Source organism: Hemiscyllium ocellatum, chromosome 12, assembly GCF_020745735.1.
Source record: "Hemiscyllium ocellatum isolate sHemOce1 chromosome 12, sHemOce1.pat.X.cur, whole genome shotgun sequence".
NCBI classification, from domain to species: Eukaryota; Metazoa; Chordata; class Chondrichthyes; order Orectolobiformes; family Hemiscylliidae; genus Hemiscyllium; species Hemiscyllium ocellatum.
Genome location: NC_083412.1, coordinates 64,875,129 through 65,451,844, shown reverse-complemented (window position 1 = coordinate 65,451,844; position 576,716 = coordinate 64,875,129). Strand labels below are relative to the sequence as shown.

Genomic DNA, 576,716 nt, shown 5'->3' with positions numbered 1-576,716 from the left:
TTTTCCAACAACTTTTATTTTTTTGTTAATGAACATGCAAATAGGCCCCTTACCTCTCAACATCATGGACATTAGCTCACAATTCAACACTTGGTTGGAAAATGGGAACTCTTGCTCATGTCAATGAGAAGCTCCCTGATGGCCACTTCATGATGTTCCCAAATTTCTTGCCAATGCTTGCATACCTTGGGAGCTGGGAAGATTCCCATGCTTTGAGCCCCCTGTCACCTTCACATGTCTTTTGTTTGCACATTTAGCAGTGTTTGCAGGGGTGTGGTTTGTACTCCAGTAGTAGGAAATAGAATGCTAAGTGTGCACAAATACCTGCAAATGTTCCTCCATTCAAAATAATGAAATAAATTTGAAAGCAAATTGTTGTAATCAGTTGTAAATCTACAAATTCTGCATAGATGGTATCAGGATTACATAAACTCGTGGTTTAAGTGAGGTGAACAATAAGACAGCTCATACAAGGTTAGAAACCACATGTATATTTTGGTCTTGATTACACAAAGGGTGAGAAATGAGAAGAAAAAGCTCAATACTGAAGTTAATGCTTGTTATGAATTTATTTCAGGTGATTCACATTATTCAGGATAGATTGTATGTTTTCTAGCTGCTCAGCAAACAGAATGAGGGGGCAAGGGCAAGCCAATCAGAAATGAGATTTTGAGGAATTTCTTCATTCAGACAAAGATGAATCTTAAGAATTCTCTGCTGCAGATAGATCTGGAAGTGCAGTCGTTGAGTATATTCAAGACTGTTTCTGTTGCCAAAATCCCGGAAAAAGTGAATATTTTATAATAGTACAAATATATCTATTGTCCACAGATGAGAATGTTATGGTCCAACATTGCCACCAACTGGTAGGGCAGTTACAATGTATAAAATGAATGATATTATCAGAATTCATAAAGTCAGAGTGAGTCATCTGAAATTTTCCATCTATATATTATTATGGACTAGTTTATGTAGTTATTTGATATTCAGTGCTTAAGTACCCATTTTCACTAGAGCACTTACAAATAGAGATTTGTTTGATGGTTCAATGAATCAAGTGATGTGGACAGCAGATGCATAAGTGGACACTGAGAAACAGTGTCATTACATTAGACTCAAGGGGCCATACGGTCTGCTTCTGTTCTTATTTTTTGTATTCAATAAATCCAAGTTAATTTGACATCCAAACCTATCAAATTGGATGAAGCCACTTGATTATGCTAACAAATTGTACTCAAGAATTTTGTTTTGTGAAGTACTTGAATATTCCAGAGTCACACAGCAGCCTTCTGAAGTATGATTGACTACTGACTGACATCTGTGCATTACCTAGTTAAGTTATTTCAGAAGTGAAAATGAGTTGAAATATCTGACATCAAAATTGATCCATTTAAAAATATCGAAATCTGAGAACCATTTTATTTATTTGACTTTTCCCACAAGACTAGGGAAGGATAGGGAAAAGTCAGCATAGTGGGATTTTTTTTCTTTTGTTCCTGACACTCTTGTTTTTTTTCTTTTAGTGGGATTTTTTTTAACTGATTGTTGCTGGTGGAAATCTGAGTGTAGATAAAATAGTTTGAACGAGCTCCTTCTGAGAATCATAGAATTGATACAGTTAAGTATCAAAGATGTGTTAAATACATTTCCAAAAGAGTGTAATACCAATATCCATCAGGGCATAAAATCCACTAAGATCGGGTACTCAAATTGTTCCACTTAATTAACTGAAGATTGCAAACACAATGATTTATGTAGCACCATAATCAAATTGCTGATTAGATTGTAAAATGAGGCCTTGATGAGACAATGATTCCTAGTGCCTGGATCTTCAACTGACAATAGATTTTCTTTTCAAAAAGGTAGCTGCAGGATGCGAAATCCATTATCCAGTGATGAATGATGCAACTGCATCAATACACTTGTGTGCTGCCACTTGAGGATAAAGTTACACGGAGCTGGTCTCTGGTGGACTGGTGAAAGGGTAGGAACACAGCTGTTGGTGGTTGAGGGAAGCTAATGAATCATCAGAATCAGTGTTTCGGTTAACTGGCATCTGGCCTTCAATTAAAAGTCAGCTTTACGCAGTTGGTTCAGACCAAGACCTTAATTCAACTATTTCCTTTCGGCCATTTAATTTCCATCTTAACTGCCCACAATCAATGACAAAAGGATATTGAGGTAGTGTAAAGTACATTATTTCCGAGCAAATATCCCAACTTACAATTTAAAGCACTTTCATGCTGCTTAGTTTGGCTAAAACACATGCAGGCATTGATTGTACTGCACGTTATATTTTACAGCGTAGAATTCATTGTTCTATAAAAATGCATGCCCAGTTGAATATAGCAGAAGGATGAAATGTATATATTAAAAATCTTACTTGAATTCACTAGATTTTCCAATTATACATTCTGCAAACTACCGCATTGTAAACACATCGTGAACCAGTCACAGTCAACAGCATTTAGCATTTTGAAGCATTTTTCAAGATGGATATTAGGTACAGTAGAAACAGGAGGGAAGGTCACATTGTAGAAAAGAATTGCAAAGCCATAAAATGCATGAGAAAGCAGATCAGATGAAAAAGATTGACAATTTTCCAAATTTGATAGCTTAAAAAGTAAATTCAGTTTCAGTCATTTGAAGCATCCATTAAGAATGAATTTGAAAAAAAAACAAGTCAGTCAACAGTTCAAAACAATAAAAGTTTGTTGTGCAGAATGCCAGTAACAAGCAATGCATGTTTTAGACTAAGGGGAAATGTACAGGATAGCAAATGACAGAGCTAAAAATCAGTTAATTTGAACTATTGAATATATTGATTTGCAAGTTAAAAGTCTTCCTAAAACCTTCTGGAATTAAAAAAAATTAAATTCCTTTTCACATGCTGCCAAATGCTGAGCATTTCCAACATTTTTTAGTTTAATTCTATTAAATTTCTTCCTGCATTTTGGATCCTTTTGAAAATCAGTCCTTTAACAGATTAAAGGACCATCTGACACACTGGAAACAGAGTGTGATTCTACTGACAACATAATGGTTCTCTCCAGGAACAGATGCAGTTCACTATAGCAGTGACCAACCCCTTCTGATTATAGTATTTGCAAGTAGAGTTAGTATACGTCAATGCTCATCCATTCAGATTCAGTCATGTGTGGGAAATAGTGGGTGGGGGAGGGGGGAGGGGGAAGTAATCAATAATGCCCTCCAAAAGATAACTGCTTGTGCTGTATTTTATGCATTGTTAGCAAACCTAATTATAGAATCTCTGAAACATTGTTTATGAAAAGGAAAGCATTTGCTAAATTTTCTAAAACATTTAAACTTTATACTCATACATACAGGAAATTCTTCAATACATCAAGAAATTTCAAGATGCTGAGGATATTATGAACAGACGTGCGTGTATAGCAGAGAAAGAGGTTTTAGTTTGCAGTCCCAAAAAGTGTTTCATTCATGCATTGGATGTATGAATCACTGATTGAGCCATCAGTTGCTGTCCTTGTTCACTTAAAAAAGTGGTGATCTGCCTTCTTAAACTGCTGCAGTCTGTTGGTGTTGGTCTACCCATAATACTGTTAAGGAGACACTGAAGGAACAGTGATACATTTTAAGTCAAGATGGTGAATGGCTTGGAGGAGAACATATAAGTAATGGCGTTTCCATGTACCTGTTGAGGACAGGGGCTTGGAAGGTGGCCCCAAAAGAGTCTGGATGAATTTTTACTGTGTATCTTGTAGATGGCATGGACTGCTGCTACATTGTAGTGGTGCAGACATTGAATATGTCATCATGCAGGCCATGTTAGCCTGAACAGTGTCAAACTCCTTGAGTTGTTGGAGTTACACCCAGCCAGGCAAGTAGGGAGTATTCCATCACACTCCTGACTAGCCAAATGCTGGACATCTTTCACATTAGTGATACAGAGTTACTTGTTACAGTATTCCCACCCTCTGGCCTGTTCTTGCATTTAAACGGCTAGTTCATTTCAGCTCCTAGTCAATGGTAACACCCAGGATATTTATATTATGGAAGTCAGCACTAATAATGCCCCTGAATAGCAAGGTGGGGTGGTTTGGTCATCACTTGTGGTAGACAGTCCGCCCACCGCTTTAGTATTACATGAGCAGTACTAGCCACTTGTCCACATTTGGGCTGACATTTGGCTGAGTCTTGCTGCATTTGGATATTGACCGCAGTAAAAGAGAAGGCTAAGCAGTGCTAAGCACAGTGAACATCCCCATTTCTGACCTTACAATGGAGGAAGGTAATTGAAGCAGGGACTCTAGGAGGAAATCCAACTCTAGGAGGAAATCCCCCCAACTACCACGACCCTGGCTCTGTATTTGATATAGTGCCAAACAGCAGAGAGAGAGATCACTTTTTCTTTGTTAGGGCCTAGGTTGGTATTACATTTATTCAAATATGAGCTTGCTGTACAGGTAGTCACTCTCCCTTTCCTCCTGCCCATACAATAATTTTTTTGTTAAAAAAGTGCCTAAATTTAAGTAATACTGCATCCAAGTTAATGTTTCAATATTTTTCTTTGGTTAGTGTGACAGCATACTATTGAAAAAAACTTTCCATGTTTAGGGTGCTAGTGTTATTCATTTTAAACCTACATTGCTGGCTACCAACATGAAAAAAATATCAGACACGTAAATGTCACCAAAAATAAAACAACTGTACCACTGCTGCCCTAAGAGCACATCGACTGGAAATTTTGGAAGAGCTCAAGGCAGCAGGAGTAAAATCTGAATGTCTGGAATATTAAAGGCAATCATATCTAATTGTTATCATTGTGATAGATCCTGGAACCAAGCCTCTTATGGTAGTACCCATACATCTAGGCCAGGTGACTGATTCAAATGGCACCTAATCCAAAGGAGTGTCACAGTACATGAACAGCATCCATGGAGAGGGAGAAAGCCAACATTGTCTAAAGGACTCTTCATTATCATCACTTCAAGCACTGAAGAGTCATCTGGACCCAAAATGTTAGCTTGCTCTCTCAATAGATGCTGCCTGACTCACTGATCACAGCATTTTCAGCTTTCAATAATTTACTCCTTCATAGCACCGGTTGTTTAAAAATATGGCAAACACTCTGAAGTCCCAGAGACTCAAGTGGGGGGGGGGGGAAAAGTAGTGTCAAGGAGGTTGTCTCTATTGTTTTGGTAGCCTAGGCTTGTGCCCTCAAGAAAACCAGCTTAACTGCAGGGCATTAACTGGTGTCTCTCCTACCAAGTTACAACCGATAAGCCCAACTCTATTGGCGTAGAGAACAAGTAAAAATAGATAGACTGCAAGAATTGGAGGTACTTCATGACGAGGGAATTGTCCAGGATGCTGTGGCAAAAATTCCAAAGGATCCAACAAGCCAGAGATAAGATCGGGCCAAAGTCTCACTAAAGCAAGTGGTGGCTAGATTTGGAAAATACCGATTTCTCCCAATATTGCTTGCCCATTTTAGTTTTTTTTTGGTGGGGGGGGGGGGGGTACAATGGATGGTGGTAAGGACTGCAGATTAGCAAAAACTAGGAAGAAATAAAAGTAAATTGCTGGTGCTGTTGAATCTAGACAAATCGCTAGAGAAAAAAAAAGTCTAGTATTGGAGAAGGTTCATATAATAGCAATGAACAGAAACCAATCAACTTATTTGGACAACTAAAGATTCCTTAGATGATTTCCTGGACTTCAGAAAGCCGAACAAAATACAGACAAGCTAACTTTGGTCTGTAAACCTGGAATTGATGTGCACTAGTACCACCAAAACTGTAAAGCAACTTTTTGGAAAGAGCAAAAACAATTTCTTTCCCTCAAACTAATCCAAACCAGGTGCAACGTACACAAAAAACTAAAAACTCAGGTTGAGTACCCCATTAGCCTCCATCGTCCACTATGACTGGAAGTCATTGCGTCAATATATTCCATGTATCCCACAATTTCTGGAGATCAAAAAATCCAACCTTCAGCCCTAGATAAACTGAATAAGCATGCAGATTCCTCTGGGGTCAATGATTCTAGAGATTCTTAACTCAGGGTGAAGATATTCTTCCTTCTCTCCACATTCTAGATTCCCCAGCCAGTCAGGGTAACCTCAAATCAATTAAGTTTCAACCTGGTCAAGCTCTTTCAGAATCTGGAATGTTTCTATTAGATCATGTCTAATTCTTCTGAACCCCTGAGAATTAATCCCAAATTACTCCACTTGTCATGATAGCAAAATTGGTCCCTAGGACAATCTACTTGTCCTATTGAAACACTCCAAGGTAGACACTGGGAAATTGCGGAGTCAAAATTTAATAACCCAGAACTCTGGGTGTGAAGTTATCTGCCATTCCCAATGGGAAAAGAATAAAACAAAATAGAAGGATGCCTGTGAAAAGTCAAAGTTTGACTGCTCATTCCAAATCAGTCAAGCTGGTCATGAGACCAGAATGGAGTTGGGCCACATTACAGCAGGAAATCATGGCCAAGATATCAGATCTCAAAGCTCATTTTCACCTAAACTTGTGTGGAGTATGTTCAAAGAAATGATTTGGATGTATGTCACCCCAAAGCAAAAGATGGGGCAAACAAAACCTAGATCTCCCTGGATTTAAGATAAAAGTATAGAATTCAAAATATTTACTACAAAGGAATTTCTTCCAAAGGGTATCTCAGTTTTAAGTGAGATCCCAAAATTGAAGTCCTAAAGTCAACTATTGATTTACCAATAAAAAAGGGGGAAAAAAAAGCAATAAAAAAAGGTACCAAAAAGTAAATTTATAGATGGAAGCACAGAGCATGGCTGAGGGATTAAATGAATGTGTTGCACTAGTCTTTGAAGTAGGGTGACCTATATGATGGCAACAGAGAAGGAAATGGACTAGAAGGACTCCAAATTGGAGGCATCAGATAAGAGATGTTAGTGCTTACAGTTGACAAATATAATGCACCCAAGAATAAAAGGGCATGAGAATGGATATCAGAGGCACATTGGTCATAATCCATCTTCCCAGGAGTCAGGGGAGTACCAGAGGACTGGTGTTTTTTTGAAAGGTTCAAGAATCAGCCCAGCAGTATGGACCAGTTTAACTTGAAATAGTGGGATCTTATTTCAGAATGAATAACTACATGGACAATTGAGTTAATTAGGGATAACCAACATGAATTTAAAAGGAAAAAAAATTCTGTTCAACTGACTTGGAGATTGAAGAGTGAAAAGCAGGTTAATGCTGTTGTGCATCCTTATTCCAAAAGCTGTAATTTGGAAGTACAAGAGAGAAAAAAAAAAATACAAAATTGGCTGAGCCAAAAGAGTAATGGTCAACGGTCATTTCTCAGGCTGGAAGAAATTTGTAGGAGTCCAAGTAGTTGGACTTTTTTTTAATTACAAGTGGGATCAGGATCTTCAAATGCAGGAGGATGTTTTAAAAAAAAAGGTTTGTACACTGAAGATGACAGTATTAGAAATTCTGTTACTACGCTGACTCTGGGGGTGGCATGCAGGCTAGCACTGCTACCTCAGTGCCAGCAACGTAGGTTTGATTCCAGCCTCAGGCAACTGTGGAGTTTGTACATTTTCCCCCATGTCCATGTGGGTTTCCTCCAGGTGCTCCAGTTTCCTCTCACGATCCAAAGTGTGCAGGTCAGATTAATTGACTGTGCTAAATTAGCCATGTGTTAAGTTAGGGACATTAGTCAGAGGTAAGTGTAGAGTAAGAGGATAAGGGAACAGGTCTGGGTGGGTTATTCTTCAGAGGGTTGGTGTGGACTTGTTAGGTCAAAAGGGTCTGTTTCTCCATTGTAGGGATATGATTCTAGGATTAGGCAAGTTTGTGAAGTGGGATGACAAATGGCAAATGAAGTTCAATACAGAGACAAAAAAAAAAAATTGGTAGAAAGAATACAGGAGATAAAACTAAAAAAAAAGAACAGACCTGGATGTGAATGTGCACAAGCAGGTTAGATGGAGAGTTTAGATAATGAAGCATCCAGAACACAAGGCTTTATCAAATACAAGTAGGACAATTACACAGATTCAGTATGATACCAGTTAAATCTCACTGAGTAGAGAGTTTGTATCCTTCCTAAAATGTGGTACCCAAAAAAAAGGTCTAGAGTGTATGGAAAGGGTTCATAAGGAGGATTCCAGGATGAGAAACTTCAGTTTAAAGATAGCTCAAAATTCTCCATTGTTTTCCTTGGAGAGGGGAAATCAAGACTGTTTTTCAAAGTCCTGAAAGGACTTGACAACAGATAGGGAGGGAAAAGAAAAAAAGTAGTCCCACTCAAAGGATCAAGAATGAGACACTTCAATTACTTTCAAACTGAGTTAATAGATTTAAAAGTAGTAAACGCAAGGGGAAAAAAAAACTTCATCCCCACACAGCAAGTGGCTCAGGTCCAGAACAATGCCTAGAAATGTGGTAAAAGCACGATTCAAACAAGACATTAAACTCTTCTAGGTTATTGGGAAAGGGCAGGAAATGGCATATTAAATTTATAACTCAGTTGGTGACTTGTGCAGGTATAGGCCAAATTGCCTGCATCTGCATCATAATTGTTAAACTAACTTAAAGACATTTGTACAGAAAAATACCTAGATCAGAATTAAAACTCAACGCCAGGTTATAGTCCAACAGGTTTAAATTGGAAGCACACTAGCTTTCAGAGCGACGCTCCTTCATCAGGTGATAGTGGAGGGCTCAATTGTAACAGATTTTATAGCAAAAATTTAGTGTGATGTAACTGAAATTATATATTGAAAAATTGATTGTCTGTTAAGCCTTTCATCTGTTAGAATACAGTGATAGTTTCACTTTCATGTGTAAATCACAATTCTTTAAAAAAGTTGCATTCTCAGGTTAGCTGTTAACAATGGTGATAGCTAGACAATATGTTGAAGGCATTGGCCCCGTGTTCTGTCTATGCCATGATGTTTAGATTAGAATCACAGTTTTACATGAAACATGCAGTTTGAGTAAAGTACAGTGTAACCCTTCAAGTACAAATTCACCCCACAAAACATGTGCACGTGGGTCTTTGTCTGAGTGTGTCTGTCTGGGTTGGAGTTTGTGCATGTGCACACAGTGTCTTAAGTCTGTGAGGGGCTGTGCCCAGTGTCCCACAATGGTGGTCACATGTGGCATGAACCCAAGGTCCCAGGTGAAGCCCTCCCTATGGGTACAAAACTTGGCTAATCAGCCTCTGCTCAGCCACTTTTGGCTGCTGCCTGGCCTGAGGCCGAATGTCCTGGACCACAAAAACTAAGCCATGTTCTTTGTGACCTGCAACATATTATCAATGAGGATGAGCACCTCACCACACCCCAACTACTTGCCTTTAAACAACCGCCAAACCTCAAACAGATCATTGTTCGTAGCAAGCTGCCCAGCTCGCAGGACAACTCCATACAACCCTGTCACAGTAGGTGCTGCAAGACGTGTTAGAGAGTGGACATAGATACCACCATTACATGTGAGTACACCTCCCACCTTCTACATGGCAGGTAGACTGTTGGCTGAGTCACATGACTATCTTATACGTTGCAGGCAAGGATGCCTACAGGCATGGTACATTGGGGAAACCGAGCAAAAAGCTACGACAACAGATGAATGGGTACCGCACAAGCAGACAGGAGGGTTCCCTCCCAGTTGGGGAGCACTTCAGTGGTCCAGGACATTCAGCCTCAGACTTTCAGGTGACCATCTTCCAAGGCAGACTTCGGGACAGGCAACAGAGAAAAGTGGCCAAGCAGAGGTTAATAGCTAAGTTTGGTACCCACAAGGAGAGCCTCAACTGGGACCTTGGGTTCATGTGACATTTCCAGACAGACCCCCCTCCCCCCATTTTGGGTGGGGGATTTGTACTTGCAGGGTTACATTGTACTTTGCTCAAAAACTGTATGCATTCAGGTAAAACTCAGTTATCTCACTTTTTAAGATTAGAATCAATCTAAACATCATGGCAGACAGAACAGGGGGCCAACACCTTCAACATATTGTCTACTATCACCATTGTTAACAGCTAACCCAAGAATGCAACTTTTTAAAAAAGGTTTTGTGATTTACACATGAAAAATAGTGAAACTGTCATGGTATTTGAACACAGATGAAAGGCTTAACAGAATCAATTTTTCAATGTATAATTTAAGTTACATCACACTAAATTTTTGCTATAAATTCTGTGTTAGGATTGAGCCCTCCACCACCTGGTGAAGGAGCGTCGCTCCGAAAGCAAGTGTGCTTCCAATTAAACCTGTTGGACTATAACCTGGTGTTGTGAGATTTTTAAACTTTGTACGCCCCAGTCCAACACTGGCATCTCCAAATCATATCAGAATTGTTTAAGCAAAAGGGTCTTGGGTACTCAGACAGAAAATGTGACAGATGCATAGACATTAGCCACATGTGATATTATTCTACTTGTGCCAGTAATCTCATATCTTTTCTCCCCCAGAGGGGGAAGCATTATCACCTTTTCTTCCCTGGTTTTCACTTTAGCTGAACAAAGCTTAGAACAAAAAAAGGTGGCATCCTACAGCAAAGGGGTGACCTTTCAGCCCATTGAGTGTACACCAGCTCCCTATAGAGCAATCCAGTTAATTCTATTTGAATATCTAAAAACAAACATGACCTGCTCACTTCCAGAAAGTTATCAAACTGCAAGTTAGGCAAATAGAATTATCTGCTCAGAGTTCTGTTTTCTTCGATCTTCAGTGACCTCACATATCCATTTGTCCAAAAACATTTGTGCCCATTAGAAGCTGTTAGCGATTCAGAAATTTTTACTTCAATCTTTGCACTTGATCTTTGCCATTACATCACCATACTAATCCATCTTCAAAGCTCTAACACCACAGTTGTAACATAAAAATGGTTTTATTTCATTAACATTTCTGGCATCACATTTGCTAACAGACCTTTTCAGACATGGGAGACTTATTTTCTCAAAATTAGACGTTGAACACTTACTGAATCTCCTAGACAATGGATTGCACTTGTAAAGCAGGTTAGGGTTGAGTGCTTTGCAAGAAATACAAACAGCAGCTCTGTTTATAACATTAAACTTGAAAAATCTCCAGGCATGTCATGTCACACATACAACTTATTACACTGATTCATGTCTAAAAACTCCTGAAATTAAGCTTCTAGTGAAAATTCAAAGGAGGACCTACTTTAGACATGGTAACAACATTGGCAGTTCAGCAGGGGAATAAAATCTTAAATTGTTAAATATAAATATTCAACTCAAAATATTCACAGCCTACAATTAGCATAGTGAGTCAGCATTGCTAACACTGAATTTAACTGAAGCAATGAAATGTATTGGCTATCAAATTTAATAGTTCATGACAGTTTGCAATAAATACAAAGATCAATTTTATATTGACAAGTCCAAACAATTAATTTCCAACAATGTTTATTGGTTACATTCATGGATGTGCTGCCTCTTAACGTCAAAGCAGAAGTTCTAGGACAAGTTTTGTGAATTAGCTCAAGGGAATAAAAATGTTGGTGACTGATTTCTGCAAGAGCCAGGAATCTGAGTAGTAAAACCATGCTGTTTAACTCAGGTAGATGCCCATCTGAAATATTTAAAAATTCAATTTGTGGGAAAACATGATAGTGTACAATGCAAAGATAAAATGTAAACCCTACCAGTAAGTGCAGTTAAGTGTAAATAGGAGTTGGAAAAATTAGTTAGCACCCTTGTGTACAAGAGATAAAACTGAGTTAATACCAGAAGAATATTTATATAATTAGAGGGGTTAAATTACATGACCTTTAATATAATCAGTACTAGTCAGTGTAGGCTCAGTTACATTTCAGACACTTCTTCCAAATATGCCCATTCCCAGTCATCATTTACCTCGAAGCCAAAAAGCAGAACAGCTCCAGAAAAATACTATTCTTGCATTTAACTGCTCAGCCATTAAAAACTTGCCAGTCCTGTTATCCTGAATGAATCAGGAGGATTCAGACAACTTAGTCAATTGCTCAAGTCCCCACTGAAGACTAATTGAATATCCAGTTGATACTTAATATCCAGTAAAATTAGTGAACTGGATTTCATAGTAACATAACACTTGACCAAAGCGTAGCATGGTAAATTTCTGTAAACTACCAATTGCAGATCAAGAGAATGGTGAAGACCATACTGAACTTAAAATGCTCCCAAAAAAAAATATACATTTCCTCACCATGCTCCATCAGTAACAGGTAAATTTTAGAACAGGTCTTGGTCAGGTTAGATTAGATTGGTGAAAACAACTGATTAATACTGCAAATTTAAATGGTTTCTTTTAAACACAGCCAGAGTAATCCTTTAAAAAGAAAAACCCACAATTGAAGCAGAAGCATCTTGCTCGTGATGCTTCAGAAGGCGGCAGTTAAATTCTGCTAAAGGTTCAGTTTTAAGCATACTGTCCATTTGCTTTGATGCCTCCCAACACAGGATGGTGATTCACATGATCTGACGAGGCGTGCCATAACCAGTCATACCAGACTGTGAGGCTCCTTTGTTGCTTCCCATCTGCAAACCTATAACACTTTGCCCCTTTCGTAGCTGTTCATCAGAAAATGCTCGCTTGTTACCCTGAGCTTTCCTGTTAGAAAGGAGTAGTAATTACTATACGCCAGGCAAAGAATACAAGAAAAAAAAAAGCAACACCATTCATATTTGTGTTGAACTAGACATTTGTGTATTATGAATGAGCAAAGCATTTTCAATGTGGCAGGGGGTAGAGAGAAGTGACTGAGGGGAATTCAGGAGAAGTCAGCTCACTTACCATGACAGAAGATCATGCAAGAATCTTTAAAAGGAGCTGCAGGTGACATCATGAGTTCAAAAGTGACCTGCTGCATAGGAGGGCCCTGGATTGGTGAGTATTAGGTAATTTTTTCCCCTTTAAATTCTCAGTCTTACATTTTTAAGAGTGGTGGAAACTCGACTGCTGTGCACAGCCGAGTACTTGGACTGCTGTTTGGAGGACAATATATTTAGCAAGCCTCATTTGACCAGTAATAATGAGTTTTAGTCAAGAGTTGTTCAAGTTTTTTTTTAAATCCAGTATTCACGAAAGGGTTAGAGTAAGATGTACAGCAAGGAAATAGACCCTTTGGTCCAACCTGTCCATGCCGACCAGATATCCCAACCCAATCTAGTCCCACCTGCCAGCACTCAGCACATGTCCCTCCAAATCCTTCCTATTCATATACCCATCCAAATGCCTTTTCAATGTTGCAATTGTACCAGCCTCCACTATTTCCTCTGGCAGCTCATTCCATACATGTACCACCCTCTGCGTGAAAAAGTTGCCCCTTAGGTCTCATCTTTCCCCTCTCACCCTAAACCTATACCCTTTAATTCTGAACTCTTCCACCCCAGGGAAAAGACTGTCTATTTATCCTATCCATGCCCCTCAATTTTGTAAACCTCTACAAGGTCACCCCTCACCCTCTGACGCTCCAGGGAAAACAGCCCTAGCCTGTACAGCCTCTCCCTCAAATCCTCCAACCCTGGCAACAACCTTGTAAATCTTTTCTGAACCCTTTCAAGTTTCATAACATCTTTCCAATAGGAAGGAGACCAGAATTGCACACAATATTCCAACAGTGGCCTAACTAATGTCCTGTACAGCCGCAACATGACCTCCCAACTCCTGTACTCAATATCTGACCAATAAAGGAAAGTATACCAAATGCCTTCTTCACTATCCTATCTAACTGCGACTCCACTTTCAAGGAGCTATGAACCTGCACTCCAATGTCTTTGTTCAGTAACACTCTAGGACCTTACCATTAAAGTGTATAAGTCCTGCTAAGATTTGCTTTCCCAAATGCAGCACCTCACATTTATCTGAATTAAACTCCATCTGCCACTTCTCAGCCCATCTGATCAAGATCCTGTTGTAGTCAGAGGTAACCTTCTTTACTGTCCACTACACCTCCATTTTGGTGTCATCTGCAAACTTACTAAGTCTTATGCTCACATGCAAATCATTTATGCAAATGACAGAATTAGAAATGGCAATTCAGGGGTGGTAGGATTCTCCTGAGAGTTGCAGGAAATCAGATTGAACCTCACACCAAAAGGTTTGAAAAGATGAGTGACTGCCAGAGGTTCTTCCCCTCAAACCATTTTGGTTGCTGTTTCGTTAAATAAACTCAATGGGGATAGCAGCAGTCAGAACAGTGGCACCGCAGCTGGCCCTGCTATATAGAAAAGAGAGTTAAAGTACAGGTGAGCACTGAATCTGGGATTCTATATTCAGAGGCACAGATCAGCGTTTCTCTAGCTGCAAACAGGACTAGAGCATGGGCTTCCTCCTCGACAGCAGGGTCAAACAGGACCTCTAGAATTGTAATCTCAGGATTACTCCCCATGCCACATATCAGCGAGGCCAGAAAGAGGAACATAGTACAACTGGATAGGTGGCTGAGTAGTGTAGGATGGACGGTTTCAGATATCTGGAGCAAAGGGCAGGTGGGACTGTTTACTAAAAGGAAGGACCTTTAGTAAAAAAGGCACGATTAATGTGCAGAGATGTTTGGCATTGGTACTCAGGAAGGTTTAAACCCTGGCATAGATGCAGCTGGGAACCTGAGCAAGAGGTTAACATGTAAGAAGGTAGACATTAATAGGATGAGCAAGCAAGGCCAGTTTAATAAACAAAGCTGAACAATAAAAAGTAAAAGACAGGAGGGAGAAATAGCAAGATGCTGAAGGACAAGATAGAGAGTTTAGCCAAAATTAGAGTTCTTTATACAACAGAGTGCATGGGACAAGTTAAATTTGCTGCACAGATTGAAATTGGAAGCAGATATAGTAGCCATTACAGAGACATGGCTGCAGGATGGTCAGGACCGAGAACTAAACACCGTAAGTTAAGGTTACAGGAGAATAGTGAAGACAGTTGAGGGTGTGGATTAGCATTTTTGAATCAGAAACCGAATCACTGGTGGGGAGGGAGGATGTAAGGAAGGAACATTAGATCAATTGTATAACAGCCAGTGTACAAAATATTAAGCTCTGATTGCAAGCAAAAGAAAACAAATTAGATGTTAGCAAGTTAGTGAAAGTTAACTTAATGGCTTAGATTTAAATTTAGAATACTAAAATACTTACTTGTGGAACCAGTTAGGATCACCACGATAATATCCATCGTCTTTAGTAACTGCTACACTACCCAAAGCCATTAGAGTTCTTTGAACTGCAGCCAAATCCTTTCCTATGGAGAGAAAAAAGAAACCTCACCATTTTAGGCATTGAGCTTAACGGAATTGAAATTCCAAACAAGTGTTAAGGCATCAGGGTAGGTATTTTGGACTAAAACATTAGTCTTAAGTCAGAATGTGCATAAAACTGAAAGAAAAATTTATGTGAGCCCAGTTTAATTTTTTTTTAAAACTACACTTAGCATTCTTTCCATTTCAACTTTATGGCTTCCAAAATGTTTTCAAACAAGCAGTTTGTTCATCATCATGTTCAAATTACACCAAGGGAAATGTAATTAAGCATGCTGGGTCATCATTTTCAATTGTAAAATGATTGAAAAATCAAAAATTTACTACTTATAGGCACACAAATGTGGCACATAACTGATTGGGCCAAGTAATCAGGGAATTAGCAAAAGCCCACCCACAAGCTCAATAGCTGCAAGGAGAGAAGAAAGCAGCTTTTCACCTTAGTCAAAGGGTCAGTAATTTTTTTGGGGGGGTGCTAACTTTAAAAAAAAGGGTGAAAGGTAAGAGGATTAGAAGTGAAAACTTTTGTTTCCAGAGGATGATGGGAGTATGGAATGCATTGCCTGGGATAATAATTTGAGGCAGGAAACCATGGAACTTTGAAAAATGTATTTGAATGAACATCTGAAGTGTCTAACATTCTGGGCTATTGCAGGTTGTAGTACATTTGTTAGTACAGTTTTGATGAGCCAAAGAGCCTCTTCTGTACTGTATGATTGTGATTATGAAATGCTGGAGAAAAATTGGAACCATCAAGACATTCACCATTCCAATTGTCACCTTCAAAAAAGGTTTTAACTTCACATTTTTCTTCCTCTTTAGAATGCACAAGTACAGTGCTGGAATATTGGAAAAACTGGTACCAATGTCATTGTAGCCAACTGCAAGATGAAGTCTACTAAAGCATAATAGAACTTCCCACTGAAATTCACTAACAAAATGATTAGGTGCTGTTTGCAAGTCAAGTAAAAACTTAGACCCAAGTAATAGGAACATTGGATATTCTTGAACTTCCCTTCCTCTACCACATCCAATTAGCATAAAGGCAAGTGCCATTTTAGAATTAAGATACAAAATGTTAACTGTCACAATGAGCTTTCCATCCCATGAAAAAATAGAAAGCCACAAAACTGATTGAATAAAGTTAAAAATCTATATAAATGGCAGATTAAAACAAATGCAACTCCTTTGTACAGCATTGAAGTTTTGACAGTCATCCATTGGTTATTGATTAAAATGACCATTTTACTGAAGCAATTAGCAAAAAGAAACTAAAGACATAGCCACCATTCCACTTAATTAAAAATTTTCCCCTTAAAAAAAGAGAACATTCAAATCAACCTACCCAAGTCATTTCTAGTTTCCTCCCCAAAAGACAACAAATCCAGTTATTTTATAGAGTTAAACATTTGAAATTAATGAATTATTAATACTACCTTCCCACAAGTCTACAGTCTGGAAGATATCCATTGTTGCAACACCATAAGCTTCAGCAGCCTTCAGGAATTGAGAAATCTGTTCCATCTGTTTAAAGGCCATTTTGGATTCCTGAACTTTTTTAATTGGCTCTTCATCTTTTGGATAAAGGCTATTTATAACTTTACATAATAACTAAGAGAGAAAACAATATCAAGGTATGAACTGAATTTTCAGTGAACATTAAAGCATTTTATTTAGTTATTCATTAGCAATGGAAAGAACTATGTTCACATACTGAGAGCAAAGTTTAGATCCTTAATAAAATGGGAATTTAAGGCAAAGAAAATACAGCTGCATAGATGTGCTAAAATGACAAATGGCATTTTCAAATGTGAGCTTGCCCAAAAACTAGATAGGTATTAGTGGGTTCCATGCAAATCAGATGGTTTCCTTCAAATTCATAAGGCAATGATAGAAACATGGATCTCCTTACAGCAGGGACACCAACTTTAAAATCCAAGTACTGTACAAGACTTGGTGACACAGCTTCCAAATAAGTGTGTTGGGTACCCACATGGATCCTTAATGCTTGCCTTTTGAGATATTGTTTCAATTCTATTCAGGTCCCCATCCTTCACCTTTTTCAGTAGATTAACAAACAGTATCCATGCTATTTGCTGCATTTACCTATACTCTCTGCTTCCATTTGTCACCCTTCTCACTTTTCATGTTCCACTCAACTCTTCCCTCTGCAGACTAACTCCATTTCTGATGTTAACAAATATTCACAGCAAAGGTTGTTGATTCCTACAGTTACTGCTCCTCACACACCACATTGGCAGAAGGTAAAATCCTTGCACAGTTTCTGTTGCATGCATTCCCATGCTTTGTCTTCATGTCAATATGCTCTTTTACACCCCACAATGAAGATCACACCTTTGTCTTTCACTGTGGCTGATGACCCTTTAAAAACAGGCACATCTTTGTTCTTCCTTCTGCATAAACCTTAATCTCCCAGAACAAAAGGATTTCCCCAGTTCTAGCTACACTCCAATCTTAAAATTTAGCAGATTTACCACAATTTTTGCTAAGTATTTTCTTCTGCCCCCTCTTCCCACCCACCTCCCATTCAATAGGGACTGTTCCCTCTGACCTTATCTTGCTCCTCAGATTAGATTACCTAGAATGTGGAAACATGCCATTCAGCCTAACAAGTCCACACCGATGCTCTAATGAGTAACCCACCCAGACCCAATTCCTGTTGACAAACACACCTAACACCACGGGCAGTTTAGCACAGCCAATTCATCTAACCTGCACATCTTTGGACCATGAGGGGAAACTAGAGCACCCGGAGGAAACCCATAGACAAGGGAGAATGTGCAAACCACAGTCACCTGAGGTAGGATTCGAACCCAAATCCCTGGCACTGAGCCAGCTTATCACTGAGCCATTGCACTATGCTTCCAAGAAGATACACGTGTGCAATCAAATGCCTACTAGACTCCTGTGTTGTTAATGGAGATGTTTATATAGAATCCCTACAGTGTGGAAACAGGCCATTAGGCCAACACATTCACATTGACTCTCTGAAGAGAGACTCACCCAGACCCATTCCCCTACCCTATTACTTAACATTTATCCCTAAAAAAAATGCACCCAACCTACACACCCCTGAACACTAGGAGCAATCAGCCAATTCACCCAACTTGCACATCTGTGGATTGTGGGAGGAAACTGGGGTCCCTGCCAATGAAGCTGCAGTGCTAACCATAGTCACCATGCCACCTATTCAGCCAACACCATCTGCCTATATTTCACACATGCAGAACATTTACATCACTCGTTCTTTTCCTTCCTTGCTGCACTAGCCAAGACCACAAACACTTCCCATTATCAGAGAGGAACAGAGACCCAGATGTACAGCACACACACAAAAAGACCCTTTGGTCCAACTCCTTCATGCCAACCAGATATCCTAAATTAATCTAGCCCCATGGGCCAGCATTTGGCCCACAGCCCTCTAAACCCTTCTTATTCATATACCCATCCAAGTGCCTTTTAAAGTATTGTAATTGCACCAGCCTCCTCCACTGGCAGATCATTCCACACATACCACCCTCTGCATAAAAAAGTTGCCCTTTTAGTTCCCTCAGTACTCCTTTAAAATTGAGTAGACTTTATTGATTGCTCACAACAGCAACTTCAGCATTTTAAAAAAAGACAATGGGTGCACAGGAACATAATTAACTCCAAATTCTCCAAGCCGTGCATCATCTTGTCTTGCAACTATTATTTCAATGGTGATGGAAATTCCCTCACTAATCGCATTGCTGTTATAACTACACCAAATGGATGAATGGCTGAGAAGGCAGATCACCATCTGCTCAAAATCAATTAGGAATGGGCAACAAATGCTGACCCAGCCAGTGATGCTCATCTTGAGCAAGGAAAAGAACCAGCTCATGTTCTGAGGAAGGTTCACTGGACCCGAAACATTAAATGGATTTCTCTTCACAGATGCTGCCACACCTGATCATTTATAGCAATTTGTTTTTGTTTGTGAAAACCCCAACACAATTGTATTGAGTGCACCATATTGCTGAATTTGCTAGGTTTCGATTAAAAAAAGTTAAAGAGTTGGTTCTCGTCTGATTTCTCAGTGACTAAAAAAGAACCCTGGGCACTATTTTGATGAGCAGATCAGGTTTTCTTTGGTGCCTTGAGAATAGTTCTCTAGATCCAGGTTATCTGAGCATCACATTGCAATTTGTGGGATTTTGTTGTATGCCATTAGTGACCATTAAAACACTTCCAGGCATTCAAAACCTATGAAAATGGTATTTCAAAAATGCATGTTTTATTCTTTTAAACAATCATACCAATAAGTAAATATTGTACTTTTATACATCAACCAGAAAAGCCACCAAAACAAAGGACAACCCTTTAAACTGAATTTATAATTTCAAGTCAATTTAGATTAAAGAAAAAGAAAAATTCATCTTACCATTGCAACTGGTTTATAAACCCAAGAGTTCATGTTGGTCAGGAAATTTGAAGTGAATCAATCTTTTCAAAACATTCCTTCTGATTCTAGTTCTGATAAAGATCTATCCAATCTATTAGATGGGTACTAGTTGACCCCAGGAGTGTTTCAATACTTTTAGGCACTCTTATTGTACCAATAGGGAATTGCAATATTTAAACTACTCATGTGTGTCTTGACAACGACAAGGGCATTACACCTAAACCTAATATAGTCCTCAACTAGCATTCAGAGCAATGGAAACACTACTTTTCCTCCAACCTAAACCAGGAAGCTAAAAAGGACAAAATACATTTATCCCTTCCTGTCTTTCTAGTACAGAGCAGAGCAGAATTGGTGATTCCTGTTCAGTTTCAATCTACAAGTTTCAAATCAAGAATAACGTTTAGTGAATTACACTGACAATGAGTTAACCAATGAAATGTTATCACTGTGAATAATGTGGATTTGCCTTCAAAACTAAAAAAAACACCAACCTTGAAATGCCAGTCTAGACTATAACCTGCTACTCAGAATCAGCACTACAACTGACAAATCAAATTGCAACTAATTTTAAGTGTCATTTTTCCAGCATTTTCTTTGTATTTATCTACACAACCTCCAAACAGGTACTATAGAAGTCCTGGTTCTCCTCCACTGCCAAATGCTAGCCACCCCGATGCCTGGAGGAAGAACCACTCATCTTCACCTTGGGACCCTCCAACCACACGGATCAATGCCGATTTCACCAGTTTCCTCATTTCCCTTCCCCGCGCCTTATCCCAGATCTAACTTTTCATCTCAACACCGCCCTCCTGAACTGCCCATCTTCCTTCCCATCTGTGCCCCACAGGAACCAACTAAAGAGATTCATACAAATCTTCCAAGGTCACTTTACAATAGGTAAAGCACATCAGCATCAACATACTGCTCACTGATTTTTATAAAAACCTGTTACTGGCACTGGAGTCAAAGTGTGGCAAATACTATTCAGCCCTGATATCTATATAGTGACAATGGAGATACTCATTTTAACTAAAAAAAATCTTGAGTGTACTTATTCTTGACTAACTATATTCACTAAGAAAATCATCAAGAATGACGAGTTAAAATATACTTACAGCACCATTCATCAGCCACTTCTGAAAGTGCACTTTTCCAGCATCTGGACGATTCACATTCCCACCACATTGTGCAATGATCCAATCTACTAACCGTTCTTCTAATTCAGAATCATATTTCTGTTCAATCTTTTGCTCAACCTCTCTGCTCAGGCCATAGCTCGGTCCTCTATTGGCCATTTCTCAAGTCTAGAAATGCAAGCATTGAGTTAATATTTACAAGACCTCTGCACACGAATGTACATCAATACATTACATATTGAATGTATATGCAGGTGACACATGCATGCATGGCACAGCATCAAACCACAGGGCCACAGTATGATGAAAGTCTAAGCTTGCCCACATTGTTAGAGTCAGATCATTGTAAAATCAAGCTTCAGGATAAACAAGTAGCATTAACCCAAAACCAGTGTCCGATACAGATATTTTTGATGGTAGCATTAATGCAAAATTATATTTTGTAGTAATACTTTCAGCCCCAACAGCAATCAACTGAAGTTCTAGACAAAAGCTCGATTTTCCATAAGTTTCCTTTAAGGCCATCTGCAAAATTATGCAAATTTAATAATTCCATTTACAAATATTAACACAAGCATTGCAAATTTAAAATAGGTAACTTTCCATAAAAGAATTTAATCTATACAAAATGTTTTTGTCATAAAGAGGCCAGCAAATTTCAGGTTCTCATTTTGGAATTGAACAGTCAAAAGTGTTACATCAGTCCTCATTGATGCATTTAACCTGGAATTTGCAATTTAAAGAAAAGTAAATAGTTTATGGTGTGGCCTAGTTGAATAGCACAAATATGCATAGGTACAATGAAGGATATAAGTAAACCTTAATTTCCAGCAATTCACCAAAATCCATTTCAATAAGTTATGGATAATGAGATGGCACCAAAATTACCATAGAATGAGAAAACAGTCTGGGTATAAAGCTGAAAAAAAAGGGAAAGTTCACAGAATGGCTGTACTAAGGCAGGAAACAATAATCATTGGCAAAGAGTGGTGCTGGAAAAGCACAGTAGGTCAGGCAACATCCGAGGAGCAGGAGAGTCGATGTTTTGAAGGGCTTATGCTCAAAATGTCGACTCTCCTGCTCCTCAGATGCTGCCTGACCTGCGCTTTTCCAGCACCACCCTTTGACTCTGTTCTCCAGCGTCTGCAGTCCTCACTTTTTCCAGGAAGCATAATAGGACAAATCAGCAATAATAAAAAAGCAGGGTTTGATAAATATCAGCCTGAAACAAACTGTTCTCCCTCAAAAGCTGCCAGACTTGCTGGAATATTTCCAGCATTTTCTGCTTTTATTTTCAATACAAAAACATGGAGGTGCTGAACATGTGAAGAATGGACTAGGTATGAACACAGGAAAGTGAAGAGACAGCAAGGAGGCATGAGCTCAAAAAAAAACCCACTGGGGCAATGAAATAAACAGTTATAAAAGCAACATTAAGTGGAGAAATTTTAATCACAACACTACCTAAAGGCAAAAAGACCATGAATAAAGAGTGGCAGGTTACAGCAAACTTAATGACATCCCAACATCACAATCCCAAAATCATTTCTGTAAGTCAGTGGTACTAGACTAGTGTATTTTCTTCCTATTGCCCAATATGGAATGTTTAATATTAGAGCTCAATTATTTAGAGTCAAATCACTTACTTTCCAAAGTATATTGAAAATTTGGAACACTCCCCTTTTAAAAAAAAATGCTGGGTCAGTTGAAATTTCAGGTTGAGCTCACATTGATTTCTGTTTGACAAGGGTAACAAGGGATTTGGATCAAATGCCAAGTAAATGAAGCTGCAGGAGGGAGCAGCTGTGATTTAACAGTATAGTAGGAAAGGTTCAAAGTCTGAATAGGAACACTGACCTATTCCTGCTTTATATTTACAAAGTTATCACCTTTCTAAAAAGAAAAGCAAAAAATCAGCTTTTTAAACTGCCACCAAATGCAATTCCCAAAATGCAGTTGATTTAACTTAATGTAGTTGCATTGGAAAACTATTTACAAGAGAAAATTAGATTAGTGGCTATTTTGAGTCAAGATTAAAGTGGTGCTGGAAAAGCACAGGTCAGACAGCATCCAAGGAGCAAGAAAATCTACATTTTGGGTAGGAGTCTTCATCAGGAATGGTGAAGGGCTCCTGCCCAAAACGTCAGTTTTCCCATCCTCTGATGCTGCCTGACCGGCTCTGCTTTTCCAGCACCACTCTAATCTTCACCCCGATGTCCAGCATTTGCACTCCTCACTTTCACCTAGTGGCAATTGAGGCATTTAAATTTGTCCCCATGTGCTACTGGATTCTGAAGTGTCAGTGTCAACAAGGGCAGAACAATCAAAAATTACATAAAAGCCAAGAACCAAGTCAGTGATCCACCCAAGAAAATCATAATTAGCTCAGCCATGCTTTGTGAAGCAAGCATTGACTGGTTGGATCAATATTTGCTGGTAGAACTGAGCATTCAGAACAGACTGCTAAATATAACAGCACACATTTGTTCACTTCTGGATCAGCAAGCAATGAGATTCAATACTTGTAATACGATTTGGCTACTGCAAAACCTCCACTATGAACACTTACCCTAGCAACAAAACCATTAATCTTGAAATCAAATCTAAATTCAGTATAAAACCATAATTATTAGATCATAGCTTGTAGGAGAAATGGGCCATTCAGCCCAGCAAGTCTGCTCCACCATTCAATGAGATCATGGCCAATCTGATCCACAACTCCACTTTCCTATCCTTTCCCTATAGCATTTGATTCCTCTACTGATTACTCTCAAGCTTGCATATACATAGTGACCCAGTCTCTCAAAGAATTTCACAGATTCGTTATCCGCAAGAAATGCCTCATCTGTGTTTTAGATAGGGGACCCCTTATGCAAGATCATGCCCTCTTTTCCTAGACTATCTCAAGGGAAAACAACTTCTGTCATGTGTCCTAAGAAGCTTATGTTTCAATAAAGGTTGCTTCATTTTTCTAAACTTCAAAACCCAGGAATACCTCTTGAACCATTCTTTGGACTGACTCCAAAGCCAAATGTTTTTACCTCGAGAACCAAAACTATTCACAATATTCCAACTGTGTGCTGACCAGTGTCTTGTATAGTTTTAGCAAAGCTGTTACTTCTATACTCCATTCCCTTTGAATGAAAGGCAAATAAAATGTTGGCCTTTCTTATCAATTGAACTGGAATAGTGGCTTTTCATGTGATGTATGCACAAGGACTCAAATTGTTTTGCACTGTAGTTTTCTGCAGTCTGTATCTAAATGGACTTCAGTTCTTCTATTCTTCCTGCCAAAGTGCATAAATTTCATTTTCCCAGATTATATTCCATCTGCCAAGGTTTTGCTCACTTAACCAGTCATCCTCACCACTTATCTTCTCATCTATTCTTGAGTCAGCCACAAGCTTGGCTATAATGCTAACTTTCCACACCCAAGATCACTATGAACAATAATGGCAGAATCAATGACAGCACCAATCCCTTTAACTTCACTAGTTATAGGCTGCTATCCCAAAAAGATGCCTTTACCCTGACACTTGGTCAATCAGCTACGCGTGTCAATATGCTAGCATCCTTCACCTCCAAATATCATTGACTCAAATATGTGGTACTTAATCAAATGCCTCCTGGAAATCCAAATAAATGAGAAAGTGGTTTTAATACGTCTCCGACTCATTACCTCACAGAATTTTAATAAATTTGTCAGGCACAATTTCCTCTTCAAGCGGTCACAGAAATAAAAATTAGAGTCAAAGTGCTCGGCTGTTATTTCCTTTATAATAGACCAACATTTACCCAATAACAGATGTTAAGCTTGCTAGCCTATAGACTTTTTAAGCTCATCTCCTTCCTTTTTGAAGGAAGGCATACATTGGCAATTTTCTAGTCCACTAGTACTTTGCCACAATTGAAGGATTCTTGGAAGATTGTTAATGTATCCACTAGCTTGGTTGTTACTTTAAAAATATCCTTGAATGCACCTATCAGGCCCAGGGAACCGCAGTCTTCAGCTCCACTGGATTCCCTAGTATTCTCCCCCCGCCAGTGATAGCTATTGTATTTATTTGTCTGTTTTTCCCTCTTGAATTAGTATTTTTTAGAATGATATTAGCATGTTTTAACGTGAAGAATCAAGTTATTTATTCTGTTATTTCCTGGTTTCCCATTATTATTTCCACAGCTTCATTCTTGGAGGATACATTCACTTTGGTCTCTTTATTTAAAGAGGCTCTTGCTGTCTGCCTTTAAAGTTGCTATTTTTTTCTTCAGTTTAGGTTCTCACTTTTTCTCTTCCAATCCGCATTGATTTTTTTTTTTAAAAAGTTGCCCAATCCTTTGGGTTACCACCAGATTTTGCCATATTGTCAATTTTTTTTAAATTCTTGCAGTTTGATGCTATTCTTCCCTTTCCCAGTTAACCATGGAACACTTAACCTATTCCTGGAATCCTCCTTTCCTCACCTGAAAAATCTTCAATGTAAAGCATGAATTATTTCCTTAAACATTTTTCCTCAGCTGTTTTCACTACTAAACTCCTTTCTAATCTACTCCAAATAGCTGCTCTCATTTGTATTAGTGAGTTTAACAGTTGTTTCCCACTCATTATCCCCCTCCTCACTGAATACTAAATTCTGCCATGCTGTGATCATTTTTCCAGGGAATTTTTGCTCAAATCACTTGTTAAAATTTACTTCAATGCTCATCCCACATCCAAATTAGCCTGACTGCCATTTGGATCCACAAAATATTGTTTCAGGAAACTGTCAAGAGAATGAATTCTCCCTTATAGCTTTTACCAATTTGACTTTCTTAATATACATAAAAAGGTTACGTCACCCATGATTAACATACTGCCTACTTCACACATGCCCTCTATCTCCTGATTTCTTCTTTGTCCTACCATTTGGCTACTCTTAGGGAGCTTTATAGATTACTCCTATAGTGCTTTCTCCCACCCCCCTTATTTCTCACCTCTACCTATATAGATTTTAAATCTTTCAATCCTAGATCACCTCCTGCTATCCTACTCATTCCATCCCATAATAACAAAGCTGCTCCTCTACCATTTCCTCCCTATTTGTCCTTTACAAGAAAACATAGCCCTCATCTAATTCCCAGCTATGATCTCCTTTTAAAAGGTTACAAAATCACTGATTAGCCGTCACTCATTTTCTTCCAAATATTACATGGATTCAAGTAAATAACCATTATATTTTGCTTTTGCACATTTCCTCCTCCCTTCTTTACTGATGCTTTATGCTTGTACACAGTCCCACATTCAGTATCATTATGGTTGCCAAATCTTTTTGTGCTCTAAGTCTACATTCCTCCCCCAACCCCTACACACCCCAAAATCAGTTTACATTCTTAAAAGGTTCAGGACACTGGTCCTAGCACAGCTCAAATCCATGCACCACAACAGCTCCCTTCCCTTAGGAAGAAAAGTGGCAGTGCCCTAAAACAAAAGAACTTAAAGTGTTAATGCAAGATCTCATTTTTGGTTTATACAGGTTTAAGTCTTAATGAAAGAATCCAATGCTTAAAAAGATTCAAATGCTGTGCAATTTAACTCAAAGAAGCTAGGTGGCCATTCAAACTCAAGCATATTAATTGGAGGGTGACTTTTTCAGAAACTATTGATCCCAGTGAGATCCTAATTTACATGCACATACAGTCTTGAGAGAAAGCAAGCTCCAGATGTCCAATGATTCCCAATTAAATCATACAGCTTTGGTCCACACAGGCATCCTATAACAAATGTAAAAGGCCAAGAAGGCATTATCAAGAATATGCCAACACTGATGTTAGACAATATTAAGTGGCCTATCATGTTGTAGTAGATTAGTGAAAAAAAACTAAAATAATTAACTAGTAACAGGCCATTTTAGCTCTTACCCCTCATTTCAGGATCAAATGTCTCCACCCCCTTCCCCAAAGTCAGGTGTTACCATCTGTTCTCTGATCATTACTGAAATCTGCTTTCACGCATTAATCGAAACACCAACATTTGTGGGGGTAGCGGAGGGCAGATGTTTTGCATTATTATTTTCAGAATGCCACTAAGGGTTGTGTACATACAATATCAAAGTGACTATCATTACTAGCATCTACCACATTATTTCAATACTAAAAAAAGTGTTGTTATTTTACTGTTTCCATTTGAATTATATATAGTATACATGCTCGTGGAAGTTAATAGAATGAACGGCCAGCACCAACAAACTAGACAACCACCAGCGTGGCTTAATCCCAGACAGCAAACAAAAATATCTAATGGGCAAATGAAGCTACCTCCATACACTCCAACTTCCCCCTCCCCTCAAGAGTTTAAGTAATTACTTAAGCTGTGTTGAAACCAGTTAGGTGTAAACATCTGCAAGACACGTTTATGAATTAGTCCTCAATTACAGACTATGTCCCTATCTTCATAAAAACTTGCTTCTATCGCGCAACTGCATTTAAAAAAAATATTGCTCCCCATGTGACGTTCGCATTCCGCGGCATTTAATTGCCCGCCCTACATGGAGTTTGTATTTGTTACTAACCTGAAACAGAGATGAGAACAAGCAAATACGAAGAGCAGAGATAGATACAAAACCCACGAATCAGCTGAGAGTGAGAGAACCCAGGCCAGGAGATGTCAGAAAAAAAGCGGTTCTGGTCTACAATAGACACACCCAAAAGGCTCACTGATTGATGGGATCCACACTGTTCAATTGCGAGATGCAGCTGATTGTGATAATGAAGGTCCTTTTCCGGTCGCCTGTCCCACCCGCCCCGACTGGCTGGTGAGTGGACAGAATTAAAGCCGTGACCATCATCACAAGTCTGCACGTTGTCCAGTCACCAGCATAACAATCAGTCAAGGCATCCTGAATAAATCAATATTCCAGCAACGTGGAGCACTGTCCTTGGTGTTTAAGGTAGACATTTCATTCAAAACATCATGCTCTCAATGTCTTATTTTTAAAATATATTCGTGAACTTGATTAATAATTCAAATATTGCGCTTGAGATTATGAATTCTTTTCAATTAGACGTAAATGATAATAGACATCATAATCGATTGATTAAATTAGTCGTTTATTTAAAAAGGAGATCATTTCCATAAATAAAGTTGATTACAAAAGAGAAATAAAAAAGCTTTAGATTGATCTGATCCACTTCCCTGGTATCAAAAACATCTGAAGGCACTGAACAGGACAGAGGCTAGAGCTCTGCCAAAATTCTGACAGTTGTGCTGAAGACCTTGCTCCTGCAGTCTACTCTCAATCATCAGCAAAGTCATGCTATCTAATGGCACTGACTCAGCTATGGTTTGCTCACATTCTCCCTGTGTGTGTATATGTTTCCCCAGGGTGCTCCAGTTACCTCCCCACAGTCCAAAGATGTGCAGGTTAGGTGGATTACCCATGGGAAATGTTGGGTTATAGGGAAAGGGTAGGGATGTGGGACTGGGTGGGACACTCTTTGGAGAGGTGATTCAGACTCAATGGGTCAAATGGTATTCTTCCTTGCTGTAAGGATTTTATGATTCTACACAATGGTTAGCACTATTATGATTCCTCAGACCCTACAGCAGTCTGTGTCCCTATGTAACAACACCTTGCCAATGTTCAAGCTTGTATTGACAAGTGGTAATTGTGATGTAAACTGTTATGTATATGATATCATTTAGAAACATATGAATGGGAATAGGCCATTTAGCCCCTCATGTCTGTTCTGCTGTTCAATGACATCATGGCTGATCTATGGCCTAACTTCATATACCTACCTGTGGCCCGTATCCCTTAATACCTTTGCTTAACATAAATTTAACTATATCCTTGATTCCAAATTAACAACTGATCTAGCATCAACTGCTGAATGTGGGAAAGTCTCAGGTGATGCACTTTGGCAAGAAGAATAGAGACATAGACTGTTTTCTAAATGGGGAAAGGCTTTGGAGATTGAAACAAAAAAGGATGTGGGAGTCCTAGTTCAGGATTCTCTTCAGGTTAACGTGAAGGTTCAGTTGGCCATTAGGAAGACAAATGGATTGTTAACATTCATTTCAAGAGGACTGGAACACAAGAGCAGAGATGTACTGCTGAGACTCCATAAGGGTCAGGTCAGACCACATTTGGAATATTGTGAGAAATTTTGGACCCTGTATCTAAGGGAGAATTCACTGGCATTGGAGAGAGTCCAGAGGAGGTTTACAGGACTGATCTTGGGATGAAGGACTTGTCATATGAGGAGTGGTTGACAGCTGTGTTGGCTATATTTGATGGAGTTCAGAAGGATGGTGGGGATCTCATTGAAATGCACAGAATCCTATAAGGCCTGAAGATCTTTCCACTAGTAGGAGAGATTAGGACCTGAGAGCACAGCCTCAGAGTGAAGGGTCAACCCATTAGAACTGACATAAGGAGAAATTTCTTCAGCCAGAGGGTGATGAATCTGTGTAACTCATTGCTACAGAGGGCTGTGGGGGCCAAGTCATTGAGTGTATTTAAGACAAAAATATCTGGATTCTTGATTATTAGGGGGATCAAAGGTTATGGGAATAAGACAGGAGAATGGATTGCAAAACATATCAGCCAGACTCAATTGGTCAAATGGCCTAACTCTGCTATATATCATATGGTCCAAGCCAGATTTCAGACTGGAATCTTATTTGGCCAGTAAGAACATTATCTGGGATCAAAACACCATTCACCTCAAAAATACCAGGTAATGCCCATTTCCAATGAGAGAATCTCCCCTTGATGTTCAAAGGCATTCCAATCACTGAATACTGTATTAATAACATCTTCAGGTCATCACTAACCAGAAACTGAATTGCTATAAAAGTACTGTGGCTACAAAAGGAGGTTAGAGCATTGGAACAGGTAACTCAACTCCTGAATCAAAGCCTGTCTATTAACTATAACTGACACAAGACATAAATCAGGAGTGTGATCAAATACTTTCCATTTGCATGGATGAGTGCAGCTCCAACAACAATCAAAAAAACCAGGCACAACTGAGGTCCAAGCAACCTGCTTAATTGACATGCCATCCAGCACCTTTCAATATTTCCTCCTTCCACCACTGTCATGTCATGGCAACACTGTTTACTATCCACAAGATACACTGCAATGACTCACCAAGACTGCTTAGTTGGCATTGTCCAAACCCTCAATTTCCAGGACGAAAATAAGGACAGAGCAGCAACCACATGGGAACACCACCTACAAGTTACCTTCCAAGCCAAACACTGTCCTTACTTGGAATTATACTGCTGTTCCTTCACTGTAGTTGTGTCAAAATCCTGAACATCCCTTCCTAATGGTACTGTAGTGGTTCATAAAGATGGTGCACCACTACCTTCTCAAGGGCATTTTGGGATGGGCATAACATGGTGACCCAGCCATAGACAAACAAAAACAATAACCTTGATTACCTCCTGTGAGTACATGCATGTAACACTATACCCAACTCCACAGTTGCCCCTCAAGTTTCACATACCACTTCAGTGTCTGCTTGGCCACATTGGAAAAATAAAAGATATCACAAAATAGACTTTTCAAACCAAATTTTTTAAAAATTAACCGTTCTGTGCCTTCCTTTTTGTGCTTTTCTCTGTCCTCGTGCATCTAAACAGTGCTGCATCAATGGCTGCAGCATAGCGGGTGGAACGCTGCTGCTATATTTCAGAAGTAATTTTAGAGAATGACCTCAAACAGTTTTGGCACTAGAACACCTTTGTTTCAGACTGCATCACCTCCACATGGGCTGTGACAATGTGGTTTGGCTGGCCAATAGGCCCAGCAAGTATACTGGCAAGATGAACAGCGTTGAGAGGATGAAACCTGTCATCTTGTGGGAAGCCAATAAGTTTGTATTCTATGGAGCTAGTGCTATTTCTTCAGTATGGCCCCTCAATAATCCTAGTAACATATTTGGGGACAGATTGCTAGACTGCTGTGATGCCCTGCATGCCACTCTCGATGCTGCTATAGCAGCAATCTGAACTTGTTTAACTTCTGTATTGGTTTCCAATGAAATATATCGAGACTTCTAGCGAAAATTGCTTGTGCTGCATTGGCAGCTTTTCAGATGCAGCAAGAATTTTGTTATGACATAATCTTCAGCTGCCTTCTGACCAATAGCAGTTCTGTTTCTTCTATAGCAGAACCTTTGTGAGACCTCACCCTTTGGTGAACTAGCATTTTGCAATATACGTCTCTGCCCTTACTGCAGGACATGCCAGCACCTTATTCAATGCTTTAAGCAACAAACTGTTTCCATATCTTAGCTGATGAGTCCATTGGTGATTTGAGTGATTCTGTGTCTCTATCATTATTGTCTTCATGCCATCTGGGCAGGCTACACATCCTGTGCACCTATCAAGGTACAGAGATAAGGTTGTGATTCTAAGAGGATTTTGGGTAAGAGGTGCATGCTTATGTCAAGATACCACCATCTTTCCATTCAACCCCTCTATAGGCCTGAACCTCTGCAATGGCCAGTTATTATTTGGCAATACCATCTCCTCCATGGGTGTTAGAAGGTATAAGAAGGGCTGTTACCTTCTGCCTCCAGTTGTTTGACAACATGGCCAACCATGATTAGGCAACACTTGAGTATTGCATTCAATTCTGGTTGCCTCATTACAAGAAAGATATGGAGGTTGTGGAGAGGGTGTAGATGAGGTTTACCAGGGCGCGATCTGGAGTAGACAGTTTGAGGTATAAGGAGAGGCTAGAAAAACTCGGGTTGTTTCCTCTGGAGCAGCAGAGGCTGATGGGAGACTTGATAGAAGTCTATAAATTATGAGATACATAGATATTGTTGACAGAATATTTTTTTAACCAGAGTTGAAATGTCTAATACTAGGGGGCATGCATTTAAGGTAAGAGGGGGAAAGTTCAAAGGAGATGTGAGGGGCAAGTTGTTTTACACAGAGAGTGGTTGGAGTCTGGAACGCATTGGCAGGATTGGTGGTGGAGGCAGATATGAAAGGGGTGTTTAAGGGACTTTTAGTTAAGCACATGAATATGCAAGGAATGGAGGGATATGGACCAAAGGCAGGCAGAAGGGATTATTTTATTTTGGCATCATGTTCAGCACAACACCATGGGCTGAAGTGTCTGTTCCTCTGCTGTGATGTTCTAAGTTCTATGAGTGCAAGCAATACAGGGTTGTGTCCGAAGTGTCATGTCATCTGTGTGATATGGCTGTCATGGTTGACTAGTTGAATAGTTAACAGATGTTAACAGCTTACAGTAGTTCTGTGTTAGCATGATATCAAACTTACAAACATTATGTATCACATTTTTTTGATACAGACTATTGATAAGTGTTTGATGGTTAGTAAAATAAGCAGGACACTGACACAGTTGGTAGGATATTGCATTTAAAAATGCAGTCACTGTCCTGGATCATTGATGTTGTTGCAGCACTCAGATCCTCAGGGATTGGCCCCTCGTGTTGATCTTTGCAGCTATTTGTATGGAAAGTGATTCTAGGTTTCCTGCAAATGCAGGAAGATATTTTGAAATATTATCCTTTCCACTTCCTCTATCGAGACTCCTAATGCACCAAAAAAAAATTGGAAGTTATGGTCTTACACCACCTGCAATGATTTGTCAGCTCCTGTTCCAGCCAAAATTCACCTCCCCATTATGCAATGCAGACTGGTTTTAACTAATGCTAACTATTTACAATACTGACTTCCAGTGAAGACATCCAGCCAAATAATATTGCTGGCTGGACACTGAAATGATTTAAAAGAGCAAGCAGAATGAAGTTGGCATGCTGCCTGCATTGCAGTTAAAAGGCATGAATAAATCACTCATTGCAGTCCCTGTGCCTGTTTTCTTGGGCTGTTCAATTTAGTCCCCATATTACTTAAAATGTAATTAAAGATCTCTGTCTTTACTTCTTATGCTCAATAAAGGAAGGAATCACAGAAATATACCAACCCTCAATCCAAGTCTTCAAATTTTGTTGCATTAGAGGGTGACTTTGTAAGTAGTTGTTGGGGCCATCAATACAGTTTACTTCTGTATTACACCATCTTTTCAAGCGACAACAGTGCAGCAATGCAGAAAGGAAACAACATATTGTTTGCCATGAAAAAATCCTTTAATTATTGTTCAATTAATAAATAATTATTTATTTAATAATTCTACATCCTCATGGAAAGCTGGAAGCATCATTGATTAGACTGCACCTTTTTTCCATCTAAAGGGTTTTCTCAAAGCACAGAAGGTTATTATATCCTGATTCCACAGAATTAGTGGTCATTAATATGGAGCTGATACACAACCATGTATGCAAAAATACATAAATTACTTTTAATCTGGGAGTCATCACGACTTCCATGGAACCATCTTACTAAGAAATATTGAGCACCAATCGTGTTTTTGGCATTCACTACTTTAAATAAAGGGTCAGATGGTTAAACAGATGGGATAGGAGTGATGCCTCAAAAATTATTGCCATCTGACTATAGTGCAACATTATCATTCAAGGCAGATACTGAACCTATGCAAGGATATAACTCCTTAAAATTATGTAATGGTGCAGCTGAGAAAAAGATCATTCAGCCTAACTTTGGCTGTTTGAAAGATTAGTTTCAAATAGTTTCATTTCCTTATCCCTTTTTATGTAGCTCTGAAAAATGTTTTCATTCAAGAATTTGATCAGTTGGTTCCATTATCCTTCCAAGCAATGCATTCCAAATCATCAGTTAATCAGTGAATAGAAGATTCCCAATGTCATCTCTGGTTCTATTTCTGAGTACCTTTAATTTATCTTGTTTGATTACTCATTCTCCTGCCACCAGAAACGTTTTCTCTTTATTTACTCTAAACAAAAAAACTTTCATAATTTTCAGTATCTTTATTCAATTAGTGATGGCATATTCATTCTTGCCTTCGTCAATGTAAGCCCAGCAAACATCTCAAAGATATTTGAAAAAGAGGTAATTGTTTAAAAACTAAGAGGTTCACCCATTTAAAACAAAGACAAGGAGAAATCTCTTCTCAAAGATCATGAGTCTTCAAACATCCTCCACAAAAGGTAGTAGAAGCAGAGTCTTTGCTCATTTTTAAAGTAGAGATAGATTCTTGATAAGTGGTGAGGCAGGAAAGGTAACTGGAGATAATGTGGAGTAATCAGATTAGATCTAATTAATTGGCAGATCATACTTGAAGGGACAATTCTTAGTCCCATTTGACAAACTTGCAAGTTCATAACAATGATAAAATATCTTACAAATTGATTGGTGTCTGATCCACTGCCTTAAACATTCACTCCCTTCCCCACCAATTGCTGTAACAGTAGTGTGAATGGTCTAAAACCACAGTAACAACTTGTCAAGACTTTTTAGACTGCACTAATAAATTCAAATTCTACTATCTAGTAGAACAAGAGCAGGAGATGCATAGGAATACTAATACCTGCAAGTTTCTCTCCAAGCTGCACGCCATCTTGACTTAGAACCCATTCATGCTTTTATTCCACTTAACCACTAATTAATGCAATAGGCACTTTGTTTATATCAGTAAGACGTGAGGTCTGCAGATACTGGTGATCAGAGCTGAAAATCTATTGCTAGTTAAAGCGCAGCAGGTCAGGCAGCATCCAAGGAACAGGAAATTCGACGTTTTGGGCAAAAGCCCTTCATCAGGAATGAGGAGAGGGTGCCAGGCAGGTTAAGATAAAAGGTAGGGAGGAGGGACTTGGGGGAGGGGCAATGGAGATGTGATAGGTGGAAGGAGGTCAAGGTGAGGGTGATAGGCTGGAGTGGGGTGGGGGCGGAGAGGTCAGGAAGAGGATTGCAGGTTAGGAAGGCGGTGATGAGTTCGAGGGAATCAACTGAGACAAGATGGGGGGAGGGGAAATGAGGAAACTGGAGAAATCTGAGTTCATCCCTTGTGGTTGGAGGGTTCCCAGGCGGAAGATGAGGCGCTCTTCCTCCAACCGCCTACTTGCGGAACGCTTCAGGGAACACCTCTGGGACACCCGGCCCAACCAACCCAACCACCCCGTGGCTCAACACTTTAACTCTCCCTCCCACTCCACCAAGGACATGCAAGTCCTTGGACTCCTCCATCGCCAGAACATAATAACACAACGGCTTTTATCTTAGCCTGCTGGACACACTTTCCTCATTCCTGATGAAGGGCTTTTGCCCGAAACGTCAAATTTCCGAATGGGAGACAATGTTCCAACAGAATTCCACACCAGCCATTTATAATGTTCTAAAAATGCCATCACTTTTCTGCTCATTAATAAAGTCAAGGTTCCCTATAAGCTTCTCTAACAGCCTTCTCAACTTGTCCTGCAGATATACTCTCAGATCTCTCTGTTCTTGTGCCATCTTTACTTTGTTTATATATACTTTCCTCATTTTTCCCACTAAAATGGATGACTTCAAATTTCTCTGTTTAATAGCACCTGTCATATTTTGCCTATTTCACTAGCCTGCCTGTCCCCTTTGTCATCTGAAACTGTCCTCCTATTTTTACTCTATATTTCTCAGTTTTGTTACATTTACATTTTTAATATGATGCTAGTTATGCATCAAAAAATAACTGACATCACTAATGCTTTCATTATCTTTAAAAACATTTGTTCATTGTTACTTCCAGCTTTCTGTCCTTTTTTCAATACAATATCCATACGACCTCTTTAGTTCAATGAGCTTCATTTTTCAAATGCGTGTTGTGATATTTTATAAACTGCACAATATTCACCAACTCTCTCTTTTACTTAATTAAATCATTCAAACAAGTTGCAATGTAAAAATAAAAGCTCTGGGGTCTTGTGATACAATTGTAGTGTGCCTACCTTGAGACTAGCAATTTGATTTCAAGTTCCATCTCAGGATGTGATGACCATGGAGGTATTTTTTTTGTGCAAAAACAAAACTGCTTCACAGGAGGATTGCTAAGACTCTAACTGATGAGAATTTTCACTTAATCACCTGTTCCAAGTAAATTATATCTTGGCAATATGCTTCCTGTAACATGACCCATCTCTTCCATTTATCAACTATTATTGGTACCAACGTATTCTTTGCTGCAACTTAGTCAACCCCATTCCAAGAAAGCCCACAGCTACATTGTTGAAATAAAAAAAACCCCAACATCAAGGTATGTGTGTTTATTGTGCTTTATTTCAATTCACTATTGTGAAAATGTCATTCACTGTCTTGCTTTCTCAGTGATCTTCTCGTATATAGATACTATGATAGCTGGCTGTCAAAAGCCGGTGCATGCTTCACTAGATGTAGATTGTCAAATATCTTTGTAGAGCCCTGAACTGGCCCTGCTGTTAGTGGTGCTCCATTTTATGTTGCCTTACCTGCCAAGTACACTCCCATTTGAGTGGGTTCACCATGCATTTTCAGCATGTGATTCCATTTCAAATAAACAATCCCTCAGAAATGTGTGTGCAAACACGCTGTTGGGCAACACCAATGTCATATAGCCTCTAGTTTATTAGAAAACAGATGGATGGTAAATTGATTGCTGCTCCTATGACTTATGTTAAGGTTTAACTTGTGATGAAATGCTGAACTTGTGATTTATTTATCCTTCATTTGAAGACTGCAATCCTTTATTTCATGCCATAGGACATTGCCATTAAACCTCGAGTTCAAGTTGCTGCTTTTCTTGAGCAATGCAAGTTACATCTCTATGTTCTGCATTCTCCTCATTGTGCACACTATATTTATTACTCTTCTTTTCGGGTATTTATGTGATTTTCCTTTAAAAGATGTAATGTTCCTTGCACTATTGTTTTTGTAGCAAAGTATTACAACCCTGTGTCAAAACATTCTTGACTGTCTCCTCATTCTCAGTAACAATTTCAAATTAATGATTTCCCATCACTTAACTTTCCTGTCTCTTAGCCTTTTTCTGTTCATTATCAAAACTCTTCATTTAAAAAGAATGAATTAAATTCCCTGACATGGAAATAAAACCAATAATTACATTTTTTTCATAAATATGTTTTTGCAACCTGCCAACACAATGAATCAATATTGAACGTCCTCTACAGATTTCATATTTTTTCAGGAATAAAGTGGTCTGAACAAAATATTGCACAAAGTTCCACTTGTTCAAGCCATTTCACTTGCATATGTCTTGCTGACACCTTCTATCAAGTTCCTCACTGTCTGTCAAACTTTGTAATTTTGACACATGACAAAATCAAGTGTGTATTCCATAGCTGCAAGGATTCAAAATATTCAGAATGATGAATTCTTTTTGAGGTCTATATTTATCTTTTCATATCCCTTAACAAACGGTAGTGGATGCAGAATACTCAAACATTTTTAAGCTTAAAATCAGACTAGCCATGATTTTATTGAAGGGTGGAGCAGGCTCAAAGAGCTGAGTGGCTACTCTTTTTCCTTGATAAAACCAAGGACTGCAGATGCTGGAAACCAGATTCTACATTAGAGTGGTGCTGGAAAAGTTCAGGCAGCATCCGAGGAGCAGGAAAATCAACGTTTCGGGCAAAAGCCCTTCATCAGAAATACTCTTTTTCCTTCTCATATGTTCATACCACACTGTGTTTTTAACTCTCTACCTCAGCTCCCAATTTCCCTTTTTTCCTGAAATATTGTTATGAGGATCAGTGTCATGCTTTGTTTGATAACACCTCATGAAAACACCTGGGACAATTACCACATGATAGTCAAGGCACCATATTAAATATGTTGTCAATAATTTATTTCAGCTAAGTTTCAGCTTCTAGTAATTGCTCTGTAGTCTCACACACAGATTTTATGGAACCTCTGTTATAATTCAAATCCTCCACCAAAACATTATTTACCTTCAGGAGGACAGTTGTGATGACTCAGGCTAACACTTTAGTACAGCTTTTCCTTTTCTAGAATTCTTGATTCTAGAATGTGAATCCTTTCCCCTTATACCAACTCTACCATTACAGATTGATCAGTCTGAACACAATTTAAGTAACTAATCATGACAACCTTTTCGCAAAAGTGAAGAAGGCCAATATTGGGATTATAAGTAGTCTTAAATCACATTAAAGAATCAATATAGATTTCTTTACCCATACTTAATCTTTTATGAATCAGTTTAGCTCAGTTGGCTGGATTGTTGGTTTGTAGAGCAGTGTGATGTCAATAGCGTGCATTCAATTCCCATACCAGTTTGAGGTTACCATGAAGGACTTTCTTTCTCAACCTCTTCCCTCACCTGAGGTCTGGTGAGCCTCAGGTTATATCACCACCACTTGCTTCTCTCTAATGACAGAGCAGCCCCTATGGTCTGGTAAGACGATGGTGACACAACACCACGTAATCTTTTGACATGTTCAGTTACCATAATTTCCAGACATTGTTATCTCCAGTGTGAAGGGAACCAGTTATCAGCAAAGTCACCTTTCTTGGAGTAAAAAGCTGCCAGAATTTTCTGCATTCATCTGTCAATATTTGCTGTGTTCTGAGGGAAGAGGGATGAATTTTTTTGAGAAGCACCATTTTTGCCTCAAGTTACTTTATTTTGGGAACCTGACCCCCTTTACATTCTATTTTGTGATTAATTTGGATGAGTCATTGTTTTTACTTTTTTGTTTATTCATGGGAACACTGGTTAGTTAGCATTTACAGCTTATCCCTAATTGCTTTGAAGAAGATTGTCATGAGCTACCTACGGTAACTGCTGCAGTCATTTCTGGTTAGGCACACCAACAGTGATGTTAGCAAGGATGCTCTAGGATTTGTTCCAGTGACAGTAAAGAATGGTTATGTAGTTCCAAGTCAGGATGGTGTATGACATGAAGCAGAACTTGCATTGTGGTGTTCCAATACAACTGCTGCCCTTGTCTTTCTAGGTGGTAGAGTTTTTAGATTTGGAATGTAGCCTTTAAGGACTTCTGGTATATTACTGTAATGCATTTTATATATGGTTGTCTTTGCTGTCACTGTATGTTGGTGGTGAAGAGAAATGGCTATTGAAGACTTTAGATTAGGGCTACTCAAATGGTCTGCTTTGTCCTGTATTGTATCAAACCACTTCAGTATTGATCTGCACCCATCCAGGCAAGTGGGAGTATTTTGTCAGATTCCTGACTGGTGCCTCCGAGATAGTGGATAAGGAATGGGAGATAAGAGGTGAGTTATTTACTGCAAGAGTCTCACCCTCTGACCTGCCTTTTTAGTCATAGTATTTATGTGGTTCATTCAGTTCAAGTTCAAATTTTGTATTTGAGTAAACTTCAGCAAACCTTCTCCAAATGGGTTCCCAAAGTGCATACATAATTGAGTTCTATATTCAACTGTGCACTATTACCATATTCCTTGCTATATTCATGAGTGGACCATCAGTTTGTCATTCCTCAGCATTAACAGTACTATAAATCATTCTCCACACTTCCAAGCTCAATCTCTTGAATTCTTGATAGGCGTAAATAGATTTTGGGCAGTGATACATGCATCGCCTCCTATTCACCACCCCTTGTCTGCATTGTAGGATAATGGTTAAGAACAATTTTGCTGATGGATGCCATAAAGACAGAAGTCATAACAGGAACATGAACAGGTTAAGTGAGTGAGCAAAGATTTGGCAAATAAAGTAAAAGGTGTGAAAATGTGAAAATGCCCATTTGACTGGAACGATGAAGAACACTTTATCTAAATGATAAGACCCCTGAGATGCAGAGGGATCTGCGTATCAAGTCCGGCAATCACAAAAGGTTAGTATGGCAAGTAATGAGAAAAGATTCTAGAATGTTCTTCTTTATAAAATGGAAACAAATACAAAAATAGTGAATTCTAAAGAAATCATAATTCAAAGCATCAACGTCGGGTGGAATTTTTAATAGGGCCTTTAACTATTTGGGGTATCGTGAGAAATCTGAGAGAATAAGATGTGATGTCTGGGAAGGATCATCCGGAGTCAGGAGAAATAAGTTGCACTTTCTCACAGAGTACAAGGCTTCAAGGTGAGATTCTGGCTAGGCAGTGGTGCAATGCCTATTAAAAAGGATTATTGCTTGTATTGCCCTCATTAATACTGAATCACACTTCATTAGGTGTAGTAGCACAGGACAGACAGAAGCACGCTTCCAAGAATTCCTGAGGTGAAAGCTGAAGTGGATACCTGATAACTCCAGCGTGTCGCTTGCTAGTCCAGGGTCACACACAGGACACATGGCAACAACATCTCAGGACAGACACCAGGACTGCAGTTGCATGCATCCCATAACCACAAATCTTGGCAATGACAATGTCAGCCTCTCCCCACTCTATTGGCACATCTGCACCCACATACAGCACACTTGTGCTCTGTAATGTTGCAGTTTGGAGTGCATTGACACGTCTGATGGCAATGCTGCTGCAAGGACACTTTGCTCAGAAACAGGCACCCAGCTCACAGACTAGAAGAAGCTGTTCATTTATTCTCCTAGTGTGAAATTGAATGGCAGAGCTGTTAGTCTTGGCGCAAATGGGGAAGAAGGAATGAGGTCTCCTGAGGAAACGTGTGGGCAACAGGTCAGACAGCATCTGAGGACGAGAATCGACATTTTGGGCATAAGCCCTTCATCAGGCTTATGTCTGAAACATCAATTTTCTGCTCCTCAGATGCTGCCTGACTGGCTGTACTTTTTCAGCACCACACCCTCGACTCTGATCTCCAGCATCTGCAGTCCTCACTTTCTCCTAACACAGAGATTATGCAGAGTTAGTGATATGGGGAGCTGGAGCAGGTAGGAGTGAGTGAGAGAAGATGCAACGGAGTGTGGTAGAGTATTACCATTTTGGGGGCTGAGATCGCGGAGAGAAGATATGTATCCTTTTCTATCAGGGTGGGTAGACCTTCTTGTAGCATTGCTGGATATTGCTCTGGACAGTTAAGATCATACTAACCTGGGTAGCAACCTCTAGCCAGGCCAGCACAGTCTAGGGTCCTAACCTGCACTGCTGGTCCTGGGGGCTGTGAAATGTCACCCCGTCTGCTGTTCTTATCTGATCTGGCTTACATGTGACTCCAAGCCCAGAGCAGAGCAATGTGGTTGACTATTAACTGTCCTCCTTGGCAATTGAGGATGGACAGTAAATGCTGTCCCAAACAGTGATGTCCACATCCTGCGAGTGGATTTTTTTTAGAAGTTTGTACAAATTGGATAGGTTATCAATTATGAAGACCAAGTCTCTATATAACCTCAATCCAAACTCTCTCAGCACTAAGTTCTGCTCTGGCAAAGTTGTGATTCAGGCTGTATGACTGCACTATAATTCCTATTTGTATTAATAGGTACATGACTTCACTTACTGTGCAGCATTTGTTTTTTTTGTATGGAATTACATCATTATGCACATTTGTATGCAATTGATAAAGTACTCACAAGTACAAAGATCCATTGTCCTTCAGAATCTCTGCCAACCGTGTTACAAAAAAATCACTAAAAAGGAAGCAAGCATACATTTTTGGAAGGAAAAAACTTTACTGTAAAAATCGATTGTACCCCCTTTCGGTAATCATGAACAACTCTTTATAGACAAGCTTTATACAGTCTTAGCAGGCAATGTTGATGACAATTTTTCAGAGATGCATCAATCTAGCCAAACAGTTCCACCACGTCTTCATAATAAATCTACTTGTTTTAAACATCCAAAGGTAATCCAGAAAATCAATACAAACATTCTTAGTCATGAAGTCTATTATATTTTCACATGAAATTCCTAGGACAGTCCTTTACAGAAATAATTCACCCAGCAGTGGCAAACCTTATAACTTTTAGTGGTGGCAAATATAGCACCAGAGACAATCAATGGGTCCCTCCATTTAAAATAAAAGCATTTACATGATAATCCATGTAACAATTTGTGTTCTGAAGGGTCACTGAAGCCAAAATGTTAACTCTGCTTTCTCTCCCCAGAGGCTGCCAAACCTGCTGAGTTTTTCCAGTAATTTCTCTTTTTGTTTCTGATTTCCAGCATCTGCAATACTTTTAATTTTTTAATCATTTGTTTTGTTCAATTTTGTGAAATTCTGTCAAACAAACATTCATGAGCTTGGACTAAAACATTTCTTTATACATCTCAAGTTTCAAAAACCTTCATATGTAACAAAATAAATTCTTGAACAGTTAAGACAAGTAGAGAATAGTTTATAGGCAAAACAATTTAGCAAACAGACTGATTTTATGTACTTTAGCAATTCTAGGACATCAGAACAATATTTTGAACACAAGATTGATGGAATATAAATTTTAGACATTACGCAATTTTAGACATTACATAATTAAGAATTACAATTTAAGGTACATGCTGTTCATGAATTACATAGAAAGAAACCATCAGAGCTACTGCACCAGTGAATTGATCAATTCTCTGTAGAAACCAATTAGATTTTCCTCTTAGATAAGATTTCCAATGTGCAGTAATTTGCTGTTGTTAATCTGAAAAATGACCATTAACACCTTTCTCTTACTTATTTACTAAATACTGTTAATAGTTGTAAGGCATGTGCCTTGGGTGTAGTAATTTTGCTCAAATTCATTAATCTTATCATTAGGTTCCTAAGTGGCATGTTTGTCTTTAAAATTCAGATTACATCAAGTGAAATTAAATATTTAAATAAGATGTTTTTTTCTTAAGTTTACCAATATGCAATTACAATGCATTTTTCCTCATTTAAGGCAAATGACAGGCATTGCATATACTTGAGTTTACATATTTACATACACAGGTTATTACATAATTTTGACATTTTCAATGGTTGCATACAAAGCAAACTGAAGCTATAGTTTGATAATCTTGATCTAAATATAAAATGAGTGACAATAAAATAATTAGCAAAGCTGAAAACAGATTCCATTGGTCTATAACAAGTAAAAATATCATTCACAGAATTCTGATTTGGTAGCAAAACATCATTGTCAGAATAGTCAATGAAGCGCTGATTGTAGTACATTTCTATCAGCTCAACTTGGAATGCCATTTTGGGTGGGAATGTTGAATACAGTATAAAGAGCAAAACCTACACTGTAATTCTTTAAATGAAGAGTGTTAGACTGAAGTCAACATGACGCTGGTCTGAGAAGTCCTCTACCACTTGTGTTGCATGCAAATTGCACTTCAGGGGCAATAACCTGTAAAGTTGTTTTCTTTAATTAAAAATGCCCAATTATACATAGAGTTATTTAGTTCAGTTCACCACGGAGAGAAGTCCAGCCCTCAAGTTATCTTTCCACTATTCTGGGGTCCTTAGAACACTTTTGCGTAATTTTTGTCCATAGCCAATCACACCATCACAGCAAGTTGAGGACAATTCCTGTATCACATCCTCCAGTTCTGCATGAAGAATTACAACTCAGACATTTCAATTAGTCAGGAGCCTTATTGTCTGTCCAGTATCAGACATTCAGTCTTAAAGCTGAGATAAGGCCAGCTGATCAGACTAAATGTTTTAACTCATCAAACTATTGAACCAAAGAATGATTCACCATGTTCCTCCTATTAAATTCTCACACAAGTCAGTGTATTCTTCTCAGCAAGAAGTTTTGCTGAACACGCTTAAAATAGCTGTTTAAGCATCTGGTCAGCTACTGTCCTACCATTGCAGATATAATAAATGGTCAAATTCTCCTTTCCCTGCACACTAACCAAGACCTCTGAACTTGATGTGACTGTCATATCCAATAATACTTTTTTTAAGTTCATTCATGGGATGTGGGTGTCACTGGCTGAGACAGCAGTTATTGTCCAATCTTAGTTGCCCTGGAGAAGATGATTTGCCTTCATAGATTAGTCTGTGCACTGTAGCTAGACCCACAATGCTATTAGGGAGTTCCAGACCAGTTTCCAGAGAAATTTAATTTAAACAATTTGGGAAAAAGGTCATAGTGAATTAATCAGCTAGTACAGGCAATTAAAAATGAGGCACTAGAGCTGAACTTCAAATGAGACTGCAAATAGCAATACAATAGTTGGAGGTGATTGTCTTGTTAAAAAAATCTACAAGCAACATTCTATTAAGAGTTAGTAAGGGATACAATAGGAACTAACAAAAATCAGTTTAGCATATACCCGAAAAAAAAACACCCCAGTCACAGAACATTTCATTTTTGCACAGGCATTCACTGCAGGGGCCTTCATCCATGCAATAGTTAGTGGCTGTGGCCACAAAGTCTGTTTCTTCAATTATATTGGACAGTCAAATTTTCATTTATGTGCTACCAAGACATTAACCAGATGCTTTTATGATTGAATTCACATATACAACCATTAAAATATTTTTTATTGATATATAGGTATTACTGGTACAGCCATCCTGTGAAGTTCATCCCTGATCACATTTGAGAAGGTGATAGTGAGCCAGTTTTTCAAACTGCTAAAAGCTATTTGGTGCAGGTACACTCAGTGATGTTAAGAAGGGAGTTGCAGGACTTTAATCCAGCAAGTGAAGGAAAAGCAATATAATTCCAAATTGGACATTGTTTGGTTTGGAGAGAAATGTGAAATTATAGCACTCCCACATGTTTGCTGGACTTATCCATGCAACTGGTAGATTGGTATGGAATGAATTACTAAGAAGCATCAATGAGTTGCTGCACACATCTTGCACATGGTCCAGACTATTGACACGGTGTCATCAGTGAATGTTTAAACTGGCGGATGGGGGTGCCAATCAAGTGACTGGGCATGATCATGGACGTTGCTAGAGTTCCAGCCATTAGGTGAGTGAACATCATCCTTAAACTGTGTCTTATAACTGATGGTGAGGCTTTGAGTCGGTGCAGACTACTTGCCTGAGAATTTCCAGTTTCTGACCTGCTCTTATATCTACAATATTTATATTTAGGTGTAGATCAGTCTCTGGTCAATGGTAACCCCATTGTTGATGTTGACAGCAGAGAATGCAGTGATGGCAATTCCTGAAATAATTACACAGAGCCCAGAATCCTTTATTTACAAATGTAAAGTCCTTGAGTTGTGTACTGCCTCTTCAGAGTCAGCTATGAAGGTATCTCTGACATTTCCCTTTATATATGTCCCAGATTAACAGCCCCAACCAAGGATCTCATATTGCATACAGTCCAGCTGGCTGACCTCATTGCAATCGCTACAAGGTTCTTGAATATCAAGGGGAGATGGTTAGCTTTTCTTGTTGGAGATGGTCATTGCCTTTGTGTGAAGTCAAAGTTACTCCAACTTTTCAGCCCAAGCTTGAACATTGTTCATAACAGCATGAGTTGAACAAAGATAGTTTCAGTATCTGAAGAATTGCAAATGATAGTGCAATCAACAGCAAGCTCCTTTCCTTCTAATGGAAAGAAGGTGTCATTAATAAAGCAGCTGATGATCGTTGTGTTAAGGACACAACCCAATGATCTCCTGCAGGATATCATGGGGCTCAGATAACAACCACAACTATCTTCCTTTATACTTAATAGGACTCTAATCATTGAAGAGTTTCTCTACCCTTCCAGTTTCTAATGAACTAGATTTTACCAGGATTCCTTGAAATAATACTCAGTCAAATACCTTCTTCATAATTTGGGAAAATCAGTCAGATCCTCTCAGTTCAGCACTTTTGTCAATGTTTGGGCCTAGATTACAGTGAGGTCTTGAGCAAAGTGACCCAGCATAACTCAAGCTTGGCACTGTGAGAAGGCTAGGGTTGACTAAATACCACTTGATATCACTATCAATGCTAACTTCCATCACTTTGCCGATTATCAAGAGTAGACTTAGGGGGTGGTAATTAGCCAGACTGCATGTATATATTTTATGGAGAGGATATACCTGACAACTTTCCATGCTGGTATACAAGTGCCAGAGGTTTAACAGCTTGTGTAAGTACCCAATAATATTTGAGCATTAACCTTCAATACTATTGCTGAAATGTTGTCATTATAGACTCAGTTTTTGCAGCATCCAGTGCCTTCAACTGCTTCTTGATATCATGTAGAGTGAATCAAATTGACATCTGTGATGCTGATTGTGGGTCCTCTGGAGTGGCAGCAGTTTGAGGATTGACATTCCAGGCTAAAACTATTTGCTGTCATTACTGTTTCCCCTGCACACCAACATTACATCCCCAACTCCTCTATCTCTCTGCTGCCTTTCCCTCTACCCCTAAATACACAAGTGAGCCAAGAACTTTAAAATATTTTAAATTGTGTGTATATATAAAAACATAATGTATCTACTAAGGACAGTTAATACAAAATCTATATTAGAAAGTGAGGACTGCAAACGCTAGAGATCAGAGTCAAGTGTGTGGTGCTGGAAAAGCACAGCAGGTCAGGCAGCATCCAAGAAGCAGGAGAATCTATGTTTCTGGCATAAGCCCTTCATCAGGAGTGAGGATTGTGGGCCAGGAGGGTCTGAGAGATAAATGGGGGGGCGGCAGGAGGTAGCTGGGGATGTGATCGGTCAGAGGGGAGGGTGGAGTGAAAAGGTGGGAAGGAAGGAAGGAAGATGAACAGGTAGGACCGGTCAATGGAGCAGTGCCGAGTTGGAGGCCTGGGACTGGGATAAATGTGGAGGGAGGGGCAATGAGGAAACTGATGAAATCCACATTGATCCTGTGTGGTTACAGTGTCCCAAGGCAGAAGATTAGACGTTCTTTCTCCAGGTGTTAGGTGGTAAGAATGGAGGAGGCCCATGACCTGCATGTCCTTGGTAGAGTGGGAGAGGGAGTTAAAATGTTCAGCCATGGGGCTGTGGGGTTGGTTGGTGTGGTTGTCCCAGAGTTGCAAGAGGCAGCTGGTTCAAGTTGAAGCTAATTGATTTAGCATTTTCTTTCTGTCTTAACAGTTGGGATCTCTCTCCAGATTGGCCATTTTATCTTTTCTTAAACTCTTCAGTAAAGATTGAAATAAGGCATCTATTCAGCATCATCTCCTGTGATTTTATCTTGCTCATCCATTAAATGTCTAAAAGGTTTGCTCCTTGTTTTTATTAGAATGCTTTACTATTTTATCGATGAATCCTAAATTCTGTACAATAATGTCAATTTTAATTCCCCAAAATTTACAGAAATTAAAGCTATTGATGATCTAAACTATTCACCAGTAATGCAACAAGTAATCTGTAAATGTAGGATTGTTAAGTTTTTATAGAAGTGAAAAGTGATCCATCAATATGAAAAGTCTAAAAATCCAAAGCCCTCACTACATAAATTTCATTTCACTAAATGCATTTCAAAATGTTGAACAGTGAAGAATGTGCCACTGTGTTTTTGTTTTGCAAGTTAATAAGTGACAGCAAAAGTCAGTGAATTCCATTTATCAAATGGCATAGTTTTAAATTACAGCTTAGCCGCAATATAAGACCTTGCCAACATTGTCACCATGGAGCTCCAAAGCTTTCTGAAATATGTTTTATGCTGTTATAGAAAATGTCTCTCACTGTAGCATCATCTTTGGCTATTACAAACTCCACAATGATGACACCTATGTAAACAAAAATACTAATTTAACTAATCTCACAGTTGGCAATAGTTTTGCATGTCAGTGATAGGATATATTTTGAACTATAACTCAAATATGCAGATTACAATGTTATTCTCCACACTGTTCCAGTCTAGACAGTAGTCCAGATAATTGCACTAGTGATCAGGAGTGGAAGATACTGAAAATTTCTGGAGTAGGCATATTTTGTTCCTCAAAATACATATTGTATTTAGAACACCAAGACTGCATTACCAATTTGTTTTTGTTTTTCAAAGTGTAAACCGCTGAAATCTTTGCTGGAATAGAACGTTTTCACAGCCAGAAGTGACACAAGTAAAGTTGCAGTCACGAATTAAAAGGAAACACAGGTTTGCTGAAGCCCACATATTAGAAATATTTTACAACTGTTACAAAAGTAGTGAAAATAGGCTGCCAATATTCAACTTTCATCATTTGACATTAATTCAAGGACTAAAAGTATATTACTGACCTAAAATGACTGCTGTGACCATCATCCAAGCACAGGAATCCCACATAGAATATATAAACCAGCTACTTTGGATCACCATTTTAATCAAAAGACAGTGAAATTTAGTGAGGTGTGACGTAAATTTTCTCCCACTAAAAGTTGCTGATAACTAGCAAACTTAAAATGAAACAATTACACAGACACCAGAATAAGCAAAGGGACAATGTTAGAACAGTAAGCTTTTGAGCAAAAAGCCAACAAGAGAAAACAACATGGACGGAGGACAGCACAAATACTGGGAACTATTCCCACTGCCTGCCTCTCAATCTTCATCAAGCTGAGAAACTACCCGATTAAAAGCAACTTGGAATAACAATAATTTCCTGAGAACTCTAGGATATCTGAAGCTTCACCACTGCAAAGGAAACAAGACGGCGGCACGGTGGCACAGTGGTTAGCACTGCTGCCTCACAGCGCCTGTAGACCCGGGTTCAATTCCCGACTCAGGCGACTGACTGTGTTGGAGTTTGCACGTTCTCCCCGTGTCTGCGTGGGTTTCCTCCGGGTGCTCCGGTTTCCTCCCACAGTCACAAAGATGTGCGGGTGAGGTGAATTGGTCAAGCTAAATTGCCCGTAGTGTTAGGTAAGGGGTAAATGTAGGGGTATGGGTGGGTTGCGCTTCGGCTGGTCGGTGTGGACTTGTTGGGCCGAAGGGCCTGTTTCCACACTGTAAGTCTAATCTAATCTAATCTAAAAGACAAAAAGCAGCCAAATAGTTGAACTCAGGTCTTTTCATTTTTTTTCAACCCAAAAGGACTCTTAAGATCATGTCTTTCCTGTCTTTAGTACACACCCCACTTTGATGCTCAGCACTTGTATTTAATGTTTGTTGTTGAATTGTATTATTTCTTGTTTTAGGGAAATAGGCATTCATACTCCATCCTCTTTCACCTGAGAAAATTTTGGATTTTCCTTTCCTTCATTTTTTGAACTGGCTAATTAAATTTAAAGTGCAATAGCTATGTGACAAAGAATAATATTTTACTAAAAATGTTGGTTAAAAAGAGAAGAGTTGTGACCTTTCCTTAGCTGTTCATAACACAATGCATTAGTTATTAAAGCGCTTGGATGTGCAAATCCCCAGATTTAAAGCTATTAAGAGCAGATACATTCCCAATTCACTATAGCTTTCCAAATTAAGCCTGAAATATTTTCATAAATGGATGATTACCATCCTACCATGGTCCCTTATTATCACATTTTTAAAACTTAAAGTATTATTTTTACTATGTCCAGAAGATCAACTACTAGATGTTACAGAAAAAAAAACAAACAGTAGCTGGCACTTCAGCTACTCATACCTATTCCTCTGTTCAGGTTATTTAGTTAAATACATGTTGATCTATACAGTCACAATCTCTGGATATCAGAATAAACTACTGAATCAGATTTGTAGATCTTGTTGGAATGTCTTTGTCCAGAATGATCCAGTTGCGCATAAATTACAGGCCCCTATTGTGAAGTAAAAAAAATTATTCAGATTTTAATGTTGACATTTTAAAATTACAGATGCACAGTATTTAACATTTTCACATCTAAAAGATTATTTTAAAGAATAAGTCAAAACTTAAGTTGGAAGTTCAGAACGCTTCTGCAAAACCCTGCTGTGAGAAATGCTGTGCTGCAGATGTTGCTTTCTGATATGAAATATCTAAGACAATATCTGCCATAAGATAACATGAATCAAGGGGAAGCACATCAGAGTTAGGAGCAATATTACATATGTGCTGCTGTGTGATACCTGTCAGAAACACTACAAAATAAAAATCATATTCACTGATTTATTCTTTCTATTCAACTAGGTTTACCCCTGTAGCATAAGGAGACTTTAATGGTGCAATCAATCTGAGCCCTTACAATATGGGCACTAAACAATAAAGCATTTGTCTCTTTAGTTCTTCTGATATCCATATTGTGAAGATTTAAATAACAAAAATATGACATTGAATGCATCATTTCTCATACCGATGCTCACTCCCAATTTTGGATCATGACAGGTCTTCAAAATCATTCCTCCTAATGTGGTATCTCATGCACTTGTACTATAATAGTTTGAAAACAGCAGCTAAAATTTGCAACATTGTAAAGCATCAGTCTATTGAGAACTTAATGGAGGACAGGGAAGTCCTAGTTCTGAAACCAAAACCATTTTGACTGCTCTAACTATATTGGAGATTTTTATCAAAGAATGAAAATGTATGAATCTCTGTTGTTGGATTTTTGTTCACTATCACCTCACATGACTTCCTTTCTTCTGCAATTTGTAAAGTGAAGCTGGAAACAAAGATGATGGCAGTAGTAAATAGGAAAAAACTGCAGTTAACCAAAGGGTCAAACTTTAAGGTCAACGATATCTGTGCCACTTTAACCAAATTTTCCATAACTAAGCTTGACCAAAATTGATATGGCCGGATCAGTAAATAATAATTGAATCGCTTGCATCCATAATTGGCAAACAGCTCACATCCATTATATTAGATATCTTTTGACTTTCAAGGTTTGTGTAAAGAATTATAGCTCAGGTGCCAGTTGTCATGGTTGTGGGTATGTTCGCTGAGCTGGGAAGTTGATTTGCAGACTTTTCATCCCCTGTCTGGATGACACCCTCAGTGCTTTGGAGCCTCCTGTGAAGTGCTGCTGTACATCTGGAGTTTATTTGGTTCTGTTTCTGTTGCTTCAGTTGCTGGTTCCAGTTGTTTGTTGTAGTGGCCGGTATATTGGGTCCAGGTCTGTGTGCTTGTGGATGGAGTCCATGGCTGAGTGCCATGCGTCTAGAAATTCTCTGGCTGTCCTCTGTTGAGCTCATCCTATGATTGTTGTGTTGGCCCAGTCGAATTTGTGGTCCTTGTTATCTGTGTGTATGGCTACTAGGGATAGTTGGTCATGGTGTTTAATGGCTAGTTGGTATTCGTGGATGTGGATTGTTAGTTGACTGCCTGTTTGCCTTATACAGTGTTGCATACAGTCTTTGCATGGAATCCTGTAAATTACATTAGTCTTACATATGATAGGTATGGGGTCTTTTGTCCTGGTGAGTTGTGACCGTAACTGTCGGTCATGAATCCCTGTGGTCTGAGACATCTGGGCTGTTAGTTCCGAGATGTCTTTTATGTAAGGCAGCATGGCTAGTAAGTTAGGTCATGGCATGTCCTTGTTGCGTTGTTTGTCTGTTAAGCGTCTGCGAATGAAGTTGCGGAGATATGCGTTCTTGGTGAATAGTTTGTAGAGATGTTTTCTTCTTCCCTTCATAGGTTGAGAGTGTTGCATTGTAGCCCTTCTGAACAGGGTCTGAATGCAGTTTCTCTTGTGTGTTTGGGTGGTTGCTGTTGTAATTTAGGACCTGGCTGGGGTGTGTGACTTTCCTGTACACTTTTGTGGTGCATTCACAGTTCTGTGTGCTTTGTACCATCACATCCAGGAATCCAGGACCCAATATGCCGGCCACTACAATGAATAATTGGAACCGACAAATGGAAGCAGCAGAAATGGAACCAAATAAATTCCAGAAGACACAGTACAGCAGCACTTCCCAGGAGGCTCCAAAGTACCAAAAGTGTCAGCTAGACAAGAGATTAAACATCAACATTAAACATTAGTGGGCGGCATGGTGGCACAGTGGTTAGCACTGCTACCTCACAGCACCTGTAGACCCGGGTTCAATTCCCGACTCAGGTGACTGACTGTGTGGAGTTTGCACGTTCTCCCCGTGTCTGCGTGGGTTTCCTCCGGGTGCTCCGGTTTCCTCCCACAGTCACAAAGATGTGCGGGTTAGGTGAATTGGCCAAGCTAAATTGCCCGTAGTGTTGGGTAGGGGGTAAATGTAGGGGTATGGGTGGGTTGCGCTTCGGCGGGTCGGTGTGGACTTGTTGGGCCGAAGGGCCTGTTTCCACACTAAGTCTAATCTAATCAACAAACCAACTTCCCAGTTCAGCGAACATACCCACAATCATGATAATTTTTTGATTTGTTCGCCTGTAAATAGTCAGGAATAAAACAGTACCAGAAATCTAAAGCTTTTACAATAGAGGGGGCAGCTTAGGCCAATAGGCTTCTGAATAGGAAGGATGAAAAGTTAAGATGTGAAAAATTGAACAAATTGACCACAAAGATGACTTGCAAAAAAGGAGAAACTCAAGTGTCCACTACTTTTACGTTACAATAAGTTGTTTTGTTGGAAAGAAATAAGCCTCACCAAGGTGCTTATTCTACACTCAAATGTACAAATTGAGTCATGGAGATGTACAGCATGGAAACAGACCCTTCAGTCCAACTCGTCCATGCTGACCAGATATCCCAATCCAATCTAGTCCCACCTGCCAGCACCCTGCCCATATCCCTCTAAACCCTTCCTATTCATCTACCCATCCTGAATCCTTTTAAAATCTGCAATTGTACTAGTCTCCATCACTTCCTCTGGCAGCTCATTCCACAGACCTACCACCCTCTGCATGAAAAGGTTGCCCCTTAGGTCTCTTTTATACATTTCCCCTCTCACCCTAAACCTCTGCCCTCTAGTTCTGGACTCCCCCCACCCCAGGGAACAATTTTGTCTTTATCCTTTACATGCCCCTCATGATTTTATAAATCTCTATAACGTCACCCTCAGCCTCTGATGTTCCAGTGAAAACAGCCCTAGCTTATTCAACTTCTCCCTATAGCTCAAATCCTCCAACCCCTGTAAATTTTTTCTGAACACTTTCAAGTTTCACAACATCTTTCCAATAGGAAGGAGACCAGAATTACACACAATATTCCAACAGTGGCCTAATACTGGTTAAACCACTGAAATCAAGTCTACCTTCAATGAGCCTAAAGAAATGGGTGTACATACATGTTGATATTTGGTTCATGTTACAAGGAAGTATTAATGCAACACCCCTGGATTCTGCTAGGGCACAAATGATAAAAGGGAAGAATGAGAGTTGGGGCTTGTGTTTAAAAGTGGTAATCAAATTCACCCTGAAAAGAACACAAAAAATTAAATGATGTGTGAGAATGTGCTATAGCACAGAGACAGAACTGACAAGTGGCAGTACCCAAGTAAGCAGTTTGCTAGACTGTCTAACCTTTTGGTTGACCAATGAAGGAGAGGATGCAGTAATGCACAATTTGGCGGAAAAATCCTAGTTTCTTGACCCATTTATTTTATTGTGTAATTTATATCATAACATTTAAAAAAAATGACTCGGCCAGTATTTCCTAAAGCCAGTAAATGAAGATCAGACTTGCCCTTGCCTATTAAATTGCTATGAGCTTTTATACAAAGGTGCTGGAAATGGGAGTTAGAATCACTGTAGTGCCCTCTCCTGGGTATCTGAAAGCTGTACGAGCAGAGGAGCTTTTTGGCCTCAACTAACAATGAAGATAATAACATTCAACATTAGTTATATACAAATCAGACACCAGCCTCAAGCGAATGAAATAGTGTGTGCAAATATTTAAATCCAGGATCTGCTGGCCAAGATGTACTGCACTATCCTAGGTTGTGAGAAAGCTGCGTTTGCACTCTGGCTATCCCATTCAAATCCAGTATACTGAAACGCATAGTTCTTGTATCTAGACCAAATTTTCCACAAAAAGTTGGGGCTTGCCCATTTCAGTTCAAATATCTTTCCAATTTGGTAAAACTTAATTCTTATCGAACATCTTCTAGCACTGAAAATTGACCTTTACAATTTTGTGCAGTGACGTTCAGTTTTTCTTTGAAAAAATTATTAATCCTTCTTAATCCAAATCTATATTTCCCTCTTTTTCAGTTTGTTTTCTGTCTGGGGTTTTAGATTGACACTTTCCCAATAAGACTGTTTAACAACCTTTCACTCTGATTTTATGATGAAAATGCACACTTACAAAAAGCAAAAGCAAAATGTGACTGAAGAAACAAAATGCTGAAAGTACTCAGCTGATTAGGCAGTAGGGGAGGAAAAAGGTAGCATTAAAATTTCAGGTGAATGAACTTTCACCAGAACCATGGACCACATGGACAAAAATTACCAATCTGCATTATATCTTCCTCTCTCCACAGCCAATGCCCAATCGTCCGAGTGTTTACAGGACTTAAGCAAACTATCTCAGCAAAGGAAAACAAGTCTATCTCGTCTGGAAAAAAATAAAAATAAACAACAAAAATGAAGTCAGAAAACAAGTTAGTTTGCAGGTCAGATCACCTGCAATTTTAGTTTTAGATTTTAGTTTAATTTTTAGATTCTACGGAAGGTTTACACCTTTCAATACATCTTGTACAAAACATAAAGGACAATATGTCAATTGAAAACTTAAAGCTAAATAAACTATGTATTTGAGGTGCTTATTGAAAAAAAGTTTAATGAAGAGGCTCAAATGAAGGATTTGACAATAAACAAAACAATATATAAAATTTTACTTGATTGAGAAAGAAAACAAAAGAACAAATCATACCTGGAATGGGCCAACAGACCTATGATTCATTGAGTCCTTCACACCTGATACTGCTGAATTCCTCAGGGGTTGTTCAGTTGGGAAGACATTTTCTACAGAACTGCCATTTATTTCAATGCACATTGAAGCATAAAGGAAGCACCAACATGCATGTTTGGGACAGGGAGGAAGCAATTACAAATGCTAATAAGGTAAAAGCAAACTGGCACATACGTTGACACATGCACAAAATACAAAGCTTCAAATCAAGCATTGAGAACCCATTTCAGCCACTTAATGTAATGCAAAATTTTACTTTAAAAAAAAGTCAAATAACTGATTTTGTTTTTGTGCAGTGCATGCTGAGAATTGAAATAGTATATTGTCTAAATTCTTATTCAAAATGGGTTTCCAATACCTTGAGTACAAAACTTAAAAAACAAACATACATGCAACAGATTTATAAATACACATTAACAGAAGTGTGCATAAGGTTTGTTTCAATACAGTACCAATTTCTTGGCACAGACAACCACAAATAACACATTAAATCAAAGGTAACTAGAACTCCATACCAGACAACTTGGGAAATAAACCACACACATTTAAAAATAAGTCCTTTACACCTCAACGTCAGGCAAAAGTCTCACAGAAAGTTCTGTTTATGAATCAAGCCATCAAGGGAAAACATCAAGTAGATAAAAGGGAGAGCTCTAACAACTGCAGACATTATCCATGGTTTCCAACTTTCACAAATAAGGACAATGATCAGATAAAATTTCCAAAACACAGGCAAAAAAAACCCCCAAACATCAAATGACTTCAGTGTCAATAGCAAGTTTAAAAAAAACTGGCAGAGGTCTAAAATCACATTTTATAAATGGTCAGTGTCAAACTGTAATAGTTCTAGGAAAGAGCAGGACCAAATAGTGATAGAGGTAAAAGGTTAGTTGCATTATTTTTGGTTACAGACCAGATTGTTCAGAATCATTCCAGTATAATAAGACTGAGCCAATACAATAGCTTCTTTCTACTAAGCAACATCCAATGAATAAAGACGTTTATATTGAACTAACCTGAAGCTCTGAAGAAATAAATAATGAAAAGTACAGATTATTGTTTTGTGATGCATCTCTCAATTGGAAGTCAATTATTAACTTGAAATATGCAATTTCTGGCTTAGTTTGCAGGATTGGACTATTACAGTATGTACAGTTTTGGTTCATATGAAAGAAATACAGCATTGTTTTCAATTGCAATTCAGAGAAAATACACTTGACTCATTCTGGGATGAAAGGTTTAACTTATGAAGGAAGATTGAATAAGTCAGTCACTACTCAATAGCCTTTTGAAAAATAAGAGATGACCTTGTTAAAACATAAAAGATCCCAAGAAGACTTTACAGAGTCAAAGCATAATTGCCCTTGTGGAAGAGACAAGATGATAGGGGACACAATTTAAAAATAAGGGGAGGTGGGGGGGTGGGGGCAACTCATTTAACGGGATGAGAATTTTTTTTTCTGGGCAGGTCACTGGTCTGTGGAATTCTCTTCTGCAGACAGCAGTGGAGGTTGAGTAATTGAACGTATTTAAGGTAGAGATAAATAGATATTTGAGGAGGGGTAGGACCAGACAAGGAGCTGGAGTTGACATTGCAATCTTATTCAATGGCAAATCAGGCTCGAGGGGCTGAATGGCCTGTTCCTAATTTCTGTGTTCCGTTGCAGTCCTGTCATTGCTTCCCATGGAAACGTTATGATTGGAAGGCCGAGTGAAAAAAAACGCCTGAGCAAGTACCTCCAGAAGCCAGCAGATAACATCAATGAAACCATTTCAGTTGAAGATTGAGAATGCCTCAGGAAAGCAATAGAGGTAATTAGAAGAAGTATGTCCTGTGCGAATTGTTAAAAATACCCAGCATTTATTCATAATGGGACATATACTTCTAATGACAGAAGCTGGCAGTTAGATGTCGAGGATAGAAGATTGGTACTTGTCAACCTCTCAGTTTATGCTAGCCATTATTTTATCAAATTTATTCGAGGTTTTGGCATCTCTAACCAAGGCAAGCATTTATTGCCCATTTCCCCCAGTGCCTTCGTGAAGGAAGTGATGTTGCTTTCCCGAGTTATATGTTCACATTACACTGCTGTCAGAAAGAAATTCTAGGATTTTGACCTAGCACTGGTGAATAAGCAGCAAAATATTTCAAGGTAAGGACTTGTGCTTATAGGTGATATTCCCATGCACATGCTGCCCTTGTTCTTCTTGGTGTTAGAAGTTAAAGGTTGGAAGTGTCAGGGTGATGGCTTGAGTATTAGACACTATAATACTGGAAAAAGGAAAAATGTACACTGGGGACACAAAGTACATGTAAGAATAATAAGGAGTGATCTCCATTAAAGCTTTTAATAGATCTGTGACTTCAACTGAATCTTTCACCCAAGAAATGACAGGAAGTGGTCTTTAAAGTTGCTTTAGTATGTTGCTGCAATACATTTTATAGAAGTTACGCATTGTAGCCACAGAGGACCTATGCTGGAGGGAGTTAAAGGTGATGGAGCAGGTGTTGAGCTTCTTGAACATGGTTAGAGTGGAACTTCTTCCAGCAAGTTTGTAATATTCCACTGCAATCCTGACTTGTGCCTTCTCGATGGTGGGTGGGCTTTAAGTGTTGGGAGATGGATTACACAGAATTCCCAGCCTCTGACTTGCTTTTAAGGCACAGTACTTATATGGTCAGACTAGTTCAGTTTTTGATCAATTGCAACACCCACAATGTGCCACAAACAAACTTGTTAATGAAAATTTGCAGAAAAATGATTTGTGTAACATAATTTTTCTCTCCAACAGAGCAAAAACCAAAATCACCATTGCCTTCACATCTGACCACAAAATACCTTCTATTAATGGAGGGCATCAGATGCCTGACCATTATTCTTCATATTGAATAAAGGCCCTGAATCAGAAAGAGAGAGTAGTAGACTAAGGCACAGCTCAGCATACAAATGATAATGACTGAAAATTAACTTACATTTTGAAAAGCAAGTCCCAGACCATTTGAAAGTCAAATTTAAGCTGTACTTTAAGAGGCTTAAAATTCAATTCCAACCAATTTAACAACATTCTTGTAGGGATGTTACTGAACTAACAATCCAAGAAGCATGGATAATGCTCCACAGAAGAGTTCCATTCCCACCATAGCAGCTGGTGGAATTTAAATTCAATTGGTTAATACATCTGGAATAAAAGAAAGCTCATTTCATCAATGGGCATGAAACCATCAGATTGTTGTAAATATCTATCTGGTGCAACTAATGTCCTATAGCGAAGGAAATAAGCTGTGCTTATTTGGACTGACCTATATCCGACTCCAAGCCCATCGCAATATGATTGGCTTGTCACTGCTTCTTGAAATGAGCTAGCAAACCACGTAGTTCTATCAAACTATTACTGCAGGTGTACCTATACTGTTTAAGTTGCACTAGTTCATGAAAAAGTCTCACTGTCGCCACCTTCTGAAGATCAATTAAAGTTGGTCAACAAATGCTGACCTTCAGGACTGTAAAATAATTTGATATGTTAGCAGATGGTGAACACCATTCACATAATGCCACATCAGGAAAATAGATTTCTCCTTACATATTTCTTCTCAAGGAATATTTACACTTCAAAACAAGATGAAAGGAGTTCAAAACAAAAAAGTTTAAAAAGAATGTTTATAAAGTATTTCAACATCAAATGCAAAAGTATTTCCTCACTCTAGATTTTCTAATAATGTTTATCGTCATGTAAAGGTTTCTTTAGCTATATGTTAAATGAATTTGTAAATTTTATTTCGAACCAACTAACAAGAAAATAATGAATGCTTATTCCTAGAATGTTGAACATCAATTTTCTATTGTTCAACTTCATGACCTGATTGCAAAATTATTTTTTTCAATACAAAGCTGTTTCACCAAACTAAGTTGACATGAATCACAAATTTGAATTCCTGTTGAAATCCTGTTCTGTTCAACTTTACTTTGTTTTAGTAACATTAATGACTCAGGAGTGATGCCAGAGAATTGCAAACCCCCAGCCGTTGTTCAAAAGCACTTATAAAAATTGGCCCAGCAATTAAAGACCAGTCAGTTTGACTTTGTGGTGGGGAAACTCCTATAAACAATCAATCATTCAGAATAGAATTAACAGTTACTTAGAAAAATGGGGATTAATTCAGAAGAGTCCACATGGAATCTTTAAGGCAAACTTTTGACTAACTTGCTGGAGAATTTTGAAGAGGTAATAGAGAGGGTTGATAAGGGCAAGGCAATTGCGGTCGTGTACATGAACTTGCAAAGGTTAATTAATTCAAATCAATACACCAAACCTGTCAGGAAAGTGATAGGTCATGGAATACAATGAACAGAAACAACATGGATACAAAATTGTTCAAGTGATAGGAAACAAAGAGTAATGGTTAAAAAGCATTTTTCAGGATGAAAGGAGGCTTGTAGTGGAGATCTCCAGGGGTTGGTATTGGGACCCTTGCTTTTCTCCATTTATATGAAAGACTCAGATCTTGGAGTACAGGAGAAATTTGTGGACAATAAGAATTGAAGGTGTTTGCAAATAGGTGGCAATGAAACTCAATGCAGAAAGGTATGATTAATATGCTTCAGTACAAAAAGCAACCTAAAGACAGTATAAAACAAGGGTTACTACTCTAAAGGGACTGCAGAGGCAGAGTGATTTGGATGTATAGGTGTATAAGTTATTAAAGGTGGCAGATAGAGGAAATGTAACAAAACACACAGTAGTCTAAACTTCATTGATAGGGACATGGAATGCACAAGCAGAGAAAGTAAACTCAACCTATTTAAGCCAAGATTAGGCCTTAGCTGCAGTACTGAGTACACTTCTGGTCACAATTAATTAAGGTGGATGTGAATGCAATGGAGAAAGTGCATAAGAGTTTACAAGAATGGTTCCAAGGATTAGAAACCTCAGTTTATGAGGATAGATTGCAAAAATAGTAAGTGTTGTCGTGGGGTTCCATGGAGAGGCGAAAACTATGAGAAGACCTGATAAAAGTTTTCCAAATCATGAGGGATCTGGACAAAGTAGATAATAGAAACTGTTCCCACTCATAAAATGATTGAGAACCAGAGGGCATTGTTATAAAGTGTTTTACAAAAGAAGCAAATGTAAGGTGAGATAAAACTTTTTCATAAAGTGAATAGTCCACGTTTCGATGATTATGTATTTTAAAACAACATGCAGGGTTATGTGGGAAAGGCAGGATTTTGGCAACAGGTTAAAATGCTCAGGAGGGAGACTGTGCAGACACAGTGGGCTAAATGGTCTTCGGAATCAAAACTGTGATACCAATTCACCTTTGCAAATCAAGTTGCCAAGATAGAGGTGTTACTTCCACAGAAGCACTCAATGTTAACCAAGTTTTAGTCAAGCAGGACTCAGATCAGGCAACTTCTCTTCATTCAAATTTGTAATTTTTATTGGATGTCAGAGCAATTCACACAAAATGCAATCTAAACACAGGCCTCTAGTTTTAGTGTGAGTATCATATTTTCAACCACACATTTTTCACATGTAGAATCAGAGGAAATAAAGCAGGAGCAAGTCACTTAGCTTGAGTCTGCTCTTTCATTCATTAAGATTATTGAATCTTCTACCACTGTTCCTATAAAATTTGATATCTTAATATTTAGACATTTATAGATCTTTGGTTTCAGCCCCCACAGCTCCCTTGGGTAGAGTGTTCTGAAGATGAAACATCCAAATAAAGAAATTCTTTCTCGTTGCCAAATGGCCTATTTCTTGCAATGAGACTGTATCCTGATCTTAGATACCCCAGCCAGGGGGAACAACTTCCTACATTTATAATATCAAAGCCTGCAAGAATTATGCAGTGAATGAGATCCCCTTTCACATCTAAACTTGAGAGAATGTATATCAATCTCTTTAATCTCTAATTATAGTCAATCCTGCAATCCGAGGGATCAGTCTGGTAAACACTTAGAATCCCTACAGTGTGGAAACAGACCCTTTAAACCCTCCAAAGAGTAAACCAGCCAGACCCATTCCCCTACCCTACTAATGTACATTTTTACCCCTGACAAATGCACCAAACCTACACACCCCTGAACATTATGGGCAATTTAGCATGGCCAATTTACCTAACCTACACATCTTTGTGATTGTGGGAGGAAACCAGAGCACCCGGGGAGAATGGGCAAACTCCACACTGACAGTCACCAGAGGCTGGACTCAAACCCAGGTCCCTAGCGCTGTGAGGCAACAGTGCTAACCATTGAGTCACTGTGCTGCCCTGCCAGTTCCTGACACGGAACTAATTTTTTCCTACTTTGACTCTATTTTTTTCTCCTCTTATGCAGTCCTTTTCCACTTACATCCGTGATTCCTGCTTTACATCAGTTTTAACTTGTTGCACTCCTTCACTGGCAAGCAAAACTATAGACAATACTCCAGGTGTGATCTCACGAAGGCTCTATACAATTGCAGCAAGATTTCTTTACTCCTGTTCTCAAATCCTATTACAATAAAGGCAACATACTCTCTGCCTTTTTAATTGCCTGCTGCATGTGCACAGTAGCGTTCAGCAATATATAATCAAGGACACCTAGCTCCCTTTGCACATCAACATTTTCCAGTCTCTCACCATTTAAGCAAGAGTCCTTATTTGTATTTTTCTTACCAAAGTAGACAATTTCACATTTTTCCAAAACTATATTCCATCTACTGTGATATTGTCTACTTACTCACCTTATCCAAATGCCCTTGAAGCTTCTTTTCATCATCCTAATAATTTACACAGTCTTGTGTCATCAGTAATTCTGGAAATATTACAGTAGGTCCTCACATCCACTGATACAGATTACAACCAGCTGGGGGTGCAGGCACTGATCCTTGTAGTGGCCTCCTGGTTAACAGCCTGCTAACCTGACAATGACCTATTTATTCCAGCTGTCTTCTGTATATCAACCAATTTGCAATCTACGCCAATCTGCTACTCCCATGTGCTCCAATACTGCTATAGATTACTAAATAAATTACATTCCCTCATCTAATTTGCTAATCCTCAAAAAATCTTGAGTAGGTTTGTCAAACATTGTTTCCTTTCATAGATTCATGTTCTGTCCAATCTTACCACTAAGTGCCCAAGTAACACATCCTCTATAATCACTACTAACATTTTCCCAAATACTAATATCAAGTTAATGTGTCAATACATAGTTTCTAGATTTCTCTCTTCCTCCTTTCATAAAAGATGGGGTTACACTTGCGACCTTCCAATCTACAGCGGTTAATCGAGCCACGTGCCAATTGGCATAGGGATAAGAAAATTAGGGAAGTAAACACGTAGCTAAGGGATTGGTGTGGGAAAGAAGGATTCCACTTCATGGGGCGTTGGCATCAGTTTTGGAACCGGCGGGGGGGGGGTCTGTACCATTGGGACGGTCTCCACCTGAACCGATCAGGTACCAATGTTCTAGCGAAGAGGATAAATAGGGTGGTCAGTAGGACTATTTTAGTGAGTGGGGGTGGGGGTGGGGAGTGAAAGCGACAGTGAGTATGGAGTTAAATGGAAAGATAAGCAGCAGGATAGCATGTGTGCAGGCGGATTTAAACTTGAGGCAGACAGGGAATGCAGCAAAAAGGAAGGATAGCTTAGGACATCCTATGACTTCCAATATCTCTAAATGATAAAAAAAAATTAGCATTAAGGCACTCTACCTGAATGCTCGTAACATTCGTAACAAAGCAGATGAACTAATGTCACAAATCATCGTGAATGATTATGGTGTGGTAGGCATCACAGAGACGTGGTTGCAGGGGGGTCAGGACTGGCAGTTAAACATCCAAGGATTTTCAACTTATCGAAAAGACAGGGAGGGGGGCAGAGGGGCGGGGTTGCCTTGCTAGTTAAGAACAAAATTAAATCTATGGCACTGAATGACATAGCGTCGGGATGATGTGGAGTCTGTGTGGGTGGAATTGAGGAACCACAAAGGCAAAAAAACCATAATGGGAGTTATGTACAGACTCCTAACAGTGGTCAGGACCAGGGGCGCAACACGTACCGGGAAATAGAGAAGGCATGTCAGAAAAGCAAGGTCATGGTGATCATGGGAGACTTCAATATGCAGGTGGGTAAATAATGTTGCTAGTGGATCCAAAGAAAGGGAATTCATGGAATGCTTACAGTTGGCTTTTTGGAACAGCTTGTCATGGAGCCCACAAGGGAGCAGGCTATTCTGGACCTAGTGCTATGTAATGAACCAGACTTTATAAAAAAATCTTAAAGTAAGGGAACACTTAGGAAGCAGCGATCATAATATGGTGGGGTTCAGTCTGCAGTTTGAATGAAAGAAGGCAAAACCGGATGTAATGGTGTTACAGTTAAATAAAGGTAATTATAAGGGCATGGAGAGAGGAACTGACAAAAATAAACTGGAAGCAGAGCCTAGCGGGGAAGACAGTAGAACAAAAATGGAAGGAGTTTGTGGGTATAATTGAGGACACTGTACAGAGGTTCATCCCCAAGAAAAGAAAGATTATTCGGGGAGGGATTAGACAGCCATGGCTGACAAAGGAAGTCAGGAAATGTATTAAAGAAAAAGAGAAATCCTATAAAGTGGCCAAGATCACTGGGAAATCAGAAGACTGGGAAGGGTACAAAAACAAACAGGGGATAGCAAAGAGAGAAATAAGGAAGGAGAGGATCAAATATGAAGGTAGACTAGCCAGTAATATTAGAAATGATAGTAAATGTTTCTTTCAATATATAAGAAACAAACGACAGGCAAAAGTAGACATTGGGCCACTTCAAACTGATGCTGGAAGCTTAGTGATGGGAGATAAGGAAATAGCTGGAGAATTTACTAAGTACTTTGCGTCAGTCTTCACAGTGGAAGACATGAGTAATATCCCAACAATTAAAGGGAGTCAGGGGGCTGAGTTGAGTATGGTTGCCATTACAAAACAAAGTGCTAGAAAAGCTAAAATGTCTAACAATTGATAAATCTCCTGGCCCCGATGGGCTACATCCTAGAGTTCTGAGGGAGGTGGCTGAGGAAATAGCGGAGGCGTTGGTTGAGATCTTTCAAAAGTCACTGGAGTCAGGGAAAGTCCTGGATGATTGGAAGATTGCTGTTGTAACCCCCTTGTTCAAGAAAGGATCAGGACAAAAGATGGAAAATTATAGGCCAATTAGCCTAACCTCAGTTGTTGGTAAAATTCTAGAATCCATCATTAAAGATGAGGTTTCTAAATTCTTGGAAGAGCAGGGTCAAATTAGAACAAGTCAACATGGATTTAGTAAGGGGAGGTCATGCCTGACAAACCTGTTGGAATTCTTTGAATAGGTGACAAGTAGGTTAGACCAGGGAAACCCAGTGGATGTGGTCTATCTAGACTTCCAAAAGGCCTTTGATAAGGTGCTACATGGGAGGCTGCTGAGTAAGGTGAGGACCCATGGTGTTCGAGGTGAGCTACTGGTATGGATTGAGGATTGGCTGTCTGACAGAAGGCAGAGAGTTGGGATAAAAGATTCTTTTTCGGAATGGCAGCCGGTGACAAGCGGTGGCCCGCAGGGTTCAGTGTTGGGGCTGCAGCCTTTCACATTATATATTAATGATCTGGATGAAGGGATTGGGGCATTCTAGCGAAGTTTGCCGATGATACGAAGTTATGTGGACAGGCTAGTAGTGGGGAGGCTGCAAAAGGATCTAGACAGTTTGGGAGAGTGGTCCAGGAAATGGCTGATGGAATTCAATGTGAGCAAATGTGAGGTCTTGCACTTTGGAAAAAAGAATACAAGCATGGACTACTTTCTAAACGGTGAGATAATTCATAAAGCCAAAGTACAAGGGATCTGGGAGTGTTAGTCGAGGATTCTCTAAACGTAAACATGCAGGTTGAGTCCGTGATTAAGAAAGCGAATGCAATATTGTCATTTATCTCAAGAGGGTTGGAATATAAAAGCACCGTTGTGCTACTGAGACTTTTATAAAGCTCTGGTTAGGCCCCATTTGGAGTACTGTGTCCAGTTTTGGTCCCCACATCTCAGGAAGGACATACTGGCACTGGAGCGTGTCCGGCAGAGATTCACATGGATGATCCCTGGAATGGTTGGTCTAACATATAAGGAATGGCTGAAGATCCTGGGATTGTATTCACTGGAGTTTAGAAGATTAAGGGGAGATATAATAGAAACGTACAAGATAGTACATGGCTTGGAAAGGGTGGATGCTAGGAAATTGTTTCAGTTAGGCGAGGAGACTAGGACACATGGACACAGCCTTAGAATTAGAGGGGGTAAGTTCAGAACAGCAATGCGGAGACATTTCTTCAGCCAGAGAGTAGTGGGCCTGTGGAATTCATTGCCGCAGAGTGCAGTGGAGTCCGGGACGCTAAATGTCTTCAAGGCAGAGATTGATAAATTCTTGATGTCACAAGGAATTAAGGGCTACGGGGAAAATGCGGGTAAGTGGAGTTGAAATGCCCATCAGCCATGATTGAATGGCGGAGTGGACTCGATAGGCTGAATGGCCTTACTTCCACTCGTGTCTTATGGTCTTAAAACCTATGCATTTGGAAGATGAGCACTATTGCATTCCCTATCTCTAGAGTTACCACGCTCAACATTCTGGGGTATAGATCATGTTGATCATTGATTTATTTACCTTCAGTCCTGTTAATTTCTCCAATATTACTACTTTTCAAAATAATGCTAATTTCTTTTGCTTCTCATTCTCATAAGGTTCTTCGATTATCTATTATTCCCGGGAGGGTTTTTGTATGAACAATTTACATTGCATATTTCCTTATTCGCTGTTATAAATTTTTCTGTCTGCCTTTAATGTTCCCAATTTTTCTTTTCTAATCTTTTCCTTTTTATGAAACGTACCTATAGATGCTTTATAGTAAGTTTGTGTTTATGCTGGTTTACTTAAAATTTATTTTCTCTTCATCAGGGTCTTGGTCATCCTTTGCCAAATTATAAAATGCTCCCAATTTTCAAGGTTACTACTTTGACCAACCTTAGAAGTATTTTCCCTTGATTTAACACAATCTTGAATTTCTTTTGTTAGGCATGGTTCGCCGACCTTTCATGCGAGGTTTTTGTGCCTCAGAAAGAACGCAGATTTGTTATGGTTTAACTATTTAAATGGTATTATGCATTTTAATGTTAGTTCCAATGCAGAAAATCCAGTTAGAAAGCCTTCTTTCAGGGGCATTTTAGATCAAGATTATTAAGCTTTCTCATTGCACAATACTAACAGTCCATTCTATAGCTAGTTCCTCAACATAAGAAATAACTCAACCATGCACACAGTTTACATCTCTGCAGTATTAAATATTGATCTTTTAGATTTTGCTGAATTTTAGCCACCACTTACTGGTATCAGGATCAGTTCTTTCCGGTTCCACTGAATTGCATGGAGAACAAAAATAATTCATGGAAAAAAATCAAACATGACAACATTCTGAATTATGATACATTACATAACAATTAGTAGCATATTTCAAATTACACCCAAATCTCCTCAATGTTACCACAAAATTTAGAAGTTTGCATGCATCAATTTTTTTAGCCACAGATACACTAATTTTTCAGCATATTACATATAAAATATTTAACAGAGAGCAAAATTGCAAGCCACTAATTTGTCTTTTTACTAAATAGGATCTTTTCTCATCTAAGTACTTTGCTTTTCAAATTTTACTAATGCTGTACGTACATTTAATTGTAAGTTTCCCTTGGCTGTATGTTTCAGATCTATCACCCATGTAATCACTGACTGTAATGGTCTTTGTAATGGTCTCCTTGCTGGAGAGGTAGAACACCTCATATTGGCATGAAAAATAAATCATGACACAGAAAGCATGATTGTTGCGAACTGTATATTAAAATTAACACTTTTAATAATATATAGATGAATTTAAAGTTTATCTTTGTTGACTTAAGGAATAAAGCATATTCACATTACAATTGTGTTTGCATTTTAGATCCTATTATTTTACCAACTGAAGAGAGAGAGGTGTATGAAGATAGTAATGGGGAATATAAACTAAAAATAAGTTGGTGAATGTAGATGATTACAAATTTTCAATTTTAACAGAAAGTATTCAAAATTTCTTGAGTCAGTACATAAATAGCCTCAGCCAAAAAAAATGGTAAATAGTGAGATTGTCATGGTAAGGAAGGAACAAGATTGCTTTAGTACAATATCTTGCCTCAATCAACACAGGAAAACAAAATCAAAAGCCTGCAGACAAAAGGGTGAGAAGATTAATGCATCAACAGGAAACAGACTGTGTCAGACTTCAAGCTTGTAAGAATGTAGAAGTGATCAGACAATGATTTTTCAAACTTTAATAAAAGCTGCGGTAGTGCCACTGTATTGATGGGTATCACAATTACAGCTCTGCTTAAATAGTGGGAAAGGTCAAGCTAGACAACTATTGACTGGTTAGCTTTACATCAGTACTGGAAAAAGGACTACAGACAATAATACCAAATTAAACAAAAAATGTTGGAAGGCATGGACTGACTATGATAATCAAGATGGATTTGTAATGGGAGATCAGATTTGATTAACTCAATAGTATTGTTTGGAGGGAATAAGTATTGGGGGTCAGGAGGGAGCAAAGAAGTGGGGCTAGAAGTACAGAAACAGAAACTGCTAGAAAAACTCAGCAGATCTGGCAGCATCTGTAGAGAGAGAGGGAGAGAGAGTTGAAAAGTATGGTGCTGGAAAAGCACAACCTGTTAGGCATCATCCGAGGAGCAGGAGAGTCGACATTTTGGGCATAAGCCCATCATCAGGACGAGAGATAAATAGGAGGGTGGACTGAAAGGTGGGGAGTGGGGGGGGGGGGGTGGTGAAGAGAGGCTAGTAGCTGGGAAGGCTCTCAGCCCCACCCCCACCATCCTATTTATCTATCAGCTCCCTTTCTCTACCCCCCCCCCCAACATTTCTGATGAAGAGCTTATGCCCGAAATGTCGACTCTCCTCCTTGGATGCTGTCTGACTGACTTGCCGTGCTTTTCCAGTGCCACACTTTTCAACTCTGACTCTCCAGCATCTGCAGTCCTCTCTTTCCCCAAGTCTGTGTAAAGAGCAAGCAGAGTGAACGTTTTAAGTCTAGTGATCCTTCTTCAGAAGTTTTCTGAAGGATCACTAGACCTGAACATTAACTCTGCTTGCTCTCTACAGATGCTACCAGACCCACTGAGTTTTTCCAGCAATTTCTGTTTTTGTTTCTGATTATCAATTTTTGCAGTTTTATTTTGTTTAGGGGGTAGATTCACAACTGTTTCAATTTTTTACATGACATTGACACACATGGCAAAATTGAAGGGACCAACTATTTGCATGCTAACTTTTGGATTGCAGCATGTCCAGTCAGATACAAAAGGAACACTGCTTACCAACTCGAGTGGCATCTTTTTTACTACTCAGTACAGCTTTGGAATAAAATCTCTTTTGAAACATACACAGTATTACTCATGGTCCCATCAAACTGTGCACGTCATGGGTTCTTGGTCAGGAAATGAAAATCCATTTGCTAAAAATAATAGCTCAACAGACGAATTAAACTAGATTTTAGATCTCCAGCACAGCTAACCATAAATGACTATGCTGCTGAAATGTTCCCAAAATACTCAAGACCTAATAATCAAAATGTTGGGAGTTCTTCAGTTAAAACCACTTTTCCATCACTACTGCACTTTTCCAAGAGATAAAAGGCTTCACTTTTCTAATGCCATTTCATCTAATGGTCAGAATGACAGATAATTAGAATGGTTTAAAGTGAAAATGTGCAAGAGAAAAAGAGGAAGAGTGAGAGAAATCGGAGGAACAGCATGAGAAAAATAAAATGTTCAAAACTAGAAAATCATAACACGATCATCCCGTAGGGGCTAAGCATCTGTATTAATATATTAGTCAAATGATACCATTACCAGAGGAGACTGAGGAGGGACATGATTGAGATGTGTAAAATTATAGGGGTACAGACAGGAAGAGACTATTCTCCTTGGTGGAGGGGTCAATGACCAGGAGCCACAGACTTCAAAGGATTAGGGGGTTTAAAGGGGATGAGGAGGATGTTCACCCAGAGTATGGTGGGAATTTGGAACTCACTACCTGAAAGGATGGTAGAGGCAGAAACTCTAAGAACATTTAAGCAGCATCAAGATATATGCTTTGGTTTTACAAGTGTGTAAGACAATGGCCAAATGCTGGAAAATGGGATTAGAATAGTTAGGTTATAGTATTTGACCAGAATGGATGGGATGGGCCTTCTTCTGTGCTACAGACCACCATGACTCTATTGATGAGAATTACAAAACACATTTAGGATAATAGGGAAATGTGTCAAGATGTTTTTTGGAAGTATGGTAGTGCACAGCCCCTTTTTGTTTTAAACTGCTGTGTAGGTATGGTAGATAAAAAGGACTGTAGGGATATTCAGTTTGTTGTGCAATTGTATGGCTTACAGCACGATTATCTGAACATTTTCCCACTGCAACTCCATAGTGAGGTTTGAACATTGTCATGACCCTTCAGTGAGACCTGTGAAAGTGAGGTGTGTTCAGAAATACAAGAGAGGGGTGTTGGCCTTTTGAGGGCAGTGACAGTAGGGATATGGGTTCTATACTTTGGTCAGAGCTTCACTGTGGCCTCAGAGCTGGCAACTCCAAAAGTTCCATTTGGTAACTCAACTTGTGGTCCTGAACCCCAAATTAGGAAGTGCTGGCCTAGATGGAACACTTGAATGCAACAAAACAACATTTATTAAGTAATAGCTAAGGAATACCATAGTAATACCTCACCAAAAGTTTGCCATTTTTAAAAAATATTCTTTTGTTTATTTTCACTGCATTCAGCTACAACAGCAGTGTCCATTTTCTAAAATAAACCCTCACTGTTAAAAAGAAACCTAGTCATAAAAGCTAATCACAGCTGCAGTGAACAGCTGCAATGCAAAATTTTGAGATGATCTCATAGAAACATACTGGTACCATGCATTGTAAATTTAAATGCCATCCATGATTAAAAATGCACACTTCCTTCATTAGTAACATGCTTCAAATTGTGAAACAATTTCATGATGCTACAAGGATTTCTATACCTATACCTAATGTAGGTCCAGTTTTGCTGTGTGTTTGGCCAAACAGTAATAGTTTTAAATCAAACAGGTTAAATTCTGTCACAAATTCTTGGAATCAGTGGTGCCTTTCTTCTCTGAAGGTGATGTCCATGTACCTCAAGTGTAAATCGACTCTTGTCCAATACATCACACACTTGTATGAATGAAGACAACACATCCACTTTGACATATGAATTAGATGGTGTTAAGTTGAAATGCTTACCTGTACTTCAATAGCAAGAAGCCTGCAGTATAGCTGAAAATTGATTTTACTTAACTAAGCTGGTTTCCTGCTGATGTAAATGCAGTTTATTCCTCCTTTTGCATTGTGAATAGATGCTGCATAACTTAAAATTTATTGAGTTCAATAAACACTGTATTCACTTTACTGTGAATTTAAAACTGACTATATCAGGGCTTCTTGACAGGGCTTTTAAGAGATTGGAGGGAAACACATCAAAAAGGCCATGGTTCAGGCCACAAGAGGTGTAACACTGTCACAATCTTGGTTCACACTAATGCAGAGCACTTAAGAACAGCAAGAGTAAACAGGAATTAAGGAGGTAAATTGTGGGGCTGTCTGACAATTTAAATGACTATACTTTGACATTATATAGACTTTAAAATTTGTAATGCACATTATTCACTCTGATAGCAAGATGGGGAAGAAATGGGATACTACAATATCAGAAATTGTCCAGAATAGCAGGAAAGCGCGGTAGGAGAATTGGGTCTGCCATGGCTGCCAATTTACACATGGTAACTCGAGCTTTACACCAACACATGAAATTTGTATTCAACTTCTGAACATATGTCATCATTAGATCATTCCTTCTCAATGTGTAAAAGCTGGATTGTGAATGTGATTACCTGATGAAATGGTGAAGGTCAGGAAATGTTTGCACAGATAAAATTATAGGTGAAAAGCCATAAATCATCCAAGCGCAGGCACTGTTGCAATAGTATAAAAATTACATTGCTCATAATATTCAATTTTCTTTTACATTTGTACATTGTAGGTGGGTATTATTTTCCATCTTGCCACAAGACCTTAAAATTCCATATTGTTTAAATTATAAATAGGTTATTCTGTTCTAGATTTCATTTAGAATATAATTTACTGGACATACCCATATCTTGCCCTTTTTGGAAAAGACATTTTGCAATGTAAAGGGGCTGGCTACAGTAGGGAAAATGTTGCATTTACAATGAACACAAGCTGTTTGATTGGAGTCACTTGAGTCTACAATACTTTCAGAGAGGTCACATGACCCAGTTTGTGGGTGCGATGAAGCATCTGGATTTGAACAAAGTCAGAGATTAACTTGATGGAGCAACAACCTTTGCCCTCTTTTCTCCAAAACCCCTCTCAAAGTTTGACTTAAAAACCTACAGGAAGACCACGTCATCCCAAGTGGAGGCTACCTAGAAATTTTCATCGTCACAATCAAACATTCTTAAAGGAAAATCAGAAATCTACTATCTCCACATAAAAATAGGTCAGCTCTCTGTAACTGATTGAGGAAGATACATCGGTGTCAACACCTTGTATGAAAAGTGAGCTTGGCTACATATCAGCATTTGGGACAATCTGCAAATCATTTTTGTTTTAGAAACTTACCTATTACTTTGCCAAAGTACTTCTAAGATAACACTTCACAGAGTATATTGCTGTGTATTAGTTTTAAAGACTGGTAGCACTACATATAGTTACACAGTTTAAACTGCCAAGGAGTGGCACAAGAACAGATTTAGTTCACTCCTTTGGAATCAGTTGTAACAATCATTATCATCAATTGTGCTATTCTGTCCTATTCTTAGATTAGAACTTTCTCTTCATCATTATCTTCCAATTGTTCTCCTATTTTCAAATTATTTATTGTCTCACAATTAAGTCAAGTAATGTTGCCTTCCTTGCTGGAATTGAAATATACTGACCAGAGAGCAGTACATGATAACAGATGCATCCTATGTATTAAGGTAGTTTCTGTGAAATTAAACAAAAAAAAGTCCATGTGGTCACGTGAACTTTCAATGTGCTTAACAGATAATCCAACTAAAAGGAGCACAAATCCGGTCTTATTCTTTAGAGAATCATAAAGCCTTGACTTATGCAAGTTTTGAGACTAAGCAGGCAGTAAATGCACACCTACATTTCCAATGCAGGAACTCTGGCCATTCATCTACTACAAGCCCACCAATTCCCACAGCTACCTAGATGCCACCTCCTTTCACCCTACCTCCTGTAAAAACACCATCCCTTATTGCCAATTCCTCTGCCTCCGCCACATCTGTTCCCAAGACAACCAATTCCACCTTAGGAAATCCCAGATGGCCTCCTTCTTCCAAGATCACAATTTCCCTTCCCACGTAGTTGACGATGCCCTCCAGTGCATCCACCCCCCTTGAAACCCACCCCTCCCAATGCAACAAGGACAGCACCCCCCTCCGGTCCTCACCTTCCACCCCGACCAACCTCTGCATAAATTGCATCATCCTCCGCCACCTGCAAACAGACCCCACCACCTGAGAAATATTTCCTTCCCTACCCCTATCAGTGTTCCGGAGAGACCATTCCCTCCACAACTCCTTCGTCAGGTCAAGACCCCTGGCAGCACACACCCCACACCTTCCCCTGCCACCGCAGGAATTGCAAAACCTGTGCCCACACCACTCCCCTCACCTCTGTCCAAGGCCCCAAAGGAGCCTTCCACATGTGACAGAAATTTACCTGTACCTTTACAAATGTCACCTACTGAATCCGTTGCAGCTGATGTGTTCTCCTGTACATCTGAGAGATGGAACCCCTTCTTGCGTGTGAGATGTTTCCGCGAACATCTCTGGGATGCCCGCACCCACCAACCCCACTGCTCTGTAGCTGAACACTTTAACTCCCCCTCCCACCCTGCCAAGGACATGCAGGTCCAGGACTTCCTCCAGCGCCAAACCGTTACGACTCGATGCCAAGGGGAAGGACATTCATATTCTGCCTTGGGACTCTGCAGCCACATGGGATCAATGTGGATTTCATCAGTTTCCTAATTTCCCATCCCTCCACATTATCCCAGTCCCAAGCCTCCAACTCAGTACCGTCCTCCTGACCTGTCCAGCAGCTTCTCCATCACCTTCATCCACCTATCGCTTTCTTAGCTACCTTCTCCCCAGCTCCACACCCCCCTCCCATTTATCTCTCAGCTCCCTGGTCCACAAACCTCATTCCTGATGAAGAACTTATGCCTGAAACATTGATGCTCCTGCTCCTCAGATGCTGCCTGACCTGTTGTGCTTTTCCAGCACCACACTCTCGACTCTGATCTCCAGCATCTGCAGTAGTCACTTTCTCCACTCATCTACTCCACAACTCATCGAACCAACCTGTGGTGTCTTCTATCACAACCTGGATGAGGTCATTTAATCCAATTCCTGGGGGTTTCCACAGGCTATGACTCAGGTCCTGGCTGACTAAATTCCACAAGTAGTCAGGGACAGCGTTCCTGCCAACTTGTTAGAGGTCTGTGCATGGCAGCAACTTCCAGAACCAGAAGTCAATGGTGTGAACAGTGTTGATAGCCTGATTGCATGTGCACAGCTAAACAGCTTAGAGAGATAATGCACCTCAGGAGGATCTCTACAGGTACCTTGATTGATATTAACTGTGTGCATTTAAAAAAAGTAAAATAATCTTGACAGATTACAGCCAAAGTAAACTTAGAAGTTAAAACTTGTGCACAATACATGTTTATCATTCACTTAGAGTCATAGTCATTGAGATGTACAGCACAGCTACAGACCTTTTGGTCCAACTCATCCATGCTGACCAGATATCCTAAACTAATCTAGTCCCATTTGCCAACATGTGGCCCATATCTTACTAAACCGTTCTTATTAATGTGCCCATCGAGATGCCTTTGAAATGTTGTAATTGTACCAGTCTCCACCACCTCCTCTGGCAGCTCATTCTATACACGCACCACCCTCTGTGTGAAAGAGTTGCCCCTTAAGCCCCTTTTAAATCTTTCCCCACTCACCTCTAGATTAGGACTTCCCCTACTCTGGGGGGAAAAAAAAAGACCTTGGCTGTTCAACCTATCTATGCGCCTCAATAAATCTTTATAAGGTCATCCCTCAGCCCCCAACAGTCCAGGGAAAACAGCCCCAGCCGATTCAGCCTCTCCATACAGCTCAAAAACCCTCCAACCCTGGCAACATCCTTGTGAATCTTTTCTGAACCCTTTCAAATTTCACAACATCCTTCCTATAGCAGGGAGACCAGAAATGAACTCAGTATTCCACTCTTGAACGCTGTGGTCAATATTTTGGTTGCAATGATTGAAACTAATTAATAAGCATACATGAAGTGCTCCATTGAAATATGGTTTCTATGCAACCAGTAACTAACAGCTGGTAATATTTAAATTTACTTTGGTTTAAAAACAGAAGAAAAGGAGCTAACCATAAATTTAATAGAAATACGCGGTGATGCTTTTCCTAATTATGAAAAATGTATCTGCTGATCCAAACAGATAGGAAAGATTCTAGATTTAATTCTTCTTCTGTGCAGATTTCAGACAAGGGTGAGGATTGTTGGAATTGGTTTTAACATGCTTACCTATGAAAATGGGGAGAAACAACCATAGTTTGCTTTGATAATCATGATCCAAAGTTAACCACTGTAAAGTGCTATATGTACCTTCTTTATTAGCCTACTGATCAAAATGGAGTTAAAACAGAGCATATGTATACACTCCATGCCATAGATTCCAAATAAGTAAAGACGGCTTGCAAATTGAAAATGCAAATATAAAAGTTGATTAATTGTGAGAAATTGGATAAGTAAACATTGGCTACAAGTATTTTAAGTTTAAGAGAAAATAAATTTGGATATGCACACAATTTAATCGGAATCAGCCACAGTTTTAAACAGAAGCTCAATTGCTTATTTAAGGGGAACTGGTAGCATAGCAGGAAATGTTCCTGGACTAGTAATCCAGTAGCTCTGGTTCATAATCTGGTGCCACTGTTATCATATCCCATTGTTTCAGCTGGTAGAATTTAAATTCAATTAATAGAATTGAAAATTGAAGCTGATCTCAGTGATGGTGTCCAAGAAACTGTTTATTAATAAACCAGGTGGGTTTTTAATAATTTCTTCTAAGGAAGGAAAGTACTGTTTGCCTGGCCTGGCTGAGATGTGACTCCAGACCCACATCAATACAATTGACTCTTAATTACTTTCTGAAATGACTTAGCAAGCATCATCCATATTCCATAAAAGAAAAACAAATTACAATGCTGAACTCACATATTATCATTTGCTGTTATTTATGTTTAGTTTAGAAAGAGTTACCTATTATAAGCATTCCGTTGACTATCTTTCTTTCTCTTGATAAAGCACAAAATGCCAATAATTAGCAGTAATCCTACAACTGCTCCGATGACTGCACCTGCAATGATGGAATGTTCGGGTAAAGAACCTGGAAAAAAGAACAAAATTATATCTGAATGATTTTTAAAATATTTTTGGTGTTTCCCCCAAACACATTTCAAATAGAGTTACTGCTGAAGTGCACTCACAAGCAAATACAATTAGGAATTTTGGGTTATCTTAAACAGAATACCACAAATTCCACTAAGTACAGAACATGGCATTTGTTGAAATATTCCTGAACTCATTGGATTTTCGAATGATTCCAGTAGATTGGAAAATTGCTAATGCAACATCCCTGTTAAGAAGCCAGGTTGGCAGAAAACAATAAACTACAGGCCAGTCAGCTGAATGTCTGTTGCTGGGAAAATGCTAGGGTCCATTATTAAGGAAGACATATTCAGATATTTAGTAAAGCTTAATGCAATCAGATTCAGTAGAGTTTAATGAAAGGAAAATCACGTTCAAAAATCTGCTCAAGCTGTTTGAGGATGTAGCAAGCAGAATTGATAAAGGGGAACTGATGGATGCACTGTGTTTGGATTTCCATTTGGCATGTGATAAGGTGCTACGAGACAGGAGCTCATGGTATTGAGGGTAATGCATTAGCGTAGACTGAATTTTGATCCACACACAGAAGGCAGACACTCAGAATTAATGTATTTTAGGTTTTAAAAATAGGAGAATTTTGTTAGGACTGTACAGGGTTTTGGTGAGATTGCACCTGGAGTACTGTGTAGAGTATTTAGGAAAGGATTGGAGGCAGTTCAAAGAGATTCTCTAGTTTGGCTTCTGTGTTGAAGGGATTGAGTTATTGAGGACAGCTAAAAAGGTTGAGCCTTTAGAAAAGTTGAGTTCTGAGTTTAGAAAAATGAGGGTTGATCTTACTGAAACATAAAGATTCTGAGGGGCTTAACAGGCTAGATTTTGAGAAGATGTTTCCACTAGTGGAGAAATCTCAAATTAGGAGACATGGTTATAGAATAAGGAAACACTAATTTAATATTGAGATGCAAAACAATTTATTCTCCTGAAGGATAGTAAATATCTGCAATTCTCTACCCCAGATAGTTGTAGAAATTAAATCACGGAAAGCATTTAATGAGGAGGCATATAGATTTATGAAAAACAAAAATCAATTAGCTAAGGGGGCCCTCAAAACCACTCCTTTAACCGCAACAAGGATCAAATACCCTAGTTCTCATCTTCCACCCCACTAATCTCCGGATACAGCTCATTATCCTCAGTCAGGTCCCACCACCTATAGTCAGGTCCCACCACCAGAGATATATTTCCCTCCCCTCTATCCGTATTCCACAGAGACCATTCCCTTCCCAACTCCCTTGTTAGGTCCATGCCTCCCCACCAATACACCCTCCATACCAGGCACCTTCCCTTGCCACTGCATGAGGTGTAAAACCTGTACCCACGCCTCCTCCTCATCTCCATCCAAAGTCCCAAAGGATCTTTTCACATCCAGCAGAGATTTTCCAGTACCTACACCCACCTCACTTACTGTGTCCACTGCTCTTGATGTGGTCTCTTTTACATCAGGGAGCTAGAACGCCAACTCGGAACATTTCAATGAATATCCCTGGGACACACACATCAAATAACCCCACCGCCCTGTGGCTGACCACCTCAACTCACCCTCCCATTCCCTCAAGGATGTGCAAGTCTTGGCCCCCTCCACCACCAAATCAAAGCCACCCACCAACTGGTGGAAGAATGCCTCATCTTCTGCCAGGGGACCCTTCAACCACACGGCATTAACATTGACTTCACGAGTTCCCAAATTTCCACTCCCCTAACTTTATCCCAGGTCCAACTCGCCAACTCAGTGCCACCCTCTTGACCTGTCCATCTTCTTTCCACCTATGTTCTCCACCCTCCCCACCAACCTATTACAATAACCTCCCCACTTGTATCCACCTATTATCTTCCCAGCTACCTTACCGCACCCCCACATTTATTTCTCATCCTCCTCCCCCCCTCCCCCTCCCCCTCCACTTTCCTGATGAAGAATTTCTGCCCAAAACGTCAACTCTCCTGCTCCTCGGATGCTGCTTGACCAGCTGTGCTTTTCCAGCAACACATTTTTCTGACTCTCCAGCATCTGCAGTACTCACTTTCTCCTTCTAGGGTGGCAGGGCAGGTTTCAGGGCTTCATAAACTACTCTTCCTCCTCCTATTTCTTTTGTTCTTATGTGCAACAATTGTACAGCAAGCCAAAGCAGCATCAGCGAAGAGAATAGACAGCGCCATTTCAGATCCAGATCATACCCCAAACATCAACATTTTTGTTCTCTCAAATGATGACTGAGGTTACATTTTTAATTAATGTTTCCAACATCCGTAGTATCCTAGATGGAAGGATTTATAGCTCTTCCTCTAAAAGATAAATAAGATTTTCTTCAATATGTCCAGCTGAGCAGGCAGGATTATGGATTTAATAACTCAGCATCTCCAATATGCCACAATTTGTGATGAGTCCGCATAAACATTAACATTCAGGAAGAAAATATTAAAAATGGCTTGATATTTTTTGCTCACCTTGTTCAACAACACTCAAGAGAATTTCTGCAGCAGTCTTACTGTAGTCAAATGGATTAATCACTTGACAGGTATAAGTTCCATTATCTTTAAAATCAATATTCTTTATAATAATGGAAACATCGCTCTTGTTGATGTTACCGTCCCAAGCAATGCGGTCAGGAAATTGAGACTTGGATTGTCCTGCTAAATAATATAATATCTGTCCAAAAAGATAGAATGGATGAAGTCACATTTCAAAAATATTATTCATTAATCAATTATCTTATCAATAAATCTTCAATAAACAATTGTTGAGTTTTATATTCAATTTTCAATGGTTACAAAGTGAAGGTACTCAGATAGACCAAATGTATAATAAATGATATGGAATACCTAACTTTCCAAGGCTTACTTAACAAGCAGTTTATCATACTTCAAGAACAAGAGAAAATTAATTCTGGAGTAGTTATAAGGAGGTAGAAGTTCTCATTGTTTGCATGAACTTATGGAACTGCAGTTCTCTCCTTGTTTACAAATCTCAGAACAAGTACTGTTCCTCAGAATGCCAGTCACATGGATGCCAACAGGCACTTGTATAAGATCTGTGTGCTGTGTGGAATGGCCTCTGACCTTGGCTCAAGAACTCTCATCACATGATGAAAAATCAAATGACATTCAATCAGTAATTATGTAAGCAGCTGCATGTAAAAGCAGAAGCAAACTAACGTGACCCATAAAATGATCATTTATATTTTACAGTGCTTCTAATGTCATTAAAAACACAAAGCATTCTCACAGAAGCATTATAAAACAAATGACACAGAACCAGATAAGAAGATATTGGGTCAAATGATGAAATATTTAATTAGAAAAGATGCATGTTTAGGAGCATCTTAGGAAAGGTGTAAGGAGAGAATTCCTCAGTTCAAGGCTGAAGTGATTCAAGGCACTGCCACCAACAATGGAGTGATTCAAATCAAGAATCAATAAACTAGAATTAAAGGAGCGTAGATATTTTGGAGGGCTGGGGAGCTGGTGGAACTTAGAGGTAGACAGGGACAAAAGTTACAGTGAATGGAACATGCTAAGGTTATACTTGAACTGGAGGGGATATAGGGAAGCTTCATTAAATAGGTCCCTGGCGTAGGAAGGTTGTTCTCGACAGAGTAAATTGGTTCTACATTCTCTGCAGTTTAGAAGGATAAGAGATGATCTCATTCAAATGTACAAGACTCTGAATGGGCTGGAGAGATTGTTCCTACTGGTTACAAAAAATCAAAACTATGGGAGCATAATGGAGGGCAGCGTGTTCAAACATGTCAAAGGCAGTATATGTCATTTGTGAATTTGCTAAGGCCACTTCAGAAACCTAACTGAAAATGATTCAAACATGGAATTCTGAAAACAAATCACAGGTTTGGAAGTACTTTAGGGAGGTTAAAGTGGTTGGAAATGGGGCAGTAATTCATAAGGACTTTAAGGCAAGTGTTGGCTTTTCAGCGTGGCTAGGGCAGGGTGATAATTAGTTTAAGACAATCAGCTAATCTGCAGTCTAAGTGGTTATGTTGGGTGGCAGCAGTTTTATGGAAATATAGTCGAGACTGGATGAGGTGACTTTCATAGAAAAGATGAGTTTGGAGAGGGGCTGAGAGATGATGGGAGAAAAACAACACCTATATGACATTCAGGGTTAGGAAATCTGGGACCCAAGAGGAAATTTAGCCCAGTGGCAGTAATAATGATAGTAATAGCAGCTAGCAAACAAAAGGAGGATCAGATAGTGCTTTCTATGATCTAAGCACTTCTGGCGATACATGGCAAAACATTTGATGGACATATCCTTTCCTTTTAAGTCTCTGTCCCTTGCAATTAAAAGGGAGCAGAGAGGAGCGTGAAAGCAAATAATTATTTTACTTGGCACTGGAGCATCAAAAATGGAGACAAGTCAGGTTGAATAAATCGGTCATTCAGCCTCTTGGGTGTTCCATCTTTCAAGTAGCTTTCACTACATTTGACTTTGTCCTGAATACCACTGCCTCCCTTTTTGAATTGTCAGTGTTACAATGATGTGGAGGTGCCAGTTTGGACTGGACGACATAGTTAAAAATCACACAACGCCAGGCGATAGTCCAACAGATCTATTTGGAAGTACAAGCTTTCAGAGCACTGCTCCTTTGTCTAACCCCACTCCTTTAATGGATTGTCTGAGCTGAGATGTCATTTTTCTTTTAATAAAACCTTAAGTTATCTCAGAAATGTGACTTGGAAGATGTCTGGGATTTACATATTAATCAAACCTGCAACACATTCCAAGTGATTAAGACTTAACAGCAATTTAGGTTTGTTCAAAACATCACATCAGTTGTATAACACTTTGATCTTTTACTATAAATTCTGTGTCGTGTGATCCGGCACCCCCTAGCTACCTGATGAAGGAGCCGTGCTCCGAAAGCTAGTGCTTCCAATTAAACCTTTTGGACTATAACCTGGTATTGTGTGATTTTTAACTGTATTACAATGGCAGTTTTCTAGTCCTCTGGGTCCTTTCCAGAATCAAAGGAATGTTGGACGATTCCAAGTGCATCCACTATCTCTGTGGCTAATTCCTTCAAGATCCCAAGATGCAACCCATCAGGTGCAAGTAACCTACTGACATTTAGCCCTTTTCTCTAGTGATAGTCACTGCATTTATTTCCTTTCCCTGTTTTGCTTCTTGATTATTTAGTAGTTTTGGGTTGCAATTAATGTGCTGTACCATGAACAATGATGAAAAGTACTTATTCAAATCCTCTGCCATTTCTTGGTTTCCTGTTAATTCTCCAACCATGTTCACTTTGGCCACTCTCCCTTTAGTTTTATGTTTCAAAAATCTGACTGTCCATTTATATATTGCTTGCTAGTTTGCTATCAGTTTATTTTCTCCCTTTCGTGGGTCATTTTGTTGCCTTTTAGTTAACCATGGTCAGTTTATCCATTTGGATGTTAGCTCAGTTGGCTAGATGGTTAGTGTGTGATGCAGAGTGATGCTGACAATGTGGGTTCAATTCCTGTACTGTTGAGGTCACCATACATGTCCTGCCTTCTCAGCCTTGCTCCTTGCCTTAAGTGTGGTGACCCTCAGATTAGAGAGAGATGACTGGTAATGATTTTAATGTGAGAGCAATTCTGTGGTCCTCTGGGACGATGGCAATTTTATATCCCGTTTGAGTCCATCAGCCTTACGAGGATGTTTGTTTGCTGTGAGTCATGGACCATTTATATTTGTCATTGTTCCTCATCTGTCTTTTCTGATAAACTTCTTTCCCAGTCCACTCCAGCCAATGCTGCCCTCATCCCTATGCAATTGCCCTTATTTAGTTTAGCATACTTATTTCTGACCCAAGTTTTTTACTCTCACACAGAATGCTAAGTTCTATCTGGTTATGGTCACTGTTCCCTATAAGAGTGACTTTTACACTGAGGTCATTTATTAAAACTTCCTCATTACACATTACCAACTCCAAAACAAAACTGAACCTGGTTGGATCTACAACACACTGATACAGGAAGCAAAAACCGCTGGATATCACAACAGGTCTGGCAGCATCCATTGAAAGAAAGCAAGCGAATGTTTCGAGTCTAGATGACTCTTCAATACAAGAAATTGTCCTGAATACATATGATAAGCTCTTCCTTGTGCCTACCTTTGCCAATTTGACTTTAATTAAGGTTAAAGGGAGCCATGATTAATGTACTACACTAATACAACCTGGTCAACACAGATCTGACTACACTAATCCCATTTTCCCATTGCTGGCTATAGCTCTGTACCCTATGATAATACAACTGAATATCTAAATAACTCTTCAATATTACAAGAGTTCCTGGCTTTACTACCTTTTTAGGGAGGAAATTCCAGATTCACTGACCCCTCAGCCTTAGGTCTTAGCCTTCTACCTCTTACCCTAAATCTATGCAGCCAAGTTATTGACCCCTCTACTAATGAAAAAATGCCTTTCGATCCGTCACATATATACCCCTGTCAGATCCCATCTCAACTGTCACAGCTCTGAGGAAAACAATCCCAGCCTATAGGAAGAGTTTGGTGGGATATGGGTCAGGTGCTGGCAGGTGGGACTAAATTGGGTTGGGATATCTGGTCGGCATAGACGAATTGGACCAAATGTCTGTTTCCGTGCTGTACGTCTCTATGAGTCTATGATTTTAATCAATCTTTCCTCAAAGTGGAGATTCCCCAGCCCAGGCAGCACCCTAATAAATCTTCTCTGTACCCTCTCTAATAAAATGACATCCTTCCCATTAATATGACTGCCAGAACTGCATGCACTACCCTCGTTGTGGCCCAATCGGTGTTTTCTTTAGTTCCAATATAACTTGGGGTGGACCGAGAGCCAGAAGGTGGGTAGGGGCGGGCTGCCTTAGAGTGGTCGAAAGGTGGGAAGGGTGGGGGCTTGCTGGGTCTGTATTGTCTGCACTTCTGTATGTAACAGTATTGTTTAATGTACAAATGTCATTGTCACTGTCTTGTTAAATGTGGAACTGGGATTTGAGGGTTGTCCTCATCTCCCTGTAAAATGGTCAAACGGTAGGGTTTGGGGCCTAGCTGTGCTGCTCCTCTCCCTTGTAAAATTGCTGTCTCTTGTACAGCTGTAAATGTTTTCTTGTGAACTGAACTATTTTGTAATTTGTTTAATAAAATATTTATAACTTCCTTGCTTTTGTATTCTGTCACTTAGCTAATAAAGATCACTATCCTGACACCTTCTTAACCTGCTACCTTCAGGGAATTGTGGATACATACACCAAGATCCCTCTAATTGTCAGTACGTTCCAGGGTCTACCATTTGTCATGCAATGCCTTGCGTTGTTCACCTTTCTTAAGTGCATTACTTCACACTTCAACGGATTGAATTCCATTTACTACTACTCTTCCTAGTCAACCAATATCCTCCTGCAGTTTATGGTTATCCTCCTCACTATTTACCACTGTACCAAGTTTTGAATCATCCATTAACTTTGCCATCATACGCCCTATATTTAAATCATCGTCCTTAATGCCTACTACAAATACCAGGGAGCCCAAAACTGAGGCCTGCAGATTCCCATTGAAAACAGACTTCCAGTCACAAGAAACATTCCTCTGCCACCATCTTTTGCTTTCTGCTATTCAGCCAATTTTGGTTCCAATATGCCACCTTCTCTTGGATTCCATAGACTCTGACCAATCTGTCACAAGGGTTTTTAATGAAGGCCTTGCTGAAATCCATGTAAACCACATTGAATGCATTGCTCTCATCAACACTCCTGGTTATCTTCTGAAAACAACTGATCAAATTTGCTAATCATGACCATCCCTTAACAAATCCATGCTTACTTTCCCTGATTAATCCACATCTCTTCAAGCGCAGATATGCTCTGTACCTTAGAATTCTTTCTAACAGCTTCCCTACCACCAAGATTAGACTGACTGCTTGTAATTTCCTGGTCCATATCTTGTAGCCATTGCATTTAGATGGCTAGTTCAGTTCAGATTCTGCTGAATGGTAACCACCAGGATGTTGACAATGGAGACTTCAGTCTTGGTAATTCCATTGAACGTCAAGAGATGACGGTTAGACTCTTACTTACTTGAGGAGTTGCACTGTAGGCAGTTCAGAGGTGGTTCACTAGATGGATTTCTGAAAACAGGGGTTTGTCTTACAAAGAGATATTGAATAGTTTTAGCCTATGCTCTCTAGAGTTTAGAAGAATGAGAGACAATCTAATGGAGGTATACAAAATGCTAAATTGTGGATTAGTGGTGCTGGAAGAGTCAGAATCTGGTTTCCAGCATCTTCAGTCATTGTTTTTAACCTCCAAAATGCTAAATTGGACTGCCAAAGTGGGCGTAAAGAGGATGTTTCCTCTTGTGGAGCAATGTACAACAAAAGGTTGTATTTTAGCACAACGGGTAACAGATTAAAACAGATTAGAGAAATCACTTCTCTCAGAGGGTCATGAATCTGTGGAATTCACTATCCCAGAGTGTAGTGGATGCTAGAACATTGACTCAATTTGAGGAGACGGACAGATTTTAAATTAGCAAGAGGTTCAAAGGTTATGGAGAGCGGGCGGTAAAGTCAAGTTGAGGCTGAGGTGAGATCAGTCAAGACTGTATTGAATAGTGGAGTAGGCTCAAGGTGCTGAATTTTGTACTCCTCTCCTAATTTTTGTGTTCTTAAGTTCAGATGGGCATTGCTTGGCACTTGAGTGGCCTGAATGTCATTGCTCTTTGTCAGGCCAAGCCTGGACATTTAGATATGGACTGATTCAATATCTGACAAGTCACAAATGTTGTTGAATATTGTGTAATCATCAACAAGTTTCCTCACTTTTCACTTTATGATAGAGGGAACTTTTGAAAAGCTCTCTTCAAAATGTTAGCACTGAAATTTATTTTCAAAACTCTCTCAGCTTGGGGACACACAAACTTATATCTTTCTACAGGGATGACTGTTCTCTCAAACTGAAAACTTTAATCTTCTGAACTGAAGTCAAACTAAATCAAACCAAGTATGGTATTCAGGAAAGCTCTGGCATAAAGGCATGGACTCCTTTTGAAATGGGGAGAAAATTCAGAAGACTGAAGTGCAAAGAGACTTGGGATTTCTAGTCCAGGATTCTCTCAAGGTAAACTTGCAGGTTGAGTCAGTAGTTACAAAGGCAATTGCAATGATGGCATTTAATTTCAGAGGACTTAAATAGAAAAGCAGGAATGTATCTACTTCTGAGGCTCTATAAGGCTCTGGTCAGACCACATTTAGAGATTGAGTGCAGTTTCGGGCCCTATATTTCAGGAAGAATGGACTAGCTCTGCAGCATGTTCAGAGGAGGTTCACAAGAATGGTCCCAAGAATGAAAAGCTTAACATATGGAGAACAATTAAGGATTCTATGTTTATACTCGATGAAGGATAAAGGGGAGTGCGGGGAATCTAATTGAAACTTACAAAATAGTGAATTGCCTGGACAGAGTGGATGTTGGGAAGATGTTTCCATTGGTCAGACAGACTAGGACCTGAGCGCACAGCCTACCTTTTAGAACAGAGATAAGGAGAAACTTCTTCAACCAGAGCGTGGTGAATCTATAGAATTCATTGCCACAGAAGGCTGTGGAGGCCAGGTCATTGAGTGTATTTAAAACTGAGATAGATATGGCCTTGATACTCAAGAACCTCAAAGGTTACAGAGAGAAAGCTGGAGAATGGGGCTGAGAAACTTATCAGCCATGATTGAATGGCAGAGCAGGCCCAGTGGGCTGAATGGCCTAATTTCTGCTTCGACGTCTTATGGTGTACTTAATATTTGGACACAAAATTAGGACACAGGTACAGCAAGCATATAGGAAGTCCTGCTATAATCATGCAGGGTTTTGTTGGGACTAGAATCTCTACAGTATGAAAAACAGGCCCTTCAGCCCAACAAGTCCACACTGACTCTCCAAACAGTAACCCACCCAGACCCACTCCCCTACCCAATTTTTACCCCAGGCCAATGCACTCAACCCTATGGGCAATTTAGCATGGCCAATTCACTTGACATGCACATCTTTGGATTGTGGAAGGAAACCAGAGCACCCGGAGGAAACCCATGCAGACACAGGGACAACGTGCAAACTTCATACAGACAGTTCCCCCCGAGGTTGGAATCAAATCCGGATCCCTGATGCTGTGAGGCAGCAGTGCTAACCACTGAGCCACTACACCTAAAATATTGAGTACCTTTGGTCTATTTAATGCAGAGTGTAGTTTAAATGGAGATTGTACAGTAAAGGCTCACTTGATTGCTATCTGGGATGAAAGCGATGTTTTCGGCTGAGGAAATTGGAGCTATATTCCCTGGAGTTTAGCAGAACTGGTGTTCTTATCGAAACACACAAAACACAAAGGGGCTTCAGAGTGTAGAAACAAATTGTTTCCCCTTGCTACGAAATCTAGAACACAGCAGCACCATCTCTGGATAAAGGATTAATCATTTAGGACTGAGCTGAGAAACTTGTTCATCCAAAAGAATGTCAACCTTTGGATTTCTCTGCTCTAGAGATATATGGCTGCACCATCAGTGAAAACAATTAAGGCTGTGATAGACAAATGTTTGATCCTTCAGGAAATGAGAACGTGAAGAAAAGTGAAGATCAGCCATGGTTGTATGAAATGGAAGATCAGGCTTAATGGGCTACACGGTCCATTCCTGCTCCAAGTTACTTATATTCTTAAGAAGATATCTCTTCAACTCCTACATGCTCCTTTGAACCATCTCAGAACTGATAATTCCATGGTGATTTAAAAGAAAACACAAATTAAAGAATTTGATAAGTTAAAAGAGGATGTTGACATTACAATACTCATTGAAATACCAGCTCTATTACTCACAAGCTGATCTTTCCCACCAGTTCCTGGTTTGAAACTCCAATAAACCGACAAAGTCCTTTGGTCAACCTTGTTTGATTTAAATGTACATGACAATCTGACATCTGTCCCATTTTCCACGATCATTTCTGATTTTGCATAAATTTCAAAGCCAGACATAGGGTGGATTACTGAAAGAAAAATAGACAATTGCTCATTCAAGGGTAAATGTATCTGAATTTCTTGTTATATAATCCTATTCAGATATTTTGAATCTAATTATAATCAATCATTATAACTTTTGTATGTTTTCTCCAGTTCTCTTAAACTGAAAGCATTGGCATTGTTCAATGCATATAAATACCCGATTGCTTCTTTTCTGAGGCTTAAAATAAAACACAAACTGAAAACGGTAATGACAGGAATTTACACACAACAGTCCAAATGGTGTGGTAATACTGAAACTTACAACAACTAAATACTTAGGCAGGTACAATGTAATTGAAAAATCCAATACAATCTGTGAGTCTGCTCTCCTCAAGAATGTTGTCGAGCTTCCTGCAAACTGCTAACATTCTTGCAACCATGATTTGGTGGGAGCTTCCACTCATACCTTGTTCATCTTTGAGTATAAGTTACTGTTGAATGAAGACTAGCTAGATTTTTTTCCCAAAATAGTGCACTAACTTCATAGTCACCATTGAATGTAAAATCTTATTTGATCAATCTCACTGGTTTTTTTTTAAAGCAACAGAGCAGACAATGGCATTATAGTAGATTTAATGTATCTGGTGTTTAATAAGAACTTGGATAAAGGTGCCGTTATAGACTAATAGGTTACAAAATAGGGAGTTGGTGACAAATGGCAGAAAGAATTGCTAACTGACTTCAAGAAAGCACAGAGTTGTAGTAAAGGGCACTTATTCAGAGTGGCAGATGCAAGTGGTACTCCACAAGGGTCAGTGCTGGTGCCACTGCTTTCTACAAATCGAGACTAATGGCATGGACACTGTAATAAAAGATACTTTCTAAATTTGTAAACGACAACTAGGCTGGTAGGCAAGGGTTAGTTGATGATCAATGTTGAGGAGAAATGCAACAAGAACATCTCAGTAAACTCGTTGAATGAGCAAATGAAATTCAACAGAAAAATATGAGACAGGATATTTTCATTGGAAGAATGGGCAGGGCACTTGTAACTTAGAAGGTTAGAGTGTTTGTTAGGTAGAGAAACAAAGGGATCTCTGAGTAGAAATAGAACAATCACTAAAAAAAATTACAGTAAAAACAAAACACCTTGGATATATTCAACAGACAGGTAGCACCGGTCAAAATAAGCAGAATTAACATTTCAGGGTCAAGATGATCTTTCATCAGAAAGATGAGAAATCAGAATTCTGATTATGAGACTGTTTGGTGAAGCTTTCTACGAGGCCAGGAGCAAGGGATGTTGCCTTGCTGTTGACAGCAAAATCCAGGCCAGCAAACCTGTGATCGCATTTGAGAAGCAATCTGTGTTACCCAATTATTCAGGGGGCAGACATCCTTCCTTTTGGCAGTGGAACAACAGTAGCCCTGCTCCAAGGAAAGAGTATCTCCCTCGACACTAGATTTTACTCAGATCTTCTGCATAGTTTTTTGCCAAGATATCCTGGAACTCCTTGGTCAGCTAGTTCAACCCAGCAGTTTTATTAAGTTTTGCAGATAAACTTTGAGAAGGCTTTAATAAATTAACTTTAATGTAATTAACTATAATTAATTACATAGGACAGGAAAGATACTAGGTACTCTTATGTGAGCACACTGAGGATTCAGTGGACTTAGCCCAGACAATGGTGATCGAAATGCTCACCCATGCATAGGGTCCGAATATCCAGAAAAACTGACTGGATATACAGTCATAGAGATGTACAGCACGGAAACAGACCCTTCGATCCAACTCATCCATGCCGACCAGATATCCCAACTCAATCTAGTCCCACCTGCCAGCACCTGGCCCATATCCCCCTCCAAAACCTTCTTAATCATATACCCATCCTGAATCCTTTTAAATTGTACCAGCCTCCACCACTTCCTCTGGCAGCTCATTCCAAACACATGCCACCCTCAGCATGAAAAGGTTGCCCTTAGGTCTCTGTTATATTTTTCCCCTCTCATCCTAAACCTATGCCCTCTAGTTCTAGACTCCCCCACTCCAATGAAAAAGCTTTGTCTAATTACCCTGTCCATGCCCCTGATGATTTTATAAACTTCTATAATGTCACCCCTCAGCCTCCAACGCTCCAGGGAAAATAGCCCTAGTGTATTCAACCTCTCCCTATAGCCCGAATCCTCCAATCCTGGCAACATCCTTGTAAATCTTTTCTGAACCCTTTCAAGTCTCATAGGAAGGAGACCAGAACTGCAAGCAACATTCCAACCAATATTCTGTACAGTCGCAACATGACCTCCCAACTCCTGTACTCAAAACTCTGATCAATAAAGGAAAGCATACTAAACGCCTTCTTTACTAGCTTATCTACCTGCGACTCCACTTTCAAGGATCTATGAACCTGCACTCCAAGATGTCTTTGTTCAGCAACACTCCCAAGGACATTACAATTAAGAGTATACGTCCTGCTAAGATTTGCTTTCCCAAAATGCAACACCTCGCATTTATCTGAATTAAACTCCATCTGCCACTCCTCAGCCCATTGACCCATCTGATCAAGATCCCCCCCTTGTAACCTTAGATAACTTTCTTCGCTGTCCGCTACATCTCCAATTTTGGCGTCATCAGCAAACGTACTAACTATACCTCTTATGCTCACATCCAAATCATTTATATAAATGGTGAAAAGTAGTGGACCCAGCACTGATCCTTGTAGCACTCCACTGGTCTTCAGTCTGAAAAACAACCCTCCACCACCAGCCTCTGTCTTCTACCTTTGAGCCAGACCTTAGTGCAACAATACAAATATCCTACAACCAACACCTAGAGCTCCATTATTTGGAGATGAGTGATCATTTGGAGGGGCTCGAGGGAATCCACTGACTCATTGTTGAGTAACTCCATATTAGCTCCAGTGCCAGTCAAGCAAATAAAGTGTAGGAGTAGAATTAGGCTATTCAGCCCATTGACTCTGCTCTGTCATTCAATCATTGCTGATATGATCCTCACCCCAATTTTCCTACCTTCTCTCCGCAGCCCTTCAACCCATTACCAATAGATTGCAGCAAGTGAATCAGCCAGTGAGTAGACAAGATCTCCACCTGGAAGGCCATTTCCAGCGATGGTGTGCAGGTCTCAATACACAGTCACTTTCTTTTTCTGATAAATATCTAGACTTTGAACATGTTTGAAAAGTTTGCATTTTACATGAAAATTAGCTTTGTGGTTGATAATGCAACTGAAAGCTGTGGACCACAGGAAGATATGAATGAACTGGTTATGTTTACAGAACAATGGATTTATATCTTGAGAACTGTGAGGCAATGCATTTGGGATGGCAAACATAGCAGGGAAATAGCAGGATTCTGGAGAAGTCCAGAAGAACAGCAGGACCTAGGAATGCATATCCACATATCCTTGAAAACAGCAGGACACATAGATAAAACGATTAAAGCGTATACAACATTCTATTGTTATCTGAGGGGTTAAAGTACAAGCAGAGATGTAATTCGAGAACTGAACTCTGGCTATGGTCTAATTAATGCTTTACAATATGTGCACTTTTGGTTACCAAATTCCAAGGAGGATATATTCACACTAGCTAGGTTACAGAGGAGATTTACAAAGATGTTGTTAAGAATTGGACATTTTATCTAAGAAGGAAGGTTTAGATGGGGGATTTGTTTTGGATAAGAGAAAAGAGAAGATTTAATAATGTTTATAAAATTTGAAAGGACTAATTTTCCTCAGTAGAGAAGAACACAGACCTAGAGTAATTGGTAAAAGTAATTAATCATAATAAAGAAATAGGAGTAGGAATTCCTGTACTGCCATTTAATGAGAGTGATCTTCTACTTCAACAGTTTCCTGCACAAGTCCTTGTACACCTTGATGTTTTTAGTGCGTCACACCATAGGTGAATATTGTGAACAGTTTGCCCTTGATCTAAAGGAAAATATACTGGCATTGCAGATAGAACGTAAAATGTTCACTACATGGATATCAGATATGGTGGGACTGTCTTATGAGGAACAAAGAATAGGTTGGGCCTGTACTCATTAGAAATTAGAAGAATGATAGAAAACCTAGTTGAAACATACAAGATTCTTAGGGGACTTACAGGGTAGATGTGGAAAGGTTGTTTCTACATCTGGAAGAGACTATTACCAGTGGGTATAATCACAGAATATAGATTGCACATTTATGACAGTGATGAGGAGGAATTTCTTCTGAGGGTAATGAATCTGTGGAATACTGCACAGGCCTGTCGAGGTTAAGACACAGATTTTTAATCAAGGTTAAGATTAATTCAATGTAAGGGAATCAAAGGTTATAGGGAAAAGGCAAGAAAGTGGAGTTGAAGATTAAAAGATCAGCCATAATCTCATTGAATGATGGAGCAGACTCAATGGGCTGAATGGCCTACTTCTATTCTTACATCTTATTGTCTTAAAGTACAAGCAAAACGAAGAGTTGGAATGTGGCATATGGATGGCTCTTTCTTGCCAGCATAAACACAATAAGTCAAATAGCTTAATGTTGCACCATCCTTGTACAACAATTACATACAGCTTTAAAGAAACCTACGTTTAAGATGGTATAGGCATTGAGGTGCTGCTGCACCACTATAGCTAATTGGTCAGCTTGAGAATTTCATCACATTCTAAAGTGTACTCTGAATTATTGTAAGTGCAAACTGTAAAATACAAAGTCAACATGTAAACCTATGTGGTTGTCAATGTGTTGTTTCTAGCATTCTATGCAGGGCACAGTTATACGAAAAAAAACTTCTAATTAGCTTTAATTATGCCACTTAGAACGATTGCAGCATTGGGTGTGGTATCAAAACAATTATTGGGTCGAGATGGTCTTTGTAATCGCCAGCGCAGACTGGCAGCTGCAGCCAAACAATGCAAGAATCTATGGAGAAAAACCTGACCCAAAACGAAAAAGTGATCTTTCAGACTTCACGGTAAATAACCAGCAGACACTTAGAGGGTAAAACCGTGCTCAACTGATTTTCAATCTCACTACACGACATACAATAGCTCACAGCAAAGGCAGTAACTAACAGGGGGAAAAAGGTCAAATTACCGCAATCGAATATAAGAACAAGAACTTTACCATTCATCAAACACGATCTCTTACCAAATGCCAGCAAGAAGATTCTATCCCAGTAGCCCGCCATGCATATTTTAAACGATTCCACACTCTCATTCTCCTGTGAGTAAAACGATTGCAGAAAGAAGCCACAGAAAACTAGGCTTCTGTTACTCACAGCTCCTGATTCTCTACACCCCTCCCCCTCACTCACACACACACACACACACACTTCCTCCTCCTCCTCCTCTTCCCCCTACACAATCCCCCCCCCCCCTTACACACACTCATTCTTAACACATTCCCCTTCCGCAACACACACTTCCTCCCACTACACACAGCCCTTCTCCCATAAACTCTGCCACCCCCCAAACACTCGTTCTTAATACACTCTCCCACCCCAACTCATTCCTAATACACATCCCTATCCCACCCCGTTCATTCCTAATACACTCCCCCACCACCACCCCCACACATTCCTAATATACCCCCCCACCCCAACTCATTCCTAATACACATCCCTATCCCACCCCGTTCATTCCTAATACACTCCCCCACCACCACCCCCACACATTCCTAATATACCCCCCACCCCCAACTCATTCCTAATACACATCTTCAGCCCCTATCCCCCATTTGAAACACACCCCCACCCATCCACCCAACTCATTCCTAATACACTCCCCCAACCCCCACTCATTCCTAATACACACCATCTTTGCCCCCACTCATTCCTAATACATAGCCTCTTCCCCCACTCATTCCTAATACACCCCCACCCCCCAAACTCACATTCCTGATACACATCTGCAGCCCCCACACACTCCCCCACTCATTCCTAACGCACACTGCTCCCCACTTCCCACTCCCTACTCATTCCTAATACATATCCCCACTCCTCACACCCACCCTCTTCCCCCACTCATTCCTAATACACGCCCCCAACCCCATAACACTTATTTCTAATACAATCCCTGCACCTAAACACACCTCCCCAATACACTCCCCTACCCCACATCTCCCTTCTACATTCCCCCATAAACTGCCCCTCACACCCCCCCACACATATACCTCCACTATACAATCTTCACACAAGCCCCCCAAAACACTTTCCCTCACACACCCCACCTCGCACGTACACACACCTCTCCCCACTTTAGCACTCTCCCCAATGCACTCCCCTTTCCCCACACGACAACTCCTCACTCCCGTAAACTCTCATACACTCTCACTCTACCCACGCACTCCCCACACACGCAACACCCCTCTGCCCCTTGTGCAAACTCATTTGCCTGCCGTGCACACTTACTCTCCCTCCACTCCCCCACTGTGCACACCTCCCTCATTCTCCCTCTCTACTCCCATGCACAGCCCCCTCTCACTCTCCCACACACACTACCCCCTCATACACACCCTTCATTCTCCCCATTCTCCCCCATACACACACCCTCTTGCCATGCACACCCTTTCTCCCCCATGCACACCTCCCTCATCCCCCCCACACATACACACACACCTATTGCACCCCCCACACATATCCCTCACTCTTCTCCACTCACCCCAATGCATATTCCAACTATCCCCATGTATATACCCTCGCCCCACCATGCAAACCCCTCCACTCCTCCGCAAGCAATCCCCACATCCAGCCTGTCTTCCCCAACATGCACACCCTGACACACTCCCTCTCCCTCCCGCTAACCCGCACACCACTCTCTACCCACGTGCACCCCTCTTCCCCCCCATACACGCCCTCTCTCCAACCTCCATTTGGTCCTACATCTCTCACCTCACCTCCCTTGCGCCACCTCCCCTCCACACCTCTAAGGCCCCATTGCCTGACTGCCCCCTCCATAGCTCTCCCCCTCTCTGCCCCTTCTCCATCTATGCCTCTACCAACACTCTGCCCCTTCCCCATCTTTGCTCCTCCCCCCTCTCTGCCATTCCCCTGTCTGAGCCCCTTCCCCCTCTGTTGCTAACCCTCTACCCCTCCCTCTCAACATACTCTCAACACAACCTTTGCAACCAACCCTCAGTAGCAGCACTGTCTGCCATCTACAAGACGTAGAGCAGAAATTCACCAATACTCCTTTGATAGCATCTTCAAAACCCAAGACCACTATCGTCCAGAAGGACAAAGGCAACAGATATATGAGAGCACCACAATCTGCAAGTTTCCCTCCCAGCCAATCACCATCCTAATTTGGGAACATATTATGGAAAAGGAACATCCTTCTGTGTCACTGGGTCAAAATCCTGGAACACCAACCTTAATCTCATTTAGGGTGTACCTTTACCAATGGACTGTCGCTATTTAAGAAAGCTACTCACCACCTCCTTCTCAAAGGCAACCAGGAATGGACAATAAATAGTAGTCTAGTCAGTGTCACCCACATCCCATGAATGAATACGAAACAAAAAGTAGGCATGGCTTATTGTTTTTTTTATTTATACATTTTGTGGGATGTGGGCATGGCTGGCTGGCCAATGTTTATCGCCCATCTTTAGTTGCCCTTGAGAAGGTGGTGGTGAGCTGCCTTCTTGAACTGCTGCAGTTCATGTGCTGTAGGTGATACTTCAGGATTTACACCCAGCCACAGTGAAGGAACGGTGATATATTTCCAAGTCCGGATAGTGAGTGGCTTGGAGGGGAACTTGAAGGTGGTGGTATTCCCATATATCTACTACCCTTGTTCTTCTAGATGGAAGTAGTCATGGGTTTAGAAGGTACTGTTTGAAGATCTTTGGTGAATTCCTGCAGTGCATCTTATGGACAGTACACACTCCTGCTCCAGAGTGGTGGTGGTGGAGCGAGTGGATGCTTATAGATGCAGCATCAATGAAGCGGGCCGCTTTGTTCTGGATGGCATCAAGCTTCTCGAGTGTTGTTTGGGCTGCACTCATCCAGGTAACTGGGGACTATCCATTCAGCCTTTTCCATGATTGAGTATAGTCAATTATGTAGAGGGCACAAATCTAAGGCACAGAATTTATAGCAAACGTTTACAGTGTGCTGTATCTGAAAAACATTGAAAACTATCTTGATCGTCTGTTGAGTCTTTCATCTGTTCAAATACCATGATGGTTTCACTTCTTTCATGTGTAAATCACAAAACTTTTTTAAAAAGAGAAAAAGTTGCATTCTCAGGTTAACTGTAACAATTGGTGTTAGCGAGACAATATGTTGAAGGTGTTAGCTCCCTGTGTTCTCTGTCTGTGCCATGATGTTTAGATTGATTCTAATCTAAAAAGTGAGATAACAGAGGTTTACATGAATTCATGTACTATTCCACAACCACCCGATGAAGGAGCGTCGCTCCGAAAGCTAGTGTGCCTCCAATTAAACCTGTTGGACTATAACCTGCTGTTGTGTGATTTTTAACTTTGTTTTGGCAGAGTACCGAAGAGCCAGTTAGTGCTTTCATGTGATCCAGCCAGACTTCATAAATAGCTAATCAGTTATGTGCTATAATCATTGAGTCTGTGCCCTTTGGACTCCATAGTGTAGAATACAAACAAGATGATGAATTTTAGGTAGATTTTCATTCTAGCCTTTAAAGTAAAAACTGATCCATCTGATCTTGCTCCTATCCCTCTTGCCTGGATACCTGTTAAGAGGAGCATTTCTCAAGTTTGAGGTAACTCAGAATTCACTAGTGTTTCCACTTTCAAATACATTATATAACATGGGTGCTAATTCCCTAACAAAGATACCCCATCCCCACCACTGCCTGGAGGTGGGTAAGAAATTCAGTCATAAGTGTGTTAAAGACAACTGGCTGCTAAGCTTGTTGGCTACTCTCCAAAAATAGCAGCCAGTAGATCCAAAATCACTGAGCCGTTTCCGCCTGTAGAAAATAGTGCATCTAACTTCTGCATTGCTTCTCAGAAAAGGCACTTACCCTCCTCTCAGGTTGTTGCTTTTTAGTGTAAAATCTTGAAAGTTATGTGAGACCTTTTTTTAAATACATTAACCAGCCAGTGAATATGTAAACCATCACATTTTTATTTAAAAAGAATACTTAGAACTAGGGTTGCCTATTCTGATGGGAATTAGTCTTGAAAGTTCAAAAATGAGGCACTTGCCTGCAGTTTGCAAATTTTACTCTATTTACTTGGGTATCTTGGTGTTGAGCATCTTTACACTGCATTAACCATTAAAAATAGGTTTATTCTCAAACAATAGTAGAGTATTTATTGAAAGTAGGAAAATATAACATGATCCTACCATTCCTCTATTGTGCTTTCTCTAAGCCTTTACCATCTAGAAGAATTGTGCTCATATATTCACTTGTTACGGCCCCATCTGTTACCTCTTGAAATCTCCTATAACCCTGACAGATGTTCTCTCCAATCAAGTACACTGAGAAAACAGGCACTTTGGCAACATGCAGCAAATACTGTAGTATCCATAACGTGGGAAGTTTGGATAAAAGTAACCAGCAGAGACACAGAAACCTAGGACAACAGCAAATAGCAGCTTCAAGGAGATAGTGAGGACTGTAGATGCTGGAGAGGCAGAGTGTGGCACTGGAAAAAGTTCAGCAGGTCAAGCAGCATCCAAGGAGCAGGAGCGTCGATGCTTTGGGCAGGACCCTTCAATACTCTCCTGCTGCTCGAACGCTGCTTGACCTGCTGTGCTTGTTCCAGTGCCAGGCTATTCAACCCTTCAAGTCTGCTCTGCCATTAAATATGATCATGGCTCATCATCCAGTTCTGTACCCTGTTCTGGATTTCTGCCCACACCCTTTGATCACTTTAGATCTAATAAGTATATCTAATTCCTTCTGGAAATAATTTGATGTCTTGCCCTCAACCACTTTCTGTGGCATCAATTTAACAAGTTCACTACTCTCTGGCTGATGAATTTCACCTCATCACAGTTCTAAATAGCCTACTCCATATAGTTAGACTGCAGCCCCCCGATTCTGGCCTCCCCAATCATCAAGAACATCCTTTCTGCACTTGTCTTGTCCTGCAACAGTTTTACAGGTTCCCATGAGATCCACCCTAATTCTTCCAAACTCCAGTGAATATAGTCCTAACCGATCCAGTCTCACTTCATAGGTCAGTCCTGCCATCCCAGAAATCAGTCTGGTAAACTTGTATTGCACTCCTTTCATAGCCAGAACATCCATCCTCAGATAAGGAGACCAAAACTGCACACAATATCCCAGGTGTAGTCTCACCAAGGCCCTGTACAATTGTAGCATTACATCCCCGTTCCTGTACTTGAATCGTTTCACTGTGAAGGCCAACTTACCAGACTTCAACACAACCTAATTAAATGAATCCTGTGCTATGAACCCCATGCCTCCTGGACTCATCGTCCATTCCTGGAAAGAAAGAGACCTGTTAATGTTTAATTAATGGACCCTGGAGGACGAGACCTGACACTAAGAAGCAGATTCTTCAATGAGTAGACCAATCCCTAATGAACAGAGATAAGCTCATAGCAACTTACTCTGTTGTAAATATCATAGTTTAGTCAGTAAAATTCTAGTAATACACTTATTTGGGGCTAAGTATAATTTTGTTCTGCCAACTTGCAGCTAAACCCTGAAGTAGGTGCATGGGGTGAGTATGGGAGCAGATGAGTGCACACCCTAATAAATAAACAAAAACTGCGCCAGATTGGAGATACCTCAGTGGCATGGAGACCTTTAAAACCTAGAGATGGGTTTCCACACTTTTCAGATAAGCAGCCAGCTGGCCAACAAGAAAATATTTCTTGTATATTGCCTGAATGCAGAATGTGAAAGTTATTATTTGCCACAACAGAGTGAAGTAATCTGCCAACGAATGGATTAATAAAAATGATTGCGTGTTGAGACTGGAAATAAGACTGAACAGTGCAATGATAATTTAAACAAAAAGACATGAAGAAGTACATTGTTGCAGTGAGTTTGCTGCAGACAGGTTAGCCTGGAGTTGTTCTCTATGTCTGGCTCGTTGGTCTAGGGGTATGATTCTCGCTTAGGGTGCGAGAGGTCCCGGGTTCAAATCCCGGACGAGCCCTAGTTTTTTAAATTCAGGCCCCGGCCACTTTTTTTCTCTCCCTGGCGGTTTTCTGACGAATGTTTGAAAAGAATATCCGAGGTGAGCACGTCATGAATTGAAATAAATAATTTTGGGGTAAAAAAAACAACGTTTAAATAAAAGCAGGGCTCGTCCGGGATTTGAACCCGGGACCTCTCGCACCCGAAGCGAGAATCATACCCCTAGACCAACGAGCCAGCTGCCATCTTACTCCCTGGCAGCCGCTTTCTCCATCTCCGCCGCTCCGACTTCACCTTCGCATTCTCCTCCAGCTCCTGCACCGGCTCCGAATGAGAATAATCGACTTCTCCGCCCAACCCGAACCCGGAACCCCTCACCCCGGAGCCGGGAGCCGCTGACAGGAGACCCCCGCCGCCCCCATCTCCCCCCCCCGGCGCCAGGGGCTCAGCACGACCCGCAGGAGAAAGCGGGGCCGTTCCGCCGCAGCGCCATCCAGTGGTCCTACAAGGCGGTGCCTCCATGTGACTATACCGCCACCAAGTGGCGGCGCGGGGAACTACCTCCCTCTCGCACTCTAGCCCCACCCTGTGGCAATGCCAAGTATTGAACCTCCGACCATCTTTTGTAGATTGTGGGCAATGTCATTTCAGTGCTACAGCCGTAATTCCTGTATTTGCCACGATGTAGCAATGTGGTATTATATATGAATTCTGCAGAGGGTAAGTGGCTAAAGTCTTAGTTATTTGACGGCACTGAACTCCATTTAAATTGCAAATAACAGCAGAGATTGGCAATAAAGCGTGACATTCTGAAATATGAAATATCCAATACATTTGAAATGGAAAAATAACAAGGGACACTAATAGGTTGCAGAAATAACTTACAGCTCTTTGAATTCAATGAAACATCCAAAGGCAGGTCACAAGAGTATTATGAAATTAAATATGACATTGAGCCACAAGAGGAGATTTTGGTCAGATCACCAAAAGTTTGGTCAAAGGCACTGATTTTAAAGAGAATCTTAAAGAGGAAAGTGAAATTTGAGAAGCAGAGAGGTGTAGGGAGGGTTTTCCAGAGCTTAAGGCCTAAGTAACTGAAGGCATGGCATCCCATTGTGCAGCAATTAAAATTAGGGGCGTTCAAGAGGTCAGAGTTACAGGAGTGCAGATACCTTCAGGCTGGAGGAGATTACAGAGATAGGGTGGGATGAGGCATGGAGGGAATTGAAAACAAGGATGAGATGGATTGAAGATGGTGGGGTAAGAATGGAACTTGGAGCTGTGACCAGAAAGAAAGTCTTCAGTCCTTCCCATATTTAACTGAAGGGAATTCCTACTTACCTAGTATTGGATGTTGGATAAGTCTGATAATTTAACAAGAGTGGGGGCATTGAAGTAGATAGTTGTGAGGTAGAGCTGCGTATTGTCAGTACACACGTGACACCCTCTGCTGTGATTATGGATATCAAGAAGCAGATTGAAAATATTAAAGAGGAGGGAGCTAAGGATAGATCCTTGCTGACACCAGAGGTAACAAAACAGAAGCAGGAACAAATAGTTCTCTAAGTTCTGGATGTAGGTTTGCTCACTGAGCTGCAAGGTTTGTTTTCAGAGGTTTCAGCACCATAGTAGATAACATCATCAGTGAGCCTCCAGTGAAGCACTGGTGTTACAGACCCACTTTCTATTTCTATTCACATAAATAGAAAGCAGATCACTAACACCAGTGCTTCACTGGAGGCTTAATAATGATGAAACGTCTGAAAACGAACCTTCCAGCTCAGTGAGCAAACTTACATCTCTGCCGCCTCTGTTCTGATGATGTCCACCAGTCACAACATGACTCCTCGAGTGGGGTTTGTTGGTTTGGTACATGACTTTATCAATGAGGAGAAAGTGAGGACTGCAGATGCTGGATTGATCAGAGTTGAGAGTGGGGTGCCTGAAAAGTACAACAGGTCAGGGAGCATCCGAGGGGTTGGAGAATCAATGTTTTGGGCAAGGGCCCTTCCTCAGGAATAAGGCTTGTAACCCGAGGGGATGGAGAGATAAATGGGAGAGGGGTGGGGCTGTGGGGAAAGTGGCTGAGAGTGTGATAGGTAGACAGAAGTGGGGGTAATGGTGATAGGTTGGAGAGGAGGTTGGAGCAGATAGGATGGAAAGAAGATGGACAGGTAGGACAGGTTATGAAGGCGGTGCCAAGTTGGAAGGGATATGGTGGGGGGAGGGGAAATGAGGAAATTGGTGAAATCCACATTGATGTCGTGTGGTTGGAGGGTCCTGGAAGATGAGGCATTCTTTCTCAAGGTTTCGGGTGGTAAGGGTGTGGCGATGAAGGAGGCGCAGATCCTTGACAGAGTGGGAGGGGGAGTTGAAGTGTTCGGCCACAGGGTGGTGGGGGTAATTGGTGCACGTATCATGGAGGTGTTCTCTGAAATGATCTGCAAGTAGATGTCTTGCCTCCCCAATGTAGAGGAGATCACATTGGGAGCAACGCATACAGTAAATGATATGTGTGGAAGGGCAGGTAAATCTCTGATGGATGTGGCAGGCTCCTTTGGGGTCTTGGACGGAGGTGAGGGGGAGATGTGAGTGCAAGTTTTGCATTTTCTGTGGTGGCTGGGGAAGGTGTTGGGAGGGGAGAGTGGGTTGGTGGGGGTTGTGGACCTGACAAGGGAGTCGCGGAGGGAATGGTCTTTACGGAAAGCGGATAGGGGAGGGGAGGGAAATTTCTTCCAGCCTATTTGCTCCACCCTCCTCTCCGACCTTTCACCATCAGCCCACACTTCCATCTACCTATCAGATTCTCAGCTATCTTCCCCCCAGCACCCCCCCAACCCCCTCCCTCCCCTCATTTATCTCTCTACTCCCTCAGCTCACAAGCCTCATTCCTGATGAAGGGCATTTGCCCAAAACGTCCATTCTCCTGCTCCTCGGATGCTGCCTGACTTGCTGTGGTTTTCCAGCACCACACTCTCGACATACGACTGTGTATGGCTGATCTAGTTCAGTGCCTCTACTGCTGGCACTTTCTGCCAGAATGATTTCTAAACTGTGCATTTCCTTGATGACTGCAGAAGCCACACCTTCCCCATCTCTTGCTATATGTTTGGGTGCTCCAGTGATTACATATGTTTATACTTAGACCTTTAAACACTGTCAGCCTGTGCAGAGCACTTTATACTTACCTCCTTCCTTCATTAGCTCTTTGATACTATAGTCCCTGGTTTATCTCATGAATCTTTCTGGTAAGGTTCCATGGGAGCAGAGTAAAAAATGAGGTCTGCAGATGCTGGAGATCACAGCTGCAAATGTGTTGCTGGTCAAAGCACAGCAGGTTAGGCAGCATCTCAGGAATAGAGAATTCGACGTTTCGAGCATAAGCCCTTCATCAGGAATGCATTTTTAAAAATCACATCTTTACCATTTGCCCTACATATGAAATGGTCAATGGGTTGTGTAGGATTCTGTCTAAATTGCATGAATTCCAGTCAATGAATGCACAAGTTTCATCTGACTTAGTCATCAAAATGGGGCACATATCTTTTGAGGATCTTTTAGCTCTTTGGCTGTTAACCTCAATATGTTAAAGTTAAAAATCACATAACACCAGGTAATGGTCCAACCGGTTTATTTGGAAGCACTAGCTTTCAGAGCACTGCTGCTTCATCATCAACCATCTGATGAAGGAGCGTCGCTCCGAAAGCTAATCTGCTTCCAAATAAACCTGTTGGACTATAACCTGGTGTTGTGTGATTTTTAACTTTGTCCACCCCAGTCCAACACTGGCTCCTCCAAATTGATGTGTTAAGTCTATGTAGACTTTCAATACTCAACTGATAAGCAGCTTTTAAAGGCTTGCTTTCCTGCATAAGACACACTCCAGTCTCGAAACTATTTCAGCATTTAGAATTTTATTAGGAGATCTGTGTCCTACTTTAAGGTAGAGAACATTAGGGACATTGTGACAACATGCGTGTCACCTCCTCTTGCTTGTGATCAATTCACACACCCTGATCACTTACCTTTCTCAAATGAGTAAAACTGGTCTCTCAATATAGCAAGCAACATTACTGGATTATCAGCAGTCGCCAAGAGTGTGTGTTATCTCATGCACATTGTCTCATGCACTGACTGTCAACCGTGAATTTCACATGGAGAGTAAGTTGCTTGCTGATTACTCAAACATGATAAACCACATCAACGCAGTGCTTTCCGCTGCTGTTCACCATGTCATGTTAATGATAATGCGCCAATGATCGATTGCTAGTCAGAGGTTAATGAACTCCATGGGTTTTAACCATTGTAAAATGGTATGAAGCAGACAAGTTATGAAGCGGACAGGACAGCAACAAACTGTTTCCTGTGAGTGCAATCAACTTGCAGAGAGAGCTGCAATGTCACTATATGTTACTATACTGACACTATGTGGAGTCCTTCAAGGTGGAATCCCTTAAAGGCAAGATTCACACAGTGGAATGCAGCAGAGGGAACTGATTGGATTGTCGCAGTCCTAGTGAGAATACGTCCTGCAGCTCCCCATGGTGTTGTTGGAAGTGAGAATGAAGAGACAGGAGAGTGGGACTAAAGGTGACCATTTTGCACTAAAGAAGGTATGGGCTTTCCTTGCAATCCAGGATGATCTTCAAACAGTTTAAGCAGCCAGGCACAGGAGCAGGTAGTGCTTTCTGTGGGCCAGATTAATGTGGTGGTGAATGGTTGTCACATCACCGACCAGATGGGGCTAAGTTCATGTCTGGTGTAATTGTAAGACTCGAGATGAGAACCTGAGCAGGAAGAATGATCAAAGAGAGAGAGAGAGAAAGAGAGCGAGAGAAATGGTGGGGGTGGTGGTTGTGGGGTGGGGGTGGGGGTGGGGGGGGTCGGCCGGGGGTAGGGGGGGGAGGGGTGGAGAGAGAGAGTGAGAGACATAAATGAGAAGTTACAATTTTAAGACTGGAGTTGTAAGTGAATGGGTGAAAGATACAAAAGCATGTAGTGTGGGTGGTGAGAGATACCAGGAAGTGATTACAAATGGCCTTATCTGTAACTGATACACTCGACCATGTGCGATGACAAGGTGTCGGAGAAAATGGTGAATTTGGTTGGAATATTGCAGGCAGAGTTTTAGGGAGAGTAAGACAGCTGGGAACCCAAAAGAGAGAATATGACGAGTTGAGATGAAAGTTAAAATCATAGAAGATGAGAAGTTGGTGCCAAAGCAAAGGGAGGAAAGCTGTGAAGACAACTTGGTGAGAACATTTTTATGATAGTTGGAATGGCAGAGCAGAACAATGATCTTTAAGGAGAGGTGAGAGGGCGAGAAAAAGGGGAAATGCTCAAAAGATGTGAAATTGCAAAAGCTGTTGGGGACAGATCTTAAGATTTGGTGATAAACTTCACTGCCACAGCCATGATCTTAATGGGATAAGTGGTGAAAGGTGAAACTGGGCATGGAAGGAAATTTCACAAAGGGAAGAGATATCATTGACCCTCAGCCAGACTTCCAATAATGCCATGCAATTGAGGCAATTTTCTGGAATGAGCATATGGAAGGCCAAAGCCTTATTCACCAGTGAAAAGACATTCTGGATGGACCTGCATAGAGAGGTAGTGAAAGCTGACACAGTCTGCAGGGTCAACAGTGGGAGGGGTGACTTGGACCTGAAGGGGATTAGCTCCAAACTAGCTGCATCAGATGTGAATGCTGATGAGATAGTGGGGTAGGAGAGTTGGGAGTTGCAGGTCATCATGCACCTGCCCTTCATGCTTCATTGATCCCTTCAGAGAATGTCAAGAGAAGCAAAGGGGAAGCTGCAGCCATTCCAAAAAGGGAGTCAAGCCTGGATTGGTGGTAAGAGAGTAGGAAGGTCATGGAGCAGTGGAGAGTTAGGATAGTAAAGGGGGAGAGTTGAGCACCTGAGAGTGAAGTAAAATGAGGCATGACAGCATGAGGCAGAGAGAACTAATAGAGAAGTTAAAATGAACTAAAATGGAAACAAATCCAGGCACCTGGATCTGTCATGGCAGACAAAATGCGTAAAGCTCAAGTTATGTATAGATGTTTACATAAAAATTAAAGGAATAAAAATGAACTATGAGGAGTGTATCAGAATGATAACAAGTTGAGGAAATTCAGGCACTTGGAGAAATAATCAAGAACTTCAAGTTCTCAGGAATAAATATCACCAACAAATTTCACAGAATGTAAACATCACGGGCAAGAACAGCAGCTATTGCCCTTCCCCTTGGATTAGGTGGCTCAGTGGTTAGCACTGCTGCCTCACAGCACCAGGAACGCAGGTTCAATTCTAGCCTTGGGTGACAGTGTGGCATTTACACAATCTCCTCTGGGTGCTCTGGTTTCCACCCACAGTCCAAAGACGTGCAAGTTAGGTGTAATAGCCATGGTTATAAAGGAGGGGAGTGAGTTTGGTTGGTATGCTCTTCAGAAGGTCAGTGTGAACTCGATGGGTTGAATGGCTTGCTTCCACACTGTAGGATTCTATGATTCTGACCTGTCCTGGTCCATCCACATTGCCGCTATGGAGAAGGTGAGGACAGCAGATGGTGAAGATCAGAGTCAAGAGTGTGGTGCTGGAAAAGCACAGGAGGTTAGGTAGCATCCAAGGAGCAGAAGAATCGACTAAGCCCTTCCTGTCTATTCTCCTGCTCCTCAGATGCTGCCTGACCTGTTGTGCTTTTCCAGCACCACTCTCTCCATGTTGACATATGGTCAAGAAAGCACATCATTGCCTCTACGTCCTCAGAAGGCATGTCCACAATGACTTTTATCATGTTTTATAGATGCACCATAGAAAGCATTCCATCTGGATGCATCACAGCTTGGCGTGGCAACTGCTGTGCCCAAAACTGCAAGAAATTACAGAGAGTTGTGAACACAGCCCAGTCCACCATGTAATCCAGCCTCCCATCCATTGACTCCAGCTACACTTGCTGCTGCCTCAGAAAAGCAGCTAACATAATCAAAAAACCCCTCTCACCCTGGTTATACTCTCTTCTGTCGGGCAGAGGATATGAAAGTTTGCAACCATCTACCAACAGATTCAAGAGCAGCTTCTTCCCTGCTGTTATCAGACTTTGAGTGGGCCTCATATTAGAGTTTCTCTTTCTCTGTAGCTGTAACACTATATTCTTCCTACTGCCTCTTCCTACTGTCCCCTCGACCATGACCCCACCCCCCATCACCAAACCATCATCTCCCAGACCATACAGAACCTCATCACCTCAGGAGATCTCCCACCCACAGCTTCCAACCTCATAGTCCGCGAACCTCGCATTGCCCAATTCTACCTCCTTCCCAAGATCCACAAGCCTGACCACCCTGGCCGACCCATTGTCTCAGCATGCTCCTGCCCCAATGAACTCATCTCTACCTACCTCGACACTGTCCTATCCCCCCAGTCCAGGAACTCCCCACATACGTGCGAGACACCACCCACGCCCTCCACCTCCTCCAAGACTTCCGTTTCCCCAGCCCCCAATGCCTCATCTTCACCATGGATATCCAATCCCTCTACACCTCCATCCGCCATGACCAGGGCCTCCAAGCCCTCCATTTTTTCCTCTCCAGACGTCCCCAACAGTACCCTTCCACCGACACTCTCATTCGTTTGGCCGAACTGGTCCTCACCCTTAACAATTTCTCCTTTGAATCCTCCCACTTCCTCCAGACCAAAGGGGTAGCCATGGGCACATGTATGGGCCCCATCTATGCCTGTCTCTTTGTTGGCTACGTGGAACAGTCGATCTTCCGTAATTACACCGGCACCATTCCCCTCCTCTTCCTCTGCTACATTGATGACTGCATTGGCGCCACCTCGTGCTCCCGCGAGGAGGTTGAGCAATTCATCAACTTCACCAACACATTCCACCCTGACCTTAAATTTACCTGGACCATCTCTGACACCTCCCTCCCCTTCCTGGACCTCTCCATCTCCATTAATGACGACCAACTTGACACTGACATTTTTTACAAACCCACCGACTCCCACAGCTACCTGGATTACACCTCTTCCCACCCTACCTCCTGCAAAAATGCCATCCCGTATTCCCAATTCCTCCGCCTCCGCCTCCGCCGTATCTTCTCCCAGGAGGACCAGTTCCACCATAGAACACACCAGATGGCCTCCTTCTTTAGAGACCGCAATTTCCCTTCCCACGTGGTTAAAGATGCCCTCCAACGCATCTCGTACACATCCCGCACCTCCGGCCTCAGACACCACCCTTCCAACCGTAACAAGGACAGAACGCCCCTGGTGCTCACCTTCCACCTTCGCATAAACCAAATCATCTGCCGACATTTCCGCCACCACCAAAAAGACCCCACCACCAGGGATATATTTCCCTCCCCACCCCTTTCCGCCTTCCGCAAAGACCGTTCTCTCCATGACTACCTGGTCAGGTCCATGCCCCCCCCTACTACCCACCCTCTCATCCTGGCACTTTCCCCTGCCACCGCAGGAACCGTAAAACCTGTGCCCACACTCCTCCCTCACCTCTATCCAAGGCCCTAATGGAGCCTTCCACATCCATCAAGGTTTTACCTGCACATCCATTAATATCATTTGTTGTATCCGTTGCTCCTGATGCAGTCTCCTCTACATTGGGGAGACTGGATGCCTCCTAGCAGACCGCTTTAGGGAACATCTCCGGGACACCCGCACCAATCAACCACACCACCCCGTGGCCCAACATTTCAACTCCCCCTCCCACTCTGCCGAGGACATGGAGATCCTGGGCCTCCTTCACCGCCGCTCCCTCACCACCAGACGCCTGGAGGAAGAACGCCTCAAGTTCCACCTCGGAACACTTCAACCCCAGGGCATCAATGTGGACTTCAACAGTTTCCTCATTTCCCCTTTCTCCACCTCACCCTAGTTCCAAACTTCCAGCTCAGCACTGTCCCCATGACTTGTCCAGACTTGTCCTACCTGCCTATCTCCTTTTCCACCTATCCACTCCACCCTCTCCTCCCTGACCTATCACCCCCAGTCCCTCCCCCACTAACCCATTGTACTCTATGTTACTTTCTCCCCACCCCCACCCTCCTCTAGCTTATCTCTCCACGCTTCAGGCTCACTGCCTTTATTCCTGATGAAGGGCTTTTGCCTGAAACGTCGATTTCGCTGCACTTTGGATGCTGCCTGAACTGCTGTGCTCTTCCAGCACCACTAATCCATATTCTGCATTCTGTTCGATTATCCTGATGTACCTGTGTAAGGGATGGTTTACTTGGTGAGCACGTAACACAATACGTTCCATTGTTATCTCCGTACATGTGACAATAATAAATGAAATCAGATCGGAGTGCTGGCTTGGACACAATGGGCCAAATGGCCTCATTCGGTGCTGCAATCATTTGGTTTTGAATAACTGGGCAGAACATGAGCAGAATTCTCTTCTCACAAAGAATTATGATTTGGAGCACTTTCTGAAAAGATTGATGTCATCTGATTTCATAAGGACTTTCAAAGGCAATTGGCCATGTCTTGAAGAGAACTCATTTTCAGAGCTCTGGGGAAAAGGATGTAATATGAGATTAGATTGGAAAGCTCTTTCAAAGAAATCTCTCTGTTCTTGTAATTCCATGACAACAGGACCATTTAAAATTTAATGTTTATCCATGTTGTACCTGAAAATGTGTTGCTGGAAAAGCGCAGCAGGTCAGGCAGCATCCAAGGAGCAGGAGAATCGATGTTTCGGGCATGAGCCCTTCTTCAGGAATGAGGAGAGTGTGCCAAGCAGGCTGAGATAAAAGGTAGAGAGGAGGGACTTGGGGGAGGGGCGTTGGAAATGTGATAGGGGGAAGGAGGTTAAGGTGAGAGTGATAGGCCGGAGTGGGGTGGGGACGGAGAGGTCAGGAAGAAGTTTGCAGGTTAGGAAGGTGGTGCTGAGTTCAAGGGTTGGGACTGAGACAAGGTGGGGGGAGGGGAAATGAGATTTCTCCTACAAGGGATGAACTCAGATTTCTCCAGTTTCCTCATTTCCCCTCCCCCCCCACCTTGTCTCAGTCCCAACCCTCGAACTCAGCACCGCCCTCCTAACCTGCAATCTTCTTCCTGACCTCTCCGCCCCCACCCTACTCCAGCCTATCACCCTCACCTTAACCTCCTTCCACCTATCACATCTCCAATGCCCCTCCCCCAAATCCCTCCTCCCTACCTTTTATCTTAGACTGCTGGACACACTTTCCTCATTCCTGAAGAAGGACTCATGCCCAACATGCCCAAAACGTTGATTCACCTGCTCCTTGGATGCTGCCTGACCTGCTGCACTTTTCCAGCAACATATTTTCAGCTCTGATCCTCATCTGCAGTCCTCACTTTCTCCATGTTGTACCTCCCAAATATGAGGGGCTTATGCCCGAAACATTGATTCTCCTGCTTCTTGGATGCTGCCTGACCTGCTGTGCTTTTCCAGCACCACATTCTCGACTTTGATCTCCAGCATCTGCAGTCCTCACTTTCTCCCAGTTGATTTTAACCCGACTGCAAAGCCTCTTCCAAGGATGTCTACCTTGGAGAAGTTCTCCTCCTCTCTCGACAAAGAGTGAGTCCCTCTCGCACTGCATCCCCCAGATCATCAACTCCTGATAAGGAACATCGATTCTCCTGTTCCTCAGATGTTGCCTGACCACCCGTACCTCCAGAAATGCCTCATTTCTTTTCACACTTATTCAGATTAAATTTCATTTGCCTATTTCACAATTTCCTGCTTGAATGCCTCGGTTTTTTATTTAAAATGCAAATATTTCTAGGATGTTGTCATCACTGGCTGGGCCAGCTTTTATTGCCAATTCCCAATGATAGTGGGCTGTCTTCTTGAACGGCTGCAGCCCAACTGGTCTAGGTGGACTCACGGTGCCTGTTAAAGGAGGGAGTGCCAAGATTGTAACTAAGTGACAATCAAATTATCAACACAATAGCAGAAATCTATTCTATAGAAATAAAGTGAAATTTTAATCAGTCTTAAGACTGATCTTTTGTTGCCCAAGTGGCAGTTTAAATTTACCAGATAACATCAGCACCAGAACCTGGCCTAATTTAACCAATAACTCTGTGGGCCCAAAATGGCTGCTGTCGAAATCAAACCAAATATCCTCAGTCATTGTAGTTTCCCATATCACAGTGACACTGTGCTGTTAAACCTCAAGAGCTGCTTATGATTGAAAAATCAGGATCGAAGCCAAAGCCTATAAAGAAATTAAGAACAGAAGAAGGTTAAAATGTGTTGATATAGCAAATCAGGTTGTAACCTTTTTTGAATTCACACGTAGGGGGTGTTGCTGACTGGACCAACTTTATTGTCCACACCTTTCTTGCCCTTGAGCAGGCGAGGGTAAGCCACCTTCTCAAATCACTGCAGCCCGGTTGGAGGGGGAGAAGTACATCCCCAGTGCTGTGAGGAAGGAAGTTCCAGGATTTTGACCCAGTGACAGGAGGAGAACAGCGATGCAGCTCCAAGTCAGGGTGGTGTATGGCTTGGAGGGGAATTGTGAGTACTGTATTTGCAAGCACCTACTGCTCTTGACCTTTACAGTAGTAGAGATTGAGAGCGTGGAAACTGCTCTTGAAGGAGAGAGTTGCTGCAGTGCATCTTGTACATGGTACAGACTGCTGCAGTTTGCATCAGCAGTAGAGGAAGTGCACGATGATGGTGATGGATTGGGTCCACAGCAAGCGGGCTGCTTTATGCTGGCTAGTGTACAAGTGTTGTAGAGGCTGCAGTGATCCAGGAAGATGACAGTATTCCATCACAATCCTGACTTGTGTCGTAGCTAGGCCATGGATTTCAGAGTTGAGTTACTTGCCACAGAACTCCTCGCCTCTGGGCTGCTCTTGTAGCCAAAGCATTTATATAACTGGTTCAGTTTCTAGTCAATGATAATCCCTAGCAAGTTAATAGTGGGTGATTCAGCAATGGTGATGCAACTGGATAGATTACAGCAGCTCAAAAGCCTGAAAATAGCAGAAAGGAACAGAGAAGCAAGAGATCAGGAGTTCAAAAATGTGTAAAATGTCAACTAATTTGAATACATTTCACACACTAACTCACTCATCTGCAAACTCTTACAGGTTGATTTTTTGTTCTGAAAAACTTGCCCTCCACAAAGGCATAATCTCAAATTGATGCACAGCTAGCAAATCTCAGCAACTATACTCAGATGTTTGCACAGCTGATGGCCAGTGGGTCAATCCTGTTGATGCTATCTGTATGGAAGAGTAATCCTACTACCCTACCTCCACCACCCCTACCCCCAGCCCACACCAAGCATCCTGTATCTTCCTCCTTCAAATATCTATCCATTCGTCCCTCGAGTGGTCTCTGCCTCAATTACTTGTGACAACCCCCCCCTCCATTTCAGTCACTCTGAATAAATAAATGCCTCCAGCTTTCTTCACATCTGTCAATTTCAATTTTTGCCTTTTCTAAAGTTGCCTCAACCAGAAAAAAAATCACTGAATTAACAGCAGGGTTACAGAAAATCTCAACACTGTTAGCCTAACGTTAGAGAAATGAAAGTGTGTCTAACAAAGTGAAATCACATTGATAGGGGAGTTATTGTCATTACTGAGTAGGTTCAGAGTTTTTGGTAGTTTGTTCACTTCCTGTTAGTCCCCCCCCTTCATCATTGACTTGAAACAAAAAATTCATCATTGTGTGGTGATATTTTCATGTTTTTGGTAAATGGTTTCCTCTCCTGGTCAAGGTTGTTTTCACATGTCTTGATACTTATTCAAAAAGGTGGTAAGTTCGACTGAATATAAGTATTCTTCCTGCTGCAGCAGTTTACCAATTTGGTGGGTGAAAGCAAAATTTAAAACATGGCAAATCTACGCTGGAGAACCCTGAATACAGATGACCATGAAGCAAGCAGCAAACTACTTACAATGCACAAACCAGGTGCACCTCAAGTGCTTAATATATTTGCTCATTTTGCAACATAGCTCATTCTGCACACCTTGCTGGGGCCTTGTCATCTAAACACACCTTTTGCAAGGTGTATACTAAGGAAAATACTAAGATTTATATGACTAAAACTTCATAGAAACTGCAAAACTGGTTGGAACTTGGTCTACAGCTAACAAGTAGACATAGCCATTGCAAAGTCTGATTCTACAATGGATCCAATTTCTTTAAGAAACGGTTAAGAAATACCACTGCTAAAATGGTTGAAATAATTTCCAAATACCTGTATCTATTACCAATGCGTTTTGTCACTGTGCAAACATGCATATGCTTTAATTCTCTCTCAGATTGTAAGTCCAGTGTCAGGCTGCCCACAACTTGGGACTGGAAGACTAGGGATTACGAAGCCCTGATAAAGGGCTTATGCCTGAAACGTCGATTCGCCTGCTCCTCCAATGCTGCCTGACCTGCTGTGATTTTCCAGTACCACACTCTCGACTCTAATCTCCAGCATCTGCAGTCCTCATTTTCTCCTGGAAGTGAAGGGTGACATTCCAAATGGTATTCACACCTTTTCCCACTCTATAGATTTCAATGAATATTTTCCACGAATGTACAGAGATTCCAGAAGACAAGGATGTTGCCAGGGTTGGTGGATTTGAGCTATAGGAAGAGGCTGAACAGGCTGAGGCTGTTTTCCCTGGAGTGTTAGAGGCTAAGGGATGACTTTATAGAGGTTTACAAAATTATGAGGGGCATGGATATGGTAAATAGGCAAAGTATTTTCCCTGGGGTCAGCAAGTCCATAATTAGAGGGCATAGATTTAGGGTGAGAAGGGAAAGATATAAGAGAGACCTAAGGGGCAACTTTTTCACACAGAGGGTGGTATGGGTATGGAATGAGCTGCCAGAGGAAGTGGTGGAGGCTGGTACAATTGCAGCATTTAAAAGGCATTTGGATGGGTATATGAATAGGAAGGGTTTGGAGGGATATGGGCCAGGTGCTGGTAGGTGAGACTACATGGGGTTGGGATATCTGGTCGGCATGGATGGATTGGACCAAAGGGTCTGTTTCCGTGTTGTATGTCTCTATGACTAATACTTTGATTGATAAAATAAGGCTGAAAACAGAAGTTTTACTTTCATAGTACATTTTTATTTTCACTTAAAAGCTTACAAAAGCAGCATTTTTGGCACCATATATTTACCAAGAATACAAAGCAAAACACTTCCAGCATACACCTCACTCCATTGAGAATTTTACATTCACAGTCATTCAGAAGTGTTACATATCTATATTCTAAATCCATGACTTGAAACTGCGCTATACATTAGGATACTAATTGCAAGGTAATGCAATAATTCGTGCAGTAGCAAAATTAAATGCTCCTGCTCAGAGACACCATCCCACTTAAAACATTTTCACTTCAATACAACTACTTTTTTTGGTGTGATCAAAGGATTTATCTTGAGGTCCCTAGTAGAAATTACATGCAAAACCTTTTAATTAGGAAATGTTGGTGGAGATAGCATTGTCCCATTGTTCAGATCATCTCCAATAATTGGACCAACTCATATGAGTTGCACTAATATTGTAATAGTAGTGAAGGAAGTGTCCTTTGCCAAGTCATGCCTGATTAACAACTTTACAGTTAAGTGGCATAAAATCAACAAGCCTGCTTTATTTGGTGATTGTAAATAAAAAATTGTGCACAGTTTCTTTACTTTCTCTACGTCGCAATATTCAGCTTTGAAAATATGCAGGAAATCACGAAGAAATATATGGACAGATTGTGAACATTGTAAAAGGGCATACAATTTAGGTCACTCAGGCAAAAATTAGGGTCATCAATTCCAGTTGTTTTCTTGCCAAATACACAATATTGATTTCATTAGAATCAATGCAAATACTGACCCATGGCTAATCATTCTGTAACTTACTGATTTAATCACACTTCTATTATCAATGCCTCCAAAGTCTCAAAGCTCTTGGGGCTACTCTGATCAAGCTTTCCTTTATGGTTGATTTCTTAATATACACTTCTCATTAACTTAGTATTTTGCATCTGAAGGTAGTTGATCTGGAGTTGTACCTACGTGAGAAATTTTGACTAACACAATTTGATCGAATAATTTAAAACCAGCATTTTGAAATCTGTTGAGAGAGAAGGTTATTCAATGACAAGTAAAATTGTATCGTTAGTTGAAGCAAGCAAGTGTGGCAGTATAGCTTGACAGGAGGGTTATTTACAGCAAGACCGTGCTCCTATTATACATATTTCTATGGCTGCATGAAACAAGAGGTCATTGTAGGTATCAAATGGGATTAATGTCTTCCTGCTACTGAACCAATTTGGTCTCATGTTTCATGTGTACGTTTTGATGAGGCAATATGTTGATAAATATATTTCCACCTGGAAGTTTTAGTCAATACTCTTAAATTCAATTTTTTTTTCAATGAAACCACATTTTAAATCTTTCTATTTTAAATCTTTCATATATTAAGCCAGAAAATATCAATTTACATTATTCAAATCAAATATTTTCTCAGCTCAGATTTATTGGAACAAGAATTCCATGTTCCTATTCTCTTAAACCATAATAAAGTCACAAATAACTCTTGCACAATTGTCCAGAGACCAATAATTTCAGTTTGGATTCTCTGGTTCATATAATCTTGTTGAACAACAGTTTCCTCATCTTATTTGCCAAATTTTAAAAAAATTCAGTAAGATGGGACTGCATTGACTGGTGTTTCCTGACAAGTCGAGGGGAAAATTGGAAATGAATAATTTCACAGTGACTGAATTCAATGAAAGCTGCCAATGCGATGCACAGGTTAATTTGAAATTTTACCAAGTTTATTACATGTAGATATTGCCTTTAATGAAGTTTCTTTTAATTAATAGAATAATCCTGATCATTGTTCATCCAAGTCAGTCATGGAACATTGAGATATTCATAAAAAAAAACAGAAACAAGCAACCATGTGTGAAGTGCATAGTGACTCTGCATCAGCACAGTGTGGTGAGATTATAAAGTACTTATGTGGAACTACAGAATTTGTCAGCTGCTGCCAGAGTTCATTTTAACTGCTATGGAAAAAGGCAAGCAGAGGGCAACGCTGCACTATAAAAGAATCCCACTGTAGTTTTCACATTTTAACTTTGTAAATACCATGAAAATGAACATATATAAAAAGGTTTGTGAGAAACACTTACTGATGTAAATCATTTTATTCATCGCAGTGTTTTCACATATTTGTTTTGTAAAATACTTAACCAGGACATTTGAAAAAAGCACTTTCCCATTTCTGAGCTTGACTTGTAATTTGGTATGTAATTTGAATGTTTAATGTGCATGAGCAATGGAACTGAATGAAGTGTTAGAGTAAGATCACATCATCATTTCAGTCATGTGCAGATGTGTTGCCATTAGTGGATATGAAAGTGTTGAAAGCCTCTGCTCATTGCGAGGGCTCAAAATTCAACATTCCATTGCCAGAGACACTAAAATATTTCCCAGTATTAATAACAAGCAAAGAACTAAATCTTCCATCAGGACATTTTATCACAAGCACAAGTGGATTTCCTACTCCAAAAGGTTTCCGTGTAATTGCAGCAACTTATTGTGCTGTCCTGGTTAAGGATGCACAAATAAAACAATTCTCTATTTGTAGATAGCGTGAACTGTCGCTGGAAGGGGAGAGGTTGAATTTTTACTCAATGACTAACATCACCCAGAATTCGTGCACCTCACCATACCTTTCTCAAGATGGGAAACAAAATCCCTGATGTGGAGGAAAATGAATTCAGAGGAAACTATTCAAACAGGAGTTCAGAGCAATTTTGTCTTAAACAGTTTTGAATCAAAGGCTAGGCAGATTGTTGATATACAAGAACTTTGTTTTCAATCTTTAAGGCAAACAACCGAACAGGCATTCACCTGAGACAAGTAATACATAAATTTAAGTCAATCATCTCCTTGATTTTAGATCCTATGTTTGGTTGAAATCAGGCTTAAGAGTTATGGGGTGTAGCTAGAGTGTGTTAAAATGAAGCAGGGAATTATCTATTCCTTCCCTGGCCTGATTTGACAGATTGCAATGGACGTTTTCCAGTCCTGATCTGCCATTTTAAGCTATAGCTTCAGAAGAGGATTAGCAAGTTTCTTCACTCCATCAAACTGCTGGGATTTAAGTTGGAGACCCCATAAACTAACTACTGAGCTCTACTTCAATCCTGCTCTGTCTGTCCCACCAACCAACTGATCAGCAATTGTGTTGCTATGTTTGGTCAATCTCCAAAATAGAAGTGTTAACAGACAGGACGACAAAATATAGACAAATCTGTAACTTTCCTTCCATTTTTTTAAAATTAGAGATACCTTATTCTGAAATAAAGCTGGAAGACAGCAGCATGGAGGACCTGACTAATTGGGGCATTTTTACATTTAAATAAATCATTGGCATTAATTACTGTCTATTTGGAATCTTTTCATTTGATTCCCCAGATTCTAAGATTGCCATTTTTGGTTTTAGGGAATTATTCGTTCTGTTTTTGAATTATGCAGTTGCGTGCAAATTTCACATCCACTATTCCACACAGTCATATCTAAGTGTAAAGGTCCAGCGCACAATTCTTTTTTGGCATTTCTGTGCTATTTTATTTATTGACATTCATTGCAGTCACTCCTTGTAATGTGCAACTAGAATTAAGTATTTATCCAAAAGATAAATTTTCAAAATCATGATGCACAAAGGAGATACCTGAGTAAATTGGGATAGATCTGTGAATGAGTCCAGCCCTTAAGGAGCAGAAGCAAACAATGTGCAGGGGAACTATTACAGAAACATGCACACACCCTAGCAAACAAAAGAGCTAAAAGTTGCGCAGAAAGAACAGTTTTCTTTCACCTTTAGGCACAAAATAAACAGATTTACATTGAAAACTTGTCAGCCTCCAATGAATATCAACTGGACCGAGTTTGATATAGTCAGGTACATCTTTCGTCTTCAGTGCCCTCAGGAGACATTTCCTAGAAAATAAAGATGCAGATTGAATTAATGCACTCAGTGCATTGCGTTTCGCTAATTGCTACATTTTCATCCATACATTATGCACAGTTAACAAAAAAAAAATTGCTGAACAAACTTAGCACGTTTGGCAGCATCTTTGGAGAGAAAGCAGAGTTAACATTTTGAAGTCAGTGGTTCTTATTGAAATCATACACATGGACCTGGTTGAGCTCTCATGTTGAACATGATGCAAATCACTTTTTTATAATCAAATGTCATACAAGTATGAACTTTTTCAATGCAAGTACTAAAACAATGAAACTGTTGTGAAGTAACTTTATTTCACTCCATTATGTGTCAATCATCAAGTATTCAAAGCTGAATTTTAATGTTCAGTGTAAGCTAGCTGTGTTTTTTTTATATAAAAACAGGATAAGAGTCAGGATGAACGTACAAACATACTAATTGGATGTAGACTATTCAGCCCACGAGCCCTCCGTGGTATTTGATAAGAATATATTGGATCGGTTTGTCACCGTAACTTTTCTGCAGCTCCTAAAATTCATAGTTGCTGGTTAAAGGGACTGCTCAGTTGTTGTGCAATTACATTGAGAAAAGTCAGGGCTGAGCAAGAGCAAAGCACTTTCACTTTCAGATAGAACCTCAAAAAAAATGCAGGTACAAAACATGGAGTGTTCATTCACCTTCCTCTTAAGAAATATGGCCAGGTTGATTGGACATTGCTTCTGGTACTCACATCTTGAGACAAGGAAAATATCCACCAGCAGGACCAGTCACTATCACACAAGATTCAGCAGGTAAACCAAGTAGGACAAAATCAGCACTTTTGTCACCCATTTAGAGCCTGACTGAGGACATTCAAGTTAATTATAACAAGCATACCCCACCCTGTACTGAAGCAGTTTATTGTTCACACTTTCAATTGTAATTGCTGTTCCATGACTGGAAACTGACACCCACCCACTAAGCTTACTAGAGACAGCTAACCACTCAGAAATATTGGTAAACAAGAGGAACACATGACTATGTCATCTTCTGTATATTTTTTAAATCTTCCGTAGTTTGATGCTTTTTCTCTACTAGCAGACAATGAACGGTGAAAACTGATGTCCTGGTCAATGTAATTAGACTCTCCCAGACATGATTTGGAGGTACCGGTATTGTACTGGGGCGTACAAAGTTAAAAATCACACCAGGTTATAGTCCAACGTGCGCGTACACGTATACACACACACACACACACACACACACACACACACACACACACACACACACACACACACACAAGATTGTGGGGTGAATTTGTACTTGCAGAATTACATTTTATTTTGCTCAGAAACTGCATGAATCCATACAAGATTCTGTAAATCCCTTTTTTAGATTAGAACCAGTTGAACATTAGGGCTCAGACAGCCTCACACGGGGCACCTCACGCCTTCAATGCATTATCTGGGCCAACATGGCACCTATTATTAAAGTTCACTTGAGAATGTAACTTTCTTAAAGTTCATATGTAAATCCCAGAAAGAACTGAAACCAACATGGTCATTCTAAAAGGTGAGAGACTTAGATTAGATTAGATTAGACTTAGTGTGGAAACAAGCCCTTCGGCCCAACAAGTCCACACCGACCCGCCGAAGCAAAACCCACCAATACCCCTACATTTACCCCTTACCTAACACTACGGGCAATTTAGCATGGCCAATTCACCTGACCCGCACATCTTTGGACTGTGGGAGGAAACCGGAGCACCCGGAGGAAACCCACGCTGACACGGGGAGAACGTGCAAACTCCGCACAGTCAGTCGCCTGAGTCGGGAATAGAACCCGGGTCTCAGGCGCTGTACAAACAATCAAGGTCTTTTTCAATACATAATTTCAGTTACATCACACTGTAAACTTTTGTTATACATTCTGTGTCTTATGATCTTATACTCCACATCATCTGATGAAGGAGCAGCACTTCGAAGGCGAGTGCTTCCAAATAAACCTGTCGGACTGGAACCTGGTGTTGTGTGATTTTTGACTTTGTACACCCCAGTCCGACACTGGCATCTCTAAATCACAGAGAAGGATGTTATGTTCAAACATGTTAAAGGCTGCAGACAGGTCAAAAACAAAGAAATTGGAGCAGGGTTAGACCATTTGGACCCTCTATTCAATAGGATCATGGCTAATCTCAGTATCTTTCTCCCCATTTCCTTTGATCCTTTCAGACCCAAGGACTTTTGATAACCTCTTGAAAACATTCAATGTTTTCACCTCAACCACTTTCTGTGGCAGAAGAAATTTCCCTTCATCTCAGTCCTAAATGCCCTACATAGTATCCTGCCTAATCCTGTTAGAATTTAAAAATCCCCCTAGTTTTTCTAAACTCCAGGGAAAACAGCCCTGATCAATCCAGTCCCTCTTCATATGTCAGTCCTGCCATCCCAGGATCAGTCTGGTAAACTTTCACTGCACTCCCTCCATAGACAGAACATCCTTCCCCAATAAGACAACCAAAACTGAACACAATATTCTTGGCGTGGATTCACCTAGGCTCCATACAATTACAACATAGAATAGTACAGTATAGGAACAGGCCCTTTGGCCTATTATGTCTGTGCCAACCACGATGCCTTTCTAAATTAAATCAGATCTGCCTGACAGGGAGTACAAGGATACAGACCATCTGTTCATGTGTCTGTCTAAATACTTCTTAAAATGTTAAGAATGTATCTGCATCTACCCTGGCAGCACATTCCAGGCATCTACCACCCTCTGTATAAAAAACCTTCCTCATGCACCTCAAACGTTTCTCTCTCTCTCTCACACCTTAAACCTATACCCCCTAGTGTTTACATTTGCACCCCAGGAAAAAAACTCCAGCTGTTCAACTTATTCATACCTTTTAATTTCATATATTTCTATCAGGTCACCTCTCAGCCTCTGACCTCTAGGAAAAACAATCCAAGATTGTCCAACCTCTCCTTATAAATAATATACTGCAATCCAGGCAACATCCTGGTAAACCTCTTATACACCCTTTCCAAAATCTCCACATCCTTAAATTGTAGCAAGACTTCCTGCATCCTCCGAATCTTCTTGCTATGAAGGTCAATATACAATTAATCTTCTTCACCATCTGATGCACCTGAGTGCTTACCCTCAGTGACTTGTTGGATAAAGACACCCAGGTAAAAACAAGGACTGCAGTTGCTGGAAACCAGATTCTAGATTAGCGTGGTGCTGGAAAAGCACAGCAGTTCAGGCAGCATCAGAGGAGCAGGAAAATCGACGTTTCGGACAAAAGCCCTTCATCAGGAATAAAGGGTGTCTGCAGGGTGAAGAGATAAACAAGAGGAGGATGGGGGTAGGGAGAAGGTAGTATAGAGTACAACAGGTGAATGGGGGTGGGGATGGAGGTGATAGGTCAGAAAGGAGGGTGAGGGAAGGTAGCAAAGAGTACAATGGGTGAATGGGGGTGGGGATGAAGTTGAAAGGTCAGAGAGGAGGATGGAGTGGATAGGTGGAAAAGGAAGACAGGCAGGTAGGACAAGTCATGGGGACAGTGCTGAGCTGCAAGTTTGGAGCTGGGGTGAGGTGGGGGGAGAAGGGGAAATGAGGAAACTGGTGAAGTCCAATTGATGTCCTGGGGTTGAAGATCAGGAGGAGCTTATGCTCGAAACATCACTTCTTCTGCTCCTCAGATGCTGCCTGATTGGCTACGTTTTTCCAGTACCACACTTTTTGACGCTAAATTTAATCTAGCCCACATAACTATTTAATGAAAATCAGGGAATTCTCCTTATAATCCAACCAGTAGATTACCTACAATAGATGTTTGTTCCATTCCCTGTTTATTTCCTACACAACTGCAGTCCAAAGTAACACATTGTTTTAAAAGACTGAGATATCCTAAGGAAATTATTAAGTATGATTCAAATGCAAGTCCTTTCTTATTTTGGGCAATTCTGAACACAGGTTTCCATGGTGACAATAAGTCCCGAATCTCAAAAGTATCCAGCATCACTTGCGCAGCTAGTAACAGAAACTAGCACAGAGGAATTTAAATCATTAGTTTGAGGCTGTGTCACAAGGCATTATGAACTAGTCATCTTTTGATTCATTAATAGGAAGCATCACACAACACATCCTAAAAGCACATTTTAATTACCTGATACAACTCTGCTCCCCCACTCAATGTGTATCACTGCAATGCCAATGTGACGCAAAATGAAATGGCCCAAGTGCATAAAAATTAGAAATTGTCTTAAAAATTGAATACACAGCAGCAGGACATATGGTCAAACTAGTACTGAAGACCTGAGCTTGGTACATCATTTCAGTATCTTTCAGGAGAATGGCCTCAAGATTGTAAAGAAATTGATTGTTGTTACTGCTAGAATCCATACAGGTGTATTTGCTGTAATAAAACCTCTTTCACCTACCTCTGCTTTGGAATTCTGCTGCTGAATATCAATTGCATTCACTTCTTCAATTTTGGGTTCTTCTTTAGAGCTCTCAGAATCTGCAGTCTCACTTCCTGCTATGTTGTGATCACTGCTGGCAGAAGCCTCATTGTCTTTGTTTGAAGACTCCTCAGTTTCTTTTGTAGTGCTAGCATTGTCTTCCACGTGTTCGCATTGGCTTAGATCAGAAGACAATTCAGATTCTTGGCTTTGAGGAGAGGAGAGGTGATCGAGCTCTTTCTCGGATGTTTGTTCAGGAGAAGATTCTTTTGGGGAGGGCAGAGAGTCTTCTTCAGGCGAAGGGGAATTCTTAGAGGTTGCATCATCGGTTTGAACTCCATCATCAGTAAAAACATCATTGCTTTCCTCATCTGGTGTTCCATTCTGTACTGGTTCTGCATTCTTAGGAGACGTGTCTGTTTCTGCAGAGTCAGAGTTAGCTGCATCTTCAGCAACTGATCGTCGAAATCTCCTGCTGGGTGGCCGTCGTTTCAATGACACACGTACCCGGTTCTAACAGGTCAAACCAAACAAAACACAAATTTGGGATCAAGAAATCAATCATCATTCACAAACAGGTAGCAAAGAGTACAATGTGAAAGGGAGCGATTGCCTGTCCATATCTATTATTTTGCAAAAATAATGATATCATCGGACTGGGAGAGAATACATTAACCTCAATTCTGAAGATGTGAATTGACCCAGCACCCAGGCTCATTTCAGGGAGTGTGACACAGATTATCTTTAAATTAGAAAGTCTTCCTAATTTGAGTCCAAAATAAGCAGCTTCTAATCTTAAAATTGTACCCCTTTGTTCAGAAATAAAACAACAAATTGATGGAGAACCTCAGCAGGTTTGGTAGCGTCATGTGGAGAGAAACAGAGTTAATGTTAAATCCAATATGACTCCTCCTCAGAACTGAAGAGTACTAGAAAATTAGTTTTTTTTGTGTTGACTAAGGAGGAGGAGGAGTAATTCGAACAGATCGTGAAGGTGCTGAGAAAAAAAGACAGAACGCAGATGTTAGTTGAGGTGAGATACAGAAATGAATTAGATAGTAATGGAAAGTGGGAATAGTAGAGAATAGATTGGCTTTGCTAAGAGCGAAGCCATGCAAACAAGACATGGGAAGGGGCTCAGAATGGTGAGGGAACAGAGTGTATCTAAACTGGAGGATAGTGTTCACACTCTGAAGTTGCTGAACTCCATATGCACTCCTGAAAGCTGGAATGGGCCCAAGCAGAATACAAAATGTTGTTTGCCTTTAAGTTTGTGTTGAGATTTGTTGGAAGACTACAGCAGGCCTTGGACATAAATGTGAGCATGAGGTAAAGATAGTCTATTGAAATGGCAAGCAAGTGAAAGGCTGGGGTCATGTTTATAAGACCGAGCAGAGGTTTTCTGAAAGAGAGTCACCCAATCTGCATTTGGTCTTGTCAACACAGAGGAAGTGGCATTGCAAGCAGTCAATGCTGCAGACTGTAGGCAGTCCCCGGGTTGCAAATGGGTTCCCATTCTGGAGTTTGCTTGCAAGATGGAACTCAGTGCAGGACAATGGTATGCAGCCATTTGCAAGTATTTGAAACCAGGTTAAAACAGATTGAGACCTGAAATATTTATACTTTGGGTCTTTGGATTTTAAGACCAATGCAGGAGATCGTGTTTTAAGTATGAACGTTTGTAAGGTGGACTTTCGTAAATCATGGGTACATGCAGAGATCCATTGGCTCACTTCTTACTTGGAGAATGAGTTCAGCCAGATGGAGGGTGGTGGATGGTTACAGTTCAGACCTCCCTTCAAGGAAGGAGCAGAAAGCCTTCAGGACGCTGGATGTGGAGAGGAACTTTACATCCATGATGAAGGTGGAGGAGGCAGCTGGGGCCAGGAACTGGAAATTATGGGACTGACAAAATATCAGAAGAATCAAGAATGTTAGTGGGAAGAAATTGAATGAGGAGAGGAAAACAAGTGCCAAAGATAGGAGATCAATGGGGCTGAAATCAGCTGAAACAGATGGGTCTTCCAGAATGGTCCGGTTTTGTAGATGTTGGGAAAGAAAGAGAAGTTGGCTGTGTAGGATTGGGGAACATGAGGTGGGGAAACTAGGTCAGAGACTATTCCCTTACTTCAGATTTGTCCATCAAAAGAAATTGTTTCTTGATGTCTACCATATTCAATTCTGTTATTTTTCCAATCTAATCAAATTGTTCAAAATGAAGTGTCACTTTGTTACTCCAAAGAACAATATACATCAGGAACAGGCCCTTTAGCACTCCAAGCTTGTATTGACACACTTTGCCGTTCTATATTAAAACTACTTTCACTGACAGGATCCGTATCCCTCTATTCCTTTCCTATTCACGTATTTGTCTGGGTGCTTCTTGAATGCTGCTATTGTGTCGGCTTCCATTACCTCCTCTGGCAGCACCTTCAAGGCACTCAGAGTCAGATGTACAGCCTGGAAACAGATCCTTTGATCCAACCTGTCCATGCTGACCAGATATCCCAACCCAATCTAGTCCCACCGGCCAGCACTCGGCCCATATCCCTCCAAACCCTTCCTATTCATATACCCATCCAAATGCCTTTTAAATGTTGCAATTGTACCAGCCTCCACTACGTCTTCTGGCAGTACATTCCATACATGTACCGCCCTCTGCGTGAAAAAAAAATTCCCCTCATGTCATTTTATATCTTTTCTCTCTCACCCTAAACCTATGCCCTCCAGTTCTGGATTTCCCCACCCCAAAGAAAAGACATTGACTATTTATCCTATCGATGCCCCTCATGATTTTGTAAAGCCCTGCAAGGTCACCCCTCAGCCTCCGATGCTCCAGGGAAAACAGCCCCAGCCTGTTCAGCCTCTCCTTAGAGCTCAAATCCTTCAACCCTGACAACATCCTTATAAATCTTTTCTGAACCCTTTCAAGTTTCACAACATCTTTCTGATAGGAAGACGACCAGAACTGTACACTATATTCCAACAGTGACCTAATCAATGTCCTGTACAGCCACAACATGACCTCTCAACTCCTGTACTTCATACTCTGACCAATAAAGGAAAATCATACCAAACACCACCTTCACTATCTTATCTTTCAAGGAGCTATGAAGCTACACTCCAAGGTCTCTTTGTTCAGCAACACTCCCTAGGACCTTACCATAAAGTACATGAGTCCTGCTAAGATTTACTTTCCCAAAATGCAGCACCTCGCATTTATCTGAATTAAACTCCATCTGCCACTTCTCAGCCCATTGGGCCACCTGATCAACATCTCGTTGTAATCTGAGGTAACCCTCTTCGCTGTCGACTGCACCTCCACCTTTGATGTCATCTGCAAGCTTACTAACTATACCTCTTATGCTCACATCCAAATCATTTACATAAATGAAGAAAAGTAGTGGACCCAGCGCCAATCCTTGTGGCACTCCACTGGTCACAGGCCTCCAGTCTGAAAAACAACCCTCCACCACCACCTCTGTCTTCTGACTTTGAGCCAGTTCTGTATTCAAATGGTTAGTTCGCCCTGTATTCCATGAGATCTAACCTTGCTAACCAGTCTCCCATGGGGAACCTTGTCGCACGCCCAACTGAAATCCATATTTGTCACATCGACTGCTCTGCCCTCATGAATCCTCTTTGTTACTTCTTCAAAAAACTCAATCAAGTTTCACCACTGTTTGTGTGGAAAAACGTACCTTGCACATCTCTTTTAAATTTTCTCCCCCCCCACACCTTGAACCTGTGTCTCCTAGTAATTGAGCTCTACACCCTTGGAAAAAGCCTCATACTTTCCACTCTATCCATGCCATTCACAATCTTATAAACTTTTATTAGGTCACCTCTCAACCTCCTGTGTTCCACTGAAACCAAACCCAGTCTATCCAATCTTTCTTCAAAGTCAAGATCCCCCATACCTAGAACATCCTGGTCAAATTTTTCTGTACCCTCTCCAAAGCATCAACATCTTTCTGATTGTGTGGTGACCAGAACTGTATGCAATATTCCAAGTGTGTCCTAACTAAAGGACTATAAAGCTGCAGCACAACCTGTCTATCCTTATACTCAATGTCCCTTTCTATGAAGGCAAGCATGCCATAAGCCATTTTTATTACCTTATCAATCTGCACTGCCACTTCCAGTGATTTGTGGACCTGCACACCCAGACCCCCTGCAAGTCAATACAAAAATAGTTCTGCCATTCACTATATAACGTCCATCTATACTTGACCCTCCAGAATGCATCACCTCACATTTGGCTGGATTAAACTGTATATGCCATTTTTCTGCCCAGGCTTCCAACTGATCTATTTCCTGCTGTATCCTATGACAATCTCCTCACCATCCACAATCTTTGTGTTTTCTGCAAACTTACTAATTAGACCAGCTACATTTTCTTCCAAATCATTTATGTAGACTGCATTTCCATCTGGTGGAGACTAACATCCCCAGTTGAATTTTATTTTGCACTTGTGCATGGCTCAGTAAAAGCCAATGTACATGTACCTCCAGATCCTAACTCCCACCATGTTAGAGTTCAAGTCAGAGCCATCAAGAAGCCCCAGGCATTCCAAAATTATCACAGTAAATAACAATTTTTTGTCTCAGTCCTTTGCTTCCTCTTCACTGTGCTCTGCTAAGTTTGCAAATGCAATCGTATGGAAAATCTACCCTATAGTTCCAATTATAACCAAAATCTCTTTTTTGGGGTACTGATAATCTTGCCCTGTATTTCTGGCATTACCTATTTTTATTTCACATTCTTGTGTGTTTGTAGCTCTGCTTCAAATTCTTGAAATCAGCAGCTTGTACCAGGCCATGTAATTTGGGTTATAATATTCCAGCCAACACAGAACAGTTTTTTATTGTAAGCTCCTATTTATAGCTTTTTTTATTCCACATTCACCAATTTTAAATTTTATTAAAACCACTCAAAACTGTTACTGCATTTTTACCTTGTGCAGACTGTGCAAAGGTTCCCTTTCTGCAGGTTGGTCAAATGAAACTGGCCCTCCATCAGATTCACTAGATTGGGAGCGTGTTCCAGGACTATCAGGTGTGGAAGCAGGACTAGTAAAAGGTGAGAAGGAAGATTTTAATGGACTCTTTGGACCAGCCCCAGGCAAGAGAGCAATCGGGGAGAGACACAAGTTGGCCTATATGAGAAACAGAAGACATAAAAAGGTTATATTCTATTGGCCTTAGTTAGATTTTGTATCTGTCTAATAGCTTTTAGAATTTCAGTTCATGAACCCAAAACACACTGTACCTCCACCGTCTCTAGTTTCTGATCTTAAGAGAATAATAAAGACCTAGTTCAAAACTCAGTGTTATGATCAGAAGTTGAGTAGAGTTTCCTACTGGAAAATGTCATGCTGCAGTCAGATTGCTCCAAAAACTAGGTGTGCAGCTTTCAGTCTGAGATGTAGAGTTTATATAAAAAAAAACGTGCTCTTAGGCAGTTCTGAATATTTGTAAAATTCAAGCTTTATCAAATTAAATATTACTTTGTAAAACATAACCAAAGGCTGAGATAAAGAACAAAAAATAGTTAACAATTATGGTGTTTTTTTGAAAAATTATAAACTATAAATTATAAATTAGGCTGTGGAAAATCTATGTAAACTTCACAAGTTCAACATTGCGACTCTTAAATGTTATTTAAACTGCTTTATCCTCTTCAGGAGAAGACAATTTTCTGTAAGTCTTCTCCGTGAAAATGTTCAGTCATCTTCCAAAATCCTTTTCCATCAACAGGGTGTATTACGTGAAATGATAGCCCACCTTTTTACTTCGGACACTGTTGGTCCTTTGTTACCTGCATTTTGTGTTGTTCTACTGCTTTACTGTCTGTTCCCCACACCCATTACTCTGCACATAATAAGCCACAGTTACAGGAAGTGGCAAATATTCTCAGAAACACACCTGGAGTTTTTCAATGAGCGGGGACGAAGTCTTCAATTTCAACTTTGGTGGACGGTTGGAGTCATTAACTGATGACTTCTGAAAGAAGTAGCATGTTGAGAAGCATGTAATATGAAAAATGAAATGAGACTCAAAATTACAACATTAATTTTAAATATGCATTAAGTGACCACAGGTCATTAGAATTTTAGCTTTCATTCAGGAGGTTTGAGGTTTCATATTACCTACAGGATTGGCACTATAGGATTATTTTAAAAGGTACGTAGATGCTTTCAAATGATCATTTTACCTCATCTGCATTACGGTCTGTTTCAATGTCATTCTTCATCCCACACAAAGGCAGTGAGCTAGGAGGCTTTTTCCGAACTGGTCTCTTGAGCGGTTTCTAAAGGGAAAAAGGAACACAGCTGCATTGAAATAAGTTTCAGAATATCCTAAAGTGCATCACTGTCAATAACTCTAGAAAGTTTAATCATGGCAATCATGATGCACAACCACAAACGCAGGCCAAACGTTCCCATTGGAAGTCATAAATGGATCAGGGTTGTTTGGTAATTTGAGCTGTACACCCAGGAAATTACTAAAACTCAGCCAGATTTTTTGGAAAAGCCCAGCTGGTTCACGAATATAAAGAATCCAGTCTACACTACCTGATGCGAAAAAATTATTCAGGATGGATAACACATACTGTATAGCATTGCCAGTGGTATCAAAATCTTAAAAAAACAGTTCTAATAAAGATAAAGGTAGATTAAACATGGTATGAACAAATAGAATAGCCATTTTCTTCACAACAAGTTCTCAAAAGAACAAGGAGATAAGTTGTTCACTTATTTTTAGTGGTGTTGGTTTAAAAGGGGTTGTTAATTGAGACAACACAGGGAACTTCCTGCACTTGTCAGATAGTGCCATGGAATATTTACCGTTCACCCAGACAAGCCTCAGTTTAACAATCATCTAAAGAATGGTACTTCTTCAGCACTTCCTCAGCATTGCATTCAAACACTTACCTAGAATGACACACTTGAGTCCTTAAGTAGGACTTGAACCCACAACCCGCTGAGTCAACAGAGAATGCCATAATCGAGTGACACTAATGAGAGAGACGCAGAACTTTGAACATTTAGAAACAGGAAATTAACTGAACTTGCCTTTCTTGCAATGCTTCTGGCAGCATTGGCTTGCCTTTAGGGGAAAAAGAAGCATCCTTTAGACACAACCTCACATGTAGTAAGTGATGCTATGTGCTATATATTGAGTTTAAACTCCTTTCAGTTCTTCCAAAATACAGCAAATACAGCAAAGTGCTGGAGAAGCTCAGCAGGTCTGGCAGCATTTGTGGAGCAAGATACAGTTAAAGTTTGAGTCTGGTAACACTGTTCTTCAGTATAGCTTCTTCATCATTTACAAACATAATCAATAACACATCACTTTAGAATTGGTGGCACTACCCCATGTCTATTTTCCAGCAGGGAACTGACTCTCTCCAGTGACTTGACGCCTCTGCTAACAATTCAATTCCAAGATACTTGATTCCTACTTTCATAATAAACACTTCCACACCTCTGAATACTCTTTAAATGTGAAGCCAATGCAAGATTTGCATACTGCTCTCACTTCTCCGGATGCTTCTCCAGCACAACTCAGGTCCTCTTTAAATATTACTGCCTTGTTGTTACAATCCATACCATCAAAACAAAGCAGTCACCCTGTTCACTTCCCTCAACCTTCCTTCTTCACATAATCTCCAGGATTTTAACATCCAAGCTTACCTCCACCTTACAATTGTGTTCTAATTTATCTCAACCTCATTTTCACTCTGATTAACTTCAGAGTATACAGTCAAATAGCACAGAAACAAATACTTTGGTCCAACTCATCCATGCCAACCAGGCCTTCCAATCTGACCTAGTCGCATTTTGTTAGCATTTGACCCATATCACTATAAACTCTTCCTTTTCACATACAATTAAAAGACATCTAGATGGGTAATTGTACCCATCTTCACCACTTCCTCTGGAAGCTCTTTCTAGACACACATCACGTCTGAATGAAACAGTTATCCTTCAGGTCCTTTTTAAATTTTTCACCTCTTACCTTAAACCTATGCTCTCTTGAATAGGACCTCCACACCCTGGAAAAAAAAATCTGTTCACGCACCTTATGATTTTATAAAACTTCTAAAAAGGTTCATCCCTGTGTCTCCTATGCTCCAAAGAGAAAAAAAAATGTCCCAGCTTATTGCAACCAAATCACTTATTTATGCAACGAAATGCAGGGGACCCAGGACTGATCCTTGTGGCACACCATTGGTCACAGGCCTCAAGTCCGAAAAACACCACTCCACCACAACCTTAGGTGGTCTCCTATCTTCAAGCCAGTTCTGAACATGTGACTGCAGACCCACATGACCCTTAACGCCCCACTGAGCAATGAAAGATGGGCCATAAAGAATTAAAAGAAAATTCCAGACAAACTTACAGCACAGACAGAGGCCACTCAGTCCATCATCTCTGCACCAGCTGATAAAATGACCATTCAGCCTATTCCCATCTTCCAGTTGTTGGTTTGTAGCATTAAAGATTACAGCAGTATACATGCTTATCCAAGTACTTTTTGAATGTTGTGAATTTTTGCCTAACTAGCGTTTTATACAGTTCTAGCATAACTCTCAGCTCTTATACACAATGTCTCATTTAATCAAAGGCAAGTATCCAAACTTTTTTTTTAAAAAAGTGCATCATAGCTACCTGTTCAGTCACATTCAGAGGTCTGTGCAGATGCACTGTTCCTCTGCTTCTCAGTATCCTACCATTTATTGCATATTCTCTTGCTCTGTTGACCTTCTTCAAATAATAAACCAAATTAGAAGAAAGGTAACAAAGATCGATTGACACAAATAAGAGAAATCAGAGAGGCCGATGCAACAACAGGTAATGGGGAACAAAAAAATAGAATATTGCCATACATGGTGAATCTAGTATTGCAAAGGATGAAAGGGAAGTGCAATAAGGGAAAATCCAAAAGAGAGAGAATATTGTAAAAGGAGAGAGAAATCACAAAAGTTCTCAGCTGCTAAAATACCAAGTGTTAAAAACCACTTGAACTGCAATGGAATTATAAATGACCTGTACGGATGTGTGATTTAGAACTGACTAATTATTTAAATTATTTTTAAAAGATATACATTTCCTAAGAAGAGGAGTGAAATGTCATGTACTACTATATATTAATAAGGTCAAAAGAAGTATGTGTGTAAAATATGAACTTGTTAATCCATTTGTGAAAATAGAATAAGGAATTTCAAATGTTTTTTGCTATAATTTTGTTATTAATGATGGAACCATTATTATTATTGCCTAATGTTCAATATACTTGCAATAAAGTAACTTGCAGCAAACATTAATTTCATAAAATAATCTAAATGCTTACCTCATTCTTTTCTAAGGTATTGTTCGTTCCTTGTTTAAATTTTGATGCTAATGCAGCCACTGACATAGGCTTTTCTTCCATGGTTGGCACTGCATCTCCCGAACTCTCCTAAAATGAAAGACAGACAGAACTAAAATTGAGTGACCTCACTTACTGATGACAACTTCTGGTCAAATTAGAAGGCAGTATATAATCACATTCAGTTAAAAGCATACAGCACCTCGGTTATTGTGTTCTTTACATAAAGTCAAATAAGTGCGATACATCGCGCCCAATAATGTTCCTTAACAGCAGTTTCTCTACATCATTCCAATCCATTCCATTCTTTAGCTTTAGTCTGTCAAATATACATCACTTAAGGTCCCTTACATTGAGAAGTATAAAGCATTCATTCAATTACCTGATTCAGACCTAAATTTGGGTTTATGATAATCAAATCCAATAGCCTAAGATTTTAAAATAAAAGATATAGGTGCTACCAGCATCAGTGACATTCATTGTGCCCCTCTGGTCATGCACATTTGGTTGTTGTGGGCCTCTCTCTTAGACCACTACAATCCAAGTGATTTGAAAAAATCTGAGGAAGCATTAACCATATTATAAAAGCAAAGTACTACATGTGCTGGAGATCTGAATTAAGAATGAAGTGCTAGAGATATCTGGGCATCTCTCTCTGGAGAGAGAAACAGAGTTAAATGTTTCTAATCCAATATGACTCTTCTTTGGAACTGAAGGATATTTCTTACGGTGTCAACTAAAACTATTCATAAACAGGAAATAATTACTCCGATTAATCACTCAATGCTAAAATGGCTGATAACATGGCTGCCAGAACTTGCAATCACAGGACCAGTGATGTCATTTGGTCACAACAGCTTTCACTGCTGATGTCGCCATGTTCCAAGCACAGTGATGTCAGCACCAATGAATACACAGACTACCCCACCTTTCAGAGTTTAAAAAAGTGACTTCTCTTGCACTCTCCTGAACCTCCTGTAACTTCAGTCCAGGCAGGGGGAGGAAGGAGAAAGTAGCTTCAGAAAGAAGCCTCAATTAGCCAAAATTACTGTATAGACTCACACAAAGCAGGTTGTTTTATACTGTTACAACGCATTAGCAATGAGAGTTGTACTTTCTACTGACAGACTGCCATCAGTACAGAAAGATGGTCTGCCTGCCACACAATTGAGCAACATGTCTGACTTTCAGTGACAGTGTAATAGCAGGAATATGGGCTGACTGTCCCAACTGATCTTCAGCATCTGCAGTCCTCACTTTCTCCTGACTGTTCATATCTCCCAAATGTGCATTACTCAAATCTAACAGCAGTTTCTTTAGTTGTCCATGATACATAGACTAAAAAACAAACAAACCATGGCTGTTAAACCCAAAACAAAATGTTATTCTGTGATTGGTTAGCACTTGTTGAATAATACCGAGTGTACTATTGCTACACTAGGGACTAATTGAAGATGAAGAGTGAAATTTATTACTTTGGTTTTATTTTTACACTGTATAGAAGTGAAATACTTTTCAACAAAAGAACCTTCCTTATTTAAAAATCAACAAATAGAATATGCTTAAGCCATACACACATTTTGAAATACCGTAGAACTTGGGAAAGATATTGTTCTCTTTCATTTTCTCCATGGCAATGTCTTGTCCAGCATTACCTTGCCAACTAATCAGCAGGCATTTCTCCTATCGTATAAATGCTGTGATCATGGGCCATTTGGCATTCTTGCATTTGTCCTGATGCAAGTTGTAATGTTTCAGCATGGTCTTCCTTTTTGATAATATTGCTAGCTATGTTCCATCGCTTGCTTATTGCTCATTAATCACTGCAATCCTCCAGTTGATATGCTCCCATGGTAAGATTTGTATCCATGATTTTGGCTCTCATTACTAGTGACCTCCATATGCATCCCACCCTCCCCCCAGATGTTGATGGCCAAGAATTTGGGTTAATAGTAGTACTTTAAAAACCAGAGGAAGGTGTGATTTTTCTTGATAGAGACAGCCATTATTTGACAATAGATAGTGTGAATCAGTCAATCTAAGCCTGATTATTATCCATATTCTGCTATACACTCTCACAACCTTTTCTGCATTAGAAGAATCGTGCATGGAACTGAACAATATAGATCATCAGTAACCTGCCCTTCTCTATCATGACGAAACAGCGAAAAAAAAATGAGTGAGGCCAAGCACACCTCCCTAAGGAATTTCTGCAGTAATATCCAGCAACTTTAATCACTATACTTCGCCAATCATAACCTTCTTTGTGACTGCTCGGGAAAACCTTTGAGCCACTGTTTAGTAATCCCTAGTGCCCTATTCAGTTGACACTAGCCTGATACAAAAACAATTATCCTTACCCGTTCATGTAGCACTTTCTCTTAATGTCAAGGCTGAATTAAGGTGATAACAAAGACTGCAGCCGAGGGATTTTCTCTGAACCCATGCTGTAGTATGCCAATCCGAGAGTAAATTATGGACAAATGTTTGCTGATGGTATAACTACCTACGGCTCTTCACACACGTGTAGCACAGTGGTAACACCCTTGCCTTTGTAGCAGGAGGCCCAGATCAAGTCCCACCTACCGCAGGAAGTAATAACATCCCTGAACAGGATTATTGGAAAAATTATGATGGCTTTTTTTCTAATGACCATAGAGGGAGACAAATTAGCCAGGTTAAATTTGCTCATTAGATTAGCAATTTTTATCTCAACATATGAATTAGGAGCAGGAGGCCATTCAGCCTGCTGAAGCCTGTTCATATGGTCATGGCAGATCATCTTGCATTTTTAATTCTATATTTGCATCCACCTCCTAATAACCATTGATTCTCTTGCCCAACAAGAATCTCTCTCTACCATACAAAGCATTAATGATCTCACCTTTGCTGCCTTGAGGGAAAGTGTTCCAAAATTTAAGCCTTATACAAAAACATTACATAAAGAGATAGCATGTAGGGGTTACAGAAACAGTAATTGTTGATTTCATGCAGTTTGCTTACAATTTATTTTCTTTGACAGCCAACATGTAACTCTAGTTACACCCTCACCTGATGCATCCTGTTCACACCCCTATCTAGCTAATTTGCAAAAAAGTGGGAAAACGTGCACGTACAGATTTATACCAGAAGCATGTTGGTGGGCATCAGATAAGAAGTGCTGCTCCACCTGCACACAAGGGAAAAGTACACTAATTCCCAGTGACAGTCTTCACCTTTGCTATCACAACATATGGAAGAAAATGTCTGAAAAACTTCAGTGCAACTATGGTCATCATTGCCCAGAATTTTCACTTGACATCTTGATAACACAAGGGATATCTTAATCTGTAAGTGGACAAGACGACGAAACAGTAGCTGTTAATTTCACGCAGTTTGCTTACAATTTATTTTCTTTGACAGCCAACATGTAACTCTAGTTACACCCTCACCTGATGCATCCTGTTCACACCCCTATCTAAATCCATTTCTGTCTTCATGTGTTGGGTATATATAAACTGATTCTGTTTTAAATATATATCCAGCTGTCATATACTGCTGGGAGTTTTAGGTTCACACAACTTGCTGATAAGATGCTCAGCCAGTAAAGGCAGTCTGCTCGCATGGCTGGATTATCTTTTCAATTCATGGGCAGTAGCTATTTTTAAATGACCCCTATTAAACTGACTTTTAAACATAGCCATCTGTATTGCTTCTCACAATAATCTTTGAAGTTCAAACGGAAAACAATGACAGGAAGCCCAACCTTTATGATGAGAAATTGTCAAAAATGCCATCAGCAGCATTAAGGCAAGAGCACTTAACTGCTTCACATCTTATAGTCAGACTGCTATGCTTTTTGTACATGTGTAAATACAAAAGTGCACATTTCAGAATACAAAACAATGCCATTTTAGGAAGATTTAACAGTAAAACATGATATAATTGTACCATTTCTTCGATCCTCTAAGCCTTTAACATTACAAGCAGTCTTCAACCAACAGACAAACTAAGTAAAGTAAGTTAAAATGCAGGAGTTATTTTGAATATTGACAATGTATAAGTCATGGTATGTCACCAAACATTCAGTTCCGTTGAATTCAAAAGCGTGAATACTGCACGTTATGTACATAGAGTTAGATATGGGCTAGGTCTTAAAACATAGCCTCGTGGAGTTGTCAGACAACCAATGCCACTGCTCTCCTGGCTTCAACCAATTAGCAGAAGATGGAATACTGCTTGTTTAAAAAAAAGAGCATTTATGTTACAAGGGTTGGTGAGACTTACCGACCACTATAACAAAAAGTGCAATGTGAACGAACAATTTTTTTTTTCCGTTCAACAGGTAATAGCCACATAAAACAATAGGTGTTCATAGTACAGGAGGAATAGAAAGACATCAACCAATTTATTAGTTTGCCTGCCTTTAACATGTCGTTGATCTGCAGTCCAATGATTAGTTCCAGATGTGAGATTCAAGTCCCTGAAGAATTGTGCATGTTTCAATTAGATCACCTCTCCATTTTCTAAACTGCAATGAGTACAAGCATAACCTACTGATTAAAAAAAACGCCTGTATTCCCAGGACAAACCGAGAAACTTCTCCAGATATCCTCCAATGCCAGTATATCTTACCTTAGGAGACCAAAACTATTCACTGTATTCTAAGTGTGGACTACACTCCCCCCTCAATCTTTTGTTTTTAAAAAGACTGCGTGAACTTCAGGGTTCCGAGTGCACTGATCAGTCGGACATGCAAGGGGCTGCATAGGTCAAAGGAAATGTTGGGTATGGCCTAACTCGCACTTTATATAGTTTAACAAAACCTCCCTATTTTAATTCTCCAATCCCTTTGAAACAAGAGCCAACAATTCCATTTGTCTTCCTGGTACCTGCTGAACTTGATTTATGATTGCTGCAGATGGACCTTCCCCCTCCACCCTCCCCCGCCCCCGCCCCCCCCAATGCCAACATGCTGCAGCTTACTGCAGTCTTTCTCCATTTGAGTAACAGTAGGCTCTTCTGTTTTTCCTGAAGTGCATAACCTCACATTTTCTCGCATTGTGCTCTATGTGGCAAGTTTTTGCTCACTCACTGTCACTGTCTATATCTGTCTGTAGACTCCACGTCATTCTCACAATTTGTCTTCCCACCTCTTTTTGTAGTTAGGATATTCACTTCCCTCATCCAAGGCATTAATATATATATTGTAAATAATTGTGGACCCAGAACAGATTCCTGTGGTACTCCATTAGTCACGGGATACCACCCTGAAAATGCTCACCTTATCCCATCTGTATCTTCTAGGAGTTGGCTAATCCTCTATCCATGCTAATATACCATTCCCCAACACAATGAACTCTTATGTTAAGTAGCCATACATAGTACCTTATTAAATGCCATTTGGAAATCGAAATATATTGCATCTATTGATTCTTCTTTATCCTCCTTCAAGAACTGTAAATGTGCCAGGCATGATTTCCCTTATTAAAGCCACTTTGGCTATGTTTGAATTTATTATGCATTTTCAGTGCTCTGCTAAGGGGTTGATTCCACTTTGCCCTCTATCTTTTCATAGATAGAATGAATTTTGCTACCCTGTTTGATAATATATGTTATTGAATTGAATTGAATTTATTTTCACGTGTACCAAAGCACAGTGAAAAGCTTGGTCTTGTAAGCAATGCAGGAAGATCACAGAGTTGAGTAGCATAGGTAAGTAAATAATAGGTAAACAGCAGCAAAAACAAAAACACAGGTACAGGCGAATGTTAAGAGTTTGTGAGTCCATTCAGTATTCTGACAACAGTAGATAGATACTGTTTCAAAACCAAAAGGTGTTCAGGCTTCTGTACATTCTCCCCGATGGTAGAGGTTGTAGAAAAAACATTTCCAGGGTGGGATGGATCTTTGAGAATGCTGGAGGCCTTTACTTAACAGCTGGCCTGGTAGATGGATTCTATAAATGAAAGGTTAGCCTTTTTGTCTGGGCTGAGTTCACCACTCTCTGTAACCATGTCCGATCTTGAATGGGACAGTTCCCATACCAGGTAGTGATACAACCAAACAGAATGTTAGTTTACCTTCAAAGTGGTTTTCAAATCTAGTTATTAAATTTTGGTCAAATTTTGTTGGTTTCTAACATTTTCCAATTCTCTTGCTATCTAATCTTTTTCTCATAAGTTTTTTTTCTTTCAATTTGATGTTATCCTTAACTTCCTTGATTAACCATGTTTGGTTTAATCCCCTATCCTTTGGATATATGGTTGTGAATCGTAAGTCATTTTCTTAAACATCTGCTACTTTTTCCTTAACTGTCTTTTCTGCTAAATTTATTACATAGTCCACTCCAGCTAACTCTGCCCTCATGCTTTGTAAATTTCTCTTAATTGTTTAGTTCAGTTGCTTCTTACCCAGGTTTCTCACTCAAACTGAATGCTGAGTTCTAGACGTTATACTCACTGTTTTCCAGCAAATCTTTAACTCTCAGATCATGTATTAAACCTGCCTCATTGCACATTATCAGATCCAAAAAAAAGCCTGATTCCTACTTAAGGAATCGTAAGGGATTCAATGGGTCTAAATCTCAGTAGGTTTCCTGAAGCCTCCTGTGTCTTCCATAATGAGGAAAAGCCACATGCTTCAATCTTTGGAGTTTTGTTTACCCCTTTGAATTTCATCTACTATGTGATTCTTGCTTTTTAACCATTCTACGATTTTCTTAAAATCTCTTATTAGCCTCACTGTTGTAAAGTCGTTTTTTTTTTGGACCATACTGAAAAAAAAGGCATAAAATGTTGATTTAAACCAAAGAATTTGAGGAGGAGATATTACATTTTTAAATACAACTTACTGCAACACATTTGATTTGCATGTACAATGTTGCCTTATTCAAGCAGTGGGGGAGGATGTTACAAACCTCAGATGATGTGCACGCTTCAGGGCAGTTTTACCCAGAGACAGCCCTTTGATTGGTTTTTCAATTGACCAGCCGTTGAAGATTCAAGAGAGCTCAGCGTTGTAACAGCCACATGATTGGCTTCTAGACAATTGCTATACATTGGTAGGTGGACAGGAGAGCAGAAACATCAAACTTCCAAATAGAAAGCAACTCAGTCTCTTTCTGCCTTCCTCCTGTGAGGAGAAATAACAGAAAATCTGATAGCCTTTCTCTCTCTCTCTCTACTTTGATCTAAATTGCTCTCTCTGTAAATTTCTTTATTGAAAAGGAAAAGAGCTACCTTTGCAGCCATTGAAAAAAGGTGAATCCTCCAACAAGTGAGCACAAGACTGAGAATCAGTGTATCCACAACCTCACATCAACAGGAAAAATTCAGTAGAAAGGAATTCAGTAGAAGTCTGTGATCCAAATGGAGGTCAAAATTGTGCTTCTTTGACTTTTCTTCCCCACATCCATAGAAAACCATTGTCTTATCTCGGTGTGTCTGTTTGTATGTGTAGGAGAGTTTTTTTAAAATGTTTTAGTTATGCAGTTGTAAGTTAGCAATTTATAGTCCTTTCTTGCAGTTCATTAAAAACAATTTGATTACAACAAATGGTGTTTCCTGGTTTAATAAAAACTTCATGACCTGAATTAGACAATTAGGCAAAACTGGGCAACTCAATGGTTTAACCAAATTTTCACATTCCTGACAATTATAGAAATAACGAGGTGTGATTTTCAGCATGCTACCCCAACGAGTCATGATATTGTCTACTACAATGAAGGAAAAGTGAGTGAAATAATGCGTCACATCTAATGCAAACGTATAACCAGAATGTATTTCCAACGCAAATATTTTATGAAAAGTAAAATAAATTCAGAAGAGGCAGCAGAGAAAGTTAATTTGAAAATCTATCATTTTTTTAATGCCCTGTCATATCACACTGACAGAATCAATAGTGTTTTCTTCAAAAAAAAGGGAAGTCATTTGTTTCCATAACAATCTCATGCACAATAACGTTTTTTACATTTCTGCGTTTGCATTAAGAGTCCTCAGGAGACTGCAAGTGATTAATTATTTACTGTGACAACGTAATTCTAAAATGTATAAAACCTGGCCAAAAATACAGCATTGATAAAAAGTTTTTAAAAACAAATGCTGGTCTAAGAATTGAGTCCATTAAAAGTCACAACAATCAGACCCATAACATGAAAATACAAAAAACATCCAGGAGAAAATTCTGATGTCAGTTTCCTGTCTTGTAGGACTTTGAACAGAATGATTCAGTTTCTATTTCTGGTTTAGTACTTTAAGTTTTAGTGAGAAATTTTTTTTAAAATGTAAAATGAATATGAGGTAAATGAAATTTATTTCCCACATGTGGGAATGTCTACTATATAAAAGAGAAGCTCAAGTATAGATTTAAAAAAGGGAGGTTTTAGGTAGATAAAAGGAAATGTTTTAGTTTGGAAATCATAGATATTATAAAAGAAATGATAAAGTATAAGCATATCTGATATTGTTTAGACTTTATAATTTTTCCAAATCATCCTTGTTTTTCTAAACAAAAAGAACCATATCTCGATTTCCCAACCTTTGACCTATGTAGGCTTAGATGTACAGCACAGAAACAGACCCTTTGGGCCAACTTGTCCATGCCGACCAAATATCCTAACCTAATCTAGTCCCATATCCCTCTAAACCCTTCCTATTCATATACCCATCCAGATGCCTTTTAAAATGTTGTAAATTGTAACAACCATCACCACTTTCTCTGGCAGCTCATTTCATACATGCACCACCCTCTGCATGAAAAAGTTGCCCCTTAGGTATCTCAAATTTTTCCCCTCACCCTAAATCTATGCCTCCTATGCCTCCCCACCCCAGCGAAACCTATTTATGCCCATCCTGATTTTGTAAATCTCTATAAGGTTACCCCTCAGCCTCCAACACTCCAGCGAAAACACCCAAGCTTATTCAGCCTCTCCCTGTAGCTCAAATCATCCAAATTGGTAACATCCTTGAAAGGGTTCAGAAAAGATTTACAAGTTTCACAACATCCTTCCAATAGGAGGGAGACCAAAATTGCATGCAATATTCCAAAAGTGGCTTAAACCAATGTCCTGTAGAGCTGCAACATGACCTCCCACTCCTATACTCAATGCTCTGACCAATAAAAGAAAGCATACCAAATGCCTTCTTCACTACCTTATCTACCCAAGACTCCACTTTCAAAGAACAATGAACCTACACTCCAAGGTCTCTGCTCAGCCACACTCCCCAGGACTTTACCATTAAGTGTACAAGGCCTGCCCTGATTTGCCCTCTCCAAAATGCAGCACCTCACATTTATCTAAAGTAAATTCCATTTGCCAATCATTGGTCATTTGGCCCATCTGATCAAGATCCCATTGTAACCTGGAGGTTTCCTTCTTAGCTATCCACTGCACCTCCAATTTTGGTGTCATCTGCAAACTTACTAACTGTACCTCCTATGTTCACATCAAAGTCATTTATGTAAATGATGACAAGCCGTGGACACAGCATAGATTCTTGTGGCACACCACTGGTCACAGGCCTCCAGTCTGAAAAGCAACCATCTACCACCCTCGGTCTTCGACATTTGAGTCAGTTGTATATTCATTTAGCTAGTTCTCCCTATATTCCATGTGATCTTACCTTGATAACCAGTCTATTAAACCACACATATACCATGCTTTCTGCTTTCTCCAATAAAAAACAAAAGGTAGAAATGTTGGTCCACGTACTTTTAAACATTCTGAAGTTATTAATAGACAAGTATCAGGAGGCTGGTTGATGCAACCTCAAGTAGACCAAATGTTTGCAAAAATCAGTCTCTCAATAAATGCAATTTCTTCCAATAACCAAGTACAGTGAATAATTATTTAAAAAAGCATTACTAAACTACTTCTCAGGGATCATTGCTCCGTATAGTGTTAAGACCATACTTTATTTTCCATATCGGAATGCTGACTTAAACAAAAAGAGGACAGTTTTAAAACCAAGCACTGTGCAAAGAATTGCTGCACTTCTAAAACCTATTTACTGAAACTCATTGCCACATACAATGACATTGCTGCTTTGTTCTAGGAGTAGGTGGAAGTTGTTCTTTGACATCACAGCACAACAGTGTATGTGCACAGTGAGAAATGGCTGGCAACAAGTAGCTGATTGACAACTGCTTATCATAGCACAAACTAAATATGACAATACTGATTAGTTCCTGAGCAGCTGAACAGCTGGAGTGTGGACTTCTGAAGGCACAAGTTTGTGTCTCTCCTTGTTCAGTAAGACTACCTGAAGAAAGCAAATTACTTTTTTCCACCAGTTGCTGGAAGCAAGTAAAAGACTTTTTTAAGTTAGTGTGCCAAACAACCTGTGCCTCCTGTGAAAGAACCTGGAGACAGGAGATAGAAGAACTCCAAGTTATGGCAAGCAAGAGGAACTTCTCAATGAACCTATGGACTGATGGATTGCACAGTGCTGTCCCAAGATTTTCCCTCCACTTTTAAAACCAAGGTTTTTTTTTGTTTGTTTGGATGTTTGAAGGGGTTATAAAATGAATTAGAGTTTTAACTAGTACAATCATATGCTGAGTGTTCATACCTATTTACTTGTGCTTAGGAAACACTCGAGAAGCTTGATATCATCCACAACAAAGCAGCCCATTTGATTGTGGATATAGTGCTATTCAGTCACTCCACTGCTAATGCTCAGCAGCAGCAACGTATACCATCTACAAGATATGCAGCAGAAATTCACTCCTAGATCCTTACCCAACATCTTCCAAACCCAAGATCACCATCATCTAGAAGGACAACAGATGTATGGAAAAAAAATACTACCTGCAAATTATCCTCCAACCCATATACCATCCTGACTTGGATAATCATTCTTTCAGTATTGCTGGATTAAAATCCTGGAATTACTCTCCTAACAGCATTTTGCGTCTACCTAGAGCACATGGACTGCAGCATTTCTAAGAGGTATCTCTGAACCACTTTTTTTCAGGACAATTAGAGAGATGGGAATAAATGCTGGCCCAGCCACTAATGCTCACATTCAATTACTGAATTAAAAAGTAAATTAACAAATCATAGTTCTTATTATTACGTACAGGAAGCTGATCAGTATTTCTGTTAACTTGATTCCAACAGACAGGAAAAATTGGGGACAGTGCTTTGACCAAATCATTAACTTTCACAGTGACCCTGGGAATGATGGGCATGAGAATCAGTGCATTTTCCCAAGTAAGTCACAGCAATATTGGTACCCATAATGCACCTCAAGGCCCATTCTACTTTCATCAACAGCCTCCATTAAAGACAACACTCCATGTGCAGCTAAGTCTTCATTTACAATCTCTCAGCTCTGGGCTACTACTAAGACTTAGATGCAAGTATTTTATTTCCCACCAAAAAGTTGATAAATACATCGTTGCTCCGCTACCAGAAAGATGTGGAGGCTTAATACACGGTACAGAAAAAGGTTTACCGGGATGTTGCCTAGTTTAGAGTGTATTAGCTCTGAGGAAGATTGGCCAAGCTTGGTTCATTTTCACTTGAAAGTCAGAGGCTGAGGGGTGATCTGATATAAGTTTACAAAATTGAGAGGCATAGATAGAATGAATAATCCCAGTCTTTTCCCAAATTAGAAATCTCAATTACTGGGGGACATAAATTTTATCCCTTTTACCTTAAACCTAAAAGGAAAAATGAGAGCACAAGATTGTGTTTTAAACAAAGGCTGGTAAGTGTCTGGAATGTACAGCCAAAGGAGGTGATAAAGCAGATATGATCACAACGTTTAAAAGGCTTGGAACATTACAGTGCAGTACAAGCCCTTTGGCCCTCAATGTTGCACTGACCTGTGGAACCAGTGTGAAGTCCATCTAGCCTACACTATTCCATTTTTATCCAAATGTTTATCCAATGACCATTTAACTGCCCTTAAAGTTGGGGAGTCTACTACTGTTGCAGGCAGGGCACTTCAGGCTTCTACTACTCTGAGTAAAGAAACTACCTCTGACAACTATCCTATATCTAATCACCCATCAGTTTAAAGCTATGCCCCCTCATGCTAGCCATCACCATCAAGGAAAAAGGCTCGCACTTTCCACTCTATGTAACCCTCTGATTATCTTATTTGCTTTGATTAAGTCACCTCTTAATCATCTTCTCTCTAATGAAAACAGCTTCAAGTCCCTCAGCCTTTCCTCATAAGAGCTTCCCTCCAGACCAGGCAACATCCTAATACATCCCCTCTGAACCCTTTCCAAAGCTTCCATATCCTTCCCATAATGCGGCAATCAGAACTGTACGCTATACTCCAAGCATGGCCACACCAGAATTTTGTACAGCTGCAACACGACAGAAACATGAAAAGGCAGGAAATAGAGGGATACAGACAATATAGAGGCAAACTTTTTTTTGTTTAGAAAGATGTCATGTGTCAGTGTAAGCTTAGTGAGCTAAAAGGGCCTGTGCCTTACTCATCGTTGTTCTTTAGAAGGTATACCATAGCTATTTCTTAAAACAGTAACTTAGATTCAGAAAAGAGAGAGTCAGAAGATTAAGGGGTGATAGTCTAGCTGCTAATCTAATGTTCAGACTTCACAGGGTTTTAAAACCATCCAGTTCAATTTAAGCATGTGCTACAAACACAGTAAAACCTGGCTTCAAAATACTTGAGTTGAGAGTATTGTGCTGGAAAAGTACAGCAGGTCAGGCAGCATTCCTGATGAAGGGCTTTTGCCCGAAACATCCACTCTCCTGCTCCTCGAATGCTGCCTGATCTGCTGTGCTTTTCTAGCACCACACTCTCGACTCTAATCTCCAGTATCTGCAGTCCTCACTTTGGCCTAGCTGATTTCAAAATACTTTACCTCACCCTCAACAGTCTACCTGCTGCAGGTGTATCTGTTTATGACATATTGGTAAGAGTGACCACTGCACAATCCTTGCGGAGATAAAGTCCTGCCTTCACTTTGAGAATAATCATCATGTTGTGTGGTGCTGTATCAGTGCTAAATGGGACAGATTTTGAACAGATCTAGCAACCCAACAATGGCCATTTACAAGGCACCGTGGGATATTAACAGTAGAATTATACTCTGGCATAATCTGCAACCTCATGGCCTGGTATTTCCCCTGCTCAGCCATTGCCATAATGCCAGGTTAACCCTGGTTCAAATGGGGAGTGCAAGAGGGCATGCCAGGAGCAGCACCAGGCATACCTAAAGGTGAGATAGGTAAAAACCTCCTCAAGCTTATCTCTCCATGCTTCAGTCTCTCTGCCTTTATTCCTGATGAAGGGCTTTTGCCTGAAACGTCGATTTCGCTGCTCGTTGGATGCTGCCTGGACTGCTGTGCTCTTCCAGCACCACTGATCCAGAATCTGGTTTCCAACATCTGCAGTCATTGTTTTTACCTTGTTGATTTTAACCCTACTACAAATCCTCTTGCAAGGATGCCTGCCTTGAAGTTTTCCTCCTCTCTCTACAAGAATCTTGGAGTCCCTCTCCCACTGCAACTCCCAGATCATTTCCTCTGCCCTGAAGCTCTTTCCTCATTTCCCCTTCCCCCACCTCATCCTAGTTTCAATCTTCCAGTTCAGCACTGTCACCATGACTTGTCCGACCTGCCTAGCTCCTTTTCCACCTATCCACTCCACCCTTTCCTCCCTGACCCATCACCTTCATCTCCTCCCCCACTCACCCATTGTACTCTATGCTACTCTCTCCCCACCCTCAACCTCCCCTAGCTTATCTCTCCACGCTTCAGTCTCTCTACCTTTATTCCTGATGAAGGGCTTTTGCCCGAAACGTCGATTTCGCTGCTCATTGGATGCTGTCTGAACTGCTGTGCTCTTCCAGCACCACTGATCCAGAACCTAAAAATGAGATGTTCACCAGTTGAAGCTATCAAACAAGATTACTTGCATGCCAAACAGCATAAGCAGCAAATGATACAGCTAAGTGATCCCACAAACAATGAATCAGATCTAAGCTCTGCAGATCCACCACAATTAGAAATGCATAGTAGTGAACAATTAAACAACTCACTTTGGGACGATGCACCACAAATATCCTCATTCTCAATGATCAAGGAGCCCAGCATATCAGTATCAAGGCTGAAGTATTTACAACAATCTTCAGCCAGAAGTGCACCTCGGCCTCCTCTAGTGGTCACCGCATAACAGATGCCAGTCCTCAGACAATTCAATTCACCCCACATGATCTCAAGAAATGGTTGGTGACACTGGATACTGCAAAGGTCCATGGACTCTGACAATAGTACTGAAGATTTGTGCTCCAGAACTTGCCACTCCCCTAGACAAGCTGATCTGCTGTACTTTTCCAGTGCCATACTTTTCAGTTCTGATCTCCAGCACTTGCAGTCCTCACTTTTTCCACAACACTGCATCTACTTGACAATGTGGAAAGTTCCCCATGTTCTGTATAAAAAAAGCAGGATAAATCTAATATAGCCATTTATCGCCCCATCAGTCTATTCTTGATCATCAGTAAAGTGATGGAAGGTGTCATCAACAATGCTATACAGCAGCACCTACTCAGCAATAAGCTGCTGTTTGGATTCTGCTAGGGCTACTCAGCTCCTGACTTCATCACAGTCTTGGTTCAAACATGGACAAAAGAGCTGAATTCCAGGGGTGAGGGGAGGGTGACTGTCCTTTACATCAAGGCTGCATTTGACCAACTGCAGCAAAAAACTAGCAAAACTGAAATCAGTGGAAATCGGGGACACACTCTCCACTGATTTGACTCATACTTTGCACATAGGAAGATGGTGATGATTGTTGGAGCATAGTCATTTCAGCTCCAGAACATCTCAGCAGGAGTTCCTCAGGCTAGTGTCCTAGGCCTTACCATCTTCAGCTGCTTCAAGAACTTTCCCTCCATCATAAGATTAGAAGTGAGAATGTTCATTGATGATTACACAATGTTCAGCATCATTTACTATTCCTCAGATACGGAATCAGTTCATGTTCAAATGCAATGAGATTTGACAATATCCAGGATTGGGCTGACAAGTGGCCAGTAAAATTTGTGCCACACAAATGTCAATGACCATCTCCAATATCTAATCATGAGACCTTGATATTCAATGAATCACCTACTATCAACATCCTGGGGATTTTTGAGGCACACAGTCAGAAATGTGATGGAATACTTCCCGCTTGCCTGGATGGGTGCAGCTCCAACAACACAAGAAGCTTGACATCTTCCAGGATAAAGCAGCCCATTTGATTGGCACCACATCCATAAGTATTCAATCCCTCCAGCCGTGATGCTCAATAGCTACAATGTATATCATCTACAAAATGCACTACAGAAATTCACCACAGCTTCTCAGACAGCACCTTCCAAACCCACAACCATTCCCATCTGCAAGGAGAAGGGCAGCAGATATATGGAAACACCACCACTGTCAAGTTCCCTCCAAGCCTCTCACCATCCTGATTTGGAAATATATTGCTAATCCTTCAGGTTCTTCGAATCAAAATCCTGGAATTTCCTCTCTAAGAAAGTTGTGGTCTACCTATCAGACACGGACTGTGGTGGTCCCAGGCGGCAGCTCACGACCACCTTCAAAAGGGAGAACTAGGGCTGAGCAATAAATGCCGGCCAACCAGCGACACCCATGTCCACTAGAAAGTAAAGAACTGAAGTCTTCAATTTTTTTATTGTAGAGTGCTGTTCACTGATACAAGTTAATACATATGTATAATGAACAGTGAGACTCAAATATGATTAAATGAAAGTGCCAGCTGTTCCATTCCCTATCGAAAGCCTATACTTAGAAAGCTGATCCCATAAAGTTGACTTCCTTCTCTCGAGGCTATTCATTACTGTTGCGTGCTGCTGCAATCCATATTCAGGTAAGTAGGAAATTAAAGGCCAATAAGCTTTTTTCCATAACCACCGATACAATTGTCAGAAGGCTGGGGTTTGATTCTAGCAGTAATGCTGTCGGTTTCATGGACTGACCCGACGATAGAGCAACATTAGTTGAATGTTTCACTTCTATTGGCACAGCTGAAAAACTCATTTAAAAGTATACCAATTACAGCGGATAAAACTCAAAATAAAACATAGATTCAGACTTTTAAAGTTCATTACTGGACTCGGTGAGACCTGCAACTACATGGCAATTTCGAAGATACTGAAGACGTGCTGAAGACCCATGATAATAGAACAAAATGCAGATTTTTTTTGCACAAATACTTGGTAGTCAAAATATTATTAAGGCTTCTCGCTAACAAAGACCATATTTTAGAGAAGAAAGTTAATTTATATTTTTTCCTAAAAGTCAGATGTTCAAAACATAATTGGATAAAACAGATTTTGATAATAGCTTTGCAATGTACAGGAGTCCCCGGGTTACAAATGGATTTTGTTCTGGAGTCCATTTCTAAGTCGATTTATACGTAAGTTGGAACACAATGCAGGATAATATAGTCTATTGTAAATACGAGGAAATATCATTCTAAAGTTAATATTAATACACCTGTGTGGGATTGTGTTTTTAAGTACAAGCATTCATAAGTCAGGGACCTCTAACAGTTTTAATTGCATTTCTCATCATGTGTCAAACATGGCTCTTGCTTTTGAAGGTGTGGTTTCAAGTCTGATTCCAGAGCTTCAGACTAGGTATCAAGGCTGAGATTCCAATTCAGTATTGGGCTTTGGAGTTACACAGGTAAATTTAAACTGCACTACTTTCGAACATGGAATCAACCAACCAAAAGCATGATGATATTTTCAGTATGCACATATATTGTCCAACATTCAAAATGCAGAAGGACCCAAACCAAGAGCCAAATTAAGCTAAATATATGTACGAAATAAAGATAAAATCGCCATAGTGCCAGAGGACACTTGGAGAGAGAGAGCGAGAGAGACACATCTGGTAGTGGTGGTTTAATCCAAAAGGTTACCACACCTCGGACGAGAGGAGAGGATGAGAAAAAAAAACCGTTCTGGTAAACTCAGCCAGTGTAGAAATTAAAGCCGCACTATTGGCATCACTAATCAGCTATCCAGCAAACTGAGCTAACCAACAACCTTTGTGTGAAAATGTGCCATTTAAATATTATATATAATTATATATAAAAAACACCAAACAATAATATTTCATTTTTATTTTATGAATTAAAATTAAAGCCAAAGTGGAAGAAAGAGCAATTTTTCACCTGAATTGTGTGTAATTTGAAACTTCTAATAAGTGAATGTGCAAGTAGGGAAACTGTCACAGTATTCTAACAGATGAAAGGCTTAACAAATAATTAAATTTTTCAATGTATAATTTCATTACATCACACTGTAAATTTTTGCTATAAATTCTGTGTGTTAGGATTGAATCCTCCACTACCACCTGATGAAGGAGCGTCGCTCCGAAAGCTTGTGCTTCCAATTAAACCTGTTGGACTATAACCTGGTGTTGTGTGATTTTTAACTTTGTACACCCCAGTCCAACACTGGCATCTCCAAATCATCACTTTCCTGTGAGCCTGCTATTTTGCACTGAGTCATAGAGATGTACACTATAGAAACAGGCCCTTTGGTCCAACTCTCCATGCCAACCAGATATCCTAAGTTAATCCAGTCCCATTTGTTACCATTTGGCCTATATTCTTCTAAATCCTTCCTATTTATATACCCATCCAGATGTCTTTTAAAATGTTGTAATTGCCACTTCCTCTGGTAGCTCTTTTCACATACGCACCACCCACTGCGTGAAAAAGTTGCCCCTTAGGTCCCTTTTAAATCTTTCCTCTCTCACCATAAACCTAAATCCTCAAGCTTTGGACTCCCCACCCTCCACTCCAAACTCCAGGTAAAAGACCTTGGCTAGCCATGCCTCTCGTGATTTTATAAACATATAACGGGCCACCCCTCAGCTCCTGACACTCCAGGGAAAATAACCCCAGCCTAGTCAGTCTCTCCCTATACCTCAAACCCTCCAAACCTGGCAACATCCTTCTTTAAGCATCTAAATAGACATATCACTAGGACAATTATTTAAACAGGTCTGTGATGCTATTGTAGAGGACACAACATTTAGTCAAAAGAACCCAACAAAAGCCTTGTGAATTCTTTTTAAGTGGTCATCATGATCAGACTGCAAGCACTAGTCTAATCTGTCACAGCTCCCACATCCCAACCTCTCCCTTCAGCATTTCGTCCACTCAAATAATCACAGGTAGCAAAGAGATCTTTTATTATGGACAGAATAGACAGACTGATATCAAACAAAATCAGAAATTGCTGAAAAAAATCCAGCAGGTCTGGCACATCTGTGGAGAGAAAGCAGAAGTTAACATTTTGGTCCAGTGACCCTTCTTGAGAACCGATCTCATAAATGTCTATTTATAAGACCTGAATGAAGTTCATGAAATGATCACATGGACACAAAGAATGTGTAACTTTCATATAACAGTCTAGTTAGCTCGTGTGTACAAGCTGCTACTGGATATTAAGGTGGACTGCAACTGCCAACTTTGTTTGCTCGAACGAACCAGCCACAACCTCATATTTCCCCAGAATCTCTGCTGCTTCTGTCAGTATTGTTAAAATTCTGACATTTTACCCTTCCTAGGCAAATCTACTGCAGCAGGTACAAGTTCAACTAATAAACATAATCTGTCTGACCATCTTTCTTATCATTAAAGTTTGAACTTTGATGAACTAACTTTAAAAACATCATAACTTTTAAGTAAATAAACATGTAAGCAAACCTTTCCATTGTTAGCTGAGCTGCTTCAAGTTCTATTTGTTTACAGCTAATTATGAGGATTAGTCTTAGTGTTTGTGTAGGAGGTACTAGCAACCACAGACTCAGAAAAAGTCCAATACAAATTTTTTAACTTACTGCTTGAGAAAAATAGTGCAGTCACAATAAGACAAACTACAAAACTCTCAAACCTCACCACACACTCTGACAGTACGTTCCAGATCAGTCAAGATCTGATAAAGCTGCCAGATAAGTGAGCAAATGGAGGGAAAGGTTTATTCTGTAGGCATAAGAGGAGAAGCAAAAATTGTTGACTTTCTATTTTCTGCAGATTTCTATTTTCAAATTTACTCCCAGTGGAACATCCTAGGCTGGAGTTAAATTTCATAGCATAAATAAACTTGCATCATATGATGCTTTTATACCTCTTACAATGGTATGTTAGTGAAAAATAGCCAAGTCAGTTCTTGAAACCAGACTTCCGTTTGATGTTGCAAGAACACTGAAGTGTGTAGAAAGGGCTGATGGCTCTGCCATTGTTCCACACAAACAGCTGTGTCCATCCTGCTAAGCAGCTGCATCCAAAAGCAGTCTCTTACTTAAATTAGTGGAAATGAGGCAAGAGGCTAGAAACAGAATATAGTTTCACAACACCCTGTTTCTTGTGTTTGAGGTCATTGTAAGCCACTATGCTCAGTGAGATAGTAGTCCACTATCTCAGGAAAGATCAGCACACACACAAGAATCGAAGGTTCTGTGCTTAACAATGTGGTGCTCTCTACTGAAATATGCAAACTAAATTTCATCAGAATGCTTAGAGTCAGATCGTTTAATAACTAAGAAAATTTGCCCACATGTTCCAGAGGTGTGTCATAACATCTCTGAACAGATTGGTTACAAAATATCTACAATTCAGATAAATTCATAAATATCCTAGGTATTGTTAATAAAAGCTGAAAATGTGTTGCTGGTTAAAGCACAACAGGTTAGGCAGCATCCAAGGAACAGGAAATTCGACGTTTCGGGCCAGAGCCCTTCATCAGGAATGAGGAGAGTGTGCCAGGCAGGCTAAGATAAAAGGTAGGGAGGAGGGACTTGGGGCAGGGGCGATGGAGATGTGATAGGTGGAAGGAGGTCAAGGTGAGGGTGATAAGCCGGAGTGGGATGGGGGCGGAGAGGTCAGGAAGAAGATTGCAGGTTAGGAGGGCGGTGCTGAGTTCGAGGGAATCGACTGAGACAAGGTGGCATCATCGATCACATCTGGGGGGAATCTGCGGTCCTTGAAGAAGGAGGCCATCTGGGCTGTACGGTATTGGAACTGGTCCTCCTGGGAGCAGATGCGGCGGAGACGAAGGATTGGGATTTATGGGATGGCATCTCCTCTGCACAGGTGAGTCCCTCTCTCACTGCACCCCCCAGGTCATCTCCTCTGCACAGCCAGACGTGATCGACGATGCCCTCCACCGCATCTCCTCCACTTCCCGCTCCTCCGCCCTTGAGCCCCGCCCCTCCAACCGCCACCAAGACAGAACCCCACTGGTTCTCACCTACCACCCTACCAACCTCCATATACAGCATATCATCCGCCGTCATTTCCGCCACCTCCAAACGGACCTCCAAAGGGATATATTTCCCTCCCCTCCCCTATCAGCGTTCCGCAAAGACCACTCCCTTCGTGACTCCCTCGTCAGGTCCACACCCCACACCAACCCAACCTCCACTCCCGGCACCTTCCCCTGCAACCGCAGGAAATGCAAAACTTGCGGCCACACCTCCTCCCTTACTTCTCTCCAAGGTCCCAAGGGGTCCTTCCATATCCGCCACAAATTCACCTGCACCTCCACACACATCATCTATTGCATCCGCTGCACCCGATGTGGCCTCCTCTATATTGGGGAGACAGGCCGCCTACTTGCAGAACGCTTCAGGGAACACCTCCGGGACGCCCAGATCAACCAACCCAACCACCCCGTGGCTGAACACTTTAACTCTCCCTCCCACTCCACCGAGGACATGCAGGTCCTTGGACTCCTCCAGCACCAGAACGCAACAACACGACGGTTGGAGGAAGAGCGTCTCATCTTCCGCCTGGGAACCCTCCAACCACAAGGGATGAACTCAGATTTCTCCAGCTTCCTCATTTCCCCTCCCCCCACCTGTCTCAGTCGATTCCCTCGAACTCAGCACCGCCCTCCTAACCTGCAATCTTCTTCCTGACCTCTCCGCCCCCACCCCACTCCGGCTTATTACCCTCACCTTGACCTCCTTCCACCTATCACATCTCCATCGCCCCTCCCCCAAGTCCCTCCTCCCTAACTTTTATCTTAGCCTGCCTGGCACACTCTCCTCATTCCTGATGAAGGGCTCTGGCCCGAAACGTCGAATTTCCTGTTCCTTGGATGCTGCCTAACCTGTTGTGCTTTAACCAGCAACACATTTTCAGCTCTGATCTCCAGCATCTGCAGACCTCACTTTTTACTCGAAGTTTGTTAATAAAAGGCAAACTTCAAGTTATTCAGAGTCCTGCTCTGTTGCTGGATTAAATTTAGCCTGAGTTGCAATAATTTATTCTCATTTCTGATAATTCAAACCACTTAACTAATTCTGAATTTCAAAACTGACATGTTTGAGGAAGAATGACAAATGGAGCTGACACAAACAGAACACAAAACTGTTCGAGGACCACTTTCGCTTGCTCAGGATTTGGAATATTTCTGAGCACAAGGGATACTGTTATGATTTTGAAGCATCAAAGAAAGTCTTGCCCTAAATTGAAACAGATCATGTCAGAGATTTACTTCATAAAGTCTTTTCAACATAGTTGCTAGTGGTAAACACATACAATATTATTACAACACACTATTTCATCTAACAGCAGGCAAGAACATGAGAAATAGGAGGAGTATGCTCAAGCAGGAAACAGCCAATCTGAAGTTGGCCTCAACACCACTTTTCTGCCTTTCCCCCACTCTCCCTGATTCCCAAAGAGGGCATTCATGCTTTAAAATGATTCTCACTGCATGAAATTGAGTTTAAGATTATAAATGTCTAGTGGTTCATTTGCACTGTTAGCACTTTGCATTCCCATAATGCGGTGGAACAATATCTGGACCGATGGAGTATTGCTTTTTTGGAATTACAATGTTGGAGTTCAAATAAAAATAAAACTAGTCATTTCAACACATACTTGTTTCTAGTACACCAAGGGTCTCGTAATGGTACCATGATAACAGACAACTTATTCTAGGTTGGTCCCAAATAAGGCTATCAAAAGAGATTTTAAAACAGACATCAACAGATCGGTTAATGACACTAGATTTAGATTCCCTAGTGTGGAAACAGGCCCTTCGACCCAACCAGTCCACACCAACCCTCCAAAGAGCAACCCACCCAGACCCATTTCCCCATGACTACGCACCTAACACTATGGGCAATTTAGCATGGCCAATTCACCTAACCTGCACATTTTTTGGATTGTGGGAGGAAACTCACAAACCCATGGGGAGAATGTGCAAACTCCACACAGACAGTCACCCGAGGCTGGAATTGAACCTGGGACCCTGGTGCTGTGAGGCAACAGTGCTAACCACTGAGCCACAGTGCCACCCCAGAATGACTGGATCGCTGGCAGCAGTGGGATTCAAACCCACGCCTCAACTGAGACTAGAACTTGAGTCCAGCGCCTTAGACCACTTGGTCCAGCTTTTTCTCAGAGGCACTACATAAAAAGCGAAAAAAAATGACTTGATTAGCTAAATGTTTTCTTTAATATCTTAGTAATGGTCCATTATAGCTATCCTGTGATTATGCAGATAAAAGGCAGGGGAATTCCAGAGACCAATTATTTATTTCCTATTTAGCAGTATAATCTTTTCAGGAGAAATCTGAGAGTGGTGAATCTATGGAATTCATTGCGACAGAAGGCTGTGGAGCCAGGTCATTGAGTATATTCAAGACAGAAATAGGTAAGTTCTTGATTGCCAAGAGGATTAAGGGTTACAGGGACAAAGCAGAATAATGGGGTTAAGAAACTTATCAGCCACGATTGAAAGGCAGAGCAGAACTGATGGGCTGAATGGCCTAATTTCAGCTTGTACGTCTTATGGTCTAACATTCCAAATTCACAAACAAAGAACATAAAAACTAGGAGCAGGTCAAGGCAATGCAGTCAGTCAAGCCTGTTCTGCCATTTTATATGATTATAGCTGATTTCACCTCAGCTTAAACTCTATTTCCTGCCTATTCTCCATAACTCTTCAACCCATTACTAATTAAAAATCTGTCTGTCCATCTCCCCAAAGTTACTCAATGTTTCAGCATCTACCATTCACAAAACATTCACAAAGACCAGATCCCTCTTGCATAAAAACGCTCTGAACTTTCTCTCCATTTAGATAGGAAGTTGCCTTTCAATCATGCGACCAACATGGATAATTCATAATTATCCATGGTAAACTCCATTGGCCAAATTTTGGCCGGTCACCGAACCTATCCACAATTTGTAAACTTTTATTTCTTTTTTACAAAATTACTTGCCCACCTATTTTAGGTATCATCTGCAAATTTGGCCATTGTATTTTCTATCCCCACATTGAAGTCATTAATATAGATTGTTATTACTTGGGCTCCCAAGGACCAAACCCTGTGACAACAATTAGCCATTGTGCCAACCAGAGAAAGATCCAGTTATCCCGACTGGGTTTCCTGTTGGTTAGCCAATCCTCTATTCATGTGACCTTGATGAAAACCACATCAATAGCATTGCCAACTTGTTCAGAAATATCGACTGGACTATTATAAAGCATTTCCTTTCCTCCATCGGAAAAGTGCAACATTCCAGGCCTCTTCCATAGCAGCCTCAAGATGTTCATTACATTGTACATGGGGACGATAACCATGCAGAGACAGGAACAAATTCACTTACATCACATGGAATTTGCATGGAAATATCACTTAACACATGACCAAAAATCTCTCGTCAACTCGCTGAGACACTCTCTCAATTTATTGAGTGGTTTAGCTGCACAATAGCCTTGATCCATAGAGTTACAGTTAGTGGCTTGAGTAGAATAATGTTATAATTGTTAGCAGTAGAATGATTTACATCAGGAAAATTTAAAATGTGGATGTAGTCTTATGTACAGAGTTAATTCACCTATGGTTAGTGTGTAGGTTTCCAAATTATATTGTACAGATGTAGCAGGAAGACTGAATTTTTGAAAAACTCTATTAATTGAAATTTGATATCACACTTGAAGCTACATGAATTTTTAGTCTTAACCAGAGGTCTTTGTCATCTTGGTAAAAAAAACAATCTACATTCAGCTTAATATGTGGAGCATTCATATTTTCAACGAAATACAATCCTGATTAAACCTCACACACACAATGTGGTCACTTAAATGACTGCAGCAGATGATCTCAGAAGTCTATAGCATTGTATTTGATATAGGAATATGTGCAAATCCTAGAATGTTTTGTTGACATTAGTAGCTGTGAATTTGTAGTGTGACATGAACTAAGTTTGAATCAACTGAGTAAAATGCAGATATCATTGTTGTGCCATTACAATCTGCATTTGATACCTACCATTGATTTCAACATTTTAGCTTATAAAAATAAAATGTTTAACACAAGCTCACTTATCCAGAATAAGAACATTTAAAGCACAAAAGAACACAAGAAACTGGATCTGGAGTAACCGTTTTTCCTCAGGTAAGAACAGCAAGCCTTAGACTGTACTCCTGGTGTGCCCTCATCAATGCTCTGTCCAATTGCAGTACGATAGCTTTATTCTTGTAGTCCAATCTCTGACAATTTTGATTGTTATACTTGTTATTGAGCATTAACCTTTTGATGATGACTAATTACTTAAACAACTACAACCACATTAAGAAAAAGTATTAACAAGACCGAAGTAACTTACCTTCATCTAGGAGGTGGTGTTTCTAAGGTGAAGAATAAAATCTCTATTTTTAGTAACACAGGAATTGGCAAATTGTTACAGGGAGATCGGATGTACAGTAGAGAAGTGCTGAAGCTGACAACTGCATATTTTGCAGAAAGATCTCCCATGCTCCAAGCTGAATGACACTGCATGGAGGTGAAAGAGTTGGAGAGACAAAATGGAAAAACCAAGTCCTGGAATAGATTATGAACAGTCAAAGATAGATCACCAAACTGCCTTTTAACTCCAGTGAATTGTTCCTTATTGATTAAGATACCAATAGACCACACCAATCAATAGACTAGTGTTTAATATTCATGTGATTGGGATGTGACACTTCAACACTTTATTACAGTAATATCAATTTCTGATTTTACAGTAATTGAAAAAGACACAATCAAGCCAGTGATTGCCAATGCTTAAGATTACTATTGTGATAACAACTTTTGAAAAAAAAGAAAGTAACTTCAAACATGCGCATGATAGAAAAGCTTTGAAAGGTTGTTTGGTATCGTGAGAAGCCAATAGTTTAAATCACCATTGTATTCATGGGGCAAGTTCCTACTTCGGGTGTAATTGCTAATCTTGGTGCAAATTGCATGAATTTTCAGAAGCTTTTTTTATTTATGTTTCTGAAACTCATTTGTATACTGCTGGCCAAAAATGTTATGAAGCTGAAAGCCATCAATAACTGAAAACTGCTTTTAAAAATATACAGAATGATGTCACATTGGTGTTAGCTGCCAATCTCTGCCGTACATTTGACAGAACATGGAAATTGGAATTTTGATAGTATTAGCTAAAAGTAGGGAAGTTTTATACTTTCACATAGAAACATCACCGCTAGGAAGAAATAATGTAGTGTTGGTAATATCCCTTTTTTTCCTTGATGTGGTTCCAGTCCCTGTAAATGATACTCAACATCAAACTAAAAAACAATTTAACAGTGTTTAAAAACACCCCAATTAGTACAGTTAAACCTCAAAAACTCAGCATAATTTTAACATCCTTTTCCAAGGCCCACAAATAGATATAATTAGTGGAAATTTGCTAGGCTAACTCATTTGATTTGCAGCGTGGACAGTTTTGTGAGAAAGGCCAGCTTTCACATCACTTCCTTTTAACAACTAATACAAAATGATTACAAAAACTTGTGTTACGCAGATGTGACTGGTGAAAATATTTTCTTGACTTTTAAGCTTGCTGGGTTTAAAGGCAATGGCAAAGTGGTATTATAGCTATAGACTATTAGAGTCATAGAGATTTACAGCATGAAAACAAACCCTTCAGTCCAATTTGCCTATGCCAACCAGGTATCCTAAATTAATCTAATCCCATTTGCCAGCACTTAACCCATACCCCTCTAAATCCTTCCCATTCATGTACCCAACCAAAGCTTTTAAATGTTGTATTTGTACCAGCTTTCACCACTCACTCTGGCAATTCATTCCATACACGCAACACATTTGGCATGAAAAAGTTGCCCCTGAGTTCCCTTTTAAAATCTTTTCTGTCTCGTACCTTAAATCTATGCCCTCTAGTTTTGGACTCCCTGACTCTGGGGAAAAAGACCTTGACTAACTTAGTTATTGGTTTTGGGATCCAGGTTTAAACCCCATCATGGAAGATTTGAATTGAATTGAATAGAATAAAGAATTTGAATTGAATAAAGAGTCGAATAAGGACCATGAAATTGTTGTCAAGCGTTAGAAAAAAACAATTTGGTTCATTAATGCCCTTTAGGGAAGGAAATCAGCCATCCTCATCTGGTCTGGCCTACATGTGACTCCAGATCCACAACAGTGTGGTTGACTCTTACTTGCCCTCTAGGCAATTAGGATGGGCAACAAATGCTGACCCAGCCAGAGACACCCACATGCTGGGGTGAATAAAGATAAAGGTGAACTGTACTGAAACAAAATTAAAGTGGAAGCTCTCACTTACTTATATTTTGTTTTAAACAGTCAAAGAATTATATTTTTCATATTATTTGTTCATGGATTGGCATTGTTGGCTCAGTCAGCATTTATCCCCCATCCCTAACTGCCCTGGAGGATGTGATGGTTTCTCGAACCATTGCCGTCTTTAGAGTTTAGTGACAGTCATCATGCTATTAGGATGGCAATGCTAGGATTTTTACTTGGCGACAGCAGTACAACTATTGTAGTAATGCACTGAAAATTGTACTGCTGTCGCCAAGTAAAAATCCTAGAATTGCCATCCTAATAGCATGATGACTGTCACTAAACTTTAAAGACGGCAATGGTTTGAGAAACTATTGTAGTAATGCACTGAAAATCAATATCTACCATTCCCACATACTTGTGTTATCACAAAGATTAGAAGTTTTTTAAAAAATGCAACATTCCCCTAATTTGTAGACCCAAGTTGATAGAAAACTTATGAGGAGATTTCTATACTGTAAATGAATCGATATTGATTGTAAATAACTAGACTCAAGCTACAAGTAAACAATCATAAACATTTGGCTTATAATGCTACTAAATAAAATTCTAGTACCCTCAAACACCCCCTTACACAGGCAATAACTTATGGAAAAAGCTGGAAAGAGAGTTCAGTAGTCTTTGCTCCATGGTTCTGTTTTTGAAATAATCTTTATGAATCAACTGCTGGACAGTACTTTGTTTGAATCATCTTTCTCCAGTTTCTTCCATTGGTTGAAAAGAGACATAAGGTGGTCAGTTCATTTATCAAGTCTTATGACTTATCAGTTAAAAAGTCATAGCTTGCAGTCACTGTTGAAGAAACTGGTTTTCTGCAGGTATACAATGAATTTACAACACCTGAGGTGAAGAATCAAATACGTCTTGCTCTATAACTTGTTCCTAGCTCTAAGCTGTTCAGTTACATAAGAATCAATCTCAGTGATTGGCAGGCAAAAAAGATCGGCGATTGGTCCATGGACTAGTGACCAATTATCAATCAACTTCTTTTGACAAGCAATAGTTGCATCAGGGCAACCTCTTGGCTCCAAATCATTTGCAATTCTATAGTCACTGCTTGTACAAATAATTGTTTATATGATGTCTAGCATGGGTTTCAGGTTACTTGCTTTTCAAAGCTGCAGCCACTCATGCAAACACTGTTTTATTAAACAACTCTCTCATTTCAGCCCCTAACTTTTAAAAAAATAGAAAATAAAAAGATACAGTTCTTCCAGTCAAGGAATGGTAATATAGTTCCAAATCAGGATGATGGGAAACATGAATCTGCTGTCCTTATCCTTCAAGGTGGTAGAAGTTACAGGTTTGAAACATGCTGTTGCAGAAGTCTTGGCGAGTTACTGTACTGCATTTTATAGATGATACACACTACTGCCAATGTGCATTGGTGATGAAGGGGATGACTGTTGAAAATGGTTAATGGGATGCTAAACAAGTAGGTTGCATTGTCCTAGATATGATCAAACTTGATGAGGGTCATTTGGGAGCTGTATTCATCAAGTGAATAGGATTCCATGACATTCCTGATTTGTGCTTTGTAGGTGGTGCAAAGGCTTTCAGGAGTTGGGAGCAGAGTTACTCTCCACAGATTTCCTAATCTCTAATGTAATTTTCTGGCCCTAGTATTTAACTGGTCCAGATCAGTTTCTGGTTAATGATAAACTCCAGGATGTTGATAGCACGTGATTCAGTGATGGCAACATCATTTAACATTAAGGAGCAAACGTTTCGATTCTCTCTTGGAGATGGTCATGGTCTGAAGCTTAAATTGCAAGTAACATTTGCATCAAAGAAAGACCTGGACTTGTCCAGGTCTTGTGGGCCCTGTCCATGTGCAACTTTAGTATTGGAAGTAGTGCTAAGCATTGTGTAATCATCAGCAAACATCCCCACTTCTGACATTATGATGGGGGTGTGGTGGAAGATTATTGATAAAGCAGTTGAATATGGTTGGACTGAGGACACTCCTAGTGATGTTTTGCGGCTGATGTGATTAACCATCAACAACACCACATCATCGTACTTTGTGCAAAGTATGAGTCCAACCAGTGAAATGTTTGTCTTGGATTCCCATTGACACCAGTTATGCTCGTGCTGTTGAATGCCACACTCCATCCAATGCAACTTTATCTCAAAAGCAATCACTCTCACCTCAGTTCTGGAGTTCAGGTCTTTTGTCCAAGTGTGGACCCAGGCTATAATGAAGCCAAAGGACTAATTGGCCTGGAAGCATACAAACTGAGCAGTCAGGTTATACCACTGTCAGCACCACCTGATAATACTGTCAATGACCCCTTCCATTGTATTACTGATGATCAAGAGTAGACCAATAGGGTGGTCATTAATGAGTTGGATTTATGCTCCTTTTTGTGATTTGGGCATAAAAATCCTTAATCCTATGTGCATGCTATATTTTATAATTACATGTGTAAATTTGGTTGGAAGGCTCGTGTTTATTTTTGCTTTTGGCTAGGATGACAATGCAATGGTCAGTGAAAGAAGGAAAGTAAAGCCACGTGGGAATTCGTATCCAATTGATGTAGCTCCTCACACTCACTTCACACAAAAAAAAGGGCCCTGTAGGTTGGCACTTTTATCCCCTTCTACTTCTTGTTTGTTCTACACAGTGTGGCTTCTGATTATCCTCCAAATCATGCTCTATTCCTAAAAGTAAGACCCAGTGCCCACCACGTCTGGCTGCATCTGCTTGTACAGAAATCTTAAAAATGACAATCACAAGCAGAAAGAGTCAGGAGAAATTAACAAGCAATTAAGCTGTAAAGAGATGATGATCCCTTTAAACTGCACTGGTGAGGGTGTATTCTGCGAGCTGCCAAGCGTGTATTCAGCCAAGAGAGTCTGGAATGTTGAGCTGCCAATTGTCAGCTGTAGCCTCAAATTAGTACACACCCATCAACTCAGCCACTGTGCAACATCCAACACAACTCAGAAGCACCTAAAACATTTAGGTGGCACAGTGATTAGCACTACTACCTCACAGTGCCAGACAACTGCCTCAGGCTGTGTGAAGTTTGCACATTCTCCCCATGTCTGCGTGGGTTTCCTCCAGGTGCTCTGGTTTCCACCCACAGTCCAGAAGAATGTGCAGGTTAGGTGAATTGGCCATGCTAAATTGGCTGTAGTCTTAGGTGAAGAGATAAACGTAGGGGAATGGATCTGGGTGGGTTGCTCTTCGGAAGGTCAGTATGGACTTGCTGGGCCGAAGGGCCTGTTTCCACACTGTAATTAATCTAATCTAATCTAATCTAAAAAGTGACACTAAAGAACCCAATTTCGTGCACTACGTACTAAACCTTCAGTGAAAAAAATATGTAGCATTGGTCACCAGCCGAGCACTCCACTTCTGAGCATGGAAAAATGCAATTAGAATTAGGTCCGCCCTGCAAGAATACCCCCAAGCCACAGTACATGGAATGGTGGAATCCTACCATCTTCATTCTTCCTTTAGCTGAAAGCATAAGGCCAACACTGCTTAGCCTAAATGGGAAACCTTATAAACAAGCAGTACAACTGGTTTCAACTTCCCTTTTTAAATTGTTTTTAATGTAACACAGAAATTAACTTAAAGAAATTAGTGACACCTCAGCATTTCAGATTTACAAAATATAGGGAGGTGCTATTTGTGTGAAGTGGCAGAAATCATCCAGTACTGATTAGAACTATTCCACAATAGCTCACTATCTCAATACTTAACATAAATAAGACATCGAAAGCTAAAGGGGATAAAATAAGCTAGTGTGGGAATTGCTTTATAGTTTTGTTTTAAAGCAATACATGATACCATTTCCTTTCAAAATGAAGAAGATTAGTTGACACAATATTCAGAGGTGGTATGCTTGAAAAAGGCTGACTTGAACGAAATTGAGAATGCTTGTTATCTTCAGTTTCACCCCTTTTTTTTGGAGATTTCATTGTTTTGTACTTGTTACTCAGGAGTAACAAGCCTCAATTGGTCTTTGTTCAGCTCCAGCTAACAACACATTTATAGAAATGCCTCATTTCATGATAGGTGGTTTGCATAGCCCCTTCACTCTTCCCTGAAATTTCCTTTATCAAGTAATAAATCCACTGAACGTGAAGGCCAAATCCTTAGCTTGATCTAATAATTGTGCTTTCATACAAACTTATTAGGACTGAACAAAGGGAGAAAAGTAAGAATCAAGATAGGAAAAATCATGCGGACTGAAACAATGTGTCTACCAATGGAGTCCTGTACATGGATTCTGGGAAGATGATAGAAACAGGTTGTTCTGGTTTGGGAGAACTGAGGTGAGAAACTGTGGAGGGAAGATTTCCAGAGATCTGTGACAAACTGGAAGCAATGGCTTGATGTTTAACAGTGGGGTTATCGCGTCCAGGAGAGATCGGGTCTGAGCGTTGGTGTTAGCCTTACCAAGGAAGAGATTGGTACACAGACACCAAAGCACCACCCATGTCAGTGGGTGTGATTACAATGTCAGGATTAGATCTGAGATTGCTGCAAATTCTGAGGGAGCCAGGTTAGAGTGGGGGATGAGAGCAGAGAAATTAAGATGGCTGTTACATCAACAGTTCTCATTGAATAGATCAAGAGCAGGTAAAAGGCCAGAGGGAGCAGTCTGGATGGAGGGACAACACTGGAGATAGGCAAATTGTTCTGTTGGTTGGCAAAAGCACTCTTATCCAAAGAAGCAAGCATGGAGGGGAAGGTGACAGGAGAAAAGCTGAATGATGTACTCAGCTCAAAGTTCTTTGAGACAGAAATGTAAGACGATAAAGTGGAGTCCTTTGCTATGCACGGATTGTTCAGATAGCTGAGGAGGTCAGAAAATGTAATGAGTACACAGTTAGCAAGCAGTGAGATCAGAAGAATGGATGGGGTCAGAGAAGAGGAGGAAGGATCCAAAGCGGATTCATGCACACAAGGAGATCTTCTTTTTCTTGCAGGTGAACACATGCATTGGCGAAGGGTCAGATGGCAAAGTATGAAGTGAAACTAGCCCAGAATAGATGCTGCAATAGGGTGAGTCAGTTGCAGAGAGGTTCTGTATGTACATGCAGTAGAAAGAGGTCTGATAAATATTATATGTCTCAGTGAATCTCAAACTGTTCAGTTTAATAGAGATTTTGATATATTTATATAAAGGATCACAAAAAGCTAGCATGCAGACATATAAAGTATTTGGGAAACCAAATGACTCATTGATCTTTGTTACAAGAGAATTAGAGTATGAGAACAAAGAGGTCTAACTACAAATGCTTAGTGCTCTGGTGAGACCATATTTGGAATCCTATGTGCTGTTTGGTCTTAAATATTTAAATAATGATATATTTGCTTTGGAGCTAATACAAGAAAGGTTCACAAGATTGATCCCTAGGATCAAAGGGTTGTCCTATTTATTTTGTTGCCACTTGTAAACAAATGGTCTGTGGCATCCCCTGTTTCCTAAACATGACTATGGACATTTCGTAAAATCAACCTGTTCAGCAATGCTATTAACTACCTCTGTAGCAGGTGGAACTTGAATTTTGGTCTCCTGACTTAAAGGTAGGGACACTACACTGCCACAACAGCTGCCCAGAGGGCTATCCTGCAATAGGAAGCTGAGTGAATTGCACCTACATTCTCTAACATTTAGAAGAATGACAGGAAACATTCAATATTGTGAAGGGCTTAAAAAGGTTAACATTGAGATATTGCTTGAAAACAAACATTCATCTCAAAGCATCTTTGAATGAGATTCATAATGCTCTGCTCAGTGGAGCTCATGATGATTTTTCTCAAATAATCTTTCTCCCTTCATCTTATTAATTATGCAACTGACCACTATGCACCAGTTGTGAAATCACACAGCAGGAGAGAGGAAACTGCCAGGACTTTGCAACATTCACTCTGCTTGTACCACACTTAATCCCCAGAGCAATTCAGATGCTGAAAACCAGGACCTTCCTTTCTCACTGGGGCAATAATCCATGGTTCCCAAGGAAGTAGTCAAAAAAAGGCAAGTTAGCTTATCTATTCACTGACAGACCTGGAGGTTATAGTAGATGGGGAGGCGGAGGGAAGTGCAGTGATGTATCCTGCTCACTGGCAAAGGAGGCCACATTGCCAAACCCAACCAGTCTGACTGGAGCTAGCAGTCCAGGTCAGTGCAGTGTTCTGTGTGAAATGCAATACGTAGCAGTACAGGAAGAGGTTAATGACCTTCAATACTACACAAGAGTAAAGGTTATTATCTTCTCTATGCTACGTCACTATCACAAGTCCACCATATTCTAACTCTGCCACTGCATAAGCCTCTCACCAAGGCTCATGGACTACAATGCTCACTATTGAACACATCATGTCTACTGAACAGCTCTCACCTATCTCATCCTCTCATACAACTAAACCTTCCTGCTCACTCACTGGGATAGTTTACCACATCTCCAATTCCTCCTTCACCACTAACTGCTCTTCCATCCACTGTCATCATACTCAGTCCCTTTCGTAGTCTCATTAGAGGAAATACTGGCCCACATCCTGGACTATGGTACCCCAGCTTATGTATCCGGTTACACTTGGCCTGCTGGAATGACTGTTGTCCACTCCCAGGATTCTGGCAGGACCAAGCGTATGTCTGACTCTGGCCAACCCCCTAGGCTGGAATCAGACAGGTCCTTGATTGTCTGTGGCACTACCCTGCCATAGTACAATGCTGCTCAGAAACATATCCATCCCCTTGACCTTTCAGTGCTTTGATCGGTGACAAGCTGCCTGTATCACCATATGTACTAGAAAGCAATGCAAGAATCTTCGGAGAAAACTCAAAGTTATTTTCATAGCATTAATATTCTGTTTTATTTTCACATTTTCTATGTTTCCCTCCTTTTCACAAAATTATTACAGGCAAAATTGAAGCCATTCAGCCCATTGTACCTGTTCCAGCTTGATCACCTAGCACAAAACACCTGCCTATTCCCTATATCCCTGCACATTACTATCCAAATAACCATCCAATGCCCTCTTGAATGTCTCAATTAAACAACACTTTCCCAACAGTGCATTCCATACCCTAACAACACTGTGTGCAAATCGTTTTTTTTTCCAGATCACCCTTCCTTCCTTTTAAAATCATTTTTATTGTCAACGCCTATGCCACTCAGTGAAGTGGAAGATTCTGCTCATATATTCTTCTGGCTGGGAAATCTAGAACAAGGTTGGGTAGTTTCATGATCAAAAGACTGTTCATTTAAGTTTAGGATGAAGGGAAAATTTCTTCATTCAAAAGGGTTGAGAGAATCTTCATTTAAAAGGGTTCTAGCCTACAGGGTCATGGATACACCATTGTTGAACATACTTAAGGCAAAGGTAGGCAGATCTTTGGTGTCACAGACAATCAAGGGATATGGAGAGCAAGCTGGAAACCAACACTGAAGCACAAGTCAGCCTTGAACACAGCAAATCCTGCAGCAGACTCATATGGTTGTCTCCTGCTCCTACTTCTTATGCAAACAGGAAGGCAAAACAATTGGGAGGGAGATGGAAATGATTAGGAGACAACAAATGACTTCAGTTTTCAGATAAACCTCTTTCTCAACTGTAAACTTGGAACGATGGTCTCGATGGTTCCTTTAACGCCCACTGGTTACAACACAGAGACCACATTTTCCATTCAAGAGGTAGAAAAATTATTAGAACACATAACATTCATAAGCAACACAATTGGCTTAAAAGAAGTTTCGCTTTCAAAAAAAGGCTATTTCCAGAGGAGGACTGTGTCTATTTAAAACGTAAAGTGTTCCATTAATTTCTTAATTAGTTTAACTGTACAGAAAAATTGCAATAGACATAATGACTGCAGCAAAACAAAACTATACAACAGCATCTTGAATTGATTCAAAAAAAGTGTAATATACAATTAGGGCAACAGTAAGAAATCAATTACCAATTTAACAGAAAGCTAACATTTCATGGTATTAACATTGCAAACTACAATAGCTTCCTTACTTACTATATCTAAAATAGTATAAGTTAATGTTTACCTATCTGAAACTTACATACATTAACACTTGTTTCCCCATACAGGCTTATGATTGAAAGGCAGGATATTTCAGTTGAGGACTAACCACTGAATACCATCAGTCACTGTTTGATCAGCTGACAGGAAGCACACTTCACAACATGTTGGCTCAAGTCTAAAACATCTTTTACTGTTTTTTTAGAAATACCTTGATTGTAAGTTTTAATGTCAATCAGCCAAAATACCAATTAAAGTCTTTTTTTCAGGTAGTTTGTTTCCTTTTGTAGAATGATAGGAAACCAGCCAATCATGAAGCAGTTTCACACTTCTCACTAATCAACAGAGTTCCTATCCTGCACAAATAGTGAAAACTTAATTCATTCAACTGTAGAGTGCACAAAACCAGCAGCAAATCCAACAAATCCATTTCACAACTGAAGCAGAAGTATTCTAATAAATATCTTTCTGGCGAGATAGCCTAATATGTGAGAACAGTAGGATAGCTTAGAAATGTTCTATATAGAATAAAATCATGCCAAAATGACAAAAAGTTTTGGTTTGAATGATATACAGAGCTGGAAAATTTCAGGTTAAAATCAGGATCATATTGTAAATTACAACAAAGCATGGATACAGAGCTGAAGTTGAACAGTATTAATTATAAATCAATGCAAGAAACTTTAACTCACTGTGTGTCAAATAGCTCTCACATTCCTTTAACTGTTATGTTTAAAGACTTTTGGTCAATAACCAAGCAACACAAATGTAAGAACTTTGGTAAAAGAATCAGTGGGAGGTGAAACAAAGGTAATATTATTTATGTTGTGTGTCATTGTGATCAAGGATGCAAAGGCCAAGAGGTGTAGAATTAGGTTCAACAGGGAATTGGATATTCTTTAGAAACACAGAATTGATACAGCACAGAAAGAGGGCATGTAGCCTTTTACAAATATATACCCATCCTCCGCTCCCAGCACCTTCCCCTGCCACCGTAAGAGGTGTAAGACCTGCACCCAAATCTCCACCCTCACCTCCATCCAAGGCTCCAAAGGATCCTTCCACATTCAGCAGAGGTTTTCCTGCGCGTGCAAATACCTCATCTATTGTGTCCGTTACTCTCAACGTGATCTCCTCTACATTGGGGATACAGGATGCCAACTCATGGAACATTTCAGAGAACATCCCTGGGACACACGCACCAAACAACCCCACTGCCCTGCAGCTGACCACTTCAACTTTCCCTCCCACTCCACCAAGGACATGCAAATCCTGGGCCTTCTCCACTGCCAAATCCTAGCCAACCGATGCTTGAAGGAAGAAGACATCATTTTTCACTTTGAGACTCTTCAACCACACGGTATCAACATCGATTTCACTGGTTTCCTCAACTCCATTCCCCCCACCTCATCCAGATCCAACCCTCCAACTCGGTACCATCCTCTTGAACTGTCTCACCTGTCCTTCTTCCTTCCCACCTATCCACTCCACCCTTTTCTCTGACCTATCACCATCACCCCTCACCTGCATCCACCTACCACCTTCCCAGTTACCTAACCCCCAGCCCCACTCCTCCATTTATCTCTCAGCTCTTCCCCTTCCACAAACACCTCTGATGAAGGGGTTACGCCCAAAATGTCAATCCTCCTGTTCCTTGGATACTGCCTGACCTGCTGTGCTTTTCCAGCATCACCCTTTTCAATTCTGATCTCCAGCATCTACAGTCCTCACTTTCTCATAATTAAGTTCACTCTACCATTCAATAAAATTGGTGGCACATCAGTTTTTGTTCTGAAATTGACATTCTCATCCATCCTTGATAACCTCTGATTCTTTCATCTAACAAGAATCTATCTAAATTTGCCTTAAAAGTATTCAGTGACGCTGCTTCTACCATTTTCTAAGGATCAGAATTCCAAAATCGCACAACACTTCAGAGAAAAGAAAATTCTTCTCAACTTTAAACTGAAAGGGTGATTCTTAATTTTAAAACCGTAATCTCTAGTTCTGGACTGATCCCAGAGAAAACATTCTTTTCACGTCAACTTTGTCATGACCATTAAGGTTCATTAAATGTAAATCAATCATCCCTTGCTCTTCTCAACTTTCGTGAAAACAAGCCAGCCTGTCCAATTTCTCCTCACAAGACAATTCATTCAAGCTATAAATCTAGTAAACTTCTTCTGATCTGCCTTCAAAGATTAAATTTATAACAACTTGCTGTTCTTGCATACTAACCTTTTGTGACTCATGCACTGGAATGCCTAGTTCTCTCTGCTCTTCAGAATTCTATAGTTATTGATCACTTAACTAATACTTCAAAAGTAAAAATGGTATCATGGGGTAACATCAAGGTCACAGAATTAAATGGTTAGCTCTTACAAAGAGCTATCACATGATGGTCCAAATGGCATGTAAAATGATTAGTGTGTGGATACTGGAATGGGTACTCAGGACACCCAAAAGAAATCAATAATATCCTGGGGAACAGATTTATGTTGATGATATCACAAATTAACAAGATAAACCATGCATGGGTGCACAGTGGTTCAGTGGTTAGCACTGCTGCCTTACAGTGTCAGGCACCTGAATTCAATTCCATCCTAGGGTGACTGTCTATGTGGAGTTGGTACATCACCTGCATGGGTTTCCTCCAGGTGCTCCGGTTTCCTCCCACATTCCAAAGATGTGCAGGTTAGGTGTATATGCTATGGTAAATTGTCCACTGTGTCTAGGGATGTGCAGTCATGGGGAATGCAGACTTACAGGGACAGGGTAGGGACAGGTATGGGTTAGGTACTCTTCGGAAAGTCATTGTGCACTTGATGGATTGAATGGCCTGTTTCCACACCATAGGGGTTCTGTGAAAATTTTGAAATAAATAAGAATGAAAGGAAACCTTATTGAAATATACAAGATTTTTAGAGGTCTTGAGAGGATAGATGTGGAAAGGTAGTGAAGAACAGGGAAGAAAGTAGACCTCAGGATTATCACATTAACCACAATTTCTCTGAATGGCCTACTTCTGTTCCTCCCTCTAATGGTCATATGGTCTTAAGATAAAAGTAGTTTGGTCTATTTCAATTTCACTCATGCACTTACAAATTAACCATCCAATCCCAAAACAATTACAGTCCATGAACAGTGAAATATGACTTCATATCCTCGGTGCCTTTAGGCTCAAACAAAGAATTTAGAAAGAGATAGACAGGAACATTACTGGAATAAAATAAATGAAGAACAATATTTTCAGGTACAGGATAGTAAGGTACAAGAGGTTCAGAGTTGCCATGGTCAATTCTAGACAGCTATCACAATGCAATGAATTTCAAGGAACAGTGGTTAAAACTTGGACATCGGACTGACTTAAAGGACAGCTTGATCATGTAATGAGGACACTTTAAGAGATTATTTATCTGAAGATATTCAGCAAAATTGCAGTTATATTATAAACCTTTCAAATGTGTGGGATAGACAATAGACAATAGGTGCAGGGGTAGACCATTCTGCCCTTCGAGCCTGCACCATCATTCAATACGATCATGGCTGATCATCCTTAATCAGTATCCTGTTCCTGCTTATCTCCATAACCCTTGATTCCACAATCCTTGAAAGCTCTATCCAACTCTTTCTTAACTGAATCCAGAGACTGGGCCTCCACTGCCCTCTGGGGCAGAGCATTCCACACAGCCACCACTCTCTGGGTGAAGAAGTTTCTCCTCATCTCTGTCCTAAATGGTCTACCCCATATTTTTAAGCTGTGTCCTCTGGTTCGGCACTCACCCATCAGCAGAAACATGTTTGCTGCCTCCAGAATGTCCAATCCTTTAATAATCTTATATGTCTCAATCAGATCCCCTCTCAGTCTTCTAAACTCAAGGGTATACAAGCCCAGTCACTCCAGTCTTTCAGTGTAAGGTAATCCTGCCATTCCAGGAATTGACCTCGTGAACCTTCGCTGCACTCCCTCAATAGCCAGAATGTCTTTCCTCAAATTTGGAGACCAGAACTGCACACAGTACTCCAGTTTTGGTCTCACCAGGGCCCTGTACAACTGCAGAAGAACCTCTTTGCTTCTATACTCAATCCCTCTTGTTATGAAGGCCAGCATGCTATTAGCCTTCTTCACTACCTGCTGTACCTGCATGCTTACATTCATTGACCGGTGTACAAGAACACCCAGATCCCTCTGTACTGACCCTTTACCTAAATTGATTCCATTTAGGTAGTAATCTGCCTTCCTGTTCTTGCCACCAAAGTGGATAACCATACATTTATCCACATTAAACTGCATCTGCCATGCATCTGACCACTCACCTAACCTGTCCAGGTCACCCTGTAATCTCCTAACATCCTCATCACATTTCACCCTGTCACCCAGCTTAGTATCATCAGCAAATTTGCTAATGTTATTGCTAATACCATCTTCTATATCATTAACATATATTGTAAAAAGCTGCGGTCCCAGCACTGATCCCTGCGGTACGCCACTGGTCACTGCCTGCCATTCCGAAATTGTTTATCCAGAGTCGTTTATCACTACTCTGTGTTTCCTATCAGCCAACCAACTTTCAATCCAAGGAAGTACTTTGCCCCCAATACCAGGCACCCTAATTTTGCTCACGAACCTCCTATGTGGGACTTTATCAAAAGCTTTCTGAAAGTCCAGGTACACTACATCTACTGGATCTCAATCGTCCATCTTCAGAGTTACATCCTCAAAAAATTCCAGAAGATTAGTCAAGCATAATTTCCCCTTCATAAATCCATGCTGCCTCTGACCGATCCTGTTACTACTATCCAGATGTGTCGTAATTTTATCCTTTATAATAGACTCCAGGATCTTTCCCACCACTGAGGTTAGACTAACTGGTCTATAATTTCCTGCTTTTTCTCTCCCACCTTTCTTAAAAAGTGGTACAACATTAGCCACCCTCCAATCCGCAGGAATTGATCCCGAATCTATTGAACTCTGGAAAATAATCACCAATGCATCCATGATTTCTCGAGCCACCTCCTTCAGTACCCTGGGATGTTGACATCAGGCCCTGGGGACTTATCAACCTTCTGACCAACACCAATTCCTGGCAAATATAAATTCCCTTAAATTCAGATCCTTCAGCCACTGTTACCTCAGGGAGATTGCTTGTGTCTTCCCCAGTGAACACAGATCTGAAGTACCAATTCAATTCTTCTGCCACTTCTTTGTTCCTCGTAATATTAGATTAGACTTACAGTGTGGAAACAGGCCCTTCGGCCCAACAAGTCCACACCGACCCACCGAAGCGCAACCCACCCATACCCCTACATTTACCCCTTACCTAACACTACGGGCAATTTAGCTTGGCCGATTCACCTGACCCGCACATCTTTGTGACTGTGGGAGGAAACCGGAGCACCCGGAGGAAACCCACGCAGACACGGGGAGAACGTGCAAACTCCACACAGTCAGTCGCCTGAATCGGGAATTGAACCCGGGTCTACAGGCGCTGTGAGGCAGCAGTGCTAACCACTGTGCCACCGTGCCGCCCTAAATTCCCCTGTTTCTGTCTTCAAGGGCCCAATTTTAGTCTTAACCATTTTTTTTGCCTTTCACATACCTAAAAAAACTTTTACTATCCTCCTTTATATTATTGGCCAGTTTATCTTCATACCTCATTTTTTCTCTGCTTATTTCCTTCTTAGTAATCCTTTGTTGTTCTTTAAAAGCTTCCCAGTCCTCCGTTTTCCCACTTATCTTTGCTATGTTATACTTTTTCTCTTTTAACTTTATATGTTTCTTAACTTCCCTCGTCAGCCACGGCCACCCATGCCTCCTCCTAGGATCTTTCTTCCTTTTTGGAATGAACTGATCCTGCAACTTCTGCATTATACACAGAAATATCCGCCATTGTTCCTCCACTGTCATCCCTGCTAAGGTATTGCACCATTGAACTTTGGCCAGCTCCTCCCTCATAGCTCCATAGTTCCCTTTATTCAACAGAAGTATTGTCACTTCCGATTGTACCCTCTCCCTCTCAAATTGCAGATTGAAGCTTATTGTATTATGGTCACTACTTCCCAATGGCTCCTTCACTTCGAGGTCCCTGATCAAATTCGGTTCGTTGCACAACACCAGATCCAGAATTGCCTTCTCCCTGGTCGGCTCCAGCACCAACTGTTCTAAGAATCCATCTCTGAGGCACTCCACAAAGTCTCTTTCTTGATACCATCCTGATTCTCCCAGTCTACCTGCATGTTGAAATCCCCCATAACAACAGTAGTAACATCTTTGCGACAGGCCAATTTCAGCTCCTGATTCAACTTACATCCGACATCCAGACTACTGTTTGGGGGCCTGTAGATAACTCCCAAGAGGGTTTTTTTACCCTTAGCATTTCTGAGCTCTATCCACACTGACTCTACATCCCCTGATTCTAGGTCCCACCGCGCAAGGGACTGAATATCATCCCTCATCAATATGGCCACCCCACCCCCTCTGCCCATCAGTCTGTCCTTACGATAGCACATGTAGCCTTGAATATTCATTTCCCAGGCCCTGTCCACTTGAAGCCACATCTCAGTTATCCCAACAATATCATATCTGCCAATTTCCAAAAGAGCCTCAAGCTCATCCATCTTAATTCTAATGCTTCGTGCATTCATGTATCGTATTTTTAATTTATTACTGCCCTCACCCTTCCCATCAACTCCTATTTCACTCAACCTTACAGCATGATATCTTTCTGAGTGTTCTGCCTCATTGATATAGTTGTCTTTCTTGACTTCCCTTGTTCTAACTTTCCCTTCAATTTCCTTCTTAAACATCCAGTTTGTCCCCTCCCCCCCATGATTGATCTAAAGAAATGGTACAGATCAATCTGTATGTTCAAAATTACACACTTAAGTCTATCACTCACGCCAAACTTTACAGTAACTAAATGAATGTGTCCTTAGACATTCAGAATATGTCATCTGTTCTATTCACAAAGCAACAGCAATCAAGTGAGCTGCATTCCCAAGAGAGTAATAATTAGCCTAAACTATCACCATATGTAAGAACATAAGATGTACAGCAGGAATACAGCATGTGACATCTTGAGTCTGGTCCACCATTTAATATGATCAGCTTCAATTTCACTTACTTGCCTGCTCCATACATGCCTAATTTCCTAAGAGACCAAATATTGTTCTCAGCCTTAGTCTAATTTCAGTCCTTCAAGCTTCATCTTCAATACTTTTGCTCTGAAGATACTAATTGTTTACATTCCTCATTCATATTAGGCCCTGAATTGCCTTCTATTTCTGATGTGTAACTTAGGTCTTCTATTGTGAAGCTAGACACAAGATATTTGTTCAATATCTATGCCAGTTCTGCATTCCTTACAATAATTTATCTATGTCTGCATCTAGAGTCAACATTTACTTGAGCAACTCTCTTCCTTTTTAAATGCTTGTAAATTTTGTTCTGATATTCCTGGTTAGTTTACTGTCGTTCTATTTTTTCCATTTCATCTACTTATTGTTGAACCTCGTAAGTTTCTAAAACACTCCTAATCATTAGATTTAAATTATTATTTGCAATGTAACAAGCCTATAATTTTAATCCAAAATTTCCTTAATAAAGCATCAATTGATCTTTCGTGTGCATATTTTTGTTGAACTTGCATTTGAAGTAAACAAGTGTGGTGAAGTGCAAACTATGGTGAAGGTTGATGATGACGATCAATATATTCTCTGTTCCTACTGATTCAGCTGGAGATTTCAATCAGAGTAAGCCTATTTTCCAATGAAGAATATGAAAGTACATGGCTTACATAATATACCATTGAAACTCAGTGGAAAGAGTAAGGTGATATTTGAATAGGAAGCTTTAGCTGGTTCCAGCCGGTTTATAGAATGTTTTCTCTTCATCTTCTTTGTTTCTGTCTTCCTGGTTACAGTGGCTAGTTTGCTTTTGGACATAACCTTTTTCTTGGTCTTTCATGGTTTGCAGGAGCTCCCTTTAAATGCCAATGCTCGATATCAAATATCTTAAAGTATCTGCAGTTTTTATTTTTCTGAGGTTCACTGAGAGATATTGTAAAGCTCTCCCCCTGGATACTCAGAACATTAGAAGATTTTCTGGAGTCCCCCAGTGCCTTCTGAGTGGGACTGTATTTACCTAAGTCTTATGTGTCTTGTTGTATTTGTTCTTTCCTGCATATCAAACTGTTCGTGGTTATGGTTTTCTGCATATCTCAGTGTGGAAACAGGCCCTTCAGCCGAACAAGTCCACACCGAGACCCATTCCCCTACATTTACCCTGACTAATGAACATTATGGGCAATTTAGCACGGCCAATTCACCTAATCTGCACATGTTTGTGACAGTGGGATGAAACTGGAACACCCGGTGGAAACCCATGCAGACACAGGGAGAATGTGCAAACTCCACACAGTCGCCTGAGGCTGGAATCGAACCTGGGTCCCTGCCACCGTGAGGCAGCAGTGCTAACCACTGAGTCATCATGCCGTCCATGTCGAGGAGTCAGCAATCGACTCTTCCTTCTTCTTTCGAAAGATGACTGATGTTACACTCACTTAGAATGAGAATGTATCTTATATTTTCCTTAAAGCTTGCATTCATATGCATTTTTTTCTATTGGAGTTACACTGTATACATAAAAGGATGAAATAAAAGCACTGCCATGCTATGTATTGTTGATATTGTTAATGATGTTGTTAGTTGAATGAATACTTCATGCATACAATCAGTGTAGCCCTTCACCTTATGAAAGTCATCAATGTGGCAAAATCACAGTTGATGCTGTTGTTGAATCAACATTCTTGAATATTGCAGGAAGGCTTCATTTACCTCCCTAACAGAAAACTGGACAGATAATCAATGAGTGAATCCAATTAGGTCTCCTAAATTGAGGGAAAATGTGAACTGCACTGTCACCAATTGTGAATATTGGTGTTTGACTGTCCATGAAAACTTTGGTGTATTGTGAAACTGTTCACTTGAGTCTGAGCTTTATTCCTCTGTTAGTCATTAACATAAATTAAACTGCATTTATTTCAATGCAAGGGGCCTAACAGGGAAGGCAGATGAACTCAGGGCATGGTTACGAACATGGGACTGGGATATCATAGCAATTACGGAAACATGGCTCAGGGATGGGCAGGACTGGCAGCTTAATGTTCCAGGATACAAATGCTACAGGAAGAATAGAAAGGGAGGCAAGAGAGGATGGGGAGTGGCATTTTTGATAAGGATAGCATTACAGCTGTGCTGAGGGTGGATATTCCTGGAAATACATCCAGGGAAGTTATTTAGGTGGAACTGAGAAATAAGAAAGGGATGATCACCTTATTGGGATTGTATTATAGACCTCCATGGGGGAGGGTTGTTTTTCAAACTGGAGGCCTGTGACCAGTGGAGTGCCACAAGGATCGGTGCTGGGCCTTCTACATTTTGTCATTTACATAAATGATTTGGATGTGAGCATAAGAGGTACAGTTGGTAAGTTTGCAGATGACACCAAAATTGGAGGTGTAGTGGACCTCAGATTACAACAAGATTTGGACCAGATGGGCCAATAGGCTGAGAAGTGGCAGATGGAGTTTAATTCAGATAAATGCGAGGTGCTGCATTTTGGGAAAGCAAATCTTAGGACTTAGACACTTAATGGTATGCTCCTAGGGAGTGTTGCTGAACAAAGAGACCTTGGAGTGCAGATTCATAGCTCCTTGAAAGTGGAGTCGCAGGTAGATAGGATAGTGAAGAAGGCATTTGGTATGCTTTCCTTTATTGGTCAGAGTATTGAGTACAGGAGTTGGGAGGTCATGTTGCAGCTGTACAGGACATTGGTTAGGCCACTGTTGGAATATTGCATGCAATTCTGGTCTCCTTCCTATCGGAAAGATGTTATGAAACTTGAAAGGGTTCAGAAAAGATTTAGAAGGATGTTGCCAGGGTTGGAGGATCTGAGCTACAGGGAGAGGCTGAACAGGCTGGGGCTGTATTCCCTGAAGCGTCGGAGGCTGAGGGGTGGCTTTATAGAGGTTTACAAAATTATGAGGGGCATGGATAGGATAAATAGACAAAGTCTTTTCCCTGGGGTCGGGGAGTCCAGAACTGGAGGGCATAGGTTTAGAGTGAGAGGGGAAAGATATTACTTCCGAATTTGTGTTCAAGGCTCACTTTTAATTTTAACGTTTGCATACACACCCTATATAATTTTGCAACAACTACAGTTCACAAACAGAAGATAAAAAATACATCACAACTTTCTGTTTTCTTAGCACACTATAAAATACATTGATTCCCAATGTATGATTGTGCTTTTTGATGACATTTTCTGGCTTTCAGCTTAATTTGGTAAAGCCAAGTGGTACACAAGGAACAAATGACTGAAGTGAACATTATTACAATTATAAATTTAATATCAGAGGAACTTCCTCTTTATGCATTGAAGCATGAAGCATCACATGATCTTTTATGGTTTGTTTGCAAATGAGGTTGAAAATTGATATTTATGGCACTCATTTTTCAGTTATCAAATGGCAACATTGACATTTTAGCAATAAGATAGTCTGTGCTAATCTGTCCTTCTGCTAAACTTATGAAGCCCCTTTCTTTTCAGGTGCCTCATGGCAATTCCCTGAAACAGGTGTTAGGTCTCTGAAATATGAGGTCCCTGAAAGCAGAAGGGAGAGAGAAAATTGACAGCTGAACACCTGATGGCTTGATGTCAATCATTGGGAAATTACTAGAACCTATTATAAATGATGTGTTAACAAGACAGTTATAAAAAAATTTGATGTACATATGAAGGGGAAATCATGTTTGACAAACCTGTTGGAGTTTTTTGAGGATTTTACCAGCAGAGTAGATAAGGGGGACCAGTGGATATGGTGCATTTGCATTTTCAGGGGACTTTTGAAAAGGTCCCATACAGAAGGTTCATAAACAAAATTTGAGCCCATCAGATAGGGGATTATGAAGGCATTGATTAATGAATAGATGACAGAAATGAAACAGGAGGAACAAATGAGTCATTCTCAGTTTGACAGGCTGTGACTAATGGGGACAGCAAAGATCAATGCATGTTTACAATCTATATTATCAATAATGTGGATGTAGAGACCAAAAATAATATTTCTAAGTTTGTGGATGACACAAAACCAAGTGGAAATATGTGTTATCTACTATGTTAAGAGGAAGAGAGTTTCAGAATACTTTTAAAACAGTGAGAGGTTGGTGTTGAGGTCCAAAGGAATCTTTGTCTTTTTGTTCACAAATCACTGAAAACTAATGTGCAGATGCAACGAACAATTAGGAAGGTAAATGGTGTGTTCGCCTTTATCACAAGAGAATGTGATGATCAATGATTTCCTGCTTCGATTGTACTTTGGAAAGAGCACACCCTGAGTGATGCAGGCAGTCTGGTCACTGAAGAATCAGAAGGATTTCGTTCCACAGGCCAAGTAAAGTGTATGTTTGCCAGACGTATTGATGGGATGGTGGGACTGGGGCAGGGATGAAAATTATAGACCCCCGTGACGCTCCTGTCTAGGGCACCTGTCCCTATCCCCAAACACAGCGGACTCTTCAGAGCTCTGGGTCACAATTATGCTCCAAATCCTGGGCAGGGCTGTCGTATGAAAAGAGTTTAAGGAGCTTAGGTCTACACTTGTTCGAGTTTAAAAGAATGAGAGATGATTTCATCAAAATTCTTAGAGGACTAGGCAGAGTAGATGGCGTGAAGATATTTTCCTTGGCTGCTGGGACAAGACCAATGGAAAGATCCTCAGAACAAACGGCGGGCCATTTATGACTGAGATAAGAAGTTTCTTCAGTCAGTGGATAGTGAATTTTTGGAATTCTCTACCCCCCTAGAGTTATGTTCAAGGTGCAAACTGCTAACAACATAGATAGAAATGATATCAAGGGATTAATGTATATAGAAATGACACTGAGGTAGAAGATCAGCCCATGAACTTGAATGGTGAAGTAGGATCAAGAGTCTGATGGCCTACTCGTATGACCAACATTCCCTCTAATCGCACAGCCACTCTAAGGTTCAGTACATTTAAAAATAGAAACATAGAAGATAGGAGCAGGAGCAGGATGTTCAACCCCACGAACCTACTCTGCAATTCAATATGATCATGACTGATCATCAAGCTCAATACCCTAATCCCATCTTTCCTCATGTCCCTTGATCCCTTTACCCACAAGAGCAATTCACCTTTCTTCTAAAAATTTTCATCTCAACCATTTTCTATGGTAGCGAATTCCATAGCTCACCATTCCCTGGGTGAAGAAATTTCTCCCCGTCTCACTCCTAAACATTTAGCCCTTATCCTGAAACTATGACCACTGGTTCTGGACTCCCCCATCATCTGGAATATCGTCCTGCATCTAATCTATCCAATCATGTAAGAATTTTATCGGTTTCTATGAGACTCCCAAATCCAGCTCTTCTAAAGTCCAGTGAATCCTAACCGACTCAATCTCTCTTCATACACCAGTCCTGTAATTCCAGGAATCCATTTGGTTAACCTTTGCTCCACTCCCTACACAGCAAAAACATCTTTCCTCAGATGAGGAGACTAAAACTTCATACGACATTCTAGGTGTGGCCTCACCAACACCCTGTAAAACTGTAGTAAGACATTCTTGTTCCTGTACTCAAATCCTCTTTCTTTGAAGGCCAACATACAGTTTACCTCTTTACTGCCTGTTGCACCTACTTGCAGCAACTGGTGCATGAGGACACCCTTGGCTCATTGCACATCCCCCCCTCCAAATTTACAGCCAGTCAAATAATCTCCTTTCCTACTTTTGCTACCAAAGTGGATAACTTCACATATATCTGCATTATACAGCGTCTGCCACATATTTACCCACTCATTCAACCTTTTCAAATCACACTGCAACATTTCTGTATCTGCCTCACAGCTCACCCTTCCACAAGCTTTGTGCCATCTGCAAATTTGGAGATATTACATTTAGTTCCCTCACCTAAATCATTAACATATATTGTGAATAGCTGGGGTCCAATCCCTGCATTACCACACTAGTCATTCAGAAAAAAAATCCATTTATTCCTACTCTTTGGTTTCTGTTTCTGACCAATTTTCTCTCCATCTCAATACACTGCCCTCAGTCTTAGCAGAATCAGACACAGTCAGTGCATTTCCGGTTCTGGAGGTCGCTGCCACTCATGGACTTTACAGGCCCATTCAGCCAGAAGAAAGGCTAGGGGGAATGTTGTCTACAATCCAATTGGCCAGATAGCCATTGAGAATTCCTAATGAGAAACTTGTAGGGTCATAGAGTCACACAGTCCTAATCACAGATACAGGCCCTTCGGCCCAAATTGGTCCATATTAATCAAAATGTCCATCCATGTTAACCCCATTTCCCTGCACTTGGCTCATATACTTCTAAGGAAAGGCTTTCCTGATGGAGGGCCTTTGCCCAAAACATCAATTTTCCTGTTCCTTGGATGCTGCCTGACCTGCTGTGCTTTTCCAGAACCACACTCTCAACTCTAATCTCCAGCATCTGCAGTCCTCACTTTCGCCATATATACTTCTAAACATTTCCTACCCATGTATTTGTCCAAATGCCTTTTAAAAGTTGTTAAAGTAACTGCCTCAATCACTTCTGCTGGCAGCTCATTCCATATGCATACCACCCTCTGTGTAAAAAAGTTGCCCTTCAGGTTCACATTTATTCTTTTGCCTCTTATCATAAATTGATGCCCTCTAGTCCTTGATTCCCCAACTCCAGGAAAAAGACTGAGTGCATTCACCCTATCCATGCCCCTCATGATCTTATACACCTCTATAAGAACCCCCCTCAGCCTCCTACACTCTAAAGAAAACTGTCCTAGCCTGACCAACCTCTGTATATAACTCGGTCTCTTCAGTCCTAGCAATAGCCTTGTAAATTTCTTCTGCATGCTTTCTAGTTTAAAAACATCCTTCCTATAACAAGGTGACCAAAACTCCAAGTGTATTAGTGATGAGTAAGATCGGCTCAGGTTCAGACCAAAATCAACTCCTTGATTTCCACAGTACTTCAATGTCATGTTTCACAGTAACTATAAGACATAATGATAAAGTTACCATTGAGAGCCTAATTTCAAGAGAATAATTGGCTCATCATAAGTTCTTTGTTGTCCCTAAAGTTGATTTCAAAATGGCCCTGCAAAATGCCTAATATTATGCATGAGATAATTCATTTTTCCTAAATGTGCAGTATCTTTAATTATGTTAGAAGGTACTGACAAATCTGTTTTCTGTGAATAAAATAATAAGTCACTGAAACAACACAGGCAATGTTGACAATGGAAGTCAGAAAATCATTTCTGTGTCATATATAGAAGACAAATGTAGCTCTGTCAAATACAAGTTCAATATCATTCATTGATAAGGCTGTCTGTATGGAGTTTTCATATGCTCCCTGTGTCTATGTGGATATCCTCCCACAGTCCAGAGATGTGCAGGTCAGGTGGTTTGACCATGGGAAATGCAAGGTTACAGAGCTAGGAGAGGGGACAGGCTGCTCTTCGGAGGGTTGGTGTGGACCCGATGGGCAAAATGGCCTGCTCCACACTGTAGGGATTCCATGATTTTATGATAATATGATTTTTTAAAAAACTAATTATCAAGAAAGGTACTGGTCTTCATAGTTTAAATCTCTCTCATTTATCTTATTAAAAGCAGCTACCTCACTCTAAGAATTCATTAAAAAATTGACCTTTTCTACCATTTACCATCCTTATCTTCTTTTGTGGCTGTAGTATATATTAGTTTTAGCTACATTTATAGATTCACTTTTATCAATTATATAATGAATAATACTGAAGCTGAAAAAATAATCCAAAACATTATTACTGAGATTGCTGCACCAACTCAGTGTTAAATTCCCAGTGGATTCTGTGTGTAATTTCAAATTTGCTACAGTTTAAGGCTCATAGAATAAAATGTATTAATCCTTATACAAATCTCCAGGACGGCTAGCATGGGCTTGATGGGGTGAATGGCTTTTTGCTACACTGTTATGATTTGATGAATCATAGCACACATAACACCTCCTGATTTTTCTGACAAGTATTTTTTTAATGTTTTGATAATGAATGAACTATGTGTGCATTTATATATAAAGGCTTCCTTCATTCCAGCTGAAATGTTTGGTACTCCACCCCAGTAAATTTTAAAGAACTAACATTTTCCTGAAATGTTATGCATCCTAATGAGGCTATTTACACTGCTACAAAAGTCAGAAAACTATAAATGGTTTAGAGAAGAAAGAAAAAAATCTTTATTAGAACAGTAATATTTGTCTTTTATTTTCTGAGGACAGCAACAAACTGCAAATCAGTTCCATAGGCACCAGAAGCCTCTTCCAAGTGGTTATTAGCTTGTATATCTAGCCAATAAGCTATTCATCAAGGAGAAGCTTTTTACACAGTATCCACATTTGCTAGAGAGGAGTCAATCTCTAAAAATCAGAAAAGGGAACCCTAGTTGATACTAGTCTCCCTCTGCTGACCCTGAAATAAGCAAGCTCAGCACAGATCAAAGAATGAATCTCACACTGTTTTAATTTGTTAGCCGTAGGAACTCACTAACAATACTATGGGTGTTCCTGCACCACTTTGAGAAAGCAGTCCCTCGCCACCTTCTCAAGGGCAATTAAGGATGGGCACCTCGCCTCACCAGTGATGCCCACATCCTGTGAACAAACAAATAACAAGTACCAGCCCATCTGTTGTTTTTTTGAGCTAATAAAACTCATGAAAATAGCAGAATTTACAATAAAAGTGAATCCACATTTGCTGTAGTTTTGTACAGTATTCTACAGCAGCAAAGTACAGGATTCTTTAACCCTTCCCCAGCATCAGACTAATGTTATCATTGTCTGAATTATGTAACGAAAGGCCTCATTACTAAGCATTTCACTGGACACTTTAGCTATACAGAAATTTATAACTTTTCACACCCTTAGTGCCAAAAAGGAAAGTATACCTCGGGATATCCCACTTTAAAGACAGGTGCAGAAATAGAGCTCATTTAAAGCGTATGGATCACACGTACTGCTAAGACACTCAATGCTGATGGGTTGTTGCAATATTGTGATAAATAAGGATACTGTACATTGTACATTGGATGTCAATTTTCGCAGCAAAACATTATCATTTTCATTTCTGTAAACGAAAACAAACTATTCCTTCATTTACCTTTACGTGAATTTATTTTCCAATTACTGCTCAATATTAATGAGTTTCTATTTCAAGCTATTTCAACGTATTTTTGGATAAAGTGGCAGGTCATAGGCACCATTTAATACCTGGATACACTGACTAATCTCCATGGCTCGGATCTGTAGTTCATACATTTAATTATTTATTTTAATTGGGGGGTTCAATTCAAAATGCGACAAAGAAAATTGCAAAACTTCCCGCTGAAGACAGAGGATTTATGATTCTTAACTTCTCGCTCGATCTTAACTTCGGTATGTTGAGAAAAGATTCACCGAAGTTGCACTCGATATTTACATTTATCGATGTCAATTAGCTGCTTCTCCCTATTAAAACTTTATTGTAAACCACAGTCTAATCTGTAACTTCCACACACAGCAGTTTCAAGCTAAAACAACGGTTTGCAGTGTGAATACAGTTGCCACAAACTCTATGCTCTTTTAACACGAGTACATATGTTGACATGAACAAGTCAAGTGGGGTGGACAGGAGATTGAAGAAGCATGAAGAGAGAGTTCCCGAGCATTGGAAAGTGACACATCTCGATAAAGGCGATCTGTAATGTAGCTGCCAAGTTCACCTTACCTCCATTTTCTCCAGGAGTCCTGGCCAGCAAGTTATTTGTGTGTAACTGATCCGAGAGAGATAGCCGTTGTGTTCTCTGTTCTCAGATCACAAAGTCATGCACTGGAATAACACACATGCTACCCAGTCTCTCAGCTTCACACATCCCGATGACACAACTCTGTGGTCAGAGGCTGATCAGGACCCAGCAAAGTCTACCATTAGAAACGGAGGGGTGGAGGGTGGTTAAACGTCTAAAAGCGGAGCAAACTACAAATGGATTGGTTCTGTTTAGATTCCCCGAATGGTCAAAGTTTATATGGTCTTTGTAATAATATGACCCAAAGCTTTAATCTCAATCGGTCGACCGCACAGTGATTTAACCAGTTAGTTCCCTTCCTGGAGTAGATAGAGAGCTGTTGTTCTCCCACAAACAGCGTGTACATGTCAGATTCTTTCCGAGGCGTTCCTCATCGCTGCAGACTGAAAACACTGGCCCCGATTTAAGCTTTTGGGTCAAAAAAGTTTCTCCCAACAGTTGCAATCCACGCGGTGGTAATGAACATTTCAAGTAAATACAATCAAAAGTTTGTGTAGTTTTTTTGACATTTCGAGAAAACGTGCTAAAATGTTTTCAACTTTCCCTGAAAATATTAACTGCATGCACAAACCACTGGATCAACGATAAATAACCTTTTAATGTTATTATTTATATTTGTTTGAAATATTTTATTCGTATTTTAAAGTCAATTTGATGTGTGTGTTTTTGCATTTGTTGTTTATATTTTAAAAATTTAAACATATTAAACATTATAATATTTGGTGTCAGAACTTTTTCTTAAAGTTTAATTCCTATAAATGGTATTTCTGAGCACTTCCTCTTTTTCATTTTGACATGAGAAGGTCGGTTGTGTTTTTTTCTGTTGGCAGGAAGCCATTGAACGGAAACCAGCCAGCTTTCAGGCAAGTGAAGGAAATGCGCTGTAATGAAGATAACAATCAGCAAATTGAAATGACCCATACGCAGGGCTGTCAGACTACAGCCACTACTAAAAGGGTACAGCCTACCACAGGATATCACGGACAGGATTATAGAGATTCATAAGAAAAGGTCGTTGGAAAATGAGGCGGGAAGATATTAATGCAAACTCAGGAACGTGGGGCCAATCCGACGAAAACATAAATCTTGAGTCCGTAGACTTTTTGCCCAGTGTTGCTATGGGTGGATTTTGAGCTGAATCTTGGTTCTTGTCAGATTGCGTTGATGCGGTGCTAAAGGAAGGTATCCCCACTTAGTGACAGGTTAGGTTTTTTCCCACAATTATATTGGCCTCAGCTCATTGCATACTCAGTGCAGGTGAAATGCCAAGTGTTATGACCGCCAAGTTTAGTTCCTCCTCCAAGGACCTTCTGGGTACCAACAACTGGGTTTAAAAGGCTCTCGAACAGCACCTCACTGCCTATAACTCAGGAGCATCACTCAATCTCCAGACATCATTCCCAGCTGGATATGTCTGAGGCCCAGCAAAAAGTTTCACCATGTTTTAGCTACATGCCTAAAGGTTCTCCTGTAGGCTATCCAGGAGAAAAGGGCAGCACGGTGGCTCAGTGGTTAGCACTGCTGCCTCACAACGCCAGGGCCCCAGGTTCGATTCCAGCCTTAGTTGACTGTTTGTGTGGAGATTGCACATTCTCCCTTTGTCTGTGTGGGTTTCTTCCGGGTGCTCCGGTTTCCTCCCACAGTCACAAAGATGTGCAGATTAGGTGAATTGGTCATGCTAAATTGCCCATAGTGTTAGGTGCATTAATCAGAGGGAAATGGGTCTGGGCGGGTTACTCTTCGGAGGGTCGGTGTGGACTGGTTGGAATCTGTAGGAAATCTAATCTAATCTAATCTAAGCAGGCCATTCCAACTGATGATGACAGCCTGGACAGAGGTGGCTGTGGAATTCTGTGCCCATGTGTGGCTCCAGACAAACATCATTCCAGTGACACAAGATGATGAATGATATGCTGCACTAGCAGGTATCCCACCACTGTCTGCTCAATGCGTCATGCTCCTGTGGGTGTGATAAGCATTGTGAGCTTCCTACTACAGGGGTACTGTCTTTTGTAAGATTGAGCACTGGGCATCTTCATCAAGTGCACCATGTACAATCACTGTCTATCACTTAATTACAGTCACCAGTATAGCAATATTGTACCACACTAGTGCTGTCTCTTGCATATCTACATGGACGCAAATTTATAACATAAAAGGAACTACTATGTTTAGCAACTCACACACTACTAGCTCATTGGCCTTTCATCACAAGTAGGAGAATAGATACATCTGATCATTTTTCATGGGAGAAAAATACTCCCAAAAGGCATGGCTTCAGGATACACATCCCACAGATATCTCAGGCACATATATCTGATAATATTTTATTGATTTGCATCAAGTCTAGTTGTTTGACAACATCAAATAACCTTTCAATCAGAACACCTTAGCTCCATACAACATTCTTCTTACTAGTAACACATGTACAATCACAGCTCTGGGCATATCTGTCTATATCAATACAGGCAGAATTCTCATGTACCACTGCAATTGTTGCTTATTGGTTCTTTTTTCTGTGAGGAATATGAATTAATGTGACGGTGCACAGACAGGGCGAGGGTGGCTGACAATAACACACCAAGCTGACAGGAGAGCCTGGAGAACATGCCTTTGCTGAAGGGGAAATGGAATATCTATTGCCATCTAGTGAAAGATAATACATTATCATAATACTTGTTCCCACATACTACCAACATAGAAACATTCACCTTGGTGGGTAATCAATCTCGGGTAGGCTTGTGAACACAACATTGACACAGACCTGCAGCTAGAGAAGAAAGAAACGGCTGATGTCTCTCACACTCAGGGGTCTGCTAGAGAACTGGCTGCTGCTGAGTCTAGTACAGATGTTGAACTGATGGACTCATCCATGCATGAGATGATGAAGAAACAAAGACGAGCAGAGGAATGTCTGGCAGAGGTGCTAGAGATCATGCTCAAATTGGAGTGAAGGGCAGAGGAGTCTGCTCCCGTTCTCTGATGTTGTGGCTGTGACATATGAGCACTTCTTTGTTATTCACAGGATGAGGGAATCTCTGGCTAGGCTAGCATTTGTCGCCTATCCATAATTGCCCACAGACCAGGTAAGAGTCAACCACATTGCTATGGGTCTGGAGTCAAATGTCGACCAGACCAGGTAAGGATGGTGGTTTCTTTCCCTAAAGAACATTAGTGAACCAGATGTGTTTTTTCCTGACAATCAGCAATAGTTTCATGGTCATCATCAAACTCTGAATTATTGAAATGAAAATGAAAATTGCAGGAAAAGCTCAGCAAGTCTGCAGCATCTGTGGACAGAAATCAGAGTTAATGTTTCGTGTCTGGTGACCCTTGCTCAGAATTCAAATTCCACCATCTACCATGGTGGGATTCAAACCTGGGTCCCCATTATCTGGGTCTATGGCCAGCAATAATACCACTAGGCCATCACCTCCCCATTGCATCAATGTTCTTGATGCAGGCAGCCATGCAGAACCAGGTTCAGTAGAACAAGCAGTATCAACCAAACATGCATGGGCATCTTCAGTCTATCACTTCAACCATGGATACATTCATTCACTGGCAAGACAAAAGAGGGCTGAAAGGCATGGCCCATCCCCTCAAGGGGTGATTTAGGAGCTATTGCGCATCAACTGGGGGAATGAGCAATAGCCAAGCACGCTAGAGATTCCCTGCTGCACCACTACCTCTCTGCTAGGAACTCAAACATTTCTATTACGTCAGGCCAAGGCGGTTTCATCTGCCCAGCCCCCAGCAAACCAGAGCCCTTTAGACCCCTTACAATCAGAGGATACCCAGTAAAGTCACTAAAGTGGTAATTTAACAAGGCAGTCAGCAAGTTTGTTCACATTTAGCTGCACTGGTGTGAAGACTCAAGTGTAAGAAAAGAAAGAATAAACAAATTAAAGTATTTTCTGTGCCTGAGTGTCAACTTTCTGTTCCACTATTACACTTGATACAAATAAGGCACTTTGTACAACAGTGCTATCATCTTTCTCAATCAAGCTTTTGATTATTTATTCTTTGCTTGTGGATGAGTTTGAGAAGTGATGGTCTCTATCGATCTTCTCATGCTGATGAGGTGCAATAGTACAAGGAGTGCTAAGGCTCTTATTCAATGGTCTCCTCTTGGAGGAACCTAATCTCTAGAAAGCAGGAACTGAAGATACATGGTTGGGTTTAGGGAGTCAGTTAATATAGTTGACCCTGTCTACATCTAAGTGATAGATGAATGCTCTTTGTAAACAAATGTTTGACTCAACTGATGCTCTAGCCAGAAAACAGAGGTTATTAATGAAATGAAACAAATAACAATTTGTGACAAACAAACTAGCTTAAAGTAGGCATTCCATGGAGTGCAAGAAACCTCTGCCATAACTGGCTAATAGTTTTGAGTGTCCACATATGTTAATATAAGTAATCTTCCCTCAAAGCCTGCTGTTAACAGGTTCTCCAGGCCAGTCTTCACTTCACTACTTCCCTGGTGTCCTCAGTCCTCACCATCAGTGTTGGCTTCTTCAGCATCTCCATCATGCTCTCCTTCTTCCTTGCCTGCATGGACAAATGGGTGGTCCATCTCCCCTCTTTTAAGTTCTCTGTGTAAGGTTGTGCAGAGTGCAGCAAAAAAATCATTACTGTGGAGACTGTGCCTTAAGTGTACTGGAGTAGTCCTCCGAGTGGTTCAGGCAATGTAAGCACATCTTCACGAGTCCAACTGTCTGCTCAATGATGTATGCAAGGGCAGCATTGTGTCTCTGTTCCACATCAGTTTAAAGGTTTCACTCTTGAGTCATTAACTAAGGGATGATGGGGTGGGTATCGGTGGGCTGTTCTTTGGAGGGTTGGTAAGGACTGAATGGCCCGCTTTTACACTGTAGGGATTCTATGAAATGTGAAATGCCAGGATCTCTTTTTCCAGTCTTCTGGGCGTACCCTTTGTCACTCATGAGCTGACTTTGAAGATAGGGGGTGATGGGGAGCAACCATTTGAGGAACCTGGGAGTTGTGTAGAATGAAAGCACTGTGACAACTCCATGGATAGCAAGCACACATCTCCAAAATATCTGCCTGTGGACACAAACAAACTGGACATTGAGAGAGTGATTTTCCTTCTTGTTAAGGAAAATGGTTGGATATTGCCATGGAGCTCTGAGGGCAACACGTTCAGTCAATGGTCCATTATACTTCAGGGAGCTCAGTGATGTTACAAAACTGTCAGGCACCTTGGCTGTCTGGGTCATTGTTTTCCTGTTAAAACCATCTCACAGGTACACTTGGAAGATGTCACATATGTTGAAGTTTGAAAGGAGCTGGTGGTGAGGAATTTCAATATAGCTGTGAACTTCGGTTCCACAGGCATCGTGTTTCCTTCCAAGCCAACCAGCTGCAGACCTGACTGTAGGAGGTCACAGATGTAGATGAAATCTCCCGAGCCATTCACTGATATTTCTGGTACTGCCTTTCATTCATCTGCAGGTAACTGTAATACCTTGACTAAAGCCTCTCTCGGGACACTGCACGACAGCAGTGAAAGCCCAGTTCCCCTTTTCAGGCTCTGCTTGTTCACTGCAGCCCCAGCTCTCTGAGCCTTGTGTCTCTGGTTCTGGTGGGACCAGCATTCTTTCTTCTCCATCTTCTTCTAAACCTCAGTAAAATTAATACAGCTGCTGCTCAGTTCAGTTAGTCAAACATCTGGAACGGAAGTGCTGATTTATGAAGAAATATCAGAAATGAGATATATGTTTTCCATTTAAAACATTGACATGATCATATTTACCCAATGCACTCATAACAGGCTGCTCATGTCTTGGTGAAAGCCTGTCCTCCAGCCACCTCTACATGGTGACATTTATCCTCCTTGACCAATGACTGATATCTCCCTTCCTGAAACTTTTGCAAAATATTTTTAGCCTTGTTCTTTACTGCAGAGGGATATAGACAGCTTATGCAAGTGGCAAAAACATTTGCAGATGGGGAAATGTGGGGAAATGTGACATTGTGCAGTTTGGCAGGAAGAATAGAGGAACCAAATATTAGTTGAATGGAGAAACACTGCAGAAAGCCACAAAATATAGAGATTTGGTAGTCCTTGTCCATGACTGACAAAAAAAAACCTATGGCTAATAGGGAAGGAAAATGGTTTGTTGGCCTTTATTTGAAAGAAAATGGAGTGTAAAAGTAGGGAGGTTTTGCTAAAACGATACCGGATGTGGAGGGATTGTCTAATGAAGAGAGATTGGCTACATTGAACCTGTATTCATTGGAGTATAGAAAAATGAGAGGCAACCTTATTGAAACATTCAAGATTCTTAGAGGACTTTACAGAATATATGTGGAAAGGTGTTTTGTCTTAAGGACAGTGACCATAATCTGAGAATACAGGGTTGCACAGTTGAGACTAAGATGAGGAAGAATTTCTTCTCACAAAGGATTGTGAATCTGTAGAATTCCCCTAACAAAGAAACTTAACCAATATATCCCTGAGCACTGCAGACAATTTAGCATGGCCAATTCACCTAGCTTGCATATTTTTTCGACCATGGGAGGAAACCCATGTAGACACAGGGAGAGTGTGTAAACTCCATACAGACAGTCACCTGAGACTGGAATCGAACCCAGGCTATAAGGCAGCAGTGCTAACCACTGAGCCACCATGCTATCCCTAGGTACATTATGGTAAAGGTAAAGGTAAAAGGTAAGGGAAGCAAGGCCAAGTAGCTTTGGATGGTGTAGGTGTTAGGGAATATGATGAAGCAGAAAAAATGCATGATGCGTGTCAAGTGAATATTTAAAGTTAGAAACAGCACAAACATGATAAGTTGAGAGGGGAAAGGAGAGAAAAATAAAACTAGCAAAGAGAGAACAGAATTTCAGTTAACAGCAAAGGGAATTGAAAAATCATGGCATATAAATAGTCAGCATCTAGAAAGAGGTGATTTAGCTCCTATTAAGGACAAAGAGGGTAATATATGCTCAGAGATGCAGCCAAGGCTGGAATGCCGAATGAGTCTTTTATTTGTATTTTCTAAGGAAGAGGATGTTGATAAAATATAAGTGGAAGTAGAGACAGAAGACGTAATGGATGAGGTGAAAATTGATGGGCAGGGTATATTGGAAAGGTTGGCTATATTTAGAGATTGCTTACCTGGTATAGATGTCTTGCATAACAGACTTCCAGAGGAAGTGGGGATGGGTACAGCAGAAGAGCTTGCCTTAGACTTCCATAGATGTGGGGGAGTTGCCAGAGGTTTGGAGAATGGTAAATGTGACACCCCTATTCAAGAAAGAATGTAGAGATGTAGGAACTACGGACTGCTCAGTTTAACATTAACAGTGGGCAAGAATTTCAAAAGAATAATTAAGAAAAAAGAATCAACAGGTGCTTGTATCATGACCACAAATCGTAACCTTGGATAAACTACAGACGTGCAGAACTTTTAATTCCAACATGTGTTTTTCAAAAGAGAACTAATATAGTCAAATATATTGTGGATATAAATTCAATGACTGGAGAAAGAGATCCTGGCATTTCACATTTCATAGAATCCCTACAGTGTAAAAGCAGGCCATTCAGTCCTTACCAACCCTCCAAAGAACAGCCCACCCATACGCACTCCATCCCTGAAACCCTACATTGCTTCTGGCTAATCCACTTAACCTGCACATCTTCGGACCATGGTCAGAAGTTCAAACACCTGGAGGAAGCCCTCACAGACACAGAGAAAACGTGCAAACTCTACTCAGACCGTCACCTGAGGGTGGAATTGAACCCCTGTCCCTGGTGCTGTGAGGCAGCAGTGCTAATCACTTAGCCCATGATGATTTGACAGGAATTAAGGAACTTGCAAAGGGATGAACTTAAAAGTGGAGAAATGCATTACAGACTGAACTGTAAAGAGCAAGGGATTTTCTCAGTTTGTGAACAAGTACGCAGAAGAGACACCAGACTGGGTGAGATAATGTTTTATATCTTCCTCTTTCAAAAATACATAAGAACAGGAATAAAAAGCCAGTTCAACATGTTTGTGTTTGCTAGTGGAAGAAGATGTGCTACTGAGCTAAGGTGCATATCTGTACTAAATAAAATAAAATAACACATATGTTTCAGGAAGGGTCACCAGACTTGAAACATTAACTCTGATTTCTCTACACAGATGCCGCCAGACCTGCTGAGCTTTATCTGCAATTTATGTTTTTAGTACATATCTGTACTAGCCTGGGTTTAGGTCCTGTCAAAGTCATTGTCAAGGAACCATCTACTAATCACCCATGCCTTGCAAGTAAAGTTCTCTCTTGCTCTAAGTGCTAGAAGCCAGAAGGACCATCGAAAAGGACAAAATAATTTTAGTTAACCTGCAAAACCAAGAATCTCAAAATCAACTAACCATGTTCCGGTATCTGCTCTTCACAAACAACCCAGAAAAGCAACCAAACATCTTTTAACTTTTATCTTTTTTTGGACTTACTTCTCATTTTCAATCTGATCATATATGTTGCGTTATTACTTCTTCTTACATTTAGTCACTAAAGGTGGAATCTTATAGGGTCTGAGGGACATGGGCTGTGGTGGGATTTGTGGCAGAATTGGACAGGAAATCTGGTGAGGTCCAGCTCAACATGAGATGCATCTCACTCCAGCTTTTCTGCTTTACACAAGCAGCATGGTGAGTTTCTCACAAAATACCACAAATTGCCAATTAAGGGCAGTTATCTCTTGTTAAATATCTCATTGATGGTCCTAATTGCTACATTAATATTCAGCTTTCTGACTTACCAAATTCACCAAATAAGCTGAGAAAACTCAACTTGGAAGGTGGAACTGGTAACTGGTGCATTCAGCTCACCACTTGCTCCAAATAAATTCGACATTGCGTTCAATCAAACTGCAGCCCATACACGATAAATAGGCACCAGCAACACACACCTCTCATCTGCGCACATTGGCATCCAGCATGTGCAACATTCACAACCAACATCAGACTTCTCCAATAACCTGGAACAGTGCTCTGGAAGGACAGATTTGACTAGCAGGGCTCACTGGCACGTACCCATCCATCCCAATGCCTTGCATCCCTTGGTGGGTTGCAACTCTCTGCCACAGACATCGATGAACAATTACTTGACAGATAGCCCTTTGGACATAGAGACCACAAATGAGTGCTGATGTTGTATGAGGAGGGTCAAAAGTGTTATCATGGCCCAATGCTATGTATATGCATTGTTCCTTTCCTTCCAGATGGTGCAGCAAAGTCTTAGTACAGACATCTATCCATGGAACTTTGACTGTGACCATGAAGCAATGCCAGTTTCTGACACTAAGTATTTCAAACCAATACTAGGTGTAAGGTTAAAGCACTGAAATTTATATAAATGCACAAGTTAATTTTCAAGTCACTGTCACCTCTACCACCCAAAGTACCTTCAGTGGGTCTTCTTCCTCCTCTCCCTCCCACAACACTTTAGTCCAATGTTCCACCTGCCCCACCCATTGCCTAGCCATTGCAGCTGAGGATCAATGACTAGGGCAAGGGATTGCAGGTCTGTGCACCTATCTAGCAGACTTTGAGTGGGCTGGATATGGCTGTCCTTTGCAGTGTCCAACCTGTCCATGGAGGCAGTGAGACAGTTGTATGCTTGCAGCAACTAGGTCCCCAATGAGTAGCTGCATTCCTGAAATCTCTGGGTTATGACAGCCACTGCCTCCCACATACCTGCCTGCTGCTTCTAGCTCCTTGCGCATGTGGGTAAAATCTCTGACTGTTGACACCACTGGGTCCTCACTTGCTGGGGCAGAGCATGAGCCTGGTCTCCGGGAGTCGTCTGAGTGCTTCTTCCTGGCCAGCTGTGGAGCCACGACAGTGATGCGTTCACCACTGCATGCTCCCAACTAGTTACAGTTCTCCCCAAGGTGTCAGTATCTGAGTCCATGCGGGGTGCAAGAGGCAGCATTGTCATCGCTTCCTCTGGGGTCTCTGACTTCTCCTGAGAGTGACTGGAGGACTTTTCCTGTAGTTGGCTCGCTTGGCCTCCGTGATGGTGGACGTTCCACTCATACCTGCAACACGCATATTGTGGTCATGGGTGATAAGTTGTGTACAATGGATGACACTGACTACTACTGGTAGAGCTGCTCTGGAATGAGGAATCATGTGTACTTGGTGGGACATGGATGAATGGAACAAGCATGAAGCAAGTCAGCATCACTGCAAAGCAGACCAAAAGGCAATGACAGCAGAAGATAAAAACCAGCAGCAAAGAAACCTTCCACCTGGTTCTATAATGTCAGAGCCAAAGTGTGACACCACAGGAGAACAGGTAGGTGCTGGCGGGTATCTCTTCAGTGTCTCTTTGATGCCAGATATTATTAGAGTGAAAGAGTACATTTATGAAATTCAATTCTAAAATATTTAGCATCTAAATTAGTTAATTATTAGAATAAGGATGGCTGGGAAGGTGCTGTGGTGTGACTGTAGTATGGTGGACATTAGTGCAATCCACTGTGACCACATCTACAGTAAGTGTTAGCTGCTTGAGGAACTTAGCCCAGTGTTGATGAACTGGAATCCAAGCTGTGGACACTGCGATATATCAATGAGAGGGAGAGGTATGTGGACACTGTGACAGGAGACAGTCACATCCTTGACATTAATTACATCAAATTTCATCCATGGTCAGGAACAGGAGGATGTGATTGCCAGTGAGGCAAGTATTGAGATCCAGAATTTAGATTTGGAGGAACCTCAGACAATGTCCTTGTCAAATAGTCAGAAGTTAGATGACACCAGGTTACAGTCCAATAGGTTTATTTGAAATCACAAGTTTTCTGAGTGCCGATCCTTCATTGGGTGAAAGAGCCGTATGGAAGAGCTGTGCTCTGAAAGTTTGTGATTTCAAATAAACCTGTTGGACTATAACCCAGCATCATGTGACTTCTGACTTTGTCCATCCCAGTCCAACACCGGCACCTGCACATTGTGGCTTATCCAATAGGATGGGGTGCTCCTAGCATGGAGAAAGTGAGGACTGCAGATGCTAGAGACCAGAGTTGAAAAGTGTGGTGCTGGAAAAACACAGCAGGCCAGGCAGCATCTGAGGAGCAGGAGAATCGACGTTTTGGGCATAAGCCCTTCTCCTAGTATGGTCAAGTGCACAAATTGCAGGGTGCATGAGAGAGCTGATTATAACAGTCAGCTTGCCAGCTCCCCTTGTAAGCCATGGTTGCCTTAGTACGTTTCTTCTTCCTTGAGATGAATTTCTGTCTTGCTTCCCAAATTACCCTCAGAAATCTCTGCAAAAGCGGCTCCAATGTCTTCCCAGGTAGGCCCCCCTTCCAATTAACTCTGGTTAGCTCCTCCCTCATGTCTCTGCTGTTACCTTAACTTAATTGTAATACCATTACAGCAGATTCCGTTTTCTTTCTCTCAAACTGCAGGATGAATTCTACCATATTATTGTCACTGGTCCCTGGGAGTTCTTTCACCTTCAGCTCCCTACTCAACTCTGCCCCATTTCACATCACTAAATTCAGAATTGCCTGTTCTCTTGAGGGCTCTACCGTAACCTGCTCCCCAAAACCATTTTGTAGAGATTCCACAAAATTTTTTTCTTGAAATTCCACTACCAACCTGCACTATAGTGTTATGGTCAATTTGCTCATCCTCCCTACACACACACACACACACACACACACACACCCCTTCCCACCCCCCCAACCTTTCAACCACACAGACAGCATGAATCTTAAACCTACTAGACACTACCTCCTGGATCCCTTTACTTGCCTTGTTGGCAATACTCCACCCTGTTAAATTTGAAGTAGGTAATCTAAGGGGTGTGACTGCCTCCTGTAACACAGTGTCCAGATAACTCTCCCCTTCTCTGGTGTGGTGCAGTGTTCAAAGCTCAGACTCCAGCTCATCAACTCTGAGCCAGAATTCCTCAATCAAACAACACTTGCTACACCATGAACCACAATAGAGTCCATCAGCTCCCACATCATGCAGCCACAACACATTTCTTGGCCTGACAGCTCTATTTTACTTACTTAGTTGTTAATTCAACTTTTTAAATATAAAACCATACTGGTCCCTGAATATTTCCTCTATTTACCTTTAATCTTAAAGTACTCTAAATCAAATTTGTAACTATCACCAATTAATGAACGTATGATTTATTTGTGATGCCACTCTTTTGGTCCCTAACCCTGATTAAAAAGATCAAATCTTTACCGTCTTTATCTCTATGCATGCAGTATTTGTAACAAGATTGATGAGTAGCACAAATATAAATGTATTTTACTTGACACCTATTACAGAGGTGGTGTCACAGGGTGACCAGAACTGGGAACTAAATATTCAAGTTTATTCGAATTTCCAGAAAAATAAACAGAGTGAAAGAGGTGGTCCATAACATTGTTCATGAATGAAGGCTTCAGTGCAGTGGTGAGGAGTTACATAGGTGCATTAGATCATGAAGTAGAATCAGTTTGGTTGGAAATAAGGAACAAGGGAAAAATGTCAGGAGTGGGAGCCATCTATAAGCCTCTGAAGAATTGTCTCACTGTAGGGCAAAGTATAAATTGAGAAATAATGGAATTTTTTTTTTTTTGCAAATCATTATCTTTAACAATGCTGAAATGCTGAAGCTTTTATTTTCAATGGTAGTATAATAGTGTTTAGCTAAGAAAGGCCAGCTTCCATTAGGCTTAAAACAAATTTAACATACACGGTTTGAATTCCAATTGCAAAGTCAAATTAAATCAATAATTCTTGAATATGTGGTCTCCTATTTCCCTCTTAATCTTTATATATTGTGATAGTAAAACTTAAACATGCCTACATCAATGAAAGTATTGTTTTCAGGAATATTAACAGTTCATATTAATTGCCATTATTTTCTTTGGAATGTTCAACCTAACATTTCCTGTAAAATTTATTGGTGATAGTTCTTTCCTTTTATAAATATCTTGTACTCATTTTTGTTTCACAGGACCAAATTTAATAGCTATACTAGTGCTATTTTGATTTTAACCTCTAGCCACTTGGATCTCTGAGTATCCTGTTGAAATCAATAGGGAACAGGCCATTGTAAGTTGTAATTAATTAATAAGATGGTGAAATCACCATGTAAGCTGATATTTGAGCAGCAAAAATATGACTCCAAATATTGCTGGATGTTGTGCCATTTTTTTACACATGCCCAATGCATACATAGATGGCAGTAAACCAGACCCCGAGAGCTGAATTTTACATTTCTTTGGCTTGGAGTGAGTATTTGTGTTGAGTTTGTTTTGGAAGGATTCTTGTCATAACTTACCAAACGTGCCTTATTAGCTACTTACCCTACCTCTATAGTATTCCTCACATCTGGTTTTAGTCCCACCTACCATTTGCCATTCTAGGAACAGCTCATCGCCCACTGAGTATCCTCTGATAAACTGACACCCTCATGCTTGCCCCATCTTAAAAAGGCTGCTCTGTACCTAGACAAGCACTGTCACTGGAATTAAGCTGCACGGTTCATGAAATTTGCCCCAGACACAGCAGAAAGGGGGAAATTGGCACCCTGCTTTGCAGGCAGGGACCCAGAAGTCCTGATGGACAGGTTAGTGCAGATGCAATACACCATTGTCCCCCAGGACTGGCAGTAGAAGCCACAACACAAACCTGGTCTGAGGTTGCCACCCGAGTTAAAGCTGTCTCGACCATCTGGAGGAATGCTCAGCACTCTAGGAAGAAAGCCATTGATTAGATTAGATTAGACTTACAGTGTGGAAACAGGCCCTTCGGCCCAACAAGTCCACACCGACCCGCCGAAGCGAAACCCACCCAGACCCCTACATTACCCCTTACCTAACACTACGGGCAATTTTAGCATGGCCAATTCACCTGACCCGCACATCTTTGGACTGTGGGAGGAAACCGGAGCACCCGGAGGAAACCCACGCAGACACGGGGAGAACGTGCAAACTCCACACAGTCAGTCGCCTGAGTCGGGAATTGAACCCGGGTCTTCAGGCGCTGTGAGGCAGCAGTGCTAACCACTGTGCCACCGTGCCGCCCACTTATCTCCTCCACTCTGCCAGAGTTAGTGCCAGCATCTTCTCTCTGATTCTTATCACTTGTTTTATATCTGTTATTGCACCCACCTTCCACAAAGGTTCATCCCTCACTTGCTGTGACCCACCCAACTCCGAGAACCACTAACCCTACAGGGCCCCTGTGCTTTCTATTCAGGACATCTCCCCACCTACACCAAACATAACAACTGTGCCACACAATTTCATCTCCACTGCTACCTGCCTCTCTCTCCTTCTGGTAGAAAAACAGCTTTGAGTTGGGCAGAAAGTCTCAAAACAGGTGATGAATTGCCTGATATTTGGCTCTCTACCCCTTATGAGGAGAAGACCCCGATTCTGACTGCCTTGGTGGCTGACTGACTGTACCCAAGCCCTGGGCGGGTATTTACTGAATCAGAACCCCCTGAGCATATGCTAACTTGACTGAGGACTGCTGACAAACATGATAAGTTTCCTGGTTTGGTGTTTGTGGTAAGCGGTAAGGCAGTGCAATCTTTTCTGTGAGCAATCAGATAGGCTCAGAGCAGCATGACAGCAAAGAGGCTGTATATGCATCCTGGTCCACTCCATGAGTTGAGTGCACATCCCTGAGTGTACAATGTCCTTGAAGCAGTAATATAATGATAGAAGCCAATATAGTGTAAGTTACAGTATTTAAGTACTGAAGCTGACTGAAACTGGATTGGAGACAGGGTCACACAACATAGAAACAGGCCCTTCAGCATGCCATGTCTATGCTGACCAACAAAGACCAAACTACACTAATCCCATTTTCCTGTACTTGTCCATAGCCTACTATGCCATGGTGTTTTAAGTGCTCATCCAGATATTTCTTAAATGTTGCAAAACTACCTGCCTCCACAAGCCCAGTCTATCCAATCTCTCCTCATAACAGAGACTTTCCATCCCAGTCAACATCCTGGTGAATCTCTTCTGCACCCCCTCCAGTGCAATCAAATCCTTCCCATAGTGTGTGCACACAGTATTCCAGCTGTGGCTTGACCAATGCTCAATGAAGTTGCAACAAGATTTCCTTGCTCCTATATAATACACCCTGTCTAATGAAGACAAGCATCCTGTATACCTTCTTCACCTACCTTTGCTGATACCTTCAGGGATCTATGGACTTGAACACAGAGGACCCTTTGTTCCCCAGTAATCCTTTAGGACCTATCAATTATTGTGTAAATCCTTCCATTATTAGACCTCCCAAAATCCAGTACCTCACACTTAGCACATTAATCACAATTTATCAGTCGATCAATACCAGGCTGCAACCTGACACCATCAATTTTCATGTCATCTGCAAACTTACCTTATACTATCATATTTAAGTCAATAATGTACAAAACAAGTAGCAAGGGCTCCAGCACGATTCTCCCTGTGGTACACTGCTGGTCACAGGTTTCCAGTTACAAAAACAACTGTCCACCATCACCTTTTGTCTCCTGGTTGTAAGCCAATTTTGGATCCAACCTGTCCACTTGCCTTGGATCCCATGGCTCTCACATTTTGGCCAAACCTTCTATCTGGGACCTTGTCAAAGGCCTTACTGAAGTCGTGGGTTAGAGTGGTGCTGGAAAAGCATAGCAGGTCAGGCAGCATCCGAGAAGCAGGAAAATCGACTTTTCGGGCAAAAGCCCTTCATCAGAATTTCCAGCATCTACAGTCCTCACTTTTGCAGTGTTAATGAGGTGTTTAACAAGATAAAATTCCCTTAATTCACTACTGCTACTGAGAAACTTACCATTCCACTCAGAAAAAGCACAAAAGATGCAGTGAGATGTAGTGTGTCAAGAGGCCTCAACAACTTCTCATCTGATTCTGCCTCATTCTTCACTCATTTTAGATTTTCTACTATTACTCAAAGCATTGGATACAGGAGTTGGGACATCATGTTACAGCTGTACAAGATATTGGTAAGGCCACATTTGGAATACTGTGCACAATTCTGGCCTGCTATAGGAAGGATGTTATTAAACTAGAAAGGGTGCAAAAATGATTTACAAGGATGTTACTGAAACTGAAAGGTTTGAGTTATAACGAGAGGCTGGATAGGCTGGGACTTTTTTCACAGGAGCATAGGAAGCTGAGGGGTTACCTTATAGAGGTTTATAAAATCACAAGGAGCCAAGTAAATAGCCAAGATCTTTTCCCCAGAGTAGGGGAGTCCAAAACTAGAGAGCATCGGTTTAAACTGAAAGGGGAAAGATTTAAAAGAGACCTGGGGGGGGCAAATTTTCACACAGAAAGTGGTGCATATATGGAACGACTTGCCAGAGGAAATGGTGGAGGTAGGTATAATTACAGCATTTAAAAGAGATTTGGACAGGTACATGGATAGGAAAGGTTTGGAGAATATGGGCCAAAAACAGGCAAATGAGACTAGTTCAGTTCAACAAAGCTAGTTGGCATGGACAAGTTGGGTCAAAGAACCTGTTTCCATGCTGTATACGTCTATGGCTCTGACATCTTTGTTCACTAATATCCCATGCATTCTAACCTTTCCCTGATCTTATCTTTTGTTCCACTTGCCACTCTTTATTTTTCCACACCTTGGTACTCTGTTCTCACTGAGAATCCTGGGATTGCTCTGATTCCGACCCATGTGAGTGGCATTCAAACCATGAACAAGGCAAATGCTACTCTCACTCAAGGTGACAACACATCATTCGCTATAACACTCTCAATCTTTGAATTTGTCAACCTTTGACTTGGCCTCCACAGCCTTCTGGGGCAGAGTATTCCATACATCCACCACTCTCTGGGTGAAGAAATTTCTCCTCAACTCTGTTCTAAGTGGCCTATCTCTTATTTTTAAACTGTGTCCTCTGGTTCGGGACTCGCCTATTAGTGGAAACATGCTTCCTGCCTCCAGAGTGTCCAATCCTTTAATAATCTTATACGCCTCAATCAGATCCCCTCTCAGCCTTCTAAACTCAAGCATATACATTCCTGAAGAAGGGTTTATGCCCAAAACGTAGGATTCTCCTGCTCCTCAGATGCTGCCTGGCCTGCTGTGTTTTTCCAGCACCACATTTTTCAACTCTGGTACTCCAGCATCTGCAGTCCTCACTTTCTTCAAGCATATACAAGCCCAGTTGCTCCAATCTTTCAGCGTACGATAGTCCCGCCATTCCGGGAATTGACCTTGTGAACTTACGCTGCACTCCCTCAATAGCCAGATTGTCTTTCCTCAAATTTGGACACCAAAGCTGCACACAACATTCCAGGTGCGGTCTCACCAGGCCCTATACAGCTGCAGAAAGACGTCTTTGCTTCTATACTCAATTCCTCTCGTTATGAAGGCCGCATGCTATTAGCTTTCTTCACTGCCTGCTGTATTTGTTTGTCTTGAATTGCTGTTGATCTAATATTCTTAGTTACAGAAAAGCAATAACCATGGAGTTAAGACATTTTTGAGTGCATTCAGGTTCTGATTATGATGACTGGATTAGGCAAATGTTGGGGCATTGGGGAGGAAAGGAAAATGTCATGAGAAGACTTCATCAGTGAGTTGCTGCCTGGAAGTTGGTGTAGGACACAATGACAAATTTTGATGCTTGCTATATTCATGCTTCAAAATATGCTGAGTCTTTGAAATTTTGACCTGAGAAGCCCGATCGCCAACTCCATGAGAGTTCTCCTGACTGTTCTCAATGTTTGCTTGACCCGATGCTTCGGGAATAGTCCTTATCCCAAGCTGCTATGCACTAATCCAGTGGTCTTACTGCAAAATGTCCTCTGAAATACAGGCCATCACCACCAATAACTATCAAGTTGAAACAGAACCTCACCTTAATGGGGGTAAGTATCCTTTTAAAGTACCACTTCTGGAGAATGCTTTCCAAGGCAATGTTAAGACAATGACTTCCTGCTTCAACAAATAAATTTAGGCAGTGGGCCTTAGCTCAGGCATATGGCACTCATTAAAACAAATGCTGTGCTTCTTAGTGGTTGCCGGGAGGTCTGCATACCAAACTATCTCAGGAAGAATTTCACTGTGGCAAAATGGGACATGTGCCAGTGCACTGATAAATTCGACAATGTTGTGCCAGATCCACATCAGTAAAACAAGTGCAATGATGGTTGGCTTTCAGCCTAACTGTTATATTAGATATACATAAGTGCTGATTACTTGACAGAAGGAAATGATGGATGCACACTGATCCAATTCATATCCCTCAAAATGGAGCTCCTGTACAATAGGTACATTTATTTCCAAGTTTTACTAGTTTTTCCGGGGTTGGTGCAAAAGATATAGTGAAGGTATAATTTCCAAATAGTTAAGTTCTTTAGAGTGCCAGAAATTTAAATTATTAAATAAAATAAAATTAATCCTGCCAAACTGTTCACTGAGACAATGGGTTTGAATACCAAAATACAAATTTGTTGGAGTAAAGTTTGATATAACCCTTTTACACAGAATGTCACAGACTTGGAGAATGGGAAAACCAAATGAAACTGGTTTAATGCTGACAAAGCAAAGCAGTGAGAATAACTTGCTGAAAAGTAATGGGCTGGCCTTTCCCTGTCCTAAATAATTCCTCTGCTCATGCTGATTTATTTTAAAGACAATTTCTCTGTGAAATGACATTTTTGTGAAATAAATAAAGCCATTTCAACCACTGCATGTTTTCTTGAAAGTACAACAAAATAAATTTTGTTTTTCTATTGTACTAATCTTAATATTTTATCAAACATTGTACAAAGTAAAAGCTTGTCCGTAGATAAAGTCACTGGCTTAATTTGTATAATTTTCTTCCTTATTATTTTCAAGGAGAGAAATTAGAAGTCACATGCAATTCAATTATTGTGAAAGACAAGCTAACTGTAAAATGCTGTAAGTGCACACATCCTGTTGGTTTGGGAGGGTGGTACTATCAGAAGGTTATATCAAAACAGGATATAAATTAGGAACAGAGATGTCATCTTAGGCAAATTTACAAAAAAATGAAGAACTTACAGGAAGTTACTACTCTACATATATACATGTCATAACGCTCCAGAAATAAAGCCAATTATCCAACCAGCCCTTGCATCATGGTTTATGGTTTATGGCTTGATTTAGGCCTTCTCCAATCTTTCCTCACCTAAAAGTACCATTTCAACCATTTATTTGCTTCTCTCCATATGCTTTTTTAGGTCCCCATTGAATGGTTCTTTCATATGCACTTCAACCACTCCCTGTGATGACAAGTTCCTCATATAAGCTCTTTGAGTAAAGATTTTCTTAAAAGTTCCCATTAGGTATCTTAGTGATCATCTTAAATTGATGGCCTCTGATATTTCTCTTCCCCATATGAGGGTACACTCTGGCCTAGATTTTTACTGTCATGGAGAATATCTTTACTGTGGTGAGAAAGCCTGAATTCTGAGTATTGCCCTCAAACCCAATATTTCTCATTTTCATAGGAGCGGGATTGATGTTTGTATACAACAGTTTCTGGAAGCAGCTGGCCATTTAAATGACCAAGAACCTCTACTGCCATCAGATTTTGGAGTCTTTGATGTCTGAAACCTGGAGTCTGGAGATTAGATCAAGTAAAAGCAAGTCCACTCTCAGTCCATTCCTTTAGGAGAGCCAGGGCATGCCTATTTGGAGAATTGAGGTGTCCCGTTGCAGGTACGGTCCCAGGATATCTTGGCATGGGATGGAGGTCAGGGATCGTTTTGAGAAGGGAAACCTCATGTATTGTTTGGGACTGGGTCAGCAATCCTTTGGAGAGAGGGTCAGGTATCTTTTGGAACTGTTAACAGTAGAGAAGATTGCACGTAAAATGGGCATAAACACTTGGAACTGTTCAACATGTCAAGACCTCTCAACAAGTGTCACCCTGTCAAGAAGTATGCCAAAATATGTTTATATGCATGAACGAGCTTGTCTTGGTAGTGTACCAAAAACATAGACTTTAAATAATAAAAATATACTCTCTTGTGTGCATTGGCAACTTGTGGATAATCAATAAGTTGGCTTGGTCTTTGAATAGCAAAAGAGTGATGGGTAGGAGTTGCCACTAAGTTGGCATAAGAGTATGTGGGGCCATGAGGATGGGTAAAGGAGCATTGGGTAGCACAGGGGACATGGGGATGAGTTAAGTACGTGAGAGTTATACAAGTCGCTTGAGGAAAGTGAGCATGAGGGTTAAGTGTGTGGGCTGGAAGAGTGTTTTATGTTCCTTTACTTTGGATCTGGTCCCAGGCCTCCTTTGGTGGAGGTAAGGCACCCTTTGGGAGAGTAAAGCTTCCTTTAGGATTGTGAAAAGGCAAGCTTGGGTATACAAATACACAACATCATTGTGACTGTGCATATGTCAACAAATTGTATAAAAGAAGTGTAGAATTAAATAAAAACAGTACTAAGTATTCCTGACAGCCTGTTCACAACTGATTTCCCAAACTATCATTTTCACAACAGAGTTCCTACCAATTGAGTATTTTGATGGAGAACTCCGACTGCTTATTGAGTTTATTTATATAAGGGATTAAACATTCAAGGATTAAACACTGAATTGGTAGCCAATCTATGAACAGACTATTGCATATTCTGAGATTCAAATATATGACATAAAGATTTTCTTGACAGTGAAATGTAAACTTCATTCTCCCATACTTTGTAAGCAACACGGTTGTGTTATTTCTTAAATAAAACTCACCAATGCAGTTTTTTAAAGAACTTGCTATATTATTCACCAATAGTATCTTGACATATTGTGATTATTGTAAACACTATTCCTTTTATTGCATTCTCCACATCAAATTAATCTCTTGCAGTGGTTTCCTATCTTAATTTATATTATCATTGGGCTACCTCTTTAGCATCTATTCTATCACCATGAATTTAGAAAAACGTCCTGAACTGAGGGTGTATCCAATAATATGTTACTCTGGAACTGAAATGGGGAACATGGGAATAATAATCATAGATTACTTTATAAGACAATATTTTAAGTTATTTCCTCTCTAAATCTTAAGTCAAATTCTTTAAGTATTCTAGTACACAGAGAAATTTCTACCACCTCTTGGTAGGGTACTCCTCTAATAGAATCATAGAGACCTACAGCACAAAGACAGGCCTTTCGACCCAAACTGGTCCACGCCGAACAAAATGTCCATCCATGCTAACCTCATTTCCTGGCACTTGGCCCATATACTTTTAAACCTTATTATCCATGTAATTGTTCAATGACTTTTAAATGTTATTGATGTACCCTTCTCAACCACTTCCACCGGTAGCTCATTACAAATTCATACCATCCTCTGTGCAAAACTGTTGCCCCTCAGGTTCCCTTTTATTCTTTCCACTCTAACCTTAAACTGATGCCTTCTAGTCCTCGATTCCCTAACTATGGGAAAAAGACTGAGTCCATTTACCCTATCCATGCTTCTCATGATCATATACACTTCTATAAGGTTCCCCCTCAGTCTCCTGCACTCTAATTAAAAGAGTCGTAACTTATCCAACCTTTCCCTATAACTCAGACTCTTGAGTCCTGGCAAGATCATTGTAAATTTCTTCTGCACTCTTTTCAATTTAATAACATGCTTCCTATAGCAGTGTGTCCAAAATACATAATACTCCAAGTGCAGCCTTACTGAGATCCTGTGCAATTGCAACATAACTTCCCAACATCTATACTCAATGTCTTGAATGATGAAGGCCAGTGTGTCTTCACTACCTGTGACTCCACTTTCAAAGAACTGTGCACCTGGATTCCAAGGTCCCTCTGTTCCACTGCACTCATTAAGGCCCTATCATTACCATGAAACTCCTTCCTTGATTTGACTTTCCAAAATGCATCACCTCACACTTGTCTATATTACACTCCATTTGCCATTTCCCAGCTAATCAAGGTTCTGCTGCAATTTCCTCACTGTCCACAAGACCGCCTATTTTAGTGTCATCTGGAAACTTACTAATCATGCCTCGTACATTCTCATCAAAATCATTGATACAGATAATAAACAGCAATGGGCATAGCACCAACCCCTGAGGCACACCACTAGTCACAGGCCTCCAGCATCCTTCCACTATTACCCTCTGCTTCCTACCATCAAGCCAATTGTGTATGTAATTTGCCAATTTCCCCTGGATTCCTTGGAATCTTACCTTCCAAAGCAACCATACCATGTGAAACCTTATCAAAAAACATTCTGAAAATCATATATACTACATCTTATGCCCTGCTCTCATCAACCTTCCTGGTCCCTTCATCAAAGAACTCTAACACATTTATGAGCTTAAAAATCACACAACACCAGGTTATAGTCCAATAGGTTTAATTGGAAGCACACTAGCTTTCGGAGCAATGGTCCTTCATCAGGTGATTGTCAATCTCCTGATGAAGGAATGTCGCTCTGAAAGCTAGTGTGCTTCCAATTAAACCTGTTGGACTATAACCTGGTGTTGTGTGATTTTTAACTTTGTACACCCCAGTCCAACACCGGCATCTCCAAATCACATTTATGAGCCATCATCTCCCATGTACAAAGTAAATAATCATTCTTGTTCCTTGTAAATTGATCACTTGCCAGTTGTTTGACAGAGGTCAGCATGTAAGTTAGCGAAATAAAATCTTTCTATATTCCTATGGAGGTGGGGGTGAATTTCAGGATGATAAGTTGCCTTCCAAAGATGCTATAGAACAGCCGAAAATGTGTTGCTAGAAAAGTGCAGCAGGTCAGGCAGCATCCAAGGAGCAGGAGAATCGACATTTCGGGCATGAGCCCTTCTTCAGGAATGAGAACAGTGTGCCAAGCAGGCTGATATAAAAGGTAGGGAGGAGGATTTTGGGGGGGGGGGGGTGGTGTTGGAAATGCGATAGGTGGAAGGAGGTCAAGGTGAGGGTGATAGGCCGGAGCGAGGGTGGGGGCGGAGAGGTCAGGGAGAAGATTGCAGGTTAGGAAGGTGGTGCTGAGTCCGAGGGATTTGACTGAGACAAAGTGGGGGCAAGGGAAATGAGGTGGCCTGTCTCCCCCATGTTGGGGAGACAGGCTGCCTACTTGCGGAACATTTCAGAGAACACCTCTGGGACACCCGGACCAACCAACCCAACCACCCCGTGGCTCAACACTTCAACTCTCCCTCCCACTCCACCAAGGACATGCAGGTCCTTGGACTCCTCCATTGCCAGACCACAGCAATATGATGGCTGGAGGAAGAGTGCCTCATCTTCTGCCTAGGAACCCTCCAACCACAAGGGATGAACTCAGATTTCTCCAGTTTCCTCATTTCCCCTCCCCCCACCTTGTCTCAGTCAAATCCCTCGAACTCAGCACCACCTTCCTAACCTGCAATCTTCTTCCTGACCTCTCCGCGCCCACCCCCGTTCCGGCCTATCACCCTCACCTTGACCTCCTTCCACCTATTGCATTTCCAACGCCCCTCCTCCAAGACCCTCCTCCCTATCTCTTATCTTAGCCTGCTGGACACACTTTCCTCATTCCTGAAGAAGGGCTTATGCCCAAAACATTGATTCTCCTGCTCCTTGGATGCTGCCTGACCTGCTGCGCTTTTCCAGCAACACATTTTCAGCTCTGATCTCCAGCATCTGCAGTCCTCACTTTCTCCATAGAACAGCTGAAGGTCATTTTTCTGGGGAATGGTGAACAGCCAGAAGTCATGGACCACATTGGTACCATTGGCTTTTTGTAGAAAGGGAAGTGTGGTCCTACTGTCAAAATTTAAGAAGCTAGCTAGAAAGTTAGCAAGCAGGAGCTCAAATGTATTCATCCCTGGTTTACCTCCAATGCCATGTGCAATTGTATAGAATAGAAAGATAATGCAGATGATTGTGTAGCTTGAAAGATGGTCCAGGAGGGAGGACTTTAGGTGTCTCAGACTCTGTGACTGGCTCTGGGGAAGATGGCACCTGTTCAAATTGGACACATAGGACCTGAGCAGAGCAAGAGTGAATGGGATGTTTTAATAGTGCTATTGTGAGGGCTTTAAACTAACACATGAGGACTATGAGAACAAAGAAAGAATATTAAAGAGGATTACTGAGATGCACAAAATACTTGGAGAAATGGATAGCACTTGCAGAGACAATAAAGTCATTGAGTCATAGAGTCAGAGATGTGCAGCACAGAAATAGGCCCTTCTGTCCAACTCGTCCATGCCGATCAGATATCCCAATCTAATCTAGTCCCACTTGCCAGCACCTGACCATATCCCTCCAAACCCTTCCAATTCATATACCTATCCAGATGCCTTTTAAATGTTGCAATTATATCAGCCTCCACCATTTGCCCTGGCAGCTCATTCCACACACGCACCACCCTCTGCATGAAAAGGTTGCCCCTTAGGTCTCTTTTATATTTTTCCCCCTCACCCTAAACCTACGCCCTCTAGTTCTAGTGAAGTTAGGGTATCATTGCTCTCGAGTCATAGAGTCATAGAGCTGTACAACACAGAAACAGATCCTTTGGTACAACCCGCCCATGCCAACCAGATATCCTAAATTAATCTAGTCCCATTTGCCAGCATTTGGTCCATATCCCTCCACACCCTTCCTATTCATATACCCATCCAGATGACGTTTAAATGTTATATTTGTACCAGTCTCCACCACTTCTTCTGGCAGTTCATTCCATACACTCACCACCCTCCACATGAAAAACTTGCTCCTTAGGTCCCTTTTAAATCTTTCCCCTCTCACATTAAACCTTTGCCCTCTAGTTTTGAACTCCCCTATCCTGGGAAAAAAGACCTTACTATTCACTCTATCCATGCCCCTCATGACTTTATAAACCTCCGTAAGGTCACCCCTCAGCCTCTGATGCTCCAGAGGAAATACCCCCAGCCTATTCAACCTCTCTCTATAGCTCAAATCTTCAACCCTGGCAACATCCTTGTAAACCATTTCTGAACCTTTCAAACTTCACGACATCCATCTAAAAGCAAGGAGATCAGAATTGAACTTCGTATTCAAAGGTGGTCTGACCAATGTCCTGTATAGCTCCAACAAGACATCCCAACTCCTATGCTCAATGCACTGATTAATAAAGACAAGTGTACCAAATGCCTTTTACATTACCCTGTCTACCTGCAGTTCCACTTTCAAGGAACTGTGAACCTGCACTGCAAGGTCCCTTTGTTGGGCAACACTCCCCAGAACTTTACCATTAAGTGTATAAGTTCTACTGATTTGCCTTTCCAAAATGTAGCACCTCACATTTACCTAGATTAAAGTCCATCTGCCACTCCTCAGACCATCAGCCCATTTGATCAAGGTCCCGTTGTACTCTGATGTAACCTTCTTCGCTGTCCACTACACCACCAATTTTGGTGTTATCTGCAAATTTACTAACATACCTCCTATATTCACATCCAAACTATTTAGATGACAAAAAACAGTGGACCAGCACCGATCCCTGTGGCACACTGCAAGTCATAGGCGTCCAGTCTGAAAAGCAGCCCTCCTCTATCACTCTCTGTCTCTTACTTCTAGCCAATTTTGTATCCAAATAGCTAGTTATCCCTGTATTCCTTGGGATTCCATCCGTGCTAATCAGTCTGCGGTGTGTGGAATGTTGTTAATGCCTTACTGAAGTTCATGTAGACAATGACCACTGTTCTGCCCTCATCAATCTTCTTCATTATTTCTTCAAAGAACTCAATCAAGTTAGCGAGACACAATTTCCGACACACAAAGCCATAACATTAACACTAATCAAAAACATCACTCCCACACCTCCCTTGCCCCCTTTTCTATCCTTCCTATTGCATCTATACCCTGGAACAGGTCTTATCCATCCCTGAGTCTGTAACAGCTATGATATCCCACTCCCCTTTTCCCAAATATGCCCTGAGTTCATCTACCTTGCTTGTCAGCCTTTTTGCATTGAAATAACTGCAGTTTAATTTATCAGTCCTACCTCGTTCTCTGCTTTGCTCCTGCCTGTTTTCCCAACATCACCAGCATCAGACTGATCCCTTTTCTCACGATCTCTCTGTACTCCCCCCCGCCCCCAAACCCAGACAAAGACAAAAACTATGTGCTGTATTTTTTGAGCAAATAAAACATCTACATCCTTTGTTGGATTTTACTTATTTTTATTTTAAACTCTTTAAAATCAGCATTTTCAGATTTCGGGTAGCTTTTGTTCAAAGAAAATCACTCTTCCAATACTTTAAAATTCCAATGTTTTCTTATTTCTTCTAAAATACTAATTCATGCAAATAAATATTTAACATGAGCAAATCTTATTATCTGGAATTAAAGATGCACTGGAAAAGCTCAAATAGCATCAGGAAAACTTGGGACACATGCATATGTAGTGTGTTTAAATTCAGGGATTAGTTTTAAATAAGCACTAGAGCAAAGATATTCTTAGTTTCAATGTGGTGCAGAACAAGTAAATGCAGGTTTTAAAAATAAAAGTGATATTACAAATAAAAATACTACTTGGCAATTATTAATCTGGAGACCAGGACCCAGGCTCAAACCCTGCCATGACAGACGGTCGAATTTGAATTCAGTAAAAATTTGCAGTTAACAATCTATGATGACCATGAAATGATTGTTCACTAATATCCTTTAGGGAAGGAAACTGCCATCCTCGCCTTGTCTGCCAACTTATGATTCCAGAACCACAGCAATGCGGTTGACTCTCAACTGCCCACTTGGTAAATAGGGATGGGCAATGTGTGCAGTACTAGCCAGTGACCCTTAGATATGTACAATTACTCATTCAGTCAGGGTTGCCTCCCATCTTCTTTGAGAGAAGCAAATATTTCTCTTATCCTTAAGAAAGGAAAAGCCCCAGAAGATTGCACTTCGTACAGGCCCATATCGTTACTGAACGTGGATTTTAAAACCCTGTCGAAAATGCTAGCGTTAAGGCTGGAGAGGGCCTGTTTGTAAAGGAGAACCAGACAGGTTTGATTAAGGGTCATATGCCTATCAATAACATTAGAAGAGTACTAAATATGGTCCAAATTTGCCAGCAAAGAGCAATCCCAGATTTGGTAATCTCCCTGGATGCAGAGAATGCATTTGATCAGGAGGAGTGGCCTTTTATGTCATGGAATGGTTTGGTTTTGGAGGGGATTTAGCCAAATGGGTAGCAGTGTGGCATAGTGATCCAACAGAAACGGTTCTTACTAATGGTATGAAGTCAGATAGTTTTAGTGTTGGCAGAGGCTGCTGACAAGGGCGCCCTCTCTTGCTACTATTATTTACATTGGTGATCGAGCCGCTGGTGGAGGCCATCCAGATGGATCCCAATATAACAGTCCCAGAGGTAGAGTCAGGCAGGTATAAAATCATCCCCTATTCGGATGACGTCCTTCTCTTTTTAACTGATCCAATGACATCTGTGCCCCGCTTAATACAAGTGATTAATCTATTTGGTTTGTTTTCAGGGTATAAAATGAATTTCATGAAATCAGAGGCCAGGCCTGTAGGGGGTGTGTCTTAGTAGTATATCCAACTTTGGGGATGGAACTCGTTTCCCTTTGCGGTGGTCACAGGGAGGTTTTCTGTATTTAGGTTTTTTTTATCACCCCTGTTTTTGATCAACTATATAAAGCCAACTATGTGCAGTTGTTAGAGAAGATAAGGCAGGACCTTCGGCACTGGGAAGATCTTCCAATATCTTGGTTGGGTAGAATAGCTCTGGTTAAAATGAATGTTCTTCCTTGCTTATTATATTCCATGCAAATGCTCCTTTTGATGCTGCCAAGGCAAACACTGTGCAGGCTTTACAGCTGGCTTGGATCTTTTATTTGGCATCATAGGCGGCCTCTTATTAAGCTGGATAAATTGCAGCTTCTGCAAGGGAGGGGGGTCAAGATTTTCCAGACTTTAGGAAGTACCAATTGAGTTCCTTGTTATTCTATGTGGTTGAATGACCTGTCAGGACCCATGATCAATTTGACCAGATATTGAGGCCTCCCAGACAAAATGCCCCATCATTAATTTGTTGCTTACGGACAAGATGAGAACTGTTATGGATCATTGTAAAAACCTGATTGTCCTAAACAGAGTTAAAGCATGGAGAATGATGCGTCAGGGCGAGGGAAATTTACAAAAAACTTCCCCTTTCACTCCCATAGTGGGAATGTTGGGATTCCAGTTGGGGTCAATGGACTCTGGCTTTAAGCTCGGGGAGTCCAGAGGAATCTCCTGTTTGGGAGATCTATTTGACCAGGAGGTCATGAAGTCCTTCAAACAACTGAGTCAGAAGTTCGAGTTACCTAAGAAGGATCTCTTTCATTACTTCCAGGTTAGAGACTGAGGACAAAAAAAGACTACATTGATGGTTAATCCCTACAACTCGGACATGGAGAGGAGAGTGCTCTGGTTTATGGCTGCCCTCTCGGTTAGCACTCTCTATCACTTGTTAAGTAGTAATGTTTCGAAGGACATTGAACGGCTATAAAAACCCTGGACTCAAGAATTAGGAGTGGAAATCTCCTCAGAGATGTGGGAGGATATCTGGGAAAATGTTAAGAAGATCTTGATTTGTAATAAGACCCAAGCCATTCAACTGAAGGTACCCCATAGGGCTCATTTGATGCCAGAACGACTTGCAAAATTCAAGACAGGAATGTCCCCAGTGTGCCCCAAGTGCAAAATGGAGATTGGGACTCTTACTCACTGCTTGTGGACTTGCCACAAATCCGCAGGTATTGGGTTGACATAGCGACTGCTTTGGTAAAGGTCTTGGGAACTGAAATTAGGTTGGATCTGGTGTCCCTCCTATTGGGTCTCCCGAATCTTCCCTGCCTGGATGCGTCTGGGAAGAAATTGTTTAATATTCTTTCTTTTTGCGCAAGGAAGAATATCCTGATGAGCTGGATGTCGGAGAGTCCCCCAGGACTATCGAGTTGACGTAGGATAGTTATGAAACACCTTCCCCTGCACTTCTTTACGAATATGGTGCACCAGAAAACGAAATTGTTTTACAGAACATGGCGGCCTTTTTGAATTATATTGATGTAGGTATATTGGCCAGTTTATTCAGATCCTTTGTTTAGCTGTGAGGACTGTGTTTGTCAGTTTGGAGGCCCCTGGGAGGAAGGATCCTGAACAAATACGAGTCTACTTACCATTGCTCCCAGTGGTTGGGAGCTGTGAAGAGATTGTGCTGAGTGTAGTAATTTAATTGAATATCATTTAAGTTACCTTGTTACAACTTGGTTTAATTTTATTTTGTCTGTTTATTTATTTTTCTTCTTTCTCCTTGATTATTTATTGAAGTGTAGATTTTATAGGGTTTTTTTGTTTTTTTGTGTTTCTGCCGTCTGTGGAATAGATTAGTAGGTTGTTTGTGAAACTTGAAAGAGTTCAGAAAAGATTTAGAAGGATGTTGCCAGGGTTGGAGGATCTGAACTACAGGGAGAGGCTGAACAGGCTGGGGCTGTTTTCCCTGGAGCGTCGGAGACTGAGGGGTAACCTTATAGAGGTTTACAAAATTATGAGGGGCATGGATAGGATAAATAGACAAAGTCTTTTCCCTGGGGTCAGGGGGTCCAGAACTAGAGGGCATAGGTTTAGGGTGAGAGGGGAAAGATAGAAAAGAGACCTAAGGGGCAACGTTTTCACGCAGAGTGTGGTACGTGTATGGAATTAGCTGCCAGAGGATGTGGTGGAGGCTGGTACAATTGCAACATTTAAGAGGCATTTGGATGGGTATATGAATAGGAAGGGTTTAGAGGGATATGGGCTGGGTCCTGGCAGGTGGGACTAGATTGGGTTGGGATATCTGGTCGGCATGGACGGGTTAGACCGAAGGGTCTGTTTCCATGCTGTACATCTCTGACTCTATGACTATGACTTACTATTGTAAGTTGTCATACTATTTTGTACTGGCTTTGTAATTTTGTAAAAAACCTAAAATCTTTTCAACAAGAATATGTATTAAAAAAAAGAGTTGTAAGAAGCAAACATTCCTAGACTGTGTTCAGCAAAATTTCCTGCAGACTACGTCTGGTCAAAATCGAAGGGATCCACTTTTAGACCTGGTTCTTGTAAATGAGATGGGCCAAGTACATCTAGAGTCAGTGGGGGACCATTGAGGAGTCAGTGACCATTGTAACATAAAGAATGATGATAGAAAAAGACAATGAGCAATCTAGAGTAAAAATGATTAAATGGGGGAGAACCTACTTCAAGGAGGAAAGAACAGAGCTCAGCCTGACAGAACAGAACAAAAAGTTGATTTGGAAATCTGTAACTGAACAATGCGCTACTTTGAAAGAGGAAGTAGTTCAGGCACAGTCAAGGTATATCCCCTCAAAATGAAAAGGGAGGATAAACAAATCCAGAAGTCCCCAGATGAAAAAGGATATAGAAATTAAAATGAAGAAGTAGAAGTGTGCTAATGACAGGTGTCAGTTAGAAAATACAATTGAGAAACCAGAGGATTACAGAAGTTTAGAAAGGAGGTAAAAAGGCAAAATTGGGAAGTAAAGAGGGATTATGAGAAGAGACCGGTGACCAACATAAAGGGGAATCCCAACACATTCTATAGATACATCAAAAAGGTGGTAAGGGGAGAAGTAAAGCTGGTTATGGATCACACGGAAGAAAGAGCTATAGCTGTGGAGTTAAATTTGCATCAGTCTTTACCAAAGTGGTAGATACTACCATGACTACGGTGACAAAGAAGAAAGTACTTTCACTGAATTGACAAATTGACAGGGAAGATGCTTGTGTAAGTTATCAATACTTGAAGTTGATAAGGAACTGAGACCAAATGCGATACATCCAAGCATGTGAAAGGAAACAAGAGAGGCAATGTCCAGAGTCATCAAGGCTTTCCTAGACTCAGGAGAGATTCCAGAAAATTGGAGAATTGCAGACATTATTCCCTTGTTCAAAAAATGCTAGAAGGCCAGACCCAACAACTACAGAGAAGTCATTTTGACTTCAGTGATGGGGAAACTTCTACAAACTATTATTTGGAATACCCATCAGTAGTCACATGGAAAAGATGGATTGTTTTGGAAGCCCAGCATGGATTTCTAATGTTTAACTAATTTGCTGGATTTTTTAAAGAGGTAACAGAAAGGGTAGATGAGGGTAATACTGTAGATATGGTTCACACAGATTGGCAAAAGACATTCAATATAATGCTACATAATACTAAACGCAAAGTTAAGGCAATAGGTGAAAAGGCTTCCTTACACAATTTAACATTAAAATATCACGTTGGGAGCACAGTGTGTATTAATAGTTGCTATGTTTGATCCTGCTTATTAACAAGGGTAGGACTCTGGACAGGGCACTCAGATCAGTTCATGGGTCATTGACTAATAGTGGTCTCTTGCTGAAAAAGCAGAAAGGAGGCAGAAGTGAGAATGTTAAAGGTTGTACCAACAATATATGATTTAAAATTCATTCATGGGACAATGGCATTACTATTAGGAAGGGAGTTCCAAGATTGTGACCCAGTGACACGGAAGGCATGGTGAATGGACTGATGGAAGGGGAAATTCACCATGGACAGTAGAGAGGGAAGGTTGTTGGCAAAAACTGAGAGGCACAGATGAAGAAAGTTGCACAGACAGAATAGATAGTGGTTGGAGCTCAGCAGGAAATCAAGGTTACACACTGGTATGTAGGTAAACAGCTTGGAAAGGAGATGGAATTGAGGCTGAATTGGAAAAGCTTGAGTTCAGTAGAATGACCTTATACACAGAAATTATATCAGAGAAACATGCCATTCAACGCAAGAGGATTATGTCAGTATTTAATCTTCCAGATGATCATGGGCTAGTAACATTTGCCTACAAGGATGAGGAAACTGTAAAAATAGGTTTAAGTAAAACCTATCAAAAGCAGGATAAGAAATTGAAATTTCCAGTGAAATTGAACGTTCTGGGAAAGAAGCAAAATTACAGTTCAGCAAGTGACTTCAAAGTTTGCGCAAGTATTTATATGCCATAAATATTTTTATTTAAATTAAAGAAAAGTATGGTGTAACCTCAACTTCTATTTTGTAACCTCAACTTCCAGCCCAACAGCTGGAACACAGAACAAATTGTTTTCCTATAGTGACATCTTGTGGCTGGTACATGATCTTCTTCGAACTTTATATGAACAGGAGATACAGATTTCAGTAGAAAAGAATAAAAGTAATTTATTACATTACAAAAGTTTGTTTCCCTTTGAGTTCTAGTTTGGATTTAGAATGTTTAAATGGTTTATTTTAAAAGAAAACTCAGAAAGAAGGAAGAAAGATTTTAATTTCTATAGCACTTTTCAAAACCGATAGAATGTCTCAAATGCTTTACAGGCAATTAAGTACTTTTGTGAAGTGTGATCACTGTTTCAATTTTGTGACAAGCAACTTGTCTACAGCAAGCTTCCCACAATTAGGAATGTGTTAATCACTAGAAAATCTAAAATAACTTTTGTGATGTTGACCTAGGGATATACTTCCAGGAGACCAAGAATAAATACCTTTTGTGTCTTTGTAGGACCTTTCACATCCACCTTAGAGGGCTGATAGTACCTTCTGTTTAAAGAATAATTGAACAAACTAAGGGGACCTGCATGATAAAAAAATCAAATTAAAATCAGTTCATGTTTCCTCATACCTTTGCAACTTTGAGTTAATAAACCATCACAACGAAAACTGTGGGTTCTTTTGCCCCAAAAATCTGACATTTAATATCGTGGAATTTTGTCATGAGTTTCTGCCAAATGAAAAGTTATGTGCTTCTATTGTCACTTTGTAAGACTCTTCGGGCTGAATTTTACCAGAAATTGGGTAAGTGTCAATTTCTGGGAGTTTCACGAAAGGTCTCTTTCCGTAAGTACTAGGAAGTTTTTGCATCTGCAGCTGGACCCATTAGCTATGCACCACAACCCTGTGGAGCCCCTCTCACACTATTGTGTGCTCAACAGTACTCATTACCACTGGTACTTCCCAGGATTCCCAGTGCTGGTGCCATTTTTAGGCCAAGTTACTCCGCAGGCCACACACTAGCAGCCAGAAGCTACTTTATTGTGCATTTAGTGAGAGCAAAACCAAACTGAAAGAATTCTGAGTATATTTAGGTTGCACAGCTAACACCTCATTGCAAACTCAAGCTCACATTTGTACAATCTTTCTATCATCACCTGTATGATTGAGAGTAATTGTAACTGAAGTTATAAGAACCAAGCAAACAGGTTACCAATCCTTAATATCATCCCATCTTAGAAACCTATTTAAGGGAGTTACTCTTCCTCTGATGTCCAACATAGTATAACATGTTTTCATTGTTCAATGTAGGGGTATCTCATACAGGAAAGCTTTCAAATGTTTAAAAATATTCATGTTTATTCAGTAAAAGCAAAGCAAAGTAAAAACCAAGAAATACTGTACTCGCTTCTGGGAATCACAGTGTTTCTTGCCACATAATAAACAACAAATTTACAATCGATGAATGATCACTGCATCTAGATCATATCAAATGGAACTGGGTATTAATTAAATCCTGTGTGACTTGTTGCACCTGATGCTGCACTGCTGCATCATACAAAAAGTAATGTTCCTGTCCCTCAGTATATTCCTCAGGAGACTGGTACCTCCCACCTCAGCATGCATCCCATCTTATCTTTGCTTGCTCCAATATGATTATGCTAGGATTATGCAGCACACTCTGCCTGGAACAATCCCCAGACTGAACCAAACATCAGAATGTTAATTTCTGCAGGCCTTGTATCTGGTCAGTGATCAACCTAGTTGAAAAATAATCTATATTGTATTTACTTTTGCCCTCACTTAGGCAATACCTAAATTGAGCCATTGGCCATGATCAGATAACTGCTGCTGCACGTTGCAAATGGAATTAGCCAGCTTCTGGGAACACCTACTGCCTAAGCTGTGGCACTAACCTTATAACAAGAAAATGAGATCGAGTATGTAATCCGGCACAAATTGCATCAGATACAGCCTTGATACATTTATGGGTTGAGGATTGTGAGATCCTACCCAGATCTCCAGTGGATCCTTGGAATCAGACAGTTGCATTAAAGTTTAGTGCACCAGCACCTTGATGGCAACTTGAATAGGATTGCCACACACCTGTTTAGGGTGCAGATCCTGCTCCAGAAGATCTGTGATGGTGCTTCAGGACATCCTCAGTCTATGGTGGCATTGTACCTCACTCATCTGGAGGAAATCGAGGATGATATATCCTGTACATCCAGCAGGATGTTCCTCAGAGTAATGTCAACTGTGACTTCTGCATGGTGAAGCAGTATGGTGGCTGCTGGAGATTAGTTCTGGGCTGGCTGGCGAATCTGTTCCCCCTCAATTCCTCAGCACCAGAGCCACCGTGACAATGACCCCTCCTGTGGCTGGATCCATTGGTCACAGTTCCAAAGTGCTCAATATCAGGAACAAAATAGGTCCTTAGTAAAGTGAGCAGTCAGCATTAGTGAGCACTAGTTGCCTGACGAAGGGGCAGCGCTCCGAAAGCTTCAACTTCCAAATAAATCTGTTGGAGTATATCCTAGTGTTGTATGATTTCTGACTTTGTCCGCCCCAGTCCAACACTGGCACCTCCACATCACCACATCATACACAAAGGACAGGATACTATAAGACTTCCAAACATTGTGACGGGTGGGTCATGGAATGAACCTAAATGAGCCTTTTACATAGAGAGCATTATTCTAGGTAAGGCCGCATAAGTCACTTTGTGGAAGATCGTAATTATTGAAAACACCTTTCTTCAGCCAGGGGCGGGGCTGTCAGTCGATGGATGGGGTTTTCAATCGATGGGCGGGGTTTTCAGTCGATGGGCGGGGTTTTCAGTCTAGGGGGCTGTCAGTTGATGAGCAGGACTGTCAGTCTGTGGGCGGGGCTGTCAGTTGATGAGCAGGACTGTCAGTCTGTGGGCGGGGCTGTCAGTCGATGGGCGGTGCTGTCAGTCTGTGGGCGGGGCTATCGGTCGGTGGGCGGTGCTGTCAGTCTGTGGGCGGGGCTGTCAGTCTGTGAGCGGTGCTGTCAGTCGATGGGCGGTGCTGTCAGTCTGTGGGCGGGGCTGTCAGTCGGTGGGCGGGGCTGTCAGTCTGTGAGCGGTGCTGTCAGTCGGTGGGCGGTGCTGTCAGTCTGTGGGAGGTGCTGTCAGTCGATGGGCCGTACCGTCAGTCGATGGGCGGGGCTGTCAGTCTGTGGGCGGGGCTGTCAGTCTGTGGGCGGGGCTGTCAGGCTGTGGGCGGGGCTGTCAGTCTGTGGGCGGTGCTGTCAGTCGGTGGGCGGTGCTATCGGTCGGTGGGCGGTGCTGTCAGTCTGTGGGCGGGGCTGCCAGTCTATGGGCGGGGCTGTCAGTCGGTGGGCGGTGCTGTCAGTCGGTGGGCGGTGCTGTCAGTCGGTGGGCGGTGCTGTCAGTCGGTGGGCGGGGCTGTCAGTCTGTGGGCGGTGCTGTCAGTCGGTGGGCGGTGCTGTCAGTCGGTGGGCGGGGCTGTCAGTTGATCAGCCAGTTTATGGGCAGGGTTAATAAATTAATCGGTCAGATTCGGGTGTTGTCTGATAGATAATGGCGGTGGGAATGATTGTTTTGCTGTTGTTTGTGTTGACGTCCTTTCGGGGCTCAATCTCGATTCCCCCTCACGATGAGGCGGCCCAGATGGCCCGGTATATCGTCCATGCATCTGACTGGTGCTCGATGGCCACCATCTCCACCCAGGCCGCGGTCCGGGGGCTGCCTTTCTCCAATGTTTTCTCGGTGAGCGATGGGCCCTTGGGGAAGGGCACAGGGGAACCTTACCTGTACCTGACCCCATTGGAAATCTCGGTGCACGACATCCAGGTGAGAGGCTGCTGTAGCATAGTTTGATGAAACCAACATGTCTCAATGCACCTCTTTAAATGTGATACTAGTCCTGCTGTCGTGGAACGTTTTTATACATGTTTTCTGTTTACCATACAACGTTTGGAACAAAATATTGAAAATGCCACAGTGGCGAGGAAATAACTCTATTTGGTCACACAGTCAATGCAAAATAAAATTTGCATTTATATTATGCTTTATTCACCAATACCAGATATCTCAAAATACTTTATAGTCAATGAATTTACTAAAGTTTTTTTTGAAGTAACAAAGAGGATTGATGAGGGCAGAGCAGTAGATATAATGATTTTGGATTCCAGGAAGGTATTCCACAATATTTCCCATGGCAGACTGGTTAGCAAGGTTAGATCACATTGAATACAGGGAGAGCTAGCCAATTGGACACAGAATTGGCTGAAGGTAAAAGACAGAGGGTGGTGGTGGAGGGTTGTTTTTCAGACTGGAGGCCTGTGACCAGTTGGGTGCTACAAGGACTGGTGCTGGGTCCTCTACTTTTTATCATTTGCATAAATTATTTGGATGTGAGCATAAGAGGTACAGTTAGTAAGTTTGCAAATGACACCAAAATTGGAGGTGAAGAGGGTTACCTCAGATTACAACAGGATCTTGACCAGATGGGCCAATGGGCTGAGAAGTGGCAATTATGTAAATTACTTGGATGTGAACATAGGAGGTACAGTTAGTAAAATCCACCAAAATTGGAGGTGCATTGGACAGCAGAGAAGGTTACCTTGGATTACAATGGGATCTTGATCACATGAGCCAATGAACTGAGGAGTAGCAAGTGGAGTTTAATTTAGATAAATGTAAGATGTCAACTTTTGCAATGTCAAATCAGGGCAGGACTTAACGGTAAGGTCCTGGGCAGTGGTGTTGAACAAACAGACCTTGGAATGCAAGTTCACAGTTCTTTGAAAGTGGGGTCACTGGTAAATAGGATAGTGAAGAAGGTATTAAGTATGCTTGCCTTCATTGGCCATTGCATTGAGTATAGGAGTTGGGAGGTCATGTTGCAGCTGTACAGGACATTGGTTAAGTCATGTTTGGAAACTGGGTTCAATTCTGGTCTCCTTGCTATAGGAAAAATGTTGTTCAACTTGAAAGGGTGTAGAATAGATTTAAAGGATATTGGCGGGTATGAGCTATAGGGAAAAGCTGAATCGGCTTGGGCTATTCTCCCTGGAGCATTGGATGTTGAATGGTGACCTTATAGAGGTCTATAAAATCGTGAGGGGCATGAATAGGATGAATTGCCAAAGTCTTCTCTCTAACAAAAACAGCCTCCAGTCTCTCAGCCTTCCTTCATAAGACCTTCCCACCATACCAGGCAACATCCTAGTAAATCTCCTCTGAACCCTTTCCAAAGCTTCCACAACCTTCCTTTTAATGAGGTGACTGGAAGTGTATGGAATACTCCAAGGGTGACCACACCAGAATTTTGTACAGCTGCAACATGACCTCATGGCTCCAAAACACAATCACTACCAATAAAAGCTAACACGCTGCATGCCTTCTGAACAACCCTAGGTGGCAACTTACAAGGATCTGGTCTCGGTACATGGACACCAAGATCTCTACTCATTTACACTACCGAGAATCTTACCATTCTGTATTCCTGTCGCTCCTTCCAAAGTGAATCACTTCACACGTTTCTGCAATAAGCTCCATTTGCCACCTTTCAGCCCAGCTCTGCAGCCGTGTCCCTCTGTAACCTGCAACATCCTTCAACACTATCCACAACTCCACTAACCTTAGTGTCATCTGCAAATTTACTAACCCATCCTTCTATGCCCTTATCCAGTCATTCATAAAAATGACAAACAGCAGTGGCCCCAACTTGTGAACTTGACCCCAACAAGACCTACTTGTGAACCTCAATCCAGTCCAGTCTAGTAGCCTGTATCTCAGTATTCTTCTCAACAACATTTTCCTGTGTGAACGCTGATGGAAAATACTCATTTAGCGCTTCTATCTACTCAGACTCCACACACAACTTCCCACTACTGTCCTTGATTGGCCCTAATCTTACTCTAGACATGCTTTTATTCCTGATAGCCTTAGGGTTTTCCTTAATCCTACCTGCCAACAATGTCTCGTGTCCCCTCCTGGCTCTTCTTAGTCATTCCTGACTAACTTGTAACTCTCAAGCGCCCTAACTGAGCCTTCACGTCTCATCCTTACATAAGCCTTCTTCTTCTCCTTGACAAGAGATTCAACTTCTTTAGTATACCATGGCTCCCTCACTCTACCACTTCCTCCCTGCCTGACAGATACATACTTACCAAGGATACACGGTAGCTGTTCATTGAATAAGCTCCACATTTCAATTGTGCCCATCGCCTGCAGTTTCCTTCCCCATCTTATGCATCCTAACTCTTGCCTAATTGCATCATAATTGCCTTTCCGCCAGCTATAACTCTTGCCCTGCAGTATGTACCTATCCTTTTCCATCACTAAAGTGAACATAACCAAATTGTGGTCACTATCACCAAAGTGCTCACCTACCTCCAAATCTAACACCCGGCCTAGTTCATTACCCAGTACCAAATCCAGTATGGCCCCGCCCTTGTTGGCCTGTCTTCATACTGTGATGGGAAACCCTCCTCCACACACTGGACAAAAACTGACTCATCCAAAGTACTCAAACTATAGTATTGCTAGTCAATATTTGGAAAGTTAAAGATCCCATAACAACTACCCAGTTACCCTCACTCCTATCTAGAATCCTCTTTGCTATCATTTCCTCTACATCTCTGGATCTGTTTGGAGGCCTATAGAAAACTCCCAACAGGGTGACCTCCTGTTTCTAACCTCAGCCCATATTATCTCACTAGATGAGTCCTCAAACGTCCTTTCTGCCACCATAATACTGTCCTTGACTAACAATGCCACACACCTCTCCCCACCACCATCCCTGTTCTTACTGAAACATCTGAACCCCGGAACCTGCAACAATCATTCCTGTCCCCGCCCTAGCCATATCTCTGAAATGGCCACAACATTGAAGTCCCAGTTACCAATCCATGCTGCAAGTTCATCCATCTTATTCCATGAACAGTAAGGGTTTAGACGAATATGGCCAAATGCTGGCAAATGGGACTAGATTATCTGGTCGGCCTCAATGAGTTGGACGAAAGGGTCTGTTTCCATGCTATACGGCTCTGACTCTATAAAAGTGAGTAGAAAACTAAAATGTGAGAAATAAGCTGGAGACTCAATGTTGGAAAAAAGCTAAAAAAATTTAGAGTGGATGATTTTCAAAAACATAGCTCATATTATCATTACTTTAAAACATTGCACCATCTTGATAAAAGCATTGATGCAAGTTTAAAGATTAACAGAAATTCTGTAAGTTTGCTGAGTCAGTGTGAGTCATCTTCTAACTGTAGCTTCCTTCTGGTAACTGACCAGTCTTAAATAACCAAAATATTAGTAATTCATTAGTACACAATTTGTAAATATACACTTTTATATGTTTTAATTTGTTTGTTTGTTTGTTTGATATTATCTTAAACCTTGTTTTAAGGTGATTAATATTTACTATTCCTTCAAGAACATTTCTGGAAATGTGGCAAAGTAAAATTGATTGCTATTTGTGAACTGTTACTAACTTTTTCAGTACCACTTCAAATACCCCTCTAATAAAGCTTGATATTGCTTTAGGTTACATGTGATGGTCTGATATGTAACCCTGAACAAGTTTGGCCTTTTCCATAACTTGACAAATGTTCCCCATTCTGCATTAGTCTCATTAAAAAAAAGTACAATTAGTTAATTACACAGTACGTTCAATAACTTTCATGCCATCTAACTTGGTGTCTTGCTCGATCTAGTATGAGGGATGGAAGTGAAGGATAGCTTTGATATATTGCTCAAAGTGGAAGACAAGAAGCAACAGCACAGGTGCAAGGCAACTTTCCACCAACTAAGGAAGGGCCTGAAAGGATTGATTGTGAGATTAACATCAAGGCTGCAGCCAAATGAGTATGGCACCAAGGAGCCCAAACAAAACAAGTATCCAATGAACTAAAGGGGAGTAGAGTAAAGGGAACATCTCTTAGAACAGAGATAAAGAGAAACTTCTTCAGCCAGAGTGGTGAATCTGTGGAATTCATTGCCATAGAAGGCTCTGCAGGCCAGGTCACTGAGTATATTTATGACTGAGATAGATAGGTTCTTGATTGTCAAGGGGATCGAAGGTTATGGGGAGAAAACGGGAGAATGGGATTGAGAACTTATCAGCCATGATTGAATGGCGGAGCAAACTCAATGGGCTGAATGGCCTAATTTCTGCTCCTATGTCTTATGGTTTTATGGTCACAATGGGAATCATTGGGAAACTCTCTGCTGTTTGGAGTATTATCTAACACAAAGCGAGATGGTTCTGTTCATTGGAGGTCAATTATGACATCACTACAGTAGTTTCTTGGTGTAGTGTCCTAGGCCCAACCATTTTTAGCTACTTAGTCAATAACTTTCCTTTCTTTGGGAGGTCAGAAGTGGGGATGTTTGCTATTGGTTTTTTTTTAATATTCATTCACTGGATGAGGGTGTTACTGTCTGAGTCAGCATTTATTGCCCATCTCTAATTGCCTAGAGGGCAGTTAAGAGTCAATCACATTGTTGTGGGTCTGGAGTCACATGTAGGCCAGACATGGCCTTCCCTAAAAAATGATTTGGAGATGCTGGTGTTGGACTGGGGTGTACAAAGTTTAAAAGTCACAACACCAGGTTATAGTCCAACAGGTTTAATTGGAAGTACACTAGCTTTCGGGGCCCTCCGAAAGCTATGTGCTTCCAATTAAACCTGTTGGACTATAATCTGGTGTTGTGATTTTTAACTTTGAACTCCCTAAAGGATGTTAGTGAACCAAGTAGGTTTTTCCAACAATCAACAATGGATTCATGGTCATCCAGTTATTAATTCCAGATTTTTTTTATTGAATTCAAATTCCACAATCTGCTATGGCGGGATTTGAATCCGGGTCCCGGAACATTACCTGGGTCACTGGTTTAACAGTACAGTGCTAATACCACAAGGCCATTGCCTCCCCCTATATACTTTTTTATAAAAGTACTGATTGCACAATTCATGATTGCTCAGATACTGAAGCAGTTGACTTGGATAGTATCCAGGCTTGAGCTGACAAGTGGTAAGTTAGAGTGGCATCACAAAAGTGCCAAGTAATGATTGTCTCCACCAAGAGAAAATCTAACCACTGTCACTTGACATTCAATGGCGTTGCTGTCATTATTAATAGCTGAAAATGTGTTGCTGGTTAAAGCACAGCAGGTTAGGCAGCATCCAAGGAACAGGAAATTCGACGTTTCGGGCCAGAGCCCTTCATCATTCCTGATGAAGGGCTCTGGCCTGAAACGTCGAATTTCCTGTTCCTTGGATGCTGCCTAACCTGTTGTGCTTTAACCAGCAACACATTTTCAGCTCTGATCTCCAGCATCTGCAGACCTCACTTTTTACTGTCATTATTAATAGCCTGGGCGTTACCACTAAACAGATTCTGAACTGGGACTAGCCATATAAATCCTGTGGCTAGAAGAGCAGTTCAGAGGCTAGGAATCCTACAGTGTATAAGTCACCTCCTGGCTCTCTAAAGCCTGTCCACCCTCTACAAGGCATTAATCAGGAACTTGATAGCATAGTCCTTACTTGCCTGCAGCCCCAACAATGGTCAAGAAATTTGACACTATCCAAGACAAGCAGCCCACTTGATTGACATCACATCCACCTTCACCTCCCAATGCACAGTAGTGACAGTTTGCACCACCTATAGAAGTACTGCAGAAATTCATCAAGGTTCCTTAGACCCTCCAGAAAGCAGAATTGCAGCAGATACATGGGAACACCACCTGCAAGCTTCTCTCCAAGCCACTGTTCCCTCTAAGCTGCATGTGTACAGTCAGTCCAAGGGCCCAAACACGCCGATCAACGTGCCTATGCTGTTTCTAGCATTGACGTCTAGTTCTGGAAGCTTTTGCTGAGCACAGGTCTTACAGGTCCATGCAGAAGATGCAAAAATTAGCAGGAATGTTAATCCTTACTGGGAAATGTTTCACTGTTCTTTAATGTTGCTGGGTCAAAGTCCTGGAGCAATCTCCCAACAGCATTGTAGTGGTTCTACAGCAGTGCAAGAAGACAGCTCACCACCATCTCCTGCAGGGCAACGAGGGACAGACAATAAATAATGGCTCAGCCAGTGGCACCCACGTTCCCTGAATGAATTCAAAATAGTGATTGTGAAAAAGAGGGATCAGAGAATCCAAAAAAAAAGGAAAGTATTTAATTTTAACTAACTTGGAAGGAGTAATATGACATTTCAAAATGTTTACATTTGGTGCATCGATGAATGTGAAAGCCACGTCATATTTTGACTGATTCTAAATGACAGGTTCCAATCTACATAAATGAAAATAACAGACAGATGAATCTGCCATTAATATCTAAGACTTAATAAGCACTTATAGTGATTTTGAATTGGTTCTGAAAACAAGTTCCTGAACTAAGCCTATCAGTCTAAACCAGTCATAGTAGGAATGCAGTAAAACACAATTTATTATAGCTTATCTCTCTCTTGCTAAAGGTAACAAAATAAGAGTCTGAGGTACATTATGTAGCATCTAATTTAGTACTACCATAATTGGTAAGTGCTACCATAACTGTTGTATATTTCTTCAATTTTCTGTCTTTGTTATACCTTATTTAATTACATCACTTTTTGAAATTGTCATGTGATTATGTATTGAAGATTCCAGTTAAGGAATTGGATGCTTTATTATTCATAACAACAGAATGTGAATCCTCAGAGGCACAATACTGCAAAATCTTCAATGCTGAAATCCATTAGTAAACTCAGTTGTCAGCAAATTGATCAATGGACTAAATTATGATTTATATTAGCAGGAGGAAAACGTTTAGATTCACATTTTTTTGGAAAGTGTATTGAAATTATAATCCAAATACTTAAGTAGCATTTTCGTCAAAATCCAGAGCGATGTTTTTAACTAGGGGAAAAACATGGGTGAATAAGCGATAGGCAAATACGTCTAACAAATCTGATAAAATTCATTGATTGTAAAGTGGGATGCTTGCTGAAATTAGTGCAATTAATATAGTGTAAGTGGGTTTTCAAAAACCTTTGGATTAAAAGGACGCATAATAGACATCTTAACAAATTAAAAGCCAATTGGACTGAAGGGACAATGGCAGCAAGCATCCAAATTTATCTGAAGAGACAGAAAGCAAAGATTAGTGGTGAACAGTTGTGTTCCAATCATGAGGGAAATAATTAATGATCTCCTGGAGGAGTTGTGAATTAAGACTTTATCATTGTATTATTGATTTGGACATTGGTTAGTCAGCTTATTTTCAAACTTTGCAGAAGACCCAACTTGGGAAACAGTGAAGGTGCTATTAGAATAATATGGACAGGCACTTGACAGATGAAATTTGAGAACTGAAGAGATGCATTTTTGGAGCAAGAATGAGGTGGGCCAATATATGCTAATTGCCATGATGCCCAACGGCATAGAAACCACAAGAGTTCCCAGAATTATACCAATGGTGATTTTAGTTATGTGAACTCATAGTAATGTTGAGATTATTTGCCTAGAGCAGAGAAAGTTAATTGGAGAGTTTTAAAAAATCGAGTGAATTGTGACAGTGAAAAAGAAAATATTTCTACTGACAGGATTGTTAGTAACTAGAGGATATAGATTTGTCATAAGGTTAGAGGATAGATGTGAGGAATGTTTTTGGCAAAGAGTTATGATTTGGAATGCACTGCCCAATATGGTTAGATTAGATTACTTAGTGTGGAAACCAGCCCTTCGGCCCTACAAGTCCACACCGACCCACCGAAGCACAACCCAGCCAGACCCATTCCCCTACATTTACCCCTTCACCTAACACTACACACAATTTTAGCATGGCCAATTCACCTAACCTGCACATTTTGGACTGTGGGAGGAAACCTGAGCACCCAGAGGAAACCCATGCAGACTCTGGGAGAATGTGCGAATTCCACACAGTCAGTCACCTGAGGTGGGAATTGAACCCAGGTCTGTGGTGCTGTGAGGCAGCAGTGCTAACCACTGTGCCACCATGCCACCTGTGTTTTTGGAACAGATTTAGTAGTTATTTTCAAAAGGGAACATGAAATCTACCTGAAAAGTAAAATTTTGCAAGAATATGGAGCAGAAGACTAGAACTAATTATTAACTCTTCCAAAGATTCAGACCAGATGGGCTGTAAGATTCTATGATCCTATAATTCTATATTACTGTAAATAATTTGACATTTATTTTCTTGAATATCACTGCCTCACCTTTTTAATTTCATTGTAGGCTAATCCAGACGTATCCCTGGCTATGTCATTGGCAGCAACGGACTACTGTAGGAAACAAAAGTTTGATCCCCAAAGCCCACTTTGTTGTCGTGTGATCCTCTCTGGAAGAATTTTGGAGGTATGCTGTAATTTACCGCAAGAAGTTCTGTTCCTTCTCCTTTCTCCCATTGTTTAGAAAAATCTCTTCTGTTGGCGGAACATTTTCTGCTCTAAGTTCTCTGTATTCTAATTGAATATTTGGAGGCATGCAACATTTTGGGTGGCACGGTGGTAGTGGTTAGCACTGCTGCCTCATAGTGCCAGAGACCCGGGTTCAATTCCTGCTTCAGGGCAACTGACTGACTGTGTGGAGTTTGCACATTCTCCCTGTGTCTGCGTGGGTTTCCTCCGGGTGCTCCGGTTTCCTCCCACAATCCAAAAATGTGCAGGTTAGTTGAATTGGCCATGCTAAATTGTCCATAGTGTTAGGTGCAGGTGTAAATGTAGAGGAATGGGTCTGAGTGGGTGCAGTTCGGCAGGTCAGTGTGGACTTGTTGGTCCGAAGTGCCTGTTTCCACACTGTAAGTAATCTGGTCTATTGACTCCAGCAACAATGGTTTGGAATATTCAATGGCCAGATAGTTTTTGGACCAGCACAGACTGGAATTGCACAAAAGCACCATGAAGAATCCCTGACCCAGCAGACCCCGTGCGAATTGCCTAAGTAATTGAAGATTCCAATGGACAGTCTTTGCCTGAAATCCTTCAAAAAAATCTCCATTAAAGGCAGAGAATTCAGAGTGTTCCTCTTTAGTGTTAAATTACCAAGAAAAAGTTAGATGAAAGAAAAACCTGGGATAAGTATTAAGCTGAACCACTAATTCACCAAGTCACCCCCAAACTATGCCTCCCCAATCCTTTACATTCCCTGGATTCTGTCAACCAGCTAAACCTGATATCAAGCTCAGCTTGAACCCACCCCCGCTAGATGTGACCTTCTATCAACCCCTTGAAGATGATGATTCCTGCAGAACGTAACACACCCCAACTGCCTTGGAGCTTTACCTACCCTAAATACTCTATCACTTACATATAAGTGCTATCACCCCTTTTCCAACTGACACCCTTAACCCCACACTGATCTTTTCACAGTAGCTGCCAAAGCGGCTGACTGTGCCATTAGATATTATTTCTTAGAACATGGCACATTGACTGCTGCAAGTGGGGCCATGGTTTGACTTCTCCATTTATCTTGCACTATGAAGAAATTGTTTTCAAGTGCTTTCTTCATTTCTGAAGAAGTTGAGATTGGAATTCCCAGTTAGAAATGAAGAGCTCATTGCTCATAGAAGTAAAATAGGAGTACATGGCAATCTGACAGATTTCCACTCCTTGGAATATCCAGGTAATTATTTTCTTTCTCAGTAGTGTATTTGAGAGGGAATTCAATGAATTGCCAGTAAATTACACTGAATTGCACAAAGGTGCAAATGTTTGGTGCATTGTTCATTTTTTTAATTACAGATTTTAATCAGCATGATGAATGGAAAATTCTTCTATGAAAAACTATTTCCAGTTTCCTTCAGATTGTGGAGAGAATGAATTTTCTATACATTAATCTCTTAGGTGAACAGCACGGAGATTGATTTTGCAAAGAAAGCTCTCTTCAGCCGTCATCCGGCAATGCCTGACTGGCCACATGATCATGGATGGTACTTTGCCAAGCTCAACATTACCAACATTTGGGTCCTGGATTACTTTGGTGGAATTAAAACAGTAACACCAGAGGAGTACTACAGAGTTAAAGCCTGAATGTGAAAGAATTTGACTGGTAAAAGCTTCCTATCTTCTAACAGTTTGTAGTGATAAGTTAGATCCTGCTTTAGAGCATATTCCTTGTCCTTCTGCAGAAATACCCAAACAGAGAAGCAACGCCAGTAGTTAGTTACTTTGCACATAAGAAATCAGCTCTGCTCAGGGCAGCAGTTATATGCAAATGTCAGCACCTGTAAGTTCCCCTGAAAGCCACTCACCATCCTGACTCTGAAGTATTGTCACTGTTCCTTCAGTGTCATTGGGTCAAAATCCTTTAATTCCCTTCCCAGTGGCATTGTTGGTCTACCTGTAGCACACAGACTGCACCAGTTCAAGAAAGTAGCTCACCACCACCTTGTCAAGGGCAATCAGGGTTGGGCACTGTGTGCTGGCCAGCCAGTGACACCCCCATCCCATGAGTGGAAAACAAATCTGTTTCATTACCCTCACCAACCCTCTTGCTTCATCAATGATCTCCAAGTTAGCTGACAGCCATATTATGCACTGTAAGGGTGTGTATTTAGACTGGCAGACTTAGCATTATAATCTCAGACAACACTGCTGCAATTTATAAGCTTTAAGGTTTGTGAATCACAGTTTTTGCAAAATAGGCAGTTGAGAACAATGCCTTTTGGTAATTTTTTAAGAAATGATTATTTTTATCACACATAGGCTAAGTAGATAGGAAAAGCATATGATCTGTGAAAATGGAGAGCGGATTACTTATCTCATGGGAGTGTGAACAGATGGTCTCTGTAGCTTGTGCCAGCAGTATTTTGATTTGTAGCAAAAGTATTAACAAAACCTTTCTCCAGTCTTCCTTCACACTCCCTAATCCATTTTCTGAGTAAAGAGAACTATCCCTGTTTATTAGAATCCCTTAATATTCCTAGGGGCTAGTTGTTTATCCTACGTGAATCAGTTGCACAAATTCTTCTAACAATAAATACAGGATAGGTACACAAGCTGTTAAGAATGGGTCACCTCCACCTTGTTCATTAATTTAGCTCTAGGTCCCATTTTAGATTACCATATCATGTGGCCATTTGTTTTCCCTTATTGAACACTTGTAAAAATAAGACCGTACACAACGGACCAATATTTGGAGAGTAGTAGCTTCTACACAGCTCTTCATGAAGTAGTGTTTGCAATCTTTGTTTTGCATTGGTTCCTGACTACTTGGAAGTTTGTTTTAACAGCAGAAAATTCTGTTTTAACAACAAATTAGCCAGTATAAATGTAACGAATTGTATAAGAATTCTACATGATTCAGACAAGCACAACTTCTACAAGTCCTTGTTTCTTACAGATGCAAACAGTGCTTGAGGATCAGTGTTTGAACCGATTCAAAATTAGAATTTCAGTGGTGTTAATATATTTTGATTGCCCACATATCATCCACTTTGCATATTTCTTTTATTATTTATCCTAATAGATGAGATGAATTGTCATACTAAATTGCCCGTAGTGTTCAGGGATGTGTATGTTAGGTGCATTTGTCAGAGGTAAATGTAGATAATAGGGTAGAGGAGTGGTCTGGGTGGGGTGCTCTTCAGAGTGTCAGTGTGGACCTGTTGGGCCAAATGGCCTGTTTTCGCGCTGCAGGGGTTCTATAAAAAGTCAATAATAGCTTGACTAAGTAGAAGTTCCTTATGATGGAAATATTAAAATGTCCAGTAATTGGCATTAGTTCTGGCAAATCTAAGGCATCCAAACACAGCACAAAATACTTTTGATTCAATTTACATATGTTCAGCATTCATTGAAGCTGGAGTTCAAAATTATTATGAAAGGCTAATAAGAATTATACCTAATTTGTATTCTCCTTCATCTCATTAATATGTTTCTCCCATTTGTGTGAAGGCAATGTAAATGTATTAATCCTTTAAACATCACTGTAACATCTGGTTGTTTATTCTAGGTGAACAAAGGCCATGAACGTTGATGATCAGAATATTGAATTTTTCAAGATTTCCCTCAACTGAAAACTGCTGCATGAGAAAGGGAGCTTCTCTGAGCTAACTAATGAAATAGAATTATAGAGTTGAATGATTATATTTTCTAGAAAGCACTGTTTTCACTTATCTTGCAGTTTTGAGGACATGATACTTTTGCAGTATATTCTGTAGTTCTTCTAAACTGGGAACTGAAGTAAGGAATGTTCAGATTGTCATAATTAACTAAATACTTTTTATATGTCATAGAACTGTATTAAGATTCTATAATATGTAATGGGCTGAAACAATATTACTAACAATTTGCTGTTTATAGAAAAATCTATGTATAAAGTTGAGAACAAATTACAATTTACAATGTTTTAATTTAAGTATATTTTTTCAAAGGATTAATCTTTAATCAAAAAAAATTCTTAACACAAATCAGGGAGAAGTATATTGATTCAAAAATATTGAATACATTTTCATGGTATTGCTTGTGTTCATTTTAATATTGCATGAAACAGTTCCTGAAAATGATTATTTTTGATTAAAAATTTAAATCTACAGAAAAATATTTTTATTATATCCTTTTTTAAGTATCAAAGAGAATTGAGGGCAGAGCAGTGGATCTTTATGGACTTCAGGAAGGTGTTCAAAAAGGTTCCTCATGGGAGGCTAGTTAGCATGGTTAGATCACATTGAATATAGGGAGAGCTAGCCACTTGGATACAGAACTGGCTCAAAGATAGAAAACAGAGGGTGGTGGTAGAGGGTTGCTTTTCAGACTGGAGGTTTGTGACCACAAGGACTGGTGTTGGGACCATTTGCTTTTCGTCATTTATATAAATAATTTGCATGTAAATGTAGGAGGTATGGTTAGTAGGTTTGTAGATGACTCCAAAATTGGAGAGGTAGTGGACAGCAAAGAAGGTTACCTCCGAGTACAATGGGACCTTGATCAGATGGGCTGAGGAATGGCAGATGGATTTGAATTTAGATAAATGAGGTGCAGTATTTTGGGAAAGTAAATCATGATAGGACTTTTCCCAAGGTAGCACAGTCAAAAACTAGAGGGCCTAGGTTTAAGATGAGAGAGGAAAGATCTAAAAGGGACCTGAGGGATAATTTTTTCACCCAGAGGGTGGTGCGTATATGGAATGAGCTGCTGGAGGAAGTCATTGAGGCTGATACAACTGCAACGTTTAAAAGGCATCTGGATGGACATATGAATAGGAAGATTTAGAGGGTTATGGGCCAAATGCTGTCAAATGGGACTACATTTATCTTGTATAAACGTTTGGCATAGATGAGTTTCTGTGCTTTGTCTCTGACTTTTAAATATTAAGCATGTAATTTGGGTTCCCATTTCATATTTGGGTCTTTCTCTGGCAGTATGTTTTAATAATATGGATAATGAAGTTTTCTTCTAATATGGTAAAATCATATTAGCCCGTCAAGATTGCACATGAAACTGCATTAGGTCATGGTTGATCTAATTATGGTCATCACTTCACTTTTTACTCCTCCCAAAATAGCAAGCGTTTTCCTTCATAGAAAAAAGTGTTTTCATGAAGCATGTGACTGATTAATGCAATCTGGAAGACTTGTAGCACTAGGAACAGATTTTTTACATTTTATGCCATTTTGTCATGTAACAATTCTTCACATGACACACCAAGGATTTGAACATATAGACTGCTCCTTTTTACAAAAAAATTCTTAAAAATTTTATTTTGTTTGGTTGTGACTCATGTCGTAAAAGAAATATCACCCAGTTATAATTGAAATTGTTGAAACAAGTGTTCTGTATTACATTGCAACGCTTCTGTAATAGCTTGTGGCTAGATACAGTTAAACAGAAATTCCCTTCTTGTCTGAAGAGTTTAGAATTTGGGGACATGGTCTCAGAATAATGGCTTGACTTTTATATTAAGATGAAAAATCTTTCCATTGAGCAGATTGTGGTTCTATGTTATTGAGTATTATTTGAAAGCGATCAGTTGATGTCTTGACACAGAATTATTAGGTTGGGCAATAAGGTGAATTGACATTATGATCAATCCTGAGAGTGTGGTGCTGGAAAAGCACAGCAGGTCAGACAGCAGCTGAAGAGCAGGAGAGTCAACATTTCTGGCATAAGCCCTTAATGATTCCCAATGAAGGGTTTATGCCCAAAACATCGATTCTCCTGCTCCTCTGTTGCCTGACCTGTTGTGCTTTTCCAGCACCACACTCTCAACTCTGATCTCCAACATCTGCAGTCCTCACTTTTACTCTGTGATCAACTCCAACTCCATTGTGAAATGACTGACAGGCTTGAGGGGTCATATGATTCACCACCCCTACTATACTTTTTACGTAACCAGCTAGAGAGATCATGATCCTTGCATTACATCTAACAACAAATGGTTAATTTTCCAAAGGGAGGATGGAGGGGTGTGGAGTAATCCTTGTGCTTCATCACAGAATTCTATGCCTCTATTTAGCTCTAAGTTTGCTCTTCTTGAATGGCATTCATAAAGGATTCTGTTTCCTATTGCCTGCATTTGGAACAGATATATTTGGGGATACTGGTAACTTGTATAACTTTGATTAGGAATGATGATTTTTATGACTACAAGACCGACCTTTGCATCACCATTCTATTCCTTTGTTTTTGTGATGTTAATGGGGACTGATCTGTGGTTGTATGCATGAACCCATTGTTGAATTTTGTTTTATTATAATTAATATTGAGTCAGATATTCAATGCAAACAGGTTAATTTTAAAAGGGGGTAAAGTTGAAATTTGAGGTAGTAGCCAGACACAACATACGTACGATGTATAAATAAATATGGGAGCAGGTATAAGCCATTCAGCCCATCAGGTTGCTCTGTCATTCATGGCTGATCATCCAACTCACTGGCTTGATCCTGCTTTTTCCCCCATAACCTTTGATATCTTTAGCCCCAAGAGCTATATCTAACTCCTTGAAATCATGCAATCCTTTGACCTCAATAACTTTCTGTAACTTAACAAGTACTTTGCGTCAGTTTTTACAGAGGAAGACATGAGTAATATCCCAAAAATTAAAGGGAGTCACGGGGCTGAGTTGAGTATGGTTGCCATCATGAAAGAGATAGTGCTAGAAAAGTTAAAAAGTCTTAAAATTGATAAATCTCCTGGCCCTGATGGGATACACCCTAGAGTTCTGAGAGAGGTGGCTGAGGAAATAGCAGAGGCATTGGTTGAGATCTTTCAAGAGTCACTGGAGTCAGGAAAGGTCCCGGATGATTGGAAGATGGCTGTTGTAACCCCCTTGTTCAAGAAAGGATCAAGGCAAAAGATGGAAAATTATAGGCCAATTAGCCTAACCTCGGTTGTTGGTAAAATTCTAGAATCCATCATTAAGGATGAGGTTTCTAAATTCTTGGAAGAGCAGAATCTGATTAGAACAAGTCAACATGGATTTAGTAAGGGGAGGTCATGCCTGACAAACCTGTTGGAATTTTTTGAAGAGGTAACAAGTAGATTAGACCAGGGAAACCCAGTGGATGTGGTCTATCTAGACTTTCAAAGGGCCTTTGATAAGGTGCCACACGGGAGGCTGCTGAGCAAGGTGAGGGCCCATGGTGTTCGAGGTGAGCTGCTGGGATGGATTGAGGATTGGCTGTCTAACAGAAGGCAGAGAGTTGGAATAAAAGGTTCTTTTTCAGAATGGCAGCCGGTGACGAGCGGTGTCCCACAGGGTTCGGTGTTAGGGCCACAGCTATTCGCATTATATATTAATGATTTGGATGAGGGGACTGGGGGCATTCTAGCGAAGTTTGCCGATGATACGAAGTTAGGTGGACAGGCAGGTAGTACTGAGGAAGTGGGGAGGCTACAGAAGGATCTAGACAGGTTGGGAGAGTGGTCCAGGAAATGGCTGATGGAATTTAACGTGAGCAAGTACGAGGTCTTGCACTTTGGAAAAAAGAATAAAAGCATAGACTAAAGGGTGAGAAAATTAGTAAAGCCAAAGCACAAAGGGATCTGGGAGTGCTAGTCGAGGATTCTCTAAAGGTAAACATGCAGGTTGAGTCCATGATTAAGAAAGCGAATGCAATGTTGTCTCTTATCTCAAGAGGGTTGGAATATAAAAGCAGAGATGTGCTACTGAGACTCTATAAAGCTCTGGTTAGGCCCCATTTGGAGTACTGTGTCCAGTTTTGGTCCCCACACCTCAGGAAGGACATACTGGCACTGGAACGTGTCCAGCGGAGATTCACGCGGATGATCCCTGGAATGGCAGGTCTAACATATGAGGAACGGCTGAGGATACTGGAATTGTATTCGTTGGAGTTTAGAAGATTGAGGGGAGACTTAATAGAGACGTACAAGCTAATACATGGCTTGGAAAAGGTGCACGCTAGGAAATTGTTTCCGTTAGGTGAGGAGACTAGGACCCGTGGACACAGCCTTAGAATTAGAGGGGGTCAATTCAGAACAGAAATGCGGAGACATTTCTTCAGCCAGAGGGTGGTGGGCCTGTGGAATTCATTGCCACGGAGTGCAGTGGAGGCCGGGATGCTAAATGTCTTCAAGGCCGAAATTGATAGATTCTTGTTGTCTCGAGGAATTAAGGGCTACGGGGAGAACGCTGGTAAGTGGAGTTGAAATGCCAATCAGCCATGATTGAATGGCGGAGTGGACTCGATGGGCCAAATGGCCTTACTTCCACTCCTATGTCTTATGGTCTTATGGTAACAAATTCCACAGACTCCCCCCCCCCCCCCCCCCCCCCCCTCTCTGGTGAAGACATTTCTCCTCACCTCAGTCCTAAAAAAATAGTTTGTTCCATCAACTTTGACTGTAACCCCTGATTCTGGGCTCCTCTGTCATCTGGAACATCCTTCCCTCCCCTGCCCTGCCAATTCCTGTTTGACTTTTACAGGTTTCTAGGAGATCCCTCTTTCATTTTCCAGTGAACAGATCCTAACCGGTTCAATGGTTAGTCCCTGCCATCTCAGGAATGAATCTGGTAAACCATCACTGCACTCCCTGCATAGAAGAAATATCCTTTCTCAGATAAAACTGCACACAATATTACAGGTGTGATCTCACCAAAGCCCCATATGATTGCAGAAATACTGCTCTGTTCCTGTACTCCAATTCCCTTGCTATAAGGCCAATATATCACTTGCCTCTCATACTGCCTGCTGCACTTGCAGGCTTAACTTCAGTAACTGGTTGATATTGATATCCGGGTCTTGTTGCAAATTGGCAACACAGGAACAGGAGCAGCTTATTCAGCCTCTTGAACCTGTTCAAACATTCAATCAGATTGTGGCTGCTCTGTGGTCCAACTCCAAATGCCTGCCTTTGGCCTACATCTCATAATATTTTATGCTTAACAACGATTTATCAATCTCAGATTTAAAATTAACAACTGATCCAGTATGTACTATTGTTTGTTTGTGGAGGAGGGTTCTAAACATCTACCACTCTTGGTGTACAGATATGCTTCTCTTCATCTCTCCTGAAATATTATTCATCCTTTTTGCTTCCTGTCTACTGACCATTTTTCTATCCACATCAATGCACTACTCCTAAGCCCATGCACTTTAATTTTACACACCAATCTTTTATGTGGGACTTTATCAAAACCCTTCTGAAGTTGCAAGTAGATCATATCCACTGGCTCTCCTTCATTAACTCCACTTGTTACATCCTTGAAGACTTTCAGCAGATTTGTCAACTGTCAATTTCCCTTTCGTTAATCTATGCTGACTGTCCGATGCTGTCACTGTTTTCCAAATGCTCAGCTAGCACTCTCTAGCATTTTCCCCATTACCACTGTCAGGCTGACTGGACTACAATGCCCAATTTTATCTCTATCTCCTTTTTAAATAGAGTGGTTACATTATCTACCCTCCAATTTGTAGGAACTTTCCCAGAGTCTACAGAATCTTGGAAGCTGACCACCAATCCATTCACTATTCCTAGGGCCACTTCCTTAAGTACTGTGGCATATAGATTATCAGGGGCTGGGAGTTCACTGCCGGTGTCACCGAGCTCTTTTGCAAGAGGCAACACAATAAAGAAACAAAACAAAAAGACAAGTGGATGAAGTGGACAAGCCCCGGGTTCAGATGTCCTAATCCACTCCCATCGTACTGGAAGTGATCTTGTCTTATCAGATCTTCCAAGCTGCCACATCCCTCCGTACTGGATTCCAAAAGATCAGGTGCGGTGGGCTGAAGTGCAACCAACCACAACAAAAGATTTTCCAAATAACTGAAAAGGAGTGCCATTGGCCCTAACCAATATATACATGAGCCATGTACTCCACAGTGTCGCAAAATAAACTGGCGTCTGTAGTTGATGGGACTTTTTTTTTGTTTCTTCTACCCAGAAGTGTTATTACGCACAACTGAGTTTTTTTTTAAATTAACCTATTTTTCCAAATCACCTGTTCAGAGATGTTATTACACACCTCTAGAGCAGATGGAACGACAAGACACAGCTGGTCCCCTATGTACTGGGGAGAGAGGGATGTGACCACCTCTACAAATTCTTACAGGGAGTCACTAATTTATCTGCCCATTGAAATGGTTGAGAACGAGTTTCCTTGGTAACAGGAAATGGCCTGCCCAGTTGCAACTTATCATCTGAGCTTGATGTGTGGGGCCACGGTACTGTCCCTGCTTCAGCACGATGGTGCCTGGGTTCAATTTTTACTTGCTCCAGAGTTATATAGTAAAATCTCTGAGCGAGCTAACTAGAGAGTATCTCAATCTTCTTATGGTGCAGTGGTAGTATCCCTAACCTGGACCAGGAGTCATGGGTTCAAGTCACCTGCTGTAGAGGGATGTAATAACATCTGGGTTTACAGAGATCTTGGCCATGGTGTCTTTTATCTCCCTAAGGCACTCTGGGAGCCAAAGGTTTTCTCAATGACCTCATATAGAGTGCCAGTACCCATACTAAAGATCTGCCAATCCAGGCAGAATTTCTGTAACTAGTCCCTTCCCAACAATATTGGGACTTAGCTCTTGCATTATCTGTAAGGAGAGACAAAAAAAAACTGTAGATGCTGGAACCTAAGGTAGACAAGCAGGAGGCTGGAAGAACACAGCAAGCCAGGCAGCATCAGAAGTTGAAGAAGTCACCATTTCAGGTATACCCTTCTTCAGGACTAGATGTGGGAATGAGGGGAGCTGTAGATAAGGGTGGGGGAGTAATTTTGGGTGGTGAGAGGGGTGAAGTGGTGAGGTAGTGATAGGTGAACACAAGTAGAGGGTAAGGCCTGGTTGGTCAATAGGAGAAATGAATCCGGTTGGTGGTTGGAAGGGTCGATAAGTGGAATGGAAAGATGGGGAAGGGGCTGGAAAGGGAGTCAGGGGGTTGCAAGGGAGGTTATTGAAATTGAAAAATTCAATGTTAAGTCCTCCAGGCTGTCAGCTGCCTGAGGTGTTCCTCCACTGTGTGATCTGATTCACTGCGGCAAAGGAGGAGGCTGAGGATGGTCATGTCAGAGAGGGAATGGGAAGGAGAATTGAAATGGGCAGTTACTGGGAGGTCAGGCTGGTCCGTGCAGGCCTGGTTGAGATGCTCGACAAAACATGTCCTTTGTTCTTTGTTCAAATGTAAACTAAGAAAATTTACAGCCCAGGAACAGGCCCTTTGGCACACCAAGCCTGAGCTGATCCAAATGTACTGTCTAAACCTGTTGGTCAATTCCAAAGCATCTGTATCCCTCTACTCCCCACCCACTCATGCATTTATCCAGACGCATCTTAAATGAATCTACCATGCCTACCTCAACCACCTCTGCTGGCAACGCATTTCAAATGCCCACCACCCACTGTCTGAAGTACTTGCTGTGTGTATCCCCCTTAAACTTTCCACCTCTCATCTTGAAAGCGTAACCTCTCGTTATTGAATCCTTCACCCTGGGAAAAAGCTTGTCTCTATTACTCTGTCTATACCCTTCATGATTTTATAAACCTCAATTAGGTCCCCCCTCAATCTCCTTTTTTCTAATGAAAATAAACCTAACCTACTCAACCTTTCTTCATAGCCAGCACCTTCCATATCAGGCAACATCCTTGTAAACTTTCTCTGCACCTCTCCAAAGCGTCCACATCCTTTTGGTAATGTGGCGACCAGAATTGTACACAGTATTCTAAATGCGGCCGAACTGATGTCTTGTACAATGTTAACATGACTTGCCATCTCTTATACCCAATACCCTGTCCAATGAAGACAAGCATACCATATGCCTTCTTGACCACTCTATCCACCTGTGCAGCAACCTTCAGGGTACAATGGACCTGCACTCCCAGATCTCTCTGCCCATCAACTTTTCCCAACGCTCTTCCGTTCATTGTATAATCCACTCTAGAATTAGTCTTGCCTAAATGTATCACCTCACATTTGTCTGGATTGAAATCCATCAGCCACTTTTCCGCCCAACTCTCCAGTCTATTTGTATTCTCCTGTATTCTCTGACAGACCCTTACGCTTTCTGCTACTCCACCAATCTTCATGTCATCTGCAAACTTGCTGATCATACCAACAGTGGCCCTAACACTGACCCCTGTGGAACACCATTGGTCACCTTTCCCCATTTCGAGAAACTCCCTTCAACTACTACTCTCTGTCTCCTGTTGCTCAACCAGTTTTTTATCCACCTGCACACCATATGACTTCACTTTCTCCATTCGTCTACCATAGGGAACTTTATCAAATACCTTAGTAACATCCATTTGGTCTCATCGATGTAGAGAAGACCATATCGAAAGCACCAGATCTAGTAATCTAGGTTGAAAGAGAGGGAGGTGAACCTTGGTCTCACCTGGAAGAACTGTTGGAGTTGGCAGAAATGTTTAAGGATGATACATTGGATATGGAGACTGGTGGGGTGGAAAGTGAAGACAAGGGGGAGCCCTGTCTTTATAACATTTTGGGAGAGGGATTTTGGAGCAGGGAATGGAGGAGGTGCATTAGAGGGCTGTCTGGATGAAAGAGGGGAAAGCACGTTGTTCAAAATAGATGGACATCTGGGATGCTTGTGAGTCACATATCTCCTCATTCAAGCAGATGCGACAGAGATGGAGGAATTAGCAAAACGGGAGGGAGTTCTTAGGATAGTGGGTGAGAGCAGGTATAGTCCAAGTAGTTGTGGGAGTCTGTAGGTTTGTAGAGTCAGACTATGTTGCCATGGTGTCTTGCAAACTTAAAGGCTGTTAAGTGATAGTCAGGTTCCCCCATTAACACAAATTTTGGAATGTTTCATTCACTTTACTATACCTTAACTACAACCAACTGTTTTTTAGCATGTAAAAAGATTGCAACATTTATTTATTCCAATATATATAATTCAATTATATTAAAATAAAACAAAATAATATACAGAAGGTGAGACTATTAAAAAACTCTTCCATATATACTCAAAATTAGGAAACAATTCATCAAGATACAGTGATACTCTGTCTATTCCAAGTCTAGGTCATCCAGCTAGACTTCTATGTAAACTGGGGCCAATTTAAGGCCAGTGATGCAAATTTGCAGTATCAATTTCTCATCCTCAGACTGATTTATTTGCAAAGATCTGTCTTTGGCTTTGCTTTCTTTTTGACCTGGGTGGTATATTTAACTATTTCAGTAGCCGTGTCTAGGGTGAACTCTGTGACCACAAAGTGCAGTATAGACGCTCTTGCTCCTCAGTGTATTGTGGAGAAACTTGCCATTCAGTTACAGAGCCCCTCAGCCTTCGATAGTACATGCTGCCACTATTGAGCGTTGATGGTAGAGGTAGTAGATGCTTCTGAGTACAATGCCTGTGTAGTGTTTCCCTGCATGCTGTCTGTGCTGCATACTCGCCTCCCCTACAGCACCAAACTCTGTGTAATATCTGTGCCACTCATGTAATACCTGCCTCTTCCATTCCAAGAAGAAAACAGCCCATAGTAGGGCAGAAGGACTTCAGCTGGCATTCAGCTCCTCACCTCTATATGTAGAGGTTTTACTAGTATAGTTATGTAGCAGCAGTTCATCATTACTTATGTAGCTAGAATCTATTTATTTGTAATAAATAACAAATTTTGTTAAGTACAGAAACCATGATCTATTAACCGGGGTCATAAGAGACAGCTAAATTGGGGATTCTGCATGCTTGGATAACAGTAACTTTTGTGAGGACTTGAGAAATAATTTGATTTCCAGCACATAATTCCAGTGAGGTGGGACACATTTTTCTATGTTAAGTCAATGTACATAGAATTCAGAGGTTTTCCTTGGCATATCTTCCAGGATTCACCCAATCTCTGACGATGCAAAGCCCAGAATATCTGGGCTGTTAAGTGATAGTCAGGTCCCCCATTAACACAAATTTTGGAATTTTTCATTCACTTTACTATACCTTGTTTACAACCAACTTTTTTTTAGCATGTAAAAAGATTGCAACAAAAAGAAGTGTTTATTTCAATATACAATTCAATTGTATTAAAATAAAACAAAATAATATACAGAAGGTGAGACTTTTAAAAAACTCTTCCATATATACTCAAAATTAGGAAACAATTCCAACTTATTAGCTCTCCAAATCTCAAACTTCAAAATTTTCTAGGAGCAAAAACACTTGTAATTCTTTTGACAAGTTTTCTTTTTGCTGCTTTCTAAAATAACACATCTTTGTAAAATAGACAAGTTTTTTTTTGTTAGATTTACATTCTAAAATACAGGGTTACTGAAATGTCCACAGATAGCCTCAGTTAGTATAATACACTGGGGGTCTTTTACAACAGTCTGTTTTAGGCAGAATATTATTACAGTGGCTTCTTGTATCCCAAAGTTTTCATGTAAATTTATCTCTACCAACAAGCAATTGAATAGAATAAAACGGTGCCAAACTTTTTCATTTCCAGTCACATTGAGAATCAACCAGTACAATGACAGCCCAGTGACAAATTTAATAGTTCAGCCAGGGAAGTGTTACCATTGTAATTGAACTCAGGTTTTCCTCTATATGAATAAGTATTAGTCATATTTAGGATACAGCCATGTGTACTTGTACTGTCACTCAGACGATTGGCCAGTATAACAGATCCAAATGTTCAAGACATTGAGTAAGCTGAAGCTGATTGTGATGATACCAAGACCAAACCTCTGGCCCCATCACATACAGAAATCCATGACATTGAGGAATCACAGAGCTGGTTGGAAACAAACCAGAAATCAATTGCTGCAACTTCAAAATATCCTACATCAGCAAAGGAAGAGGCAAGGAGTAAATGTACACAGTTGAAATGATGGATCTTTTCAATAAATGGCCATATAGTGTAAAAATGTATTGATTTTGTTGACTGTACACTCTAAACAATTTTGTGTTAGCTGTAAAAGTTAGAACTCACCATCTGTGAATTTGAATTGCCTGATCATACATGTATATTCACATTTTGACACCAGAGAAAATATTGGTAATTGAATAGGATTTCATTGACAATCAGATCCAATTGGTTTAAGGAGCTATTTTGTTCAACTTATCTGCAAATCTTCATAATTCTTTCTACCACTTTTGTGCTTTTAATGGCATTACCTGGTCTCATGATAGGTGTCCATGGATCACAACGTAGTGGTGTGCCAGTATATTTCCTCAAAAATAGAGAACATTTATTCTTCACGTTTACAAACATCTAAAGATATAGTTGGAGGTAAGCAGGAATTTCACATGAAGTGCTTTGTTTTTAAAAACATTGAGACAATTTTAAACTAGCACTTGACCATGAAATTTTATCACCATAATTTGCCCATTCTAAAAATCAGCACAGATGACAAGTTTTGTTCGTCCCATGTAATTAGCTTCTGTTGCAAAATCACACAAACATGTCTTAAAACCATATATAAATTGGCCTTCGGTTCCATCCTCAAATGTACATGATGAAAAGTTCTGCTTAAAAAAGAATGTCGCCATCTATGTTACAACCCACCCTGCAGATATGGAATACAATGACTGGAGATTTCTTCAGATCACTACACTTCTGCCGCTACGAGAACTGCCCCGATCCTGTCAATAAAAGAACATTAGACTTCAATTTCATCTTTTTTGTGAGCAATACTAATGCTTATAGCTACCATTACATGCAGCCTCATTCTCACAAAATTAATAGTCATAGTGTAGAACAGAACTTCAAATTGCAATACTGACAATAAAGAAATCTTCTTACATCTCCAAACAATAATATAACAACTCTCAGGTGTATATTTGTTATTGTTTTGTGTAGCAAGATTTCTACTACTGCCTGGCTGGAATTTGATGTTGCTGATATTTTTGTTTAACTGATTTCATTAATTAAATGACATATTAAAAAGAACCTCAACACAAGTGCAAAATAATTTTACTGTAGGGGGTGATTCTATACATAGCCCAGTCAAGATCAAGAACATTTTAGGTAAGATTCAGAAGTGTTAACTTCTGTTCTCCAGACTGTACCCAAGAAACATAATATCACTTTCAAAATGTACAATACACTAGAACATGAATCTGGTTTTCATTTTAAGAAAAAGCAACGAAATAGAAATTACAATATTGCAAACAAATATATTATAACAATAAAAAAAACTTACCGATTGTCGTCCATGATTGGATCTTCTTGCACTGCTTTCCTCTGAACCACCATCTACAGAATGGTAGCTTGGGGGCTTCTCATGATACTTAAATGGCTTCTTCAAGGTATCCAACCAGTCTGCCATTCGATCATCCGATCGCACCCTGTTATATCGAGAGCGATTATCATAATCATCCAGGGAACTCCATGATCCTTGTCGTCTTCCACGAGATGGAGGAGAATAGCTTCGGTCTCTGCGCCTATTTCTTCTTTCAGGTGAATAATCTTGATTGCTTCGGTGATGTGGTCGTCTGTTCTCCTCGTAACCTCTTCTGCCATGCCTCTGGTTTGAGCTGCTGTGTCTTGACCTGTCCTCATAATCAGAATTATCATTATAATCTTCAAAATTCTGTCTTCTTGGGAGCAACTGACCTCTCTGCCAGCCATCTTCAAAGTCATCTCTGCCATTCCCTCGAGATCGATTAGTTCTTCGGTCTTGAGAGCTCCTACTGGACCTCGATCCTTCCTGAGACCTTTGACTTCTGGGAAGCCCCATATCCAAAATATCCTCATGACTTCTAGCCCTTCGTTGATTATTCCTCTGCGATGAGTTGCTAGTTCGTTGTGATGATGGAAAACTCGAGTCATGGATTGCCTCCATTATTGGAGGTAGGTGGATGACACGACGATCTATTTCTCGAACTCCAATTTCATTTAGTGATGAAAGCACACTGGGAGGTGCACTACCACTTGTACGGATTCCATTTTGGAGAGGCTGGACAGTGTTCAAGTTTTTCACCTCATTCTCTATATAGTCCAGCATCTTAACAGAAGAATTTGGGTGACCACTGTAAGGGACCACAGACAATGGTATACTGTTCTTCGTGGAAAAATCTACAAAAGAGAAAGATTAAACTTCATATACAAGTTTCTGAACTACCTTCAATGTGTGAGAATAAAGTAAAGGAAGATATTGACAGAAGTGTACTTAGTAGAATTACAAAATGAATGTAAATCTAAAAAGGTGGCTGAACATAATGTGAGAAAAAAACCCATTAAAAATAACAAAATGCAGTGTAGCAACATACAAAGAATCCAGGGGAGCTAGGGGCTAGTCATGCTTTTAGAGTATTGAGATATGATACCAAGAAAACTGGAAATTAAACACTGTAGAATGCAACATGTTTAGCAAACAGAGGAAGAGAAGAAAGGGTGGTGGAGAAACCTTCACTGTAACAGAATTGTTGTAGATAAAGGGTTACAGTTATCAATGTGAAAACTAGAATCATGTGTAAATAGAGATCATTTTTTAAGAAAGTACTTAGTATACTAAGTGACCATGTAATAGTTGAAAAGAGGTGGGGTAAGAAATATGCAAATAAATTTGGGAATTGAGAAAATTAAAATAATATTATGAAGATTTTGACAACCCTGAAATTATTTGGATTGAAGAGCTAGGTGCAGGGGATAAGGAAACAGAGTTCCTACAATCTACACAGATTCCTTTCTAATCCAATATGTAAAAAGCCCAAGAAGGATATTTTACTGTTGGATCTAGAATTGGAACTCCCACTGTCAATGTCCAGCAAGTTACCATTGATCAGAAACTGAACTGGACCAGCCAAATAAATACGGTGGCTATAGGAACAGATCGGGGGTTTGGATTTTTTTTTAAAGTTCATTTACTGGAAGACAGCATCACTGGCTGGGCCAGCATTTATTGCCCATCCCTAACTGCGCAGAGGACAAGTAAGAGTCAACCACATTGCAGTGGTCTGGAGTCACATGTATGTCAGACCAGGCAAAAATGCTAGTTTCCTTCCTTAAAGGGCATTACTGAACCAGATGGGTTTTTCTGACAATGGATTCACGGTCACCATTAGACTCTTGATTCCACATAAATTGATTCCTCTCAAGTCCCCAGAATATTACCTGGATCTCTGGATTAACAGTCTAGCAGCAATACCACAAGGCCATTGCCCCCCTTTGTCAACTATAACTCACCTTCTGACATTCCAAAGCCTTTCCACTATCTACAATACATAGTCAGTGGTGTGAAAGAATACACTTCACTTTCTTGAATGAGCAGAGCTGCAACAATATTCAAGAAGCTTGACTCCATCCCGAACAAAATAGTCTCCTTGTTTGGCACCTCATCCACAAAAATTCTTTCTTTCTACCACAGGTGCACAGTTGGAACAGTATGGACCATCCACAAGATGCATTTTAACAATGCACCAAGATTCCTTCAATAGCATCTTCCAAACTGGTGATAGCATAAGGAATGGGAAGGGCAGTAGACCTATAGCGAGCTCAATGAGAACAGCAACTAAACCTCAATTGGAACCCTGTTGGAATTCGAAAAGGCTGGCAAAAGTGACATCAGTTCAAAGCATTGAGCTGCTTAATAAGTAATGGTTAAGTTGTATGTGTTTACTTTAAAGTTACATGAGGAAAGGCAAGAATTCTCATTTCTTTTAAGAAACTTAATACATTTTCTACTTGGCTCAAATGTCTTTTTTTTAAAACTTGCCCTAAAGGATACAGCAGCAAAGCTCAGACCCACGTGATGCACAGCCTGGAGTACATGAGAAATACGAGAGGCTCCAGTAGCCTGGACCAATTCTACAGGAAGTGCAGCCTGTTTGATCAGCCTGACTGTCCGGCTTTGGAGATGAGCATCAGATGGAGGCACTGCAATGAATTCATTAGGCTGAAAATTATAAGGATAGGATGTTTTTCAGATGTCATCCTGCTGCAGCTGAAAGCAAAAGGGATCAGGGAAGGAATGGATGACCATCTGTAAGGAAGGAAGCAGGCAGGCCCCAGAGTGTATGTCACTCGGGAGAAGTTTATATTATGGATGGATTTAACATCCTCTCTGCATCTACCCTGTTAACAGAGTACTCAGGACTATATTAAGACAAGAGATTTCCCACTTAAGGTGATGAGGAATTTCTTCTCTAGATGGTTTACTGGCCTTTGAAATTCTTTTCCACAGATAACAATGGATGCTGGATACTGAATATATTTGAGGCAGAGTTAGAACAAAATTTTGATTGACAGAGGGGTCAAGGATTCAGGGTGGTGGAGGCAGTAAAGTGAAGTTATTCCACAATCAGGTCAGTCATGATTGTATTGAATGGAAGATCAGACCTGATGGACCAAGTGGCCTAGTCCTGCTCCTACTTCTATGATCTGAATTGAGTAGTTTATATGCACTTAAAGGGAAACCAGGCAAAAATATGGTGAAGGGAATAGGTAATTCCAATGACATATTTAAATGAGAAAAAAAAATGGGAAGAGGTTCAAGTGGAGCATAAATACAGGTTTGGTCTGATTGGACTAAATAGCCTGTTTCTGTGCTATATAGTCCTATGTACATCTGTTAAATAGACCTCTAATTGTCCCAGTTAGAGAGAGTTTGAATTTGTTCAGAGACGTTGAATTTTTGGATGAAGTTTTACAATGGGATGGTTAACAATGTTCAATTATCCAGTTGGCTGCATGAACAGGCAAGTCTTAGAAATAGCAATTATGTTTTATTGTAAAAACCGATGGTTAGAAGTAGAAATGGAGCCCATATGTGAGTAAGTAAACATGAATACAGCTTTGTTTTTCTTTAAGTACAGCTTTTCCATAAAGCTGCGTCTAGTTCTTGTAAAATTGAAATGAACTTGAAGATTCTACATGATTAGTACTTGGTGTAGGACAACAAAACACAATCAAAAAGTAATATCATCATAAAGTTTTCTTCTGTGCTTTATCAGCTTGAGATTACTGATGCATAGTGGTGAAAAGAAAATACTAGCATAGAATCCCAACTCATTTTTGTTGCCTTCTCAGTTATCGTGGATTTTCAGTTCAAGTATACATGAGCACATGAATACTAGAGACTACATACCTCTTTGTGTCAGTCCATTCATGTAGATTGAGTTTAGCTGAGAATTCCTTCCATCCTCTCCATACATGGGCCTGTTAAACATCCATGGTAACATACCCTGCTTTGCCTGTTTAACAAATTCATGTCTTAGAAGAGCTAAATTTGAAATAAAAATGTGTCCTGGTAAGTATTTTATGCAAAAACATTCATTGCCGAAAATTTCGGAAATATAAACCCACTAACAAGTATATTAATATTAAACAGTTGCTAGTATTTTATTTAGAAGCGAAAGATTATGTTAAACTGTCAAAGCAAAGCATGAAGATGCTGGATATTTGGAAAACAGAAAACGCTGCAGCATTCAGCAAATCAGGTAGCATCTGTGTGGGGAGAAGCTGAGTTAATCAGCTGAGACTTTCAAGGAGTAGCTATCATAGTCAATTGCAAGCCACAGAGTTGTGTAAAAGCATGGAGAAATGGGAAATAACTACCAGCCATCTCAATGATGACAATGATGATGTCTAATGGACAAAGAAACTCAACTCGAACTCTCCATTTTTAGAAATGTACCACTACTGGCTATTGCATGACATGAGCCAATTATTTATTGGATTGATCACAGCTTTGTTGGGTAAAAAGAAGCACCTTGGCAAAGCTTTCCATCTTATATTCAGCAGTAAAATTCACAAGGAAACCAATTCAAGATGAACACCAGCTCAAGGGCAAAACCAACAGTTATACAGAGAGAGGAGAATCCTTATTGGGTAGCAAGTCACTCTGATTGGCAAAGGTGTTGCCATGGAAAATGCTTAAGTTAATGATAATTGACAGTGAACTGTCTGGCCTTGTAAGCAGGTTGACTGACTGAACCAGTGAATGGCATTCATGTGTTTGGCTGAGTTAAAACAGGTGCAGTGCATGTGCATGTTCTTTTTACCTGCAAAGAACAGTGCCCTGTGTATTTTCTTCAGCAATACTTGAGTTTGGTACTAGCATTGTTTCTATGGATTGATGTTGCAAATTCTCCGACATAGTTAGCTACTTATTTAGGGAAGGCCTGGAAAGAGAGGTAATTAAATTTTTTAAAAAAGGCTTTACCTTCCTCTGGGCAACAACAACGTTTTGGGCAGCAGACACATCGGAGATAACAGCAGCACCTTTGTGGGCAACACTGGCACCAACAGATACTAATCAGTATGAACAACAGCAAAATGCCCATGATAATCAATATCACTGTGAGCCAATCTGCAACAAAAAGGAAAAACAGGAATTAATAGAGCTGTCAGAGAATCTGTTGAAAAGGAGATTCTCAGTGTTAGGCTTAATGCATTAACAAGTGCTCATGTTACGTTAAGTGAGGGGTTGTATTTTCAACACACAGCTATCCCTTCATTTTATACATGCACTTTATCAAAACATTCTTATTGAGTTTGTATGCAGTGCATGTACATTCACAAGCACATGTTTGGAAGATTCTCAACTTAGGCACCCACTCCATCACCTTCATTTCTACATATTGATATACAGTCAGTATGATCAATATCCTCTGCACTGCTGCATTGTGTTAAAGAGAAATTCAGAATATTATAAATAAAATGTGTCACTGTGCCTGAATACTTCACTGACATTTTCACAAATTACAGCATTTCAAACATATGCATGTTTCGGAGGCTAACAGATGGTTATAAGAATGCTCCAAAGACTGAAGATGTTCTCATTACAGAAACAGAAAAATTCCTCTCAGATCTGCTGACAGCTGCAAGGTAGGCAGAAGAGAAGGGAAGTGAAACTCAAGGGAATTAAGGAGTGTGGTGTGGGGATCCTGATGGAGACTCAGGGTGTGGGAGAGTGTGTTCATGGGAGACAGACCTTGGGGTAAGTTAGGGTTACCCAGTTAGGAAGAGATTCTTGAAGGAAGCGTATGTTGTATTTACCTTTGAGGGGAGAGTAGGGTGCCCTGCTGGACTTCTCCTCCACCCTAAACTTGTTCTGCAAGCCTCAAAAATTGAAGTCAAGTAGGAAAGAGCCCTTGAAGGTCAGACCAGCTGTCTGTAAACTGACCAGCAGTGCACATAAAACCCTGCGCAAAGTAATGTTTCTCAGAATTGTGATATTCATCTGTATTAATATTATTTAAAATGTTGCCCTAGATTTTTCTATTGCATGGAATTGAAGGATGGTTGTTATTTCAAGTTGCCCATCATCTTTCAACTCTAATTAATTCCTCCCACCAAGTTGCAAACAGTTGACAAAGTAGGCAGAGAAACACATCATCTCCTGAACCAAGAAGATTTAAGAATTAAAAAAAACAGCATAAGGAGATGGAAGGAGTGTGAGTTGAGAGAGATAAATTTGATGTCAAATCAGCTGCAGATAACTATATAAACATCAGAAAGACTGGCTAGAGAGAAATAAAAAAGAGGAAAAGCAAAATTCTTTAAAGTTGACATTTTAAAAATCTCCTACATCAATTCACAATACAAAAAGATTTCAATTTCCATGCCATAGTTTTTGACTGGCAGTTGTGAACAGCTATTATATCGTCTTAAAAGGGGACTCACACTTGTTAGTTCTAAATATTTCCTGCAGTTTTAGTTCATTTCTACCATAGAAATGCAGTAACAGTAACTTCAAGATGAGGCAAATAAAGTTATGAAAATCACTTTTAATTAACTATTTGGATATTCACATTTCTTCACTGGCCTCTTATTGAGGTTACTATACCATTTACACCAATAAAAAGGCAATACCATTATTCTTACAGAAAAGTAAACCAGGGTCCATTGTTTTATCAGCTGACGAGTTAGTTTTGAAAGGAAGGCAGATAGTTGTAGTTTGAGAGAAATATTAGAAATTTGACTGCCTGCATTGATGTAAGTTACTGATTATAGATTAATAATGGGGTCATTTCATACCCATAATTGCAACTATCAAGAAAAGATGAGCAAATCAGTGATTATAAATGACTAAGTCATTATGTAACAGATATACTTCAGTGAAATGATTTAGTTCTAGAAAAGGGTAATTTAGAAAGAGCTTAACATGCAAACAAGTTTTCAAAAAAAACTTACGTAAAACAATAAGGCGAACTTCTTTGTCTGAATCTCCTGTTGTATCTCCTGGTGCCTCAACTGTACAGAAGTAAACACCATGGTCCCACCACATCACTTCACTAATCCACAGGTCAGCCCCTACAAAATAAATACACGTCGGGTGCATTACACAAAATTGATCTAGATTTTCAAATCAGTATTAACTAATGGCTGATTCAAAACAATTTTCAGGAAATGAAATGATGCAAAAAAAAAGCGCTTAATTTCATTCTGGACCTGTAATGATGCTGCAGTAATTTGGCATTGCTGCCAATGTAGTGCTTGAACTTGGTTTGTCCACAAAGTTCCACTCAGCATCTTAAAGCAGATGGATATTGATGTCTCATCCACATTTGAGTAAAATGGACAATGGTTATCACTTTTCTCCAGATCACAGACCAGCAAATCTGCTAAGTTTGTTATGAAACTCTCAATGGCAACACAGGAGGTTAAAAAAAAATCCAGAGCTCAACCTTTTCTGGTGCAGCCTATTATGATCATCACATCAGAATGGCATCAAACATTGATGGGAATACCAAGGGGTGGATGACATGGAAGCAGTCCATGTAAAATGAAGCAAGACCTGGACAACGTCTAGGCTTGGGCTGACAATAACATTCATGCTACAAGTGTCAGGCAATGACTATCTTCAACAAAAGAAAATCTCACCATAATTCCATGATATTTAGTAGCATTACGATTACTGAATCCCCATTAACATCATCCTGGGGTTAATACTGACCAGCAACTGACCTGGGCTGGCCATACAAATACAATGGTTACAAGAGCAAGTCAAAGGCTAGGAGTGTTGCAGGGAGTAACTCACCTCCTGACTTTCCAAAGCCTGTCCATCATCCACAAGGCACAAATCAAGAGTGTGATGGAATATTCCCCACTTGTCTAGACGGGTGCAGTTGCTGCAACAACTATCAAGAAGCTTGATACCATCCAGGACAAAGCAGCCCACTTAATTAGTGCCACATTCACGAATAAACATTCACTCTGTCTCTAATGTACAGTAGCAGCAGTGTTTGCCATCTATAAGACACACTGCAGAAATTCACCGAAGATCTTTAATCAGCACCTTCGAAACCCATCACCAATTCTATAATCAAAGGCCAAGGGTAACATATACATGGAAACACCACTTCCCAAAATTTCCCTCCAAGCTACTTACCATCCTGACTTGAATGTATATCACCACTGCCTCACTTTTGCAGGATCAACTTCCAGAACTATCTTCCTAACAACATTAATTGTACCTATACCCTAGGACTGCAGCATTTCAAGGTGGCAGGTCACCGTCACTTTGTCAAGGGAAATTAGGGATGGGCAACCATGCTGATCCAGACAGCAAAGCCCACCTTCTATGAATGAATAACAGCAAAATGACAACAAAATAAAGTTCAGCAAAGAATAGAATAGGAGGGACAAAACATGAAAGGTATATCAGGCATGTTGAGATCAGATTATATTTAAGTTTCTTTCCATGGGTATTTTTTAATAAAGGTTGAGTCCTTCACAGCCCGACTCGGACAGTCAGGATTTAAAATTCTTGAACCCCTTTCCCAAACCTCTGCTGACTTTCCAAAACAAATTCCGAAAGTATTGTCATGTAAATATTTTCCATACTTTTCATTTATTAGTTTGTATTAAAACAACTGGTGGGCTTCCATTAGTATTGCTCACAGTCTTGTGCCTACAATGTATTTTTAACACTTAGATAGTGCTTTTATCAATAAAATTTAAAGGAATTATAGTTGATTGTTCGCGACTGAGATTTAAGACTTCAGGCAATGACAGATTTTCTTTTTAAAAAGAATTATAGGTTCCTGCAACAGTGCGAGGTTTTGAATTACAGTAGATCCAAGATTTAAATCTAGTACAGGTTATTCTGCTATAACGTGCGTTTCATTAATGTAAATTCGCTACAACACAATTGACAAATTGGGGACACTGTTTCTACTGTGTGAATTTTTAAAGTGTGTATTGGTTATAATGTGATTTGGCCCCATTAGTTTAAATGGTGCTGCTATTACACGATTTTCTTATAACACGGGGTTGCACGAGAACACAACTACCGCGTTAATGCAGAATCAACTGTCTCGCCTTATGGCATCAATTAGGCAGTAATTTTCAGTAAAGTGGGACTACATTGAATATCTGTCTCTTATTAATTGATGACACACTTCCACATACCAAGGAACTTTTTCTTTAATAAGGACTCCCTGTTTGCTATGAATATAAATATGCATCAAAATATCTCAAAGAGGCCAAGAATTTAACAATTGTTCAGACTGGCAAGGTATTAGCTATGCTCAGTAAATCAGTCTCTCGTGAGAGTACAACATAGGTGAAACTTTAGCCAGTTAAGAAAGTCATGAAAATGTTACATGAAAATGTAAACAAATACATTACAATGATTGGTATAGCTTGCCCTCCCTCCCACTGCTTGAAGTACAGTTATTCTCAATGTGTGGCTTACTGTTCTGAATAGTAATCTTCCGTTGTCTATATTCATGCCCCAGAATTGGCTCATTCTGTCCCCGTTTCTGAATAACGATTCGCACAGTGCGTTGGTCGTCATGGCAATCATTGGTAGGATCTTGGCCCATACTCAACATAGCAATGTATGCTGGAAGAGAAAAATAACATTTATAAAGATAATCACCTATTTCTTTTTTTCACCTCACCTAAAGTTAATGGTTAAATGGTTGCACAAGCCTCAGCAAACACTGAACTAAGTAAATTCATTTAAGGCATATTTCCACTGTTTTTCAGGCCACAAAACTACAGCAATTACAGGAGCAGCCATTTAGTGTATCACATGTCTGTGCCAACTTGCTTGACATCGAAAACGAAATCAAAATATACTCCATGCTCCCCACCACTTTCAAATAATTTTCTAATTCCTCTCAAATTATTCACTGATCACTGTCCCAGCCCCTTATATCTTTAAATTTCTTCATAGGTTTTGCTTCATTGACTTTGTATACATAAACAGATTTCTAAACTAGCTTGACAAATTCTGTAACTTACCTAGTAAATGTAATTAAAATACAATTACAATTTCTTTTTTACATCTGCTAATTTTTAATCTCTGAAGTATTTCTAACATCCTATTAAAAAGAATCAATTAACCTTATTCCTTAGATAGTTCGCACCAATTTCATGCACAACTAAATATTGCTTTGATCTCATCAACAACCTGCCTTTTAATTTCTAACTTTATTACTCTCAAGGCAGACTCTTTTATGACTTGCAGTCTGCACAAATTAAATCATTTAGAGTTCTTCTCATCACGTGGATAATTTCTGGTTTCTTTGTATGGTGAGTATTATCTAAACAGTGGTAAGATTGAGAAATGTTGATGTACAATGGGACCTGGGTGCTATACACTAGGTTACAGATAGCAAGCATGAAGGTGCAGCAAGTACTGAGGAAGGAAAATGATATATTGGCCTTCATAACAAGAGGCTTTGAGTACAGGAGCAAGAAATTCCTACTGCAGCTGTGCCACGCCCTGATGAGACCACATCTGAAATAGTGCGTTTAGTTTTGAGCCCTTTACCCAATAAAGGATATAATTGCAATTAAAAAAAAAGAGTGCAAGGGAAGGTTTTCTAAATGGACACCTGGATGGCAGGTTAGACTTACAGGAGAGGGAAGATATGGAGTAGATTGGGCCTAAATTGCTGATGTTTAGAATCAGAGTCATTGAAAACAATTAGAATCATTGAAACATCTAAAATACTAACAGGGCTGAACACACTGAATGCAGGGATGATATTTTCCCTGGCTGGGAGGCCAGAGCAAAGGGTCACAGTCTCAGGATATACAGTAGACCATTTTAGACTGAGACGAGGAGAAATATCTTAACTCAGAACTTGTGGAATTAAATGACCACATGAGTCTGTGGATGTCAAGTTACTAAATACATTCAAGAAAAGAACAGATTTCTAGAGACAAATATGTCATGGAGTACGGGAGAGTTAGGAATATTGCATAGAGACAAGGGGATCACAAGGGTAAAGCAATGAACAAACAAGCGAGAACTGAAAGTGCAAGGCTTTACCTTACGGTGCTGTTTTACTATGTGAATCAATGTGTTAAGCAAGCATATTCAGCAGATCCTCAAACGTGACCAAAAACCAGTTCTGGTAATTATACTGGTGACCCTTATACTCTATGTGCACATGAGCAATACACATGATCATGCTGAATGGCCTTATTCCTGCTCCTATTTTCTACGTTTCAATGTTTTCAAATATAGTTTAATTTTGCTATTCCTCAGGATCCAATTATCCACAGTATATTTTTAAGCACCATTAAAATTTTGTTTTTATAATTCACCCTTTTGGTCCACTTAAATCTTCCTGCCTCACTGGAAAATCTCTTGTTGCATATTGCACATTGAAAATACTGCTGACCTTTGTACAGATAGAGCAAAGGTCACCAATATAATTACTAGGTCTAGTTTTTTGACCACGTTTGAGGAGCTGCTCAATATACTTACTTAACACACTGATTCACATGTTAAGATAGCACTTCAGGAAAAGGCTTGCACTTTCAGTTCTTTACACTCTCCTTGCGATTTCATGTGACTATCACGTTTACTTCAGCTTTGAATGCATGCCCAACCAACAACTAGTTCGTTACCCATTTGTCTTGAACTGACTGAAATAAGCAATATCTCAAATACAGTTGTTAAAAACAAGTTTATCAAGCTGCAGTTTCTTTAGGTTCCTGTTTTTTTTAGAAAAAGCTGTTGTAAAATCATTGCATATCATAAATCCCCTTCGCAAGCCTTTCACATTTATCTTACTCCACTTGGTGTTTATATTTTACATCAGCAAATGTCTGTGCCTCAAATGACAGTGAGCTATAATGGAAGACAGGTTTGCCAACTCTCATCCTAAAGTTTCCAGGAATTAAAGACCTATTTTCAGTGCATGGCTGAGAACAACCCGTGAGAGAAAATAACAAGAACAATAACTAATTGTCCTTAGAAACAAAAAGCTGTTGAACAGTTTTGTTCACTGGTTACAAAAACAAGTCATTTAAATCATGTAGTGACATCAAAGTCACTTCCTAATTTTCACAGAAAGTTATTGCACCATGGGGTTAGGCATGGGCCAAGAGTAGAGATGAGATTGTTGGCAGTGGGAAATTGCGTGACAAAATCTGTGGGAATATGCCCATCAGGAATTGGAAACCTTGAATCATGAATCATCAAGGCACTCAGACATATTTCTACTTTGAGAGCAGATAACTAATAAAAAAAAAGGCCCGCTTGACATTTATTTTAAAATCTAGTCCAAGGTTGCTGAGCAGTGCTTTTACGAATATCAGAAATCTCCTGTTCCTGTATTTTCCTATGATTGTGCTAAGAATTAATATGGGCACGGATTAGATCAGTGCACCCACATCCAGTTATCCCCCAGCCCTCTAATCCCAAATTGTATCAAGTGCAACAACTTGAATTGATATAGTGCCTTTATTGAATGAAATATCCCGAGGTGCCTTTCCCCTGAAGACTACACTTAGTCTACACTCTCTCTTTGCATTGGAAATGGTTCTGTGTTTTTATTTTGTCCACGTATCTGACGTCACAAAAGTTCACACACTGTTCTTTCTCCTGTTTGAGTTATGTAAACTTTTGAGATTCAGGGTCTACCAGCTCACGTAATTTTTTTTAGATTAGCTTACTTACAGTGTGGAAACAACAAGTCCACACCGACCCGCCGAAGCGCAACCCACCCATACCCCTACATTTACCCCTTACCGAACACTACGGGCAATTTAGTATGGCCAATTCACCTGACCGGAGGAAACCGGAGCACCCGGAGGAAACCCACGCAGACATAGGGAGAACGTGCGAACTCCACACAGTCAGTCGCCTGAGGCGGGAATTGAACCCGGGTCTCTGACGCTGTGAGGCAGCAGTGCTAACCACTGTGCCACCATGCCGCCCATTTTGCTCCAGTGAATTTAAAATATAAAATTTCCAAAAATCTATTTCATTGCAATGTACATGTTCATGACTCTTTTCAGTTTAATTATATTTCTATATATCTCTCCAACCCTGATTTTGCAACATAACCATCCCACCTGACCATCCTTTTAAAGTAAATATGATTTACAAAATGAAAAAGTGGAAAAGGAAAATATATTGCCAAAATATATTACTTTAAAAATTTTGAACTGACAACAGACTGTAGGTCATATCAGGAACCTGCAGTGGAGCTCTTAAAACTCTCAAGTGAGCACAAGACTTCACTAATTTATTCTTTTTTGATAAAAATGGACAAACAGAACAGCTTGCATTTATATAGCATCCCGTTAATATACAAAAATGTCCCTAAATGTATTCGTTATATAGTCTCCCATAGCAATTGTTTTACACAAACCAAATTATAAGATTAGTAACACCACAAAATAGCATTTGTTATGTTTAATGAGAAATGTTGATGAGAATCCTTGGAGAATTCTCCACCTATCCTCAGATAATATCACCCAACTTTTTATATCGATCTAAATGACTGGAACAAGCTGCGTTTCATTGAGGTATGGCATCTCAACAATGAAGAATTCCTTCAATTATATTAACTGAATGGGAGCCTGAACCACATGTCAAAATCCCAGAGTGAAATCTGAACTTTCTGATTCAGCTAGGAATGTTGTCAATTATGTCAAATTGTTAATAGAGTCTGTTAAGTTTTAGAATTATTGTAGATCAGAGATATGTAGGATCATGTTCAAAGTTACTGAGAGCACTGAGTGGTGAAAGTATCCTCTTTATTTGGTATCTGCAGTGGTGCATTTCAAGACAGCGATGGAATCCAAAGTACAGTTTTACAGTAGCCTCTTTTATCCAGTTTTTACATACGTTAAAATTTTAGCACTATGTTGTTACATAGTTGTATCTATTGTACACAACTTTATGTGACATCTGTCCTGGGGAAGCAGAAGGTAGGTTAAGTACTTGCTAAATGTTGGCTGTTACTCCTGATGGGATTAGAATGTCTGTCCAGTCTAACTTGCATAATTAAGAGGTATTAGCCCCTTTGTCTTTAAAGTTAGCAATGATAGTAAAACATATTAGACCTATATGATCTAAATAAGTGAGAAATTGTACGTGTACTTAATTAAAGTACAGAAGGTATTAAACTGATCTCTTGCAAGTGGGTCATAAGATTTCACTTCCTATTGCCAATTCCTACATGTTCATTCATGCTGTTTTGATAGCAAGTTTTTTAAAGGGGGTAGCGCACCTATCTAATATGTATTTAAAATGTATAAATCCATACGTTAATACAAGATGGTAATCCTCAGTAAAAGTTAGAAATTGGTACTATGGTGTTATAGAAATAGGCAGCATATAAGGAAATGTCAAAGTGATAAAAAGCAGCAGACTGTAGGGACTTGCTGGTGGAGGAAACTGTTTGATTTCCTGAAGCCTATTCAGATCCTGGGAGATGGTTACCGAGGGCTAATTAGTTTATAATCTTTCCATAATTTCGAGTGAGTTATGGAGCCAAGGTGGCATTATTTGAAGTAGGTTACAATATTAACACATATTTGGGGTAGCCTTTTATACAGAAACACATCTAAACACTGCTTGCAGCATGGAGCAGATAAGAATTGAAAGATATAAAGAAACAATAATGGGGTGGCAGCATAGGAAGGGATGTTTAATTTAGTTTAACTTATAAAAAGTAAAACGTACAACATAAATACGGTTTTATGAATGAATGGAAATGTGGTGGAGTAAACAGAGCACCTGCAAGTGAGTTAGTAAAGAGAATCCTAATCCAATGTCTCTCAGATAATTACTTATCATTCAATGTTCAGAGCAAAATATTACATCTCCATTTTCAATATCTCCTTTTGTTAAAACACAACATTTATGAAATAATACCTGCAACTTAAATGTCTTATGTGTAAACACATAGAAAAGCAAGCTGCAGGACAAACTGAATTGCTGTATATTCAATCTTATTCTTATTACTAACCAGTGAAATTTAAAAATTTCAAAACTTTGCATCTTTCTTGAAATTATGTCTACTTGCAGTGATAAGTAGAAGCACTATTTCAGCATGAAGTACTGAAATAATGGAAGACAGGGCATGCTTCTAATTAAGGAGTACTGTTTGTACATCTTTGTGGTGTAATTCCACTTTCTCACATTAGATGGTACTGTTGGACAGTTGACCATATATTGCAGCTTTTATTGTTACCAAGTGACCCACTTGTTCAAGCAGGAGCAGGTTTCTTCAATTGTCATTTTGCAAGAATACAAAAAAACAAATGGTACTTGACCTGAATAAAATAGATTGTAAACACAAACTATATAATAATGAGGATGATAATACTCTCATATCACAAGACCATCAATAGGCCATTTATGTTTTAGAGCTTGTGCCACCTCTTCTCGCTCTTAAACTGGACAGTTACAATATCTTAGAATTCAACAATGAGTGTTCTGATGGAAAGCATCAACTTGTTAAATGACAGTCTTGTTTTTAGTTCACAGATACAGCATGACCTGCAGCATTTCCAATTTTTATTTCTGATTTCCAATATCCACAGTGCTTTGTATTCATTAATGAAATTTACTGCCTGGGCTCAAAAAGAATTGTCACTTAAAAGATATCTGAGGTCACTGGTACCATGCAAAGCAAACAGTGCCAACATGGGAGAGGGGGAATAAGGTCTTAAATCTATTTTCCTGATGTGGGGTCTTTAGTATTCTTTATTAGTTAGTATATGATACAGCAATAGGACTTTGTTTCAATACCTGTCATAAAATGTGATATACCTTGTTTTGACAACTTATTCAATGCTTTAAAAAAATCACTACAGAATTATATTAAATTGACAAAATAAAGTATTACATATAAGGGTCACTGAACAATTCTTTCACAAAGTCCAGAGACAGTAGAAATGCCAAAAGAACAATTGGGAAATGTTGAATATTTACACTTACATGACGAATAGTACTCCATTATGGGGTCTTTGCAAAATGACTTGAAACGCCAGGTGACAACGACATCCTGAGACTGAGAGGACGTTGAATAATCACACCTTAGAGCAATGGATGAGAAAAGCATTGTGACACGTTGGGTTTCCTGCACCGTCACCAACAATGCAAGGCATGCTGAAAGAAAAGGTTACAGATAGTCAACAGAATAGCTCCATGAAGACTAAAACATTAAATTGGTAGCTACTTTTGGTTGGAAGGGAAGTACATTAAAATCATGCAAATGGTACAGAAATAGGATATTAACAATACACCCACTGGTTAATAACTCCCTAAGTGATGCACCCATTAGTGTGCCTCAAAAACAACACCATCTTATAACTAGGTAATGGAGTTTTGCTCCCTGACTGGATACAGTCTGCCAAGTCTTCAATCAATCACTAGCAGCAGATCAGAGATGCTGTAGAGAGTGGATGCACAGGAACCCAGGCAGATGTAAGAGGTCAGAACTGTTTCATTAAGTGACTGGGCAGATATTTCAGAAATACCTATTACAGGGATAATCCAGGGAATATTGTGTCATTGATTTTCAAACTGTATGGATTCCACTTTGAAAGAATAACTGTTGGATGATCTCAGAAGCAGAGTGTTTGCAACCTCTACAGAGGCAAAACATAATTAATATTTTTAAAACATATTTTGAGTGGTTACTTTTGAATTGTGCAAGGAAGGCTGACTTTCTAGAAATGTTACAATGCTGGATTGAAAACTAGAGACTGCTATATCACAAAGAAATTGGTAAGGGAGTAAATATGCCCAGTCCAACCTTGTGGTCATATTTAATAATCACTTTTGGTAAAAGTTTGTGAGAAGATTTGTAGCTCGGGTGCTCGTTGTTGTGGTTCTGTTCGCCGAGCTGGGAGTTTTTGTTGCAAACGTTTCGTCCCCTTTTTAGGTGACATCTTCAGTGCTTGGGAGCCTCCTGTGAAGCGCTTCTGTGCTGATTCCTCCGGCATTTATACTGGTTTGAATCTGCTGCTTCCGGTTGTCAGTTACTGTCCGCTGCAGTGGCCGGTATATAGGGTCTAGGTCGCTGTGTCTATTGATAGAATTTGTGGATGAGTGCCATGCCTCTAGGAATTCCCTGACTGTTCTCTGTTTGGCCTGCCCTATAGTAGTGGTGTTGTCCCAATCGAATTCGTGTTGTTTGTCATCTGAGTGCATGGCTACTAGGGATAGCTGGTCGCGTCGTTTCGTGGCTAGTTGGTGTTCATGGTTTTGCTCATGCTGGGTATCGGGTCCTTTGTCCTGGTGAGTTGTTGTCTGAGGGTGGCTGTTGGTTTGTGTGCTGTTGGGAGTCCTAGTGGTCGCAGCAGTCTGGCTGTCAGTTCAGAAATGCTCCTGATGTATGGGAGTGTGGCCAGTCCTTTGGGTTGTGGCATGTCCTCATTTCGTTGTCTTTCTTTAAGGCATCTGTTGAATTCCTAGAGGCATGGCACTCATCCACAAATTCTATCAACAGACACATCGACCTAGACCCTATATACCAGCCACTGCAGCGGACAGCAACTGACAACCGGAAGCGGCAGATTCAAACCAGTATAAATGCTGGAGGAATCAGCACAGAAGCGCTTCACAGGAGGCTCCCAAGCACTGAGGATGTCACCTAGAAAGGGGACGAAACGTTTGCAACAAAAACTCCCAGCCCGGCGAACAGAACCACAACAACTTTTGGTAAAAGAATAGTAATGTTAAAATTCAATTAAATGGAGATAATAGTATATAGATACATCTCTAATCCATCCTAGTTTAAGGGCACCCTTTATTGGTAAAATATTTGGGTAGGAGTGTAATTGTAAACAGCTTTTTGGTTAGAAAACTCATATATAAAAATGTTCAAATCCATTCATTTGCTTACATATGAAAAGAAACATTAGGCAGGTCAGCCTTTGCTGTCCAGTTTTGAATTGTCAGGATTACTTGATAACCATTCACAAGCTAGATGTGCTTTTACTACGGTATAGAGAAGATATGGTCCTCCTTTAGAAACCCAACAGACCAGAGATAAGAAGGTAACTACATGCAGTGTATTGCAGCAGATGCTACATAGTCAGGATGATGTAAAACATGTACTATTGGTTTTCAAATTACATCATCTACTTTAATATCTAAAATATGGACTTGAAATTGTTTAATCAAAAACTAAAAACACTGACTTAAAACAGCCAGAGCATCATCTGCTGTTTTTTTTTCAACTTATACTGAGAATGTTTGATTGTTGACAAAACTGCAATAACTAAACTTGGGCTTATGCTCAAAACGTCGATTCTCCTGTCCCTCGGATGCTGCCTGACAGGCTGTGCTTTTCCAGACTCTGATTTCCAGCATCTGCAGTGCTCACCTTCTCCTTGGAGACAATTAACTCAGGAATGGAAATTCAGCTGCATGTGGCAGAAGAGAGAAAGTAGAGCTTTGATTGCAGAACTGAAACTAGCTGAGAAAAAAAAACACTCTCTCAAGAAAACATGTTCGGCAACAATATGGATTTTTAAAACTCTGTGCTTCAGCTCAGGTGCATACGCAAAAGCAGTAACATTTCTGAAATAAATTGATTAAAAAAAAACTTAAAATGTGAGTATATACCTGGAGAAAAATGACTTCAAAAATACTTTTTAAATTTTAAAGATCTTTAAGCAATGCATGCATCCATGCATTACCAAACTTAGAGGTCAGCATTAGAGTTGGATTTTAAAAGATATTTGAGTGCATGGGGAGTGTACAAGTTGGGAATGTGTCTGCAAGTGTTCACGTGTGCATCTGTGTATGTGGACATACGGGATGTATTGTGGGTGTTTGACATTACATCCTTATTACTTTCATCAGGGTTAGGTTAGAACATTGCTCTCTGTCCCAAGAAAATCTTGAGTGGCTCCTTACTGCGGTAGAAATTAGATACAGCAGGTCTTCAATTAAAGTTGTAGTTGCATTCCTAAAAAGCATGATTAAATAAAATGACTTGTGTGAACGATGGCTTCCCACAGAAATCAAATGTTAAAGGCAGAGTGAAGTTCGCTTGGACATTGCTCACCGAAACAAAAATTCCATCTAATAGTTGAAATATATGTGCAATATTGCATTCCTTGCTGAAATAATTGATGCATCACTAAATACAGAAAAACATATTATAATGTTTAAAACTGCATACAAATTTAAATTTACCAGGTCCCATCCCAGAAACTGTTTGTATGACTGACACCTGCTACTAGATGAATGCCAGGGAATCAATGTAAATTCTGGATTGAATTGGAGAACAGAGGTGTGCCTTTTAACCAGCCGTGTGCCACGACATACTCAACTAAAGTCTCAAAATACATTGTGAACCTGACCTCTACATAAAAAGGACAGTAGTAGTCCTTGGCAATGATACACTTGGGTCAGGTGTACATTTTGAAAGACAAAAATGGGTGACGGTTGGGTTTTACAAGGTCTGCATGAAAATCCAGGTTATGCACCTACAAGGCAGTTTAATTAATCACTTATAAATTGCCCTTTGACTTCCATTCCAGATGCTACACTTGCAACACACTATAATCACTCAATGAACAGTCAACTAGAGTCAGACCCAGAGTCAAGGGTTGAATTTTACAAAAGAAATATGCCTGATTTTGCTGCAGAATGCATTCTATGTGGAAGTTGTTTTCACTTTAAAGCTTAACTTATTGAATGCAAAATTGCAAGCTTTGAAACAAAGGACAAATTCACGGATGCATACAAAACCAAATTGAACCTTGTGTTTTTAAAAAAGTATTATCAAAGTAGCTGGTGAAAGGTACTTCAAGTTCCACTTCGGCACGAACAGAAATTTCAGCACAAATACAGTTCTTGGTCAGGTGATATTTGCCCCAGATTTCATCAGGGTTCTACCAACATAAAACATATAAATAAAGGACAAAAGTAGAAAATCAACTACTGTCTACTCCTGGATATTTGCTGAGCATCTTTCCTCCAAAGAAAAATGCTACTTGGTAAAGGTAAAAATAAAGTCCTTTACCGAAGGAGACTGCCATCCTTACCAGTTCTGGCCGACATGGGACTCCAGGCCCATGGCAATGGGATTGACTCTTAACTGCCCTCTGGGCAATTAGAAATGGGCAATAAATACTGGCCAGGCCAGTGACGTCTTCATCCCATGAATGTTTTTTTTAAATTAAGAAGACATTCAATTAAAGAGGAACAAAACTTCACTACTAGAACAGTCAAGTTTTAACTGTTGAAGCCTGTTTACCTGGTCTGGTCTACATGACTTCAGACCCACAGTAACAGGTTAGATACTTAAATGCTCTCTGAAATGGCCTAGCAAGCCAGTCAATTGTAACAAACCACTCAATATGGACCTAGGCACTGGGAAATGGCAATGGCTATGCCAACCCTGCAAAGTATTTCTTACTACCATCTTGAGACTTTTACCAAAACAGAGAACTGCAGCATAGACTCGTAAAGCAACAACCCAACAGCTACACTCACAAAGTCATACCTGACAGATAAATATCCCAGACACCATCATCATTGTTTCTAGGTGCAACCTGTTCTATCAACAAAACTAATCAACCAGGACTGGCAGCATGGTAGAATACAGTCAGGAGGAAGTTGCCTTAGGAGTCCAAAACATTGACTCTGGACCCCATGAAGTCTCATGGCTTCAGGAGAAGAATGGACAAGGAAGCTTGCTGCTGACTATCACCTCCATTCAACCTACACTTGCCTCTTCCACCTCAGCTGGCAAATCAGTACACCTTCATATGTAACTCCAATTGGAAGCTGCACAGAGGATGAAAAGGGCCCATAATGTATTCTGGATGGTCACGTTCACCACCAAGTGTTGCTCGCTAGCATCAATACTAATGGAGTCCAACTGCTTGACTGGCTCTGCAGGAAAGTGGGAAATGGTGTGAATCAAAAAGAGAAAAACCTATTTCACCTTATCCTCACTAAACTACTCGTTGCAAATGTACACACAGTCTTTGTAAAAATCAAGTTCAAGCCTTGTCTTCACACTGAGGATGCCTACCATCCTGTTGTGTGACACAATCCTGCTAAGTGGGATATACTTTGAACAGATCTAGTAGACCAAAACCAGGCATCCACAAAGGCATTGCAACAGACTTGTAGTCAAGCACAATCTGAATCCTCATGGCATGGCACTTACCCTACTCTACCATTACCACCAAGCTGGAAAATTAACCCTGATGCAATGAGAAGTGCAGAATGCTTGTTGGAGGTTCACAAAGCATACCTAAAAAAGGTGAGGGGTCAACCTGGTGAAGCTGCCACACAGACCATTCACATGTTTACATTGGACGTATCACACAACAGGTGGGGCAAAGTGATTCCACAATCAACTGATCATTTCAAAGCTCTGTAGGCCTGCTACCTTCAGCCTTAAATGATGGTGGATAAATTACAAGAGAAGACAGTTCCATAAATATCTCCAAACTCAACAATAGGAGTGACAAGCATATCGGTGCAACAAGACAAGGTGAAGTATTTACATCCATCTTCAGCCAGAAGTGCTAAGTGGGTGCTTCATTTCAGTCTCTCAGATCCACAGCGACAGACATCACTGTCCAGCCAATTTTTTTTCACTCCACATAATATCATGAAATGGCTAAAGACACTGAATACTGCAAAGGCCACAGGCCCTGACAACATCCCAACAGTAGTAAAGAAAACTTGTACTCTTTTCAAAGATAGTGCATATCCACAAAACATAAGTCAGAATGTGAAGAAGAGTACAACACCAATAACCCCTGAGCAGAATGACATCATCCATTTGATTGCCATTCTATCCATTATCTTCAACATTTACTCTGTGCACCATAATGCATGATAACAGCAGTAGTGTATTATTTACAATCACTATGGCAAATCACCTAGGCTCCTTCAACAACACTTTACAAACCCATGAGCTTTATCACCTAGAGCAACATGGGCATAGAAATACTCCTGTATTCCAGATACCATTGCTGTAATTTGGTCAAAATCCTGGAACTTTTTTTCCTAATAGCATTGTGGGTTTTAGCTACAGTACAGATAGCCCTGCTGGCTCACAGCACCAGGAATCTGGGTTTGATTTCAGCCTTGGGTGACTGTGTGGTGTTCTATCCCGGTCTATGTGGGTTTCCACCTGGTGCACTGGTTTCCTCCCACAGTTCAAAGATATGCAGAATAGGTGGATTGGCCATGGTAAACACCAGGTTATGGGGGTACGGTGGGATGCTCGGCAGAGGGTCGGTGCAGACTTGATGGGCTAAATGGCCTCTATCTGCACTGTAGGATTCTATGATTCTCTAACGCCCGAAACTTCAGCACTTCAAGGAAGCAATTCATCACCATCTACATAAGGGCAATTAGTGATGCGCAAAAAATGCTGGCCCAGCATGGGATGTTCACATTCCATAAATAAATAAAAAGCAACCCAGTGAGGCAAAATATTTCAGTAAAGACCCAAGAATAAGGGCAAGCTTCAGGAAAGCACAGATTTTGAGGGCAAGGAACATCAATTCAGAACTAGATTCAGCACTGAATCAGTATGTCCTGAAGAAGGGTCACTGGACCCGAAAGATAACTCTATTTTCTCTCAACAGATGCTGCTAGACCTGCCGAGATTTTCCTGCAATTTTTGTTTTTGTTTTATTACTGAAGTCAAAGTTCCATTGATTTCAAGAGTAAGGATTGCCATGGGCGATCATTCACCTTGCGTTTAAATAATAGAGGCTGCATGCTATCTACTCACTTCCATGATTATGATATTCAGCCTAATGTTGAATATGCTGCTGAGTGACTGTATAGCTGCTTAAGGTCCTAAGTTTCCACAAGGCTACTATCAGTCAAAGCTAAATGCACTTTTTACTGTCAGACTGTACCACTTATGCAAAGCTGTGCTTTGGAAAGATCATGGAATGAAATTGTTTGAGCAACTTTGGAAGAGTACCTTAAAGGAACTAAAATGACACAATAGATCAAAGAAGAATAAGACTCCAGGTTGTTGGTTGACACGTTGAAGTCTCAGGGCAAGGAGGTGGACAAAAGGAGAGAGGGTTCTCTTCCCTCAGGGAGCCAGGAGACCCTCTGCAATTGTAAGCAAAAATGGAGTGGGAGTAGGTGGCCATGGAGATCCTCTGGGATAAACACCTAGTGTTGAAAGAGTTAAGGTCAGTTTCCTGAGATGCCAAATCCTATTGACTGCACCACCAGCATATTTTTGGCTACAAGAACACCTTCATTTGCCTACTATCAACCATGACATCAATTTCACATTCAAATGCATTACCTCATTTTCATACATTTTATATAACCTGCATACCCTCATCTCTGTGTACACATTGCAATTCAATTGTGGCATGCATGCCCATCACTCAAACACATCGTGCCATACTTACTCACAAACATCTTTCTCATTTGCTGTTCAAAGTGGCAGCTAATAGATATTCCCAGCAGCAGTCAGTCAATGGGATAGTGGTGGTGGTAGAGACCACATTGGAAGAGTGGATTGTGTCATGAATTTCAAAACAAAAGAGAGGCCATCAGTTATGCCTTCTATGGCTCGCAGTATCACTGAAGCCATTCAGGATGAGGACATTTTAACTCCTGCATCTTATCAAATCTCATTTCATTCTTAGTTTTGCTTTACAAAAGCAATAAATTGTGGGTTATTAATAGCCCACAAAAAAGATGATGCAATCAAAATTTGCAAAATACAATATGCAGTTGAATTCTGAATTTTCATATTTCAAATTAATAAAATATGGTGCAGAAGTAGTAAATGGTGTATAGTATTACAAGACAAACAAATTTCAAAGCTCAGAAAACATTTGATCAATGCTAACGCTTTGACTTCTTGTGGTGACAGTGTTATCTGAACCTTGATTTATTTGTAGCCTTAAATCAGGCACTCCTAGACACCAGCTCTTCTAGATTATTTATTCTGTTTCAGTAGTATCAAGTGTAAACAAATAAACCTTCCATTCATTGCTGGGAAATCAGCATATAAATGTATGAAAGAAAGCCAAGGACCTTCTGTGTACCAATGAGTATGGAGGTTAATCACAACACCACTGCTTAGTTACTACTGTTCTTTCATCAGTGAGCTAAATAAAATATTACAGTTCAAGAGCTTTAGTACAAATTAGCATATTCAATGTGCTAAGCGCATTCAAATTAGATTTTTCAAAATATTCAAAACTGAACTTGTAACGATTGAGCTTTAACAAAACATTTCAGGACTATTCCTGTGTCAGTCAGTAATTACACAAGCATGGCAAAGATTATATGTTGCAATAATGAGAAAAATGACTGTATTAAAAAAAGGTCATTGGTGAGGAAGAAAACCTTTTTAAATTGGAGGTAGTGATTTTTAGAAAAAAAAGAGTTAGGAATATCCGAAACAAACCATCGTTGAAACTGAGTCCATGATTGTTTTTCCTCTTTATAAGAAATTAAGTTTGTTTTTCAAATTGCATAGGAACCAATCCAAACAGGCAGTCTACCCTTAAGAAGTTTAACATCTGACATTCTGGTGTAAACTGCTCAGTACAATGGAGTCAGCATTGTTTTCAGTAATATTAGTAAGCACAAGATCCAACAGTGAGCAGGTCTATGATATCACAGCAACATAAATTACTGATATTATTATCAAACTTCAACATCTCCAGAGGTGGTGCGAGTGAGTGCCTTTGACAGCAGTGTGTATAGCATCAAGAAACTCTAACAAAACTGGAATGGAACTGGTGGGGTTGCAGGGATGAGGAGAGACTTTCTACTAGATGGAGTTAGTATGAAGAAAGATGATTTGTGGTTGCTGAAGGACAATGATCTCAGCTTCAGAATATCTCTGTAGGAGTTCCTCAGAATGGTGTTTTAGACCCCAACCATCTTCAGCTTCTTCATCAGTAACCTCCCCTCCATCATAAGGTCAGTGGTGGGGATGATTGCACAATGTTCAGCACCATGCCCATCTACATCAAGCACTATAAGGCATCCTGGTTTGTGGCGACTAAGGTTTGTGTCATACAAATCTAAAGGTGTGCAGAGCAGGTGAATTGGCCTTGCTAAATTGCCCAGTGTGTTAGGTGCATTAGTCAGAGGGAAATGGGTCTGGGTGGGTTACTCTTTGGAGGGTCAGTGTGGACTTGTTGAGCCGAAGGGCCTGTTTTCACACTGTAGGGAATCTAATCTAATCTATCTCATCAGCATAGTCTTTGTTATATATGACACAAGTTAACATATAAAGTAGCACTCATAGTACAATGGCTGTGGTGTATGACCCAAGAAGTCATACCACAAGATAACACATGTGTTAGAAACTAATATTAAAAGCCAAAACAGGAATGGTGAAGCAGAATGGAGCAATTAATTTAGAACCCCAATATTAATTCAAGGTACACATTCAGTACCGGAGCAGTGATGTAGTGTGCTCTTGATCATTTTAATCCCTTGACCTCACTTGCAGTTGCAAGGATAATCCCCTGTTTAAACAACCCAGAAAGAAGAATCCTGAATCCTGGGTTATGAAGAAGGCCAGTGGACTTGAATTGTTAACTCTGTCCCACAGATAGTGCCAGACCTGCTGATTTTGTGTGTATTGAGACTCCTACCACTATTTTGAATACTCAATACCCAACTCTAGTTGGACAGGGTTGGTGGGGGCAAGTAAGAATCAAAGTAATAAAACCTGAATTGATGAGTCTGGTTGCATCATTCCTTGAATTGGTGTAAGGTTTTTAAATGCAACATGCACCATGTCTTAAGTCACTGCTGTCGAGATTAGGGAACAGCAAAAAGTTTGTAAGATAATTATGGTGCATTGGGTAAACAGTATAGATGGGTTTTAAAAAAAGAGAACACAACAATTTCATGAAACCAAGAAGTATTATTAGTTCATTGCCCTTAAAGGGTTAACAAAAACTATTGAGTTTCACATGAAACTCAAGTGTGATCGGAATGCAACAATTTGTTTTTGCACAACCAACATAGTTTGGCTTCGGGCCACCCTTGCTGTAATACAGTTTTACTCCATCTCGAGCTAGTTAACAATTATCCACAATAAATGCTTGGTGCAGTTTTATATTTCAGGATTGCTGCTAAGAGACAGCACACAGTGTGACAACCTTTGACAGTTTCAAACGACTTTACAGACCAATAAATTGCTCACAAACTTACCATCAATTGATATGCTGACTGTAATGTAACCAGTGGATTAATTAGAAAACCATAGAAATACTCTGATCTATATTTAAAAATCTGCAGAGTTAAGAGCTATATAAAGGACAAAATGCAAATTGAGTACAGATCATGGAGGTCATGACAGACTTTGTTCTAGAGGTCCTACTAAATCAAGTTTTAGCTCATTGATTCCAATAGGATTAGACCAGAAGACCCCAAGATAAGACCAGAATTAGGTCATTTGGTCCATCAAGTCTGCTCAACCATTTAATCATGTTGACATGTTTCTTAACTGCTTTCACCCCATAATCCTAGATCTCCTCCCTAATGAAGAACCTTTAATTTAAACACACTCAATGACTTTAAAACTTAGTTTTAAAGAGTCACCCCTTCAGTCTGAAGATGCGCCCTCAAATCAAAGTCCCTGCTACAAGGGGAAACATCTTCACCATGTCCAATCGACACAGGCCTCTCAGTATTCTAAGTTTCAATGAAGTTCCCCTTCCATCCATCTAAACTCCACTGAATACAAACCCAGAATCCTCAACTGCTCCTTGTACTACAAACTCTTCATCCTGGGACCATTCTTGTAAACCTCTTTTGGACATCCTCCGATGCCAACGCATCCTTCTTTGGATACAGGATACAAAACTGCTCACAATATTCCAAATGTAATCTGATCAGAGCCTTATACAGCCTTGGCAGTACATTTCTGCTCTTGTATTCTAGCCCTCTTGAAATGAATGCTAACATTGCACTTACCTTCCTAACTGCTAAATGAATTTGCATGTTAACTTTAAGAGAATCCTGAAATGGAACTCCTAAGTCCCTCTGTGCTTCAGATTTCATAAACCTTTCCCAGTTTAGAAAGTAATCCATGCCTCTATTCTTCCCACCAGAAGGTGCATCACTTCTTGCTTAACCACATACTGCATTCCATCTGCCACTTCTTTGCCCACTCTCCTAGCCAGTCCAAGTCTCTATGCAACCTCCACGCTTCTTCAACACTAGCTGCCCCTCCACCTAGTTGGTAGGCTCACACACCCAGGTCTCAGAATCAAATCTGGGTGACAGTAGGGCCTTTACAATTTGTTACAACACCCTGAAATGGGAAGACAGGGCAAAACTGAAGGCACTTCAATACTTGCAGTTCTAGGTTTTATTAACCACATCAAAAAGTATTTGTGGACGGACTGAGGATGAGCAGAATCAGACTAACAATTATTTTGTTACTTACTAGTAGGCATCTGAAAACAGGAACCACACTCAAGTGTTAAATAAAGAGAATGCCATAAAAATGGAAACAACTTTGGAGCAGAATGATTTGTTACAGCAAGGCCAGAAGAGAACAGAATTTTGATTTGGAGACAGGTACCACACCTTTAATATTGCAACATCGTGGATTCATGTAGCTGCAACTTCGCTCTCCCTAGATAACCTCATGTGCAAATGTCAGCTCTAAATTTACACTGTAAGCTTAATTTTCTGGAGTTTTTTTTAGAAAGGCAGCAAAATGTTTCATTTTTATACTTTTTTAGATTACTTACAGTATGGAAACAGGCCCTTCGGCCCAACAAGTCCACACCGACCCGCCAAAGCGCAACCCACCCATACCCCTACATTTATCCCTTACCTAACACTACGGGCAATTTTAGCATGGCCAATTCACCTGACCCGCACATCTTTGGATTGTGGGAGGAAACCGGAGCATCCGGAGGAAACCCACGCAGAGAACATGCAAACTCCACACAGTCAGTCACCTGAGGTGGGAATTGAACCAGGGTCTCTGGCGCTGTGAGACAGCAGTGCTAACCACTGTGCCACCGTGTCGCTAACTGAGTAGCTTGATAAACTTCAAAATGCATGACTCCTTCATACATCAGGAAGCTCAGAATATTTCTATCCATCACAAACACAAAAGAAATTTTGAGAGAGGGGTTAAGGAAATTAAAGTCCATGAAGAGAACATGAATTTGTGTGGTTGTCATGTACATTCTGCATTAAAATGGCAGGTTGGAGGGTGGACTTTACATAAAAATATTGTCCATTATGTAAAATGCCTGGAGAACATTTTAATTAATCTACTAACGATACCCTCAGCCAGGCATTCACTACCTCCACATAACTATTCAAATAATTTTCTGGCTGGCTTCCTGTTCTCCATTTTATGTAAACATGTACATTGAAACTCTGCTGGCCTAACCCACTCCTCCCATTCATCTTACACCATTGTGTTCAACTCAGAATGATAGAATCTCTACAGTGTGGAAGCAGGCCACTCAGACTATCAATTTTACATGGACCCTCCGATAAGCATCCCACCCAGACCTACCCCTAAGTCCTATCTGTGTAACCTATATGTCCAGTGGCCAAGCCACCTAACCTACACATCTTTGGACTGTGGGAGCATCCAGAGGAAACCCACACAGACACAGGGAGAATGTGCAAATCCACACGCAGTCACCTGAGGGTAGAATTGAACACGGATCCCTGGCACTGTGAGATAGCCATGCTAACTACTGAACCACTGTGCCGCCAATTTGGATTGCCTCCTGGTCCACCTTCCTTCTTTTTTAAGAACTTCTCAGCCTCATGGTTAAATTCCTTCAGGGGCAACCTCTAGAACCCACTCTAGCCACACAACTATCCAGTAATTCTTCAACTCTCCAAATCTAGATTCATATCACCCCACTCCCATTCTTCTGCATCAATGGCCATGCCATCAGCTAAAGTCTTGTGGTATGAAAATCACCCCAAGAAGTCTCTTATTCACTCTCTTTCTTTACTGAAATCTCTACCCATTTAAAACATCTCACTTTGAGCAAACCTTTAGTTATCAGCAATATTATTTTGTTTTTCTTATAGTCAATGCTTGCTGGGACATTTTGGGGCTGTTCTCCTGTATTTAAAAAAAGTGCTTCATATACACCAGATAAAAATAACAATTGAATAGTACAATTCCTTTAGCACCATCTAAAACTTGAAATGTTTTCAGATAGATTTTTTTTAATTTAACCAATTGTTCTAATCAACTTGTTCAGAGATGTTGTTACACACATCTGGAGCAGGTGGGACTTTAACCTGGGCATCCTAGTCCCAGGAAATGGGACACTACCTCTGTGCCACACAACGGGCCCTAAATATTAGGCTGATCATTTACTAGAGCCATAGGCACGATTGGGATTTGGACCCAGGAACAACATGTTTACAAGGCAAGTACTTAAACTAAGCCACTGCACCACTTTCAAATAATTATAAATAAATATTTAACTCAAGTTTGTTTCAACAATTTGTACACAACAGGAAATACATTTAAAAAGTGTTCTTAGGGTATGGGTTATGCTGCTAAATCTGCAATTTTATTTCCCATCTCTAGATGCCTTGCAGGCATTACCAGTGGGTAGAACTGCTGTGGTCCTTGTACTGATGTTCTCCATGATGCTGAAGTGCGAAGAATTCCAGGACTTTGACCGATGAATAGTAAGGTTACAGTAATGTGTGTCAAATCCAAGATGGTGTGATTGGAATTGACAGTGTCCACATGAAGTCCCTACTTTTATATTTGTTCTGCAAGTTTGGTGAGTGAGTTACTGCAGTACATCTAGTAGATTGGACATATTGCAGCCATGGCGATAGATTGGGTAAATGTGGATCATCTTGCCTGCAAAATTCAGGATTAAATGACAGCTTTTCAACTGAAGTCTAATCCAGAATTATAAAGCTTTTTGTAGCCTGCATCCCCAACTCTCATTTGTGGGTTGACAGAGAAGAAAAACAGCTTGGAAATCCAGGCTTCCTTCCAAAAGAATCAACTTATCAGAATTCTGGCCACCATATTAAAAAGAAATTTATTTTAAAATCCAGAATCAGAAAGTAAAATGATTTTTGATAAAAATAATTACCTATGCGACAATCACTGCAATTTGTAGCAATCCATCTGTTTGAGGAACTTTTTGGGATATGATGGATATACAATAACAATGCAGCTTGGCTCAACAACTAGCAATTTTACATCTGGAGTCAAAGTTGTACATTCAATAACCCAACCTAACATGTAAACCATTGCAATAGAGAAACAACAGTTTAATGCAAAAGTCCCTTATTGTTCAGATGGGCATAAAATATCCAATTAAAATTCAATTTGATTAAACAATCGTAATTTATTCCATTGCATGTTATTGTTTTCTTCTGACAACACTATCTGACATATTTTACTAGATAAAAACAAAATTAACTTTGAAGTGATTGGAAAGTTAGTTATGGTGGCTCAGTGGTTAGCAGTGCTGCATCACAGCACCAGGGTCCCCAGTTCAATCCCAGCTTCAGGCGACAGTCTGTGTGGAGTTTGCATGTTCTTCCTGTGTCTGTGTGGGTTTCCTCCCGCAGGCCAGGTGAATTGGCCATGCTAAATTGCCCATATTGTTAGGTACATTAGTAGGAGGGTTACCCTTCGGAGGGTTGGTGTGGACTTATTGGGCTGAAGAGCCTGTTTCCACACTGCAGGGAATCTAATCTGATCAATATGTAAACCAAAATGAGAAAATATACTGGAATTGCCCTTCTCTGCAAATCCTTCTCTTTTCTAAAAAAGTGATCGATTATTTTGGGCTCTTGGTCTAAAGGCACAATCAGTATTCTAACAGTGTCCCTTGACTATTCATTTTACTGGAGCCTAGACACTGAATTTTAATTATGCAATTTAATTATGAAAGATGGAAATCATAGACTAGACAAAAAACATGCACAAATTCATTTTCAAATGTGTGTAACCAAATAGGCATCAAAATTAGCCTTACAGATAACATTTTCACCCAGCCAATCTCAATGGTTCTTGTATTTAATACTTAAAGTCAGATACCACAACATCCTTAAAACGTTTCCTGGGAGTTTCATGGTTTCTGTGGCACAAAGCATAACACAATACCTCTCAAAGACATCAACTGTCTTGCTAGACCTGAAGGCTGCTGTAACAGATTGTGTGATTTTAGTTTATTTCCTTTCCCTCAAGATGGTTTTGAATACCTCCAATGCATATTAAATATGCAACTTGCGTCCGATCACAGAACCTCCACAGTGTGGAAGCAGGCCGATGAAGCCTACACCAATCCTCTGAAGAGCATCCCACCCACACCCAGCCCCAAACCTATCCCTGTAATCCTGCATTTTCCCGTGGCTAATCCACCTGACCTACAATATGGGCAATTTAGCATGGCTAATCTACATAATGTATAAATCTTTGGAATTTTCCTTAAAGTGAAACCAATCATATTAATGATAAATTCAAGTTGAATTATATTGAAAATTGAAAATTTATGAAATAAAAAGGGAAAGCAATAACATTGATATGAAATTGGGTGACAGGAAACCAAAAGCACTGGAAATATTGGATGTTTCTGGATTTAAGATTTGTAGCAGTTCCTCAGGGGTCAGTATTGTAATCATTGCTCTTCCTGATACATATTGATGATATAGATGGATCTGTCTCAATGACTCTGACTCTAACGAATCCATGCCAACCATGTTCCTAACTTAAACTAGTCCCACTTGCCTGTGTTTGACCTATATCCTTCAAATGTTTCCTATCTATGAACATATTGAAATATCTTTTAAACATTGTAACTGTACTTGCATCCACCACTTCCTCTGGCAGCTCATTCCACACATGAATCAGAGAGAGGGTAAGTTGCCTCTCTGGTCCCTTTTAAATCTTTCACCCCTCAGTTTAAAAATATGCTCCCTCATTTTGACCACCTGAACCTAAGGAAAAGACCCTTGCTATTCATCTTCTTTTTGCCCCTCATGATTGTACAAACCTCTAGAGATAGGCGACCCCTCAACCTCCTATGCTCAATTAAAACAATTAACCCAATTATCTGATTAACTAATTGCTACATTAATACCCTCTCTTCAGTAAACTTTAATTAAAGATACACAAACAATCCTTCAACATTCTACATCTCATTTTATAATACACCAATAACACTTACTTTCATATTACATCTGAATAAGGGTGGCATTTCCAATTCTTTCAAGATTCCCAGCTCTTTCTGAACGGTATCCTCAATCAACTTGCCTTCTAGTTTGTTTACACCACTGCAACTTCTCAATCACAACACTGTTTCTAGTGTATTTTCAGCCTGTTCTGAAGTCCATATTATCATCAAACCATGATTTATACTCACCCTCCCATCCTAGCCCATTCTGGATGGCTGCAACATACCCCACTTCTGTGATCAGAATTCCTTTTACAAATTTGTGATCTTTTCCTTGGGCCACATTCACTTTCGGATTCATTTTTAGAATTTCAATGGCATTTTCTGAGCTTCCACATCTTCACTTCAGTTTACGAACCCATGGAATTTACCTTCTGTCCCTTTCCTTTCATATTTAGCCAATGTTTGTATTTGGTATTCGTTTTCTCTGCTCTCTCTATATTAGTGGAAGTCCTCCATTCACTGGCATGTATGTTACTTTGGTGCCTACTTTCAGTTTTTGTCCTCAGTAACAATTGTCCATGTTCAGTCAGCCCTCTATCTTCCATATTCTGATCCCCAAAGTGTCCAACATGAACATGTGAAGATTATGGTGCCTCATCACTTTCTATGGCTTGTTCATATTCTGCAAGTGTGTAATTAATGTCAATTAACCTAGAGGAATACAGTTTGGTTGCCATGCTGTAAAATTGTTTTTCACCACTATCATACCTAGACATTCTGCACTACTCTTTTGAAATACACCATGTCTCACAGATTGAAATTTATTTCTGTTAACCTTGCACATTTTCTAAACCTTGATCTCAGTGGTGGCCTTTTATCCATACATAGGTGATTGAAGTGCTCAGTAAAAAAGTGGAGCTAAATTGTGGTCACTTTCCAGGCCAGGGGATGATCACTCATTACCAAAGGAAGTTTTGGATTTCTCCCAAAAACCAATTGATATGGACTGCAGCCTACAACAATTTGCACAGAGCTCTTCACATTGCCAGTGCCAAAGCAGATGTCAATTTACATCGTGATCATTGTTTATCAGCATTTTAGGAAACATCGCATCTGTTTTCATGGTTCTTTCATTTGCTTTATAACGAAAGCTTTTCGACTGTTTTTTGCATTACCACAATGTTCATATTTTCACACATCTTCCTAAGTTCATGAGTAGTAAATCTTCTTCCATAGCCAGTTACGGATTTAGCTGGTGTTCACTGTCCAGTTCGTAACCATTCCTCCATTAACCTGTTTGCTATATTCTCTGTACTATACATTGTTGCTGACAAGCTAAATCTAGTTGTTGTGTCTAAGTGCAAGATGGGTTTCTTTCTCCACTTATGCAATAAAAACCATTGCTACGATGTAAAGACTCTTGTCAATGGGCTGTTGTCTTTTTTATGTAGCATATGTTATTTTATTGTTGATTTGTTCTGTAAAGTATCATGTACTCATCACCTCTTATTCCTGCATCCTAAGATTTTTATCCTAGGAGAAAAGGAATGGGTAAACTCTTTTTCCCTCAAAATTTCTTTCCCCATACCAACAATACCTGCTCCACCACAAGAAATCATGTCTTTTCTTTTCTGAAGTTATTTCAGTATGTCATCCTGAAACAGTAGAACTCTAAAATTCAATAGCCTTACTTTACTCATTATTTAAAGAATACAGGTAACATTTTAACCTTTCCACTCCACACACTTTGATGTGCATCCACTATCCAATGACACAATTGCATGAATTGGTAACCAAAGCATTCATTACTGGGCTTCTTGTAATTCCTACTATTTCTGCTGCCTAACCAGTACCACCAGTTTCTCCATCTGTGTCACATATAACTTTGAAAACCCGACTGTGAATTGGTTTAAGTTGAACATGTTATTGAGTCAAATCTAAAACAGCTGTTGTCTATAGCCTAACCTTTGGGGCAGCACGGTGGCTCAGTGGTTAGCACTACTGCGTCAGGGTCCCAGGTTTGATTCTCCCAGTGTCTGCGTGGGTTTCCTCTGGGTGCTCTGGTTTCCTTCCACCATCCAAAGATGTGCAGGCCAGGTGAATTGGCCATGCTAAATTGCCCCGTAGTATTAGGTGCATTAGAGGGAAATGGGTCTGGGAGGGTTGGTGTGGACTTGTTGAGCCGAAGAGGCTGTTTCCACACTGTAAGGAATCTAATCTAATCCTTGTCTGTTACAACTGCCAGAAGTATCTCCCTCCTCGTTGCTTCAACAAGTTTTATTTTCCTTTCATATTGAGGTTTTTGGCCTGTACCTCAGTGGTACTGCATTGCCATTACCACTGAATCTTCCAGTGCATTACTGCTAAGTGTCCATTTGAGCCATTGAGTCTGCAGAGGTTTAATGCTTTCCTGAACACAACAGATAAGAAAAAATAAATTCCCATTGTTGCAAGGATTGAGAACATGGGACACAGATTTAAGCTAATTGCCAGAAATATCCAACCAGATACTAGGAGAAATATTTTCATGCAATTGGTGGTTAGAATGTAGAAAGCACTACATGAAAACAAGTGCAGGCAAATTTGACTAAGGCATTTGGAAAAGGAATTGGGCAAGGCCCTCTTATGACAGTAATAGTGTCCCTACTCCTTCATCAAGAGGGCTGAGTTCAAGTTCCACCTGCTCCGGAGGTGTGTAGTAGCATCCCTGAACAGGCTGATTAGAAAAATAGGTTAAACAAAAAAAAATCAAATTTCAAAAGAGAATTGGCTTATTATCGGAAGAACAAACAAACATGCAGGTTTATGGGGAGAAGGCAGAGGAGTAGTAGTCAGTATCCATTCAGAAAACCATGCAGAGAAAATGAGTCAAATGACCTCCTTCTGTGTGCAATAACTCTATGATACCGTGAAGTAAATGTAAAATAATTAGTTTGAATTTACTATTATTAATCCTTGTTATATGGGAACTAGTACATTTTATTTGCTGAATATAGAAGACAGCTTAGACCCCCTACTTTCCCCCCGAAATAGGAAAGAAATTGCTTTCCAGCTTTTTAAACAGAATGCGTGCTACACGAAGGGTAACATCCACTGCAATACATTAGGCTTTCATTCTAAAACTCTCTGTCCTCTTAAAAAAAAACTTGCAGCCTTTTTCAAAAAGTCTGTTGCCACAGCTGTCAGTCTATTGCTTGTAACACTGCCATTTATTTCCTCTCGAGGGTTTCAAAGTTCATATTCCAGAAATTCTCAATTCCTCAAAATGAGAGTTCTTCTATTGTTATCACAGGAAAACCTGCTACTGAAAGATTTGGCTTGTAACATCTTAGAAAAACACCACCGAGCAAGAAAGTGTCAAAAAAATTGATACAATATTGAAGCCATAATTGAATCTGTTTCATACTTAATGGCAATTTCTAAAGCATAAAAGGAAATCATAATCTAATGAAAAGCATCTGCAAAACTAAATACAAAATACTAACTCCAACAACTCTGCCATTTAAAAATAAAGATGTAATGGAAGGTGTGTTTTTTTTAAATTCTAATGAGGTGTTAATTAAGTCCCAACCCAGACTATCTAAAATTGCATATATCATGGTTTCATCCATAGAGTATGTGTAATTTCACGTTGTTTAATTTCTAGTAGAATGACACAAAACAACACAATGTGAACGGAAGATTACAATTAATGTTTCCCCAAAAAAAGGATGTTAAAAATGCCTTCAAACCAAAATCAGTTCTTGACTTCTATTGCCAAGATTTTAAAAGGTATATTTTATGATACTCCAAATCAGGAAGCAGCCTGAATTGTTTAGTTGATTAAACAAAAGCAGCAGTGTGTGAGAGGGCATTGCAATAGTTTATCCCACAGTATGGTGAAACAACAGAAATGAGGTCAGACACAAATCTAACTCCAAACGTTTCTCTCTTTGTTTGTTCGCTCAACTCATCTTTTCATCTACAGAACAGACAACTTGCAGAGATTTAGCCTCCTTAACATTGTAAAACTTCAAGGTACTTCTCAGAAGTATCGAGCAAACAAAATATGACACCAAGCCATGCACTTTGGGGAATGATCAGAAGCTTGACAAAGAGATAGGTTTTAAGGAATATCTTTTATTATATTTCCACTATATAAGAATGTGAGAAAGACAGGGCAGGCCAAAGGTGATGTAAATAAAAATTGTGAGACACAGAGGTCTTGGCAAACCTGGAGGGGGCTGAAGCCACAAAGGGGTTCAAAAATCAAGGGTGACTGTTTCAAAACTTAGCTGTTGCTTTAAATTAAAAAGGAAAGGAGGAATAAATAATTTATTTGACAAAGTAATCTGAAATTTTGATAAGAGTTTGGAGAATTATCAGTGTCTTAAACTGATATTTAGGATTTGCGACTTTGGAGAAGGTTTGTATCACAAGTACAAGGTTTGTTCTGGATGTAAGCTTGCTCGCTGATGCTTGGTGTGCATATATTTTAAAACAGCAGAGATCTTATCATCTGCAGCAAGCCCCATGTTGACTTTAGAATAAACAATAGCATTCTACCAGCCTGATACACCACAATTTTATAAGTGGGCCTCATCACACAACAAATGAACATGATGGTACATTGTCCAAATCACGAATTGTTTAAGATAGGAAGATAAGAATATTAATATGATAGGGAAAAAATAAACTAGTCCACTAAGATAACCCATACTATCACGTGTCAATTGTACTATAATCCAAAATCTCCCATTCACCACAGCCAAGTACAATATTTAGATATGATATCAAAGTAAAACTGTGTGACACTTGCACAGAAATGTGTAATGTTACTGTGAAAGAATAATGTTCAAATGGAACACAAAGTAAGGACTAACTCCACACTCACTTGCCAAATCACTGAAATGATCAAATATGCAAAAATAAGAGAATTATAGACACCATACTTGAATAGGTCTCATGAAAGAATGTTATATTTTGCTGATTTTTGTAAATTTCAGCACTTCATTGTCCTTTTATGCTGCCAGTTTTAATATTTTGAATGGTGGAGAATGGCAATAGTATGCTATCCAACAGTATGTTAACACTTGATATTTCCTAGGATACATAATGTAGCAATTGCTTGCAATGCTGTCATGCCATATGTACATTCCACAGTTTTTTTAATCAGGATCAGAGACAGAAGAAAGAGGAATCCATCTGACATCACAACATCTTAAATATAGTACATTGAACAAAATATTTTTTGGAAGTGTAGTCACTGTTGGAATGCAAGTAATGTCAAGAGCCAATTGATGCATAGCTAGATTGCACAATGAATCAGTAATAAGCTAATTACCAGATAGTTAGTTGGCATCAGTTGTGGGATAAATATTAGCTAGAACACCCAAGGAACTCCTCAGCACTGCTTTAAATAGCATGTCACTCAGTCAAGTTAATTCAAGACGTGGGTTTGTAAGGCAGCTGTTAAAAAGGAAGAGATGGATGCATAATAGTTTTGAGAGCAAAACACTATGGTTAGGTCCTGGGCTCTTGTGACAGGGATGGGGGAAGCTCACCACCTCTGGATAAAGAAATATCACATTTCAGTGCTAAATGATCTATCCTGTATTCTTAAACCGAGAGTTGAAAAATGTGGTGCTAGAAAAATACAGCAGGCTAAGATAATGACCTGGAGGGTGCAGTGAAAGAGGGGCTCACTGAGATCCTTGTGGAGGGAGGAGGAACACAGTTGGATATATGAATCACAGTTTTTTGTTAAACTGTGATCCATAGTCAGTGCAACATTATTCCTAAGTTTACCCTGTTAGTCCTATTAGAATGCCATACATTTCTATGCTGTCCCCGCCTGCTCTTCTAAACTTCAGTGAATATAGCCTTAATTGATTTAGTCTCTTTATATGTCAGTCCTGCCCTTCATCTGGTAAATCGTTATTGTATTTCCTCCATAATCAGAACATCCCTCCTCAGATAAATGGGACTAAAACTACACATGATACTGCAGGTGTGGTCTCATCAAGGTCATTGCGACAAGATATTCCTGCTCCTTTGCTCAAACATCATTTCATTGATTGTAAAGGGAAGAGTCTAGATTAGAGTGGTGCTGGAAAAGCACAGCAGTTCAGGTAGCATCCGAGGAGCAGGAAAATCAGGAAAATGTAAAAGGGAAGAGGGAATGGCAAATGCACTTGAGTGGATGGTGACAAATCAAAGTTATAGAAAATCCTTGAGTAATGTGCACTACACATATTCAAAGCCAAAAGACCAAGCACTGTGGCTCAATGGTTAGCACTACTGCCTCATAGCACCAAGGTCCCAGGTTCGATTCCAGCCTCAGGTCACTGTCTGCATGGAGTTTGCACATTCTGCCCGTGTCTGCACAGGTTTCCTCTGAGTGCTCCGGTTTCCTCCCGCAGGCCAGGTGAATTGGCCATAGTAAATTGCCCATAGTGTTAGGTGCATTAGTCAGAGAGAAACGGGTCTGGGTGGGTTACTCTTTGGTGGACTGGTTGGGCCGAAGGGCCTGTTTCCACACTGTAGAGAATCTAATCTGCACTTATTGGAGGAAATGCTGACTGGTTTATGGCTACTAAAAGGTGGGATTATTTTTATTCTTCAGCATGATCCTAATAGTAACTAGTTTTGCTGGAGGAAATAATGCCTTATAGTCTTATTATTCAGGTCTGGCGAGAGCGTATTCATCTGGTAAACCATTATTGTACATTCACATACCTTCAGTTTACACTGTTTAGACACGAGCAGAGTGCAAATGGAAGAACCATCAGAATGGAACAAGCAAGGATTATAATCTCAGACAATATCAGATGAGCAGGTGAGAGATTATTTGCACAGTTTAGTAAAAACAATAATATCATGATTAAACTAGGAACAAAGACTAGACATCTGGGAGTTGAAAAAGTCATTGTCAGTGCCTCAAAAGAGCAGTTTGTCCTCAGAGTGGACAAAAAAGAAAGCAGAATTAGAAAGTGGTCAGGCAATGAAGAAACACAGGAATAATTAGTGGTTGTTAATATCCAGGATTTCAAGTGAAAAACAATCAATCAATCAATCAATCATGTGAAAGGCAAAGTCAAAGGATCATCTATAAATTTGGGTAGAACTGTTTACATGGACAGAGAAGATCAGGGTGGATTGGAAGGCATGAAATTAAGGCAAAATGAGTTCATCAAAAAAGTTGCCCAGTTTAGTGGTTGAGGAAGAAAGTGGGGAGAAATATGAAGTGGAACTTGAAAGGTAGGGGAGAAAAGTGATTAAAGATGAAGTATAAAGGATTAGGGGAAAAAAAAAGGTGAGGTGCCTGAAGGAAAAGATGCCAGAAAAGGAAGGGGTTTGGCACAGTGGTTAGCACTGCTGCCTCACAGCACCAGGGTCCCAGTGTCGATTCCAGCCTCGGGCGACTGTCTGTGCAGAGTTTGTACATTCTCCCCGTGTCTGCGTGGGTTTCCTCCAGGTGCTCTGGTTTCCTCCCATAGTCCAAAGATGTGCCAGTTAGGTGAATTGGCCATGCTAAATTGCCCATCGTGTTAAGTGCATTAGTCAGGGGTAAATGTAGGGGAATGGTCTGGGTGGGTTGCTCTTTGGAGGGTCAGTGTGGACTTGTTGGGCCGAAGGGCCTGTTTCCATTCCATAGGGAATCTAATCTAAAAAAAGACTAAGTGATTTGGTCATTTTGCGACTATGGTAGTTTGGGTGGAGCAGATAGAATCAGGAAGGAACAGGAAGGGGAAAAAAAAATGCATTCGTGAGCCAGGTTTCACTTAGAACCATGACATCAATAACTGAAACTCTTAATATGGCCCTTTACTGCTAAAGCACAATGTATACCAACAGGTAAAATAATTTAAATTCATCATTTCCATCGATGCTGCCTTAACCACTTCCAATATTATTTGAAGCAGAAGTGCATATATACTTTTACTTAAATAGGTTATCAACACTTACACTACAATGCTGGAGCACTGTAATACAATTGTACAGGTAGGAAGATACAAAAGCACCAAATTCAAAATGAACTGCCAGCCTTGCATTGCAGGCACAATGCAAAGCAAGGAACTGCTGCGGATATCAGACAATGCTTGTTGTTTCCAGGACTATTCTGAGATGTAATTGCAATGTGTTGTCGATTGCTTTTCATTACAATCATGATCATGAGAGATGCGCCCTTTTGAAACCAGGCAATGATAGGTTACAGACCCAATAGAAAATTTAGGGGAATATCATCATTGCTATTTATTCAGGGGGAGATTAATAAAATGGCAAATGAGAGAGAGAGAGAGGAAAGTCAATTTACTCTGTAAAAGCATTTCATTTGGGAATGGTTTGTCCACTAAATAATTTGTTCACTTGTAGATCAACATGCAACAAATAATATTTGACAAGAAAAGGTAAAAGGCCAAATCCAATAAGTCACATTGGAGAAAATCCCTTCAGAAGGCAGCAATACTAAACAAGAACACTGCACCTACCCAAAAAGCAGGGGAAAATCTGATCCTAGTTTTACTAAACTTACATTTACTTATCAAAGCAGGTAACAAAATCCAGAAAAACTTCTCAAACTAGTTTTATGGTCTTCACTAAAAGATTTTTTTTAAATTAGAGAGCTTGCAGTTAATAGATGGAAAGGATGATGAGATTTCAATTTTACTGTATAGTGACTGAACTCTATTAGCTAAACACTTTTTGCAGGCAACTTAGATTTTAAATTACACAAAAGTAGAGTTTGATATTAACCAATGGTACCTCTTGTTGCAACCAATCCTGGCTCCCAATGAGTTTGCAATACATTGGACTGACTAGTAAATTTGAAGGACCAGGTGCTTGGATTTGTTTCTGGTGTTTGCTATCCAACACAAACCATACAATCCATCCCACAAGGCTGAATCTCTTATAATCCATAAATCAGAATGCATCTCTTCCACTAGCCTGTGTCCCTCTGACATCACCTGTGTTAGACTGTGAAGCCTAGTGGTCTGTAGTTCTGCTGGCTATGTAAAGCTGCTGTCTGTTATGCAGTGATATTTCCGAAAAGCCTGTGACCTGATCTTCAGAGTGGCTGCAGAGTCATAGAGATGTACAGCACAGAAACAGACCTTTCAGTCCAACTTGTTCAGATAGCCTAAATTAATCTAGTCCCATTTGCCATCACTTGGCCCACATCCCTCTAAATCGTTCTTATTCAGGTACCCATCCAGATGCCTTTGAAATGCTGTAAATGTACCAAGCTCTACCACTTCCTCTGGCAGCTCATTCCATACACGCACCACCTCCTGCATAAAAAAGTTGCCCCTTTAGGTCCCTTTTATATCTTTCCCCTCTCACCCTAAACCTATACCCTTTAGTTTTGAGCTCCCCACCCCAGGGAAAAGACCCTGTCTATTTATCCTATCCATGCCCCTCATGATTTTATAAACCTCTACAAGATCATCCTTCAGTCTCTGATGCTCCAGGGAAAACAGCACCATTCTATTCAGCCTCTCCCTATAGCTCAAACCCTCCAACCCTGGCAATATCCTTGTAAATCTTTTCTGAACCCTTTCAAGTTTCACAAACACCCTTCCAAAGCAGGGAGACCAAAACTGGCTGAACCAACATCTTGTACAGCCACAACATGACTTCCCAACTCCTATATTCAATATTCTGACCAATGAAGGAAAGCATACCAAACACCTTCTCCACGATCTTGTCTACTTGAGACTTCACTTTCAAAGAACTATGAACCTGCACTCCAACATCTCTTTGTTCAGCAACTATCCCCAGGACCTTACTATTAAGTGTACAAGTCCTACCTGGATTTGCCCTTCCAAATGCAGCACCTCATGTTTATCTAAATTAAACTCCATCAGCCACTCCTAAGCTTACCTGATCAAATCCTACTGTACGCTGAGGTAACCTTCTTTGCTGTCCACTATACCTTCAATTTTGGTGTCCAATTTTAGGAAGCTAGGGAATTGGTTGCTGGGCCCCTTGCTGATATGTTTGGATCAACACAAGTCACAGGTGATGTACCAGGAGGTTGACTAAAGTGGTGCCACTGTTTAAGAAAGGTAGTAAGGAAAAGCCAGAGAACTATTGACTGGTGACCTGACATCGATGGTGTTCAAGTTGATGGAGGGAATCCTGAGGGACAGGATTTACATTTTTTTGGAAAGGCAAGAACTGATTAGGGATAGTCAACACAGCTTTGCATGTGGGAAATCACATCTCACTAACTTGACTGAGGTTTTTTGAAGAAGTAACAAACAGGATTGATCATGGTAGAGCAGTGGCCTACATGGACTTCAGTTAGGCGTTCGACAAGGTTTCTCATGGTAGACTGGTTAGCTCACGTGCAATACAGGGACCGCTAGCCATTTGGATACAGAACTGGCTCAAAAGGTAGAAGGTGGTGGTGGTAGAGGGTTACTTTTCACACTGGAGGCCTGTGGCCAGCAGTGTGCCACAAGGATCGGTGTTGGGTCCACTACTTTCTGTCATTTATATAAATGATTTGGATGTGAGCATTGAAGGTATTGTTGCTAGGGAACAATTGTAAATCACACTGGCTTTGTATTGAGGTAGAAATGCTGAATTAGCTATCTTTTACAGGCCAGCTATTTCATCTTGGAACTGAATGGATAGTGAAGCTATAACGTTTTACAACCCAACATCCTCAACACTTTCCTAGGCCTTGGGATTTTCAAGTTCCACTGCCAACACACAAGCACAAATAACTTGTTCTTTCTTTCCAACAAACAATCAAGCCTATTATCCTCAGGCAGACTTCAGAATAGGCACACAATTGTCTTCAGTTTTAGCCTAAATGTGAAAATGCAGTCCCAAAACATTGAACCTCATAATTGTAAGTGCTCAGTGTTAAACAGTGGGGCAGGGAGGGAAAGAAGACACGGGAGCCTATAATTAAAAGTGGCCACTTTTACCTGCCTGTACTTTAGCAAAAAGTGCATGAAATGAATGCTTTGGGGAATGCGATTACGTATTGGAAACTGTTTTAGGAGGAATTACATTCGAACTTTTCCTGCATAAGGCATTGCTTAAATGGATAAACAAGCCAACACGACAGTGCACCTAGGGTGGTAACCGTCTCTGTAATACGTACTAAAGTATAGGAGGAGCAATGAAGAAGGCCAGTCCACTCTGCTCCAACACCTGCCATATTGGACCAGTTCAAGAGACTCCCCGAACCAACAAAAGGAAATAATTTTGTGAAACTATACTCGCATTTATTTTTTTTAAAAGGCAAGAAATTCATTAAGTACTCTTCCAACAGAGAGTGTTTGAGATTTATAACGTCCTTTAGTTTTTGGCTCCAGATTGTAGCATGTCCAGTAAACGCCACACAAACAAATAAATTCTCGAAAGACATCTAGTGAATACAATCAGGGTCAACTTTATCCTCCACTCACACGATGTTAGAATCCTCCTGGGTGCATTTAAAACTGGGACAGTCTCGCTCACTGAGGGCCGATGGTAACCTTTGAATAGTCTCGACATTTAACATTGGATCAATCCCCACTCACCTGTTGTCCGTCCCCAGCAGGCAAACATTATTTCTGAGCTTTGAAACACTGAAGTTACGAGGTTTGCACAACATATTCGTTGGCAGAGAGAACACAATCATACAACATATTTATAGACAAAGGATGTGAATCTTTTCCACACCATCATTCCCAGATAGCCTCCCCATCGCTGTTCCTACCTGTTTGAGTGAGGGAGAAAACAACATAGGCGCCGAGTTTCTTCATTGTTGTTTTCAGTCCCTTCTTTAATTCGTTACCGATTGCTTCACTTTTCCAAAGTCATCACAGGTACAAGGCCTGGCGATTTTAGGGCAGAGTTCCGGTAATAAATGTGGCTGGCAGTTTCTCTGCCCTCCTATTGTGTTTCCCTCATCCCGGTGGAACCGGTTCGTTGTGTTCCGGGACAAGGCTGACTGCTTGCTTGTTTTCACAATAAAAGTCCTTACCCTCCCCACTCGCCAAACAGGTAAGGCACATGACCTCACGGGCAATCCACTTCAAAAAATGTGGCCAAACCAGATATCTTAATAAAAATACACCCGTTGTAACGTGGTTGTTATATAAAACTTATTGGAGGTGAATGTTGCTGGTTAAAAAGTGAGGACAGCAGACTCTGAAGATCAGAATCAAAAAGTGTGGTGCTGGAAAAGCACAGCATCCTGACAAAGGGCTTATGCTCCAAGTGTCGACTCTCCTGCTCCTCGGATGCTGCCTGACCCGCTGTGCTTTTCCAGCACCACACTTTTTGACAACGTTGCTGGTAAGATAAGCATGTATTACACATGCTAAATGGTCAGAGGATGACGTTTGTTTTCTCAATTGACTCTACTGGTTTTGATCTAAGTAAACTGCCCTAGGGTATTTCAGAGGCAGTTGTGTTAAGCCACATGTACATGCCTTTTCATGGGGCTGGAGTTACATATAAACCCAAATGGGCAAGGACAATAGGTTTCCTTCCCTAAAAGGCATGAGTGAACTATAATTAGTTTGAAAAACACAAGTCAAACTTAGAAATGATGGTTTTGGTCCAAACTGGAATTTCACTTTCAGGTGTGCAAGATTCATTCAGTCTGGTCTCAGCAGCTATGTTGGATTTTGTACTAGTCCAGAAATGTTATGGTTACTGTTACAACTTGTATCACATCTTTTAAACATAATGAAATATCTCAATGTGCTTTGTATAACAAAGTGCAACACCAGGCCACATAAGGAGATACAATGTAGTAGGACAAATGATCAAAAGGTTAACCTTTAAGAGATGTTTTAAAGGAGGAAAGTGAGGTAGGGATTCAGAGAGGTGTTAGGGAAATTATTCTAGAGTTTAGAGCCTATGGCCATCAAAGGTGGAGCAATTAAACCGAGGATACACTAGAGATCGGAATGCAAATATAGGTAACTTGAAGGATAGTAGAGGTGGAAAATGGGTGGTGCTATGAATGGATTTGAAAACAAAGATGAGAATTTTAAAATTCGAATTTGCTTGATTGGGAACAAATGCAGATCAAAGAGCACAGGAAAGATTGGGGAATGTACTTGTTGCAAGCTTATGCACAAGTATCAGAATTTTGGGTGTTATCCAAGACCAATCAGGAGTGCATTGGAATGGTTGAATTTTAAAGGTATGAATCAGAGTTTCTGCAGTAGATGAAGTAACACAGGTGGAGTTTAGCAATGTGATGCAGGTGGAAATAGACAATTGAAGTACTTCCCCCAAGCTCCACACCCCCCACCTCCAATTATCTCTCAACCCGTTGGCCCACAAACCTCATTCCTGATGACGGGCTTATGTTTGATACATAGATTTTCCTGCTGCTCAGATGCTACCTGACCAGCTATGCTTTTCCAACCACTCTCAATAGTTGAAGTTAAAGCCCATTTCAGGATCATGTATGTGACCAAGGTTGCAAAGAGATAAATGTAATCGCAGACTATTACCAAGAACACAAAATTGGTATATATTGGAGTTTAGAGCAGGCATGAATATGTTCAGTCTTGCAAATATTAGAGAAAATGTTTGATCATCTACTGGATGTTGGATAATCAGTCTGATAATTTAGAAGAAGAGTTGAGAATGGGAGGTAGAGTCGGGTGGTCAAGGTGCACAGACGCACCAATGCCATGTTTGGATGATGCTGGCTGGGGGCATAATGTATGTGAGAAGCAGAAAGCAACCATAGATAGATCCTTGGAAGAGGAGGGTGAGGTTAATCTTGTTAAAGGTTGAGAAGGAAAAGTTTATCTTCATCTCCATCACATAGGATTAAATTTGTGATTTTTCATGATCTGTTTTGGAACAGTGGTAGGGGTTGAAACCTGACTGGGACAGATATAATCATGGAATTTAGAACATATTACATAGAACAGTATAGCTCAGAACAGGCCTTTCCGCCCTTGAGGTTGCATCGACCTGTGAACTGTGACCTGTGAACCTGTATGCTCATCACCCTACACTATCCCATCATCCATGTACTTGTCCAAGGATTGTTTAAATCTCCCTAATGTGGCTGAGTTAACTACATTCCATGCCCTTACCACTCTCTGAGTAAAGAACCTGCCTCTGACATCTGCCTTAAATCTATCACCCCTCAATTTGTAGTTATGCCCCCTCATTTAAGTTGACGTCATCATCCTAGGAAAAAGACTTCCACTTTCTACCCTATCTATTCCTCTGATCATCTTGTATTTCTCTATCAAATGCCCTCTTAGCCATCTTCTTTCCAATGAGAACAGACCCAAGTCTCTCAGCCTTTCCTCATAAGACCTTCCTTCCAGACCAGGCAACATCCTGGTAAATCTCCTCTGCACCTTTTCCAATGCTTCCACATCCTTCCTGTAATGTGGCAACCAGAACTACAAGTGCGGCCGCACAAGCATTTTGTATAGTTGTAGCATCACATTGCGGCTCCGGAACTCAATCCCTCTACCAATGAACCCTAACACGCTGTATGCCTTCTTAACAGCACTATCAACCTGGCAGGCAACTTTCAGGGATCTATGTACGTGGACTCCAAGATCCTTCTGCACATCCACACTACCAAGAATCTTTCCATTGTCCCAGTACTCTGCCTTCCTACTATTCGTCCCAAAGTGAATCACCTCACATTTAGCAGCATTGAACTCATTTGCCACCTCTCAGCCCAATCCTGCAGTTTATCCAAGTCCCCCTGCAACCTGCAACATTGTTCCGCACTGTCCACCATTCTACCAACTTTAGTGTCACCGGCAAACTTACGAACCCATCCACCTGGGCGGCACGGTGGCACAGTGGTTAGCACTGCTGCCTCACAGCACCTGAGACCTGGGTTCAATTCCTGACTCAGGCGACAGACTGTGTGGAGTTTGCACGTTCTCCCCGTGTCTGCGTGGGTTTCCTCCGGGTGCTCCGGTTTCCTCCCACAGTCCAAAGATGTGCGGGTCAGGTGAATTGGCCATGCTAAATTGCCCGTAGTGTTAGGTAAGGGGTAAATGTAGGGGTATGGGTGGGTTGCGCTTCGGCGGGTCGGTGTGGACTTGTTGGGCCGAAGGGCCTGTTTCCACACTGTAAGTCTAATCTAAGTCTAATCTAATCACCTATGCCTGAGTCTATGTCATTTGTAAAAATGACAAACAGCAGTGGTCCCAAAACAGATCCTTGTGGCACACCACTAGTAACCAGTCTCCAGGCTGAACATTTTCCATCAATCACCACTCGCTGCCTTCTTTCGGAAAGCCAATTTCTAATCCAAAATGCTAAATCACCCTCAATCCCATGCCTCTGCATTTTCTCCAATAGCCTACCATGTGGAACCTTATCAAAGGCTTTACTGAAGTCCATGTACATGTCAACTGCTCTACCCTCATCAACGTGCTTGGTCACCTTCTCAAAAAAACTCAGAGGTTTGTGATGCATGACCTGTCCTTGATGAAACCATGTTGATTATCTGAAATCAAATTGTTGCTTGCTAGATGATTATAATCCTATCTCTTATAAGCTTTTCCAAAACCTTTCCTACAACAGAAATAAGGCTCACTGGTCTATAATCACATGGTCATCTCTACACCCTTCTTGAACAAGGGCACAACATTTGCAATCCTCCAGTCCTCTGGTGCTAAACCTGTAGACAATGACGACTCAAACATCAAAGCCAAAGGCTCTGCTATTTCCTCCACAGCTTCCTAGAAAATCTTCAGATAAATCCCATCTGGCCCAGGGGACTTGTCTATTTTCACTCCTTCTAGAATTGATAACACCTCTTCGGAACTAACCTCGATCCTTTCTAGTCTGATATCTCATATCTCATTCTTCTCCTCTACAATATTCTCCTTTTGCTGAGTGAAAACCGATGAGAAGTGTTTGTTTAGCACCTCTCTGATCTCCACAGGGTCCACACTCAACTTTCCACTTCTGTCTTTGACTGGCCCTATTCATACCCTAGTCATCCTTTTATTTTCACATACCTATAGAAGGCATTAGGGTTCTCCTTTATTCTACCTGCTAAAAAGCTGCTCATGTCCTCTCTTTGCTCTTCTTAACTCTTTTTAAATCCTTCCTAGCTAATCTGTATCTCTCTATTGCCTCATCTGAACCATCTTGTCTCATCAACACATAAGCCTCCTTCTTCCGCTTAACAAGCGATGCAATTTTTGTAGTAAACCACAGTTCCCTTACCTTATCACTTCCTCCCTGCCTGACAGGGACATACCTATCAAGGACGTGCAATATCTGTTCCTTAAACTAGCTCCACATTTCCATTGTCCCCATCCCCTGCATTTTGCTACCCCATTCTATGCATCCTAAGTCTACAAGGGTGGCATGGTGGCACGATGGTTAGCACTGCTGTCTCACAGCGCCTGAGACCCGCGTTCAATTCCCGACTCAGGCGACTGACTGTGTGGAGTTTGCACATTCTCCCCGTGTCTGCGTGGGTTTCCTCTGGGTGCTCCGGTTTCCTCCCACAATCCAAAGATGTGCGGGTCAGGTGAATTGGCCATGCTAAATTGCCCGTAGTGTTAGGTTAGGGGTATGGGTGGGTTGCGCTTCGGCGGGTCGGTGTGGACTTGTTGGGCCGAAGGGCCTGTTTCCACACTGTAAGTCTAATCTAAAATCTAATCTAATCTTGCTAATCGTATTATAATTGCTCTTACCCCATTGATAACTCTTGACCTGTGGCATGTACCTATCCTTTTCCATTGCTAAACTAAACATAATTATGGTCACTTTCTCCAAAGTGCTCACCTACAGCTAAATCAAACTCCTGGCCTGCTTCATTACCAAACACTAGATCTAGTGTGGCCTCCCCTCTTGTCGGCCCCTCGACATACTGTGTCAGGAAACCCTCCTGTACACATTGGATAAAAATTGATCCATCCAATGTACTAGAGTTATAGCATTTCCAGTCAATGTTGGGAAAGTTAAAGTCCATAATGACCACCCTGTTCCTTTCACTCCTACCCAAAATCATTTTGCCAATCCTCTCCTCCACCTCCCTGGAGGCCTATAAAAAACTCCAAGCAGTGTGACCTCTACTGTCCTGTTTTTAACCTCAGTAGACGCGCCCTCGTCAAAAGATTTTTAAGCCACCATTATACTATCCTTGACTAACAAGGCCACACGTCCCCCTCTTTTACCACCTTGCCTGTTCTTAACGAAAGATCTGAACCATGGAGAAAATGGGCAGAATTTGGTGAAGATGGGCTGAATTTAGGAGGAAATAACATATTTGTGGAAACATAGAAAATAACAGCATGAGGAGCCATTTGGCCTTTCAAGCCTGCTCCACCATACATTATGATCATGACTGATCATCCAACTCAACAACCTGTTCCTGCTTTTCCCCCAGCAAGGACTTCTTAATGAAATGAGTGGGGTCTGGTAGTAGTGTTGGAGCTGGAAATGTAGTTTGCATAAGTGCAGGGGTCAAAAGTTGATTTGTTTTGAGGAGACAGGTGAAGATAGCAGATTTAAAAGGGGGACAGGAACAACAGCCAAAGAGAGAACCACTAATACTGACTAATGTGTGGGCCAGTATGGCCAACTGGCTGGTCAGCAGCTTAGTGCAAATAACAAAAGGATCTCATGGACATGAGAGGGAATGAGTGAAATAGGAAAGAAACCAGAGCAATTTGAGAATTCAGGGTTAGGGCAGGGGGAGCATGAAAGGATGTTTGCTCGAGTGGGGTAGAGAAAAGGGAAGGACAGCAGAGGCAATTAATTAAATTCTCTTGATCTTAGTAACAAAGAAGTCTAAATTCCTTGTATTATTTTGGGAGGTAGGGTGGAGGGAACAGATGAAGAACGCTATCGTAAAGATATGAAGCCTAAAGTTATCTTTGAATTTAAGGATGATCCTAGTGTAGTGAGTAGATTTGGCATATAAAAGCAATATCCAACTAATGCTTTGAACAGTCTGGACAGATGTGATGCTGCATGGCTAAACCAATTTTCTATCATATCCTTTTTAAGCTTTCGTCCCTTGGATTTAAGAGAGTGAAGCTAAGTACAGTGCAAAGGGGAACAACCAGAGTAAGAGTCATGGTTTTACTGAGGTCAACGAGATCAAGGTTCATTGGGCAGTAAACTTCCTACAAGCATTCATTTTTTTTTCTTCTTTACATTCCCTGTCAACCCCATCAGATTTGGGTTCTGCCATATTTCCAGCTAACTCTATTTAATTCTTCATCTCCACACTTTACCATCTGAACCCCAAGCATACAGCTTAGCTCTGACAAATGTTATTCACTGTCACCCCATTGAAGCCGGCATGGTGGTCACCATCTATAATACATACACTACCATGTATCTTCCAATGCTCTACATCTTGAATTGTCCCTTCACAAATTATTGTCCACTTAGCAAACCAGCATGCTCTTTCCAATCACCACAATTCATTTTCCAAACAGGCCCACCACATTAGCAGTCTTTGATAACTCACTTTGACGTTCTGTAAACCCCACCCCCCCCCCCCCCCCCCCCCCCCGGACCAACCATGGCCCAACTCCTGACTAATTTGACACGACAAGCCCAGCTGATTTCTGTGCAGCTCCCTAACTATCCCTTGAATTTGCATTGGACATAAGGACTAGACTCTATGACTGTAATGATATGGACCCCTAATCCTGACTGCTCCAAGTGGCTAACTAACCCTGAACTGAGATTGGATACTGCCCTTGACTGACTGTGGCAGAACCCCCAAGTGACAATAGCCCCCCTTTAGTTGATAGAGGATTGCTCCCCTTAGCTTTTGAGATACGGTCATTTGGTTGTCGGTGTGGCAATGATGTTCTTCAGTTGCTGCTAATCACAACAAGCTTCGTTTGCACACTAAAAGGCATGACAGAATCACCTTAAGTCTTCAAGTTCTGAATGATATGTAAAAAGGCAAGGCAAAGAAGCATCCAAGTAGATGCAAAGAGAGTGAACCTTCAGAAAGCAAGCTAAAAGCAGGAAAATGCACTGGAAAATTGAGTGTATGAGAAGTTGCTGCCCCTGTGCTCAAAATGACCTGGCAGCAACATTGCAATGAAAGGTTTTGGTGTGCGGCAAAGTGCAACATTGAAATGGTGAACTGTATTCTAAGTGCGTTGAAGATGTTCTGTGATGATTTAGTGAAGCTGGTGCTTGTGCGATGCCAGCCTCCATGGACTGAGGGTGCAGGTGGTCACTGCCCATGGAGTATGCCTTGAGGTGTTGGGGAACGCTGACCAATGTGGATGCCAAGAGAAGATGCAGATGACCTATATCCACAAGTACCCATTCAGAATTTCATTTTGGGAATTGTTGTCGAGTCTCTCTCCACTGCCCAAGAAAATAGAACTGGCATATAAAATGTTGGCTCGTTGATCCAGGGGTATGACTCTCGCTTTGGGGGCGAGAGGTCCCAGGTTCAAATCCCGAATGAGCCCTGCTTTGGGTGGCACGATAGCTCAGTGGTTAGCACTGTTGTCTCACAGCACCAGGATCCCAGGTTTGATTCCTACCTCAGGCATCTGTCTGTGCGAAATTTGCACATTCTTCCCTTGTTTGCGTGGGTATCCTCCCACATTCCAAAATATGTGAAGATTAGGTGGATTGGCCATGCTAAATTGCCCATAGTGTTAGGTGCATTAGTCAGGGGTAAATCTAGGGAAAATTAGACTGAGTGGGTTACTCTTGGGTCGGTGTGGACTTGTTGTGCTGAAGGACCGGTTTCCACACTGTAGGGAATCTAAAATATGTGAAATTAGGAGTTCCTGAAACTAGACCCCTTGCCACTAACAAGCACTCATCTTGCCATCTAATCCTATACATAATTTTTCTTTCCTCATGTCAAGAATTTAATTTTTTTTTACTCTTGCCATACTTTCCCAACTGACTCACTATTTCCCAGGTTCAGCTCCAGGTTTCAACTTCTTATTCTGATAGTTGATTGAAAAGAAAATCAAGATTGTATTTAGATTTTCATATTGGTTTGCACACAAAAAGAGATGTAATTGATATAAAGATTTAACAGAGGTTACTTATGCCAGATTTCTGCCCATTTCTTGCCCTATTCAATTTACAAGTTAGGTCCAGACTTGTGTCAAAAATACTTGCTCGTTTCTAGTTAATTAAATCACGGTGTCTTCCATGTGATGATGTAGTGAAGCTGGTCTCCATGGAGGCGAGTGGTAGAGTGAAGTGTACAGAGGATTATGAAACTTTGCAAAGGAACATAGTTAGTTTAAAGGTCTGGCAGATGGAGTGCAATGTTAATAATATGAAGTCATCTATTTTGGTAGGAATAACAGTAAAAAGTATAATTATTTGAATGGTAAAAATTGCAGCATGCAGAGGGACCTCAGTGTCCTTGTACATGAATCACAGAAGGTTGGTCTGCAGGTGCAACAGGTAATTAAGAAAGCAAATGAATTTTGTCCTTCATTACTAAAGAGATTGAGTTTAAAAGCAGTGAGGTTATGTTGCAGTTGTACAGGGTGCTGGTGGGGCCACACCTGGAGTACTGTGTGCAGTTCCAGTCCCCTTGAGAAAGGATGTACTGGCACTGAAGGGGGTACAGAAGAAGTTCACTAGGTTGATTCTGGAGTTGAGGAGGTTGGTTTACGAGGAGATACTGAGTAGACTGGGATTATATTCATTGGAATTTTGAAGAATGAGGTGGGATCTTATAGAAACATATAAAACTATGAAGGGAAGAGATAGGACAGAAGTAGAGAGGATGTTTTCACTGGTGGGTGAAACTAGGACAAGAGGGCATAGCCTCAAAATTATGGGGAGCAGATTTAGGACTGAATTGAGAAGGAAGGTCTTCACCCAGAGGGTTGTGAATTTATGGAATTCCCTGCCCAGTGAAATAATTGAGATTCCTCAGTAAATGTTTTTAAAGCTGAGATTTTTTGAAGGAATTAAGGGCTATGGTGACAGGGCAGGTACTGGAGCTGAGGCCACAAAAAGATCAGCCATGATCTTATTGAATGGCGGAGCAGGCTCAATGGGCCAGATGGCCTACTCCCGCTCCCAGTTCTTATGTTCTTAAGCAGCATGGTCCACCTGTACAAATTATGCCCAATACTGTTTATGGAATTTTAAAATTCATATGGTGAAGCATTTGTAATCATTCCTATTTCCACTTTATTAGTGGAATTAGAATGGATTTTGTCAACAGCTCTGCCATTTTAATGCACATGCACAATATTGTGATCATGGGTTTTCCTGAGGAATTTTTGTTCTGCAAATAAAATTTTTGAAAGCCTGAAACATACATGAAAATAAAGGCTGCAAAATGTGCCCACATAAAAGACCACATCCTTTTAAAGACGTGTTTGCAATAATGATGAGCTAAAGTCATCATGCAATTCAAATGCAATTTTAAGTTTCCTTTCCTTGCTTTCTGGCAGATTCATAGTATCAATCCAACATAGACAGGAAGAAAGAACATTTGATGTTAAATCAGTAGTGATCAACACATTAAGATTGACCAGGTACTAATATATTGATGAATTTCTATTGTCCAATATAAAGCTTAATTAGAAAATCAAACTAATCTCATCTTGCTAAACAGTGGTACACACTTGAGATGTTGTCTAAATTATAACCTTTTTTTAAAAACAAATGTCCTGCTATAAATAGGTTGCGCAGTTTGACTGGGTATCAAATTAACATTTTCTAATGGTGATATTTTAATGGTTTCTGAATACAGTGTTGCAGCTTTATGTCCGTGAAATATCATGATTTTTAAAAAATGATCAAACACATTGCATTTCAGGCATAGTTTTATGACAGCCAGATTTTCTGTGAAATTAGCAGTAATTTTATCAACACAGTTTAATAAATCCCCTGTTTATACTATAGCAGCAGGCTACTTACTGTCTTCAGGAACAGATTATGATAGAATTAAACTCTTAGTTCTGGAAAGAAAAGTAACAGTTTAATTTTAAAACCAAAGGTATAAGAACGACAATAATCTGAAATGTGACAGGTGTAATTTTTACCCATTCCTTAAAACTGTAAGATTTTAAAGAAATTTAATAATAAAATTCATTTAAAACCATTCAAAATACAATTATTACACAAATCTGAAATAACTTGTCGACTATAGATGCTCTTAAAATTGTTTCCTCTGTTTAGAAGTCTTAATTACAGGTAAGAAGTACACAACTAATACTGTACTCAGACTTTCATTTTCAAATTCTGAGAGATAATCACTTGCCAATCTTTGACAATGTTAAGATAATTTACAGAGGAACCTTGATTATCCGGCAAAATCGCAAGGTCCCAATGCTTGGCTGAACTATGTTATCCAACATTTGGTTATCTGGAATTCAATGAACCAAACAAAATACTCCCTGCCCGTGTCCTTTGGATAATTGAGGTTCCTCTGTACTATGTTCTGCCTCAGTGAAGATCACTTTCCTTTTTAAAAGTTAATAATTAGAGACAGACTCCAGCAGCAGTGTCCAAAATAACCATCTTTAACTTTGAACAAGATTAATTATATACATTTTTTATGTTGCTTGAATCAATAAACAAATGACACTATTTCTTATGGCATGTTCTTCTACAGTACATCCAACCTGCTACACATTACGTGAATTAATACTGAACGCAAGTACAATATGCACCATAATAAGAATTCCTGCTTTGAGATAAGTCAGTGATAGGTTCAGCTTTTAAAAGGCACCACAACAACTTTGCAGAGGAATTAATCAATCCCCGTTGGAAGGTTTTTATTGGGTTTAATGTAATATTTTCTTACACCAGCATAAACTTGTTTTTGCTTATCACAATTGTGATAGTTCTGTGTTAGTTAGTATATCATCTTAATCTAAGACTGTGCCAATGCTTATAGATTGAATTGTGATACGTTTTTGGGAGCATGTCTAAAATTAAGAACAGTTCTCCAAGATGGTATATGGGTTAGTTTGGTGATATGGGGGAAGCTGAGAAAATAAATGATCCTTTTAAAGTAATACAATGTTCTGACTCACTCCCTTTGAATTAGCCCTGAAAATGTCAACTTTGGTCACTATTATTGTCAATTATAGATTTTCTTTCAATTTCCTCCACCATTTTCTTCTTTTATCACATGTACTAGCTGTTTTCTCATCGACCTTAATATTGTCATATTCACATATAAGCTTTGGCAATGTCAGACGTTGTTTAGTCACATGGAGAATCACAACTGAGGTCAGTTGGATATTTGTGCTTCAGCAGAAGGTCATTGAGTAGCAATTTGTGAACAGGAAACCTTGGCCAATTTATTCCTTTCCCCTGACTGCTGAGGATACTTGTAGTATCATTGCCCTCAACACAACTAAGAAGGCTTGGCTCAAGAATGAATCTGAGGCTTTCTCACTGTATAGTTTACTACTCAATGGAAAGACTCAGTGAAGCATTGGGAAAGGTAGCTCCAGAATAATGCTGCGAACATCTAGCCCATTATTCATAGTCATAGATTCATACAACAGAGAACCAGACCCTTCAATCCAACTCGTTCGTGCTGACCAGAAATCACAATCTGACAATCCTGTTTGCTAGTATTTGGCCCATATCCCTCTAAAACCTTCCTGTTCATATACCTATCCAGATGTTTATTAAACGTTGTAATTGTACTCACCTTCAACACTTCCTCCGGCAGCTCCTTCCATACGTGCACCACCCTCAACAAGGAAATGTTATCCCTCAGTAGGTCTTAAATATAGTTTTTCATTTAAAGAATTAAAATTTTAACTATAGAAAATGGGGTACCTGGTTTTGAGCAACTAGTTAAAGCAACTGAAGTAATGGAATTCAAAGAAGCTTGGAGTTTATAACATTTAAAATGTTAGGGACATGTTGACTTGGGAAATATGAAATCACAATCAGAAGGTGTACCTACTTAGTTAGATTGCTGTGAGAGCCAACATGAATTTGATGGGCAAATAGCCTCTCTCTGTGTTGGAGTGATTGCCGATTTTTTACTTTCATTATATAGATAAATAATAAACAATCCTGAATTGGTTTTGTTTGTTCTAACACTGGAACCATGTAGGTGGCTGAAATCATTTGACAATACTTAGTTATATGTTCCAGATGCAAAATAGCTAAAGACTCATCAGCCTACCATGACATTGTACATGTGAAGTACAAAAACAGGTACAGTATTTAGGTTAAAGAATATCAAAGGTTGGGGGTAACTCTGCTCAGATATAAAGAATGAGGTTGCAAGAATGGTGAGGGGAAGAGGGAAACTAACCGAGATATTGTTCAGTGGATCAGGTTAGCGTGCAATGCAGTAAGAGATAATGGGAAGAATAAGCCTTGCTGAATTGAAATGCTATTGGCGGAGGCTAAAATAAAGTATTCTTAAAATTAAAAAGATCTTAAAAGATGCATTAAAGGACATTCAAGGATTCTTGATGGAGAGTGAAAGTAGATATTATAAATAAAGGATTGGGCCTGATACTGTCATTCTCCCACAGCCTCTAATTGAGTATTAGAGAGTGATGTATGGGACATAAAGTGCTCTACCCAGTGGGTGGGAGAATTATAATAATGCTGCTCAGTAATTGGGGAATTGGAGAAGGGATGCAAATACTAGTGAAGTAAAAGGCCACAGAGAGTTGACTTATTCCGCCCTCGCTGGCAGGGTTGATGTCTGCAGGGGCACTTAAAATCCAGCAGTTGCTCTTCCTGTTGTCTATACAATCTATGACTCTATGCACTTGTTTAAAATTTACAGGAGGTGGGGGTAGGCATTGGACAGTACACCGCTCTGGGTTTACTGAATTCTTTAAATTGCTAAGTCTTGGCTCATTTCACCTCTACAGTATATTAACCATGGCGAGGTGAGGTCCAAATCATGTTAGAAGCCTGGTGTCAGGAAAGATATTTGGGAGATGGGGTGGTGAAGATAGTTTGTTTTTGAAGGTCACTCAGATGCACTTTCTTAGAAGCAACTCTGTGACCATCCCCAACCTCCAATCCCACCATTGGTCTTCTGCCTATTTAACCCCTCCTTTTGTTGTCTTGTATTGGGGTCCCCCAACATTCACATTCAGCCGCTCATCCTGACTCATCCCTCACTATCACCCCTACACTTGGACTTAGCGTCAGTTCTGGCTCTTCCACATTGGTTATTGTCTGCTGGGACTACATGACTGCCACCCAATTGGACTGGAGGCTCTCTTATGTAGGATTTCCTCATAAAGGGTGAAAAGCTTGCTTTGAAGTCATGTGATTGCTGTGTGTCAACTGTCAGGATCATGAGTGGGTTTCCCACTGTCCTTTCAGACAGGGTCAGATGGTAAGGTAACACAGCAACCATGGCACCCTGTAAAATTGTGCCCAAAGTGTGGGTAGGTCCTTCAAAAATGCTGGGCAGTAGCTGTCTGCTTGGACAGGTGTTCATGGAAGGCAAGTGACAATGGGCAAGTAATGCTGTTTCACTTAGTGTGGAAAGAGATGGCTGGAAGGGCAATTTTCAAGCAGACCACAGAATCTACCAGCATATGGAGACAATTTTTTGTTGTTGTCTGGACCTAATGGAATGACAGCTACAAATGTGTTGCTGGTCAAAGCACAGCAGGTTAGGCAGCATCTCAGGAATAGAGAATTCGACGTTTCGAGCAAGGGCTTATGCTCGAAACGTCGAATTCTCTATTCCTGAGATGCTGCCTAACCTGCTGTGCTTTGACCAGCAACACATTTGCAGCTGTGATCTCCAGCATCTGCAGACCTCATTTTTTACTAATGGAATGACAGTAAGGTCATGTGAATAGTAGATAGACTGGCAGTTTTATATGTGAGGGCCTTAAAGGCAATCACTGTTTGGTTCTTGATTAATGAGAAAGGCGTTTTAGTCAGTGACCATTTCAGAGACCAGATGTGGCACACTTCTGAAAAGGTGCTCAGAACAGGCAAAGTGGGCAAAATTCAGGAGAACTGCAAGATGCCATGGAAAACCTTTTTTTAATGAATTAATTTAATGTCTTAATGTTCAAAATGTACCTTTTCTCACTCCTACCAATACGACTGAGTTTGGAAAAACAGTGGCTTTAAGAAAAAAAAGACTGTTTTGTAGTGCAACTCCATGATCAGACCAGACCAGAAATTACACCGAAACTGAACCAGGTTGTTTGGTATTAACTTCCAATATGCAGCACAGGAGCAATCCCTTTATCCACAAACATTCATTGAGGAATGCTTTCACAGTATCAAATATGTTCATAATAGGTGTATATAAATGTTGACACTTTTATGATGGGTTTTCTTAAAGAAATAGTATAACATGTGTCTTTAATACATTTTAAAGGAGAACGTTATACCCATTCAGAATCTTCAATTCTGTTTCATGCAGTTTTTAAATTATTTTGGAGATCATGCTGGCAGCAAGCAAAATATTAAATAAGGCCCATTGTGTTGCGTTTGACCAACTAGTAGGTTATTCCATACAGACCACATAGGCAGAAATAGTTTCCTTCCAATGCAGTACTGAGATACAGGCAGCCCTCTATTTTCCTAGTTACCGGGTCAACCAAATCAATCAAAATACTACTATTTTGCTTTTCTACCACCTATTTTTTTCTTCCCAAACAACAATAATAAAATCAACATTGTAAAACTTTGGCTGCCAGTATCATACAGTAGGTACAATCATAAGAGGTATTCAGAGAGAAATACATAAAATGTTGCTAATGCAAATAATCTTATTTTCTTATCAGTGTACGTCATCAAAGAGGAAATCTGGAAGAGGTTTGATAGGACAGTCAGCCAACCCCTCCTAAAGCAATAATGATATTCTCTTACTAGCATTCAGAAAGTAATGAAAATTAGATACAATAGTTAGTAAAATATTAAATACCTGACTAAATAGCAAGTACCTGACAGTGCTTTAAATCTACTACAACTGTCAGATGGATAAAGTGAGTCACCAGACATAACAACACTATTCTCAGATAATAACCACAGGAAATTACAGCCATTTTTTTACATCACCAATGACAGAAGGTGGAATTAATACTAGACAGGCACTCTAATAGACCCATCCTTCAATGTGTTAATTTTATATATATATATATGGCCTCACCCAAGAAGTTACATGGTTCTTGGGTGGGGTGGGAGTCTTTATATTGTAATGCACAAGGCATTGCAGTTGTGTGGGACAAACTGGGCAGACCAGTGGGTCTTCTCCTGTCCATTGATTGCAAATGTTCTATTCTTGTTGTGAGAAAGATTGGCGTATATGAACATGTAAGAGATAGATGTGATAGTTCGTATTGCTGATTTGTTTTTTTTTGCTTCTCTAAGATTGTCATTGGAATTAGCCCCGTTTTGTAGTGGAGTGTGATTATCCTACCTCCAACTGTTCCATTTTAATCAAGCTATCCAACACTAATCACTAGAAAGAGAATACTAGACTCCAAATAAATACCATAGCTAATTTATTCATTTTATAAAGCACTAGTCCACCTTCTACTCCTAAAATTCAACCCAGGTTACTTTTATATCAAATTACCAACCAGATTTTAGGTAGAAACTTTATTGACATATGGTAAATTGGGCATTTTAGATTTTATAAATCGGAGATTGCAAAAAATTAATGTAATCAGCTATTAAATATGATTGATTGAAAACGTTGTTAAGATGTAAACGTTCTTGCACATAGCTTAGAACAATAGGTTACTTCTGTTGGTGTCATATTCAGATTAAAACAAAAAAATCCTTTGTGGCTTTGGGTGCATTGTGTCTGAATGGCTTGAAACATTTTACTCTACTTCACTGTGTTCTGAATCTCACCTAAGTGAAGGGATGTAAATTTTACATGGGAATCTGATTGGCTATGCAGCAAATACGTTACGAAATCTGCCAGTTTACTGCAAAACAAGGCAGGCCCTGGAGGGACATGTATGGGAGTGTGAGTGATGAGGAACACTGGGAAAACAATTAGCATACAAATGACGAATCCAAATCAAATGAGGATCTACTATTTAGAGAAAATATCTGATATCACATTTGTCCTGTGTGAAACGAGGAATCAGATTTGATTAAATGTAATATGTGCATTAAATAAAATTTGGTTTAACAAAGATTTTATCAGGCAGCTTCAAGTAATATGCCTTAGACATTCATCCTCACCACCAGACTGCTCCTTTACTGTTTCTCTTGAACAGATCTAAGGCAAGAGATGTGTGGAGAATAAGTTAATGGGGCATTTTAATTATTCACAAAATACACAAATTATAAATGAATCGTTTGTGATGTTGGATTACCACATATAGTGGGACTAATTAGGAACATCTGTAGTTTTAATAAGCCTAACCTTAAGCCAATCGAATTAGGAAAGATTCACAATATTTTGAGATAGACAGCAGACAAATTCATTAAAATCCAAAGAAACTTAATACCTTGTAATCATTTATGGTAATGAATACTATCTTAAAATCAATTATTATAATGATTTTATACTTTAATGAAAGTGATTGAAAGATTTATGATCATCTGTGATAAAAGAAAAGCTGTGAGGTTAGAAGAAACAGTTTGAAGTTGCTGTAGAGAGGGAGGGGGAAGTGAAATCTTATCAAACAAGCATCAAATTCACTGAGCTTAAAGTCATGACCAAAGACACTGATGGAATCCAAGCCAGAAACATAGAGGTAGTTATGGGTCAGTGGAAGGGAACTGGGTGGTCACATTGTCAGCATACAAGAGGAAATAAGTCCATTTGCCTGGATAATGTCACCCAAGGCAAAGGATAAATGGTGAAGATGGGGAAATGGTGAAAAGAGGGGAGCCCAAGGATTGTATATGCCAGGGATGATGATGGAGGAGAGTCGGAGCGGTTGCTGCCATAAATATATTATCTTAAATACATCAAAAGTTACATCACTTCATCTGACGAAGGAGCAATGCTCTGAAAGCTTGTGATTTCAAATAAACCTGTTTGACCATAAACGTGTGTGACTTTTTTTATTTATTCATTCATGGGATGATTGTGTTGCTGACTAGGCCAGCACTTATTGCCCAGAGGGCAACTATATTACTGTGGGTCTGGAGTTGCATCTAGGCCAGACCAGGTAAAGATGTCAGTTTTCTTTCCTAAAGAACATTAGTGAACCAGATGGGTTTTTCTGACAATCAAAGGTTTCATGGTCATCAGTGGAATTCAAACTCCATCATCTGCTGTAGCGGGATTCAGACCTGGTTTCCTAGAACATTACCTGGGTCTCTGGGTGAACAATCCAGCAAAATTACCACCAGGTAATTGCCTGCCCATATAGACTTCTGACTACATCAAAAGAAACCAGAGTGCAGTAACCTGTAGGAGGACTTCAGAGGAGAAAAACTGGGATCAGATGAAGCACAGATAAGAAGGATCAAGAAATTTGATGAATAACACAGTTATGCCATAAATGTGTTTTTTGAGGTTTTGATGAATAAGATCTTTGCACATTGATCAGACAGTAGTGTATGTTAAGGAACTGAGAGAAGGTATCCACAGTTTTATGGGGATGGCAAGGTTTTGGGGGAGTATGGAGAGAAAGTGAAAAGTTAGATAAGGTAATAATGGATAACAGAATTGAAAACTGGAAGTTTGGAATGTGCGATTGAGGATCAGTGGCTGCTAAACGAACACCCTCAATTTTGGATGCAACCAAGGAGATATTGTGAGATTAAGGGATATTAACGTTCACAGATGAAGTTGTGGTTGAGAAGTTGTTTTTGTTCACCGAGGAAGTTTTGGGAAGAACATAACAATAATGTAACTGGAGGTGGTCCAGACATGGGTCGTGTTGGATAAAGAGGCTAATGGTTTTTAGTCTCTTGGAGGCAGCAGAGAGATATTTATATTGGGTAATTGTGGGCATGTGAGGTTGTATGTGCAGTTTAGCATTTGGAACATCAAAGCAAGAAAGATGAGAAAGCCACTGAGAAGGTGAATTGTGATATTAATAATATTGCAAGTGGCAACAGAATTGGAGAATTGTAGTGTCCAGGATTGTAAAATTGCACTTGAACGATGTTGAAAATTTTTAGGCATTGATTCATAGAATTCAATAGATGAAAATTTATTATCAGTGGTTAATTCTCAGGATAAATTAAGAAACTGGGGCTCTTTTCATTAGAAGAAAGAAAATTAAGGTGATGTCAGATTAGATTCCCTACAGTGTAGAAACAGGCACTTCAGCTCAACTAGTCCACAATGACCCACCAAAGAATAACCCGCCAAGACCCTTTTCCCTCTGACTAATGCACCTCACACAATGGGCAATTTAGCATGGCCAATTCACCTGGCCTGCACATCTTTGGACTGTGGAAGGAAACCAGAGCACCCAGAGGAAACCCATGCAGACACTGGGAGAATGTGCAAACTCTACACAGACAGTCGCCCAAGAGTGAAATCAAATCTGGGACCCTGATGCAACAGTGCTAACGACTGACCCACCATGCCACCCTCAAAGAGTGGAAGGAAGGATTGTAATGGAGAAGGAATTTAACAGAAATGTTCAAGTTGAGGGGAGTTAATAAAGTAAACAGAACATACTGTTCAGTAAATTAGCAGGTCATAAATTTAATTTTATCACCAATAAAACTAGGAGTTAAGGGAATTATTTGTGTGGGGTGATTAAGATGTGGGATTCTATAGCAGATATTTTTGCAAAACTGGCTCCATTGTGGTGTTTAAAGGAATGATGCATAAATATTTGAAACAAGAAAATAGTTCAAAGAACTTGGGAAGATGACTATGTAAATAGTTCCTTCAGAGGGAAAGCATGGGTAATGATTACCTGCATGACTTTTTTTTTCTGTACTACAAAACTCCGTGATTCTATGGTTTATTTGAGATTTTATAATGACAGCTAGTGTCTGGACCAAATGGGTAAGGTAATGTTCACACTCCGCTGTATTGAATTGGTAAACCAACACAAAAAGATTGTTCCTAAGTTCTAGAATGTCATCAACCATCACATAAATTATGGCAGGTACTAAAGCCACCATATTAATACTGTACATGTAAACCAATCTGACAAATCTCCCAGAGACTCATAATACTTCAAAATATGGAACTGTTGTAATCAGTTCCGAGTGTTTTGCAATCCATTTTATCAAGTGTCGTAGAGTTCCCATGTAGAACAGATGTTGTCCCCAACATTCTGAAATCCTTGGCATTTCTCATTTGTCAAGCAGTACCATCTTGGAAACAGAATCTTCCCTTAATTCTTTTTTAGTTTCACACCACAAGAGCATCTCTGGCTGGGAAATGATTCTGGGGAAAGATGTTCAAAGATATATGTGATGGGGCAAATTAGATGCTGAATATTTTAAATATCATTGATTTAATATTTCTTATTCAAAATGAGTAAATCTTTCAATCGACATATTACATAATCATCAGTCAAATTCATAGAAACAGTTTTTTATTGTAGAATCAAATGTGATTGCATGCCAAATATGTTTGAATGTAACTTGCTTAGTAGAGAAACTACTTTATTTAGACTATGGAACAAACAGTATGTCTGAAGCTAAAGGAAAGAAGAAGCTTGAGTAACCAGTACTTGTCATCAACTTTTTGCTGCAACCAGCATTATTGACTCCAGAGGAGTCCTTTGAATACCACTTATGATGGTGGTTCTCTGCCTCTGTGGTGGCAGCTGCGCTATTTCCTTTCTATGATAGCACTCCTGCAGCTCTTGTCACACACAGACCAAAATGTACAAAGAGCTTACTTTTCAGCCTCCAATATATTCTTTTTGTTTTCAATGAATCAGAATTCATATCAGCTTTTATAAATTGACTATATTGAGAAAGATGATTTTCCTCTTTTGTAGATATTTTAAGTATGCCTGATGTTTCATTTAAAAAATGTCATTACTACTGAGCTAATTTGTTTAAAACATTATTACAACACACTTACAATGTAATTTTTTTTTAATTAAGAAAAGTACTGCTGAATTCTCAGCATTATTAAAATCAATGGGCCAGTTTTTATTGACGGTGATGGTGGAAAATGGTGACTGTGAATTGTGTGCTAGTTACAGATACTTTATGTTCTTCCTTCCCATTGTTTTAATATTCAAACCACCATGGAAGGTTTCCCTGGTTCTAATGCAATTTTCCTTTTAGCGTAGAAATAACAGAAAAAAGTAGAAGAAATATTTCTGCCAAGAATATGCCCCTTTATATTAGAAAGTTATATTCTTGTTATTTTTTTCTGCATTTTCCCATGAAAATGTAAATGTTCCTTCTCTGGGAATGTCTGTCATGAGAAGTTTCTCTCTGCATTCTGGAATGGTTTAGTTGTAGACAAAATTTCAATTCAGCTCGTGAGTTTAAGCCATTCAATTCTAGAATCCACCAATCCCAGGAACTCAAGAAGCATTGTACCTTTATCCAATGATATGCTTTAGCTTCTGTGAGATACTAAAGCCTTTAGGTTGCTTTGATTGGATGCCAGAAGTGAGAAAATGCTCTGTTTGCTAGAGCTGACAAGCTGCTCCTTGGCAAATTATAGAATTCATTAGCACAAAGCACTCTACGAGAGTAGTTAAGTTTAAATCCAGCTAACACAGTTCTTTTCAAATAAAGTAAAAATACAACAATTCTTTATTAAAAATACAATTGAACTTACAGCTTTCTTCTGCCTTGGTTGTTCTTTCCTCTCATGAGTGCATTCCATTTTCTGGTAGTAAGCCCTTCCTGCCAGTTCTTCTGGCCTAAGCCTCTGCAAGTGCATTTCAGTATATGGAGGCAGTGTCTCTTCCTCTTCTGCCCTGTAGCTTGGAGGTTTCCCATAGTAATGGTCATTCCCTCGCTTGATGCTGGTTTTGGAAGGGGTTTCACTGCCATAGCTCTCGTTGTAAGGTTTGCATTTGGCTTTTCTCTCCAAAACATTGCTCATAAAAGCATCATCATAAGCTCTGACGCCCTCATTTGTGCACCTTAGTGGATATTCTTCCTGCCTGTCTCTCTTCCTTTGACTATTATAAATATGTGCCTGATCAGTATCATAAAGCTCATTCCTGCTTCGACTCCTTTTGTTATAGTAATCATCCAAAGAGCTATCTTGATAGTGGTACCGGTCTCTGAGTGCTCTATAATACTCCCCTCTGTCTGTACTTTTTCTCTCCCACCGTTCAGGCTCTAGGGAATTACCCCTCCTCCCCTTGTAATGGTATGATTCCGCAAATTGTTCTAGTTCATCCAGTGACCTTGTTTGGTCTTTGTCATGGAATTCAATTCTTTGTCTTTCACAAGATCGAGATCGAGACCGTGACCTAGTGAACAATAGAAGTGAAATTATCTTAGTGGTTTTCTACTGCAATTCAAACCAAATTAAATCCGGTTTGACGATGTTCCTACTTCAACTAAAGTTCATTCACTTCTGTGCACTTTGTACATAGAAAAGACATTTTCCAAGTAAAGCTTTGCTAAACAATATTCATATCAGTACATTTCAGTTCCATCTTTATTTTGGAATGTTGGAAAATGGAGTATATATAAGTCACAAACACAAATTAAGTGCTTGTAGTCCTTGGAACTGAAACCATTAAACTAATAGCATGGAAAATGAATAGTAAGTTTGAGATTTGAATGGATTGTTAAAATTTAGTAAATTGTGATCAAGAATTTGAAATGTAGGATGTGAGTAGATATTAGCTGTAGAATAAAAACAAACTGCAAAACAGAAGAGATTAGAGAACATAATTGTGGATCCCTCACAGGCAATGAAAGATGAAACTGTAATGGAGTATAAAGAAATCACAAACATTAAACAATTATTTTATGTCTTTGTTCATGTAGAAGCCACAATGTATGTAGGATACTGGGAAACCAAAAGAATTACTACTTGCTAATACTAATTATTAAAGAATTAGAACTGATGAAATTAATGGAACAAAATGCTGACAAAATCCCTCGGATCCAATGTGGCAAGAAAAGTAATGGTTTCATTGGTTTTGAACATACAGAATTCCCTGGGTTTTAGACTTGTCCCCATAGATTCAAAGGTAGTAAACATGATCTCATTGTTCAGTAAAGCAGTGAAAGTAAAAACAAGAAACTATAGGCCAGTTAGCTAAATCTCAGTGTTGGAGAATTACTCGATTGCATGATTTCAGATGTAAGAAAAAAATTTGTTTTGATAAATGTGCAATAATGAAGTAAGTCAGCATGGATTTATTAATGGCAAATTGTGTTTAACTTGGTTTAATGAGGTAACATTGGGGATTGATGACAGTAATATAATTGATGCGATGAACATGAAATTGAAAAGAATAGTTATGTTGAAATGCCACATTACAGGCTTGACAACAAGCTTGAAGCTCAAAAAATAAAACTTGTCAGCCTGAATAATAAATTGATTGAGTAACAAGATTAGAAATGAACAAACTAGTAGAAGATATATTTGATATAATAAGATGATGACCCCTTTTCTTGATCTGTATTCACAGACTTTGGTGTGTAAGGCACAATTACAATGTATATCAATGGGTATTATGAACTATGTAGAAAATAGTAATACAGTTCAAGACAATGTACGCTGGTAGATCAACTGGATATGTAGCAGATTACGTTTAATACGGAAAAATGTGAACCAAAACATTTTAGATGGAAGAATGAGGACTAGATGAAATTAAAAGATACCATTCTAAAAAAAATGGTGCAGGTGCAGAGGGACTTGCACAAAACATTGAAGGTAACAGAGCAGATTGAAAAAGCATAAGGTAAAAGGGTTAGTGGGTTTTATAAATCAAGGAATTGAGTACAAAGGCAAGGATGTTACGGTAAAGCACTAGCTTAAACTCAATTAGAGTATTGTGCCCATTTCTTGGCCGCACATAATTTTAATGATGTGAGGCCATGAGAGAGAGGCTGAAAAAAAAGATTTACGAGAATGATTCCAAAGATGAAGGAGTTTGGTTACACAGATTGGAGTAGCTTGGGCTTCTCCTTGGAGAAGAGAAGGTTGAGAGAAGATCTGACTGAGATGTTCAAAATCATGAGAGATTTCCACCAGGTTTCTATCCACATTCCAAAGATGTGCAGGTTATGATCATCTGGAAAGGAACTATTTGATTAGGGAAAGTCAAAATGGTTTTGTGAGGGGATAGGTCGTGCCTCACTAACCTTATTGAGTTCTTTGAGAAGATAACCAAACAGGTGGATGAAGGCAAAGCAGTTGATGTGTTGTATATGGACTTCAGTAAGGCATCTGATAAGGTACCACACGATAGGCTATTGCATTATTTACAGAGTTTCAGGATTGAAAGTGATTTAGCGGTTTGGATCAGAAATTGGCTAGCAGAAAGAAGACAGAGGGTGGTGGTTAATGGGAAATGTTCATGCTGGATCACAGATAGCACTGGTGTGCCACAAGGATCTGTTTTGGGGTCATTGCTGTTTGTCATTTTTATAAATGATCTGGATGCAGGTGTAGAAGGATGGGTTAGTAAATTTGCGGATGACACGAAGGTTGGCAGAGTTGTGGATAGTGCCGAAGGATGTTGTGGATTACAGAGGGTCATAGAGCTGGGCTGAGAAGTGGCAAATAGAGTTTAATGGGGAAAAGTGTGAGGTCATTCACTTTGGAAGAAATACCAGGAATACTGGGCTAATGGTAAAATCTTGACAGTGTAGATGAACAGAGAGATTTTGGTGTCCTGGTGCATAAATCCCTGAAAGTTGCCACCCAGGTTGATAGAGTTGTTAAGAAGGCATATGGTGTGTTGGCATTTATTGGTAGGTGGATTGAGTTTTGGAACCACAAGGTCATGCTTCAGCTGTACAAGACACTGGTAAGGCCGCACCAGCAGTATTGTGTGCAGTTCTGGTCACTGCATTAAAGGAAGGATGTGGAAGTTTTGGAAAGGGTTCAGAGGAGATTTACTAAGATGTTGCCTGGTATGGAAGGAAGGTCTTAAGTGAGAAGACTGAAGGAACTGAGGCTGTTTTCATTGGCGAGAAGGCGGCTAAGAGGTGACTAAAATCAAGACATATAAGATAACCAAAGGGTTAAATAGGGTGGACTGCGAGAGCCATTTTCCTAAGATGGGGAAGGCTAACATGAGGGGACATAGCTTTAAATTGATGGATGAATGATTTAGAACAGATATTAGGGGTAGTTTCTTCACTCAGGGAATAGTAGGGGTGTGGAACGGCCCACCTGCAACAGTAGTAGACTGGCCAACATTAAGGACATTTAAATGGGCATTGGAAATAGATATGGATAATAATGGAACGGTGTAGGTTAGATGGGCATCAGATTAATTTCACAGATCGGCACAACATTAAGGGCTGAAGGGCCTGTATTACGCTGGAACTTTCTAAATTCTATGCCTTATGTTAGGTGAATAGGCCTTAGTAAATTGCCCATAATATTCAGGGATGGAACAGATAAAATGTAGAGTAGTAGGATAGGGGAATAAGTCTGGGAGGGTTACTCTTCAGAGTGTTGGTGTGAATTTGTTGAGCCGAAGGGGCCTGTTTCCTCATCAGAGATTTTAAAAAATTTTAGAATAGAAAGTGAATAACTGTTCCCATTGGTGGAACATTTGAAAGCCAGAGAACTTTGGCTTGAGATGAATATGAAAAGAATAAAAAGGGGCATGAGAGTTTTTTAATAAATAGAGCAAGTGGTTAGCTATGGAATGTATTGCCTAAAAAATGGTGGAGGCCGTTTCAATGATAGCCTTCAGCAGGGAATTGGGTAATCACCTGAAGAGATACAAGAAATACAGGGCTACAAGAAAATACAGGCTGTATGACCAGATGACTAGCTGTTGCAGACAGCTGACACAAACACAAAGGTCTGAACAGCTTCTTTCTGTAATCAGTCTGGTTTCCTGAGGTTTGTTGAGCTCTTCTACCAAAATAAAGTGAATGAGCAAGCAATTCCTGAACGCTTCATGCAATTCCTAATGGTAACTTGCATCTCCTTTTTAAACAAACTAGTCAGCTACAATTCTGATGTAAATGTTGGAATTTCCGTCACATAGTTTTGTTCCTCATTACCCTGCTATTTACAAATATGGACCACTTTGGAGCTGATGGCTACTTCTACTGGAATTTATTGTGCATTTTATAATCTGCAAAAGTTTAAGCGCATAGGAATATCATCACCACCAAGTCACATGCCATTCTTATTCCAAACTAAAGCAACATTCCTTCCATCTGGGCCATTATTGGGTGAAAATCTGGGAACTCCCTAGTTAGCTGTGTGGTCTCAGCCTTTAAGATCTGATAAAAGGGTTTGATTTTCCTGCTCCTCCAATGCTGCCTGACCTGCTCTGCCTTTCCAGCTCCACATTTTATCGAACTTTGACTTCCAGTATCTGTAATCTTTACTAATCTCCAGCCTTTGGGATTTGAAGTTTTAACCATGTCAACCCTTTCTGTCTACTGGGATCCCTGTCCTAGGAGCTCACCATGGGTGAAAACATGTTTGGAAACTAAATATTAGGAGAAAATGTGAAGCTTCACACACAGGAGACCATCTAATAAACATTTTATGTATTATTTATGCAATAGAAAATTTAAATCTGCAAACTAATGATGGTTATATTTAGGCCATTCTGTGCTGTTTATTCTTTGCCCTGCTTTACTAAACTATGTACATTTAATCAAACACGAAAAGATAGCATTTATTATTATCCTTCAACTGCATAATTATTCAAATGAACTTTTTATAGAAAGCATTAATCATAAACAACAGTTTAAATCTATACTTCGATTTTTTGACTGCCTGATTTGCTAATACAAACGCAATATTTCTTTACCATCCTAAAAAGCAATGCCATATTTAATAAAACGGTCATGACTTTATGATCGGTGAGAATATGATTGGCCAACAGTCTTCATGTGAAATAGTACAGGTTCTTGTGAAGAAACGTGTAAATGCTTTCATGATTTATTTCAAACTGAGTAATTCATTACTCCACCTGCTACTGCAACGCTCGTTGTCTCTTCTTTCTCTGTTCTTGAAATGTCCCGACCCTCTTGTCAGCTGACCCCTGAATGCTGAGTCATCGTCCTGGGCAGTAATTGCTGGGAGCACTTGTTTTCGACCCTGAGGAAAGGTCTGGCGGAAGTCAGTGTCCTGATCGTGAAGTGAACTGAGCTCCGACATGTTACTGGCTGTTTAAGAGAAAAACGTTTAAAATATTTACTCGTATTCTTTGTCTTAACGTTTTCTTGATAGTTTCAATTACAAACTGGCAGCAACCCAGGTTTTTTTTCAAAGCTATAATGCAAATCACAGCTGCTAATTTGCATTTGAAGGGGGAAAGAAAGTCAGAACAGAAAGTCGCAGAAAACTTGCTTCCTCTCCCACAGAGATGGTCTCTGACTGAACCCTGCAATGGCATCAGCTGACCATCTGTTATTGTGCAATGTCAGTCTGCTTGTGAAGCAGCGATATAGTATTAGATTGAAACAAATCCCGTGAAGGCGGGGTAAGTTAATAATTGAAATCAGATATTTCAGATGTACATTTGCACCTTGACATCCAAAAACCAAACACAAGCCATAATACAAATGATAGCACAATTTTGAGCTGTAGAAGACGTTCACGTTTGCCAAATAAAAACACAGGTCAGTCTTTTTGGAACAAACTATATATTTTCCAGGAGGTGGTAGGAACCAGTTTAATTTTGAAGACTACAATTGAATTTGTTTCCACCACAAATCTTAATGATTTGTTGAATTTATCTTTGTGTTACATCCAGTTCTTTTGCAAATCACCTGAACTGTGTGCCCTCTGGTTAGCATTTGGATGTATTGTAGTGCTCCTGGTGCTGGGCCTGTAGGCCATGTCCCATCTCAGGATGTAATGGCTACTGAGGTCTACCATAACATGCTCAAACAGTTAAAAAAAAAATGCATTTTCAATCTATCCACGTAAAAGTAATTCCTCTTGCCTGAGGAATTCTCATTAACTTTGTTTTGTACTCTCTCCAAAGAATTCACATCCTTCCTAGTGTCCTGTCCACAATTAGGTGTAAAGCCGAAGATGGGGTAGAAATATTGTAAACAAATGGTCAGCATTACCTCATCACCTTTGGAGTCTAAAGTGCATTCTCATGTTTCTGACCAAGGGCAGAATAGTGACAGGCAGGCAGGTGCATTTTACAAATAGTATACAGGGCCCAGTTCGAGAAGTTATGCTCCCATTTCTGACATGTTAATTCTGGTAGCATAGGATAAGGGTGCAGTTTTTCAAGCCTATAAATACCATTCCCTACCTTGCTGGCTCCACTGTGCGGTTGGCATTTTAAAAACCCCCATTATATTCCTGGAGTTGGGTCCATTTTGCTAAAAAACATGAGTTATGGCCTCCAAGATGGGCTACTGATCACCATGGAATCACAAACTTTTGTTGTAAGTTCAAAACCTTCACATGCCGTCATTCATTCAATCAGGTATGACAAGTCATAGTTACAGAGTAGACAACATGGAAACAGGCCCTTCGGTCCAACTAGTCTACGTTGACCATGTTCCCAAACTAAACTAGAACCACTTACCTGCGTTTGACCTCAAAATCTTTCCAATTTGTGAACTTATTCAAATGCTTTTAAATGTTGCAACTGCACCTGCATCCACTGCTTTCTCTGGCAGTTCATTCCAAACATGGATCACTCTCTGCACAAAAAAAGTTGCTCCACATATCCTTTTTAAAACTTTCTCCTTTCTCACCTTAAAAATATGCCCCCTAGTTTTGAATTAGTTTTACTATAGAAGGAAGGTCATTGGAGGTTAGGCAAAGGACATGACCATGTAGAAACCCTGGAGTGAGATGTCCTGCTACTAAGATGATTGACCTCCAACAATCTTCCTTTTTTGCTAGCTATAATTCCAACATATTAGCTTTATTAATTGCATCATTAATCTATCTTGACACTTCAAACATGTTTCATTATATACCTCAGAGCTCTCTTTATTACACCATTTAGCCTGGATTGTCTGTCCTCATTCTTATCAAAATGCAACAACGTGCAGCTTTCAGTATTGAATGTAATTTGCCACATTCACTCATTCTATCATTTTGTCATGTCCTCTTAAAAGTTATTCCTATCTTCTTCACTGCTTCACTAAAGTTTCATATCATTTGCAAATTTTGAAATTCTGATCAAAACTTGTCATCTGATCATTGTGATATTTAGTTTATCTTCTGTGTTTTGGAATGATAGATGAAATTAAGTGTTTTTGCCTAGTAGATAACAAGCAGTTACTGGATTACTATGATCAAATAAATCAAATAATTATTTGTACAGTATATTTTGAAAATTGCATTACATAACTTCCTGCATTTTGCCACAGAACTTGCACTACCATTATACCAATAATTAGTGAGTTTGGTCCTTCGGAGCAGGCAAAGTGGGGACCACGAGACAGGAAGTCAAGATCAATGTCATCCTAGAGAGGGAGATGGTCTGACAGCTTGAAAACAGAATGAGAGGTGAGCAATCCAAGATACTGAAAAGGTGAATGTGGAGTCTTGCATAAAGCATATTGGCGTAAAAGCGAAGAAATTGCTAACCACCAGCCAGTCTAAGAGATCCATGCTGACTGTGCAGCAGTCCTGAGTCTATTGTGCTTCTTCATTGGTATTCCATTTCAGTTACTCAAGTTGGTGACACCAAGTATGACTCAGCCATTCAGGAGGTGAAGGAAGAAAAAGAGAGGAGCAATAGCAATAGAGGATACCATAGCTACAGCATCAGGTCGGTGTTTCTGTGGCTATCAGTCTGACTCCAGGGTCAGATTTATTACTGAGCAGCTGCAAGACCTTGTTCTGGGAGAGGTGATCAATCAGAATTCATAGTCCACATTAATACCAGTGACTTGGATAGCAATGGGAATGAGATCCTGAAAGCAGATTTCAGGGTGCTTGGAAGAAAGGCAGGATTTCTAAAGCAGTAATCTCAAGATTACTCCCAGTCCCAGTGCTAGTGGAGATAGAAATAGGAGAACCAAGCAATTGAACACATGGCTGAAAAATTGGTGTACAAGGGTGAACATCAGATTTTGAGCATTAGGACTGATTTTGGGGAAGATGTGACCCATACAAAATGGATGGTCCCTAAACAGGACCATGATACATATCTTGCAGGGAAGTTAGTGCCACTAGCAAACTATCAAGATTGTCAGGGGTTTCAAAAACTGAGTTTAAATTCAGCAGGAATGGGAGGAAGAAGCTTCACAAGTGACTCTGAAAGACAGAGGAAGTAGAGGTTAAAAGAAGTGCAGCAAAGGAAATTGGCAGTCTTAAAAGGTAGATATGCAAGTGCGAAGAGTATAGTAATTAAAGGTTGATGAGGGCACAGAGACACAAGACAGCATGAGATCACAGCCAAAATTGAACATTGGCTTAAAGATGGCCAAGGATGATTGCTCAACATGCCTGAATATTTTCAAGCAGGATAGAGAAGGGGATAAAAAAGGTGGAGGTGCAGTATTATTGATTAAAGAATCAATCACAATTGTGAGAAGGGATGATGTACCAAACAAAGCATCAAATCAGATCATATGGGTTGAACTGAAACAAAAAAAGGGGGCAGATACACTGCTAGATGTGTACTATAGACTGCCAAATAGTGAGAAAGAGAGTTAGAAGAGTAAATTGGTAGGCAAATGTCTGACTGTAAAAACAACAGGACAATAATAGTTGGGGACTTCAACTACTCAAATACCCTGGGATTCAAATATTGTGAAGTACACAGAGGACACAACATTCTTGAACTTTATTCAAGAGACCATTTTTAGCTATCACATCAGAAGCCCAATGGGAGAGGTTGCAATTTTAAGCTTAGTCTTAAGAAATGAAGCTGGGCATACAGAAGAAGTAGCAGTGGTTGACCACCTAGAAGACATTCATCATAATATAGTTACTTTTAGCATCATTATGGAAAGGGACAAAAATAAAACAGGAGTAAATTTCCTACATTGGGGGAAAGAAGTCTTTACAAAGCTAAGAGTTAATCTATCAAAACTGGACTGGTTGCAGCTACTTGAGGGAAAATCAGTGCCAAATCATTGGGAGGCATTTAGAAATGAGATTCTGAAGCCACACTACGGATATGTCCCCACAAAGAAAAAGAGTAGAACTACCAAATCTAGAGCATCCATCTTTTCGGTTATGGAGAAGCATGCAAGGTAAAGGAGAAAAAAAGAGAATTTAAGATAATTTAAAATGTAATACACCAGGAAGCTGAGAGGAATATGGAAAGTACAAGGATGAAATGAAAATGTAAATTAGGAAAGCAAAGGAAAAATCTAAAAATGTTTTCTCAGTACATTAAGAGCAAAAGGATGACTAAGGAACAGATTGGATCCATTTGATGTGCACAAGGTAACTTGTGTGTGTACATAGATGATGTAGGTAGGATTCTAATTGAATATTTTGTCTTTGCCTTCAGAGAGAGAGATGAGACAGACATTCTAGTTGAAGATCCAGATAGACATTAGACAAAATATAATGAAAAGGGAAGTATTGGAGGAACTGACCTTGAAGAGGGATAACCAGATTAATTGTATCCTAGGATGTTAAAGGAAAAAAGGGAGGAAATAGTGATTGCTCCGAGGATCATTTTCCAGTCCTCACTAGATTTTGAAATTCTGATCAAAACTTGTTACCTGATCATTGTGATATTTAGTTTATCTTCTGTGTTTTGGAATGATAGATGAAATTAAGTGTTTTTGCCTTGTAGATAACAAGCAGTTCCTGGATTACTATGATCAAATAAATCAAATAATTATTTGTATAGAATATTTTGAAAATTGCATTACATAACTTTTGCCACAGACCATTGCACTACCATTATACCAGTAATTAGTGAGTTTGGTCCTTCGGAGCAGGCAAAGTGGGGACCACGAGACAGGAAGTCAAGGTCAATGTCATCCTAGAGAGGGAAGTGATCTGACAGCTTGAAAACAGAATGAGAGGTGAGCAATCCGAGATACTGAAAAGGTGAATGTGGAGTCTTGCATAAAGCATATTGGCATAAAAGCGAAGAAGTTGCTAACCACCAGCCAGTCTAAGAGATCCATGCTGACTGTGCAGCAGTCCTCTGAATCTACTGTGCTTCTTCATTGGTATTCCATTTCAGTTACTCAAGTTGGTGACACCAAGTATGACTCAGCCATTCAGGAGGTGAAGGAAGAAAAATAGAGGCGCAATAGCAATAGAGGATACCATAGCTACAGCATCAGGTTGGTGTTTCTGTGGCTGTCAGTCTGACTCCAGGGCAGTGCCAGGGTCAGATTTATTACTGAGCAGCTGCAAGACCTTGTTCTGGGAGAGGTGATCAATCAGAATTCATAGTCCACATTAGTGCCAGTGACTTGGGTAGGAATGGGAATGAGATCCTGAAAGCAGATTTCAGGGTGCTTGGAAGAATACCAACTACAGATTCTTGAACTACAGATTCCTGAAGAAGGGCTCATGCTCGAAACGTCGATTCTCCTGCTCCTTGGATGCTGCCTGACCTGCTGTGCTTTTCCAGCAACACATTTTCAGCTCTGATCTCCAGCATCTGCAGTCCTCACTTTCTCCTCACTAGATACAAGCAACGTACCAGAAATGTTGTGCCAGTATTATAAAACAGTACGAGGAATAGATCAAATACTAATAGGCCAGTCAGTCTGACCTCTGTGATGGGCAAATTACTGGAATCTACATTGAGAGACAGGGTTAATTGATTTGTGTAGAAGTTTCGATTAATTGAAGAAGTCAGAATGATTTGTGAAGGGAAGGTCACGTTTTGCCAACTTAATTGAGGAAGTAACAAGTATTCATGAGGATAGTGCAGTAAATATTGTCTACATGGATCTTAGTAAGAGATTTGACAAAGTTTCATACTTCAGATGATGAATATAAATTAAAACTCATGAGATACACAGAGGAATGTGATGAGTTGGATCCAAAGTTGGCTCAGTGACAGGAAGCAAACAGTAATAGTCGACAGACGTTTTTATAAATGGAAAGCTGTTTCCAGTGGTGTTCTACAGCTAGCAATTATGGGTCTCTTGTTTTTGGTAGGTAATGAATGGTTTTGACTTAAATGTACGAGACTTGCTTGGGAAATTTGCAGACAAAAATGGGTTGAGTATTTGATAGTAAAGAGGATGGCCTCTCTCTGTGCTGTGACTTCTCTATGATTCTGTGATACAAGGGTTGGGGGAATGGATTCCAACTCTAGATTCTTCAGGAGACCAGGAAAACTCTCACAGAATTTCAGTATACTACAGGGTGTTCTACCATAATGTATGTTTCATTAACACAAATTCGCTATAACACGATTGATGAATTGGGGACACTGTTTCTACTGTGCAAAGTCTTAAAGTATGTATTGGTTATAACGTGATTCCAGCCCAGTAGTTTAAATGGTGCTGCTATTACACTATTTATTCATAACATAGATTGCATGAGAACAGAACTACCGCATTATAGCAGTATGAAAATGCTAACCATAATGGGGGTGGCACAATGGCTCAGTGGTTAGCACTGCTGCCTCACAGCACCAGGGACCCCGGTTTGATTCCTGACTCAGGCGACTGTCTGTGTGTAGTCTGCACATTCTCCCTGTGTCTGCATGGGTTCCCTCTGGGTGCTCTGGTTTCCTCCCACAATCCAAAGATATGCAGGTCAGGTGAATTGGCCATGCTAAATTGCCCATAGTGTTCAGGGATCTGTAGATTAGGTACATTAGTCAGGGATAAACACAACATAATAGGGTAGGGGAATGTGTCTGGGTGGGTTACTCTTCAGAAGATCAGTGTGGACTTGCTGGGCCGAAGGGCCTGTTTCCACATTGTAAGGATTCTATGAATAGAGTTGGGGATTCTATGAATGAATACAATAGAATATTCCAGATTAAAATTGGTAGGTGGGTCACTGCATTCTTTTTCAAAATGTGTATTTAAAAATCATGCACATTTATGAAATGCTTTTAATAGCGTTTTTACAGCTATGAATTTAAATAGCTACACTGCTAAAGCTGAATTGATCATGGCAGTGCAAACTTAAATGAAACACTGGAGGCTGAAAGTCTCTAATGAAGTTAATGCTTTTGCTGAGCTAGTATGTTATTAGAAAATAGCCATAGTAAACATGCCTCAAATCTATCTTATTACAAATCACCCATACATTGTTCATATTTTCTCCGAGAGGGGTCAAATTGTGCCAATTCCTTTTCCACATAATAAAGGACCTTCATGGAGTCTTGCTCTTTGTTGGCTTGAATCCTGTAGCCACTTCGTACTAGAGAAGAATGAGAAAAGAATAGCTGTGTTAAATCAATCTATTGTTAGTAGATTACTATATAATATGGAGCTGCAAGGACCAGGAATAATCCACTCAATTCCAGGATACTGCTTGCTTCTATTCGTGTTTTCCCTCAACTTTACCTCGTCCCCATTTTCTGGTCACTACCACATTGACAGCTGATTTAATGTTAAAGAAGTCCAAACTGCCAACAGCTGGTGGTTTTGCCTCAACAGACAAGGCATCATGTTTATCAATCCATATCTTATATATAGGAGACACTTTTAGTCAAATGCAGCCTTACTTACAATCTCCCAAGAAGGTTCAGAGTATTTTAAATTGACCTTCTGCGTATAGTCATCCATTTTAGAACTGCATGCACACTTGAAAAACTCTAGTCTTTCTTTCAAATATAATCTTCCCATTTCTCATAGTTTAGGTGCATGTGGGGATGTGACTGATTAACTGCTCAACCACAGAACTCATGTGCCTTAATTTCAAGTTATCTGCCCAGTGGCTCTAACCTTTATAATTCTGAAAGTGCTTCGAGAGGTTAGTCATGGCTCACATCAACTCCAGCCTAACAAACTGCCTTGACCCTTTACAATTCACCTACTGGCACAACAGGTCCACAGCAGATGCCATCTCCCTTGCCCTGTACTCATCCCTGGAACATCTGGATAACGAGGATACCTATGTCTGGCTTCTGCTTATTAACTACAGTTCTGTCTTCAACACTATAATTCCAAACAAACGCATCACGGAACTCTGAGACCTAGGTCATAGCTCTCCTCTCTGTAACTGGATCCTCAACTTTCTGACCCATAGACTGCAATCAGTAAGAATAGATGACAGCATATGGAATAGAGGGAGAATTAGCCATTTGGATACAGAATTGGCTCAAAGGTAGGAGACAAAAGGGTGGTGGTGAAGGGTTGCTTTTCAGACTGGAGGTCTGTGACCAGCTTTATGCCACAAGGATTGGTGCTGGGTCAACTGCTTTTGTTATTTATATAAATGATTTAGATGTGAACATAGAAGGTATGGTTAGTAAGTTTGCAGATGACAGCAAAATTGGGGGTGTAGTGACAGCAAAGAAGGTTACCTCAGTATAACAGAACCTTGATCAGATGGGCTGATGGGTGGAGGAGGCATCTCATTGCAGCTTTGATTAAACAGAAGTTGTCATTTAAAGATAAAGAGAATGTAATCACTTTCCTAATCATTTACAACTCATGTGTCACAGTCTAATCCTGAAGGAATGGAGAATTGTGCTGATGCACTGTCAGTTAGCTCTGATATAGAATGAAAGTAGTAGTATTTACATTTTCCTGTGAAAACACAATTAGTGCTGGCACTTTGTTTTCTCATGACATATAAAACAATCAGATATTGATTGATAACAGTCAGAATCTCACCGCAGCATTTAATAATTCCTCATAAGAAGTTCCCTGGAAAGGCAGATATATGTATATCAGGGCTCAGATATACTAGCAGAGAAAACTCTGGCTTAATTTGTGTTCCAAAGGGAGTCCTGAGGATAACTGTATCATTCCTATAGCAATGCGTTGAGATCAGCTGATTTAACATAAGCCTTGACTCATTTCCAGGTGTATTATTGATTACATTTATGAACCAAAGGCCTCGCGAGGTTATACAGGGGACTGGTGAGACTAAGAATGTATCTGGAGTATTCTTGGATTATTCTGTACTGTTTAGGTCTCCTTATCTGAGAAAGGATGTTCTAGCTATGGAGGGAATATAACAAACCCGACTGATTTCTGGGATGGCAGGACTGAATATGGAGAGGTGATGGATAAATTAGGTCTATATAGGCAAAAGTGAGGACGGTAGATGCTGGAGATTGAGTCAAGATTAAAGTGGTGCTGGAAAAGCACAGCAGGTCAGGCAGCATCCGAGGAGTGGGAAAATTGACGTTTTGGGCAGGAGCCCTTTCTCAGGGATCTATATATACTAGCGTTTGGAAGAATGAGAGAAGAACCTCTGAGAAACCTATAAAGTTTGAACAAGGTTGGACAGGCTAAACATAGGAAGGATATTCCTGATGATTGTGTTGTCCACAACCAGGGTCTACAGTCTAAAGATATGGGGTAGGAGTAAGCTGATGATAAATTTATTCATCCCGATGGAATTTTCTGCCATAAAAAGTACTTGAAGCCAAAATATTGAGGCATTGAAATTCCTTCTTGAAAGGAATTGTGGGTGTACCTACAGCATGTGGACTGCAGCAATTCAAGATGGAAGCTCACCACCACCTTCTTAAAGGCAACTAGGGTTTGGGCAATAAATGCTAGCCAGCCAGGAACACACATGTCCCATGAGTGAATAAAAAAATTTTCAAGAAGGAGCCATATGTGGTTTGTGGGACTAAAGGGATAAAAAGGTACCAGAAAAAGCAGAAATGGGATACTGAGTTGGACAATTGGCCATGATCATGTTGAATAGCAGAACAGGCTCAAAGGACCAAATGGTCTACTTCTGCTCCTATTTTCTATGTTTCGAAGAGTCCTTAGAACTCTCTTCCTCATAAGGAAGTAGAAACAGAGTGTTTAAATATTTTTAAGGCAGGGATAAATAAGTTCTTGATAAGTAAAAGGATGAGAGGTTACCTGGGATATGAAGTTAAAGGTTACAATCAGATGCACCATGATTTTAGTAAACAGCAAAGCAGGTTCAAGGGGTCAAATTATACACCTGTGCTCCTACCCTGTACATTCATATGTTTGTGTACAATCCTCACTGAGTTTGTTCTCTGGAATCAGCCTTAAAACAACCTTATTGTGGCCATGCCTACTGTGCTCTAGGAGAGTAAAAAGAGGAAAAATGTCCAGTTTTCAGACAATTCCAATTTTCAGAGTGCCAGATTTTAGATGTAGTACTTGTAGTTTAACTCTGAAAACAAACAGCAACACCGAGTACAGTTTTCCTGTGGCCTCCTAAATCCCAGTGTCAGATTGAAAGTGCATCACCTTATGGGAAACAATCACTCAGCTGTGAGTTTTCCTGAATTGGCCAGTTGTAACGCAGGTTAAGGAGAGGCATTTCAGCTTGGAAGCAGCAATATCCCATGGCTGGCAACTGAACGAGAACTTGCTTCAAAATTGAGGTGCTGTCTTCAGAAGATTTTCAAATTTAAACTAGAAAAAGCGGCCTTAGCTGCCATGCCAGCATTGTGGATGTGGAGAAGTCATCAAACGGTGATCTGTGACTGCTGCTGAACTTAAACAGGCAAGGAAGAGGACTTATATAATGGAGCTGCAGACCTGCCTCACCCATCCCGAGGAATTAGGCTATGGGAAAGGGGAGTTATGATTGAGTAAAATCCAGGATAATGAAGGAAGTGTGGTTAATGAATGAAAAAAGGCAAATTAATTAATGCTAGTTACCAATTTGTATCGTTTCCACTAGCTGTTATTATGTAGTTATGTTTGGAGCTTTGTCTAGAATAAGCTTCTTTCTATACACGATTTGATATTGTTGATATTGGACGTGGTAACCGAGCTCCTAAAAATGATTTTTGTTTTGAGTAAAAGTTTTCTTACCAGATCCTCCCATATCATTGTCCACATGTGCAGTTGAAGACAGAGGCTTTGAATCAATTACACTTGGTGATATGGGTACCCTGGGGATGTAATACGGTGGATAGGCTGCAACATTAGGAAGATGTCCAGCTTTTACTGCTTTCCCAGCTGCGTACACTGGTTAAGAGAGAAGAATAATATTGAACATTTCTCTTTAATGAGAAAGGCCTTGTTCCATACAGGAACATTGATTTTCTTTTCTTGTTTAATAAAAGATTGCATGCCCTTGACTGATTATTTGTGTGAAATTAACCCTCTTGTTGTTACTCATAGCTGCACTATCATGATGTCCTAAATAGCTCCCACAGTTTCAATTTATCATTTCTTTAGTCACTTTAATATTTAATTGCCATTGTAGAGTTTTGTACAAGTGATGGGGCATTTTGTATCTTTTGAAATTATCAGCTGGTGTCTACTGAGTCCCTGGCTTGATTTCTTTGTGCCAACATGATATTACACTCCAAAATGCTTTGTGTTTAGTCTGTAACATATTAGAATGAAAGTATTGGAAGGTAACTTTTTTACTGTGTTTTATCTGTTATGTAGCTTTATTCAATGAACACTATTTCTTTTCAGATCAGTGCATATTTTTTGTTTGTATCACATAAAATCATTTTCTAAGGCCAGACACGTATATAGTGCACTGAAGAAGAAACAATCTTGTTGATTGTAATTCCTGAAATTTATGAGCAATCCTATTAATCTTGTGTCTTTAACGAAATGAACTTCCCAGAATTAGCCTAAAAGGTAATGAAAGGAAGAAGTCAAGAGACAGAAAATAATCCCTTTCCTAACTGAACTGTAGAAAAGTGTACTTACAGGCTCGTGGGCAACAGCAAGACTCTGGACAACATGGGCAGCGGACGTAACAACAGCATGTGTGAGGACAGCACTGGCACCAGCATACACCAAGTAAGATGAGGAATATTAGAGATCCTGAGAGCACTAAAGCAACAAATGCCCATTCTGTAATACAAAAAAAATTGTGAAAATTATGTAAAGAATTATATTGCCTTGCTGATCACAATAACTGACATAATTTGTGTTTTTATCTCTTATTACACAACACAGCATGCTAGATTATTCATAACTGCTTTCAATTATTGTATTTCTTGGTAAATATAATGGTTTGGTTTCATTAATTCATTCTCCTTAAAAGTGTTTGGAAAATTATCTAAATAAAGAAGTAGCATTCCTATAAAGTTTAAAAAATTTGCAAGGGATGGCACGTTTACATTAAATGTTGATGTGGTATTAGAAAATGATCTACCATTGTACTTTGATAAATCTCATGATGAATTGGGCTTTAAAAAAAAAAGTCCAGAATGTTAACACAATGATTATCCCATCTCATTCTTCTGAAGTCAGTCACTCATGCTAGGATATGGTTCCACAGGGAGCATTCCAGAGCCACTTATTAATTGATGCAATTTTAGTTGGAAGAATGACTTCACTGTAAATATCTGTCTACTCTGCAGAATCTGGTAACCTTAGTTTGACATCAACCTTGTTGGACCCCCACAAAGTACTGTTGAAGTACTTTGTTCCTGTGGAACTGCACACTGAATCAGCAGGGAGGGAATCAGAAGGACTTTACCTTCACCCAACATCCGCATATACTCACTGAACAAAAAGAACACTAGAGTGTGGTCTAGAGTGTTTTCTCCACAGGAGCCTGTGATGGCAATTATATGGCTGAGCTCAGCTATCTCAGCTCACACCTGGGAAGTAACATGGAACAAATAGTCTGATTCTGTATGTCTCAGCATTCCATGCTAACAGCTGTTTACCAACAAAGCCCAGTAATTATTGTGGCTTTACTAAAACATATTTTTATAATGAAATTTATTAAAATCAGAGTAAAGCATTAAAATGTGCTCAAATGTAGATGCTATATTGTGCGCATAATATGGTCAGTGATGTTTAGCCAATAAAATTAATGTCCTTAAAAATTGTTTTTCAGTCGTCCAGTTCTCTGTAGCAGGAAGCAGCTATAATGAAGTCCCCATGGGAAAATTTGAGAGAACAAATGGCAATAAAAATAACAGAAATTTAAAATTGTGTTTTGTTTCCAATTTACACTGAAGATGAGATGATGAGAATCTATGAACACCACCACCCACGTAAAACTCGGAGGATTAATCAGAATTTTGTATGGTTATATATTTCTTTCATCACTATTTTTGTTGAGGTAGAACTTTTCCAGCTCATCTATTCCCATAGATGCTTTCTCAATAGAAAATACATAATAGGATTTGGTATTAAGATTCTATTCACTGCCTTAAACTTAACTGTTCCAAAAATTTATTTTGAACTTACTGTCCTTTCTACTCATAGAATCCCTCTTTCAATCTCCTGCTGCTCTTGCTTGCTGCTTCCTTGTCTATACTCCCTCAGGCTTGCTGTTTCCCTCTCCTGGCTACCTTTTACTGCCTTGCTCCTTTCCTGTTCTCCCTTGCGTTCCCTCAGCTGAGTGATTGCTCAGTTTGAGGGCATGAGAGAGGTACAACAGCTGGGAAATAACAAGGAGGTTGGAAGAGGGAAGTCGTGAAAGGGGTGACAAGTGAAAGGGAGTGAGGGAGGGAGTTGGGAGACAAGTGGTGTATGTGAAAAAAGTCGAAAGAGCAAAATCAGTTATAACATGGGTGGGGAACCTGCAGCCTTAAGGCCGCATGTGGCCTTTTGAATGAATCCAAATTTTGCGGAACAAATCTTTTATATTTTCTTCATCCAAAACCTCATCACCTCAGGGGATCTCCCATCCACCGCCTCTAACCTCATAATCCCACAACCCCGCACCGCCCGTTTCTACCTCCTACAAAATCTACAAACCTGACTGCCCCGGCCGACCCATTGTCTCAGCCTGTTCCTGCCCCACCGAACTCATCTGCTCATACCTCGACATGGTCCTGTCCCCTTAGTCCAAGAACTCCTCACCTGCGTTCGGGACACCACCCACGCCCTCCACCTCCTCCATGATTTTCGCTTCCCCGGTCCCCAACGCCTTATCTTCACAATGGACATCCAGTCCCTGTATACCTCCATCCCCCATCACGAAGGACTCAAAGCCCTCCGCTTCTTCCTTTCCCGCCATACCAACCAGTACCCTTCCACTGACTGAACTGGTCCTCACTCTGAACAATTTCTCTTTCCAATCCTCCTACTTCCTCCAAACCAAAGGAGTTGCCATGGGCACCCGCATGGGCCCCAGCTATGCCTGCCTCTTCGTAGGATATGTGGAATAGTCCATCTTCCGCAACTACACTGGCACCACCCCCACCTTTTCCTCCGCTACATCGATGACTGTATCGGCGCTGCCTCATGCTCCCACGAGGAGGTTGAACAGTTCATCCACTTTACCAACACCTCAACCCCGACCTCAAATTCACCTGGACCATCTCAGACTCCTCCCTCCCCTTTCTAGACCTTTCCATTTCTATCTCGGGCGACCGAATCAACACAGACATCTACTATAAACCGAATGACTCCCATAGCTACCTAGACTACACCTCCTCCCATCCTGCCCCCTGTAAAAATGCCATCCCATATTCCCAATTCCTTAGTCTCCGCAGCATCTGCTCCCAGGAGGACCAGTTCCAATACCGTACAGCCCAGATGGCCTCCTTCTTTAAGGACCACAGATTCCCCCCAGACGTGATCGTCGATGCCCTCCACCGCATCTCCTCCACTTCCCGCTCCTCTGCCCTTGAACCCCGCCCCTCCAACCGCCACCAGGACAGAACCCCACTGGTTCTCACCTACCATCCCACCAACCTCCATATACAGCATATCATCCGCCATCATTTCCGCCACCTCCAAACGGACCCCACCACCAGGGATATATTTCCCTCCCCTCTCCTATCAGCGTTCCGAAAAGACCACTCCCTCCGTGACTCCCTCGTCAGGTCACACCCCCCACCAACCCAATCTCCACTTCTGGTACCTTCCCCTGCAACCGCAGGAAATGTAAAACTTGCGCCCACACCTCCTCCCTTACTTCTCTCCAAGGCTCCAAGAGATCCTTCCATATCCACCACAGATTCACCTGCACCTTCACGCACATCATCTATTGCATCCGCAGCACCCAATGTGGCCTCCTCTATATTGGTGAGACAGGCCGCCTACTTGCGGAACGTTTCAGAGAACACCTCTGGGACGCCCAGACCAACCAACCCAACCACCCCGTGGCTCAATACTTCAATTCCCCTTCCCACTGCACCAAGGACATGCAGGTCCTTGGACTCCTCCATCTCCAGAGCATATCAACACGACGGTTGGAGGAGCAGCGCCTCATCTTCCGCCTGGGAACCCTCCAACCACAAAGGATGAACTCCGATTTCTCCAGTTTCCTCATTTCCCCTCCCCCCACCTTGTCTCAGTCAAATCCCTCAAACTCAGCACCGCCTTCCTAACCTGCAATCTTCTTCCTGACCTCTCCACCCCCACCCTACTCCGGCCTATCACCCTCACCTTGACCTCCTTCCACCTATCACATCTCCATCGCTCCTCCCCCAAGTCCCTCCTCCCTACCTTTTATTTTAGCCTGCTGGACACACTTTCCTCATTCCTGATGAAGGGCTTATGCCCGAAACGTCGAATTTCCTGCTCCTTGGATGCTGCCTGACCTGCTGTGCTTTTCCAGCAACATATTTTCAGCTCTGATCTCCAGCATCTGCAGACCTCACTTTCTCCCCTTATTAGATTACAACTAACATAATGCGGCCTTCCAACATGAACAGGTTCCCCACCTCTGAGTTAGTGTTTTTTTGGTGCACAGTGACTGGACTAAAACAAAAATGAAGGAAGTGCTCTTCAGGTAGGTTTCATTATTTACAAATTGCCTTAAATATGATATTTGAGTTATTTTAAATTGGGAATACCTGTAAACTAAGAGGCTTCCTTTTGGCCACTGATCCGCATAGACAGTATTCCCTGCCTTGATTTGAATACAAAGAACTGAGCTTTCACTGCACTCTAGGTTACAGCACTTCAGAGATTCACAAACATTTTAGTGAAGAATATTTTCATGTCATTCCTAAATGCCTGACCCATTATTCTTAAACTGCACCCCCCTCCTTCATGTAAACTCCCAATCAGGGTAAGCATTTTCCCAATAGTTATCTTGTTAAGCACCTTAGAAGTTTTTTGTTCCAATTAGATCACCTGTCATTCTTGTAAATTCAGGGAATGTACCATTCATCAACTGAATATCTCCTCAAGGACAATCCTGTTATGCTAAGAATCAGTCTGGAGAACGTTGCTTGCATTGCCTCTGACACAAAGATATCTAAGAACGAAACTGTTCAGTTTTCACCAACATTCATATCCACACTCTTTGAGACAAACATCATAACATGCCAAAAAGCTTTTGACAGAAATGGTGGGGTCTATGCAAGGGCACTGGAGACAATTGAGAGACATCCAGGAAAGAAATAATGATGCAATTAAATATTTGTGCTTATGCTTTCTGCACTGATTTCTAAGAGGGTGGATTTGGGGTGCACATGAAAGTTTCTGATTCGAGAGATTTTTTAATTTTCAGTATTCAGACATTGTAATAATACTATGCTACCCCGGTTTGACCTGAAATTTAATATTTTATCCATAGTACCAGCCTTCCAACTGAAATTACTAGCTTTTCAAAGCAAGAAGGTTCCCACTGGTAAATACTGACACTTGTATCATTTATTTTTAAAACATAAGCTACTGGTTACCTAAAACCAGATCAAATGTTGACATACTCATGAATTTTACTCTAATTGTTTTCAAAGAAATTGATGCTTATCCAGTGTAGAGAGCCCGGTTATCAGCATCTACATTCATAGCTGAAGTACAGTACAAGTTAGTCATGTAAATGGTCCGATATATTTTTGGTGACTTAATCTAAATCAGAATAGGAACTTTTTATTAATTAATTCATCACTTCCATTTCCCATACTAAATAATCTTACAATTCCATGAGTGAAATGGTTTATTATTCAATATTAATTCATTCTAAGCACATGGATGATGGCTTAGATTAGTTCAAAGTTGGTGCAACATCGATGGCTGAAGGGCCTATTCTGCGCTGTATTGTTCTATGTTCTATATTAAATAATTCAAATCACACTGCAAATTTATTTCAAACACAGGGGCAAAAGAGTCAAGTCTCAGCTTCAGAATTGAGATATTTCATGGGATGGTGATGGTGGGTTGATTGAAATGTGATTTCCTCCCCAGTGTGATGTTAATAAAATATAGCTTTCATTCATTGTTTGCAATCTTAGTGGACATATATCAGATTGATAGTGGCAATGCCCTGGTCACAATTTTTAATTTTGCCAACAACGATGTTCCAGCAATAATAGGCTGAATATTCATCCTGGAGACAATAATGGGAATTGTGAAAATTGCAGTTTTCACACGCTCACCAATGCTGGAAAATCTGGGATTAGAGATGGGACCTTCAATGCCAGCAATTGGTGCTGACTGACATTAGGGCAGCTGACTCTGGGAAAAACCACTGGGATTGCCAGCTGTGAAGGTGAGCGGTTGGAAAAGGTCCACCTCAATGCCATAGGACTATCCAGCTTTAATAAAAGAAAACACAGGTTTTTAAAGCCTTCAACCCTCACACCCATAACCCCCTTCCTCACCTACACACACACACACCCATGTCCAATACAACCATACATAAACAGGTGAATAGTTAAGATATTTAGGATATTCAAACTAAGATTCAATCACAAATACTGCCAGCCTGTAATGTTGGTCAAAATTTAGAAGTCAGAGTTAAACAACATGACCATTTCTATCTCAAAGGATAATAAAGCTGATACATGGGAACACCACTACCTTCAAGTTCCCCTTCAAGTCACTCACCATCCTGACTTGGAAGTATATTACTGTTCCTTCACTGTCACTGGGTCAAAATTCTGAAATTCCCTCCCTGAGGACATTGTGAGACAACTTTGGACTGTAGCAGTTTAAGAACACCAGTCCCATAAGTGAATTAAAATAAACACAAGGAAGTGATTCACCCCGTCACATCTGTGTTGGCTCTCTTAAAGAGCTAATCACCTAGCTCAAAATTAAAAAAAACTGGAGAAACTCAGCAGGTCTGGCTCTTCTTCAAAACTGAAACAGGTTGTGTTTTTTTTAATGCTGAAGATAAAGGGTAAAGGAGGAACAAATGGAACAGATTGTAAAGGTGCGAAGAGCCAAAGGGTAACTAAAGGTGGTGAAGGAAAGATAGAGATGTAAACATGTGTAAATTAAGGTGTGAAGAGGAAAATAGTCAACAAAATAAGGCTGTGTGTAGGGTGGGGTGGTTGGAATTTGGAGGATGCAAGAAAAATCAAAGATACAAAAGTTTTCACTGCAAACCCACATACTCTGATAGTTACCACAAGTATACCACTTCAAACCCTGCCTCTTGCAAGGATTTCATTCCATTCTCCCACTTTCTCTGTTTTTCTCTGTTTAAACGATGCTACCTTCCACTGGAGTGCCTCTGACACCTTTTTCCACAACCAAGGATTTGCCCCTTCCCCCTCCCCGGTTGACAGGATCCCAAACTCTTCATCCCTTAACTCTTTCCCTTCATCTCTGAACCAATAAAAAGATAACTTTGTTCTCACTTGCCACCCCACTAGACTCTGTATTCAAAAGGTAATTTTCTGCCAACATCAAACACATATTCCCTTCTCCTTCACTGTCACTGTTTCCTCCGCAACACTCTAGCTGATTCCTTCGAACACTTCCTCTCGTCCCAATTTCACCCTCCCCTGCAATTGTAGGTGATATACCACTTTCCCATTCATTTCCTCCCTCCTCACTGTCCAAGGCCCCTAACATACCTCCCAGGTCATAGAATCATTGACTCAGATGTACGGCATGGAAACAGACCCTTTGGTCCAACCCGTCCACGCCGACCAGACGTCCCAACCCAATCTAGTACCATCTGCCAGCACCCTGCCCATATCCCTCTAAACTCTTCCTATTCATATACCTATCCAAATGCCTCTTGAATGTTGCAGTTGTACCAGCCTCCACCACTTCCTCTTGCAGCTCATTCCATACACGTACTGCCATCTGTGTGAAAATGTTGCCCTGTAGATCTCTTTTATATCTTTCCCCTCTCACTCTAAACCTATGCCCTCTAGTTCTGGACACCCCGACCCCAGGGAAAAGATTTTGCCTAATTACCCTATCCAGGCCCCTCATAATTTTGTAAACCTCTATAAGATCATCCCTCAGGCCTCCAGCGCTCCAGGGAAAACAGCCGCAGCCTGTTCAGCCTCTCCCTACAGCTCAAATCCTCCAACCCTGGCAACACCCTTGTAAATCTTTTCTGAACCCTTTCAAGTTTCACAACATCTTTTTGAAAGGAAGGAGACCAGAATTGCAAGCAATATTCCAATAGGGGCCTAACCAATGTCCTGTACAGCCGCAACACAACCTCCCAATTCCTGTACTCAATGCTCTGACCAATAAAGGAAAGCATATCAAACACTTTCTTCACTATCTTATCTACTTGTGACTCCACTTTCAAGAAGCGATGAACCTGCACTCAAAGGTCTCTTTGTTCAGCAACACTCTCTAGGACCTTACCATTAAGTGTATAAGAACTGCTGAGATTTGCTTTCCCAAAATGCAGCACCTCGCATTTATCTAAATTAAACTCCATTTGTCACTTTTCAGCCCATTGGCCCATCTGGTCAAGATCTGTTGTAATCTGAGGTAACCCTCTTCGCTGTCCACTACACCTCCAATTTTGGTGTCATTTGCAAACTTACTAACTATACCTCTTATGCTCGCATCCAAATCATTTATGTAAATGACAAAAAGTAGAGGACCAGTAGCAATCCTTGTGGCACTCCACTGGTTACAGGCCTCCAGTCTGAAAAACAATCCTCAACTACCACCCTCTGACGACTACCTTTGAGCCAGTCCTGTATCCGAATGGCTAGTTCTCCCTGTATTCCATGAGATCTAACTTTGCTAATCAGTCTCCCATGGGGAACCTTGTCGAATGCCTTACTGAAGTCCATTTAGATCACATCTACTGCTCTGCCTTCATCAATCCTCTTTGTTACTTCTTCAAAAAACTCAATCAAGTTTCAGAGACATGATTTCCCATGCACAAAGCCACGTTGACTATCCCTAATCAGTCCTTGCCTTTCCAAATACAAGTACATCCTGTCCCTCAGGATTCCCTCCAACAACTTGCCCACCACTGATGTCAGGCTCACAGGTCTATAGTTCCCTTCTTAAACAGTGGCACCATGTTAGCCAACCTCCAGTCTTCCGCCACCTCACCTGTGACTATCGATGATACAAATATCTCAGCAAGAGGCCCAGCAATCACTTCTCTAGCTTCCCACAGAGTTCTAGGGTACACCTGATCAGGTCCTGGGGATTTAACCACCTTTTTGCGTTTCGAGACATCCAGCACTTCCTCCTCTAATCTGGATATTTTGCAAAGTGTCACCATCTATTTCCCTACAGTCTATATCTTCCATATCCCTTTCCACAGCAAATACAAATGCAAAATACTCATTTAGTATCTCCCCCATTTTCTGCGGCTCCAGACAAAGGGCCCTATTTTCTCCCTAGTTACCCTTATGCCTTTAATGTATTTGTAAAAACTCTTTGGATTGTCCTTAATTCTATTTGCCAAAGCTATCTCATGTCTCCTTTTTGCCCTCCTGATTTCCCTCTTAAGTATACTCCCAGAGGGCAGTGGAGGCCCAGTCTCTGGATTCATTTAAGAAAGAGTTGGGTAGAGCTCTCAAAGATAGTGGAACCAAGGGTTATGGAGATAAGGCAGGAAGCGGATACTGATTAGGAATGATCAGCCATGATCATATTGAATGGCGGTGCAGGCTCGAAGGGCTGAATGGCCTTCTCCTGCACCTATTGTCTATTGTCTACTTCCTTTATACTTTTCTAAGGATTCACTTGATCTATCCTGTCTTATACCTTACATATGCTTCCTTCTTTTTCTTAACCAAACCTTCAATTTCTTTAGTCATCCAGCATTCCCTATACCCACCAGCCTTTCCTTTCACCCTGACAGGAATATACTTTCTCTGGATTCTTGTTATATCATTTCTGAAGGCTTCCCATTTTCCAGCCGTCCCTTTACCTGTGAACATCTGCCCCCAATCAGCTTTCGAAAGTTCTTGCCTAATCCCATCAAAATTGGCCTTTCTCCAATTTAGAACTTCAACTTTTAGATATGGTCTATCCTTTTCCATCATTATTTTAAATCCAATAGAATTATGGTTGCTGGCCCCAAAGTGCTCCCCCACTGACACCTCAGTCACCTGCCCTGCCTTATTTCCCAAGAGTAGGTCAAGTTTTGCACCTTCTCTAGTAGATACATCTACATACTGAATCCGAAAATTGTCTTGGACAGACTTAAATTCCTCCCCATCTAAACCCTTAACACTATGGCAGTCCCAGTCTATGTTTGAAAAGTTAAAATCTCCCACCATAACCATTCTATTATTCATACAGATAGCTGAGATCTCCTTACAAGTTTGTTTCTCCATTTCCTTTTGACTATTAGAGGGTCTATAATACAATCCCAATAAAGTTATCATCCCTTTCTTATTTCTCAGTTCCACCCAAATAACTTCCCTGGATGTAATTCCGGGAATATCCCCCCTCAGCACAGCTGTAATGCTATCCCTGATCAAAAACACCACTCCCCCTCTTCTCTTGCCTCCCTTTCTATCCTTCCTGTAGCATTTGTACCCTGGAACATTAAGCTGCTAGTCCTGCCCATCCCTGAGCCATGTTTCTGTAATTGCTATGGTATCCCAGTCCCATGTTCCTAACCATGCCCAGAGTTAGTCTGCCTTCCCTGTTAGGCCCCTTGCATTGAAATAAATGCAGTTTAATTGATTAGTCCTACCTTGTCCCTGCTTGTCCTGTCTGTTTGACTCACTTCTGTTCTCAACTGTACCAGTCTCAGACTGACCTCTTTCCTCACTATCTCCCTGGATCCCTCCCCGCCCACCTTACTAGTTTAAATCCTCCCAAGCAGTTCTAGCAAATTTCCCTGCCAGTATATTAGTCCCCTTCCAATTTAGGTGCAATCCGTCATTCTTGTACAGGTCACTTCTACCCCAAAAGAGATTCCAATGATTCAAAAATGTGAATCCTTCTCCCATACACCAGCTCCTCAGCCATGCATTCATCTGCTCTATCCTCCTATTTCTGCTCTCACTAGCTCATAGCACTGGGAGTAATCCAGATGTTACTACCTTTGAGGACCTCCTTTTTTAAATTTCTGGCTAATTCTCTGTAAACTCCCTTCAGAATCTCAACCTATACCCTTCCTATGTTGTTGGTTCCAATGTGGACAATGACCTCTTCCTGGCCCCTCTCCCCCATGAGAACATTCTGCACCCTCTCTGAGACATCCTTGATCCTGGCACCAGGAAAGCAACACACCATTCTGCTTTTTCGCTGCTGGCCACAGAAACGTATGTCTGTACCTCAGACTAAAGAATCTCCGAAGACAATTGATCTCTTGGAACCCAACATACCCCTCGTTGCATTAGAGCCAGTCTCCATACCAGAAACTTGGCTGTTTGTGCTTTGTTCCCCTGAGAATCCATCACCCACTACATTTTCCAAAACAGCATACCTGTTTGAAATGGATCTATCCACAAAAGACTCCTGCACTAGCTGCCTACCTCTCTTGCCTTTCCTGGAGTTAACCCATCTTTGTGACTGAATCTGAGACTTTCCCCCCTTCCTATAACTGCCATCCATCACATACTGTTGCTGTTGCAAATTCCTCATTGCTTCTAACGGTCTCTCCAACCGATCCATTTGATCTGATAAAATTTGCAGCCAACAGCATTTATGGCAGATATAATCTGCAGTAACCCTTAAACTCTCTTTAAACTCCCACATCTGATAAGAAGTACATATCACTCTATTAAAGGCCATTTTTGCTGCTTCACAATCTACAGACCCAGAAAATAACACCGTCTTATTCTTCTACAAACACTGCCCCAGGTTAAATTAATAGTTATGGCTTATATTTTAAGTTTAATCAAGAGACATATCTCCCCATAACAAATAAATCAAGAAAGAACCCACTCTACTCACTACTGAAGATTCTCTATAGGCCACACTTAAAAACAACAATTAACTTATCTGATTCTGTGCTGTGAACTTCGCCCAATAGTTCCTCCAAGATCAGTTGTGAATTTCACCGTTTGTTAATTTTCCAAGATGCACTTTGCATTCATATATCACTAGACATCGAAGTGCATCTGAGAAAATTAACAGCAAAGGCAGTAACTGTGCAGGTTTTCTCTCTCTCTCTCTCTCCTGCAATGACCTCACCATGTACTTCCTTTGTCTGTTCTTCTCCCTTTTAAAACTGCTCTTGTTTTGACTTTTTTTTCTAAAGTTCCAAAACAATGGAACAGCATATAAAACAGTAATTGCTGCTCCTGGAATTCAAGGAAATCACCTCCAGCACCTAAAATACCTCAAAAAAGGAGCAGCTGTTACAGCCAGAAATTCTTCCCATCCTGCATCTTGGATTACCCAGAACCCTTGGTGAAGCAGCATTTTATTGTACTTCTCTCAATGTAGTCTATTGTATTCACTCTCCACAATGTGGTGTCCTTTACCAAACACAGACTTGGTCCCCACATTGAAGAACATCGATATTCCCTCCATAGGAATGACCCAGATCTTCCAGTCACTTGACATTTTAATAAACCACTGTGCTCCCATTCAAACATTTCCATCTCTGGCAGACTACAGTATTCCAACAGAACTTAACAGAAGCTGGAGGAATACCACCCGATTCTTGATCCCCAACACAAGGCAGACATCTTACCTGCATCTACCCTATCTATCTTTTTAGGTATTTTGAAAGTTTCAAGTAGATCACCTCTGTTTTCTTCAAAACTCTAGAGATTATAGGCCCAATTTATCCAATCTGTCTTCACGGAACAGTCCTACCAGGCTAGGAACAAGTTTAGTTAACCTATGTTGCATCTCTCTCTGGCAACAATATTTTTGAGATGAAACCAAAACTGCACACAGTATACCAGGTATGGTCGAACCAACGTTTATTACAATTGAAGCAAGACTTCATTAATTGTGTACTCAAATCCTTTTGCAATAAGGGCTAAAATTCCATTAGGCTACCTAATATTAGCTTGCTGCATCTGCAGGTTAGCTTTCGGTGACTTTATTGACAAGAATACCTAGTTCCTTTCCTAAATCCACAATCTCCACCCTCTTTTCGTTTAAGAAATAATCTGCACACCTATTTCTCCTGCCAAAGTTGTTATCTTCACATTTTCATATTTTATTCCATCTGCCGTGTATTTGCTCAATCATCAAGCCTATCCGGATCCTTTTGAAATCATTTTACATTTTCTGTTCAACACACATACATTAACTTTGTATCATACATCTCCCTCTTAATTGAGATATGAAATGATACCCTGTTTCTCACATGCAGAAGGCAGAATCTACTCACAGTCCATCAGTGAAAATTGCCCCTTGTAGAGGGAATAAATTGGAAATTCAAATCAATACATGAGACTTTGACATTCTCATCTCATTCCATCCACATTCCCCAAACCAATAAAAAGGTTTTCATCGGTTTGGATAAGCTACCACCATAGTCTGTTGCTGCCCCTGCCTACACTAAATTGATGCTGAGACACTCATTCATGCCTTTAATTTAGGCCTTTTTATGTTCCAGCTGGCATCTAATCCTTGCACCTTTCATAAATATAAGCTCATTCAAAGCTTTGATGTCTATATTCTAACCAACAGCTTGTGTTTGCTGAACAGTGTTGTTATTTCCCATTCCCAATACCTCAAGTTTAAAATTCTCATTCGTGTTCTCAACTGGATGTAGAGAGGAGAGCAGAGACGTTTTGTCTCATATGGCCAATCCTTTAGGTAAGACAAAATACCTGGTCACTATCACAATTTTGTTCACGGGGTCTAGCTGACAGCACATTGTTCACCATTCTTCCTACATTACAGCTGTGACTATGCTTCAAAAGTACTTTGTTGCCTGGAAAACTCTTTGGAGCATCCTGATGTTGTGAAAATCATGATATAAATGTCAGTTTCTCTTTCTTTGAAACAATAAACTATCCATTTGTCTGATTTTGACCTTTTCTGTATCCCTCCTTTCTCCTGCCTGCTGTTGACAGCATTCTAAGCTGTGTGCAACATGGCTGTGGGTTCAGGTCCCATCTCAGAAAATTGAGTGCAATATCAAGTTTAACATTTTAAGCACTGTATTGTCAGGAGTGCTTTGTGGTTGGTGGTGCTGATTTTCAGGTGGGACATCAAGCCAGGACGTCGTTTGCACTATCAGTTTGTCAAACATCTTTGGGTGCTATTTTGAAGTTATGGAATTCTGTCTCTTAACCTTATTGGTATTTATCCCTAAATCAGTATTACTAGGAATGGATTACTCTCTTATTCGTTTTTGTGGGACCTTGCTGTATGAAAATTGGTTGCCACATCACGAACATTATAACAATGACTCCAAGTTGAACATACACAATTAGCAGTGAAATGTTTTGAGACATCTGAAGTTACAACAAGAATGTTCTTGCTTTCTTTCAAATGTATTTGTAAAAATGGTTTGAGAGTTTCTGTGAGATTTTAGAGGTCATGTCTAAAATGTCAATTCAAGATCCTATCAAAATATTCAAAGTAATTAAAAAGTTTCCATCCATGTTTTTCACCTCACCTTTCAATTAGCCTTTGGCTGATTTTAGATCAAATTTGGCTCCCTTCAACAGGAACAAACCAACCAAATCCAACAGTTGACAATTTAAGAAAACCTCCAGATACTTCCAGGGCCAATCCATAAAATGTCCTGAGGGGGGTGTACCTGAGCAAAGGATTTAAAGGGACAGTCAGGCTGATGGTTACCCACCATAGCTGTGCACCAGACCCCAGGTAGCACTTGAATAACATCAGAGGTCAGCTTGGTGATCCAAATAAATGCATTGTTCAGTATAAATAGAATCATGTCAAGGTTCAGTGGATTATAGCAAAACAAATTCATGACGCATTCAATATAATTATCTCATCATTACATCACTCGAGAATTGCAACCTGCTACATCATTCAGAGGTTGATTTTCCATTATTTATGGCATTCTATCTATTTATTGACATATAAGTCTAGAAGATACAGTGAAAAGTGTTTTGTTGCCACAATGCATAATGAATTATAAAAATAAAAATAAATTACATAAAGAGAGTTCATCTTCTGTACAAGGGGTCTTCAAACACAACTCCAAGGCTTCTGCAAGATCACTAATAAGTACCAGGCCTCAAGGCATCGCTGTGCTTCAGGCCTACCGCAGCCACTCTGGCCATTACAGCTCTGGGCCTCCTGTGGCCAGCAGTCCTCACTCTGGACACCGCTGCAGCTGATGACCCACTGAGCATTGCTTTAGCTTCCCCACAAAGTTGGAAGGTGATGGAAAGAAAAAGATGTGAAAGGAGAGAAAGAGGATGCAGCCAGCCTGGAGCAAACAGGCTCAGGAGCTCCATGTGTGTCTTTTATGAAACCCACTCAAAAGTTGTTTTTTTCAAACATAAAGTAGAATACTTCAGGCAGTAAGTCTCCCCTGGGTAAATGCATATCTGTGATTTGCGACTCTCTTGTTCCAATCAGATCATTCAGGCATGAAACAACATCATTCAAGATCAGCAGCAAACAGAAAAGCAGCTACCTGGAAAAATAAACTCATTTGCAAGCTATATCCCAAACTCGGGCCATTTCCCTTTGATCATAAAGTCCTTTGAGAGGTAAGTTAAAATCCACACTATTTCTTCTTTACTCGTATAAACTGCCATATGAATAAATGAAATATTCGGACTTATCAGATCGCAGGAAGTAATACAAAATAATATTTCATTAGTCATGTTCAGAATTTCAGTACAATTCTTGTCTGGTTGATAGCATTGTTGTTTCTGGATTCAATGCTACTTGAGCTTTAAGTGCATAATCTGAGACTGCAGCAAAGGAGTGTTGCCTTATTCAAACTGTCATCTTTGGTTAAGATGTTAAAATGTAGCGCTATTAGTCTAATTCCAGTGGATGCTAAGATTGCAATATAGTGTTTAGTCAACATTCCTCGCTCAGCCCATGCCAAAATGACCACATTAAGCTATTAATTATCTCATTGCCATTTGAGATCTTGTGCACAAATTAACTCATTTAATTATCTAACAATAATTGTATTGCTAAGCAGGTCATTGTACAAGAGGAGTTTTGGGGCTGTTTACAAAAAACGTGGTAAGATGTTACATAATTGTACATTTGATTTTGTGCTGAACTTATGACATATGAAAGCAGTTACTTCTGGTGAACAATTCTTCTAAATATGATACTATTGCTTTGGCATGTGTAATCGCACAAAACAATTTGAACTTTCCTTTAGAGCTTGAAAAATTCTTAACTTATTTTTGTTACACTATTTTGCTCTGAACTTTCAGCAAGATACTCTCACATGGACAATCCAATGATGGATAATTCCTTTCTTTCTTTTGATAAATTGTCAATTTGATGTGACCACAATGTCCTCTGTGCCATTTAAACAAAATTAATGATACCTTTGCATCAGACACCATGTATAATTTGGCTATAGAAACATACAGGAAATCTTGTCCCTCTGACTTCATCAGCCACATGCTCTGGTTTCTCTCACAGTTCAAAGATGTGCAGGTTAACTGGATTGGCCATGGGAAATTGACTCAGTGTCACAAAGATGAGGAGGCTCATTTGATTAGCCATAGTAAATGCAAGGCTGTGGGAATAGGATGGGCGGATGCTGACTGGAACTGGGTGGAATGCTGTTTGGAGGATCATTACATCTTGACAGGCCAAATGACCTCTGTTTGCACTGTCGGGATTCGATGCAGTTAATAGTCCATTAGTAGCTTGGTGTTGAGACCACTAAAGGAATTCTATCAGCAAGGCCTCTGCTGCATTCTTTAGCTTCAATAGCAGGAGCAACACACAAATGCTCGTATCCTCCTTGAAACCAGCTTCACAAGCTTTCAATCAAAACTTCTACAAAACCAACTACGGTGACTGGACATTGTCCAGATGGTTAAATAGCATCTAGGAGAAAGTGAGGACTGCAGATGCTGGAGATCAGAGTCAAAGAATGTGGTGCTGGAAAAGCACAACCAGTCAGGCAGCATCTTAGGATCAGGACAGTCAATGTTTCAGGCATAAGCCCTTCATCAGGAAGGGCTGCATCTCCCTGACAGATCCTGTTTTCTCAAACTCTCAAATGGCCAATGTTCCAGAAGAGGACAAGGAAAATACTACAATAGTACAATGACGCTTTCCGATAAACAAGCAGGTTTGACATTAATGAATGCAAAGAACTTGCTATTAATTGTTCAAAATGGGCCATTTTAAGCTACATCATGCTTTCACTTCATGATGAGGCAGAGAGACAGCAAAGAAGGAAAGAAAAATATTATGAAATCCAGATCCTGCCCCTAGCACCCTGAGAATTGAGTATCAGGATTCAGATTGTTCAGTCACATGAAGATCCCGGAGTAGACTTCACACACAAATTGAGGGACAGCCGATGATTTATTTGGACTGGCACATTTTTTCATGAAAAAGAATCAATTAAATGGGGACAGTTTTGACAATGGATCAATGGTTCTCCAGGGATTCCAGTGTATCCAAGGTCACCTATTGTTCAAAGTATTTCCCTTAAATAGCTAGCCAGTACAAAAGAAATAAACAGGTAATAAATGCTGACCTGCTGGTGATGCCCATGTCCCACAAGTGAATTTTAAAAAAATCTAATTTATGCAAGAAGATTCAATGAAGATCAATGTAAAGTTTATGCTTTGGCTCGGTGTTCACATAGGAGGACACAAATAAGATATCAAAAATGTTGGGGAACACAAAGTTTAATGATAGGAAGGAACTGAAGGAAATCAGTATTAGTAGAGAAAATGTACTGGGGAAATTGATGGGATTGAAGGCAGGTAAGTCCACAGGGCCTCATAATCTACATCCCACAGTACTTAGGGAAATGGTTCTAAACATAGTCGATGCTTTGATGGTCATCTTAGATTCTGGAGCAGTTCCTATAGATTGGAAAGTGGCCAATGCAACCCCACAATATTCAAAGAAAGGTAGAAGAAAACTGGGAATTATAGACCAGTCAGCCTGATGTCAGTAGTGGGGAACATGCTAGAGTCATTATGAAAGATTTAATAGTGGAGCATTTGGAAAACAGTGGTAAAATCAAGCATTCCTGAAAAGGGCTTATGCCTGAAATATTGATTCTCCTGCATCTCGGATGCTGCCTGGCCTGCTGTGTTTTTCCAGCACCACATTTTTCAACTCTGGTACTCCAGCATCTGCAGTCCTCACTTTCTCCTAGTAAAATCAGGCATAGTCAACATAGATGTACGCAAGGAAAATTATGCTTAACAAATCCACTGAAATTCTTTGAGGATGTGATTCATAAAATTGATGAGGGGAAACCAATGGATGTAGTTTATCCGGACTTTCAAAAGGCTTTTGACAAAGCCCCTCATAAGTTAACAGGATTGAGGTAGTGTATTGACATGGACAGGTCTGATTCCAGACAGGAAAAAAAGAAAATGACTAGATGGGTGTTTCTCTGAACGGCAGGTAGTGGCCAATAGGGAACCAAAGGGATCAGTTTGGACCCAAGTTTCTACAATATGTAACTAAATGTAATGTCTCCAAATTTGCAGATATCACAAAATTAGGTGGGACGGTGAGCTGTGAGGAGGATGCAGAGGTGCTTCAGTGTGATTTCTACATGCTGAGTGAGGGGGGCAAATGTATGGCAAATGAAGTATAACATTGAGAAATGTGAGGTTATCCATCTTGCTAGCAAAATCAGGAAGGTGGATTATTATCCGAATGGCTATAAGTTGAATGAGAGGAATATACAACGAAATCTGGGTATCCTCTTACACTAGTTGCTGAAGGTAAGTGTGTAGGCACAGCAGGTGGTAATGAAGGCAAACGGTATGTAGGCTTTCATAGTGAGAGGTTTTGAGTACAGATGCAGGGATGTCTGGCTGCAATATTGTACTCTGAGTTCTCTGCCGATTTACTTAAGTCAAAATATGACTTCCCAAGTGACAGCCTTGGTGAAACCACATGGAATACTGTGTGGTTTTGATCTCCTTATCTAAGGAAGGATGTTCTCACATTAGAGGGAGTGCAGCGAATCCAGACGGATTCCTGGATGACAGGACTGACATGTGAGGAGAGATTCAGTTAGGATTGTATTCACTGGAGTTTAGAATAATGAAGGGGAGGAATCTTGTAGAAACCTTTAAAAGGTCTAACGGGACTAGACAGGGTAGATGCAGGAACAATGTTCCTGATGATGGGGGAGTCCAGTACAGTCTAAGGATATGGGATAGATCATTTAAGACTGAGATGAGAAAGTTCTTTACCCAGAGAGTGATGATCCTGTGGAATTGAGGCCAAAACATTATATAAGTTCAAGGAGGAGTTGGATATAGTCCTTGGGGATAAAGGGATCAAAGGATGTGGATGAAAGGCAGGAACTGTCTACTGAGTTAGCTGATCAACCATGATGGTGGAGCAGCTTCAAAGGGCCAAATGGCCTAGTCTTGTTCCTATTTTTGATTTCTCCATATAAAAAAAATGTATATTATGACAGGAAGTATGAAATGTGTACAATGAGCTTTTTCACAAATGAGCTAGTAGAATGTGCTACTAGTAGTAGTGCTAGAATGTGCTAGTAGTAGCAATAGTAGTAGTAGTAGTAGCAGCAGCTAGGTGAAAGTTCTACTTATTGGATGTCAAAAATTCCTTTTTAGGAAAAGTCAGTAACTCAATGAGGTGAAAAATAGAAAGCTGATCAGAACTAACTTTAATCGTTTGGGAATTCTGACTAAGACAACACTACAACAACCAACAATCAATTTGGGAAGCTCAGATGGAAAAATAATAAGAATTTGTTGTGATAATTAATCATGCATTTAAATATTTTGTTTACATGCTATCAATAAGAGAGTTAGTTCGAAAACAAAGGTATTTCAGAGGTCAGTTCAAACTAATCTCTTAATGCTCAGGTTAAATTAAAACAGTAATTCCATTGATTTTTGGACCAAATTTAGCTACAACAATGGGGTAAACAAGACAACATTGTTTGAGGCGCCAATACTGAACTACGAGGCAGCTTTGTCAGTGTCCTATAATTTCCCAAGTGACAGCTTTTAAAATTTTCTCCTATTGATGGAGATGATTCGGTGACCAAACATTAATTGTAATCAATCACGCGTGATTTTAAAAAAATATACATGAGGAATTAACACTTACCCATTCAATTTCCTGCATTATTAAGCAAATCCTTGTGAAAGCTAAAGTGGTTTTGACTCATTTGTGAGAATGTGATGTTATTTGTCTGAGAAAATGGGGACTTATGGTTGGGTAGTTACATTTTCTAATGGCAAGTAAATCAGTTTGACTGGTCCAGAATAAGCCAAGACATAGTTTTGCAAAATAACTAATTATGTAATATTTGTTGATTCAAAATAGTAATAATTTCAGTTCAAGCAAAACTCTTCAATCCATCCAGTCCACTGATCCACAGCATTTATTCATTTTTCTGTTAAATATGAAAGATTGTCTTCAAATATTGACAATAAGTTGTCCAATTCCTACTGGAAACTCATTAACTTTCTTGTTCTATCACTCATACTGGCAATCTGTTTCAAACATTTAATATCCTTTAAGTAAATAGAAATCCTTATGCATTTCCCAATTTTCTTTATTATCCTTAATTTGTAAATAGGACTTCTTGGGCTTTTATTTGATACATAAAAGAAAAATGTACTTAGATGCCAGTTTTGGCAGAGACTCTGGCATGGACATCAGCACATGTGCAGAATGGTAGAAAATCAGCACATGTGCGGAACGGCACAAAGACTTCAGCGTAGACATTGCCGCATGTGCAGAACAGCACAAAGAGTGGCACTGGCATCGCACAAGCGTGGAATGGTACAGACACTGGTGCATATGCAGAATGAAGCACGCGGATCAATCTGCCCTGGAATTGTGCTATTGTGAATGAAGGTAAGCGTTCTCAAAAATGCCATTCCCTAATTCTTCAGTGACATTATAGCCCAATAGTACTACCGAAATGCATGTTATCCTACAACCACCTGTATTTAATTTTAGACTTTATCAGATACCCCAGTTCACTATTTCTTTTGGTCAATTGGGGTGCATAGAACCTCTAAGCATAACTAAAAGGGAGTGTGGTCATTCAGTTCATCAAACTTGCTCTGCTATTCAGTAGGATCATGACTGATCAGCTGTGGACTCAACTCCATTTTCCTGCCCCAGTCTTTCCTGTCAATCTAAAAACATATCTAACCTGGCCTTGTTCATTAACCTTAACCCCAATTCAAAGAACCAGCTTCTACTGTCTTTGGGAAGAATATTCCAAAGACAATGGATCTCTGAGAGAAGAAATTCCTACTCATCTAGCGTGGCATGGTGGCTCAGTAGTTAGACTGCTGCCTCACAGCACCAAGGATATGGGTTCGATTGCTACCTCGGGCGACTGGCTGTGTGGAGTTTGCACATTCTTCCTGTGTCTATGTGGGTTTCCTCTGAGTGCTCCGGTTTCCTCCCACAATCCAAAGATATGTACATCAAGTGAATTGGCCATGCTAAATTGCCCATAGTGTTAGGTACATTAGTCAGGGGTAAATATAGCGTAGGTGAATGGGTCTGGGTGGGTTACTCTTCGGAGGGTCGGTATGGACTTGTTGGGCCGAAGAACCAGTTTCCATACTGTAGGGAGTCTAATCTAATCATCTCAGGTTTAGGTGTGAGACCCTTATTTTTAAACTGTAGCCCCCCGTGATTCTAGATTCCCCCATGGGAGACAAGAACTTCTGTCAAGCCCCCTCAGGATTTTTGATGTTTCAATATGATCGCTGCATTCTTCTAAACTCCGATGGATACAAGCCTGACCTGCTCACACTTTCCACATAAGACAATCGCTTCATCCCATGAATTTGTCTAATGAATCTTTTATGAATGATTTTCAATGTAACTACATTATTCTTTAAGTTAGGAGATCAAAGCTATCTATAATACTCCAGTTGCAGCAATACTATCCAACTTTTATATTCCATCCCACTTCCAATGAAGGTCAACATTCTGCACTCTCTCTCAATTTAAGTAATAATCTGTTTTATAATGCATCCTGCCAGAGTGGACATCCTCACATTTTCTACATTATACTTCACCTATGAAGTTTTTTGTTTTGCAATTGTTTGCAATTTACATAAATGGTTTGAATTTGGGGACCAACCGTACTCTGTCAAAGTTCCCATGACAAGGTGGTGAGTGGTCGAGCAAGGTGTGCAGATGCTGCTGCAAGTGTGTAGAGGACATAGATAGGTTAAGTGAGTTGTAAATGTCTGGCAGATAGAGTACATGTTGGTAAATGTGAGGTCACCGTTTTGGTAGGAATAACAGAAAAATTATTTAAATGGTGAAAATTTGCAGCATGCTGCTGTATAGAGGCACCTGAGTATCCTTGTGCATGAATCACAAAACGTTGGTTTGCAGCTGCATTTGGTAATTAAGATGACAAATGGAATATTGTCCTTCATTGCTGGAAGGATGAAGTTTAAAATCAGAGAGGTTATACTGCAGTTGTACAGGGTGCTGGTGAAGCCACACATTGGAGTACTGTGTACAATTTTGGTCTCTTTACTTGAGAAAGGATGTACTGGCACTGGAGGGGATGCAGAGGCAGTTCACCAGGTTGATTCTGGAGTTGACTTATGAAGCAAGATTGAATAAACTGGAACTACACCATTGGAAGTTAAAAGCATGAGGGGCAATCTTATAGAAACATATAACTATTATGAAGGAAAAAAATAAAGTAGAAGCAGGGAGGTTGTTTCCATTGGTGCATATCATCAAAATAAGGGGGAGCAGACTTAGAACTGAGTTGAGGAGGAACTTCTTCACCCAAAGGGTTGTGAGTCTGTGGAATTCCCTGCTCAGAGAAGCAGTTGAGGCTACCTCGTTGAAGGTTTCTAAGACAAAGATAGATTTTTGAACAGTAAAGGTATTAATGGTGAGTGGGTGGGTAAGTGAAACCAAGTCCACAAAAAACAATCAGCCATGAACTTATTGAATGGTAGAGCAGATTCCCTACTCCTGCCCGTTTCCGATTGTTCTTAATTGCAGGCTCAAGGAATCCTAATAAGTGTCTCAAACAGACTTTTCTTTTCACAAAGTCATGTTGACTATCTGGGAATATAATTTTTCCAAATGACTTTCTACTATCTCCTTAATAATTGATTTCCAACATTTTCCCAATGATAGATGTTAGATTAAATGGCCTGTAGATTACTGTATTCCATTCACCTTTTTTTTCTTGATCAATGGTATTACATATGAGGCTTTCAATCCATTGGGATCTTTTCAGAATCTAGGGAAATGTTCAAGGGTAGTGAATCCTAGCTGTTACATCAATCCCCTCAGTTCAAGGATTTACAATATAGCTCTTCTCCCTACCCCACTTCAACAACTGAATATCTTTCTAGAATAGGGTGGGTAAAAATGCTGTCAGTTTTTATGTGGTTTCATCAGAGCAGAAACAGTTCTTAAAATTACCTCTTTGAATTTTACACCTTATTCTGTATCCCAATACCCCGTTCACTTTAAATCTAAAAGGCTTGAGAACATCATGCTGATGATTTTAGAGTGGCTTTAAAGTTGAAAATACCAATATCTCCCTTTTGCTCCAATACATGAAGTTACATTAATACATTACATTCAATACGTCAGCAGATGACAGGAAAGGCAAATGGAATGTTAGTCTTCATTTCGAAGGGAATGGAGTAAAAAAAAGGCTCAGCTGGCTAAAATGGATAAGGCAGCAGTCAGACCACACCAAGAATACTGTGAACAGTTTTGGTCCCCTTGTCTAAGTAGGGACATGATGTGGTGTTGGACTGGGGTGGACAAACTTAAAAATCGCACAACACAGGTTTATTTGGAAGGACAAGCTTTTGGAGTGCTGCTCCCTCGTCAGGTAGCTAGTGAGGCAGGATAATAGGACACAGAATTTATAGCAAAAAGATCATTGTGTCATTCAACTGATTTGATAAATTGAACAAACCTAGATTGCTGTTAAGTCTAGGTTTATTCAATATATCACATCTGTTGTATGACACTATGATCTTTTTGCTATAAATTCTGTGTCCTATTATCCTGCCTCACTAGCTACCTGACGAGGGAGCAGCACTCCAAAAGCTTGTCCTTCCAAATAAACCTGTTGGACTATAACCTAGCATTGTGTGAGTTTTAACTAACTAAGGACACACTGTCAATTGAAATAGTCCAGAGAAGATTCACTAGTTTCATTCTGGGTATGTTGGGATTTTTTTTATGACGTGAGGTTAAGGTGGGTTGGGCTTGTACTCACTGGAGTTTAGAAGGATGAGAGGAAATCTTATTGAAACACAAGATTCTTGGGGGGTGAGAGCTTGACAAGTTTTTTCACCATGTGGAAGATTCTAGGACTGCCTGCTGTTCAAGGTAAATGAACCTGTGGAATTCCTTCTCACAGAAGCTGCAATAGTTGGGCATTAAGAATATTTAAAGCTGACATAGATTCTCAATCAATAAGGGGATAAAAGGTTCAAAAAAAGGCCAAAAAAAAGGAATCGATCAGATCAACAATGATCTTACTCAATGGCAGATAAGACTCAATGAACCAAATGGGAAAAAGTGAGAACTGCAGATGCTGGAGATCAGAGTCGAGAGTGTGGTGCTGGTAAAGCACAACAGATCAGGCAGCATCCAAGGGGCTGGAGAATCGATGATTCAGGCATAACCCCTTTATCCTGATGAAATATCAATTCTCCTGTTCCTCGGACGCTGCCTGATCTGCTGTGCTCATTGGGCCAAATGGCCTACTTCTGTTCCTCTGTCTGGTGGTATCACTAAGTGTATTCTAATTTACCACATAACCCACATCAACATTTTCTTTGCCAAACCTCACATTCTTGTGTCAAATTGTAGCTGCTATTTCTCTGCTGACTTATTACCAACATCCATTTAATACATAACTCTTGGTGCAGTCATAAAAAACATAACGATAGCAATTTGCGTAAAATGTCAGGCCGTGATGACAAATAGAAGCATCATGGTGAATATAAATTATGGGAGTAGGTAAGAGACAAATGGACTTCAGAAGAATACCAGTACCTGGCATAATCTCTACATCAAAACTGGGCAAGAGATCTGCAACCACTTCACTCCTACCTAGGAAATCAGAAAGAGAGAGAAAGAGAGAGAGAGAGAGAGAGAGAAAAAGAGAAAGAAATATTACTAAGCATGAATAGAGTACAGTTCAATCTGTACTTGTGACCGAAACATGCTCAGTCCTTGAACCTACTGATGTCAGCAGTTAAAGCTACATTCTGCAAAAACAGTTCTGCTGCTCTAGATTCTGCAGTTTAGAAAAATAACTATGCACATAGATTTGATTGAACACATTATATTGAAAGAACAGAAGACAATAAATTATCCAAAAGAGATTTGTAAAAGATCTGGATAACTGGAATTTAATATAAACAACATGACCTCCCCATTTGCTGTGATGTGCAAGAGACCAATATGCATTCCAATATAAACAGGCGTTTCACTATAGTGAAACTTCTAAAGTTACCACTTTATGGGTACACATAATTTATTTTTGCTTATCAAGATGAAGAATGACTGTACAAGCAGTATTACATATTTTAAAATATTTACTCCCTTTTTTAATATAAAGGTCAGAATCATGAATTTATATATCCATCTTTGAATGGCTCGGGTTAAGTAGAGTGTAAACTTTACACTTTCAATGTCTTCCAGCATTAGCTTAGAATTCATACAATGTCATCAATTTGAGGGAGATTATCTGTTAATTTTTATGATCATTATTCAGTAGTAGTCATTTTACAAATGTCGTTTTAGTTCCCCTTCCCACTCACTTTCTGACATGACTATCCTTGACCTCCTCCCTTGCCACAATGAACCAAACCACAAATTGGGGGAACAACGCTTCACCTTCTGCCTGGGCAGCCTACAGTCTTGAGGACTCAACATTGAGTTCTCCAATTTCTAAAAACCTCTCTTCCCTTTCCCCGACCCACTTCCCCTCCCTTCATTCCTCCCAGCGACTAACGTAACCTCTACCTGTCTTCACCTATCCCTACTTCACTACCCTGCCCACCAACCCCTTTATCAGCAGCTCCCCTTACACCCACCCCCATTCCTGAAGAAGGGTTACACCCAAAATGTCAACTTCTCCACTTTCTGATGCTACCTGGCGCACTGCGTTCTTCCAGCTTCCTCCTTGTCTAACTAGACAATAAGGCTAAGTTGGTAGAATTGATGAATCATTATCTAATTTTGCATTCTTCTCATTATGACTGATGCAAGTCCAGCTAATTATGAGTCTTATTTCTGCAACACCAGTTACATTTTTTTAAAAGGTCTCCTCTCTGTTACAAGACAGACAAAATAAGTAGTACTCTAGTACTGTTAAAGTTGAAGTAATTTTGAATTCCTCATTTCAAGACTGTTTGTTCTCATGTTCTAAAATTTATTGCTGTTGCTAATATCTGATATTTTAAGTTGGTGCAAACTCGAAGACATTTTCAAAATGGAGATTAGACTCCTATTTCTTCAAAATTTCAAGTGTTAGAGTGATGGCTTATTTCAAATGACAACTTGATTTTGAACTGAGCATTGTTTAAAAATCTAAATTGTAAAGTCCTAAGCACATATTTGGTTAATGGCAGTTTTAAGATTAATATACTGTAATTAATTGGTAGGAGGATAGGGGTGCATTAGAAAAGCGTTTATGGTAAAGGTAAAACTACATGGAACCAAAACTGGATCAGATTGTTGTGAATTACATATTTAGTTCAAAATGTACTGTCACTTATTGCCACAAACAGCACTAGATGGCACTGTTATAAAAAATTCAGTTAACATCAGAGCTTGTATTTAGGTCAGAATTAAGGGTTAATCAACAGTTGAGGTTTTGTTTGGAAGTGCATTGATACATTTTTGTGTTTTCTTCAAGAATGCGTCATCTTTGCTAATGTCATGCATTTTGCCACTTTCTTAATATTTCCTTAAAATAGTAGATTCATTTCACTAGTTCAATTTTACAATTCCCTTCAGTCTAAACCAGAGCTATGTGAAGATGCAAATTAAAATGAATAGATCACTAATAGTTGAAAGAGAATGGTAGTTTCAACAGGTGGCTTACCTTCCATTTTGTACATACACACTATCCAAAATAGCCAATAAAAAGGCCAGAAAGAGATATTAAATGCAAAACAAATCAAAATTGGAGACCAAAACTAAATGAAATACTGTAGCATTTTGTGACTAAATTCACAGATATCGTAAATAATTCAGAACCTATAGCAGCAAAACCTCAATTAATTTGCAGATTGAGCCACAAACATTCCAGTAGCATAATATTTAAAGCATACGTGAAATTTGCAGCATAGAAACAGATGGTTGGCCCTTATTTAAAGAAGTTTATACTTTGCATGAGCTTCCTCCCAATCTACTTTAAATTAAGTAGTAAGACACACAAGGAAACTTCTGACTGATTATCGAGAGAGGTCTTGAAATAGGTTATGAGCTTGGGTAGTATAGTAGTCTATCACCATATGCAATTGATGACTATCACAAGAAAGTCTGGCATTGTACAAAACTGCTCATTTAAATATAACTGTCTACAGATGATCAAAGAGTGATTGAGATTAACTGGATTAAGGTTAATGATTAGTTCTCACTCGTTTTCTGTTATTTTATTACATATTATTTTAAAATTTAAAAAGGAATTTTATTTTGTTTTCAACAGTATATTAAAATGTCTATATATATAATAGATAAATAAGTGTGAGTGTTTTCTAGGCTTTTTATAGAAAATCCTCATCATTAATTCTTTATTTTCTATTGGCTTAGCTGATTCTATAGCTATTTTGCCCTAAGTCAGATGGTTTTTGGTTCAAACTTCACTCCAGGATTCGAGAAAGTAAACTGGCCTGATGCATGTTTGCTGTCTCAGTGATTAGGTACTGCTTTTTGGATGAGATATTAAACAGCTCTGCTGTATCAAGATGTTAGGTATCATACGACATTATTTGATGAGGTGTGGGAGGGGACTGCAATATCTGCAGCATCAACCACTGATGACATTGATAGATTGACGAGCCATTAATTCCATTGCTGCTTGAGTGCTCAATGTGCTGGCCAGACTTGCCTGTGTAACAACAACTGTCACACTTCAATGTAATTTATTGTAAGTGAAATGTTTTGAGTTATTTTAGAGAGAAAATTTCCAGAAGCATTTCTGAAGTAGCAAAATATGAATGTCTGCAATTCACTAATAAAAGCTAATACAGGTTTGATAGAATTACAACAGATCCAATCTTCACCAAAAATTGTTCGTCTTATTTTGTAGGACTAAAAATTGAAGAAATGGAACTTAAGGCTTTGCTTTTCTGAAGAAAGGTTAATGTCTTGTTAATAATTGTACTTTAATTAAATGGCAGAGAGCTCTATGGTGTGCACCTAAGTGAACCACAGATATAAGAAGCTTCGGAATTAAGACCATAAGACGATGAAAAACATGAATAGGAATAGGTCATTCAGCTCCTTGAGCATGTTCCACCATTCAGTAGGATCATAGCTGATCCAACATTCCTTATATCCACTTTCCTACTTTTTCCCCATAATCCTTCCTTTCTGCTATTGATAAAAATCTATTTACCTCAGTCTTAAATATACACAAGGGCTCTTTGCCACAGAGAGCTGTGGGGCAGAATTTGAAAGACTCATAAATCTTTGAGAGAAGAAATTCCTCCTCATCTCAGTCTTAAATTGGCACCCCTTTATTCTGAGACTATGCCCTCTGGCCCTAGACTCTCCCAGGAGGGAAGATATACAGGATTCACCCCCATCAAGCTGCTTAAGAATGATAAATGAAACCACCTCTCTTTCTTCTCAACACCAATAGTAGAGCCTGTTTAACCTTTGCTCATATAGAGTCATAGAGATATACAGCATGGAACAGACCCTTCAGTCCAACTCGTCCATGCTGACCAGACATCCCAATCCAATCTAGTCCCACCTGCCAGCATCCAGCCCTTATCCTTCCACATCCTTCCTATTCATATACCTATCCAAATGCCTCAAATGTTGCAATTGTACCAGCCTCCACCACATCCCCTGGCAGCTCATTCCATACATGTACCACCTTCTGTGTGAAACAGTTGCCCCTTAGATCTCTAACATCTTTCCCCTCTCACCCTAAACCTATGCCCTCTAGTTCTGGACTCTCTGACCCCAGGGAAAAGACTTTGTCTATTTATCCTATCCATGCTCCTCATAATTTTGTAAACCTCTATAAAGGTCACTCCTCAGCCTCCGAAGCTCCAAGGAAAACAGCCCCAAGCTGTTCAACCTCTCCCTGTAGCTCAGATCCTTCAACCCTGGCAATATCCTTGTAAATCTTTTCTGAATCCTTTCAAGTTTCACAATATCTTTCCAATAGGAAGGAGACCAGAATTGCACGCAATATTCCAACAGTGGCCTAACCAATGTCCTGTACAGCCGCAACATGACCTCCCAACTTCTGTACTTAATACTCTGACCAATAAAGGAAAGCATACCAAACGCCTTCTTCACTATCCTACCTACCTGCGATTCCACTTTCAAGGAGCAATGAACCTGCACTCCAAGGTTTCTTTGTTCAGCAACACTCCCTAGGACCTTACCATTAAGTGTATAAGTCCTGCTACGATTTGCTTTCCCAAAATGCAGCACCTCGCATTTATCTGAATTAAACTCCATCTGCCACTTTGCAGCCCATTGACCCTGTTGAGGTAACCCTCTTCGCTGTCCACAACACCTCCAATTTTGGTGTCATCTGCAAACCTACTAACTGTACCTCTTATGCTCGCATCCAAATCATTTATGTAAATGACAAAAAGTACAGGGCCCAGCACCGATCCTTGTGGCACTCCACTGGTCACAGCCCTCCAGTCTGAAAAACAACCCTCCACCACCACCCTCTTCTACCTTTGAGCCAGTTCTGTATCCAAATGGCTAGTTCTCCCTGTATTCCATGAGATCTAACCTTGCTAATCAATCTCCCATGGGGAACCTTGTCGAACTGAAGTCCATATAGATGACATCTACTGCTCTGCCCTCATCAATCTTCTTTGTTACTTCTTCAAAAAGCTCAATCAAGTTTGTAAGACATGATTTCCCATACACAAAGCCATGTTAACTATCCCTAATCAGTCCTTGCCTTTCCAAATACATGTACATCCTGTTCCTCAGGATTCCCTCCAACAACTTGCCCATCTCCGAGGTCAGGTTCACCGGTCTATAGTTCCCTGGCTTGTCTTTACTGCCCTTCTTAAACAGTGGCACCACGTTTGTCAATCTCCAGTCTTCCGGCACCTCACCTGTGACTATCAATGATACAGATATCTCAGCAAGAGACCCAGCTTCTCTAGCTTCCCACAGACCTCGCGGGTACATCTGATCAGGTCCTGGGGATTTATCTACTTTTAACCCTTTATACTGGGATCATTCTAGTGAACCTTCTCCAAACTGTCTCCAATTAAATAATATTGTTCCTTAAATAAGAGGACCAAAACTGCTCATAGTACTCCAGACATGGCCTCACCAGCATCTTACACAGTTTCCTGTAAGATTTCCCTGCTGTTACATACCAACCTCTTTGAAATAAGAGCCAACATTCCATAAGCCTTCCTGATTACCTGCTGTCCCTGTGTCCTAACTTTTTGTGTTTAGTGCAACTACCACCAAGACCTCTGTGGTGCAGTTTTCCTCCATTTATTCTTGTACCAATTCAGGGTGCAATGAAAATACCAATGCAATCTGTGTATCAGAAGAGCTGGACTCTTCTCAGTCCAGAAAATAAACAGTGTCTCAAGGATGCCTTGGACTATGTAAATAACATGAATGAATTAGTAGGTAGCATAATTAAAATACACATAGGAAATATGTGAAAATGAAGTCTAAAGCTAAAGGTAAACCACCGTAAGAAAAATAAATTTGTTGTTGATGCTGATTTATCTTTTAGGAGAATAGCTAATGTGCACATACACTGACATATTGGTCTTTCAGCTTGGAGACATAAGGTCATTTTCCAAGTCCTCATATCTGCAAGCCAAAAGTTAAAATCTTATTTGATAGTTTTTGCAAAGCACATTAAGGGTTGGCAGGGAGAGGAGCTTACTTTGACTTTGAGCATTAGTGTAAATAGGTGATGTCAATTCATCTTTCCGGAGTTTGAATTCTGTTGTGGAAATGTGTAAGGGCAGAGAATCAATATTGTCTGTTTAACAGCATCATCAAAAGTTAAAATTATTCTACCATCCGTGGCAAATGATTTAAAAAACATTTTTGCTAACAACCTCAGGGTGTATGTTCATCAATCCACACATCCTAAGAGCCAGTGAACTGCAATGAAAAGTTAAATGATAGTCAGATAGGTAGGACAAAACGTTGTCAAGAGGAGGTTAAGAAAGAGATCAAGATAGATTAAGTGAGTGGACAAAAGTTGACTGGTGGAATATAATGTAGAAAAAATGTGAACAGTGTTTATTTAATAGTTTGCTTTAATTTTTTGTATAGTGAAGTTAATTTGTTATAAACCTTGAGTGTCTGTATTCCTCTTTACATATTAATGGTTTCCTTGGGGATCATAACACTAGCCATAAAATTAAGCTGGACTTTTGTCATTAATCATAACTTAAATCAGTGACAGACAAGAAAAAGCATCACCTTGCTGGGACATGGGAGTTGGCAAAGGTACTGTCCTTTTTAAGGAAATAGACACCTTCCAAAAAATGAGAAATGATGAATATTGAGAAAAGCTGTCAAATTTACACTTGATATGTTTTCCCATATTATTTATATTCCTTTCTTTAGTTGTGTATGACAGTCAGAAATTAAAACCAATACCTTTGTATATCTGTTTAATTTTAAAAGCCAATGCATATCTTGGATATAAAGTCTTTGAACTTTCCTTAGTATACAGGTAGAATTAGTAGTTTGCTCTTAGAATGATTAAGAACCACATTACATACAAACATTCTTTGGCAGTTTAATTTTGCACATTACTATAAAACAGATTCTTGACATAATCACTTTTCTTCCTTCACTGCATCTGACTGAATAGAGGAATCTAATTCATATTTGACCTTTGACTCTACCCTCTACTTAACCCAACAGTTGTCATACCAACAGCCGATGAAGTTGAGAAACCCAAAGAAACAACATTCTCCAATTGGAAACTGATTTTCCATTAAACTTTTGCAGACAGAATATCATTGCAGATTTTCATCACAAATTTGTTTGTTTATTAAGGAAAAAGATAACCACCATAGTGAAAGATTACTATAGATTTATTGCTTGGAGATGTGAGTTCAACTAATTTGTTTATTTCTATTTTCCTGATTCTATTCTCTAAAAGCTTTAGAAACCTTCAAGAAAGCAGCAGAGGGAGGCAAGTACACAAAAGAAGTACTTTTGAAAAGATCAAAGGCCTAACAGGCGACAAGAGGCTTGCAAATGCAGTTGCTATAGAAACTCTGGTAGCAGAGGCCTTAATCCTCAAAACCTATACTGCTTGCAGCTTATTATTTTTATCCTTACTGAGAATAAATCTGCAGTTGCTGTACCTCGAAATCAAAAGATGCCTTGCCATTTTATATAGAAAATTGTTGAGGGTGGCTGATGTAAGGACATGTTTGGATTGCAAATTTAGGAAAAAAATACAATTACACCATGTATAAAAGAAAGGTCAGTTTAAAAGAATTCCATGTATTAAAGCTGTTCCTTGATTATTCGTGCAGCTGAATGGACACCTGCCTTGTTTCTTACAGAGTTGAAGTAATTCTAAATCTTATCTTTTAAATATAAATGAAACATTACATAGAGTTGAGGTTTTCAATTTTCGGCATGAGTTGGGGGAGGGGATGGAGGTGGGAAGAGAGGGGATTAGGGAGTCTGGCTCTCCTCAGCCCAATAACATTGTCTGACAGCCAATCACTCAGCAGTTTCGATAGAACCAGCACAACACACTGCATCACGTATCATTCCATCCTCAGCTGGAGGAGAATGAGAGCTTGTGAACAGTCAGCAGGGAGAGGCAAATGAGAGAAAATGGTGATGACCAATAAACGGATAAGCTTAGCAACATAATGAGAAGGGTACTGACCGGTAAAATTAGATCACCAAGTTTGAATTTGGTGGACAAATGCTGCATTTGAATTCCGGTAACTCTCCCTACAGCCAATTGTTATTCACTTTCCATTTATTATGAAACTACATTTCTTTATCAATTATACATAGAAGTTATAACCCTCTCAATAACATAACTACATAGATTTAATTCACACTCAACTAGGTATTGGGAAGTAGGTACAATACTAAAAATTTCATGAGACCCTCTGATCTATAATAATGTCATAAAGACATGTTACATGATCACTAAAGTTCTCAGTGGAGATAAGAAACTGTAGAGTTAATAGAAGGCTGCTTGATCCATCAGAGCTCACCTAAATGTGTCTTTCTCACCATAATATCTGGAAAATAATAAAAGCTGACAGCATAGAAGGCATGCTGCTAAATACATCAAATTATTTTGAATGGTGGTTGTCCTTTTTCCCCATTCTTACCTGAGTCAGAGACTTGTGGTTCAGTTCCCATTTTGAAAAGTTGAGCACATAACCTAGGATAGTATTGACGGGATGCTGCGCTATTACAAATACTCCCTTTACAATGTGATAAGTCCCCATCTGCCCTAAGATGGTTGTAAAATATCCCCAAAGCAACAATTGAGATCTCCTTGATATCCTGGCTGTTCTTAATCCATCAGTCAAACTAATTAAAACATTTATTTGGTTATTATTCCTTTACTATCACACTGTGTTCACCTTTAAGTCCATAAGTTGGCCACGTTTCTTTTAAAAAGTACTTCATTAATAAAGTGCTGTTGCACATCTTGAGGTCATGAAAGGTGTCACATAAATGCAAGTTCATGTTTTCTTATACTTCTGTATTTGTTCAAATTTGGTTTTGAGATACGTCACTCAGTAATTGTATTGGCTTTTTTTGATCACTGTATTCAAAAACAAACATACCGCAGACGAATGTGCTCACTATTTAAATTTGCACTGGAAACAGATGGTAGGTCTAACCAAAATATATTTCAAAGAATCTAAATGGTGAAATAAGGCCTATTACTTATAAAATAGCCACCACCAAACAGTGTTCATATTTTCAGGCCTTTGTTGTTTGCTCCACATTCATAGTGCAGTTGGGTCACGCTGAAAATAAGCATGATCCATTTCCCATCATGTTTCTCCAAACATAGGGTTGGTCCTAATGTATATTAAGTCTTTGCAATTCATGTATTACCCTTCATAATGTTATCTGAATCTGGTCAAAACTAAATTTGACATTTTGGTTAAGAAAATGGATTGCCAACACTATTTCTTCGACTGAACTCTTGCACTGTCCTGCAAGTCAGTCAGGAGACATGTTAAAGGTCCCTTGCTGATGGCATCGGATTTGTTGAAAGTAGACATGGACCATATCAGGTGTGCACCGGGGATTCAGGACATGTTTTTGCAAGTGGAGCTAAGGGCTGATCAGACAGCAATGGGGTTATCCCATTGTAGGAAAATTTGCAGTGGTCCATTGCAGGTTGGGGGAAGAGTGGTTCCTGCTAGTCCAGAGGGGTTATCATGCTGCTGGAATCACATGGGCATTGGAACAGTGGGCAAGGCAGTTGTACTCTACCTGAACACCAGGAACATAGTAGCTGGAAAAGAGCTCTGCACCCTTTAAAATCAAGAACCTAGGAGATGACGAGCAGCAGCCTGGGTTAGAACCCCAGGCATACGGAGGTTTGGGTGCTGCAAGGAGGAGATATTACTTAAGCACAGGGTTTACTGGCTGAGCTGAAGGGACCTACACGTTATTGCGAACCATTAGTGTGGTAGTAGACTGTGACTCGCCAGGCAGACGTTATAGTTCTCAAAGCAGACCATGCTGAGGAATGAGTCGAGAGTGTAGTGCTGGAAAAGCAAGCAGGTCAGGCAGCATCTAAGCATCAGGAGAATTGACGTTTCGGGCATAAGTCCTTCAGGAATGAGGCATTTGGGCCGGGAGGCTAAGAAATAAATGGGAGGGGGTGGGGAAGGTAGCTGAGAAAGCGATAGGTAGATAAAGGTGAGGGAGAAAGTGATAGCTCGGAGGGGAGGGTGTGGAGCGGATAGATGGGAAAGGTGATGGACAGGTCAGGAGGGCAGTGCCGAGTTGGCGGCTTGGGACTGGGTAAATGTGGTATGTGGATTTAGTTTCCTCACTTCCCATGCCCCCACATTATCCCAATCCCAAGCCTCCAACTCAGTACCACCCTCCTGACCTGTCCATCACCTTTCCAATCTATCTGCTCCACCTCTCGACCTATCACTTTCTCCCTCACTTTCACCTACCTATCGCTTTCTCAGTTACTTTACCCCCAAACCCCACCCCCACCCCCTCCCATTTATCTCTCAGCCTCCCAGTCCACAAAATTCATTCCTGATGAAAGGTCTATGCCCAAAACACCAATTCTCCTGCTCCTTGGATGCTGCCTGACCTGCTGTGCTTTTCCAGCACTACACTCCACTCCAGGAGCAGCAGCAGCCATGAATTGTGGCTTTGAATTTCTTCACCTCTAGAACCTTTCAAGGATCAACTGTGAATCTCTGCAGGACCTCTCAGGCAGCTGCACCCTGATGCATCACCCAGCTGACAGATACCTTCTTCACCAAGGCTGTACAACATAGCACATTCATAACTTAGGCTCAGGCTCAGTGGGCACCATTACTGAATTAACCAAAGTGCAAGGTACGAGCAAAAGCACTCATATCGTTTTCCGCAGACTGACTAGCAAGACCAATACAGGAAGAATTTGCACAATGTCAATGTCTAACTAGTCTGTAATCACAGCTTCCTCTTGGCTTGTGCTTCCATTCTTAGCAGCAGCTGTCACTCTTTCATCTTTCACCAGTCCAGCCTGCCTCAGATTTTTGTTTCAGCTCCCAAGTGCTTAGATGCTAAAGCAAAAGGAAAATCATCTGAACAGATAGCATTACAGCCAATGCCAGCTACTCAGCACAACCATTGAGCATACAAAAGGTGCAATTCCAGTTCTAGCACATTTCTAGTTCTAGTGGGATGCCAGTTCTAGTGTTCTGCAGTTGTCTCCTACACAGAAACGGAGACATTGTAGTGGTCTCTGCAATGTCCATAACATGGCCAAGCAGAGGGGTGTGCAACAAAAGGTGTGAGAACTGGAAGGAAGTGGCTGATCAAGGAAGAGCAGCAGGAAGATCTGGATGCACATAGTGTTGAAAGGAAAGGTGTTCCTGTTTCTGGGAAGAAGACATCCCTCCAGGATTACATCCAGGTTAGCACCAAAGCAGCAAGGGGCAGCCCTTCCCCTTGTGCTGGACCTCAGGCTTTGCTATGAAATCTTGCTTCCCTCTGGTGAAATGGAAGGCTTTGCCACAAACCACTAATCCTCTGTCAGGTCAAACAGCAGCCTCAGTAATGGCTGCTGTGATGTATCTACTGACTCTCCCATTTAGTGATCTGGTTCTATTCACATTCTCATTGCTTCTAATTGGACAAGAAATATGCTTCCATAACAATAAAAGTCTCATCCCAGTAAAATTCTGAATGTCATTCATTTTCCTGAACAGTCACATTTTTGACCCTGTTTGCTCCATCACTGGTTATATTCTGATGCAAAGCAATTTTCGAACGTTTTGTGATGCTTCACAGTTACTAATATAGGTCATGAATAATTGAGGCTGCAACACCGATTCCTGTGGTAATCCAGTAGTTTTAATTCGTCAAGTTGAAAATGACCTATTTATTCTCACTCTGTTTTCCGTTAGTTAATCGATCTTCTATGCATGCAAATATCTCACCCCCAAGACAGTGAGCTGTTGTCTTGCGTAGTAAACCTCTTTGTGGCACCTGTTATCAAACGCCTTTTAAAAATCCAAATACATCATTTTTGGTGGTTCCACTTGCTTTCTGCATTCTCAAATTATACTAATAAATTTATCAAACATGGTTTTCCTTCATAAAATCATGCTGACTGCCTGATTATATTCTGATTTTCTAAATATTCTGCTGCTACTTTCTAAACAACAGATTCTGGGATTTTCCAACCACAGGCTTTAGTTTCCTGTCTCCCTCTTTGCTATTATAGTTTTCCGGTCTGTGTGGGACTTTTCCAGAGTCTGTGCAACTTTGGAAGATTGTAACATACATTCACCATCCCTGCAACACTTTTTTAAAGACCTTAGGAGGCAGGCAGGAACTTGTTACTTTATAGCTCCTTGAATTTTCTTGACATTTTTTCTCTAGTGGTTGTTTTCAGTCCTCTTCATTTTCTACTTTTCATGGCTTTTTTTTATGTATTCCACTGTCAAGACAAATGCAAAATACTTATTCATTACTGCCATTTCAGTCACTGCATTTTCTTTGTTTCCCATGGTTAACTCCCCAGTCTCTTCCCATAAGGGACCGATTATTTCTTTAGTTACACATTTTTAATGTACTTGTAGAAGCTTTTATTGCTAAGTTACTTATTTCTAGTTGGTTTTCTCTCATACTGTGACTTTTTTTGAAGTCATCCTTTTCTAATATTTAAAAAGTATCACACACTTCTGGTCTGCTTTCAAAACTTCAGAACTCAGAGAAGACAAATTCCTGATAACTAATTCCTACATTATTAAATCTTTGCAGCATTGTATGTTTTTCTTTTCAATTTAATATTATCTTTAACCTTCTTTATTAGCTATGGATGGTTCTCAGAGTTTAATTTCTTAGCAAAATATATCATTGAGTTCTGAACTATTTAATTGTCTGCCCCTACCTCTCTATCATCGTCTCTTTCAACCTGTCTTCATGTCCTTATAATTGCCTTTAATTACTTATTTCTAATTCCCAAACTGAATGTGAAATTCTATTAAAGTATGTTACTGTTGTCCAGAGGATTCTTTACTATGAGGTTGTCAATTAAAGCGGAGTATTATACAATCTGTCTCATATGTGCCAATGTATTTATGCAGCCACCTTTAAAAAGTATAATGTAAGTGACTTCCACGACTGACTTGCACTCTAAAATGCCAGGCAATTTAATATATTTGGGGTCAGATTCAGGGTAATTTTCCTTTTTGATTTTAAGGAGTGGAGACTTTGGGTAGACAGAGGATTAGCTTTGACTCAGAACTTCTTTTACTTAGTTTTGGGCACCTAATGTTGACATCTTTGGTTCAATTGACATTTTTGTCTTATTACAGCTGAGAAGTGTCATGGGACATTTTGCTATTTAAGGGCTTTATATAAATTTACATATTATTGATCCATTGCATCTGGGAGCAAATCCAGGAAATCTCCAATTCTATGTTCAGAAATGCAATAATATATTCACATTAATTCATCATCTTCACAAGTGGCTAATCTGCCCAGTAGTAGATTAATGATATAATCAGTAAAAAGTGTTTCTTTCCCTGTTCATTTACTGAAGGGTAGGAATAACCTGGAGTAACAATTACTTTAACCTGGAAAAAAATATGTTTTATAATAAATGGGTGTAACCATAACAAAGTAGACCATATTATTTAGGAATAAATTTGAAATGATTCAAACAGTAACACATTTATTCTGATTAAAATTATAACTTATGATTGCGTTTGCTATTCAGATAAGCACTTTACAAATTCCATCAATCAAATGTTTACAGGCATCCAATGCTACTTGCTGGCTACATGAGACACAAAAGTGTTTCATTCTTTGTAGATATGTCCAAAGAGACACTGTCAAATTGCTTTAACATACAACCAGTAAAGATACATAGAAACCCCTTTAACAACATGGAAATTAGTTGCCTGGAAATTATGTTTTCTACATTTTCTGAAAGGAAGAAATCATTTTATTTTCATTGTGAATTTAAATCACTGAAGAACAACATGGGACACATTTTAAATGTAAAACCCACAAGTCAAGTAAATTTCTATTCATTGATATTTGCATCCAGAATTGATTGGGCATCCACAGCCATTTTATTCTATTTTTAACAGTTATTGAGAATTTACTTCTTATCTAGTGATGATGGCTATATTTACTGGAGATTTTTTAGGTCTTTAATAAACCTGAATTTATTAGCTCAGAATTTGTAGTGATAGTGAAACTGTTGGAATCACTGTCTAAACTGATAGCAACTTCTGGTGTCCTCATGTGCATAGTTAGTCAAGGAATTCAGAACTTGCTGTCAATGATAATTTGCTCCTCCACAGATTGTGCTGCTGCAGTCCATGTAGGTATAATCAGCACAGAAGCAGCATGGTTCTATAAGTGTACGTATAATATAATATAAATTTGTAAGTGGATATGTGGAACATGCCTCCATTTCTAATTTCCTGATAAAAATTCAATATATTCTTACAATAAAAATAAAACAAATTACGATATTTCAGCAACCATTACTCTGTCACCCTGACTGCATATTCAAGTGGTAGACAGGATAAAATAATTTCACAACCAACAGATTAGATCTAAGCTCTGCAATCTTGCCATGTCTACTCTTGAATGGTGGTGGACAATTAAACAACTCACTGGAGGAGAGATAAAAACAGGTTTACCTGTTCACTGCCAGCTCTGGCTTGACCATATGAAACACTGTGAAGCACTGTTCCTGTCTGCAAATACTGCTTAATAATCCAGGATCATTCTAGGAAGCAAATACAACTTTCTGGTTTATGTTATTTACTATTAGTTGTCACACTGAACTGCTTTCCCTATCTCTTCCACCCTCACCTCCGGACATTGTATAATAATTTGTGCACATATAAAGAGGCCATTATTGACATTGATGGGTAGGTTGATCGAGGGTTAGGAATTTTATATTTGTAATGTTTCACTTTATGAATAAATCTGAAACGGAGTAGGGATGGACTTCTGGTCTGTTCCTTCACCAATTAGTTGTAAGAAGATTAACACACGGCTGGTCTAAACATCTGCAAAAGTCCCCCATTCACATCCTAAACACATTTCTCTTGTTTCTCTCCTATTTCCCCTCATGTCCTCACCAAGCTCATCTTGTCTTAAAAGGTACTCACTCCTGTTGATCCTATTCAAACAAGATTGCTGATCATCTAATATTCTTTCCTGACTCCAATAAGGTTGGCATTGTTGATCATTACTTCTTCTCAGGTTCTGATCCACTGTTATTCAAATCTGCTGGGAGCTCCTCTCCTCAAATAACAACATTTGACCACTATGTTGATGTAACTACAACCTCTTCAACAACCCTCCCTCTCTTCATTGTGCAATTTCTTCTGGAACTCTATGTTTGAATCCCTTCTATTAGGTTCTGTAGTATTGAAAAGGCTTTTATCAGAATCAAGTTGAATTCCACTTCATGACCAACTCTCTTGACTCTACTGTCTCTAAATTATTATACTGCTTGACCGATGTTCTGTACTGGATGAATAGAAGTTGCTTGCAAATGAATTTTGGGAAGCCCAATGTCATTGCTTTCAGTTCCTGCACTAAACTTCATTCGCTAGCTATTGACTCCTTATGTATCTCAAGCAGCTCTATGAGGTTAAAGTGATTGTTCACAACCTTGATGCCATATTTGATTTGAGGAAATGCTGATTGTATATCTGGTTCATCACTAAGACCACTTATTTCTATCTGTGTAACATCATCTGTCATCACCCCCTCTGAGCTCACCTGCTTCTGAAATCCTCATTTTGCCTTTGACACCTCCAGACTTGGCAATTCCAAAATTCTTCTGGCTAATCTCCCACATTCTACACTCTGTAAACTCGAGCTCATTCAAAAATCTGCTGCCCATGTCATCAGGTCCTGTTCATCCACCACATGTGCTGAATGACCGACATATATTCCCAGTTAAATAAAGCTTCCATTCCAAAAATTCTTATCCACATTTTCAAGTTATTCCAGAAGATCAGCCCTCACCAGTGTTCCATTCAAGTTGTGTGGTTCCTCTAAAAGTTCCATACAAACTAATCAGAATGAACAGCATTACCAACACAATGATTTTTGGTTTTGGAATTCCCTGGCGAACTCGACTTTGAAAGTCGACACACTGAAAATAAACGAGAGGGAATATTGCCCCTCAATATCTCTAATTTTCTTTAGCCTCAGAAACCCTCCTAGATATCTGTGCTTCTTTAATTCTGGTCTCTTAAACAATCTCCATTTTAATCATTCCAATTGGCGATTGTGTCTTCAACTACCAAGAGTCTACATTCAAATTTTCTCTATAAATTTCTCCAGTTTTCTACCTTCCTGTCTTCCTTTAAGATTCTCTTCAACAGCCTCCTGTTTGTTCAAGTTTTTTGTTATTTGACCTAATATCTCCTTAAAAAGCTCAGTTTCATGCTTTGCTTCGTTGCACTCACATGGCGTGCCAAGGGATGGTAATCAAATTAAAGTTAATATGTACACAAAATCTTGTTGCAGTGATTTTATTCTTATCTCATCTGTAACTCCAAAGCTTCATTTCTCTCTCTTCAAAAGTAATTAAAATACTTAACAGACAAATTATACTCCATGGTTTTCATAATATGACCCTTTTTTTCTATTTAATTAGCTGCTCAACCTGTTTGATGACTTCACTGATCCAAACACCAAAGATCACAGATGGCGCAAGGATGAACTTGACTTTGTTAAAGGGGAAATTCATGCCAGAAGCCACTAAATCCTTGTGGGCAGCTTTTTCAGTATCCACAGGGAGAACCATCCTGTCATCACTGATTAAAAAATCTGAGCTATTATATTTCTATAACACGGTCTAAGAGTTTGAGTCATTAACCACCTCCAGAGTTTGAGTCAGTCTCATGTAGTATTGTTCCTCTATTTATTGCATCTATCAAATCCAACTCCGTGTGAAGATTGTATTAGTTGGGTGATATTACAAATTTTAAAATTACAAATGTAGAGTTTACTCCAGTAATTATACCTGCTAAATGTATGTCCTAATTATTTATCTAACCATTTTCTTTCCATTTCACGGTAATTAACAGTCACAATAATTAATCAGGTATGAATGACCAGTTTGATCTTTTACAAGTGCTGAACTGGTATCAAAATGTTCACTTGACCAGATTAGTATAAAACAATTTTATTCATAATATTGTACTACAATCAGACAAATGTAAATGCCATTTGTTAGCAAGTTCAATAACATCTTTTTAGTGCTTAGTCAGTGTCCTGCATCTGAGCACCAAAAAGTTATGGTCCACTGAAGCACAAACATGTCCACACAGTGGTATATCAATGACATTTGAATCAAGCATTTAAACTTAAGCATGTTAAGAATTTTTCTAGTGCCAAAGGATATATTTTTGGAGGTTAACATTTTTATTATGTATAATTTTTCTAAATGATTTTACATTTAATACTTAGATATTTGAAATATTAGCCAGAATTATCATTTGCAGTTACAACATAAATACTGTAATATTCTTTTAGATAGTAATATGCTTGTATATAATTTATGAAAACTAATCCAGATGTGCACTCAGAAAATGTTCTGACAAAGAAGTGGTGTACAAAACATCAACTTGCATCTTCCTTCCAAAATCCCAATAGACTCAGTTCACATTAACAGGCCACCCCCTGTTGGTGAAGGGAAAAACTAATATCTAAAATTGCTAAAGTCAGAGTTCAAGCTGGAACAAGTTAAGGCATTGAATTGAATTATACAAAGTACTAGGTTCCTTAGCCAACAACTCCCACTTACTCACTCTCAAGCAACACCACCCCTCTCCCCCCATCTAAAAGGCAATTGGCTGTTAATAAGCTGAGAGTGGGAGTTTTGCCTCTCAAGAATAGGAAGCCCTGTCTCATGAAGCTACCAGCTAGAGGTTAGCAGCCCTACATTATTTTGGGACAGAAGTGCACTGTACTGATTGGGCTTATGAGATCTCTCCAGCTGCCAAGTAGACAAATCTTGATGGCAGGGGTTGGGATGAGCTGGGTTTTCACATGTCAGTGTGATGGAATTCAATCTGGAGATGTGGTCAATCTTGAATCTGTCCTTCAATAGCCCAGGGGTATGTTAAGGAGGCTGCCACTAGCTGACCATTTGGCTGGTTAAATTCCAACAATGGTGCGATGAGGTCCTTTAGTAGGAATACATTGGCCCACTGACAGGCAGGCTGCGATCTGGGTTTAATGAGACACTTTGCCTTCCAACTCACTGGCAAGAGAGCAATAAAATTCAACCCAATGTTCTGGTGTTTAGGCCAAATTTGATTGAAAGGATATTTAACACTATATGAAATATTAAAAAACACAGCCCAATTGCCCCTTTAGTCAATTAGTTCTGATTAAAGTTTGAACAATGGAAAATTTGTGAACATAATGCAGGAAAGTGAATGGTGTTAAATGTATGCACTTGAACTTCCTTAACTTAAGGAACAATTCTAAAAAAATGCAATTATGCAATAATCAAACACTAAAAATGTGAAAAGGTTAGTTTAAAACGGAATTTACTATGAGTACAAAAATTAAAAATTAGATCATTATTGATCCTTAGTAGCAGTATCTAGATCATTTTTACACATTTTTACATGTTATATGACCCAAAGAACTGTTTTAATAGTCTATACCAGCGCAGTTCTCTGGGTCATATAACATGTACTCAAATCTTTACAGTAAGTGAAAGAAAGATTTGTACTTATGCATCACAATAAATAAATGTGTGTGTACAAAACAATATAATACAAAAATCCTTGAGGATTAATCCAGTAAACAGTTGCTATTTATTTGTAATCACATTTGCAAGTACCTCCTTAAACATACTTGTTATTTATACTCACCCAACACAAGAAGTTCCATTCTTTGTTCGTTGTTACCCACAATGTCATCTGGAGTGATAACAGAGCAGTAATAAGCCCCACTATCTCCCCAGTGTAACCTCCCAATCTGGAGATCTGCATCTGTAAGAGACCCATAATTGATACATAATTGACCTGGACAAAAAAAGGGGCCAAACTTTCATCTACAAACATGCAACATATTGTCATTAATGTCATTTTACCATCAATTTAGAAAGGTTACTGTAGATAGAGAAGCCAATTTTGTAACATCACAAATGGTGACAGACAGCTGCAATCAATTGTAATTTGAAATTCTCAACAGCCTGAAAATCAGGAGCATTTTAAAATTTCAAGTATGATGTGTGTTGTGAAAATGATTAAGTTAACAGTGATTCATCTGAGACAAACCAACTACACTGTCAAACAGACTGCTGTTCACGATCACCCATTCCACACGCCTGTTCAGGACAAATTGCATTGTCAAAATTTATGTCGAAATTTTTGTAATAAGAGAATATATTTATATATGTTTTGTATTTTTTATTCATTCATGGGATATAGACACTGCTGGCTGGGTCAACATTTATCGCTCATCCCTAGCTGCCATTCAGAAGGTGTTGGTGACATGCAACCTGTGTGATGATGTAAAAAACACCACAGTATTAAACACATAAAATTCCAACCAGTATCACCAGTGAAGATACAGATTAAATGAAACACAAACATTGGACATCGCTGATTAAACATCAGCCAAGAGGCGAAGCTAAATATGTGCACTTATTCCAAAATGCAATTCCAGTAACATGAGGGAATTAGAAAATAAATAATTTCTTCCCCTCTTCCCACCATGCATGTGTGCCACTGGATTGTTTAGCTCTTGGAGTAACCTTTTTATTCCAAATTAATTGAATGATGTTCGCCTTTAGACTTCTGATTTCTCACTCAATCTTACTAACCAATTTCCATCATAATCTGTTTCCACTATTTGAAGAAATGAAGCAAAGATCTGCAGGATATTTACATTATATTTTGCATTAAAATAATTTGAATTATTTAGGTGTCCCCAACACCTATTGTTTCATGACCACCAGCTCAGATAGACATTGCATGTATCTTAGAGGACAACATTGGGGCAGAATCTACATGTAGTGAAACAACACTCATAAATCCCCTTATGTACTTCTATGATTACAACTTCAACCTGCGAGTATCTAAGGGTTCGATGTCAAAGAACAATACAAACTAGGGCCACAGATTTCTGATGCTGTTAGCACACTTCCAAATTCAGCTAAAAACGATATTCTTCTTGACTTACAAGTGGATATTGTTGAATCCAGGTGAGAAGACGATCTCTACATTAATCTCATTCATTTTGGTCATTGCCAAGCAGAGCAGTTTCACCAAGCTATGTCTGATGATGTCCTGTTACAACAACTCAAGAAGATCATCATCAGCGATTGGCCTGAATACATCCATGTGCAAAGGTATTCTTTCTAGTCAAACTAGAAGAGACAAACTAGGTCTCTCTACATATTATTTTCAAAGGCAAAATGTAATAATTCCATGTGCTTTATATCAAGATACGCTTGATTATATGTCACATGGACATAGAAAAACATGGAGATACATAAAGACATTAATCAATTGATTAAAGTTATGTAAAACATGTCAACTCCATCAATTTCAACAACATGAAAGGACCTCTTGTTTCACATGAGATTCCTTCTGTGCCATAATGCAAGATTGCGATTTAATATTGTCTATGTCCACATTCTGTGGACTGACTATTTCAACAAGTTTCCTTTTGTAAGACAATCAAAGATTCCACTCGTGCAACAGTTGTTGACATATTGACCATCATATTCAGTATGCTTGGTGTTCCCTGACAAATTGTCTGACACCATTCTGTAATACACTATTGCACCAATCCAAGACACATGCAAAAAGTGGAATATTCATTGCATTACCTCCTCTTCTCACTGTCTGCAATCTAATGGTCTTGCATTGTTCGCACAGTGAAGTCCATGATCATTAAGTGCAAAGCCACTTGCCAAGGTTTTCAGAAAGCCGTATTAAATTTATGAGCAACTCCTCAGGGCAATAGTTTATCAGAACTGCAGCTCTCATGTTTAAAAGACAGATCCATGTGGTTATTCTATCACACATTCTTATCATCGAACCACATTATGGACATGTATTATTGGAAAGAAACGGGAAAGTAGTACAAAAGCATGTTCAATGAGCAAGGAAACAGTTACTCCAACATGATTTAGGGCAAAGCATCACAGGTTGAAGTATTTGCACAAATACATTGTTTTGTGGAAAGATGCTATGAAATTGTGTCCAGACCAGGTTATACATTGTTGTCACAAACAGTGGCACAGTCCCTCAGTGGTTACCATTGCTGGCTCACAGAGCCAGGGACATAGGTTTGATTCCACGCTCAGGTGAGTGTCTGTGTAAGTTTGCACATTGTCCCCATGTCTGTGTGGGTTTCCTCTGGGTGCCCCGGTTTCGTCCCACAGTCCAAAGAACTGTAGGCTAGGTAGATTAGCCATGGGGAATGTAGGATTGCAGGGATAGGATGGGGATGGGTCTGGGTGGGATGCTGTTTAGAGGCTCGATGTGGACTGGATGAGCCAAATGGCCCGGTTTCACACTGTAGGTATTTTATGATTCTATTCTATGGTCAAATTCAATGATGAAACTGATGACAATCTGAATTGTACATGTCCAAATCCTTTGTCATAGAATGTGATGACTTTGATGTTGAAAGTATTACACTAGGCAGTAACTAGAAATCCATAATATAAGACATGTATCCATAATGATAGACAGCATGGTGCAGAGTGGAGCTACACAGCCGAGTTGTGATAATGGAGTAAAAACTAGCTCCAGTTGCACTGTATGACCCTCAAAATGTATGCCCATCAAGTTTCCTGTGCTTCTAATGGAGAAAGGGGGATGGTGTGTCATTGCACAGGTCTCAGAGGGGTACTTCACTTTTAATGGATGGCATATGATAGATGACCCTCGAATCCAAAAAAAACTCCTTCTTCCTATTCATTCAATCATTTAATCTGTTAGCAAGCAATCTGCCTGTCAGCTGTGTATATCATATAATAGTAATGTAAATGGAATAAAACCCAGATTGTATATGTAAGTGTGAGATGTAATTTTAGTGTACATAGCTAGTTGTTAAAAAAAACTTGTAGGCATCGGTGTGAATGCGAACCTGAGGAGTATGTTCCCTGGTTTAACATATGGTAAACTACAAGCACAACAGAGAATGTGTAGCTAGTAAAACGTCTGTAACAGTGTGCATTGAGAGAGTTAAACAGTATGAGAGTTCACCAAGAGGGACCAAATTAATTGCAGTAAACTTTATTATTAGCAGTAAGGTTCATTGGTATTTGTAAAGTTTATTACCGGTAACAACGTTAACTAATAAATAGTGAAATGACAGAGCTGTTCTGTTCTCAGGAAAGCACATTGCATGCTATATGGGAACTCCAGGGCACTGAAGGGGTCCTGGATAATTATTTGTGCAGGAAGTATTGTCAGTTGCAGCAGCTTGAACACAGCTGGAGTCATTGAACTGTATCCATGAAGATAGCAGTTTTGCGGATATAGGTAGGACATTTATAATTGGGCAACCCAGAGTTTAAAAGGGTGCAAGAAGAGAGGCATTACAATCAAAAATGAATAGGCAGGTAGGAGTTGGACTACAGCCTAGAGTTCTGGTCACCCTGCTATGGGTATTAAATTGGGGAATATTCAGAAAAGATTGACAAGTATGTTGCCGGGACTGCTGGATTAGAGTTAAGGATATATTGGATAGACTGGGACTTTTTTCACTCAAGTGTAAGAGATAGAGGGGTGACCTTATAGAGGTTTATAAATTCAAGAGGGGCATAGCTACAGTGAAAGCAAAGGTATTTTCCCTAGGGTGGGGGAATTCAGAACTAGGGGCCATATTTTTAAGGTTAGAGAGGAAAGATTTAAAACAGAACTGAGGGGCAACCTTTTCACACAGCTGGTGATTTATATGTGCAACAAACTGCCAGAGGAAGTGATAGATGCAGGTACAGTTACAAAATTTAAAAGACATTTGGATGGGTACATGAATTAGAGAGGTTTAGAGGGATATGGGATAAATGCAGACAAATGTGACTCATTTAATTTGGGAAATTTGGTTTCATGGACTATTTGGACCGTAGGGTCTGTTTCTATGCTGTATGATTTATGACAAGGGTCCGTGAATGCACCCCACTTTCCAAACACTTTTCATTTCTGAATACTGATGACAGTGATGATTCACCTGAAGAGTGCAGTGAGAACTTAGTTCATAGCTCCATGAGTACTTCAGCTGTACAGAAACCCTGAAGAGCAGTAGTAATAGGTGCTTTAATAGTTAGGGAATTGGGTAGGCCTTTCGTCAGCTGCAGATGTGAATCCAGAAAAGTATGTTGCTGCCCAAGTGCCAGGGTCAAGGCTGTCACTGAGCAGCTATAGAGTGCCCTGAATGGGGAGGAGGAACAGTCACCAACTTGTATCTACTTGGAACCAATGAAAACTGGAAGGAAAGATGCGGTCTTGCAGTCAGACCTACGGGAGCTAGGTAGAAATTTAGCAAGCAGAACACAAAATTATTAATTACCAGCTTTCTCCCTGTGCAAGTGAGTATTGAAATAAGAGGATAAAGCAGATTATTACATGGCTGCAAAAGTGGTTCAGAGGAAGGGTTTTAGATTCTTGGGATCAGCTTTGGGGAGATGAAACCTATACAGACCAAACAGTTTGCACGTAAATACAGCTGCAAGCGAGTTACATGCGGGCATTTTGCTAGTGCTGTTGGGCAGGGTTGAAACTAATTTGACAGGGGTGTGCAAACAAGAGATAACAATCAAACAGAAACAGAAAGATACACAGGATATTAAGAGACATGGATGGCACTAGAACAGAGAATAGCAAATTCATGATTCGGCCAAAGTAAGGAAGAAAGTAATAATGTCTAAATCAGGGCTACATGCATGTATGTAAGTGCACTGAGCATGGTAAATAATATTGGTGAATTATAGGCTCAGAAAGCCATGTGCAAATACAATGTTGTGGCGTAACAAGTACAGTAGGAACATGGATACAGAATTGGCTGAGTAAGCAAACAGTGTAGCAGTAAATAGATACTTTTTGGGTTGAAGAAGGTTGTAATGGAGTGCCCCAGGGATCAGAATTGGGACTTTGTTTGCCTGATTTATATTCATGACACAACTTGAAAGTTTGCAGATGATACAAAGCTTGGTAGCATTGTGAACTGTGAGGAGGATAGTGTAGAATTTTGATTGGACATTTAAAATTTGATGGCAGATACAGTTCAGTGCATAGAAATGTGAAGTGATTTGTCGTGACTAGAAGAACATGGGAGGAGACAATATCAAAGGGCACGATTCTAAAGCCGGAGCAGTGGGAATTGAGTGCATAAATGTGTAAGTCATTGAAGGCTGCAGTACAGGTTAATAAAGCATACTGCATCCTTGGTTTATTAAAAGGAATATAGAGTAAGAGGGAAGGAGTTTATGTTGAACTTGTGCAGAATGCTAGTTTGGCCTCAGCTGGAGTACTGCATCGAGTTTTTGGCACTATACTTTAGGAAGATGTGTAGGCATTCGAGAGAGTGTAGAAAAGATTCATGAGAATGTTTCTGAAATGAGCCATTTCAGTCATGAAGAGAGATTACAGGTATTAGGACTGTCCATCTTAGAGAAAAGAAAGCTGAGGGAAGGTTTGATTGAGGAACTCAAAATCATGATGGTCCTGGACAGGGCACATAAGGGTTCCACTCATGAAAGGATCAAGGACAAAAACTCAAACTTACAGTGATTGATAAAGAAGCAAAAGTCACTAAGGAACTACTTTTTCATGCATCAAGTGGATAAGGTCTGAAATTCACTATTTGAAAGTGTAGGGCAACTGCATTGCTCTCATTAACCCTCTCTGCTACCTCTTTAGAAAACTTTAGTAAGTTGGTTAAACAGGATTTTCCAATAAAAAAAACACATTAACTTCCTTTAATTCACTCCAAAGCTGTCCATGTGATTGTCAATTTTGTCCCAATTATTGTTTCTAGAAGTTTCCCCACCAAAGTTAAACTGACAGTTAATCTGAAGCTTCAACTAAAACGTTCAAAAAAGGCACCAGACTGTTACCTGAAAATGAAAAGTAATGTAGGGTTACAGAGGTTAAAGTGGAAGAATAGCACCAAGTGACAAATTGTCTGTGTTCACATGGTAACTGCATCCTCAGAGAATGGAATCTCTTCCTGTTCCCATATAGATCAGAGATGACACCTGCAAAATCATGTGTCTGCAAGGATACCATATACCATGGAGAAGCCTCCAAATCAATATGCTTCCTGCATCTACTTCTTGTTGACGAAAAGGAAATAAAATCAAGTTACATTTTTTGTTTGAGTAGAGAACTCAGTGACCTTCCAGATGTGACAGTGGATTACGAACTTTAAAATGCTAGAAACATCTCTAACTCCAGCCTGGAAGGATGCCGTTGCATACAAGATCATAACAATAGTCATCATCATTGCAACTTGCAATGCAGTCCTTTAATGCACGGAATTTGAATTGTGACTGCAGCAGACAGCTGATGAACTATTTCATTTCACACACAACTCAAACATTGATTCGTACTGAGGTTCAAGCAGCAGAACTGTGCTATAAGTAAATTTGGCCTCCTGCTGAAAGCCCTTCATTCTTCTCCTCCATCTTCCATTTCCATTAGCCGGTTCCATTGCATGGGCCCACTCATTCATTCAACTATGTTGTAATCAAGGGGAATGCCTATTAGGGTGCCCATGTCTGGGAGCAATTGGTCTATGCGATACCCATGAACTCTGCAAAAAGTACATCAGCAGTACATTCCCCCTTGTCATTTGAAACAATAATAGAGAGCATGAAAAGGTGTGTACAATAGTAGTGAAAGTAAACCAACTATTAAAATGTAAGCAGTTAATGATCACTTTAAACAGCATTGCTTAGGGGATTTCAGGCGGTTTAATATGCCTATGATTGTGCCAGGTTAAGAGAAAACATTGACTGGCACATCCAGCTGCAAAGTAGCAGCATTGAGGCATGCTGATTAACATCTGATCTGCCCACTCAGATTGCAATAGATGTTGAGTGCATGTGCACACAGTGACAGCTGGAGTGTGTTGCATCAACCTCATGCACACTGTTGACACCATTGTGGATCCCAAATGGCAGTCACAATGGCCTAAACAAATATTACGGAGCTCACTTTTATCCCATCAATTGTGTAGAAAGGGGTTGTGTTTATGCAAGCTAGGAATGTCACGACAGCATCAACTTGAAATAGAATGGTATGATTGTTCTAATGAATATTAATTAAGTCATTATTTAAACCCCTTATGCAAATAATTATGCAGTAAAAAATCAGTGATAAAAACATCCAATTCACTTATCATCCTTATTCATAGAATGCAATTTGTTGGAAATAAAATTCCTTACTATTGATAATGGTGATTTCTCGTCCTTTGTAGTACTCTCCTAAGGTGACTGCAGAACCCTGACGGGAAGCCACAATTCGGACAGTACGACTGTTGTCTGCACAATCTAGATATGGGTCCCACGTAGGACTCTGTTCTTTCTGGCTGATGACGTGTGCAGCTGTGCTGTGAATGCTGAAGGCATCTCTAGTACGGTCCTTGCAGTATGATTTAAAGCGCCACTGTACCACTGGTTGTTGGGCAGATGTAGTAGAATACTGACAATGTAGGACAACAGGCTGGAACAACATAGCTATCTTCTTCTGTTCTGAAATGGTCACTTGAACACCAACGGATACACCTGTAAGTATAAGGAAAAAAAAATGATGTGACATGAAAAAGACTTCAGTTTACTTAAGAAAATTTATTCCTGATGTTCAAATCATGTCACATCAATGATTCAAAATCTCATTCAATTCAGATTCTTGCAATCCAACTTCGATAAGCTGTTATATTCCCATTATATTGTCACAAGGCTAACCAATGTAGCAAGTACTATGAAAGATTCATTTTGAATAAAATTCCTGGCAGACATTTTTATGAAATGATTTATTGTCTACTGGCTTATAATTGGACCCACATGGTTTCAGGAATACCCTTAGTTGTTGTAATAGATTTGGATTTACTGTAAAGACTGTTTTGGGGGGGGTTCAGTTCTGTCAGTTATTCCCATAAAGAGTTTGGATGAATTTTAAAGTCAGAAATCACATGACACCGATTATTGTCCAAAAGTTTATTTGAAATAACATGTTTTTGGAGCATAGTCCCTTCATCATGTGAAGTGAGAGAGAAGCACACAGAACACAGAATTTATGGGCAGAGAGATCAAAAGATCATACAAATGGTGTGAGTGGGGAGTATCAAATAGTAAGTCTCTGCAGGTGACCAAGCGTGTTGGACGGTGTGAGTAATGTGAAAGGATGATCTATAATCTGATTAAATGAAGCAGAGAGATAATTATAAAAAAACTTAAAACTAAAGGTGATGCTGGAGACAAACCAAATGACTGGAATAACATGAGACAAAAACCAAAGGTACAAGTAAAACCCAGAGGAAGGGTGACCAAACCTGAAATGTTAACACTGATTTTCCTTCACAGATTAACGCCAGACCTGCTGGGCTTTTCCAGCAGTTTCTGTAACTACTTGACAGCCTTGACAAGTCTAGAGTCACCAACTTCAAAGTCATTGTATTGGAATGAAAATTAATGGCATGAATTTTTGGGTGATGGTGAACCTCTCAGTCAATGCAAAGATTAGTCTGGAGGCCTCAATCCTGACATCATCCTCATGAACAGAATACTTTCTGTTTTTACTGGATGGGTGGTAAGGAGGGTGGGATAGCTTCTACATTGCATTCTACATAAAAACAGCAATTGCCTCTGGTCATGTTATTATCAAGATATGTCTAGTAGGAACTGATGAAATGTTTGAGACTTTACTTAGATAGTTAAGATGCCGTTTTGTAGAAAGGTACCCTTCTGCATGTATTCCTGCATTTTCAATTCTATCTTCATTGATGAATATTCCACATACTAATTTATTACAAAGGTTGAAAATTATCTCGTACACTGGGAACATCTTGCACCCTATTTAGATTTATTAATATACCAACTGATTTGAAAACATACTTGAAAAACTACTTTAAAAAGAATCTTCTACTCAAATGTGTTAATTTTTCAGCTTTCTACAGCAACTTTTTCAGCGCATATAGAATTCAACCCAATAACTTTCTAATATAGGCATCTTATTGTGAAGCAGTACATCATAATACAATTTTATAGCGGTGTCAACTGGATGCTTTTAACACAAGTTCAATTGCAAATGTAAAGAAATGGGAAATAAAATCAATGTTCTGAATGGACTTGTTCCTATCCAAGCTTGTTCTATATTGAATAACTTTAAAAACGTTTTGCTATTTCATCATATAGATTTTTGAAAAAAAATTATGTCATTAGTAGACTTACAAAGTACTGTATAAAATCACACTTGTAATGTAGTTTTGATTTTAGACATATTTAAAACAAATATTTTGGTATTTTGTGAATTCTGAAAATTGCAACATATGTAACTGTTTTTGTAAAGTCCAATCCCTGTTCACATGTTATTTACACTTGTATAATATTACTTTAGGAATTTCCATATTGATTGCTAACATGTTGAGGAATTCATTACTTTTTTATACCTTATTTCAGCCACTTGGAAGAGGATTTCACTTATGTGACAAAAATGTACTCCAATCTTCTTTTTGTTATTGATTTATGGTCCATTAAGAAGAATTCAAAGGAATTCCTCCCACTCAGCCAGAAGTTTAGCATTGACTAATTAAAATGCCTCATTCCAAGTTTTCGGAAGTTACAGGGATAAAATTGGATTTTGCCTGCATTGCCCTGAGCTGAGATTTGTGTGTTTATTTTTCAAAATTATTATTTTTGCAACAATAAATCAAAGATTTAAATCACACTCTTCCTAATTAGCATTCTAGTACAATGGTAAAAGAAAGTCATAATTTATCATTGGTATTTTACACCATGTTATAAATTACTCTTTTTTTGTAACATTCAAGCACATGGGTATCATAATGTCTGATTCAGACTACAAGGCCATAAGATGTAGGAGCAGAGGTAGGCCATTCAGCCCATGAGGATCTGCTCTACAAATAAATAAGATCATGGCTGCTCTGATATTCTTTAAATTTACTTTCCTGTCTTTTCCCTATAAACCTTGATCCCCTTACTGATGCCAAAGCCTCTCCTAATGACCCTCTTGACAGCCCTCTGCTTTTATTAGTAGAAATAAAGAAGGTAGGAGCAGGAGGAGGCCATTCAGCCTTTTGAGCCTGCTCCATCATTCATCACGATCATGGCTGGTTGTCCAACTCAATAGCCTAATTCTGCTTTCTCCTCATAATCTTTGATTCATTGCCCCAGGTGTCATATTTACTTGCCTCTTCAATGCATTCAATCTTTTGGCATCAACTACTTCCTGTGATAATGAATTCCACAGGCTTACCACTCTTTTGGTGAAGAAATGTCTTCCCATCTCCATCCTTAACGGTCTACCCCAAATCTTCAGATGGTGACCCCTGGTTCTGTACACACCCACCATCTGAAACATCCTCCCAACATCTACCTTGTTTAGTCCTGTTTGTCACTTCCCAGGAACCAAAAAAATAACCCATGTTCTTTGCAGCCTGCAACACTTATCAGTGAGGATGAGCACCTCGCCAAGACCTTCCCCATGCCTCCATTTTTCACCCTTAAACAAGTACCAAACCTCAAACAGATCATTGTTTGCAGCAAATTGCCTGGCTTTCAGGACAACACCATACAACCTTGTCACGGTGGTCACTGCAAGATGTGGCAGAGTGATGACATGGATTACACGTGGGGACACCATGCCCCGGGGCATGGTACATTGGAGAAACAGAGGCTATGGCAATGGATGAATGGACATCACAACAATCAACAGATAAGAGTGTTCCCTCACAATCGGAGAACGCTTCAGCGGTTCGGGACATTCGACCTCAGATCTTCAGGTGCCCATCTACCAAGGCAGACTTCGAGACAGGCTACAAAGCAAAGTGGCCAAGCAGAGGCTGATAGCCAAGTTCGGTATCCTTGGGATGGCCTCAACGGGGACTTTGATTTCATGTCACACTGCAGGTGATACCACTGCACTCCACATGCCCACACATCCATACACACAAACTCCTTAAGACCCATACACTCACGCAGACCATCTCTCATACACAAGCGCTCTCTCTCATACACACCCATACTCTCACCCTCTCACAGACTTAAACCCCTTTACACTCACACACACTCTCACAGACATTCATACCACCCCCCCCCCCCCCGAATATACACACACTGACATGCACCCATACACATATATAGGTTTGTGAAGTGAATTTGTACTTGCAGAATTACATTTTATTTTGCTCAAAAACTATATGAATCCATGTAAGAGTCTGTAAATCCCTTTTTTAGGAATAGAATCAGTCTGAACATTGGGGCACAGACAGCCTCACACAGGGCATCTCACACCTTCAATGCATTATCTAAGCTGACATGGCACCAATTGTTAAAGTTCACTTGAGAATGTTCTGGGATTTACCTTAGAATGACCATGTTGGTTGCAGTTCTTTCAAAAAGATGAGAGACTTAACAAACAATCCAGGTCTTCTTAAATAGAAAGTTCAGTTGTATCATACTATAAAAACTCTTGCTATAAATTCTGTGGCTTACAATCTTATTCTTCACAACCACCTGATGAAGGAGCAGTGCTTCGAAAGCTAGTGCTTCCAAATAAACCTGTTGGACTATAATGTGGTGTTGTAGGATTTTTAACTTAGTCCTGTTAGAATTTTAAAAGTCTCTATGAGATCCCCCTCATTCATCTGAACACCAGCGAAAACCATCCTAACCTAGTCAACGTCTACTCATATGTCAATCCTGCCATCCCTAGAATGAACCTGGTAAACTTTTGCTGCACTCCCTTGAGAGCAAGAGCAAGAGCACCCTTCCTCAGAAAAGGAGACCAAAATTGCATACAATATTCTACATATGGCCTCACCAAAGCCCTGTATAACTGCAGTAACACGTCCATGCTCCTGTACTCAAAACTCATAATGAAGGCCTACGTACCATTTGCCTTCTTTATTGCCTGCTGCACCTGCCTGCTTTCCTTCCTCAATTGATGCACAAGGACACCCAGGTCCCGCTGCACACTCCCCTCTCCCAATGTACAGCCATTCAGGTAGCAATCTGTCATTTTATTTTTACTTTAAAGAAAGCTTAGCTCAGGCTGAAGACGAGGTGCCTTACACTCACATATCACAGGCTTAATTGATTGATTCTTGAACTTTACCATCTCAGGTGAAAGATGTATTATTTATTTCCCCTACATGACCCAAAGTGGCAAAAAGGTCATTAAAGTTCACAACTATATTACCAAAACCATAAATTTAAGAGTTTCAGTTGAAAAGTAAATGAGATACAGGAGTTGAAAAATGTTGCAGAGATGGAAAGATGTGATATTTGTAACAAATAAGATACAAGTTTGAACTTAAAACTTCAAGTTGAAAAGACCAATAAAATGGCATACCATTTCAACTGGCTTCAGCAGTTCTGGATAGAGATGCAGCCAGCAACAAAAGTACAGATGTTTTAGGAGGAGCTAAATAAAATGTGGGTTTTCCTCAATATTTTACAAGAATAAATTATATAATACTTATTATATAATTTATTTCATAAATTTAATTTCATAAAAGTAAATAAATATAGGTATAGAACAGATAGAGTGGAACAGTAGATTTGAGTTTCATCAATATAACTATGAATCCAGTCCTGTCATTCCACTTGCAAATTGAGCCAAAGTGATTATTTGTCGAGACCATTTGAATATAATCCATAACATTTCAATTTGAACATCATACACTATAATGTTCCATTAACACATTTGTTTTGGTCTATAATTTTAGTTAACCTACATAAAAGCAACAGTTTTTGTGCTTACATTCTTTGATATAAAAAAGACATTTCAATATAGTTTTTCTTATCATGGTATTATGAACTTCAGTTCTAAGAAAATGTAAGAATAGAAGTTTTTTTGATTTTTTTGGAATATTGAATTATGTAGATCAATTGTTTTATCTGGAAAGTTCAATTCCTTTGTTCAGTTTGAACTTCTAAGACGTGGGAGACATGGCAGGATTACAAAATAGCATTTCCTCATCACGTACTTCCTAAAAAGCCACAATGGTATCCTTAGAAACAAAGCTTGTGGCCTTTTTTATATGATACATAGTGGAGGTCATTTTCATCTCAAACATACCTAAAGAAATTTTAAGCCTTTGTGGAAATCTGCACCAAGATAATAAAAAAGACTGAACTACAATTACTTTGAATTTTATAAACTGTAGTTAATAAGAAAAGGTGAAAATGACAACATGGTTCTGAACATTACTATGATTCTGCTGAACAAATATATTGGAGACCATTTTTGCTGATCTGTATTTCTTTATGAGAGGATGCATATATTTAAAAAGTTGCAAAAAGTAATCAGCTTGAAAATGATTGTTGCAGTTGCCACAAACAATAGCCCATTGTAAAACCTGATGTTAAAACATATTACTGGGGAGCATATTGGAAATTCTTGGTCAAAACTGATAAAGAGGTAAATATATTGTAATGTTTGGTCACAGTGTATTAAAGGCTAAAATGAGTTACATATCTTTTAACACGATTCTACTTATTAACAAAGATTATTACCTCCAGTTGCCAGTTTTTTGCTGTTTCATTTGAAGGCTATTGGTGGAATCTTCCCAGCCCCAAATGACAAGGGCAATGGTGAGAATGGAAAATTAGATTCTTGGCATCAAGAGATAGACGACGGATTTCCACTTAAGGTTTAAACAGCAAGACATGAATCTCACCAGTGAGCTTTGAGAGGTCCATTTGCATACATTTACATATTGTTATATGCATTTCTCAGCTCATTTATATGCAGTTTGTTATTCTCCCATGCGGCGGAGAGTAACCAGACAATGATAATCACCAATATGAAAGTCAGCGCAGGTACCTGGCAGCTCCAGTTTATTTGCCCTCTCCAGCCTCTATTGTGTACAACAGTCCCCAGGATCTCAGGGCATACTTCTGGATAGTGACTGCCTACACACCCTCATCCATGGAGATTGGCATCAACATGCACTAGCCTCAATATATTATCATGGTACCTCTTCGATTCACTTAAAACACAGTTAACCACCAATATGAAGTCCAATATCTTCCATAGCAATGCACGCAGGGAAATATAGCCAGCTAATGCATTGGAGCAGGCTGCACCTCGGGGCTCTTTGTTTCTCTCTTAATGTTCGCTCACTTTGCATCTACTTGGATGTTCACGGCACCTCTGCCATGCCTTGCTTTTTGTACTTCGCCACCTCATTCAGAACTTAGATGCTTACAATATTCCTGTCTTGCCTTTTAGTACAGTAAAAAATCCAAGCTACTTGTCATGATTGTCAGCAATGATCAGTCAAGAGGGCAGACATGTTCCACAACATTATTCATGCTAACTCAATGTCACACTGACAGTATGTGCCAATGCAGAAAGGACACTGCATGGGATTTTATCAAATGGCCATGCCTCAAAGTTTAAGAGGAGTAGTCCTCAATCAAATTAAGGGGCGGGCTATTGTCAGTCAGGAGGGTCCTGGCACAGTGAGTCAAGGGCATCATTCAATATCAGTTCAAGGGCTTGGACATGATCACTTGGGTAGTCAGGGTCCGGGGCATTGTATAATTATAGTTCAGGGAGTGGGCCATGGTCAGTCCTGTATGTCTGGTGCAATAAGTCTGGAATTAGTGAGTCAGTCGGGGAACTGCATAGAGATCTGTCAAGGGTCTGATCATTCATTAGGCAGGGCTGGTCATCCAATTAAATCAAATCATCCCAAACCAGAGGACAGAGTTTAAAAATAAGGGGTAGGCCACTGAGAACAGAGTTGAGGAGAAACTTCTTCACCCAGAGAGTGGTGGGTGTATGGAATGCTCTGCCCCAGAAGGCTGTGGAAGCCAAGTCTCTGGATACTTTCAAGAAAGAGTTGGATAGAGCTCTTAAGGATAGTGGAACCAAGGGTTATGGGGATAAGGCAGGAACAAGATACTGATTGAGGATGATCAGCCATGCTCATAATGAATGGTGGTGCAGGCTCGAAAGGCAGAATGGCCAACTCCTGCACCTATTGTCTATTATCAGGTTAGGTCATTATCAGCCCAAACAGACAGTCTATTCACAAAAATCAAGGGGGACCATCAGGGTCGACTCCTGTGATAAGGATGTTGGGGATGTCAATCTTGGGCAGTGGAGACAACATACTGGGCTGCTGCAGAGGGGACAATAATTGTGATATAAAAGGTAGGAAATGTCAGTGCATTGGAATACATGAAATAATGTGGGAGGGTAGTCATCAACTGGCTTTAACAGAATGAATGTGGTCAGTGCAGCACAATAGTTCTCATGGCTAGGGTCAAGGCAATTTCTCTATCCTTCCTTCTGTATAAAGATCAAAATGTAGTCCAGGTGTTGTTTTCTAAAGTCAAATACAATTACAGCAAGGTTTCTTTACTCTTGTACTCAAAACCTCTTGCAATAAAGGCAAATAAACTACTTATCTTCTTAAAACTATCTGCAAATTAACCTTCTTGTATGATGACTGAATTTCTTTGAACACTAACATTTAATAACTTACCAACAATTTTTAAAAATCCTTCTTTTCTATTCTTCCTAGCCTAATTTCTCATATTATATTTTATTTGCCACCTCTTGCCCACGTACTTAATTTGTCCTTATCCCTTTGCAAACTCTGTCTCCTCCTCACAGCTTTCTTTATCATTTAGTTCTGTATGGTGTGCAAGCTCAGAAATATTATGCACAGTCCCTCCACTAATAGGAACATGGGGACATGGGTCATTTGGCCCTTTGAATTTGTTCTGCCATTCAATAAAAAGCAACAGTTGCCAACCTGAAAACAACACATTCTTACTCTGTTGTTTAGTTCCTTCAATTGGTCGTCTATCCATGCTAATATATCTTCACCATCAGCCCATAAGGCCTTCACTTGCATAATAATCTTTCTTGTGGATCTATTCGCTGAGTTGGGAATTTGTGTTGCAGAAGTTTCGTCTCCTATCTAGGTGACATCCTCAGTGCTTGGGAGCCTCCTGTGAAGCACTTCTGTGATGTTTCCTCCGGCATTTATAGTGATTTGTACCTGCCGCTTCTGGTTGTCAGTTCCAACTGTCCACTGCAGTGGCCGGTATATTGGGTCCAGGTTGATGTGCTTATTGATTGAATCTGTGGATGAGTGCCATGTCTCTAGGAATTCCCTGGCTGTTCTCTGTTTGGCTTGTCCTATAACTGTAGTGTACAAAATCCATGCAAGGACTGCACAAAATACTACATAGGACAACAAGACGACACCTAACAGTCCGCATCCATGAACACCAACTAGCCATGAAATGACATGACCAGCTATCCTTAGTAGCCACACACTCAGATGACAAGCAACATGAGTTCGACTGGAACAACATTATTATTATCGGACAAGCCAAACAGAGAATAGCCAGGGAATTCCTAGAGGCATGGCACTCATCCACAGATTCCATCAATAAGCACATCGACCTGGACCCAATATACCAGCCACGGCAGCGGACAGCTGGAACTGACAACCAGAAGCGGCAGATACAAATCACTATAAATGCCGGAGGAAACATCACAGAAGCGCTTCACAGGAGGCTCCCAAGCACTGAGGATGTCACCTAGACAGGGGACGAAACGTCTGCAACACAAATTCCCAGCTCAGCGAATAGAACAACAACAACGAGCACCCGAGCTACAAATCTTCTCCCAAACTTTGAACAATAATCTTTCATTTGATATCCCATTAAATGAAAATTTTCAATTTGAAAATCCACTGATGAAGTGGCTTACTATAAACCGACCGACTCCCACAGCTACCTAGATTAGATCTCCTCCCAGCGGGTGCAGTAAATGATGTATGTGGAGGTGCAGGTGAATTTGTGGCGGATATGGAAGGATCCCTTGGGGGGGGGGGGGGGGCACAAGTTTTGCATTTCTTGCAGTTGCAGGGGATAGTGCCGGGAGTGGAGGTTGGGTTGGTGGGGGGTGTGGACCTGACAAGGGAGTCACGGAGGGAGTGATCTTTTCAGAATGCTAATAGGGAAGGTGAGGGGAGGGAAATATATTCCTGGTGGTGGGGACAGTTTGGAAGTGGCAGAAATGACGACGGATGATATGATGTACATGGAAGTTGGTGGGGTGAGGTAGGTGAGGACGAGTGGGGTTCTGTCCTGGTGGCATTTGGAGGGGTGGGGCTCAAGGGCGGAGGAGCTGGAAGTGGAGGAGATGTGGTGGAGAGTATCGTCGATCACGTCTGTGGGGAAATTGCGGTTTTTGAAGAAGGAGGCCATCTGGGTTGTTCGGTATTGGAACTGGTCCTTCTGGGAGCAGATGCGGCGGAGACGAAGGAATTGGGAATATGGGATGGCATTTATTACAGGGGGCAGAGTGGGAGGAGGTGTAGTCTAGGTAGCTGTGGGAGTCAGTCGATTTATAGTAAATGTCCGTGTTGATTCGGTCGCCCAAGATAGAAATGGAGAGGTCTAAGAAGGGGATGGAGGAGTCTAGACGGTCCAGGTAAATTTGAGGTCGGGGTGGAAGGTGTTGGTAAAGTGGATGAACTGTTAACCTCGTGGGAGCACGAGGCAGCGCCGATACACAGTCATCGATGTAGCGGAGGAAAAGGTGGGGGGTGGTGCCAGTGTAGCTGCGGAAGATGGACTGTTCCACATATCCTACGAAAAGGTAGGCATAGCTGGGGCCCATATGGGTGCCCATGGCTATCCCCATCACGAAGGGCTCAAACCCCTCCGCTTCTCCCTTTCCTGCCGTACCAACCAGTTCCCTTCCACTGACACCCTCCTTCGACTGACTGAACTGGTCCTCACTCTGAACAACTTCTCTTTCCAATCCTCCCACTTCCTCCAAACCAAAGGAGTAGCCATAGGCACCCGCATGGGCCCCAGCTTTGCCTGCCCCTTCGTAGGATAAGTAGAACAGTCCATCTTCTGCAGCTACACTGGCAACCCCCCCCCCATCCTTTCCTCCGCTACATCGATGACTGTATCAGCGCTGCCTCGTGCTCCCATGAGGAGGTTGAACAGTTCATCCACTTTACCAACACCTTCCACCCCGACCTCAAAATTTACCTGGACCGTCTCAGACTCCTCCCTCCCCTTCCTAGACCTCTCCATTTCTATCATCTTGGGTGACCAAATCAACATGGACATTTACTATAAACCGACCGACTCCCACAGCTACCTAGACTACACCTCCTCCCACCCTGCCCCCTATAAAAACGCCATCCCATATTCCCAATTCCTTCGTCTCCGCCGCATCTGCTCCCAGAAGGACCAGTTCCAAAACCGAACAACCCAGATGGCCTCCTTCTTCGAAGACCGCAATTTCCCCCCAGACGTGGTTGACGATGTTCTCCACCGCATCTCCTCCACTTTCCGTTCCTCCGCTCTTGAGTCCCATCCCTCCAAATGCCATCAGGACAGAACCCCATTGGTCCTCAGCTACCACCCCACCAACCTCCATATACATCGTATCATCCATCGTCATTTCTACCACCTCTAAACGGACCCCACCACCAGGGATATATTTCCCTCCCCTCCCCTATCAGCATTCTGAAAAGACCACTCCCTCCGTGACTCCCTTGTCAGGTCCGCACCCCCCATCAACCCAACCTCCACTCCCGGCACCTTCCCCTGCAACTGCAAGAAATGCAAAACGTGCGCCTACATCTCCCCCCTTACTTCCCTCCAAGGCCCCAAGGGATCCTTCCATGTCTGCCACAAATTCACCTGCACCTCCATACACATCATTTACTGCATCTGCTGCACCTGATGTGACCTCCTCTATATTGGGGAGACAGGCAGCCTACTTGCAGAACGTTTCAGAGAACACCTCTGGGATACTCAGACCAACCAACCCAACCATCCCATGGCTCAACACTTTAACTCCCCCTCCCACTCCACCAAGGACATGCAGGTCCTTGGACTCCTCCATCACCAGACCATAGTAACACGATGGTTGGAGGAAGAGCGCCTCATCTTCTGCCTAGAAACCCTCCAACCACAAGGGATGAACTCAGATTTCTCCAGTTTCCTCATTTCCCCTCCCCCCACCTTGTCTCAGTCCCAACCCTCGAACTCAGCACTACCTTCCTAACCTGCAATCTTCTTCCTGACCTCTCCGCCTCCACCCCCACTCTGGCCAATCACCCTCACCTTGCCCTCCTTCCACCTATCGCATTTCCAACGCCCCTCCCCCAAGTCCCTCCTCCCTACCTTTTATCTTAGCCTGCTTGGCATACTCTCCTCATTCCTGAAGAGGGGCTCATGCCCAAAACGTCGTTTCTCCTGCTCCTTGGATGCTGCCTGACCTGCTGCACTTTTCCAGCAACACATTTTCAGCATTGATATTCTCATAAAGGCAGCAGGTCATCTGCAAGTGTCATTACATAACTCATGATTCATTTAAATTTTCTGTCAGGACAAAGCAGCAACAAAATCTGACTCTTAGACTCAAATAATCAAGAGTGCAAAATTGGATCCACATTGTCTGTGAAGACAGCACCACAAAGCTGATTACAATTCCTAAGGATGCCACTACAATGCCAGCCACTTTGACACAGTCTGCCCTATCCACAGTCTTAGAGGAGTGCTCATATAAACCCATCCTGTAAGTAATGGAGCTGCTGAATTAATTGTATCATGACATCACACAATCCAACCTGATGACGTTATGTCCATTTTCCAAACTTGGATCATGAAAATCCATTCAATGAATTTGTACTTTGCCCACAAAACATCAAACATTCAGCTATCTTGGACGAGTGTTACTTAAAGGGCTAGTTAAACAACTTGTAGGAAGATGATTTTGAAAAACGGACACTATTGAAGGTATATGGGAGTGCTGTGGAATGTTTTTGCAGGTGTTATAATGAGCTGCTGGCTTTGTCAAGGAGTGCTGCTATGTTGGAACAGGAGTAGGTGACCTCTCCACACAAAGGTCACAAAAGGTAGAGGGACACCAGTGGCTGTGTCTCTGGATCTCCAACAGGTAGATGGAGCACAGGTGCTGAACTCCTCCATACTCTTTGACAATGATAGGACGCTTTCCGGCAGGATAGCTAAACACCCATCAGCTTGGTGTGCAGGTTCATCAGAATCCTACTATACAATGCTCCATCAAATTCCTCATCGGAGACCCTGTAGGAGAATTTGTCCATGGCATTTTCCTTCGATGACCTCCACATGTATCATCCATTATCTGCTGCCTTGGTTACAAACCAATTGTGCCTAGTGACTGCAAACCAATTGTGCCAAGTGACTAGCCATACAGAGGAGGACGTGCTGGGTGTCTTGAATGCATAAAAGTGGATATATCACCAGAACCTGATCAGGTGTACCCTAGACTTCTGTGGGAAGCTAGCAAAGTGATTACTGGGCTTCTTACTGAGACATTTGTATCATCGATAGTCACAGGTGAGGTACTGGAAGACTGGAGGTTGGCTAACGTGGTGCCACTGTTTAAGAAGGGTGGTAAGGACAAGTCAGGGAACAAGAGACCAGTGAGCCTGATGTCTTTGGTGGAAGTTGTTGGAGCGTATCCTGAGGGACAGGATGTACATGTAATTGGAAAGGCAAGGACTGATTAGGGATAGTCAACATGGTTTTGTGCATGGGAAATTATGTCTCACAAACTTGATTGAGTTTTTTGAGGAAGTAACAAAAAGAATTGATGAGGGCAGAGGTGTAGATGTGATCTATGTGGACTTCAGTAAGGTGTTTGACAAGGTTCCCTATGGGAGACTGATTAGCAAGGTTAGATCTCATGGAATACAGGGAGAATGAGCCATTTGGATACAGAACTGGCTCAAAAGGTAGAAGACAGAGGGTGGTGGTGGAGGGTTATTTTTCAGACTGGAGGCCTGTGATCAGTGGAGTGCCACAAGGATCAGTGTTGGGTCCTCTACGTTTTGTCATTTACGTAAATGATTTGGATGCGAGCATAAGAGGTACAGTTAGTAAGTTTGCAGATGACACCAAAATTGGAGGTGTTGTGGACAGCGAAGAAGGTTACCTCAGATTACAACAGGATCTGGACCAGATGAGCCAATGGGCTGCAAAGTGGCAGATGGAGTTTAATTCAGATACATGCGAGGTGCTGCATTTTGGGAAAGCAAATCTTAGCAAGACTTATACACTTAATGGTAAGGTCCTAGGGAATGTTACTGAACAAAGAGACCTTGGAGTGCAGGTTCATAGCTCCTTGAAAGTGGCGTTGCAGGTAGATAGGATAGTGAAGAAGGCATTTGGTATGCTTTTCTTTATTGGCCAGAGTATTGAATACAGGAGTTGGGAGGTCATGTTGCGGCTGTACAGGACATTGGTTAGGCCACTGTTGGAATATTATGTGCAATTCTGGTCTCCTTCCTATTGGAAAATGTTGTGAAACTTGAAAGGGTTCAGAAAAGATTTACAAGGATGTTGCCAGGGTTGAAGGATTTGAGCTACAGGGAAAGGCTGAACAAGCTGGGGCTGTTTTCCCTGCAGCATCGGAGGCTGAGGGTGACCTTATAGAGATTTACAAAATTATGGGGGGCATGGATAGGGTAAATAGGCAAAGACTTTTCCCTGGGGCCGGGGAATCCAGAACTAGAGGGCATAGGTTTAGGGTGAGAGGGGAAAGATATAAAAGAGACCCAAGGGGCAACTTTTTCACACAGCGAGTGGTACGTGTATGGAATGAGCTGCCAGAGGAAATGGTGGAGGCTGGTACAATTGCAACATTTAAGAGGCATTTGGATGGGTACATGAATAGGAAGGGTTTGGAGGGATATGGGCTAGGTGCTGGCAGGTGGGACTGGATTGGGCTGGGATATCTGGTCGGCATGGATGGGTTGAATTGAAGGGTCTGTTTCCATGCTGTACATCTCTACGACTTTCTGATTTATCATGTGCTGAACCCAACTCCACACTAGTACTTAATTGATGCGCAATGCCAATATCTGAACTAGTGCCTGCATGAGTCAGATCAAACAGCCTCTTTATAAATGCTGAACTGTCTGTTGTTTTCTTTCCTCCTCCAAATGTGGCTGCTATTTTATGTAGATGACCAATTTTGAGTGCCTGGAAACTGAAAATCAGCAGATGAAATTTTGGGCCAGATAAGGTAACCTAATCTCAGGCCCAACCATTCCATCATCCTCAATGTTCTCAGCAATGACAGATGCCAAGGGCTGTGTAACAACTGCATCTTGATGCACTGAATAATTTCTTCAACTGGGCTTGGGAGGTATTGAACTCTATTTCATCACTAGCATGACTCTCTCCTGTAATGTGTCACCTTATCCCACAAGACAGTGGGGAAACTCCCAGTGAGCATCATGTGTTTGGGTCAAGTGACTTCCATAGCTAAGTATTTGGAGATATGTACAGTCAGTAACAGGAAGTTAGCAGCATTGGAAACATATGAGGATAAGATGGAACATCTAGATATTAGGCATGGGGGGGGGGGGGGGGGGATGGCAGGGTGTACTGCTAGGTAAGTGATGGTGCCCTGGTGTTTTGAACAGAATGAAGTCAAAAAGTGTGGCAAAGGAAAAGCACAGCAGGTCAGGCAGGATCCAAGAGCAGGAGAGTTGATGATTTGGGCATAAATCCTTCATCAGGAATGTTGGGGGTAGGTGGGGAAACGGGGCTGAGAGGTAAATAGGAGAGGTATGGGGTTATGGGGGGGGGGGTGGAAGGTAGTTTGGAAGGGCATAGGTCAGAGAGGAGGGTGGAGCAGATAGATGGGAAGGAAGATAGATAGGTGGAACAGTTCAAGCCTTGAAAATGGTCTTGATAGTCACATGAAATTGGCAAACTCCTTTTGGTACTTTATTTGGTATTCTGGTCCATTTGCTGGGGTGTGACCTTTCTGAACATCTATATGGACCTCCAATTTTCCATCCACCCTCCAACCGAATCAAGATATTTGTTCTCTTGCCCACTTCTATGACAAAGATGTCTAGATTTATCTTTGTGATCCTGTTGTAACCAGGGGGACAAGGGCTCCTTTTTATTTTCTTTGAATTGCAGCGATAATATTTTTTATCCTGCAGCAGCCACCTGTCATTCAGTGTTGCTTCCCCTTTAGGATGAAAAGACAGACTTTAAGAACAGAATGCTAACTGCCTCATGAGTTATCAGCAAATGCTTCTTGTTTCCCTGCTGAATTCAGGGCCAGCCACCAGCACAACGTACGCACAGTCTTACGTTACAATCATAGAATTTATGTGACAGCATTAAATTTGCAAGTTCCTACCTCGAATGGGATAAGGAGGGAGTTCAAATTGTGACCCCCCCTATACCTAAGAATTGGAATGGACCAATTTTTCAGTCCTTAGTATTTCTTACATTTATAGCAAAGCATTTCTTTGCTAATGTAATTGTTAAAGTTTCTTCTTCCTTATCTGTACAACAGCTGTTACATAATTGGCTCCAATGGAATTATTCTCCTGAATATATTCCATGGTGCTCTGCTTATAGTGCCAATGATTAACATTGACATTGAGATTTCAAGCTGTCACTAAGCAGTTTTCTATCAGTATGATGTGTGTGCTTTTGGATCAAGGAAAAAGATGTCAAATGAGGACAATCGACAATTTTTTCCCCCTTTTTAACAGCATTGCTGAGTTATACTTGGCTTGTGACAGTCAGGGTGTAGAAGATCCCATAAAATTTCCTCAAATGTGATTTATTTCCAAGGATATGCTTAACATAAAGTATGAATTTTTCATTGTCCACCTTTGTGATCTCTCTGAGTGAGATCCTATGTTCTATGCCAATTAATGAGAACTGTCTCCTCAGATTCATTCAGAGCTGGATTCCGACTGCCTGCACTCATTTTAACTAAAACCTCGGCCAGAAAATTCAATTATGAAGCACCTGCAGTCTCATTTGTAGGTTTGTCTCTAAAATGGCTTCTGTGTCACATGCACACTTTACTAGAGATATGCTTGATACCATTTTGAGCAGGTCATTAATGTGGGCAGTGGAAGCATTTACTCTGCACTGTTGGTACTGTTAGTGTGTAACATTAATTTGACTCTAATGTCATTACTTACAACCCGAATATTCATTAGCATGCATTCTCTTAAACTTGCACAACTGAGCTTACAGGAAGGACAGCCCATCCCACCTATTCCTACACAAAGCTAATATAGTGTCTGTGGTATGGCTTGAAGAAACCTGCACATATCCTTGTACATGGACTTGCAAGTCAACTCCATGGAGTTCTGGGCCTAAAAAGCTTAGCTTCGATCTGCACCGTCTTAGTGTGGGTGTCAGCAGTCTGGGCTGGCTGGATTTTTGCACTGGCAGAGTAGCAGTAGTGGGAGTACCTGAAGGGAGACAACTACTTTGCACTCTTTTGAGCTTCTGATATTCCTACCACCAACTTCCCACTTGCCCCAGCCATTTTTTATATGATGGATTGCAGGATTGCTGTGAGACCCTAAAAGCTATTTTAAAGACTGGTATCTACAGCCAGTCTGCGCTTGTATATGGCAACAAACTGCTCTTGCATGGTAACAAGCTAATGCTACATGACCTCAATCTGAGTACATCATTTAGATCTTTAAAATTTCTTTCAGGTGTTGCTAGCTAGGACAGCATTTATTGACCAGTCCTAATAGCCCCCTTGAGAAGGTTGTGTTGAGCTGCTTTCTTAAACCACTGCAGTCAGTAGGGAGGCAGATATACATATATTAAAATTCATGTGGAATTGGGGCATCCCCTAGCTGACCAGAATCATTTATTACCCAACCCTAATTGCCCTTGAGAAGATGGTGGGTGAGCTGCCTTCTTGAACCGCTGCAGTCCACATGTTGTAGGTTGACCCACAATGTCCTTAAGGGGCACTGAAAAGAATATATTAAAAAAAGGTTGTAGGTGTACCTACATTCCATAGACTGCAGTGTTGTTACAATGGGAGTTCTAGAATTTTGAAGAATGACATGTTGTTCCAAGTTAGGATGGTGTTTGGTTTTATGGGGAACTTGCAGGTGGTGGTATTCTCTTGCATTGACTGCCCTGTTCTTCTAGATGGTAGAGACTGCAGATTTGAAATGTGCTGTTGGAGACTTGGTGAGTTGTTGCATTGCATTTTGCAAATGTTGCCACTATTCATTGGTAGTTGAGGGAGTGAATGTTGAAGATAATGGGTGTGATGTCAATTAAGTCCTAGATACTGTTGACCGTCATGAGTGTTGTTGAAGTTGCATTCATCCAGTAAAGTGGACAGTATTCCATCATACTTCTGACTTGTGCCTCATAGATAACTGTCAATCATTTAGGAATCAGAAGCTGAGTTACATTTTGCAGAATTCCTGATTACTGACCTCTTGTGGCTACATAATTTATTTTAATTGATCCCATTTGGTTCTGGTCAATAGTAAAGCCAAAACGTTGATAGTGGAGCATTCAGCAATGGAAATACCTTTGACTTATTATTGCTGTATGTACCAAGATACAGTGAAAAATATTGCTTTGTGTGCTAGCCAGACAAATCATACCTTACATATGTACATCAGGGTTATAGAACAGAATGCAAAATATAAAGTTACAACTGTAGTAAAGGTACAGATAAAGACCAACTCTAATGTATAAGAACATCAAGGTATGGAGGGAATTTGGGGTGTTGGCGATGGGAATGTCTCATGTTTAAGACAATCATTATCTGGCATTTGTGTAGTTCAAATGTTACTCACAATTTATCAGCCAAAGTTTGAATGTTGTCCAGTCTTACTGTATTTGGACATGGACTTCTTCAGTGTCTGAGGAATTGGAAATGGTACTTCACATTGCATACACAAGGTAACCTCCCACTTCTGACCTTATAATGGAAAGAAGGTTATTGAAGAAGCAGGTGAAGTTAATTGGAGCAAGGATATTATTCTAAGGACCTTGTACAATGGTGTCCTAAAATTGTCCGGTGACCATAAACATCTTGCTTTGTGCCTGCTATGACTCCAACCAGCAGTTTCCCATTTTTTCTGGGCTTCTTGATGGCATACTTGATCAAATGTTGCCTAGGTGTTAAAGGAAGTAATTCTCACCATATCTCTGGCAATGAGCTCTTTTGTCCATTTTTGGACCAAGTCTGCAATGAGTTCCAATTCTGGAACTGAGTAGCTCTGGTACGTAAATAAGGGCAACTTTGTGAGCATAAAAGCTGAACCATTTGAAATAAAATAGCACACTAGGGAAGGGGATAGATCAATAGAGATACAATGGGGATTTAAGTGGATTTTCAGAATACCTGAAATAAACGCTTCCTTGCTATAAAGAACTATTCTCAAGGGAGGAAACACCATCTAGGGTTAACTAAATATTTAGAAATAAAGCATCAAATTTCAGGCCAAAGTGCTGAAGTGCGTAGGATGATTTGTTGGTCCGATGGATTCTTGATCAATAGGGAAATCAAAGGTTATGGGGAAAGGGACAGAACATGAACATGAGGAGTGTTGGATGCACCATGGCAGAGCAAGTTCAATGGCCAAATGGCCTACTCCTGTTTCTATTTCTTTTGGTCTTATGGTTGGTCAGAATATAAAGAACAGTAGTAAATTACTGAAAGTTTAATTCTGATTAGCTAATCAGAATTGCAGAATGCTGGCTAGGAATGTAAAAACTGATAGCAAGAGTTTCTCTTTGCATTTAAAAAGGAAATGAGTAAGTAAAGTGTGTTTTGGCCCCATAGAGTGTGAGAATGGGGAGTTAATAGGAGATAATAATGAAATGGCAGGTGAAGTGAACAAATATTTTACTTCTGGCTTTACTACAGTGGATATAAAATCATTCCAGTCATTGCTATAAATCAGGGGAGGAAGGAAGAGGTAAATTTAAAATTACAATCCTGAGGCAAGTGGTACAAAGCAAACTGATGCAGCTACGGGATCTCAAATCTCAAAGTCCAGGTGTACTGCATCCTAGGGTCTCAAAAGAGATTGCGAATGAGGTTGAGGTGTTAGTGCTAATTTTCTAAAAATTCCCCAACACAGGAAATGGTCCAACTGACTCAATGATTCTCAGTTTGGACTCCACCAGGGGCACTCAGGTCCTAACCTCATTACAGGCTTAGTTCAAACGTAGCCAAGAGAGCTTGAATTCCAGAGGTGAGGTGAGTGTGACAGCCCTTGACATCAAGGTTTCATTCGACTATGTCTGGCATCAAGAGGCCCTAGCAAATATGGAATCAATGGGTATCAGTGGGCAAACTCTTCAGTGATTGGAATCATACCTGATACATAGGAAGATGGCTGTGGTTGTTGGAAGTCAGTCATCTCAGACATCTCTGCAGGAGTTCCTCAGGGTATGTCCTTGGCCCAACATCTTCAGCTGCTTCATTGATGACCATCCCTCCATCATAAGGTCAGCAGTGGAGACGTTCACCAATGATTTCACAATCTTCTCACTATTTGCGTCTCATCAGATACTGAAGCAGACCATGTTCAATTGCAACAAGATCTGGACAGTATCTAAGCTTGCGCTGATAAGTGGCAAGTAACATTCATGTCACACAAATGTCAGGCTATGACCATCATTAATAAGAGACAATCTAACCACCACCACTACTTGATATTCAATGGTGTTCCAATCTCTGAATCCCCCACTATCAACATTCTGGGAATTGCCATTAACCATAATCCTCACTGGACTCACCACATTATTACAGTGGCTACAAGAGCAAGTCAGAGGCTAGGGATACTGTGGTGAGTAACTCACCTCCTGATTCCTCAATACCATCCAGGACAAAGCAGCATGTTTGATTGGCACTACATCCACAAGCATCCACTCCCTTCACCACCAGTAGTAGCTGTGTACTATCTACAAGATCCAATGCAGAAATTCACCCAAGATCCTCAGATGGCATCTTCCAAACCCACGACCACATCCTGACTTGGAAATATATTGCTGGTCCTTCACCGTCGCTGGGTCAAAATCCTGGAATTCCATCCCTAATGCCATGGTGGGTCAACCCACAGCAGGTGGACTGCAGCAATTCAAGAGGCAGCTCACCACTATCTTCTCAAGGGCAACTAGGGACAGGCTGGCTAGCCAGCAATGCCTACATTACACAAATGAATAGAAAATAAAATGACTTGAACATAAGAAATATGACCCCTCTATTCAAGGAGGGAGGAAGGCAGAAAACAGGAAACTATAGGCCAATTAGCTTGATGTCTGTTATAGGGAGAGTGTTAGAATTGATCATTAAAGTGATTGTAGCTGTATTCATGGTAACTAGAAAGAGTAAGCATAGCTTCATCAAAGGCAAATCATATTGGATGAATTAATGGGAATTCTTTGAAGAAGCTACATACACTGTGGATAAAAGGGAGCCTGTAGGTGTATTATGCATGAATTTCCAGAAGGCATTGATAAGGTGCCATATGAAAGGTGATTGTAGAAAATAAAAGCTGTAGGGATAGGGTAACATGAATAGAAGCTTGGCTAGCTAGCAGAGAACAGAGTATGCAAAAATGTGTCTTTGTTTAATTGGTAGACTGTGATGATTGGGATCTGACAGGCCTCTGTGCTGGGGCACCAGATTTTCTTTTACAATTTACATCAGTGATTTAGATGAAGGGGACAAAAACATGGTAGCTAAATTTACAGATGACACCAAGATAAGTAGAAAAGTACATTGTGAGGGAGACAGAAGGATGTTGCAGACAAATATAGATAGGTTGGGTGTGTGGACAAAGATCTGGCAGATTGAAATACAATATGGAGAAATGTGCAGTTGTTCAACGTTGTATATGAAAAATAAAACAAGTGGACTATTACTTAAATGGAGAACTGGAGAAGTATTGGGTGCAGAGGATTTAGGTGCTCTAGAGTCACAAATGGTAATATGCAGGTACAAAAATTAAATCAGCAAGACTAATGGGATGCTAATATTTATTACAAGAGAATTTTAAGACATGAGGATATTAAGCTTCAGTTAGACATTGCTTTTGTGAGACAACATCACAAATACAATGTGAAGTTTTTATCTCCTTATTTAAGAAAGTATGTAAATGAATTAGAGATGGTTCAGAGGAGATTCACGAGATCAATAAAAAACAAAGGTTGGAGAAACTCAGCAGATCTAACAGCACCTATGAAGAGAGGAGCATTTAAGATTTTGTTAAATTCAGAGTTCTGAGGAAAAGTCATAGTGGACTCAAAATATAACTTAGTTTTTCTCTCCACGGATTTCCTTTTTAAGCATCCCCCTGCATTATTTGTACTTTTAAAGGGATTCCCCTGTTTTTATTGCTTCTTTCTTTTTTCTTTATCAAACTCTCAATATCCCTTGAAATCCAGGGTTCCCTTGGCCTACCCACTGCCCTTGCCTTTCACTCATGGAAGAAAATGCTGGCCCTAAACTCACTATTCTACTTTTAAAAGATTCCCACTTTTCAAATGTAGACTTGCCTGCAAGTAGCAATTCTGAGTCTATAGTTGCTAGATCCTGACTAATGATATTGAAGTTGACCTTCTCACAATTTAGACACTTAACATCAGCACTATGCTTATTCCTTTCCAGAATAGCTTTGAGAATTAAGAGTTATGGTCGTTATCCCCAAAATGCTCAGGTCATTGTATATTTGTAAGACAGAAGTGGATGAATTCTTATCAGACAGTGCAACCAAGGCATCTAAGAGGAGATGCAAATGTGCAATTCAAAACAACAGAGCAGCCATAATCTTACTGAATGATGGTGCAGTCCGGAGAGGATGAACGAACTACTTCTGATCCTATTTCATATGTTTCCATCGACAAGGTTCCCCATGGGAGACTGATTATCGAGCTTAGGTCTCATGGAATACAGGGAGAACAAGATATTTGGATTCAGTCCTGGCTCAAAGGTAGAAAATAGAGGGTGGTGGTGGATTAGATTAGATTACTTACAGTGTGGAAACAGGCCCTTCGGCCCAACAAGTCCACACCGACCCGCTGAAGCGCAACCCACCCATACCCCTACATATACCCCTTACCTAACACTACGGGCAATTTAGCATGGCCAATTCACCTGACCCGCACATCTTTGGACTGTGGGAGGAAACCGGAGCACCCGGAGGAAACCCACGCAGGCACGGGGAGAACGTGCAAACTCCACACAGTCAGTCGCCTGAGGCGGGAATTGAACCCAGGTCCCTGGCGCTGTGAGGCAGCAGTGCTAACCACTGTGCCACCGTGCCGCCTGTGACTAGTGGAGTGCCACAAGGATTGGTGCTGGGTCTTCTAGTTTTTGTCATTTGTGAGCATAAGAGGTACAGTTAGTAAGTTTGCAGATGGCACCAAAATTGGAGGTGTAGTGGACAGCAAAGAGGGTTACCTCAGATTACAACAGGACCTTGACCAGATGGGCCAATGGGCTGCAAAGTGGCAGATAGAGTTTAATTCAGATAAATGCGAGGTGCTGCATTTTGGGAAAGTAAATCTTAGCAGGACTTATACACTTAAATGGTAAGGTCCTAAGGGAGTGTTGCTGAACAAAGCGACCTTGGAGTGCAGGTTCATAGCTTCTTGAAAGTGGCATCACAGGTAGATAGGATAGTGAAGAAGGCGTTTGATATGCTTTATCTTATTGGTTAGAGTATTGAGTACAGGAGTTGGGAGGTCATGTTGCGGCTGTACAGGACATTGGTTAGACCACTGTTGGAATATTGCGTGCAATTCTGGTCTTCTTCCTATCAGGAAGATGTTGTGAAGCTTGAAAGTGTTCAGAAAAGATTTACAAGGATATTGCCAGGGTTGGAGGATTTGAACTACAGGGAGAGGCTGAACAAACTGGGGCTGTTTTCCCTGGAGTGTCGGAGGCTGAGGGGTGACCTTATAGAGATTTACAAAATTATGAGGGGCATGGATAGGGTAAATAGGCAAAGTCTTTTCCCTGGGGCCATGGAGTCCAGAACTAGAGGGCATAGGTTTAGGATGAGAGGGGAAATATATAAAAGAGACCTAAAGGGCAACTTTTTCCACACAGTGTGGTACATGTATGGAATAAGCTGCCAGAGGAAATGGTGGAAGTTGGTACAATTGCAACATTTAAGAGGCATTTGGATGGGTATATAAATCGGAAGGGTTTGGAGGGATATGGGTCGGGTGCTGGCAGGTGGGACTAGATTGGGTTGGGATATATGGACGGGTTGGACCGAAGGTCTTTTTCTATGCTGTACATCTCTATGACTCTATGACTCTAACTGTGCCTGCAGCTTGTAAATCAGGATTGTGACATTAGGGGCAGATGGGATGCAATAAAGAGGATAAAATGAACATTGTGTCATCTTCAGAAGTTATGGCTATTCCACTGAAGCTATATTCTAACTCCCCTCAGGATGAAGACATGCAGCCATGCCTAGCCCTCTCTAGCTATGGCATTGCATGGAATTCTGTACCATTTTGTCTAGCAAATGCAACCTGTTAGTGATTTGCCTATCGTGGTTGATGAGCAATGTGTGTAAGTTGTGATATATGGGTCCGGAGCTTGCAAGAGTGTGAAGTGTATGAGCATGAGGTGTAGCTATGAATATGAAGTTTGAGTCTTGATCGATAAAGATTGTTGGTAGGTGTGTGAAAGAGGGGTGGTGAAGTGAGAAGTGTTTGAAATTAATAGCTCAGGTGCAAGGATATAGTATTTGAACATGGTTACAGTAGCCTTAACCCTTCACATGAGATTACTGAATTTCTGATTACTGAACTTTTGGCACTGTATTTGGGACTTGTCTGCTGGCATAGATGTAAACAACTACCTGCTCCCACTGTCAGTCTGAAAGGCCTTCTGGTCCATACAGATAGAGGACCTGTCTCCTGTTGTTGACCTTCTGCACTCCAGTGCTCCTTGGAGAACGTTGGAATACGCTGAATGAATAACGTGCAAAAAAAAATTGTTCTTTTTTCTTATTCTTCCCCATCTTCCAGAACCTGTCACAATCAAAATGCACTTCTCCCTTTAAGAGATGCTACTTGGTTTTAAATGGCTCGAGTCTCACACAAACCTGAGACTACACATCCCTGCTGGAGTGGGCAGTCACTCAACAGTGAGTTTAACACTGTCTGCACGTACCATCATGGTAATGAGCAGACAGCATGAGATTTGCATGCTGCCAGCATCAGAAAGAATGGGCACAGATGCACCATGAATCTATATCCATTTTCAAGGACCACTAAACCTCATGTTCCCTTCCCTTCTACTCATTAGAAAAATGAGATTCACATCCAATTAGGATCATGCCAAATTCAAACATTAAAAACAGGTGACAGGGAAGCAGTCTAACATTCTGGCACATGAAATGGGCCAAACTTAATACTCCCATTCACTATTGTAATAAAAAACATCAGTGCTTTTGACTGAACTGATTTATAACACAACTTGTCCTGGAGAGACTACTGTAACAAGGCAAATTCAAGAAGGACTGAACTCCTGTAGGATGTGTCATAGTTAACAATGATTTCAACCCACATTGAGAGTCTGCACTAGCTGAATTCACTTAAATGAGAAAGAACAATAATGTCAAAAGTGCACTTTTTTTATTTTTGCAGATGAAATGGGCGTTTCATTCTGAAATGAACCACTCCAAGTACAACAACACAATGTCAGCATTAAACACGCCTAGATCATGGACAATATTTTTGCTGCAAAGTAAGACTCAGTGTTCCTTGGCCCAACAATGACCTCAAAAAAGCAATCGCTTCAGTACTACTTGGAAGCAAAAATAAACTATTTATGTTGTTCTTTAACTTTGATACAAATATTTATTCCTTGTCTCAGCCATTGCCTATGACAAAACATTACACGTTTCAAAATTAATTCTCTGAAGAAATCTCTTTGAATATTTGTTTTCACTTTTCCAGTTATCATTTTAAATTGATACCTCTCCATCAGATATCCCGTACAGAGGAAACTGTATTTTCCTTTCATAGAACACTTTTAAAAAAGTCTTCTCTCAAGCCTCACCTGGTCCAACCGAAATTGGACCATTATCTCAACACACACCCATAACTATACTGTAACATTGTGGCTTCATTCTAGTGATTCTATATTGCATGCTGTCCATGGAATTTGTGCTTTCTATAATGGACAGCCACAAGTTGTATGCAATGCATTCATTGTTACCTAATCACTGCTTATGGATTCAACATTAGTTCTTTGCTCTTGTAGTTTTCATCTTTATTGCTTAAATCATATATTCAGAAGTTTACAGGCATAAGGAGTAGTGAGGCTTTTAAGGAATTGTAAACAAAGATGTAAATTTTTGAAAAGCAAGATTTTGCTTAACTGAGAGTCAATGTTGTTCAGTGAGCAACTTCAGCTAAAGTGTGTTAGGACACAAACAGCAGAGCTTTGGATGACCTCAGCATTATAGAACGTGAAGGGAGGCCCATTGGGAGAGCATTGGAACTGTCAAGTCTAGGGGTAGTAAAAAGGTAAGATGATTTCAGCACATAATGAGCTCATGAAGAGGTGGGAGTTGGATGATGTGTAGAATCTAATTTCTTTTAATAACTTAGTTCCAGTGGACTGACTAGCTTAAGTTTTGTATTTTTTTTCAGATGATTTCTTTTTTGAAACTGCGTTTAAATCAGTCCTTTTTTATCTTCTCCTATGACAATTGTATTCACAGTTCCATGATCATTTGTGAAAAAAAATGCAAAAATATTTATTTAATCTCTGCCTTACCTCTCTCGTCCCAAATTATAACTTGCATAATTCTACCATCTCTAAACCATTTTTAAAATTTGCTTTTAAAAAACACATAATCTATTTTATCATTTTGTCACTACATAGCAAACTCTTTTTTGCTTTTTCCAGAACTCCACTTTTGAATTCCTTAAGTCAGGTTTCCAGCCCTGTCATAATTGACATCCTATGTGATTGTGAAAAAAGTAAACTATTCCTTCATGGATGACCTGTCTGCAGCCTTTGACACAGTTTACAACATCATCCTCTTCCAACTCCTCTATACTATCATTCAGCTTCATTGGACTACAGTAATGTGGCTCCATTTCTACCTGATCAAAGTCAAAGAATCACCTTTAATATTAACCTACTTCCCTAGTCCTCCAGAACTGTCTAATAACAAAAAGGGCACCTTGGTCACCTTCCATTTCTCATTAAGGCCACATCCACCAAGAAAACTTCCCAATACCATGGGAAAGTCTCAGGAGTAAGAATGCACAATAGCTCAGCTACCCACCTCTCCTCAGCAGGTAGAGGTTAACTGATTTAATAAGCAGCTGGTTAATGAGCAGGATCTGCCCCCCCATTCCCCAACCCCACTGAAATGTCACCATTACTGGGACAGAACCCTGCTGCATTGAGCCAGTGCTGTGCCACATTGAGAGATAGTCAGGTAAACATTCAGTCCTAGCAGTTGAACTTTACTTTACCAACCAAAGTTTGCATTGTTATTTCTGAACATCACCAACAACCCTGCTCTCCTGTCACAGACACCATACATTCATGACTAAGACTGTCTACTTCAACAGAATGGCTAAAGCATATTGGTGAAGTGAAGTTAACAGTCTTTTGTAACTTCAAAGGCTATGGGATTGATCTCAAATGAGGGTCAAATAGAATACCACATTCATAACCAGTCTGTTTCCCTTAGGCCAAACCAATCTCCAACCTAATTACTATTGCCACTCAAGGAACTCTCCTATTAGAGAGCGAGAGGATTCACTCACTAATAACGTTTTTCCATTCAATGCATCATCTTCTGAATTTTTAGTTATGTTCAATGTTCACATTGCTGCTTCATTGATTTTCCAAATTTTAAGTTATCAATTAGATTAAAGCTCTGCTGTTATCCAGATTACATCCTTAGAATTCAAACCCCTGCTCTCCGATTTAAAATTTTGCAGAAAGACTCATTCGGACATAGTGAGAAGCCTAAACAGAACTGCCCAGAAAGAAATGGTTAAAATAATTTTGCCATCGTAGTTATATTTAATGGAAAAATAAATACCTTGATGCAGTGAAGTCCACTAAAATTTAATGCTTTTATAATGGGTAATCCGTAGGACCTAATTGACCCACAATTCAGAATCAAGTGGGGACTTTGCAGTATTTCTCCTCCATAATTTTTGACCCTTTAGCTAAGTCCCTTTCTTATGTCAGGCAGAACACAATTTTTATTTTCAAATGTGTACAGGCTTACAGAAGACTGCACAAAAAAAATATTTATGTTGAACTGGAAATCAAATAGGAGCAGATTCAGCAAGCGACTAAGGGACATTGCTTGGCAAGTTTCATCCTCCCTATAGTCTCTTGGAGAATTCCATTTAAAACTTCTGAGTTTAAAAGGTCATGGTCATTAAGCAGAATGTCTTTAATGCTGAGTTAATTTTATTTATTTCAGAAGCTCCACAACTTTTTTTTAAAAAGAGATCACAAAGAGTGATGAGAATGCTGTTTGATTTCATGAAATGTTTAATGCCTAATTAATTCTCAAGTGCTGTTATTAGCCACTCCTTGAAAAAAAAATTCCCTTAGCCCCATTATTCTTGGAAGTGGAAATGATAAATGTTTGTTGCAATGAAGGAATGGCATCAAGATAAAGGATTAAATGAAAATATTTTAAACTGGACATTTTAGAAATGGTTGTAATTGAGTAGCCCAGAGGGTGAAGAATAAACTGTACAGAGCCAGAGAAACATGCCAAATGACTGAATTATTATTAGAATCAATGACACATCAGATCTTCTGAAAATATGCTTTTTAAAAAAAGGTATACATCTGAGCAATGTATAGCAGTTAAAGGTTGTAGAACATGTGCACTTAAGATCTGTAAATAGTATGGAAAAGTTCTTGATTCCTTTCATGTTAGGGATATTCAACAATTAGGATTAAACTCACTGGCACTAGACTGTTTACTTTCTGCTGACCTACATTTTTCTACATTTCATATTTTTCCATTTGGAGTCTATTTCAAAAAAGCTTGTCAGAAATGTGTAATTTTTAAGAAAACTTTTAAGCCCAACAATTAATGCCCAAGCAGGCATTAACTATTTTAGTTTGATTATAGTTATATTTAGTTTTATTCTAGAAGCGATGATTACTGAAATTCATGCATGGTATAACATTTTTATTCAACATATACCAGCATTTGAATGTTATTAGTTACGTAGTGTACCTAATTTCAAATATTAGCTAATGTACATCATGCTATCATTTTTATGCTTATTAAACAAAATAATGGAAAGAATATCTGAGAATAATATCCTATTTCTCCAGCAATAATCTCTAGCTAATATATCAGCTAATTCCACATGAGTTTTAAAATGCAAGTTTACAGCAGAGACTTAGTCAAATAGTTTAGTCATGTAAGATGGAATACTATGACCTCTCAATATGAGGAATATTGCAGGTTCTAATCAGGTCCAATGATGTCAGCTTTCCAAGCTATCACTATGTAAATGAAGCCAATTGTGCACTTCATGGTTTGGTAGTATATCTTCCCATTCTGAAATCTGGTCGTTAGTTCCCAATTTGTTTATATCATTAAGGCCCAGATTGAATGGAGTTTTCACAATCAATAGGTGTCTGAAAGAGAACATATGGAGAAAATGTTCCCACTCATAAATGGATTGAGAACCAAAGGCTTTGCTCGGTCATGGTAGGCACTGCAAGAACGTGTCAGAATGTGGACATAGATACCACCATTACACGTGGGGACACCTCCCACCTTGTACATGGCAGGTACTCGTGTGACTCAGCCAATGTTGTCTATCTTATACGTTGCAGGCAAGGATGCCCGGAGGCATGGTACATTGGGGAAACCGAGCAAAGGCTATGACAACAGACGAATGGGCACCACACAGGAGTGTTCCCTCTCAGTTGGGGAACACTTCAGTGGTCCAGGTCATTTGACCTCGGACCTTTGGGTGACCATCCTCCAAGGCGGACTTCGGGACAGGCAGCAGCGAAAAGTGGCCAAGCAGAGGCTGATAGCTAAGTTCGGTACCCATAGGGAGGGCCTCAACCGGACCTTGGGTTCATGTCACATTACAGGTGACCATCACACACAGACAGACAGACAGACACACACACACACATATTTTGGGGGGTGAATTTGTACTTGCAGGGTTACATTGTATTTTGCTCAAAAACAGTGTGCATTCATGGAGAATTTAATTCAAAACTGCATGCATTCATGTAAAACTCCGTTATCTCACTTTTTAGATTGGAATCAATCTAAACATCATGGCATAGACACAGAACACAGGGGGCCAATACCTTCAACATATTGTCTAGCTATCACCATTGTTAACAGCTAACCTGAGAATGCGACTTTTTAAAAAAAAGGTTTTGTGATTTACACATGAAAGAAGTGAAACTATCATGGTATTCTAACAGATGAAAGGCTTAACAGACAATCAATTTTTCCAATCTATAATTTCAGTTACATCACACTGTAAATTTTTGCTATAAATTCTGTGTTTTAGGATTGAGCCCTCCACTATCACCTGATGAAGGAGCGACGCTCCGAAAGCTAGTGTGCTTCCATTGAAACCTGTTGGACTATAACCTGGTGTTGTATGATTTTTAAAACTCTGTACACTCCAGTCCAACATCGGCATCTCCAAATCATAATTAGGATGGGGAATGCATTTCTTAGAATTGTGATGGAAGCAGATGCAAGTGAGGCATTCAAGGGCATTGGATGATTTCTTAAATGCAAATAACATGCAGGATTATGTGGAAAAAGCAGGGGATTGACACGAAATAAAAATGCTCAGAGCAAGTGCAGACATGATGGGCTGAATAGCTTGCTTCAGCATTATAACAATTCTGTGATTCAATGTCAACTCACTGAGGCAGGCCTTCTGCACAACCCACCCCTACAACCAGCAGCCTCTGCTTTTATTCTGGCATTGAAGAGACCAGCAGAGATGTCCCAACTCTGCTACTGACCTGGGAACAAAAATCCAGTTTAAATTCTTTTAATATATAAAATGTCTATAGAATTGAGGGCACCCGTACAACCTGTTGTGATGCTGAACTAGAAAATCAAAAATAAATGGATGAGCAGTTGTACAGAAGTAGGGCACACAGATACACAGAATGAGTTCATAAACTTTCGGGCATAAAGTAGGCCATTGGAACTTCTTTTTGTTACTGTTTAGGCAAATACACCAAGAAGAGATGTTTAGAAAAATTAAGAAGGCTACTCACATATAAAACTGAACTGTATGCTTAATACAATAGGAATGAATGTTCACAGAATTCTCCCAATTGTTGACTATAGCTCCAGGAAAGATCTACAATTTAAATGTACTTTGGGTTGTTGTTCCAGGGTTAATGCAGGTGCAATAGGTAATTTGGATTGGATTTTCTTGGAAAAGGAAAATTGGAAATCAATACTAGAACATTTAAAATGTACTAAAACTTTTACGTGGGATAATGTGCTTTCAAAAGAATAATGGTGCAATTATTCACCAAGAATTATGCTGTCAACATATGTCTTGGAATGATATTGACCCTTCTCAAACTAATACTATGAATCAATCTTAATTTATGTTAGAACTGCTTGATTAACTGAGCTAATTTTTAATTATAATTATATTAAGCCTACCTTTATAATACAATTTTTAAAAATGTCTATATTACACAGAAGCAGCTACCTCAAAGGAATAAAGTTGAATTGAAATGTATTTGCAGTGGAAATTAGTAAAAAAGAACTGGAATATTAACAAATCTGATCACATTTCAACAGATTTTGCTGTCTCATCATGAGCCAGAATACTATATGGACCAGAATGCATTATTGAGTCCAAAATGCAATCACAACTACTATTGCCCCAATGAATATTTTTCAACCACTTTCAATGCAAAACCCATTGTGTCGTGTGTAAATGTTTTTCAATTCAATCACTTTCTGGTAGGTAAATTAGTGGAATTATAATGAAGAAGTAAATAGGCAGCAGGGTAAATACTGTGATAGAAAATCAATAGAAAACGATTTTCCTAAGAAAAGGAGAAAGGTGCAAATTGGTGTGAAATATTACTCTTTAACTTCGTTTTCTTTTAAGGAAATAAAGCATCTGAAATTTAAATGTACATTTCTGTCCATATGAGTTAATTGAAAGGGCAAACAGGGCATTCAGGACTCATTTGGAGTGACGACATTACAGTATCTGCTGAAGGCAGCACAGGATCCACATCCAAAATGAAGAGAAACATGTATTTTGCTCTCAAAGTAAGCTAGCATCTCTGCAGAATTTCTGGGCTAATTTCTTTGAACTGCAATATTTGTTTGTTTAATGTCAGCTTCTGGATTTTCCCACTGTTCACTGCTTTCAGCGAGTAAGCCATCAATTATGGTGCCCCTAATCAGAGATGAGATCCACCTGTTTTTAAATTAGAGATGGATGGTTTTTGTGTGAACACAAAGATGAGAAAGTCTTTATTTTATAGAATTATTTTAAGCCTTGAACTACGAAGTAAAAGATAAAAAGATTGCAACAGCCGAGTACAATAGTCTAATAAGTCAGATGAATGAGAAAATAAGTATTAAAAAGGCAACATGTTTGTGCCAAACTATTCAGCTATGTTTGAATAATTCTAAATGACAATTTTATTTTAAAAAAGTTCATTGCATATTGTTCTTAAAAATGCGACAGCTAGAACAGAAAAGCAAAGCATAAATTACAAAACAAATCCCAATGAGTCACAGACAAAGTCATAAGGTAAAATGAGTCATTATGAGCAACACTATGGGAGATTTGCTTACAGTAGTTATTGTTTCATGGTAGTTTTGAACTTTTATTTTGACATGTGGTGCAAGAGCAGCTTTTACCAGTTTTAGGAAGTGGAGAATTGGCTGAAATAATTCAGTAGAAGAGGTTGAGTGAGTTAATTACACTCTTCACTTTTATTGTTCTTGCTCTGCTCCTCAAGCATGTCTAACAAGGGAAACTTGATACCACACCAATGCTGTGTTTATGGATGTATTCCTTTTTGTCAATGTTGATCATTTATTCCTTTCTCTGTGAAAGTTCTCAATTCTATTAGATTGCCACTGATCATTTTCTGTGGCATTACATCCATGTGCAAATCAAGTAAATTCTGTCTGAATTAGTATGTTTCTTATTAATTGTTATTTAAGTGGCAAATAATATAACTAAAATTCACTATCTTATCTTACCAAATGCAGCAAACAATGTGAAGAATTCTCAACATGGATATCGGAATGGGTAGCTGGTGACTTCATCTTGACACAGACAGTCTCTGGTTCACTCAGCACCAAATGCCATTCAGGGTACAATCTATGGCTACCAACCACACACACCTCTTATCCAAGGTCTTTGCCATCTGCAAATCCCTGATGACCATCATTGCACATCTCCAGCCCAATTGCAGGCTGCTAAGGAAGCACAGACATGCATTACATACCACACTGATAACAAATATTAAAAGGCTGAGGTGACACTTTGTGCACACAGAGAAACATCCAGCTCATGGATTAGACCAGGCTACATCTCAGAGCTTGTCTTAATACTTGCTCACTCGAATGCTGAAAATATCCCTGCCTTGCCTTGCCAATTAACACAATCAAACCACCAGGCAGCTTGCCCTGCTGGTTCGGCAGACCTCATTAAGGGGGTATATGCTGTGCTGTACAGCAGTGTACTAAACCAATCTCACACTGTTCATTACCAGCAGCTTATGTGGCAAATCCTCTGCACATCAAACAAGCAACAGCCATGTCTCAAAGTTTTAGATGAGTGGTCCTCATAGAGGTCAATGGAAGCACCCATCAGTCAGGAGGGTCTAGCACAGTAACTCAAGCTCATTGAATCTGGAGATTTGGTCAGGAAACCTCAGATGCATAATGTCTGGTTTGCCCAGGCTGGTTAATGGTGTTATTGAGGCAAGTAGAACCTCCCTAGCTTCAACTTCCAAGAGTTGTTTTGGGAGAGGGGGGTTGTTGATGGTGAGTGGGTGCAGCCCGGGTTGAGGTGGACAGCCTGGCTATGAGGGGCCTGTGAATGGATTCTCTTCCACTGCATCTCTCTGGGTACCACCTTGACTCCTTGTGAGGAAGGGGGAAATTCTTTGATCTTGGTCTCATGTCTTCAGTCCTGAGAATAAAGGGCTGGGATGATGGTGTTGTGTGTGCGCATCTCTCCAGCAGAACCTGAGGGTGCTGGACTGGTCTGCCACTTGGCGATTCCATCCTGTCCATGGAAACAGCGAGATGAGCACACACATAGCAGCTCCAGAGGCAGCCAGGTCAGAAAACCTGCCTTGGGATGCCAAAACTATACTCAAAATTTTAAAATAAAACCAAAACATATAACATCCCTCCTGACTATACACCTTGCCCACACACCAGGTGCCAAACAATCAATTCTATGTGCCTCTAAACATTCCCATGACTCTTCATATGCCTTATGACACTGCATAACAATACATCCACTCCTATGGTTCCTCATACTCCCTGTTCCACCCCAGGCCCATTTACCCATTCTCCAAGGCTTATATAGCCCCAAGGCCACCCTACATCAATGTACACACACCCCAATCTCACTTTAGGAGGACCCAGCTACCCTTTCCCATGGCCTTCTTTACTCTTCGGCTGGTTAGAATGTGGAACTTGCTACGACAAGGAAAAGTTGAGACAAACTGCATCAACGCATTCCAGAGAAATCTAAACAAGGAGACAAGGGAGAGATAAATAAAAAAATACATGTTAATGGAGTTAGATTCTTCCTGCATCTTGCTGCTTGACAAATTGAAGTCTGAGGTGGATAATCAATTTTATGCCGTCATTTGGACTGTCTTGAAATCTGTGATGAATTTTCTTTATTCACATTAGTTTGCAACGAAATAACCAGTCTAATCTGGGTGACTACAATCCCATACTGGACTGTCCTTGAAATTCCATTTGGGAAGAATGTGTTAAATTCTTGCTGGATTATGCAGATTCTGTTGAATGTAGACTATTGGAACTAAAGTTGAACCCAGATGCTCTGCTATTGAATCATTCCCCAGATCTTTGATAACAATATTGGTGTTGACTCCGAAGTTATGCCAATTTCCTTTTTAACACTTAAAGCATCTTGTCTAAATTCTGTCTCTTGACATAGTCAGAAGGAAAGAAACAGTGATGAAATTTGATTGCATTGAACTTATCTCAGAACAATCTATGGAGATCTTCAGAATGTAAGTTAAGCCATACACAGATTCATGGGGTTAGGTGAAAAAGAGTGGAAGGAGGCTCATGTGCAATATAAACGTTGACATGGACCTGCTGAGTAGAATAGCTCATTCCTATGATCTATACACACTGAAATCTGAGTATCTTAGCTTACAGTCACCACTGAAATTGCCCCAACAGTCCAATGAAATTATCTGCAGCAAAATGAACAGCATTGCTTTGATTTTTAATTCAATACCTTTTCATTAGGCTCCACTTGAACTGAATTGTAAAGAGCTTTAGTAAAAACAAATTAATGACCAATAAAGAAAAAACTAAATTATCCTAAATTAAAACACAGAATCCTTTTCTTGAGTTACATATATGAAATGTCCATTTAGCATTCACGATAATTAGTAATTAAAAGTGCTATTTCAGGAATACAAAAGCCAAAGGTTTCAAAATTTCATAACTTCCATACTTTCCAGGAAGGAGATATCTATTTGGGGAGTGTGATGTGATAAGTGATTTTAGAAAATGTTTGCAGTTTTTCAGCTCGATATATTTTGCAAATTGCTGTTAACAGTTTTGTCATAGTAACAACCCAATGATTCTCAGAACTGTAACTACAACCTTTGTGTCACTTGCTATTCCAAATGGTTTATATAATTATCCAGAAAGAAGGAACTGGGCTATTTTAAGTAAAATTTATGTTTAATATGGACCATAGTGTGAAATTTGGCATGCATTGTCTTTACAATAGATATAAAAATGATAGTGCAATAATGCAGAGAAAAAAATGAACAATGTTTCAGAGGAATTCAGGACGAGTGGCACTTTGTTTATTTTCTTGTTTTGGTGACTGTAATCATCTGAGACCATTTTAAATTGTTTACTCTTAAGAGATAGAATTCAGAATCAAAGCAGTTATGATAAATCTCTGCAATGCAATACTTCAGCCAGAGTTAATATGCCAAGTACACTTTCAGACATCTTGTTTATAGAGAGAAGGTTAAAGCTATGGAAGACACAATATAGATTCACACAATAATACCAAGGATGGAAACCAATGGCTCTGACAGAATTGAAATACAGGAATTATTATCCTGGAGCTGTGAATTGGAAGTGATTCAAGAATACTTTTACATTTATAAAGGCTTTTTAATTGGTTAAATAAGGAAAAATATTTTCCCTGTATTGTGAAATCAATTGTTAGCTATTAAAGGTATGTAATAGAGATGAGGGTGGCAGTTTCTTCACAGAATTGTCAGAGTAGGAGATTTACTTTCAAAAAGTATGGTTGAATTCAAGACCTCGGACTTGCTCTTGCAGCCATGCTATTTAAATGGCTTGTTCAGTTTCTGTTCAATGGGAAACTCTACTTTTCATCCCAGGCTATTGATGTTGGGGAATTCAGTAATAGTAATGTCACTGAATGTCAAAGAGCTATGTTTAGATTCTCTGGAGGTTCTTTGTTGGAGATGGTTATTGCCTAGCACATGTCTGACATGAATATTGCTTTCCACTTGTCAGTCCAAACCTGGAGATTCAGATCTTGCAGCACTTGGAGTTATGAATGGCGCTGACCATTATTGTACCATCAGTGAACATCTGGGACAGCATGGTGTCTCAGTGGTTAGCACCGCTGCATCACAGTGCCCAGGATTCGAGTTCGATTCCCGCCTTGGGCCACTGTCTGTGTGGAGTTTGCACATTCTCCCTGTGTCTGCGTGGGTTTCCTCCGGGTACTCTGGTTTCCTTCCACAATCCAAACGATGTGCAGGTCAGTTGAATTGGCCATGCTAAATCTCCCATAGAGTTAGGTGCATTAGTCAGGGGTAAATATACGGTAGGGGAATAGGTCTGGGTGGGTAAGTCTTCAGAGGGGTGGTGTGGGCCAATGGGCCTGTTTCCATACTGTAGGGAATCTAATCTTCTCCCTGGTCTTCTAAGGGAGGGAAGGTGATTGATGAAGCAGCTGAAGATGGTTCGATCAAGGACGTGATCTTCAGGAACATCTGCAGAGATCACTGACTTTCAACAACCACAGTCATTCCCCTTTGTGTTAGGCATGATTCGAACCAGCAGTTTTTCTCCTGATTCTCATTGACTCCAGATTTAGGGCTCTCTGATGCAATAAGTGCCAGCGATTATAAAGTAAACCCTCAGCATGTGCTTCCACCAATTTATAATGGTTGAAAATCAAAGGAGACCAGTGCTTAGTGGTCAGAGTACGTCAGAGATATAGCTATAGTCAGTCAAGAGGTTCATCTAATCCCAGTCCAGGGGATTGACCACTGTCACTCAGGCACTTGGTCCTAGCAGACTGTGGGGATTGGGCCATAGTTAGTCCTGCAGGTCAAATGCAAGCAGCGCAGGGAATATAGAGAGGTCAGATTGGTGCTGTGGAGGCATCAGTCTTGCAGATGAGTGAAATCTTCCTGCAGTTAGAATGAAGGAGCATTGATTATGATGGAAGTAGATGGAAAAGCAGATGGTGATAATGCAGTAACAGGGAAGATGGTGAAGTGTCCCCAGTAGGAAGTGCAGAGAAAAAGGACAAGTTAGTAGTTTTGGATGATAAGGTTGGTAAGTGCTTGAAGCATGCAATAGAATTGTGGTTCATAATTCTACAGAGGCAGAGTTAGATGGAAAAAGGGCCCTCTGCATGAAAGGTAGTGTAGAGGTGATGGCCTTGCAATAGCACAGAATATCATTAAATTTGCTACTGTACTACTGGGCATTCTTTTTAAACCTGGAACACAGCACTGATCAGGGTTACTGTCTAGGTCCAGGCTGGCTATGTCTGGTTGTGTGGCCTCCTGAGGCAGTAAATAACTGCCCTCCTCTCCACCATTCTATTCCAACAGCCCCAGGTCCCTGTTCACGAAGTGGGGAATGTGATTTGCTTTCTGAGCCTACTCCTTGGTGCATTTCAGTGTCGGGGCAGTTCCTAGCTTGCAGCATCTTAGGTGGTGCACAGATGGGTTTTAAATATGATATTACTGATGTGAACCTTGAAATGTCTTCGTAGTAGCAAGCAATTCTGCCTATCCTGCCACGCAGTTCCATAAGAAGAGCACAAAAGAGCTTGGATGAATAATTAATGTGGTGAAAAACAGAAGATTACTTAATGAAGGTTGCTCTGAGCATTAGCAGACCAGGTACCATGCATTTCAATCTTTAATAGAAAATGGGAAAATTCTGTCCCATGTTTTGATGGGAACACATGGACCAACAGTTTAGTATGTAGTAAGTTTTGCTTCATACCATGGAATTGATGGGATGGAGTTGGGCCGCTGGCTAGATATCTGATTAAGTGCATCAATGCTGAGATATAGCAGATCACCTTCTAAAAGAGGTCTTACAATGATTGCCTGTGTATAGGGTGGCATACAAGGATATGAATCTGATGCAAACCTAAGCTTTGACAGCTCCAAGGCATTGGAAATATTTTATTGATAAATTTGCAATAATTTGAACATTAAAGATGTTCGAATTCATGCCTACTTTCTTCACATCGTTTTATGAAATAATCTAAACTGTATAAGTCTGTATTGCATACACATGCGAACCTCACTTAGTATCACAGCACCTAGTGTCTTTCTTTCATCAACTGCAAGGATTAACAAAATAAATTTGGACCACTTCTAATGTGTAAAGGAATGAAGAACAAAACTGCTCATAACATGGCTCTCAATTAGTATTGCTACCCAAGGAGACAGAGAAATTTATATTGATGCTGTGGATGAACGGTTTTTTTGGAGCTTGGAGTTAGGTTGCATTGCTGAAGGGATAGGAAGAATTTTACTCCAATCATATCTGAGATAAAGTGTTTGACAGTCTTGGAACCCACAACAGAACCCGAGTCAGCTAAAGTTCAGCATTTTAGATTTCTTATGATTAAGACATCGCTGTTCAATTAGCATTTCCATTCTCTATCAATATCCAATAATTCTGTGTGTTTATTGTTCTTCGTTATTGCAGTTAAATCAGAAATTAAAAAACAAACTCAATGTCCCATGGTATAGAATTTGATTTATAAACATCTCACTTATTTTGTGTTTAATGATTAAAAAAACATGCAGTATATTGTCTGGGAAATTAATGGTTTCATGGTTTTAAAGTGTTTACAATCGCCTTTTAAATAAAGCAGCAATGATGTGAATGAAACTAATAGTACTGTTGTTGAAAAATGAGCCACCAGTAGAAATATTTAATATGGTATTTGTTGCACCATCCAAATAATTTTGTAAGTTTGTCAAATAACTTACATTTGTTTTTAAGAAAGCTGGAATTAGATTTTTGGTAATACAGAAATTAAACATTTGTTTTTAAGAAAGCTGGAATTAGGAGCACAGAAATTGAAACTTTTCATCTTGTGTTCATCAAAACTAGGATGCAAGAAACAGACTTGAACAAAGGTCACTATTTTGTAAAGGATGAGATGATCTTGCTGACTTGCTGGGCCATTATTAGCATGGCTATGCAGCAGGAACAGTTAACTGCCAATCTTAATTCTCAGAGCAGGCAGGTAGATTCTGGATTGATCAGTATGTTGCCAGGGAAAGCAGCTGAGTCTGGCTGTCTCCATGACCATTTATTTTAGGAAGTGTAATGTACGTACAAATTCCTTTTGCCTCCGTAAAACAGAGTCCTCGGTATTTATGCATGTACCTCCAGCAAATGCAAATACCATGGGCCTGACCGATGATATTAAATTAGTTTCTAGTACAAATCTCAGCACAGTCTCATGGTGGATATAATTTCTTCAGGTTTGCAAGCTCAGAATGATTGCGCATGAATGGGCTGTCAATATTTGTTGCGGTCTACCATTCATTGGGACATACAGTTTACATACCTGGCATCACACTTGTGCTTTTTCGCATCATGTCAGCTCTCAGAAATTTAACAAAATTGCTTTATTTTGTGCCTAACACTCAAAGACTGGGTGATGAATATAATATTGCTGTTGAGATTGCAGTAAGTAACTACAATAGATATAATTGAACAGTTAAGCTCTACCACAATTCTTCAATAATTTCCAATCTGATTTATGATTGTTTTACTATGTCACCTACATATGCTACATTATAATGGCTGAGAATATATATATATATGATGGGGATTTAATCTTCTCTGATAATTTTACTTTCTGTTAGAATTCTGTTAGATGAATACCAAGGAAGACAATAATGAGTTCTTATTTGTATTATAGATAGATTTTTTAGTTGGCCTCAAAGGATGAGTAAGAGGATTCTGTGAAATTAAAATACACAACATACTGTACTAGTACATAAACTGACCTATTTAACTACACTTCACTAAAGTTTAAAGAAAGAATTCAGGTTAAGTTAGTTTTTTTGGTATATTGTTATTGTATAGCTAAAACAAATAAATATTATGGCATATACTCAACCATAAATAAGGTTAGAAAATTTACAATTTTCACCGACAAACATTCCATTGTAACTTGCTAACAGATTAAATATTAATTTTCAGTGTTAATAAAAGTGAAGTTTAACTACTTTATATATATTTTTGTGTAAATATGTTGCAAGAATATAGCAAAGTTTTAAAGTTATTCCAATATGAGAGTAAAAGAAATAAAAGGGATATGGGAAACATTCACCCGCAGGTTGAAATCTGGAATGAAGATATTCAAAGGGGAAATAGACAATTAAGCTGGAAGGAACATTTTGCAGCATTACAGGCAGAAGGCAGGAGAATGATACTAAGTGAAATTCTCAGTCGAAAAGCCAGTACACACATAATGGGACGAATGACCTACTTCTGTGTAGAAATGGTTCTGTGATTCCATGTTAAGTTTTCTGCATTTTACCAATATCACTGCTAAACTCTTCAAATTCTATTATGTAACAGCTCTGGAACCTATGTATTTGTATTGAAGAATTAATGTTTGCATTCTAGCACATCATAGCCTGAGCTTGAAGAACCTGAGTTTAATGAAAGAATTTTCAGTGATTAATCTGACCTTTCACAGAATGTGCAAAGGGACATAACATTTGTGTCAACAATTATTTTGAAGAACTCTAGGGTGGTGAGTAGACCAGTGAAACAATAATAGTTAGAGTAAAAGGAGTCAAGCCATTCATTCTTTAGGGCAGTGTAGGAACTTAAATTGGATCTTTGAATATTGTTCTGTTTTAAAAAAAACATTTTCTCAAGCTTTCGTCAGATATACATGAGCACTAACAGCAATTTGAATGCTCAGCATTGCAACATTGTGAATGTATACAATAGATCTAAAAAAAAATTCAGGAATATGGCCATTTCTGGCAAGGTTGAAATTTATTCCTGCTTCCCTCAAAAAGGTGAGAGTGGGCCTTCTTCACAAGCAGTGGTGTGATACAAGGGAGTGGTTTGTAAAGTCACTTCAGAGCGCAGTGACGAGTGAACCACATTATGTAGGAGTGGACACATTTAATTCTGAAAAGGTTAAAGATGGCAGTTATCATTCTCTGAAAGTTAGGAAACCAGCCAGGTGTAGCCAACTGAAATCTGAAGTAAACAGTGCAGTGTCCACGGTCTGGAAGATCATGCACCAATGCCATAAGCTAAATGATCTTTTGTGCTTCACACATATATGCCAGAATTTGTGGTACACCAAGTATGCAGCTACAGCAAATGATTAGGAAGGCAAATGTAATGTTTGTTGTAAGAGGAATGGAATGTGACAATCGGCAAGTTTTGCTGCATTTGCACAGGACTTTGGTGAGACCAAATTTGGAGTTTGTGGACAGATTTGGTCTCCTTATTTGAAAAAGAATATAATTGCATTAGACACAGTTCAGGGAAGGTTCATTTGATTCATACCTATGATGAAGGTCTTATTTTATGAGGAAAAGTCATGTAGCTTGGGTTTATACGAATAAATGGTGATCTTTTGAAATATATGAGTGGACTTGATAGATTCATACCATGAGATTATTTCCTCTGGTAGGGGATACTAGCATTAGGCAGCACAGACAATAAGAATAAAATGTCTGCCTTTAAGATAGAGATGAGGAGAATTTTTTTTTTCTCAGAGGGATGTTAGCATTTGAAATTCTATTTCCCAAAAAGCAATGGGAACTGGATCTTCAAATTGATTCAAAGCTGAATTAGAGTGTCAAGGTTTATGGGATGTAGACATGAAAGTGGAGTTGAGAACACATGCAGATCAGCGATACTCCTAATGAATGGTGCAGCAGCCTTGAAGGGCTGACTAGCCCGCAAGTTTCCTGATGAAGGGCTTATGCTCGAAACGTCGAATTCTCTATTCCTGAGATGCTGCCTGGCCTGCTGTGCTTTGACCAGCAACACATTTGCAGCTGTGATCTCCAGCATCTGCAGACCTCATTTTTTACTTTACGCAAGTTTCACATTCCTATTTAAGTTTAGAACCACTATTGTAGTAGAAACGTAGTGAGGCTTGCATCCAGTAGTTCTGGTTTGAATTTTAATTTGAAAGAATAATATTTTAATCTAGCTACATTTTTTCCCTGAGCCAGTAATCTTAAGGTTTCACATTATGATGCAACTGAATTTTTGCCATCTTTGTGGAATAACAAAATGACGCAATCTCACCAGATATCTTAAAGAAAACCTGCAGCCGAGACCAAAGTATCATTTCACATTGTTACTCATGTCATTGTACAAAAAATTTGTAAAACTTGCTGTGATGAGATCAGGCCTTTAGAAATATGGCATTAAATTTTGGCAAATGCAAGTAATTTTGTTTGATGAGTTATTGAATTGAATGTAAAATGTTGTTTGAATTTAATTTACATGAATTGTTACTTGAATGTAAGATTTTGAACATTGTGGATATTTGGAACTGGTCACAAGTATTTTTAGAAAATTTGCAATTGAGCTACATTTCCATTGTCATGTAGCTGAAGCTGTTCTTATCTGTTACAATACAGAGAATATTTCCCAATCTCTCCATGAGAGCACATTGTGCCTTTAAGATTAACACAAAGTCCTTGTGTCTTTTATTAGGCTAAAGGTAGTGAAGCAGAATGGAATGTAGAATTGGAATGAATGTTTGTGTTCCTTTATATCTAAATTAATTAAATCATAAAACTTGGATCTAGGCCATTGTTATTGTTACATAACTGGAAAACATAAATTAGAGATTAATGATTTTGTTGTCCATAATTGGATAAGGCCTCATTTGTTAGAGTGAAACTCTTCTTATATCTAATAATTTGGTGCATTTTTTATATTCAGATGTTCTTTTCAAGTCTCCCTATAAGAAGCATCATTCCTTCAGAGATAGAAAGTGTCTTTCTCCCAGGTTTTCACCTAAACCTTGCTTGTATCATTTATTAATAGTGAGACTAATCAAGTTGAGTTGTCCCAGGATTTCACCCACACTTCTCTTAAAACAAAAAAGGGTGAGAATAGAATGGCAATGTGCAAAATGATTGCAGCATATGAGTCACAGAATACTCTGTAACACTAAGTCACCATTTTAAACACTACACCTCGAACAGAAAAATTACGTTTGAGGGCATAGTGTTATAAAACATTACATTTAATGGTTTTGACAGTCCACTTCTTTCTCACTGTAAATCAATATAAAAAGGAACATTGTACAACAGCTCTCCATATAACATTTATGCTTCTGTTAAATTTAATTCTGAAATCTTCCCCTTCATCTTAGTCCATTGCTGCCTCACAATGAAAAACACAAAAGTATGTGGCAATATATCATATTCCGTAAATATAGAAGAAAGAAAATATTGTTTTAAACAAAAAAATCCTCAAACTTGCATGGAATAGACATGTGATAGTCATGAAATGAAAACTTGAAAATACTTAAACTGAACAAATATTGGTTAAAATGAGTAATTAACAGTGTTAGAATGTAGTTTTGATAATAAAATGCTGCAGAAATATCGGTGCCTAAATCTCTACACACAAGTGTTATTCTATATTAATAAAAAGTGATATTTTACAAGAATCATTACTTCAGAAATGCAAATTATTCTGATCTACCATCAGAATAATTTCCTGTTGCCTTTAAGATGAAAAGTAATACAACACTGTAAAATTCTCAAGTTTACCTGCTGCTTGTTGGACAAAAAAAAAGTGCCTGAAATTTGGCCCCCAGCAGAAGCTGAATTAGCAAATCTTAAGCAAGGCTGCAGTAGATATGAACTATAACAATTGGCTTTAGTGTCCCTACAGAGAGAATTTGATGGGATTTTCTTGCTTCTTGTGTACTTGTTTTAATCACTTATGGGTTGTGCTTCATTACCTGCATTTATTGGCCATTGCTAGTTGCCATTGAGAACTTGGTGTTGAGTTGTCTTCTTAAACTGCTCCAACCTATTTGATCTAGGTAAACGACAATGTTCCTAACGAGAGAGTTCCAGAATTTTGATGCATGTAACACTGAAGGAACTTTGATAGGTTTCCATGTCAGGATGGTGGGTGGCTTGGAGAGGAATTTCAGGTAGTGGTGTTCCCATGTATCTCTGCTCTTCTCTTTCTTGTTGGCAGTGTTTGTGGGTTTAGAAAGTATTGACTAAGGAGCCTCAGTGAATTTCTGCAGTTCATCTTGTAGATGGTAAACACTGCTGGTTTGGTACATTGATAGTAAAGTGCATGTCAGACTTGATTGAGTTTTTTGAATAAGTAACAAAGAAGATTGAGGAGGGCAGAGCAGTAGATGCGATCTATATGGACTTCAGTAAGGCATTCGACAAGGTTCCCCATGGGAGATTGGTTAGCAAGGTTAGATCTCATGGAATACAGGAGAACTAGCCATTTGGATACAGAACTGGCTCAAAACGTAAAGGACAGAGGGTGGTGGTGGAGGGTTGTTTTTCATACTGGAGGCCTGTGACCAGTGGAGTGCTGCAAGTATCGTTGCTGGGTCCTCTACCTTTTGTCATTTACATAAATGATTTGGATGCGAGCATAAGAGGTACAGTTAGTAAGTTTGCAGATGACACCAAAATTGGAGGAGTAGTGGACAGCGAAGAGGATTACCTCAGATTACAACAGGATCTTTACCAGATGGGCCAATGGGCTGAGAAGTGGCAGATGGAGTTTAATTCAGATAAATGCGAGGTGCTGCATTTTGGGAAAGCAAATCTTAGCAGGACTTATACACTTAATGGTAAGGTCCTAGGGAGTGTTGCTGAACAAAGAAATCTTGGAGTGCAGGTTCATTGCTCCTTGAAAATGGAATCACAGGTAGGTGGATAGTGAAGAAGGCGTTTGGTATGCTTTCCTTTATTGGTCAGAGTATTGAGTACAGGAGTTGGGAGGTCATGTTGCGGCAGTACAGGACATTGGTTAGGCCCCTATTGGAAAGATGTTATGAAACTTGAAAGGGTTCAGCAAAGATTTACAAGGATGTTGCCAGGTTGGAGGATCTGAGCTACAGGGAGAGGTTGAACAGGGTGGGGCTGTTTTCCCTGGAGCGTCGGAGGCGGAGGGGTGACCTTATACACGTTTACAAAATTATGAGGAGCATGGATAGGATAAATAGACAAAGTCTTTTCGCTGGGGTCAGGGAGTCCAGATCTAGAGGGCATAGGTTTAAGGTGCGAGGGGAAAGATATAAAAGAGACCTAAAGGACAACTTCTTCACGCAGAGGGTGGTACGTGTATGGAATGATGTGGTGGAGGCTGGTACAATTGCAGCATTTAAGAGGCATTTGGATGGGTATATGAATAAGAAGGGTTTGGAGGGATATGGGCCGGGTGCTGGCAGATGGGACTAGTTTGGGTTGGGATATCTGGTTGGCATGGACGGGTTGGACCGAAGGGTCAGTTTCCATACTGTACATCTCTATGACTCTAAGATGTGATGCCAAACATGCATGTTGTTTTGTCCTAAGTGGTGTCAAACTTCTTGAGTGTTGTTGGAACTGCACCCATATGGGCAAGTGGGGGGTATTCCATTACACTCCTGACTTGTGCCTTGTAAATGATAGACAGGCTTTTGGGGTGTGGGGTTGGGGTGGGGGGTGGGAGGTGGCAGGGGAAATGAGGTGAGTTACTCACTACAAGATTCCCAGCTTGTGACTTTCTCTTGTAACCGCAGCATTTATATGGCTAGTTCAGTTGATTTACTGGTCAATAGTAGTGCCAGGACGTTAATAGTGAGGGATTCAATGATGGTAATGCCACAGAATGACAAGGGTTGGTGGTTAGATAGTCTCTTAAGAGATACTTACTGCCTGGCATTTGTACGGTGCACATGTTACTTGCCACTTTTCAACACAAGACTGGATATTGTCTAGGTATTGTTGCCATTTGACATTGACTACAAAATCTGAGGAGTCACAAGTGTTGCTGAACATCACCAAACATCCTCACTTCTGACCTTATGATGGCGGGAAAGTACTTGAGGAAATAAGCTGAAGATGTTTAGGCCTAGGACACTACACTGAGGAACTCCTCCAGTGATGACCTGGAGCTGAGATGACCAACACCCAGAAATCATAACTTTTGTGTTAGGTATGCCTCTATCCAATGGAGTTTCCTCCCTGATTCCCATTAAATCTAGTTTTGCAGGGCTCCTTTGATGCTGTATTTATCAAATGTGGCTTTGATGTCAAAGGCAGTCACTCTCACCTTGCCTCTAGAGTTCAGCTCTTTTATCTGTTTGAACCGAAATGATAATAAGGTCAGGAACTAAGTGTCACTGGCAGAACCCAAACGGAGTATCAGTGAGTAGATTATTGCTAACTAAGTATTGTTAAACAGCACTGTTGATGACCTCCTCCCCTTCTGTGAGAAACTAGGTATAAATAAAGTTAAAGAGAAACATGCATGTACAAACTGGTGTACTGTACATGGCTGTAAGAAGTCCTTATGTTGTTCTCAGACTATTTCTTTTCAAGTGAGTGCTATATAAAGAATATATTTAAATCAAGTGAGGAAATGATTGACTGAATAACGTGTGATTAACTCAGTGTCTGTCTGCAGATGCTGCCTTATCATCTGATGAATATTTCCACCATCAGCAGTAATTCACTTGTAAATTAACTATTCATTTCCCATCATTTATTCAAATCCTTTTTCTTCTTAGACACTTTCTCAGGATTGAGGATGACTTGTTTGCACACTGGTTTAAATGGATTCTGAGGTGACTGACCAGTCCAATGTGCAATCTTCAGACTGCCACTGTAGCTCCTGGTGGTTACAGGCTGGGCATTTGGCAGTAAAAGTGCTGACAGCAAAATGTCAACCTGATAGCATCTTCAAGGTATTCAATGTTAACTTCTTATTGCTTGAAAGATTAGATAGTTGGAGTTTTGTGCATTCCCAGTGAGGTTTGATTTCACCTCTGCATGTTCAAGGTTTCTCAATGCATTCAGTGCCTTCCTGATGAGTTTTTCCATTTTGGTCAGTCACAAGCCAGGGACTCCATTGTATCAGCAGGGGCATTTTACTTCTTCAGGGATGCTTTAAAGATATCCCTAAAGTCTTTCTGTTGTTCACCTCTGAGTCTCCTGACATAAAGTAGTACCAAGTAGAGCAGAAGAGGACAATGTTGCAGCAAAATTAACATTGATTATCTCAAAGACCCTATCAGAGTGGCTTTTTTCTGTCACACCTCACCATCAAGGTCTGGTGGAAATGGACTCTTGGCATAGCTTTATACATTCATGTCACTCAACTGAGATGAAGAGTACATGCAGGTTGGATGTCCAGGTTGCTGGGATTGTGACTATATTCAAGAAGAAGTCCAATTGCAGTAGCTGCGTATTAAACAAGTGATAAATAAATATTTTTAGAAAGACAGGGGAAATACTGACAAGGAAAATTTTTTAATTTGCAATGTAGAAAAATGAAGTTAACAAAAGCACCTTGTCATGTAACAGGGTGAGTTTGTGTAGAGGATGTGGCCAGGTCAGATCAATGTATTGGATCACAATTATTTTCTCTTGTTGAAGCCTAACGTGTGAAGTGCACTTTGCATGTGCTTCACCCATCCAAGACACAGACAATAGGATTATACCAGGAAAATTGCTACTGAGACTTTATAAAGCTCTGGTTAGGCCCCATTTGGAGTACCATGTCCAGTTTTGGTCCCCACACCTCAGGAAGGACAAACTGGCACTGGAGCGTGTCCTGCAGAGATTCACACGGATGATCCCTGGAATGGTAGGTCTAACATACGAGGAACGGCTGAGGATCCTGGGATTGTATTCATTGGAGTTTAGAAGATTAAGGGGAGATCTAATAGAAACTTACAAGATAATGCACGGCTTGGAAAGGGTGGACGTTAGGAAATTGTTTCCGTTATGCAAGGAGACTAGGACCCGTGGACACAGCCTTAGAATTAGAGGGGGTCAATTCAGAACAGAAATGCGGAGACATTTCTTCAGCCAGAGAGTGACGGGCCTGTGGAATTCATTGCCGCACAGTGCAGTGGAGGCCGGGACGCTAAATGTCTTCAAGGCAGAGATTGATAAATTCTTGATGTCACAAGGAATTAAGGGCTATGGGGAGAATGCTGGTAAGTGGATTTGAAATGCCCATCAGCCATGATTGAATGGAGGAGTGGACTTGATGGGCCAAATGGCCTTACTTCCGCTCCTATGTCTTATGGTCTTAAAATTAGCATCATTAATCTTTCTGATTATTCCCTAGTGAGGTCACTAGAACTCAATGTTTCAATGCAGAGAAAGGATTTTTGGAGTTACTCATATTTATTTTTAAAATGCTTGCAATACAGTTAGAATAGTTAAACTCCTACTCCTTGAGTGGGAGTGTTGTTTCTGGAAATTGTCTGAGGTAGATCACTCCAGGAGTAAAATAGTTCAAATCTGCTGAATGCTTTTGGCAGTTTGGAAATACAGATGTAAACTTAGAGTTACAGTTACTTAAACAACACAAATGTGTTTGGGATTTCAGATTATATTTTCATTGTCAAGACTTCATGTCATGATTGTGCTGAGTTTGTTGATAATGTTGAAAAGGACTACACATTATGAAAATAATGAGAGTATAACATTTCAATTAGGGAAAAGATGTCACAGGAAATAAAAAAAATGGACAGACAGCTGATCCATATAATAGATTAATATTAATCTGAACAGATTCTCTCTGAATGTTCTTCCCCCATCTCCTACTGCATGTAGTTGCTTAGCATCAGCATTTACAAACTTGTGATAGATTAAAAGTTGGTGCCATAAAACAGTGCTATGGAGGAGTGCCACATTCTTCCGGTGTCACATTTGTTTTTAATAACGGTCATGCTCTTTCTTATCAATTTCAGCATTAATAGTTTTGCCTCTTTAGGTAAAGCATTATTGTATGTATTGGAATAAAAGATTTGAAGGAGTGTGCATGGTTACTGTCCTTGATTGACTCAGTAGGGGTGTGAGACAGAAGCGCAGTATGAACCCTATGTTGGATTCTTCTGCCTCCACAAAATCCCACTACTTGCTGCACTGTGTAGGTTTTGTTTTCTGATGCACTGCACCTGCACGCTGCCTCAAAAGAACAGGTATGAATTTAAAGATAATAATAGGGATGGTCTAGAACGTAAATGCTTTACTTGGTATGCATTGAATTATACAGATCAAGAAGGTTGCAGTGTTATTCCTTGGTTTTTGCTCAGACAGGCAACAGTAGAAATGTTAGGCCAGATTTTGCAATCAATGGTAAACGGTGATAATGTGCCGAGGACATGGAAGCAAGGGAACTTGGGGAATGAATAGCGATATCTTGAAAAGAGTTCATACTACAGAAGAGAATTCTTAAAATGCAAAAACATAGATAAATCCCTGCAACTGGATCAGATGTTTCCCAGAACTTTGTGGGAAGCTAGGGAAGAGATTGCTGGGCATCTTTCGGAGATATTGTATCATGGACAGTCATGGGTGACATGCCGGAAGACTGGATGTTGACTGTTGTAGTCCCATTATTTCAGAAAGTCTGTTACAAAAAGCCAGGGAACTATAGACCGGTGAGCCTTACATCAGTGGTGGGTAAGTTATTGGAGAGGATTCTGAGGGACAGGATTTACATGCATTTGGAAAGGCAAGATTGATTAGGGATAGTCAACATGGATTTGTGCATGGGAAATCATGTCTCATAAACTTGACTGAGGTTTTTGAAGAGGCGACAAAGATTGATGAAGGCATGGCGGTAGATTTGTCTACATGGACATCAGCAAAGCGTTTGACACAGTTTTGCAGGGTAGACTGGTAAGGTTACATCATATAGACACTAAAATAGGCAGTTAAGTGGACAGTGAAAAAGATTATTTCAGAGAATAAAGGGACCTTGGTCAGATGTGCAAATAGGCCGAGGACTGTTAGATGGAAGCTTAATTTAGATAATTAATACAGTTAATGGTAGGGTCCTGGGGAGTGTTACTGTACAAAGAGACCTAGGGGTTCAGGTGCATATTTCCTTCAAAGTGGAGTCACAGGTAGACAGAGTGGTGAAGGCGGCATTTGGCACGCTTGTCTTCATTGGTCAGTGGAGTGACTGTAGGGGTTGGGATGTCATGCTATGGCTGTATGGGACATTGGTGATGTCACTTCTATAATACAGTGTACAATTCTGGTCACCCTTCTATAGGAAGGATGTTGTGAAACTGGAGAATGCAGAAGAGATTTACAAAAATGTCGCAAGGACTGAAGGGTTTGGGTAATAGGAAGACGCTGAATAGGCTGGGACAGGTAGCACTGCGGAGGTGAGGAGGCTACAGAAGGATTTAGACAGGTTAAGAGGGTGATTAAAGAAGTAGCAGATGGAATACAAAAAAAAACATCAAGGGCAGAGATTGATAAATTCTTGATGTCACAAGGAATTGAGGGCTACGGGGAGAATGTGGGTAAGTGGAGTCGAAATGCCCGTCAGCCATGATTGAATGGCGGAGTGGACTCGATGCGCCGAATGGCCTTACTTCCACTCCTATATCTTATGGTCTTATGGTCTAACATGAGAAGGTGTGAGGTCCTGCACTTTGGTAGGAATGGGGAGAAGATCTGAAGTGCAAAGGGATTTGGAAGTTCTCATCCAGGATTGTCTTAAGGTAGACTTGTAGGCTGAGTCAGTAGTTAGGAAAGCAAATACAATGTTGTCATTTATTTTGGGAGGACTAGAATATAAAAGCAAGGATGTACTTCTGAGGCTTTACAAGGCTCTTGTCAAACCACACTTAGAACACAGTAATTTTGGGCCCCATACCTCAGGAATGAGATAATGGCCATGGAGTGAGTCCAGAGAATGTTCACAAGAATGATCCCAGGAAAGAAAGGCTTAACATATGAGGAATGTTTAAGGATTCTGGGTCTATCATTGATGGAATTTAGAAGGATAAAAGGGGGATCTAATGAAACTCCAAGGATACTGAATAACCTGGACAGAGTGGACGTTGCGAAGACGTTTCCAATAGCAGGAGAGACTAGTAACCTGAGAGCACAGCCTTAGGATAAAGGGAAGACCCTTTAGATTAGATTACTTACAGTGTGGAAATAGGCCCTTCAGCCCAACAAGTCTACACCGACCTTCCAAAGAGCAACCCATCCAGAACCACTCTCCTACATTTACCCCTTCACCTAACACTGTGGGCAACTTAGCATGGCCAATTCTCCTAACCTGCGCATCGTTAGACTGTGGGAGGAAACTGGAGCACCCAGAGGAAACCCACACAGACATGAGGAAAATGTGCAAACCGCACATAGTGCAGTTGCCCAAAGCAGGAATTGAACCTGGGTCTCTGGCACTGTGAGGCAGCAGTGCTAGCCATTGTGCCACCATGCCGCTGATGGAAATTCTTCAACCAGAGAGTGGTGAATCTGTGGAATTCATTGCCACAGAAGGCTGTGGAGGTCAGGTTATTGAGTATATTTAAGACAGAGATAGATAGGTTCTTGATTATCAAGGAGATCAAAAGTTACATGGAGAAAGTGGGAGAATGGGGTAGAGAAACATATCAGCCATGATTAAATGGTGGAGCAGACTCGATGGGTTGACTGGCCTATTTGCTCCTATGTGGAGGGATGGCATGGTGGTTCAGTGGTTAGCACTGCTGTCGTTCATCGCTAGAGACTCTGGTTCAATTCCAGTCTCTGGCAACTGTCTGTTCTCTTCATGTCTGAGTGGGTTTCCTCCAGGTACTCTGGTTTCCTTCCACAGTCCAAAGATGTGCAAGGTAGGTGAATCAGCCATGCTAAATTACTCATTGTGTTCAGGGACATGTAGGTTAGGTGCATTAGTCAGGGGAAATGTAAAGTAATAGGATCGGGCAATGGATCTGGGTAGGATACTCTTTGGAGTGTCAGTGTAGACTTGTTGGGCCAAATGGCCTGATTCCACATTGTAGGGATTCTATGCAATGACTTATGGTCTTATAGAGATTTATAAAATCATGTAGGATGTGAATAGTCAAGGTCTTTTTTCTTCGGGTGGGGGAGTCCAAAACCAGAGGGCGTAGGTTTAAGTTGAGGGGGGAAAGTTTTAAAATGGATTTATGGGTAAATTTTTCACGCAAAGGGTGGTGTGTGTATGGTATTAGATTTGATTACTTAGAGTGTGGAAACAGGCCTTTCGGCCCAACAAGTCCACACCGACCTGCCGAAGCGCAACCCACCCATACCCCTACATTTACCTCACACTACGGGCAATTTAGCATGGCCAATTCACCTGACCCGCACATCTTTGGACTGTGGGAGGAAGCCGGAGCACCCAGAGGGGATCCACGCAGACACGGGGAGAACGTGCAAACTCCACACAGTCATTCGCCTGAGTCGGGAATTGAACCCAGGTCTCAGGCGCTGTGAGACAGCAGTGCTAACCACTGTGCCACCGTGCCGCCCATATGGAACAAGCTGCCAGAGGAAGTGGTGGAGGCAGGTTAATTACAACATTTAAAAGCATCTGGATGAATACACAAATAGGATGGGTTTAAAGGTACAGGACCAAATGCTGGCAAATGGGACTAAGTCAGATTGCGGCATCTGGTCGGCACAGATGAGCTGGATGGATGGGTCTGTTTCCATGCAGTATGACTCTATGAATATGTGGGAATGGGTGACTGTGTTAAAAGTAACCCATGTCATAACATTGAATTTGCTGTTGAGTAGTTCAGGATTCAATAAATTTAGAACATGATTCCATCTTTTCTTTTTTTTTCACCCACCCTTTGCCAGGTCCTGTTATGATATGTATTGCTTTTAGCCATGTCTGCCATTCCCATATACTCCTCAGCTCATTATCACATTATATGGGTTGCATTCAGCATCGCTAACCCATTTTCCTACCCTTAGCTCTTCATTATCACCTTTTTTCTGTCATAGAGATATACAGCACAGAATCAGTCCCTTCAGTCCAACTCATCCATGCTGATCAGATATTCTAAACTAATCTAGTTCCATGTGCCAGCACTTGGCCCATATTCCTCTAAACCCTTCCTATTCATATACCCAAACAGATACTTTTTAAATGATGGAATTGTACCAGTCTCCACCACTTCCTCTGATAGCTCATTCCATACACGCACCACCCTTTGTGTGAAAAAGTTGCCCCTTAGGTCCCTTTTAAATTTTTCTCCTCTCACCCTAAACTTCTGGTTCTGGACTCCCCCACCCCAGGGAAAAATCCTTGTCTATTCACTGTATCCATGTCCTTCATGATTTGATAAACTTCGAAAGATCACCCCTCAGCCTCTGATGCTCCAGGGAAAACAGCCCCAGCCTATTCAGCCTCTCTTATAGTTCAAACCCTCCAACCCTGGCAAAATCTTTGTAATCTTTCCTGAACCCTTTCAAGTTTCACAACATCCTTCTGATAGGAGGGAGACCAGAATTGCACACTATATTCCAAAAGTGGCCTTATCAATATGTACAGCCTCAACCTGACCTCCCAACTCCTATACTCAATACTCTGATCAATAAAGGAAAGCACACCAAATATCTTCTTCACTATCCTATCTACCAGTGACTCCACTTTCAAGGAACTATGAAGCTGCACTCCAAGATCTCTTTGTTCAAATAACATTTCCCAGGACGTTACCATTAATTGTATAAGCCCTGCCCTGACTGGGTAATCAATCTCCTTATTTACCTATCCATTTTAATCTCTCTCTCTGGGTTCCATCTGCATCTATGCACTCACCTCTCCCCACCATTCCTACCACCAACTTTGGCTTCAGCATAAATATCACTTTTTCCTAGCTACTAGCAGTTCCAATGAAGAGTCACTAGACATTGTTAACTCTGCCTTCTTCCCACAAATGCTGCCAGACCTGTTGAGTTTCTCGAGCACTTTGTTTTTTGTTACCTTTGAATGTTGGATCTTGTATCAAGATAACGTGATGGCCGAACTTCTGGAATAGCAAAGTAACTTGCACAGCATTTTGTGGATTTCCTTATTTAACTATTCATCTCGAGTCACCAGTTGATATTGTTCAATTTACACCTTAATAGTATAGGTTTTTTATTACTGCAAAATGCCAGTTTCAGTACATTTATGCTGAATGTGAAGAACACTTTTTGGGAAACTGTGTAATAACACTTTGTGCTACGATGTCCCCATTTAGTGAAATGCCTGTTGACTCTCACAGTTAAGGTTCGCATATGAAAAATGAGACAAGAAGCAGTTCATGCAGGAGTCTCCAACTGAGACAGTTAGTTCAGGACAGCAGAAAAGAGATTGACGTTGGGGAACAAATTAATAAAATGGAAGTAAATACATCTTTTCACCAAAACACAACCATTTTTGATCCTTAAAGTCATAGAAAGTTGACAGCACAGAATGAGGTTACTCAGTACATCATGTCTGTGCCAACTGAAAAACAAAACATCCAACTTATTTCCATTTTGCAGCATTTGCTCCATAGCCTGACAGGTTGCAGATCTTGAAGTACATACACAGTCACCTTTCATATGAATTGAGAATTTCTGCCTTGACTGCCATTTCAAGCATTGAATTCCAAACCCTTACCATTTTCTGGGTGTAAACAATTCTCCACTAATCCCCTCTGATTTTTCTACCAATCACTAAATCTATAGTCACAGTCACTGACCTCTATGCCAATGTAAATAGGACTTTCCCATTCACCCATACAGGGCCCTCAATTTTGTACATCTCAATCAGTTAAATTCAATTGAAAGCTAGTGTCAGTAATGGTAATCTTGAAACTATCATTGATTGTTAGTTAACTCTCAACCTGGTTCAGTATACCTTAACAAGTCCCTTACTTCAAGGCAATAAATAAATAGGCAACAAATGCTGTCCTTGCCAGTGATGTCAATATCCCATGAAAGAATAAAGAAATATTGGGCATAGACTTTCACATTTCAGAAGCTAAAAACTAAATTTGTATATAATGAAAAGGGGAGCGTGAACAATATTCTAATGAAAAGTCACGGATAGTAAAATATATGAATTACTGTAGATGGATTGGCTAACCACTTAAGTTTTCTCTGCCATTCAATAAAATCATGGTCGATTTGATTGCTGAACTTAAACGTTGCTAAAAAGAGTTAAGAACTTGAAGTTTTTTGTCTTGCACTCGTCTGAACTAGGACATAAGAAATAGACTTGAACAAATGGGCATTATCTCACACAGTATGAGAAGAGAGTGTTGATTGGCATGGAGATGCAGCAAGAACAGTTAACTGTTAATCTTAACTCTCAGTGCAGGTAGATTACAATTGGTTAGGGTGTTGCCATAAGAATGGAGCAGAGATTTTTTGTCTCTCTTTTGGAAAAAAGTGTAACGTTTGTACAAATTTCTTTTGCCTACATAAGTGTGCTTATATATGTAGCTTCTAGAATACACAAATGCATTGCTCTGCAAGCCCAGATTTTAACTGAAGTCAAACTCCTCCCCCCCACTGCGGCAGGATTCAAGCCCATGTCCCCAGAACATTTCCTGGGTCTCTGGATTAACAGTCCAGTGATAATGCCACTAGGCCATCACCTAGCTCTCTGGACTGTAAGTCTAACTGATGATCTTAAATTGGTTTCTAGTGTATAACTATTCACACAGTCAAGATTATTTATTACTTGATTTCCAATAGCAGAATCATTTCTGTTGGCTGTTATTTTCTGCTGCATGCAAGCTTGGGATGGTTAAATTCAATTGCATACTGCCAGCTGTGTAAGTTGTATGTATGTAAGCTGCAGGTCCCAATGATTGGTGGTTGGTATGAATCAACACATCCCATTGACCATTCGCAGGAGGTAGCATACCAACTATGCTCAATCAATCTGACTTGCAAGCCTCAGAAATGTACATCCATGATTAGAAATGATTCATTAAATAATTTGTGCTAAGATTTGCACCAAAAATCAAATTGAGATCGTCAGCCTTTGAGCATGCTCAGAGCTACATGGATTAATAATCAGAGCCCTGTTTTATGTAAGCAAAATGAATTTGTATATACAATACATCTTTGTGAAAATAAAAGTCATAGAGTCAGCCAGTTGCTGCTGTATCCCCATGGCAATGCCCTGACCAATCAGAATCTACCTACCTGGTCTGAGAATTAAGATTGACAGTTAACTGCTCTTGCTGCATCTCCATGCCAGTGATGGCCTAACCAATCTGCACCCTCGTCTTATTCTGTATAAAATGATGTCCTTTTGTTTGAGTATCTTTTTTCTGTCCTAGTTGATGAATACAAGATGAAAAATTTCAATTTTTTTGTGTCCTCTTAATGTTTAAGATTGGATTACTTCACATTTCCACCTAACCTTGATAACATTGCACCCTCCACACACACACACACACTTTTTAAAAAATATTCAAAGTTAGAGTTCAAAAGATTCAAAATCTTCTGTGAGAAAAGCATTTCTCCTCAAATGTATCTCAAATGGGAGAACCCTTATTTTTAAATTAATTCTATATTCTTCCATAAGTGGAAACATCCTGTCCACATGCAACCCGCCAAGGACCCACAATATTTTGTATATTTCAACCGAGACTCCTCTTCCTTTTCCAAACTTCAGCAGATAAAAGTCTAGCCTTCCAATCTTTCCTCACAAGACTGGCCACCCATTTCAGCCTCAAGTCTGTTAAACTTTCTCTGAACTTCTTTCAACACGTGTATATCCGACATTATATAAAGAGGCCAATGCAGGGCACAGTAATCTAAGGGTGTTCTCACCAATGTTGTTTATAGCTGAAAGATAAATCACTTCTTTTGTATTCAATTCTCCTCACAATAAATGAAAGCAATTTATTAACTTTTTAAAAAATGCTGTATCTGCATATTAAATTTTAGCACTAGTCCATCCAAATCATTCCCCACCTCAGAGCTCTGCAATCTCCCACTGTTCTGATAATGTTTTTTTTTGTTCCTCCTGCCAAAATGGACAATTTCACATCTTTCCACGTTAAATTTAATTTGACAATTTTTCCCCATTCACTTAACCTATCTATATCCCTTTGTAGTCTCTTGATGTCCTTTTTTCATTTAATTGTTTCTTCCCAGCCTTGCTCTGTTCACTTTTCAGACTGTCATTATGGTACAGAATGAGGCCATTCAGGTACTCCCTTTTTTTTGTTATTTTCACTTTCAGGCAGCAGCTGATCTTATCCAGGCAAATCTTTTGTTTCTTTTCCCTCCCTTGTCCCAACACCATTCCTTTGGCTGGAAGACCAGCTCTGCTGTCATTCAATTTCTCCTGACTTTCAACCTATCACAGAGATGTCTTTTGTCCTTGTTCCACCCACTCCTTGCTCATAACCTATTACATCTTCAACTTTTCCCATTTCTGATAAAAAGCTCATTGACCTGAAACACTAACTGTGTTTTTCTCTCTCCATGTATGTTGCTCTTCTCCTGGATTTACTGCTTCTGTCTCGTATTTACGGCCAATGTGGTATTGTGCTTTTCATTCTTGTAACCAGTTGTACTCATTTGCAGTTCCACTTGCAGTCCATTCCAGCAGGAACTCCAGCAAAATACCAGTAGTCCTGCAAAGGCTTTGTTCCAATCAGTTACAAAGTTAAACAATATAACTGATCGGAGACAATCACACGCACTTGTACAGCTTTATTTTAGATTTTTTAAAAATATGTTCGAAGACTACAATTGGAATTCTGAGTAAGAGAATGTGCGTGTTAAGATCAGGCCTTGAGAACAAACACAGAATTTCGAGATGCGGTATTCATGTTCAGTTGCAGTCTTCAGAATTTCTGATCCAAACATAATTAATTTGGGGAAAACAGGATTCAGCTAGTACAATAGTCGCAATGCTAGTCTTTTCCATTTATGATTCAGTACATCATTCGAGTCTTAAGAATGGCATGAGTCACGTACTGAGTTTTAGAAAATAACACATTGTCTAGTATTCCGGTGATTAGGATTTCAAATCTTTTGTATTCACTCACAGAAAAATGCCATTTAAAATATCTAAGATTTTAAATTTAAAAGAATGGTCCCTTTTTGCTGAAAATTGTAATAAGCTACCAACTAGCATATTATGCTGCCCAAATATACATATTCAATCGGTCTTGATACATATAACGGTTTCGTTAGCTCTGGCAAAGGAATAACTTTGAAGCTTGAAGGAAGTGTCGGATCTTCAAATTAAATACTCGAGAGATAGTAGAGCATAGTAACAAGTTGAACAATCATTATTTAACGTAGGCAGGTAGAGAGAGGATTAACGGGTAAATTGTGAAACATCCCCAAAATAGCAGGTGATCTCAGACATAAGGTACGGAAGGAACGATAAACCCGTCGTTGGACAGCCATGTTCATTCATCGTTTTTTTTGCGGGAGCCAGCGGTACCATCGCATTTACTAAGTTAAACGTAGTTTAACTCTTACCTGCCAGGCAGATAATGGGCATCCACCATGAGAATCCAGAGAGCCACATTTTCAGCGCCTTTCACATCCCAAATCTCTTGTTAAAACGCGATACAATTTAATCCCCGATGATGAATTAAATTCCGATTCCTCATTGTAATCTGAGTGTGTGCGCGCGTGTCCCTCTGTGAAACTGACAAGACACAAAAGTATCAAGCAGGCTTTAACTGGCACCTGTTACTCATCTACCGTGGCGAGGGGTGGGGATTCCTATGCACCCGAACACAGACAGACCAAAGGGTGGAACGTAGCCTTAACCATTCAAATAAACGCAAACTCGACTTTGAGTGTTTTTCAATCAGTTTACATATCGGCTTGAAACAATATCGAACACGTACATTCATTCCAAGTGCTAAGGTCGAAAATCCCCCTCTCTGAGGATGGACCTTTCTGATCACATGGCTTCATTGATGCTGCTTTAGGTTCTGCCGTAGCTGAAACTGACAGCGTTACAAAAACATGCTCATAATCCAAGCATCCTTATTCTACTCATTTCTCAATTTTCATTTTTGTTACTGAACCTGGCTTAAGCCACTGTTTTCTGTGGGGTTGTATCCGTATGTAACAGATCTCAATTCCAGTGAAAATGTACAAAACGCAGACATCTCCGAATGTAATAAACGCTCCAATTGCTATGCAACCGCGTTTGTACAAAGCCAGTTCGCCGGACGTTAATGAATTTAATTAAGAATGCCCGCTACACTATTCCCACCACGAAATCCTGACAGTTCACAAACTGTTTTAAAATAAAATTTGTAACGCTCCACTTGGATTTGCGATATATCTGTATACACAACGTACAGGGTTACCCAATTTTACTGCAACAGCGCAACGAACTTGCGGCATTCAGACACATAATCCTGGAGACGATGATCAGAACTCACAACCTTGTCTGGAAAAAAAAATGGGACAATCATCCAGATTCTGAATGTTACATTCTAACCTACTGGGTTCCATAACAACAGAAGCTAAATACACATGAAGGGGTCATTTCCCTACCTTCACTCATCTATCCAGCCTCAAAAACCTCAACACTCACCACAACCCCCTTTCTGTCATCTCGAATCAAGTAAAGATCCCCCACGCCTTTGCATGTCGACATTTTTTGATGTGAACGTGCTCTTTACGCTACCACTTCGGGTTTGACCTTTCTCCTACTCTTTTTTTTGTACTTTGTTCTGACTCAGTGGTGCCATCGAACAAAGCCCACTGATCGACATTCAGTTCTGATTTTGTAAACGCCACTGGGCTCCAGACCACATCACTACCCGATTCAAATGTGTACGAAAGAGCTAAACGTTCAAGGACCGGTGAAAGTAGCTCTTCTTGACTGAGCAGAACTCTAAACAGCATTTGTAACACCGAAGAGTGGGAATGGTCAACTGAAATTAAATACTCTTCAGTGGTCGGAATGGTACCTGACACAAGAGGAAATAGACAGTTGTTGCTTGTCAATCACAGCAACCCAAGGACATTCTCCCTCCGACCAAACTGCTGCTTCATACGTGAGTTACATGAAGATTCTTTCCAATCACACCAAGATGAACGCAATCCATTCTCATTAATGAAACTACCAAAACATCCAGAATGTAGATATAAAAAGTGACCAAGAGCAGCATGAGGCAAACCTAAAATGGCGGGTCAAACCGATGAAGCTACAAAACGGGGCTACTTGCAAACCAGAGGCAAGATTAGAGTGGTGCTGGAAAAGCACTAGTAGGTCAGGCAGCATCCGAGGAGCAGGAAAATCGACGCTTTTGCCCGAAACTTCGATGTTCCTGCTCCTCCGATGCTGCCTGACCTGCTGTGCTTTTCCAGCACCACTCTAATCTTGACTCTGATCTCCAGCATCTGCACTCCTCACTTTCGCCCACTTGCAAACCAGTTTAAGTAGCAAATGTTCCACAGTGCTAAGTGATTTCACAACCAATGGATCAGACCTCTCCTCTACAGACCTGCCACAATCAGTTATGGTGGTGGTGGATAATTAACCAACTCACTGTAAGAGGAGGCTCCACAACCATTGCCATCCCAAATGATGGAAGAGCTCAACATTACAAAATGCTGAAGTGTTTGCAACAATCATCAGCCAGTAATGTCAAGCAGATGATCCATCTCAGCTTCCTCCAGAGGTTCCTGCATCACAGAGTCTAGTCTTCAGACAATTTGATTCACTCTACATGATAGTATGATTTAAGACACTGTTTACATGATAGTATGATTTAAGGGTCTGACAAACATTCCATCAATAGTACTGAAAACTTGGGCTCCAGAGTTTGCTGCACCCCTTGCCAAGCTTTTCAGTGCAGTTAGTACTGGCATCTACCTGACAATGTGGAAAATTGTCCAGGTATGTCCTGTATACAAAAAAGAAAACAAATCCAACTTAGCCAATTACCACCCCATCAGTCCACTCTCGATCATCAGTAAAATGATGGAAGGTGTCATCAACATTGCTATAAGCAGCATCTGCTCAGCAATAACCTGTTCACAGATGGCTAGTTTGGATTGTGCCAGAGCCAATCAGCTCTTGACTTCATTACAGTCTTGGTTCAAATATGAACAAAAGAGCTGGATTCCCACAGTGAGGTGAGAGTGCCAGTCCTTGACCTTAAGGTCACATTTGTCCAATTTTGGCATCAAGGAGCCTTAGCAAAACTGAAGTCAATAGGAACTGGGGTAAACTCTCTAATGAGTAGTCATATCTGGCATGCAGAAGATATCTGTGGTTGTTGGAGGTTAGTTATCTCAGTTCAGAGATATCCCTGCAGGAATTCCTCTGTATTACGTCCTAGACACAACTATCTTCATCTCTAATATAAGGTCTGAAGTATGGATGCTCGCCAACATAGATTCATAGAGTCATAAAGATGTACAGTATGGAAACAGACCCTTTGCCCAACCCAATCTAGTCCCACCTGCCAGCACCTGGCCCATATCCCTCTAAACCCTTCCTATTCATATACCCATCCAAATGCCTCTTAAATGTTGCAATTGTACCAGCCTCCACCACATCCTCTGGCAGCTCATTCCATACATGTACCACCCTCTGCGTGGAAAAGTTGCCCCTTAGGTCTCTTTTATATCTTTCCCCTCTCACCCTAAATCTATGCCCTCTAGTTCTGGACTCCCCAAACCCAGGGAAAAGATTTTGCCTATTTATCCTATCCATGCCCCTCATAATTTTGTAAACCTCTATAAGGTCACCCCTCAGCCTCCGACGCTCCAGGGAAAACAGCCCCAGCCTGTTCAACCTCTATCTGTAGCTCAGATCCTCCAACCCTGGCAACATCCTTGTAAATCTTTTCTGAACCCTTTCAAGTTTCACAACATCTTTCCGATAGGAAGGAGACCAGAATTGCATGCAATATTCCAACAGTGGCCTAACCAATGTCCTGTACTGCCGCAACATGACCTCCTAACTTCTGTACTCAATACACTGACCAATAAAGGAAAGCATACCAAATGTCTTCTTCACTATCCACCTACCTGCGACTCCACTTTCAAGGAGCAATGAAGCTGCACTCCAAGGTCTCTTTGTTCAGCAACACTCCCTAGGACCTTACCATTAAGTGTATAAGTCCTGCTAAAATTTGCTTTCCTAAAATGCAGCACCTCGCATTTATCTGATTTAAACTCCATCTGCCACTTCTCAGCCCATTGGCCCATCTGGTCAAGATCCTGTTGTATTCTGAGGTAACCCTCTTCGCTGTCCACTACACCTCCAATTTTGGTGTTATCTGCAAACTTACTAACTGTACTTCTTATGCTCTCCCATTTTCTGTGGCTCCACACAAAGGCAGTCTTGCTGATTTTTGAGGGGCCCTATTGTCTCCCTAGTTACCCTTTTGCCCTTAATATATTTGTAAAAACCCTTTGGATTCTCCTTAATTCTGTTTGCCAAAGCTATCTCATGTCCCCGTTTTGCCCTCCTGATTTCCCTCTTAAGTGTACTCCTACTTCCTTTATACTCTTCTAAGGATACACTCGATCTATCCTGTCTATACTTTACATATGCTTCCTTCTTTTTCTTAACCAAACCTTCAATTTCTTTAGTCATCCAGCATTCCCTATACCTATCAGCCTTCCCTTTCACCCTGACAGGAATATACTTTCTCTGGATTCTTGTTATCTCATTTCTGAAAGCCGTCCCTTTACCTGCGAACATCTGCCTCCAATCAGTTTTCAAAAGTTCTTGCCTAATACCGTCAAAATTGGCCTTTGTCCAATTTAGAACTTCAACTTTTAGATATGATCTATCCTTTTCCATCATTATTTTAAATCCAATAGAATTATGGTTGCTGGCCCCAAAGTGCTCCCCCACTGACACCTCAGTCACCTGCCCTGCCTTATTTCCCAAGAGTAGGTCAAGTTTTGCACCTTCTCTAGTAGATACATCTACATACTGAATCCGAAAATTGTGTTGGACACACTTAACAAATTCATCTCCATCTAAACCCTTAACACTATGGCAGTGCCAGTCTATGTTTGGAAAGTTAAAATCTCCCACCATAACCACTCTGTTATTCATACAGATAGCTGAGACCTCCTTACAAGTTTGTTTCTCAATTTCCCTCTGACTATTGGGGGGTCTATAATACAATCCCAATAATGTGATCATCCCTTTCTTATTTCTCAGTTCCACCCAAATCACTTCCCTGGATGTATTTCCAGGAATACCCTCCCTCAGCACAGCTGTAATGCTATTCCCTCCCTTTCTATCCTTCCTGTAGATTTGTATCCTGGAACATTAATCTGCCAGTCCTGCCCATCCCTGAGCCATGTTTCTGTAATTGCTATGATATCCCAGTCCCATGTTCCTAACCATGCCCTGAGTTCATCTGCCTTCCCTGTTAGGCCCCTTGCATTGAAATAAATGCAGTTTAATTTATTAGTCCTCTCTTGTCCCTGCCTGCCCTGACTGTTTGACTCACTTCTGTTCTCAGCTGTACCCGTCTCAGATTGACCTCTTTCCTCCCTATCTCCCTGGGTCCCACCCCCCCCACCTTACTAGTTTAAATCCTCCCAAGCAGTTCTAGCAAATTTCCCTGCCAATATATTACTGCATTTCCATTTTAGGTGCAATCCGTCCTTCTTGTACAGGTCACTTCTACCCCAAAAGAGATTCCAATGATCCAAAAATGTGATTCCTTCTCCCATACACCAGCTACTCAGCCATGCATTCATCTGCTCTGTCCTCCTCTTCTTGTCCTCACTAGCTCGTAGCACTGGGAGTAATCCAGATATTACTACCCTTGAGGACCTCCTTTTTAAATTTCCGCCTAACTCTCTGTAATCTCCCTTCAGAATCTCAACCTTTCCCTTCCTATGTCATTGGTTCCAATGTGGACAATGACCTCCTGCTGGCCCCTTTCCCCCTATGAGAACATTCTGCACCCTCTCTGAGATATCTTGATACTGGCACCAGGGAAACAACACACCATTCTGCTTTTTCTCTGCTGGCCACAGAAACATTTGTCTGTACCTCTGATGACAGAATCCCCTAACACAATTGATCTCTTGGAAGCCAGCGTACCCCTCGTTGGATTAGAACCAGCCTCAATACCAGAAACTTGGCTGTTTGTGCTACGTTCCCCTGAGAATCCATCACGCCCTACATTTTCCAAAACAGTATACCTGTTTGAAATGGGTATATCCACAAAAGACTCCTGCACTAGCTGCCTACCTCCCTTACCCTTCCTGGAGATAACCCATCTACGTGACTGTATCTGAGACTAACCGCCCTTCCTATAACTGCCATCCATCACATACTGTTGCTGTTGCAAATTCCTCATCGCTTCTATCTGTCTCTCCAATTGATCCACTCGATCTGATAAGATTCGCATCCAACAGCATTTATGGCAGATATCCGCAGTAACCCTTAAACTCTCTTTAAACTCCCACATCTGATAAGATGTACATATCATTGCAAAGGCCATTTTTGCTCCTTCACAATCTACAGACCCACAAAATAACACCATCTTATTCCTCTACAAACACTGCCCCAGGTTAAATTAATAGCTATGGCTTATATTTTAAGTTTAATCAAGAGACTTATCTCCAAAAACATATAATCAAGAAAGAACTCACTGTACTCACTAATACAGCCTTTCTCTTGGACAGACTTAAAACAACAATTAACTTATCTGATTCTGTGCTGTGAACTTCGCCCAACAGTTCCTCCAAGATTAGTTGTGAATTTTATCTGGCAATGACCATTTCCAGTAAGAGACAATCTAATCACAGCCTAATCACAGTTACATTCAATGATGTAACTGTATTAACTCAGGATGCCTGACTGGAGAGAAACATCACTTATTGCTGGACAGTCAAACAGAGCTACCATTTGTGGCATACATAGGATAGTCCCAACCTGGGACAGTTAGTTCTGCAGACCCATCTCTGGGTCTGCTTACTTTTTTAAAAAAATAACCTATTTTCCTAATTGGTCTGTTCAGATGTTATTACACATCTCTGGAATAGGTAGGACTTGAACCCAGTTCCAGGGGTAGGGACATTACCACTGCACCACAAGAGGGCTCCTACCTCGGTCTGCTTATTATTTTGTGTGGAAAAGTCTCTACCTTTTCTTTAATTTAACCTATTTTTTCCTAATCAACCTGTTCAGAGATATTAAAAAGAGTAGGGACTCTACTTCAGTGCCACTTATTACAATAAACTACAGAAATGATAACCTTGGTTAGTATCTCAACATGACCGAAAACCCCATGCCACATACAGCATGCTTTCCTGAGAGTTACAGATTTTTTAGGAAACAACCCCCACTTATTTCCAACTTCTAAAATATTCACCTCTTCCTGTTTAGCCAATTCATGACATCAAGCTACTATCAAAAGATCCGTAACTCAGTTTTTAGAGATTTCCTCAACCAACTGCTAACAGTGAGATCCAATTCAATGATTTCTCCTTATGACTTCACCTTGGCAAATTTGCCAGAGTTTTTAGAATGCTACAGGCAGCATCTCTCTGACAGGAGACTGTTTTTTCTCCTGTGATCTGCTTGGTAGCTTGCAGAGAGTCCTCTGCTGCCTGATCGAATCTATAGCTTTTTCTGCCTGTGAGACCACTCTCTATTATTCTTTCTGTCCAAAGAAATGTAAGACAGAAAGTTTCCCACCTTTGTTTCCAGGTGTGAAATATGGCACCTGGGTTCATTAAATCTTAACCTCGGTCCTGTGTCATGATTGTAACCATCACTTGGTTTGTCATCAGATAAAGTCCAGTACAACTTCACATCAACCCCTTCTTCGCAACATTCTGTTTTTCTGTAGTTTAAAAAAGGACAATTAAACATAACCATCTTACAAGCACTACGTTTGTAACTGCAGGATGACCAGGTTGCAATATTAGAATATTTTCATCTCCTTGATCGGTTCCAAATCAAAGACAATACTATAGAAAAACATTATGAGAATGATGTTTGGTTCCAAAAAATGAAATGGCATCACAGCTGGACCTTGTTTCTAAGGAATCTCTGATTTTCTCTTATTTTTAAGAGCAAAGTGAAGATTTAAATAATAAATTTAAATAAAGAATTGATTAAATAAATTTAAATAAGAAATTTAGGTAAATAATTAATTCTTATGGAAGCCAAGAGAGCTCCATACTATGAGCAAATTTATGGTGCATTTAACCATATATCCATTGTATCTTGCAATTCCTCTGTAACTGATAGATCAGTATTCTGGAAAAAATATAGATGTGTTCATTGGGAGAAGCTACCATGACAAGCACTGTGATGGTTCAAAGAAAAGATCACAAATATCCTCTCAGGGCAACCAAGCATGGATAATCAATATCATCTTCACTGTGTCATCCAAGACCAAATAAAGAAGAAAAAGTGTAACCTATTAAATAGTAACTTCACTGTCAACTCCCAGATCATTTTTAGTTTCATTTTTATTTTAACTGTGTACCAAAGTTTGCATGCAGCAGCCATTTCAGTTCTTTTAGGCACCCATAACAAGTTTCACCTGCCACTGAACTGTCAAAAAGCACAAATTTAATCTGGTTAATTATACTGTACAGGTTGTTCTGCTAGAACAAGCATTTCATCAATGTGAATTCGCTAAAATGCGATTGACGAATTCGGGACGCTGTTTCTAAAGCACAAACTTTTAAATTATATGTTGGCTGTAATGTGATTACATCATCAACACTTTAAGCGCAGTTTCTAAAGTGCAATTTTTCTACAACACAGGGTTGCACAAGTATGCAACTACCGCATTATAGAATAACTGACAATACTCATCCTCATATTGGCTGCCCACTTCATTCAATGTTACCTGTGAAATTTATGAGATTACATTCTGTTTCTGAATTGGTCAATAATTAGTTGGAAAGAATAGGGCTTCCAACAAGTATTGCTGAGGTATTCCACTCAGCATGTACTACCTTGACCCTTTTTCCTGGGTTCATTTTCACTGCTTTCTTCAGAAAACCTCTCATCCATATTTACTTTGAACAGCTACTACTTTCAACTTTTGTAACTACCTTTCCTGAGGAAGGTTATTAAAAGATTCTGGTTTATGTTATATCATCCTGTTATTTCTTCAAATAAATAAAGGAAGTTGATCAGGTACAAACAATTCTAAACTATTTTTTGCTTTTCATTTAAATATTATTGTCTGATAATTCTCATGTTTCCTCTTGAGTTGATGTCACTATATTGCTAGCTGTTGATTCAAAACTAACAGGTTTCAGTTGCAGATGTAGATTTATCACCTTTTAAAATGGATTACTGTACAATTTTAGCCAAGTTCTCTATAACTCCCCTACATTGAAGCTTCCTTGACCCACAAAGATGTCATGCAGGTCATAAGTTTTTTCTTTAGTACCCTGTGAGAATGATCATACACCATCACTTACATATTTGTTTTAATGACTTCAAAAGAATATAGAATCATCATTTTGCTGATACACAAGGCCTTTCGTCCATGTGGATTATTTCTGTCCAGAGAAAGGATATTATTTAAAGGGTTAAATGTTCTTAGTCCATCTTTACCAGGTTTCTGTCAAAGCTGATTGTGCAGCAGAAGAAACTCTGAGCAACATCATGCCATAATCTTTCCGATGGATGTTTCAAGGAGGTAACTGATTATTTTTTTTTAGATTAGATTTACAGTGTGGAAACAGGCCCTTCGGCCCAACAAGTCCACACCGACCCGCCGAAGCGCAACCCATCCATACCCCTACATTTACCCCTTACCTAACACTACGGGCAATTTAGCTTGGCCAATTCACCTGAACCGCACATCTTTGGACTGTGGGAGGAAACCGGAGCACCCGGAGGAAACCCACGCAGACACGGGGAGAACGTGCAAACTCCACACAGTCAGTCGCCTGAGTCGGGAATTGAACCCGGGTCTACAGGCGCTGTGAGGCAGCAGTGCTAACCACTGTGCCACCGTGCCGCCCCCATTATATTATTTATTCTCTCCTTGTCTTTGATTTCAGTCTATTAGGATCTTCAAAGGTCTTTATCCTGGTCAGAAATCCTCCTAATGGTTGCAATTTTTCATTAAATTTTGAATTGAAAAAATGAATAATGCAGGCAAAGAGTTTCAAATTCCTTAGAAACCAATAAATTTGAAAAGAGACTTGAATTCTCAGTGTCTGACATAATGGAATCACATGACAAAATTTCGACTTATACTGTAACAAACAAACTAAACTCAACATTGTTTAAATATTAAGCAACTGTAGAACCAGTATTCCTTATTAATGTCAGAACATAAAATTGATAACCTCACCCCTCATTTATGCATTATTACTGTTCTCTTCTGCAGATGGAAATACTTTATCTCTTGCTAGTATATTTCCCAACATTGAGAAAACCATAACCTAAGACACAATCTCTCAACTATCAGAAATTAAAGCAATTCATATTAACTTTATGCCATGGAGAAATTAATCTCACTTAGTACACTGCATCAACACATTTTCATGTGGCAAACCTTCTAGAGGGAAATCTCTCATCATCTGCCACCATCAACAATTGACTTGTCCCTATATCTCTAAAAGTATTTATTACTTGCCTGCTTTTGCAGCTAAAATTAGAGATATCTCACTCTGAAGACAAAAAAATTCTGTTTATATATACTCTGTTTAGACATACTTGGGACTACAATGTTGTGGCCATCACGTAAACGTGGATAGAAGAGGGACAGGAATGCTTGTTGGAGGTTCCTGGCTACAGATGTTTCGGTAAGATTAGGAAGGATGGTAAAAAAAGGAGGGGGTGTGGCGTTGTTAATTAGAAATGGTATAATGGCTGCAGAAAGGCAGTTCGAGGGGGAATCTGCCTTTGGAGGTAGTATGGGCTGAAGTCAGAAGTAGGAAAGGAGCAGTCACCTTGTTGGGTGTTTACTATAGGCCCCCCAATAGCAGCAGAGATGTGGAGAAACAGATTGGGAAACAGATTTTGGAAAGGTGCAGAAGCCACAGGGCAGTAGTAATGGGCTATTTCAACTTCCCAAGCTCTTTAGATCAAGTAGATTGGGCAGGGTGGTGTTTGTGCAGTGTGTCCAGGAAGCTTTTCTAACTCAGTATGTAGATTGTCCGACCAGAGGGGAGGCCATATTGGATTTGGTACTCGGTAATGAACCGGGACAAGTGATGGGCTTGTTAGTGGGTGAGCATTTTGGTGATGGTGACCACAATTCTGTGACTTTCACCTTGGTTATGGAGAAAGATAGGTGCGTGCAACAGGGGAGGTTTTACAATTGGGGGAAGGGTAAATACGATGCTGCAAGACAGGATCTGAGGAGCATAAGTTGGGAGCATAGGCTGTCAGGGAAGGATGTCATTGAAATGTGGAACTTTTTCAAGGAACAGATATGACATGTCCTTGATATGTATATACCTGTCAGGCAGGAAAGAGATGGTCGTGTGAGGGAACCTTGGTTGATGAGGGAGGTTGAATGTCTAGTGAAGAGGAAGAAGGAGACTTATATAAGGTTGAGGAAATAAGGTTCAGACAGAGCGTTGGAGGGATACAGGATAGCAGGAGGGAGCTGAAGAAAGGGATTAGGAGAGCTAAGAGAGGGCATGAAAAATCTTTGGTGAGTAGGATCAAGGATAACCCCAAGGCCTTTTATGCATATGTGAGAAACATGAGAATGACGAGAACGAGCGTAGGTCCGATCAAGGACAGTAGTGGGAGACTGTGTATTGAGTTGGAAGAGATAGAAGAGGTCTTGAATGCGTACTTTTCTTCAGTATTTACAAATGAGGAGGACCGTATTGTTGAAGAGGAGAGTATGAAACGGACTGGTAAGCTAGAGGAGATACTTGTTAGGAAGGAAGATGTGTTGGGCATTTTGAAAAACTTGAGAATAGACAAGTCCCCGGACCTGATGGGATATATCCTAGGATTATGTGGGAAGCAAGAGAGGAAATTGCAGAACCATTGGCAATGATCTTATCGTCTTCACTGTCAATGAGGGTGGTACCAGGGGACTGGAGAGTGGCGAATGTTGTGCCCCGTTCAAAAAAGGGAATAGGGATAACCCCGGGAATTACAGACCAGTTAGTCTTACTTCGGTGGTAGGCAAAGTAATGGAAAGGGTACTGAGGCATAGGATCTATGAGTATCTAGAAAGACACTGCTTGATTAGGGACAGCCAGCATGGATTTGTGAGGGGTAGGTCTTGCCTTACAAGTCTTATTGAATTCTTTGAGGAGGTGACCAAGCATGTGGATGAGGGTAGAGCAGTGGATGTAATGTACATGGATTTTAGTAAGGCATTTGATAAGGTTCCCCATGGTAGGCTTATGTGGAAAGTCAGGAGGCATGGGATAGTGGGAAATTTAGCCAGTTGGATAGAGAACTGGCCAACCGGTCGAAGTCAGAGAGTGGTGGTAGATGGTAAATATTCAGCCTGGAGCCCAGTTACAAGTGGAGTTCCGCAGGGATCAGTTCTGGGTCCTCTGCCATTTGTAATTTTTATTAATGACTTGGGAGAGGGAGTCGAAGGGTGGGTCAGTAAATTTTGCAGACAATACGAAGATTGGTGGAGTTGTGGACAGTGAGGAGGGCTGTTGTCGGCTGCAAAGGGACTTAGATATGATTCAGAGCTGGGCTGAGGAGTGGCAGATGGAGTTCAATCCTGTCAAGTGTGAGGTTGTCCATTTTGGAAGGACAAATAAGAATGTGGAATACAGGGTTAATGGTAGGGTTCTTAGTAAGGTGGAGGAGCAGAGGGATCTTGAGGTCTATGTTCATAGCTCTTTGAAAGTTGCCACTCAGGTGAATAGAGCTTGTAAGAAGGCCTATGGTGTATTAGCTTCATTAGCAGAGGGATTGAATTCAAGAGTCGTGAGGTGATGTTGCAGCTGTACAGGACCTTGGTAAGGCCCCATTTGGAGTACTGCATGCAGTTATGGTCGCCTCACTTTAGGAAAGATGTGGAAGCTTTGGAGAGGGTGCAGAGGAGACTTAACAGAATGTTGCCTGGAATGGAGAATAGGTCGTACGAGGATAGGTTGAGAGTGCTAGGCCTTTTCTCATTGGTACGGCGAAGGATGAGGGGTGACTTGATAGACTTTTATAAGATGATCAGGGGAATAGATAGAGTTGACAGTCAGAGACTTTTTCCCTGGGTACAACAGAGTGTTACAAGGGGACATAAATTTAAGGTGAAAGGTGGAAGGTATAGGGGGGATGTCAGGGGTAGATTCTTTACCCGGAGAGTGATGGGGGCATGGAATATGCTGCCTGTGGGAGTGGCAGAGTCAGAATCACTGGTGACCTTTAAGTGGCAATTGGATAGGTACATGGATAGGTGCGTAAGCTTGGACATATGTTCAGCACAACTTCGTGGGCCGAAGGGCCTGTTCTGTGTTATATTGTTCTATGTTCTATGTACTCAAATCCATTTCAACAATAAATATGTTCAAAGCTCTAGTTTGTTACATGTTCCTTTCAGAAGAAAGGTATTATGTGATATCTTTGCAGGACAGACATAGGACACAGCACATTTGAAATCAAGACTCATCAAAAACTGGGTAATTCTGGAATCACTGAAGAGAAGCATAAATGCATAAATGGCCACAGGAGGGTGCTATTGCACTCACCCCTCCTCAAAGAATACATTACATAATGTTCAAAATTCCACACAACATAATGTCAATATTTTTCATTGATTTCCAAACCTAACTTAACATGTATTCCTTTTTTAGGATTCATTTAAAAATCTAACTTAACCAGTCATTTCCTATTCTTAAGAGAATCCTTAATCCAAACTTTCTAAACATTAACTTTGTTCTCAGACTTGATAATCTATATGCAACAATTGAACTATGCAAAATATATAGAGTTTTGAATTTTGATTTATTGGAAATCTCTCAATCCACTCTGAGTGACAATCTACCACAAAGAACAGCTGTTGTCCTTCAAATTTTGCAATGTCAATGTGCAGCCGCTGCCACACTCCAGCTGGCTAATTCCATGGCAGCAAAGGTACCAATGGCAGTTTCTTTTCTGCAGCTTGACAAATTCTATATTGTTTTACTACATCTTCCATGTTCTTATATAACCCTGCCCACCAAAGGTAGCTTCTTGCGAGACTCTTTGACAAACTCATCTCTTAGTGTTGATCACAATGGTCACAAAGCAACCGTGTTCTGTACCTTTCCAGAATTACAATTCTGGCCCTCTGCATAACACAACCATTATCACCTGACAACTTATTTCCTTGCATATAAAATGCATTGAAAATGTTCACCACCATCTGTTGACCCTCTGTTATGGGGGCTTTATATTTAATAGTTTTTGTAGACTTGAGTTTGCTGAATTGTGGATACCTGGATTTTTTTAAAATGCAGGTCAATTAAAGTACCTTGGAACTCTTCTTTAACAAGGTGTTCTTATGATAACTACTTATTTATTGGAGATCCCTGCTTGGGTTTATGACTGTCAGGTTGCAGTGTCTGCTTTAAATATTGTTTGTTGTAGTTAGTGACTAGCCTGCTGAAGCAGAGAAGCTTTCCAGTTTAGCTTTCCTGTTCCTGGAAAGATACTTGTTGTGGGTCCAGTGTCATAACTGGTTCAGCTGTTTTGGTATGAAAAGCCTTTGAAAGAGTTTGTTGAAATATCCTGAATGGCTGTGGCTGTAAAGGGTCCCATGACAACTACTTGTTCAGCAACACTGGTCTTTTTGTGCCAGAACAACAGATCAACAGCCATATCAATCTGTCAAACCTTTTACTTTTTGTGTTCCAGAACTAATAGTTATCAGTCAAAAGTTTTTTTTCCCTGAATTACATCTCTGCAGAGTGAAATCCATTTGTTTCCTTTACCTGACATGGTTTGTGTGTGTTTTATGTTTTGGGTTATTAGGTGGGATAGATATTTATATTTTCATATTGCAAGCCGTGTGTGTTAACCATTTCTGCATCTATTTTATAATAAACCAATAAATTTGTCTTGATTAAAGGATCCTGGTTAATAGCTCACTTTCTTCCAAATCTAATATTGAGAAAGAGCATACAATTGCCTTTTCAGGAACTGGATAAAATAATTAACTTTATATTGTGACCCAAGGTATCGTTGGATAAGTAAAAAGCTGTGCATTCCTCCAGCCTTGGTCATAACATGAAAGTCAGGACTCCAGCAGGAAATGCAACACTGACAACATTTAATTGGAAATAGAGTAACAGTAATTCGAGAAAGATAAAAGAAACAAAGCTATGTTTCTTGTGCACTATTAAACCAAAATGAGTTTAGCAGCTGGAAGATTTATCCGAGTGATTTATAAAAAATAACCTAGGCTAGCATTTTAGAATTGGTGGACAACCTGAAATTAGAATTAAAAGCAGGAGGTTAGGGCAGCAAACATACTTGGGATAATAGCACAGCTTTTGAAATTGGAATAGAAGGAAGACAATCTACTTGGTGGTTCAATTGGATTAGCAGAAATTCAGTTTTACAGGAAAGAGCTTCGATATGAATATGAAATGAAAAAAACCTGAGTTTGGTAAAGAAAGAGAACCATAAAAGAAAAATCTTAAAATTGAAAGAGAAGCACTTTTGTGAGAGGACAAATAAAAGGAAAGAGCACTTCAGAGGGAGGAAAAGGGAAAAAAAAACATGAGAAGCTGAAACTAGAATTGCAAAGGGATAAAGAATGGCAAAAAGAGAGATGGGAGAGATAATGAGAGAGGGAATATTTACTTAAAAAGGCTGGAAATAAAAAAAAAGGAGGCCTCTGGCCACAGAAATATTCTGATGAAGAATGATCAGTGTCTAATCCAAGACCAGTGGTGGGTTGTTAAAATTTTTGCCAGTTCCATCCCCCCAAGTTTTTATGAAAGAGATGCTGAGGTAAGCTTTAGTTTTTTGAAAGACAGCTAAGCAATTGAGGTGGTCAAAAGAAAACTGAAAACTGTTTGTCCAAAATGGTCAGAGGTTGTGAGGTTTATACCTTCCTTTCTGAGGAGGCTGCTGTGGATTAGAAAATGGTTAAAAAAAGGGCTATTTTCAGTGAGTACAAGTTGTCCCTGAGACCTACAGGTAGAAGTTTCAGAATATTCAGATACAGCTTGTGCAAACTGATACAGGATTTGAGAAGGCAAACCAAAATAATTTTGACCATCAGTATAGGCATTAAAGGCGGAGACTACAATAAGATGCTCAGGGAAAAAAATTCTCCTACTGGAAATTAGAAGAATGAAAGGTGATCTCATTGAAACATTTTGGATTCTAAAGGGGCTTGACAGGGTAAATTCTGAGAGGATGTTTCCTCTTATGGGAGAGGCTAGGACCTGAGGGCATAATCTCAGAATTAAGGGGCACCAATTTAAGACTGAGATGAGGTGGAAATTCCTCTCTCAAAGGTTTGTGAGTCTTCCTTGCCACTAAGGGCTCTGGCTCCAGGCCTCCATCTGCATCTCCATTCACCAACATTTCATTGTCAGTGACAGCCTTGACCCTTCATTCACAGAAGTTGATGCTGGCAAAACACCAGCCTCATCACATTATCATGGTTGACCTCAGAATACACTACAGTACTTCAATGTACAACTCTGGAATTCTCTGACACCTTCTATTACAATACTATTGGGTAATTGTGTACATGGGGGCACATGCACACTTCATGTATTTCAGGTCTCTTTGCTTGCTTTCTTAGCGCTCGCTCACTTTGAGCTTACGTAGATGCTCTCTGCTTTGCCTTGCCCTTTAGCACATTGCCACTGCATTCAGAATGCATAGGCTTGCTGAATCCCCGAATCACAGCCACATATTCTTACAGTACCATCTGCCTTTTGCACTACACTGTGGGAGTAACTCAATTTCTCTGTTCAATTTTTGTGATCATATTGTCTGTCTCTAGTCTTTTCAAAACTTGCCCTAGTTTCTCCCTTAGAGCATAGGCACTGGGTAAGGTCTGCAGTAAACCAGTCTTGTATCTCTCTACAACTTGTATGTTGTGCCTTGCATCCTTAAATTGGGTTGCTAGTTTCACTAAATAGCTGAATGGATTCAGTGGTCATGCTATCCTAGGTTGTCAGTTTCACTTCTATATGACTGGGAGTGGCAGAGCTTAAATGTTCACTAGGATGATCTATGATATGGAGAGAATATCTTGAGCAAAGGCTAAAGAGGTTGGGATTTACTTCCTAGAGATGAGAAAAATGTGAGGTGATCTCATTAAAACATATAGAATCCTGAAGGAGCTTGACAGGGTAATTGCTGAGAAGGACCAGAGGGCATAGTCTCAGAATAAAGCAGGGCCACTTGAAGACTGGATTAGGATGAATATCTTCTTTCAGAGGGCTGTGTGTCTTTGGGGGAATTCCTTGTCACAGACGGCTGTGGAGATAGAGTCCTTGTGTAAACTTAAGGCTGAGAACTATATATTCTTCATCAGTAGGGTTATCAAGGTTTATGGGGAAAGGGCAGGAAAGTGGACATGACGAATGTTGAATCAACCATGATCCTATGAATGCAGACCAAGCTCAAAGGGCTGACCAGCATGCTTCTGTCCATACTTATGGAGTCATAGAGATGTACAGAAGGAAACAGACCCTTCGATCCAACACATCCATGCCGACTCGATAACCCAACCCAACCTAGTCCCACCTGCCAGCACCTGGCCCATATCTCTCCAAACCCTTCCTATTCATATACCCATCCAAATGCCTTTTAAATGTTGCAATCGTACCAGCCTTCACCACTTCCTCTGGCAGCTCATTCCATATACATACCACCCTCTGTGTTAAAAAGTTGTCTTTCAGGTCTCTTTAATATCTTTCCCCTCTCACCCTAAACCTACGCCCTCTAGTTCTGGACTCCCACACCTCAGGGAAAAGACTTTGTCTATGAATCCTATCCATGCCCCTCATAATTTTGTAAACCTCTATAAGTTCATCCCTCAGCCTCTGACGCTCCAGGGAAAACAACCCCAGCCTCTCCCGGTAGCTCAAATCCTTCTTATGATCTTAAATCTGATCCATTTGTCATGGAAATGCTTACTTACAATTTATGCTGCTTAGCATGCACGTGGTCCCGTTTTGTAGCTTGACTAGATTAAAACCTTGTTTTAGGTATGTTTCACACTATTCCTGGCTTGCCCTCCTGCACTCTTTATTGAACCAGCATTGATCCCTTAGCTTGATGGTAATGGCAGGGTGAGGATTATGGCCATGAGTTTGCAAATTGTGTTGATGTACAATTCTGCAACTGCTGATGGCCCAGAGCACTTGCTGGATGTCCAAACTTGAGTTGCTATATGTGTTCAAAATCTATCTCATTCAACATGGTGGTACTGCCAGACAACATAGTGGAGGTTATTCTTATTGTAAAGAAGAAATCCATCTTCACCATCTGCCACAGACTCTGTTTATTAGCCTTTTAGGACTCAACCAGCTTGCTCAATAGAGCTACTGAGATAATCTTGGCAGTGGACAGATAAGTCCTCCATCCAGGGTACATTCTGCACCCTCAGAGCTTACAGTATTTAATATAGAGTATTAATTTATCTGGGGGTCGTGGTTGGCACATGATAATCAGCAGGAGGTTCCCTGGCCAGTGTTTGACTTGATGCCATGTAACTATATTGGGTCTGTAGTCAATGTTAAGACGTCCCAGAACTTTCTCTCAATAGTTTACCACTGTGCCACCATCATGACAGTGTTGGGACATTGTCAGGTATGATTTCGTGAGTGTGCCTATGTCAAGTTGTTGTCTGATTCTGAGACAGCTCTCCCAATTTTTGCGCTAGGCCCTAGTTAGTAAGGCTTGCAAAGTTGAAAAAACTGTGTGCGCTGCTATCATTTTCAGTGTCTTAACTGATGCCCGCTGTCACTAAGATTGCATTCCTTTTTTGAGGTTTTTGAACTATCAATCCACCTGAATGGCTGTTAGGCCTTTCAGAGCATTGATGTGGGTTTGCATTCACATGTGTAGGCCTGACCAGGTAAAGGTGGAACATTTCCTTCTCTGAAGGGCATTAGTGAATCAGAGGGGTTTTAACAATCTTCAGATTTTTAATTTCAGATTTTTGTTGAATTCAGATTCCACCATTTACCTTGGTGCTACTCAAACCTGGGTCTGCAAGACGTTATCTGTGTGTCTGGATTACTACTTCCAGTGACAATATCACCAAGCCATTGCCTTCCCATAAACAATAAACGACCCTTGCAAACCATAACTATGTTGCATTTGAATGTATACTGTTACATCATAAATGCAAGAAAGTATTGAAGGCATTTGTTTCATCTCAGATATTTTAGTAAGTTATGGTACATAAAACATCAACATCAGTTCATCAGCTCCAATCTGTCTGATCTTTCCAAACAAACCTTTAAAGAAACAGCCAAAGACACAGTTCCCTAAAGCCAAGGATAGTAGTGGGAAGTTGCGTGTGGAGGCTGAAGAAATTGGGGAGACACTGAATGAATACTTTTCGTCAGTATTCACTCAGGAACAGGACATTGTTGCCGATGTGAATATTGAGTCACAATTAATTAGAATGGATGGCTTTGAGATATGTAGGGAAGAGGTGTTGGAAATTCTGGAAAGGGTGAATGTAGATAAGTCCCCTGGGCCTGATGGCATTTATCCTAGGATTCTCTGGGAAGCAAGGGAGGAGATTGCAGAGCCATTGGCCTTGATTTTTATGTCCTCGCTGTCTATGGGAATAGTGCCAGAAGACTGGAGGATAGCAAATGTGGTTCTCTTGTTCAAGAAGGGGAGTAGGAATAACCCTAGTAACTATAGGCTGGTGAGTCTTACCTCTGTTGCGGCAAAGTCTTAGAGAGAATTGTAAGAGATAGGATTTATGAACATCTGGATAGGAATAATGTGATCCAGGATAGTCAGCATGGTTTCATGAAGGGCCGGTCGTGCCTCACAAACCTTATTGAATTCTTTGAGAAGGTGATTAAGGAGGTGGACGAGGGTAAAGCGGTTGATGTGGTGTATATGGATTTTAGTAAGGTGTTTGATAAGGTTCCCCATGGTAGGCTACTGCAAAAATTACGGAGGTATGGCATTGAGGGGGAGTTGGAGGTTTGGATTAGGAATTGGCTGGCTGGAAGAAGTCAGAGGGTAGTAGTTGATGGTAAAGGTTCATCTTGGAGTGCAGTTACCAGCGGTGTTCCGCAAGGATCTGTTTTGGGACCATTGCTGCTTGTCATTTTTATAAATGACCTGGAGGAGGGGCTAGAAGGTTGGGTGAGCAAGTTTGCTGATGATACGAAAGTCGGTGGAGTTGTTGACAGTGAGGAAGGATGTGGCAGGTTACAGTGGGATATAGATAAGCTGCAGAGCTGGGCAGAAAGGTGGCAAATGGAGTTCAATGTCGCTAAGTGTGAAGTGATTCACTTTGGTAAGAGTAACAAGAAGATGGAGTACTGAGCTAATGGTCGGATACTTGGTAGTGTGGATGAGCAGAAGGGTCTTGGTGTCCATGTACACAGATCTCTGAAAGTTGCCACCCAGGTAAATAGTGCTGTGAAGAAGGCATATGATGTACTGGCTTTTATTGGTAGAGGAATTGAGTTCCGGAGCCATGAGGTCATGTTGCAGTTGTATAAGGCCGCATCTGGAGTATTGTGTGCAGTTTTGGTCGCCATACTATAGGAAGGATGTGGAGGCACTGGAACGGGTACAGAGGAGGTTTACTAGGATGCTGCCTGGTATGGTAGGAAGATCGTATGAGGAAAGGTTGAGGCACTTGGGGCTGTTTTCATTGGCGAAAAGAAGGATTAGGGGTGACTTGATAGAGGTGTACAAGATGATTAGGGGTTTAGATAGGGTTGACCATGAGAACCTTTTTCCATGTATGGAATCAGATATTACGAGGGGGCATAGCTTTAAATTAAGGGGTGGTAGGTATAGGACTGATGTTAGGGGTAGATTCTTTACTCAGCAAGTCGTGAGTTCATGGAATGCCCTGCCAGTAACAGTGGTGGACTCTCCCTCTTTATGGGCATTTAAACGGGCATTGGATAGACATATGGAGGAAAGTGGGCTAGTGTAGGTTAGGTGGGCTTGGATCGGCGCAACATCGAGGGCCGAAGGGCCTGTACTGCGTTGTATTTTTCTATGTTCTATGTTCTACCTACACAAAGAAGGGTTAGTTCTCTGTGACTCCAGCTGTACAGGAGCTTTGTGTAATATCCTCCATCTGTTTCCCAGCTTGTAAAAATATAACTTCATCATTCCAGATGGTAACAGCAGATTTATTTTGCTCTGTAGTCCTGGTTCTGCATTATAACCTAATCTTGCGACATTTAAAATTCAGATAAATTATTTTTAAAACTTACATATGCATAAGAAAATTAATGGCAATTATTTCATAATGTCCATGTCCAGAAGTCCTAGCAATCTCTTGATATTAATCATATTGCCACAGGGAAAGAAAAGTAATATTTTCTACGCAATAAGTTATATTCCCAGTGGAGGAAACTCAGTTAAAGTGATCAGCAGAATATTTTCTCCACATAAAATATTGAACTCGACTACATTACAGCCTCCAGTGGACTGGGAAGAAGAAAACCAACGTAAGTGTGGTTATTATGTCAATGGACAGGGTTTGAAAATGAGACCATACTTTGGTTGCAATTGCCTGGATTGAAATGCAGCAGCAATTGTCACTGAGGCTTCATGGTGGTGATTGCAGCCAGAGCGCGTGCACACACCCACCCACATCACGTGCTCTGTGCCCAAGATTTGCCGCCAATTTGTCGCGCCTGTTGCTGATTGGCTGGCTTCCGGATTGAGCCAGATCTGACCGGCTCGATCCCCTCCGCCCTTTCTCCCTCCCTCCCGCCCAGGCCGCTCTCGGACCGAGGTCACGATGTCGCGGAAGAAACCGACGAGAAATCCTTTCTATTTCTTCATGTTGGAGAAGATCCCGGAGCTGAGGCGGCAGGGCTTTGAGGTGAAGGGGCTGAAGGACGCGGCCCCCCTCTGCAGCTCGGCCTGGACGGTGAGGAGAAACAAAACCACGGAAATTGCTGGAATAGTCTCAGTAGGGCCAAGGCAGCGTCTGTGGAGAGAAATCAGAATTAACGCTTCAGGCTCAGTGACCCTTCTTCAGAACAGATAACTCGAAATGTGAACTGGTTTCTCTCTACAGATGCTGCCAGACCTGCTGAGATTTTTCCAGCACTTTTATTTTGTTGTTGCAAATTTTAAGCTTCCGCGGTTGTTTTTGCTTGTGAAGTCTTTTGGGGTGACGGACATGAGCTTAGGTCTAAACGGGTCAGTTTGTTGCCTGGACATGAAGTTGATTGTAAACAGTGTGTGGCGATGAATGTTTGTTTCTAGGCTGAGGGTTCCTTCAGAGGTTAGTTTTAGCCCCACTGTCACTCTCAGTCTGCATTAGAAGAGCCAGCCTTGAGTTTACAGGGCAAAGTTTTTGAAGATGCCAAAAAAAAACCTGGAAATGTGTTTTGTGAGGAGGATGGCAGTAGACCTCCAAGAGGACACGGATTTGTGGAATGTGTTGGCATAGCAAGGATCCGATTTTAATGGAGACATGTGCAATGATGCCTGTTGGTAAGAAGAATGTGGATTTTGTTTAAAGGTGTGGATGTTGGGTGGCTGGCTGGCTAGCATTTATTGCTGTTTTCCTGGTTCTTGTTGAGAATATTTTAAAAAGCATACAAAATAAAAGGGATTTTTATGGACGAGACCAAACCCCTTCAAAAGTATTCTGAAGATGGTCTAGACAGGAAGTTGTTCTTACTTTAAAAGTAAATATATGGAATTGTGTTCCATCTGCAATTCTGCCGATCACGTTGGATTTAAAGCAAACCACACTTTGTTTGTGCTCAATAGTTAAAATATGACAAAAGGAATTGTAATAACTTAACTCTGGAAACCTTAAACAGAATAGTCGATAAAACAACTACAGAGGAACCTTGAGTATCCGGCATTCGATTATCTGAATATCTGATTGCGCAGCAAGATCACAAGGTCCTGACCTTTGGCTAAACTGTTATCTGGCATTTTATTATCTGGAATTTGATTAACTGAATGAAATACTCCTGGCCTATGTCCTTTTGGATAATTGAAGTTCCTCTGTATTACTAATTAACTGTTCCAACATAGTAACATCCAATAAATACACCCTTGGAAAAAGGAAAATTCAGAAGACAGATTATCTCTCAAATAACTTCCTGGCAGAGAACCTGCAGCTTTTTTCTGTAACTAAGAAGGGGAAAGAATAGCTTTCACATCAAGACCCCAACTGCAGAAAGTTAAACCTAAAATCTCTTTGGGTGGGAGCGTGACCACACAAGTTGCTGCTTTTGTTACAGTTTTTCTTTAAAAAGCACCCAAGATTTCACAAGTTGTTTATTTTTCTCAAAGACCACTTGGCACCTGTACCCCAACATCTTGCTCAAAGAAACCAGACCAAAACACGTCTCTTAGAGACACAATAACATTACAGGAGCAGAAGAAACTAAGAGTATATATTTTTTGATGAATCAAAGAAATCCACTCCTTAAAGTGGCATGAATATTATTACAACTAAAACGAAAATACAAAAACTTATCATTTCTTCATATCTTTACTCAATTGAAGTAGAACGAATGAGGCACTGTAACAAGCAAAACCTCAAGGATCTGTTCGCCGAGCTGGGAATTTGTGTTGCAGACGTTTCGTTCCCCTGTCTAGGTGACATCCTCAGTGCTTGGGAGTCTCCTGTGAAGCGCTTCTGTGATGTTTCCTCCAGCATTTATAGTGATTTGTATCTGCCGCTTCTGGTTGTCAGTTCCAGCTGTCCGCTGCCGTGGCCGGTATATTGGGTCCAGGTTGATGTGCTTATTGATAGAATCTGTGGATGAGTGCCATGCCTCTAGGAATTCCCTGGCTGTTCTCTGTTTGGCTTGTCTGATAATAGTGTTGTTCCAGTCGAACTCATGTTGCTTGTCATCTGCATGTGTGGCTACTAAGGATAGCTGGTCATGTCTTTTCGTGGCTAGTTGGTGTTCGTGGATGCGGATCGTTAGCTGTCTTCCTCTTTGTCCTATGTAGTGTTTTGTGCTGTCCTTGCATGGGATTTTGTACACTACATTGGTTTTGCTCATGCTGGGCATCAAGTCCTTCGTCCTGGTGAGTTGTTTTCTGAGAGTGGCTGTTGGTCTGTGTGCTGTTATGCGTCCTAGTGGTTGCAGTAGTCTGGCTGTCAGTTCAGAAATGTTTTTGATGTATGGTAGTGTGACTAGTCCTTTGGGTTGTGGCATGTCCTCATTTCATTGTCTTTCCCTTAGGCATCTGTTGATGAAATTGCGAGGGTATCCGTTTTTGGCGAATACATTGTAGAGGTGTTCTCTTCCTCTTTTTGCAGTTCCGGTGTACTGCAGTGTGTTGTGGCCCTTTTGAACAGTGTCTTGATGCAACTTCTTTTGTGTGTTGGGGTGGTTGCTTTTGTAGTTCAGTACTTGGTCTGTGTGTGTGGCTTTCTTGTATACCTTTGTGGTGAAATCTCCATTCAGTGTTCTCTGTACCTTCACATCGAGGAATGGGAGTTGGTTATCCTTTTCTTCCTCTCTAGTGAATCGGATTCCTGTGAGTATGGTGTTGTTGATCCGGTGTGTGTTCTCTATTTCTGTGTTTTTAATGATTACAAAGGTATCATTTACATATCTGACCCAGAGTTTGGGTTGAATTTGTGGTAAGACTGTTTGTTCTAACCTTTGCATTACCGCTCCTGCTATAGTCCAGAGATGGGTGAACCCATGGGTGTGCTGTTGATTTGTTCGTATGTTTGGTTGTTGAATGTGAAGTGTGTTCTGAGGCACAGGTCCAGTAGTTTGAGTATGCAGTCTTTGTTGATAGGTTCACCGTCTTGTTGTCTGTTCTGTATGTCCAGCAGGTTGGCTATTGTTTCTCTGGCTAGGGTTTTGTCGATAGAGGTGAACAGTGCCGTTACATCGAATGAGACCATAGTTTCTTCCTTGTCTATGTGTATATTTCTGATATCCAAGAATTCCTGTGTTGACTGTATAGAGTGTCTGGATCCGCTGATCAGGTGTTTCAGTTTCTGCTGTAGTTCTTTAGCCAGTTTGTATGTTGGTGTCCCTGGTAGTGATACGATGGGTCTGAGTGGGATGTCTGGTTTGTGCACTTTAGGTAGTCCATAGAATCTGGGGGTGTTGTTGCTTTCAGGTTTCACTCTCTGTAGGTCAAACCTGGTTATCTGTCTTTTTTTTGTTGTAGGTTCCTCAGTGTGTTGTTTATCCTATTGATGAGCTGTGGGGTGGGGTCAAACTCCCTCTTTTGGTAGGTGTTGGTATTTGCAAGTAGTTGTTGTGCTTTTTTGGATATACTCTGCTTTGTCCAGGATGACCGTCATTCTGCCTTTGTCTGCTGGTAGTCTGATTATGTTCTTATCGTTTCTTAGTCCATTTAGTGCTTCACTCTCCTTGGTGTTGAGGTTATGTGTTTGTCTTTTCCTTGTTATCAGGGGTACGATACTTTGTCTCACTGTTTGTTGTGTCTCTTTTGTCAGTACATTATTTCTGAGTGTGCATTCTAGTGCTGCTAGGAAGTCTGCTGTCTTGGCGTCCCTGTGGTTGTAATTGAGTCCTTTGGCCAGTATTGTTCTTTCCGTGTCTGTGAGCTGTCTTTGGGAGAGGTCTCTAACCCACGAGTGTGTTGTGGTGTCCTCTCTGTTGTGTGTTAATTTGGCCATTTTTTTTCTTTTAGTGCCTTTTTTTTCGGTGTGTGGTCCTTTTCTATACTGTGGTGATGGCCTGTTCTGTGGTCTGGGTACATTCCTGATTGGTGGTTTTTGAAATTAACGATTTTTGGCACGCAATTTCTTTTCTGTATTTGTGTAGTCTGTTGTGTGCGTCTGTAATCATTAACTGGATCATCCTTAATCCGTTCTGTCTGGCTGTGTCCCTGGATTGTGGGTTGTTGACTGGTGGTCTGTATCTGACACATGATGGAAGGATTCGATTCTTTCGGCATTCGTGCAGGAACCGGAGTTGTTCGTATGTAGCACTCAGGCGGTTGGCACAGGATTCTCATTTCCTTGCTTGTCTTAGCATCTCTCACCCGTAGGTGTTCAAAGTTTGGGAAAAGATTTGTAGCTCAGGTGCACGTTGTTGTGGTTCTGTTCGCTGAGCTGGGAATTTGTGTTGCAGACATTTTTGTCGCCTGTCTAGGTGACATCCTCAGTGCTTGGGAGCTTCCTGTGAAGTGGATGAGTGCCATGCCTCGGAATTCCCTGGCTGTTCTGTTTGTTTGGCTTGTCCAATAATAGTAGTTGTTCACTGATTCAATGAACAAGCACGTTGACCTGGCCCCAATATACCGGCCACGGCAGCGGACAGCTGGAACTGACAACCGGAAGTAGCAGATACAAATCGTTATAAATGCCGGAGGAAACATCACAGAAGTGCTTCATAGGAGGCTCCCAAGCACTGAGGATGTCACCTAGACAGGGGATAAAACGTCTGCAACACACATTCTCAGCTCGGCGAACAGAATCACAGCAACGAGCACCTGAGCTACAAATCTTCTCCCAAACTTTGAAAACCTCAAGGAAACTGATCAAATTTTAATCTTTTTTTCAATTAAAAATATTTAAGTTTTTTTTACAAGATTACAAAACCAGTACAAAATAGTATAACCACTTCCTAATATAATAACAATAGGAAACAAACTATTACTCTATTCCACAAATTACCGAAACATGGAAAAAAAACAAAAAAACTCTGCAAAAACTACAATTCAATCAATAACCAAGGAAAAAGAAGCAAAATAAATAAACAAAATTAAATTAAACCAAGTTATAGCAATGGAACTTAAGTTATATTCAATTGAATTACTACACTCAGTGAAATCTCACCGAAGCTCCCCACCACTGGGAGCAATAGTAAGTAAACCAGTGTTTGATCAGGAGCCCCCGGACTGCCAGGCACGACCCTCACGGCTACACAAAGGCCCTGATCAGTATAGCCGACAAGCCTGTATCAATATAATTCAAAAAGGGCCGCCTTGTTTTGTAAAACAATTTAGTTTTCTGGTGCACCACACTCTTAAGGACGTCCAGGGGAATGTGTTCCATGACTAACCTATGCCAGCTCGAGAGCCCCGGGGGATTCTCCGACACCCAGCTCATTAGAATGTTCTTCCCCGCACAGAATGAAAGAATTTTAAACCATTCCTTCCTATGCACATCCAAAGAGGAGATCCAAAAGGAGGGATGCTGGATCCAACTTAACTTCGGTTCCAAAACACTCACTGTGGCATCCCAATACCTGTGAAGCTTTTGGCATGACCACAAGCTATGATTAAGAATGCCAACATACATTATACACTTGGGGCACATTGGGGACACTCCTGTCTTGAATTTCACAACCCGTTCTGGCGCCAAGTGAGCCGTATGGAGTACGTTTAGTTGAATGGCCTGGGTCCTATTGCAAATCGATCTGCCTAACATTTTCCCAGATATCCTCCCACATCTGAGATTTCTACCCCCAATTTTGAGTCCAGGTTCTGTATAGCCACTCTGTCCTTCAAAATATTACTTCCTAACAAGTGATAGAGAGTACTACTGAGAGGGCGCCCGTAGACCGGAGTGCACTCCTCCATGTCTGACTTGTAGGGACTAACCATCATTGTAGTTTTTTTTGTATGAAGTTTCTAATCTGGAAGTAATGAAAGAGATTTCTCTCCTAGGTAGCTCAAATTTCTGACTCAGCTGCTCAAAGGACATCATGACCTCCCTGTCAGTAGAACTACCAAACAGGAGATTCCTTTGCACTCCCAGAACTTAAAGCCAGAGTCCATGTGGAAGCTGCAGTTTATCCAGCTTGATAAAAGGCTGGTGCCAGATCAAAGATTCAAGCCAACTGTAAAGCCTCTGTAGTGCCCTGCCTTGGCAGCATCAAAGGGAGCATTTGCATGGGATATAATAAGCAAGGAAGAACCAGAGCTATTCTACCCAACCAAGATATCGGAAGATCTTCCCAGTGCTGAAGATCCTGCCTTATCTTCTCTAACAACTGCACATGGTTAGCTTTTATATAGTTGATTGAAGATCAGGGTGATAAAAATACCTAATTACAAAAACCTCCCTGTAACCACTGGAAAAGGAAACAGGTTCCATCCCCAAAACTGGATACACTAGTAAGGCCCTCCACAGGCAATGCCTCTGATTTTCATGGAATTAATTTTATACCAAACAACAGATTAATCACTTGTATTAAGTGGGGCACAGATGTCATTGGATCAGTTAAAAAGAAAAGGATGTTTTCCAAAGAGAGGATGATTTTATAGCTGCCTGACTCTACCTCTGGGACCGTTATATTGAGAACCATCTGGATGGCCTCCACCAGCGGCTCGATCACCAATGTAAATAATAGTGGCAAGAGAGGGCACCCTTGTCAGCAGCCTCTGCCAACACTAAAACTATCTTGACTTCATACCATTAGTAAGAACCGCTGCTTTCGGATCATTATGCAACGCTGCTACCCATTTGGCAAAAATCCCTCCAAGACCAAATCATTTCATGACATAAGAGGTATGGCCACTCCTCCTGATCAAATGCTTTCTCTGCATCCAGGAAGACAACCAAACCCGGGATCGATCTTTGATGACCTATTTGGACCATATTTAGTACTTTTTAAAAAAAATATTTTTGGTAGGCCTGTGACCCTGTCTGGTCCTCCTTTATAATAAAAGGCAATATCCTCTCCAGCCTTAATGCTAGCATTTTTGATAAGATTTTAAAATCTACATTCACTAATGATATGGGCCTGTATGAAGTGAAATCCTCTGGGGTTTTTCTTAAGAATAAGAGAATAATTTGCTTCTCTCAAAGATGATGGGAGACGGTCCTGACTGAATAAGTAATCATACATATCCAAGAGTGGCCCGGCCAGCTTGTCTATAAACTCCTTATAAAACTTTGAATACCATCTGGGTCAGATGCTTTACCACTCTGGAGCAGCCTCACCGCCTCCTGTATTTTCTGAATTGTCAGGGGGGCATTCGGAGGACGCCTGCCCTGAAGTTACACCCAGAATGTTCATAGCCTGAAAAAAGGATTCCATTTTCATTTTGTTGTCACAGAATGATCAATACAGCTCAAAGTAAAACTTTCTACAAGCTGCATTAATCTTTTTAGCATTGCAAGTAAGAGTACCAGCACACTCTCTCTGGATGTAATAGATTGGGGGGTATTCTTCTTTCTGGCCATCTGCATGGTTTATCACCTATTTGGGTGCGTGCAGCATTCACAGTAGCCCTCAGGGCTGTAATCTGCTGCAGTTTAGTTACAGACGGTCTGTCAAAGTATGCTAACTCAGCTGCCTTCAGACGAGCCTCGAGCAAATGTTAATGTTCTCCCCTCTGTTGCTTTCGGGTCGCAGAGTTAGAAATAATTAAGTCCCATGCATAGGCCTTGGCAGTCTCCCACTGGATTACTGGCCATACCTAAATAATATCCCAAAGGATTTTAAACTTCCACAAAAATACTCTTATAAACTTGCTATCTTTAAGGTGGAAATTATCCATGCGCCAGTGCTGAGAGCCCATCCCGCAACCACTGGCCTTGACCTCCATGTACACTGTCAAGTGATCAGAAACGGCTATGTTCCCTGTTCTGCAGGACAGTAGTGAGTTCAAAAAGGTTGATGAGACAAAAAATCCTGTCAATTCTAGTCTGGTACTTATGTGGATTAGAAAAAAACGTAAAATCCCTACCTTCAGGGTAAAGACATCTCCACATAGTGAGTTTTGAGAAGATTTGTAGCTCGGGTTGAGGCTTGGATGTAGGCTTACTCACTGAACTGGAAGGTTCATTTCCAGGTGTTTCGTTACCCTACTGGGTAACATCTTCAGTGGGCCTCAGGCAAAGCAATGCTAAAAATTCCTACTTTTTATTTATGTTTGAATTTCTTTGGGTTGGTGATGTCATTTCCTGTGGTGATGTCACTTCCAGCTCCTTTTCTCAGGAGGTGGTAGATGGGGTCTAACTCGATATGTTTGTTGATAGAGTTCTGGTTGGAATGCCATGCTTCTAGGAATTCTCATGCATGTCTCTGTTTGGCTTGTCCTAGGATGGATGTGTTGCCTCAGTCGAAGTGGTGTTCTTCCTTCCTTTGTATATAAGAATACTAGTGAGAGAGGGTCATGTCTTTTTGTGGCTAGTTAGTGTTCATGTATCCTGATGGCTAGTTTTCTGCCTGTTTGTCCAATGTAGTGTTTGTTACAGTTCTTGCATGATATTTTGTAAATGACATTAGTTTTGCTCATTTGTGTAGGGTCTTTCAAGTTCATTACCTGCTGTTCTTGTGTGTTGGTGGGTTTGTGGGCTGCCATGATGCCAAGGGGTCTGAGTGTTCTGCCAGTTGTTTCAGAAATGCCTTTGATGTAGGGGAGAGTGGCTAGGCTTTCTGGACATGTTTTATCTGCTTGTTTGGGTTTGCTGCTGTTCATTGGGTACCCATTCTTTTTGAATACATTGTATAGGTGATTTTCCTCTGCTCTGCTTAGTTCCTCTGTGCTGCAGTATGTGTTGGCTTGTTGAAATAATGTTCTGGTGTAACGATTATGACCCTGACACATATCAAACCTGGCCCCCCCCCCCAACACACACACACACCGAACAACCAAGTAAACCAGGCAAATTTAGAGACAAAACAAAATAAACATAATTGTCCGTATTATTCAAGCCAGTCAGTGTATTTTAAAGCATCCAAGAAGTCTTTGCCTTTTCCAATGAATCAAAATTGAACACGGACCTTCTGTGGCTGAAATGCAGTATCGCCAGATATCTAAGGGAATACTGAATATTCAAGTCCCTCAGTTGCATTTTTACCTCATCGAAGTCTCTTACGAATCATGACCAGAGAGAAGTCTTGGAAAAGCATAATTCGTGATCCTTGTATATCAGAGCCTAAGGATGCTTTCCCAGTGCTCTCGAGGATTCAGCTTCATTTGTTTATCTCTATAGCACTGGAGTCACACTATGACTAGGCAGGGGCACTGCGATGCGGTGGGCCCACTTGACCTGCACCTGGCCCACCTTGACTTCCGGCTTCAGACACTGCAGGAGCCATTGCTCCAAGAAGCTGATGAGCTGGCCTTCCTCTTCCCGTTCAGGAAGCCCCCACCAAACAGATGTTCTTCTGACTACCTTACTTTTCGAGGTCACTAACCTGCTCCTCCATGGCCCGCACTCGCCATTCCAGGGCCTGGACCCAACCCGTCAAGAATTCCGCCGCCGTCTGAAGCGGTGACCTGTTGCTCTGCCTCCCCGACACGCTGCCCGAGGGGCTGGATCTCCTGGTCGTGCCTCTGCAGCATGACTGAGATTGATTGATTCAAGCCTGGACTGGCTGTCTTTCATCGACAAACAATCTTCTGAGTTTCACGAACTCCATGGTCAGCCTCTGCTCTATAGGTGAGTCCCCTGGGGAAGTCACTGAGGCTGACGCTTTGGCCACTGGTGTGTCTTTTGTGGGGGGACTCCCTGCCTGATGTGATCCTCAATTTCAAACTGATATTAAGATGGTTCTAGGGTCAAGAAATGGTTATTTCCAGTACATTAAGTAGTAAAGGGAGGGTGAGTGCCCCACTATGTCTGGGTTCTGGTGCAGAGCTCAGCAAAGCAGACTTACTGGGTCGCTGCCATTCTGAATTCCCCCCCTCCCCAACTGATCAAATTTTAAATAAAGTAAGTTCAAAGGACTGCTGAGAGTCCCACTGTCCCTGAAATTCTAATCTTTTAATTACAGAATGTAAAAAGTTTACATTTTAAACTCTTAGGCTGAAATATAATAAATTGACATACCTGCATGTGCCAATCATTTATTTCCTCTCCAACAAATTCAACTAAGTTGATTTGGCGGGGGCTGCCTTCAAATCGACTACTCAGCGCCATAACTTAGCTAACTTCAAAATCAGAGCCAATGAATTTTGTGTATTCAATTCTGCTGAAGCAAAATTGTGATCCTTGAAGGAAGAAAGAAATGGCATTATAGATATATTTTAAGGTCTCTTCTCATTTATACTACATTTTTTCTTTTCCTGTTTTTGCAAGCCTTTTTTGATCTTGTTACAATCACTGGCTGAGTTTCTGTTTATCCTATCACATTCTCCCTTCCCTAATATTGCTTCTTATTCCCTACTCTTTTTTTTCCCTCTGTTTTGTTTGGGTCTAAACTTGTATACTCTGTTTTCCTATCTTAGAATCTCAAGAAAGGCACTTACAAAATAAAATAGCCTAAGAAACTGCTTGTAGACCTAGAAGCCTTGTTAGAGAAAGTAGCATGTGAACCAAATAGGCAAGTCCAAACTAACCCATTGGAGGTTTGGCATTTGGCATCTGTCATGTTGATGGCCATGCAACATACACTGAACTTGCTTAACTAGTTAAAGTTCACAGTCAAGATGTAAGTTTTTTTTTGCCTTTTGTCCGTCATTCTATTAAGTAACCAAACATTTTTGAAATATGATTAATTTGTAAGTGTTGGAAGAAAAAAGTTCCAGCAATTATTTAGTCTTTTTCTTTACCATTTCCTTGTGGGAAAACACTCCTCCAATTACAGGTCAATACTTCCTCCATCCATACCTGCTCATTGGTTACATTGTCTATTGCCATTTATCTTCATTCTTGATATTAAAATTCAACTTCTTCTTGAGACTGAAGTGATCAACTAGTTTTAAAATAGGATCCAGTAGTATTTTGTTTCTTACTGTCTATGGATGCTGTAGTCAACCTCCTATACAACCTCAAACTTGGCAGTAAATATTGTTTTACATCTGTTCATTGCATTGCTCACACCAATCTTTTGGTCATACAGGGCCAATTGGGTTTTGGCTTTCAATCGTGCAATATAAAATGTCCTACAAAAAATCCAGCACTCCCCACTGGATCGATTTTGTTTTTCATACTTGTTTAAAAACTAGGAGATAAAATGCATAGGTGTAATATCTATATTGTGATAATTCAATTTATTTTCTGTTGAAGTCACTGACGGCATTGGAAAAAGAGAAGTTTGCACAGATGGCCCATGAATGGAAAGCTGAGAAGGATGACAAGACATTTAATGAACCTTCAAAGAGACAGGTCAGTGCTTTTGTTACCATAAAGCTAAATTAATTTAGGTAGAAATAAAATAATATGATTTGTTTTGCTGAATAAGATTTTTTTTTCTTGTCTCCACTCAAGTTTTAATGAGTTTTGAGAGGATTTGTAGCTCAGGTTGAGGTTATGGATGTTGGTTTGCTCGCTGAGCTGGAAGGTTCATTTTCAGACATTTCGTCACCATACTGGGTAACCTCTTCAGTGAACCTCCAGATGAAGCAATGCTGATGATTCCTGCTTTCTATTTATAAGTTTGGGTTTCTTTGTGATGGTGATATCATTTCCTCTGGTGATGTCACTTCCTGCTCTTTTTTTCAGGGGGTGGTAAATGGGGTCCAACTCGGTGTGTTTGTTGAAAAGGTTCCGGTTGGAATGCTATGCTTCTAGGAATTCACGTGCATCTCTCTGTTTAACCTGTTGTAGGATGGATGTGCTGTCCCAGTTGAAGTGGTGTCCTTCCTTCCTTTGTATATAAGAATACTAGTGAGAGAGGGTCATGTTGTTTTGTGGCTAGTTGATGTTCATCTATTCTGGTGGCTAGTTTTCTGCCTGTTTGTCCAATGTAGTGTTTGTTACAGTTCTTGCACGGTATTTTGTAAATGACATTAGTTTTGCTTGTTTGCATGTAGCCACCAGGATACGTGAACATCAACTAGCCATAAAATGACATTTTCCCCTCTCACTAATACCTTTTAGGTAAGGTAAGGAAGGTCACTACTTCGACTGAGCCGACACAACCATTCTAGGACAAGTCAAACAGACATGCACAAGAATTCCTAGAAGCATGGCATTCCTACCAGAACTTTATCAACAAATACATTTGAGTTAGACCCCATTTACCACCCCCTGAGGAAAAAGAACAGAAAATGACATCACCACAGGAAATGACATCACCAACCCAAACATAGAAAGGAGGAATCATCAGCAGTGCTTCGTCCGGAGGCTCACTGAAGATGTTACCGACTATGGTGACGAAACATCTGAAGATGAGCCTTGCAGCTCAGCTCGCAAATCTACATCCAGATCCAAATTTTAATAATGGATTCGGTAACTTCTGATTTGAAGAATAGGTTGGTAAAGACTTTTTAAAAAAAAAAAAGTTTGGTCTTCTGGCCTTCCACACATGGAGGGAATAAAGGCCTGAAAAAAACTCCAGCAGTGTGAGAGATGTTCACCTTCTCTCTTCCAAGCTAGTTCATTGTCTTCATGAGTGCACTGACTAGTGCAAAGTACAGTCGACATACTAGACCACAAGGCTGCTTTAGAGAGAGATGATTGGTGATTTTACCTGAGGGTCTCCATGCCTCAGACAAGGGGGAAGATTGAAAAGGAAGAGTACTTCATGGTAACCTCAGCTGGTGCGGGAATTGAACCAACATGTTGGAATGACTCAGTCATAAGCACCTGGGGGAAACCCAGGCAGAAACAGGAAGAATGTCTGTGTGGAGTTTGCACAATTGCCCACGGGTAGATTCGACCCTGGATCCCTGGTGCTGTGGAATGGCAGTGCTAGGCACTGTACCACCTATAATCACTGAACCACCATGCTGCCCACAACTTCTGAGTACCACCCACTCTGCATCACAAACCGGCTATCCAACCAACTGAGGTAAGCCATCCTCACCTGAGTGGAAATTGAGTGCTAACAGGATTGTTTAGATTTTGACACCTTTTTAAGAATCACCTGTAGATGCAGTGCCTGTGCTCACATGTAGAAATGCGTTCATTTGGGCAAGCTATTGAAAATTGTTACTGTTCCTTCCCCTTTTCTCTTGTGGTGTCCCTTTCTTTCCCACTTCACTCTTTCTTCCATTCTTTGCTCTTGCAGTTCTTGTCCCAGGTTGACTGATTTTTTTAAAAATCGCCTATTCCATTATACAGGCTTAATTTTAAAAAAACCTTTTCACTATTGTTTGGAATCTCACTGTTGATTGAATTTTATTTTAAAATTAAATCAACAGCATATTCTATATGTGATTGAAGACAGTGAGTGCTCATGTATTATAAAGTCTCCTTGCAGTTGGGCCTTTTCTTACCACTTTCATCACATAAACAGCTTTTAATTTTGTGAAGTGTGCCTTTTTGTGGAAATTTGTCTTGGAGTTAGTGTAAAAATAACTATTTCCTCCATTTCTACTATCATTGTGCAGTGTTGAAAGTCACTATAAATACTCTATTTTTGACCAAAGTAGAACAGTAGATGATAGAAATTATTTTTTAAAGTTTAGACTGTTAATTTAGCAACTCTAAGGTGACCTGTTTCACTTCGTTGAATTTCTAATATTAGAAACTTTCGATTTAATCTTGCATTGGAAATTTCACCTTCCTTCAAATGAGAAAAAATAACTTGGTCAAAGTCTTTTCCTCACAAGCAACTCACCTTCATTCAAGTATACAAGAACGGGGCCCTTTTTCTGAATTGAGTGGGATGAATGCCATTTCCTGCCTTTCCAGAATTGTTACAAATGATTGCAATGCCTGGTACAATTAGCTATTCGTCTTCACTGACATTGGTACCTCCCTGGAATAGAAATGCACAGTGAGAACACTGCAGATTGATTGTAGCTTTCCATCTGTGCTTTCAAGTACTGTGGCATTAGTACTCAACAGTGTAGAAAACTTTCAAATCTGAATGAAAGTGATCAAAAATAATGATTTGAGAGGATAAAGACGGGCTGTAGTTGATGCAGTAAACCATAACAGACTGGATACTTTCTGCTGTACAAGCCATAAATAAAGGCATAAGTCTACATCACTGCCTGAAAAGCCACATTTCATTTGAGGAGTAGGTATTTTCCCTACTTGTTGCTCCTTCAGTTGTAGTATTTTCACCCGCTCTGGCTTGATTTTCTGTGCTTTTCTCTTATAAACACAACAGGGCCTTTCCTCCATTTTGAAAAGCTTTCTGAAAAGTTAGCTCCTTGACTAAATTAACTCTTTACTTACTTATAATTTTAAATCTAACATATTCAGCATCTCTTCATTGAACCCTGGGTTATTTTATTCGATTAAGTGTATTTTGTCATGTATTACTCATCTAATTTTCATAACAATGTTTTTGAGCTGTCTTTGTATTTTGTGCCACATATCACTATATTTTGTTATTACTTTGTCTTACAGTTGCAGAACCCAATATTCTCTGTAACAGCAAAGGGAACAAATAATCCACCTATGTCCTGGTCCAGTGATGAAGGTAGATTATCTTTGTGCAATTTAATTTTTAAATTGACAGTAAAGGGATTTGTTTTTTACTCAGCGCTTTTTTTTCTGTAGATGTCCATGACACAAGCAACCCCCAATGCCAGTCTTGAATATGACTGTCACTGTGAATTATCTCTTGAACAGCTGCAGTTGTGTGCGATTTAAGGTATTGCCCCAGTAGGGATAGAATTGTAGTATATTGACCCAGGGGCCTGAAAAAATAGCATTATATTTCTAATTCATGGTGTTTTACATCTTGGGTCACTTGACAGTATTAGTGTCATAGAGATGTACAGCACGGAAACAGACCCTTTGGTCCAACCCGTCCATGCTGACCAGATATCCCAATCCAATCCCACCTGCCAACCCCCGGCCTATATCTCTCCAAACCCTTCCTATTCATATACCCATCCAGATGCCTTTTAAATATTGCAATTGTACTAGCCTCCACCACTTCCTCTGGCAGCTCATTCCACACATGCACTACTTTCTGCGTGAAAAGTTGCCCCTTGGTACTCTTCTATATTTTGCCCCTCTCATCTAAATCTGTGCCCTCCCAATTTTGGATTTCTCAATGCCAGGGAAAAGTCATTACTTATTTACCATATCCATGCCCTTCATGATTTTATAAGCCTCTAAGGACACCCCTTGGCCTCTGACACTCCATGGAAAACAAACCTAGCCTGTTCAGCCTCTTCCTGTAGCTCAAATCCTCCAATCCTGGTGACATCCTTGTAACTCTTTTCTGAACCCTTTCAGGTTTCACAACATCCTTCCGATAGGAAGGAGACCAGAATTTGCACGCAATATTCCAACAGTGGCCTAACCAATGTCCTGTACAGCTGCAACATGACCTCCTAACCCCTGTACTCAATACCCTGACCAGTAAAGGAAAGCATACCAAATACTGCCTTCACTATCCTATCTTGGTACTCTCTTTCTCTTTCCCTTTACCACTTTAGGACAAGAATAGACAAGCCATTGGTTGAAAGTTACCATTGGCAATTTTTAAAGATTGCTGAAGTATACCTTGTAGCTAGTGTAAGGAAGTCAATGTTTTCTTTGGCATCCAGCAAGGCACAATGTCATTGGCAAGGTCAAAATTTATTGTTCAATGTTAAACCACAGCAGTGCATGTGGTATAGGTGCGTATGCAATATGCTTGTGGGGAAGCCGTGAAGTCTGCTTTGTCTTGGATAGTGTTGAGCAAGAGCTCAGTAAGTTACTGAAGCTGTATTCACTCAGGTAACTATTTTGCATTTTTCCATTAGCATATCTTGAATGATGTCTTTGGTCTCCATCTTCTATTATGACTAAGACATTGTGGGTTAAGTCTGAGGTAGGAATAATGGGGTCATAAGCTGCTAGCTCAGTTCATGACTCAAATTCATCCATTTGTACTTCTAATTGGTTATAAATGCAGTCAATTACAATTAGTCCAACAATAGTTTTAAATTCTGACAGTGTATTGATCTGTCACACCATTATGCAATTTCTTGTCTTATTTCTCCTTGGTTAGCTGTAGTATTATCCTGTCCATTCCTTAGTGATCTTATTCCAATCTCTAGCTTCTTGAGTAACTAAAGTGGCTTAAAAACGTTTTATTAATTGTTCAGTGTTCCTTAATCATTTCTTGCACATGATTTTAAATTTCACGTTTTAAACCATTGCATTGAAATTGAAATATTGGAACATACACATGGTTTAAAGATGAAATGGAAATGTTGGATTGCATGCTTGTAGATCTTTTTCAAATATGAAACTTTAATACATTGAGGAAATGAGACTAGGATTCATAGAATCATACAGCACAGAAACAGACACTTTGGTCCTAGTCCTATTTGCCAGCATTTGGCCATATTCCTGTAAACCCTTCCCAGTCATTTGCACATCCAGATGCTTCCTTATTCCATCATTTCTTCTGGTAGTTTGTTCCATACAAATATGAAAATGTTTCCTCTTAGGTCCTTTTTAAACATTTCCCTTCTCACCTTTTTAACCTTCATCCTCTAGTTTTGGACTTCCCTAACTGTAGGAAAAAAGATCTTGGATATTCACCCTATCAGTGTCCCTCATTTTATAAACCTATAGAAGACTGATGTAATGTTTGTATCTTCAAAGTCTTGGAATGTTCTACAGTAATTTTATTTTGTACGCTGCTCTGTGAGATTCAACAAAGATTAAATCTTTCGTTGCCTTAGAGCAACAAAGGTTCATAAATGGCTGACATCATCAGTGACTTAGTCGATTCAGTCTATGAAGTCTACAACTTGTGATAGACCCTCGCCCATAACCGTTCCTTGGTTTGTGCATTTAACTGGTCGTTTGTGAATTCCAGAACTTACTGTCAATTTTATAGAATAATGAATGCTATTACTTGTGTGGTTATTACAACTCCAGATTCAGCACCGCAAGCTTGAATTAATTTCTCAACAATTGATTTCTTCATTAATTAGAAATAAATTGGATAAACAGTAATTAGATTATTTTCAAATAATATCTCATTGGGGCAAAAAAGGTCTGCTTTGTCTGTAGAACCTTAAACAAAAGAGCCAAGCAAAGGGCCTTTGCTAGAGATTTTCTTTGAAAAGCGTTTGTTATAAATTTAAGTCCATAAGTCGTAAAGTTAAGAAACAAATGGGTTTAATACCTGGCTTAGGGAAGAAAGTTGACAACTGTAGGAATGTAGGTGGCCCTGAATGGGGAACTAGAATTTGCTGAGGGGAAAGTTGAAGGAGAACATGGACCTGACATGTCACTCTGACCAATAATAAAAATATGAATGTGATGCTGATTTATACCGGCAAATCAGTAGAGTTTACATTGCTAAAATTATACAGAAGCTACAGAATACTCTCATCTGACTACTGAATCTGGTTTCTGCAACCTGACCAATGTTTTTCATATTTGAATCAGGTACTTTTCAAATATGCATTTTTTTAAATTGTAAAATTGCCATACAGTGGTGAAATTATGCATTTTTCTTTCTTCCAAAGGAGTCTGTGATGAAGTTTTCCATTTTGTTAGTTTTTTGAGCCTGGCAGATCTCCCCCCAAACTCTGAACAACGTTTCCTTCCTTGTGAAATGGCTTGTGTTAAATATTCATTGAAGAATGGCATCATCAGTGAATTTCATTACTTCATAGATCCAGGTGAGTAACCTTTTTTTCATTTTCATTCTCATTGAAAATGTAGTGGTGAGCTGCCTTGTTGAACTGCTGTAGTCCATGTTCTACAATCTTGTTCTCTAAAGGAGTGTGGAATGAAGCAAATTGTGACTCTTACAAAATGACCTGTTTTATTTTACTTTTATACCCAGACTCCCTCTTCTGTGTACTATTGTAGATTTCTGTTTTGCTGGAAGAATGGAAGGAAATGTTGCTTTTTGCTATTCAATATAATGTGCATAAATCTTTGATTTTCATTTCTCATTTATAAAGTAATCTTCAGCAATGCTTGTTGTGAAACTGAAGATATGATAATAACGCAAGTTTGCTGGAGGATGTCACCTTCAGTGTCTGTGAGCATCACAGATGTTAAAACTATTTAATTAAGCCTTGGAGGGAAGAGCTTAATCTTGCTCACAGTTGTCACATGTCTCCGAACATGTATGGGATCCAGTTTTTTTTGTTGTTCAGGTAATGTGTAGATCAGTGAGATAAAAGTAATGAATGAGCCTAATGAATGAGTCTTGAGATTAGACACCAGTTTAGACAAAACTGCTGCAAATAAATAAATGCTATATATGGATTTGGAGGAATGGAGCTATTGTTCCCTGTTCTTTTGGAAATTCATCTACTGTAAACATTAAAAATGCTGAAAATATTACTGGTATCTGTGGTGAATGAAATAATGAGTAGAACCCCTGTGGAGGTGGAAGTTTCACCTCCTGACTGCAAAATAGCAAGAGATTGCATTGTCTCCTGTTTGAAGTAAGCCTATTGACTGTGAGCCAGTCTTTCAGAGCGAAGAGCAGCAGGCTACCTCTAGGATCAGAACCCTTTAGTTCCATCTACCAAGAGCTGCTGGCCAGTGAGAGACTGGTAGCTGTTCATCTCAGCAGCAGTACGGGAGAGACAGTGCTGCCAGAAAAGAGAGCCAACAGAGGATCGTGGAACAACCCAGCCACTGGTTATGGTACAGGAGTTTTATAGTGTATGGGTTGGCATTAAGGGGTGTATTGTGAGGTGAGTTCCTTATGAGATGCTGAGTTCCTCGATCAAAGTTTTCTCTTAATTTGCTACTTAAAGATCTTGATTAGTTGCCGATTGAGAAATACATCAATGGAGCTTCCTGCTCAAAACCTAATTGCTGCGATGGCAAAGAAGGCAATAAGCCCTTAGTTGCAACATGACCAACTATGTTCAGTCCTCCCCACATGCAAGGAGGGGAAAAGTTCAATCTATGTTTCCTACAAATCCAGCATTTTCCCTTAATGCTAATGTTCATGTAGTCTCTATATGCCTGTCAAATCGCTATAAAGTGACACATGCTGAATGTTGCAATTAAATGCAACAAAAACTACCTTTTTATTCTCTCCCTTGCAGGGGAGAAATATAATTTTGTGGAAAATGTATTGCGCAATATCAAAATTCTTTTTCAATGTGATTATGCTGCATGAGTAGCTGTCTAGTAAACTGTTGTACGTTTAGCAAACCCAGTAAATGTCCAATTGCAGGATCAATATCATACTATTTGTAGTGCAAGGATAGAAAGTGCATTATACAAGTTTGTGCTATAAGCTTTACATTCGATTGACAAAGGACCAAGTACCCAATTAGGTGATTGATTAAAAATTGTGGAATAAGTAGGGAACCTGCCATTGTATATTGCAAGAAATGTGTTAATTTTAGTACAAAAGAAGCAAAGCAGCCTAATGGGGATTTAAGAGAAAATCTCAATGTGACTAAATTTATTACTCAACCATGACAACCAGTGATCGTGCGTTTAAGACTAAATCGTGTGGCTGCTTGCCATTCTCTAGCAGATTGTTCTTCATTTGTGTATAGGACTATTAAACAGAGTTATTTTTGATAGTTATGACCTCCATCATGTGTAATGTGTTCCTACTGCAGTTGATTAAATTGCCATTTTATTTTATTGCCTTGGTAAAGAGCCTTTCGGGATGCTAGATTTGTGTATATATTAAATGTGGATAACATTATAGATTTTAAATTTATTTTGAATTTGTTTGGGCTATGGATTCAGATACTTCTTGTGCAGTTAATGTTTACATTTTTGAATTCTGAAGAACTAATCTTTTTATGTAATGTTTTAAAGTGGTCTTTGGAAATGATTAAATGAGGCCAGCATATCTCTACTTTTAAGTGGGCTGTAAAACTCTCAAGGCTAATTGAGTTGAAGATAAATTTTCCCTTTTAAACTCCCCTCATGATACAACAATGCACCTTGAAGCTCCCTAACATTTTTTCCTTAAATGTTTGCAAAAACCTAAGTGCTAACATGTGCTATCTCTGTGTGCAAAGTCTTAATTTACGAGTAATTTTGTTTCCGTCTCTTTCTCTTCTATACCGTCACCTGAGCACAGGTATGATCCCTTGTGGTTTTCGGTACCATTGTCAAGTATCAAGTAAGTAACTGAAAATAATTATTTGATCAGGGTTCAAAGTACAAAGTTGGAAGGGATGGGAGGAGTCATCCCTAAAGTGCCCAGGAAATTTCAGTCATGGGAATGACCAGTGTAATGGGAGAGAGAGAATCTGTAGGGAACTGATTCTCGAAAAGAAATTTACTTTCTCCAATCAATGATCCTGCCTCTCTCCTACTGTCTTGCTCCCTGAATCAGAAATGTTGTCTTGTTATGCTTCTCCAGTCATAGATTACATACAAATGAGGAACATGAGGAGACCATTCAATACATTGAGCCTCATCAAGGTTTGTGTGAAGATTTGTAGCTTTGGTGCCAGTTGCTGTAATTGAAAATGTTTGCCGAACTGGGAAGTGGATTTGCAGACATGTCTGTGACATCTTCACTGCTTGGAGCCTTCTGTAAAGTGCTGCTGTAGTGTTTGTTCTGGAATTAATTTGGTTCTGTTCACGGAGCCAAACAAATTCCAGAAGTGACCGTATGGAAGCGCTTCACATCAGGCTTCAAAGCAATGAAGATGTCACCAGACGGGGGATGAAATGTCTTCAAATCAACTTCCCAGCTCGGCAAACATACCCACAACTATGGCAGCATTGAGCCTACTGTGACATTCATAGAGATCATGGCTGACCAGAATGTAACTTCAAATCCACATTCCCACTTTCCTGATAACTTTACAACCCTTTCTCAACAAGAATCCGTCTACCTCTGCATCATAAATACTTGAAGGATTCTGCCTGCACTACATTTTCAGGAAGAAAGTTCCAATGACTCGAGAGAAAATGTTTTTGCCAAATCTGTTTTAAAAGGGCAACCCCTTAATTTTGAGTGCCCCCACTTCCAGATTCTCCCCTAGAGGAAAAAGATCTTCACACCTACCCTTTCAAGACACTTCAGGATTTTGTTTTGATCTAGTCACCTCTTATTCTAAAACTCCAGATAAGAGCCTAGTTTGCCCAATTTCCTCAAAAGATACTATGTCCATTCAAAATATTAGTCTTCTAAACCTAAATTGCCTCCAGTGCAGTTGCATCCATCCTTAAATAAAGTAACCAGTACAATGCATGTACAGTAATTCAGGTGCAGTTTTGTCATAGACTTTTACGATACAGAAAGAGGCAAGTCAATCTATTCTGTTACCTGTTCTCCAGTCTGATCTCTGTAGCCCTTTCAAATATGTATCCAGCTCTCTTGTAAAATCTTCTAATTCATCTTCTAGAGTATCTGCCTTCACTCTTCCGGGCAGCATTTTCCAAATCCTAAAAACAGAGTAAGTGTCTTCTCAGTTTATTCTTAGCTGTCTTGCTGACAAGTGTGAAATTATGACCCATAGTTGCTGATATACCAACTGGTGGAAACAGAATATCCTCTTTCACCCTGTCAAAATTGTACATAATTTTGAATGTCTCAGGAAGGACCCCTCTTAATCTTCAGTGCCAAGGAAATAAGCCCAAATTCTTTAGTCTTGTCTTGTATCCAAAATCCCTAATTCCTGTTAGAATTCTAATAAATCTCCTTTTGAGTTCTCTCTCCAGGCTTCTAGTACCCTTTTGTTTTTGGAAAAGTGCCCAGAACTGAATACAGTACTCCAAATGGATCTGACCATTGTTTTGTAGAGGTGTAGCATCATTTCCTGGCATTTTAAACGCTACCTCTGTTTATAAACCCAAGGACTTTATAAGCTTTTGTAACAATTGTTTCAACTTGCCTGGCCACCTTTAGAGAACTGTGCATGTCAACCCTGAAATCCCTCTTCTGCTACACTTGCCTTAAAATTGTACCATTGGGCTTATATTTTTCTAAAATATATTTTTTCATTTTCTGCGTGTAAATTCATTTGCTGGGTATCTGCCCATTTGGTCAAGTTGTCAATGTCCCCCAGAAGGCACTCCGCATCAACCTCGCATTTCACTGTTTTCCCTAGCTTAGTCTCATCTGCAATTTGAGATTTTGCCAACAATGCCCATCTCCAAATTACTATTTCTGATTTATATAAGCAAGGTTCCAAGCACTGATTTCAAGCAGACACAACTTTCAACTTGCCTCCAGTTTGAGAAATGCCCATCTATACTTATCCTGCATTTCTTACCTTTTTAGGTCCTTGGTAGCGTTAGAAGTTAACTATCAATCCCAAGCATTTAAATTGCTAACCAACCTGCCATGTGCCACCATATCAAATGATTTCTGAAAATCCAAATATACAACATCCACAACATTGCCCTCAACCACTGCCTGTGTCACCTCGTCAAAGGAATCAATCAGATTTGTCAGATGTGACCTGTCCTTGTCAAGTATTAACTTACTTTTTGTATATTTTCCTTATCCTGTGTCATGGTCTTCATCAGTTTTCCCACTATTGATATTAAGCTGGAAAGTCTGTAGTTCCTTGGTTATCTTTCCTTTAAGGAGCAATGCTCTCGCATTTGCAATCTTCCAGTCCTCTGGGACAAAACTTGTGTTGAGAGGAATTTGGAAAATTTTTGTCTCATGCTATGCTATTTGCTCCCTTCCTTCTCTTAGCAATATGAGTGCATCCTATCTGGGCCTGGCAACTTCTCTACTTGCAGTGCTGTCAGCCTTTTTAGTACTTCCTTTATCTATCCCTATACTACTCAGCTGCTCAACATCCTCATTTTCAACAATGCCATTGTCACCATTTTCTAATTTGGTAAATGCAGAAGCAAAGTACTTGTTCAATATCTCTGCCGCATTCTTTGCTTTAGTGAGCAGCTAGTCCCACTTGTTCCTTGTGGGTCCTACTCTATCCTTCTACTGTATCCTTCGCTGTCATTTACTGTTAATATATTTTGTTTTAGTGCAGCATGCCATACTTATGCTGCCTCTTAGCCTTCCTTATTCCAGCATGAGTGTGCCTCTTTCTCTCTTTTTTTTTTCTCCCACCCCCCCCCTCCCCATTTGACATATTCTTCCTGATTTTGATTGCTATTATTAGTCTGGAATGCATCGTATGTCTCTTTTTTTTTCTTCTTACTTTCATGTTGACCTCTGGTATGGGAATTAAACCCACATTGTTGGAGTCACTCTGCATCATAAATCATTCCTCCAATCAACTGGACTAACCGACCCCACTCATGATGAAAACCTTCCTTACTGGAATATGAAACTCTGTTCCAGAGTACAATGATTAATTCTGATTTTAATCTACATTTCGGCCTGTTTTATTTGAGATTGGAATATATTCACCTATATCTACTTTGTTTATTACTAAGGGAATGAAATATTTTCTATTTCATCACAGTTGAAAGAGTACATTTATTTCCTCTTGATCCTAGTTTAATGACAAGTGGTTGTTAAATGGGGTGATGGTATTGTTACTGGACCATACTTCAGTGGCCTAGGGGACATGCATTCACACTGCATCTGTTTGTTGAATTTTGTGGAATTAAAAGCTAGTTTTGGTAATTATGATCGTAAATCACCCCAACAGTTCTAGAAAAGTAATCTGGCTCACCTAATCTTCTTTAGAAGAGGACATCTGCAATCTTAGCACGATCAGGCCGAGAATTAATTCCAGTTGTCCAGCAGTGTGGTTGACTCTTAATTGCCCTCTTCAACGACCTAGTAAACTGCTTCATTCAAGGACAAGTAAGGGTAGAAAAAAAATGATCTTCCCTGTCGACTTGCATCTCTTGAAAAGAATATCTATTTTTTAAAAAAAACTAAGTTTAAAAATTGTTTTTATACACTGCCCCTTTCTCCAGACTGCGAGAACAGGACTTGGACTAAGAACTTGACCTGTTAAAGCCTAAACTGAGCTTAATTGGGAATGGTCAAAATTAAATATTTTTAGAAATAATGTTCACTTCATTGTGACATGGAATAGAAAAACAATTAACAGGAGGGATTTTTGCAATGTTTTTGACTAAATCCAAGTGATGCTTATGTAAAGTAAGTTATTTCTATTAAAACACTTTCTTTGCTAGGTGATGCCACTCACAAAATTCCACTTTCAAACTTTGAACTTGCAAGTTCCAGTTACAGTGAGGTCTTTCAACAGTTTTGTGCTTTTCTGAGGCAAGAAAGAAGCTGTGGTTTCCCTCCAGTTTACTGTAAGGTAATATATTACATGGTAAAATTCCACTGCTTGAGGAAATAACTGCAGTTAAATTGGAGCAAGGAAATAGAATTGTAATTAGCAAGCTTTGTCTTCCTAGTCTCAAGAGAACTGGATTTTTTGGGGGGTTGGTGGGGAAGGAGGAATGTTGTTGAAGAAATGTTCTAATTTATTTCTATACCCTCCGTTGATGATAATTAAATAAGCATCTACCTAGCGGTATAGAAAGGCTAATTTTGTGTTGGTCAGTGTATGTCTTTGTTCAAAGGTCACCTTTTTAAATTTGATAAACTGTTTATTTCAATTCTAGTTAGCTGAGTGCTTCAGAGTGAATTGGTGTTTGAACTGGTTGGCCAGAAAAGCAGGTATATTATCTTTTCCCCTTTTTTAAAATTTAAAACAAAAGCAAACTAGCATTGAATGTTGTGATCATAGTGAACAGCAATAATTGGTTAGGAGTTCCTGCTCTGTAAAACACGATGAATTTTCCTTCTGATCACTAAATTTCAAATTTCAATAACATTAGCTATCTCGTGCATAATATGAATCTCAATTAATAATAATTACAAGTTTTATTTGAGGATTTAAGGTGGAAGTTGAATATTTGAGCAACATGCGTTATAAATTAGTGAATATAAACTCTTAAGACCAAAGACATAGGAGTGGAAGTAAGGCCATTCGGTCCGTCCACCATTTAATCATGGCTGATGTGCATTTCAACTCCACTTACCTGCACTCTCCTCGTAGCCCTCAATTCCTAGTGAGATCAAGAATTTATCAATCTCTGCCTTGAAGACATTTAACGTCCCAGCCTCCACTGTGCTCCCGTGGCAATGAATTCCACAGGCTCACCACTTTCTGGCTAAAGAATTGTCTACTCATTTCTGTTCTAAATTGACCCCCTCTAATTCTAAGGCTGTGCCCAAGGGTCCTAGTCTCCCAGCCTACAGAAACCACTTCCCAGCGACCACCCTTTCTAAGCCATGCGTTATCTTGTAAGTTTCTAATAGATTTCCCCTCAACCTTCTAAACTCAAATGAATACAATCTGTAGATGATGCAGATGGGTATAATCTAGTTGAATTCCAAATGTTTTGCCTATAATACTTTTTATAGTATAAGCCTCAATCAGTGGTTAAAATGCCAAGTAATTTTCCACAGTTTGAAAATGATCTGCTATGTAAGTTAGGATATCATGTAACATTTTTACTGTGAAACTATTTTGATTGGCAACAGTAAGTGAGCACGTTTTTGTTTAAAATACCTTTTTTTTGTTTCTCATGGATAAAGGAAACAGAATTGATGATTTGATATTTTTAAACTTATGGCTTAGCTAGCTACTAACGTGGCATTACCACATAGTAGTACAGCTATTGTAAAAAACATCTAATGTTGGTGCATCTGTTGCAAAGAAGTTAGGAATATCAAGGTAAAGAACGAACTACTGATCCATGACTTGATGGGGCCAAATGTGTGGGTTTTATAAAAGATCTTAAAGGATAGGTAGACATGGAGGGGATTCCAAACAATGGGGTCTGGGGAAGCTTCGATTACGGTTAGCGAATTGAAGAATGAGAGCATTGACTCCCAGGGTATTCCCTTTTTGTTAAAGAGGGCATTTCTGATGTCTTGAAGTTAACTTTTTTTAGTTGCAAAGTCCCTTTTTATGAGTGCCGTATACTTGTGGTTGACAACTGTACACAAAATCCGAAAACTGCGGATGCTGTAACTCCGAAACCAAAATAGAAGTTGCTGGAAAAACTCCACAGGTCTGGCAGCATTTAAGAAGTTAGGGTTAACATTTTGGGTCAAGTGACGCTTCCTCAGAACTGAAATGTTAATTCTGATTTCTCTTCACTGATGCTGCTAGACCTGCTGATATTTCCAGCAACTTCTGTTTTTAATTCTCAAAATATATAGTTCATTTGTTTTTTCTGATTTTAAAAATAAGAGAAATAACATTTTTATTGTTTTCTTCAGTTATTCAGTGTCCTAATTTTAGTGTTTTTATGACAGGTAGAAGCACTCCTGTGAATGCTTTTGAGCTTGAAGAACTGATAGAGAAACTTTATGAACACAAGTTAAAAGAGAAACCTTCCAAAGCTAGTGTGGAGAGAATGCTGGATGTAATGATTTGGGATTATGCTGCAAATACTAGGTCTGTCAATTTTTTAAAAATTGCACCCTTTTTTAAGTATGTAAAAATGAAAGATATGGTAGCACGATATAAATCTTCTTGACCCAGGTATAAGGAAGCTTCCTTTTTGGGTCTATTCTAGGTGACAGTGTATTTCACATGGTTATTGGCTACTACCCATGTTCACCGTCCTAATCTATTCTAAATTTGTGAACATTTAAAAGTAGGGTTAAGACCTGATTTACCTTACAATTAGCCTGTACTAAAACAAAAAGGTTTGAAGATTCAGCAATGATTAACAGTTGGGTGGCATGAACCCCAGTCAGTCAAATGAACAGTTTGAAGAAGGATGCTAGATATTCTAGAACTGAATAGTTTTTAAGGATCAGATAATCCAATTTCCTGATGCATATCACAAGCTGATGTTTGGTCCTGGGGTGCAGTGGAATATACTGGCGTTGATAAATGCAAATAATCCATGTATTTATTTTTATTTGCTCATTTTGTTATAATGCTGTGATTATCAAATCTTTTGAAACTAAGTACCGTATATACTCAAGTAAAAGTAAATCTCATGTAAAAGTTGACCCCTTATTTTTGGCCAAAAATCTAGAGTTTTCCATATCTCGTATAAAAGTCGACCCTAGTACATAAATGTTATGGATATAGTGATTGGTGAGACTGTATGACAGTCAAATGTCTAACTCTTTTTTTTAAATCAGAAATAAAAGCTTAAAATGTTTGTTTGAAAAACTAAAACAGCTGCAAATGAAGAGTATGGAGGGAAATGGAAGAAATTGCTGGGAAAGTTTAAGTTCCATCAGGTTAGAGTCAGATGAGTGCAGTTCAGCTGAGCTTGGTTCCCTTGTAACACTCATCGATTACAGTCATATCTAATTGAGGTTTTGAAATTTCTTTTTTGTGTAAAAATGTCCTCCAGAAAAAGCAAACAATATACAGCAGTGTTTAAACTTAAAGTTACTGAAATTGCAGAGAAGACAAATAACTGTAGAAGCAATTTGTTGTTTTTTCTAATTGTTTATAGATCAATTTGGCTTCTGCTGATGATATAGTATTTTGGACTATAGCATGAATTGCAGCTCCTCAAAAGTAGTATCCATGTAATAGTCGACCCCATAAATTTAATCTTAAAAAAAGTCTTAAATTTGACTTTTACACAAATATATACAGTGTGTTTGATTATTTTGTAATATATTGCCTGCTCCCTGTGAAGCAATCTTGCAATTAACATTGTTCTGTACAGCTCAGTTACATCAAGAACTTCAGCTGTTATGAACATAGACAGTACTCATTCTTATTTTACAATCAGTGAAATTGATAAACAAATATTTAGACACAGCAATGAGAAAGGGGTAGTAACAGTAGAGACAGTGGGGTTAAAGGGTCAGTTAATGCATGGTGTGATTTCAACAAGTGTTCTGGTATACCAGCAGGACCATGTTTTCTAAAAGAATGGGTAGTGGGTATATTTTTGAGGTATTGTACTGCCATTTTCCTTATCAGTAATATTAGATTGATAGTCTGTATTGTAATCTGCCATTGTTAATAAAACGTCAGAGGTAACTGCAGTGGGCATTGTATTTAAATAGATTTCATTGCACAAAGTAGGTGGGAAGGTATGATTTCAAAATCCTGTGCGTGCATTGTTCTTTGTTAAGACTGACTATTGATTATGACTCTGCAGCAGTGATGGATCTCGGTGATAGAGGAGCATGCGAATGTAGTAGTTTCGGTCATGAGCAATTCCATAAATGGGATTCCATTGCTGACATGGATATATTAATGTTGATTGTTAAGGACCAGACCAAATCTTCTCAGAATTATTAATGTGATAGTACCTATGCTAATTTTTTTTTTCATTTCAAAAGTAAGTGTAAGGCGTTGCAGTTTAATTGGTCAAACTACTCGACTTTAAGTAAAGCACACTTTATTTTTTACACTACAGTTAAAATACAGACACAAGAAAATAATTGGCTTAACTGTAACTATCAATGCTTGAAATGTATATAAAACCACTGCTAATTAACTGATTTAATATAGTAACATCCCATAAACACCGTTTGACAAAGGCAAATTCTGTAAAATAGATTTTCACATGCAATTCTAGCAACGGGAAAAAAACCTGAGTTTTTAGCTGTAACTGGAATAAGAGCTAAGTTGCAGCTTCAAGATCTCAGCAACTGCTGAAAGGTTAAACTTAAACATCCTGGTTGTATGGAAGCTTGATCCTATCTGTTCAGGTTCTCGGGCTGTTTACTTATTGGCTTTGACTGGATTGCTCACCATGTCGGTCACAAACTTTTTGTTCATAAAAACCAGGAGAAAATACGCCTTTTAATGCTAAAGATTCATCTAATACGCCCCCCCACTCCCACAACTCCAACCCCGCAGCCAAAAGAAAGAACTATCAATAAGAGCCTTGGTCTTAACTACTAGTACACTACAATATATGTACGTTACATTGACTCTAAGCATGCAGTCATTCACTACTATAGTCCATTTTAGTCTTTATTTTCCCACCACCAAATACTTCTGCCTTTGTTCATCAACGTCGCAAAAATACATTGGCAATTGCGTTCTCTTGGTGCATTGCATGTTTGATTTTTAATTGAATGGTTGCTACAATAAGCTCCATCTAAACAGTCTGAAATTTGTACCCTATTTTCCCCAAAAACCTAAGGTGCTGTGACCAGTATATATAATTATCTCCAATACATTACAGGCAAAGTAAATGTTGAAAGGCCAACACAAAACTCATGGTCTCCTTCTGAATTTTGGAATATTTCTAATGGATTATTATTCCCTTTTTCGGGAAAAATATGCGATAGATCTTTCTACCTCTTTGTAAAAGTAAAGCACTGACACCGATGTCACTTTTATCGATAGCCACTTTGAACGGTTTCATGTAATTAGATTAGATTAGATTAGATTAGACTTACAGTGTGGAAACAGGCCCTTCGGCCCAACAAGTCCACACCGACCCGCCGAAGCGCAACCCACCCATACCCATACATTTACCCCTTACCTAACACTATGGGCAATTTAGCTTGGCCAATTCACCTGACCCGCACATCTTTGTGACTGTGGGAGGAAACCGGAGCACCCGGAGGAAACCCACGCAGACACGGGGAGAACGTGCAAACTCCACACAGTCAGTCACCTGAGTCGGGAATTGAACCCGGGTCTACAGGCGCTGTGAGGCAGCAGTGCTAACCACTGTGCCACCGTGCCGCCCATTATGTGCCACCGTGCGCCATTAGGCATGGCAAACATTTGGGGCAATGATTAACACAGCTTACAGGCTGTCACATGCCTTCTGAACATTCCTCCAGCCACAAATTTTCTGCACCGCTTCAAGTCGCTCAGTGGGGCAGCTGCATATGCTGAAATTTGGTGCGTACGTCTGATTAAAAAAGCTCTCAGTAGTTCCCTCTTGGTTGATATGGGGAAGGTCCCCAATAACCTTTATTTTCACGATCCATGGGGACGATCCCCCAATGTCCAATGACATGGCCCAGGAATATGACTTGGGCTTTTGTGAACTCTCTCTCACTCTCAGCTGGGTTTATCACCAAGCCTGTTTCCTGAAGTCAGTTGAACAATTCCAAAAGATGCTCCAAATGTTCCTTCCATATTTGATTTAAAAACCACCGATTGTCAATATACACAACACAATTGGGTTATCCTGAAATGACTGTATTGGTTAGTCTTTGAAATGTGGCTGGTGCATATTTCATACGAAATGGTATAACTTTAAACTGGTAGTCCATTTGATGTCTCAAAAGCTGAAATTTCCTTCACTCCTTTTTTTTTGTATAAAGGTACCTGCCAATATCCTCTGAATAAGTCCAACTTTAAAATAAAGTTGCTTGTCCTACCTTTAATATACTCTTGCAAATGTGGAATAGGATATGAATCAGATTTTGTGACTGTATTGACTTTGTGATAGTCCACATTGTTGGGTACCATGTGGTTTTGGCAACATTACTATGAGTGTGAGCTCCATTTGCTGCAACTCACTTCAATTAATTGCTTTTACACATGCATTCAAGCTCATCTTGAACCTGTGTAGACTTCGCACAACCCTGTGTAAGGATGTTGCTTCACTGGAACAGCATTTCCTATATCTATATAATCAGATTAATACTTCCCAGCTTATTCCCACATATCTCCCCATATGATTGTAACAATCCCTTTTTTTTTCAGCTCATTTTGATTTTCCAATGGAAGGTATATCAATTAGAGTCATGGAGATGTACAGCATGGAAACAGACCCTTCAGCCCAACCCGTCCATGCCGACCAGATATCCCAACCCAATCTAGTCCCACCTGCCAGCACCTGGCCCATTTCTCTCCAAACCCTTCCTAGTTGTATACCCATCCAAATGCCTCTTAAATGTTGCAATTGTACCAGCCTCGGATTTTCATTAGATGTTCCCATGTCCGGACAATTTTTTAAAAAGTGTCAAATATCTCAGTTTTCACTTTTCCCCCTTTTTTGGTCAATTAGAAACAAGAAGGGAGAAAATCTGAGAAAGATTTTGTCCATTTCCGTTAACACCCACTGCACCACAGACTATTATGAGCAATCGAACCATATCACTGCCCCAGTACCTAAAGCTACTATTTTAATGCCTGTGGCTTCAATGCTGATGATGCCTTTGAAACCATGAAACAGGATTGCTAACTTTGATAGGACAACTGTCATCACATTACCTCCCATCATCATCTGTCCCTCCCCAGAGTTCAGCCAATGATTGCTGAACATTGCATTTATCATGAGGCCCAACCTAACCATAATTTTTCAAAATCTGGTCACCATACTAAAGTGCTACAAAATGTTAGGCTTTCTAAGATGGTTACATCTTACATTGTCTCCTTTTAATTCAGGCTAAAATGGAGTAACTTGGAGATGTGATCTCCATACTAAGTCTGCCCTGCAACAAACTCATCCTGCTTGTTATCAAGGAAGGAAGAAACTCAACAAAATTCATTGAATTGTGCAAATTTTAACACCTTGAAACAAAGAAGGCAACATGCCTTGCTGCATGCAGGCTTTCAAAGTCAGAAATTTGAGGAAGAATGCCATTGCTAAAAGACTAATGATTAATGTGGAAAGAAAAGTCCGAGTACAAGAAAAAGCTAGCAAGAAATTTTAAAACATTAGTAATAGTTTCTAAAGACATTTAATAACAAGATGACAAAATGAATGATGGTGATATAAAAATGAGTATGGGAGAATTAAGGGAAAATAAGTTCATTATTAATTAACAGATAATTTGCACACCAGAAGATACAGTAACACCCCACAAATACTGGAAATAAGGAAATGGAATGGAATTAACTCAAGAAAATTTGCAAAGTGGTACTGGGTGAAATTGTTTGGAGATACAGGCTGACAAGTTCTTAGAAGTGGCTAAATGAGATACTTTTCCAAGATTCTGGGAAGGTTCCATTAGATTGGAAAATAGTTAATGTAACACCTTTATTCAAAAATGAAAGGAGACAAAAAGCTGGAAACTAAAAGCAAGCTAGCTTAATACTTATAATAGGGGAAATGTGATAAGTTATTATTTATAAGACTAATAACAAGGCACTTGGATAAGTTCAAGGTATATGGGCAAATCAGCATAGTTTTGTGAAAAGAAAAATCATGCTCAACTAATTTCCTGGAGCTCTTTGAAGAACTAAAATGCTGAGGATCAAGGTAAATCAATGGATGTATAGTATTAAATCTCGAATAGTAATTTGATAAACTGCCATATCAAGAGGCTACTTTTGGCCAATAAAACCTCATGGTGTGCAGTTTTATCCCAATTTTTGACAACTCCTCATTGTCCAACTTCATTTGAGGAATGTCCAGTTCAGAACCATCTGAACTTGGTTCTTCACTCTTGTGTAACCAGTAACAGATTTTCATTTTGCTTTATTTCCCTATCAAAGTACCTTTTTGAGCATATTCACATGACCGGTTTCTTTCTATCTGGCATTCTTACCAAATAACTTGCCTCACTCACTTTCCTTTTGATCTGATTTAGGCTCATTAAGCTTTGCCTTTAAAGGTTACTCCACTGGGAGTAACACTGACATATTATCTCCACTGGCAAAATTAGGAAATTTTGATTTCTTGTCTGCTTATAATTTCATTATATTCTGTGCTATTCTTAAATGCTGTCTAACCAACTCACCCTTTCTTTTTAAGCTTGCCCTAAAATCTCACATACAGTTCAAATATGTGGTCTCTGAACTCTGACTCGTCAATTTTCTCTCACCACATGCCCAAACTAATTCAAATTGTGCACAGGACAACTGAATTCCTTTATCCTAGTCCTCTGGATAGGTTTTGTTTATAAACCCTCAACATGGTCTTTAGAGGTTTGATGCTATCCTTCTCATGCTCCCTGTGATCCTGGATGGTACGCAGTTGATGTGAATTGTTTTATTCCTAAGATATCCATAACTTTCTTGAATAATTTTGATGTAAAATTTGGTCCTTGATATGATTTTATTCATGTGGGTAGTTATATAAAAAAAGTAACTTCTACAATCCATTTAACTGGGATACTACATGATGGGATGCCAATGGAATTCTAATAACCTCATTTATTATGGTTAACAATACTGATTCCCACTTTTTTGATTTAGGTAGGGCTCCTACTCGATCAATTACGACTGTTTTAAAACGTTCCTGAAATGTGTGAAGGGTGTTGGTTTTATCACTGCCTGAGATTTTCCAATTACCTGACATGTATGAATGTCACGCGATATTCAACTAAATCCTTCTGCACTCCAGGGCAAAAAAAATATTTTTGTATTTTGGCATGAGTTTTCCTCATTTCCAAATGACTTTTACTGATAATTCATATGCTACCCACATGGTAGAATGCATTAAGTGATGTATTTTCAACTTGATGAACTTCTGCCCGTTTCTCATCTGCCTGATATGTAAAATAGTCTCCATTTCCTCTTTTTTTTATATAGTAACATTCTTGGATACACTATTGTTTTGATATAGCTTTCCATTGTCCTCTTTACATTGTAATTCAGTTTCTTTGAACTAAAAATATCCATTTTGTCTTCCACCTGTTGATTTTTTTTTCTCAACCATTTAATCAAACACAGTTTCTGGTAATTGAACTTCAACTTCCTTAACTTTATTCTTTGATTTCTCCTGTTTCCAACAGTGGCTTTGTGACCTTGTTACCATACAGTCAGAAAAAATTCCAGTGTATGCTTTCTTCATACCTCAATTACCTGATTTTTTTTGTTTTCTCCACTGATTTTTCAACCACAGTAGGCATCACCCCAACTGTGATCCCACGCTATCACTACGAAGGATAAACTACTTCTGGAACCAAGAATTTCTCTCCTCTGACCACCACTTCACCAAACTTTCCAACTTCCATTTATGTAATGGGACACTGTTCATATTTATTCTGGCAATACTTTTGAATTACATATCTCCTCTTTCACTATCAAAGATTGACATGCTCCCATATCTCTGAAAATCTTAATTTCTTTCCGATCTTTGACTACGATGGGATTGTTGTTCATCATTGTGATCATCACTACTCCTATCTTCCACTTTGACCTCTGGCATTTTAAGTCGGCTTTGAGTTTTCAGTTGCAACCTCTTAAGATTTTATTTTTTTAAAAATTCTCTCCCTTTCTTCTGCCCTGAGCCTCCTTTTTCTTTCTGTTCTGCTAGAGCTATTTATTTGCTTTCAATCATAATTCTAACTGTTTCATTTCCTTTTTGTTTCACCTGCTTCATTTGCATCTGAATTTTAGCCATTTCCAATGTCAAGCTATTGCTGCAGTTGCCTCCATTTTTTTTTTGCACGGGAAAAAGACAACCCCAACTCCAGAATCTTTGCCTTGCTTCCTGTCAGTAAACATCCTGAAGTGACTTCTTCCATCCCCAGGAAACCCAGTGATTGAAAGAGCCATTGCTACACAAGGTACATCCTATTTAAGCCAACCAAATTAAACATCTGAAAAAATAAAGTTAACCCTGACGTCTTACTCTCTTTTGAGCCCAATAATCCAAAATGCAACCTGCAATTTGAGATTTTCTTCCTGACGAGCCGCAGTTTATTATGGACCTGACCAAATCCCTTCAGAATAAGGTAAAAAGGAAGCAAGGACCTTTTTCTTATTTTAAAGGTGTAAGATGTTGCCTTCCAGATGCAGTTCAGTTTGTCAAATTACTTGACTGTAAGCAAAATACACTTGTATTTTGACTGTAGAGTAAAATTAAACAAAAAAAATTGGCTTAACTTTAACTCTGTTACAATGTGTAACAAAATGATATATATAAATTACTAATTGTGTTCCAATACAGTAACATGCCATAAATACACCCTTGGCAAAGGCAAATCACATAAGAGGTTATCTCACAGGTAATTATAGTGACAGGAAGAGAATTCCAGGTTTTAGCTGTAATAGAAAGGAATAAGAGCCTCCACAGCTTCAAGACCCCAGCAACTGCAGACCACAAAAACTAAAAATAGTGGTCATGTGGGAGTTTGACCCCACTCATTCAGGCTGCTTCTATTATTCCAAAGTTTTAAAAAAAAGCCTCTTTATTTTATTGGCTTTGAGGAGACCACTTGACCTTTTTGTCTCAACCTTTTGTTTAAAAAAAATACTAAGTGCACCTCTTAAAGCCAAAATATAATATTGTCACATAGAGTCATAGAGGAAATCGATCTTTTGGTCCAACTCATCCACGCCCACCAGATATCCTAAACAAATCTCGTCCCATTTGTCAATATTTGGCGCATATCCCTTTTAAACCCTTCCTATTCATGCGTCCATCCAGATGCCTTTTAAATGTTCTCCCCTCCATCACTGCCCCTGGCAGCTCATTCCATACATGCCACCATCCTGTGTGTGAAAAAGTTGCCCCTTAGGTCCCTTTTTAAATCTTATCCTTCTCCCCCATGCCTTCTAGTTTTGCACTCCCCAACCCAGGGGCAAAAACCTTGCCTACTTAGCCTATCCATGCCCTTCATGATTTCATAAGCCTCTATAAGGTTACCCCTCAGCCCCTGGCGCTTTGGGAAGAAAACCTCCAGCTTATTCAGAATTTCCCTACTGCTGAAATACTCCTAAACCAGCAACATCTGTTCTGAATCCATCAAGTTTAACGGCAACTTTTCTATAACAACGAAACCAGGATTGAATACAGTATTCTAAAAGTGGCCTAAACAATATCCTGTACGGTGCAACATGATGTTGCAACTCCTTCACTCAATGCACTGACCATTTGAAGGTAAGTTTGTCAAATGCTGCCTTCACCTTGTCTACCTGTGACTCCATTTTCAAGGAACTGTACACCTGCACCCCTAGGTCTCTGTTTAGCAACACTCACCATTAACTGTATAACTTCTGCCCTGGTTTGCCTTACCAAAATGCAGCAACGCACATTTATCTAAATTAAACTTCACTGCCTCTCCTTGTCTCACATGCCCACGTGATCATGGTCCTGTTATTTTGCAGCAGCATTCTATTGGGTATAATGAGGTATTTGGATTTCTTTTTAAATGTTAATGATCTTAAAAAGTATATGCTTTGAAGTCACAGATTCCATCACATTACAGTGCATTTTGGAAAAATGTTTTTGTATGTATTTAGATTATTGTACAGTTGCTGTTTGTTACAATATGTGGATGCAAAATGTACTTCAATTTAGCAAGCATGTCATGCACTTAATATCATGCATGAAACTTAGCAAATGTGTAAAAAAAAAATCAAGTACTTGCAATCATAATTCTAAAATTATATAATCATAGTAGGAGCATGTCAATTCTGTATCTACAGTTGCTTTGCTTCAATATTGTTGAAATAGGACAATATATTTGTTTTAATATTGAGCTTCAGTTTTTGTTTTCCGCAGACTGTTCAATTCCTGCTTTCAAGATGACTTTCCCCATACTTCTGCTCCCGTATTCCATTCCTCTGTTTTCATGTCTTCAATCCCGCTTTGCATCACTCCTCCTACACTTTTAAAATCTTTAAAGATCTTAGTTTAAAATCCCCCTGTGTTTGCTCTCTCTGCTGAGTACCTTTTGGAATTCAGAATTAAGTCCTGGCCTCTGTCCAGTGGCAGATGTTGGTCAGTGCATGTAATTCTGTTTGCACAAAACAAACTATGCTGCTAGATGGCACCAGTCAATTAAAGTTGATCCATCAAGTAAATTTAAAGCGCACATTTGCTAATACAACATATTTTCAAGGGTATTTTATTTATGAATGTAGGCATTTAGGAATGTACACCACTTCAGTATTGTTTAAAAGTTGTTTTCTGCTGCAAAGGCCCTGAAGTACCTAACTGAGTACCATTTATAGTCTCAAGTTATTTTGGCTAGGGATGCACAGTATACGTAAGCCATTGCAGTATTTAAATTTGTTGTTTTTTCCAAGCAAAACTGCAGGAACTTAAGCTATGTTTCACATTTATTTTGTAGAATGCAGCCGCAACTTCTAAGTGGAAATTCTGTAACATGTCTTTTGTATTGACCAGTTAGTTAGCTCTGCAGTCATCAATTAGTAGTTAGCTGAAAGAACAACCAGAATGTAGCGTATGTACAGCAAACACACCAGTTCTTTCACGATAAGAGACCAATGTATGAAGAAGCCACAATAATCAAAAGCTATTTACACTACATAATTTATATCCCATGCAGACCAACTGGTGGTGTTATTCAGCAATATCTTCAACCTCTCTTTCCTGCAAGTTAGTCTCCACCTGGTTCAAGAAGACCACCCTCATTCCAGTACCTAATAGAGCACATGCAACATGACTTAATGACTATTGCCCAGTGGTCTGAGTTCCAGAGTATCAGCTTTCTGACCCATTGACCGCAATCATAGACAGCTGCATCTCCTCCACAATAACACTTGACACGAGCCTCCCAAGGAAGCATTCTCAGCTCCGTACTGTACGCTCACTGTGCCAAATCCGGAACAAACGCCATCTACAAGTTTGCTGATGACACCACCATGGATATCAAATAACAACAAGTCAAAATACAGAAAGGAGATAGCAGGCTTGGTATTGTGGTGCAGTGAGAGCAACCTCTCGATGTCAGCAAAACTAAAGAACTAATCGTTGACTTCAAAAAGAACTGATCATTGACTTCAAGAAGAAGGGAAGGGAACACACCTCCATCTACATCAACAGAGCTGAAGTTGAGAGCATGGAAACGTCAAGTTCCGAGGTATGACTATAACTGACAACTTGTTCTGGACTTCCCATGTGTATGTGATGGCCAAGAAGGCACAATAAGGCCACCTCTTCCTCACCTGGCTCAGGAAATTTGGCCTGTCCACAAGGTCCCTTGCCAACCTTTGCAGATGCATTATTGAACGTATACTGTCTGTGTGCATGCTGGCTTGTATGGCAACTGCTCTGCCCAGTACTGTTTTTTTTTAAAAAAAACCTACAGAAGGTTGTGTGCACAGCCCAGACTTTCATGGAAGTCAGCTTTCCATCTATGGACTCCACTTACACGGCACATTGCCATGAAAAGACTGCCAACATCATCAAAAACCCATCACATCCTTGTAATGCTGTCCTACAACCTCTTCTGTCAGGTAGAAGATACAGAAGCTTGAACATGCATCAGCAAGTTCAAGAACAGCTTCTTCACTGCTGTTATTAGACTGATGAATGGACTGTCTTAAGTTCAAATAATATTGATCTTGCTAATATTAATCTTGCCTAGCACACACCCTGTGTGATGTAAATTGTATGCGTCTGTCTAGTTATTTATTCTACCCTATGACCTATGTCTTTGCTTCCAATGATCTGCCTGTAGTGCTCGTAAACTAAGTTTTCACTGTACTTTGATTTATTTATTGCCACATGTACCTATCAATTTAATAAAATACATTAACTTCCATGTGATTCATTTGGTAAGGCATTCACTTATTGTGTAGGGAAGAAGGCATTGATGTTTACAAAAATCAATTATTGTGATATCAGTGCAAAGCTACTGACCTTATCTTTTAAAAGTACATTGCAGATTATTCTATTTCCATTGTAAATCTTTGTAGGCCAGTCTAGTTACTACAGTTGCATTGCCGTTTGAAGTGGTTTTGTCATGCTGTGGGAGCTGATTGTGTTATACTTGCTACTGAATTCAGAACTGAAACAAAGTTTCTTATTTCCTATTCTTCTGTACTCTCAGCTGTCCTCGACTCCAGTACTGCATATCCAAAAAGTGTTGCAAAATATATTTTTAGAGTAAAAAAAGAACTTGTTTGTTCTACAGCAAACTTTATTTTAACCATCATCTTAGCAACCAGCAAAAACTATATATTTCAAACACCACAATTTTTCATGATGTCACAATATTTATGCTGTAAATAAAGTATTACAGCGTGTATATCTCCTACATTCAGTTTCTGTTACTGAGTGTTTTTACATAGATCTTTTTTGAGGGATGTTGATGACTTGAAACATCACTTTGTCAGGGGTTTACTGCGGTTATGTCTCTTGATGATCTGGAATATTTGATCAACCAGCATTTTTCTGTTCTCACAAATGCCAGTTAATAAATAGTGGTACTTTGTTCTGTTGCAAGTTCTCAGGATGGTTCTGTTCATTTTAGTTCACTAATCCTAGAATCAGCCTGCAGTAGGTTGCTTCAGCCTCCTCAATAAGTTATTTTTCATATCCTACATGAAGTTACATTGTTTATTTAAGGAAGAAAGGGATGATCAAAGCATCTCTAAACACTCCTAATCAATAGTCTGTACTTTTCAAGATTAATATCATTATGTTTTAATCCAGATTGTTTTGTTAAAAGTGGTGCAGCTGAGAATTTCAACTCTTTATCCCTACAATTAATATAATGATTTTGATTTTAAAGGCAGACCAATTACAAGTCATCAGTGTATTATCTGACACTTCAGCATGATGTGATATTGTTACAAGAAATGTTAAATTTCAGCAGTTATTGGTGTTAATGTTATTCTCGACTTTATCGAATCTATAAATGTTTACTCTTTCTCTCAGATGCAGATGGCATGACGAGCACGACATTGTGTACTGTGCCTTGGCAACAACCAAGAAATATGCGTAAGTAAGATCCTCTCATTTTCTTCAGGAAAATTACCCATGTTTAACAAAGACATGTAGAAATCAGGCAAAGTAGTTAATAAAGTTATAGCATTTTTAGGAGCTTGCATCACTTTAACGTTTCATGCACTATTCCTATGTATTATTGTTAAGCCTTGCATTAGTGAGAAAGTTTTTTTCTCTGATATCTTGCAACACTAATTTCATCAATATGCATTTGTGAATAAACATTTTCATGTATAGTACTGCAAATATTATTTTTGCCAGTGAGCTCCTCTTGCAATAATTCCATCCAGTATCTCTGAATCATGACACTCATGGGACAGGAGAATACATCAAGTACTGTATTTTGACTGGGAAATGGTTTTTAAATCTTTTCCAAGTCTAATAATTACACACTTCGTAAGAAGTAATTCCACATTCTGTGCCTACTGTATTGGGTACTAAAGTTGATATCATTAATTTTGAAAGGCTTTTTGCTGCCACTAATTTACCTATTGTACAGAAAATGAATTGTGTAGGACAGAACTACCTAAAAGGAGTTACTTAATACGGTATGTATTGCTGTACTATTTATTGCATTTGGCAATATTTTTTGTATTGTATCCACAATTCATTGCAACATTCTTTGTTAATGTACTGTTGGCTTCCAGTTAAGGACCTGTAATGTGCTGGTATTTCAGTTGTTGTTGCAAAAATGTTGATCATCTTTATTGCACATTTTAGGTATTGTATCAGTGATTCTTTGGCTTCCATCTATAAATTTGAGGTTACATCAGCACATGTCCCAAAAAAGGAGTTGAATTATGGCACAAAGTTGAACCCCAAAGTGCTAGTACTGGACAATTACTATCAGGTATTTCTTCAATAGTTTTAATCAGTTATTTTTCTGATTTAGTTACTTTGTGGTTAGATATTTGAACAAATTAATTTTGACAAAATTCAAAAGGTTTAATAGTTCTTCTTCCCAGTTTGTGAGAAGATTTGTAGCTCGGGTGCTCGTCGTGGTTCTGTTCGCCGACCTGGGAATTTGTGTTGCAGACGTTTCGTCCCCTGTCTAAGTGACATCCTCAGTGCTTGGGAGCCTCCTGTGAAGCGCTTCTGTGTTGTTTCCTCCGGCATTTATAGTAGTTTGCCTCTGCCGCTTCCGGTTGTCAGTTCCAGCTGTCCGCTACAGTGGCCAGTATATTGGGTCCAGGTCGATGTGTTTGTTGATGGAATCTGTGGATGAGTGCCATGCCTCTAGGAATTCCCTGGCTATGCTCTGTTTGGCTTGTCCTATAATAGTAGTTTTGTCCCACTAGAACTCATGTTGCTTGCCATCTGCGTGTGTGGCTACTAAGGATAGCTGGTCGTGTCATTTCGTAGCTAGTTTGTGTTCATGGATACGGATCGTTAGCTGTCTTCCTGTTTGTCCTATGTAGTGTTTTGTGCAGTCCTTGCATGGGATTTTGTACACTACATTGGTTTTGCTCATGCTGGGAATCAAGTCCTTCGTCCTGGTGAGTTGTTTTCTGAGAGTGGCTGTTGGTCTGTGTGCTGTTATGAGTCCTAGTGGTCGTAGTAGTCTGCCTGTCAGTTCAGAAATGTTCTTGATGTTTGGTAACGTGGCTAGTCCTTTTGGTTGTGGCATGTCCTCATTCCGTTGCCTTTCCCTTCGGCATCTGTTGATGAAATTGCGGGGGTATCCGTTTTTGGCGAATATATTGTAGAGGTGTTCTTCTTCCTCTTTTTGCAGTTCTGGTGTCCTGCAGTGTGTTGTGGCCCTTTTGAAAAGTGTCTTGATGCAACTTCTTTTGTGTGTGTTGGGGTGGTTGCTTTCGTAGTTCAGGATTTGGTCTGTGTGTAGCTTTTCTGTATACCTTTGTGATGAATTTTCCGTTCACTGTTCTCTGTACCTTCACGTCTAGGAATGGGAGTTGGTTGTCCTTTTCTTCCTCTCTAGTGAATCTGATTCCTGCGAGTGTGGCATTGATGGTCTGGTGTGTGTTCTCTATTTCTGTGTTTTTAATGGTTACAAAGGTTTCATCCACATATCTGACCCAGAGTTTGGGTTGAATTTGCGGTAAGACTGTTTGTTCTAATCTCTGTTAGGAGTCCAGAGATGGGTGAGCCCATGGTTGTGCCGTTGATTTGTTCATATGTTTGGTTGTTGAATGTGAAGTGTGTTGTGAGGCACAGGTCCAGTAGTTTGAGTATGCAGTCTTTGTTGATAGGTTCACCGTCTTGTTGTCTGTTCTGTATGTCCAGCAGGTTGGCTATTGTTCCTCTGGCTAGGGTTTTGTCGATAGAGGTGAACAGTGCCGTTACATCGAATGAGACCATAGTTTCTTCCTTGTCTATGTGTATATTTCTGATTATGTCCAAGAGTTCCTGTGTTGACTGTATAGAGTGTCTGGATCCGCTGATCAGGTGTTTCAGTTTCTGCTGTAGTTCTTTAGCCAGTTTGTATGATGGTGTCCCTGGTAGTGATACGATGGGTCTGAGTGGGATGTCTGGTTTGTGCACTTTAGGTAGTCCATAGAATCTGGGGGTGTTGTTGCTTTCAGGTTTCATTCTCTGCAGGTCAAACCTGGTTACCTGTCCTTTTTTTTTGTAGGTTCCTCAATGTGTTGTTTATCCTATCGATGAGCTGTGGGTGGGGTAAAACTCTCTCTACCAACGTAGTGTACAAAATCCCATGCAAGGACTGCACAAAACACTACATAGGACAAACAGGAAGACAGCTAACGATCCATATCCATGAACACCAACTAGCCACGAAATGACACGACCAGCTATCCTTAGTAGCCACACACACAGATGGCATGCAACATGAGTTCGACTGGGACAACACTACTATTATCGGACAAGCCAAACAGAGCACAGCCAGGGAATTCCTAGAGGCATGGCACTCATCCACAGATTCTATCAACAAACACATCGACCTGGACCCAATATACCAGCCACTGCAGCGGACAGCTGGAACTGACAACCGGAAGCGGCAGAGGCAAACCACTATAAATGCCGGAGGAAACAACACAGAAGCACTTCACAGGAGGCTCCCAAGCACTGAGGATGTCACCTAGAAAGGGGACGAAACGTCTGCAACACAAATTCCCAACTCGGCAAACAGAACCACGACAGTTCTTCTTCCCCTCTTCTGAAGAACAAAATGGCAATAATGTAAATTGCACCGCAATGCAACCTTTGGGCTGGGAGTATGTTTCTTGAATTATTTTTTAAAAAAAACATAATTTGAAACTATATTATCATCTTGACTTCCTAAAAATGAGCATAATTTTTAAGAAAAAACATGGTAAATTGGGTATTGGAGGTCTCCTTGAGAATCCAAGATGATTGCGAGTATAACATTTTGGTAACAAAGGTAGGGATTTTACAGTTAATGGTAGGGCCTTTGGTAGTATTGTAGAACAGAGGGACCTTAGGGTTGATTTACATAATCTTTTGAAGTTTGCATCACACTGGGTAGTTAAAAAGGTATTTGGCACACACGCCTTCATTATTCGGTCCTTTTAAATATAGGAGTTGGGAAGTCATGTTGAGGTTGTACAGGACATAAGTGAGGCCTCTTCTGGAATACTGGTGTGTCCAGTTCTGGTCACCCAGTTATAGGAAGGATATTATTAAGCTGGAGAGGATTCAGAAGAGATTTACCAGGATGTTGCCAGGTATGAAATGTTTGGATTTTTAAGAAAGGCTGGATATGCTGGGACATCTTTCACTGGAGCATAGGAGGTTCAGAAGCGACTTCACAGAAGTTTATAAAATAATGAGGGATAAAGTTAATGATAGTTATCTTTTCTCCAGACTAGGGGCCACATTTTTAAAGCAAGAGGAGAGAGATTTTTAAAAAGACATAAAGCGCACACTTTTTTTTCAGTGCAGTTAGTGTGTGAAATGAGCTTCCTGAGGAAGTGGGTCCAATAGAGTGATAAATGGGCATTTGGGTAAGTGCATGAATAGGAAAGATTTGAAGGGATATGGGCCAGGAGCAGGAAAGTGGGACTCTGTTAGTTTGGTATTATGTTCAACATGGACTGGTAGGACTGAAAGGTCTGTTTCTGTGCTGTATGACTCTATGGTATTGGTCCATATCATGTTACATAGTGCAGTGAAGAGCTGGTCATAATTTTCATTCCAAGACCATAAGATCGAGGTCTGAGAGAAATGCAGTTGTCACACTAAGGTGGCTAATCTATAAGGTAAGAAGAATGTTACTGAATACTTCAAGGGGGCTTGTTTGATCATGGATTTTACTTCTTGAGCTTAAGGTTGTAGTTGCTAGTACACAAGTTTTTATTAAACTTTCTCGTAATTTTTCTTCAAAAAACAATTCTCGTGTGACTGGAGGTTAGGGTAAAGATTGAAAAATTCTGTGGTCTTAAGTTGCCCCAAATAAAGTAAATGTCAGGCAGATTGACACCACAAATGAAAAAGTTACCTCTTCACATTGAGGTATTACTAATTACCATGTAGCTGACTGTATGAACATAGAAACAAATGCAGATCATGAGATTCCAGATTCAATCCTTGATCTATGATGAATTTAACAGGTCTGTGCTGAGTAGCATTATTAATCTAATGCAAGAAAAAATTATTGATTTCTTGTATATCTCCAATGGAAAATATAAACAATAGAATTGAGCACTAATGAGAGGATTCTGGGTAATGCAAGATGAAGGATGGGAAAAATTTCTGGATGTAACAGGCTGCTCCTCAGTTGAGGTATTGGAGCTGATTTCCTCGAATTCCAGGAGTAACAATTACTGTTTTATATGCTGTTGCATTGTTTTAGAACTTTGGAGGAAAAGATAAGTCAAAACAAGAACAGTTTTAAAAGGAGAGGAACTGACAAAGGCAGCACATGGTGAGGTCAGTACAAGGGGGGTGGGGAGAGAGAAAGGGAAAAACCCACACTGCTAACTGACACAACAGTGAACCTGCATAGTTACTGCCTTTGCAGTTTGAATTCATATATTGCTGGACATCAGAGTGCGTCTGGGAAAATTAACAAACAGTGAAATTCACAACTAATCCTGGAGGAACCTGTTTGGGAGAAGTCATAGCTTAGAAACAGATAAGTGAATATTTTAAGGTGTGGCCTTATAGTGAGTCTGCAGTAAAGTGCGTTGTTTCTTGATTATATATTGAATTGAGATATGCCTCGATTTTAACTTTAAAATATAAGCCATAATATTAATTTAACCTGGAGCAATATTTTGTAGAGGAATACGATAGAGCTATTTTCTGGGTCGGTAGATTGAAAGAAGCAAAAACGGCCTTGAGAGGAGTGATCTGCTCTTGTTGGATATGGGAGTTTACGGGTTACTGAGGATTATATCTGCAATAAATGTCGCTAGTTGCAAACACTATTAGATCGAATGGTTGGAGAAAAAAAGAGGTCTGCAGATGCTGGAGATCACAGCTGAAAATGTGTTGCTGGTTAAAGCACAGCAGGTTAGGCAGCATCCAAGGAACAGGAAATTCGACGTTTCGGGCATAAGTCCTTCATCAGGAATGAGGAGAGTGTGCCAGGCAGGCTAAGATAAAAGGTAGGGAGGAGGGACTTGGGGGAGGGGCGATGGAGATGTGATAGGTGGAAGGAGGTCAAGGTGAGGGTGATAGACCGGAGTGGGGTGGGGGCGGAGAGGTCAGGAAGAAGATTGCAGGTTAGGAGGGCGGTGCTGAGTTGAGTGAACTGACTGAGACAAGGTGGGGGGAGGGGAAATGAGGAAACTGGAGAAATCTGAATTCATTCCTTGTGGTTGGAGGGTTCCCAGGCGGAAGATGAGGCGCTCCTCCTCCAACCATCGTGTTGTTATGTTCTGCCAGTGGAGGAGTCTAAGGACCTGCATGTCCTCGGTGGAGTGGGAGGGAGAGTTAAAGTGTTGAGCCACGGGGTGGTTGGGTTGGTTGGTCCGGGCGTCCCAGAGGTGTTCTCTGAAGCATTCCGCAAGTAAGCGGCCCGTCTCCCCAATATAGAGGAGGCCACATCGGGTGCAGCGGTTGCAATAAATGATGTGTGTGGAGGTCCAGGTGACCTTGTGGCAGATATGGAAGGATCCCTTGGGGCCTTGGAGGGAAGTGAGGGAGGAGGTGTGGTCGCAAGTTTTACATTTCCTGCGGTTGCAGGGGAAGGTGCTGGGAGTGGAGGTTGGGTTGGTGGGGGGTGTGGACCTGACGAGGGAGTCACGAAGGGAGTGGTCTTTGCGGACCGCTGATAGGGGAGGGGAGGGAAATATATCCCTGGTGGTGGGGTCCGTTTGGAGTTGGCGGAAATGACGGCGGCTGATACGTTGTATACGGAGGTTCGTGGAGTGGTAGGTGAGAACCAGTGGGGTTCTGTCTTGGTGGTGGTTGGAGGAGCGGGGCTCAAGGGCGGAGGAGCGGGAAGTGGAGAAGATGCGGTGGAGGGCATCGTCGATCACGTCTGGGGGGATTCTGCGGCCCTTGAAGAAGGAGGCCATCTGGGCTGTGCGGTGTTGGAACTGCTCCTCCTGGGAGCAGATGCGGCGGAGACGAAGGAATTGGGAATATGGGCTGGAGTTTTTACAGGGGGCAGGGTGGGAGGAGGTGTAGTCCAGGTAGCTGTGGGAGTCAGTCGGTTTATAGTAGATGTCTGTGTTGAGTCGGTCGCCCGAGATAGAAATGGAAAGGTCTAGGAAGGGGAGGGAGGAGTCTGAGACAGTCCAGGTGAATTTGAGGTCGGGATGGAAGGTGTTAGTAAAGTTGATGAACTGTTCAACCTCCTCGTGGGAGCACGAGGCAGCGCCGATACAGTCATCGATGTAGCGGAGGAAAAGGTGGGGGGTGGTGCCGGTGTAGTTGCGGAAGATGGACTGTTCCACATATCCTACGAAGAGACAGGCATAGCTGGGGCCCATGCGGGTGCCCATGGCAACTCCTTTAGTTTGGAGGAAGTGGGAGGATTGAAAAGAGAAGTTATTCAGGGTGAGGACCAGTTCAGTCAGTCGAAGGAGGGTGTCAGTGGAAGGGTACTGGTTGGTGCGGCGGGAAAGGAAGAAGCGGAGGGCTTTGAGTCTTTCGTGATGGGGGATGGAGGTGTACAGGGACTGGATGTCCATCGTGAAAATAAGGCGTTGGGGACCGGGGAAGCGAAAATCCTGGAGGAGGTGGAGGGCGTGGGTGGTGTCCCGAACGTAGGTGGGGAGTTCTTGGACTAAAGGGGACAGAACCGTGTTGAGGTACACGGAGATGAGTTCGGTGGGGCAGGAGCAGGCTGAAACAATGGTTCGGCCTGGGCAGTCAGGTTTGTGGATTTTGGGCAGGAGGTAGAAATGGGCGGTGCGGGGTTGTGGGACTATGAGATTGGAGGAGGTGGATGGGAGATCCCCTGAGGTGATGAGGTTATGGATGGTCTGGGAGATGATGGTTTGGTGGTGGGAGGTGGGGTCGTGGTCAAGGGGGCGATAAGAGGAGGCGTCCACGAGCTGGCATTTGGCCTCAGCGGTATAAAGGTCGTTGCGCCAAACTACTACCGCGCCTCCCTTGTCTGCCGGTTTGATGGTGAGTTGGGATTGGAGTGGAGGGCTGCACGTTCTGAGGGTGAGAGGGGTGGACAGGTTGAGTCGGTTAATGTCGCGGCGGCAGTTGGCTATAAATAGATCGAGGGCGGGTAAGAGGCCAGCACGGGGTGTCCAGGAGGATGGGGTGTGTTGGAGGTGGGAGAAGGGGTCGTCAGAGGGTGGGCAGGAGTCTTGGTTGTGAAAGTAGGCACGGAGGCGAAGGCGGCGGAAGAATTGTTCAATATCTCGCCGCGTGTTGAACTCATTGATCCGAGGGCGTAGGGGAATGAAGGTGAGGCCTCTGCTGAGGACTGATCTTTCATCCTCAGAGAGGGGGAGGTCTGGAGGGATGGTGAAGATCCGGCATGGCTGGGAGCTAGGACCTGGTGTGGGACTGGGGGTGGGGGCGGGGTTAGGGGTGGGGACAGAGATCGACGTAGGGGCGGGGTTAGACGTAGTGATGTTGCTCGGGGTGGGGTCATGCGTCGTGACGGAAATAAGCGTGGGGGCGAGGTTACGTGTAGTGACGAAGGACGGCGTGGGGGCGGAGAAACCTGAGGCGTTGTGGTCCTGCAGGTTAGTGATGTCAGTGGGGGCGGAAGTGGCTGCGGTGACGGCAACCGAAGGGGCGGAAATGGTTGTGGCGATGAAAGAACCGTTGTCATTCCCGGTAGCCGCGGGGGTCGCGAGTCCGTCTGCGATCTTCCTGGCAATTGTGGAAGCTGTTGTCTGTGCAGTGATCGCTGGGGCGGTTGTTTGGGCGGCGATCGCGGAGGCTCCGAGGTCGGTGGGGGCGGAAGTGACGTCACGGTCGGCGGCCGTTGGTGCCGCGGGCGCTGTAGCGGCCACATGTGTAATGGCGTCCGACAGGCCGATAGAAGATTCTGGAACAGTTGAGGAACCACGAGTGTGGGGGTAAGTACATGAAAGTTTTCAGTACTTACTGTCTTTAATTTCTGATATGGCTAGGAAGAACTGTTTGTTTAGTGTGTGGATTCTTCTGTAGATGAAGAACAGTAGAGGTCCTTTGCAGGTCTGTGAGAGTGTTGTCCTGAGCTGGGGTAGGGCTGATTGCAGGGAACGTAGGTAGCGACGCACGGCTGCAAGGGTGGAGCGGAGGATCCGGATGGAGGTCTGATGCTGGAGGCTTCGGATTTGTTGTAGGTACAGGTTGTCCTGGTTGGGTCCAAATTTTATTGGTTGGAATGTAGTTCGGAGTCCGTGTGGGATCAGTCGGTTCCGTAGGCAGGTGCTGAGGAAGGAGATGTGGCTGTGGTAACGAGTCTGTTTGAGAACGTGGCTGAAGAGCTTCTGTGCAGAGGAGATGACCTGGGGGGTGCAGTGAGAGAGAGACTCACTGAAATCCTTATAGAGGGAGGAAGAGAGCTTCTTCAAGGAAGGCATCCTTGCAAGAGGATTTGCAGTAGGTTAAAATCTTCGGGTAAAAAGAGGTCTGCAGATGCTGGAGATCACAGCTGAAAATGTGTTGTTGGTTAAAGCACAGCAGGTTAGGCAGCATCCAAGGATCAGGAAATTCGACGTTTCGGGCATAAGCCCTTCATCAGGAATGAGGAGAGTATGCCAGGCAGGCTAAGATAAAAGGTAGGGAGGAGGGGCGATGGAGATGTGATAGGTGGAAGGAGGTCAAGATGAGGGTGATAGGCCGGAGTGGGGTGGGGGCGGAGAGTTCAGGAAGAAGATTGCAGGTTAGGAGGGCGGTGCTGAGTTGAGGGAACCGACTGAGACAAGGTAGGGGGAGGGGAAATGAGGAAACTGGAGAAATCTGAGTTCATTCCTTGTGGTTGGAGGGTTCCCAGGCGGAAGATGAGGCGCTCCTCCTCCAGCCGTCGTGTTATGTTCTGCCGGTGGAGGAGTCCAAGGACCTGCATGTCCTCGGTGGAGTGGGAGGGGGAGTTGAAGTGTTGAGCCACGGGGTGGTTGGGTTGGTTGGTCCGGGTGTCCCAGAGGTGTTCTCTGAAGCGTTCTGCAAGTAAGCGGCCCGTCTCCCCAATATAGAGGAGGCCACATCGGGTGCAGCAGATGCAATAGATGATGTGTTTGGAGGTACAGGTGAACTTGTGGCGGATATGGAAGGATCCCTTGGGGCCTTGGAGGGAAGTGAGGGAGGAGGTGTGGGCGCAAGTTTTACATTTCCTGCGGTTGCAGGGGAAGGTGCCGGGAGTGGAGGTTGGGTTGGTGGGGGGTGTGGACCTGACGAGGGAGTCACGAAGGGAGTGGTCTTTGCGGACCGCTGATAGGGGAGGGGAGGGAAATATATCCCTGGTGGTGGGGTCCGTTTGGAGGTGGCGGAAATGACGGCGGATGATACGTTGTATACGGAATGGTTGGAGAGACAGTTTGAGACAATGAGGAATTTACAGGAGTAAGGGGATGTGATGGATGGCAGTTATAGAAAGGGAGAAAGTTGCAGTTACTGTCACATAGATGGGTTAACTCCAGGAAAGGTAAGAGGGGAAGGCAGGTAGTGCAGGAATCATCTGTGGCTATCCCCATTTCAAACAAGTATGCAGTTTTGGGAAACATAGGGGGTGATGGATTCTCAGGGGAACGTAGCATGAGCAGCCAAGTTTCTGGTATCGAGACTGGCTCTAATGCAATGAGGGGTATGTTGGGTTCCAAGGGATGGATGGATGGATTGATTGATTGTGTTAGGGAACACTCTAGTCTGAGGTAGAGACAGCTGTTTCTGTGGCCAGCAGCGAAAAATCAGAATGGTATATAGCTTCCCTGGTGCTATGATCAATGCTGTCTCAGGGTGCAGAATGTTCTCAAGGGGGAGAGAGGCTAGCTGGAGGTTATTGCACACATTGAAACCAATGACGTAGGAAGGGAAAAGGTTAAGATTCTGAAAGGAGTTTAGAGTTAGGCAGGTATTTAAAAAGGAGATCCTCGAGAGTAGTAATATCCGGATTACTCCAGGTACTACAAGCTAGTGAGGGCAGGAATAGGAGGATAAAGCAGACGAACGCATGGCTGAGGAGCTGGTGTCTGGGAGAAGGATTCACATTTTTGGATCATTGGAAGGTCTTTTGGAGTAGAAGTGATTTGTACAAGAAAGATGGATTGTACCTAAACTGGAAGGGAACTAATATACTGGCAGGGAGATTTGCTAGAGCTGCTCTGGAGGTGGGGAGGAGAAGAAGAGATCAATCTGAGCCCGGAACAGTTGAGAACAGAAGTGAATCCAACAGTCAGGGCATGCAAGAATAAAGCAAAGAACAAGGCTGGACTGATAAATTAAACTGCATTTATTTCAATGCAAGGGGCCTAACAGGAAAGGCAGATGAATTCAGGGCATGGTTAGGAACATGGGACTGGGATATCACATTAATTACAAAAACATGGCTCCGGATGGACAGGACTGGCAGCTTAATGTTCCAGGATACAATTTTTTTTTTGAAAAATTAGATTTCCTGCTACAGGAAGGACAGAAAGGGGAGGCAAGAGAGGGCACGGGAGTGGCATTTTTGATAAGGGATAGCATTACAGCTGTACTGAGGAAGGATATTCTTGGAAATACATCCAGGGAAGTTATTTGGGTGGAACTGAGAAGTAAGAAAGGGCTGATCACCTTATTGGGATTGTATTATAGACCCCCGAATAGTCAGAGGGAAATTGAGAAACAAATTTATAAGGAGATCTTAATTATCTAAAAATAATAGGGTGGTTATGATAGGGGATTTTAACTTTGTAAACATAGACTGGGTCTGCCATAGTGTTAAGGGTTTAGATGGAGAAGAATTTGTGTGTACAAGAAAATTTTGATTCAATATGTGGATATACCTACTAGAGAAAGTGCAAAAATTGACCTACTCTTGGGAAATAAGGCAAGATAGGTGACTGAGGTGTCAGTGGGAGAGCACTTTGGGGTCAACGATCATAATTCTATTTGCTTTAAAACAGTGATGGAAAATGATAGACTAGCTGTAAAAGTTGAAGTTAAAAATTGGAGAAAGGCCAATTTTGATGGTATTAGGCAAGAACTTTCGAAAGCTGATTGGGGCAAATGTTTGCAGATAAAGGAATTGCTGGAAAATGGGAAGCTTTCAGAAATGAGAACGAGAGTCCAGAGACAGTATATTCCAGTCAGGGTGAAAGGAAAGGCTGGTAGGTATAAGAGATGCTGGATGACTAAAGAAATTGAGGGTTCGGTTAAGAAAAAGAAGGAAGCATATGTCAGGTATAGACAGGATAGTTCGAGTGAATCCTTTAAGTATAAAGGCAGTAGGAGTATTCTTAAGAGGGAAATCAAGACGGCAAAAAAAAGGGGACATGAGATAGCTTCAGCAAATAGAGTTAAGGAGAATCCAAAAGGTCTTTATAAATACATTAAGGGTAACTTGGGAGAAAGTAGGGCTCCTCAAAGATCAGCAGGGCAGCCTTTGTGTGGAGCTGCAGGAGATGGGGGAGATGTTAAATGTGTATTTTGCATCAGTGTTTACTGTGGAGAAGGACATGGAAGATGTAGAATGTAGTGAAATAGGTGGTGATATCTTGGAAAAACGTCCAAATTACAGAGGAGGAAGTGCTGGATGTCTTGAAATGCATAAAAGTGGATAAATCCCTAGGGCCTGATCAGATATACCCTAGAACTCTGGGAAGCTAGGGAAGTGATTGCTATGCCTCTTATTACGATATTTGTATAATCGATAGTCACGGGTGAGGTGCAGGAAGACTGGAGGTTGGCTAATGTGGTGCCACTGTTTAAGACAGGTGGTAAGGACAAGCCAGGGAACTATAGACCGATGAGCCTGACCTCGGTGATGGCCAAGTTAGATTAGATTAGACTTAGTGTGGAAACAGGCCCTTCGGCCCAACAAGTCCACACCGACCCGCCGAAGCGCAACCCACCCATACCCCTACATTTACCCCTTACCTAACACTACGGGCAATTTAGCTTGGCCAATTCACCTGACCCGCACATCTTTGGACTGTGGGAGGAAACCGGAGCACCCGGAGGAAACCCACGCAGACATGGGGAGAACATGCAAACTCCACACAGTCAGTCGCCTGAGTCGGGAATTGAACCCGGGTCTACAGGCGCTGTGAGGCAGCAGTGCTAACCACTGTGCCACCCACAAAAGTGCTGCGTAAGGCGACAGGGAACACCCCACCCCATCAACTGAATGCAGATAAGCGGTTGTTGGCAAAGCAGATTAAGGACACACAAGGAAGAGTCAGACACCCCAGATGGGACTTGAACCCACAACCCCTGGCTTAGGAGGCCAGTGCCTTATCCATTAGGCCACTGGAGCTGCACAAAAGCATCCCACCCAATCCCTGCATTTCCCATGGCTAATCCACCTAACCTACAAAGCCCTGTACACTATGGGGCAATTTATCATGGCCAATCTACCTGACCTGTGTAACTATGGACTCTGAGAGCTCCCAGAAGAAGCCCATGTAGACACAAGGAGAATGTGCAAACACCACACAGACAATCGCACAAGGCTGGAATTGAACCCAGGACCCTAGTGCTGCAAAGCAGCACTGCTAGCCATTGAGCCATCCTAACCTGTTGTTGGAGAGAATCCTGAGGGACAGGATGTATTGAATTTGGAAAGGCAAGAACTGATTAGCGATAGTCAACATGGCTTTGTCAGTGGGAAATCATGTCTTACAAACTTGATTGAGTCTTTTGAGGAAGTAACAAAGAGGATTGATGAGGGCAGAACGGTAGATGTGGACTTCAGTAAGGTGCTCGACAAGGTTCCCCATGGGAGACTGATTAGCAAGGTTCGGGTGAACTAGGTATTTGGATACAGAACTGGCTCAAAGGTAGAAGAAACAGGGTGGTGGTGGACGGTTGCTTTTCAGACTGGAGGCCTGTGACCAGTGGAGTGCCACAAGGATCAGTGCTGGGTCCACTACTTTTAATCATTTATATAAATGATTTGGATGGGAGCATAAGAGGTATTGTTAGTAAGTTTGCTGATGACACCAAAATTGGAGGTGTAATGAACAGCGAAGAGGGTTATCTCAGATTACAATGGGATCTTGATCAGATGGGCCAATGGACTGAGAAGTGGCAGATGGAGTTTAATTTTCATAAATGTGAGGTGCTTCATTTTGGCAAAGCAAATCTTAGCAGGACTTATATGCTTAATGGTAAAGTCCTAGGTAGTGTTGCTGAACAAAGAGACCTTGGAGTGCAGGTTCATAGCTCCTTGAAAGTGCAGTCGCGGGGGGATCCAAGATGGCGGCGACCCAGCAAGACTGAGTCCACAGTGCTCTACCCAAAACTTGGGAAAAGTGGGCTATCCACCCCCACCACACTCACTAAACCATTTATAATAGTTGTTAACCTTAAATAGTTACCTATTAGTACATTTAAATAGTCTAATACTAGCTGGAAAATGAGTAAAGGGAAGGGAACAGGCGGCTCTAAGAAAGCAGGGACCCCTCCCCCACCCTCTCCCTCTTCATCTGCAACAAAGGTGTCTTCAGCTACTTCAGGAGATTTACCAATGAAGATGAGCTTTGAGGAGATGTTTGCCAGGTGGGAGGCGAAGATTGATGCTTTTATCGAAGTGCTTCTCTGCTCTGCCGAGACTCAATCAGCCGAGCTGCAGAAGCAGGGCAGAGACATTCAGGAATTGGAGTGCCGAGTCAGAGAGGTGGAGTCGAAGGCCGCAGCCTCAGAGACTGGGATAAAATCAACAGCCGACCACATCCGTTTTCTTGAGAATCGAGTCCAGAACCTAGAAAACCACATTGATGACCTCGAAAATCGATGTCATAGAAAAAATATTCGGTTGTTGGGCCTGCCCGAGCAGGAAGAGGGAGGTCAGCTGACAGCATTCTTAGAGCATTGGCTGCCACAACTTTTAAATCTGCATAATGGATCAGGCCAGGTAAGGGTAGAATGGGCCTACCGGGTCACAGTACGTGGGCCCGGCTCAACCCAGCGCCCACGCCCGGTCCTGTTCCAGCTGCAGAGCTATAGGGAGAGGCAGATGCTCCTGGAAGCCTCAAGAAATCTGGGAAAAGATCCTCAAGCTATGACCCACAAAGGATCCAGGATCATGCTGTTCCAGGACTTCTCCCCAGCTTTGGTCCGAAAGAGGAAGGCATTCGATGAGGCGAAGAAGCGTTTAAGGGACTTAAATATCCAGTACTCCTTACGATATCCAGCGACGCTACGCCTTAGCCACGAAGGATCCATATATAACTTCGGATCACCGGAGAAGGCTAAGGAATTCTTGGACTCTCTTAAATAAACTGTAAGAGATTGTGGACGCTGGTCTGCCTTTCCCATTATTTTGGTTTACATCCCTTCATCTTTTCTTATCTTTCCCCCTGTGTGTGTGTGTGTGTGTGTGTCTGTGTGTGTGTGTGTGTGTGTGTATATTGGGGCGTTTGGTTAATGTTGATGGGGAGAGGTGGTTACCTTATTCTATTTTACTTCTGTTTTTAGGAGCGGGGTTGTTTTTCTTTCCCCTGTTATTTTGTGGTATTATATTTAAGTATTACATGTTGAGATTGTAATCTTATAGTTATATATGGTATTAATATTCCCAAATATATTTAGATGTGGGGGTGGGGTGTTCACTGTTAACTCTAGCTTTATATTATATTTGAATTCTCCTCATTTTATTGAGGAACACCTGGGTCAAGGGTGGGGCACTGGTTGGAAGAGGGTAAGATGGACTGTGGGAGAGGAAGTGACGCACCCTGGGATCAAGGGAGAAAATCTCCAATTCGGAATGTTTTATATTTTTTATACTTAGAAAGAGTTTTTTGTTATATTGTTTTGAGTGTATCAGAGTGTCTTTACTTTTGTAAATCTTGTATGCTCCATGCTTGGGATGTTCTAGATAGGGTTTCCCCTCCCGAGGGGTCTCGGATCTGTCCAGATGATTATGGCTGAACAGTCGGTTAAGTGGTGCACCTGGAATGTCAGAGGGAGTAATTCGCCAGTTAAAAGGAAGAAAATATTATCAAATCTTAAGAAGGAGAGAGTTGATATAGCTCTCCTACAGGAGACACACCTGTCGAATAAAGAACACTTAAAATTACGACAGGGCGGATTTGATCAGGCCTTTTTTTCCTCTTTTAATTCAAAAAGCAGGGGAGTCGTTATCCTTGTCCGGAAGAACTTCCCTTTGAAAATTCTAAATCAGATAAAAGACGAATCTGGACGATATATTTTGATTAAAGCCCTCATAAATGGAGAGGAATATGGGATCTTAAATGTATACTGCTCCCCGGCACACCCCTTTAAATTCATAACGGAAGCTTTTTCAAAACTGATGGCCTTTGGTGTCCGTCATACAATTATAGGGGGAGACTTTAATTGTATTATGGATCCGGAAATAGACAGGATTCCCAAGAGTGCCGCTGGAGTATCTCCCAGATCTAGACAACTGGCGGACCTGAATAAAGAATTAGGATTGGTAGATGTATGGAGATGCCTCCATCCACAGGGTAGAGATTTTTCTTTCTACTCTAATCCACATAAATGTCACACAAGAATTGATATGTTTTTTGCCCCATCGATTTTTCTAAACTCTATAGCAACCTGTAAAATAGGTACTATAGCAATCTCTGACCATGCCGCTGTATACATGGAAACTAAGGTAAAGAACAATGGGACATCTGCTCGGCATTGGCGTATGGACCCCTTCCTGATAAAAGATAGCAAATTTTTAAAGTACTTCTCCCAAGAACTTAAAACTTTTTTAGAAATTAATACTGGTACGGCTAGCAATCCGTCAATGATGTGGGAGACCATCAAAGCTTATGCACGAGGCTTGATCATCTCCTATTCAGCGACCCAGAGGAAAATGAAGGGAGAGCAACAGCGTCTGCTTGAAGCTCGCCTAAAAGCAGCCGAAACAGCATACGCTGATAGACCTTCTATCACAAAATTGCAGAGGATTACAGCTCTTAGGACAGCTTTAAACACCGCGCTTACTCAAACGGCTAAAAGGGAAATATTATTTGCGAAACAAAGATTCTATGAATATGGCGACAAACCGGGTAGATACTTAGCATTTCTTGCAAAGAAAAAGAAAGCCCCTCAAACTATTCCGACCATCAAGGAAAGTACAGGTACCCTGACTCATGATCATAAAAAGATCAATGCGACCTTTAAAGAATTTTATTCTGAACTATATAGATCGCAGGATTGTGAAGATAGGATTAGGAGGATGCAGTCATTTTTTAAAAATTTGACCTTCCCGGGCCTGACTCCGGAACAGGTGTCGGCCCTAAATACCCCTTTAACAGTCCAAGAAATACTTGAGGCAATTAGGCAACTTCAGAGCGGAAAAGCACCGGGCCCGGATGGTTTTCAAGCTGAATTCTATAAAGAATTTACAGGAATATTGGTTGACCCACTTATGGATATGTATAATTTTGCGCATAGTCAGGTCTGTCTCCCGCCCACGCTGAAAGAAGCAAATATTTCTCTTATCCTCAAAAAAGGAAAAGACCCAGAAGATTGTGCATCTTACAGACCAATATCCTTACTAAATGTAGACTTTAAAATTCTCTCAAAAATGTTAGCACTAAGACTAGAAAGGGTACTGCCATATATTATAAAGGAGGACCAGACGGGATTTATTAAGGGCCGCAGATCATCCAATAATGTCAGAAGGGTCTTGAATATGATCCAAGCCTGTCATCAGGGAAAGATACCAGGAGTAGTAATTTCATTGGATGCGGAAAAGGCATTTGATAGGGTTGAATGGTCATATTTATTTTACACATTGGAAAGGTTTGGCGTTGGACAGGTGTTTACCAAATGGGTTTCAACATTGTATAATGACCCCAAAGCAGCTGTTATTACTAATGGGTTAAGATCGGATGGCTTCAGTGTGGGTAGGGGCTGCCGTCAAGGATGTCCTCTCTCACCATTGTTGTTTACACTGATAATCGAACCATTAGCAGAAGCCATCCGGACTGATCCTAATATAACGGCCCCGAGGATTGGTACAGGTAAACACAAAATTACCCTCTATGCAGATGACGTTCTCTTATTCCTCAGTAATCCTTTAATGTCAGTGCCTCGTCTAATTCAAGTTATTAATACATTTAGTGCATTCTCAGGCTATAAAATTAATTTTTCAAAATCGGAAGCCATGCCAATGGGTGGTCTGGCTATGATACCCCACTTAATGGACGGATCCCCTTTTCCCTTCCGTTGGTCCCTGGAGGGCTTCTTATATTTAGGTATTTTTATCACGCCAGTATTTGATCAGCTGTATAGGGCTAATTTTGTACAATTAATGGAAAGGATAAGGCAGGACCTCCAGCGATGGAGAGACCTTCTGATTTCCTGGCTAGGGAGAATAGCATTAATTAAAATGAATGTTCTGCCCCGTCTCTTATATCCTATGAGAATGCTCCCGCTGATGCTGCCAAGGCTAGCCCTACGTAAATTATATGGCTGGTTGGGCTCCTTTATTTGGAACCATAGACGGCCCCTTATTAAGCTGAAGAAGCTACAGCTTCCACAGGCAAGGGGAGGACTGGACTTCCCAGACTTTAGGAAATATCAGTTAAGCTCCCTACTAAGTTACATGGCTGATTGGGTTTCATCTGATCCACAATCAATTTGGCTGGATATCGAAGCCTCCCAAGTAAAATACCCACTTATTAACCTTTTATTTTCAGAAAAGAGGAAAATCATTACAGACCACTGTAAAAATCCCATAATATTAAACACAATTAAGGCCTGGAATATAATGCGGCAAAATGAGGGTAACTCACATAAAACATCCCCCCATGCACCAATAGTAGGCGCATGGGGATTCCAACCGGGGATTACAGATGCCACCTTTAAACTCTGGAGATCCAGGGCATCTCATGCTTAGGGGACCTATTTAAAGATGGGATCCTGATGTCCTTTGAGCAGCTGCGTCTGAAATTCGGAATACCTAATGGGGATCTCTTTCGATACTTCCAAGTTCGAGATTATATACAGAGGAAGACTACATTAATAGATAGTCTTAATAAATCAGACAGAGAACATAATGTCTTACGACCAGCGGGGGCATCCTCCGTTAGTACTATATACCATTTGCTACATGATGGAGTCTCAGGAGACATGGATGACCTGCTTAAAACATGGGAGCAGGACTTGGGGCTAGAAATCTCTGAGGGTATGTGGAATGACATTTGGGAAAATGCTAGAAGAATTGCTATCTGTAACAGAACTCAGGCTATCCAACTAAAGATACTTCATAGGGCCCATATAGCTCCGGCTCGACTGGCAAAATTTAAGGCAGGAGCATCTCCAATGTGTCCTAAATGCAAAATAGAGGTGGGTACTCTTGTACATTGTCTGTGGACTTGTCAGAAAATCCGCAGATACTGGACTAAAGTGGCAAATACCCTGACAGAAATTTTAGGAACGGAAATTAGGGTGGACCCTGTATCTCTCCTTTTGGGCTTTTCAAACCTCTCATCTCTGGATATGCATGGGAAGAGACTATTTTCTATTCTCTCTTTCTGTGCAAGGAAAAATATTTTGGTGAACTGGGTGGCTGAGGGCCCCCCTGGACTTTCAAATTGGCACAGATTAATTATGGAATATATCCCCCTTGACTTCCTCACAAATATGGTGCACTGAAAGACTGAATTATTTTATAAAATATGGCAGCCCTTTTTGAATTATATAAATGCAGATATTTCGGCTATCCTAACAAGGGCTTTTATTTAGTGAACATTTCAGACCGGGCTGCTCCGGGGCCCCTTGGGAGAGGAATCCTGCGCGAATACGGGTTTTATTATATTTGATGTTTATACATTCCGAGCATGTAAGAGACTTAGGTATACACTCTGGTTAGTTATAGGTTAGATTAGTAGAAAGTTGAGTTTTTTTTTTCTTTCTTTTTTCGTTTTTTTTTCTTTTTTTGTTTTCTTTCTCTCTCTTTTCTTTGTTAAATTATGACTATTGTATATATGATTTAATTGTACATCAATGTTTGTATTTGAGAGTTTTGTTTATTTTTGTAAATTTGCAAAAATGTTAAATTTCAATGACAATATCTACAAAAAAAAAGTGCAGTCGCAGATAGATAGGATAGTGAAGAAGGTGTTTGGTATGGGAGCATAAGAAGTACAGTTAGGAAGTTTGCAGGTGACACCAAAATTGGAGGTGTAGTGGACAGCAAAGAAGGTTACCTCCGATTACAACGGAATCTTGATCAGATGGGCCAATGGGCTGGGAAGTGGAAGATAGAGTTTAATTCAGATAAATGCGAGGTACTGCATTTTGGGAAAGCACGTTTTAGAAGGGCTTATACATTTAATGGTAAGGTCCTAGGGAGTGTTGCTGAATAACAAGACCTTCGAGTGTAGATTCATAGCTCCTTGAAAGTGGAGTCACAGGTAGATAGAATATTGAAGTTGGCATTTGGTATGCTTTCCTTTATTGGTCAGAGTATTGAATACAGGAGTTGCATATTGCAGCTGTACAGGACATTGGTTAGGCCGCTTTTGGAATATTGCGTGCAATTCTGGTCTCCTTCCTATCGGAAAGATGTTGTGAAACTTGAAAGGGTTCAGAAAAGATTTACAAGGATATTACGAAAGTTGGAGGTTTTGAGCCATAGAGAGAGGTTGAATAGTGTGGGGTTGTTTTCTCTCGAGCGTTGGAGGCTGAGGGGTGACCTTTATAGAGGTTTATAAAATCCTGAGGGGTATGGATAGGGTAAATATTCCCTGGGGTGGGGGAGTCCAGAACTAGAGGGCATAGGTTTAGGGTTCGAGCGCAAATATGAAAGAGACTTGAGGGTCAACTTTTGCATGCAGAGAGGTGTGTGTGTGTGTGGAATGAGTAGCCAGAAGATATGGTAGGGGCTAGTAGAATTGTAATATTTAAAAGGCATCTGGAAGGTATATGAATAGGAAGGGTTTGGAGAGATATGGACTGGGTGCTGGCAGGTGGGACTAGATTGGATTGGGATATCTGGTCGGCGTGGACTAGTTGCATCAAGGGGTCTGTTTCCATGCTGTACATCTCTATGACTGTATGATGAAGCAAAATCCTTCCATTCGTTCTCAGACCAAGAGTGGCTAATTGGGTGGTTTACCTGGTTGCTGAGTAAATGATAATTTAGGAAGGGCAGATTACTCTGTATGTTGTCAACATTTTTAAAGAATCGTTTAACAAAAATAGCAACATTTAAGAATTTTCTGATCTCTTTAAAAGCAAGCAAAACCAATGAATAATTTAAGACAATACATCCATTCACCAGTTGAATCTACAGCTTCGAACATCTCTGGTGGTAAGCATAAACTTTTCTGAGTACTTGCGAGCTGTTTTGAGTATCCTAAATTTTAACTTGGTGCAAAGGAACTACAGGATTACTTCAGTATAAAATAAATTTCAGTCTAATGGTCATTAGTAGGGAATCATAACAATCAAAATGTTTAAAGTTCGATTTCCAAAATGCTGCAACCCACTCGTTGAATGAATGTCAAAGCCCCAAATATTTTAGAACTGGCTATATGGTCATGAATTGCTTTTGTAGCTATGGGTCTGGATTTCAGAAAATGTTCCAATTTATTCAAGAGATTTAAGTGTTGTGATGCTTCTATGGAATGGTGAGCTATATGGCTGACTTGCCTCCTTCATGTTTATGTATTTTTAAATGTTTAACAAAGTAATTTCAAGGTACAAAACGCCATCATTTAAGAGCTGGATCTATAATTTTGTACTTTCAAATGACCACATGCAAGTTAATGAAGAAAGGTGAGGACTGCAGGTGCTGGAGAGTCAAAGTTGAAAAGTGTAATGCTGGAAAAGCACAGCCGGTCAGGCAGCATCAGGAGCAGGAGTGTCTGTTTCTGACATAATTCCTTCATCAGGAATGTGGAGGGAGAAGGGGGCTGGGAAAGCCATAAGTGAATGCGGGGGGGCAGGTAGTAATTGTGATAGATTGGTGGGAAGGGTGGATCACATAGGTGGGAAGGAAGATGGACAGCTGCAGCAGGTCAAGAGGGCCGTGCTGAGTTGAAGGTTTGGATCTGGGGTGAGATGTGGGGGAAGGGGAAATTTGGAAACTAGTGAAGTTGATGTTGATGCCGCGTGGTTGAAAGGTCCCAAGGTGGAAGTTGACGCGTTCTTCCTCCACTTGTCAGGTGGCTTGGATTTGCCAGTGGTGGCGGCCCAGGACTGACTTGTCTTTGGGGGGAGTGTGAGGGGGGAGTTGAAATGGCCAACCACAGGATGGTGGGGATGTTTCGTTTGTGTCCCAGAGACGTTCTCTGAAGCATTGTGATTTGGTGTCTTGTCTCCCTGACGTAGAGGAGACCACATTGAGGTGCAGGAAGTGGAGGAGATGTGCTGAAGGATGTGATTGATCACGTGGGAGGCGAAGTTGTGGTCCTTAAATAGGAGGCCAAGAGTGACTAATTGGGTGGTTTACCTGGTGAGAAAATGATGATTTAGGAAGAGCAGATTACTCTGTATGTGGTCAACATTATTAAAGAATCATTTAACAAAAAAAAGCAAATGTTTTAAGAATTTTCTGATCTCTTTAAAAGCAAGCAAAACCAGAGAATAATTTAAGACAATACATCCCTTCAATAGTTGAATCTCCAGCTTCAAACATCTCTGGTGGTAAGCATAAACTTTTGAATACTGAGAGGCCAAGTTGTGGTCCTTGAAATAGAAGGCCACTTGGGAGCGGAATTGTTCCTCCTAGGAGCACATATGGCAGAGATGGAGGAATTGGGAGTAAGGTATCATGTTTTTACAGGGGGTGGGAAGCCGATGTCGTCAAGATAGCTGTGGGAGTTGGTGGGTTTGAAATAGATGTCTGTGTTGAGTCAATCGCCAGAGATAGTTTGAGAGATCCAGGAAGCGATGTGAAGTGTTTAGAGATGGTTCATATGAACTTAAGGTCAAAGTGATTAACCACACCCACCAGCGCATCTTCTCAACTTCCCACGCCTCTGCCCTTGAACCCCAGCCTTCTAACCGCAACAAAGAACCTCCCCTGGTCCTCACTTTCTACCCCACTAATCTGTTCCACGCTCCCCACTGACCTATCGCAATTATCCCCACCTGCATCCACCTATTGCCTTCCTTAGTTACATTTCCTCTGCCATTTCTGCCACCTACAATCAGTCCCCACCACCAAAGATATATTTCCCTCCCCACCACTGTGTTCCACAGAGACCATTCCCTCAGTGACTCCCTCGTTAGGTCCATGACCCCCATCAACCCACCCTCCGCACCTGGCACCTTTCCTTGCTGCCGCAGATGGTGTAAATCCTGCGCTATCATCTTCTCCCGTCACCTCTACCCAAGGCCACAAAGGATCTTTTCAGATCTGGCAGAGATTTTCCTGTATGCCCACCCTCCTTGTCCACTGTGTCTGTGGCTCTTGATGTGGTCTCCTGTACATCGAGCAGACAGGATGCCAATTTGCAGAGCGTTTCAGGGAACATCTCTGGGACATGCACTAAACAGTCCCACTGCCTTGTAGCCAACCACTTCAATTCCCCCTCCCACTCCCCCAAGAATATGCAAGTCCTGGGGCATTTCCACAGCTAAATAAAAGACACCTGACAACTAGAGGAAAAACGCCTCATCTTCTGCCTTTGGCCCCTTCAATCTCATGGCATCAACATTTACTTCAACAGTTTCCAAATCTCCTCTCAGATCAAACCCGGTACTGCTCTCTTGACCTGTTCTCCCTGTCCATCTTCTTCCCACCTATCTGTTCCACACTCCCCACTGACCTATCGCAATTATCCCCACCTGCATCCACCTATTGCCTGCCTTAGTTACATTCCCCACAGCCCTAACCCACCCCCCTATTTTTCAGCCCCCTTCCCCCTCCACTTTCTTTGAAGGGTTCATGCCCAAAACATCTAATCTCCTGCTGCTCAGATGCTGCCTGACCTGCTTTTCCAGCATCACACAGACATTGACCATTTTTACAATCAAACAGTTAAATATTTACTGAACTCAATTTTGAAATCAGTGAAATTGATTTACCAAGTATAAACATAAATACGCAGATATGTTTTCTGCACTGTGCACTAATGATGAGAAATTTGTGTATCCTAGTGGAATTTCATTGGCTCATCATTTTAAAAAAAAGCTTTTATTTGTACAAACATCTCGGTTTCGGAGCACTAAAATGTATTATTTTGTTGAATAGAACATGTAGCCAGTTGTTTACCCTAAAATAATACCTGTTTGTATGTTATAGATAAAAGCTGTGTTTCAGCATCCAGTTTAAGGGATTATCCTATTGCAGCACAATTTGGGAGAGGAAGAGGTGCTCTGGCTGCATGGCTGAATTTTCCATCTCGCTCACCACCAGGATTTCAGCAGTAAATATATTCAATAATATTCAATGGTTTTAAAGAAAATCATTTAATGTAGCTGTTTGTTTTGATCTTTGGTGATATTATTCTCCTGTGTGTGTACTTTGAAGCAGAAATAATGTCAGATGTAGGAATACCCCAATATCTCAGTCTGAAACCTAGTAATGGGCTGGTTTTCAGGGCTGAAAATTGTAAGATTGCAGATACACGATTATAGCAAACTAAAAATTTTTCTAAAAAGATAAAATACTGCAAAAACATGCATCAGCCTTTACAATTTTCAAATGATAATATAATGGGAAATCGACAAATGCATATTTTATGCATCTGAAAATGGATTTTGTTTTTGTTTTGGAGCAATGTACTAAGTTCATTTTGTGTTTGAATGATTGTTCTTGAAATTGTTCCTGATAAATTTGTTGAATAAAATAATTTGAATTTAGCGAGCATTTAATTGTGATTGTGGCTCAATTTGTAGAGCTAAGATTACTTTGTTTATTTAAAAAGGTCCTTGTGCTAACTAATGCTACACCATAGCAACTACTGAACCTTTTAAAATTCATTTTCTGATTTGATAATGACCCAGCCAAGCAAAGACAGAACAAGATAAATGAAGAAACGTTTTTACCATCATGGTCTTTATGTGCTCATAAAAATAAAAAAGTTCACTTGGAAACCACATTTGTTACTACTACTCTGGCACCATTAAAGTCCACAATACAAGTTGGATTCTTTTGCCCTAGAGGCTTGGTTAGACTATCAGGAGTGTTGCTCTGTGATGGAATGACTATTCATGTATAATCACATAATGGCCAGCTAACTAGGTATGCATGTGCAAGGCACAGAACACTTGCAGCAGCAGGTAGGACAGCAACATATCTGCTGTTTCTTCATGGGACCTGTGGTCTGGCTGTTGTCTTTAAAAAGGCACTGTGCAGTCATTTGTTTCCTGAAAGCCAGGCTTGCTCAGTAGTAGTTAACCAAGCCACTCTTGAAGGATAATGAAGTTTTCCATTATGAGGACGTACTGTACCCTTACCACCCTCAGTGCTTCCTCCATGTGGTGTTCAACAGGGAGAAGATGTAAAATGTAGGAGTAGACTGAGGCCATTCACCCAATTGAACCTGCTCCACCATTTATTGAGATCATGGCTGACCTGATAATCCTCAACTCCACTGTCTTGTCATATCCACAACTTTTGATTTCCTGACTGGTTAAGCGTATTCAGGGCTGAATTATAGTGTTTTAACAGCCAGCTTCAATGGCATCTATAATAAAGAATTCCACAAATTCACTACTCACAAAAGAAATTCCTCCTCATCTCTATCTGAAAATGCATGACACCTTATTCTGAGATATGCCGCTTGGTCCTAGACTCTTGCACAAAGGAATTAGAGGTGACACAAGAAAGAAAAGAAATGGGAGAGAATAAGGCAAGAAGTTCCGATAGGATTATTATGTTTCACCTGAATAAAGTGGTGGACCTATAAACAGACGAGGAAGGTTTCAGTGAAGAGCAAGTTAATGTCTAGTCAGCCAGGTTTCGTTAAGCTGCTGATGTCAGTGCAGCCATCTAAATAAGGTCATGCTGAAGCATCTTGTCGACAAGTCCCCCTAGAGGCAAAAGAAGTGAATGAGGATTGTTTGTCTCTTGTGTTTTGCCTCAATGGATATCTCCATCCCATTGAAAGGAAGGGTAGGTGTAACCCTCCATGGTATGCTGGATAGTAATGTTGGTGAGAGAGGAACAGAGCAAGTGATTGTAAAAAGGTCATGGAGAATGCCTTGATGGGCCCTTAAGGTAGTGCCAAGAGATACAAAGGAAGCAGTCTCCCATCTGCAAATCACTAGTTTCACAATGCTTAAAACTCACCTTGGATGAGTGACTGCATCAATTCTAATTTCAGCAACCTGTTTGAATGAAACTGCTCCCGTGTCAGAACAAAATCAAACAATTACACCTATTTGCCTAAATGGTGAAATGCTGATTTTCTGATCCCATGAGTATTGAAACTTAATCCCTTAAAAATGACAAAGAGCATGATAAATTTAAGATTTTTATATAATGCATTCAGTAAAATTAGGGAAAAAGAAAAACTTTTGTATAAAAAAAACACAATTTTATAAAACAATTAAAAATGTGAAACTACTTTTGAACATTAGCTGTCCTATTGGCACAAGTGATCAATGTGAATTGCCTTTTTTTTTACATTTCACATTCATCATTGGATGTTTGTATGATTTCACACTTAACACTGAAATTTGAATTTTTATAAAATTGTGCAGTGCGTTACCAACCCAGGAGAAAACAGATATTGTTACTGCACCCCCAAATGGTTATGTGCAAGTATGACAGTTAAGAATGGCAATTTTAAATTATCCACTTCTAACTCAACTATACATGGTTAACAATAACAGGTTTCCTCAAATCCCTTTTCATTTCCTTATTCAGTGACGAAGATAACATTTTTGATCAACATTCAGGAGTAAGCACAAAAGCACAAACGGGTTTAAATTTCTGCAGTACCTAGCAAGAAAGCATTTTTTAAAAGAAATGTCTCAGGAATTTTATAGCAATTTCTTAAGAGATCACAACAGATTGTGAAGCCAGGTAGCCATATGTGAAGATGTTTCCTTTTCAAACTTTTTAACAGACAGACTTTCATATAACTTCCTTTAGCAGCTTTTAAAAGTGTTATTTAGAACAAGATACTTCAGAATGTCAACACTAAAATCGACAATAAATTTATCAGAAACATTTTCATGTAGTACCAACCATGAATAAACATAAAACTTGACGAGTGAATCAAAATAATTTACTTTTCCTTCCAAAAAGAAAAGCTAAATAGAAACAGAAGGTCAGTTGGAAACTGCCTTTCATGTTTGTGACTGGCTTAATATCACTTGTGAATTACAACGTAAGAAAGCTAAGCAGACAGTCCTCACCAGACTTTAAGTATCATCATGGGAGCTCCATATTTAATGTTTGGCTAAAAATCCAAGATGATTTTTAAACATATGCAGAAACAGTTAATGACAAAGATTTTTTGCTTGGAAATCAATAGTGATATTGAATCATCATTTATGTACACCTGTTTGAAAATACAATTTCAAAGACATTTGATTTTTTTTTAAAAAGGAAAAATGTGGGAATAGGGATCAGGTAATATAGGTTGTCCATTTTACTGATTCATTCAGATCTATTTTCTAGACCATATCATCTTTAAGCTACAGGCCATATTTTAACCAACTGAGCCTTTGGAACATGATGGCATAAGAAACCAGAAACATCATGACAGCATTGTTTTTTTCCCTTCCTTCACTTTACAGAAAGGATTAGCTCAGGAATAGAAAAATTAAGATTTGACACATTTTCAGGAACTGAGCCTGGAATTTGAGATGAACTTTTGTTGCCTTTTAGCATAGCTGTCTTAAGTATTAAGTGGTAGTTTACAATAGCCATGAACAAAATCTCTATGGTTAATTACAGAAAAATAATGATTTAAAAGCTAACTCAAGTTTTTTTAGTTAGTTAAACAGGCACCCTGTTACTTTTGAGATAATATTAATTACTTAATGTTTAAGAGTACATGGATTCTGCCACAAATGGGAGAAATGCAGACCTTCAAATCTATGCCAGTTCTTTTGTGGAGTAATTTAGTAAATCAAAATGCATGACATTTAGAAACAAATCTCTGTCATAGATTACTGTCTACTAATGTCTGAATGGTTACTGTACCAAATTGTCATCTGGAATGTGATTCCCCACACTACCTCTGGTTCTCATGCCAATCACCTTAAATCTAAGACTAGTGCTCATCAACTCTTTAGCACTGGAAGTGGTTTCCCTTTATTTATTCCATTCTGAAATTCTATCAAATCTCTGAGCTTACTTTACTTTAATTTCACTTAATAAATTAAACTAGTGTTTCTCTGAAGGCTAAGTTTCCCATCTTCTTTTGAATTCTCTGCCTGAAGGCAGGTCTAGCCCACAGTGCCACAACCTACAGGCTGGACAAGGTGGCAGATCTTTACTCCACCCCAACCCCTGTATTGGAAGGATTTACACTTATTTCGTCAACCTGTTTGGCCACATTGTAAATGCAACCTACTTAGCCATCAATTCCAACCGGAGTTGGGGTTGAGATATCTAGCTCCAAAAGGAGACTACCCATCCCCATAAAAGTGTGGGGATGGCAGTGGTGTGGTGGGGGGGGGTGAGCAAACACCAAGATAATTATCAGTTTTAAAAAGCTAAAATTTAAAGGATATCAATTATCTAGGCCGTAATTGACATCTTGCAAGAAAAAGTATTCAATAGCCCACATTTAGGAATAACTTTAAACAAATTACATCCCTCCTTTTTTGTTTTTTTAAAAAAAGGACAAAATTAAAAGTAACAAATCTTAAAAGTGAAGTTGCCATTGTCCCAGAGGAACTTTTGTTAGAGAGAGATGAATAATAGTGAGTTTAACCTGAAGACAGAAGGCAGGACTTCATACCGAACCTGCGCTGTTGTGGTCACTTTGCACTGCAACCAACTAAACTAACCAACCCACAAAACTGCTAAATTGAAATGATGAAAATGATACTTAAGACTGCCCTTTTCAGGGCATAACTAAAATCTAAAGACATACTTGAAAATTGACAACTCCAGAAAAAGCAGCTTTCTTTTTAAAGAAAATCTTGTATGTATACTCTTATTGTTTTAAACTGTTCCAATCGTTTAATATTATATTTTGAAATTTTAAGGCCAGTTTTATCCATTAAACTAAAGCTACTTTTAGGAAACTGCTTTTATTACACATCATGATTCTCTGGGATATATTTAGGTTTATTGGGAGGTGCCAGTGGAGCTCTTACAGTAGGACGGGGAGAGTTTTCCCCTTCATTCTCATCAGGAACTTCATCATAGTAGGCTCCTCTATGGTCACGCCTTGCAGAATTCCGTTCTGGTAATTCTTCATCTTCTTCACCCTCTGCATATTCTGCCTGGTGGTGTGGATCCCTATTAAATAGAGTAATAATATTAATCCTTTTTAACATAAGAGTAACACTAAAAATTTGTACCATGAAAAATTTTTGTTCACCAGGATTGCTTCCGTTTAGGTTGGCATATGGAACGCTACCACCTGTGGAGATGTTCAGCATCAGCTTAGGACCTCAGGACCTTAGTCTTCTCCTTTCAGAAGGATTCACAAATCCTTTCTATTTTTCTAATGGATGAGTAGCCATTCATGGCATTTCCCTGATGTTAAGCAGATTATTTTCCCAACCTGCCAAGGCTTGCCAATTGCTAGATTGTAGGGGAGGGGAGTAGTTTTTGACACAACCATATCCTTCCACGAAGGGGCACCAGATATCTCCAGATCTTTGTAACATTAAAACAATACAGAACTTGAAATTCTGAAGCCTACTTTCCCAATTCACTGCAATTTACTATTGTCAAAAGAGGAAGCGAAAACAAGATCCATTTGTAATGTTGGATGATAGCTTTCTTCACTGAGCACCATGCCACTAATTTGGGGGTCACCTGCAAAATTTACTAATATGCTTCCTAAACATGCATCCAAATCATTTATATAAATGACAAACAACTATGGACCCAGCATGGATACCTGTGAAACATTGCTGGTCACAGGCCTCCAGATTGAAAAACAACTCTCAATCACCATCCTGTCTCCTACTGTCAAGCTAGTTTTGCATCTCTATATGAAGATGTTAAACTGAGGTTTCATATGCATATCCAGGCAAATGTATAAAGTTTCATTTCACTATTTCAAAAACACGGAGTATTCCCGTTGTCTGTTGTATTCACTACTCACCCCATTTCATAATCTTCAGGTGCTTTTTCATCACGGCAACAGCAACAGTAAATAATGATACCAAGGATTACGATGAAAGCAATTGCACCTCCAATAATTCCACCATAAAAGCCAAGGTTCATTGAAGCTAACAAAGTAGGGGAAGCAAAGCTTTAAATGTGAAGTATCATTTTACATTAAAGGCTTTATACAAAGTTACTTCTCCAAAAAAAATGTGAACACCCCTCCTTGTTACACTTAAGAGTTTTGTAAGATTGATAGGTTTTAGAATGGTCTTCAATTTCAGGTAAAACATAGGATCAAGTATTCCGTACTGAAGTTGCCTTAACAGGTCTGGGATGGTTAAAGATAGAAAGGGAGGCCCTGATTGTGTTACTGTGGTAATAATGTAAGATATTATGGTTAGACACTCTGGGCTTACAGTGGGCAGAGTCAAACTCCCAAAGCCCCAGGGGCATGACTAAGCTGCCAGGTTTTATAGAACTTTAACTGTCCTCCAAGATGAGAGAGAGCTGGTCTCTTCAGCATTGATAGTGACTAAGATACAAAACTCATGATTCGCATTTCCATGGAAAGGATATAAAAGGAAGCACAGGTGTAGTGGTAATGTCATGTAACTTTTGTTTCTATTCATTTGTGGGATGTGAGCATCAATGGCTGGTCAGTATTTATTGCCTGTCCCTCACTGCGCTTGAGAAGGTGGTGGTGGTGAGCTACTTCCTTCAACTGCTACAGTTCATATGCTATACGCACAGACTCGTGATGTTGTTCAGCAGGGAATTCTTGGATATTAACCCAGTGATAGTGAAGGAAAGGTGATATATTTCCAAGGAGAAAGTGAGGACTGCAGATGCTGGAGATCCGAGCTGAAAATGTGTTGCTAGAAAAGGCAGGAGGTCAGGCAACATCCAGGGAACAGGAGATTCGACGTTTCGGGCACAAGCCCTTCTTCAGGAATGAGGAAAGTATGTCCAGCAGGTTAAGATAAAAGGTAGGGAGGAGGGACTTGGAGGAGGGGCGTTGGAGATGCGATAGGTGGAAAGAGGTTAAGGTGAGGGTGATAGGCCGGAGTGGGGTGGGGGCGGAGAGGTCAGGAAGATGATTGCAGGTCAGGAAGGCGGTCCTGAGTTCGAGGGATTTGACTGAGACAAGGTTGGGGGGGGGGGGGGGGGGGGGAAATTAGGAAACTGGAGAAATCGGAGTTCATCCCTTGTGCTTGGAGGGTTCCTAGGCGGAAGATGAGGCGCTCTTCCTCCAACCATCGTGTTGTTATGGTCTGGCGATGGAGGAGTCCAAGGACCTGCATGTCCTTGGTGGAGTGGGAGGGGGAATTGAAGTGTTGAGCCACGGGGTGGTTGGGTTGGTTGGTCCGGGTGTCCCAGAGGTGTTCTCTGAAACGCTCCGCAAGTAGGCGGCCTGTCTCCCCAATATAGAGGAGGCCACATCGGGTGCAATAGATGGTGTGTGTGGATGTGCACGTGATTTTGTCGCAGATATGGAAGGATCCCTTGGGGCCTTGGAGAGAAGTAAGGTCCTCCTTTACTAATTCCGAAAAGACCACTCCCTCCGTGACTCCCTCGTCAGGTCCACACACACCACCCCCCCCGCCACCAGCCCAACCTCCACTCCCGGCACCTTCCCCTGCAACCGCAAGAAGTGCAAAACTTGCACCCACACCTCCTCCCTTACTTCTCTCCAAGGCCCCAAGGGATCCTTCCATGTCCGCCACAGATTCACCTGCACCTCCACACACACCATCTATTGCATCCGCTGCACCCGAACTCAGATCCCTGCAAATCCCTCGAACTCAGGACCGCCTTCCTGACCTGCAATCTTCTTCCTGACCTCTCCGCCCCCACCCTACTCCAGCCTATCACCCTCACCTTAACCTCTTTCCACCTAGCACATCTCCAACGCCCCTCCTCCAAGTCCCTCCTCCCTACCTTTTATCTTAGCCTGCTCGATACACTTTCCTCATTCCTGAAGGGCTTATGCCCGAAACGTTGAATCTCCTGTTCCTTGGATGCTGCCTGACCTGCTGCGCTTTTCCAGCAACACATTTTCAGCTCTGATATATTTCCAAGTCAGGGTGATGATCCAGTTTATTTAGTAATTGTTCAACCTAATTGATTTTTTTCAAATGGAAATATAATTTTAAAGGTGAAGGGTATGGTATTTAAAGAGAATTTGAGGAAAAGCTTTTTCTCATCTAGAGGTTAGGGATCCAGAATGCCCTGCCTGGAAGGGAGGTTGAGGCTGGAAAGCTTACAACCTTTAAATAAGTGCTTGGATATGGACTCAAAATGTGTTGCTGGAAAAGTGCAGCAGGTCAGGCAGCATCCAAGGAGCAGGAGAATCGCTGTTTCGGGCATAAGCCCTTCTTCAGGAATGAGGAGTGTGTGCCAAGCAGGTTAAGATAAAAGGTAGGGAGGAGGGACTTGGGGGAGGGGTGTTGGGAATGTGATAAGTGGAAGGAGGTTAAGGTGAAGGTGATAGGCCGGAGAGGTCGGGAAGAAGATTACAGGTCAAGAAGGGGGTGCTGAGTCCGAGGGTTGGGACTGAGATAAGGTGGGGGGGGAAAGAGGGGAGATGAGGAAGCTGGAGAAATCTGCATTCATCCCTTGTGGTTGGAGGGTTCCTAGGCGGAAGATGAGGCGCTCATCCTCCAGGCGTCGTGTTGCCATGGTCTGGCGATGGAGGAGGCCAAGGACCTGCATGTCCTTGGCGGAGTGGGAGGGGGAGTTAAAGTGTTTTAACTGGTCCTCACTCCGAACAACTTCTCTTTCCAATCCTCCCACTTCCTCCAAACCAAAGGAGTAGCCATGGGCACCCGCATGGGCCCCAGCTATGCCTGCCTCTTCATCGGATATGTGCAGAAGAAATGCAACATCTTCCGCAGCTACACCGGCACCACACCCCACCTTTTCCTCCGCTACATCGATGACTGTATCTGCGCTACCTCGTGCTCCCACGAGGAGGTTGAACAGTTCATCCACTTTACTAACACCTTCCACCCCGACCTCAAATTTACCTGGACCGTCTTAGACTCCTCCCTCCCCTTCCTAGACCTCTCCATTTCTATCATCTCGGGCAACCAACTCAACACGGACAATCACTATAAACTGACCGACTCCCACAGCTACCTAGATTACACCTCCTCCCACCCTGCCCGCTGTAAAAACGCCATCCCATATTCCCAATTCCTTCACCTCCACCGCATCTGATCCCAGGAGGACCAATTCCAATACTGAACAAACCAGATGGTCTCCTTCAAAGACTGCAATTTCCCTTCAGACGTGGTTGATGCTCTGCACCGCATCTCCTCCACTTACTGCTCCTCCGCCCTTGAACCCCGTCCCTCTAATCGCCACCAGGATCAAACCCACTGGCCCTCATCTACCACCCCACCAACCTCCAGATACATCGTATCATCCTTCGTCATTGCCGCCACCTCCAAACAGACCCCACCACCAAGGATATATTTCCCTCCCCTCCCCTATCAGCTTTTCAGAAAGACCACTCGCTCCACGACTCCCTTGTCAGGTCCACACACCCCACCGAGGACATGCAGGTCCTTGGCTTCCTCCATCGCCAGACCATGGCAACATGACACCTAGAGGAACAGCGCCTCATCTTCTGCCTAGGAACCCTCCAACCACAAGGGATGAATGTAGATTTCTCCAGCTTCCTCATTTCCCCTCCCCCTACCTTATCTCAGTCCCAACCCTCGGACTCAGCACCGCCTTCTTGACCTGCAATCTTCTTCCCGACCTCTCAGCCCCCACCTCTTCTCCGGCCTATCACCCTCACCTTAACCTCCTTCCACCTATCGCATTCCCAACGCCCCTCCTCCAAGTCTCTCCTCCCTACCTTTTATCTTAGCCTGCTTGGCACATCCTCCTCATTCCTGAAGGGCTTATGCCCGAAACGTCGATTCTCCTGCTCCTTGGATGCTGCCTGACCTGCTGCGCTTTTCCAGCAACACATTTTTCAGTTCTGATCTCCAGCATCTGCAGTCCTCACTTTCTCCTGAGAACTCAAAATGTCAATCTTCAAGGCTGTGGGTCAAGTGCTGGAAAGTGGGTTTTATTAATGCAGACTCAATGGGCCAGAGGGCTTATGTTCTGTATGATTCTAAAACCAATATATGTACAACAAGTAAGTACAATTAATTAGATAATGGAAAGTTCCCAGCAATTGTATAGCAATCAAAAGTAGAGCAAATTAGATTGGCTTATTTTAGCTAAATAAGATACTTACGAGGCATTACTGCTAAGGTTATGTTACAGGAGACTTCTTTGATTTTATTTTTTGAGGTGCATATGAAGAAGCCAGATGTTTCAGCTGAAAGGTTTTTTAGCATTAATTCACCTGGTTCTGAGGGAAAATACAAGAATTAAAGAAATATTAGGAGCACCTATATTGAGCTCCTACTGAATTAAACTATATGTTGCTAAAAATATGTTGCAGTATTTGTTTGTCCCAAAAACTAAATTGATCATATTTGAGTTTTGACATTTTTCAGTTGGATCAACAAATGAAACACTGCTTGTTAACAAGGTTACCATTTTATGCAAGAATTGACAATTCAGGTCTGTCTTTCCAAACCACTGCCTCCCCAAAACAAAATCCATGACTCATTTTAAAAGAAAGGATATATTTTACTGTTGTAATCTTTTAGATTGGCTTTACTAACATCACATTCCAGATCACAATTTAGTACAGTGATTCCTCACACTACCCCAGTTCTCCTGCCAATTACGTCAAATCTAACCCTGGTGATTATCAAACCCTCAGAAACTGGAAATGGCTTTCCTTTATTTACTTCATTTCAAAGCCTTAGGGTCACAATGGAAAGGGCAATAGTAAAAAATAATTGACATACAATAGACAAAGTAGAGTTAACATTTCGAATTTAGTGACCTTCTTCAGTTTGATTTGTTAACTCTGCCTTTTCTCTGTAGATGCTGCTAGACGAGCTCAGTTCCTCCATCAATTTTGATTTTTGTTTCAATTTCCAGCATCCACAAGTTGAAAAATCAATCACCCACAAAACTAGCCATGCTGGGAACTGAATGACCATTGAGAGCTTCTGGTAATTATGATTATTTGCTGGCCTTCCAGGAGACTTTTAAAATGAAAAAAAGTGCCTTTTGGTGCAACAACAACAACAATCATCATTTTTTTTTATATACCTTGAGTGTACATGTTCTCCTAATTGACTAAGATACAGGCTACTGTACATCAGAACATGAACTTGTTCCAATTGGTCTGTATAATCATTTTTCCAAAAGTCAGTTATTAAATCAAGTTACTCAGATGGTGGACGGAAATTAAAAATACTGTGTGTGAAAAATCCATTTAAAACTGTATTAGATGAGACTGTATCAAATTACCAAACACAAATGCATGCAGTCTTTTAAAAAGAGTAAACATACTTTGTAAAAGTACATTCTAAAAAGCTGTCCAATTGTGCTGGCTCAGGAAAGATTGTTCATTTGACAATATGCAAATAAATTTGAGCAGAAACATAGACACTCCTCAAACCAAGCAAAATTTTGAGCACTGTTTTGTGCAGTTTGTGCTTAGATTATTTTTTTTTCTTTAAAAGTTCAAGATTAGGTATAATTTATAGTAAATACTAACCCTGAGAAGACATTTGGGGTAACTGTCTTGGCTGATTCTTTACATTGAAACTCTTCCAAGAATATATTGGTTTTGGAGATCCTTCAGCAGAGTGACAGGTCAGTTTAACAGTTTGTCCATATTCAGTTTTTCCTTCAATTGCACAAACCGGTGGAGATGGAGGGACTGCAAATCAAAGGCAGGACAGATTATTCAGGATTTTTCTTCATTTTATCTGTCAAAAGCTGTTGCCATGAAAAAGATAATTTTTAAAAAATCAAAATATTGTAAATGTGATGTAGTTAAATTTAACTACAAGTTGCATTTTATAACATCTCTGATGATATGTAAAATATCTCAGACCAAACCACAGAAGTGTTAGTCAAACTAAATTCCATAGAGGCAATAAGTGGGGTAATGAAAAGCTTGACTAAGAGTTAAGGAAGTGTCCTTATCAATGAGAGAGAAAGAGACTGAGCAAGTCACATTAATGAGCCCAACATAAAGATATTTAGGGAGGACATTTATATGCTTGTGGGACCGATATCTGATTGTTTGTGCAAACTAGGGAAGCACATAAGGCCAGAGTTGGGTGAGCACGGGAATCTTAGGATTGCTGCAGAAGGTTACAAAGATGGGAAGCATTGAGGCCATGAGGGATTTGTACACTATTTTTTAAGTTATGTATGAACCTAACAAATTAATTTTGATGTCATAGAAACAATGTGATTTTGTTATTTTTGACATTCCAACATGATTGAGATTTTGTATATAATATGCAGGAACGTCCAACAATAAAACTGCATTTATGGTTATCCAGATTATTAAACTTTAAATTTTAAAATATGCAGCATCAGATATTGAAAGGAAATTATATTAGTTTATGGGAGAGGAGCTAAAAATAATGTTGTTCACTAGTATCAGTTTGAATAAAAACAGAACATAAGCAGCAAGGACAACATGGCCCCTAGATCCTGTTCTGCAATTCCATACGATTATGGCCAATCATTAATCTTAACACTCCACTTACCTGTATTCTCCAAACATCCCTTGGTTCTCTGTGGAGACCAAAAATATCTGTCTTTTGCAGCCTTAAATATACTAAGCAACAGGAAAGGAGTTTAACTTAGATAAATGAGAGATACTGCATTTTAGAAAGGCAAATCAGGGCAGGATTTACACACTTAATGGTCAGGTCTTGTGGAGTGTTACTAAACAGAGACCTTGGAGTGCAGGTTCATAGTTCCTTGAAAGTGGAATTGCAGGTAGATAGAATAGTGAAGGCAGCATTTGGTATGCTTTGTTTTATTATTAAAAATCATACAAACCAGGTTATGGTCCAACAGGTTTATTTGGAAGTACTAGCTTTCAGAGCACTGCTCCTTCATTAGGAAGTATAGGTACTTCCAAATAAACCTGTTGGACTATAACGTGATGTTGTGTAATTTTTAAACTTTGTCCACTCCAGTCCAACACCGGCATCCCCACACCATTCCTTTTTTGGTCAGAGCATTGAGTATAGGAGTTGGGAGGTTGTGTTGCGGCTGTGCAGCTCACTGGTGAGGCCACTTTTGGAATATTGTGTGCAATTCAGGTCTCTCTTCTATAGGAAGAATGTTGTGAAACTTGAAAGGATTGGAGGGTTTGAGCAACAAGGAGAGACTGAATAAGCTGGGGCTGTTTTCCCTGGAGTGTCTGAAGCTGAGGGGTGACCTTATAAAGGCTTAGAAAATTCTGAGGGATATGGATAGGTTAAATAAATCCAGGTCTTTCCCTTGGGTGGGGAGTCAAGAACTGGAGGGCATAGATTTAGGGTGAGAGGGGAAAAGATATAAAAGAGATCTAAGGGGCAACTTTGTCACACAGAAGGTGGTGTGTGTATGGAATGAGCTGCCAGAGGAAGTGGTGGAGGCTGGTACAATTATAACATTTAAAAGGTATCTGGATGGGTATATGAATAGGAGGGGTTTGGAGGCTTTTGGGATAATGCTGGCAAATGGGACTAGATTAATTTAGGATATCTGATCAGCATGGATGAGTTGGACTGAAGGGTCTATTTCCATGCTGTACATCTCTGATTCTATCTGCACACTCAGGGTAGAAACCCTTCGAATGAAGGGATTTCTACTCGTCTCCAAAGGTGATTGAGTATCTGTGTCCCACACATCCGGAGGCTACACCCATGTTCTAGATTCTCAAACCAGATGAAACAACTACATAATAATATGTGACCTTTGAATGCAGAAATATTAATTTTAATTATTGTCATTACAATATTTAATATTTTAAATGTTATATACCTTTTACACAACTTGTAAACAGAAAATATTGAAAATATGTATTTGTCAGAATCAAAAACCTGACAATTAGTTACAAAACAAGACGTTCATCTCTCATTCATCTAAACTCCCAAGAGCATATGTGTAACTTGCACAACCTTGCCTGATAAGACAACCCTTTACATCCTAGTGAATGGGAACCTTGAGAATATTCTTGTAACTGCTTCCAATCCAAGAACAGTATACTTTTCATTAAGCAAGTCAACCAAAATTATACAAAGTATTATCAGTGTGTTCCGAACAATCCTTGTATAGTTAAGAAATGTCTGTATGGAATGTTGTAGCTCTCCCAGATCTGTATGGAGAAACTGAGCTGAGATTCGTAACTATAGAATATCCTAATTAATCTTTTTCCTTTCAGTGACTAGAACACTAGTGGGCGGCACGGTGGCACAGTGGTTAGCACTGCTGCCTCACAGCGCTAGAGACCCGGGTTCAATTCCCGTCTCAGGCGACTGACTGTGTGGAGTTTGCACGTTCTCCCAGTGTCTGCGTGGGTTTCTTCTGGGTGCTCCGGTTTCCTCCCACAGTCAAAGATGTGCGGGTCAGGTGAATTGGCCATGCTAAATTGCCCGTAGTGTTAGGTAACGGGTAAATGTAGGGGCATGGGTGGGTTGCGCTTCGGCGGGTCTGTGTGGACTTGTTGGGCCGAAGGGCCTGTTTCCACACTGTAAGTAATCTAATCTACAACAGTGTAGACATAAATGCTAAATACATTACTATTACACAAATAAGCAGAAACAATTTAGTAAGTGTCCTTACCCAGTACAGTCACTTTAAATCTGCCTTTCCCGCTGCCTCCCAAAGGAGATTTAACTTCAACCTCATAGGTTCCACTGTCTGTGGTAAATGCATTCACAATCTTGATTGAGCAATCGTCCTTCTTAGCGTTTCCTGTGAAATTTACTCTCCCCTTATACTTTTCTCCAACTGTATATATTCCACCAAAGTACTGGACTACATCAGCCTACATAAAAAAAAATTAAAATCAATAAACTCCAGTACCATATATATTTACTGCTCAATTAAGCTTCAGGTTTGCAGACGATTGCTTCCTCAAAAACCTTTTTAAGCGATCATTTTTATGAAAATAGACAATCCTAGAATATCACCAAGTAGAACGTTGTGGATGGACAGGCTGCTCAAAATGATAAATTTGTGATGTATTTGATAGAGTGGACAAGGTCTAAAGTATGCTGGGAAATGAAGCTAGCCTTGACTAGTAACTGTCAATCAACATGTTGCAGAATCCAGACAGGCTGCAACTGCCTACCAACAGTTTGTAAACAAATCTGGTAGCTGCAGATCCTACAACATACAAGATTTGGGTTTGAACGGATCAATGGAATGTCGCTTACAGGACAATCAAAAACAGAGGTGTGTACCAGACACTGAGGCGCTTTGCACCCTTATTTGGAAGAGGCTACGTGCACCCCGCACCTCCAGTAATGGACACTTAAGGACCACCTTGCCATCAGCATGCCAACACTTGGTTGGGTCTGATCGATCAGGGTGATTGAACCTGATCGATCCATTGGAAGATACTCAAGACCCTCCTAAAAGGGCACATAGACTTTGGAGCATAAGAATTACTGCAGCACCACCCTCAGTGGTAACTCAAGCATAATCATGGAACAAGAAGACTCCTCGGAAACCATCAGAAGACCAGACGACATCACCACGTTGAACCTGGCCAAGTTCTAAGTGGTAGTATATGATCAAAGTTCAATTAAAGCATAAGGTAGATTTGTAGTGTTTGTTGTTAGTTCATAGTATATTTGTAGTTCTAATATTAATTGTGTCAAATAAATGAAGATTATTGTTTTACTATTATTAAGAATCGACTTGCAGTTCTTTTGCTAGATATAAAATTTCAAACACATTGTGGCAAGCACAACAAACTGGCACCCCAGATGGGACTTCTAAAAATAAAGTGATTTTGTCGCTCTGAGATCGAATCCCGTGGAACCTAATATTCTTTGAGATTTTGCCTGAGCTGGTTGTTAAGAGGACAGCTGTCCCATGCGAAGGCCAGGATTTCAAGTGAATAGAAGGGAAAAGAAGGTCTGAAATTGAACTCCTCTTTAAAAGATAAAGCCAACAGCTGTTTACTCCGAATCCAGCAAACAGCTGTTGCATTGTCTATGCGTGTTTGGGATTGGTAAGGTACAAACACCAAGAGTTGGTAGAGACCTGGTGAAATTAGGATCAGAACATAGCGGTACCCTCAATCTGATCCACCCCCTACACCCAATAGTTTAATTGGAAATGGCAGAAAAAGGCACTGGAGTAGAGGATTGTCCTGTATGGGAAACAAAACTGAAACAGTATATCAATTAAAAAAAAGGCTCATATGGGCAGAATTTTGTTGCAACGATGAAACAGGATCAGGATCCCTAGGTCAGAAGTATTGGGATGATTTTAGGAGAACTCAAGGGAAGCGGGCTTAGAAACTTGAAAAGGTCACAGCGATAACGTGCTGTTGAGAGCAGTTACTAGGAACACAGCAGGAGGTAAAAACCATGTGTAAGGAATTAGAAGACACAAAAAGGGAGATAACAGGGTTAAAGTTGAAAAACACAGCTTAAGTTCAGAGCAATCAGGCAAAGTTGCTCCAGATGGGATAATTCTAGTCCCAACGTGAATGAGCAAATCAGGTTACTCAGCACGCTGCATGAGAGAGAGAAGCCGCTGCGAAGGAAGTAAGGCAATTGAAAAAAATGTACAGGTTTGCAGGTGGCAGACAGAGTACAGCACCAGGTATACAGAGAAAAAAAAAGACAGGCAGCTATAGACGACACCAAGTGTCCTCAGGAGATCTACAAATTAAAAGTGTAGCTCTCAATTTGAAATGGAATTATATGCACAAATGGAGAGGTCAGGGAGGAAGGAGAAGAACAAGGGATAGACTGGGATTAGCTCAGTGTTCAAGACTGTTCAGGTATTAAACAAGGATAACAACAACAACAAAAAAAACCCTTGATCTCTCTCCAAGACAACCACAGAACACAATTAAGATATACCTCATTGGGACTGTAATCATCATTAGGAACAACACCAATGAAAGACCAAACACACCAGGATATAGGTCTGGAGACCTCACTTAAATTTATGGTCTCCCCGAGTAAATATGTGACTGGACCTAGCGAAGAGTCAGCCGGTCAGGCAGCATCCGAGGAGCAGGAGAATCAAAGTTATTAGGAATGCTTAATTAGGAATGAGGCTTGTGGGCCCGGGGGGGCGAGAGATAAATGGGAGGGTACTGGGGCTGGGAGGAAGGTAGCTGGAAAAGTGATAGGTAGATGAAGATGGGGTAGAAGTGATAGGTCAGAGAGGAGGGTAGAGCAGATAGGTGGGAAGGAAGATGGACAGGTAGGACCGGTCAAGAGGGCGGTGCTGAGTTGGAAGCTTGGGACTGGGATATGGTGGGGGAGAGTAGGGGAAAATGGGGAAACTGGTGAAATCCTTATTGAATCTTACTTACCATTGGGTATAAAAAATGTTCTGTAATGTTTGGTCAAATTTTATTTATTATGAATTTTTCTTTTGTGATTTGATAATGTTTTTTGATTTTTCAATTTCTCATTATGAATTTTTTTTGGTATTTGGCTATTTCTCCAATGTATAAAATATTCCTCGGTTTTATAATGTTTGTTAAGTTTTCAAGTTTCATTATGAAAATTTTTATTATGAATTTTTACTTGTGGTTTGATAACATTTGTTTCAGTTTTTTTTGTATTTATTGATAATTTGTTTTGTTACTCGTGTAATTTATAACATTCTTTTTCATTTTTCATTATAAATTTGTTTTGTATTTGCTTATTTCTCCTTATTTAGTCTACTCGGTTTGCTCGATTTTCATATGCTGCCTACGACAGTGTAGTGGTTTCAGTGTACATCATGCTGCCTACGACAGTGTAGTGGTTTCAGTGTACATCATGCTTTGCTTGAGCTTGATGACCGCACAAGAGATTGGTCTTTTATTATGCGATCCATCACACTTTGCGTTCAGGATCAAGAGGAGGGACTGTGACCAATCAGGCTGCTCAAAATGATAACTTTATGATGAATTTGATAAAGTGAACAAGGTCTGAAATATGCTGGGAAATGAAGCTAGCCTTGACTAAAGTGACTGTTTCAATCAGCATGCTGCAGAATACAAACAGGCTGCAATTGCCCACCGACAGTTTGTAAACAAATCCGGTAGCTGCAGACTCTACAATACACACCCAGATTTGGGTTTGAATGAGTCAATGGAATGTCAATCACAGGATAATCAAAAACACGGAGATTGTACCAGACACGGAGGTACATTGCACCCTTATTTGGAGGAGGCTATGTGCACCCTGCCCCTCCAGTAAGGTCCACTCTGCCATCAGTGTGCTAACACTTGGTTGGGTCAGATCAAAGTGATCAAATCTGAATGATCCATTGGAAGATACTCAAGACCCTCCCAAAAGGGCACATAGATTTTGGAGTATAAGAATCGCTGTCGGGGTTTCTGTGCTGTACATCTCTATGACTCTATGACCACCATCAGGAGTGGTAACTCGACAATAATCATCAAACGAAAAGACACCTCTGAAACCATTGGAAGACCAGATGACATCACCACATGAAGCCCGGCCAAGTTCTAGTATGGTATATGACCAAAGTTAAATTAAAGCAGAAGATAGATTGTAATGTTTGTTGTTAGTTCATAGAATAGAATCATAGAATTCCTCCAGTGTGAAAACAAGCCATTTGGCCCATTGACACTCTAAAGAGTAACCCAACCAGACCCATTCCCTTATCCTATTACTCCTGACTAATACACCTAACGTACACATCCCTGAACACTATGGGCAATTTAGCATTGCCAATTCACCTAAACTGCACATCTTTGGACCGTGGGAGGAAATGGGAGCACCCGGAGGAAACCCATGCAGACATGGAGAGAATGTGCAAACTCCACACAGACAGTTACTCTAATATTAATTGTGTTAAATATTATTGTTTTACTATTATTAAGAATCAATTCACAGTTCTTTTGATAGTTATAAGAGTTCAAACACACCTGGCAGGAGCAACAATGTATTGCAGATATATTCCCAGTGTATTGAATTAGGCCTCCTGTTGTTCTCTTACTCCCTTCTAACTATTATTTCTCAACTACCAATCGTATGTTCTGACTGAAACAAAAATAGTTATGAAAAAGGATAGACCTGATATAAACTTAAATTGGAGCAAGGCCAATTTTGACAGTATTGGGCAAGGACTTTCAAAATTTGATTGAGATGCTTTTGACAGATAAAGGGATGGTTGGAAATGGGAGGCCTTTAAAAAGGAGATAACAAGAGTATAGAGAGAGTATGTTCCTATTAGCGTGAAGGTCAAGGCTGCTGGTGAAGGGAATGCTGGATGACTAGAGAAATTGTGGTTCTGGTCAAGTAAAAGAAGAAGGCTCTTGTCAGGTATAGACAGCTGTGAATTCCTAGAAGAGTATAGTATAAGGGCAGTAGGAGCATACTTGAGGGAAATCAGGAGGGCAAAAAATGGGCAAGAGATATCTTTGGCAAGCAGTTTAAGGAGAATCAAAAGATTCTGCAAATACATTAAGGGAAAGAGAGAATAAGGGCCCCTTAATGATTAACCAGGCCCTCTAGGAACCACAGAAGATGGATGACTTGCTAAACAAGTAATTTGCATCAGTGTTTACTCTGGAGAAGGATATGGAAGCTGGAGAACTTGGGGGAATAAATAAGGATATCTTGAAAAATGTGTCTACATTACAGAAGAGGAGATGCTGAATATCTTAAATACAAAAAAAAGTGGATAAATCCCCAGGACCTGATCAGGTGTATCCCAGAACTTTACAGGAAGCTAGGGAAGAGACTGCTGGGTCCCTTGCTGAGATATTTGTATCATCAATAGCCACCCCAGGTGAGGCACTAGATGTCTGGAAATTGGCTAATGTGCAACCATTATTTCAGAAAGGTGTCAAGGGAATGCCTATAGACCGGTAAGCCTGTTATCAGCGGTGGGTCAGTTGTTGGAGGAGATTCTGAGGGACAGGATTTACAAGCATTTGGAAAGGCAAAGACTGATTAGGGAGAGTCAGCATGGCTTTCTGCATGCGAAATCATGTCTCACTAACTTGATTGAGTTGTTTGAAGAAGTGACAAAGAAGCCTGATGAAAGCAGAGCGGTAGACATCTACATGGACTTCAGCAAGGCATTCGACAAGATTCCGCATAGTAGGCTGGTTAGTAAGATTAGATCACGTGGAATCCAGGAGGAGCGAGCCAATTGGATAAAAAATTAGTTTGGTAGGAGACAGAGTATTGTGGTGGAGGGTTGTTTTTCGGACTGGAGGCCTGTGACCAGCAATGTGTTGCAAGGATTGTGCTGTATCCACTGTTTTTTTGTCATTTGTATAAGTGATTTAGATGTGAATAGAGGAGGTATGGTTAGAAAGTTTGCAGATGACATTAAAGTTAGTGCTGTACTGAATAGAGAAGGAGGTTACCTAAAATTATAAAGGGACCTTGATCAGATGGGCCAATGGTGAAAATGTGTTGCTGGAAAAGCGCAGCAGGTCAGGCAGCATCCAAGGAACAGGAGATTCGACGTTTCGGGCATAAGCCCTTGTTCGGATGGGCCAATGGGCCAAGGAGCGGCATATGGAGTTTAATTTAGATAAGTGTGAGGTGTTGCATTTTGGTAAGGCAAATCATGGCAGGACTTACACAGTTAATGGTCGGGCTGTGGGAAATGTTGCTAAACAAAGGGACCAAGGGGTGCAGGTAGACAAAGAAATGAAGGTGGTGTTTGGCACTCTTGCCTTAATTGGTATGGGAGTTGGGAGGTCATGTTGCAGCTGTTGGTTAGGCCACTTTCAGAATACTGCATTCAATTCTAGTCTCCTGGCTCTAGGAAAGAGGTTATTAAACTTGAACGGTTCAGAAAAGATTTACAAGGATGTTGTTGGGATTGAAGGGCTTGAGTTATAGTGAGAGGCTGAGTACACTGGGGTTATTTTTCCTGGAGTGCGAAGGCTGAGGGGTGTCCTTACAAATGTTTTTAATATCATGAGGGGCATGGATAGAGTGACTAACCATGGTCTTTTTCCAGGGTTGGGGAGTCCAAAACTGGAGGGCATAGATTTAAGGTGTGAAGGGAAAGATTTAAAAAGGGGGAAGAGACTGGGGCTATTTTCCCTGGAGTGTTGGAGGCTAAAGGGTGACCTTCTAGAGGTTTATAACATGAGAGGAATGGATAGGGTAAATAGACAAGGTCTTTTCCCATGGTGGGGGAGTTAAGAGGAGAGGGAAAGATTTAAAAGGACCTAAGGGTCAACTTTTGCACACAGAAGGTGGTGTGTGTATGGAATGAGCTACCAGACGAAGTGATGGAGGCTGGTACAATTATAAAATTTAAAAAGGTAACTGTTCTTGTATATGAATAGGAAGGATTTAGAGGGATATTGGCCAAATGCTGACAAATGGGTCTAGATTAGTTTCTGATAGCTGGTTAGCATGGACGAGTTAGACCGAAGAAGTGTCTGTTTCCATGCCGTACATGTCTATGCCTGAGTCCTGAGGAGCAACTTTTCCACGCAGACGATGGTGCATGTATGGAATACACTGCCAGAGGAATTGGTGGAGGCTGGTAAAATTACAACTTTTAAAAGGCATCTGGACAGGTATATGAATAAGAATGGTTGAGGGATGCTGGCAAATGGGACTAGATCAGTTTAGGATATCTAGTGGAGTTGGATCAAAGGGTCTTTTTCCTTGCTGTATAACTCTATGACTATTTTATTATTAAGAAATTTAAAAGAAGAAAATCTTTGATACATAACAGAAGGAACATATACAAGAAACAATTCAAAAACTCAACAAAATAAAAGGGGAAACCACTACTATTATTGTATAGAGGAGAATGCTAATTGGCTGACAAGTGGACTCTGATTAGTAGAGGTATTGCCATGGAAAATGCAGTTGTTAAGGATGGTTGCGTATGAACAGCCAGGTTTTGGTTAGATCTCAAACCATGCAGGTTGACTCTTAATTTTTCAGGGCAATGTCCTAACCAATGACTCAATGCATGACTGTCACCTTTTTTGTGGAGTTGAAATAGGTGTGGTGCATGTACATATTCTGTTTGCAAAGAACAGCACTCTATGTATTCATATATACAGCTTCCAGTACAATCATGTTTACATAGAGGGGTCAGAGACAAGAAGTGTACAAATACCAGTGATGGGTAACTTCATCCTGATCTTTTAGGTAGAAATAAGATGTATCCAAAGTGTTCATATATGGGTTTAAATTATTTAACTTGGGGCACAGATCAAACAAAGGTTGAAAGATGGTAAATCAGGGAAATTCTTAGTGTTGATATAATTTTAAAATCAAAGGACCAGCTTGAAATCTCTATCTAGAACATCACCAGTTATGCCATATACCATGTGAACAGATTACAGGAAGACAGTCTTGGATCTGTGGATATTAAGTCTCATATGGAATGGAAGTGAGAGCAGGAGTGTGAAACAGAGAAAGTTGTTAAGATTTCATTTGAAAAGCTATAAGAAGGCAATGTTGCACTTGCCAACAACCAAAAGAGTGAAGAGAGAGATTATTGGAAAAGAGTTGTTCCTGATTTGGAGTAACTAGGTTTAGAATGAAAAGGCTAAAAGCAATTAAAATTGTCAGATCTGCCTGATACAAAAAAGAAATTAGCAATGGAATTGTCACAGAGAAATCAAGCTCAGGGAATCTAAGTGCCAGATTAGAAAATGGAGGAGAATCAAACTGAATTCCTGAGAGGTATGGCAGGCCTTGGTTTGGTTCCAGGAGATCTGCAAGAACCTTTGAGATCCTGGAAAGTACAGAGAAAATTTTGGATAGAATTAAGAATAGAACAGGAAGTGGTCTGTTAAGGTTTTAGGGTCTGAATAATAAGGGTTTACAAAACATAAAGAGTTAGGTCAGTACGACTTGCTGTTACTTTATTTTTTAAAACAGTAGAGGTTACTCGGTAATTTACAACATTTGTGGGATGTTCTTTCAGTTAATAACAGGAGTTTAACTTGATTTTCTTTTAGAAGTTAGAACTCTTCCTGGAAATATATGAGATGAAATGGAATGCTTTAAATGAGCAATGCCAGCAAGATTTCTTGGAATGAGCCTATGGTGAAAACTTAAGGCAACAATGACTTAAACAGCTATTGCAGGGCATGGCAAGCAGTATTGCAAGGTATGAGATCTTCTCAGTAAGATCAAAAGTCTCAGATACCATCTGTCAAGATTAACACAGTATTATATCATACTGATTCTCTGGCATTTCCAGATAGCTCAGTGCTGAAAATTTAAACATAGTTGTCTTCCTCCCATTTGCTTTTCTCATCTGCCATCCTAATGAAGGACTCTGCATCGGTTCCTAAGGATACTGATCATAGTAGGCAGCACAGTGGTTAGCACTGCTGCCTCACAGCACCAGAGACCTGGGTTCAATTCCTGCCTCAGGCGACTGACTGTGTGGAGTTTGCACATTCTCCCCGTGTCTGCATGGGTTTGCTCCGGTTTCCTCCCACAATCCAAAAATGTGCAGGTTAGGTGAATTGGCCAAGCTAAATTGCCCATAGTGTTAGGTGAAGGGGTAAATGTCAGGGAATGGGTCTGGGTGTGTTGCGCTTCGGCAGGTCAGTGTGGACTTTTTTTTTAAAAAAGATTAGATTACTTAGTGTGGAAACAGGTCCTTCGGCCCAACAAGTCCACACCGACCCGCCGAAGCGCAACCCACCCATACCCCTATATTTACCCCTTACCTAACACTATGGGCAATTTAGCGTAGCCAATTCACCTGACCTGCACATCTTTGGACTGTGGGAGGAAACCGAAGCACCCGGAGGAAACACAGGCAGACACGGGGAGAATGTGCAAACTCCACACAGTCTGTCGCCTGAGTCGGGAATTGAACCCGGGTCTCAGGCGCTGTGAGGCAGCAGTGCTAACCACTGTGCCACCGTGCCGCTGACTTGTTGGGCCAAAGAGCCTGTTTCCACACTGTAAGTAATGTAATCTAATCTAATCATTTACACTTGTGCCCTTCATTGACTAGATTATTTCCATAACCAGCTACTGCCTTGCGTGTGGTTAGCTGTGCTCAAAAGCTTAGGAGACTGCTCTCAGTATCAATTCTAGTCTCAATTTCCTGGGAGATGGTGAGCACTTAACACTGTCTACTATCCAAGCACTGAACAGTGTTCCTATCGCACTGACGACCAAATCTGGCACATTATGAACCAATTGAAATGCCACTTTGTTGAGCCTAAATGATGAGATAGAGTCATAGTCATAGAGATGTACAGCATGGAATCAGACCCTTCGGTTCAACTCATCCATGCCGACCAGATATCCCAACCTAATCTAGTCCTACTTACCAGCATCCAGCCCATATCCCTCCAAACCCTTCCTATTCATATAACCATCTGGATGCCTTTTAAATGTTGCAATTGTACTAGCCTCCACTATTTCCTTATTAATGCTAATTCAATTCACTTGTTGTAATTCTTTTGTTCAGTATCGTAAAAATGTCAGAATTAATTATGATGGCAATAATTTAATTACAAAAGCATTAATTGCTAATTTCAAAAGCAGCAACTTATATTTATAAAATGGTTTTATTGTATAAAAACATTTGTTTTATAAAAGTCCCAAAGATAAGTCAATACAAACCACATGAGGGAGGTAATCAGTCAGATGACCCAAAATTTGGCAAAAATGCTAGGCTTTAAGGAGTGTTTTAAATGCAGAAAGTGGAGTAGAAAGGCAGAGAGGCAATTCCAGAACTTAGAGGCCTGGCACGAAGGCATAGCTAGCAATGATACAGTAATTAAATGTTGGGATACTCAAGCTATACTTACCGGTCCTTCATTTGGAATATCTGAGAGTTTATGCCATTCGATGATACGAGTATTCATATCTGAATCGGTCAGACTGTATTGACAACTGATAACAAATTCAGCACCTCTGCCAATCTCTAAATCTTTGGGGTTGATAACAACGTTGGCTGAATCTGTGGCTGTTAGCACTGTAAATTTAATGAAATTTAAATCACAAATTTTATTAGGTCCAAGTTAATCTGTACCACATCATGTACTAATTTCTACAATTAGATTTGTAAAAACCTGGCTCAGATATAATACAAATACTTCCCTCAATTAAGATTCTCAAGACACAAGATAAATGAATATCTTATCAAGGTGAAGGAGGGACATGATCCCTATAAGGAAATAGTCCCTTTTAAAAAGCCAATAAATCCCAGCCCAGTTATTAAAAACAAAAGGGAAGGTTTAAAGGACAGAGTGGAAGCTGAGGTAAAGGTGTTGGCAGTTGAAAAGCTGAAAGATGAATTGGAGGAGTTTATTTTGTGTAATGTGCATTAATAAGAGATATTTGGAAATTAGATTAAATCACAGACAACGTTGTGAAGCAAAATGACAGGGTCCTTTTAAATTTGATGTGGGGCTGTAAAACAATTATGCACAAGATCATAAGAAATAGGCTGAATAATAGCCTCTGCTCCTATCTTATATATTCTGCCATTCAATAAAAATTATGACTGATCTGTTTATTACCTTACCTCCACTCTCCTAACCTTCCTCCACATCTCTCAACTCTGGGGTCAATCAAATATCTGTTTACCCCAGCCTTGAACAAATTCAACTGTTGCTTTGATGTTTGCGGTAAGATCTATATAACTAATATTTTGTAGCTGGTTTTGTTTACATTCTTGTGTAATTAACTTGTCTATTATTAAATAAATATTTACAGCCTCACAAGAGCATGTTACAATGCTTAATTACCATTTAACTAAAATACAACTATCAAACCAGATTTCATTCCAGGATCTGACTTACCAAGTATCACTAACTGGGATCATAATAGAGAGAGGACTTTAAAATTTGATTACTACTTTCATGTATTGCTCTCAAAAAGATAATGGTGAGCCACCACCACATTTCCATCTGATATTTTTTTAATGGAAGGAAGGTCATTGATGAAGCAGTTGAAAATGCTTTGCCAGGGACATTACCCTGGGGAACTTCTGTAGCAGTATCCTGGCGTGGTAATTCCTGACCTCCAATAATGTCCAACATCTTCCAAGGATGATTCCAACCCATGCAGAGCTATCCCCCTCATTCCTAAAGACTGTTTGATAACATTGTTGATTATACCTTCCATCACTTTACTGATGATCAAGAGTAGACAGATGGAATGGTAATTCGCCAGGTTGGATTTGCCCTGTTTAAGTGTACAGAACATACCTGGACAACTTTTCACATTGTTGGGTGATGCCAGTGCTGTGGCTGTACAGAAAGAGCTTGGCTAGGACTGCAGCAAGCTCTGAAGCATAAGTCTGCAGTACATTTTTTTACAAAATTATAAAATTACTACCAAAAAGTATATCAATCCTATAATATAACAACAATAACAATAAACAAACTACTACTCTACTCCACAAACAGTTTAAAAGAAAAAAAGATTTTTTTTAAAAATCTACCCCTACTACAATTCAATAAATAATTAAACAAAAAAACTAAATTAAATCGGATTGAACAAGGCAAATTAAATTAAAGTTACAACACTCTGTGTAACCCCATCAAAGCTCACCATCACTAGGAGCATCAGTTGGCATATCTATATTTATTTGCGATTCTTATTCTCAGGGGCCCCTGGCCCATCAGACACAGCCCTCACATCTACTCAAAGGCTCTGACCAATACAACCGATAAGCTTGCATCTATATGGTTCAATAAGGGCCGCTACATCCCATAAAAAAGTTTTGTTTTCTGGTGTACCACATTTTTCTGGCAGTGCAGGGGGATGTGCTCTGTAACTAACCTATGCCACCCAGAGATCCTGCGGGATTGTCTGACAACTAGCTCATCAGGATGTTCTTCCTCGGACAATATGAAAGAATATTAAACAGTTTCTTCCCATGTGCATCCAAAGACGGGTGACTCGGCAGACCTAAGAGGAGGGATCTACCTTGACCTCGGTTCCCAAGACCCCTTCCAAAACACTCGCTATAGCACCCCAATACCTACGAAGCTTGTGGCATGACCATAAGCAGTGAGTAAGAGTACCAATGTCTGGTTTACATTTCGGGCACACTGGGGACATTTCTGCCTTAAATTTCACAAGCCACTCCGGTGCCAAATAAACCTTGTGCAGTACCTTCAGTTGCATAGCCTGCGTCCTATTGCAAATCAAAATCTTCCTTACATTCTTCCAAGTATCCTCCCGAGCCTCTGACAAGATTTCAACCCCCAATTCCTGAGTCTAGATCCCACACAGCCTCTCAATGTCCTTTGAGACATTACGTCCTAGTAAATGGTAGAGGGTACTGATCGAGAGAATACGTGTGGACCGAACTCCATAACAGACTTATCGGGACTAACCATTAATGTAGAGTCTTCAGTACTTTTGCTGGAATGTTGTCAGGACCCACAACCTTTGCAGTATCCAGTGTCTTCAGTCAAGTGAATCAAACTCTGAAAACTAACATTTGTGATACTGGGGACTTGGAAGAAGCTGAGATGGATCATCCACTCAGCACTTCTGGCTGAAGATTTTTCAGTTGCAATTTCAACTGCTTTATCTTTTGCACAAATGTGTTGGGCTCCAAGTTCATTCAGGGTAGGAATATTTGTGGACACCTCTCCTCCAGTGAGTTGGTCAACTGTCCACTACCATCCACGACTAAATGTGGCCACCGCTTCAGAATTTAGATTTGATGTTTGTGGAATCACTTAGCTCTGACAAATCAGTTGCTGGTTATGCTGTTTAACATACAAATAGGCCTTTGTTATAGCTTCACCAGGTCGACCCATCAGCTTTAGGTATGCCTGGTGCTGCTCCTCACATACCCTTCTACTCTCTCCATTCAAGCTGGGGGTAACCCTGGTTCATTGTATGGTGGAGTGGTGGATGCGCTGGGCAATGAGGTTGCAGATTGTGTTGGTGTACAAATCTACTGCCGTTTATAGATTTCTTATAGATTTGCAATCTTGAGTTGCTCAATCTATCCGAAGTTCATCCCATTTTGCACGATGATAGGCCATACGAAATGATAGACAGTTTTCTGAATGTGAAGGCAAAACTTTCTGTCCACAATTACTCAGTCAGTGTCAGTCAGATGTATCTGCAGCAGACTAATTGGTGAGTATAAGACAAACTATGTTTTCTCTGTGTGGTTCTCTCAGCACCTGTCTCAGACCCAGTTTAGCTTCAACGTCATTCAGACATTGACCAGTGTGGTCAGCAATGGTAGACATTAAAGACTTGCACCCAGAGTACATTCCACACCCCTGCCAGCCTCAACGCTTCCTCCAAGCAGTGTTCAACAGGACAGATGCATCAGCTGAGGGGGCAAAGGGCAGCTTCCTTGCCCATGTTTGATTGCATGAGATTTCAAGGAGTCTTGAGACAATGTTGAGTATTACCTGGGCAACTCTATCCTGACTACACACCACTGTGTCAAATCACTTTTGCTGGGACGGTAATGATGTTGTCTGTGATGGTGTGTGTAAGGTATAATTTCATATGACTATGTCAGGTCATTCCTTGACTCTGCTGTGAGACAGCTCTCCTAATTCTACACTTACCCCCAGATGCTGGAAAGGGTTTTGCAGAGTTGACAGAGGCTAGGTTTGCTGTTGTTGTTTCTGGTCCTTTAGTTGATGCAGATGGCACATCAGTTTCATCCCTTTTATGAGTGTAAGGCTAGAGGCTTGATCAGGCAATGAAGAAACTCTGCTGCATACATGCTAATCTGCTGCTTACCTTTTTATGTACCATCATACTTCCTGCTGTTTTCCACTTTCCTAGTGACCACTCTATTTACCCTTTTTGCTAGAACACGGATTCCAGATTGGTTCAGGTGGAGACTGTCCCATCGGTACAGCTGTCTCCTGTACCATAACTAATGCCAATGCCCCATGAAATGGAACACCTCTTTCCCACATTCACTCCCTTGGCCACGTGTTTTCTTCCCTAATTTTCTTATCATAAGCCAATTTGCACGTGACTCAGATAATAATCCGGAGATTATAACCCTAGAGGTCCTGTTGCTTAATTTTGTTCTTAGTGCTTTGATAATCTCCAAACAGGTCCTCTTTTCTAGCCTTGCCTATGTTGGACAACAACTGCATCCTCCCCCTCCAATACCCTTTCAAAACATCATGACGTATTACCATTCTCCACCATTTCCCAGTAACCGACGCATTATTTCTCTTTACTGAGATAATCTAATACCCACTGGAAGCCTTGATTGAATCTGTCCTCACCACACATCCAGGCAGTGCATTCCAGACCCAAATCATATACTGAGTGAAAACGAATATCTTCGGCAAGCTATTTTAAATCTGTGCTGTCTCATTCTTGATCCTTTCGTACATGGGAACAATGTCTTCCTGTTTACTCCAACCAGATCTCTCATGATTTTCAAAACTTCAATCAAATTGCCTCTTAGTCTTCTCTCCAAGGAAGACAGTCCCAACTTCTCCAATTTATCCTTATAATTCAAGTTCCTAATCCCTGCGCATATTCTCATAAACCCGAGTATGTCTTCTTCACTGCCTCCAATGTTTCCTGGAGTGTGGTGCCCCATAGTTGCACACAATATCCCATGAGTCTAACTACTGCCTTATACAGGTTCAGCACAACATCCCTGCTCTTGTACTCTATACCACGATTAACAAAGATTCTGTATGATTAATTGCCACACTCTCCAGTTGTCCTGCCTTTTAAAGACTGCTGAAAATGTGTTGCTGGAAAAGCGCAGCAGGTCAGGCAGCATCCAAGGAACAGGAAATTCGACGTTTCGGGCATAAGCCCTTCATCAGGCTTATGCCCGAAACGTCGAATTTCCTGTTCCTTGGATGCTGCCTGACCTGCTGCGCTTTTCCAGCAACACATTTTCAGCTCTGATCTCCAGCATCTGCAGACCTCACTTTCTCCTTTTAAAAGACTGCTGCCCATATACACCCATGCACACCCTTTATGGTATACTTTACTTGACACTTTCGCCCCATATTCTTTGTAACAAAAGTATCACCATGTACTTCTCTGCATTGAATATCATCTGCCACCTATCCAGCTATTCCAACAACCTTTCAATGTCCTTCTGAAGTTCTACACAGTCCTCTTCAAAGTCCAAGTTTTGTCTCACTCACAAACTTTGAAATTGGCCCTTGCAGATCAAGATGGACATCAATAACAAAATCAGGAAAATCAAAAGTCTCAATACTTAGACCTGCAAAATCCTATGATAAACTTCCAAGAGATTGGGAAAAAAAAAATCAATTATCAATACTCTGTTCCTACCGCTCAGTCAATTTTGGACCCACATTGCTACGGTCCCTTCTATTCCATAAACTGGGTTGAGATAAAAAAAACTGCAAGGGGCAGCAAACATTGATATACTGATAGGAGTGTTCCATGCATTGCAACCAGTACTAGCAATATACTAGCTTAATATAAATCCAGAAGTTAGAGGTGCATATAGCTAGAGGAGCATTTCGCGGGATCAAAATCTCGAACTCCCTCCCTATTGGCATTGTGGGTGTACGACAAATGAATTGCAACAGTTCAAGATGACAGCTAGGCACAACCTTAAGGCTAAATTGGGATGGCCCAGCCAATGACACCCTTGTGATGCGGGATTATACAAAAAAAAGTGACTAGTCTACGTATAGACTAGGTAAATCTCCACAATCCCGTGGAGGAAGAATTCCTGGCATTTGTCCGAGAGAGATTTCTGGAACAATATATTGAGGAACCAACTTGAACACAGGCTTTTTAGACCGGGTATTATACAATCAGAAAAGATTAATTAATGATCTTTTAAAAGAGCCTTTAGTAAATAGTGACCATAGGAGTGCAGAACTTTCCATTAGTTTGAAAAAGATGTTATTCAAACTGAACTAAGAGTTTGAAATCTAAAAATAAAATAGTAGTTATGAAGGTATGAGAAAGAGAATGGCTGCAGTAGGTTAGAAAAATACATTCGAAGGTTTGACAGTAGATAAGCAATGATTAATGTTGAAGAGAATAAGGTTTGGTTTCAAAAAGCCTGAGGATTGAAAGAAAAGTACAAAATTCCAAGGAGGGAGAAAAAGAAATTGATAAAGAAAGAGAATAGAATGTGAATAGGAAAACAGCAAGAAAAATAAAATTGGATTCTGAAAGTATCTATGAATGTTAAAAGAAAAGGATTAGCAAAGACAACTGTTGGTTCGTTACAGGCAGAGAGGAAGAACATATAACAAGAAAGGAATGACTGAGAAGCTAAGTCAGTGCCATATCTTTTTCACAGAGAAACTTAAGGTGGTTTCCTGGAATAGTTAGGATCCAAGGGTCTAGTGAGTGTATGTGGAACTCAAAGCAATTAGTGCAAGTAATATTAGAGAAAATTAAATATGGAAAATCCCCAGCATCTAATAACCTTCACCTAGAGTACTGCTACCACCCTAGAGTTCTAAAGAGATAATGGAAACATTGATGATCATGTTTCAAAACACTTAATTCTGCTACATGCCTACAGATTGAAAGGTTGCACGCGTAACCCTACTTTTAAGAAGGGAGAGAGAGAGAGGGAGAAAACAGGATAGGAGAGACTGGTCAGCCTAACAACATTAGTTGGAAAAATACTAGAGTATTATAAAGAAATTACAAAGAGATTTAGAAAAATAATCTAATCAGACAAAGTCAATATGAAGGGAACAGTCATGTCTCATAAACCTCATGAATTTCTTCAAGATATTACTACTAGAGCTAATAAGGGGCAACCAGTAGATGTGGTGTATTTGGATCTTCAAAAGGCTTTTGAGAAAGGCAAGAAGTTAATGAACAAAATTAAAGTGATGGAATTGGGGCTAATATAGTAGTATAGCCTGGGATTGGTTGACAGGCAAAAAACAAGAATAAATGGGTCTTTCTCAGGTGGACAGGCTATGACCAGCAGGGTACCCCAAGGTTTGGTGCCTGACTACTCCATTATTCAATCTGCATCAATGATTAGGACCTTGGCACCAATTATAACATTTCCAAGATTACAGATAATAAAAAAAAACTTTGTGGGAATTAGATTTGTAAAGAAGATGCAAAGAGGCTTTAAGGGGATTTAAAGAGGCTGAGTGAACAAGTCCTTGATAGATGGAATATAATGTGGATAAGTGTGAGGTCATCCACATTGATAGGAGGAACAAAGGTGCAGAGCATTTCGTAAATGGTGAGAGATCAGAAAATATTAATGTCCATAGTTCATCGAAAGCTCGCACACAGGTGCAGCAAACAATTCAGGAGGCAAATAACTTATTTATCTTTATTGCAAGAAGATTAAAGTACAGCAGTAAATAACGCCTACTTCAATTGCACCAAAGACTGGTGAGACTGGACCTGGAGTATTGTGTGCAGTGCTGGTACTCTGCCAAAGGATGGATGTATTTGCCATAGAGGAAGTTTAGCAGAGCTTCACTAGATTATCCCTAGATGGATAATCCGATGAGGAGAAATTCCATTTATTCACAGGATGTGGGTGTCACTGGATGGGCCAGTATTCACTGCCCATCCCCAATTACCCAGAGGGCAAACGACAGTCAACCAAATTGCTGTGGGTCTCAAGTCACATATCGACCAGACTAGGTGAGGCAGGTTTCCTTCTCTGAAGAACATTAGCGAGCCAGGTAGCTTTTTCTTGTCAATTGACAATAGTTTCATAGTCATCAGTAAATTGTTAATTCCAGGTTTCTTTTCTTATTGAATTCAAATTTCACCAATCTGTCATGGCATGATTCGAACCCAGAACATTAGCTGAGTTTCTGGATTAATAGTCTGAAGGTAATATCACTAGACCATTGACGCCCTTTCAAACTCTTTAGAGTTGAGGAATGAGAGGAATTCGCATAGAAAAATTTAGAAAATTCATGAAGAGGTAGAGAATGCAGAGAGAATGTTTCCTCTAAATGTAAAGTCAGGAACCTCGGAGCATAGTCTCAGAATAAAAGACAATCCCATTAGGACTGAGATGGGGAGAAGCTTCTCCACCGAAAAGGGTGGAGAAAATTTGGCATTCTGTACCTGGACAGCTGTAGGAGCTCAGTCATTAAGTAATTTCAAGAGAGGTTGATAGATTTCTCGGGATCAATGGCAGTAAGAGGAATGGGATAGCACGGAAATATGGCATTTAGGAAGGTAATCAATCATGGTCTAGCATAGCAGAGCAAGCTCTAAAGGGTTGAATGACCTACTCCTGCTCTAATCATTGCAAGTTTTCACTTTTTTTCTTCCTCTTATTTACTTTTCACCTCCTGAACATTTTAGTCTGGATTTTCCAATGGACATACAGTTGTTTTGCCATCATACATGGGACTTACACATGTGAACCTTGAGGAAACCTCATCACAGCAGTCACAGTCATCCAGCATGGAAACAGACCCTATGGTCCAAATCGTCCATGCTGACCAAGTTTCCCCAAATTAAATTAGTCCCACTTGCCTGTCTTTGGCACATATTGCTCTAGACCTTTCCTATTGAAGTACCTGTCCAAATGTTTTTTTTTTAAAAATGTTGTAACTGTACCTGCATTTACCACTTCCTCTGGCAGTTCATTTCACAGACAAACCACCCTGTGTGAAACAGTTGTCCTGCAGGTCCGTTTTAAGTCTTCTTCCCTCTCACCTTAAAGAAAAATCCCCCTGAACTCCCCCAGATTAGGGAAAAGATCTATGCTATACACCTTACCTGTGCCCCTCATGATTTTACAAACCTCTAAAAGTCACCCTTCTATGCTCCAGTGAAAAATGTCCCAGCCTATCCAGCCTCTCCTTAGAACTCAAACCCTCCAGTCCTGGCAATATGCTAGTGACTCTTTTCTCAACCCTCTCCAATTTAATAATATCCTTCCTATAGCAGTGCAACCAGAACTGTATATTGAACTCCAAAAGTGGCCTCACTAGCATCCTGTACAACATCTACATGGATACCCCAACTCCTATATTCAATGGTCTGAGCAATTAGGCCAGCATACTAAATGACTTTTTAACCCTACTGCGAATCCTCTTGCAAGGATGCCTGCCTTGAAGTTTTCCTCCTCTCTCTACAAGAATCTCAGGGAGTCCCTCTCCCACTGCAACTCCCAGATCATTTCCTCTGCCCTGCACCTTCATCCCCTCCTCCACTCACCCATTGTACTCTATGCTACTCTCTCCCCACCCCCACCCTCCCCTAGCTTATCTCTCCACGCTTCAGGCTCACTGCCTTTATTCCTGATGAAGGGCTTTTGCCCGAAACGTCGATTTCGCTGCACTTTGGATGCTGCCTGAACTGCTGTGCTCTTCCAGCACCACTGATCCAGATTCTTTACTACTGTCTACCTGTCTTGCAACTTTCAAAAAACTATGTACCTGAACCTCTAGATCTCACTCCAAAGGAATCACCTGACAACTTCTCCTAAGCCTGAAACCATCAAATTCTATATTTAAATCAGAGAATGTCAACAAAATTAAGTAAACCATTACTCAGGAAAAGTTACAATATGAAATACCCAGTCTAATTTCTAGGTATCTGTTCAACTGATTCTATGCTTACTTCACACTCCTCCCATCTAGAAGATGGGCACTTCCGCCCTGGGCACTCCAGACCCTGAATTGATGCGCACTGGGACCCAACCCTCCCCTGTCAGGCCACACCAGAACTGACCTCCACCAACTCCTGAACAGAGTGGAACACTCACCATTCCCAACGACCACCCCATATTGCCATTCCTTGGAAAATCCACCTCATGTATTCAGCTTGATTGTCATGAGGACAAATATTACACAGCGAACGATTAGCTTCTGAAATGCACTGCCTGACTGGATGGGGGCAGACTGAAATGAAGCCGAAGAGGAAATCTGAAAAGAAAACGAACTAAGAGTGCAGGTCTACAGGCAAAAGGCAGGGTTTAACAAAGGCAAATTGCTCCTTTGAAGAGCCAGTGCCCACATGATGGGCTGAATGGCCTGATTTAGTGCAATAATGTTTCTATGATAAGATCATAAGACATAGGAGCAGAAATTAGGTCATTCAGCCATTAAGTCTGCTCCACCATCCAATCACGGCTAATAAGTTTCTCAACCACATTCTCCCGCTTCTCCCTGTAACCCTTGATCCCCTTCATACTCAATAGCATCAACAAATAATTCATAAATGATGTTCCTCTGTCTGCTGTTTTAAGAGGTTGAATATCTAGGTGTAACTATCAGAATGTCACTTAAAAATTTAGTTTCATTATCAGCTTATACTTCAGCCTTCCAAAGCTACTTAAAAATATTGCTTTTTGTTTCAAAAATCTCCATCTCAGTAATTTATGCAATCTCACACAAGCTGGGAGAGTATAGAGTGTATAGCGGTATGCTATAGAGAATACCACAGTGAGACCATTTTGAATTATTGATGTATTATTTCTGATGATTGAATTCTGAAAGAATTTCAGTTCAAATATTCTCAGTGTATCATCAAAAAAAGGGAGATTAGAAACTGTAGACACACTGGGCATAAATTTCCAGTCCCCCTTCATATCAGGTTAATGTCAAAGTATTAGATAATTATAAATGTCATATCATTGTTTTAAAAAGGATGCAAAGACCAGTCATTTTCACCTCAGTTATCGACAGGTTTCTAGAAGTAACAAACTGGGTAAATGAATAATCACTTGAGTGGGTTACTTAAGAAAATAAAGGGATAATTCTTTAATTAACTTGCCTGGAGTTTTATGATGGAGGTAACAGAGTGAGTTCAGGGGGGTGATCCTGCCAATGTGGTGTACATGGACTTCCAAAAAGACATTTGATAAAGATTTGAGCAAAAGGATAAATTTACAAATTAGGGGCAGTAGTAAAGTCCCTCAAGCATATTCTGCCATTTGCTTGGGTCATGGGTGATCGGATTTTGGCCTTGACTCCACTTTCTGCCTACCCTCTATCCACCGACTCTCCTGTGAATCAAGAATTTACCTACTTGTCCTTAAAACTATGTAATGATCCTATCACTACCCTCTCAAATCTCAAAAATAAAACAAATGTGCTTCATCTCAATCTTAAAATGGGAGACCATGTATTTGTTTCCTTTAGTCATTCACAGGATGAGATCATCACTGGTTAGGCAGCATTCATTACCCATCAGGTAGTTAAGAGTCAACCACAGTGCTGTGGGTCCAGAATCAAATCCAATTCACAATGGATTTATGGTCATCATTATATTCTTAATCCCCAGGTATTTATTGAATTCAAATTCCATTTGCCAAGATGGGATCTAAACCCAGGTCCCCAGAACATTACTCTGGCCTCTGAATTAACAGTCCAGCAATAATACCACTAGGCCATTGCCTTCCTCCCTTCTTAAACTGCACCACTCAGTACTAGTTTCCCCAATAAAGGGAAAATCATTTCAGCACCCACCCTATCAGATCAACTCCCAATTCTGAATTACAATGGATACATTCCCAAGCCGTTCAACCTTTCCTGACAAAAACATTCACATCAACCCCAGAAATCAGTCGAGGGAACCTTTTTTTGATTGCTTCCAATGCAGTTAAATCATTTAGTAAATAAGGAAACCAAAGCTGTATAGAGTACTCGCGATTTAGTCTCACCAACACCCTGTACAAAACATTCCTACTTTATGTTTTATTCCCTTTGCAAAAACAACATTCCATTTGCCTTCCTAACCACCTGCAGTACCTGCTTTCTAACTTTTTGTGATGCAACGTACCAGAACACCAAATCCCAAATTATAGTTCATGGAATAAAAGGGACAGAAGCAACATAGAATAAAAAAAAATTGACTGATTGACAGGAAATAGAATGATTCTTCACGTTTTTATTTTCACATTGGGAAAGAGTTCCCCACAACGCAGGGTTAGGACCCTTGCTTTCCCTGGTGTACATTAATGACCAAAATCTTAGTTTACAGGGTACAATTTCAAAACGTGTAAATATTCAAAACCTGGAAGCATCATGAACGGTAAAGGTAGTATAAAACTTCAAAAGCATACACTGATTGGTGAAACGGGCAGTTAAGTGGCAGATGTAATTCAATGTTGAGAAATCTGAAGTGATTCATATTGAATGACTCACAATGTTGATCCTATGCAAACTCAAAGGCGTAATACTGAGGGGGTGCAGAATCAGAGGACCCTCCATGTACATGTGCACAAGTAATTTAAAGTGGAAGTACTGGTTGCAACAGCAATTAATAAGGCATATTGTACATTAGCTTTATGAATAGGGATCTAGAGTATATAAAAAAGGAAGTTTCACTAACTTTTGTAAAACACTGGCATCAACTGGAGTATTGTGTCTAGCTGTGGGAACCAAACATTAGGAGGGATCTAAAGACATTAGAGAAAGTCTAGAAAAAAAAAGTTCATGAAAATGATTTCAGATATGAATAAGTGGGACTGATCTCAGAGAACAGGAAGGTTGAGAAGAGATTTGCTAAGAGTATACAAAATCATGAAGGATCCACACATGGGTGTACCCATGCGTGCAAATGTCAAAAACAAGTTGGGACAGATTAAAAGGTAAGTGCAAGAGAAATAACAAAACATTTTCAAACAGTGGGGCAAGCATGATCTGGAATTCACCACCTAAGATGGAGGAAGATTTGAGGTTATTAAGATTTGACTAAATTGTCCTTTTTGCCAGATATGATTATTCCCAGCAGAGAGTTTGGCCCCAATTCTAATTGATTACAGTTTTGCTGGGGCTCCTTGATACCAAACTCAATCAAGTGCAGCCTTGATGTCAACGATTGGCACTCTCACCCCATTGCTGGAATTCAGCTCTTTTGTCCATGTTTGAACTAAGGCTGTAATGAAATTAGGAGCTGAGTAATCCTGGCCAAACCCAAACTGGGTGTCACTGAGGCAACTGCTGCTGAGTAGGTGCAGCTTGATGGCACTGTTGATGATACGTTCCCTCACTTTACTGATGAGCAAGTGTACATTGAGGAGGCAGTAATTAGCCAGATTGGATTTGTCCTGCTTTTTGTGTATAGTACATACCTGGGCAATTTTCTATGCTGCCAGATAGAGATCAGACATCTCAGCTCCAGACCATCTCTGCTGGAGTCAAGGTAGTTTCTTCAGCTCAACCATTTTCAGATGCTTCATCAATAACCTTCCCTCCATCATAAGGTAAGAAGTGAGGAAGACCGCTGATGACTGCACAAAGTTCAGCACCATTCACAATTCCTCTGATATTGAAGCAGTCCATGTCCAAATGCAACAAGACATATCCAGGTTTTGGCTGATAAGCAGCAACATTAATGCCACACAAATACCAGGCAATGAACAACTCCAATAAGGGACAGTCTAACTACTGCCATTCAATAATGGTACCAGCACTGAATTTCCACATCATCAACATACTTGAGGTTACCATTGAACAGGTGAATCAACAATACCCCGACATAAAGAGAGTGGCCACAAAAGAAGGTCAGAGGCTCAGTATACTGTGGCAAGTAACTCACCTCCTGACTCCCTAATGCTGGTCCACCACCTACAAGGTACAAGACAAATGTGATGGAATATACCCCGCTTGCATGGATGAATACAGCTCCAACAATACTCAAGAAGCTTAATACCATCCAGGACAAAGCAGCTCTCTTGATTGTCACCACATCTACAAACATCTACTCCCTTCACCAGTAGCAGCAGTGTGTACTATATACAAAATGCACTGCAGAAATTCAAAGGCCCTTAGACAGCACCTTCCAAGCACACAAACACTTAGGGCAAAGACAGCAGCCTACATTGGAACAGTGTGACCTGCAAGTGCCTCTTCAAGCCACTCACTGTCCTGACTTAGAAACATATAGCTGTAGCTTCACTGTTGCTGAGTCAAAATCATGGAACTCCCTCCTTAAGAGCATTATGGGTCAATCTACAGCATGTGGCCTGCAGCAACTCAAGAAGGCAGCTCAGCAACAACCTTCTCAATGACAACTAGAGATGATAATAAATGCTGGACAGTCAGCAGCACCCATGTCCCACAAGTGAATTTTTAAAAATCCACTAAATAAGAGCCTTCAGCATAATGGGGAGAAGGTCAGAAGTGGCACTAAGTTAACTGCTCCTTCAGAAAGCTACACAGACACAATGACTGAATGTCTGCCTTTTATTCTGTAACTATTCTGTGATTGGAGGTAAAAAAAACTGAATACTACGAAGCTGTATTTAAGGTCCTAATATGTTAAAAATATCTTCATTATCCAGGAGAAATTCTTGTAATCAGAGAAATTGGGGATATTCTCCTTGAGCAGTGGGAGATTTGATAAATGTGTCAAAATCATGAACAGTTTTGGTGGAGCAAATAGGGAGAAACCACTTACACCATATGGTGAAAATGTGTTGCTGGTTAAAGCACACAGCAGGTCAGGCAGCATCCAAGGAACAGGAAATTCGACGTTTCGGGCCAGAGCCCTTCATCAGGAAGGCTCTGGCCCGAAACGTCAAATTTCCTGTTCCTTGGATGCTGCCTGACCTGCTGTGCTTTAACCAGCAACACATTTTCAGCTCTGATCTCCAGCATCTGCAGACTTCACTTTTTACACCATATGGTGACCCATTTAAGGTAATGTAAGGAAATGCTGTGAAGACAACATTTTTAGGTAATGGGCAGAATACACTGCCAGATGCAGATTCAATAAACTTTGATAATTAATAATAATTAACTTCAATAGACTTTAAATGAAATTGCACAAATACTTCAAAGAAAACTAAAGCCTCATTATAGTGATAGAGAAGCGATGTCAGAATGATTGGATAGGTTGTCTTCAAAGAGCCAATCCCTGTATGATGGACTGAATGGCTTCTAGCTGTGCTCTATCGTTTTGTGATTCCAAATTATTTTTTGACTTGCAGGTAACTAATCAATGAATGTAGTGATCAGGCAATTCAATTTTTAGTACAAGATTATGGGAATGTATCTTGTTATAAATTTTACAATGAATGATTGCATAATCACATTTCGGTTTCACTCACACCCAGTTTCTGGCATCATAATCATTCACTTTGCTACAGATACACTGTATTACCCCAGTCATTGGCAAAAGGAGGAAATGTAAAAGACTATTCTTGTAGAATACTGAAGGAGTCCTGCATATTGGTCTTCCATCATTGAGATGAAACAAAAATCCCAATAACTGGCTCAGGTTGAAGGGAATAATTTTTTCACACTAATGAAAGCAGAGCAGGAAAATTCTTTAAATGTTCTGACCAATATTATTCCTTGAAAAACACCACAAAGAACCAATTTTCTTATCAATTCTTTCATTGTATGGGATCTCACAGTGAGGAAATTGATTGTCAGCAATAAAACCTCATTGACCGTTAAAACATTGAGACCCAAGTTGGCGTGAGGTACTATTTTAATGCTTCCTTTTGCTGCAAGTGACAGGATCCTCTTACCTTCCTATCCAGCTGTCGAAAATCCTACATAATCAGATTGTACATAAACAATGTTATAATTACAGTTACATTGATCAATAGATTAACAATCAGGAATGCTAATTTAACCACTGAATGTTGGATAATTGTAACAGCTTAGAATGATTGTCAGCTGAAATGTCAGGTAAACAGGTCCCAGGGGAAGTTGTAATTTCTGGTTATTGCATTATACAATACTGCAAAGTGTTGAACCAAGAATGTTAAAACTGAATTAAACCCAGGCATGGAATGAAATGCACTATTGTACATTAAAAATCTAAAATACTATATATTGAAGCCTGTATTCCCTACAAAAAGTTAATTCAATAATATAACAATGCAAGGAATTCAGAAGACAGCAATTTGCTAATGTGGTGCTGACCAGTATGGCAGGATAAACAGTGTCATGTTTTTGGACTATCTATAAACTCAACACAAGTACCAAACATTGTGAGGGTGACCTCATGACTGATAAATCTAACCCAGTGAGAGAAGAGGGAATGGTTCAAAATACAATTTGAAAATACTCTGGTACTTATTGCAGTCAACACTGTAGCCCTGACCTTCATTACCACCACTCAGCTTGTCCTGTAGAGACAGGACATGAGTTGGACATTTATCAGCATGATCACAGTTAAACAACTTTATACCTTACATAGTAAGGCTGCAATACCTCAATACATTTCATTCTTTAAAATGTTACGTGGGCATCACTGGCTAAACCAGTATTTATAGCCCATCGAAATGCCTTGGACAAGATGGTGTTTTGCCACCATCTTGAGCCCTGTAGTATTTGAGATGCAGGTCCATTCAAGTGCTATTAAGAAGAGCGTTCTGGAATTTTGAATTCAGATAGGGAGGCAAATATGATATACTACTCAGAGGGACAAAGTCTGGAGTTTCCATCTGCTGCCCTGCTCTTTTATATGTTAGAGGAGAGGAACTGGAAGAGGTTATTAGAGGAACTCTGGTAAACTTTTAATATCTATTACTGTGCAACGTTTCCTTGCGTTCAACGCAGATCTCACTTCACCCCTTTTTTTTATATAACGACACCCCCTTAATCCGTTCTTAAGGACCATTTCAAAAAGGTCTACAGACAAGCCTGTATCTTTAGGTGTGCCCCAGGAAAAGGAGTAATGAATTCTGGTCTGGTTTGACAACTTTTTCGAATAAGGAAGTAAAATGGTTGGTGTAGGCTACACGGAGGACGGGAGTTGGAGGTTAGAAAGGTTCCTGAAAGTAACAAAAACAACTTAATCTTCAGCGTCAGGTCATTGAAGGCAAATTGGAACAAACCCAAAGGAATCGGCGGAGAATTACTTTCAAACTGAACGAATAGATTCCATAAACTTCCAGCCTGATCTACCTCTATTCTCCGGTGAATTCGAAACCGAGTTCTTTCAGCAGCTTGGCTGTGAGGTGTGGCTCCCAGCCATGGCTCCGAGTCCACCATCTCCCGATCAATACCAAACCCCTACCTGTACACAGCACCAATCCCAGCTCAAGAAGCATCCTCCCGTTCACTCTTCCAATCGACTGATGTTTAAAAGCAACACTCATTCTCAAAACCTGAAGGCACTAATTTCGCGATAACCTCTCCCAACCTTGTTCTTTCCTCGCCTCCCTCCTCTGCCACGTAGATTACACCCGGAAGCCTGGGAACTTATCAATCATTGCGATAACTATCTTATTGGAGCACAGCTCCTTCAATTTGATTGGGGAAAACGTTTCTTCCTTCGTCTGCACCACAGAAATAAACATTCAGGATTCCAAAGAAAATCTCATTTGAACTCATATAAAAGTCACATTAACAACCTAGTCTTTGTTTTTGTCTCACTATTGTGTCACTTATGTGTCTCGTTTTGTAAAGTTTCACTTCTAATGAAAGTTACAGTCCAGAATTCCCATACGGTAGTACCATTCACTGATGGTGCTGGAGGAGTCTCCAAATGGTCAAAGCACCGTACACATGCTACTCGAGTTTCTTTCTGGTTCGATGGACCAGGATAAGTCCAGAGCCATATAAAAAAGGACTTTGTTCTCAGCCAGACTGCCATTCAATATTCGACTTCCCCATGGGATGTTTCCCTGCTGCCGGGAGATGATCAGGAACCTGTGGAATATACAAACTGTGTACTTAAACAACCAAACTGAGGTTTTGTTAATTAGCAGTGGAGAATCAAATTTGCATATTATTATTCAATACCGAATCATGTAGAGAGAGTGGAAGAAAGGTGATTGAAGAGCTAGAAGAGATAAGAATAATTCTTACTCTTCATTTCTTAAATGTCAACACCAAACGTTTCTGAACGCAGGATCCGCTGCACTTGTAAACGTGAATTCATTCAGTAAAAGTGACGATAAAATGTACTTTGAAGGGAATGGACAAAGTCTGTTTAGTGGAATAGTTGCGCTGTCAGGCAGTTCTGTGTGATTCAATACCCTGGTTCTTGACTGGGTACAGCGGGGCATCGCGAAGACACAGACCACTTTGACAGCGCTGTATGTACAGTTCCTAAGAGCTGATGTCTGATATTTGCATCGCCACTCCATTTGGTATACGCTCTGACACTGGGTACATAGAACATGGGTCTCCTCGGATGCTGCCTGAACTGCTGTGCTTTTCCAGCATCACTCTCATCTAGACTCTGGTTTCCAGCATCTGCAGTCATTGTTTTTACCTGTACATAGAACATAGAACATTACAGCGCAGTACAGGCCCTTTGGCCCTCAATGTTGCGCTGACCTGTCATACCAATTTGAAGCCCATCTAATCTACACTATTCCATGTACGTCCATATGCTTGTCCAATGACGACTTAAATGTTGGTGAACTACTACCGTTGCTGGCAAAGCATTCCATACCCTTACTACTCTGAGTAAAGAATCTGTCCTATATCTATCACCCCTCAATTTAAAGCTATGCCCCCTCGTGCTCGCCATCATCATACTTGGAAAAATGCTCTCCCTGTCCACCCTATCTAACCCTCTGATTATCTTATATGTCTCTATTAAGTCACCTCTCAACCTTCTTCTCTCTAACGAAAACAGCCTCAAGTCCCTCAGCCTTTCCTCGTAAGACCTTCCCTCCATATCAGGCAACATCCTAGTAAATCTCCTCTGCACCCTTTCCAAAGCTTCCACATCCTTCTTATAATGCAGTGACCAGGACTGTACACAATACTCAAAGTGCGGCCGCACCAGAGTTTTGTACAGCTGCAGCATAACCTCATGGTTCTGGAACTCGATCCCTCTATTAATAAAAACTAAAACACTGTATGCCTTCTTAACAACCCTGTCAACCCTGGGTGGCAACTTTCAAGGATCTGTGTACATGGACACCGAGATCTCTCTGCTCATCTACACTACCAAGAATCTTACCATTAGCCCAGTACTTTGCATTCCGGTTACTCTGACCAAATTGAATCACCTCACACTTGTCCGCATTAACCTCCATTTGCCACCTCTCAGCCCCGCTCTGCAGCTTATCTATTTCTCTCTGTAACCTACAACATCCTTCGTCTTTATCCACAACTCCACTGACCTGAACGTCGTCTGCAAATTTAATAACCCACCCATCTACGCACTCATCCAAGTCATTTATAAAAATGATGAACAACAGTGGATCCAACGCCGACCCAGTTACACCACTGGTAACTGGACTCCAGGATGAACATTTCCCATCAACCACCACCCTCTGTCTTCTTTCAGCAAGCTAATTACTGACCCAAACTGCTATATCTCCCACAATCCCATTCTTCCGCATTTTGTACAATAAGGTAAAACCAATGACTGCAGATGCTGGAAACCAGATTCTGGATCAGTGGTGCTGGAAGAGCACAGCAGTTCAGGCAGCATCCAACGAGCAGCGAAATCAACGTTTCGGGCAAAAGCCCTTCATCAGGAATTTTGGATTTGGTGCTCGGCAATGAGCCAGAACAGATGTCAGATCTCACAGTGGGAGAACACTTTGGTGACAGTGACCACAACTGCCTCACATTTACCACAGCCATGGAGAGAGAAAGGAGCAGTTACCATGGGAAGATATTTAATAGGGGAAAAAGAAATTATGACACTATCAGACAGGAGTTGGGAAGTACAGACTGGGGTAAGGTGGAGGAAGCAAGGATATAGTACAGCTTTATAGGATTACAGGCTTGTTAGTAAGGAGCTCAAAAATGGACTGAGGAGAGCCAGGAGGGGCACAATAAAAGCTTTGCAGGAAGGATAAGGGAGATCCCAAAGGCACTTTACTCATACATGAGAGAAAACAGAACGATCAGGAGAAGGTAGGGCCAATCAGGGATAGCGTAAGAAACATGTGTGTGGAGTCTGAGCAGATAGGGGAAGTCCTAAATGAATTTTTTGCTTCAGTTTTCACTAAGGAAAGGGACCTTGTTGTGAATGAGAACTTTGAGGAGCGGGGAAATAGGTTTGAACAGATCGAGACTGAGGAAGTTGATGTGCAGGAAATTTTGGCAAACAATAAGATCACTAAGTCCCCAGGGCCAGACCAGATTTATCCTAGGTTGGTCTGAGAAGTGAGAAAGGAGGTTGCTAAGCCGCTGGCGAAGACCTTTGCTTCCTCACTCTTCATGGGAGTTGTACCAGAGGATTGGAGGGCGGTGAATATTGTTCCTCTTTTCAAGAAGGAGAATAGGGAAATCTCTGGCAATTACAGACCAGTCAGTCTTATGTCTGTGGTCAGGATTTATGAGGGATAGGATTTATGAGTATTTGGAAAAGCGTTCCATGATTAAAGGCAGTCAGCATGGCTTTGTGAGGGGCAGGTCATGCCTTGCAAATCTTATTGAGTTCTTTGAGGAGTTGATGAGACAGGTTCATGAAGGTCTAGCAGTGGATGTAGTGTACGTGGACTTTAGCAAGGCATTTGGTAAGGTTCCCCACAATAGGCTTATTCATAAAGTCAGGAGGTATGGGATACAGGGAGATTTGGCTGTCTGAATTCAGAATTGGTTGGCTAACAGAAGGCAGAGAGTGGTTGAAGATGGAAAATATTCTGCCTGGAGGTCAGTGGTGAGTGGCATCCCACAAGGCTCTGTTCTTGGGCCTCTGCTCTTTGGAGATTTTATATATGACTTGGATGAGGAGGTTGAGTAGTAGTGGGTTAGTAAGTTTGCTGATGACACAGAGGTTGAAGGTGCCGTTGATAGCATTGAGGGCTATTGCGAGCTGCAGCGTAACAGTGATAGTATGCAGAGCTGGGATGTGACATAGGAGATGAAGTTCAAACTGCATAAATGCGAAGTGATGCATTTTGGAAGGTCGAACTTGAATGCTGAATATAGGATTAAAGACAGGATTCTTGGCAGTATGGAGGAACAGTGGGATCTTGGTGTTCAAGTGCATAAATCCCACAAAGTTGCCATCCAAGTGGATACGGGCATATGATGTTTTGGCTTTCATCAACAGGAAGATCACATTTAAGAGCCGTGAGGTTTCGCTGCAGCTCTACACAACCCTGGTGAGACCACACTAGGAATATTGTGTCGAGTTCTGATCGCCCTTTTATAGGAAGGATGCGGAGGCTTTGGAGAGAGTGCAAAGGAGGTTTACGAGGATGTTGCCTGGACTGGAAAGCTTGTCTTACAAAGAGACGTTGACTGAGTTTGGACATTTCTCTCTGGAGAGAAGGAGGAAGAGAGGTGACCTGATCAAGGTGAGCATGGATGGAGTTGACAGCCAGAGTCTTTTCCCCAGGGCAGGATTGACTGGCACGAGGGGTCATAGTTTTAAGGTGTTAGGAGGAAGGTATAGAGAGGAAGTCAGAGGTAGGTTCTTTATGCAGACAGTTGTGAGCGCATGGAATGTGTTGCCAGCGGTGGTGGTGGAAGCAGAGTCATTAGGGACATTTAAGCGACTGTTGGACATACACATGAATAGCAGTGAATTGAAGGGAGTGTAGATTAGGTTATTTTATTTTAGATTAGGACTAATCCTTGGCACAACATCGTGGGCTGAAGGACCTGTATAGTGCTGTACTTTTCTATGTTCTATGTTCTGGTCTCAAAGGGTCTGTTTCCGTGCTGTACATCTCTAAGACTCTCTGACTCTTTGTTTTAATGTACAAGAAGAATGATGGGATGATGTGTTTCAAACTAGTTGTGGGGGTCAGTTAAGTGATAACGGATACTAGCTGAAAGAAAACTTTATTTTTTAGTGTCTTTCACAACTATGAGACATTCCATAGGACTCTATAGCCAATGAAATACTTCCAAATATAGTTACTGTTACAATGTGGAAACAAAATACTCAGCAAACTTCTGGAAATGACTATGTAAAAATGACTATACAATCTTTTTAGTAAAGATCATTCAGAGATAAATATTTATATTAATACAAAATAAAGTTAATATTTCCTGTCTAACACATGTCAAGAAATCATTTCGAACTTGAAACATTAACTGTGTTTGTTTGATGTACATTTTGATAACCATGTTGTCCCATGAGATTTGATCAGCCAGTAATCTAAACTGAGGTACAGTCTGACAGGAAAAAGGCATGCTTGAATCTATAGAAATGCATAATTTAATTGATTAATTATTTGTGTTATTATTTCTGTCTCAAGACTCGTGCAGAACAGAAGAGATCCTTCGGTTCATCAAGTCACCCTGGAGCTGGATGAACTTCGGATCATTCAGGAGGCAGAGGGGGTTATTGAGAGGAGTTACAGGGAGGTAGTCACTCCCAAGGTACAAGAAAAAGGCAAATAGGTTACAGTTGGGGGACAGAAAGGGAACTGGCTGGCAGTGCAGGGATTCCCTGTGGTCATTCCCCTGAACAATAAGTATACCGTTTTGGATACTGTTGGGGGTGACAACTTACCAGGGGAAAGCAGTGGGGCACAGGGCTCTGGGACAGAGTTTGTCCCTGCTGCTCAGAAAGAAAAGGGGAAGAAGAGCAGAGCAGTAATCATTGGGGACTCTATAGTTAGGGGGACAGATAGGAGGTTCAGTGGGGATGAGAAAGACTCATGGTTGGTGTGTTGCCTCCCAGGTGCCAGGCTTCGTGATGCCTCTGATTGTGTTTTTGGGATCCTTAAGGGCAAGGGGGAGCAGCCCCAAGTTGTGGTCCACATAGGCACCAATGACATAGGTAGGAAGAGAGATGGACATTTAAGGCAGAAATTCAGGGAGCTAGGATGGAAGCTTAGAACTAGGATGAACAGAGTTGTTGTCTCTGGTTTGTTGCCCGTGCTATGTGCTAGTGAGGCGAGGAGTAAAGAAAGAGAGGAGTTGAACATGTGGCTACAGGGATGGTGCAGGAGGGAGGGTTTTGGATTCTTGGATAATTGGGGCTCTTTCTGGGGCAGGTGGGACCTCTACAAGCAGGATGGTCTTCATCTGAACCAGAGGGGTACCAATATCCTGGGGGGGGGGGGGGGGGGGGGAGGTGGAATTTGCTAAGGCTGTTGGGGTAAGTTTAAACTAATCCAGCAGGGGGATGGGAACCAAAATTGTAGTTCGAGTATAGAAAAGGTTGAGAGTAGGGAGGTCCGAAATCAAGTTTCAGGGACGCAAGATGGCACCGGCAAGCAAGAAGTTGGTTTGAAGTGTGTCTACTTCAACATCAGGAGCATCCAGAATAAGGTGGATGAACTTGCAGCATGGGTTGGTACCTGGGACTTTGATGTTGTGGCCATTTCAGAGACATGGTTAGAGCAGGGACAGGATCGGTTGTTGCCGGTTCCAGGATTTAGATGTTTCAGTAAGAACAGAGAAGATGGTAAAAGAGGGGGAGGTGTGGCATTGTTGGTCAAGGACAGTATTACAGTTGCAGAAAGGATGTTTGGGGACTCGCCAACTGAGGTAGTATGGACTGAGGTTAGAAACAGGAAAGGAGAGGTCACCCTGTTGGGATTTTTCTATATGTCTCCGAATAGTTCCAGAGATGGAAAGCATTGCAAAAATGATTCTCGATAGAAGTGAGAGAGACGAGGTAATTATCAGGGGGACTTCAACTTTTCAAATATTGCCTGGGAACACTATAGTACGAGTACTATAGATGGGTCAGTTTTTGTCCAGTGTGTGCAGGAGGGCTTCCTGACACAGTATGTAGACAGGCCAACAAGGGGCGAAGCCACATTGGATTTGGTACTGGGTAATGAGCCCGGCCAGGCGTTAGACTTGGAAGTAGGTGAGCACTTTGATGATAGCGATCACAATTCTGTTACGTTTACTTTAGTGATAGAAAGGGGTAGGTGTACACCACTAGGCAAGAGTTACAGCTGGGGGAAAGGCAATTATGATGCGATTAGGCAAGATTTAGGAAACATAGGATGGAGAAGGAAACTGCAGGGGATGAGTACATTAGAAACGTGGAGCTTATTCAAGGAAAAGCTACTGTGTGTCCTAAATAAGTATGTACCTGTCAGGCAGGGAGGAAGCTGTAGAGAGCGGGAGCCATTGTTTACGAAGGAAGTGGAATCTCTGGTCAAGAGGAAAAAGAAGGCTTATGTTAGGGTGAGATGTGAAGGCTCAGTTAGGGTGCTTGAGGGTCACAAGGTAGCCAGGAAAGACCTAAAGAGAGAGCTCAGAAGAGCCAGGAGGAGATATGAGAAGTTGTTGGCGGATAGGATCAGGGTAAACCCTAAGGTTTTCTATAAGTATTTAAGGAATAAAAGAATGACGAGAATAAGATTAGGATCAATCAAGGATAGTAGTGGGAAGTTGTGTGTGGAGTCAGAGGACATGGGGAAGCACTAAGTGAATATTTTTCAACAGTATTCATTCTAGAAAACGCCAATGTTGTCGAGGAGAATACTGAGATACAGGTCACTAGACTAGGTGGGATTGAGGTTCACAAAGAGAGTGTGAAAACAGATAAGTCTCCTGGGCCAGATGGGACTTATCCTAGGATTAAATCATCATTGTCTACAGGAATAGTGCCAGAAGACTGGAGGATAGCAAATGTGGTTCCCCTATTCAAGAAGGGGAGTAGAGACAACCCTGGTAATTATAGACTAGTGAGCCTTACTTCAGTTGTTGGTAAAATGTTGGAAAAGGTTATAAGAGATAGGATTTATAATCATCTAGAAAAGAATAATTTGATTAGGGATAGTCAGCACGGTTTTGTGGAGGGTAGGTCGTGCCTCACAAACCTTACTGAGTTCTTTGAGAAGGTGACCAAACAGATAGAAGAGAGTAAACCGGTTGATGTGGTGTATATGGATTTCAGCAAGGCGTTCGATAAGGTTCCTCACAGTAGGCTACCCATAACAACAACCCCGCCACATCTGCATTTTTCCAAAATCTGCCGGCCTATGAGTTCTTCAATCTCCTTCCTGCTATTAGAGGGTCTGTAGAAAACCCTGAATGAGGTGGCTGCTCCCTTGCTGTTCCTAACTTGCACCCACACTGACTCAATTAATGATCCTTCCTTGACAAATTCCATTTCTGTAGCTGTGATGTACTCTCTGATTAGCAATGCTACCTCCCTCGTCTTTCTCCCTCCTCCCTGTTCTTTTTAAATGTTTGAAACCCTGGAACATCCAGCAACCATTCCTGTCCCTGTGAAACCCACTTCTCCATTATGACCACAACCATGTTCTAAGTTCATCACTCTTATTTCTGATACTCCTTGGGTTCAAGCAGACACACTTTAACCGATCCCTTTGTTTCATCATGTGAAAACCTTCCCAATAGATTCACTACATCCTGTCACTGCCTCATTTACACCTACACCCTTCTCAGATAAGTAGCTCTGGTTCCCAACCCCCTGCCTCATCTAGCTTAAACCATCCTGAACCATTCGAGTAAATCTCTCACCCAGGACATTTGTGCCCCTCTATTTAGGTGCAACCCGTCCTTCATGTACAGGTCACACATTCCCCAGAAGGCATCCCAATCATCTAAGTAACTGAAGCCCTCCCTCCTGCACCAGCTGCGCAGCCTTGCTGACTGTTCCTCACCTCACTGCACCGGTAGCAAACCTGAGAACACTACTCTACTCGTCCTGCTCTACAGCTTCCATCCTAGCTCTCTGTAGTCACTTTTCAGATCCTCAATCCCTTTCCTGGCTATGTCATTGGTGCCAATATGTACCACAATTTCTGGCTGCTCACCATCTCCCTTCAAAGTCTTGTAAACCTGATCGACAACATCCCAGACCGTGGCATTGGGAGACAACATACCTTCTGGGAGTCCTGTTTCTGACCACAAAATCTCCAGTCAATCTGTCTAACTATTGCGTCCCCTACTACTTGCATTTTTCTATTCTCCTCCCTTCCCTTCTGAGCCACAGTGCCAGGCTTAGTGCCAGAGACCTGACAACTATGGCTTCTCTCAATCATTGTCCCACTTTCTTCATTTCTGCCACATCTATATAGTTCACCAAGCTGACACCTCATTTTTAGGTATGCCTCATGTTGCTCCTGGCATGCACTCTTCATTGACCAAACGTTGGTCCCCTGGCTTAGAGATGGTTGCAGATTGTGTTGCAGTATGATTCTACTGTTGATGGCCCACAGTACCTCATGGAGGTCCAGTCTTGAGTTACTAGATCTGTTTGACGTAAATCCCATTTAACACAGTGTTAGTTCCACACAACAGTAAGTTGGTTAGATTAAAGTATGTTGCTTGAAGACATTCAGGTTCAGTGTGTTACCACTTAGTGGATTGTTTATTTCCCTGATTTCCAAGGATTTTTTTTTAAGATTAGATTACTTACAGTGTGGAAACAGGCCCTTCGGCCCAACAAGTCCACACCGACCCACCGAAGCGCACCCACCCAGACCATTCCCCTACATTTACCTCTGCATCTAACACTACGGGCAATTTAGCATGGCCAATTCACCTAATGTGCACATTTTTGGACTGTGGGAGGAAACTGGAGCACCCAGAGGAAACCCACGCAGACACGGGGAGAACGTGCAAACTCCACACAGTCAGTTGGCTGAGGCAGGAACTGAACCCAGGTCTCTGGCACTGTGAGGCAGCAATGCTAACTACTGTGCCACCGTGCCACCCACAAAGTAGTTAGGAGTAAGTAGCTAGGCTGACTACTAGATTTGAGAACAGACATAAAATTTATTCACAAAATTACACAATGAAACACAAAGAACAGAATAAAGAACCCATACAAGAACTCAGTCTATCCAACTAGAATTAATAATGCTGTTCCAAATATTTCCAACATTCCAAATAAGCAAACTCCCTTTAAAATCAGTATAAGTGGAACACATGCTTACAGATTGAAAATGAAGGGCAGAAAAGAGGGAGAGTTTCCACACAGCTCCCTGTTGAACCTCCTAGTTCAGGACTCAACTAAAACTGTTCAGCTCAGCTAGCTAGAGAGCTGACCACTCCCCTCTCGTTATACAGCATCTTCTAAAGCATGATCACTTTGGGCTGTTTACATATCAATAAAAGGCCGCTCAAAATCCTATTTATCTCTGTACTAAACCACACTGATCAGAGTCCAGCCCGGTTTATTGCCCCTCTGAAAATTATTAAGGACAGAGTCTCCATGTGCCAAAGAACTGCTTTTAGAAAAAAAGGGACAAGCTTTGTGACATTTAACATGTGGATAACATCTACAAAACAAGGATGCCACAAAATGCTGTTATGTAATAACAATATTGTTGGTATTAATGGTGTCAATCTTGCGACAAAGTGGCAACTGCAATGATATGCACACTTCTGGTGTAAAACATGGCTGGGTTTGGGTAGATTTGAGTGGATCATGTTGCTGTTGAACATTTCTCTCTCTTGGAAGGTCTTTAATTTCCTCAAATCCTGTCAATGAATGCAATTGTGTTTCTGAAATAATTAAGCTTCTCTTTTTTAATGTTGTACTGAGGTATGTTTCCATTCTTGTCTGTATCCTTTTGGCTAACACAATCATTTTATCAGGTTCAATTATTATAAGCAGTAAAGCTCACTGCTGCTTGGTGCTATGTCTTCTAAACAGCTGAAATGATTGTACCAGGACTCAACCTCTAACTCCTGGTGGTTGTGGTGTCAAGGATACCCTATAATCATATTTTAAAGATTCACCTAAGAAGAAAGCAGCTGATTAATTCCTCCAAACGCATGAAGTCATTGGTATCTTCTGTACTCTCAATCATGAGGTATTGCCATACACCAACGTAATGAATCTCAAATGGTGCATTTTTTTCTCCTTGGTTCAATGAGTAATCTTCTGAGGTCTTCTGTAATCTTCCTTATATTTCGATTCCAGCAGAGATTTACATGGATGATCCCTGGAATGAACGGCTGAACATACGATGAACGACTGAGGATCCTGGGATTGTATTCATTAGAGTTAGAAGGTGGAGGGGAGAAACTTACAAGATAATGCATGGCTTAGAAAGGGTGGACGCTGGGAAGTTGTTTCTGTTGGATGGAGAGACTAGGATCTGTGGGCACAGCCTTAGAATTAGAACCATATCACACATCCAAACAAATTTAAAATCATAGACCCTTCTGAGAGGGAATTAAACTGGACTGATATAGAATTGCTAGGAGAAAGTGAGGACTGCAGATGCTGGAGACCAGAGTTGAAAAGTGTGGTGCTGGAAAAGCACAGCAGGCCAGGCAGCATCCGAGGAGCAGGAGAATCGACGTTTTGGGCATAAGCCCTTCTTCAGGAATTGCTCTTTTAGAATTGCTCCAGGTTTACACAGGGGCCAATTTAGAATGGAAATGAGGAGACATTTCTTCAGGCAGAGTGTGGTGGGCCTGTGGAATTCATTGCCAAGGGAGGGCAGTGGAGGCTGGGACGTTAAATGCCTTCAAGGCAGAGATTGATAAATTCTTGATCTTGCAAGGAATTAAGGGCTACAGGGAGAGTGTGGGTAAATGGATTTGAAATATCCATCAGCTATGATTGAATGGCAGAGTGGACTCCATAGGCCGAATGTCCAATCCTTTGTCTTGTGGTCTTATGGAGTTACATTGATTACTGATATTTGGCTTCTGAGCTGTTTGAGGTTCTTCATCCTAGTGTAGAATTTTTAGAATAAGGCATGCAATTCGATTCAGAGAGAGAAGTGTTGGTTTTCAATGATTTTGTCTCAAATTAATCCTGGTTGTACATCAGCACAATGGTGAAATTCTGAAAATGTGCAAAGATCTCACATAAAGTTACCAAAGGTTCTCCAGTAGGCTATGTTCCCATGTTGAATCTTACCCTTTCCATCATATGACTTATAGTTGTTATAAATTAACTGCCAAATGTTCTTACAGTGCTCTCAAATGCATTTATCCGTTCTGTTATAACTTATCATTTTAAATGATGATTTGTTACTGATCCTACTGAGAAGAAAACAATATTGACTTGTTCTTCTCTGGAGTTCCTGTGTAAACCTGAAGCAATTCTAAAAGAGCAATTCCTGAAGAAGGGCTTATGCCCAAAACGTCGATTCTCCTGCTCCTCGGATGCTGCCTGGCCTGCTGTGCTTTTCCAGCACCACACTTTTCAACTCTGGTCTCCAGCATCTGCAGTCCTCACTTTCTCCTAGCAATTCTATATCAGTCCAGTTTAATTCCCTCTCAGAAGGGTCTATGATTTTAAATTTGTTTGGATGTGTGATATGGTTCTCCATTGTCATTACAGTCATAGAGAAGTACAGCATGGAAACAAACCCTTTGTCCACCCCGTCCATGCTGACCAGATATCCTAATTTAGTCTAGGCCCATTTGATAGCATTTGGCTTTGTATCCCTGTATACCTATTCATATACCCATCCAGATTTTAAATGTTGTAATTGCACCAGCCTCCACCACTTCCCCAGGCATTTCATTCTATATCCACATCACACTCTGTGTGAAACATTTCCCCCTCAGGTCCCTTTTAAATATTTCTCCTCTCACCTTCAACCTACGCTGTCTAGTTTTGGACTCCCCTATCCTCAAAAAGAGGCCTTGACTATTCACCCGATCCATGCTCCTTAAGATTTTATAAAGGTCACCCGTCAGCCTCTGGCACTCCAGGGAAAATAGTCCCAGCCTATTCAGTCTCTCTCTACAGCTCAAACCCTCAAACTCTGGCAACATCCTTATAATTTATTTCCGAACCCTTTCAAGTTTCACAACATATTTCTTATATTAGGAGACCAGAATTGAACACAGTATTCCAAAAGTGGCCTAATCAAAGTCCTGTACAGCTGCGATATGACGCCTCAACTCCAATACTCAATGCACTGACCAATAAAGGCAAGTGTAATAAATGCTCTTTAATACCCTGTCTGCCTGCGACTTCACTTTCAAGGAACCTGCACTTCAAGGTCTCTTTGTACAGCAACACTCCCCAGGATCTTACCATCAAGTGATTTTCCCCAACAAAAAGTAGCACCTCACATTTATCTAGACTAAATTCTATCTGTCACTCTTCTCATACTTCATTATTGCTGTTTCTCTTTGTTAAATGATTTACTCGAAAACTGTTGCAGGAGTTTTATAATTCATTGTAGATGTAATTAATTTTACAGTTAAGTGCTTTGAATTGCTTAATCACTTTACCTGTATTAAACACTGAACCTACATCATTCAATTGCTACAAATTATCATTATACTTTTAATTACTAGATATTGAAGATGAATTGATAATAAAGCTTTATTCTTGAGAGCTTTGTTGTTTCTATGAAGATTTTTAAGTTCTCTCTTCCTGCTTGCCTTTAAAACTTTCGTTAGTTTCTGTTAATTAAAGCTGAAAAACTTATACAGGTTGCAGCATTATCCTTCTGTGTTTTTTTTTTCTATAAAATAGTTACCAGTATTTAAATATTACTGAAACACTATGGATGAGAGAAATTTCAACATTTTATCCAAAATGAAGGACATGCTGTTTTGCACAGTTATCCCTTTCTTTGTGGTTTTATGCCCTTTATTAGCACAATGGATTGTTTGCTTCTCCAAGCCTTTTTCCACATTTTACATTGCAAAATACTGAGACAAGATTATAGCAATTACTTCTTTGAACAAAATAAAGTCATGTTCTTCTTCAAAACACTATATTTGATCAATTCTTGTATCTTAAAGTATCCCACATTCATTAGTTAATATTTATTACTTTCTCTTTCAATTTTCTTAGTGAGTGTCCTTTCCCACAAAGGTTGTTTCACAGAGCCTTTCTAGTTTTTGACTAACATTATCATTCCTGACTGCTGTAAGAAAGAAGCTCTAAGAGGAAGTAAAGAAGTTTTAGGATGCAAGAAAGATTGAGCAAGAAGTGAAAACGGTATAAAGGTTTAGAGTAAAATTGATCATGGACTGTTTCAGATGCAAGTAGAAACACTTTGAAATCAGTTAAACTGGAGATGTTAGAGGCAGTAACTTGCAAGAGCTCTGCTTTTGGAACTCTAGGACAAGCCAAACAGAGATACCCGTGAGAATTCCTAGAAGAATGACACTCCAACTAGAACTTTATCAACAAACACGTTGACTTGGATCCCATTTACCACACTATGAGAAAAAGAACAGGAAATGACATCACCACAGGAAATGACATTGTCGATCCAAGGAAACCTAAACACATAAACAAAAAGTGGGCCATACCACCAGGGCTTCACTGGAGGCTCATTGAAGATATACCTAGTATGATGACGAAATGTCTAAAATGAACCTTCTAGTTCAGCGAGCAAACTTATACCCAGAACCTCAACCTGAGCTACAAATCTTCTCAAAGCTCGCTAACACTTATGGACGCACTGCACTAAAACTCACCCAAAAATAGTAAATCAATGCCATCCAACACAGCGTCACCCATGAACAGCTGTACTTCCTGCACGAATGCCTCAGGAAACAGGTACTACCTAAATTTTTAAATATAAACCTTCCCTTATCACCCCACTGGCCAAAAATAGCAGAGCAAAACAGCCACAGAATGCTTATGAGAAATGATTAATGATGCCCACAACAGACTTCATAAATACAACTGGGAAATTTCACACCAAAAAACTTTACTCACTAATGCAACAGACATGAATGGACAGATACAGTACAACAAACCATAGATACTAGGCAACGACAAACACAGAAAATGAAAAAAACTAGATCTGCAGAAAATACTGGACAAATTTACACAAAATAACAACACAGACAAGACAGAAGCATGGATTAAAAAAAACTTATCTGACCAAACCTTAACAGACACTGAGAAAGCCATCTTAATAAGAGGATTAAATTACAACTTCCAGGATGTGGATAAGAAAGATTTCTTAGCAGCATTAGAAACAACACTGAAAGGCAACAAACTCACAGAAGAAACCTAGCGACCATCAGACAGACAGTCACACCAAAATTAAGCAGGAAGGAAGGAAGGAAACACTCAATACACAAGAAAGAAAAGCACTAGAAGGACTAAAAAAATAAAAATAATGTTATCCTGCCTGCAGACAAAAGACGCTTGACAGTCATTTTAAATCAAAGAGACTACATTGAGAAAGCAAATGCACTGCTTGCAGATACCAACACTTACCAACAAGTGGCAATAGACCTGATCCAACGAGAGAACCGAATCACAGCCCCACTCAAAAAAAACCTCAGAAATCTGGAGGAATAAATAAGACCAACTTTCAAAAAATGAAACCAGACGGATCCAATACACCATGTTTCTACAGATTACCCAAAATTCACAAACCAGGAGCCCCCCTCAGACCCATAGTCTCGCTACCTGGAACACAAACTTACAGATTGGCCAAGGACAATCAAAGACACCAAGATGGAAGAGGACAAAATAATGGTCTCCTGTGATGTAACAGTCCAGTTCACATCCATCAATATCAACGTGGCCAAGGGAACACTGACTACACTATTAGAAGAACCAAAGACACATACACCAAACACTACCAACTTCATCAGCAAGGACAACATCATGAAGCTAGTGGACCTATGCTTTATCACCCGCTTCACCTTCAACAACAAACCTACAGACAAACCAATGGAACACCCAAGGGATCACCGATATCAGGGTTCTTAGCAGAGGCAGTAATGCAGAGACTTGAACAAGCAGCACTGCCAACTATCCAACCCAAACTTTGGGTCCGCTATATGTCACCACTAACGGAAACAAATTAGAGGAAATCTTCAAGACCATCACTAATATCTTACTGGCATAAAATTCACTAAAGAGGAGGAAAACAACAAAAAGTGCCATTCCAAGATGTTGCAGTAGAGCAAACAGCCAATGGGGAACTTCAAATTACTGTCTACAGGAAAACAACACATACAGACCAAATACTGAACTACAGAAACAATCATCCCAACACCCACAAATGGAGCTGCATTAGAACGTTATTTCAATGAGCTACCACACACTGTAGCACAGAGAAACTACACAGAGCAGAGGAAAATCACCTATACAGTGTATTCAAAAAGAACAGGTACCAATGAACACAGTCTGCCAATTTCTCAGCAACAAACCCCAATAGCAGACAAAACATGTCCAGAAACCCTATATTAAAGACAACTCAGAAAAGACTGCCAGACTACTCAGACCACTTGGCAACATGGTAGCCACAAACCCACCAACACACTAAAATAACAGCTAATGGACTTGAAACATCCTATACAGTCAACAAACAAAACTAGTGGCATTTACAAAATACCTTGCAATAAACCCTACATTACACAGACAGAAAATTAGCCACCAGGTTGCATGAGCATCAACAAGCCATAAAAAGACATGACCCTCTCTCACTAGTATCTTTACATACAGAGGAGGCAGGACACCACTTCGACTGGGACAACACATCCATCCTAGGACAAGCCAAACAGAGACATTTGCGAGAATTCCTAGAAGCATGGCCCTCCAATCCGAATTCTATCAACAAACACATTGACTTGGATCCCATTTACCACTCCCTGAGAAAAAGAACAGGAAATGACATCACCACAGGAAATGACATCACCAACCCAAGGAAACCTAAACACAGAAATAAAAAGTGGGTCATACCACTAGGGCTTCACCAGAGGCTCACTGATGATGCTACCTGGTATGGTGATAAAATGTCTGAAACGAACCTTCCAGCTCAATGAGCAAACTTACATCCAGCTCTGATTTGAATAGTTATGTTTGAGGCACTAACTCAAGGAAGCTGTGGTTTTGAGTGACCAAGATAGAAACAGTAACATGAGGAGGCTATTGCCTGAGAACTGATGAAACAAGCAAGTGTTGAATGATGTGCTATCTCATTCATCACTATTCTGATGCTAATATTCCTCCAATTGGGTCACAGAAACAATAGAAATAATTAAGTCAGTCTGAACTAATCAAGCAGGTCAAATAAAATGAGTCAGAGGAGCATCACGTAATCACTCACATAGAACCGTAAGTGATGGTGCAAAAGATAGGTTCAATTTAAGACAGGAGGAAGCCAATAAAGCTTACTCAAACATTCAGGTCTTCATCCAAGGTAAACCTGAACTTAAACATTCAGCTATGCAAGTAAAAGTAAAGGAACATCTAGGCAATAGTGACCATAAAATTTTGCATCTTATTCTGAAAACAGAGAAGGACATAAGTGTAACAAAATCCAAATTGGTAATTTAGAGAAGAAATTGATTTCGTAGGTCTGAGAATAGATATAGGAAAATAAAATAGACAATGAAACTGAAATAAAAGTAGAATAACAATGGGAAATTCTCAAACGATGTTCAATAGTGTGCAGGAAAAAATATTCTTCCCCAAATAAAGAACATGCTAAATTTTAGTCAGAATCCATGGAGGAATGATGACATAAGTATGTAAAGACATAAAGACACTGGAAGTTGGAAAGATACATAAATTACGTACTTAGGCAGCAGAAGAATGCATGACAAGAAAATATAAAATCAGATTAAGAAGAAATCAAAGAAATGTTTAGGGAGGCACAGAACTATGAAATTAAATGTTAACAGAACATAAACCGAAAACACATTAGTAAAATATTTCACAGAAACATCATTATTTAAAGGAAGACTATGATGGGAATAAGAATATTAAACGATAGACAGCATGATGCCACAGATATTGACAGAAAGCTGGCCATAATATTAAATTATTATTTTGCTTCAGTATTTACTGAGGAGTTAGAACAACCAGACATGAAATTGAATGATAAGGCGAGAATGGGATCAATGCGTCTGAAGCAAAAAATGTTGATGCATCAAATAGACTAAACAAACTCTTGTGATAGTCACTCAACACAAGGAGGCCATTTGCAAAGCAGCCCAAGGAAGCAGGAAAAAGTGAGGACTGCAGATGCTGGAGATTAGATTCGAGAATGTGGTGCTGGAAAAGCACAGCAGGTCAGGCAGCATCCGAGGAGCAGGAGAATCAATGTTTCAGGCATAAGCCCTTCATCAGGAATTATCCCCTCATTCCTGATGAAGGGCTTATGCCTAAAACACCGATTCTTCTGCTCCCCAGATGCTGCCTGATCTGCTGTGCTTTTCCAGCACCACACAACGCATGGGAATAACCTGCATTTGTGGTCTTTAAACATGGGAGGCTATTGTATTTCAACTGTGTGGTTGCTGCCTCACAGTGCCAGGGACCTATTTTCAGTTCCAATCTACGGTGATTGTCTGTGTGAAGTTTGTATATTCTCTCTGTGTCTGTGTGGGGTTTCTCTGGGTGCTTTGATTTCCTTCACATTGCAAAACTGTGCAGATTAGGTGGATTGGCCATGCTAAGTTACCCAAAGTGTTCAAGGACATTCAGGCTTGGTATGTCTGGATTAGCCATGGTAAATGCAGAGTTATGGAGATTGGGCGAGGCTGTATGGGATACTCCTCAGAAGGTTGGTGCAGACTTGATGGACTGAGT

At 40.4% G+C, this 576,716-nt stretch overlaps 8 protein-coding genes, 1 long non-coding RNA gene and 3 other non-coding genes across 12 annotated transcripts; 4 read left to right on the top strand and 8 right to left on the bottom strand.

Moving 5' to 3' along the window:
- Nucleotides 1-12,456: 12,456 nt before the first annotated feature.
- tagln3b (transgelin 3b) lies at nucleotides 12,457-20,984 on the bottom strand. The gene is made up of 4 exons (XM_060833122.1): nucleotides 20,805-20,984; nucleotides 16,676-16,850; nucleotides 15,121-15,223; nucleotides 12,457-12,598 (listed from the first exon to the last, which is right to left on the bottom strand). The coding sequence occupies exons 1-4, from the start codon at nucleotides 20,982-20,984 to the stop codon at nucleotides 12,457-12,459; spliced, it is 600 nt and encodes a 199-aa protein (XP_060689105.1).
- A 20,281-nt stretch (nucleotides 20,985-41,265) lies between these two features.
- LOC132821095 (myelin protein zero-like protein 1) lies at nucleotides 41,266-91,186 on the bottom strand. The gene is made up of 6 exons (XM_060833618.1): nucleotides 91,006-91,186; nucleotides 85,731-85,897; nucleotides 77,339-77,540; nucleotides 74,708-74,834; nucleotides 54,193-54,292; nucleotides 41,266-49,227 (listed from the first exon to the last, which is right to left on the bottom strand). Exons 1-6 carry the CDS (start codon nucleotides 91,043-91,045, stop codon nucleotides 49,126-49,128), a joined length of 738 nt encoding a protein of 245 aa, XP_060689601.1. The 5' UTR covers nucleotides 91,046-91,186; the 3' UTR covers nucleotides 41,266-49,125.
- Nucleotides 91,187-96,903: 5,717 nt separating this feature from the next.
- trnap-agg (transfer RNA proline (anticodon AGG)) lies at nucleotides 96,904-96,975 on the top strand. The gene has a single exon. It is a non-coding gene; the product is annotated as a tRNA-Pro (tRNA).
- A 146-nt stretch (nucleotides 96,976-97,121) lies between these two features.
- trnap-cgg (transfer RNA proline (anticodon CGG)) lies at nucleotides 97,122-97,193 on the bottom strand. Its single transcript has one exon. It is a non-coding gene; the product is annotated as a tRNA-Pro (tRNA).
- Nucleotides 97,194-111,023: 13,830 nt separating this feature from the next.
- On the bottom strand, nucleotides 111,024-180,540 carry zgc:153184 (uncharacterized protein LOC751652 homolog). The gene is made up of 7 exons (XM_060833617.1): nucleotides 180,199-180,540; nucleotides 128,742-128,849; nucleotides 125,599-125,694; nucleotides 125,310-125,387; nucleotides 124,340-124,540; nucleotides 119,361-119,894; nucleotides 111,024-114,926 (listed from the first exon to the last, which is right to left on the bottom strand). The coding sequence occupies exons 1-7, from the start codon at nucleotides 180,202-180,204 to the stop codon at nucleotides 114,885-114,887; spliced, it is 1,065 nt and encodes a 354-aa protein (XP_060689600.1). The 5' UTR covers nucleotides 180,205-180,540; the 3' UTR covers nucleotides 111,024-114,884.
- A 35,209-nt stretch (nucleotides 180,541-215,749) lies between these two features.
- On the top strand, nucleotides 215,750-228,712 carry creg1 (cellular repressor of E1A-stimulated genes 1). The gene is made up of 4 exons (XM_060833121.1): nucleotides 215,750-216,117; nucleotides 224,521-224,640; nucleotides 226,128-226,332; nucleotides 228,238-228,712. Exons 1-3 carry the CDS (start codon nucleotides 215,845-215,847, stop codon nucleotides 226,311-226,313), a joined length of 579 nt encoding a protein of 192 aa, XP_060689104.1. The 5' UTR covers nucleotides 215,750-215,844; the 3' UTR covers nucleotides 226,314-226,332; nucleotides 228,238-228,712.
- A 10,067-nt stretch (nucleotides 228,713-238,779) lies between these two features.
- On the bottom strand, nucleotides 238,780-284,858 carry LOC132820806 (immunoglobulin-like domain-containing receptor 1). The gene is made up of 8 exons (XM_060833120.1): nucleotides 284,643-284,858; nucleotides 256,791-256,961; nucleotides 250,287-250,436; nucleotides 247,781-247,900; nucleotides 245,808-245,954; nucleotides 244,731-244,865; nucleotides 240,846-241,720; nucleotides 238,780-240,285 (listed from the first exon to the last, which is right to left on the bottom strand). Exons 1-8 carry the CDS (start codon nucleotides 284,686-284,688, stop codon nucleotides 240,244-240,246), a joined length of 1,686 nt encoding a protein of 561 aa, XP_060689103.1. The 5' UTR covers nucleotides 284,689-284,858; the 3' UTR covers nucleotides 238,780-240,243.
- A 9,961-nt stretch (nucleotides 284,859-294,819) lies between these two features.
- On the bottom strand, nucleotides 294,820-440,542 carry LOC132820594 (immunoglobulin-like domain-containing receptor 2). The gene is made up of 11 exons (XM_060832799.1): nucleotides 440,485-440,542; nucleotides 433,242-433,487; nucleotides 373,374-373,712; nucleotides 365,836-365,955; nucleotides 347,063-347,119; nucleotides 322,577-322,723; nucleotides 321,719-321,874; nucleotides 318,039-318,152; nucleotides 310,834-311,029; nucleotides 305,526-306,171; nucleotides 294,820-294,825 (listed from the first exon to the last, which is right to left on the bottom strand). Exons 1-11 carry the CDS (start codon nucleotides 440,540-440,542, stop codon nucleotides 294,820-294,822), a joined length of 2,085 nt encoding a protein of 694 aa, XP_060688782.1.
- A 12,853-nt stretch (nucleotides 440,543-453,395) lies between these two features.
- LOC132820593 (protein maelstrom homolog) lies at nucleotides 453,396-516,700 on the top strand. Its single transcript, XM_060832798.1, has 12 exons — nucleotides 453,396-453,527; nucleotides 464,541-464,639; nucleotides 467,778-467,850; nucleotides 470,855-471,010; nucleotides 473,407-473,448; nucleotides 477,411-477,541; nucleotides 477,852-477,906; nucleotides 479,557-479,698; nucleotides 492,726-492,788; nucleotides 493,515-493,644; nucleotides 513,501-513,576; nucleotides 516,517-516,700. Exons 1-12 carry the CDS (start codon nucleotides 453,396-453,398, stop codon nucleotides 516,642-516,644), a joined length of 1,227 nt encoding a protein of 408 aa, XP_060688781.1. The 3' UTR covers nucleotides 516,645-516,700.
- Nucleotides 464,557-470,923, top strand: LOC132820805 (uncharacterized). Its single transcript, XR_009645245.1, has 3 exons — nucleotides 464,557-464,639; nucleotides 467,778-467,850; nucleotides 470,855-470,923. It is a non-coding gene; the product is annotated as an uncharacterized LOC132820805 (long non-coding RNA).
- trnar-ccu (transfer RNA arginine (anticodon CCU)) lies at nucleotides 505,521-505,593 on the bottom strand. Its single transcript has one exon. It is a non-coding gene; the product is annotated as a tRNA-Arg (tRNA).
- A 1,979-nt stretch (nucleotides 516,701-518,679) lies between the features above and the next one.
- Nucleotides 518,680-558,589, bottom strand: LOC132820804 (cell surface A33 antigen-like). The gene is made up of 7 exons (XM_060833119.1): nucleotides 558,426-558,589; nucleotides 541,334-541,500; nucleotides 531,187-531,391; nucleotides 528,107-528,271; nucleotides 526,721-526,837; nucleotides 522,461-522,587; nucleotides 518,680-521,643 (listed from the first exon to the last, which is right to left on the bottom strand). The coding sequence occupies exons 1-7, from the start codon at nucleotides 558,505-558,507 to the stop codon at nucleotides 521,436-521,438; spliced, it is 1,071 nt and encodes a 356-aa protein (XP_060689102.1). The 5' UTR covers nucleotides 558,508-558,589; the 3' UTR covers nucleotides 518,680-521,435.
- Between the last annotated feature and the right edge of the window lie 18,127 nt (nucleotides 558,590-576,716).

Bases quoted from the DNA above. Each gene is read 5' to 3' on its own strand.
- LOC132820594 (XM_060832799.1), bottom strand. From the start codon at position 440,542: ATGGATGAGAGGTTTTCTGAAGAAAGCAGTGAAAATGAACCCAGGAAA. The intron at 347,120-365,835 runs GTGAGTATAAAT...CTGATTTCCTAG, and splicing joins AATGGAACTTCTTGTGTTGG to GTAGGAGTGAAGTGGTTGCA. The intron at 306,172-310,833 runs GTGGAGTAATGA...ATTGTTCACTAG, and splicing joins AACGAGCGTTGCAGTAGCAG to GTCACGGTCTCGATCTCGAT.
- zgc:153184 (XM_060833617.1), bottom strand. The intron at 124,541-125,309 runs GTGTGTTTCTGA...TTTCTCATATAG, and splicing joins CGCTCATTGAAAAACTCCAG to GCCAACTTGTGTCTCTCCCC. The intron at 114,927-119,360 runs GTAGGTGAAAGA...TTTATTTTCTAG, and splicing joins AGCAGAATTCCAAAGCAGAG to GAAATGTCTCCTGAGGGCAC.
- LOC132820804 (XM_060833119.1), bottom strand. From the start codon at position 558,507: ATGAGTGTTGCTTTTAAACATCAGTCGATTGGAAGAGTGAACGGGAGG. The intron at 522,588-526,720 runs GTAAGTATCTTA...CTACTTTGTTAG, and splicing joins AACCTTAGCAGTAATGCCTC to CTTCAATGAACCTTGGCTTT. The intron at 521,644-522,460 runs GTGAGTAGTGAA...TCTATTTAATAG, and splicing joins CCTGAAGATTATGAAATGGG to GGATCCACACCACCAGGCAG.
- creg1 (XM_060833121.1), top strand. From the start codon at position 215,845: ATGGCGGTGGGAATGATTGTTTTGCTGTTGTTTGTGTTGACGTCCTTT. The intron at 216,118-224,520 runs GTGAGAGGCTGC...ATTTCATTGTAG, and splicing joins TCTCGGTGCACGACATCCAG to GCTAATCCAGACGTATCCCT. The intron at 224,641-226,127 runs GTATGCTGTAAT...TTAATCTCTTAG, and splicing joins TCTCTGGAAGAATTTTGGAG to GTGAACAGCACGGAGATTGA.
- LOC132821095 (XM_060833618.1), bottom strand. From the start codon at position 91,045: ATGGCGGGCTACTGGGATAGAATCTTCTTGCTGGCATTTG. The intron at 77,541-85,730 runs GTGAGTAATAGA...CTTTTTGGACAG, and splicing joins CTGGTGGGAAAGATCAGCTT to ATATTATATTATTTAGCAGG. The intron at 54,293-74,707 runs GTAACTCTTTCT...AATAAATGGCAG, and splicing joins CAACGGAATGCTTATAATAG to TTCTGTAGAAAATGTCTTCC.
- LOC132820593 (XM_060832798.1), top strand. From the start codon at position 453,396: ATGTCGCGGAAGAAACCGACGAGAAATCCTTTCTATTTCTTCATGTTG. The intron at 473,449-477,410 runs GTAAGTAACTGA...TTTCTTTGCTAG, and splicing joins GTACCATTGTCAAGTATCAA to GTGATGCCACTCACAAAATT. The intron at 492,789-493,514 runs GTAAGTAAGATC...TGCACATTTTAG, and splicing joins GCAACAACCAAGAAATATGC to GTATTGTATCAGTGATTCTT.
- tagln3b (XM_060833122.1), bottom strand. From the start codon at position 20,984: ATGGCCAATAGAGGACCGAGCTATGGCCTGAGCAGAGAGGTTGAGCAA. The intron at 15,224-16,675 runs GTAGTATTAATA...TTCTCTCCATAG, and splicing joins GACTGTAGACTTGTGGGAAG to GAAAGGATTTGGCTGCAGTT. The intron at 12,599-15,120 runs GTAAGTATTTTA...CCTTTCTAACAG, and splicing joins GATCCTAACTGGTTCCACAA to GAAAGCTCAGGGTAACAAGC.
- LOC132820806 (XM_060833120.1), bottom strand. From the start codon at position 284,688: ATGAAGAAACTCGGCGCCTATGTTGTTTTCTCCCTCACTCAAACAG. The intron at 256,962-284,642 runs GTAGGAACAGCG...CTTTTCTTTCAG, and splicing joins TTTCTCCCTCACTCAAACAG to CATGCCTTGCATTGTTGGTG. The intron at 240,286-240,845 runs GTAAGTTTTTTT...TTTTATTGACAG, and splicing joins CCAATCATGGACGACAATCG to GATCGGGGCAGTTCTCGTAG.